This window comes from Eptesicus fuscus, chromosome 5 (assembly GCF_027574615.1).
Source record: "Eptesicus fuscus isolate TK198812 chromosome 5, DD_ASM_mEF_20220401, whole genome shotgun sequence".
NCBI lineage: Eukaryota > Metazoa > Chordata > Mammalia > Chiroptera > Vespertilionidae > Eptesicus > Eptesicus fuscus.
In genome coordinates, this window is record NC_072477.1 from 30,126,986 (window position 1) to 30,625,572 (window position 498,587).

A 498,587-nucleotide genomic window follows, 5' to 3' on the forward strand; every position below is an offset into this window, starting at 1 on the left:
ACTTACAAGTCCAGGAAGCACACAGAACCCCAAACAAAAGGAATCCAAAGAGGACCACACCAAGACATCATCTTTAAAAAAAATCGTAATTAAAATGCCAAGAGCAAAAGACAAAGAGAGAATCTTAAAGCAGCAAGAGAAAAACAGTTAATTACCTACAAGGGCGTACCCATACGATTGTCAGCTGATTTCTAAATAGAAACTATGCAGGCCAGACGGGAGTGGCAAGAAATATTCAAAGTGATGAATAGCAAGAACCTACAACCAAGATTACTCTACCAGCAAAGTTATCATTCAGAATAGAAGGTCAGATAAAGAGCTTCACAGATAAGAAAAAGCTAAAGGAGTTCATCACCGCCAAACCAGTATTATATGAAATGCTGAAGGGTATTCTTTAAGAAGAGGAAGAAGAAGAAAAAGGTAAAGATAAAAATTATGAACAACAAATACATATCTATCAACAAGTGAATCTAAAAATCAAGTGAATAAAAAAATCTGATGAACAGAATAAACTGGTGAATATAATAGAATCAGGGGCATAGAAAGGGAGTGGACTGACAATTCTTGGGAGGAAAGGGGTCCGGGGGGTGCGGGAAGAGACTGGACAAAAATCGTACACCTATGGATGAGGACAGTGGGGGGAGGTAAGGGCAGAGGGTGGTGTGGGAACTGGGTGGAGGGGAGCTATGGGGGGAAAAAAGAGGAACAATTGTAATAATCTGAACAATAAAGATTTATTTTAAAAAAAGATAGTAAAATCATTTTCTTTTATTCTGTGAAATCTCAGTAAATAGAAACGTGCATGCATTATGTTAATTTAGACATGATGATAGGAATTAAAACCAAAGAAGGGCTTCGGGGGAAACTCCCACTATTTCTTTCAGAAGATCTTCGAGGCAGGGGCTGACTTCTCTCGGCTTCCCCACACTCCTGCCTGTAGGCCTGAATACACACACTGGCCTAACTTGCAAAGTAGCTTCTTGAAGATGGACAATCTGGAAGGAAAAAAAGCCAAGAAACAGGAATGAATATTTTCTCTAACTGCTGAAATGTTTCCTCTTCCCTTCCACACTACACCATCACCCTCTCGCACTACCAAAGCTGTTATCATTTACATCTTTCCCCACAACTCCTGGAGGGCCAGCCCAAAGGCCTGAAAACAAAGCACGGCATTGACATTATGGCTATGTGAGCACTGCGCCGGGCCAGACCAGGCAGGAGCCAGGATGACCTTTCCAACGTCACACCTGCCTCCTGAGGAATGTGCTCTCCCCGCATCAAGCACAGCCTCTCCTCATGGAAGCAGTTGTTTCTGTAAAGAACCATCCGTACGGTTGCTCAGGTGAGGACTATGGTTCGCATGAGCCCTTGATACCCTTGTCTTTTCTAGCTCTTCCTAGTCTTTCTCAGGCCTCCCTCCTCCTGTTTCACATTGGACTTGTAACTAAAGGTCACTTGCACTTCATTACTGTCTAGATCAGGATTCAGTTTCCTGAGAACCACGTCTTCTTTTTTCTTGGTTTATTCCTCATTTTGCTGGAGTACAAGGTTAAACCCCTTCCTAAGAGGAGATATGGGGTGGGGAATTTGTATGTGTTTGAAACATCTGGATAGATTTAGTAGGGTGTCTTTCCCTGTGAACCTGGAGGGTATTCCTCCACTGTCTAACAGCCTCTTACTGCTGCTAAGACAGACTGGTTCAGTCTAATTCTCACTTTTTCACAGGCAAGCCTTTCTCGGAGAAGGATTTTTGGGATTTTCATCATTGATGCTTTTGAAATTAAACGGGATGTGTCTAGGGATGGCTCATTCATTGTGATGAGTACTTGGGGCCTTTCACTTAAGACCCAAGAACCGCATGGTTGTTTCCTTCTCTTTTCTACTCCCGAGGACATGTACTCAACTCTTAGCTGCTCTGTTCAGAGTACAGACCTCAGCTGCTCCTGTCCCATCAACCCGGAACCCAGAGTCTCCGGGGCTCCAGCCGAGGAGGCCTACCTGCAGTCCCTCCTTAGTTCAAGAGGCGGTGGCTTTCCCCGCTCACTGCCAACCTGTGATATCCATGCTCTTTCTCCAAAAATGTGTTGAAATATAAATGCCTCATTCATTGGTTACTGCCAGCTCTCATTACTGCCCCCTCTCCCTTCAGCAATGTCTGAAATGACATCACTTTAGCTGGAGTCCTAGAATTCATATGTATGCCTCGTAAAGGAAATGGCAACACTCTCACCAGAAACAACTTACCTGTTTAGAACAGCCCGTTCACCTGCTCGGTTTTAGGGTCCAAATCAATGTCATAGAAACAGGGCCGGGTAGGGAGTCCAGGCATTGTGCTCATCTAGGAGGTGTGAAATAGCATTCCAAATATACTCGGTGGTTTTCCCCCATGTTTCCCTCAATCAGAAAACCCAAGGCACAAAGACAGAATATGATTTTATAGTTGTCAACAAAGTGGTACTCCTCTTGGTAACACATTAACAATAAAGTCACTGCTCCTGTGTAACCTCAGAGAGAAACCCTCAGACCCTTCAGCAAACCAAATGCCAGGCCTCCCTCTCCTCTTCCCTACTGACAGTTGCAACGAGAAGTAGCAGGTGCTGAGGAGGCTAAGGAGTCAGTTACTCACCTCCTCCGCCCTCAATTCACAAGACCAAAAGGAGGTACAGGCTTGTCCACTTTTACATTTTGTTTTAATTAAATTTGCATAGATCCCCATATTATTTTTGCTACCGCGACACATCATTAGAAATTAGTATCCTTTAACTTGGGCCAAGACATTTTTCTATGTAATGTACATGGTTTTACAACTACTTAAAAAAAAAAATTGGTTTCAGAGAGGAATGGAGAGGGAGAGAGATAGAAACATGCATGATGAGAGAGAATTATGGATCGGCTGCCTACTGCACGCCTCCCACTGGGGATTGAGCCCGCAACCCGGGCATATGCCCCGCCTGGGAATCAAACCATGACCTCCTGGTTCATAGGTCAATGCTCAACTGCTGAGCCACACCAGCTGGGCTACAACCACTATTCTTACTTGTTCAAATTGGCCTTTTAAGACTGAACCTGTAATGCTTATGGCTTATATTTGCACTTGTTTCTTTTCTAAAGACTTGGCTTTGACAAACATCTACTTATGTGCAAATTCATAAGGCTTATAAGTGAAAACTCAATATATTTTATCTATAACAATGTTCTATATAATGAATACACACAGGTTCCAAATAAGATCCAGACAGGAAATAGTTTAAGTTGAACTTCTATGACTTAACTATAAAAATGTCATAGAATAGGATGAGTCACCTTCTGTGACACAAAACATCTACACTTTAGAAAACTTAATTCTGACATGCGAATGCCAATCAATACTCCCTAGAACAGCGGTCACCAACTGGTGGTCCGCAGGCCACTGGTGGTCCCTGAGGTCTGAAAGGTTGGTGACGGCTGCCCTAGCACATACTATAGGGATCTGATGTCAGTCTCTATTCTCAAATTCTATAAGAGATAAGCCACTGCTGGGTGTGGGGAAAGAAGCGGAAGGAAGGGATGGGTCCTGAGACCTGGAAGAAAAGCCTGAAGATGGCATTATAAAGACAAAGGCTTTGTGCCATTGATGCAGACATAGATGAGCATGTGGGCAGAAGATGCTAAAGATGGTCTCCAAACAGTGATAAAGATTCTCAGTATTTTTACTCTTATCCAAAGAAGATTTTGCCCCCTACACATTGGTCATATTGATAAGAAAATTTTAAAAATGAAAAGATTATATGAACTTAGACATAAAATTCTGAAAAGAAACCACCACACCTTGAATTAATACATAACATACTCAAATCCTGAGTCCTGTTCAGGCTGCAACAGCAATTCGGAGGCGTTAAGAATAGTGCTCATCTAGGTTATGCCACTTAGGTTATGTGCAGAAATGACTTGGTCCAAGCTGGCTTCTAATGCGAGAGCTTGTTCTAGATGACAGAGTCTTGAGCTGGGCAGGATGTGTTTCTCTAGGAACTACAGGCAAACTCACTGGCCTGACCACTTCCAGTGTTGCTTTCTTGGTTAATCACCCACTGCCCGCACACACCATCGTGACAACACAGACTGCAGCTACTGCTCTCTCAGCCGGCAGCTGCTGACAATTTCTCTAGAAAGGACACGTTTCTGTAATATTCAAGGTGCTGGGCAAACGGGTTATCATTCCTATGAAAAAGGAATTTCTACAAACCCCAAGGACTGATGAAGATGAACATCAGGACATAGCCAAGCCTCCTGCTCTCTGCGAAGCTGAGGGAGCACTGGGGTGCAGGCACTTGCCCGACCCACACTGAGAGCTGAGAGGCGCAGGGTCACATCTTTAATAACAGGCCCACGGCCAAAATCAGCAGAGCTCAAAACAGGATTCGGCTTTAATGTTACATACTTTCGACTCTATAATGCCACCTCCTAACACTTTCTCACTGTATGAAAAAAAAAATATATAGTTCCAAAAGGAGGTCTATTGATTTCCTTTTCATTGTGTATGAAGTGAGTTTAATATTTCAATCCTGTGTGCAGATGAGCACAATTTGCCGATACAGGATTTAAGGGGGAAACCTGGGCACCGGATCAATGCTAACCCTGGGACAAAGTTAGTTCAAGCTGTGACTATGCCCTTAAGCACTTTTCCTCCTTTAATATGCATAAAATCCACAGGAAGGCATTTGATAATTCATCTTGAAGTGTAAATAAGTAACCTCACCTTTCACATCTACAGGGTTCATTCACATTTTAAGGAGGAAATTCTTTCCTTAAAAACTATGAACTGCCCAAATTTCAGGCATAAGCTCGCGGCCTGTCAAGAAGACCCGGCAGGTGCAGAGCCTCTGTCCCTGCCTCCCAGCTGTTGGGAGCACTGAGTTAACCTGTGAAAGGTTCAATTCCCAATGAGTGTCAGTTGTGCTTATAAATAAGCTCTATCACAGCCCTTCCACTAGGCCCATCCTGGATTCAGTCAAGGTCACACTGCCACTGGGAAACAGAATTGTTATTCAGCACAAGTAGTCATGCGTCATCCTTGAACTGACACCAGAGGGTCCACAGCGAAAGGATTAAACCTTAACAGGCCTGACTCCGACTATCTCCTCAGCAATGAACTCTGCTCATTTGGCATCTGCCTGCTGGCTTCACACTCGGTTTAAGACGAGAAGCACCCCTCTCTGCTTGCAACACTCACTTACCGTTCCAACCAGGGGGTACAGGAAACCAGCCCCGACGCTGGCACGGATGTCACGAATGGGCAGGACAAAGCCGGTAGGCACACCTTTTTGCTCTGGATTATGAGACAAGGACAGGTGTGTTTTGGCCATGCAGATAGGCAGATGCCCAAAGCCCTGCGGAAACAAGGGAACAGAAGCGGGGCAAATGAAAAGCTGACACCGCGAGAAAGAGCATTTGGGCGTGCTGGTGTGGATGCTTCAGTTTATTTGAAACATTTCATTTCAACTCGCCTTATCTCCATTCCCACCTCGCTGCCCTCTAGCTTAGTAAAAAAAAAAAAAAAAAAAAGAAAGAAAGAAAAAAAAGTTGCCTGAGGTGTGGGAGAGAATCTGTTGGGTGAGGGGAGTTAAGTACTCAACCATATTCCAAAAGTTAGTATTTTATTTTCATCTATATAGCCAATACAACTCAAGGCCAGCTCTCAATATTTTAGTGAGACATTCCACAATCCCTCATGGCTCTTCCCCACACGTATATACCACCTGTGGTGATAAAGAACTTGGGGCTAGATCACCTAATGCAAACTCACTACTTCAGAGGGGCAAAGGCTGCTGCCCGGAGGACGGAAAGCAGTGGGTGCTGGGCGGGCTGGGAGAACTCCGGGATTCTTGACTGCAAGGCCTGCTTTATGAACAGTTGAAAGAACAAAACAATCGGACATCTCTACCTGCTTCGTGTAGACTTCTGCCTTGTGCTGAGCCTCAGGGAGCAATTCAATGTCATCTGCCCCGTAGACCTTCTGTGCGATGATCCGGATTTTATCCGCAACGGGGAGCTAATAGACAGAAAAGAGGGGGAGACCATCACTGGAACACGGTCCCATTCAGGTCAGAGTTCCTACAAGGGCCAGATGTTTTTATATATAGATACAGATATTCAAATAGTTTGAGGTTTATTGGGTTAGAACATTTTCTTTTAGCCGAAACCGGTTTGGCTCAGTGGATAGAGCGTCGGTCTGCGGACTGAAAGGTTCCAGGTTCGATTCCGGTCAAGGGCATGTACCTTGGTTGCGGGCACATCCCCGGTGGGGGTGTGCAGGAGGCAGCTGGTCGATGTTTCTCTCTCATCGATGTTTCTAGCTCTCTATCCCTCTCCCTTCCTCTCTGTGGAAAATCAATAAAATATATAATAAATAAATAAATAAATAAATAAAACATTTTCTTTTAATGCCAAGCCCCAGATTTTATAAGTGGAAAATGTCCCACAGAGATAGTTTCTCTCTCTTTAGGATCTCACTAGGTACATCACAAACAATATTGATGACTACCCAAGAATAATGACTTCTTCGTAGGTGAAAAATAATGTTCTATGACTGGAAAGCAGTCTCCTGTCAAAGCTGACCTGGATACTGTTCATGAAATAAAACAACCGATATCCATCCACATAACTCCCGGTTTGCATATGAGAAGTAGATGCTATTCTTAAAATAACATATTGATTGATAATTGCTGTTACTTAGAAATAGTTTAAAAAAACCATCTGGTGACTTCTATGATGAATATGAAGTGGCACCTGAAGCAGAGTGCAGTGGTCAGAGGCCAGGGGTCTAACTAGTGAGGGCCTGGCCCCGCTGGTTATCCACAACAGGGCGCCTGGCTTCTCACATGCTGCCCAGTGGAGGAATCACAGCAAACAGCAAAGGAACTGGGAAGGAAAGCTACTCAGGGGTAACTTGGATGAGCAAATTACTAAAATTAGTCAATTTATCTGACTCTACTCCCTAGCAACTAAAGCTAAGAGAATGCATTGGGTGAATTTTATTTTTTTGAAAGGAATAATAATCTATATATAAAAAAAAGTTCCCTTTTGAACTAAACAGTGATAATTTATGAAAGGGCTTTGCATAATGGATAGGAATAAAGTAATTCAGTTATGGCTTATAAAGATGCAACAGTGCCCTAACCAGTTTGGCTCAGTGGATAGAGTGTCGGCCTGCGGACTGAAGGGTCCCAGGTTTGATTCCAGTCAAGGGCATGTACTTTGCGTGTGGGCACATCCCCAGTAGGAGGGTGTGCAGGAGGCAGCTGATCGATGTTTCTCTCTCATCAATGTTTCTAACTCTCTATCCCTCTCCCTTCCTTTCTGTAAAAACTCAATAGAAAATATATTATTTAAAAAATAAAAAAATAAAGATGCAACAGAGATTAGTTTCATATGCATCTTGTGACAGGGCTCTATGTGCCAAGGCACATTCAGAACTTCTGAAGCAAGGGAGATTTAAGACCAACAGATGTGGAATAAGACAAAACGTGGCAGCCTCTTGTTTTTCAGAGCAAAGTTCCAAGCAGAAATGGGTTATAAGGAAGCAGGTCTCCTGCTCGCCGACAAGGCCTGGGGTTCCTAACAGTAGGCACTGCGGATGGGGCTTAGAGAAGATGCCTATAAAGGCTTTGCATGTGTGTTCATTGGTTGAATAGATTTTTAAACCCGTCTGTGAAACTAAAGCTCCATAGGAAGATGTCCGCGTCCACAGGGCAGTGTTAATTAACTGCCAGTGTATTACTATCTATGCAAGAGGCACAGAGAAACAAAAGAATGTTAAAATTCAAGAGTAATAGGGCTTCTTCCTTCTACCTTTGGAAATAACCTTTTATGGCTTTTGTTATGTCAATTTTTGAAAGTCTATGATTATCTTTTAAAAGCCAAGTACCTGCTTAGAGAATATAAGCAGAATTAGCTACCACATCCACCCCAAGTTCCTAATGAAGTTCCTAGTTGTGGGCATACCACTTAATGTCCAATCACATCCTGAAATACATGGACAGAGAAATGAAAACAAAAGACAACTCTATAACATAAACAACCTTTCTCTGAACTAGCTTTACACAGAATAAGCAGTGCTTCTGCTTGGGCCAGACATCATATAGTTTACTCATTGATGGAAAAAATGCTAAAGCCTGCTGGGGTGCGTGGTTTTGCACCTGAGAACTTGAGGCAGCTCTGTACCAGGAAGTGAGCTTAGCAACACACTACTTGCCCCCAATTACTGGGAAGCGGTTGGCAAACTTATCTTGCCCTAATATGGTTGGTGCCTTGGGTTAAAGGCGGTCGTGAATTACACTTTTTAAAAAAATATATATTTTATTGATTTTTTTACAGAGAGGAAGGGAGAAGGATAGAGTTAGAAACATCAATGAGAGAGAAACATCAATCAGCTACCTCCTGCACACCCTCCACTGGGGATGTGCCCGCAACCAAGGTACATGCCCTTGACCGGAATCGAACCCGGGACCCTTCAGTCCACAGGCCGACGCTCGTGAATTACACTCTTATATATGACCCTTCCTCCTGCCAGCAGAGGAACTGGGCTGTGAGCCTTTCCAAAAGCTAGGATGTGAGCCAACCTCCCGGGGTCTTCTTGCCTGGACCCTTACTCTGTGTAGGCAGCAATATGAGTTGGTAAGAAAGCTGTCTAGAGTTGAGGGTCCAGCCTGTGAAACTCACCTACATGGGAATCGGACCCACAGAGTTGAAGCCGTTAAACACAGGCTCTGAACAGAGGCAGCCACCCAGAAACCTCATTGTCTTATTAGGCTTTTGCATAGAGCAAGTAACCCACCTTGAGGTCATACAGGAGCCGGAAGCTGCTGGGTGCCTGAGCTGCTTTCTGGACGGCCTGAGCCAGGGCTATGGCACCCTTGCCCCCTTCTGCCCAGTGAGTACACTTCACGGCGTCGAAAGCCCCATGTTCTTTGGCGAGGCGGCTGACGAGGTCCAGCTCGGTCTCTGTATCTGTCCTGAAAGGCAGCACTTCATGTTAGAGCATTGACAATGCCCGAGGAGGACAGAATCTCTCTTGTTTTTGCCATTAAAGCCCATGTGAATTACCTGCTGATAAAGGGACATTAATCAAGTAATGTTGCTTGGGTCTGAATCCCAGCTTCCACGATTTACTACGGAGGTGACTTTCGGCCAGTGGCTTAAGCTTTATGTGCCTGGGTTCCACGTGGGTAAAGTGGGAATAATCACAGCACTTATTTCATTTGGGATGTCAGGAGGTTGAGATGTCAAAGTACCCAGACCACTCCAGGTATATCATCGGAATCAGTATGTACTCGCTTTAAAAATATTTTGCTTCCCATTCTGCTGTGATTAGGCCATTATAACAAGACCAAAAACAGCATTACAATATTTACACAACCCACGCAAGTCCTCTCTCACAGGAACACCTCCAGCTCAATACGTTCGACTCTTTGTCATTACGACATCCCACCAGGCTCAGAGAAATAATGCAGCTCTGCAGGGCTATGACCTCCTGTTGGCTCAAAAGGCCTCTGGACACCAAACCGAACACTGAACGTCAGGCCTATCTGTTACCCGCTTCACCTGGTGGAGAGGAGGGGACCCACGGGAGCCAAATCTGAGCCTGGACCCTCCGTGGGCGAGGTGACGAGTTCACTGTGCCGTGTGCGGTGCCCGTCAGAGCGCAGGCTCCTTTAATGGCCCCTGAAGCACAGCTTAACAACCAAGAGGAGTAACTGAATCAAGGTTTTCTGACCAGTTCCCACCGTCCCCTGGACCCCGGCACTGCACTTACTTGAATGCATTCACAGCCACCACTACTGGGACTCCGAACATTCTGGCATTTTCAATTTGTTTCTTCAAGTTACTGAAGCCTTTTTCAACCAGCTCCAGGTCCTGTAAGAGCAACAGTGAAGGTGTTGGTCCTTCCGTGAGGTCAGAGAGAGCACAGCTGAAGACGGCCCCTTTAAGAAGAACCTGTCTCCTCAAGCCAGAGCCTCTCACTGTGGGGACAAGCTGAGAGCGCAGGTCAGCTGACGCACCTCCCACCACAGCGAGTGTGCTGAGGAGCCTCTAATGTGAACATGGAGTGGGATGGTGCTTGTGTCCTGGAAACACGAGAGCTGCTCTGTCTGCCGTCATCACACCATATCCCAACAGCACACTTGCTGTTTGGAGGGAGTCAGATGCCCTGAAATAAATTATGTTTCTAACCCCTGTTTGTAGATTTTATGTACTCATATGATATAATGGCACACACTAACTCTACTCAGGGTTGCACAGACCCTTCCATCAGAAGACAGAGCCTAGCACAGTGCCTGGTATTTATTGTACAGCTGCCACGAGAACTTGAGGTAATCAGGGATACTATCACAGAGGTTTTAATGAACTTAGCCGTGAACCTTTACTGGGGACAATGGAAAATAAGATGAATACCATTTGTAAGAACCAAATAACATGTAATTTAAAGGAAAGAAATTAAGGAAACATACGTTTAAATATGTTTCCTGCAGCATTGAAAAACTGCAAATAACACAAACTTTCTTCATAGGGAATTTATAATATACACACTCAATAAGTGTTTATCATGGAGATGTTATGAAAAATTAGATAATCTGTATTACACGGAACCTGTCAAAAGTGTATTTAGTTGCAAAAAAAATGTACTAAGTTGCAAAGCAATGGAGAACTTAATTCCATTTTTGGACAAATACAAAAATATATGTATATATCATGAAGTTTGCTTTAATGTTGAGAAATATACAGAAAACCGTTAAGAAGATTCAAATTACATGTTACATTCTTATACTGTTTAATTTTTAGACAAAGGGTATGATACTAACATAAGCTTAAAAATACATTAAATATTTAAAAAATATATAATAGTCATATATAAAGCGATATACACTGGATCATGAGCAAAACCCAGCAGTAATAGCTCTGGGTTTGGGGATTCCATGAAACAGCAGAAAAAAATAGGTAAGTTAAAAGTATAAAACATCTGAGATCCTTATAATCATGATTTGTGTTTTTCCTTTAATAACTAAAAGCCAAGATTAGGATTACTTGATATTCTAAAAAGCACTGCTAATTCTTTACCTCCAGTCACATGAAAACCAATTAATATGTAAGGCTGATTGAGAACAGTTTTAAATAAGGGGAATTTCTTAAATGAAGATACCAGCTGGGCCAGTTAGGGGCAGTCATTCTAATCAGACACAGGGAAGGCGGTGGGGTGGCAGTAGGGCCAGAACCGCGAATTGCACTCCCACGCGTGAGTCAGACAAATGACCATAAAAGGCAAATCATAGCTCAGAGGACAGGCAGACTCAAGGCACTGACAATTCTTTTCTAGCTGCTTTTGAGATACTTCATTTGGAGCCTAAACAGTGACCTGTATTGCTTGATAATTTAAGTTTCCAAAAAAGGCAGAAAATTTGAATTAGTGATAGTGGCTGACCTTACCATCTCGTTCAAGGGCCTCTCTCATAACCACCCCACACTGGCTCTGGAGATGTTTCTTTGATGGCAAATGACATAAATATGAAAAGGTTCAAGCTCACAATTGTTTGAGCTCCTGCTTGATGCTACAAATCAAATCAGCTTATGGAAATTTTGCCTAGAAAAATAACCAGGATGCTGCAGAAGAAAAGACATCCCTCAAAAGTTCCCTGTGTTTGCTTCTGATTGGAATGGCATTTGGGAATCCACCTGCCAGTCCAGGGAAGACAAAGAAACTTCCATTAGTCTAGAGCAGGGTTTCTCAACCTCAGCACTTGTAACATTTTGGGCCAGATCATTCCTTGCAGTTGGGGCTGTCCTGTGCATCACGGAAGGCTGTTTCGCAGCATCCCTGGCCTCTACCCACTGAATTCCAGTAGCACTCCCCACAAGTTATTATAATAAAAAATGTCTCTCGACATTGTCAAATATCCCCTGGAAATACAATTGCTCCCAGTTTGAAAACCACCGCTGATCGAGGGCAGTGGTTTTACTGGTATCCTCTGTGGGGCAATTCTGTCTTATGAGGCACTTCTTCCCTACTTCATTTAAGCCAATTCTTGGGCACACTGCAGGCCTGGGAGCATTCCTGGGAGCAAGCCTGGGTCAGAGGGATACCCCCACTCATCTCCAAATGAGCCGGTTGAGATATGCTGATTCAGCCTGTGGTGCTTTCTAGGTCAAATAATTAGAAATGATTGGAGTTACCTCCTCTATGTAAGCCCTGGGAAGAGGCAGTCCGGCAGTAACCTGGAAGGAAAGGAAGCAAAGTCAGAGGCATTTTCTATTTACAGTTAAATATCAGCTTACACTGGTGTGTGCCATGTGTTAAGGCCAGGAGCTGCAGTTCTGGGGCTATAGGACAGTTTAAGGTTGTTTCCTGCCCTAAGGATTTAGGACATATGACCAATCCTACAGCACAGAACAAAAAGCGGCTGCTTTGAGAAGAGTGGACCTTGTGGCCTAAACTTCGGTGGTGAGAACGGATGCATCTGTGGGGGTGAGGGGGGAGGGAGGATGTAGTCTAGTCAGGGGCAATAACCTCGGAGTGACGCCCACAGCAGAGGGGTGGAAGTGAAGGTTAGTATAGGAAAAAGGCAGCTGTCAGTCCACCAATGGAGTCTGTGACAAGCCCTGTGCTGGGACCATGAGCGGGTCCGCAGAGCCAACCCGCGCCTTTGTGCATCTGAACGGGGATGCAGGAGCAATACCCACAGGAGGGAAACCACGCACACGGGTTCTCTTCCTTGATCACAGCGTACGTAAGGTCTCAGGATACGTAAGCCCTAAGTTCACTGTTAGACAGGCACCTGGTGGCCTGGCCCTGCTGCACCCACAGGGATGAGCAGGGGGGTGAAGGTGCTGATCCAGGAACCCCGCTGTGGGCCAGGGGCAGTGATTAAGAAGCCTTCAGATTTCCAGCGTGGTCTGCTCCCATTCCTCAGAGACTACGGGGCTCCAACTCCACCAGGGGCCACGAGGAGCTGGGGCTGGAAGCAGGGACCTCAGCCACCTCGTCCTGGCCTTCCGTGCAGCCCCACGAGGGAATGTGAGCAGCGGGTCTGGCTCCGTGGCGGAGGTGTGTGTATGAAACCCTCCTCAGTGCTGCCCAGGCTAAGGGCCCGGCACATTTTTTAGACCATGAGATCAGGAGAAAGGAAATGAAGGTGCAAAGTTGTGAGGATGAGAGAAGGGGTGCGAGAGAGAAATGTTGGTTATACTTGGGAAGGAAAAGGGAGTCAGGCCATCCTGCACTGCTAGCAGAAAGGGGCGTCCTGGGCTAGGGGTGCTTTGTACCTCAGGGACAACATGCAAAACTGGGGAGGCGGGGGCTGTGTTATGGCAGCGGTTCTCACAGCGGGGCCTGGAGACCTAATCCTTCCGTGGGGTCCACAAGGTCAAGACTATTTCCACAGTAATTCTAAGATATTATAACCCTTTTCACTCTCTCTCACGGAGTATATAATGGACTTTTCCAAAGACTATGGGACATGGGATATCACAAAAGATCAAATGCAGAAGAAGAGAATCTGGTGGCCTTCAACGAAACCAGATACTGAAGAGATCTGAAAAATGTACAATGCCTGAATTTTGTTTTGGAAAATACAGTAACTTTTCATTAAAAAAAAAAAATTATGTTAATATTAACTCAGCTTTAATTCCTCATATAATAAGTACCAACAGATATAACCCACCTAAATAACAGTTCTTTCAGGCCCTCATTAATTTTTAGGGGGATAAGTAAGTTCTGAGACCAAAAGGCTTGAGAACTGGTGTAGTGGCCGCTACACTAAGAAACCCTGCTTCTGTTCTGTAGGGGAGGGAGGTCTTCTTCTCAAGTCAGAGGACCAGCTCCGAGGACAGGAAATGAATTCAAGGAATTTCTGAACACCAGCACCATGTCGCCTCATGCAGGCGCTGAAGAAAGGTGCTACCATAACAGAATGTAAAGTGAAATTTCCCACCAATAGGAACTCGAGAAAACACCAAGTTCAGGTTGGAGTTGAAATAACCCAGTCCTAACCTGTTTGCATTACCCACAGGCAGTCCCGAGCGAGCGAGCATCTCTACCCTTCTCCCTCTCCCCCCGCCCACTGCAGGATGCTGGCGGGCCCGTCCAGCATGCACCTCTCCAGAAGGGCTGACCTTGCAGCTAAGTCGTTTCGTTGGCTGGCTGCCAGTGTCCCTCTTTGGAGGAAAAATGGGACTGAGATTTTAAAAGAACAGTCTGACCATAAAGGAATTTTTTGAGGGAATAGCAAGCACATCCTTGGAGGCATTTAGATATGATCAGATGTTTTCCTCAGAAAGGTAGGCCATGACGCCGTTTCAGCCCTCTGAAATGCCGAGAGCCGGTGGTGCCTACGACTGATAAGGGGCTAGCGCAGGAGCTGCCTGAACATCCCTTGCTTTTGACACCCTATTAATCATGAGGATGAGAGCTGCTTAATGAAGAAACAGGCACAGCCATGCAGCTTCCCTTCAGCCTTCAGATTATTCCTGACAATCAGACTCTTCCTACTCTTTTTTTTTTTTTGGTTAATCCTCACTCAAGGATATTTTTTCCATTGACTTTTAGAGAGAGTGGAAGGGAGGGAGGGAGGGGAGTGGGAGAGGCAGAGAGAGGATGGGGGAGGGGGAGAGGGGGAGAGAAGGAGAGAAAGAGAGAGAGAGAGAGAGAGAGAGAGAGAGAGAGAGAGAGAGAGAGATGAGAGATTGGTTGCCTGGTTGCCTCCCACACGAGTCTCAACGGGGGCCAGGGATCAAACCTGCAACCCAGGTATGTGCCCTTGACTGGGAACTGAACCCGAGACTCTTCAGTTTGCAGGCTGATGCTCTAACCACTGAGCCCACCAACCAGGATGGACTCTTCTTACTCATGATCCTCACCGTGGGGCCACCTCCGTGCATTTTAAGAGCCCTGATAGTGGCAACAAGCACCACCACGTGAGGGCGGAGACCGGAATACCGGCATTTGATGTTAAAAAACTTTTCCATTCCAATGTCTGCTCCAAATCCTGCTTCCGTCACTGTAAGTAAGGAGAAAAGCAACGGTAAAAATGCTATCCCAACTCCCTTTATGTTAAAACAAAACAAAACAAAAAAATATCTATTCACTGACTGTGCAAAAATACTCACCTACAAATCCTTCAGACCCAACAAGCTTGAGTGCAATGCGGTCTGCAATGATAGAGGAATTTCCGTGTGCGATGTTGGCAAACGGTCCGGCATGAACAAACACTGGAGTGCCCTGTGGAAACCACGACAGTGAATCTGCCAATCCTGCTTCAAAACGGATCCCACACTCAAGAGGAAAGTTAGCTGGAATCCCAAAGAAAAAGACATCCCAAAAAGTTAAACATGAAGCTGCCGCTTTTATGACAGCAATGTCCCAACTGCAACCTCGAGGAAGAATGGGGAGAGACGAGCAGGCAGAAACGTCTCGACTCCCCAAGGGAAGCGTGGACACAGAAAACTGATTCCGAAAGGCCGAGCCGCTCTGCTCACCTCCAGCGTCTGCATGAGGTTGGGCTTGATGGCGTCCTTCATGAGCACGGCCAGTGCTCCACTCACCCCCTGGAAAACAAAGGTGCGGTGTGTCGACTCCGACCAGCAAAAAACCAACCTTCTAACCCAAAATTCAGCACTCTTAGGCCTTCCTTTTTTTAGCCGTCTTAGATCAATTAGTAGTTCTACCTGAACTAGACCATTCGTTTATTCAGTTATTTTTTTCTGGATATGCTCTGAATTTGCCAGTTATTTTAAGCAGAGAGAACAGCTAGAATAAAAATGGCATTCACGTGTAATTCTTGGAAAAAGCGTAACTCTGGAAACAAGCATCTCAATCAAGCTCTGTTGCTGATGGACGAGGGGAATCCGTTTTAGACTAGTTTACACAAGCAGATGCTAGGTCTTTGGGTGCTGAATTATTTGTAACTTTGGTGTCTGGGGAGAAGTGGCCACAAACCAAAGTCAATATGTTTCCCAAAAACAAAAACTAAGAATTTACCCAGGAATTCAATACCAACTCTAAAGACCAGGCCCCTCTTCTAAGCCCTCCAACCATCGCTGGAAAAGCTGGTGACGAAGTAAAATAAAACTATAGACCCCATTTACATTCAATTTTATGAGTTTCTGCTTTGGGTGTAAAAATTTAAAATGATTTTCTTTTTTTACACATATTAACTGTGAAAAGAGGATGTTGATGTTTTCCCCCAAGGATCTGGTTCATTGGAATGAGTTCATCTGACATACTGCTTGCTTAATCACAGGCCAACCATACTGGTGTATGTCAACACAAACAGACCTTTAAAAAGTTAACCTAGCCCTGGCCCGTGTGGCTCAGTTCGTTGGAGCACTGAGCCATGCACTGAAGGGTCGCTGTTTGGATTCCTGATCAGGGCATATGCCTGGGTTATAGGTTCGGTCCCTGGTTGGGGCACATACAACAGGCAACCAATTGACGTTTCTCTCTTACGTTGATGTTTTTACCTCTCCCTTCCTCTCTCTAAAATCAATTTAAGAAATTTAATCTGTAATATCATCTCATTTCAAACCTCCTATTATCATGTGGACAGTTCAGAAATAAATCTGAAGTAGAGAACTAGCCTTGTAGAATCATCGGATAACTGGATAATGAGTTATTCCCAGTGTGTTTATCAGCGTGGATACTGTGGCGGCCAACAAACTCATGACAAGTGGCCTCTGCGTAGGGAGGCGTCATGGGGAGAGGCCAGGGTATGACTCCAAGCTCAGCAACTAAGGGCCTCACTCGGACTCTGGTGCCCTCTGCAAACTGAAGCCATATAGCCACTTCGGTGAATACTCTCAGGCTGAACATGTTGCTCAAACCATCTGAAACCTGTGGTCTATAACTGGAGCATACTACCTCTTTACTCACCATGAAGTACATTTTATAAATTTCCTAATTACCTTGTCAGCAACAAAATCATCTTAAATTTATTAGTTAATTGCAGCATAATTTTTGTTACTTGGAACTGCCATGACCCTGGGACAAAGGACACAGTTGCATCACTGGCCCAAACGTGGGGTACCCACCAGGTCCTCGGTACTGATGGGCTCCCCTTTCTTGCTGGATGCCACCACCATTTTGCCCAGTCTCTCTCTCATGTCTTCCAGGGAACTGGTGAGGGCCAGGACAGCCATGATTTCACTGGCCACAGAGATATCAAACTGGGTCTGTTGGAAGGAAAGAGACACAGCAGGGAAAACTTCGTTAAACCACAACAGTGAATTGCAAAAGTAATCCTTGTTTGCATGCACAGCTTAAACGAAAGCTTAAATGGGTAGAATAACAGTAACACAGAAAGAACTTATTGAAAATAGTTCTCCCCAATGAAAAAAAAATTGTAATTATTCCAAGACCTTGATTAGTCAAATCTTCAAAATAAATATTCAAACAGGACAATCCTGTGAAAGCAGCTCGTAGTAGGGTTTCCCTAAAACACAACACGAAGCTCTTACACCGAAGAGACATACTGCAACGTGGCCACAATTTTAATCAACGTGTGTGCAATGACATTCACTTGGGTCTCCACCTCCAGGAAAAAAAGCCGGGGGAAAAACACACAGGCGACACACAGGATTTACTGCAAAAGCTGTCAGGAGCGCTCAATCCCACACACCTATTCACTTCCATTTTAAAAGGAACAGGCAGAAAAGCACCTGGCAGTACCAGTCGGTGGGAGCGGATGGAGGAGGAAAGAAGGGACAAGGATATGGCTCATTGGAACTGATTCACTTAGAAAGGAACAAATAGTTACCGTCCGTGTGTAACCTTTCTCCGTTGGAGCCTGTCCAATTGTGATCTTCCTCAGGAATCTATCGTTGGTATCCAGCACTACAGTAGAAAGGGAAGACACAGGACAATGTCAGTAAAAGGACCATAAAGTTAAAGGAACCTGCCAAGTTGTAGAGCAACAAGTCCAACTTAATGCCTGTCTATTAACATTTGATTTCAAAACTGATGGCAAAGCTAGAACATGGGTTCAAGTCAAGACATGATGTACATATATATTAAGTGTATAGGAGTTATTTTTATAAGTACCGAGGAGTTATTTTTAAAGAAAAAAAATGTGAACTGGCTTGGTTTTATTCTGTCTAGATAACTCAAACAACTAGAAATCTGGAACCTGTTTTAAAGCATATTCGAGCTTACAAGGAAAACAGCAGGCCACAGTTTTTCAAAAGGCAGAGGTCTATGTTGTGCTGCGGGATGACTCACTGATCTTACACCATCCTGAGAAACACAAGGGCCGTAAACGCAGGGTCAGGCAAATGCCTTTAGAAGCATGCTGGGTAACAGACCTGCTCTTTCCTTCAGCTTACTGAGAAGAAGAATCTCCATTCAGATGACAGAATATCTATCCAAACATGACAAAGATCAACCAGCTAACTAGTCTTACTTCCGCCTCCCAGGACAAATTACTGGTAACATTTTAGTGTGTTTCCAATTTTTTTTTTGGTATGACGTGTCAAACAATAACAAAATACAAAACGGAGACTTGACTTGGGGTGGTAAACACCCAATACTAGTGTACAGATGATGTGTTGTGCACCTGAAACCCATATAATTTTGTTAACCAGTGTCACCCCAATAAATTCAATAAAAAGAAAGAAAAAAAAAAAAAGAACAACAATGCGCTAATTACACTCTAAATGGGTCAAAGAAGAGAGGCATTTTTAAGACACTTGATAACATGCCAAATTATTTTCTATAAAAACTAATAAACACCCACAGCAGTTTTGTGCAGCACACAGAGGGACACACACTCAAACACCGCCCCCCCACTTGATAAACGAAGGATATAATGTTGTTAAAGCGTATCCTTTTTAAAAAATATATATATATAGTGTCAAGTTCCTTGTGTCTAATTTCTCTGTATAAAATAGCCATTAAACAGGTACAATCCATTTCCCCGCCCTGGTTTGCTTTTGCTTTCTTAGAAAACATAAATTAGACATTAAAGCAAAGGAAAAGTGAATGAGATACTAAATTTTCAAAGTGGATCTTTAGCTTATTCCTCATAAAATCTTATACTATCTGTCTAAAGCTATTGAAGCAAAAAAAAAGAGAAACATCCGTGTGTTTTTGTATGTTCAGAGTCATCTTAAAAATGCCATTAGCTAGCAACAGTTACTGAGCCAATGAAAATCACAAAACAGTCAATAAATTGGCTGCCAGTTGCATTCCGCATGATGATGAAAATTTCTTCCCAGCAGGGATACAGGGTAGATGGATGCACTCTTGGTACAAAATAAAACTCGAAGCTGGGCTAGTTGTACATAGAGAAAAGCAACATATGGCAGTGACGCCAGGCAACTCGCTCACTAAATTGCATGTCTGAACCTTGAAGGCTACCTACTTTGTTATAACAGAGTCTAATAAAATGAGGTAAAACTGAGTAGGCAAGCTAGAGAGCTACAAGGAAAATCAAGTCGCTTATGCCAGACAAGGGTTCTGAGAATAAAGAGCAACATGATTCAAGAAGTGACTGAACGTAATTTCTCTACTTCATGACACTAAAAATTTTTTTTCATAAAATAAAACTTGCAAAATGTTATTTTTGGTTTATGCATGAACTTCTTTGAAACCACCCTTACTCCAGTCAACACTGAATAGCCAGCAAACATCCAACTTACCCAAGAAAAGGAGGTTTGAGTACAGCTAATAAGGAGAGAGATGGATGGAGGTGGCCAGAGAAATGAGTAAGTCACCATCTTGGTCATGTCTTAACCATAAAAATATCAATACACAAGCTTCCAGACTTCACATTTTAACAACCCTTACAAAGGGCGTGGCGTGTGCAGTATAACCAAAGCAGACGGGGCGTGTATATGGCTCTTGTACCTCTTTGCCAAGTTATGGTTTCTGGATCAATATCCAATCTTGCAAATCTGCTCATCTCTTCATCTGTCAGTGTGGTAGGATCGGTCTTTTCAATGCCTAGTCTCTGAAGAGGCAGTAAAATTAAAACATAACGTAAGACAAACCAAACAAAAGCATAATAAATTTAAAAAATTTTTTATTCCCTATCTCCAGATAGGGTCCCCTCTAGGAAATAGAAACCATGTTAAATTCAGAAGGGAAAACTATGATCCCTTTTGCTAAGCCTTGATTTACTAGTCACATGTGTACAAAATACTATTAAAATGTTTGGCCCTGGCTGGTTTGGCTCAGTGGACAGAGCATCAGCCCTCGGACTGAAGGGTCCCAGGTTCAAGTCCATTCAAGGGCATGTACCTCGATTGCAGACAAGATCACGGTCGGAGGTCCTGCGGGAGGCAACCAATCAATGTCTCTCTCTCACACCGATGTTTCTCTGCCCCACACCCTTTCCATTCTCTCTAAAAATCAATGGAAAAATATCCTTGGGTGAGGATTTAAAGATAAATTAACTTGTTTGTCCCAATAACTGAGCACCAGAGGCATTTTCCTAAACCTATCCCTAAACAAGCAGTGACCGAGAGGCATTGTGGCTAATTCAACAACCCAAACACAATGAAAAGAAAAGCAAGCTTTTTCAACCAGACAATTGAGCAGCCCAATTAAACACTGAGGTGAGAGAGAAACATCAATTAGTTGCCTCTGTGCACGTCCTGACCCAGCATTGAACCCACAATCTAAGTATGCATCCTGACCGGGAATCGAACCTGCAACCTTTGGTGTACAGGATGACACTCCAACCAACTGAACCACCCGGCCAGGGCAAATCCTAGAGCTTTTTAAAGGGCCATTTAAATATTTAATCTATTTGTGTGTGAATTTTTTAATATAAATGTGGGGACATAAAGCATTAATGCAAGTCAAAATGTTTCAGTGAACAAGTTTTAGCAGTTCAACTTTATAACAATATAAATAAACCTGTTAAATTTTTTTTGGACAATGCCAGCATTTGGATTTTTAAAAAACAAGTAAATTTCTTATTGATGGCAACTAAATGGTGTTTGTAGCATTTTTTATCAAACAGTAGATTCCATCCATTACTGTACTTTTCTGAGTTGTCCTACATGCAAGTACCTGTTTTTAGTATCTGTCTTCTGTGCTGTTCCTGTAAGTTTGCTATTAAAACACAACTGGCCAGTGTGGTTCAGTTGGTTGAGCATCACCCCATGCACTGAAAGATCGCCGGTTTGATTCCTGGTCAAGACACAAACCTAGATTTGGGACCCCGGTCAGGGTGCATATGGGAGGCAACCAATTAGTACTTCTCTGTCACATCTGATCTCTCTCTCTCTCTCTCTCTCTCTCTCTCTCTCTCTCTCTCCTCCCTTCCTCTCTCTCAAAACAAAATCAATTAAAAAAAAATTTAGTCCAGCACCTCCCTACAACTAACAGAAAGTTCCACCAACAAAGGCAAGATTAAAAGTTGCTGGCTCTTTCCATGGTACTTTGCTGCCTCATAGAACACAACTCTTTTATAAATAGAGTAATAACTGCCTTACCTGATGCATAGGATTGGTGTGTGTGTGTGGTATAAAACAAAATAAGCTAAGGAACATTGTACTATGTAAAATACACTTTTCCCTACGTCTAGGAAAAAAACACATGCATAAATAGTGACAGAACTGTAAAGTAAGTAGAGTAAAATGTAAATAATTAATGCTTCTGGGTAAAGGGGAGCTCCATGTGTTATTCTTACAGCATCAAAATATCGAGTTGTAAAAATTAAAAATAAAGTGAGAATATAACTCCTGTTGATAATACACACAAGGAATGTAATGCTTCATTCCCTTTTATTGTGAGACTAGAGGCCCGGTGCACAGGTGGGGTCCCTTGGCCTGGACGGCTATCAGGGCCCGATCGGGCCATCTGGGCCAATCAGCCAGCTGGGGGGAGGGACCACTGGAGGTTGGCTGTGGGAGCACACTGACCACCAGGGGGCAGCTCCTGCATTGAGCGACTGCCCCCTGGTGGTCTGTGCGCACCATAGCTACTGGTTGGTCATCTAGTTGTAATGGTCACTTAGGCTTTTATACTGTGTGTGTGTGTGTGTGTGTGTGTGTGTGCATGTGTTCGTGCATGGGTGGGGTCCGGCCAGCCTGGCCAGGGGGAGGGGACATGGGCGGTTGGCCGGCCTGCCTGCTGGTCGAACTCCTGGGAGGGGACAATTTGCATATCAGCCTTTTATTATATAGGATACACACTGAGTGGCCAGATTATTATGTGTTCAGAGATCATAATAATCTGGCCACTCAGTGTATATATAGATGTGCCAGTTGGTTTATCCACTCACCCACTGAAGGACCTTCAGGTTGTTTTTCAATTTTGGAGATTTTTTAATAGAGCTGCTAAAAACATTCATGTTTTTGTATGAACACAAGTTTTTATTTCTCTTGGATAAATACCTAGGAGTGAGATTTCTGGCTATGTTGTTGGTATAATGTATATTTAATGACTATTTATGGGTATAGTGTATATTTAATGACTATTTATTTTTTATAGAAACTCAACAAAAATGAGAAATAACCATCCTTGCTTAAAGTCCCAGTATGGGAAGAGCAGAGATTCAAACTTCAGAAGCCGCTATGCTGCCATGCTGGCCTCCTGACTCCTATCCATGCTACAAAGGAGGTATCAGCCTTTGTAGCTGAGGGCAGGTGGTCAGTGCTTTATTTATTTCAGGATAACCAATTATAACTTACTAGAGGCCCAGTGCATGATTGAATCATGCACGTGTAGGGTCCCCTACACGTTTTCGCTTTTCGCGGTGGAGCTGGGTGCCTGTCCACTGGTGCACCAGGCCTTTCAAAAGCCTCCCGCTCGGCGGAGGCTTCTGAAAGGCCTGGTGCTGGAGCAGACAGGCACCCAGCTCCCCCGCTTTTGATGGTCCGCGGCCGCTGAGGGGGGCTACCCTGCTGTTGAGAGGCGCAGTGGGCGGGGCTCCCGCCCCCTGCGCCTCTCAACAGCCGCTGAGGGGGGCTGCCTCGGACACCTGGCTACCCTGCCGTTGAGAGGCGCAGCTGGGTGTCCGCGGCAGGCCCCCTCAGCGGTCGCGCCTCTCAACAGCAGGGTAGCCCCCATCAGTGGCAGTGGATCCATGCCTCTCAATGGCCGGATAGGCCACCCCGAGTCCTGCCCCCCAATCGTGGGCGTAGCGGAGTGATGGTAATTTACATGTTACTCTATTATTAGATAGGATAGGTAAATGAGAAATAACATCTATTGCTAATCTTTGTTATGTTGATTATGATCTTGACTATGGTTATGGAGGTAACTTTACCCAAAATAGGCGACTCTAAGGAGATTTCTACCTCTTATCATTTACTCAGTGTCATACAATATCAAAAATGAAAAGGGAAAAGCTTACCCGTAACCTTCGGATTTGGATATCAGAAAACTTTCTCACTCCATTTACTGATGGTACCAAACGATTAAAGAGAGCCTAAAAGAAAAGGAGGAAAAGGGCTTTTAAATGAAAGGAACCCCACTGCTTTGCTACCTGTATCCCTAGCACCCAAGGGACCAACATTAATTCAGGTGCTTGAACCCTTTCAAAAGTGCCCCTGGGGCCTCCGTGCCTACCTTGTCCGTCTGAGTCTGTTCATGGAACATCCGGGCATCGATGGCCGCGGCAACGAGGTTATTGGCTGCAGTGATGGCGTGGATGTCACCAGTGAGGTGCAGATTAAACTGTGAAAGAGCAGAAGCCACATCAGTCTTCTAACTTTCCAACATCCATTCTATTCCGACCAAATCAATCCCCATGTCAAAGCCAATGGACAGCTGATGGCAGCACAGCTAGTGGACAAACCCCCGAAACGGGCCGATCTTGAATACGTAAATTACTGTCTTCAGGAGAAACTGTGGTTTCCCCTAAGTGACATGTCCAGGAACAACAAACACCACACCACCGGGATCAACGGCAACACTGAGTTACTGACGGCACTATCGTGTCCTTTAAACAGTGAGCAAGGAGTACAATGGAGCAACCCAACTCTGTGCCTATACACTGTTCCTGTTTCTGCAGTTATTGCTCTGAATTTACTCCAGGTTGGTTCTTGTCAATCTCATGCTTCATTTGATCACTTGCTTAAAATTATTAATTCCCCCTGAAAGCCAGACTTTGAAGTCCTTGTCATGTCAAAAAAACTAAGCTGCTTCACAACTTTGTAAATTAAGATTTTTTTTTTCCTTAAGTGTCACTTCTGCTGAAAAATAAGTCATTTGTCCACTAAGACCTCTACCATAAAGCTTAATTTCTGGAAGGAAAAGCCATAATAAAGGGTCTGAGTCAACCAAATCCCAGAACACTTTACCTCTTCCATAGGAATGACCTGAGAATAGCCACCGCCTGCAGCGCCACCTAGAGGACAGGTCAAGGGTGAGGCTCATGTTAGGCATGTTTCTCCACAGAGGAAATGAAATCGGTTTCATAACTGCTACACATATTATTTATTTACTTTCTACAATTTGGACAGATTTGACCAGTGTCTTTAATTTTTTCTACAAGCTGAAACACTCGGGTCTTTATTGTGCTGAACAGCCTCTCAACTGAAATCTGAATCTAACAAAAATATGAACACATACATACTGACTTACCATCTTTAGAAACAGGTTCCCCGTGATTCCTAACATCTGTTAAAAGCCCCAGCCTACAGTTACATAAAGGCAAACCTGTTCAATTTTCCACTCTCATAAACACTACTCTGGCATTTTAAAAAGGGGAATATTTAAAATACACACCAAACACAGAGACTGCAATTCTTCCTAAGTAGGAGATACACATTAGGAAACAGGTTAACTGCTAGATTTTTGTTGGCATATCTGAAATAATAACCGAAGGCCAGTCAAAAAAATATCCAGGTTTCAAGTTATCAGTGAGATAAACGTCAGCTTGAGATGGACTTTTAAATTTTATTTCTTTGGTGAGGCAGAGACCATGCAATGAAAAGTGGGCAATTTGTGATATGAGGAAAAGGAGGATATTGGGTCCAATAAGGTGAACAAGGAAAAAGGCTCATTCATATGTAAGAGAGTTAAGACAATCTCAAAAGCAGAGCTAAGTCAGCACATTTATGAAACAGAACAAAACAAACAGGCATAGGAGCAAAGAGGGTACCCCGAATTAACATTAGTAGAAATCATTAGAACAAGTAAAATATGTGATGCCCTATCTCCAAGCAAATAGGATTGTATTTAATTATAATGGATAAAAATAACTTTAATTAAAAGAACATGTCTCCAGCACTACAGCTATAAAAAACTGAAGGTGAAGTATGATTACTGACATCGTGTTTTCATGCAATCAGATGAAACACTGCTGATGGTGTTGCTTTAGAGCTTGAAATAGACATGGGGGCCCACTCTAGTACTTAAGAATAGTGCCTTTGACCCAGTTGCCTCTGAAGTCTCAGTTACTGCTATTGCAAAATGGAGATAATACTATCTTATATTAGAAAATAAAATAATACGCATAAACTGCTTAGCACAAAAGGTAGTATAAAGCACATACTCAACTAGGGTAGGCTTTTCTTAGTCCCACAGGGGGAAACATCTGTAGGGTTTGTCTATGTCTCTAGAAAGTCAGCATGGTGACTGACTACCTTTATTGTTACCGTGACAATTGACTATTAGTCATACAAAAGCACCTCCGCCTACACGGTACTCATCCTAGGAATCCCTGTGCAGTGCCATACAGTGACAGCAGGAGCAGGAGCTGGGGTGATCCGATGAAAGCCTTCAGCAAAAGCACCACGACAGGTGGGTGTGAGGAAGCCATTGCTAACGTCTAGAAAGCTGAGGACCACGTGAGCATTCATGGGTCAAGAGGGCCAGAGGAGACCGAGGGAGCGGCAGGTGTCCTCTGGCCACCACGGTCTAGTCCCACTGATACCTTTTATCCCAAAGGTGGGGCCCTGGGAAGGCTGCCGTACACACGCGAAGACGTTCTGATGGAGGTGGGCGCCGAGGGCTTGCACCAGCCCAATTGTGGTCGTGCTTTTCCCTTCTCCCAGGGGCGTTGGAGTTATTCTTCAAGATGAAAGCAGAAGAGGGAAATTACATTTAGGGGATTAAATTGATGTGAATCCCTAAGCCAGATCTAACGGATCCTAGAGAATGATTCTTAACCTGAATAACGAGATGAAAGATCTGACAAAGGTCTTAGGAGTGTTGGTTGTAACTTCCCCCTAATTTTAAATTAAAAAAACACTGCTGTGCTTTAGCTGTTCTCACTGTAAGGAGAAATACACTTTACCTTGTAGAAAGACACTACTCTGATTTAAATTTCTCAACCTAGTCTCAAAAACTAGCTTTTATATGTAACTCAGCCAAGCAATAAAAATGAATGCTCACTAGAGCTAACAAATTAATGAATTTGGGGTTAAGAAAAAGCAATTCCATATGAAGACCAGGTTTTAAGATCCAATTCTTTCACTTACTAGATGAATAACTTAACAAAATTTTCTCATCTCTGAAGGTTATAACCTACTCTGACCTCACAGGGTGGCTGTAAGGATCAAATTAGATAAAAACACCTGTGAAAATGCTAAGACCAAAGTAAAGGAACCTCCACACATACGTGCTAAGTGCAAATGCAACCCCTGGTAATAATAATCAGGATTAATATTAAGATTTGATTGGCAAATGAATAAAAGTCGCACCCAGTCACCACCACGTATTTGCCATCGGGCTGCTGTTTCAGGCGGTCCAGCACCGACAGCAGGACTTTGGCCTTGGTTTCACCATACAATTCCACCTCCTCCGAGAACAGACCAATTTCTCGAGCCAGCTTACTGATGGGCTTTGGCTTGCAGGATCGGGATATGTCAATGTCACTTAAAAGAAATATAGGAACGGTGAATCCATCTTTATTCATGGAAGGTATTAATCCCAGCCTAGTAATGACCCTCCCCAACCACTGATGGTACTTTCAGAAGGGGTACAGATACGTGTAGCCATGGCTACAAATCAACAACCCACAAAGTTTTAAACCTGTAAAATTTCATTTTTACCTTGGAACAGGTGTCTTGAGATTAAGCTTGTTATGCTCAATCATCCACTTTCCTGATTTAGATTTCTCCAGAAAACGCTTTGCACTCTCTACTGTGCTCTAAAAAAAACACCAAAAACAACAAAATATAAATGGAACCTAAGAGAGGTGATTATTTTAACCTCCACCTCAACTCTTAATTCTGGACAACTCAAGTGCAATCAAAATGAACACCTTCGTGGTCCATCTATTCACATGCTTCCATTCTGGGCTGCTTGCCTCTTCCCAAATCAGCTGGCGTGGGTTAAAAAGGGCAAGAAAGCCAAGTCCTACTTAGCAAAGTCAGCTTTTGCGCTTTCTTTTCCTTAAGTTATCCCGCAGTAAAGGAGAACTGTGCCTTCCCTACTTTCCTCTACTCATGTGACCGATTCTATTTCTCTGTTCTTCCATTCCCTTTTTTTTCTTCCACAGATTCATATCCTTCCTTAGCTTCTGAGCAGGTTTTATGACATTTCTACTTGGAGAGAAGAGCGGTAACTTGAACGCTACCCGTTTCCTAGATTATAGAAACCTTTATTCAAACGCACCTGCATTAGCATTGCCACTGTCATGGGCCCGACGCCACCAGGAACAGGAGTGATGAAGCCCGCCCTCTCCTTGGCCTCACTGAATGCCACATCGCCCACAAGTTTTCTCCCACTCTGCTTAGTATCATCTGGTCATGGGGGGGAAACATCAAAGCAAAGTGTCAGCATCGTAATCCTGGTGTTTATTTCTAAATTAAGAGATCAACTACGACCGCTTGTTCCCAAAATGAAGTAAAGTTTAGGGTGTGTAGTCCCATCTGGCTCAAGTGCCCACTTTACCTAAAAGCTACGGGATGACAGGTGTCTGCTATTTCCTAGGGAAAAACTTATTTTACCTGCATAAATTCACACGATACATAAGTGGTTTTTCAGAACCAAAAGAATCCTTTTGTAATCTGTCAGGTGACAAATAAAACACCAACTGTTTTTTACTCTTAAAGCCAACTATCCAATTTATAATGAGCTCCTTTTAAAATGTTAATTTGCCAAGGCCCACAGAGGAATTTTTTGGGTGCACAAACCTCCAACTATGCCACAGCTGCCAGATACCGTTTCTACAGCAACTGTCAGCATTTTGTAAGCTCCATGCATGAGATGGAGGAACAATTCAACATCCAATTCCCAAGATGAGCAGCTACTTAAATGTATGCAAGAGGCAAATATAATTACACTTCCCTTAAAAGGATACAAGAATAACTACAATTCTTACCAGCAAAGAACAGCTATTCAAGGGAACAAAGCCCAGTGACACATCACTGTTCCCGCACACAGAAAGCATCCCCCCTTGGCTTCAGTGTACTTGGGGAGGGGCTGGTGGACAGGGCCGGGCCCTGCAGCGCTGAGGCTCCCAGGCAGGATCTGGTAGGATCGTAGCCCTTTCACGACCTCCTTTTGATCGGATCACCACAATGAGCGAGGATGCTTCAGAGTACAGCAGGTCCTCAAATAATGTCACTTCATTCAACATCGATGAGAAAAGAACTTGCCCTACTGAGTGAGTGTGACGTGCCCTGCAATGGGAGGGGTCCTGTCCAGGGCAGGTTCCCTCCGTGCACCCTGAGCTGTATGACTAGGCTCCAGCCACCCGTGACCCTGAACTGGAAGAAGTGGGCTGGAAAAGAATGCACTTTCTTGTTTTCATTCGTCTTTCTAAAATGTATGTATAGCTCACATTGATCTCGATGTTTAATATTAGACTGAAAGTCTTTATTTAGAAGTTGGGTGATATTTTTGTGACCAAAAATACGCCATAGAAACTTAACTCTTATTTGCACCAATTAGTCTATGGTAAAATTGGTTTCGTTACACAGTGCTTCACTTAAAATCACAGTTTCCAAGAACCTACAGACCATACTAACTATGGTGTCTTACCTGTACAGCCAAAAGGTCAGAAGCCAGAGACCTAGGCTGTGGGATCAGCTCTTCCACTAACTGCTAGTCCTCAACCCTGTGGGCTCCTTACTGATCAGAAGTCCAAAGATGCAAGGAAGGATAATGCTACTTATTTCACAAGCTTGCTGAGAATCAAGTGAAAAATGTGCATATTCTTGAAATTGAAAAAGCATTCCGCAAACATAAGAGTTTTTCTTCCCATCCTAGCCACATAAGAGATTTTCATTCTGTACTATAAGGAGCTGATAAATAAAAACTCTTCAGACAGTTTCTAGAAGATTATAAAGCAGCAGCTCTGGCAGAACATTTCCTCTCATAACCACTAATGTGGTTTCAAAAGGCCAAGGTTGTGTCCTTTGTGCAGGTTTCAATAGTCCAACGCTGATGTTAGCTTCAAACCCCAACACCTCTTTCTATTAATTATTATTATCAATGTGAGTCACTTTCTTCATGTTTCTCAATATATAGGAGACATATCATGTACTGCACAACCAAATGCTCTACTGAAAGAGCTCAGTTTTGCTAGTTAATCAAACAGGGTTGACTTGAGTGCCCTCTGATGTCTGTATAGTATTTCGTGGACAGTCTGATGTGGTCGGTGGAAAAAGCGACCACTTCTCAATCTAAGTGAGTGAATGGATTTAGTAACCAACATACATCTTGGTGAAATACCCCGGGGCCTAGAACTTCTTTCATTGGGAATTATAGGTGCAAAATTCAACTGAAGATCCAGCTGAGATTTTACTCCTTCACATTTAATTTGGGGACCTCCAATCATAGAGTCCAGTATAGAAGCCACTGTGCTGGGTGAGTTGAGATTGGACTGGGACAGGGTGGGGAATCTGTTCCCTCTTTTTATAGCCCCTCCAAATAAAACCTACGATTAATCTAGTCCTTCTCAAATTATCTTTAGTGAGCCAAGCAGGAAGAACACTTTGATGTGTTTCTCTGGCCAATTCTTTCTGCTCTGCACTTGAAACTTTAAAAATATTCCTCTTTTATGGGGGGTATGGGGGGGGGGGGAAGCACACACCTTAATTCATTCTTTTTTTTTTTTAATTGATTTTGTACAGAGAGGAAGAGAGAGGGATAGAGAGTTAGAAACATCGATGAGAGAGAAACATCGATCAGCTGCCTCTTGCACACCCCCTACTGGGGATGTGCCCACAACCAAGGTACCTGCCCTTGACTGGAATCGAACCTGGGACCCTTCATTCCGCAGGCTGACGCTCTATCCACTGAGCCAAACCGGTCAGGGCCTTAATTTATTCTTATTTGGCAAGTGTCTTATAATGTTATCCACACAAATGATTTAAATTATCAAAATATGAACCAAGAAGTGGCCCAGCTGTGCTTTTAAAATGAAGACCCATGGTCTGCAACTCAGTTATTCTGCCATCTTGTGGAAACATTAAAATCCTGCCTTATTGATATTTATTCACCTATAGGATCAGTAAAGATAGGGCATTGATTTTATTCACATTTTACCATCTACATGAGGAATAAATGTGAGCAGGATGGTAAGTTTCATGTTTAAGTCACATTTCATACTTACCTGCAAATTTCTTACCTATTTGCAAGACTTAAGATCCCCACCCAGGTGTTTCTTCATCTCCCTCAAATCTAGTCCCCTCCCCCCCCCCCGACAAAAAAAAATGCCCAATGCAGAAATATGACACAGAAGATGCAAGGTTTTAAAGAGAATGAGCGTGAATGTCATGTCGCAAATGCTCAATGTGAGGAGTTGTAGGTAAGTACTTTCTCGATCACCCATTAGATAATTACAAGAATATTAGTGCTCAATTATGAGCTACTGTCTTAAAAGCACGGTAGGGAGAGTGGGAGGCAGGTTAAAAACAGCGAAGGCTTGACAGTGACTAATATTCCTGGCAGCTTAGTGTCTATATTTCAAACTTCAGATGGCAAGGGAGAAAAATGATTATCCTTGCTATAACTCTCTTCAACAATTCAATAGATACAAGAGCGTGCAAGCAGTTAGAAGGCGTACGCTGGACAGGGCACCGCAGAGACCCCTGCCCTGGAGCAGCTGACTGACTCGTGGAGGAGCCCACAGGGCACCAAGTATGAGACACATATGATAAAAGAAGCACAAGTCTTATGAGGAGGAAGGGAATGCGGGAGGGAGGGAGGGACAGAGAGGATTGTACAAAGAGGACACCGTCCCTTGTTGAAGGGATATCAGGCAAGGCTTGGAAGGAAGAAGGGGCATTTCAGACAGAGACGAGGTGGGGAGGAGGTTGGCTGAAAGTGAAGATCAGAGCTGAGCTTATGCAGTTTTGTGTAGCCCAAGGCCTGGGGTGGGTCTCTCGATTAAAGATTGTTCCTTCTTGAATCTATGAGGTATGTATACAGGTCCACACTGTATTGTACTTTCAAATTTTATGTTTGAAGACTCCATGAAGAAAGAACAGCCTGCTCCACTGCAGATGCTGTCAAGGACAAACAAGGGCATGTGGTCCGTTTACAACAACGTAAGGCAGGTTTTCACAAAGCGATGTGAGAGGAGGCCGCAGAGGTGGCTGCAACTAGTACGGGGTTAAGGAGTCTGACAGGTGACATGGACGAGGAGGCTCACGGGCCCATGTCAAGGTGAATATGGCAAAAGCACACAGATGGGTCTGAATGGGCATCAGGCCAGTAAGAAATTCCAGCAGTCCATCCAGTTGAGAGGGTTACACTCAACGGTGACATTGGGGACAGAGGGAAGAGGAAAAAAAATCTAATATTTAAAAATAAATCCAATAAGGGGAACAATTGGGAGGGAAACAAAAAGGCTCCAGACCCGTGGGAAGGAAGAACGGTGACAACATAAATGAAAACAGGGGTGAGGCACGAATTAGGGAGAAGGATGCCAAGTACAGCTGTGGACGTGGCTGTAAGGCTTTACCCTCTCAGCCTAGAAAAAGGAGGTCAAACTCCTTCTTTTTCGTGGAAAGCCCCCTAGAGGACTCCTGGCAGAATGAGCCCCTCTCCTGAAGTCTCACAGCACTTTGCAAAGATGACCCTGTATTTTAAATCCATCCACCCATTGCTGAAAGAAAGAGTAATCTGTACACAGTATGAGACCTCCCTCTTGCCCCTCTCCAGTCCTCTCCCTGGACAGTCATCTCGGGAGCTGCACAGCAGCGGCTGAAACCATGGGTTCTGCCGTCAAGCTGACTGCCTGCCTGCCAGTAGCGACGTCCCATCTATGGACTGTAAGCACCCACGGGCAGGCCAATCACACTGAACCTCAGCACTTCAGCCTAAATCAGGATCAGGGATTCTCACTTAGGCTTCACCTGATGACCTAGACATCTTCCTCAGCCCAGCCCTCCACCAGACCCACCTTCCTCCCCCAGCAACACTCACCTGGGATGTAGTTGATTCCACAGTCAATGACTATTGCCCCGGGTTTGATCCACTCCCCTTTCACCATTTCAGGCTGACCCACGGCAACCACCAGGATGTCACCTTTATTTACCTAAGGAAAGAGGATTCTGACTTCAGAAACTAAAAGCGAAACATAAAAAAATCTAGACGTGGAGAGGACATTCCTTTCATCCCTGCATGAGATTTTCACTGCCATCAGCTATTTTCTGCAGGCCACTCACTGACAGCGCTCTGGATGCTCTGCTCATTCCTATACATGCCAAAAGCTCCCCCTTCACAAGGTATTTTACCAATGGGGAACTTGATAAGAACCCAAGGGAGCCACAGGCCTCGGATGATGTCCTGAATGAAAAATATCCAAAGACTGCTCCCTGTGAAATGTGGGAACTTCCGCCTCCCGCAGAACGCTGCTTGGCGACCATTATAAAAGAAGGTGCTGGGCCTCTCTCCTGCTCTCTCCACATTTAAGAGACTGCACTGTCAATAGAATGTGTACATATGAGAATTCCTGGGCTCAGGAATCGGAAGCAGGGGTCAAGAACAAACTGCAACCAATGTCATAGAACCTCTGTCCACACATTTCCCTCCGAAGCACCTTTATCTCTGAGGCCACCCTTCTTATCACTGTGGGAGTCAATCCCAGTTCTTATTCGGCCAATCCCTATCTACCATAGAGGAGCCTGGTACAGAAAGAATATAGTCAGAACAAAATCTGTGTGACCTTGGGCAAGTGCTCCATGTGAATTCATTTTTTCATCTTACAAAATGAGACAAGAATCATAGATTTGTTATAGAAGAATCTTAGACTTGTTAGGATACATGAGATAATGAGGTAAAGTACACGATAGTTTCTGGCACTTAAATGTTAGTTATTCCCATTAAGTGAGAACATGCCACCACACACACACACACACACACACACACACACACACATCACCTTCCACTCCATGCTGGATCTCCTACCTCCTTGTCTAGATTGGCAGTCTTGGAGTGGCAGGTGGTCACTGTGGCGTGGTTCCACAGAAGCAAGTCATGCATGGGGGCACCGACTATTTTACTGCGCCCGATCACCACAGCGTGCCTTCCGGCAATCTGCATCCCTGCAAGAAAAGCCAGCGTGCATCAGAGAACTGGGGGAAACTGCCCTCCTTCGCATGTCGCCTATGTGGGAAAATTCAGAACAAGTGCGTGAAAACAGATTTAGAGCACCAATAAGAAATCTTCCAAAAACACGCTTTCTTAGGAAATAATGTTCTCAACTCTAGGGTTTTAGCTACAAATTGATTCTGTACATGTGTCTTTCTTGCTGTGGGTTTTTGAGAGCAGCTTAAGCCAAGATACATTCATTCAGTCACCAGAGAGTGGGAAGAAAACCTACACTTAAAGAAAAAAAAAAGAAACCGTGACATACAGCTAATAAACAGCCATATGGAAGAAGACATCAGACTCAATTCCATGGAAAAAATAGTGATGACAAATAGGGGGCATGTAATGGGGTGGAGGGAAATTAGATTCATACATATTGGTGATTCTTCCCACCTTGGGTAAGCTTATTTATGCAGTTCCTCGCCTAATTTTATTTCGGCTTAGGGCCTGATCCATAGGGTTATTTGCTGGAAAGTGAAAAAGGGGGATTTAACTGTGGTAGAAAGCTTTCCTTTTGCCTACTCAGCATCCGTTCTTCTGGGATTTATACCAAGGTCCTTTTCTCGACTGGCATACTCTACTTCATAGAAATGGTCTGGGCGAGCACCCAACAGTGGGCACGTGACCGTGCTTCATCCCCTGGCCAATGAGAGCCAATCCCATGACGGTTGGGCACAAGGATGGAACAGGGCTGGAGCTGCTTGGGGCCACCAAACGGAGTCTGGGAATGAGCTAGAAAAAGAGCAGAAATAAAGTACCGAAGACTCCACCTGAGCTCCCCTTCCTAAGCTGTGGCTGAAGTGCTTAAGGCAGTTGGTGCTTAAATTGTGCTTCTTGCAAAACATTAATTTTATCCAAAAAAGATAAGCTTCTATATAAAGCTAACACCACAAACATCTAGAAGTAAAGCCCTCAAAGTCTGAAGTGTTTAAACTAATGGCAGCTTCACTAGCCATTAGAGGAAGTGGAAGCCTGTAGCTGCTGTGGCTCATGGGATTCGTTTTTATCAAGTTGCAACAAACTGCTAAAGAGGCTGTCGAATATAAACTTAGTCGTGGGACTGAACAGCAACAGTTGTCATAAGGCTTATAGTCTGACCTTTTCTCACTAACCACAGAAAATTTTCTTTTACATAGGCCAGTGATGGGCAACCTTTTGAGCTTGGTGTGTCAAACTTCGCCAAAAAACTGAGCATAACTCGGGTAGTGTGTCACTTTGAGGAAAAAACTAACTCCAAGACTCTAGTCGCAAATGTTTCATCCTCGGGAGCAGCAAATGTTTCATCCTCGGCATGCGGCCGCGTGTCATCAGAAATGGCTACGCGTGTCAGTGCTGACACGCGTGTCATAGGTTCGCCATCACTGACATAGGCCAACATTTTCCACTTCAAACTTCTGATCCACTTCCTCTACACAGGACACACTTCCTTCTAAAAAATAAGCTCTGCTAAAGGATTTGTGATGAAATAAAAATACCGAGATGCTGATTAGGTGATGAGGTAATATAGCCAATTGTTCAGAGATGGTTTCCATCTGTCTAGGTGCCCACTGGGGAGGTGGGGACTTTTCACATTACACCCCTACATACTATCTTAATTCTTACTACCATATAGGCTTTTTTCCACACACACACACACACACACACACACACACACACACACAAATTGCTTTGAACTTGGCTCTGCTGCCTCTTAGACAAATTACTCAATCTTTCTGAGCCTGTTTTCTCAGCTTTTGAACAATGACAGTACCTATTTCATAGGCTTGTTGAGGACTTAGGTAAAGCCCCTAGCAGATAGGTCCTCGTGCCAATCAAGTCTGTTTATGTAGGGCCCACAATGAACCTCCTCTGTACCTGAGCATGTCAAGACCAAGCTCTAAGAAATGGGGCTTTGCTTTTGGTTTTTACCTGTCCCTTTGATGAGTTCCAAGCATCCTTTAGGTGTACAAGGGATGAAGCAGTCATTTAGGTCACCTCTAGCAAGTTTTCCAGCACTGATGTTAGTCAATCTAAAACAATGAAAGCAATGAAGGGGAAATAAAGGTAACTCAGGTGTTTTTACTCTTTAGAAGCAAATATATTATTTATATTTGGAATCATGCAATGTGATGTAGAAAGTTAAGTCACACTCACCCATCTACATCCTTTTCAGGTATAATAGCATTGACCACTGCTTCAGTGTTAATGGGATTCTCTGAATCTAAAGGTAGCTGCACTATGAACCCATGTATGGTGTGGTCTTCATTCAAAGATGTAATGTACTTTAATACCTGAAAACAATACCACATACAATCTGTATGTCACATAGAAATACAGGGTGGAGAAATACTTTCCAAGTCAAAAGGAAGGTTGTCCCCTAAGAGTTTAATTGTAATAATCTCAAAATGTACCTCCTCTTGAATCCTGAGAGAATTCTACTTTACCACAGAATATAATCACCAGCGGTCTGGTAAGAAATCCATCAAAGAACTAAGAATTTCAACAATAATAACCACTCATCATGGTCTAAATCAAGATTTCTGTGATAACAGAAATGTTCTATACTTTACAATTTACAATACAATAGTGGTTACTGAATACTTGAAATGTGGCTAATACAACTGAAGAACTGAATTTGTAAATTTTCTTTCATTTTAATTAAATGGCCACATGGGGCTAGTGGCTACCCTATTGGACATTGCAGATGCAGAACATTTCCATGCCTTCAGAAAGTTCTTCTTCCCTCCTGCCCCTTCAGTTAACCCACTATCTACAAGCAACCACAGTTCTGATTTTAATCACAGATTTATTTATTCTATTCTTTAAAAATAAAAATACTTTTATTGATTTCAGAGAGGAAGAGAGAAATAGAAACATCAATGATGAGAATCATTGATCGGTTGCCTCCTGCATGCCCCCCACTGAGGATCAAGCCAGGAACCCAGGCATGTGCCCTTACCAGGGAATTAAACCATGACTTCCTGGTTCATAGGTCAATGCTCAACCACTGAGCCACACAGGCCGGACTATTCTGCCTATTCTTGAGCATCATATAAATGAAATACACATTTGGTTTTTAAGATGCATATAACTACAGGCAAGGGGTCATTTTTTAATCAACACCGCAGGTGATTTGGAAACAAATGCTGCTGCAATCACACTCTGAGTATCAAACATTCACACCCTAGCTCTGCACCATTTACTCCGTAGGTATTTTCAAAGATTTTCTGTAGGCAGAGTCTGTGAAGAAAGAATTACCTGGAGGTCTTCTGTATGCTGAATGTGTCAATCCCTAAAGTTCTATTAAACCAAAACCAGAGAGGAAAGCCTTCAGCTGCCCTCTTAACACTCAGGTCCTAAAAGCTCACCTCAGCTTCTGTGGTCGATCTTGGTAACTTAATGTGAGTGGCTTTGATCCCAATCTGCAAAAACGAACATTTAAAACAGGCGTTCAGCAAGAGAACTTGAGACAGGGGCCCGTTTCTTTTACAGATATGACTAAAACAAACCATGCGGTGTTTTAATCACTTCACCCTACGTTCTGAAAAATCAGTCTCTCATTCTGACCCGCTCATCATTTACTTAATTGTCGTCACTGCACTTAAGCAATCCCATGCCCACTGTTCCTGCTCTTTGGGAAGAAGGCAGATCATTGATTAGAAAACATTCCAGGCTGCACCAGAGGCTGCAGCTCTAAGTCACCCATTTCTGACTTGCAACATAGATAAACGAAAGCCCGCTGTGGGCGAGAAACGTTTTTATGGGGAGGGGCACAGAGGGCAAGGGTGGCAGGCAGGGGTGGGGTGGGGGTGACAACACTGCTGTTCTCGCTTTACCTCTTCTGCAGCCTTCAGCTTCACGTTTATATAAAGATTGGAATCATCTCTGTTGCCAACCTAGAATAATAAACACATGCAAATCAGACGATCAGGAAAGTCAAGGTGTACAGAAAAGCTTCCTTGACTCCTGTTGCAGAGAACTTCAACAGGAGGATCAGGAGAATGTCAGGGCAGGATGGAGATGTGAACACAGGTGGGATTAGGGCTACCTCCCCAAACAAGGCCCACCTGATTCCCACTGAAAAAGCCAAAAGAAAAGAAAAAGCAGGGGACGCCTGGATCTGCCTTGGAAATTAGGACGGTGCTGCAGGCCTGCCTCAAACGTGGAGTTTCTGCTGACATTGAGAGAGACAGGACTGGGGGACTGCCATCGGGAGAGAAACAACACAGCTGAGACAGGAACACCCAGAGGGCACATTCTGCTTCCTCTCCCTCACCCCCAGGGGCAGTGGAGAGCTCTCATGCCCACACCAGAGAAAAACCAGCTAGGGTGGACTCTTCCTACCTTACACAGAGCAGACACCTGTGCGAGGCAAAGGGCAGTCTGCTGGCCCCAAGACAAAGAAGCAGCCAAGTCCTTTGAACCACTGTGCTAGGTCTCACTATGTTCCTTCTATTTAATCACAGTCATATTTATAGTTTTTCACTGTAACCATTTATCTGTGAAATTTTATTTTACAAATATTTTTACATGTTCCAGTGGTTGACAGTTGTCCTTTTCAAGGTTGAAATAGACTCTCAAGGTGAAATGCTATGAATTTGGCTTCTGTCAAAATTGCAGAGGGAAAAATGGTAGGCCCATCAATATCAACGCTGAGAAAGCTAACCCCAGTTTTGTAAAACTACTGTTTGGAATTCTCTGCTATTTTTTAGACGGCCTCTTATTCTAAAAAAAATAACGTTGCTTTCTAGCCTGCTTGAATAATGAGGAAGATAAAGTTAGCTGTCTGACTTTGTAGACCAGAGACTAGATATGCCCATACTCTCAATGCCATGCCAGGTATATTTTTTTAAAAAATATTTTATTGATCTTTCACAGAGAGGAAGGGAGAGGGATAGAGAGTCAGAAACATCGATCAGCCGCCTCCTGCACGCCCTCCACTGGGGATGCGCCCGCAACCAAGGCACATGCCCCCGACCGGAATCGAACCTGGGACCTTTCAGTCCTGCAGGCTGACGCTCTATCCACTGAGCCAAACTGGCTCTAGCATGCCAGGTGTATTTTTTAATTGAATAGAACTGTGTTGTTTTCAGGGCCAGCAGCGAGATAACCACTAAGCGCACATAGGGCTGGCTCTTTAATAAAAAGGGAAGTTCTGCTTGTAGCTTTGCTTAGAATTTGAATTCATTTTCTCTAAGCCCATCGAGGTAAATAGAGTGTGACTCCAAACTCTCTGAGCATTGCTTGATTTACTCCGGTTCTCTGTAACAATGCAAGGCTCCTTTTAACAGGACAACCTGAGAAAGAAGCCGGCCTCAGTAACAGAGTATTTCCAGTCCCTGTCATGTTGATGCTACAATGGGAAGCTCCCCGCAGGCCCACGGATCATTGCCTCACTCTTAGCTTCTGCTGTCTTTTACACACATGTTTTGCCGATGCCAATTTGAATTTCATCTCTTGAAAGGTAAGTCTGTTGCGGAAATGTGATTTTTTTTTAATGGCTTATTTAACCTAAGCCGCTTCCTGTGGGGGCTTCCCTAGAATTTTAGTGCCTCACATATTTTTTCTTTGGCCATTTTCTATACATTCTTTGCCCCTAGCATTCAACCTTCATTGATTGAGTTATCAGATTTAATGCACTGACTTTTAGATCAAAGTAGGAAAGAAGATCGTTCTAAATACAGAGTATTTTTTTACATTTTCATTAGTATTTATAACTACAATTCATTATTTAGACTTATCTCTGAGTTTAAATGGTTTTATCGCCCACTGCCCGTCCTTTTAAAATTATAATTTCTCTCTACTGCAATTTACTTTCACTCATCTCTCAGGTAGCTGACATGCAACTGTAAGTCACTTCTCCATAAAAGGTATGCAGGCATTTTTCTGAGTCTCTCTGTATCTGAAAATATCTTTTGCTATCTTTGCACCTGAAGGATCCACTTGGCTGAATTTGCTGTCACATCATTTTCCTTCAGAGACGTAGTGACTTTTTGCTGTTGTTTCTTTATAGGAACTGTTTTCTGTCTGAATGTCTCGGAAAGAATTTTTCTAAACCTCCATTTTATTTTTTTAAGATATATTTTTTATTGATTTCAGAGAGGAAGGGAGAGGGAGAGAGAGAGAGAAACAACAATGATGAGAGAGAATTATTGATCGGCTGCCTCCTGCACACCCCCTACTGGGGATCAAGCCCGTAACCCAGGCGTATGCCCTTGACCAGAATCAAACCCACGACCCTTCAGTCCACAGACTGACGCTCTACCCACTGAGCCAAGCCAGCTAGAGCAAAACTGACACTCATTTTAAAAAGAAAGCTTAACAGTTACAGTTATGAGCATATGTCAAAGTTTTGTTATAATCCTAATGCAAAGCAAAAGACCTCTTAGGAGCCAATTCAAAGACTCACTCTCGCTGAAACCGGTTTGGCTCAGTGGATAGAGCATCAGCCTGCGAACTGAAAGGTCCCAGGTTCGATTCCGGTCAGGGGCACGTACGTTGGTTGTGGGCACATCCCCAGTGGGGGACGTGCAGGAGGCAGCTGATCGATGTTTCTCTCTCATCGATGTTTCTAACTCTATCTCTCTCCCTTCCTCTCTGTAAAAAAATCAATAAAATATTAAAAAAAAAAAAAGACTCACTCTCAGGACAGGCATTCTACAGAGGAAAATGGTTGTACAATCATCCTAGACGTGATGCAAAAAGAAGGTTTATGAAGCACGGTAGATTCGTGACTGTCAATCAAGTGGGTGGGTGGGAGACTGGTTCCCCAGAACAAATCTTAAATCCATTAGAGTTTATCAAGAAAATCACTTAAGCATTTTAACAGAATGCTAATTTCTTTCCAGAAGGAGGTGAATTACATTATTGAAAAAAGTCCTTGCCCAGAAAAAGTTAGGAACATATTTTTAAACAACAGGAGTCTGCAAACTGTTTCTGTAAGAAGCCAGACAGTATATATTTAGGGTTTTCCAGGCCATGTATTGTCACACATTTTGCTTCTTTTTTTTAACACTTTACAACCTGAACAGCATTTGGACTTGGGCCCCTGTTTTATAACATAAAATAACCTGGGTACTGGTCCTCTCAGTAATTTTTCTTTCTGCTTCAAGAGATATTCAGGTCAGGTGAGTTTATCAATTTTATTATTTTGTCCGTGTTCTTTGTGAGGACTGAATCAGTTGCCATGAGCAAAGCACTCTGAATAGTCCTGGTAGGAAGCAAGTGTCAGTTCTTATAGTATTAATGACTAGAGGCCCGATGCATGAAATTCGTGCGCAGCCCCGGCTTTGTCTGGAAGGTCCTCCGGAAGGTTGTTTGGCTGTCTGGTCTAATTAGCATATTACGCTTTTATTATTATAGATTAAAGTATTTTATATGCTAAGGGAATGGAAATACAGCCTCATTTGTACCTCTGAGAATTAGTCAAGTCTTAATTTCTTTTAAATATTCAGTTATTTGGGAAGTTAACAGTCCATTATGTTTTTTAAAAATTTCAACTTTTAGGTATATATACCCCAGCCAGATCATGACTATTCTTGACTGCAATGCTAAGAAATTAGAAAAACAAAGGGGAAAAGCAAATTATTTTTGGAGATAGATCTGGGTTCACATCCCAGACTCGGTCCCTTGCAGACCGTGGCTTCAGAAAAACTTCCCAAGATCCCTGGCATCAGTTACTGTGATGATAAGGAGGCAGTGCCCAACCTGCCGGGCTAGTGCCAATATACACAAATCACTGAATGTCAGCAGACACTACAAAAGCAGTACTGTCTTTCCTTCCGGAGGAATGGGAGTGGGTGTGGATGGATGGGTGGTGATCAGATTTGCATTTTGACAAGGGCGGCAAAGGACTGGAAGCATCCAGATCAGACACTTAAAACCTGTAAGCGCCAGACTGCACTGGCCCCAGGGGGTGGAGCAAGCACAAATCAAAACAGAAAACAGATTCCAAGAGCTTTCGAGAGGCAGGCTCAATAGCACCATAACCCTCCAGGGGATGTGTGGAGAGTGAGGGAGATCCTATAGGTGATCTCAGGTTTCTGATTTGCAGGTGTGGGAAGATGGTGGTGCCAGGTCACCAGGATGGAAAAAAAAATGAGGTCGAGATGTGATCATGTGAAAATAAACAGAAACCTCATTGAAAGTGGAGTTGGGAGGCTGGAAGAGAGAACTCTCACACACATCACGCAAAGCACTCCAGCAGGAAGAGATGGACCTTGCAGCCTCTCACAGGAAGTGATACAACTGGACTACCTCAGCAGGAAGAAAGGTTTCCGCCTTAACAGCTCAGCCAATGGGAGACTGCCACAGCTCAGCCAATGAAAAGTCACCAGACCCTGACCTTCCAGTTTCCTCCAGTGGATTCTTCCTTTACAGCAGCCCCGCCCAAGTCCCCAAAAGAGCTTCCGCTCTCCTTTGTTTTTCTGAACTTGCACCTTTAGACCGCATGTCCTGAATTACAACTGTTTGTTGTTCCCGAATAAACCCATTTTGCTAGAGAAATATTGGCTATTTAAGGTCAACAATTACAGCATAGTATGTGTAAGCCTTGCATCATGGAAAGATGCTGACTCTGGTGCTAAAGTGCAAGATTAAAATACTCTACCACTGTTTTACTGGTGAGGACATAGAAGACAAAGCTGTAGAAAACTATTCGTGTAAACAAAAACACTTGCAATCAATAAATTTAAAATGTGAGTTTAGAAATCAATCTTTAAAACAGGAGGAAAAGCCGAAACAGGTTTGGCTCAGTGGATAGAGTGTCGGCCTGCAGACTGAAAGGTCCCAGGTTCGATTCCGGTCAAAGGCATGTATCTTGGTTGCGGGAACATCCCCAATAGGAGGTGTGCAGGAGGCAGCTGATCGATGTTTCTCATCGATGTTTCTAACTCTCTATCCCTCTTCCCTTCCTCTCTGTAAAATATCAATAAAATATATTAAAAAGAAGAAAGACAGGAGGAAAAAACCAATATTGCTAAGGAAAGGGGTAAAGAAACAGATTTATAGTTTATGACATTTACTCTTTCTACAACAAACAACTCACAAGCATGAGCCAAGAAATAACTGATCCCCCACATGTACCGAGTGTACACCCACAACATACACCTTTGATTCTTAGTAATTTGCAAAAAAAAGAAAAATCCACCACAGGAGAGAACACACCAGGCAGAACAGGCCTTCTGTGTTTTTCTTCTCAGCTGAGGCCTCTTAGGACAATTAACAGAAATGGGGGAAATATTTAAGTACTATTCACTCTGAAATTCTTGATGAACATTGGACAGAAACTTAGCAAGGGATTAAGTAATGTAAGTGGAGACATACATACAGAGAGAAATGTGAAGTGATGAAGCAGGTTTTTAAAATATATATATTTTTTTAAATATATTTTTATTGATTTCAGAGAGGAAGGGAGAGGAAGATGGAGATGGAGATAGAAACATCAGTGATGAGAGAGAATCACTGATCGGCTGCCTCCTGTATGCCCCACACTGGGGATCGAGCCCGAAACCCATTAATGTGCCTTGACCGGGAATCCAACTGTGACCTCCTGGTTCATAGGTCAATGCTCAACCACTGAGCCACGCTGGCTGGGCTTAATTGATATTTTTGAGAGAGAGAGGGAGGAGGGGAGAGAGAGACATCAATTTGTTGTTTCACTTATTTATGCATCCATTGGTTGATTTTTGTATGTGCCCTGACTGGGGATCAAACACACAACCTTGGCATATCAGAACGATGCTCTAACCAACTGAGCTACCTGGAAGCAGGTATGTCTGAAGGGAATTTCAAATGAAAGCTATCAGTTTCGTCACCCAAATCAACCCTTCAAATCATTCTTTGTACATTTGTCTATATAACAAATATTTATTGAAGGCCTCCTACTGTATGAATCTGGAGCTCAGGGAAGAAAATGTGGACAGAGGTCTAAATTAGAATGTATTCTCCCATGTAACCATGAGACTGAGTGAGCTCACTCCGAGAAAGAACAAGATAAAAAAAGTAGTTGAGGGCTATGCCTTGAGGTATTCAAATGTTCTAGGTGAGATGAGGAAGAAACAGATTTCAATTCCTCAGAGAGATGAGAAACAAGCAAAAAAGATGAGAAGGAAGGGAAATAAGTGATGTCCCAGAAAGCCAGAGTCCAGAACTCAGAAGAGATCCAGGGTGTATAAGTTACTGGCCCTCAGCTGATATTCAACCTGTGTCGCAGTTAATTTTTAAAACATGCAATTCCTGACGATTTAGTCAGAGGCACTGACCTCTTTTCTCTTAGATTGTCAAAAACAAATAAAAACCAACAACCAACACACTAGCTGTCTGGTGTGAATGAGTTAAAATTATATCTTTTTTCTTTTTTTGTCAGGTCAACAAAAAATATAATTTTTGGCGTGCCACAGGATTTTAGTAATTTGCCATGAGGTGCAAAACGGTTGGAAATCGCTGGCCCGGGGCAATGGTCCACACATTCCTGTGACAATCCCAAGACCCTTTCAGAAGACCTGTTGAGTGCCAAACTATTTTTTTTCATAACGACACTACACTTGTCACTTGCCTTTTCACTGTTATTGCCATTTATATTGAGGCTGCACAAGTAGTGGCGAATGAATAAGACGGCTGGTGACATAGACAATGGTACCAAACTATACTCTCCATGAGGGTATCCTTCACTGCCATACATGCTCAGGAAAAACAGAGGCCAGTTCCACTTACAGGTGCCCGGGTGAAGCAGTGAGAGCCATTCATGTGATTAAACCTGGGCCCCTGAGAACCGACCTTTTTAATACCCTGTGTAGGGAACTGGGAGCACTCATCGAGCACTTCGCTGCATACCAAAGTACACTGGCTGACGGCAGGAAAAGCAGTGAAGCTGAGCCAGCTGCATATTTAAATGGAACACCATCTTAACTGGAAGAAGAACTGACAAACAGTATTATTCAGCTTTGAATATTTGGCAATATTTTCTCAACAGTGGACAAAGTTAGCCTGCTACTTCAAGGAAAATAACAAATTGTATTTGTTGGCCAATGATAAAATTTGAGTTTTCAAGCGAAAATCGGAATTTTTTATCCACTCCTGTGAGCTTGACAACTTCTCAATACTTAAAAGTCTTTTCTGATGAGTTTGTTGGTTATATTAATGATCATGATTTTTTTATACCAGATCATGAAATGTGTTGTTAACATTTGGAAGATCTGCATAAGCCGGTGAACTATTGTTTTCCAAATGAGGAATGAAGGACATAACAAAACTCTGCGTGGGATACATTTTCTTTCAAACTGCAACACAGATTTCGATGCAACCAAGAATGAAAGTTCAAAGATAAGTTTCAGATTACACATTGTAATTAACCTTTAAAAACTTTGCTTATTCAGTCCTGGTGTATTCACAATTATCTGGAAAGACTATTTTAAAAAGCCTTCCCTTTCACGTCTTTATAAGGCCGGGTTTTCTTTTCATACATTTCAATCACAATAGCATATAGCAAGAGACTGAGTGCAGATGCGATGGGAATTCCACTGTCTTCCATTAGGCCAGACTGTAAAGGACTTTGCAAAAATGTAAAATACTGCCCCTCTTCTCACTAAATTTTGTTTTCTACAAGTTTTTTCATTAAAATGTTACTTATGCTAACATATAATGATCTTCCTATTGGGCATTTTTACATGTGCAAATATTTTCTAAGCCTCTCATTTTTAATTTCTAATACAGTAAATACCAATGGGTAAATCAATATAAAAGAAAAGCTCCTTTAAAAAAAGTTCCTAAAGGTCTTCAATTTTTCAAAACATAAAGGGATCCTAAGACCAAATCTCAAGAGACACTGAACTAGGGCAAGGGTGCCCACAGAGAAAAGCAGAGGGCCAGGGTACGCCAACATTTAGGAGCTGAGCTGAAGAGGAACCTGCAAGGAGAAACTGCAAAGGTCTAAGGCAGGGGTCCTCAAACTTTTTAAACAGGGGGCCAGTTCACTGTCCCTCAGACCGCTGGAGGGCCGGACTATAGTTTAAAAAAAACTATGAACAAATTCCTGTGCACACTGCACATATCTTATTTTGAAGTAAAAAAACAAAACGGCAAAAACACCCGCATGTGGCCCGCGGGCAGTAGTTTGAGGACGCCTGGTCTAAGGTTTCACAGAAGCCACACACCCCCAAATAAATAAAAAATGGGGAGAGACTGAAGTTCTTGTTGTCTTAAGTGCTACTGAGAGACTGAGTAAGGAGGTTATTAGTGGAAATGCACTACCATAATACCTGTAATATCGCCAGGCCTGGTGTGAAACCAGGTACTTGCTCCTTCATCCGAGTGACCTGGTTCTTCAGTTGCTGCCTTATTTGCCTAGAGAAAAAGGAAAGGTTGGAGTTAACACAATGTTTCAAGCACAAAAAGTTATGTGGACTATTATATGTATTTCTCTTTTAAATTAAAAACAGAACAGTCATTATCTGGTATAATATGTACTATGTACCGCCCATCAATTTTCCAGGCTTCAAATAGACATGGATCTTTTCTTCTTCTTCTTCTTTTTTTGTTAAGCCTCAACTGAGGATATTTTTTCCATTGATTTTTAGAGAGAGTGGAAGAGAGGGAAAGACACAGAGAAACATTGATGTGAAAGAGACACACCAGTTGGTTGCTTCCTGCATAGGCCCGACCAGGGCCAGGAATCGAGCCTGAAGCCAATGTATGTGAATTTGACTGCAGTCGAACCCAGGACCCTTCAGTCTGCTTGCTGACGCTCTAACCACTGAGCAACCGGCTAGGGCAACATGGATCTTTTCTTTTTTTCTTTTTTTTTTTTTTTTTTTTTTTTTTTTTTTTATAGATAGATGAAGGAAGGAAAGAAGGAAGGAGGAAAGAAGGAAGGAAGGAGGGAAGGAGGGAAACAGGGAGTGGGTAGGAAGGAAGTAACTTAGTCTATAATCCATGGTATTTTTTTTTTAATATATTTTATTGATTTTTTACAGAGAGGAAGGGAGAGGGATAGAGAGTTAGAAACGTCGATGAGAGAGAAACATCGACCAGCTGCCTCTTGCACATCCCCCACTGGGGACGTGCCCGCAACCAATGTACATGCCCTTGCCCGGAATCGAGCCTGGGACCCATCAGTCCGCAGGCAGACGCTCTAACCACTGAGCAACCGGCTAGGGCAACATGGATCTTTTCTAACTCGAGGTATTGATACTGACTGGGCCATGCAGTATGGGGACAGTTTAAAACATATTAGTTGATGGCATTCAAAATCACACAGTGAACAAATGAAAACTTGGCCCAGCACTTCTGGAAGGCTGCTAATCCTCACACTTCTTCATTGTTTCTAGTCACCAAGTGCTATTATGAAAAAATTTTGCAGGAAGGAACTTGAGCTCACACCTGCTCAACCTACCATAGTACAATAATCACAGGGTATCCACATAAGGCTGAATGATAGCAAATCCCACGGCAATTCAATATGAATTTACAAATTATATTCTAGCCCTGGCTGGGTAGCTCACTTGGTTAGAGCAACATCCTAATACGCCAAGGATCCTTGGTCAAGGCACATACAAGGTTCAACCAATGAATGCATAAATAAGTGGAACAACAAATCAATGTTCCTCTCTCTCTCTCTTTCTCAATAAAAATTTAAAAAATTATACTCTAATTCACAAAAGAATTTTCCTTACAAAAGAATTTAACACAAGGTTGAAAGTATAACCTGTTCTGAAACAATGATAAATTAGCTTATCAACATACAACTTCTCAACTATACAACAAGTAGGACATCAAGTATACTCAATTACATCCATAAATAAACAGTCAAAATAGTCCTTGCCCAGTTACGACACAGTCATGAACATGAACAGGATCTGTCTCAGTTGAAGGGTTAGTTTTTCACTTGCTTTCCTTCATCTTAACCATACTTGACCCACTGTGTGCAAATACTGTATACACGGATATTTGCAAGCATCACTTCTCTCATTCTAACTTGGTCACTCCCCCTTCTCCAATTCTCCACACTTTACAAACAACTGGCATGAAAAGGCATAGGGATCACAAGAAATAGATTATTTGGATTAGCCTGGTAAATGTTAACATTGGATGATACAAGAAGTCATATCTAAGACCTCAAAATTTTATTTCTGGCTAGTGACCTTTTTTCAAGTCAACATCCTATATCACAATAGAGTTCAAAAGAAGATTTAATAGATCCCAGGGTTTTCTTTTTCTGGGATTTGACCTGAACCAAGGCCACAAAATTCTGCTGTGACACAAAAAAAGGAAATAGTGAAGCTGCCAGGTTTCCCGCAGACTGCCACTGAACCTCCCCGCAATCCCAGCCTCAGCTGCTTCCCCTGCATGGCAATCAGACCTGGCACCAGGGTAGCTGCAGAAGGCCCCTCCCAGGCACCAAGTTTCCAGACTCCACTCTCTTTTCCCTCCAACCATTATATATTAACACAAAGCGCCTGGCAACGATTTCTACTGGTTCTCCTTAACCCTTCCCTGACCCAAATAAACCTCTTGGGGAGGAGGAGAATCCCAACCATTCCTAGCACCATGTAAACAATAACAAGAACCAACAGTGAAAACAGATGAACACATCTGAGGCTCTCAATAACCTTGTGAGGTGGGCAAGGAAAGAGAAACTTTCTTATTCTCCTTCTCAAGTGTAGACAGAGGCTCTAAGCCAGGGGTCCTCAAACTTTTTAAACAGGGGCCAGTTCACTGTCCCTCAGAGAGAAGGAGGGCAGTCGGAGAGTGTGGCGCACATTCCACACACGCGCACTGCGGGGCCCGGGACGAGTCGGCTGCTAAGCAGGACAGGCAGCGGCGGCAAAAACACCCGGCGGGCCGGATAAATGTCCTCGGCGGGCCGCAGTTTGAGGACCCCTGCTCTAAGCAGTTAATGCGCTTTCCTAGGGCCAATGAGCAGAAGGAATAGCTTGTACAAAGGTCCTGAGTGGGAAAATGAAGTCCAAGTGGAAGAAGCAGTAACCAGATGAGGTAGACTATCCTTTATTCTGAACTAGTGGTCCGGTGCACGGATTCGTGCACACTGAAAGGAAATTAGAAGAAATATTTTAATATTGCTATTCGCCCTTTCTCTATAATAGAAGTGTCAACCAAATTCATGATCGACAATGACAGATTGAAACACACTCGTGCAATTGGCGCCAGCGAGAGCTTTATATGTATCACACATGCACGCGTCAACTTAGCCTTTCACAGATATAGAATAAACTTGCTTAATTAGACCTGCTTTCTGATTTAAACTTTTTCCAGCCCAGTGAAGCACCCCAACTTCTCTTTCAGGTAATTGCCAGCAACACAGCAGTAAATATCAACATGAAGCAGATTATTATTGTAGATCATGTAGGGAGAACAAAGGGTAAAATATTTTAACTGCAGCAGTGTTTGACTATATTCTGTGCAGTGAGAAAACCTTAAGTCATTTTCAAGGTCCACCATTTCTTACTTCTTTTCAGTAGGGTCAAGTTTCTAAACTTTCTCTAAATCTCCATTTTCCGGATAATGAAAAGAAAATAGGATTCTACCGAGTCTCCTATCTACCTACTCCAGGACTTCTGTGAGAATCAAATGAGATGAGACACAGGAAAATGCTTCACAGACATTTGATTAAAGTGTGAAATGTTTGCACCTGGCTATAAAGCAAGTTGTGTTCCTAGGCTGAAGAAACTCCAAGGAGGCTAGTCACTAGGGAGAGGAAGCCGGTGGTTGCTACGTGACGTCATTACCCAGCACCCACAGCGACTGTTTCCGGACTGGGCTGGGCTGTGGACTGCATTTTGTGCCATGGGGTCTCGGCAGCGTTGACTGCGATTTGGTGGGCTGTCACTCCGGTGTGGTGGTGGGGCCTGTGTCCCACTTGGGGGAAGCCAAGTGTTGCTTTGTTGGTACCAGGTCCGAGGTGCTGTTTCTTTGTAAATGGCCAGTGTGCATCATGGCAGCTCCTGCACTGAGCGTCTGCCCCCTGGTGGTCAGTGCACGTCATAGCAACCAGTCGATGGACACTTAGCATATTAGCCTTTTATATATAGAGATGTGATCAGAAGCCATTAGAATGTTTTGAACAGGGCTGACATGACCAGACTTATACTTTAATTTTTATTGACTTTAGAGAGAGGAAAAGAGAGAGAGAAAAACATCGATGGGTTGCCTGCCGTAAGTGCCCTGACTGGGAATCAAACCTGCCACCTTTTGGTGTACTGGACAATGCTCCAACCAACTGAACCACACCAGTAAGGGCCAGACTTACATTTTAAAAGGCTTATTCTAGTTGATGAATAATTATTCTGCAGACGTTAGGGAGAAGGGTGAGAATCAGGGACACCAGCAAGATGATGTTATTGCAATTACAAAAATCCAGGCCTGGGTTGATGGTGGCTTGGAATATGGTATCAATGTTGGGCTGGGAAGAATTGGTTGGATTTTAGACATATTAATATGAAGCACAGAGAAAAGACTGGAGCTATAGATGACTCTGAGGTTTTGGGGTTGTGAAATGAGCTGGAAAGACCGACAATTACAAACATTTTAAGGCACAGAGCAGATTTCATACCGATACGGTGCATTTATTTATCAAATCTCATAAGGATTCTAGAATAAGTGAGCATTGAGACCTGAAAAAGGAAGTCTAGAGAAAACTAAAAATAACACTTTTTCCCAGCAGGAGCAAGCTATGGGAACCCAGTTCTACAAGGTAGAAAATGTGTCAGCCCAGAATATTAAGAACAAAATGTTCTGTATTTTCTATGCTACCATTTAAGTGGGTCTCAGTTTGCAATTTTTTTTTCTAAAAAATATTATAGCTTCAGATCAGTTCCACCGACTTCCTAAAACTTCCTAAGAAGCAGAATTGTTGCTCTAGCTGGTTTGGCTCAGTGGATAGAGCCCAGGTTCGATTCCGGTCAAGGGCACATGCTTGGGTTGCGGGCTCGATCCCCAGTGGGGGGTGTGCAGGAGGCAGCTGATCAGTGATTCCCTCTCATCATTGATGTTTCTATCTCTCTGTCCCTCTCCCTTCCTATCTGAAATCAATAAAAATATATGTTTTTTAAAAAGCAGGATTGTTTTTGAAATTGTATTAGCAGGGATATTCTCCCCACTAGAAAGATTTATTTAAAAGCTAACATTTAGGCCTTGTTATGAGACACGACCAGAACAGCAATAAGAGACATTTAAAAATACACATAAACCACAATCAGCAAGAACTAAGTGGATAGCTCCAAACACTAAAGCAACAAGTGCAAAGTTTTTAGGTCTGTTGAGAAAAAAGACAAAAAAAAAGAAAAAAAAGACAGTGGCAACTGGGTCTCTATAAGTCCCTTAAAAATATCTTCCCTGCTTTAATTTTCTGGGTAGGCCACTAGCTGAAGAACCCTGAAATGAAAAGTGAAATAAAGAAAGCCAAGTGTCAAGTATGGCTGAAGTTAAGAAATTAAAAAAGAGGACTCTGGAGAGGAAAGTCAACACTCCTTCTCCCTTGTGTCTTTTTTTTTTAATAAATATATTTTATTGATTTTTTACAGAGAGGAAGGGAGAGGGATAGAGAGCTAGAAACATCGATGAGAGAGAATCATCAACCAGCTGCCTCCTGCACACCCGCTACCAGGGATGTGCCCGCAGCCAATGTACATGCCCTTGACCGGAATCGAACCTGGGGCCCTTCAGTCCGCAGACCGACGCTCTATCCATTGAGCCAAACCGGTTTCGGCCTCCCTTGTGTCTTTACGTTAGGGTCCCAGAGCTGTGATGAATTAAATGGTGGAAAGTGCCTTAATTTTTATAGCTCATTACTTCCAGAAAGTTTAAATGCTATAATAGAAGAATTTCCTAACCACTGAAACCTAAATTAACAGAAACTTCCTTGAGTTGCAGATGCCCATTTCTACCATGGCCATGAGCTACAAGGTCTGGGGACAAAGTGAAGCAGAAATAGGCATTTGGAGAAATATCCCTGATCCCCAAACAGAACTACTCATGCCAAAGTTACACCATCCTCCATCAACATCTTCTAAAATCTAAGGGAAGAAATACCTCAGTCTTGATGTTGGAGAAAATACCCGAGTGTCAACGAATGTAGTAAGACAAAGTAGCAGTAAACGATTAAAATTTCTCAAGTCATGACCATAGATACTACTAAAATAGTCATCATAGCCAATTAGTTCTGAACAGACACTGATGAAGCTTTAACAAAGTTACTACTGGCATCTAGTGGGTAGATGCCAGGGATGCAACTAGATATCTTACAATGCACAGGATATCCCCTCCCCACAACAAAGAATTATCTAGCTCAAATGTTATTAGTGCCCAAGGGTGAGAAACCCTGCTATTGGACAATAAAACGCAATTTGGGGCGTTATCTTTTCTTTCTAAGGGGCAAACATCAAAGTGGGAATCATTTATCTCAACCTGTCAATGTGTGTTTGAATCTGTAAGGACAAGAGTCTGTTACTATCAGTTTCCTCCAAGTTAACATTTCCCAAACAGTTACAAAAGAGCCTAGAATAGATAATAGAAGATGCACATCTGTAAGGAATCATATTACCACTGAAGAGTCCTAGTCAGAGGACCCCTAACACTCAACAGTCACCCTGATATCTTTTGCCCAAAGTCTTGTACAATTATTCCTGAAAAAGTCCATTACAAATCCAATTCATTCTGTTTAAGATTATGGATCATTTTCTAATTTTGGAACTTTAGGACTGAGAGAAAAGCATTCCTAAAATATGACCTAACAAAGACATCTCAACAGAAGCTATAGGTAGACAAAGAAGGCAGTAAAGGAAATTTAACTACATGGAGAAGACAGCTACATGAAAACGAAGCTGCCTGAGTCAACAAACACTGAAGCTTAGAGTAATCCTCAAATGATTCTTAAAAGGTCCACAGAGCACAGCTTTAGTAAGTGATCAGTAATAAATAATACAAGAATAAACTGTTTCTTTTCTTTTTTTTTTTTAGAGAGAGAGGAAGGGAGAAAGAGATAGAAACATGGATGTGAGACAGAAACATCAATTGGCTGCCTCTTGCATGCCCCCCTGTGGAGGATCTAGCTTGAAACCTGGGCTTGTGCCTTGTCGGAGATTGGAACCGGCGACCTTTTGGTGCATGGGATGAACTCAACCCACTACAGCAGCCAGAGCACTTCTGTCATTTCTAAAAGCAAGAAAGGCCAGGCCTTTGTGAGGCGTGTCTCAGATAAGAGCTCTTGGCCTGCTCTTTCTTTCCAAGTGGAGAACCCCAGTTTTCCACATTCTCTCCATATTCCCCTTGGGTGATGATCCGGAGGCCTGCTTGGGACTTGGGAACATAATCTGCTCTGATGGCCAAATCTGTGGTTAGGTAGTCCTGAAATAGGCTACCAAAGATACAGTCTGAATAAACACAAATACCACAAGTTTATTCAACAAGTATTTTCCAAGCACCTGTTTATTAAAACTTTCTATGTGCCAGGCACTGCTTTATTACAAGTAATAACTCATTTAATTTTAACAACCTCATGAATTAGGTGCCATATTACTCCAATATACAGATGAGGAAACTAAGGCACGAAGAGTTAAACTAAGTTACCCAGTGGCCCATGGAGGAGGGAGCAGGCTAGGTCCGAGAATACCACCCACAAACAGATCCAACTTGCTCTGCTCAACCCACAAACACCCAGAGCACCTTCACTCAGTGGCCTGCCAAGTGGCAAATCATCTGTCTCTGTATAGCTGGTCTTTCTAAAAAAAAGACTTAAGAAAAATGCCATCAATGAGGGAGCAGGCTCCGTTATAGCAAACAAAGAAAAGGGATAGTCAAACAAATCACAAAATTTAGTGGGCCCCACTATGAAAAGCATACATATGGGAGAACTGTGGTTTCTAGTCTGAAAATCAAATCAGGGTAGTTTTTTCTAATACTGACTAATTTACACCCCTTTGTATAATCTCCTAAAGGACACTTCCCTTAAACCAGGGTGCCCTGTCACCATCAATGTCGATTCCCCTCACTCAGCTCCTCTACTCACAATCAGCTTCCAGGATCCATCACTGTTGACCCAAGGCAATGGCTTAATAATTGATGAGGTCAAAGTCCATGGCATAGGCTTTGTTTTTGGTCAAGAATCCTCTTCCCATGACATTGGCAGGCTCATGGCCCTAAGTCCTTCAAATCGTTGCCCACAAATCATTTTGACAATGAGTATGAACTTCACTCCCATATTGAAAACTACAACCCAATGCCTCAGAAATCTGTCCCTCTTCCCTACTCTGGCTTTCTCTTTCATACCCTCTCACATTTCGGTTTCACCTTTTTTTATTGCCTAGCTCCACCCCTCAGGATGCAAACTATATGAGAAATTTGGGAGGTTTCGTTCACTGTTACAGCCTCATGACTTTGAAGAGTGCCTGGGATTTGGGAGGCACACAGATATTTGTTGAATAAGTAAGTATCCAAAAAAGACACACACTTGCCCTGGCCAGTGTGGCTCAGTTGGTTGAGCATCATCCCTTGCACCGAAAGGTTGCTGGTTCAATTCCTGGTCAGGGCACATACCTAGGTTTTGGGTTCGATCACTGGTGGGAGTGGGTACAGGAGGCAACCAATCAATGTTTCTCTCAAGCACTGATGTTCCTCCCCTCTCTCTAAAAATGAGCAAAAACATATCCTCAGGTGAGGATTAAAAAAAAAAAGACACTTGTCTCTAAACCTCAGATCTCCTCCAATTATCAAACTCAGGCTGCAGCCTTGGAACTCGCCTTAAGGGAGAAATGGGGATTTTCCTCCCAAAGGGAGATAATTTGGCAACAAGACCCAGATTTCCCATAGGGTGGGGTGGGAAAGGCAGAGAAGGAATCTAGGATGATGAACTTTGTCTAGTCTTAGCTACCAGGAAAGTATAAAGGGAGAACAATAAAAATAAATAAAAGTTAGGGACGGCCTTCTCAGCAGCGTGGGAAGTATGGCGGTGAGAAGATTGCTATCAAGAAAAAAAGATTAGTTTATGAAATTCCTTTTAAGCAAAGTGGTAAGTACCCAATAAAGTGAAAAACACCATGTACCCTGTGAAGACCTTTGTTCTAGTGGAGCATCTGCCATTAACCAGCCTAGTAACCCATGGCCAAGTTTCATCCCGTTCCTGGCCTCATCTATTTCCTTCGCTGCAGGATGGGATGTGGGGAGGAGGCCGGATTTTGGAGAAATTCTGACCGTGGATCTCATGACCTGCCCTACCTTTCCTCCCTCCAAGGAAGAGAGTTTACAATCAAACACTACATCGGGGAATAAACTGCCCAGGGCTTGCAAATTTGTCCCCAGAGACCCAAAACTTGATGGCAACCGAGGAAGCTGACCGGCAAACTTGGGAATGAGGGACCCTTTCCCGAGACTCCAGGATCCCTGGCTGCAATGTAAGAAGTTCGCTTACCTTTCCTCAAGAATATCCTTGGCCCAGCAAAAGGGCGAAGGTGGGACGCCCTGCCCAGAGCCTCTGTAGCCCAACCTGTCAAGCTGTAAGAACCACATTCTTGGTCAGGTTTCCCCAAGGGTCCGCTGCAGCACGAGGCGCTGGGACTGCACTACCCCGTGAGCCAGGCAGGCCGCCCCTCCTTGCAGAGCTCCCCCTCTCTGAGGAACTGTGAGCACTACCAGCTCCTACAGTCAAACTCTCCATGAAAGCCGAGGTGCCAACGTGTGGCAGTGTCTGAAAGAGCCATTTTAAAAGTACGTTAGAGAAAAATCTGCAAGCACAAAGAGGCCTTAGTCTCAATGCTCCTTTGTGAACGGTGTTAGCAGGAACTAACTGATTGCTCAACCCCGGGGCACTGTGCAGGTTAGCGGTGCTAACTCTGAGCATGCTGGGGGAGAGCCTTTCAATACCCAAAGCAGTCTTCTCCAGAAAAATGCTTTCAATCCCTATGGCCACATTACTGCCATACTGTTCTTCAATGGTGAGCACTGGACTTAAGGCTGTAAGTGGTTCTCAACCTTCAAGGTGCATGAGCATCACAGAGTGAGCTTTTAAAAGATTGTTAGAACACTGAGTCCAGTAGCTTATTGATAGCAATTCCAATTAAATCAGTCTGGTGTGAGTACCAAGCATTGATACTTTTTTCAAAAGCTCCTTATAAGCGTAAGTTAGTAAAAACCACACTGAAGAAGATTGGCAATTTCTACTAAAGCTGATCACACATGTCCTATTATTACTCCGCCATTCTACTCTTAGATATGTAACCTACAGAAATGTGTGTATTATATGTTCCACCAAAAGACACAGAAAAGAATGCTCATAGCAGCACTATTTGTTCATAACCACCAAACACCAGGAACCCAAATGTCCATGGATAAGTAAAATAGTGGCATACTCATATAGTAGAATACAATAGAGAGTAAGTGAACTACAACTTCATGCAATGTGGAATCATCTCATTGATCAGAAGAAGCCACACAGAAGACTTTATCCTGTATGATATCATTTATATCAAGTTCAAAAACAGGTGACACTAGAAGTCAGTGTTAGGAGGCAGGATGGTGTTTCTCTCGGGCACTGAGAGATTACCTTTGTGATTACCTTTGTGGGGTGGTGACTGGGTGAGAGTGAGAGGAATGCCAATGGTACTTCTCATCTGGGAGCTAGTTACTCAGGTAAATTCAGTTGTGAAAAATTCATTGAGCTGCACACTTATGATAGGTGCACTTTTCAATATATATTCACATTTAAATATATATTCACATTTAAATAAAAAGAATTAACAAAAAGATAGCTCCCTGAGATTTTAATGTGTAGCTAATGTTGAGAGGCATTGAAATAGATCTTAAGGCAGTTGTCTAAAAGATAATGAATCAGTCATCCATGTATACTTGAACCACAGTTGTCCTCGAACAACACAAGGATTTGGAGCACTGCCCCACACTGTCAAAAATCTGAGTATAATTTTTTATTCCCCCAAAACTTAATACTGACAGTAGTCTCTCAGTATCCGAGGGGAATTGGTTCTAGGACCCCTTCCTCCCCAGGAGGCTTTCAAAATCTGAGGATGCTCAAGTCCCTTATATAAAATAGCCTAGAACTGTGGTCGGCAAACTGCAGCTCGCAAGCCACCTGCGGCCCTTTGGCCCCTTGAGTGTGGCTCTTCCACAAAATACCACGGCCTGGGCGAGTCTATTTTGAAGAAGTGGCGTTAGAAGAAGTTTAAAAAATTTGGCTCTCGAAAGAAATTTCAATCGTTGTACTGTTGATATTTGGCTCTGTTGACGAATGAGTTTGACGACCACTGGCCTAGAAGAATGCATACAGTTGGCCCTCCGCATCTGCGGATTTCCAACTGCAGACTGAAAATACTGTTTTCAATCTGTGGTTGGTTGAATCCAGGGATGTGAAACCCAGGGAATATGGAGAGCTGACTATATCTTGATTGAAAAAAAAAAATCTATATGTAAGTGGACCTGCACAGTTCAAGCCCTTGTTCCAGGGTCAACTGTAGTTACTAATTATTAACACAGCTCATGTGTACTGAACACTTACTTTGTGCCAGGAGCAATTCTAAATGGTCTTCAGTTAATAACTTGTTTAATTCTCCTAACAACTCAATGTCCTTGATATTATGTTTACTTTACATCTGAGGAAATTTTGGCACGGTGAGGTAAGCTAATTTGCTTAAAGCCACAAAACTAGTATGTTCTAAATGAAGGTTTATAGGTGTTTATAGATATAGACATAAACAAAACAATGCATGTGTTTGCCCTTATGGAGCTTACAAACATACTTAATTTGCTCTTCACTCAAAACATATCCAGTGAGCACCTATTCTCAGCCTGCCAAGAAGCAAACCTAAATTATCTCCACAAACCAGTCTTTCTAAAAGGAAGCTTTCATCACAAAAAGCCACTGGTAAAGGAAGTAGGTTTGAATATAAATAAACAACAAATGAAGGTCAAACAGAAACAATGCAATTCAACAAACCACATGTTGAAAAGCAATCTGATATAAGTATTGTGATTTCTAGTCTAAAAGCCTGGGGTTTCTCCTCATCAGTGTGAAAGTCACCACAATCTAATTTACACTTCACTTTCTCCAGGAAACAATCACTGCTCCAAGGTGGGTTTCACCATCAACGACTCTATAATTCACTTAAAAATCTCTACTCACAAAGTTAGGAGTTCATAGGAGTTACTGATGCCAACTACAGCAGTTACAAAATAACTGGTGAGGTTCAAGGTCCCAAGAGCAACCTGCTGCCCTAACCTGTTTGGCTCAGTGGATAGAGCGTCAGCCTACAGACTGAAGGGTCCCAGATTCAATTCTGGTCAAGGGCATGTACCAGTAGGGGGTGTGCAGGAGGCTGCTGATCGATGTTTCTCTCTCATCGATGTTTCTAACTCTCTATCCCTCTCTCTTCCTCTCTGTAAAAAATCAATAAAATATATATTTTTTTTAAAAAAGAGCAACCTGCATGGCAAAAGTAGGTTTACAATTGTGACTATGTGAAACTGTTTATTCTTGCATTATTATTGTATTATTTTCCATAGGAACTACTGTAAACCTATTTTTGCACCACCCTGTATGTCTTTCTCAATTCTAGTCTCATCTTTCCCCAGTAGTCACCTCCTAGACAAAAAGCAGAGGGGTATTACTTCCTGGGAGTAAGTCTGGCAATCATATCCACTAGGTATTCCAGTAGGGATAACACAGGAAGAAGTCAAATGGAATATGGAATATTGTCAAAATTCAAGAGCCAAACTAGAATGTAACTCTAGGACCAGGACACAGAGATGGCTGTTAGTGGAGCATTAAATTGAAGGGGAAATTAAGCCACTGCCAGGTAGGCATGGCTCAGTTGGTTGAGCATCGACCTATGAACCAGGAGGTCAAGGTTAAATTCCCCCTCAGGGCACATGCCTGGGTTGTGGGCTCGATCCAGTGTGCAGAAGGCAGCCGATCAATGATTCTCTCTCATCATTGATGTTTCTCTCTCTCTCTCTCCCTTCCTCTCTGAAATTAATTTTAAAAAATATTTTAAAAAATTGAGCCCCTCAGCAAATGACTCTGGTGTAGTGGGTAAAGAGACCCTATGTTACCTCCAAATCATAGGGGAAGGAGGTAAACTGATATCTGAGTTCTGACTGTGGTGCTGCAGGAAGCCCCAACTATTCTGTCTTCTAGTAAAGTTGTCAGCAGCTGCACTTTGGGGAGCAGGGCGGGCCAGGGAAGAGGACTGGTCCCAGAAGCACCGTAGCCAGCGGGCACAGCCACAGGCAGCCCATCTGCAAACGCAGGCTGTGCCCGGAGCCCCTTTCCTCAGCTACAGGAGACCAGTCTTCCGATGTGAAGGGCTCAGAACGACGTCCTTCCTCCCCACCGGGCTGGTCTGATTTTGCGCTACAGGTCTCCCTCCCGCAAAAAAAAAATGGGTCCATTGCTGCTGACCTGCCCACCCTGCTCAGAACCCCTGCCTGCAGCCCAACGCGCCCTGACAACGACAGGTGCTTACGTGGAGACCACGTTCCCGTTCAAGATTTCCGCCGGTGCCATGGCCTTTAATAGTCCGCTGCCCACGACGAATACCGCCAAAGTCAAGGCTTGACTCCCTTCACTACTGCGGACAGCCCAGCCCACGAGGTTAGCGACCGCCAGGGAGGAGCTTGCTTCTGCGCCTGCGCCTGCGCCCCCTCCGCGCCCGGACGTGCCTGCGCGTGCGCAGTCCGGAAGAACGTATTTCCCTGATCGGGGAGGAGCGAGGAGTTAGAGGGTCTGGAATGCGGCGGGAGTTTCAACTCCGCGATGCCCGGAGGGAAGGAACGAGTGGCTGGTGGAAGGAGTCATCTCAGACAGCGCCTTCGTGTGGGGCGGGGAACCGCTGAAGCGGGGGTGGGGTCTCTACTCCAGCCTATCGGGTGCGGAGGCGGAGGGGCGGTCTCGCGGGAGATCGGTTTCGCGGGCGCGGGAGCCCGACGGTCTCCCAGACCCGCCTGGATACAGGGGCGCATGTCCCCGGGGATCAAAAGCGTCTGGCGGGGTCTCTCGCGCGAGGATTCTGCGGTGGCGTTCCCGCCCAACCACGTTATCAAACTGGGGCCCCCACCCCAAGGCTGAGTCGGAGGGTCTGGGTGGCGCCCGTAACTTGAAGATCTCAGGTGCCTGAGGCTCGGCCAAGGTGAAGCCCCGCCCCGCTGTTTTAGGCCCCACGAGCTGCAGCGCCTCCGCCTCCGTGTCCGGGGTAGCCGGGAGGTCGGCCAGTGCAGAGGGAGGGCCGTCAGCTTTGCCAACAAGGCTGGACTGTGAGATTTCCCGCGCAGATGTGGGGCTGGAGCAGGGTTGGAGGCCTAAGGTAAACTAGATACCTGGTGACCAACCAGGGCGGGCTCGGCCTCCCTGTAGGCGTTCACTCTGGAGCACAGGGAGATTAGGGAGCAGAACTGGAGGACCCCAGGCAGCTGGATGTTGGTGAGGACTGGTTTTGCAAATGTCCGGAGTCCTGTGAGTTAGGTTACAGTCATCCAACACAGTTCAGAGATAAATTGTTCAGGTCTCCTCTAAGTCCCTCCCTTCCCCTCTCCCCCCGCATTTTTGAGGTATTATGGACATGAATGTTAAGTTTAAGGTGTACACCGTGATGGTTTTAATACACGTATTTATTACAAAATTCTTACCACAATTAGGTAGCTAAGATTTCCATCCCCTCGCATAATTATCTTTTTTGTGTGCATGGTGATAATATTTAAAATTTACTCTCTTAAAAAATATTTTTTTTAACTGACTTCAGAGAAGAAAGGAGAGGGAGAGAGAGCTAGAAACATCAATGAGGAGAGAATCATCATCCATCTGCTGCCTCCTGCACACCCCCTACTGAAATGAACCTCCCAACCCTGGCCTGTGCCCTGACCAGGAATCTGTGACCTGGTTCATAGGTGGATGCCCAACCACTGAGCAACACCGGCCAGGCTAACGTTTACTCTTAACGTTCAAATATATATACAGTATGGTTAATTATAGTCATCATACTGTACATTAGCTCTCTAGAATTTATGAACTTTATAGTAGGCAGTTTGTAGCCTTTGACTACCATCTCCCTATTTCCCTACCACCCTTGCCCCTGTATTTCTATAAATTCAGCTTTTTTAGATCTCACATTCAAATAATATCTTACAGTGTTTGTCTTTCTCCGACTTCACTTAAGGTGATGCCCTCAAGGTCCATCCCTGTTGTCTTGAAAGGCAGGATTTCCTTTTTTAAAAATAGCTTTATCCATTTATCCATTTGTTACCGTACAGGGGACCTAGCCCTGACTGAGTCTGCCTAGGGCCAGAGGGTAGTGTGTGGGTTCTTGACTTCCTGTAGGAAAGATTTCACAACATGAGTCCAGGTGACTATGAGGGTATGTTTATTAAAGCTGGGGACAGGGAAATAAGGAAGGGCTTCGCATAGAAGAAGCAACAGGAGAGCTCAGGCTGGGCTGCTTTGGCTCACTGGGAAGTCAGAGAAAAGGGGGCCTTGGAGACAGGTGAGCCCAGGTGAGCTGCTGCTGCCCATCGCTCCCCTGGTTGCAAGTCTTGGGGGGTCCCGTAGAGTTTAGGAGATGCATGCCCATGGGGGAAAAGTTGGGGAAGACGAAGGGAAACGGAATGTGCAGGCTGCTCCCCAGAGGGAGAGCATGAGCTGGCTCCTTTGGCTTGAGGCTTTTATCTCCCTTGCAGGCAAGAATCTTCGGGGAGGCCTCAGGAGGGTTTCAGCAGGATGTTCATCAATTTTCCAGGTGTGCTCTTTCATGGTTGTGGCCTCTACTGATTGGTCAGTACCTGGGCAGGGGGTCATCAGTCATTGCAGCTGGTCCTGGCCTTGCCCACCTGTTTTTGCTGCTTTTCTGGGCCTGGAGCTGACATACAAATGAGGCCTAGATGTCATCGCTATGGAGGTGACCTTCTGTAAATTTCTCAGCCAGTTTTTTCAGCTATTTGTCTCAGTTTCTCTGTTCCACATGTCCTGGCTTCCTGGCCTGTCTCACATTGATGGACACTTAGTTTCTATGTCTTGGCTATCGTGAATAATGCTGCAATGAACATGGGGATACAGTTAATTCTTTGAGATAGTGAACTTTTTCAGGTCACTTTTGATTTGACAAAATATCTGGGTTACTTTTATTATTTATTTATTTATTTATTATTTATTATTTTTAAAAAATATATACATTATTGTTGTTAATCCTTACCTGAGGATATTTTTTCCATTGATTTTTAGAGAGAGTGGAAGGGAGGGAGGGAAAGTCGAGAGAGAGAGAGAGAGAGACAGAGACAGAGACAGAGACAAACATCAATGTGAAAGAGACACATCAATTGGTTGCTTCCCACATGTGCCCCTACTGGGGCCAGGGATTAAACCTGCAACCCAGGTACGTGCCCTTGACTGGGACTCAATCCTGCGACCTTTTGGTGCACAGGCGGATACTCTAACTACTGAACAACACCAGCCAGGGCTTTATTGATTTTAGAGAGAAAGGAAAGGCGGAGAGAGAGAAAAATATCAATGTGAGAGAGAAACATTGATCCGTTGCCTCCCTTATGCACCCTGACCAGGGATAGAACCCACAGCCTGGGTATGTGCCTTGATTGGGAATCAAACTAGAGACCTTTTGGTGCATGGGACGATGCTCAACCAACTAAGCCACACTGGCCAGGGCAATTTATTTATTTATTTATTTATTTATTTATTTATTTTTATATATTTTTAAAATTAATTTTGGAGAGGAAGGGAGGAGAGAGAGAGAAACATCCATGATGAGACTCATTGATAGGCTGCCTCCTGCATGCCCCCTACTGGGGACTGAGCCCGCAACCCCAGCATGTGACCTTGTCTGGAATTGAACCTGGGACCCCTCATTCCGCAGGCTGATGCTCTACCCACTGAGCTAAACTGGCCAGGGTTTTATATTTTTTTATTGATTTCAGAGAGAAAGGGAGAGGTACAGAGAAATAGAAACATCAATGATGAGAGAGAATCATTGATCAGCTGCCTCTTGCACACCCCACACTGGGGATTGAGCCCGCCACTGGGGCATGTGCCCTAACCGGGAATCAAACCACAACCTCATGGTCGATGCTCAACCACAGAGCCACACCAGCTGGGCTTATTTTTTTTTTTAAATCATTACCCAAGAAGATGTTTTCACTGATGTTTAGGAAAAGTGAGGGAGGGAGAGAGAAACATTGGTCAGTTGCTTCCCTCACTCGCCGTGACGGAGGATTGAGCCCTCAATCTAGGTATGTGCCCTGACTGGGAATCAAACCTGTAGCCTTTTGGTGCACAGGACGATGCTTCAACTAACTGAGCTACCTGGCTTAGTTGCTTTTATAAACCATTTCTTAGGGTGGCATGTTTCAAGTAATGCAGAACTCATCTATTGAACTTGTTTCTTTTTTGAAATTTCTGGGCTTTTGTTGGAAGATAGCTTTTGCCTTATTCCTAAATTCTGAGGATATTTTATAGTTGCCCTATATATGGAATTAGAGACTCTCTTTGTGTTTTTTTTTTATAAATAGTGTTATTGAGGTACAATTTACATACTATAAAATTCACCCTGATTTTAAGTGTGATTTTTAGTATATTTGTGCAACCAATGACTGTCTCTCTCTGTCTCTTTCTCTCTTCTACCCCTCCCTCCCTTTCTTTCACTCCCTCTAAAAAGCAATGGAAAAAATGTCCTCAGGTGAGAATTAACAAACAAACAAAAAAGTATTCTTTGTGCAGAAACTCTATTTTTACAAGCTTTTTGGGGGTGATTTGATAATATCTAGCAAAACGTTGAATTGTAATTGACCTTGTAATTTCACTTCTAGGAATTAATTCTAGAGTAATATTTACACATATATACAAAGATAAGTGCATAAAAGTGTTCCTCACAGCCTTGATATCAATAGTAAAAAAACAAATCTCCATCAGGATGGTTGCAGTTGTTAAAGGAACAATAGATATATATCTATAGATATACTATAAGATAGCTTTCAAACATTGCTAAATGATAAAGGCAGGTTACCCAATAAAATGTATGATTTAATTTCTATTAATATACTAGAGGCCCGGTGCATGAATTTTGTGCACCAGGGGAGGCGGGTCCCTCAGCCCGGCCTGCACCCTCTCCTACTCAGGACCCCTTGGGCGATGTCCGACTGCGGGATCGGGCCTAAATCAGCAGTCGGACATCCCTCTCGTAATCCGGGACTGCTGGCTCCTAACTGCTCGCCTGCCTACCTGCCTGCCTGATCACCCCTAACCACTTCTGTCTGCCTAATCACCCCAACCACCTCTGCCTGCCTGCCTGATTGCCCCTAACTGTCCTCCCCTGCCGGCCTGATCGCCCCTAACCGCCTCTGCCTCGGCCCCCACCACCATGGCTTTGTCTGGAAGATGTACGGTCTAATTAGCATATTACTCTTTTATTAGTATAGATTCCAAACAGACCCTCTGATTACATCATCAGAAGTTGCCTCCTCATTATTGTCACATTAGTCTATTTTATTCACAGCAGTTATTACTATCTAAAATGATTGTATTTATTTATATGCTTGTTTGCTGTTTTCTTCTTTTTTCACCAGAATGTAAGCTATACAAGAAATTTCCTGTTTTGTTTATGCTTACATTTCTGCTGCTTGTGGATGCAATTTTAAAAGCTAATTTGAGAGGAAAAAATATTTCTTATTTTCCTCGTTTAGTTAGTAAACATTACTTTCATTCCTATGAAAATCAATTTCTCCCTGCTTCATTTTTATCATATATAAAGAAGGTAATGGAGCAGTTATTTTCAACCCTAAAGTCACATTAGAATCACATGTGTAGCTTTTAAAAATATTTATGCTCTTAGGCTCCACTGTAGACCAATTAAGTCAGAACATGTGATAGGGTCAGGGTATCAGTATATATTGAGGTGTTTTTTTTTAATCCGGATGTATGGGTAAAGTTGAAAACTCTTAGATTAGATGATATTTGAAATATAATCCTAGTGATTCTGATATCAAGAATATATAATAGGGATATACTTCCTCTGGCATAAAAGTACATCCCTGGAATAAGATATCAGCATTTCAGACAAACTACCTTTACTTTAGGAATAGTAGATGGAATCATCATTTTTCTTCTCCTCTCAAAGTACTTCTCCCTTGATGAAGTGTAGGTATTGGAATATAAAATTTGATTTATTCCAAGAATTTCTCAAAAGAAAGACCCAAAATGTGAGTTTCACATTTGCCAGAATGGTTACTTTCAGTGGGGTCACTTTCTTAAGAGTTCTGAAGTTCACTAATGCTTGATGAAACCACTTTGTGTTTTCACTTCATTAACTAGGGAAATAAAGACCCACTAGTCTTACTAGTAGTACCACTTTAAGAGATCCCCCTTTCCCTTCCCTGGACCTCTGTGATGCATTCCCCTAGCAACAGCTTCTTTGATGTGCAAACATTCTACTGGTAGATTGTGCAGGGAAGCCACTCATATTGGGCAATTCAGGTTTCTTCTGGGAACTGATCTTGGAGTTGGAATTTTCTCTGTGCCTGATATGGTCAAAATTTATGGCTTTTACTTTCTACTATATGAAGCATAGCTGACTATCTTTCTAATTTGAAGTATTGATAAATCCTATGAGTGCATTAAAATAGAGTAGTCATGTACAACCTAAAATCATGGAGTAATTATGCCATATTTCTTTGTTTATTTTTGCTTTAGTCTCCTTATACATTTTAAAAAATATTTTTATAAGATTAGTTTGGGAGAAAAGTTCTATCATCTATATAAGTTAACTTTCTATTTAGAGTTTCTTTTCTGTTGGGTTCTTTATTCAATCTGTAGTTTTGGCACCTAGTATGGGATGATAGCGATACATCAGAAATATATCCTGCTCTTAGGTACCTTTAATGTGGTAGGAGAGATAAGATTTTTACATAGTGAATGAGATAATAATCAAAATAAAAGTATAGATCATGTTACTTTTTTTTTCTCTGAGACCTATTGTCATTGTTAGGGTCACACCTTAAAATGAATGTTTTAAAGTTGTATTCTATTTAGAGCTGCTTATTTGATTTTGTGTAGGCTAGAACATTGCGGGTTGATCTACAGAGTACATGTTTAGTTAATTTGCTATTTCTCTGTGTAGGCTTGTTTTGATCCACCTCTTAAAGAAGTTTCCACCAGGAACCCAATCATATACAACAAAACGACTGCTGACCCAGACCATCCTGACCTTGCTGGTTTGTTGGTGAAAAACAAGAATCTTTTAGCTGAGGTATATGGATTATCTGAAAATAAAACACTATGGGAAAGTACATCCTCTGTAAAAGTAGGGGGCAAAACACTTTCTGATAAAGGGCTCAAAGTATTATCTCAATTCAGTTTTGCTTTTTTCTCAATATTCTCTCATCACTGAGGACCATTAATTTAGATCAGGCGTCCTCAAACTACGGCCCGCAGGGCCACATGCGGGTGTTTTTGCCGTTTTGTTTTTTTACTTCAAAATAAGATATGTGCAGTGTGCATAGGAATTTGTTCATAGTTTTTTTTTAAACTATAGTCTGGCCCTCCAATGGTCTGAGAGACAGTGAACTGGCCCTCTGTTTAAAAAGTTTGAGGACCCCTGATTTAGATATTAATTTGTCTTTTGCCAGAGAAATCCCTTTGAAGATGGTACATAATTAAGTGCTTTTAAGTTGACTGCCAAGTGCTAGGATATTAGAAAATTGCTTATAAACTGCCACACTCAAGATTTGTCTAATAAGTTATGTATGTTAAGCATTTTTACTTTGTTTTGTTTTTTAATATTCTTATTGATTTTTAGAGAGAGAGGAAGGGAGTGGGAGAGAGAGAGAGAGAAACACCTATGTGAGAGTAGAACATCGATCTGCTGTCTCCTGCACAAGACCAATTAGAAATTAGAATTCTTTACTATAGATATGAGTACTTTGTTAATAATTTTTATCAACAGGCTATATCTCAATTTTGGGGATGCATATATTTAGCTAAGTTCTGAACATATTTCAATTCATTATATCCAAATCCAATCAAACAATTCAAAATTTGTGAGTTTTTTGACATAAAAAATAACGCAGCAGTGTTTTAAAATCTTAGATTTTGCAAATCACTGCTCCTATGGAGGAAGTGAAAGAGAAAGAAAAAAAAGGAAGAAAGAAAGGAAGAAAGAAAGAAAGAGAGAGAAAGAAAGGGACTGGCAAGTGCTCTGGAAAATTAATTGACAGCTTGGTCATTAGAACAAAATTAAACTAGACCTAGAAATCAATATTGTGTGAGTCTGAGACTCATGATGCCTTATTTTTCACAAAACATATCTTAACAGTATCCTAACAATAGCATAACTGAAAATGAGATCTTAAAACACAGTTCTTATATCATAGTACAGGGAAATGGGACCACTGCATTGCACAATTCCAGGGGGCGTTCATTATTTTTATGGTATCTTAGGTGAATGGTAACCACTGAAGTGCAGAGAACCCCTGACTTAACTGGTTAAAATAATGAAGGTAATGCTACAGGATTTTAACAATTATTGTGATTACCAGAAGTTGGGATATATTCGATAGGAATAGAGTTACAACTCAACATTTGTTGAGATCTGGCATGTGAAGAGTTCTAAAAATACCTCAATTTTTTTTTTCATCTAGTGAACTTTCTTCACTTACCAGATAGAAGAGCAGAGATTTTGAAAATGTTACCCAAAGATAATAAAATCACTTACCTCACTCTTCAATCCTTTTTGGTCCTTTCCTTCCAATAGCAGCCTATGGTGGCTCTCTTGTTTTGCTTCCCCTTTAATGTTGATGAGAATACATTCACTTATTCAAACCGTATGTGTCAATTTGATATAATTTTAAAAATGTATTTAATATTGGAATATACTGTTAGATTTGAAAGCTTTTGTTTTATTGTATTACTAGAGGCCTGATGCACGAAATTCGTGCAAGGGGTTCGGCCCTCGCAGCCGCGGCGGCTTGCCTTGGCCCTCGCAGCCTCAGCTTCATCTGGAAGGTCGTCCAGAAGGACATCCGGAAGGTTGTTCAGTTGTCGGGTGTAATTAGCATATTACACTTTTATTATTATAGATAGCATGTAATTTAAATACCCATGTTGATTGAAAATCATGAATTTTCTAAAACCAAAATTATAAATGATTTTAAATAATACTTTTCCTTTCTCATTAGCTAAGAAGTCTTCAAAACAAACTTTTCATAAAAGAAAGTTCGTTGCAAGATATGAAGAATGAGCTAGAAAGTTACAAAGAAGATAACTCGAAACAGTCGTTTCAGATAATCTCCCTGAAAAGTGATATCAAGGACTTGGAGGATCTTATTGCTTCTCTAACTAGAGTTAAATCTTTGAAAAGCATCAATAATCAGACTCTTAAAAGAGGCAACTTGGATCTAAATGAAAGAATTATAGAGCTAGAAAACCGTCTAAGGTAGGGAATTATCTCCCCCTGCAACATTACTTTGTTTTTAATTTGCAATGTCTGTAAGTCATAAAGATCTTTTTAAAGACCTAAAATAATGCATTTAAAAATATTTTTATTGATTTCAGAGAGGAAGGAAGAGGGAGAGAGAGATAGAAAAATCAATGATGAGAGAGAATTATTCATTTGCTGCCTCCTGCATGCCCCGCTCCCTACCAGGGACTGAGCCCACAACCCAGGCATGTGCCCTTGACTGGAATTGAAACTGGGACCCTTCAGTCCCCAGGCAGATGCTCTATCCACTGAGTCAAACCGGCTAGGGCTAAAATAAAGCATTTTTAAAGTACAATCAGAACTATAGAGTAGAGGAACTTAATAAGACAAAGATAAAATCTGCTTTATAACACATTTTTCAAACAAGTTCACTAAGAAACAGTTCCCATTTCTAATGTTAAAAATGAAACAATCTCATTTAGAAAAAAGAAAGGCATCATTTGATTAATAAAGCCTATTCTTCCCCCAATTTTACACTGGCTTATCTTTATTTAGAAACTAGAGGCCTGGTGCATGAAATTTGTGCACTCGGGGGGTACGGGGGTGTCCCTCAGATCGACCTGCAGTCTGGGAGCCCTCAAGGGATGTATGACTGACAGCTTAGGCCTGCTCCCACAGGGGCCTAAGCTGTCAGCCGGACGTCCTTAGCACTGCTGCAGAGGCAGGAGAGGCTCCCGCCACTGCCATTGTGCTTGCCAGCTGTGAGCCCAGCTCAGGGCTTCTGGCTGAGTGGCATTCCCCCTGTGGGAGTGCATTGACCAGCAGGAGGCAGCTTCTGCATTGAGTGTCTGCCCCCTGGTAGTCAGTTTGCATCATAGCGACCAGTTGTTCTGCAGTTCAGTCGATTTGCATATTGGCCTTTTATTATATACTAGAGGCCTGGTGCACGAAATTCATGCACGGGGGGTGGGGGGCGGGCCCTCAGCCCAGATTGCGAAAGGGCACAGGCCAGGCCTAGAGACCCCACTGGTACACTACTGGGGACGCGGGAGGTTGGCCGGCTGGGGAAGGACCATGGGAGGGCTCCAGGGTGTGTCTGGCCCATCTTGTTCAGTCCTGGTCGGCCAGACCCCAGCAGCAAGCTAACCTACCAGTCAGAGCATCTGCCCCCTGGTGGTCAGTGCACGTCATAGCGAGCAGTTGAGCAGCCTTAGCATATCATTAGCATATTATGCTTTGACTAGTAGCCCATTGCAGGAAGATTCCTGCAATAGGGCTTCCTGCTGCACTCTCTCCTGGCCCCACCTGCTTTCCTCCCTTCTCTCCCGGCCCCGCCTGCTTTCCTCCCTTCTCCCCGCCCCACCTGCTTGCTTCTCTGCAGCTTCGCTCCCTTCTGCAGTGCTTGGCTTCTTTCTACACTGTCTTGATATGCAAATTAACCGCCATCTTGGTTGGGTTAATTTGCATACTCGCCCTGATTGGCTTGTGGGCGTGGCTTGGACATAGCGAAGGTGCGGTCAATTTGCATATTACTCTTTTATTAGATAGGATTGGTTGAATGGCCAACCAGACGACTGGACACTTAGCATGTTAGGCTTTTATTATATAGAAGGATTGTAAATTTGTGAGAAAAGAACAAATTGTGTTATCATGTAAAAAATCTTAGGAACAACAAATTACAAATGTAAATTTTTAAATAAAAAAATGTTTTCCTTCTCAACATGTAAATATCCAGTAAATAAAACACATACAATATTTCTGATATAGAAACAATAGTAATTTGCTTATGAAGGATCTGCATTTTGGTATATTTGGTGGTAAGATTTTTATTTTTCTTAAGTTCAAACTACTTCAAACAAACCAGGCCATTATTATTTAAAAGTCTACTCCTTTACCCAGTTTCCTTAGTTGTCCCTCTACAATTGTCCCTCTACAATTTCTATAGAATTTTGGATATAGGACCAGGCCAGAGGAAAGGTCTGAAATATCTAAAATTTATTTGGTTAGAAGAAAAATCTTTTCTTGAGACTTGGAGGCAGTCATTCATCTCTCTTGGCCTGAAGATGGTCCTCAGCAAACTTCTTTGCTACAAGCTTCAGAGTAAAGCACAGGATCTGGCCTCCCCAAAGGTGTTGCTTCCCAGTAGGAAACTGACTGGTAGGGCATGCTTGCATGTTTTCTGCATGCAGCACTGTTGATTGTCTCCACGATGCACTACAGGGCATTCACGTTTGCCCCAGAAGACTTGGCAGAGGCACTGGGCTCTGAGGCCAGGAATTTTCTAGTTTGTTTTCACACGTGGTTTGTCATAAGCTTGCAAATAGTATATGAAGTCTATATTCCTGATTGATCACAGAATTTAAATATAGAAGAATTTCACATAATGCTTAACTCAAAATTATTATATATTAAAATTTTTATTGAGATATTCATAAACCATTAATATTCACCCTTTTAAAGTATACAATTTACTCGTTTTTAGTAAATTCACAGGTTGTGCAACCATCACCACTATCTAATTTTAGAACATTTTGATTGCCCCCTAAAGAAACCCCATCCATGTCCATTTCAGTTACTCTCTATTACATTCTCTCCAGTCTCTAACAACCACCAATCCACTTTTTTCCCCCCTATGGACTTGCCTTTTCTGAACATTTCATATGAGTTCAATTATATGATATATAGTCTCTGTGTCTGACTTCTTTCACTTAGCCAATGTTTTCAAGATTCATTCATGTTACAGCATAAATTGGTAATTCATTCTTTTTTTAAAAATTTCTTTATTGATTAAGGTGTCACATATTTGTCCTCATCCCCCCATTCCCATCCCACACTCCTCCCCACGGATGCCCCCACCCCCCTGTTGTCCTTAACCATTGTTTAGGCTCGTATGCATGCACACAAGTCCTTTGGTTGATCTCTCCCCCTACCCCTACCTTCCCCTACCCTCCCTCTGAGGCCTGACAGTCCGATCGATGCCTCCTTGTTTCTGGGTCTGTTCTTGTTCATCAGTCTGTGTTGTTCATCATTTCCCCTAGATGAGTGAGATCATGTGTTACTAGAAATATACTTATAAGAACCGAATGTGAGACGAGCAATAATAGTTATGCTGACAGGCAAATGAATCAGTCTGTAGTGAGTTTGTTTCTGGACCAACAGTTCTTTTGAGACCCAATTTCAATGTCCACCAGTTCCTTATGTGTACATGTCGGCACTGACTTTTCAGCTCTGGATGGTGGACAAATGGTGGTAATGCAGGTCTGACTCCCTCTGGTTTGGTCTCGCCCAGACCCAGGGGCATGGCTTCACCCGGACTCAGGGGCGCGTGGCCTCTCCCGGACCCAGGGGCGCGCGGCCTCACCTGGACCCGGGACCCAGCCTCACCTGGTCCCAGGGACCCGTGGCCTCTCCCGGACCCAGGGGCGCGGTCTCACCTGGACCCGGGACCCAGCCTCACCCGGATCCAGGGGCGCACGGCCTCACCCGGGCCCAGGATCCTAATTCATTCTTTTTATTGCTGAATAATATTCTGTTATATCAGTATACTACATTTTGTGTATCCATTAATCAATTGATGGACATTGGGTTGTTTCCTTTAGAGAGGGGGCTTTATGGATAATGCTGTTATGAACATTTTTTGTATAGGTTTTTATATTACTACTAGAGGCCCGGTGCACAAAATTTGTGCATGAGGGGGATGTCCCTTAACCCAGCCTATACCCTCTCCAATCTGGGACATCCCTCTCACAATCCAGGACTGCTGGCTCCTAAATGCTCGCCTGCCTGCCTGCTTGATTGCCCCTAACCACTTCTGCCTGCTAGCCTGATTGTTTTCTAACCGCTCCTCTGCTGGCCTGATTGATGTCTAACTGCTCCCCTGCTGGCCCAGTCACCCCCAATAGCCCTCCCCTGCTGGCCTGGTCACCCCCAACAGCCCTCCCCTGCTGGCCTGGTCACCCCCAACTGCCCTCCCCTGCAAGCCATCTTATGGCACCCATCTTGTGGCACCCATCTGTGGTAGACATCTTGTGGCGGCCATCTTGTGACATCGTGGGGTTAGCCATCTTGTGAGGATGTGAGGATGTCGCGCGAGGGCGCAAGGGCCACCTAGGCTTTTATTAGTATAGATATGTTTCATTTCTCTTAGGTATATGCCTTAGAAGAACAGTTGTTGGATCATAAAGTAACTCTGTGTTTAACTTTTTAAAGTTACTTTTAAAGGAACTTCCAGGCTCTTTTCCAAGGCAGCCACACAATATTTTAAATTACTACCTGCAATATATGAAGATTCCAATTTTTCCACATTCTTACCAGCACATTATTATTCATCTTTCTCATTATAGCCATTCTGGTAGATATGAAGTTGAATCTCATTGTAATTTTAATTTGCATGTACTGTATATAATGACTAAAGATTTTGAACATCTTTTCATGTGCTTACTGGCCATCTGTATATCTTCTTTGTAGAAATATCTATTCAGATCCTTTGCCTATTTTTAAATTGGGTTGTCTTTTTATCGTTTAGTTATAAGTGTTCTTTATATATTTGGGATACCAGACCCTTATCAGATATATTATTTGCATATATTTTTTGTCCCATCTGTGGGTTGTCTTTTTATTTTCTTAACTAGAGGCCCGGTGCACCAAATTCGTTCACTGGAGGGGGGTGTCCCTCAGCCCAGCCTGCAACCTTTCCAATCTGGGACCCCTTGGGGGATGTCCAACTGCTGGTTTAGGCCCAATCCTAAACCAACAGTTGGACATCCCTCTTACAATCCAGGACTGCTGGCTCCCAACCACTTGCCTGCCTGCCTGCCTGCCTGATTGCCCCTAACCACTTCTGCCTGCTAGCCTGATCACCCCCTAACCACTTCCCTGCCAGCCTGATTGATGCCTGTTCCCCTGGTGGCCCAATCGGCCCCAACTACCCTCCCCTGCTGGCCCAATTGCCCCCAACTGTGCTCCCCTGCAGGCCTGGTTGCCCCTAACTGCCCTTCCCAGCAGGCCTGCCCCCCTCCCGACTGCCCTCCCTCCCCTGCAGGCCTGTTTGCCCCAAACTGCCCTCCCCTGCTGGCCTGATTGCCCACAACTGCCCTCCCCTGCTGGCCATCTTGTGGTGGCCATCTTGTGCCAACATGGGGGCAGCCATCTTGTGCAAGGGCATGATGGTCAATTTGCATATCACCTCTTTATTACATAGGATGGTGTCCTTTGAAGCTCAAACATTTTTTAATTTTGCCCTAACCGGTTTGGCTCAGTGGATAGAGCGTCGGCCTGAGAACTGAAGGGTCCCAGGTTCAATTCCAGTCAAGGGCATGAACCTTGGTTGTGGGCACATCCCCAGTGGCAGGTGTGCAGGAGGCAGCTGATCGATGTTTCTCTCTCTTCGATGTTTCTAACTCTCTGTCCCTCTCCCTTCTTCTCTGTAAAAAAATCAATGAAATATATTTTTTAAATAAAATATTTTTAATTTTGATGAAGTTTATCTTTTTTGTCACTTGTGTCTTTGATGTCATCATACCAAGAAACCACTGCCTAATCCAAGGTTGTGAAGATTTACAAGTATGTTTTCTTTTAAGAGTTATAGTTTTAGCACTTACATTTATGTCTTTGTTCCATCTTAACTAAGTTTTGTATGTGAGTTAGAGATCTAATAATAAAATATTATTGATATAGTTTTACAAATCTAATATCATTTTTAAAAAACAGACAAATGGCTGAATAGTTTTTTTTTCCACTTCTTAACATTTCCATTTGAAGATTTTTTTTAAAAATTGCATTTATTGGGGTGACAACACTGATCAATAAAACCATACAGGCTTAACCCTAGCTGGTTTGGCTCAGTGGATAGAGTGTCGGCCTGTGAAATGAAGGGTCCTGATATTATTTTTTTAATATATTTTATTTTTTTACAGAGAGGAAGGGAGAGAGATAGAGAGTTAGAAACATCGATGAGAGAGAATCATCAATCAGCTGCCTCCTGCACACCCCCAACTGGGGATGTGCCTACAACCAAGGTACATGCCCTTGACAGGAATCAAACCTGGGACCCTTGAGTCCGCAGGCCAGCGCTCTATCCACTGAGCCAAACTGGTTAGGGCTAATCTGCTTTTTTTAAATTCCATTTTTTCCTGTAATATCTTTTATCATTTAGTTTTTACCTAGACCTCATGATTATAAAATGCATATTATGAGTCTACTTTAGAGATATTCCAAAATAAAAGCCTTATGACAGTTTAACTTCATTTAGCTATCTCATGCTCTTGTACTATTGATAGGATATTTTAACATTTCAAGTGTTATGAATCCCATAAAATATCATTATCATTTTAATTAACTGCCAGTATAAATTCCCATTTTCCCTTTCTGATGCATTTCATTCTACAGTTCTGTGCACACTAGGGATAATTTTTGTTCATCCTGAGAAATTGCCTGTAGGTTTCTTATAATGCAGTTCTTCTGACAATTTTTCCATTTTTTTCTTCTGAAACTATATTTTTTTCATCTTTTTTTTTTGAAGAGTGTTTTTTTTTTTTATTGTGTATAGAATTCTGGGATTTCAGTATTTTTACTTTCAGCCCTCTAAGATGTCATTTGGTTATCTTCTGACTTCTATAGCTTCTGTTGAAAACTCAGTCATCAAGCTTATTGTTGTACTTTTGAGGTAATGTGTGCTTTTTCTCTGCTTTTAATTGATAACAATTTGGCTATATGTCTTAGCAAGGCTTAGGATTTGCAGAACTTATTGAATCTATAAAGTGATGTCTTTTGTCAGGTTTGGAAAATTCTTGGAAATTATTTTTTCAAATATTGTTTCTATCCCATTCTGTCTATACTCTCATTCTAGGGCTACAATATGTTAGACCTACAGGTATATTAGACCTATTGAGTGTGTCCTACCTATCTCTAACATAATTTTTGAATTAAAATTTTTCTTTAGATTATTCAGATAATTTCTGTTGACCTAACTCAAATTCATTAATTCTGTAGGATGCAATTCTTAGAAAAGGACATAAAAATCATGGAAGCTGAATTGAAACTTTAACCTAGCTACAGGATAGAAAATATTACCAATACCTTGCAATTAGTAATCAAATAAGAACCAAATAATTAGCTGTTTGTATATTTGATAATAAATAAAGTTTTTAGATATGCTGTTCTCTATTGCTGTATCATTATTTCTAGTTCCTTTCCCCTCATCAAATCCCAATAAAAGAGCCATTCAGATGTTATTAAAATAGGAGTATTTGTATTCATGTGGAACCTCCTGATCATCACACTATTACCAATAGTGGCAGGCAAATATTCATACTCAAAATTTCTCCTTGAAAAGGATGGTTTCAAAATTGACCTCCCCTAGGGTAACTACTACAGGACTTAAAACTGGATTGTATTTCTCTCCATTTCTCTACCATTTCTAGTCTCTCATTAGAAATAGTTACATTTTTATTTGATACACATATGTACTATATTTTATATGGGGAATATTTGTTTTCATTGTTATTAGTATCATTTTAACCCTTATCCAGGGAGTGAGGATATTTTTTCCATACAGGCTTAGCCCTAGCTGGTTTGGCTTAGTGGATAGAGTGTTGGCCTGCAAAATGAAGGGTCTCGGTTTGATTCCAATCAAAGGCACATGGAGAGAGAGTGAAAGGGAGAGGGGCAGAGAGAGAAACATTGATGTGAGAGAGAGACATTGATTGGTTGTCTCCCGCACATGCCCCAACTGGGGCTGGAGATCAAACCTGCAACCCAGATACATGTCCTTGGTGCCCAGGCTGACACTCTAAGCACTGAGCCACACCAGCCAGGGCTTATTTCATTATTTTTAATTGAAGTTTGAATATTGACCTGGTTTCATGACATTGTTACCTACTGCTCTCTTACACAGAGTACATCTGATTGAAAGAGAAAGGGCAGAGCAAAAAGCAGACCTTTTGGAGAAAAAGTTAGCAGGTGCTAATGGATTCACTCCTTACATGAATGTGAAAGGACAAGAAGATACCTTGGGTAGTTTCATGATAAAGGTGAGAATAAATTTTGATTGATCTTTTTTCAGTTACATTTGACTACAATATTATATTAATTTCAGGTGTATACCCCAGGGATTAGACATTATAAAACTTAATAATTGATCATTCCGAAAAATCTCATACCCATCTGACACCATACATAGTTATTAGAATATTATTGACTATATTCCCTATGCCATACTTTACACCCCCATAACTACACTATAACTACTGATTTGTACTTCTGAATCCCTTCACCTCTTTTACCCATCCCTCCATCCCCTCTCCCACAGGCAACCATTGAAATGTTCTCCGTATCTATGAGTCTGTTTCTGTTCTGCTTGTTCATTTATTTTGATTTTTTAGATTCAATTGTTGATAGATATGTATTTATTGCCATTTTATTGTTCATATTTTTTATCTTTTTTCTTCTTTTTTAAGAAGACCCCTTGACATTTCATGTAATACAGGTGGTTCTGAATAATCATTGTTCTATATTTTAGTTGTAAATTTTGATGTGGTTGCAGGAGGCAGTGAGTATCACATTTACCTACATGGCCATCTGACCAGAAGCCCCAGAAAATCTTTTTTTAAAATATGTTTTTATTGATTTCAGAGAGGAAGGAAGGGAGAGAGAGAGAGAAACATCAATGATGAGAGAGAATCATTGATTGGCTGCCTTCTGCACCCCCCTACGGGGTATTGAGCCCCAACCCCAGCATGTGCCCTGACTGGGAATAGAACCATGACCTCCCAGTTCATAGATCGATGCTCAACAACTGAGCCAGACTAGCCAGGCCCCAGAAAAATCCTGATTGATCTTTGAAGAAACAGGAATTTTTTATTTTTATTATTTTTTAAATATTTTATTGATTTTTTACAGAGAGGAAGAGAGAGGGATAGAGAGTCAGAAACATCGATCAGCTGCCTCCTGCACACCCCCCACTGGGGATGTGCCCGCAACCAAGGTACATGCTCTTGACCAGAATCGAACCCGGGACCCCTGAGTCTGCAGGCCGACGCTCTATCCACTGAGCCAAACCGGTTTCGGCGAAACAGGATTTTTTATTACTTTGTGTTACTCTGGGAGATAATTGGCAATGTTGAGTGCTTTGTTGGTCCTCTTCTTACGGAGGATAAAAGGAAGCAGTACAGCATGGCTGAGTAGAAGGCTTTCTGAAGGATGGAGAGAGAGTGCAAGGAGAAGCTGGAGATTTCCGGGATTCTGAAGAAAAGCTTAGCGGGTATAGAGCTTATAGAGAGCTGGGAGAAAGTGTCTACTAGATAGTAAAATACTGAAGTTTTAAAATTCTATTGTGTTTTACTTCTTGCTGCTGATAAGTCTGGGTTTTTAGATCTGGGTTTAAGGATTGAAGAGAAGTGTAGGTGAAAGTTATTGAAACAGAAGCAATGAACTTTAAAGCTAAATTGGTTGGATTATCTACATTGAACATTGGAGTCAGAAATTATGACATGAATTCATTTTAGAAGGAAGAAATGAGTCTGGTCATTCATAGATGGCAATCAACAGGATTGGTAGAAGATCTTATAGAAGAATGCTGGAGAATGATGGGAGACAGACACTTGTCAAAGAACTGGTGAAAGTTTATTTTGAAATTCTTAGACTATAACAGTTTTATTATATAATCTGAATATAAAACAAGGTCCATAATCCAATTAATGTGAGGCATTCCATTAAAAAATTTCAGAAATGCCCGGCTGGCATGGATCAGTGGTTGAGTGTTGACCTGTGAACCAGGAAGTCATGGTTCAATTCCTGGTCAGGGCATATGCCCAGGTTGTAGGGGGAGTGCAGGAGGCAGCCAATCAATGATTCTCTCTCATCAGTGATGTTTCTATCTTGCTTTCCCTCTCCTTTCCTCTCTGAAATCAATAAAACTATATTTTAAAAAATTAGAACTGCTTTCAAAGTATTTTAAAGTAATATTAATTTTTTTGGTATTTTAAAAAGATGTATTTTTTTTTATTGATTTCATAGTGGAAGGGAGAGGGAGATAGAAACATCAATAATGTGGTAGTATAGTGAGCTCCTATATGAATCCCTGCTCTGCCATTGCCAACTCTGTGCTATTAGGCAAGTTACTTATCCACTCTTTGCCTTAGTTTCATTAGTAAAATTTGGTGGGAGTGGGTGCTGGTGAGAAGGGATTGGGGAGGGGGGCATAGTTCCAATCTCAGAGTGGTTGCAAGGATTAAATGGGTTAATATAGTATAAGCTCAATAAATGCTAGCTTAAAAATAGTGGTATGATGTAGATAATGTTTCCATCGTGAGCACAAACTTCAGTCAGTGCAATAAAATAAATAGTTAAATCAGTTATTTGAATTTATTGGTCAAGTCTATCAAGAGATTGAACCAGCAGGTTTAAATGAGATTTCCCTGTTGTGTTCAAATCACTTTGCAAAATTTCATGCCTCTTCACCCTACAATTCAAAGGAAGATAGGTATTGCTTTAATTCAATGTGTTAGTAAAACCTGCTACACAGTAGCCTGTTTATTGTAGAGTTCCAAATGTCTTTACACTGTTCTCTTAAATTCATCATACAAGTTTATTATTGAGTACTAACTAAAACAAGCATGTCAAACTCCTGGCCCGTGGGCCGCATGAAGCCTACAACGAATATTATTGCAGCCCAGCCAATATAACGGTATGTAAGAAATGTTTTAATAAAAATTTCATATCTTAATTTTTACAATATCCTGTTGCACATAATTATTTTTATTTTTTTAAAATATATTTTATTGACTTTTCACAGAGAGGAAGGGAGAGGGATAGAGAGCTAGAAACATCGATGAGAGAGAAACATCGACCAGCTGCCTCCTGCACACCCCCTACCGGGGATGTGCCCGCAACCAACGTACATTCCCTTGACCGGAATCGAACCCGGGACCTTTCAGTCCGCAGACCGACGCTCTATCCACCGAGCCAAACCGGTTTCGGCTGCACATAATTATTAATAACAAATTACAATGTTCGCTAATGACTGGTTACTATAATTGTGTTGCATTCATTTCCCTTATGCGCCTTATGCGCAGGCGCACCATTTCTCTCCACTAATACTAGCAGCGAATATTTTAGCAGCCGATTGCCTCGTCATTAGTCTTGTACTGACTTGTTTGGTGTGTGCAACAGAAAATATTTCGCTTTCGGAGAACAAAAAAAAATAGGTTTATTTGCATTACCCTTATTAATTTGTGCAGTTACTCAATGTCTGGTAAGTTAATGTTCAAGAAAAAATATTAACTTTTATTAAAATATTCTATTATTTTATGTTAACGATTACTCCTTTATTTCATCCCTTTGTATTCAGCATGTCTCTATCGAAATAAGCCTACATTTCTGTGAAAATTGAAGCTTTTGTTTTTTTGTGACCCACATAAACTTAAACCTTGTTTATTTGGCCCGTGTTGGCCTTTGAGTTTGACATGCGTGAACTAAAATGTCAATCCTTCCTATTTTTGAAACCAGCATCTATTTACTAGTAGTAACTTAATGTTGCTACAATATCAGTACAGTAGAACTTGCACAGTATTGAAATGAAATAGAAATCATGGACCATCAGGAAGTTTAATCTATTTTTTTTTTTTCTTTACAGGGAGCTGAAGGCCTTAAGCAGGAAATTCAGTTGCTCACCAAGCGACTGGAACAGCTGCATCATCACCACGAAGAATCATCTCAAACTGAAGAAAAGTGTAGGGAACAAAAAAGACCCTTGAAACGTCTGGTGGGAAAAATTGCTGTTAATGACTGTTTTCAAGCGAGATTAGACTTGGGCAGGAATAAAGTAAGAATTTTGTGACGTATAAGGCATTTCTTTGACCGTGAAAATGATCATATTTTGTTATATTATCTAATGTTTAAAGCTGTTAATACTACTTATACTTTTTTTAATATTGGAAAGAGGAAAATTTGCGACAAACCTTTCTGATTTTATCAAAAAACATCTCCTCACTTCATATTTTCCCTTTCTCATTTTATACATATTTGATATTTATTGTGAGGGCTTTTATTAATGTATTTCTTTTTTTAAAATATATTTTTATTGATTTCAGAGAGGAAGGAAGAGGGAGAGAGAAATAGAAATATCAATGATGAGAGAGAATCATTGATTGCTGCCTCCTGCATGCCCCCCACTAGGGATTGAGCCCACAACCCCGGGCATGTGCCCTGATTGGGAATCTAACTGGGACTTCCTGGTCGACACTCAACCACTTAGCCACACCAGCAGGGCTGAACTTTTTAATCTAAGTCTTTCATCTGTCAATTTTATCATTTATTTCAACATTTTACACCCTCTATTTCTTTTCTTTTTATTTCTTTTTTTTAACTCTTCTTTTTTATATTCTCTCCATCTGTGACTAGTATCTGAAGGTTGGATTCTAAAATTTTTTATATTGTGATGAAAATCATATACAATTTTCCATCTTTTTTTCAATTATAGTTTACATTCAATATTATTTTGTATTAGTTTCAGGTGTACAGCATAGTGGTTAGACAATCATATATTTTACAGAGCGGTCCTCCTGATATTTAAGTACCCTCCACCCCCGCCCTGGCCTGTACATAGCTATTACAATAATATTTTCCCCCCATTGTCCTCTCCCCAGCCACTCCCACCCCCCAGTACATGCCTTGACCACTTAGTGTCTGTGACCATTGGTAATGCTTATATGCATGCATACAAGTCCTTTGGTTGATCTCTTACCCGCCTGCCCCTGCCTTCCCTCTGAGGTTTGACAGTCAGTTCGATGCTTCTCTGTCTCTGGATCTATTTTCTGTTCATCAGTGTATGTTGTTCACTATATTCCACAAATTAGTGAGATCATGTGGTATTTATCTTTCTCCAGCTGGCTTATTTTGCTTAGCATAATGCTCTCCAGGTCCATCCATGCTGTTGCAAATGGTAAGAGTTCCTTATTTCTTACAGCAGCGTAGTATTCCATTAGGTGGCTGTATCACGGTTTTTTAATCCATTCATCTGCTGATGGGCACTTAGGCTGTTTCCAAATCTTAGCTATTGTAAATTGTGCTGCTATGAACATAGGGGTGCATATATCTTTTCTGATTGGTGTTTCTGATTTCTTGGGATATATTCCTAGAAATGGGATTACTGGGTCAAATGGGAGTTCCATTTTTATTTTTTTGAGGAAACTCCATACTGTTTTCTTTTTTTAATATATTTTATTGATTTTTACAGGGAGGAAGGGAGAGGGATAGAGAGCTAGAAACGTCGATGAGAGAGAAACATCGACCAGCTGCCTCCTGCACACCCCCCACCGGGGATGTGCCCGCAACCAAGGTACATGCCCTTGACCGGAATCGAACCTGGGACCTTTCAGTCCGCAGGCCGACACTCTATCCACTGAGCCAAACCGGTTTCGGCTCTATACTGTTTTCTACAGTGGTTGCACCAGTCTGCATTCCCACCAGCAGTGCATGAGGGTTCCTTTTTCTCCACATCCTCGCCAGCACTTGTCGTTTGTTGATGATAGCCATTCTTACAGGTGTGAGATGGTACCTCATTATCATTTTGATTTGCATCTCTCAGATGATTAGTGACTTTGAACATGTTTTCATATGTCTCTTGGCCCTCTGTATGTCCTCTTTCGAAAAGTATCTATTTAGGCCCTTGGCCCATTTTTTTAATTGGATTTTTTATCTTTGTTTTGTTAAGTTGTATGGGTTCCCTGTAATATTTGGAGATTAAACCCTTATCCGAGATAATATTGGCATATATGTTCTCCCATGCAATGGGTTTTCTTGTTATTTTGTTGATGGTTTCTTTTGCTGTGCAGAAGCTTTTTATTATGATGCTAGTGGCCCAGTGCACGAAATTTGTGCACATTAAAAGGGGATTAATTAGAAAAATATTTTAATATTGCTCTATAATAGAAGTGTCAGAGATGAAAGAAAATTAGTAAAATGTATATGAAAATCTTCCTCCTGTCAGAGCCTGGGGTGCACCACGGGACCCAGAGTCAAGTCCCCGCCTACCCACATGCGCCTCAAAATCACGCAAGACCCAGACCCGGCCGCCCCCCCCCCCATTGGGCTAAATCCAGACCCGGCCAGTCCCACCCTTAGAAAGCCCCACCAGGCGGGGGGGGGCGGGGGCGCAGCCTCAGGTCCCCCAGCCTGGTCCGGGGCAGAGGGCGTGACTTGAGGTCCTCCATCAAGCCCCACCAGTTGGGGGATGTGGCCTGAGATCCCCTGTTAAGCCCAGGTTATCAGTGTAGAGTAGATCTGGTTTGCTAGTGTAGAACACCATCATAAAGCACAACTTCTTTATTTCAATACTATTGATTTCTTCAAAGGAAAACTCCAGGACTAAAAACTCCCGAATAGATGAGAATAGCAAGACGTTTAAACATCTAGAGAAAGACAACAAACAAAAAACATTACTGACTATTAAGCAGAATTTGCAGATTGCAACAACTCAAAGATTAGAGGAAGAAATTCAGCAACTTCAGAAACAGCTCAGTGATTTGAAATTGTCAAATAAAAATATGAAAACCCAACTGACAAGAGTAAATGTCCTTAAAGTAAGTAAAGGAAGTAAGGCTTTCAAAAATGTATTTAAGCTTTGATTGTTACTATTTCAGCTGCATATTTCTCATCAAACTTTTAAAAATTAATGTTAAAATTATTTTACATGCATACAAAAGAATATATATAACATTAAAACATATATAATAATAAAAGTTGATGCCTGCAAATCTACTGCTAATCTTAAAAAAAAGACTAATATCAATCCCATGAAAGCCCTTAAGCATCCCTCTCCCTACTGCTCAAAGGTAACGTCTAGATCCCTTGCTTTTTTGCTTTAATCTTACTTTTGTCTTTTTAATTGGGGTAATAGTTAAACATTTTAGTCACTTTAGGGTTCCTCTTTGGACCTTCTCTATTTCAAGCTTCAGTTGTAGTATTCCAAATATACATTTTTTATCTTAAACCACAGGTGCACTGAATACTTATTGATCAACTTTTTTATCAGCAATATTTATCTTACTACAGAGCCACTTATTTTCTCTATTTCTGTATTTAATTAGCACAGGCTGTACTATAAGACTTTTGAGGACATGGAACACTTGTTCACCCTCTTTAAAACCAAGTGCCTAGTTTACAAAAGTGTTCAGTGACTGCTGGTTATTGATGAGTATGATGGTGGAGAAATGTCCTCTTAATTCACAAGTTGTGGGATTTTCTTTCTTTTCCATGTATCTACCTCTCTCTCTCTCTTTTTAAACAAAGAAAGAATAGAAGCATGAGTTATCATTCATCATGCCTACCTATTATTTAAAAGAGATCTAATCACAGTCATCTCCCTTTTCCCCAACCTTAACTTTATACCCTCACAGGACAAAACAATTCAGAAGCTCAGGCAATCATTAATAAAAGTTGAAGCAATGAAAGGGAAGGCAGCTATGAAAACAGATAACTTGAAAACTACATTAGACCCGACCAAGCAAGAGGCAAGATGGGACAAAGACGGGACCCATCAGATGTTACATGCTGTCACTCCTGAGCTCTGCACAGCAAAGAGCACGCTTGAAGAAGTATCAGGACGACCACAAGAGGTTTTTTGTTTGTTTGTTTGTTTTTTAAATTATCATTACTATATTAAGATTTTTTAAGTTGCAGTGATAAACACTCACCTCAACTTAGACTCTGCCTAACTTAGACAAAAGGGAATTTATTGGCTTATGGAATCAAAAGGAGTTAAATAACCAGAGCTGGGGGCGGGGGGGAGTGGGGGGCCGAGATGCATCTGGGCCCTAGGATGAGCACCTGGAAACTTGTAAGGCCTTCCTCAGCATCTCTTCTTGGCAGCTGTGTGTGTCAGCTTGTCTGACTGAAAACCACAGCATTTTATAGTTGAAGAATTTCTGGGACAATCTCAAGAAAGGGTCTTGATAAGCCCGGCTCAGATCAAATGCCTATCCTTGGTGAATTGACAGTGGTGATGGTGGGATAGATGATAATCTTAGCTTAGGTTTGCGCACACATCCTCGGACTAACCAAAGACAGGGAGGGCAGAGATGATGGAATAGAAGTTCAGGGGAAACCATGTGTTTGGGGCTGGGTCACTTTCTAGGACAAGAGGGGAGTGCTTCTAAACCTGCCTAGATTTTCACTGTATTTATAAAATAGGTATTTTAAGAATTCTTAAAAGCCTGATAATTTTGGGCTATTGTGGGATTAAACATCATACCTTCATATATTAGTTGCTTAAGAAATATGCAACTTTAACTTTAAGAGAGTCTTAAAAAATCAAGGCATGATACTATCATTTTCTTTTTCTCTTTTTTAACTTGTGCCTATTCACACTCTTGATTGTTTTTATTCTTTTTAGTGTTCCTTATTATATTTTCAGCCAATCTCTTCTCCTTTGGGCATTCTGTAGTTTAGTTTCATTTCTGAGAAGATTTTGTCTTATTCTTGCTTGAATTCTATCAACACTTCTTTACCCACAGAGCATCTTACACATAGTATATTTTTTCTATTCTGAAATAATACATTTAGAAAGGTGTTTTTACCCCATGTCTGCAAATCCTTGTCTAATATTTAATTCATATCAGGCATTGTGTCAAGCATATTTCCCCTGCTTCGTGGCTCTTTTGGGGAGAGTATTTTCATCACCTGAACAGTCTGAGTCACTGATCGGCAAACTGCGGCTCTTTGGCCCCTTGAGTGTGGCTCTTCCACAAAATACCACGGCCTGGGCGAGTCTATTTTGAAGAAGTGGCATTAGAAGAAGTTTAAGTTTAAAAAATTGGGCTCTCAAAAGAAATTTCAATCGTTGTACTGTTGATATTTGGCTCTGTTGACTAATGAGTTTGCCGACCACTGGTCTGAGTGATACTGCCTTATTTTCTTCCAGCTCCCTTTCTTGCCCTTCCCCACTTACCAGTGTTCTGATCCACCAGGTCTCAGACTTGTTCTCAGTATTAGTATTTCCCCATTTATGCATTCTCCTGTTTCTGGGACACCAGTGGAAACTAGATGCCTCCTCCAGCGTGGACTCTGAAGCTGCCTCTACTGGTTTAGGGTATTTATTCCCTCGCTTACATGCAAACTGAAGTCTGTGGTATTCTCTAGTTATGTTTTAGGCATGACTTATGGATGTTGTTATCTGCTTTCCTTGTTGATCATTATGGTTTTAGAAGGATGGGTGGTGAGATGTGTATTTAGAGATATGTATTTGCTGCTATTACCCCACAGCAAAACAGAAGTTCAAAAAGAAGTTACCTTACGGATGAAACATAAGCAGCAATAAAATTAAGTTTAGTCTATAAAAGTATAAAAATAAGAAAAAATCTTAAAAGAAAATTTTACATAAAGGCTACTTGTAACAGAGGAGACCATTTTTCTAGATTAAAAATATTTGAATATAGAATGTTATATTTCACAAAGAAATGCTTAATAAGACTAAATTTCTCATACCAATTTCATCGTATACAGTAAGTAGGTGACCAAAACTAATGACATGTCTCGAATTTTGTGGTGGCTCTTTAAAGGAAGTCGACTTTCGAGAAACTATCATGAAGATGTTGGGATTTAACATGAAAACAGCAGACAAGGAAATTATCACTCACCTAAGACTTGTTATCCAAGCTTATGAAACATCTAACAAATCGAAGATTGCTTCTGATTGTGAGACTGGACAGAATAACGCATAAAAAAGTTCTGCCTTCTCATTGCTGCCAATAAGAACCCAGCAGATACAGACATTTCCTTCAACATCTTGAGTATGGCTACATGATGAATTAAATGCTTCGGAAATTGTTTACTTCAATCTGTTCTCTCCTTTGATGTTTGGCATTCAACTTTTGTCATAATCATAAATGTTCTATATATTTATTTATGGTCTAGTCTAGATTGTTACTTGTACTATGGTAATATCCAGTTATATTTATTATTAACTGTATTTTAAGCAGGATATCAATCAGAACTTTTGTTTAGAATATTTATATCTATATAAATAGCCTGTTTCTAGAATGAAAAATTTGTTGGCTATGTCCACTTATGAATCCAGGTATAGTTGTATTCTGTAATTTGAACCTATTTTATCTCTTCAGTAACTAGGTATGCAAATCAGATATGAAATACTGCAGGGTAGGAAAGTGACCAAGAATTCTTATAAGTGTTCAATAGACTGTATTGGGTTTTTTATTTTCTTATCATTTAATATTGTCTGCCAGTGTTTGCCTAATAGTAGGCCAATTTCTAAATTAATGGGGTTTCTAAATAGTATAATTTCTAATTTATTTTATTTAAAATAGTTAATTGCTCTTCTTCCAAGGGAATTTTAGATTTATCTAAGTTGTCCTCTGTAGGAATGTCAGAATCTAGACAGGCCTGTGGAGACTCAGTGCCTGCTGTAATCATTTAAAAGAATCTCCTGTAGGACTTAGTTTTAGGGGGTCTTCAGGGTGGAAGGAGTCAGGTTACATTGGATCTTACTGTAGTAGCACTTTGGAAGAAATGATTATCTTGAATACTCATTCTAAGAAAAAATGAGAATCATTCTTTTTTAAAAATATTTTTTATTGATTTCAGGGAGAGGAAGGAAGAGGGATAGAGAGATAGAAACAAGGATATGAGAGAATTGTTGATTGGATGCCTCCTGCACACTCCCTACTGGGGATGGAGCACACAACCTGGGCATGTTGTCCTGACCGGGAATCTAACCAGTGCCCTCCTGGTTCATGGGTTAGCACTCAACCACTGAGCCACACAGGCGGGGTGAGAATCACTCATTTTTAAACCATCATAGCCATGGCGCTCAAACTGAGTGCCAAGGCACTCTGGTGCACTGCAGGCATTAGCATGCCATGGAGTATTTTAAATTTTAAAGGCAAACAGTGATACCTGACATTTGTCAGGAAAATACTCCAACTATTAGCCCCAAGTAGTTTATAGTTTCAACACTGGATTGCTCTTCATTCATTTTGATTACATAGTTTTGTGATGGAAACTGCACGGGGCTTCTCAGGACTTTTATTTATTTATTTATAATATATATTTTATTGATTTTTTTACAGAGAGGAAGGGAGAGGGATAGAGAGTTAGAAACATCGATGAGAGAGAAACATCGACCAGCTGCCTCCTGCACACCTCTCACTGGGGATGTGCCCGCAACCAAGGTACATGCTCTTGACCGGAATCGAACCTGGGACCTTTAAGTCCACAGGCTGACGCTCTATCCACTGAGCCAAACCGGGCAGGGCTTCTCAGGACTTTTAAATTGGTCATCAAGTGGAGGCCCAGCAGTTGGTGGTATCACTACTAAGGAATCCCAAGATCTTTGGCTGCAACGTAAGAAGCTCACTTACCTTTTCAAGAATATCCTTGGCATGAGGGGACCCTGCCCAGAACCTCCACCTGTAGCCCAACCTGCTCAACTACCTTCTTGTTAAGAATTCCCCAAGGGTCAGGCCTCACCCCCTGCCCCGGCGCCAGGCTTGACAGGGGACCTCCAGGTGCGCTTCCTGTCCTAGTGCTGGGCTAGGGGACCTCAGGCTACTCCCCCTGCCCCAGTGCCAGGCTGGGGACCTCAGGCCGCACCCCCCACCAGGTGGGGCTTGACAGGGGACTTTAGGCCGCGCTCCCCACCCCGGCACCAGGCCGGGGGACCTCAGGCCGTACCCTAGCCCCAGCACCAGGCCAGGAAACCTGTGGCTACGCCTCCCTGCCTGGTGGGGCTTGACAGGGAACCTCAGGCCGTGTTCCCCACCTAGTGGGGCTTGACCGGGGACCTCAAGGTGCACCCACAGTGCTGGGTCAGGAGAACTCAGGCCGCGCCCCCCCACCCAGCGGGGCTTGATGGAGGACCTGAGGGTGCTGGGCCAGGGGACCTGAAGCTGCGCTGCCCCATCTGGTGGGGCTTGACGGGGGACCTCAGGCCATGCCCCCCCACCCAGCCGGGCTTGACAGGGGATCTCAGGCTGTGTCCCCCACCTGGCAGGGCTTGATGGGGGACCTCAAGGCATGCCCCCTACCCCATCTGAGGGACCTCAGGCCACGCCCCCTGGCCTGGTGCGGGGTCAGGGGACCTGAGGCTACGCACCCTGCCCCTCGGGGCTTGACAAGGGTGGGACTGGCCGGGTCTGGATCTAGCCCAATGGCACGGGGGGGGGGGGGGGGGGGGGGAGGAGGGGGGCGAGGGCGGCTGGGTCTGGGTCTCACGCGATTTAGAGGCACATGTGGGCAGGGACTTGACTCTGGGTCCCCCTTTTAATGTGCACGAATTTCGTGTACCGGGCCATTAGTAGAGAGATAAATGGTGATGGGAAAACATTTTAAAAACAACACAGAAGCAACACAAATGTCTATTGACATAAATGGATAAGCAAAATTATTATTCAGCCTTAAAAAGGAGGAAATTCTGAAATACGCTACAATGTGGATGGACATTGAGGACATAATGCCAAGTGAAATAAGCTAGTCACAAAAATGCAAATACAGTATGACTCCACTTATGTGAGTTACTTAAAGTAGACAAAATCACAGAGACTTAAAGTACAATGATAGTTGCCAAGGATTGGGAGAGGGGGATTAGGGAGTTATTTTTTATTGGGTATAGAGTTTGCATTTATGAGATGAAAACAGTTGGGAGAACCAAGATGGCAGTGTAGGTAAAAACTTGTACTCGCCCCCTCCCACAACCACATCAAAATTACAGCTAAAATACAGAACAACTATCATTCAGAACTGCCTGAAAGCTGACTGAATGGAAGTCCTATAACTAGGGAAGTAAAGAGCTCACATAGAGACTGGTAGTAGGGATAGAGGTATGGAACAGGCTGGCCGTTTTTTTGTGTTTGTTTTTTTAATCGGGAGGGAGATGGTCTCTTCAGAGGCTGTCTGTGAGGAGCAAGGGGTCCCAGCCACACACTAGATCACCAGCCTAGGGTTCCAGAGCTGGGATGAGAAGTCTCCACAACTACGGACTCTAAAAACCAGCAGGGAGCCCTGACCGGTTTGGCTCACTGGATAGATCATCAGCCTACGGGTCCCAGGTTCAATTCCGGTCAAGGGCATGTACCTTGGTTGCAGGCACATACCCCAGTAGGGAGTGTGCAGGAGGCAGCTGATTGATGTTTCTCTCTCATCGATGTTTCTAACTCTCTATCCCTCTCCCTTCCTCTTTGTAAAATATCAATAAAATGTATTTAAAAAACAACAACAAAACCAGCAGGGATAGTGGCTGAGTGACAAGGAGGGTGCTGGAATCCCAGGTGTTCCTCTTAAAGGGCCCATGCATAAACTTATACAGTTCCACTTCTTCTGAGCTCCAGCACCAGGGGTCCCAGACACATACAGGTAGGAACTGGATTGTCTGGCACTGGGGCAGGAACTGGGGGATGGCTTTCTCCCATATGGGGGTGCACATAGGGGGTCATTGTTCCTGTGCTGGGACCTCTCCTGTTGCAGGGCTGACTGGCAGCTATATCTGAGTCTCCATCATCCAGGAGCACATTGATTGTTACTCCCTGGGGGTTCCCTGAGACCCCACCCCATCCAATTTGCAGCCCCACCCAAGCTGTTTGCAGCAGTTTTTCCATATGAATGGCCTGTCCTAGCTCAGACTTCAGAGTTTGCTAAAATCTCTCAAGTTGCAGCTGGTGACATCATGCCCCAAACCTATCAATAAAAAGGCTAACACTCAGCACTAGCACCAGCCCTGTCTTGCTTCCCAGCTGGGCCTCACCTGGGTACCTCCAAGCCCAATATAAATAGCAAATCACAGCTGTCTGCAGATCCCTCTGTAGCACCTGCCTGGTAGCCCCAGGCAGTGGCTGACTTTGCACCTCTCTGGAGGTGCTAGATCCAGTGTACCTGGTGAACAGCTTCAGACCATAGCAGATTACAACTCTACACATGCACATGTGACACACTCAAGAGGCAAACTCAGTGAGCATCAAAGCCCCACTGGAGTGAGTCCTGGTCCATAGGGGTGTTTCCCCTGTAGTCACATCTGGTCCTCACAGCCAATTGACCTGGAGGTCAACTCCTCCCAGTGATGCCAATAGCAATAAAAACTCAACTATAAGACTGTGCACACAGCTTACACAGGGGCACACCTAGAGTGCCCAGCTCAGGTGACTAGTGCTGCTGAACCACTGGGCCCTACAAGATACCTATGACACAAGGCTACCAATTCCAGGAGACAGCAGCTCTGCCTAATACATAGAAACAAACACAGGGAAGCAGCCAAAATGCAGAGACATACATGCCACAAATGAAAGAAATGGGAGTGAGCAAACTACTGAATACAGAGTTCAAAACCATGGTTATAAGGTTACTCAAAGGTCTTCATGAGACTTTCAAGGATCGTAGTAAGAATGTCAAATACATGAAAAATGACCAGTCATAAATTAAGTGTAAACTAACTGAAATCCTATCCTATATAATAACAGGGTAATATGCAAATAGACGGAACGGCAAAACAACCAATCAAAGTGTAATATGCTAATGATATGCTAAGGCTGCTCAACTGCTTGCTATGATATGCACTAACCACCAGGGGGCAGACAGTCAACTGGTCGACCAGTCGCTATGACATGCACTGACCACCAGGGGGCAGATGCTCCAACCGGTAGGTTAGCTTGCTGCTGGGGTCCGGCTGATCAGGACTGAGCATGATGGGCTGAACATGCCTTGGAGCCCTCCATCGGTCCCTCCCCGGCCTGATCGTGCACTGGTGGGGTCCCTCAGCCTGGCCTGTGCCCTCTCACAATCTGGGACCCCTCAGGGGATGTTGGAGAGCCAGTTTTAGTCTGATCCCACAGGCCATTCCCCTTGGGAGGGTGCCAGATGCAGGGCTCATGGCTGGTGAGCGCTGCTGTGGCAGCGTGAGCCTCTCCGATTGGGACTGATTGGGCGCAAGCCTCTCCCGATCGGTACTGATTGGGCACGAACCTGTGGCAGGCACAGTGGGGCTGGGATGAGTGCGAGTGGCAGGTAGGAGCTGCAGACGGTGTTGGACTGAGGGTTTCAGCCCAATCCCTGCAGGCCACCCAGAGGGACCCCACCCATGCACCGATTCATGCACTGGGCCTCTAGTAAAGAATAATATACAGGGATTCAACAGTAGAGTAGAGGATTCCAAGAGTCAAATAGACTATTTGGAACATGAGGAAGCAAACAACACCCAATTGGAAGAGCAAAAAGAAGGAAGAATCCAAAAATATGAAGATAATAGAAGGACCCTCTGGGACAACTTCAAACATACCAACATTTACATTATGGGTGTGCCAGAGGAGAAGAGAGGAAGCAAGATATTGAAAACCTATTTGAAGAAATAATGACAGAAAACTTACCTTGCCTGGAGAAAGAAATAGATTTACAAGCCCAGGAAGCACAGAGAGTCCCAAACAAGATGAACCCAAAGAGGCCCATACCAAAACACATCATAATTAAAATGTCAAAGGTTAAAGACAAAGAGAGAATCTTAAAAGCAGCAAGAGGAAAGCAGTTAGGTACCTGTGAGGGAGAGCCCATACAACTGTCAGCTGATTTCTCAACAGAAACTTTGTAGGCCAGAAGTAAGAGTCAAGAAATATTCAGTGATGAATAGTAAGGACCTACAACTAATATTACTCTACCCAGCATAGCCATAATTTAGAATTGAGGGTCACATAAAGAGCTCCACAAACGGACAGAAACCAAGATGGCGGCATAAGTAAACACTGCTGCCTCGTACAACCACTTCAAAACTACAACTAAAAGGCAAATGGACATCATCCAGAACCACAGGAAGACTGGCTGAGTGGGAACTCTATAACTAGAAGGAAAGAGAAAAGCACATTGATACTCAGAGGAGCTGCAGAAGTAAAGTGCAGAGGTACGGAAGCGCGCGCGCAAACACAGAAAGGGCTAGCAATTGAGTATGGCTGTCTTTTTCAATCAGGAGGGAGACACAAGCTCCTGACTGCTCAGAACTCAAGATACAGGTGAGACTGGAGACCCAGACTTATACAGGGGGAAACTGGACTGTCTGGCATTGGGCGGAACTCGAGGGCGGCTTTCTCAGAGGTGCTTGCAGCGATTACCGAGGAACACTGAGACCCAGGGGCCTCTTAGGGCAAGGCTGAGAATCAGCCATAGCTGTTTGTTCTGCCTGTTGATTCCCTGAGACCCCGCCCCACCCAAGCTGTGTGCAGAGGCTTTTGCATATGAATGGCCTAGCCCTTTGCAATCTAAAATTACCTAACAAGCTGTAGCTGGGTCAGAGAGCCCCAGAGCCGCCAAAAGAAGGCCCAAGGCCCCATTGCAGCTTGCATTGCTTCACAGCTTGGCCTCATCTGGGCACCTCTAAACCCCAAAGAAGAGGAATCTGCAGATCTCTCCATAGCTCCTGCTGGGTGGCCTCAGGCAGAGGCTAACTTAGCACCTCCTTGGAGATCCAAGAACCAGTGTACCCAGGGGTCAGAGTGGGACCATTCAGATTACAACTCCTCATATCCATAAGGGACACACTCAAGGGGAAGACTCAGTGAGCACCAAGGCCCCACTGAAGAAAGTCTTGCCCCATAAGGGTGACTCCAGCACAGAAGTTCTCCCATCGTAGACTCAACTGATCCTCACAGCCAATTGGCCTGGAGGTCAATTCCTCCCAGTGATACCAACAACAATCAAGGCTTAACTACAACAAGACTGTGCACACAGCCCACAAAGGGGTGCACCAAGAGTGTCCACCTCAGGAAATTGGGTAGGCTGAGCCCCTGGGCCCTATAGGACACCTAGCACACAAAGCCACTCTATCAACTCAGGGAAGCAACCAAAATTTGGAGAAAAAGAAACAGGTCACAAATGGAGGAAAGCAAATGACTGGATATAGAGTTCAAAACCACGGTTATAAGGTTTTTCAAGAATCTTCTAAAAACCGCCGATAAATTTAGTGAGACCCTCGAGGATATGAAAAAGGACCAACTAGAAATTAAGCATACACTGACTGAAATAAAAAATAATATACATAGATCCAACAGCAGACTAGAGGATCGCAAGAATCAAGTCAAAGATTTGAAATACAAAGAAGCAAAAAACACCCAACTGGAAAAGCAAAAAGAAAAAAGAATCCAAAAATATGAAGATAGTGTAAGGAGCCTCTGGGACAACTTCAAGTGTACCAACATCCAAATTATGAGGGTGCTAGAAGAAGAGAGAGAGCAAAATACTGAAAACCTATATGAAGAAATAATGACAGAAAACTTCCCCCACCTGGTGAAAGAAATAGACTTACAAGTCCAGGAAGTGCACAGAACCCCAAACAAAAGGAACCCAAAGAGGACCACACAAAGACACATCATAATTAAAATGCCAAGAGCAAAAGACAAAGAGAGAATATTAAAAGCAGCAAGAGAAAAACAGTTAGTTACCTACAAGGGAGCACCCATACGATTGTCAGGTGATTTGTCAACAGAAACTATGCAGGCCAGATGGGAGTGGCAAGAAATATTCAAAGTGATGAATAGCAAGAACCTACAACCAAGATTACTCTACCCAGCAAAGCTATCATTCAGAGTTGAAGGTCAGATAAATAGCTAAGGGGCATGTAGTCCCTTTCACATATAAGAAAAAGCTAAAGGAGTTCATCACCACCAAACCAATATTACATGAAATGTTGAAGGGTATTCTTGAAGAAAAAGGAGGAGGAGGAGGAGGAAGAGAAGGAAGAGAAGGAGGAGGAGGAGAAATAAAATATATGGACAATAAAATGGCAGAAAACATATCTATCAACAACTGAATCTAAAAATAGAATAAATAAACAAGAAATCTAAAGGACAGAATAAACTGGTGAATAAAATAGAATCAGAAGCATGGAAGCATGGAACAGACTGATAAATCTCAGAGGGAAGGGGGCAGGGGGGCGGGAAGAGATTAAAGATCTTACCTATGGACACAGATGGGTGAAGGCCTGGGGCGGGTTGGAAACCAGGTGGAAGGAGACAGTGGTGGGGCGAGGGGGGCCATCTGTAATACTCTCAACAATAAAGATTTAAAAAAGAAACGCTATTGTGCTTAATCCCTTACTAGGGTGCTGTTCTCGGAATGTCCACAAGGGGCACTATCACAACAAGTCCCTGCAAGGGCGAGAGCCCTCAATGATTGTAACTTGGGTTTTATATTCAGACTGCTAGAAGAAATTTCTAGGGAGCTATTCTCAAAATGCCCACAAGAGGCCGCTATTGCCACAACTCCCTGTAGGGCGAGAGCCCTAGAACTGTCAATTGAGTTTTCAGACCCCTGGAATTACTAGGGTGCTGTTTTCAGAATGTCCACAAGATGGCGCCATTGTATCTAATACCTTACTAGAATACTGTTCTCTATTTTTAGAGAGAGAGAAACATCAATGTGAGAGAGAAAAGTCAATCAATTGCCTCTCATACATGCCTCAATCACAGATCAAACCTACAACCCAGGTATGTGCCCTGAGCAGGATTCGAACCCACAACCTTTTGTGGATATGGGAAGATGCTCCAACCAACTGAGCCACCTGACCAGGCAGCACTTTGAACACTTAAAACAATATTTCCCAAACTTCCCTGATCATAAAATCACCCAGTGTCTTGTGGAAAACGTACATTTTTAGACCTAACCCAGAGCTCCTGGCTCAGAGCCTGCTAAGGAGGAGAGGCCTTCGAATCTGTAGTTTAAACAGTGACCAAGGTGATTCTTATTATCCAGGAATGTGGGGAAACACTGTTCTAAATTAGTCTTACAATTGGGCCCTGTGTCAGTGGGTCTTCCTCTGACTCACTTCCCAGTTGGGCCTGTCTGAAGAGATGTATACAGAGTTCTAGGACTAACTCGAGGTAGGGCTAATTTCCCTACTACCTCCTCCACCCTTGGAGGAAACCCCAAACATCCTATATAATAAAAAGCTAATAGGCAAATCAACTGAATGGCAGAATGACTGGTTGCTATGATGTGCACTGACCACCAGGGTGCAGCCGCTCAACTCAGGAGCTGCCTCCTGGTGGTCAGTGTGCTCCCACAGGGGGAGTGCCGCTCAGCTAGAAGCCCTGAGCCAGAAGCCCTCCGTGGCAGCGCTAGGATATCTGACTGCCATCAGTAGGACATCCCCCGAGGGCTCCCGGACTGTGAGAGGGTGCAGGCTGGGCTGAGAGACCCCCCCTAGACCCGCCCCCCTCCCCCCGCACAGCGCACAAATTTTGTGCACTGGGCCTCTAGTTTTAAATAGGAAACCTGCTCCTTGCCCTCCTAGGCCAAGTCCTCCTTACATTTGTGAAGCCTTTTGTCCCAAGGACTTCTGGGTTGTTATTGTTTTTTTTTAAAAATATATTTTTTTATTGATTTTAGCAAGGAAGGGAGAGGGAGAGAGAGATAGAAATCAATGGTGAGAGAGAATCATTGATTGACTGCCTCCTGCACGCTCCCCACTGGGGATTGAGCTCACAACCCGGGCATGTGCCCTCCATCAGAATCGAACCCAGGACCTTTCAGTTTGCAGGCCGATGCTCCATCCACTGAGCCAAACTGGCCAGAGTGTCTGGGTTGTTTTAAAGCTACTTTATTGAGAATTTACCAGGTGTCAGGCATTTTACAACTCATCCTTTCTTTTCATTCTCACAATCATCGTATAAATTAGATTTTTATGTTCTTCCCGATCTACAGAGGAAGATCAAAGAGGCCGGGAAAGTGTTAAGGATACACAGCTGGTAAGCAGTCGGGCTGAAAACCCAACCTGGGCTCCACTGACTCCAAGCCTTGGCTCCATCCTGCCGTGCGTGCTTCTGGCCTCCCTGCCCTGGTGCATTCCTGTCCTCCGTCCCATCTGTAGACGTCCAGTGCCCTGAATGCAGCTTCCAGAGGCCGGAGTGGAAGAATGAGGGATTCTGAGGGAAGGATGCAAGGCTGGCCTGGGCACTATCGGATTCAGAGGAGACCCCAGGGGAGATCAGCACCCTCCTGTCTGAAGTGCAGTCAGCTCAGGTAAGGAGCTCTGGGGTTAATGTAAGTCGCTAAGAGGAACCCAAGCCGCTAGGGAAGCGACTTCTCTTCCTCGGAATGTCCACAAACCTCCCCATCTCCACCGTTCATTCCTCACTTACCATTTGTAGCAGGTATTGTAGATCATTTCCCTTTTTAAAAAGTTTTTACTTATTGACGTTTAGAGAGAGAGAGAAAGGAAGGGAGAGGGAGGAGAGAGAGAGACTTGTTGTTCCACTTATTGATGCATTCATTGGTTGCTTCTTATATGTGCCCTGACAGGAGATGGAACCCACAACCTTTGTAGATAATTTCTTAGGCGTTTGTCTTTTCTCCTCAACTAGAGTATAAAGCCTTAGGGAGGTCAGCAGTTCAGAGAGAATGGCCTTAGGGTGAAACAGGTCTGGTTTGAACCTTTTGCTACTTACTAGCTGTGTGATGTTGGGCAGCTAGTTGTGTGATGAGAACATAAATAGTACCTACTCTGAGAGACTGTTCTGAGGATGAAATGAAACAGCGCAGAGAAAGGATTTATAAGCAATTGCTGAGTAAGTGGTGGCTGTCTCCTCCTCCTCCCCCTGGTCATCACCTGAGTGTGAGCGCCTTCCTGTTCTCTTGTCTCAGGTAGGGACTCAAAGCAGTAAGGTGGCACCCTCAAGAAGAGATAAATGCACGAGGGCAAGAATTGTTGTCAAAGAAGAGTGTTCTAGGAAAGAACTAATGTGATGTCACGTGAGAATTATTATTTGTGTGTGTGTGTGAGAATAATTTTAGGGTGAAAAAAACTAAAGGGCTGTCAATAATTTTCTCCCTTGAATGGTATTTTAAACCGAGAGGGTGAGAAAGGCAGAGGGAGGGATGGGGTCAAGCTGACACAAACCTACAGATACTAGCAGTAGCAATATGGCAGGCATTTAGAGACCCCCAGTGCTCCCTAGAAGCACAGGGAATGAATCTTTCTCAGGAGGCAGGTATGGATCTACATGAGTCAGGTGACCTGACCTGGGTTCCTCTCAGTGTAAATCTGAAGCACTCACTTATGTTTCCTTAACTGTAAAACGGGGATACAGTTGTCACAGAGTTGGTGTGGAAATGAATCATGACCTAGCCATGTAAGTGCTTTGTTAACTGTACAAGCCAATGTCCTCCTAGGGTGGCAGTTCTCTTCGTAAGGAACCATGGAGAGATCAGTGAGCAAAACGGCCTGGACAGAGATGTAAAAAGAAGAGAACGAAAAGGGGGGGATGCAGGGAGCCTGTATATTGGACAACATTGGCAATCCCTCAGAAGCTGTCTGAACTACTTGCAGTTCATTTTCTGGCTGTAATTCCCAATAAAGGAGGGGATTGAATAATGGAGAACACCATTCCTTTCTTTGGTTAAGCTCATCAGGTCAAGTGAAAATATATGTGAAAGAAGCGCCTTCTCTCTGTGCACAAAAGCTAGGGTCTGTATTTTCCTAAGAACCATTAATGCAATACGCATTATAACATGTTAGTTGATTTGGGTCTAAAGAACAGTATGAGACATTTCTAGTAACCTTCCATGATAGGAACAAAGAACCTGAAAATGTTAAATATATTTACAAGAAGTAGAAAAAACTTTAGTCATTTTTTTTGAATTCTAAACTCCATGGAATCAGACAATATTATTAGAATCTGTGGCCTCGTAAGCCATGTCTGTCTATATGCTATTTCCTCTTTGACCTCATTTCTGGGAATATTACACTGTCTGATCTGTTATTAATATTATCTTATTCTGTGCCAGAAGAGTAAGGATGCTGCATTTCCAGAATTGCATTTGAGTCATTTGTGAAATTGCATGTTACATTTTGCGACCATTTCTAACCGTTTTTTTTAACATTTTCTTTCTCACCTGGTGTTCACATTCATGCCAGTGACCTGCAGGGGCTAGTTTCTTTTCTAGCTTAAGAGAGAATTGCTGCACTTAGAGTTGGATAAAGCCAACTGAAGACAGGAACATGTATTCTTCATGTTGTTTGGTTTAAAATGGATAGAAAATTAGAAACTCAAGGTGTGAAGAGATCCGGGTGGAATTTTAGTACCTTCAGGGAGCATTAGGCAGGACTAAGCGTTTACATGCATGTTTGCAAATGTCAGGGACCAAGGACTGAGACAAAGGAGGGTGACTTATAAGGAGTTGGCTGCCCATTCTGGCTGCCAGGTGGTTCATTTCAGCTGCAGGTCAGAGTAACCTTGTCCTGTGGTCTGGGTGCCCAGGTATCAGGTTAGGTCTACCTTGCTGCTTATGCCCTTGGTCACCTTACTAAGGGCTCCAGTCAAACATAGGTCAATAAAGAATAAAGTTATGTAAATATGCTCACAGGTGGTCATGGCTAGACAAGAGCTTCCCAAAATTTCATTCAGCAAGACCTGGGCCCTTCAGGACAAACATGCTCAGTTTACACAACAAATAACAAAAGCATCACAGGGTAACAGTGGAAAAAGCAAGAACTTTCTTAGAATTTTCACTCTGCCACATCCATAAGGGTGACCTTACAAAATAAATGTCATTCTGAGCCTCAGTTTCCCCATCTATAAAGCAGGGACAGCCATCTAGGGAAGTTTTGAGGATTAAACGAAATAAAAATGAACCAACCTGTGCAAGCCCGCCTACTGTGGTGCCTGGGCTGTAAAGATGCATAAATATTAGGATCATTTTTATTTCCACAAAATACATGATCCTGAAGAGCTCTCCCCAAATTCAACTTTCAAATGTCAAATTCTATTTTATGAACCCTAATTTATGAGCAGCTAGGATAACCTGACATAGCACATTAGTAATCTCACCTTTCTCATTCATCGCCTCGAAATAAAGTGTTATTGCAGATTCAACAAGTCTTTCCCTTCTCTTTTATTAATTCCATAAATTTAGGGTTTCATCTCTAGATTTTATTTAAAACAGACTAATTTACAGCCACATCATATGAAGAATGAGCCTGGTGCTGTTATACTCTAGAGCGGGTATAGAGAGAATGGCCTTAGGGTGAAACAGGTCTGGTTTGAACCTTTTGCTACTTACTAGCTGTGTGATGTTTGGCAGAAGAGTAAGGATGAGTAAGGACCTAGATCTTCTCAGTTGTCCTCAGGCTCAGAAGAGAGAGAGTGTCAACCCAAAGCCATTCTATAGCGTTACATTCCTCTAGCCTTGTGTTGCAGGGCTGTTGTTTTTTTAATCCTCACTCAATTCTAGGTGTGTGTGTGTTTTTAAATAGATTTTTCCTTTTTTTAGAGAGAGGGAGAAAGATCTTTTTAACAATTATTTAAGATTTTTCTCCTTAAGGTGGAAAGAAGGAAGGAGCATATGGGTACTGGGTACCTGGAGAGACACCCAGGAGAGGGAGCAGGGAGGCTGAGATCGGCAAAGGTAAGCATCTTGTCCTCTACCGTTCTTCCCAGGGTGGATCTGGTCGGCTGACCCTACTTCCTGTCCAAACTAACTCCTCTGCCTCGCGGATCAGGAAACTCTGCCTTACAACTTGAGAGTCCTGGAGTCCAGGAGTCCTGGCTTTAATGAATATCGGAGTGGGGTGGAGTAGAGATTTTTGTTACCTTGTTTATAAAGTGGGTGGCTTGCCCTGACCGGTTTGGCTCAGTGGATAGAGCGTCAGGCTGTGGAGTGAAAGGTCCCGGTTCGAATCTAGTAGCTGATCAATGTTTTTCTCTTATCGATGTTTCTAACTCTCTATCCTTCTCCCTTCCTCTCTGTAAAAAAGTCAATAAAAATATTTTTTTGGGGGAAAAAAATAAAGTGGGTGGCTCTCCACATGTGGAGCCTGTCTCCACCACCTGTGGACCTCACTCCTAGAAACCGAGAGCTCACTAGAGGTGGCCTATGGGACGTCTGCTACTTTCCTCTTCATTTTTGCCATCAACAGCTGTGCTAACGCCAGCTGCTGCTTAGCTAAGGTGCAGTCCTCGCCTGCACACTGCGGACGACTGCCCGTAGGCGAGGAGAGTCTGGGAACCCCGCAGAGTTGGGGGAACTGGAGCTGCCACCAGGGGGCGCTCGCCTGGGAGTGAGCTTGACAGAGGCGCAGCCGGAGAAGCGGGGCGCCGCCGCAGAGCGGGCACAGATGATTCGCGGGTGCTTCCTCACAGTAGGTGAGTTTGAGGATGTTCCTGGGATCTTTGATCTCAGGCGAAAGGCCTCCCCAGCCAGTCCCTGAGAGCTGAGAACCCATACCGCCCCCCTCCTCTCCCCTCCCGACCGTGACCGAGCGGCTTTGCTCTCCAGGGGCACGCGGCGGCTCGTGCTGCTGGGGACTGGGCTAGCCCAAAGCCTCTCAGGCTTAACCAGTAGGTCCTTAGTCAGACTTCCGTAGTTCATGAGATCGGAGCATCCCACACCTCCCAGGCTACGTGGGTCAGGGTCTCTAGATCCTCAAAGTGTGGTCCCCAGACCGGCAGCATCCGTTTCAGCATCCCCCGGGACCTGGTTAGAAATGCACTTTTTCAGGCCCCGCCTCAGACTCCCTACACGCGAGACAGGGCGAGGGGCGCCACCTGTGCATCGCTACCCCTGCAGGTGACCGCGAGCCTCTTCCCGGGGCGCCCCACGTCGCCCAGGTGCGCGTGGATCCTGAGATGGGGAGTCCGCGTCCTCCGGAGATCTCCCGGCCACCCGCTCGGCGGTCACGTGGGCTCCTGGAGTCCCCTCCGCCCCCCTCTCCCTGGGCTTTAAAAGGAGGAGGCGGCTCCCGGTTCAGTCGTTCGCGTTCTTAGCAGCGTCTCCGGCTACTGGACCCTTTGATTCCCCACCCGCGCTCCGGCCGCGGGAGCCGCCTACGGAAACTTGCCGGGCGGCGGGGAGGCGGCGGGAGCGGGACCCCCCTGGGCTGTGACCGGCTTTCCGCGGTTCGGGGTCTGCGCTGCGCGAGGGGCGCTCTCTCTGCAGCTGGCGGCCGCCTGCCGGGTGCGGGGAACAGAACTGCTGGGACAAGCACGTGCCCGCAGTTTGGAGATGGCTGGGCCGGTGAGGTAGGTGCCCCTTCGCTGAAGGTGTGGTTTCAATGTCTGATTTTCCGTTTGAAATCCTGCAGTGGGAAACCAGTACTATGGAGAATAAAAGACACCCCCCCTTCCCAATCCAGCCGTCTTGGAAACTGGGAACAGACATTTCGTGCTCTGGCTAAATATTGCATCCCAGACGTCGGCGAGTTCACTTAATTAGCGTGTGCCTGTAAGCTCTGGGTTGATGGTGCTGATAACGTCTTTTTAAAAGAAAACATTCGTCTAGATTTTCTCGTGGATTTCCCGACAGCGGTGACATGTGGACGCCGGGAAAGTTGAACAGGGCTCTTCCGCTGGAGTTTTGTGGGCCTGGGAAGATTACGTGCACCGGTCAGGGGACCGGTGTTTTAAAATGTATTAACTGGCATTCCTTTCGTCTTAGGAGAAAGGGGATTGATTTCTGGGCTGACTGAGGGAGATTAAGTTCTGGGGTGTTTTTATCTGCTGAAGAGGATCCCAACCGTTGCTTCTTAATCCTTTGTGTTACTATTCGTGCCTAATTCCTATTGAAAGTATAAAAGTAAGTCAAGGGAATATTAATTTTGTGAAAAACAGAATTTTGGATTTGGGAGGGTTTCTACTTCGGAAAATAAGTTTGATTCAATTTTACCAGCTTTTTAAAGAGGTAGCTTTGTGGCATACCACCTTTGGAAGAAGGGTTTTGTCTTATTTTGTTAGATTTCTGGTATTTACATGGGCATTCCATTAGGAATTTTCACTTTGGTTATAAGTTTCTAAACTCACTGGCTATTTTCCTTTGTGTGTGTGTAAAGATGTTTGTTTAAATAGTGAACATGTGAAGAGAAACGCTTGTGCTGAGAGCATTGTAGAAAGTAAATATGATTATGAAAAGAATATTGCACACATTCTTTGACTTACGTTTTGTTTTGTTTTTTTTTTTCCTGCAGAAAATCAGTATGTTTCTGCATACATTCTAGAAGAGGGAAAATGCAAGGATCTGTTTATCAATAGGTGGTAAAGCAGAAACTTCTGGATTCCATTTTATGTTAAAGCATTTTTGTTGTTGAATTACTGTAAATGCGTACTTTAAAAGCAGCCAGCTTTCCTGTAATATTTAAGATATAGTCTCTGCAACCAATTAAAAACATATTTAGGACAAAGATCATAGTGGTTTTTAGGAGCTTCAATGAATCTAATCACCTTTTACATTTCTCAAAATTTATATACAATATGGAAAAGGTAAAATGTAGAGTAAATTTAACCCTTAAAATATAATTAGCATTTAATAGATATTGATATGTCTGTCCATTTTTAAGAACAAGACTGCAATTTTCTATAAATGTGTATCCAACAGGTAATGATTCAAAATACATATTGTGATAATTTTAGTTCATGTTCTAAGTCATTTTATGTATCTATAAATAGATACTAAAATAATTATATAAAATACTGAAGGCTGAATCTGAGTCATTTACTGGTAACTTTTGGTAATTACATCTAGAGGCCTTGAGGAATATGTATGCATTTGAATGTTAGACTCCATAATTCAGTGCCTAGCACATTGTTTTAGACATAATAACATTATTTAAAAGGCAGGATTATTGCAGTATAATTTACATACGGTAAAATCTAGCCTCTCTAGCTATCCCACTCTATGAATTCTGACAGTTGCTTGCAGTCATATAATCACTTCCATCATCCAGGCAGAGAACAGGTCCATCACCCCCATCCTCCAAAAGTTGCCTCTGAGCCTTTGTAACCAACCCTTGCCACCCACTTCAGCCCCCGGAACTCAGTGATATTTGCTGATTTTATAGTTTTGCACTTCAATATGTTTTCACTTAGAAGTAATAGTCTTCCTTCCCCATTTTTTTTTTTGGGGGGGGAGAGAAGGGTGAGTCAGGTTGTGGTATTTTGTTTTAATCCTGTGTAAATTGAGGCAAAGACAAAACTTTTATAAATAGGAAACTGGAGACTTGGACTAAGTGTTAACTTCATATTGAGCTAATAGATTGAATTCTTTTTAAAAATATTTTTATTGATTTCAGAGAGGAAGGAAGAGAGATAGAAACATCAATGATGTGGGAGAATCTGATTGGCTGCCTCCTACATGCCCCCCACTGGGGATCAAGCCTGCAACCTGGGCTTGTGACCTTGACCAGAATTGAACCTGGGGCCCTTCAGTCTGAAGGCTGATATGCTCTATCCATTGAGCCAAACTGGCTAGGGCTAGATTGAATTCTTAACAAGTTTGGATTCCATTGTGGTTCAAGTCTTTGATTATGGTGTATATCATTAGTTATCCCAAACTAAAATACAAGCCGTTTAACATTTACTTATTATTTATGTAATATTAATGTAATGTATTGTTCCTTCATAATTGTGGCATCTAAGAAATACTTTTATTATACTTGAGATTAAATGTTACCTGAAATTAGATATTATCAAATAGTGAAGAGCAACAAAGTGATTGAAAATGATAATTTGTAGACATTTAAAATAAAATATAGAGTGTGCCTGCTTAAGTTAAAATACTCTCCTTTATAGGAGCTAGTGTCTGTGTCCAATTTACTTGTAGATGTCAGGATTTCTTCATTTCTGTGTTCATGCTTTGAAATCTAGATTTTTCTGCAGGACATAGATGCAAAATCTTTTGCAGACTAATATTTTTTACTGTTTAATACATTATTCAGTTCAGTAAACAGAAGCCCATTATTGCTAGTAACTCCCTATAAAGATTTGTCAGATGATGTCTTTTTTTGTTTTTCCTTCGTGCTATGAAAAACAAGAGCCTGCATTTTAAATACCTTTCAGAGAACTACAGAGGCAGTAATGAGGATATGCAGAGAGGCAAGTTTATGAGACACCAGCAAACTGGATAGCTGGCATTTGTAACTGTTACTGTTACAGCTCTTGATAATTGAGAGCCTTTAGTAGGGAATCTTTGTGTGGGTGTACTTTCCAATGGGCAGGAGAGTGAGGGTCACCTGGAAAGACAGATTCCTGGAATTGTCTGTGTTTTCTGAAAGCAGGACTGCAACCTTTTGTTGGTGAATGTTTTGTGTTCTGTCTAACCAGGACTGGGAGGGGAGTTGGATGTTTTCAGATTAGCTCTTCTGCATTGGTTATGTCCTCTGAATCTCTTCACCCACAGCTCTTTCCCATCCTGTTTCAAGTGAATATTTGAATAAGGTTAGTTTCCTAAGAGTGGAACATTGTCTCTGACTGTTAGTATCAGGAAGACTCGCTGATGAGAGATTGATGGGCTCTTTCTCGATACTCCTGTCTTAGCGTGTGATAACCCTGAGCCTGAGCTCTTCCCCTATTCAAAAGTCTGTTTCCCATCCCACTAAGTGAGGGCCAATGGGCTACTAGTGGAATTATATTTTTCTCATTTTGGAAGATATATGTTCTTAAGAGTTGCATGTGAATCAGTTATTAACAATCAATTCTATGGTGATTTTGGAGTGTTTTTTCTTTTTTCCTAATTAATATTAAATTGACTGAGAGCATTAATATTTTGCTTTGGAAAAGAGACACTTCCAGCCAATGGTTGGCAAACAGCCGCATAGTATACACATCAAGGATGCTTGACACTTAAGAAATGTTTTGTATCTTTTCCATGAAACCCTTTCTAGTGTCTGCTTTGTTGAGTGTGAATTTATGACTTCTGTGGGGCGCACAGATATGGGGTGATGGAACTGAATGCTTGGGCAGGTGTGATAGACGGGCTTGAGAATACAGCATAAGCAGAATGTGGCATTTTATGCTCCACACCGTGCTGACAGGCTGCCACTGGCCCAGCTTTTTGGACTGGTGGTGATGGATTGTAAAGTAGAAGTTAAGAAAGAAAAAATAGGAGGCAAAAATGTGCAAGGTGGCCATAAAGGCATTTTAACCTAAATGATCTAGAAATTCTGCCTAACACTCAGGCCCATCCAGTGGCATGGCAGTGGACTGACTTCATCCTCCTGGATATGTAACGATACCTTACAGAATGCATTCACGTCCATCACTTCGTTTCCTCTCCAAGCACTGTGGAAAGGTGCAGCCCCGAAGACACGGAAATGGAAGTTCAGGAGTTCCCATGATTCGCCTGAGGTCACCTGGCTTTCAGGCAGAGCTGGGACCCCATGTATTGCTCTGTCCATTGAGCCAGAAAACACGCCTGGTGGCGATTGCTTCTTTAGTCTTTAACGAGATTTGACAGGTACTTTGATAAAACCAGTCTAGTCTTTCTGCCTGAAGGCCTGCCTTTTTCTTCAAGGAATCACTGTCAGTATGGGGAATTTTAAAAGATTTCATTTACAGAGCTGTAATGTGTTCCCCAGTCAGTACGATAGAACACTGTGTGTAATCCCATGTGTACAGAAAACTTTGCCGCTGAGTGCAGCTGTGACCCGAGGGGGCTCAGCACAGGTGTGTGTGCTGGGCCAGGGGAGAGAGGATTCTGGACAGAAGACAGGGCCACAAAGGATACGGGCCAGCTATTTTTGGCTATGATGGCTAATTTAAGAAAACTGACATGCAAAGAAATGGTTAATTCATAGAATTGGGATGTTTGGGTTCTTTTTTTTAATATATATATATTTTATTGATTTTTTACAGAGAGGAAGAGAGAGGGATAGAGAGTTAGAAACATCAATGAGAGAGAAACATTGATCAGCTGCCTCCTGCACACCCCCTACTGGGGATGTGCCCGCAACCAAGGTACATGCCCTTGACCGGAATCGAACCTGGGACCCTTCAGCCCGCAGGCCGACGCTCTATCCACTGAGCCAAACCGGTTTTGGCGGGATGTTTGGGTTCTTGTTCCTTTGTTGCCCAGGTGAAATTCCATGCCTGCCAGGCCCAACAGTGAAACTGTTTAGAGACTATTTCCCCTGTTGTACCAGGTATTGTAGGGAATGCTTGGGTGTTCAAACATATGGGTGGAGGTGGGGGGGGGGGGAATCCTGTCCTATAATGTTGAAGAAATTTGATTTTTTGGCAGTTCTTTTCTTCAGGCAGTTTATATCCCTGTTTTAGATTAGGACTACTTACTCGTAAGTGACCAGACAGGTTTTAAAAAAATTCTCTTTCACTTGTATAGACCTTCAGTGGGGAAGATTTCTCTTTTGCTATCTGTTCGCCTGTCTGCCAGGTCTACTGCCCTGATTTCAGTTCATCACCCCTCACTGAGTCTTTGCTTAAGAAGAAAATCTTTTTTCACTGGCTACCAAGTTACTAATTATCCAAGATTCCACTGAATTGTCACATGAATCTGGGTACATCTAAAATATGTCCAGCTAAAAAACAACATACAGTCTTTTAATCACTGTCCAGCAAACAGTTCTCTCACATTAATTATCATGGTGCAGGGATGTGTGGAAATCTAGAGAGGTTGATTGGAGTACATATGTGAAATCCAAATTTTCTAAGCAATGTCGCCGTGGCACCTGATTGATTGCTTGGGTGAATCTTGGCATTTACCATTTGGTGGTGTGTGTCTGACAGGTCATTTTAGCATTTCTGGGCCGAGAATGAAAATTTCACTTATAGGTGAAAATGAGTGATGAGATTGATTCTCTGCTTCTGAGAGAGATGTCATATTCATTTTAAATTGTGTGATCATTTTCCAGCTAGGTAAAGGGAGGTGTTATTTCAAGTTCGTGAATTTCCATGCTACTGTTTATCGCTTTGTGTCAGTAGAAGCTTAATGTTTTAAGAGGCCTCATGAAAGGAAAATATAGAAGTTGTTTGTTGTCTTTGCTGAAATACTTATGCTAAAATGCTCAATATATTTCTTTTTGGCAATGTAAAGTTGAGACAACATGAAATTCAGTAATACCATCATTGACCAAAATTTTTTTTGTTTAATCTGTTTAATTTATTTTTTTCATTAATTAAGTATTAATTTCTTTAATTCTCACCTGAGGATATGTTTATTGACTTGAGAGAGAGAGAGAGAAAGAGAGAGAGAGAGAGAGAGAGAAAGAGAGAGAAACATTGATCGGTTGCTTCCTATAAGTGCCCTGACTGGGGATCGAACCTGCAACCTAGATATGTGCTGTGCTCTGACTGGGAATTGAAACCCCAACTTTTTGGTGTATAGGACCATGCTCCAACCAACTGAGCCACCGGCCAGGGCCAATGGAGTATTAATTTGAAGTCTTCTGTTGAAATTGTTATTCTAAAATTCACTGCTTTCCTGCTTCATAATTTCCTGAATATAATTTAGTCTTTTTTAAAAAAATATTTTATTGATTTTTTACAAAGAGGAAGGGAGAGGGATAGAGAGCTAGAAACATCGATCAGCTGCCTCTTGCACACCTCCTACTGGGGATGTGCCCGCAACCAAGGTACATGCCCTTTACCGGAATCGAACCTGGGACCTTTCAGTCCGCAGGCTGTCGCTCTATCCACTGAGCCAAACCAGTTAGGGCTATAATTTAGTCTTCATTTGATTATTGAGAGTGTTGACTTTATTCATATATAAGTTTACTTTGAGTAGTAGTTTGTATAAGAAAGTTTAGTATACTCAACATGATGAACACACTAACTTTTGTATATACTTTTTATTTATGTAATTGGGTATGCCAGCCTGTTTTCTTACACCTTTTTTTAAAAAAGTTTAAGAAATACAAAATTTAAATATTACCTTCATTTTATTATGCATAGATACAATTTGCTACACCTGTTACTTTAAATATTTTGCTTTCAACTGTTATAATTGTATATGGTTTAAATTGTGCTGTTAATGTGCTTTAAATGCCTTTTGGTGAAATATTTGCTTGTATAAGATATGCTGAGATCATGTAGCAAAAACAATGCACTAAAATGAAGTTGCCAAGATACAATATTGAAAACATAAGTACAGTGAGCAGATGTATGTGTAGGTGGATTGAAATAAGAGAAGTCTTTGCAGTGCTGTCAGTCCTGGATCTGCCATCTACAAGGTTACCAATGACCTAATGACCAAATCCTATGGTCTCTCCTATGTCAACCACTCACTCTAACCTAGGTCATTTCTATGGATCTGTAAATGCAGCTATTTAAAAACTTTCATTGATAAACAAAATGTAGTGCATAAATACAAAGGAATTTAACCATAAAAAGGAAGGAAATTCTGACACATGCAACAACATGGGTGAACCTTGAGGACATTATGCTAAGTGAAGGAAGTCAGTCACAAAAAGACAAATACTGTATTATCCCATTTATATCAGGGACCAAGTAGTCAAATCCATAGAGACAGAAAGTAAGGTGGTTGCTGGGTTGGGGGAGGGAGGAATAGGGGAAGCTGTTGTTTAACAGGTGTAGAGTTTTAATTTTACAAGATGAAAAGAGTTCTAGAGATTGGTTGCATAACAGTATGAGTGTACTTAACACTACTGAACTGTACACTTAGAAATGGTTAAGATGGTAAATTTTATGTTATATGTTTTTACCACAATTGAAAAAAAAGTTTGTAAACTTTTGGCAATAGTTTTATCCTGCATATTTTCTATTAGGAATCAGGGATTGTATATGTTGATTGGGAATCTAAGTAATTGAAACATGAAATTACTCCCGATTAATAAAATGCACACAGATTTAAAAAACAAAATAGACTTCCTCCATCCTACATTTTCCATCTACCATTCTCTTTCCTGTCCCTGTGGTCAATCAATGTTAATTAGAAATGGTAGCACCTTTTGTATTAATTCATTATCATTTACCTGGTCTATCCTGCCTCCTTTACCTGGCACAGGGTTCCCTGAAGGCAGGGTGCATGTTTTGGGACTCCTTCAAATCCCCTCTCTCAGCACAGTACCACGTCTACTGAAAAGTGCTCCCATCTTTGATTAATACCCTTGCTTGGTGAAATCTTTTATTTTAAACACATTTCCTCATTCTTTCCTTATCTATACTAATAAAAGGGTAATATGCTAATTAGACCGGGTCAACTGGCCATTTTTCGGATGTCCGACTTCCTTCCAGACAAAGCCATGGTGGTGGGGGCCGAGGCAGAGGCACTTAGGGGCGAGATCAGGCTGGCAGGGGAGAGCAGTTAGGGGCAAGGTCAGGCTGGGAGGGGGATTAGGGGAGATCAGGCCAGCAGGGGAGGGCAGTTGGGGGCAACCAGGCCTGCAGGGGATGGCCGTTGGGGGCGTCCAGGGCTTCAGGGGAGGGCCGTTGGGAGTGACCAGGCCAGCAGGGGAGGGCAGTTGGGGGCATTAGGTAGGCAGGCAGGTGAGTGGTTAGGAGCCAGTGGTCCTGGATTGCGAGAGGGATGTCCGACTGCCGGTTTAGGCCCGATCCCACATCCCCCGAGGGTTCCCAGATTGGAGAGGGTGCAGGCCGGGCTGAAGAACCCTCCTGCCCCCGTGCACGAATTTCGTGCACTGGGCCTCTAGTAACAAATAATTATTGAGTTGTGGTGGAAGATGAATAAAATATAGTGAGTGCCTTCAAGGAGTTTAAAAATCTAATTGTAATTCCACCCCACCTCTACCATTTTCAAGAAGGATTCTATATAGTTGTAATCTGATAAAAAGGATTAAATTTGTATGTTAACTATAGGGGTGTCAAGAATGAAAAAAACTTTAAGGCATACAGTGCCATCCACTTCACAATGGAGTTTGCATGTTTCTTATGGACATGGCAGGTTTCCTGTAGGAAAATAGCAGATCAGAATGGAATGATGGGATGGAACAACAGTGGAAGGCTTTGAATGTTAGAAGACCGTGACTTACTACAGAGGCTGGTGGGAAGCAGAGGGGGTTAGGGGCGATCAGAGCTGGGTTTGAAGAATGTTAATCTGGCTGCTCTTTGGATGAGGAGTAAGGAGCCTATTGCAGATGCTCAGATAAGAGAGCTTGCACAGATGGTGGCAAAAGACAACATGGGAAAAGGCACGGTGGAGAAAAAAACCAGTGTACCTTGGTGAGTAAAGGTAATTGGATGAAGGGGACAATGAAAGATAATTGGAATGGGCTTTGTCATGAACACAAATAGGAACTAAGGAGTGGGCCAGAAATCACAGCCTCCTCTTCCTCCTGCAGTGTCCCTGCAGTGCCCTCTACCGAGAAAGTTTAGCATTGGGTCATTCTAAATGCTGTGGGAACTCGATTGTTGTAAGGGAGCATATATAGAAGCTGAATAAACTGATAACTGACAGTTACATTGGTCTGGTGATTCCTTGTTCTTTATTATTGGCCCTGCTCATTGATGTGCTGGGGGTTCCCTGATTATTCTTGATTCATTTTCTGTAACAACTTTATCTTGTTCCAGGTTAAAAAAACAAAACAGTAATTTTTATATAATTTAAATGAATTTTAATTTTATAACACATTCCCATGGTAAAAATTCTTCTGGTTATCAACAAGAAGAATAAAGAAGTGAGTGAAGTGAAAAATGAGAGTCCCTTGCTTCACATTTCCATCCCTTTGAGGTTAATACTTTCATGTGTATGTTTCAGGATGTATTTCTAAGCTCATACCAGTGTGTGTGTGTGTTTAATAAAAATGCTTAAACATTTTAAATAGTTATGTCTGTGTCTCTGACAAAGAAATGTCTTTTGTTACTCTTTACAGCCAGTATACCTGCCCAAGAGACTGAGACCATTATAATGTCCCTATGTGGCTCTTCTCATAAGGAGTTTTCTCAGATTTTACCTATTCAAGACATGGATATCAAAAACTCACCATCTAGCCTTAACTCTCCTGCCTCCTACAACTGCAGTCAATCCATCCTTCCCCTGGAGCACGGCCCCATATACATACCTTCCTCCTATGTAGAGAGCCACCATGAATACTCAGCCATGACATTCTACAGCCCGGCTGTGATGAATTACAGTATTCCCAGCAGTGTCAATAACTCGGAGGGCGGACCGGGTCGACAGACCGCAAGCCCAAACATGTTGTGGCCAACTCCTGGACACCTCTCTCCTTTAGCCATCCATTGCCAGTCTTCAGTTCTGTACGCAGAACCTCAAAAGAGTCCTTGGTGTGAAGCAAGATCACTAGAACACACCTTACCTTTAAACAGGTAAATCTAGTCTTTACTGTAGTTAATGGGCATTATTCAAATCGCTTTATGATTTTGTGAGAAGAAAGATATACATTATATGAGGTTTTTGTTAGTCACATTGGTTACTTAGAGCACCTAGAACATGATATTCTAGAATATCCATTTTAATATTTGAGTTCTCATTAAAAGTTGAGTTTGTAGATCTGTGTTGTGGAGAGAACTCACAATCATGACCATTTACATCACTTTTCTTCAGATGAAGTGATTTGGGTTTGAAAAAGAAATTTTTACTTTACTTTCAATGTGGATCCTCCTTATCTTGTAAGTGAAATCACAGTGTAGTGTTTATGAACCCCGGAAGGCAAAGAGATAAATGCTGCATGCTGTGTTTTTGTGTTTTCCTAGAAAGTCTATCTTTTCCCTTTAATGCTTCTTACAAGAATATTTTCTTTGCCTCCAGAGAGACATTGAAAAGGAAGGTTAGTGGGAGCAGTTGTGCGAGCCCTGTTACTAGTCCAAGTTCAAAGAGGGATGCCCACGTCTGTGCCGTCTGCAGTGACTACGCATCAGGATATCACTATGGAGTCTGGTCATGTGAAGGATGTAAGGCCTTTTTTAAAAGAAGCATTCAAGGTACAAGAGTATTGTTAGTTGTTTCTTGAGTTTTCCACTTTTGCTCTCAAATAGTTTGGCAGATGACCTGGCAAAAATTTCACCACTGGCCTCTTGTACACAAAGTACTTGATGAGCGGTTTAGAGGATCATGTGTGTTTGGGGGTGGGGTGGATTGTTTCAAGTTTAAAGCACTTTATAAGTTGTGGATCTCCACCTCAGAACCACAGAACTCAGATGGGTCTTGCCTTACAATTATCACCATCTTCTTGGGAGAAGACATCTAGTTACAACTCTTGTCAATCTAAAGCTTGGGAAAAAACGTGTGTTCATTAGGAACTGCAAAGAGTGTTTCTTCCTTTGACTTACGTTTAATATCTAGCATGAGTTACAGACATGATGGTGGGCTGGCTCCAGAGGAAGAGAGAATAAATGCATCTATGGAAATGGTCAGAAATCAGGAATTCAACTCCAGTGGGCTTTGAGAATTGATCTAGAGGCCTGTCTTGTCCTGAACGAGTGGAGCCTCCATCCACAATCCTCTTGTTTTCCTTGTCTGGGGTTTAGACCATTTCCCTACCAGCCTCCAAACTCCTGTTGGGCTGAGTAGTTTTTTAAAAATCACCTTTTTAATAAATTTCAAATTGTGCACACCTGCTTTCAAGGCCAGTTGGGCCATCACCTCACCTGTCCTTGCCATGCTGTTCCTCCCTGGCCAGCCCAAATTTGCTGAAGTCACTTTCTTTTTTTATTGAATTAAATTTATTGGGGTGACATTGGTTAATACATTATATAAGTTTTAAGTATACAATTCTGTGATACATCATCTTTATATGGCATTGTGTGCTCACCACCCAAAGTCTAGTCTCTTTCCATCACCATATATTTAGCCCCCTTTCCTCTCTTTATCCTCCTCTTACCTCTGGTAACCACCATACTGTTGTCTGTGTCTATGAGTTTGTTTGCTTTACTTTTCGTGTGTGTGTGTGTGTGTGTGTGTGTGTGTGTGTGTGTGTGTGTGATGTACCCATAATTCTTGGGCACTTAAAAAAATCTTTATTGTTGAAAGTATTACAAATATCCCTCCTTTTACCCCCATTAACTCTTGGGCACTTCTTTCCTTCCCAGCCCAACAAGCTGTTTCAGGTTCATCTTGTACTGTCTCTGCCCCAGTCCTGAAATAAACTGTTTCTCCAAAGAGCCCCGTTTCTTCTTAAAAGAGAATGATATTTATAAACCAAGATCTGGGTGCTAGTTCGCTCATTGTTCTTGGATGTCCCTACTTCCAGGCTCTCTCAGAGGATAGAGTTAAGGAATGTATTTATTCCAGTATTTATTTATATCCTGTTTAAAGAATACAGACTCCTGTGTAACTAGTGCTCAGGTCAGGAAACACCAGTAGGATATCTTCAGAGCCCTCTGGGTGGTCCTTCTAGTCACAGCTCCTTCCCTTCCTACAGAGGTAAGACAATCCTAACTTCTGCCTGCCTTGCCTTGGTTTTACCACCTAAGCATACATCCCTAAACAATGCAGTTTCGTTTTCTCTATTTTTGAACTTTACATAAATGGAATCTTCTCCTTTATTTTTTGTTTGTGATTTGTTTTTTTTTATGACTTGCCCATTTAATTTATCATTGAGACTCATCTATTTCCCATGTTGAAATTCTGGCCCATTGTAGCTTGAATGTAAGAAGTTCAGGCCATATTGTTTATTAGAAAGACACAATTTAGAAATAAAGTACCAAAATATCCTATGCACTTGTATTTTTCATCTTTTTAATTATAATTCTATTCTCTCCTATTACATTCCCTAAATCTCTCAGATTCCGATAGCTCTCTTCATTCTCCGTACCATTATGCAGTCCAGACAGCCTCATCTCTGGTTTGCACAGCTACAGCAGGTTCTCACCTGGTCTCCTGGCCTCCATCAGTTTGCTGCCTCTAATCCATCCTCCATGTAGCGCCTGAAACTATTTCTGAAATGGAAATTTTCTTCTCTCTTCCTTAAAAGAATTAAAAGAAGTACCATTGTCTTTAGTCAGAGATTGCAATATAACTAGTATCTTACTACAATGAGCATTATTTTTTCTTAGTTGTAGGTCTGTGAGTTGGTTAGGTTGGCTCTCTTCATAAAGCTTGGATTGAGTTCACATCTGCTCCATTTCTCTCCATATTGTCCTTGGGTTAGTGGCTACCTGCGGCATTTTCTCATGGGGACTTGAGGCTAAGCCATATTGTTGGAGTAGCACTTCTACAAACATGCCATTGGCTAAAGCAAGTCCCATGGTCAAGTCCATCATCAGTTGGTGGGGAAGTATGTTCTGCCCACTCTAGCACACTACCAGGTCACAAGGCTGAGGGAAGGAGTGAAGAATTGAGAAGAATAATCTAATGTTCAACCATTGTTATAGCAGTTCTTTTTGTTCTTATTTAGTTTGCTAATTTCTTTATTCCCTTATTGACTGGTTTAGTTCTTTTATTTGACTATGAATTCCCACAAAACTATCATGTTAAATCTCAAAGGGGGGTATATGTTAAAGAATATAAGCAGTTGAATTTGTGACCTGATATTTGAGGAGCTCTGTGATTTGGAGCAAATCACTTCCAGGTGACTGTGTCACTTTCCATGTCCAAAGGAGAATATTTCTAAGTACATGCAGAGAATAACCTATTAGTCAAAAAGTAGGGTATTAAAATATTCCTAGGTTTCCTTTACTAACAAGGCGTGGACAAGGCCGAACTTGGCCTTTGTACCTGTACCTGTCGTCAAGAAGATGTCCCTTATCTCTCGGTTGGGTAGCATAACCAGTGTTGTTGACCAGGAACATATTGTAACAGTAACCTTCATCTTTTTGCTTTGCTGTAGGACATAATGATTATATTTGTCCAGCTACAAATCAGTGCACAATAGATAAGAACCGGCGCAAAAGCTGCCAAGCCTGCCGACTTCGGAAGTGCTATGAAGTCGGGATGGTGAAGTGTGGTGAGTGTTCATTTCCCTTTTTATTGTAAGTGGGACATGCGGAAAGCTAAAAGGACCTGTAAACAGGGGGGTGGGGGCATCCGTGGGGAGGGGTGTGGGATGGGAATGGGGGGATGAGGACAAATATGTGACACCTTAATCAATAAAGAAATTAAAAAAAAAAAAGGACCTGTAGTCCGGGTGAGAGGAGATTTAGGATTTGTTAATTATCTTCAAGTATTTGTATGCTGTCACATTGGAGGGGGCGTTGATGTATTCCTTGTACCTGCAGAAGATAGAGCTGGAGTGAGTGGGAGCAAGTTACAGGAGGCAGCTTTTGGCCCAATATAGGGAAGAACTTTCTGTGATTCAAGTGGTCTAACAGCAGAAGAGGCTGCCACATGAATTAGGGAACTCGAGCCACTGAAGTGCTCACACAGGGGCTAGATGACCATCTGCCTGAGGCCTTGAAAAGTCTAAGGTTGAAGGTCTGGTAAATGCTCACGTTAAAGCTGACAAGAAAGTAGCATATTTTGTGTTATTTGGGTGGCATAGATAGGTTCATGCCTATCCCTCCAATAGCTTTCTAGAAGTGGGGAAGAAATGCATAGGAGTCAGAAATATGATAGAACTATGGAAAGTACATAGAGCATAGATTTTGTTCTATGACAATATGTATGTGTGCATATATCTGTGTAAATATATTTATCTTCATACACACACACACACATACATATACAAATACACATACATGAAAATTTCTTTATTCCCTTATTGAAAAAACACACAGAGGAAAATGAGCACATTAGTATAACAACTGGCAGTAATGCCTGCATCCTGTTCTTTCCACCTGGCTAACGTTTGATTCACTTGTCTGTACACGCTTGTTTCTATACACTCATACCAACTCTGCCTGTACTTTTCTTACTCTTCTGCTAGCCAAAATTTTGCCTGTGGTTAGTTGTAATTTCTCTCTTTATAACTATTTAAAAGTTTTAAAACAAACCTCTCTTTTCCCTATCTGAAAATCTTTTTTTAAAAATTTTATTTTTATTGATTTCAGAGAGGAAGGAGAAGGAGAGAGAGAGAGAACATCAATGATGAGAATCATTGATTGGCTGCCTCCTGCATGCCCCCTACTGGGGATCGAGCCAGCAACCCTGGCATGTGCCCTTGACCGGAATCGAACCCAGGACCCTTCATTCCGCAGGCTGATGCTCTATCCACTGAGCCAAACTGGCTAGGGCTGAAAATCTTTTAGTAACTTTGTCTCTTTAACATTCTCTGTCCTGTTTTTCTCCATATGAACAACAGATAAGACCCCTCACCTAGTTCAGATTTACAGCAGAAGCTCTCAATTTAAGCACAGTTCTCTGGCTTCCCAGAAGCACTGATGTGTTCCGTTTCCTCTGTAAAACATCCTCTCTAAGCCCATGATCTCCCCGTGTATATTGGTTACCCTCTAAAACACTCGAACATTTCTGCTCCCACCACTTCAGTTATATCCTTGTCAGTAACCAGCGGGCTTCTTCCCAAACCTGTTTCTTCTCATCATAACTGTTAAAATTTATAATCTAATTAAAGTTTATGCAAACATATGAAATATGAGTGGGAAAACAGTTGTTTCTTTGAAAGCTTTGGATAAAACTATAAATTATAGGACAGATAGTGATTGTGTTAGGTAGGTATGGGTGAGATTGAGGGGGAATTTACAAACCTATAAAGATTCTGAATTCAGATTGCTTTATGATTGCCTAGGTTTTGCTCTGTTTTAAAGAAGCTGAAACTGAAAATTCAGTGTCAGTGTATCATGGGCATGGCTTATGAAGGAAAATAATGTGATTTATTTGGCAGAGGTGCTTAAAGAGAAAGCCTTGCTTTCTGAAAAAAGATTGCAAATAAATATTTCATGGTTTAAGTTAACAATATTTTAAGGTAAGTGTATATTTTTGAAAACATGATTAACAATTGAGTCATAGCCAAAACCGGTTTGGCTCAGTGGATAGATCGTCGGCCTGCGGACTCAAGGGTCCCAGGTTCGATTCCGGTCAGGGGCATGTACCTTGGTTGTGGGCACATCCCCAGTAGGGAGTGTGCAAGAGGCAGCTGATCGATGTTTCTAACTCTCTATCCCTCTCTCTTCCTCTCTGTAAAAAATCAATAAAATATATTAAAAAACACACAAAACAAAACAAAACAAAAACACACAATTGAGTCATAGGATCTATCATATACCAGGATCTGTTGAATGGCTGCAGCCTGGTGGTTCAGGACCAGGGCAGCAGCACATGTACACTCCACCTGTAGGGGGCAGTGTATGTGGTGGGAAGAACAGGAGGACTGGACTGCCATAGACGGAATCTCATTTTTTTTGTCTCATCACTTCTGGCTAACTCTGACTGTGCTCAAATGACTTGACCTTTCTGACCCTCAGTGTTGTTGTTTTTTTAATCTCTGAAACAGAGATATCTGCTTAATTGAGTTTTGTGAGGAATAGGTATGAAAACACAGAGTCTGGCACTAAATTTTAGTGTTCCTTTCTTCCCGTCCCCCCCACCCCCCACATTGAAAAATCTCATACAGTTGTGAGTTTGATACAGTACAATCTCATGATGCAGAGTATAGAGATGTATGTAATTAGAAACTTTCATGGAAAAGAGAATGAGAAAAAAGAGAATTGAATTTGGCCAAAAAGTCACTGGGCAGGGAATCTCTAAGAAAAATATCGTTGGAGATTACAGAAGAAATGAGATGGGTTAATGTACAAACAGTTGGATATTTGGCCCTTTACTGTCCCCTGAGAAGGACAATTAGGAATGAATTTTCTAAACGATGCCTCTCTACTTTCCCAGGATTTTTCTCGTCTATCCTGCCTCCAAACCCTCTACCCACATCTTCCTTCTATCATCTCTTAGAGAATTAGTGATCCTATATGCATTCTGGCTTCTCCTGCACCATTCCACTTCCCTTTTTTATCCAGAAGTCATGTCTCTTCTGTTATCAATTTTTTTTTTCTGCATTTCCAACTCTTTTCTTTTGAGGTAATTACTATAGTTGTCTAAATGGCAGGAGGATACCCATCAGACTAACTTCAGACTAGCTTCACTATAAGGATACACTGAAATGTAAATAGGGAAACAGTCTGAATAGCCATGTACTTGATCTGTGTTGGGACAAGAGCTCAGCATCTTTCAGACGTCTCTTCAGGTATCAGGTGAAATAATACGTGAAAGAAATTTGATAGAGAGGTGATATAAATTAGCGATTTAAAGCTCCAGCTCGGGATTTAGACTACTGATTGGGTTTAGATCCTGCTTCTGCTATTTTCTAGCTTTTATATCTTGGGCGAGTGATTTGCAATCTCCTGTGCCTGGTTATCCCTCTATACATTGGAGATTGTAGCAGCACCTGTCCTCTAGGGCGGTTGTCAGAATGAGATAATCTATGTACTATAAACAATGTCTGACACGTAGAAGCTTACAGTAGATGATCACTGCCATTTGGTAGTTTCTCATTAACTTCACTCACAGGCACATAGAGACTCTGCCAAGATTAAAGTGTCATAACCAGGACACTAGAAATGTCCTTGGTAGAAAAATGTGAGTTCCTGGTCAAGGGCTTCGTTTGATTGATCCAAGAATCCCCATAACTTAGTACAGGGCCTGGTACATAAGTGCTTTATCAGTGAAAATTGTTCAAATAAATTTGAATGTGTGGATTCAAAACCTTTCACTTTATGTGTAAACTCCTTATCCTCATATACTCTACAAAACAAGTGTGATCCGAAAAGTACTTTTTTTTTTGTCTAAAGTTTTACATATGTCTCCTTTTCCCTCAATTGACCCCCCCCCCCCCCCAGCCATTCCCACCCTGGGCAAGCCCCCACCGCCCCAGTGTCTATGTCCATTGGTTATGCTAATATGCATGCATACAAGTCCTTTTTTATAGGGAGGAAGGGAGAGGGATAGAGAGTTAGAAACATCGATGAGAGAGAAACACTCCCTACTGGGTATGTGCCCACAACCAAGGTACACGCCTTTGACCGGAATAAAACCTGTGACCCTTGAGTCCGCAGGCTGACGCTCTATCCACTGAGCCAAACCAGTTAGGGCAGAAAGGTACTTTCTTAAGCCAAACACTTTGTTCCATTTTACCATGGGGTTAATAATTGATCTTAACTGTCTATAGCACTCTATCTGATTACTAGTAAAATGAATATGTTTTAGGCTTTTACTAGTAATTCTTTTAGTAATAGGTTTGATTCACATATCTCTGAATGGATGGAGTCCTTCCTTCTATTGCAACTAGGCAAGGATAAGGGGAAATTCAGATAAATTTTCTTGGGAGCAAATAATTAAAATTTTCTCATACTTGCTAATGAACATATTTTTAAAAAATGTGGACAATTGAATTTAGTGAACAAATATAATGGTAATATAGAAACTAGACATTTTGCAGATTTGAACTTTTAGATTTTTTCTTTTAGGGAAAATTCATATAAAATTGTACCCATGCTAATGACATCCTGACTTATATCTTTCTTAATTTTAATTCACATAGGTTTGTAACCAATGGATCTTTAGAAATACTTTTGTGTTCAAATTTATAGGGGTTTGGAAGTTATATTTTTATTGTTAATTTCTATTTTTGTTATATTTTAGAGAATATGCTCTATATAAGAACATTTTTGGTTAAGATTTTATTCATGACATAGTATGTGATAATTTTTGCAAATCTCCATGGATTTTTATAGATCAACTTTGTTCATTGAGCTGATTTCTGAACATTTTCTCCTATATTTCTGCTCTGTCAGTGCTGAGAGAGAGATGTTAAAATATTTCATTATAATATTAGTGTATTTGTCAATTTCTATTTTTCTTTCAATCACTTTTTGGTGTTATATTTGTAGACTAGGTTTTGTTGCTTTTGTTGTTTTGATATATATGTGAATTTGAATTATTTATCTTTTATTATAAAAAAGGTTATAAAATAGGATATACATTATGATTATTATAGTATATACATTATGATTATCATTTTATCTATTAAAATATGGAAAAGTAAAAAAGCATTAAAAGAACATGCCAAAATTTGTGCTCTTCTATATTTTCCAGATTTTTTCAATTAATTGAAATATACTTTTTGTGTGTGCCTAAAAAGAATATATACACATACATGTAGATACACAAACACATGCATGCAAATATTTTAAGAATGTATTATAAAAATGTACTGTTTGATAACTGTTTGGAAATATCAGTGTTCATTTTCTAACTTTTCCCCATCTTCCGCTTGAAGAAAATTCCTAATTTCATGGTTTGGAAACTGAGATACGTCATCACTGTTTAAAAGAGAAACGGATTTAGTATCCGTAGATGACCTTGAAATGGAGACCTTAAGATCATCTGGCCTATTGTCCCTAGAAATTCATGTTACTGATTTTGCGAATACAGTCACAAATATAATAACCTTGGGTAATGCCCTGCAGGCTCCAGAAAATAAGTCGGGCTTCTGTTCTACGACACATTCTGAGAACAGACTCAGGTCTTACAATGACGTTACTGCCTCATTTTTACCCTGGCTTCTCGGGGAACTTGAATGCCGGGTTGGGGGCGGGACAGGGGGAAGCAAGCACTGTGATCTGCTCTCCACTTCAGGCTCCCGGAGGGAAAGGTGTGGGTACCGCGCAGTGCGGAGGCAGAAAAGTTCCGACGAGCAGCTGCACTGTCTGAACACAGCCAAGAAAAATGGACATGTGAGCCGAGTGAAGGAGCTACTGTTGAGCGCCCTGAGCCCGGAGCAACTGGTGCTCACGCTCCTGGAGGCGGAGCCGCCCAACGTGCTGGTGAGCCGCCCCAGCGCGCCCTTCACCGAGGCCTCCATGATGATGTCCCTGACCAAGCTGGCCGACAAGGAACTGGTGCACATGATCGGCTGGGCCAAGAAAATTCCGGGTAGGGCTCTCTGGGTCTTGGCTTTCTGTGTGTTTGTAGAAAGGCCTGCCCCTACCATTTCCGGGGCAAGAGTACTAAGTGGAGGTCCACAAAAGATGTCTCTGTATTCAACAGTTTGGCAGCTTGATTTATAACCTGTAAATGAAAGAGGTTCTTTCTTCCTAGCTCGACATTTACACCTTCAACATGGCCTGGGTGACCAGGTTCCAGTTTAGAATTCTTGGGCTCCTCTGGGTTCTGTACCAGACATGGCAGAGCAGGAAGGCTTGCAGAGGGAGGGCCCCTTCTATTCTATTCTATTCCCAGCTCTTTTTTACCCATCCCCAGCTGCATCCCACCTAGCCATGTGCACACCCAACCCTGCATGTCCACCTGTCCTATGAACACTAGCCTTTGGTCACCTCTCAAGCCTTGTCTGGGAGAATAGACCAGGGCAGAGACCAGTCAGACTCTGGAAATTGGCTTGGGGCCATTTGGGCAGGAAATTTGAGGGCTTTGGGACCTGGAACATGGTCTAAAAGGAAGGGATCTGGGCTCCACACTGACCAGTCTTCTGGCTATGGACTCCTCACATTGAGAGGAGGGTGTAGGCCAGTGGTCGGCAAACTCATGGGTCAACAGAGCCAAATATCAACAGTACAACGATTGAAATTTCTTTTGAGAGCCAAATTTTTTAAACTTAAACTTCTTCTAACGCCACTTCTTCAAAATAGACTCGCCCAGGCCGTGGTATTTTGTGGAAGAGCCACACTCAAGGGACCAAAGAGCCGCATGTGGCTTGTGAGCCACAGTTTGCCGACCACAGGTGTAGGCAGGTGAGATGGAGTGGGTGCAGTATGACCAGTATGCAAGTAAAAGGTTTGTCAGATGCTAAGTAGGAATGTGTAAGCTATTGTTCCAGTAGAGAAAGAATTAGTAGTATGAATATGAATAAATATATATGGACAAAGAGAGTAAATCTGCAGCTGAAATAACGTGAATCATCAATAAACCTGAAATACCATCAAGTTAAAAATGGGTTTGATGATTCACTAGTAGTCATTTGGAGCCTGTATTTTCCAGCCTGAAATGTGATCTCTCCCCCAGGCCTTTGGTACTACATACCTGGAGTACTGCATTGTACTAAAACTACCATCTAATTATTGCTTGAATGAATCTAGACCAGCAGCAACCCATCACCCTCTGAAAGGGCTTCTCCTTGCACATCTTTACAGACGTCTAAAAATGAGATCTCTCCAAGCTCTAAGCAACTAGGGACAATTCCCATGGCCTTGGGGGCAGCAACCACATTGGGCGAACTGGAAAGATCGGAAGTGTTAAGAAGCTGGGTGAAGAGCATTTGGGGGTAAAGAGCTATGGGACCCAGGCCTAGGGTAATAGTATCTCTTGGGATCATTTGTTGGCTTTTGAGTTCCCTGAGGATTTTCTGGTTTCCAGTTCTGTTTGATAGTCTAGCCTCACCTTTACCAGAATTATATTATTTTCTCTTCTCTTTCCCATAGGAGACAATGCTGATGCACTTTCCTCTATCTTTTGCTCTATATGTTTCCAAACACTGTTTCTCAGAACCCCAAGTAGAGAGCAGTGGTGAAATTAATTATTGCTGAGACTCGTGCAGCAACTTGGTGCCATAACACAACCTAACTCTAACGCTGCATGAGACCCTCTTCAAGCCTGGTATTTTGAAAAGTTTTCAGAAAACTTAGGCATAGTCTGAAGGTGTGATCCCTCCCTCCCCCAGCCTCTCAGCTGATATAGTCATTGTCCAAACAAACAAAATAAATAATTAAAATATCACCTATCCTTAATCCTGTTGAATATCTACAAGTATAAAAAGCTTGGTCTCCCTTGGTAGGCTTATTGTCTATAACTGTGGGTGAGATCGGAATGTGTACACATCGTAGGAACCTGAATTGAGCTGAGAATGTGGCTTTGGAAAGGATATATCCATCTCTCCATTCATTAATCCATTAAATTCTCCCGTGTGCAGATTTACATTATAATTGTCAAAGATTTGAACCATAGGGGCTCCCTGTGCCATAGTTTCCTCATCTGTAACGTGAGGATGATGAGATTGTACCTGTAGGAAATTCTCAGAGGCAGGCATTGCTGCCTCTATTGGGCTTATAAGAAAACAAAGACTTAAAAGGAGATTAAGTAACTAGTTAGGGAGAGGCCGAGCTGGGATTTTTAACTGGAGCCCATTGCACCCCAAGGCCGTAGGTTTGGGGACCGTATTTATATTACACCGTCGGCTCCTTTTATCATGGCTGGTGGAGAAGGCAACAGCGAGTGGGGGTGGCAATGGTAAGATATGTACACATATAATACCTTAATAAAAAAAATTGAAAAAAAAAAAGAAAGAAAGAAAAAAAGGCAACAGCGAGCTCTGCTTTACTTTTGAAGTGCTCAGCTCCCTAGAGATACCTGTTTACTTTCCACTTCTTTGACTAATGCGTGCCATTAGGCTATCGGGCTGTCGGGACCTGCTTCAGTTGTTATGTTTGCTCTTCAGGAGAGAATAGCCTCGAGTCAGCGATCCTATGCTGAGAAGAGTGATTCTAATTGGATGGAAATCTTAAGCACTCGGAAAAATTCTTTCAGTTGAAGCCTTGACTTTCTCCAGGGGCTGGCCCTGCTCTCTTTGCATGGCCCTCACTCCCCCAGCTCCAATCATGGACTGGGCCAGACAGGCAGCCCCTCTGGCTGGTAGCCCGAGTTATCTTTCTCAGCAGTCAGGACAGTTACTGGGATATAACCAACAAAGATTGGTCCCGGCTTTCTGTTTTTTACTAGCATCTGTCTGGGGAGCTGTATATGCCCAGGTAACAGTCCTTTATAAATTCTAAATGAAGTATATGTATCCCTAGAAGGGGTTCTGGACTGAAAATTGTGAGTTGCACACCTTAAGTTCAAAACTTTTTTTCTTAGGTCAGCATTTAACCACATCTTTAAAATATAGATTGTTTCCTTATATTTGTGTTTTCAAAGCTTTTGAAAAGTTGCTCTTCTGTTCTTAGAGAAACGGGGAGCCGCAGAGGAGGGCGGGTGTGTCTCACGGTCTCTCGCTTTCCCCAGGCTTTGTGGAGCTCAGCCTGTACGACCAAGTGCGGCTCTTGGAGAACTGCTGGATGGAGGTGCTAATGGTGGGGCTGATGTGGCGCTCCATCGACCACCCTGGCAAGCTCATCTTTGCTCCCGACCTTGTCCTGGACAGGTGAGAGAAAATGCATTGTGTTTCTTTTCTGCCTTGAGTGAAGCATTGCATCCTGGGGCTGCAATTAAAATCTCTCACCTGAAAGGGCAGTTAAGAGGATTATAATGTCATGAGCTCCTTCACTGGGTCAAGAACCAGAAAAGGAGAGAACGGGTACAGAGATTCAGTGTCCTATGACTCATTCTTAGTGTGGCAGCCATCATAGGGGCCTATGTTCTGCAGGGTATGTGGCCACCAAGTGTAGATAAATCAGTTTACATTTTTCTGTTTAAAAGTTCCATTTTCAGGTTATAATTTTAAGTTGTCCTGCTGTTCTTTCCACCTGTCAGGACCAATTACATTGCCAGCTATCTGGATAGGTGATAAAATTCTTACAATCTGCCAGGTTCATTGTAACATTCTTTAACTCATTCTAATTGCTTATACTATACTAGAGGCCCAGTGCACGAAATTCGTGCACGGAGGGGGGTTGTCCCTCAGCCCAGCCTGTACCCTCTCCAATCTGGGACCCCTCAAGGGATGTCCGACTGCCCGTTTAGGCCCGATCCCTTGCCTGCCTGCCTTCCTGATTGCCCCTAACCGCTTCTGCCTGCCAGCCTGATCATCCCCTAACCACTCTGCTGCCAGCCTGTTTGCCCCCAACTTCCCTCCTCTGCTGGCCTGGTTACCCCTAACTGCCCTCTCCTGCAGGGTTGATCACCTCCAACAAGGACCGGCCTGGTCCTTCTCAACTGCCCTCCCTTGCAGGCCGGGTGCCTCCCAACTGCCCTCTCCTGCTGGCCATCTTGTGGTGGCCATCTTGTGTCCACATGGGGGCAGGATCTTTGACCACATGGGGGCAGCTATATTGTGTGTTGCAGTGATGATCAACCTGCATAGTACTCTTTTATTAGATAGGATAGATGCGTGGTACAGGGGTGGGGGCCAGCTGGTTTTCCCTGAAGGGTGTCCCTGATCAGGGTGGGGTACCCTTGGGGCGTGGGGTGGCCTGAGCGAGGGGCCTGTGGTGGTTTGCAGGCGGGCCACGCCCCCTGGCAACCCAAGCAGAGGCCCTGGTATCTGGAATTTATTTTCCTTCTACAATTGAAACTTTGTAGCCTGGAGCAGAGCCAAGCCTGGGGTTCCCTCTGAGGCCCGCAGCCATTTGTGTTGGGGTTATAATTGAAACTTTGTTGCCTTAAGCGGGTGGGCCCAGCCAGGGTGTTCGGAAAGCTTTGCTTCCCCTGTTGCCGGCGGCAACCCTGGCCTGCTCTCTCAAGCTCCATTCTGCTGCCATTTGTTTGAATTTGTTTACCTTCTATAATTGAAACTTTGTAGCTTGAGTGGAGGCTTAGGCCTGCAACGGCTGGCAGAAAGCTTGGCTTCCTCTGTTACCTAGGAAACCTTGCTCTCTGAGGCTGTAGCCATCTTGGTTTGGGTTAATTTGCATACTCGCTCTGATTGGATGGTGGGAATGGCTTGTGGGTGTGTCAGAGGTATGGTCAATTTGCATATTTGTCTATTATTAGATAGGATAGTATTTTTGGCAATAGCAGTGGAAGGAATGGTTATTAAAACCAGATGAAAGTTAACAGAAATTGGGGAATGCCATAACTTGATTGCATTTAGGTTTTTTTAAAAGATGGCACAGAAAAGGAGTCAGTCAATTTCTCACTAGCTTAGGTGAACTGTTCATGGGAGGAAGTCTGGACTAGACGACACTCAAGCATTTTAGTAGGTAAAATAGAATACTTCCTTGATGCAAACTTGAGTAATTTGAAAATTTCCATGGCAATTAATTACCACATTTCTTATTTCGAAAAAGTTCTAGTGTTGAATGTTCAGTCACATTTGACTCTGCAGAGAAGGAAGTACCTAGTGCTGTGAATGGAAAATATTTGCTCCAACTCCTGGTGTTACCTTTTTAGATCATCACGTTAGGCAGATGAAAAGTATCCCCAAGATGTTAGCACCCATTTTACCGGTCATGCACGACAACATTGGCAAAGAGTACTGTTGTAAGTGATGGGAGGTGTTTGGGTAGAGAACAGAGCCTTTGGGAAGAGCTGGAATAGGGAATGTGGCTAAAGCAGGGGCAAGCCCAGATGGTAAACCACGGAGGGAGGTTCTGAAAGCCTAGGAGAGGTAGGACCCTCTAGTAACAATAAAAATAGCTAACTTATTGGCTTGTGTGTGCCAGGCACCAACTTTCGCATTTGATGTGTGTTCACTCATTTCATCTGCACGGTAGCCCTTTCTGGGTAAGCACCATTATTATTCCTATCCTTCAGATATGAGAATGGGAGGTTAGGTAATTCTGACAGTTACAGAGTAGTAAATGGTAGGGCTGGACTTGGAGGTCTGGCTGTGAAATCCACGCTCTTAACCACAACAGTACATGCCTCTCAGTTGGATAGAGAACTGGAAGGGGAAAGAGGAGGAGGCTAAAAGGCAAACTAACTTTCTACTTTATTCTTTCGTCTTAGAACAACTCTTTTCTATTCTCTGCCCACTTCAGAGACCTATACCTGTTGTCATCTCATGGAACCATGTTGTGAAGCAGGCTGAAAGGCTAAGCAGCCAATCAAGCCATCCCTCCAGTTCATTCATTCATTCATTCACTCATTATGTTCCACTTGGTGTTTAAAGCCACATTCATTCCCCTCTTCATACACACACACACACACACACACACACACACACACACAAATATACACATACAATTCTAGAAGTTAGTGCTGGAGGAAGTGCTGTCCCTTGATGAACCAATACGTTTTCAGACTTGGGATTAAGGTATTTTACTTTTTTGTCTTGATTTCTAAATTGATGCCATACTTAGTGTTTATTTTCAATGACTGTTTCATTCCTGGTTTTTAGTACAATTCACTCTCCTCTTTGTATGGGCTCTTTAACTTCTGTAACTGTGTGTATAAGTTACTATAAATTGACACAAATTCCAGATAAATTTTAGGTGCAGCTTTTAGTTAATAGAAAAACAACAACAAAAAAGTCATTTGGGAGGGGGGCAATGCAGGGGAGAGGGAAGACGGAAGGGAAAAAGGCACAGGCATGCTTCAGGGAGGGGTTCGCCAGAAGTAATTTTTTTTAAGATACTATTTTAACAGACTCACATGACTCTTTTACAGACTCACATTACTCTTTTTTTTTTTTTAATCCTCACCTGAGGATATTTTTCCATTCTTAGAGAGAGTGGAAGAGAGAGGAAAGACAGAAATATCGATGTGAGAGAAACACATCGATTGGTTGCCTCCTGCACGAACCCTGACCAGGGTCTGAGCCAGAGAGGAGCCTGAAACCAAGGTACATGCCCTTGAACGGAATTGAACCTGGGATCCTTTGGTCCGTAGACTGACACTCTATCCATTGAGCCAAACCAGCTAGGACCTCACATTACTCTTTAAAAATATTTGAAAGTATTGTTTACAACATAGAAATCTAGTTTATTTGACCATAGAAGAGGAGTTCTTATTGTAAATGCAGACATTGAGCAGGCATTATTTTGGAGTGCCTATGGATGGTTACTTTTGTTGCCATTCCTGTTATTGTTTTCAACACATTAACTCTGTAAAGTCTAGAATTTCAAATCTAAGATTTTTAGTGCATTTATTATATAGAGAAAAATGTTTTTATGTAATGAGTATATTTTTGGAGGAGTTGCTTATTAAAAAATATTCAAAATGCTACTTATTCAAAAAGTCATAAGGAAATTCTATTATGAAATCCACCATAAAGAAATCCTATTATGAATCTTTTTTACAATGTGAATAAGTAATTTTCACACTACTTAAAATAACTGTCTTTTGGTGAATTGTCCTATTAGAGTTCCTTCAAATGGTGGTATGACCATATAAGCAGTGAATACAACTAAATTAACCCATTTGTGAGACTAAGAATATAATTTCTGCTTCCCTTTATACTTGTTGAGGCTTCTGCTGAGAGAAAATTTGAACCTACTGAGCATGAGAGGAAAATCCATTTGTCTCAGCTTATTTCTAACAAGGTAGTTCTTTTTTTAAAAATATATATATTTTTATTAATTTTTTTACAGAGAGGAAGGGAGAGGGATAGAGAGTTGGAAACATCAATGAGAGAGAAACATCAATCAGTCGCCTCCTGCACACCCCCTCCTGGGGATGTGCCCACAACCAAGGTACATGCCCTTGACCAGAATCGAACCTGGGACCTTTCAGTCTGCAGGCCGACGCTCTATCCACTGAGCCAAACCAGTTAGGGCACAAGGTATTTCTTTCAGTAACCACTAGAATCACAAATTCAGATGAAGATCTACCACAGAAAGTGAGCTTCTATTTGCTTAAAAAAAATCATATATGCTAAGACACTTGGTGTCCTTAGCATAAACAGAAAATTGTCTAATGTTAAATGTTATTTAAAAAGTCAGAGGAGGTTTGGATCTGGGCTTGGACCCCATTATGGGTATTTATGGGATTCGTGGAATCATACACATAATTATGAATGCTCTGAGCTTGCATCCACATTAGTTATTTGTGTACCAAATATTCTTCAAGGTACCAACAGAATTTTCACTTCTAAATTTTCAGTTCCCTTTTGTACTCATATTTTCACTTGAGTACAATATTTAAGTTCTTCCCATGCACTAAGCCTTGAGCCCCTCTTCCCATTGCCATCCACACAGAGGTAAACTGAGGTCTTCAGCCACATGGATGCTGCCAGTGGATATATAAGTAGGTACAAAATAGTGTAACCCAAAGTGAGGCTTACTCATGTAACATTTTGTCCTTGGTATCAAACAGAATATTTTTCTTTTATAAAAGGGATGTGGTTATCAAATAATAAGATAGTCCATATGAAACTGCTACTTTAAAATTTTTTTATTGAATTTATTGGGGTGACATTGGTTAATAAGATTATATAGATTTCAAGTGTACAATTTTATAATACACCATCTATATATTGTATTATGTGTTTACTACCCCAAAATCAAGTCTCCTTCCATGGAACTACTACTTTTTAATTTGAAAGTAATTTATGGACAAATGGTGTGCAGTAATTTACCATGAGTAGACTGGTTTGATTGACATATTGTTTCAATATTTTAACATTAAACTCATATATCCTCTATCTTGAATTCAAATATTTTATTTTTATTATTTATTTATTTATTTAAAAATATATTTTATTGATTTTTTACAGAGAGGAAGGGAGAGGGAGAGAGATTTAGAAACATTGATGAGAGAGAAACATCAATCAGCTGCCTCCTACACACCCCCTACTGGGGATGTGCCCGCAACCAAGGTACATGCCCTTGACCGGAATCGAACCTGAGACCTTTCAGTCCACAGGCCAACACTCTATCCACTGAGCCAAACTGGTCAGGGCATTGAATTCAAATATTTTAATCCTGTCCTAATTTCTTAGACATAATTCACTGTCAGTTGTAGCTACAATTATTTAGAGTTCACTAATTTGTAAAGTCCTTCCTCACTCTGTTCTGCATAACTCACTCCATGTTGTAACTTTATTAGGGTATCAATTAGGAGGTATTGTGCCTTATTGGTCTTATATTGCTCATTTATTTTCTACAGCCTGTGAAATAAAGTATTCTAACTTTGCCACTCCTTGAATGAAGTGGTTGGCTATCACACCTGCTTGAGAAAGCAATCAGACTTGGCTCTTTAGAGCTGGCTTAGAAATTTACTTTCTCCATGAGATGTTCTGATTACTCTGTTACTTACAGCATTTGTCAAAGCTTATGCTCTAAGATGTAAATCCTCCCTCCATTTCTGAGGAAATGGTACTAATTTCAATGTTTATGGACCTGTTTTTAGGCATTGGTGATAACTTCTATAAATAGGGTTGATTTCAGATGAGTCCCCTTATACCACTTAGGGTTGATGGTGAGAGTGTGTGCGTGTGTGTGTGCATGTGTGTGTGCGCGCGTGCGCACATGTGCACTGGTGTGTGCATAAGCTCACCTGTGACTGAGTTTCACAGAAGAACAAAGAAGCAATCATTATTCAGGAGTTGGTGGGTTTTTTTGTTTTTGCCTCCAGAGATATTTTAAAACCAGCTTTTCCCAGTATAACATGTCCTCAAGCTCAATTATCACAATTTCCAGTATTGCTTGTCCCTAGGCAGAGTGATTTGATGGTGTGGCATGAGGGGTAATTAGTGAACAAGTATTTCCTGTGCCTCTGCTATGTGCAGGACATGCGTTGTCCTTACTGGATACATGCAGCGGGCTGCCTGGGGAAGTGCAGAGCAGGGGAGGCAGTAGGCTAGGGTGTGGGGAGGGGTAGGGGTTTCCTACAGATTTTAGCACCCTTTGTCCAGGGCTCTGATTCTCCAAGGTGGCCTTTCCCTATGAGTGACTTCTAGGGGACACTCGTGGTTTTATTATTTAACTAGAGGCCTGGTGCACAAATTCGCACATGGGTGGGTTCCTTGGCCTGGCTGGCAATCGGGACCAATCGGGGTTGTCTTGCCCAGTCCCGATTGGGGCCAGCTGGCTGGGGGGAGGGACCGTGGGAGGTTGGCTGTGGGAGCACACTGACCACCAGGGGGCAGCTCCTGTGTTGGGCATCTTCCCCCTGGTGGTCAGTGTGTGTCATAGCGACTGGTCATTCAGTTGACCAGTCATAACAGTCACTTAGGCTTTTATATATATAGACTAGAGGCCCGGTGCACGAAATTCGTGCATGGGGAGTTGCCTCAGCCCAGCCTGCACCCTCTCCAATCTGGGACTCCTCAGGGGATGTCCGACTGCCGGTTTAGCCCAATCCCAAGGATCTCACAATCCTGGACCACTGGCTCCTAATCACTCACCTGCCTGCCTACCTGGTTGCCCCTAACTGTCCCCCCCTGCCGGCCTGATCACCCCTACTGCCCCCCTGCCAGCCTGGTCGCCCCTAACTGCCCCCCACTGCCAGCCAGGTCGCCACCAACTGCCCCCTCCCTGCTAGACTAGTCACTCCTAACTGTCCCCCCTCCGCCGGCCTGGTCACCCCTTACTGCCCCCCTACTGGTCTGGTCACCCCCAACTGCCCCCCTCTGCCGGCCTGGTCACCCTCAATTGCCCCCCCCCCCCGCCAGTCTAGTTGCCCCTCACTGGCCCCCCCCCCCCCCCCGCTAGCCTAATCGCCCCCAACTGCCCTCCCTGCCAGCCTGGTCACCCCCAACTGCACCCCCCCTGCCGGCCTGGTCTCCCCTCATGGCCCCCCTGCCGGCCTGGTCGTCCCACGCAGCCTGCTGTTCAGTCGTTTGGTCGTCTCTCACTAATCCCCCTGATGGCCTGGTCGTAGGCAGCTATCTTGTGAGGGCGTGATGGTCAATTTGCATATTACTTCTTTATTATATAGGATGAGTGCACTTTCAGAAAGTCTCAGCTGGTTGCAGAAGTTGCCATGCTTGCTTGCCAAAGTGAGCAGTTTGCATGCTTGTAGCTTTGTGTAGGTGAGTCTGGGGGTAAGAGGTTTCGAATGCTGTGAATTGCAGAGTCCTGGTGAGCTGCTGTCCTAGCATAGCACTGTCCGGGAAGGGCTTCCCCAGGTTTGGCAGTATCCACTGGTGTCTGTTTGTTTGAGTTCTACAGAGGCCCCTCCTCAACCACCACCATCCCTGTAAATGGCCTGGCTTGGGGTTGAGGGAAGGAAGAGGGGAATAGCCAGTTCTTTGAAGATCTCAAATCTCCCCGGGGCTGCTACGGAGACTGAAAATGAAACCCAAAGAAACCCATGGCTGCCCTTTACTGTTTACCACAGGTTTTTAGAAGCAAATGGAAGTTTTGTAGCACAATCATCTAACTGCTTGTCAAGGACTTCCAATAACTCTTATGACAAATGATGATAGAAACTTTTTGGGAGCAGTGAGGCAGAATAATATGTGTCTGGCTGGAGTTAATTGAAGCTGGTATTTTCTGGATACAGTTGAAGTAATTTATTTCAAATGTATACTTAAAGAATCATCTCTTTAAGGAGTGCTCAAAAGAATTTTGATTATATGTTTCAAAGTTTGTCTAAAACTGTTGCTTAAAAATAATCTTTGGCAAGTCAGACATTTCCATGTCTCCCTCTCTGCCTTTTCTAATTCTAATCTGTCTTCTCTAATTGTGATTTCTTTGTATGTCATGCTAGCTTTTTTCAAATTACATTTACACGTCTCTTAGTTGCCCCTCTAGTTTCTAAATGACCACCAGGAAATGAGAGTTAATCCCTAGATATGAAGGGTCATTTCTTCTTGGGATATTAGCTTCTGTAATGGTCAGTCTTCCTCATGAACACGTTAGAGCCATCTCATGGGCCATGGAATGTCTCACTTCATTAATATGTGTCATATCACAGCTGGTTGGCTGAAATGGTTTAGATTACCAACAAAAATGTTATTCCTCTAAGATAACATTTATGAACAGGTAGAAGAAAAATGTAGTTCCAATGCAGGCTTTTGCCTAAATAGTATTTAGTCAAGTGTTTAATTTAGGGATTTATAGGAAATGCCCTGTTCTCTTTATAAAAAGATGATTCTGATAATTTCATATCGCTGGGTGTGGTCTCATCGCCACCTTGTTATAGTTAAAGCATGTACAAAATGAAATTTAAGATTAAAAAGAAAATACTCCTTATTGCCTTTGTTGGTGGCTGTGATTTTCTTAAATTTCCAAATGAACTATTGTAGGGATGAAGGGAAATGCGTGGAAGGAATTCTGGAAATCTTTGACATGCTCCTGGCAACGACTTCAAGGTTTCGTGAGTTAAAACTCCAACACAACGAATATCTCTGTGTCAAGGCCATGATCCTCCTGAACTCCAGTGAGTAACCCACAGCTGGGCTGTGTTTTATTGGGAAGGGGAACTGGGGGGTGGGAGGGGGGGAGGGTGGTGGTGGTGGTGAGGAATGCTATTTCTAGAAGAGTATTGAACTTCTTATTTTATTTAAAAAGGGGAAAATGGCTTTCTTTCTGACTTATCTGTTTCATTTGATAGGGATTTAAACTGTAATTAACTTGAATATAAATTGTTCATTGGGCAAATTACCAATATTAATTTAAAAAGTGGCTCAAGCCACTTTGCTGGAAAAGAGAAAAATGAACTTTAAAATGTTTACCATTCAGCCTTTTTCAATATTTATGCAGACACTGTAAATGGTTGACATGCATTTGTATTTTCTGTTTTGAGTTCTGCTTTTACAGATTCATTTGTTCATTCATTGGTTCACTCAGTAAAGATGTTATAAATATAGTCCTGCCTTCAAGTAGCTCATGGTGGAGCGAGGGAGTGCTATAATAAAGTGTGTACAGAGTGCTACAGGAAAATGAGAGATGTTGGAGTGCCTGTAGAAGGGGATGCAGTTTGCATGAGTCTTTAGGGACGGGCAGGTGGAAGAAATAGGTGTGGAGGAATGAAAGGACCTGGGCGAGCCAGGAGCTGCAAGTCACTCAGTGGCAGAGCAGAGGGAGGTGGACAGGGCTGTAAAATGCATGGCTGAAGATTCACTGCCTGCCTTGGGCTGGGAACTGCTGCCTGGGCATCGAGCAGCTCTGGAAGAGATTCAGATGGGAGTATCATGGACAGGGCCTTCTTGAAAGGTTACCCTGGCTTCCACGTGGAGGACTGACTGGAGAGGGGGGAGTCCGAGGCATGGTGCCCAGTCAGAGTTGAGAGGGACAACGAGAGCCTAAACTAATGTGGTGTGGAGGGGCTAGGAAGGAAGGGGCCTGCCTTGAGGGAAATACAGGGGTTAGAGGTGGGAAATTAGGAAGGTCATATCTAAGATATGTTTATGTTGTAGCTTTGCTGTGTTGTTTTTTTTTAATGTAAATAATACCCAGTTATTGTAAACATTCTAACAAAAGCAAAACAAAGAAGAAAACAAAAATTACTAGGAATCCCCCCACAAGAAAACCACCATAACTTTGGTGACCATTCTTTAACGGCTTTATCGATCAATTGACAGATAGAGCTATACACACACACACACACACACACACATACATATATGTGTATATATATCTATATATATATATATGTGTGTAGAGAGAAATATATAATAACTAGAGGCTCGGTGCACGAAATTTGTGCAAGAGTGGGCCTTCGCAGCCACGGGTGGCTGCCTGGATCCCTTCCTCATAGCCACTGTGGCTGCCTTGGTCCTGTGGCTGCAGCCCCACCTTAGTCTGGAAGGACGTCCAGTCTAATTAGCATATCATGCTTTTATTATTATAGATTATATATATAAAGAAATATATGCACATACTTATATACATAATCTATAATAATAAAAGCGTAATATGCTAATTAGACCAGACGTCCTTCTGGACGACTTTCCAGATGAAGCCAGGGCTTCGGAGGGAAGCCTGGGTCCCGGGTGCCTGCTGGCAGCCGAAGGAAAGCCTGGTTCCCAGGTGCCTGCTGGTGGCTGGATGGAAGCCTGGGTTCCGGGTGCCAGAGGGAAGCCAGTGCCGGCAGCCGGGGGAAGGAAGGCTTACTCTTGCACGAATTTTGTGCACCGGGCCTTCAGTCTATATATATAAAAGCCTAAGTGACTAATACGACTGGACGACGGGATGGTAGCTATGATGCGCACTGAGCAACCAGGGGGCAGACGCTTGACTCAGGAGCTGCCCCCTGGTGGTCAGTACGCTCCCACAGCCAACCTTCTGCAGCCGGCCAACCTCCCGCAGTCCCTCCCCTGGCTGGCCTGCCCCGATTGCTGGCCAGGCTGAGGGACCCCATCTGTGCACGAATTCATGCACTGGGCCTCTAGTTTTACATAAATAGCATAGCATCTTATGTAAAAAATTATGGGTACTTTGAAAGAGTACCCATAATTGCTTTTGCTTGACTTTTCTACCCCAACACCAAGTAGTTAATCTTAACCATAGGGTTGACTTTGTACCTTCTCCCATCTTTTAATAATAATTTAAAATAATACTTCACAGCCCTGGCTGGTGTGGCTCATTCCAGGGCTGTGAGGTATTATTCCCAGTCAGGGCACATACACAGGTTGAGGGTTTGATACTCAGCTGGGGCTTACTCTTGCACTGATTGATGTTTCTCTGGTTCTCTCTCCCCCTCCTTTCCTCCCTCTCTAGAATCAATGAAAAAAAAATATCCTTGGGTGAGGATTAAAAATAAAAATAAATAAAATAATACCTCACTTCTAACATATACAAAGGTAGACTTTTCATTTAAAAAAATTGGGAAACTATATAAAATAATTCTCTGTATCTTGCTTTTTTATTTTTCAAAATGCTATGAAATCCCTTCAGGTCAACTAGGAGAGAGCTAAGTTAATCTTTCCAGTGAGGGCATTGTCTAAATCAGCGGTCGCCAGCCTTTCGGACCTCACAGACCACCAGTGGTCCATGGACCGCCGGTTGGCAACCGCTGGTCTAAATTGTTCAATCACTTCTCTGTCGACAAACCTTTACTTAATATACAGTTCCTTTTTTCTCTACCATTATGAATATTGCTGCAATAGAAATGTGTTATTTTGCACACTTTTCTAAGTTCGCATATCATTTTCATACTGTTCAGTTTACTGCCTACCTGGTATTTACTTGGTCCACCTGCTATACCAGGTATGGATTGCTTTGCTTAGCTATTTATTCTTATTGGGCCTTTTGTTATTATTTCTTCTTCCTCAAATGATATGTATGTCCAAGTTTTAATCCTCAACTAAGGACTTATGGATCCCTTCCTTTGGGGTTTTATTACCTAGATTTTATCCAACTTTAGTGTTTAATGTTTGAAATAATAGGAATTTGTGAGATCATATTATGCCACTTTATTTATTTTTATGTTCAATGGTCCATGCATTCATTGTATGTATGTATGTATGTATGTATTTAATTGATTTTATTGGAGTGACATTGGTTCACAAAACCATACAGGTTTCAAATGTACAACTCAACAAAACATCATCTACACAGGGCATCATGTGCCCCTGGTCCAAAGCAAAGTCTCTTTTATCCCCATTTATCCCTACTTTGTCCACCTCCACGTACCCCTACCCCCTTTCCCTCTGGCTATCACCACACTGCTATCTGTGTCTATGTGTTGTGTATATGTGTCTTTTGGCTAAACCCTTCCCCTTCTTTCATCTAGTCCCACAACCCTCCTCCCTTTTGACAGCTGTCAGTCTGTTCCATGTAACCATGCCTCTGTTTCTATTTTGTTCATTGGAGCCAAAGCAGCAGTTCCTGAAGCCAAAACTGAATGAGATGCTATTGAAGAGATTACTGGACAGGGGTGGGTGGGGTTAGGTCTTGAAGAAGAGAGGAGAGAAGAAAAGAGTAGAGAGAGTAGAGAAGGAATCTGAAGGTCATGTGAGGCTCAGAGGCTCTGAAGACAACTATTGGGTGTTTTCTCCTTGGGTAAATCTGGTCTTAACTGCCTGACAGGCCATGCCCCTTGAACCTGGTACACTTCCTACCTCAGTTCTGGAAAGCAAGCAGTTTGTGAGTAGAAATGATAAATTATTGGACAAATGAAAACTGTAGAGAAAGTCAAGAAGACTCCTAAATGCTTTGGGGTTTCTGGCACCTTCTTGACATTTACTGTCACCATTCACCTTTTATAAAACAATACAAAGCCCCAGCTTACACCAGCAATTAAGTTGATGTGCCTATAGGAAATGTCCAGCTGGGACATTTAGAATTGATCATGGAAAAAAATAAACTTTTTCTGGTCTCTGTCAACCCACCTACAGATATCACCTGACTTGTGCTGCCACTTCTATCTTTGCTAAAGGGAAGATTTGCTTGAAAAGTATGGTCCCACGTTGGCACAAGAGGAACAGCCACTGCCACATTCTGGGGCTTCTCTTACCTTCAGGAGTTGTTTAGAACTCATTTCTGTGCAGCCAAGTGCTCCTCAGAAAGCAGTTTCCTTGTTGTTACAACACTTTGCAGTATTTGAAAGCCTTCTGTTTGGCAAGGCTCCTTACGGTCCTTCTAGCCTGTGAGACATCATATTGTGTTGTTGTGAAAGCTAAAAGCATCGTCTGTGCAAATGGGAGACTAAGGCTGTGGCGTCCCTGCAGCATCTGACAGACTGTCACATTTGAGCGAACTACAGAGGGTGAGGCTGGCATGTGATGTAATTACCACTCGTGGCAGTAAATGACTAGCATTTGTTTATGGTAAATCCAAGTTTAAGAAATCTTCCTTTAGGAAAGTTCCTTTCTTGTTTGGTAGTAGTCATAACAGTTGTCGAGATGAATTTAATCTGCTCAGCTCTTAGAAAAAGGGGATTCTGTTTCTATTGGAAAGTTTCCATTGTTAGGAGAGGTGGGTCTTTTCTGTGCTAGATTTTAGACATCTGGAGAAAGAGGCTTTTTTCTTCTGGATTATTTGTAACATTAAATTAAAAGCATAAGCAAGGACAGAGTCCACTTTCTCTCCTTACATTTTAGAAACTCTGACAGAATGTATGAAACAGACATTGAAGCTGGCGTCAGTTTTAAGGAAAGTAAGCTTAAAACAGTTGTCTCCATATTTTCATTTGATTACTAATTTTCTGTGGTATACCTAAAATGTGCATTAGCATGCATATTTATCATTTCAATTATGATGGTGTGATTGGCTAAAAATTGCAAAAATTTGAACCTATGGGATTCATTCTAATTCTTGCATTTATGAGCATTTCTTTCACACCAGTCATTGCACTAGGTGATGGGTTTGTGCTCTTGAAGCACTTATGTCCAGTTTCTTTGAGGGTGGGGCATATATGAAGACATCCAGCTTTCAGATCAGGGGAAGCTTCCAGAAGGAAGTTCAAGCAAGCTGGGATCTGAAGGAGGAATGACTATAGATAACAAGAGTAGGGAGAGAGGAGGATGATAAGAGAGTTCCTAAGCAGAAAGTGCAGCATGTTCAGGGCATCACCTGTTCAAGGAATTGGAATTAAGTTTCAAGGTGAGGTGTGGTGGGAGCTGAGGATGAGAAGAGCAGGGCGAGTCTGGTACCCTGGAGAACTGTCCCAGTTGGCCTCAACCCCGAGAGCAGATCTGATTTTGGCCATTCAAAGGGGCACATGGGGTTGAGGTTGGGGCTTGTTTCCTCTGTGGTGGAAGGGCAGGTTATGTGCTGTGGGGGACAGTGGGAGGACTCAGTCCCTGTGGGGAAGGAGGTGAGCAGGTGGTTAGAGAAGCAGTTCCAGGCAGTTTAAAAGACGGATATTTTAAATCTGCATCAGGAGACGTTATGGAGGGATGTGCCGCAGGGATGTGGTGAAGCACTACACTGGCATAATTGTGGTTCAGTATGTCCCTTGCCTTAAATGAACTGAGTTGCCTTAATTAGACTGAAAACGCCAATAAAAATAGAGAACAAAAATTGCCAAAACAGATTTGGTGGGTGATGGAGTACCAACCGTCCTTCTTTCTCATTACAGTCAAAGGTTGGCATTTCCCCTGTTGGTTTCATATATTTGCTGTTTATAGATTGAAATTGAAAATCTGGAAGAGAAGCTAGTTATTTTCCTGCTTTCAGGAATCGGGGAGTCAGAGTTTGGGGATGAGGTGGAGGGAAGGAGATCTACCTGAGCTGCTATTTTGCAACCTTTGGGAGGCCACAGTATCTCAGATCCTAGCATCAGAGGAGAATTAAACACAGGGCACCTGGTGGGAAGGTTGTGGAGACCTCAGCAGACATGTGTCTGCAAGCTTTGCTCAATGAGGAGGTGAGGTTGGAGGAGCTGGGAAACTGGTCTGGGGTCAGAGAGCTACAGACAGCAGACATAAAGTAGGTCTGTTGACTCCAGACTGGTGGTCTTCCTGTCCCCAGCAAGGTGCCACCAGAGGTTGGATGCTGATGGCCTGCACAGAGGTGGCGGTGAGCCTACCATGACTGTCTACACATGGCACACATGAGGGACTGGGCGGGAGAAGCTATGTAGCAGTGGTCAGCAGTTTATGTTTATTAAACCCCCCTTAATGAAGAGCTCTCCAGGGGCTAAGAGTATACTTACTCTCACTTTCTGACCATCTTTATATGTGTACTAGAGGCCCAGTGCACGAAATTTGTGCACTGGTAGGGTCCTTAGCGGCTGCCGGTGGGTACTCCCTCTCTTCCCCCGGCCAGCCCCGCCCCCTGGTCAAACTCCCAGACAAACTCCTGGGCGAGGGGGCAATTTGCATACTATGCTTTTATTATATAGTATTTGTTCATGCAAATGAAACACACCATATAATGGTTTGATACATTTTCAAGGCAAGGCCACAATGCTGGGCCAAATTCAGCCAGGCTTACCCTTCCCATTCAGCCATGGGGCTGGCTCCTGGGACACCACTATCCATGCAGATGTCAGAACCCATTTGATCATTGCCCTCCTTTCAGGAGAATGTTGGCATGCCTAATGCCTGAGCACACAACTTCTCTTGCCTTTTCGCAGAGCAATGAGTCATGGCCTTGATTCTTTGTCTAGGTATGTACCCTTTAGCTGCAGCAACTCAGGAGGCCGAGAGCAGCCGGAAGCTGACTCACTTGCTGAATGCTGTGACCGATGCTCTGGTCTGGGTGATCGCCAAGAGCGGCATCCCTTCCCAGCAGCAGTCCGTCCGCCTGGCTAACCTCCTGATGCTCCTCTCTCACGTCAGGCACGCCAGGTACAATCCGTAAGGGGCCCTTCCCCCCTGGGTACATGGCGCGGACGGGGGCACATGTTCAGAGGGTGAAGAGCTTGGGGAAAAGGGTTTTCAAGTTTGAGGTGGATAAGGTAGAATTGTGGCCTTGAAAGGAAGATGAAGCCCTGAAAGGGAATGGGGGTTCTTCATCAGGGCACACACCTGTAACCAAAGGTCAGCACATAGTGGGCACCGAATGACTGTCACGTGGCTCCTTACAGGATCTTTATGGTATCCTGTGGTGGCTCATCTAATTCCTAGTTGCTGGGGATTTTAGCTTGTTTATGGAGTTCTAAAAGGGGCAGGTTCTTCCTTAAAGTGAACTGCCCCCCATCCCTGCACCACCTAGGGCTGGCGTCCCCAGGTCATTTCCTTAAAGAGGTTAAACCCAGCTTTCCTAGAGCAACTCTTGAGATCTGTGATCTGGGGAAGTGCACAAAGCCCTCCCTGAGAGCTGTTCTTTCCTTGCGATGGCACCAGGACATAAGGATGAGGCCTAAGAGAACTGGTGAGTCCACAGTTCTTTGCAAGGCAGGGCCACGGTAATGCTGTGTGATGTCCCCTGGTGGCTTTGTGTCACCCAGGATGCGGGTGGCTTGCCCTGGGGCTGGAAGAGGGGAGATAGGAGGAAAGTCATGGGGAGGAACACAAGCCCCTCAAGAATGTTAACAAGGGTTAGGAAATGAGAACAGCCTCTGCCTCTGTTGAATGATCCTTCTGCACACAACCATTTGCAGAACAGATAGAGTCTATCGTAATCCCGGTTTCTATATTTGCGAATTTGCCCGCTTGCTAAACTTGATTTGTAAACTCCCAAATTGATTACTCATGGCACTTGTGTGATCATTTGGGGACAGTCACAGAGTGGCAAAACATTTGAGGTGACTGTGCTTACATCCCCAGCTGAGGTCAACCAAGGTCATGCTCTGCCTTCTTCACGCTGCAGCAAGTGTTCCTCATGTGGCCTCTTTAGTGCCATGTGTTTGCATTTTTGTGGTTGGAGATTTCATTGTCCACAAATGGCCTCCATGCATACTACCAAAGTGACGTATTGTGTTCCCAAGACTCTCAGGACCCTAACCCGGCATTTCCCTCAGGAGCAGTGGTTCAGCATCCGCCAACCCAGTGTCTAGTGACTATAGAGTGTAACTACCATGAACAACGAGCATCGATTGCACGCTGTGCCAGGCACTGGCAGGCCATTGTGGGTGGGTGATGGGACACCGAGGTCACAGGACATTGTCCTCGCTCTTGAGTGTAGATTATTGAAGGAGCCAGATGCAAGAGCCGTAGCACAAAGGGCTCAGAGAAGTGCGAGTGTCTGAGTGCATGCGCGACTTAACGTTGAGTTCCTGGGGCTGCATCGCAGAACAGAATCTCAATACCTTCTTGTCCCCATAGCAACAAGGGCATGGAACACCTGCTCAGCATGAAGTGCAAAAACGTGGTCCCAGTGTATGACCTGCTGCTGGAGATGCTGAATGCCCACACGCTTCATGGGTGCAAGTCCTTGGTCACGGGGTCTGAGTGCAGCCCAGCAGAGAAGAGTAAGAGCAAAGAGGGCTCTCAGAACCCGCCTCAGTGAAGACCAGCCCTGAGGTGAACAGGCTGCAGAGGTAGCGGCTGAAGCGTGAGCTCCCGTGCGATCGTGAGCCCCATCGCGATGGGCTTCGTCCTTCTGTGTGCTCCCTCCTCAGTCACGGTGGGTTCGGTCTGTACCATCCTCTCCCGACCTCCCTACTGCCCAGGAGTCGGGGTGAGAAAGCCAGTTTTCCTTGTTACTCGGGGCGCGTTGGGATGCAGTTTGTCTTGCTGGGCCTCATAGGATATCAGTGTGGTCCCTGTTTTACTTTCCATCTTTTCCCCACCCCTTTGGGAAGAACATCTAGGAGGTTTTGGAATGCACGGTGGGAATCTGGCCTGGAAGGGTTGAGAGAATGTGGCACTTGTAGGAAGTAGACTAACCTTTATTGTGCGACCCTAGCTGCCTTTCAGGATAGACCTTTGTAAGCTCTCTCTGGACCGCTTGATTGTAGGGCTGAAAACCACCTGCCTCACAGGCCTGGGAGGACTGATGTCAGCACTGTTCTGCTGAAGGACAGAGGGACTGTGACTGGGGAGCCAGGTTCTTCCCCAGACCTTGCTGCCCTCTTCATTCCCTCCTGATGCGCATTCAGAGAGCCTGCTCATTATGTGTGCATGCGTGTGTGTGTGTGTGTGTGTGTGTGTGTGTGTGTGTGTGTGTGATCACGTTCGTGGAGGACTGTGGAGATTTAAATCTCTCTGCCCCTGGAGTTGCCCTTCCATAAAACTTCCTTGTCCCAAAGGGCCCGGTGTATGTGCTGGGGAAGGTGCTGTTTGCAGGAATAGGGTTCTATCCTGTGGGTATTGGTGGCAGCCATGGTTTCCTGGGGCAGCCACAGCCACCCGGAGGCAGGGCTGTGTGTGTGCCAGGCACCCTGTCCCAGGGAAGGGTGAACAACCAGTGTGTCAGGTTCAGGGTCAAACTGTGCCGACTTGAACAAGACCTGGTTTGTGAACTCGACTTAAAGAAGAGAATAATTGCTTACTTATAGCAAGAAGGAATTCTTTACACCCTAGGGCTCTTGTAAAATATTTTCTTATCAGAATATTTATACGGTGGACTGGGTGAAATAGAAATATCAGAATATTTATATGGTAGACTGGGTGAAATGGAAACTTGGTAAAATAATTAGTTTTTATTCCAAGCAGAACATAAATAGGACATGATGATAAGGCACCTCAAATTACAATTTTAACTTACTTTTTAATAATGGAAATTTTCGTACCAATTTTCAGGAACATAGTGAATGCATAAAATGAGTTACATCTATGTTTTGAAAGTGAGCAATTAAATAATCATGTGTGATTTTTGTGGTTTTAAAAAAATTACCTTGTGATATGAGATTAAACACATTTTCTTTTTGAAAGTAGGTTTACTGTGGCTAGCATGCTCTGTATTTACTAAGTCATTAGAATAATTCAGTGATATAAAGGTTGGTTTCTGCTGGTGAGACCTTGAATACATCTTAATTTTGATATTGGTGCAACTTTACTAAAAGTTGAGCGGAACTGTTTCAGAAACACGGGGGCAGGCATCTAGAGAACACACCATTGTCTGCATTCTGAGGGGGTCTGAAATTATTCTTAATGACTCAAGGTTACAGCCTCAGTGAGATTCAACACAGAAAATAAGCTTGATTGTTTAGGGCCCAGGGAGCCAGTGTTGTCCAGGTCAGTTTTACTTCTTCTGAGCAGCTTAGAAGCCCCATGACAGACAGAGGGGGGTGGGCGGCAAAGAAGATAGCCTAGCCTTGAACCGTTCTTTGCCGATGAAATTCTCTTAATTGTATTTATAAAAGAGATAACAGGCTAAAAGCAAAACAAAACAACAACAAAAAACCCAGAATGAGGCAATGGAATGAAGGTCTTGAGGTTGATTATTGATGCCCAAGGTAGGCCCCGGGCTGGACTCGTGGCTAATGAAGCACCTTTCTATGCCACGTCCGTGCTGATCCAGACTAGTGCATGCTCTTGGGAAAACTCACCGGCGCCCACGGCCCCATTCACAGATACTCCCGCGTGCTTCTCGCGGCTGCGCCTTCCACGGCTTTTGGACTCAGCGCCGCAGGGGGATGTGCCATCTTGGCAACTTCCTCTCGGCTCAGGCCTCACTTGCGTGTGCTGGGGACACAGGTTCTTTAGTCCAACCCGAGAGGCCTGCGTGGTTCTGGGCCTGGGCCGAGTAGGCTGTTGAGATAACACGGTCTGTAGTTGAAAGGTTTTTGTTTGTTTTAATATTCAAGGGCATTTTCCCACTTTCAGGTGAAGTGTTTTGAGTCTCTGTGCCCATCTGCTCCAAAAATACCCTCTCAGTCATTTCTAAGAAGAACCAGCGTGCAAGATCAGGATGCCATTTTTTACATGTTCTGGGTAAACTCCTCAATGCCCATTTTTTTTTTTTTTTTTTTTTTTAAATTTCTTTATTGATTAAGGTGTCACATATTTGTCCTCATCCCCCCATTCCCATCCCACCCCTCTCCCCACGCATGCCCCAATCCCCTGTTGAACTTAACCGTTGGATAGGCTTATATGCATGCATACAGGTCCTTTGGTTGAACTCTCCCCCTCCCCCCCACCCTCCCCCTACCCTCCCCTATCCTCCCTCTGAGGCCCGATAGTCCGATCGATGCCTCCTTGCTTCTGGTTCTGTTCTTGTTCCTCAGTCTATGTTGTTCATCATTTCCTCTAGATGAACGAGATCAAATGTCACTAGATATATACTAATAAGAACTGAATGTGAGACGAGCAATAATATTTATGCTGACAGGCAAATGAATCAATCTGTAGCGAGCTTCCCCCTGGACCAACAGTTCTTTTGAGACCCAATTTCGATGTCCAGTAGTTCCTTATGTGTACATGTCAGCACTGACCCCTCAGCTCTGGATGGTGGATAAATGGTGGTAATGGAGGTCCGACTCCCTCTGGTTTGGTCTCGGCCGAACCCAGGGGCACGGCGTCACCTGGACTAAGGGGCACGTGGCCTCACCCATACCCAAGGGGCGCGTGGTCTCACCCGGGCCTGGGACCCAGCCTCACCCGGATGGATCCAGGGGCGCACGGCCTCACCCGGACCCAGGATCTGGCTTCACCCGTACCCAGGGACGCTTGGCCTCTCCCAGACCCAGGGGCACGTGGCCTCACCCGGGCTTAGTTGCACAAGGCCTCACCTGGATCCAGGGACACATGGTCTCTCCCGGACCCAGGGACGCTTGGCCTCTCCCAGACCCAGGGCCACTTGGGCTCACCCGGGCCTAGGTGCACGAGGCCTCATCCGGATCCAGGGACGCATGGTCTCACCCGGACCCTCAATGCCCATTTTAAAGATTTCATTTTAATAGCACTTTTCTTTTTAAATGTCTTTTTGCAGGGTATCCATCCCCCAAAATGGTCCATGGACAACTTAAAATTCTCCCATAGCTACGCAAGGGTTTCAGTGTTTTCAAGTTCATTCTTTAAAAGGAATTAACGAGGGCAGGGGTGGGGAATGTCCGGCCCGAGGGCCATATAAGACCCGTGAAATCGTTTGGTCTGGCCCTGCCAAGGCATTAGGGGTGAGTTAATGAAATGTTTGACCAAATAGAGCAGGCTAATTTTTAAGCTGATAATTTTGTATGGCCCACGAATGATGTTATAAATATCCAAATGGCCCTTGGCAGAAAAACGGTTCCCTATCCCTGAACTAGGGGGAGTGGGAGCTGACAACTATCAACAGGAATTATTGAAAAACAAAACCCACCCAACTATACTTAAAAAAAAATCTTCACCTGAGGATATTTTCCCATTGATTTCTAGAGAGAGTGGAAAGGAGGGGGGGGCGGTTGAGGAAATGGGAGGGAGGAAGGAGGGATAGAGAGAGAGAAACAGCCACATGAGAGAGACACATCAATTGGTTGCTTCCTACATGTCCTTTGGTTCTCGAGTTGATGCTCTAACCAGTGAGCAAAACCAGCTAGGGCCCAACTACACCTTAATGTGTGATGGGACAGTGACCCACTCTTTTGATGTTTAAGTCATCATTTAATACGAGAAACTTACTTTGTGGGAATGAGATTTGGGCTTATTTCCAAGCATGAGGGTCTAATATGGAGTCCTATAGACAATTTTCAATCATGTAATTACCATGGACTATTCTCAGCACAGAGGACATTAGGACAGTGTTCACTCACTCAGGGTCCTCGGAGGGAACTGGCAGTGCCTGAGGGGGACTATGTGGGCACCCCGGGGGCTGCGCGGTGAGTTTCCACATCTCCCTCCCCCATCACCACACCCCCTCCGTCTGGCCTGTCACATGCTTGTTGTCCACCAGGACTCCCTACAGAGGATTCAACCCTAAAATAATTTTAAAGAGGTTTTTCCTGAAACACTGATGTGGGAACAGAGGATTATCACTTGTCAGCCTAAGAGCAGGTCTGGAGGCGAACTGTATAAAAACAAAACCCAAAATCAAAGCTCTGCAGTGAGACCCTTTATTTGGATTACTCCCCTGCTAACTCAGCTGGAAGGACAATTATTTTAGATGTCAGTAAAAAGCAGCCAGTTTCCAAGTCTCGGCAGAGCTATCTTATATATTCACAGATATAAGCCCTTTTCTAGCATGTGACAGTCGAGTTTGTATTTAAATTTGCTAAGGGACTTGCATATGTTGACACCTTTTCAAGGTGAACCTTCCATTTCTAGGTCTGTTTTGAAACAAAACATTTTTAAAAAATAAGATTTGACACATTTCTCTAAGCACTAAAAATCTTTTGAAAACATAGTAAAGGGTATGTGAAGGAAATGGTAAAAATACATCGTTTAGTACATTAAAATATGTGAGCAACACTGACTGTGTGCCAGACATAGTTTTCAGTGCCTCATCCATCCAGGTAATCCTCACAGCAGGTACCGTTGCCCTCTCTTTCTGGCTGTGGAAGCCAGAGAGGATCAGCAAACTTGCTCAAGGTCACTCAGGGAATAAGTGGCAGACCTGAATGCAGGCCGTGACGTTTAACTAGTGAAAAGGAAGACTAAGGAGGAATACATTTAGACTGCAGAATCCACTCATTAAAAGCAACCTGACAGTCATGGCCGCTCTGGTTTAAGTGGGGCCTGCTTGTGGCAGGGCGGCCCCAATTTCTGGAACACCCTTATAGATACCAAGTTCCGCCCCATCTTTTATACATGTGTGAATTAAAGCCCAGAGGGGTAAACTGACCTGCTCAAGGTCAATAAACCTACATCCGGCAAAGCTTAGGCCAGATTTCATCTTCTGGTTAGCATGGTCCCAGCTGCAGGACTTACTTCTGAAGAGTCTCGGTGCGTAAGGGAGAGACGGCTAAGTTACAATTGCCTTTAGATCCTACCTTCTCAGCTTAGATGGGGTTCACATGAACTTTTACAGAATAGCATCCTTTTTTAAAAAAATACATTTTTATTGATTTCAGAGAGAAAGGGAGAGGGAGAGATAGAAACATCAATGATGAGAATCACTGACTGGCTGCCTCCTGCATGCCCCCTACTGGGGATCGAGCCCACAACCCAGGCATGTGCCCTGACTGGGAATCGAACCCGAGACCCTTCAGTCCGCAGGCCGACGCTCTATCCACTGAGCAAAACTGGCTAGGGCCAGAATAGCATCCTTGACAGGTGGGAAAAATAAGATGCATTTTGTTATTCCAGTCCTCCCATCTGGGGCTCATCAGCTAGTACCGTGGTCGGCAAACTGCGGCTCGCGAGCCACATGCAGCTCTTTGGCCCCTTGAGTGTGGCTCTTCCACAAAATACCACGGCCTGGGCGAGTCTATTTTGAAGAAGTGGCGTTAGAAGAAGTTTAAGGTTAAAAAATTTGGCTCTCAAAAGAAATTTCAATCGCTGTACTGTTGGTATTTGGCTCTGTTGACTAATGAGTTTGCCGACCACTGAGCTAGTGGGTAGTACTGCCCTCACCTTTTATCTGTTACTGCTTTCCCCAGGTGCAGTTTCTTGGAAGTTTACCAGTTTCCGCATGTAAAATTCTCACATCTTCTAGGCACTGATGCTTCCCTGCGGAGTTTGGTTTCCTGTAGTGTGAAACACATGCTTTTTATTCTCTGTAGCTCTCCAAGTTGCTGGAATTTGGGCTGTAGTGGCAGCTCTAAAGATACGCTTTCTTTGCGATCTGTGATCTTAGAACCCTTTCTCTGGCTTTGGAGTCGAGGATCCCATTCATTTGTGGGCCGGGCACTGCTATGTGATGTGGGTTTCCTTGATGGGCCGAGGCTTGCGATGCCGGCCCAGAACAGCGCCTGTTACCCGCACAGCCTCTGCGCCGGCAGGTGTTCCTCTGCGCGCGTCTGCCTGCTGCGGCTCAGTCCTGTCACCTTACTCAGTGGCCCTGTGTACCTGAGACTGTTGGCTGGCTATCATTTGTCATTGTTTTTCAGATGAATGCTTTGTACCATTAGCGGGCTTTTAACTTTGGGCCTTTTTACAAATGTTTGTTGTGTGAAAGAAGATTTTGAGATCTGCTTTCGGCTCCTCCAGGTACTGCTTTTTCTTTGCTGTGTCCCTTCACTGTCTATGGCACTGTTGCAGAAAGAAGTTTAATGTCACATAAGCTAAATAAAATGTTTTTCATAATTTTGGTTTTAAAACTGTATTTGTTGGGAGTTGAGCATAAGGATTTTCAGGGATTAGGCTAAGCAGCGTTCCCATTCTATTCTGAATTCTATTTTAGGTTTGCAGAGCCTTTTAAGAATTTGATGAAAACCACGGATACTCTTCCTAGAAAAAGGTACATAAACACAAATGCTTGTGTACAATTTCAAGAGTTAAGAATCCCTGACTTACGCTGTTGAACGCTTTTTAGACGGTAGCAATTTAATCGTTAGCTAATCTCACACGTGTGATTTATGACCACAGGTGCTGTGTGCTCAAGTAAAATGCAGCCCACAAATGTAAATATATAAATTTGGGTAGATTTTCTATAATTATCTCATCTGAGTCACTTAGTATTAAGCCCCACTTTAGGGATGGGGAAAAAAGAATTCATTCATGCTGACGTTATCTTAATGAAACGTTCCTTTTTGGTGGAAAAAGCTAAACCTTAGGACAGTGTAAAGCAGATTAGGTTTAAGAAACTTTTGGGGCTACACTGAGTTTCGTGTAGGAAGGCTTCCCTGGGGTGAGTGTTTATCCTGAGACTTGGTGTGCATAATTAGGCTTTAAAATGCAAACACTTCCTTTTCCACTTGGACACACAGGAGTCCCTCCTTAAGGGCAGAAAAGGTCTCCAGAGTGGTCACCTCCTCTGGTCAGAGAGGTGAATTATTTTAAAGAATTAAAAGACTCTGAAGTTACTTTCCCTCCATATCTCTTGGACGATGCCTTTCTGTAAGCTGCTCGTGACCTGGGGGTGTCTGATCCACAGAAGTGGCGCCTCGGCGGAAGTCGGAGCTCCCTTGGCTTCCCCGGAGGTTTGTGTTTTGGGAGGAGAGAGCGGACTGAGGCTGCTGCTGAGTCAGCGGTGTCTCCCAAGGTGCAGGTTAGGAACTGGTTCAGAAACTTCTCATCACCCTCTTTTTATTCAGGTGAAAAATAGACAGTGGTAGTGGGACTGGATGCAAAGCAGGTGGCTTTGCCTATAATGTTTGCTAAACACTAATTATTTGCTTTGGAGAGAGCTGGGAATAGAGAAATCTGGGTGAGATTATCCTTCCCTACAGGGTCACACACTGAGTAAATGCCTCATATAAAGGGGTAGGTCTCTAGATCTCATGTTATTCTGTACAAAGTTAAATAAGTAGAATATAAAGCGTATCTCAGAACTAAAACCAACAAATCCCTCTAAATAGTTTAAAAATAATTTTTGTTCTCTGGGAGATTACACATACTATTTAGCTGCTTCGTAACATAATCCAGCACAACAAACGTATGGCTATTTTTTGTTTTAATGAGAAACATTGTACATACGACAAACAGCTTCAGGTATCTGTACCAACCCCCCCGTAGCCAAACAGTGAAAACCTGAAGCAGCACTTTGAATGTGAAAAGTCTTATAAAATTAACTTATAAAAATGCCCCTATCAAGTATGTATTTTGGCATTTACTGTACATTAGTCCAAAGCTAAAATCTGATTTTCTTAAAAAAATCAAAGTTTACATTCATACAGATGCAGCATTGTTAAAAAATATGCACAACACATCCATGCAATATAATTTCTTTAAAAAACTTAAAGCAATATAAAAGAGCAGACCTAAGTACTGAACAGAACATTTTGGTTTATAACCTGTAGCTCAGAATTGTTAGCTGATCGGAGTAAAATTCATTCTAAACATTTAAAATGGGGTTGTTGCAAGACAGAATATAAAAAAAAAAAAAAATAAAAAAAAAAAAAATAAAAAAAATAAAATGGGGTTGTTTTGTTCAGTCAGCCAAGGGTGCACGTGAGTTTCGGAACCATTTCTAAGGCAGAATCTGCTTGCTTGTTTCTAGAACATATACTACGTGATGAACACGGACTGTTCACCTGACCATATTAGCTACATTTTAATAATGTTCACAAATAAGTCAGAATTCACAAAGTGCTTGGCTCCTCAGGAAACGGCGGTTCCCAGAGATCCCCAAACCAGTCCTCTCTGGCCGAGCCCGGAGGGAGGCGTCCGCAGCAGGTCCCTGGGCGGTGCTGCCGCTCAGTCACCCACAGGTCGGTCTGGGGCCCCGAGCTGGGCTCCCGAGGACACAGGCTGGTGGTGGCGCTGCTGCAGGCTGAGCCTCTATGTGGGGGGGGGCCCGTTGGTGTACCTCAGCATGGGGTAAAAGGACCTGGCGAAGTTGTTGGCCTGCGTGCAGCTGTAGTCCTCCTCGGAGGAGGGCAGCAGGCAGGCCAGGAGCAGCAGCAGGAGCAGCAGCAGCTGCAGGGGCAGCGCCGCCCGGAGCACCCGGGACAGGAAGGAGCGCTGCGGCCGCGAGCGGCCTGGGTCAGCGGGGCCCGGCACCCTGGCAACAGAGAAGGTGGAGAGAGCGCTCAGCGGGAGGCTTGGAGGCAAAACCCACTCACGGTTCCTGACCCCCTGCTCAGGTAAGTAAGACACCCAGGACCTGAGGTTAAAATGGGACCAACGGCTGGGGTTCAGGTTTGGAAGGGAAGCCTCGCCCTTTCCAGATGGAAGAAAACCGGTTTTTACAAAGACCTTGATCGTGGCCTTGGTGAGCTTGGTGGGTGAAGAGGGGCATTCAGGGCTGTTACCTGCCGGCTGTCCTGTTCTTGCCTTTGGTAGTTCTCTCTGCTCCGGTCTCCTGGATGAAAACAATCCAGTTAGCGACTTGACAATTTTTAGTTCTGTCAATGGGGAAACATCCTTCCTTAGGTGGGCTTCCTGACAAGCTTTGGGGACTAGAGAATTCGTTTGATATGAAGCTCCATGAGGTAAGTAAGAATTGGGCTTGTCGATCTGTGGTTACTGGCGACCGGGAAGCTTCCAGTTAGAGGGCTCCCCTCTTTCACAACCTGCCACCGTCCCAGAGAGGAACCTGGAGGAGGCCCTTCCCCACCGAGCAGCAGGCTGGAGCAGTCTATGGTGCCATGCGTTCTCTAGGGGGGCCGCGGAGTACCCCGTTCCTGTCCCCTCAGTGGCTTTGGAGACTAACCAGTGTGGTTCTCACAGCGGAAGGGCTCTCACCTTTGCCGGGGGAGCTGGCACGTACACGGCTGGAGGCTCGTCTCCAGCATCCACCTCGTCCAGGCCGGGCAGAGACGGGTCTGGGATCTGCAATCCATACCCCACGAGTCCATTCAATTCAGGGAAACAGGTTCTGAATAGTCTCCACAGCACAAAAACGTGCTTCATGCAGAGTCTTCATCACGCCACCCACCCCCCCCCGCCCCCAGCTCCAATCTTCCCGGAAGAGGGGCTTTTTCAGACAAAAGGGAATGTGTGTAAACAAGGCCAACTTCTTGCATTAAAAACCCGCAGCACATGGCGGGGGAGGCTGAGGTCAGCAGGAGCAAGAGGGACAGGAGGAGCTGGCAGTGAGCTGGCGCAAGGGCGGCCGGGACTGCTGCACAGGAGGAAGTGTGAACTCTAGAATGGAGGGGCCACGGTTTGGGTGTTGGTTTGTTCTGAGCTGGAACACATTTTAAAGGCCAGAAAGCAGACAAATGAGAAAGTGGTCAGAGGAGAGTGAGCAGGATGGAGAAGAGGACTTGAAAGTGTGGCACACGAGACAAGTGACTGTGTTGCTGGCAAGGCAGCAACATGAAGGCAAGGCAGAAATGGTAGGAGCATTGGAATTGTTTTGATTAGCCCAGCCCTGCTGATAGGAAGGCACGCTTGTTACGGTATATCCCTCTTACGCTACAAACGATAAAACAGCTTAAAGAGCTTAGGTAATGTTTTCAGGCCACACGGCTAGAGAGGGGTATGACCTCGAGACGCCACTCCCACGGTGAGCTTGCGGCCTTCCTGCTTGCATCTGCTATGACATCTTTATATTTGAAAGCCACCCGGGGACTCACCTGGCTTCCCTGCAAGGACATCAAGTCATGGGACACTTGCTCCAGTAACCGTCTGAGCTTCTTCTCAATGACGTGCACCTTCTCTTCGGCCTCAATGTAGTCCTCTCCGTGCCCCTTAATGAGAAGGCTGTCTGAAATCTCTTGTAGGGAGTTCACTTGAGGTTGACGTTCCATTAGCTCCTTTTCCAGTTGCTAAGGACAGACAAGTGTGAAACGGGGTTTATGCAAAGGGGAGCTGGTGCGGCGGGAGCAGGCGCTCATTCATCAGGGAGGAGCGCTGGCTGGTGCTCCACTCCAGAACCTCCCGCTCCTCCCGCCTGTGTCCGCAAGCCCAGCATCCCTTGGAGAGCAAGCTGGCTACATCCTGCCCCTTGTTATTCCTTCTCATTCTGGAGACAACTGTGTTGCTGGAGGAGTCAGAGGAAGAAGTGAGGGGAGACAAGGCCCTTATCCACTAATGGCAGGAGGGCAAGGGGAAAATCTAATGAATTGAGAAAAGGCAGCGTTAAGTGTACTATTTAGAAATACAGAGGCAGCTGGCAAATTCGCTTGTATTGTTGAGGGTGGTTATGTGGCTCTCTCACTGTCCAATATGGTAGCCACTAGACAACACGAGACTGTTAAAGTTTAAATTAATTAAAATGAAAAGTTAATTTCCAGTCCCACCAGTCCCATTTCAGGGGCTCAGTAGCTGTCACACTGGGCAGAGAGCAGACAGAACATTCCGTCACCACAGAAAGTCCTGTGGGACACAGCTATCCTGCAGAGCATGGCTTTACAGAGATTTTAGCACAACGATGTTTTTTTAAACAATGACCAGCATGGTGATTAAATGTTAAATATTTAAAATTAAACCACATATAAGTATGTGGATAAAAATGTCAACTTGAGTGCAAATGAGGTCTCATGTTAACACATTCGTGAAATAAATATGACCTCCACGAAGTAAGACTTTTCTATAGTGGATAAAGGAAAACTTGTACATGTGGACCATGTGCATCCGATTCTCTCCCAAATGAGCTGTATTCACAAGGAGAAAAATGCTTCAAATGGCCTTACGTGTCTCAGGATATTGCTAAGCACCCTTGTCCCCAACAACTGAGCCTTGAAGACTTCCTGCTCTGGGCCCTGCTCTTCATCCCTGCAGGTCATCCTGCTTCAGAACACGGAGGAATGCGCAGACACCCATCGGCACTGCCGTTCCCAGAAACTCTAGGTGAGGCTACCTAGGGAGGACTCCTGACAGGCCAGGAGGTGCAGAGCCACCGAGGAGAAGACTTACCAGGAGTTCCTCCCGGCACCCCAGGAGAGCCTGGGGGTCTGCCTTTGGGTCAGTGACATGAGCCTGCTGCCTCCGGCTCTCAGCACTCGCCAACCACAGGAGCAGATTCTGACTCAACTGGTGGAAGTCCTTAAAAAACAACACACATCCCAGCATTGGCCATTCATAAAACGAAGTCTAGTCCATCAGAGTCATCTGCTCTTCCTGTCCTATCCAGTGGATAAAAGGCCCCAAAACAAGGAAAGCGGGGAGGAGAGAACACTGGGCACAGCTCCTGGAAGCAGGAGGGACTCTGCCAAGTGAAAAGGGCTGACGCAATGGCGGGGCTTCAGAATGCCCCACCCGCTGTGACAGAGGAAGACCACACAGATGTGCTGGGTTCAGTGGCTCAAGTACACTTAGTTACACAGAAGTGCTATTCCTTAGGATGAATGGTTACCCCTGACATATAATAAACCAAGGACAGGGCTGCATGTGGGCTTATTGGTGGCTCATGCTCCCTATGATGGGGTTAGAGGTAACATGGTCTGAGCATTTAATATGTGTCGGGTGCTGGGCTAAGACTACAAGCATACCGTCCTAAAAAGAATCCTGTGAGGGAGGCACTAAAATTATTCCCATCTCCCTATATAAAAGGCTAATAAGCAAAGTGTCCCCTCGGGAGTTCGACTGGGAGTTCGATTGCTCGCTATGACATGCGCTGACCACCAGGGGGCGGTGTGGAACGAAGGGAGGCTCTGGCCAGCAGCCAGCAGCTGGGGAAGGAAGGCCCCAGCCAGCAGCCGGAAGGCCCTGTTCGGTCTTGACCGCTGGCCAGGCCTAGGGACCCTACCCGTGCATGAATTTTGTGCACCAGGCCTCTAGTTTTTCAGATAAGAAAACTGAGGTCCAGAAGGTTCAATGATTTGCCCAAAGTTACACAGCTACTAAGGCTGTGGAGCAGGTTAAACTGCTCCTTGTTCCAGGGCCAGGAGCCTTCCTGACAAAAGGACAGAGATGGGGCAATGTTGGAGTGGCGTTTCTGACCCCTGGCATGCTTGCTGAAACCCTCACACGATGAGTGGCCTGGGCAACAGAGCAGGAGACCCAGGGCAAGCGTCAGGCTGTGCGACAGCAGGTGGGCCTCTTCAGAAACAAATGGTCAAGCACATGTTTCCTAACACAAGACACATTTGGCTGTGCCACAGCAGCCTGACGACGATAAAAATATCCGCCCCTCCCACCCACGTGGGCCTGGCTGTGCCCGGGACTGGGCCTTGGGCACCAGCTGTGGTGGCGTACCTGGCTCTGCATGAGCGACTGCCGCAAGCCCTCTCTCCAGCTCTCCACCGCAGCCCACGCCGCGTCCCAGTGCAGCCGCAGCTGGCCCACGCTCTCATGGAGCTTCTTGGACTCACTGCTCCCGGTCTGCAGAAACTCCTTGCTGCTCACGTTGAGAGAGACCACCAAAGCCTTGTAGGTGTCCAAGGCGTTTAATATCTCCTACCGCAGAAGGAAAGGCTGGGTGAGGCACTCTGAAGAGAGTGGTGTGGGGTTCACTTAGAACCTCCGTGGGAACAGATCTTCCAAACGCTTCCCCACGCCGAGGCCACAGAAACAGGGCGACCTCGCCTATGACTGGCTGGGAAGCGTCAGGTGAAGAAGCTGCCTTACAAGGTCAGTGCACTTGGCCGCTGGGCAGAGAGCAGAGGCCTGTCTCCTGGCCGGCCAACTCAACCAGAGGCCAGCTCAGCCGGGCCCGCTGAGCTCTGGCTGGCTTAACCCTTCTGGATCAGATTTAAAAAGGCTTCCAGATAAAGTACACTTAGTTACACAGAAGTGCTCTTCCTTAGGATGAATGCTCATCCGATACCTCAGTGCACAATGAAACAACAGTACAAACACGAAGGCTGCCTGCCCCCTGCCCTGGGTCCTCTTAGGAGCACAGGCTCATGCCCCTCCCTGGTCCCTGGCCAGGCATTCCAGTAGTGGGAAGACTGACTGTGTGGCTGACAAATCCTAATTGTGTAGCAGAGTAACCAGATCAGGCCGCCGAATTCAGCAGCAGGTGAGCTGGTCCTACCCTGCCCAGTGCTCCACTACCAGCCTGGACCGCACACAGGCTGGAAGGGTGTTTTTAAGCTGCCTTAGTGGCCACTAGCACCTCTGCAAGAGCTGGCAGGTGCCTCTGAAGTCAGACTTCCCAGCACTGGGCATCTGAGCAACACCTGCCCAGCACTGCCCTGGGCTTTGGGTCCATCTGTAGATGCTCTTCTGAATGAAGACAAAGATCTGCATCCATGTCCCTGCCAGCTACAGACGTGAAATGGAAGAGAGAGCCGGCCGGCACACACCCCTGACAGACTTGGTCTGTTCGGTCAGCACAGCCAGCACTGGCAGGCGCACTCTGCATCCCTCCACCTCACCTTCAGTTTCTTCACCCTGAGTCCCAGTTCCTGGACACCAGAGGGAGGCTTGGCCGTCTTTAATGTTTCCAGCTCTGCTTCAGTGTTTTTCAGCCCGGTGATGGTGTCATTGACATCAGCGTTCAGCTGTTGCAAGTCTTGTTTCATTAAGAGTTTCTTCCGAAGTTCCTGTGCTTGAATCAGCTCCCATCTGTCAAAGGCACCTGGAATAAAAAGCAGCAACTATGCAAACAGAATTCTCTGCCTCCAACTAATTCAGGGTCAGAGTGATAAGACCTGTAGGGGATGCTCTTTGCTGAGGCTCAGCACTGGGGAGTCCTTCCTTTCCCTGGAGTGTGGAAGGGCACGGTTCCCTGGCTCTGGCTCAAGGCCACAGCCACCACACTCCCACGGAGGCTGTGGGGAGGCAGCTCGCTGGGTAGGAGACCCCGCGTGTGGCCAGTATGTGGTCTGGTCCCAAGTTCAGCATTTCAGTTCGTGCTGTAGTTATGGCCCTTTCTCCTTTGGTCTGTGATGATCAGGTCAGGGCTATCAGCTTGACTTTAGACTTGGTTGAGTAATCCTACCTAATAATAGAGTAATATGCAAATTGACCGCACCTTTGCTACACCTAAGCCACGCCCACCAGCTAATCAGGAGCAAATATGCAAATAAACCCAACCAAGATGGCTACAGCCATCGAGAGCGGGAGGGAGGTTTGGGTTCCCGCGGTAACAAAAGAAGCCAAGCTTTCTGTGCCTCCTGTTGCCGGCCTAAGCCTCCACTCAAGGCTACAAAGTTTCAATTGTAGAAGGTAAATAAATTTCAGATACCAGGGCCTCCTCTTGGGTCGCCAGGGGGCGTGGCTGGCCTGCAAACCACCACAGGCACCTCGCTCAGGCCGCCCCATGCCCCAAGGGAACCCCCACCCTTCAGGGCAAACTAGTCAGCCCCCACCCATGCACCAGGCCTCTATCCTATCTAATAAAAGGGTAATACGCAGATTGACCATCATTGCAACACACAATATAGCTGCCCCAATGTGGTCAAAGATCCTGCCCCCATGTGGACACAAGATGGCCACCACAAGATGGCCAGCAGGGGAGGGCAGTTGGGAGGCACCAGGCCTGAAAGGGAGGGCAGTTGGAGGCAATCAACTCTGCAGGGGAGGGCAGTTAGGGGTGACCAGGCCGGCAGAGGAGGGAAGTTGGGGGCAAACAGGCTGGCTGGGGAGCAGTTAGGCATCAATCAGCTGGCAGCGGAGTGGTTAGGGGGTGATCAGGCTGGCAGGCAGAAGCAGTTAGGGGCAATCAGGAAGGCAGGCAGGTGATCAGTTGGGAGCCAGCAGTCCTGGATTGTGAGAGGGGTCCCAGATTGGAGAGGGTACAGGCTGGGCTGAGGGACACGCCCCCCCTCCGTGCACGAATTTCGTGCACCGGGCCTCTAGTTATTTTTATAATCATTGAACTGGTCTCATGAGGAGACACCTGACAGAACTCTTTGAAAATAACCTTCCTGTGTCTGCTCTTCACATACAACTGAAGTCACTAAAACACACACTTCATCACTGAGGCTCATGTTGTCTATATTTACAGAATAGTTTTGAATAGTCTAGGAATGTGTTCATAAATACAAGTCAGCTAATTCTGAAATAACTTGGCAACTGTGGGGGAGGGTAGCAGTTCTGCTGAATTATATAGCTGGGCAACTCCTAATTAATATTCTGTCGAGCCATGACTGAAATCCCCGACTAAACCCCAATACGGACTCGAACCCTCTTCGCCACCACCCGCTTTAACGGTACCTGACTGCTGCCCGGTGAGGGGAGCCAGCCCCTCGTCCTCCTGGGGGCTGCCATTCAAGACGCTTGGGCCTTCCTTGCCACCATCGGTTCCTGGAGACAACAGCAGCTTTACCTAGAAGGAGCCAACTTTATGTTATCATCTATCCATTTAAGGCTGAAGAGTACTTTGGTTCATGTTAACAGGTACAAGATGAGGATATGGGAGCCCTTTCCTTCCAGGGGGAACCTCCTGGTAATACAAGTGCTTCGGGGTGTGGGTGGCACTGATGAGCAAGCCCGGCTGATGGCCCAGGGAGGGGAAAGCAGTGGGGAGTCCACACTGGGAATAAGTGACCGACCTAACGTGAGGCTTCCTCACACTCTGCCCAAAGGAACCGGGCGAAGGGTTAAAACCCCCATCGAGCTCAGCACCTGTTCATCTGTACAGTGTTTTACAAACTCTTAGTTCTCCCTCCCAGTCACTCTGCAGAGCTGGTGGCATTCCTGTCTCCAGGAATCGGACCTGCCCCCTGGGCAGTTCATTACCAAGCATTTATTCTTCGCTGCTCTTCTGTCCTCACAGAGCTGACGGGCCTATTATCTCCGGCCTTTCCAAAAATAAATGTAGCCTTTCTTAGAAAAGCCACGATTTCTTTGGATTGTGTCCATATGGCCTGTTTGTGTGGAACGGAAATATAAAAAACCTTCAGATTTCTGGTTTCAGACACCAACAAAAGGGGTGAGCTGTTGAAACTGGCCAGGCAAGGGACACGAGCATAGTCACTGGGACTGTGGGTGTAAAGCAAAGGTGAGGAGCTGGGGTCTCTCCCCTAGACTGTGAGGTCTGATTCTGCAGAGAGACAGGCTACTAACGACAACTGCTTGCTGAGCCAGAGTTCCTGATTTGGGCCTGGGCAGCCGCTATCGAATGACTCCGGTCTGACCACGTGCAGCCAAAAATCTCCTCTAATTATCGAGCTCTCTTCACTCCTAGACACCGAGGGCACGCTGAGGACTCATCCTGTGAGGCTGACACTGCTTCTGGTTTTTCTGAGAGAAGACACTGAACATGCAACTCACTCATTGCTAATTCTCTGCACTGAGGATGAGCGGGGGCCAACATGAAATCCTAGGCTGGCTGTCCCCCCAACAGCTGCGTAGCCGGAGGGGTGCCAAGACGCATGTTCCCAGAGGGAAATGTAAGAAGGAACAGCACTGTTATAAATAACAGTAATGACGCATATACACAGTCGTGTATAGCAGTAATAATAATAATGATGGCGGCCACTCCTGCGGGCCGCCGCCTTCATAACTGCATCCACCCAATCCTGACAACAATTATAGAAGGTATGTGAAGGCTCACGGAGGCAGGTCGAGGGCTTACGGATCCAGAGCAATTTATTGGCAGGGCTAGGAATCAAGCCCACGTCCACCACAGTACAAGGCCAAATCGTACGGATGTGAAGTTATAACTTTTGAACAGGGTGTGCCGTGTGGTCAAAAGGGAACCATAACGAAGGTCTGGGAGCTCAGGTGCCACACAGGAAAGTCCGCCCTTCGCTTCTCCGTTATTTGCATGGATGACCGACTCAACAGTAATCATCACTGTTACATCATGTCCACACACACACACGGGTAAATCCATTTCTGAGGGCTACTCATGGCATGTCCCTGCCAGTCCTTCCTGAATTGGCCAGAAACCTATTTTTAACTCAGGTCAGTTTTGCCAGGGTTCTAATGAAGTGTGGACAGCTTGGCAGAGATACTGTCACCGTGGGGAAAACCAACTCAAAATGTTCCTGGGGGGTGAGCACACACAGTAGGCACCAAAGTCCCTCTCTTGAAAAATTTTAACTATTTACTCCTGCACTTGGGTGAAATAAGCCAGTCAGAGATAGACAAGTCCCATATGATTTCACTGATATGTAGACTCTAATGACCAAAGTAAACTAACAAAACAGAAACAGACCCACAGATACAGAGAACAGACTGACAGCTGTCAGAAGGGACGGGGTTGGGGGGCTGGGTGAAAAAGGTAAAGGGATTAAGCAAAACCTGTGGGAAAGGAGGGTGGGGGGAGGTAGAAGAGAGTAAAGGGGGGGATAGATGGTGATGGAAGGAGACTTGACTTGGGGTGGTGAATGCACAATACAATGTACAGATGACGTATTAGAGAATTGTACACCAGAGACATAATTTTATTAACTGATGTCCTCCAATGAATTCAATAAAAAACAAAACAAAAAACAAACAAACAACTTACGTAAGCTGGTTTATAAGGGGTGCTGGAATCTGAGGGGATGGGCTGTACATTCCTATCACCTCCCATTTGTTTGTAGCGATGCTTGGGGCAGGAAGGACTGTCAGGAACGTGCCATGAGTGGCCCTCAGAAATGGATTTGCCTGAAACGAAAAATAGCAAGTGACAGTCCATTCTCTCCAACCAAAGGATTCATGTTTAGTTACACAAAAAGGTCACGGCAACATGGCATCAGGTTACGGTGGAACATGAGTTCTGCAGCTTTCCTTGCAAAGCATGCACGTTTGCAAAATGTCAGTATGTCCCAGAAGGGAATGAAATGAGTCATGCAGCTGAGCAACACTGGGCCTTCACTAGATGGGTTCACCATGGAGCGGAGCACAACGAACATATGATTTGCTGCGGGATGAGTGGTGTTTTGGAGCCGGGTCTCTCGTGGTGGGGACACTGGCAGCGAGCTGGGTCTGGGGCCAGGAGGACTGGAGGCGTTCAGGAGGGAGGGGGGATGGACGGGACCAGAGGGCCCCTTGTGGGTGGGGCGGGGCAGGGAGTGAAGATTAGAGCTGCAAGTTGAGGAAAGGAAGGTTTCTTCTGCGACCAATGCGACAGCACCTCTACCCTCACCTGCACTCACCCACCCTCTTCCCAGGAAATCACCGGAAGCAAGGAAATAGTTCCAAACCAAGCCACCATGAGGAAAGCTTGGCCCATGCCAAGGGACTTGAGTTAGACGGCAGGAAGACAAAAACTTAAGAAGGCACCACGAAGAATTCCCTTCTGCGCAGGCCTGAGGGGGAGAGGGACGGCGGCGAGACTGCTCCGGCCCGGCCGGGGGTGTGGGAGGAGCGCGCAGGTATGTGTGAGTACGGCGGCGCGAATACACCATGGCACCAGGCCATGGTGTCCACGAAGGCAGAGGTCAGACATGACGTGGGAGCGAGGTTTAGGATGCAGTGTGCGCCGAGGGTGCTGCCATGTTGAGACACATGCACGGGCAGGGGCCTACCAGAAGACGCTTTCAAAGTTTTTGTGGTCATTTTAAGATATGCCTCAGGATTTTCAGGGATTTCTACATCTGAAAAAGAATAATGTCATTTTCCTCACTGCAGGAATGCCCCGGTATCAAATTAAAACAGCAGAAACATTGTCAGCTGGAAGGAGGAAGGTAACTACCCTTTACCTGTTTTATTAGAAAGCTTTCAAAAAAACCCAGAAGGATTTTTTCAGCCAACTCCCAACCGTCCGAAGCAGTGGTGGGGGAGGGGCGGTGCACAGAAAGAAGGAAAGCTCTCCCTCTGCCGAAACCGGTTTGGCTCAGTGGATAGAGCGTCGGCCTGCAGACTCAAGGGTCCCAGGTTCGATTCCGGTCAAGGGCATGTACCTTGGTTGCGGGCACATCCCCAGGAGGGGGTGTGCAGGAGGCAGCTGATCGATGTTTCTCTCTCATCGATGTTTCTAACTCTCTATCCCTCTCTCTTCCTCTCTGTAAAAAATCAATAAAATATATTAAAAAAAAAACACCACAAAAAACTCTCCCTCTGTGGGCACTCTGAGAAGCTGGCCAGAAAGGTTCACTGACGAGCCAGGGCCATCCGTGAACAGCCTTAGTGGCCCAACGCGAATTCCCGTGTTTTTCCCCCCCTCTGATCCCCTCTACCATAGGAGTGAGCCAACTCTCAGGTGAGTCGGAAGTGGGCAGGACAGAACGCAGGAAGCCACAGGAAGTCTGGGTCAGCCATAGCCGGACTCCTGATCATTGAGAGTTGGCCGTGTTGTGAGGAGTTAAAAACAGAGCCACCTGGTCAATTTCAAGGTCTCTGGACACCCAGGCCTCTCACCTGACAGCGCACTGTAGTATGGGCCCTCCTCGTCGTCTTCGTGAGAGGAGGAGCCCCCCACGTCACCTGTGTGATCCCACTCCAGGGGGATGGAGTCCACGCTGACAGGGGTCTCGCAGCCAGACCGCTCGGGCCCCGGGCCCGGGGGCACCAGATGACAAAGGGCCTGAGGAGACGAGGGCTCCTCCATCTCCCTCCTCTTACGCCAAGAGTCAGTCTGGATCTCCCTGGGGTCTTCCATGTCTGTTTCATTCTCAGAGGCTTCCTTTTCATCTTCCAAGCCCTAAAACGGGAGTATCCGGTTTTAAGAATTAACCAAGTCTTAGGCGACTCCGGTTCTGAGGAGCGTTAGGAGTTGGCCTGCCCATCCGTTCCCGAAAACATCAGTTCCCAGGCCCTGTTCCTGGTCATTCCAATTTAGACTCTACGTCTAGTGCGGGTCCTACAATTGTTATTTGCCAAAACTCCTTTTTCTTTCCTAGAAAAAATCTTAAATTTGATAATCTACACTCAACAACTTTATCTAAAAAAGAAAGGGAGGCCAAAGTTTCATTGATGGTTATATGGCAGGTTCCTCCAAAAATCAGAAAATTAAGAAGTGAAAGAAATTTTTTAAGGCAATTCGTGTTCTGAATAAGATTCACATGTTCAAGGACCACACGTACCAGGTTCTTTCTTTTTATCCCCAATCTTACTGTTCAGAATACAGAATCGTATTCTCCCTGTGTTATCATGACTCTTAAGGAAAATGACTATCAATTGCTACCTTTAAAAATGAGAGTAATGAAACGATTTGTATAATGCACCAAATATTCTAGCTACTTAGGCAATAAAAAGCTGTCCTGAAAAGAAAAAAAGAGAATGTAGGTTATTTTTGAGGCTACGTGTGATGAAGAAATTATGTTTGAAGTTGGGCAGTTGACGACACAAAAAAGAAGAGGTAGCCAGTTGTGTTGGTCGAAGGTCATCACCAAAGCTTCAGGCACACAAAGGCAGTGAACTCTGGGTAATGGCCCGACGCCACCTGAATTTCCCCAAAGGCCCCTCTGTCAAGGGAATCATCACAGTTGCTTTCCAAAGCTGGTGATTTCGGCACTTCAACGGTGAGAACGAAGCCCCAGAAAGGCACACATATTAAGAGCTCCCAGACATTAGCACAGAGGAAAAGGCCAGTACAGCCCCACGTTAGCACGGTAAGCCAAAGCAGAGCAGTTATAAAAATGTCCCGGGAGTACTGACCCGGGCCAGAAAACCCTGAACCAGGAGCACATGGGAGAGTGTCGCAGGGGCAGGGCGTGGCAGAAGTGCTACCCTTTCCTCTGGGGGATGGGAGCCTCTGGGTGCCTGTGCCTCTCTATTAACAAGAGTGGAAATAAAATTTTCCCACGACAAGTCTGGTCGAACCCCAAGTCTGAGTGGCCCGGAAGCCCCCGGGGGTGCGCCCCCCTTACCGGGGCGTGGGAGGTCAGCCGCCGGTGGAAGCGGGCGACCCTGCCGAACACTTCCTGGCAGTATCGGTGCAGCTCCTCCAGCTCGTCCTCGATCAGCACGGCATCCAGGGGCTCGCTCTTCTGAATCAGCTGCTCCCCGAAAACGATGAGCTGGTCAATCTTGTTGGTGTTCAATGTAATTTCCTGTTGGAAACCCTGTGAGGAACACGAGACAGGATTTCAAAGAAAGGGATTTCTCTGAGGATTCAGACAATGTCTGTTCCTTATAACAAGCCACAGAAAAGGCATCGGAATGTCATGACTGTTTTGTGCCTTCACCTAGTACTCTAGCTTCATCTGTGTTTTTTTTCCCTTAACTTCATCAGTTTTTAACAAGGTGACAAAGATTTAATAATTTAAAACAACTGTAAATATTTTCCCCTCCTCCTCTGGGCACTGACTTTTCCAATTAAAATGATTCTAAAAGTCTGACATGGATGGCCGGCCATGCACCATTATTGATTGTCATACTCGGCGGAAAAATAAAATTTCCCACAGTAAACCACCAACGGGCATTTGCTTCAGCGGACACAATAAGAATGATCATTAGTGCCCTTCTACCAGGGATGAAAAGTTCCATTCTCAACTTCTTGTGAAACCTAGCCCAGGAGGGAGTGATGTGAGGTTCAAGTGTGATACAGATTATTGGTAACAGTGGGGGAGGAGATGGTATCTGTTCTGGGCCCCTCCCTGACACAGCTGTTCCCGTTATACTGCACATCTGGAGAAACAGCATCTCGTGCCTTCTGTTTGAATCTAAAGAGTGTTCTCTCCCCGGATGATTATAAAAGACGAAGAGAAAAAGGGGCCTCACTCCGCTGGTCCCCGGGCTGCAGGGAACAGTATCCTTGCTGGTGAGCACCCCGCGTGCAGGCCGAGGGTGCAGGTGGAGGCAGCCCGGCAGCTTTACCAGCTCTGGAGCCTGCCCCCAGGGTATCAGGTGAAACCTGGATTTGGCCGCTCGCCTCTGCGCAGGCAGCTGCGTTCCTTTACGAGGCGCCGAGGGGGGAAGGCTTACATTGAGCTGGCGCATCTTGTCGTCGGCGTCGCTCTCGGAGAAGTGCTCCACGTTGGTCAGCTGCAGGTCCATCTCTGTCAGCCACACCAGGATGCTCTCCCTCGTGCCCTCGAATTCTTCCCTCTGGTTGGTGAAATGCTGCAAAAGGGGAAGAAAATCACGTGTGTGCTGATGGCACATGAGAATGGAGGCCCACAGCGGGTTCTAGCTGAAGGGAGAGGGTGCCTGGACTCAGAAGCCTGTCTCCAGGGACTGGGCCCACAGGGCACTCGGGCCAGTGCGACATCAACCAAGCTCCCCAATGTCTCCGAGTCGCGGCGTCTTCCCTGGCAAGCGAGGTATGGGGATGCTGGCTGTGATCTCTAAGGTCCTCTCAGCATTTAAAACTCTGATTCTCGAGTCTAGGTCAGGGATTTTCCCAACCTGTCCGCTGAGCAACCCCCTCAAAGTCCAAGCCTGGCACCAGGCCCACTTTTACCCATCAGCCGACTGTGGAAGCTTTTGCCTGACAGAGGATTTAGTAGCTTACGATGGAAAATTACTGCTCTCAGGGTTGAGCTGAGACCAGCCCCGTGTGCCTTCCCTGATGTAATTCTGGATGCGCTCCCATCACCTCCAGTGAGGGATGCCTCTCAGGTTACCATGTCATAGATTCCCAGACCAGCATCGCATTCAGCGCCAAATGAGGTTTAGATGGTCATAGTCAAGTCAGCAGGAGGTAAATTAACGCAAGGGGGTTCTCTGAAAAGCTAGCCCGAGGGGGTTAAAAGAAAACCGAAAGCCCAGATGTTCATTTCTTTAGAATGGCTTCCGCCCTGAGAAAGAAGCAGGAATTAAAATGACTGCCTGCAGGTGCGGTGCACACGGGTCCTGCCAGTTTACACCCGATGCACAAAGGCTGACTGACAGAGCACGTTTTCTAAATTATAGAAATCTAAGGTGAATGTTTTCATTAAAAAAAAAAAAAATCAAACGCAACGTCTGAGGTTGGGCAGCGTGCCCTGGAATTCAGAGAATCGCTGTCCCAGCCGGCACAGTGCAGAGGGGACTGCCATGTCCCTCACGGTGCCAGAACCATCGGGACACAAAGGCGGGCAGAGGGGCAGCTCGGCCAAATCCAGGCTGAGGTCCAGCCCCAGTGACAGCAGTGCCCACGCCGCGCAGCCTGTGAGCTAGTGTGACCGTCAGGGGTCACAGTCAGCAGAGAGAGAGAGATGTGTGTCACACAGATCACACAAACAAGCTCTGCCCAAGAAGCCAGTCCTTTAAAAAAAACAAAGCTGGCAGGGGGGAGGAAAAGGAAGATGGCAGCGTAGGTAAACTCCTGTACTCGCTGCCTCCCACAACCACATCAAAATTACAACTAAAATACAGAACCACCATCATCCAGAACCACTGGAAAGCTGGCTGAACGGAAGTCCTACAACTAGAGAAGTAAAGAAGAAAGCACACCGAGACGGGTAGGAGGCGCGGAACAGGCTGGTCTGGCACCCACGTGGGCTGCTTTTTTAATGGGGAGGGAGATTGTCTCTGTGGAGGCCGCCTGGAGGAGCAAGCAGTCCCAGCCCCATCCCAGGGTCCCAGAGCTGGGAAAAGAAGTCCCTATGTCCTGTAAAAACCAGTGCAGATTGGGGCTCAGTGACACAGAGGCTGCAGGAGACCCAGTTGTTCCTCTTAAAAGGTTGGCACCACAAACTGTACTTACAAGGTCCTGCTTCCTCCACTCTAGCACCAGGGTGAGGCTTTGGGGAACACAGACACATACCAGGAGGAACTGGATTGTCTGGCAGGAATTCGGGGGTGGCTTTCTCCCAGATGGATTCCTATGCTGGGATCTCCCCTGTTGCATGGCAGACTGGCAGCCATTTCTGTTTGCTCTGCCCTGGTGATTCCCTAAGACCCTACCTCATCCAATTATAACCCCACCCAAGCTGTGTGCAGCAACTTTTGCATAAGAATGGCCTGTCCTTGCTCAGGTTAAAATCTCTCAAATAAGCTGCAGCTGGGTCAGGGAGCCCCACACCTATCAAGACCCAACACCAGTACCAGCCTGCCTTGCTTCATAGCGGGGCCTCATCTGGGCACTTCCAAACCCAATACAAAGAGGAGGAATCTATAGATCTCTCTGGAGCTCCTGCTGGGTGGCCCCAGGCAGTGGCTGACTTTCTACCTCTCTGGGGACCCAAAAGCCAGTGTACCCAGTGGTCAGTGTCAGACCATACCAGATTACAACTCTACACATCTATAAGCAACACACTCAGGGGGCAGACTCAGTGAACACCAAAGCCCCACTGAAGCAAGTCCTGCTCCATGGGGGTGTCTCCTGCACAGCAGCTCTCTCACTGTAGTCACAGCTGGTCCTCACAGCCAATTGGCCTGAAGATCAATTCCTCCCAGTGACACCAACAGCAATCAAGACTTAACTACAACAAGACTGTGCTCACATCCCACAAAGGGGTGCACCTAGAGCTCCCAGCTCAGGTGACTGGGGAGGCTGAGCCACTGGGCCATATAGGACACTTACTACACAAGGCCACTCTATCAACTCAAGGAGACATAGCAGCTCTACTCAATACATAGAAACAAACACAGGGAAGCAGTCAAAATGCAGAGACAAAGAAACATGTCACAAATGAAAGAAATGGAAGAAAGCAAACTTTCAAAAGTTTGGATATAGAGTTCAAAATACTGGATATAGAGTTCAAAACCATGGTTCTAAGATTACTCAAAAATCTTCTAGAAACCTCCCCAAAAATGGAAAAGGACCAGTCAGAAATTAAGCATACACTGACTGAAATAAATAATAATATATAGGGATTCAACAGTAGAGGATTCTGAGAATCAAATCAACAATTTGAAATATGAGGAAGCAAAAAACACCCAACCAGAAGAGGAAAAAAAAAAAAAGAATCCAAAAATATAAAGATAGTGTAATGAGCCTCTGGGACAATTTCAAGCGTACCAACATTCGCATTATGGGGGTGCTAGAAGCAGAAGAGAGAAAGCAAGATATTGAAAACCTATTTGAAGAAATAATGACAGAAACTTTCCCTACCTGGTGAAAGAAATAGACTTACAAGTCCAGGAAGCACAGAGAGTCCCAAACAAGAGGAACCCAAAGAAGACCACACCAAAACACATCATAATTAAAATGACAAGGGCAGAAGACAAAGAGAGAATCTTAAAAGCAGCAAGAAAAAGGCAGTTACCTACAAGGGAATGCCCATACGACTGTCAGCTGATTTCTCAACAGAAACTATGCAGGCCAGAAGGGAGTGGCAAGTAATATTCAAAGTGATGAATAGCAAGGACCTACAACCAAGATTACTCTACCCAGCAAAGCTATCATTCAGAATTGAAGGTCAGATAGAGAACCTCACAGACAAGAAAAAGCTAAGGGAGTTCATCACCACCAAACCAGTATTATATGAAATGTTGAAGGGTATTTGTTAAGAAGAGGAAGAAGAAGAAGAAAAGATAAAAAATATGAACAACAAAATGGCAACAAATACATACCTATCAACAACTGAATCTAAAAATCAAAATAAACGAATAAGAAATCTAATGAACAGAATAAACTGGTGAATAAAATAGAATCAGAGGTATGGAAATGGAACAGACTGATGATTCTCAGAGGGAAGGGGGGTGGGGAGGCAGGAAGAGATTAACCAAAGATCTTATATGCATATACGCATTACCTATGGTCACAGACAATTGGGTGGTGAAGGCCTGGGGTAGGGTAGGAATGGATGGAGCGGGGCAATGGGGAGGAAAAAAACAGGCATCTGTCATAATCTCAACAATAAAGATTAAGAAAAAGAGAGAGAAAAAAAGAAAATAGAAAAGAGGCAAAATTATTTTTATAGATTAAAAAAAAAAGCTGGCAGGTTTGGCTTGAACAAAAGGGAAGAAGGTCAGACAGCGGAGGCCTGTGGCAAGCCTGCTGTCGCGTGCCGCCCCTCCCTGGCACCCCTGGGCTGAGAAGTTACTCTGAGCCTCCGCAGGACGGCCGTGACCCGCCTCTGGAGCCCGTCCCAGCGCTGGTTGCCCTCGTGGACCATCTGCTTCAGCCGGCTGGCCGTGTCGGTGCGGTTCTCGCGGGCCAGCCGCCGGTACTGCTTGTTGACCAGCTCCAGCTGCGTGAGCCTCTCGTGCACCTGCCGCTGGAAGGCCTGCGGCACACAGAGCGGCGTCAGGGCCAGGGCACCCCTGCCAGACCCCGACCTCCTGCTGCAAGCGGTTCACCCCCACACTAAAATGGCATGGGGGGGGGAGGGGGGGCTCGCCCTGCCTGTTCCCCTGCCCTAGCTAAAGGACAGGCATTGGGCCCGCTGCGTGCGGCTGGCGGCAGGCTGTGCCCGGGGCCCTGGGCAGCGGTGGGGGCCCGAGCCCGCCGCAGGCGTGTCCCCAGGACAGGGCCGGAGAGGGTCTTACCTCAAACCTCTTCAGCTCTTCTTTGGCGACTGTGTAGAGCACCTCCGAGGAGTTTGGGGAGGCCGCCGTCCTCTCGGCTGACGTGAGCCAGTCTTCAAAGCGCGAGTAATCATCTAGAAACTTCTGCCACAGGCGCCAGGTCTCCTCGATTCTGACGGCAAGGAGGCAACTTAGTGCAAGCCGCCCATTTCCACCAGAGCTCCGAACTTTCTCTCTTGACTGGTCCTCCCCGCCCCCAGGAGGTATCCTACGCCTTCCAGGAGGTATCCAGGCCCATTGCTCTGGGTCAGGACACCTTCCCCCCGGCAGTGCGAGCCCCAGAGCCCCTGCTTCAGAAGCTGACAACGGGGACGGGGCTGCATGCCGGGGGACGGCCAGCCACGTCACACCCGCGGCGCCGAGAGCTGGGAGAGGCGTGACCCCCTTATGCTTTCCCTGAATGACTTCTCTAATAAGCACCTACACCTACTGAGCCTTCTCTGCCAACAGCCTCTGAAGGGAACGGGACACAGTTGCTTCTTTCGGTCAGGAGGGCGCACCGACTTCGGCTGAACCTCCCCGCCCTCCCCCGCCCCTGCCACACGTTTAGGGGCGGCTCCGTTCTCACTTCATCCGCCGCTCCATCGACATGGCGCATATGTTCCTCCAGCGCCTGTCCAGGCTCCTGGTGGTCTGCTGGATGGAGTCGCACTCCGTCTCGCTGGCACAGGCGTCCGAGTCGTGCAGCAGGACATCACAGATGTTGAACACAGACTCCACCCCCGCACTGTGCTGCTCAATGTCTCGCTGCAGGTCCTACGATTGCAGGAGAGCAACGAGCACCTTCAGACGGCGGTGGGGGGAGGGTCAGCACCCAAGGGTGCCCGGTCCTCCCCACCTCCCCGCCCCGGGGGCACAGCCCTGGGGGCATGTCCACCTCGGAAGCAGCAACACGGGCTGGGTCTCTCGTCTTGGCGCAGCCCTCATGCTGGAGCCCCCGACACAAAACCCAAGCGCTGGCAACACTGGGATGGATCCGCGGGATGGACTACGGGAGGGGTGGAGAGCAGGGGAGCCTGCCCTCAGGGCCCGCCACCCCACAGCCTTGGGGAGGTACGGGGTCTACTCCAGACCACCGACTCCAAGGGCCTCAAAGGTAGACTTGGCTTTGGGGAGGCCTTCCACAGAAAACCGCGTCTTTTCGGCAGGACCTAGCACGCTAGCAACATAAACTCCTCACCTTTCCTGGCCACAGAGTTCTTAAATCTAAGACCTTTGTTACCGTCTCACACGCCAGGCTGTGCAGGCAGCGCCCGGTGCACAGCCTCCAGGAGCCCAGCCCAGGGCGCCACAGCCCCAGGGGAGGACTCGGGGGTAGAGAGCCCCCCCACCCACTGATGGGGTCCAGCCAAGCTCGGGGAGGGGACAGGGTCTCTTGAGTCTTGTCCTGTGATGGTGATAGTGACGCATTTCCCTAATTTGGGAGGAACGTTCATGAAGAGAAAATACATGATTGTAGGAAAAAATAGAAACCCTGTTTAATAATAAACATGGCCCTAGCCGGGTGGCTCAGGTGGTTGGAGTGTTGTCATATACATCAAACCGTTGCAGGTCCAACTCCTGATCAGGGCACATACCCTGGTTGTGGGTTCAAGCCCCAGTCAGGGCGTATATGGGAGGCAACTGATCTATGTTTCTCTCTCTCTCTCTCTCTCTCTCTCTCTCTCTCTCTCCTCCTCCTCTTCCTCCTCCTCTCCCCCTTCCTTCCTCTCTAAAATAAAAAACAACAACAACAACCAATATCTATAAAAAAGAATGAGCATGGTATTTTCAGGTGTTACTCAGACTATTTCCCTCTGCACAGCTAGGTGGGGGTGGGGAGGAGAAGGAGCTGTTGGTTTTGCGATTCTGGGCGAGTTAGGCTTCTGAGATCCAGGTTCTGTGATGGGTGACGTGAGACACACACACCTCTTAGTATTCCAATTACATTGCGAAACAGCAGAGACAAAGTTAAATGCGCCGCTACTAAGGGTACGAAAGTTCCCTGGATTCAACGAAGCTCAGTTTACAGGAAGGATTATTCATCAACAGTGGCGGCCTGTCTGCAGGGCAGCAGCGGGAAGTTCACGCCAGGTGACCTCAATGTGTATAATTTTGGAGTTACTACTATTGTGTTATAGGTAGGACTAATGGTTTTCTTACTTTCCTTCTAATAAATGCTCACTGTGGGTCATTCTATGTTCAAGTGGACATGAAAGAATAAAATGGTAACTCAAATACATTTTAAATCAAGCGGGTCTCAGCACGGGTCCTAACTGATTAAAAATGAGCGCCTCCAAGTTTAGTCAGAAGAAGGCGTTGTCGGGCAGCCAGCCTGTGCGCTGCGGAGAGGTGCCGGGCGGCGGCTGTGAGCTCGCAGCCCCGGGCAGGCGTGCCTCTGCGGTGGGAGTCCCCCGGGGTCGGTGCGAGGACCCGCGTCACAGGACGAGGATGACACAGGAGTCTTACTGGTTCTCAGCATTGCCACAGGCTTCCCCAGCATTGACCCACAAGGAGAAAAATCCCCTTTCACTGTGTTGAAGTAATAAGTAAGGAATCCTAACCCTGGTGCTGAATGAGGAACACCGGCAATAAGCCTACCACGGGTACCCACTCGGGCAGTTTGCACAGTAAGACTTAGGAAACTGTTCCACTGTAATCCGAAGAGCTGGACCTAAGAAACTGCACGAAACAACGCGGAAGACTTTGCCAGCAGCTCTGGAAAGGGCTCCTGCTGGGCTTGTGTTTCTGCTCCAGAGCAGGTGACAGAGCACTGAAGCTGGGGGTGGGGGGCAGGGGGGGGAGACGGGGGCCATGAAACTAGAGCCGGGCAACGCAGCCCGGAAGAGCGAGTGCACACAAGGGGCTGGAACAATAAGATAAGGGGGCGAGAAGAAAGCCGGGCTGAGCAGCCAGAAAATCCCAAGGGTGGGGCCCTGTGGTGGTCTTAGCAGGTCTCCCTGGGAGCAGTGGGGGTGGCGGGCAAGTCCATCAGGGTGGACTTGGGGAGTGGTTTAGGGGGTGGGCATGAAGCTGGGTTGGCCATTGGGGAGGAAGCTGTTGGTAATTACAGAATGGCGGGACCAACAATTCCCCCCAAGCCACCATCTGGCACCCCGTGGGAATCAGGGAACCAGAGAAAGGGGGAGTGATGCTGAAGGCTCAATACAAGTGGTCCTTCATTTAAAAGTGTCCAAGGCCGCACCTTCTCTACGTTTGAAGACAACAGAACCCTCGTCACCTAAAGTAATTCTACCCACAAGGGGAGAAACAGAAGGTCTGACCCCTGCCACACCGGAGCCCCAAGGGCATCCAGTGAGAACCCAAGGACATCATGTCCCTGAGCCACTGGGGGCTGAGGGCTTGATCCCAAGTGTTCAGGCTTTACTTCTGGAAGCAATCAAGCAATTTATTACATTTAATTAGTGACAGAAACATAAGTAAGGTTTTTAGAAATGGCCCATGCATAATTTGTGTGTGTGACTCGTTTGTAGTGTTTTTGATGGAGCATTTAAGGCCTGGTCTTAGAAGAATAAACATACGGTAAATTAAAAAAACACACAAAGACACTAAAAGTTCCCTCAGGACATCTGTGGTGGACGGAATATCCTCCCACCTCCATCCCCCAAGATGTCCATGCCCTTATCCCCAGAACCTGTGAATATGTTAAGTGTTCATGGCAATGGAGAATTAAGGTTGCTATTCAACTGACCTAACTATAGGAAGATGATCCTAAATTATCTGGGTGGGCCCAAGCAAGGGTCCTTGAGAGTGGGAGAGGGAGGTAGAGTCAGAGGGAGCAGTGACTATGAAGAAAGGCAAAAGGCTGGCGCTGAAGACAGAGGAAGGGGCCGTGAGCCAAGAGATGCGGGAGAGCTCCGGGAGCTGGAAAGGGCAAGGGTAACGTAAAGAAAGCAGTTTCAGCCCTGACCGGTATGGCTCAGTGGATAGAGCGTCGGCCTGCGGACTGAAAGGTCCCAGGTTCAATTCCGGTCAAGGGCGTGTACCTCGGTTGCGGGCACATCCCCAGTAGGAGGTGTGCAGGAGGCAGCTGATCGATGAGAGGGAAAGCTACTGAAAGAATACCATAAACAACTATTTTACCAATAAAGACAAGCTCAGGGATAGCAAAGAGAAGGCAGGTGAATGTGAGCCCGTGGAGGGCAGGAGAGTGGATTGAGGAGTCAGTGATCTCAAAGAGCACCCCCAGGCTAGTGTGATGGTCAACACCGGTGGACTCCCTGGTTTCCAGGGAATTTCCAGGGTTGGCGCCGAGGTACGTTAGAGATGACAGGAAGGCCGGGAGCACTGCAGGGTGGCTCCCTGAGCTACTGGTCCAGGCTTGCTCCTTATTACACCTTTTCTGTTTTATTTACTTTTTAAAAAAGTCTATCAGACACCCAGTATTATCCCATGAAAACCTTCCTTGGTAAGAAAAATGACTTCTTTCAATTCGTTGCCTTCCAAAACTATACAGGGGTGGGCAAAAGTGGGTTTACAGTTGTAAAGCAAATAATACAACAACTAATAAATAAAAATACAAGAATAAACTCTGGCCTTGGCCGGTTTGGCTCAGTGGATAGAGCGTCGGCCTGCGGACTGAGGGGTCCCGGTTCGATTCCGGTCAAGGGCATGTACCTTGGTTGCGGGCACATCCCCAGTATGTGCAGGAGGCAGCTGATCGATGTTTCTCTCTCATAGATGTTTCTAACTCTCTATCCCTTTCCCTTCCTCTCTGTAAAAAATCAATAAAAATATAATTTTTTAAAAAACAATAGCCCTAGCCAGTTTGGCTCCGTGGATAGAGTGTCGGCCTGCGGACTAAAGGGTCCCGGGTTCGATTCTGGTAAAGGGCACATGCCCAGGTTGCAGGCTAAGTCTCGAGTGGGGGGCATGCAGGAAGCAGCCAATCAGTGATTCTCTCTCATCATTGATGTTTCTATCTCTCCCTTTACCTTCCTCTCTGAAATCAATAAAAATATTTAAAAAAAAAGAATACACTTGGTGATTCGCGTTCTCACAACTGTAAACCTACATTTGCCCAATCCTATGTTAACAAAAAATAAAACAAAGATCAAAGTAAAAAACAAACAAACAAAATAAAAAACCTATTGGCCACTAAGATGAAGGTATGTGAATGGCGCAGGAGGGGTGGGCACTGGGGAGGGAGGCCTCCCACGTCCAAGAGCATGGACAGGCGGTCGGCTTTCTCTGGAAAAGCCAGCCGGCGTTATGAAATGTGACCATGCGAGCCCACAGCCAAGAGGAGGCAGGTGTGAGCGGGCAGGTACCAGGTCCACCCACCCCCTCGCCAGAGCCCACTTCTCTCGGCCCACCTGCTGCTCGGCCAGCCGCTTCTGTATCTCCTGATCATCACAGACGTCGTAGACCACGGGCTTCGAGAGCTCAGACTCAATGCGAGCCAGCCAGGTGCGAAGGTTGCTCATGTTCTTGTCTAACTGCTGAATGAAAGCAAACGTCTCCTTCAGCTTCTTCACCCTAAACGGACGGGCAGGAAGGAGAACAAAGAGGTGGAACACAGAGTGCAGCAGGCGGTGGTGAGCATGCTCCAATAGGGTGTTGGGGGTGAAATAAACTGAGGAACGGAGCGGGTGGCGGGGGGAGGGGTCCATGGGGGAGAAAGGGAGACATCTGTGATACTTGAAACAGCGAAGATAAACGGGGGGGGAAGCAACCCATATGGGCCATTGGTTTTATAGCGAGAACAACTCTCACCAGAGAGGAGTTTTCACAGACTATGTGACACTTTACGGAATTGCTGTTGCTGCTGCTGATTTTCAAGTGGACTCAGAGTTAATCCTCCCAAGCAAAGACGAAGTCCTATCATTCCCAGAGTGGGGTTCTCGGGACCCAGCCCGTCTTTCTCTCTAGGTTACATGCCTCACCTGACCTCTCCCCGCTCGGTCTTGGGCACCCCGAGACTGCAGCAGCCAGTGAATAAAAGCACCCTGACGGGTTGAAGAGCCACACGCCTGGTTCATTCGGTGGTATCTGGCCCATGATGCCTCTCCTGGGACTCCCCTCTTGAGCAAGCACAGAACATGTACCAACCCCCCCACGTCTAGTCTGAGGGGTGGGGTGCTGTACACATAGAACCAGCCCATATGGGGCAACTGTGCCAGCCACGGGGAGGGGGAAGGAGAGGGGAGGATGGTTTCCGAGCTCTAATCTCATCCACCTCCCCAATCCGCCTGACTCAGGGGAAATGACAGCTGCTGAGGGAAAACAGTCTCCGTACGGATCCCGAAATAAAATGTTTCCACTGACCACTTTCACGGAGTTCTAAAGGAGGGAGGGAGGGCTTTTTCTGGAGACCTGTGGGATTTTTAGTGAAATCCAGGGACTTGAAGTAATGGCTGCAATGGGAACATCCCACTTATCAACACTATTGATTTGAGGTGTGCTCAGCCTCCGATCCCTCCGGGCTCTGGCAGGGGCTGTTACCGCTGGTGGAGCTGAGCATCTGCCTGATGGAGGGCTCCAGAGAACCCCACCCCATGGCACCAGGAACAGGAATTGGGGCACCGGCCCGCACTCACAGCCAGCACCACCGTCACCTCTTCCTTGACTGCCCGCGAGCAGCTTCCTCCCGCCCTCCTTGCCTTCCTCCCCACCTTCGGTCCTGCAGCCGGAGTACACATACGTTAGAGACGGCCAGTCTGATCCCCGCTCAAACCCCGCCAGTCCTCGCCCTAAATGACAACCAGGTTCATCTCCCGACTTTCCAGGTCCTCCACTGGCCAGCGGCCTCTGCCTCCCCCCCCAACACGCGGCAAAGCGGCCCCTCCTCCCTTCGTCCGGAGCTTCTGGGCCCTCCCGCCTTAGCTGTGCCTGCACCCTCCAGTGACTACGCACCACCACATGCTGCGTGGGGCTGGCCCCCTCTGCACGCTCAGCACCTCCCCAACGCCTGGGGGGCAGGAGGTGTCACCAAGCCTTTGTTGAATGAATGAATGTAAGACTTCCACCACAAGCTATTTGAGTAGACCACAGAGTGGTGTGTGCGTGTGCGTATTTATTTTTTGCATCCTACAATGGACCAACTCAACCCTAGGACTTCTTGCTCCAGCTCTTTTACTAGTTAGTTTTATGATTTAGGGAAATTCCTTTCACCTCAAGCCCCCTGATTTCTAGTAGGCCTCTGAGGCCCCTCAAGCTTCAGGGAGGTGGTAACATTTGGGTAAAATTATGGCCAGAATTCTGGAGGTGGCCAGACTCTGTTCTCTAAGTCCCATTATATCTTCTATGAACTGTGCACCTCTGCAAGGTACTCAACTTTCCTGACTCCTGGTTTCCTGCTATCTGCAAAGTCATCCACCTTGCAGGTGGTGGTGAGACAAACGAGGATGCATGGAAAGCCTTTGGTATAGAATAAGTGCTCACTAGGATACTAGCTCTTCTTATTGCTAACTGGGATTACATGATGCTATGATGATGCCTCATTTATACAGCATTGGACTTCACAAAGTCCATTCATAAATATTTCATTCTCAACATTGTATAAGGTAGGCAGGCTTAGAAGTAGGCTATGGAGTCTGGTGGTAAAGAGCACAGACTGTGGTCAGGGTCTGAGTTTGAACCCTGGCTCTGTTTAATCTATAGAACAGTGTCAACAGGAGTCAGTACCTCCCTTCACTGGGTGGCCGAGAAAGTTAAAATGAGATATAAATACACGAAAGGCATTTGACACAGGGCCTAACAGAGACACATTCCCAGAAACTATGGTCATAATGACTTTCAAGGGGATATGTTTTCCAAATTACATTCTTACTGGAAACACCATGAGGAGTTCCCTTCAAAGCCACAGATGATTTATTAAAAAAGGAAGTAACAGAATGCAGGGCCAGGCCTGGATGCAGTTGTAACCTAGATCCCTCCTTTGTTCTTGTGGCTTCAGAGGTACACCCTCCTCACCCCAATGCCTTGTCACCCCGATGGCCCAGGGACCAGAAAGAACATCCCATACAATGCCGAGCTGCGGGACTCCCGGGCTCATAGGACAAGGAGTCTTCCACACAGTTTGCAAGGGGTCGTGACCTCCTCGGAAGGCTCTGTCTGGAGGAGCAGCCCAGCCCCGAGAGCTTCCCCACAGAGAGGAGCTCAGGCCCAGCAGCCTTTGCACAGCTCTCCTGCCCCTCCTCCCAGAGCGGCAGCCCCATTGCTTCGTCCCGCACCCGACCCTGTTCCAGCAGAAGGGTCCCAGCTTCTCATCCTAAAAAGAGGGCTAGAATGCAAGTTATTTTTAAATGAAGGGAGCTAACAAGCAACAAAATGACCTGGTGCAAAAAACAGAGAGGTGCATTGACCTTGAGTCCTGTTAATCCCAGGGTGAGGTGTGCAATGAGCAGAGGGGGCGCATGCAGCAGGTGGAGGGATTCCTCTCTTGGCTTCCCCAGGTCCGGTACTCCAGGCCGGTGGTATCCAACACGGAGGGCTCAAGGCACACCAACGGGATGCAGGAATAAAACACCAGACTTCCCGTTCTTATCCCCTTCTTTTCAAATGTCTACATTGGGCATGCTTTATAATTTACAAACTTTATTACTCACATGGGACGTATACAGAACACGCTGTCATTTACCGGTGCCAGGCCTGTTGTGCCGCACACGCTAGCAACTTATTTAATCCTCACAAATGCTATGAGATCGGCACTATTAACATCCCCATTTGACAGATGAAACGACGGAGGCACCGAGAGGAGATAACCTGCCCAGTGACATGGTCATTAACAGGCAGAGGCAGGCTTCACACCTGGGCAGGCTGGCCCGGACCTGCAGTTCCTAAGCACCTTCCTCGAGGCACCGCACATGAACCTGCGCGTGCTCATGTGCACATGCTGGGGGCACGGGATGGATTTTGTTCCTGTTGGCGAACATGATGAGAAGTCTAGACTCCTGGCTCCAGGATGAACTGGGGAAGGGGAGGGGAAGGCAGTCCACCAAGGGCTGAACTTTGGGTACCCATGTAAGATTCTCCATGGTTTCCTTTCCACAAACATTTAACCACTCGCTTTGTCTTGGGGTCTTGTGCAGATCCTGAGGCTGCAAAGATAACCGAAAACAGGTCTTCTCCCTAAAGGGCCCATGATCTAAGGTAGCCATCCTAATACAGTATAGGAGATGCTCAATACCTCTCTTCTGACGGAGTAAACCATGTTCACTCCTACCTTCAAATTCGTTTTTTCATAAGCCAGGTGGCCATGTTGTATGTTACAGATCAGGGCACCTCCGAGCGATCGGGCCACAAGACAATTTGCAGCCACACTGGGCGTCACACACGCCCCTAAACCTTGGCTCTATTTTGGGCAAGCGAAGGGCAGAAGAGACAAGCACACCAACCACATGCATCCTTAGGGCAGGAAGGGAAGGTGGGAGGGGAAGGAAAGAAGGTCACCAAGAAGCTACAAAACATTCATCCGGTCAGGACTGAACATGTTTCTGTGTCCAAAAACACGTGACAGAGATAAATGTTGCTCCTCAGATACAATGTCACCACTTACTCCAGGAGCCGGCAGATGCGCTGTTGAGATGGTATCCTTCTCTTCTGCAGACACGGAGATCTAATTATCACCTTTCCCAGGCCAGGAAGCGCGGGTCCTTCGGCCCCCCAGGCCCCCGACTTCCCCGCCAGGCCTCATTATTACTGCTCTTGAAAAAGTTTAACTCTTGAGTTAATACTGAGCAACAAGCCAAAACCGGTTTGGCTCAGTGGATAGAGCGTCGGTCTGCGGACTGGAAGGTCCCAGGTTCGATTCCGGTCAAGGGCATGTACATTGGTTGCGGGCACATCCCCCGGTGGGGGGTGTGCAGGAGGCAGCTGGTCGATGTCTCTCTCTCATCGATGTTTCTGGCTCTCTATCCCTCTCCCTTCCTCTCTGTGAAAAATTATTAAAAAAAAATACTGAGCAACAAGGAAAGCCATTGAGAAACCAGACGGTGGGCACAGGGAAGCGACCCCCAATACTGCACTGCATCAACCACCGAGGTAGCTCGCACCTGTGCACCTGCCATGGTTCACCCAGGTGCGCTAGGCCAGTGGTCGGCAAACTGCGGCTCGCGAGCTGCGGTTTGCCGCTCTGTTGACTCATGAGTTTGCCGACCACTGGGATAGGGGCTTAATCACAAGGAACAACAACAGCCTGTAATTATTGGAATCGAGAGTCTAGGTCAGTGGTTGGCAAACTCATGAGTCAACAGAGCCGCAGTTTGCCGACCACTGCGCTAGGCTAACATTGCTCACGTATATATTCCATCAAATTCTATTTCTCCAGAAAAAAGTAAGCATGGCTTCCTGAGCTGAATTCCAGTTCCAAGGATGAAAAAAACAAAGTATTTAGGGGCAAAGGGGAAGTTCTTCACCTATGTGGCCTACTGCAAGACGTGAATAGAAATTCTAATATGAAACCAAACAAGGTGAGAATTTTGCCTGAGTGATGGTAGGTAGAAGTGCAGAAAGTAATCAAGGTGAACAGTTTTCCTTTTATCTTAACTAGCCACGGATCAGAATATAATACTTCAGAACCCTGCTCTCCCTCCAACACAAACAAAATCAAGCCAGGTTAGCACCGTGCTACGTATCAAGCCCAAGTCTTATGATGCGATGATGGAGGATTTAAATATTAAATTCATGTACAAGAAATCATTCACATTTTGGTCCTCTTCTCTTACCTGCTAAAGGGTCTACAGTTAAATTATAAGGCCCCAGAGCAGTATAAGTTAAAACAATTCCATTGCCAATGTGGGCAGCTTCCCTTAAAAATATACGAAGGAAACAGACTTAAAATACACACAGGAAAACTGAGATGGCTGAAGGATCTGGCTGTGTCTAGAAATAAACAGATTCTCAGACCTGTGGGCAGCTGTCAGTTGCTCAGAACACTGTACTAATTCTGAACAATTGCATCGTTTCCAATGACTAAACATCTTTCTAGTAAGATAATCAATTGTTCCCGGATCCTGACGCCTGGTCAGGGGCATGGACATGACCAGGCATCTGAGCTAATTGCCTCTTTGAAGCGCCTGGTCGCTGGAGGACTTCCATTTTGCACACCGTGCAGTCACATCCCTCCCCTGCTTGTCAGAGGCTGGCTGCAGACACACACGCATGCTGACACAGGGAAAGATCCCATCCCCCCGATGGCTGGCACACACCCGCCGCAGCCACCATCTCCCCGGTCATTCCCATTGTAACCAAAACGAGGCAGCGAAAGAGCAAGACAGCGGCGGCGGCAGCCTCCCATCGGCCACAGGCAGAGCTGATGACTGAAATGGCACTTACTGTTGATGAGAAAAAAATCATTCCTGATGCTTCGCGAGGGCTCCAAGTTCCCGGCTGCACCTCCACCTCCCGGCGCACGGCAGCCCCTCCCCCGGCCCGGCCCGCAGGCCTCTCCATTCACTGGTTCAGCACCTTCCACAGGCCGCCCGCCCCTCGCTGCCACAAAGCTATGCCCTCAGGCAAGGATGAGACCTGCTTCTCGGCTCACTGCAATGCTTAATCTCAGTTTTCTCCCTTCCCATACCCGAATATCTCCGGCCCTTTACACACACACACACACACACACACACACACACACACACACACACAGTCTTTGTTCTGATGCTGCAGGGTGGCCATGCCGGGGGAAGAGAGAGTCACACTGTTATCTTGGCGATGGGTTATTTATGAAGTGCTATAAACCGAGAGAAGAAACATTTTAGATTGGAGCGCTGGCAAGAGGATTTCTGTTCTCGTCAAATTCGATTTCTCTGTTTCAGGTTTACAAGAAACGGTGAAATCCGAAGCCCCTGAGTATAACAGGGACATCTTCCTCCCTCCTCTTAAGGAAGAAATTTCCCAGGGACAGGGGTGCTTCTGCCCTTTAAAAAAGAAAAAATATATATATATGTATTGATTTCAGAGAGGAAGGGAGAGGGAGAGAGAGAGATAGAAACATCAATAATGAGAAAGAATCATTGATTGGCTGCCTCCTGCACACCCTACCTTGGGGATCAAACCTGCAAACCGGGCACGTGCCCTGACCAGGAATCAAAGCGCGACCTCCTAGTTCATAGGTCGATACTCAACCACTGAGCCACACCAGCCAGGCTGCCCTGTTTTTTGTTTTTTTTTTTTAGTTCTGGACATCCTGGCTTAGGAGGGGCAGAGGTCATGTAGTCCACTCCTCTGCGTTTTGCAGAAAAAGTGATTTCTTGTAGTACAAGTGGAGTTCAGGAGTTTGCGGAGAAAGAAATCTTGCCATTTCCCCTGCTGGCTCCTCTGGGGGTTTACCACAGCGGGAGTATCTAAAAGCTCCTCCCCCTCCAACGGCGGTTCTCTCCGCGACCCCGAGTGGCTCTGCTTACAGGGGCACCTGGGGTTGTGTCCAGCCCCTTTTAGGCTCAGTCCCGGCCTTATTTTGAGACTCCACTACATCAATCATTTCTCCGGAAGTCCGGCATTTGGTCGTTATTACATGCTAGACTGGTGACACGAGAGAGCGCAGATTTGAAAACAAATGAAGCATCTCGCTGACGTGTGCCCACATGCGTGGCTGCCTCTGGGGCCTGCTAAGTATGACCCGGCACGGCTCAGTCCCTGGGCCTGCCTGATGCGGGACACAGGCTACTGACTGGCCACCGGCCCAGGGGACGGGGCTGCTGCCTCCTGGGGAAGCTCCCCACCCGCAGGAGGCATTTCTGCAGGGACCGGGACAGCCACCACCTGCTCCAGAGGTGGCATGAGGGGCGATGGGAAGGAAAGGGACAGGCCGGAGGCTGACCTCACATCTGGCTCTGCCGGTGCTGAAATCTCTAAATCCACTCTCCCAGCCCTGGTCACGCACCCTGCTAGGACCAGAGCAAGCCAAGGGTATGACTGGCAGCTCTGTTTGGTCTTCCAAAGTAGCCTTGAGAAAACACACAAAGAGAGAGAGCAACAAAGATCTTCACCCGTTCAAAAAGGCACACGTCTCCCCGCCCATCTTGCAAGAAATGAAAAAACAATCTTAACACACAGTTGCCATGGTAATCACTGCTGGCTTTAAAGGACAACATTTTAATTGCTGCTCTTGCAAAACAGGTGGGCTGCTCACACTGGTAGGTCAAATGTGAAAATGATGCTTTGCTAAAAAGTTTTTTTCACGGACGTTTTGGTAGCCAGAGAGCTACCGAGTCAAACAGGAAGGAGCCATATGGCAATACGCGGAAGCCCTTCCATCCTACACTGGCCTCAGGATGCCAAGTCTCTACGGACACTACCATCAAGGAGAAATTAGGAAAACGATAACAACACTTACAACATTTTTTTTTTTTAAGGAAAGAAAAAGGTCCCATGTCCCCTTTCCCCATAATGAGCACTTAGAAGATTGAGATCTGCAGAAAGAAAATCAAAGTCACCCATGATGCCAACGCCGACAGGTAACCAATGCACACACCCTGGGTTCCGCCTGCGCTTGGCGGTCTCATCTGTTCTCGGCACCGGAGCTTGGACTCGATCATCCTCAGGCCGCTGGGAAGTCCTTACAAACAGCCCCCCGCCCCCCTGCCCCCCGTCAGAAGAGGCTCCACCAAGAACAACCAGCAGAGAGCCTCCCGAACGCACAGCACCCCTGCCTCCCAGGACACGCGAAGGCTTTGATCAGGAACTGGCGAGGCAGTTCTGGGAAACGGAAGTAGATGAGTCTCTAAGGCGTCCAACTGCTGGGAGTCTGACATCCAGCGCAGACCAAGGTGAGATGCGCGTTGGGCTGAGTCTTTCTCTGGCGTCGGCCCCGCTGAAGGGACAATGGACCATGGCCGGGGCCCCGTTTTCAGAGCTTTGGACTGTGGGCTGAATCTAGCCAACTTCCCATCCTTCTGTCCGTCATCCGGCACCCTGGGCCTAACCTGTTCTTACTTCCAGGCAACCTGGCTTCCTCCACAGCAGAGGGCACGTCCTGCTGGCTCTGAAAAGCAGCTCCTGTGACGTCACTGTCTCTCCTGCACTGAGGTTTTGCTGGGTCGCTTCGCAAAGATGTCATGGAAGAAAACGCGGGGAAGAGGAGGCGCTAATATAGCTACAGTTAACTCTTCATGGAACCTGTCCCAGCAGCAGAGTGGTATATAATTGACATTCCATGTCATCAAATCAGTTTCAGCCCTGACCAGTTTGGCTCAGTGGACAGAGCGTCGGCCTGCGGACTGAAAGGTCCCAGGTTCGATTCCGGTCAAGGGCCTGTACCTTGGTTGTGGGCACATCCCCACTAGGAGGTGTGCAGGAGGCAGCTGATCGATGTTTCCCTCTCATCGATGTTTCTAACTCTCTATCCCTCTCCCTTCCTCTCTGTAAAAAACCAGTAAAACAGAATAAAATAAAGTACATTTAAAAAAAATCAGTTTCAGCTTCAGAAGACTCACACCACGCACCAAACGTATCTGGTGCCTCAAGTGGCCTTCCTGTGGGTGAGACTAACAGCGTGCTTCATGCGAGTTCAGATGTCCCCGCTGTTCGACGCTGCCCCTGGTCTGCGAGGGTCTACACGCTCCTGCAGCGGCTGTGATGGAGAGCCGCTCTGAGAGCTTTAATGCCCGCACCACGACCCACGCCACCTCAGCGAGGCACTCCGCAGCGACGCAGGCTCCCTCCACCCCTCGGATGATTTGGTTATTTCAGGAGACGTGTCCTCCAGGTTCTGTGCCTTAAGGGTTTCACAGAAGCTGAAGAACCCTTTACAAGCGGCGGAACAACAGTTGTTTGGATCTAAGCCTCCTCCCCCTCCTTTATCTATATTGGGGGGGGGGGAGGGAGAGTAGGTTTACAGTATTAAGCACATGAAACAGTTTATTCCTTATTTTTATTTATCTATTGCTGTAGTATTTTCCCTATGAACAGCTGTAAACCTCCTTTTGCCCCGCCCTGTGCAGCCACACTAACCTCGCCAGAGGCTCCAGCACCCGCACGGAGGGACCCATGGTTGTCCCGGTGCTTTCTTAACCGGGATCTTGCACGTGGTTTATCAACAGGGAAACCGAGGCACACCCCGCAGACTTGCTGACAGAGGGGCGGGCCCAGGATTCTGACCCGGTGCAGCACCCCCCCCCCCGCCCCCTGCTGCTCGCTCTGTGTTCCCCAGACCAGCACACTGGCAGCCCCTGGGCACTTGTTAGAACCGCACATTCTCGGCCCCACCTGGAGCTACAGAGTCAGAAGCTCTGGGGGTGGGGGTGCAGCACCCCACGTTTGCGTGAGCCTCCAGGGATGCTGACGCACGTTTACATTGGAGAGCCACTGCTCTGCAATGAACGGTAAATTCTACACTGAGCTCTCCGTTTTAGAAAAATTCTGAGAAGCTGCCTTTAAGCCCCGAGGTCTCAAAGGAGCCACGTGCCCCTCCGGTGCCGGGTGCAGAGGGACGGGCGGCCCTGGCTGCCCCTGCCCCTGCCCCTGCGCCCTGTGCCGCACTGACGGTGCCCTGGCCAGGGAAAGTCCTCCCTGGGCTGCAGTGTCCCCTCTGCACAGCGGAGGCCCTGACCTGGCAGGGCTGCTGCCAGAATGAAACGAAATAATACATGTCCGAGGAGCCTGGCACTTCAAAGTAAGCAACACCGGTTTCTCCTCCTGCTCACCCCATAGTCTGAAATGACCAGAAGTTTAAATGTGCATTTCAGTAACCCTGTAATTCACCTCCATTGTGCTGAAAATGAACCTCAAACAAGAGGTCTTTTTTCTTTTCTTCTTCTCCAGTGAATGAAGCCTGACTTACTGAGGTCTCGGACTTCTGAATCCCATTTGCAACTTTGACGTTAAAGGCCTGTAGTGAAAGTCCTGAAGTCATGGGGCTGGGCACCTGTATAGGGTCTCCCTCCAACTCTTACCATTAAAAATAAATTTTTTTTTAATTGATTTGAGAGGAAGGAAGAGGGAGAGACAGATAGGAACATCAATGATGAGAGAGAATCATTGATTGGCTGCCTCCTGCTCGCCCCTTACTGGGGATCGAGCCCATAACCCGGGCATGTGCCCTTGACTGGAATGGAACCCGGGACTCTTCAGTCTGCAGGCCGATGCCTTATCCACTGAGCCAAACCGGCCAGGGCCAACTCTTACCATTTTTAACGAGCCATGTTGTCCCTGCCACAGGAGAGAATCCACAGAGCACCGCGAGCAGGGCCGAAAAGGGGAAAGTGTCCGGAATTCTCTGCCAAATGAGGCCATCAGTGCTTCCTGCAGGATGGCAGGTGCGGTTGGCCCTGTTCAAATCTAAATTCTGCAGCCGGCGCTCCCCCCCCGCTCCCCATGACGATACGATCAGCGTCGGAGATCAGACAGGGAGCTGACTCTGCGGGAGGCTGACTGAGGGCAGGTCCGAGCTTGCTGCCTCAATCCGGATTCACCTGGAGGGCGAGCCAACGAAGGGTTTCCCAGCCTCTCAGCCTGGCCTTGGCTTTAGGGAACTGAGTTCTTCCCTCCCTAGTTCCTTAGTTCTGGAGGGACTGGGCTCATTTCAGTGTAACACCCTAGAAGGGTCTGGGGTCATAGGAAGGCAGCACACCCGCGGGCATGTTTAACTTCAGGGCCTCAGTGTCGTCACCTGTAAAATAGGGTAATGGCAGCTACCTTCCAGAATTACAATGAAAATTAAGCGAAATCACGCACAAAAAGCACATTGTTAAGAACCTAGCTGGCAGGCAATATATTTGCCATTATTTCAGCTCCTTATTTTGCCAGTTGCTCCTTCCACTGAAATTCCACCTGCTGTTTTCTCTTGCTCACCAAGGAATTGGCTGAAGACAGGCAGCGAGAGAGGAGAGAGAGAAAAAAAAAAAAAGCAAACAGCCTATTAAACTCTGGAGTGACATAACCAAAGCATGAATGATCGAGAACGGACGGTCACTCTAGTCTTCAGGGAGCACAGGCCATGACCAGGTACGATGCCACCATCCCCTCCCCTAGTGCCAGGTGCCCAAGACGACGTAGGACATAAAGGCAATGTCAGCGAAGACACACTGCACACAGTTTACCCAACAGAAATGGTCTTAATTCTTATGCACTGAAATGTTCACTCATTTCAGCCAATACCTGAAGCACTGCTCTAAGTGCTGGAAATGAGAGTCAAAGGCGCTGGCCTCACGGAGGAAAGGCCTCTCTCACGATCAGACATCACCGAGGGAATCCTCTTCTACTCAACAAACACGCTCCTTAGCCTCAGTCTCCTCAGGGAAAGCTCTCACTAAACACTGGCTCCCCTGCTGGCCCTGTGCCAGACACAAGACGCATCCTTGTCCTCACGGTGGTCTCGGATGTGAACAGCGCTGTCGGGCACATGACGCAGATTTGGAAACTGAGGCTGAGAAAGATCAGCTCACGACGCAAGTTTCCATGATGAGTAAGTGATGAAGTCAGCACGGGCTCAAAACCTGCGCTCTTCATCCCTACCTGGGTTACCGCCATAGTTTTTTGTTTTGTTTTTAACTGGCAATCGAGAGAAGTTGGATTCAGCCCAGCGTATGCTGCCAGCTAAGTCACCCCAGTATTTGCCTTCGGCAGACCCTCCATCGTTAAGAGTCCATGAGTGACTCACCAAGTCTGAAGTTGAGATTTAAGGTCTCAGACTTGGCCCCAACCTAGCTGTGTAGCGTCACCTCCCACGCCCACAGAGCCTCTTGTCGCTTCCTGAGGGACCTGAGCCCTCTCCACCCCTGAACCTTTTTGCTCACAACACACGCCTGTCGGACTCTGCCCTCAGTAACACTCAGGAACCCCAAGCCCTCATTCAAGACGATGTGGGAACGCCACTCTTCTGTGAGGCTCTTCCTAGCCCGGCCCCTCTCGGGGAAGATGAGATCTGAGCCCGAAAACCACTTGGCTTTCCAGCTGCTCAGATGTCGCTCCCATCAACGTAACTGACTCATCTTCCTTCCTGTCTGTCGTTCTCCAGGCACGCAGCCTGGTGCCTTTGCCGCAGGTTTACAGTAAGCGTCGAGGCAAAGGAAATGCAAATTATCAAGAGGATCTTGTGCTCCTCACACCCCAATACTTCCATCACCTCGCAGGCTCTCCGGTATATTACACATGCGTGTGTTAAAACTCAAAAGACTGGCTACACACCAAGTCGCATGCGTGGGCCCAAAGCCCAGGGACTGGTTGCAATTAACAAAACAAAACAAAATAAAAGCATTTTAATTGGGGCCTGTCTTTGGAAAGAGAATTTGAAAACAGAAAACATCTAACAGCTTTGAGTGGCTTTATCACCATCAGCACCCCTGTGCGAGGAGATAAAATGATCAGTCTTGTTTCCGGTAAGGTTGCTCTGGAGAACAGAGCTTTGATCTGTAGCCAGGCTGTGCCTCCCGCGTCCCCACCTTAGCACCAGATGCCCACTGGCACCTGGCCCACCCAGCACTCCGCCTGGAGTGTGCCAAGCCCCTGCAGTGGGTGGGGAGCTGGGGGCCCCAGACCAGCACCTAGAAATCAGGCCTGCGCCCCGACCCACTTGCATGTGCCACCCACAGGCAGGAACCGGCAGGCGTGATCTCAGCTGGGGACTCGAGGTCCTAAAGCAGAGCTACAATTTCTAAACAATACCTCCTCAAGGATCTCGTTTCAAAGTAAGTTTTTCTAACTCTCATTGAAACCTAATCGAATTCATGTGAAATTTCAAGGTAAAGAAAAACACACAAAAACGATTCAAGTAGGATATACCAGAATATCTTTCTACATTGTGGAAATGAATTCCATTCATTTTTACCCACCGCTGCCTCTCTCTGTACATCTGTAAGCCCGCTGGGTTACCTTAGAGGAGGGCGGGCTCAGTGCCTGGGTCGGGGAGCAGCCGCTGCACTGGCGAGTAGGAACCATCCTGAGGCCATTTCTTACCTGGACCCAATGACGTCGAAAAGATGCTGCCAGCGGTCGTTAATTTTACTGAGCTTGTCATCGATCTCGGCCGCCCTGGTCTGGTTGCTGGCCTTGATCAACTGGTCACCCATCTGCTTTAGTTGTAACTTGTTCTCGCTGAACAGGTTTATTTCTTCCATGCAGTCCTGGCAAAGGCACCAAAGCAAAGCCTCAACGGCTGCCCCAAATCCACTTCTTTGCCAGGCGATACATACACAGTTGCCTCTTGCAGAAAAGTTTTTAATTAAGGAATTTCTCGGACCTGTTAATACAGCTCTTCAGAGAGCAGCCAGGAAGCCAAGCGGTGCCCCCTCAGCACACGTGTGACACGTAAGGCCGTGGCTACCTTCTTAATTCCACAGCCCCGGCTTCCCCTCAGAGTTCTCCTAATCGCACCTACTCGGGAGCGAGGACACCTGAGTCTAAGTAAGTTAGCCTAACAGAGGAGGCGTTTTCCTGAGTGGCAAGAATGTGTCTACCTTTTTCTGTGGGTATTAGTCATCTTCAAAATTATGAGCCCCATTACTGGGCTCTCCCCTTTGGCGAGGGGGGCTCTGTAATAATAACTAGGAAAACCATAACTCACTCGGAGTGTAAACAGATGCTTAAGGAGATGTGGGCGGGAGGGGAGGGGAGGCCCTTCCCTGCGGGACTTCCGGAGAGAGAGGAACTCCCCTCAATACACAGCACCCGCCCTCTAGAGGGGCCCCACACTTCCCATCTCTCTGGAATCCCCACTTACCAGCTCTTCTCTGGGAAGGAACAGAAAGAGTGAGAAAGTCCCTTCAAATCTCTAAAATGCTACTGGACACGTGCCAATAACACACCCCTGTGAGCCGGCGGGAGGCGGGAGGGCCCGCGGGAGGGGTCCCAGCACCCAGCGGGCACTGCCGCTCACCTTCTGCAGCTTTTCGATCATTTCCTCGATACTGACGTCTGCCGTCTGCAGGACCCTGTTTTCCATCTGCACCAGCCAGGCACACAGCTCTTTGTTTTTCTCATTGAACACAACCCACGAATTGAGCCTGTCTTCAATCTCCTGTTTGCGTACAGCCACCTGGAAACGAAAATGCACTTGGCAGCTGAGTACAGGCAGGAAGGAAAGTGCTCCCCTTCCCGTCCCCCCATCCAAAGGACGATGAATGTCATTCATTTCCATCAGTAGCCCTATCGACTTAAGTTACTATGTTTCTGCCTCTTAAGCTCCTAGGGTTTAACAACAGAATTTCCTTACTCCTTTGATAAACTTCATAAAAAAGCAGCGATGATTGTACCCGACCAAAAGGGTTCAGGTTTATCCAATGTTATCAGGTTATATTAAAAATTAGAAACAGAAAAGGTTAAGGGAATAACTTAAGCATCGACTACATCTCTTCTGTTCCTGTTCTTTCTAATACACGTTCGCTGAATGCTTGCTACATGCTAACTTACAGCTTTAGGACCCAAATCCTTTCCTTTTTAAAAAAAGGATTGTCTTTTTACCTACTTAAGGACAATGTCCTGCCTATTTACTTAAAAAAGCATAATACAGATTCAATTATAAATCTAACATTTGTAACGCAAATGGGCCATGAAAATTCAAGTCATTTAAACATTCTAGTGTTGTATTTCAAAACAAAGCAAAATAAGATGAAAAAACAACAATGCACATCACTCATTGAAATCACCTTCCCACCATGTCCTACCACCACTTTGGATAGAAACCATGGGAGTGGGATGGAATACTGGTCTAAGCACCCAGGCTGACCCCGGCATGCCCAGTACTGCCGGAGGCCCAGGCAACTGGGCTGCCACCGGCAAAGGGTCTTCTCCTCCCAGGGTTCAAATATATCACGTCAATAAATGTGAATTCAAAGAATGAAACGGGCTTTTCTCTATGTAAAAGAATCCTCTCAAGTATTACAAATCTTTTTAAGTTTGAAGTTAAAAGGGGTAGTCGCTAAAGAGTTCTTTTGGGAAAGTTTTGACACCCCACTTTGCCGATGGGGAAACAAGGCTGAACTCCCAGAGTTTCTTGCTATGCACGGAACACCTCCGGTCTTTTCAGACTGGAGGCCAAAATGCCTAATATTTGCACCCCCCCCCCCCAACCAAATGTGTAAAAAAGGCCCAAAGAACTATCCCCCCCAAAACCAAGTTCTGTGTTTCTGCTCCTCAGGGCATCTATTTATCTTAGTTTGAAAAAACCCTGGCATTTTGCACAGCATCACGTTGGTAGGCCTCATAATGAGGAACATCTGGACCCCTGTCTTTGCTGCTTAACTTGCAGGATGCTTTTCATATTTTTCTAAATATTTTCTTTTATATAACATTTGAATGAAAATTCTAAAAGGACATTTAAAAGTAGGGTACATTGTGAATATTAAATACTACATACAATCAAGAAAGAAAAGGGCTCTTACTTTATGAAAATGCATTCAAAAGTGTCTGAATTTCAACTCTTAAAAACACATCTCATAGTTCACAAAAATGAGATTTGGGAGTTTACTTTTCTTAGAATGACAACGTTTGTAAAACAAAGACCTGCTGGAACCCTTTAATTCCGCCTCGATCCTATCACACACACTGCAGAATACCCAAATCCCATTCTTAATCGGAAGTGAACTCCTAGGGAGCCACTGAGGTGCTAAGGGCAGCGGCAGATCATTTCTTTCAGAGTTTTAAAAACTTGACAGAAACCTCGGATTGCGCGTGAAATGCAGGGTTCGGGGATAAAAGGCAGCCCCCGTGGGGCTCTGAGTGCGCCTCAGCCCAGAACTCAGCCCAGAAGAGACGCTGCAGCCTCTGCTCTGGGTCCTGACTCCAACACACAGGTTAGTCTCGTCATCTGCACAAGACAGAGAGCGCACGCCCACGGCGGTCCTAACTGCAGTCCCTCCCACGCTGCACCTGGGTTTTTAAGAGGCTCGTTCAGAATGTGCCCAGTCCCCGCACGGAGCGCTGGAGAAACAAAGGGGCAGGGGGCAGGTCTGCTCCACGGAGCCGCTGCCCGAGGAGGGAACAGCGGCCTGGGCTCCAGCTGAAAGGGCCTCCGAGGGGTCAATGAAATGAGGCTCCTTTCTACTTTGGCCTCGGAGACGTTTCAATCACCTGCAGAACAGCCGTGCCCTGCCGTGAGCTGACTTACTCTGAGGCAGAGGTCCTCCCATTGTCTGTGCAAAAGCTCTATTTGCTCCTTCAGAACCATCACGTCCTCCACAAGAATGTGCTGGGTTAAGTCGGTTTTCATAGCTTGAAGTTCTTTCAAGTTCTGAGTCCAGTTAGCCAAAGACTTCTCTAGCTCCTGCAGGAAACACAAGGACAGGGAGAGAGAAACAACAACAAACCTTCAACTCAAACTGCTGTTGTTTCCAAACCTGTAGGCTAATCCTTTGATTGGGCTCTGGGGGAGGGGACACCCGGAAGGGGGCGGGACCTCCCGAACGAGAAACAGCCCTGGGCCAGCTTCTGCAGGGGTGGCTGGCCTGCTCTTCACCACCTTTTTCTCAAAAGAAAACTCTCTTCTACCTCTATTTTCATTTTCTCAGGTAGTTCAGGTTTTCATATAGTTAATTCTACTTTAAAGTCATGCCGGTCTTTACCTTTATTTAGAGGAAAGCAACAATCTCTCTCTCTCTCTCTCTCTCTCTCTCTCTCTCTCTCTCACTCACACACACACACACACACACACACACACACACACACACTTCTAATTCTGAAACTATGCCACAGAAATTAGAAAGTTGATTTCCTATTCTTAAAAACACCTAAGAAATGCACTGTTGCCACCGTGGCAATCATATAACAACAGCTTCTGTTCAAAGGGAATTATTTTGGTTAACTTTCAAAAAGGAAGTTAAATATAATGAAAGAAAAAAAATAAATTGTTACTAAGTAATTGGCAGAGATGGGTTAGCAGAAAATTTCCTGTGGCCCTGGGAACATTTATTTATTTTCAAGTAAATTGGTCAAATTTAAACCTTTTGAATTCTAGGACATAACACAATTACTTTCACAACAGGGGAGATAAAAGGAAACAGCTAGAACATTTACACGTCTTTTTAAAAAAAATACATTTTTATTGATTTCAGAGAGGCAGGGAGAGGGAGAGAGATAGAAACATCAATGATGAGAGAGAATCATTGATAGGCTGCCTCCTGCACTCCCCACACTGGGGATCTAGCCCTGGAGCCCGCAACCCGGGCACAGGCCCTTGACCGGAATAGAACCCGGGACTCTTTAGTCCGCAGGCTGACACTATCCACTGAGCCAAAGCAGCTAGGGCACGTGTCTTTTAAAAGAAAAATAGCATGGTCTGTTACTGTTTTGTGAGCACTTCCAAGTAACTCTGTAAGAGCTATAGCACAATGAGAAGATCACTAGTTCAAGAGCCATTTTTATTGTGCTCACAATGCTTCATACTTCGGCACACTTTAAGGGTCTCCATTCACACTTATCTATAGGAAAGTGAAAGAGCGACTATTCACATCAGAAACATGGCTGAGTGTGGCAACAGTAAAAATGTGTGAATTCTGATTGATTTCCAGAGCTCTAATTTCTACACTGGTATGATCTCACAAGTTGCTGCCAATAATTTATGTTTAATAAAATGATCTGGAGAATTCTTTTTTAAAGGTTGCATGGGGACTAGGAAATACCATCTTTATCAGAAATCATTATTTAAAATTTTTGTTCCCTACTTTTAGCCTCACAATTCTAGTACAGTGGGTGAGAGCAGATACAGCAGTAAAACAGTTTTCATGAGCTACATAATATAAGGGGGCGACTTGTAAGTGGAGGTACATCACCCACTGACTTAACTACAGGAACCCCAAAGACCACTGAGCTTCATGCAGTGTCTCCCTGCTCAGAGGTGCTGACTCAGATGCCTGTGTATTAGGGAGGCGTGTTTAAGTTACCCACAGCCAAGTTGAGATTAATTTGGTTTGCATACTTGGTTGGTTTCCTCCTACAACGGAAAGGATAATTAACAGGTATAAAACTTTTGAATATGGGCATCTTTATGATTCCTAACATGAAGGCTTCTCTGGGTCATTGGACGAGGTTGGGATTCCTGTTGTATGCTCTCAAGGTCCCTGGTACTTTTTCCTGTAACACTACCCATGCTTACAGCTATTCTCACACACACCTATGCATATAGTGGAACTCTTTTTTTACCCAAAAAGAGTTAACATGTGCCTCTCCAGTCGTCTAGATTGTCAACCCGGTACTGGCCAGGCCATGACAACCTTGCTCACAAATACATTGCCTAGCACCTACCACAATGCCTGGTATTTAATAAATTCTCAGATATCAAAATGTATGATCGACAGGGAAACAATTTGACATAGTCTTAAGAGCTCTAAAATGTTCATAGACATTAGGTATAAAAAGCAAGGAATCAATATATAGAGCGAGACCTACTGTGGAAGTTTACTACAGCTGACACTCAGTATTTGTACAAACGCTTAAAAAATCATGCTTCTGTCTTTAAATTGAAATACTCCGGATTTGCTACCAAACTAATTGTGAAAGAGAACACATCAGATAAGTTTCCCTTTCTTTAATATAACCAGCCAAACTGTCTATATTGCAAGAATCTACACTAATAAAAGAGTAAGATGCAAATTGACCGTACCTTCGCGATGCCCACCAACCAATCAGGAGTATGCAAATCAACCCAACAAAGATGGTGGGTTAATTTGCACACGCAGGAGCTGAGCGGCCAGGGGTGGGGTGGGATGCTTGCATCATCGCCATGGCAATGATGCAGGTGTTCCACACTGCCCCAGCCGCTCAGGACCTCTGGGCAGCATGGGAAGGCGGAAAGGCGGCTCTGGGCCTCAACGAAAAGGTGGCTCTGGCCCCAGCAAAGGCGGTGCCGGCAGCCAGGGGAAGGAAGGCCCATTTTTGCACGAATCTTCGTGCATCAGGCCTCTAATACTTATGTAATTTCAATTGTTCATATAATACATGATGTCAAACAAAGTAATTACATCAAGTAATGCATCACACAGGCCTTGACTGTACTCTAATATAGCACGGCAGTTAAAACCTTTGCCCGTGGACGCAACTACCAGCAGATTGGCAAGTCTTCTCTACATTATCATTTGGGTAAAAAACGGACCAAGAAATGGATGTATGTATGTGTATGTATATACGTGTGTACATACGTGTGTAATATATTTGCCTGAATATCTTTGGAAGAACATATAACAAATTGGTAACATTGATTGCTTCTGTGAAAAGAAACTGATGGGAGAAAAAATTTTCATGTAGAGTAGTCCCCTCTCATCCATGGGGGATGTGTTGGACCCCCGGTGGACATCTGAAATGGTGAATGGTACCTAATCCAATATAACTGTTTTTTCCCTATACATACATACCTATGATAAAGTTTAATTTATAAATTAGACATAGTAAGAGATTAACAATAAATAATAATGAAAAGGAAAATTAAAATAGTATACTGTAATAAAAGTTAAGGGAATGTGGTCTGGGCTCTCTCTCTTTCTCAAAATATCTGGAATTTTTCATTGAATATTTTGAACTGCAGTTAACTGCGGGTTACTGAAATCGTGGAAAGCAAAACCATGGATAAGGGAGGTAGTACTGTGTACCGTTTGTGCCTTCTAAATTTTGAACCGTATCATATTACTTATTCAAAAATTACCTTAAAAATAAAATTGTCCCAAGGACTCAATCGTTTGACAAGTTTCATGAACACAGATGCCCACTATAGCAATTTTGATAGTAGTGAAAAGGTAGTATATGAAGTATATAAATCACACACACACACAGAATTATTCCATTCAGAAATTTGGTTGTAACTGGAATACAGTTTTCCTAGGACAGTGGTCAGCAAACTCATTAGTCAACAGAGCCAAATATCAACAGTACAACCTTTGAAATTTCTTTTGAGAGCCAAATTTTTTAAACTTAAACTTCTTCTAATGCCACTTCTTCAAAATAGACTCGCCAAGGCCGTGGTATTTTGTGGAAGAGCCACACTCAAGGGGCCAAAGAGCCGCATGTGGCTCGCGAGCCGCAGTTTGCCGACCACGGTCCTAGGAGGAAAGTACAGCCCAGACTGGTCCAGGGGCTGGTGTATCTCCCCAGGTGACTCAGGATGGTAAACGCTGCCCTAGACAGGCTTCAGGTTACGTAGGGTCCTGGGGAATATGGGCATGGGCTGACTGATATGCATGCTCTTGGCCTCTCTCCTGGATTCTTTCCCCGGAGAGAGAGGAAGTGGAAGCCGTGGAAGCTGAAAGGATCCTGGTGGGAACTGAGAAGTGTGATACTTGGGAAAGTCATGTCCTCTTATGAGTTTAGTTTGCATTCTGCACTGGTTTCTAGACTTTATGGGAGGAAATTCTGTGTATCAACTCGAGAGTGATTCCCCACTCTCTCATTAGGCCTGAAGTGTAGATCTAAACCTAAAGATGATAAAAACTTGGAAAACCAGGAAGAGGTAGGAACCTTCTGAACCTAATAAACACACCACCAGCAAACATCAGAGTTAAGGGTGAAATGTCAGAATAATTCTTTTAAAAATATCAGGATTAACATGAAGGAGCCAGCCATTAATACTTCTACTCAGCATAGTTCTGGAAGCAGTGACCAGTGTTGAAAGGACAGAAAAAAAATAAAAATTAAAAGGAAAAAAAAGGGGGTCATCTTCCACAAATGGTGATTGTTGACATAGACATCCAAAAGAATATGTAGATAAATTATTAGAATTAGCAAAAGAGTTTAGCAAGATGGCTGAATGTCAATATATAAAGTTAGTCACATTTCTAGGCATCAGTGATAAACAGAAAATATAACCAGAAAAAGGCAGAATTTTCAATAACTTCAAAAATAACACACCAAGAAATAAATCTAACAAAAGATGCACAATCCCATGTAAAGAAAATTATAAAACATTATTGAACAACTAACAGGAGAAACATGCCACATTCAGGAACAGGAGTACTCAATGTCAAAAAGATGTTAATTTTTCCCAAATTAACCTACACATTTAATACTACACAAAATGCTCCTAAAAGTTGTGGAAAATCAAAGACCCAAGGATATCCATACTAAGGTGGGAGAACAAGGTCTGGGTACATATCACGCCTGAAATAAAGATCTGATTTGAAAGCTAAGATAAGCAGACCAATGGTACAGAGAACCAAGAAAGAAGTTCTGTTTATGTGGAAACATGATATTTGACACTGGACTACTGAATAAACAGGCATCAGGACAACTGACTATCCATATGAATAAAAAAATGGAGCCTTTAATTCAAACGTTACTCAAAAATCAATTCTTCAGCCCTGGCCGGGTGGTTCAGTCGGTTGGAGCATCGTCTCATACACCAAAAGGTTGCAAGTTCAATCCCAGGTCAAGACTCCTATGGGAGGCAACTGATCAATGTTTCTCTCTCACATTGTGTTTCTCTATTTCTCTCTCTAAAATCAATGAAAATGTATCTTTGGGTGAGGATTAAAAAAGAATCAATTCTCCAATGAATAAAGATATAAGTTAAAGAGCAAAACATGAAACTTTCTGGAGAAAATGTAGGAGTTTATCTTTATGACTTTAGATGTCTCAAAAGAAACAGAAAATGAAGATATTGACAAAGTCATCTATATTAAAATGACAAAAAATATCCTTCCTCCCCCACAAGCCAGTGACCCCAAGAAAAAGTAGAAAAAGAAGTTCTTGGATGGGATAAGACATTTGCAATGTCTATACTCAACAGAGGAGAATTATCTAAAATAAATAAGTAGCTACTTCAAATCAATAAGAAAACAGCCCAACAGAAAAATGAGTCAAGGATATAAACAGGCAATTAATTCATAGAAGGCAAATCTGAAAAGGTGATAAACATGAAAGAAATGCTGACCTTACTAGTAATTAAACTACAAAGAGATACCATCTCACCCCTATCAGACTATCAAAAGTTTTAAAAAATTGACAATACCAAGTGATCGGAGAGAGAATAAATTGTTTTCTATTGATATAATGCATCAACACAGCAGTGAGAATGAATGAGTTGTGGGTATCAACACTGATGACTCAAAATCATAATAAGGGGGAAAGGTTGCATTATACGTGTTATATAGTATGGTACTGTTCATATAAAGTTTAAAAACAAAAGTAATACTTCTACATTTCATTGAGAATTACGGACACACGGTAAAATGATAAAGAAGCGCATAAGCATGATAAAAGAACAAATTCAGGGTTGTAAACACTTGTGGGGAGGGAACGTACTTTGAAAATCATCCAGGACACTACAACTGTATTTGTGATGTTTTACTTTTCAGCTGAGTGATGGTTTCCTGGTAGTTTGTCATATCATTTGTTAGGTTAAAAATATTTTGCATGTCAGATAAATTAAAATGAAGGAAAAAAAAGCCTGATTTCTAGCACAGCTGACATATGAGACTACTCATTTCTTCCTAATTATTTCAATTTGATTGAAGTCACTGAAGAAAACAAACAACAAAAACAAGACGAAATGCATTCCAAAAGGCTTCTGATGTCTTTTAAACATCAAACCTGCAAAGAGGGAAGAGACCAGGGAATTCCTGACCTGGAAATTTTACGGATGCAAATTCCTGTCTGCAAGGGCCTAAAATATGCAGAAATGTTTGCTAGTGTGATACTAATTAGGCAGAATACAGTGTGGAAGGTTTTATAGAAATGTTATAACTGAGCAAAACACTCAACCCACTGGCTTTTAAAAAAAATGAATTCTTTAGTCATAGTTTACTTTCATTTCAAAGACAAGGCCATTTGGTAAGGGAACAGCTTTCCATGTCGTCTGCGAGGCCACATCTTACATCTCAGCGAGCCAGCCAGAAAGAGGGTCTGAGTGGAACCCTGAGGATCCCCGAGGCTCTCATTTTCGCACATGGGTCTCAAAAACGGGGGGTTCTAACTCCTTCAGAGACCAGGCTGCTTTGTTAGATAAAAGACAGGAAACATGTTTTCCAACTCAACATGGAACCTTGGTTCCAACACAGAAACCGAAAGGCAACACAAACACTGCAACTTCCGGGGAAATAGCTGAGAGCGATCGCGCACGCCTCCTCGGCGTCCAGTACCTTAATCAGCTCTTTCTCTCTCTGGAGGTCCTCGTGAGGTTCTGGAAGCGGATCTTGACTTTGTGCCTTTAAAACGTGCAGCCGGCTTTTCAGCTCCTTGATTTTCTTTTCACACTGGTCCCAGGTCTATTTGAAAACAGTGTTAAAACTGGTCAGTACTTCGCTATTTAAGAATAAATTACAGAACCAGAACAGCTCACGTAATCCACGGAAGTGCTCTGCCTAATGTGTTTTTGTAAATCACACAGAAACCCAGTTCCTTTCTTGAACAAACCGTGGTCTAATAGAGCCGATGGGACACCACTCTGGTTCAACACCTCTTTGCAGCTTCACATGTGGCTCATTTCAACCATTGGGTTGGTTGGTTTTTGCTTCAAAATATAGCTGACCCTTGAATGACTCGAGGTGGGGGGGCAGGTTAGGGGCTCCCACCTAGAGGAATTGAAAATCCCCATGTGACTTAAGTTGACACTTGGTATCCACAGATTCACAACTGAAGATCGGAAATAGTTTTCAATCTGCAGTTGGTTGAATCCACAGATGCAAAACCCAAGGACTCCAAGGCCTTCTACATTTATTGAAAAAAAAAAAAAAGAGTGGACATGCGTAGTTCAAACCCGTGTTGTCAACTGTATTTCTTCCTCCCTCCCCATAACCCTGGTATATGTGATATTATTTCTATTTTGATATTGGAACGGTTCACATTTAAAAGGCTGCTCTAAGAACTAACCTGTAGCATTTACAGACTCGGGCATGCGCTACAATAGCATCGTAAAACCAAAAGCACTCGACCACTTTTCTTGTCTTCTTTCCTAACGTCACCCCTCTGCTCTCTCTCTTCCCTTTTCTAGAAGTAGTTTGGCTTGGGCAGGCGGCCCTCGTGCAGTCAAGCTTCACTCGCTCTCCATCTCTCACCCGTGCGCCGACAGCCACCTGCTGCTTAAAGCACTTTGCCGTTTCTGAAGTATTTTCAACTTCACTCTCTTATTGTAATTGTAATTGTAATAACCTTAGGAGACAGCAAGTATTAGTATTATCACATTTAAAATGTGAAAACTGCCCTAGCCAGTTTGGCTCAGTGGATAGAGCTTTGGCCTGAGGACTGAAGGGTCCTCGATTTGATTCTGGTCAGGGGCATGTAACTAGGTTGCAGGCTTGATCCCCAACCCTGGTCGGCGCATGTACAGGAGGCAATCAATTGATGTGTCTCTCTCACATCAATGTCTCTCTCTCTCTCTCTTTCCCTCCTTCCACTCTCTAAAAATCAATGGAAAAATATCCTCAGATGAAGATTAACGGGGGAATAAAATTGTGAAAATGGAGGCTCAGAGAAAACTGACTGGCCAAGGAGATGAGGGTAGAAGCAGCTTAGTCAAGAGGGGCCCTAAGGCTGCAGGTGCCCCCCACGCCTAGGGCCTTTCTTTCGCACCATCTCTATTTCTTTTAACCTTACATTACTGAGCAAATAGTTGCCTGCATTTTCAAGTTCAGGGTGCTTACAATTGATTCATTAGGGTAAATTTCTACGGCTGAGGTTACTAACAGCAGACAAACATAAACTCAAACACTGTTTTAATCCTCAGTACAACTGCTATCTAAACATACTTGGGTTGGCCCCATTCTATGGCGACAATTCACGTAAGGGGAGGCCACTGGTCCAGGACATCAAGTCTCTGGAACACAACCAAGAAAGCAAAGCGAGAAACAAAACTCTTCTCCCCCACCAACCCGGTAACTGCAATGACCACCTACTTTACAAACTTGGCCAGAGCTCAACAAATGTTTCTAGTTAATGAATTTTGCAGTCCGTATACCAAAGAAAATGCAGACACTTTGTTCACAGGAGAGATGCTCAGGCCCTAACTCGGGACATATTTATTCTTCATTCAGAACACCATCTCTGATAAGCTTGGTTATCGGGTGTTGACACATACATATAATAGTGTAAAGAGGAGAGTGGGCTTATAAGGAGTAGGTATGCTCAGAGAAACAAAAAGTAAAAAGTAGATAGCTTTATATTATACGTAGCGAGAGGAAAACCGTAAAAACCACACAAGACCTCAAAGAGCACAGCAGTGTAGGGTCTAGGTTCAAAGCAGCTCAGAGTCCTTGAGAAAAACTTGGTATTTTAGCATAGCAAAATGATTTTCCTAATAATGACAAAGGAACCTTTCAGTTCTTAAAGATATAATCTTAAATTATCTGTGAAATTCACTTACATACAAAAATGCATTTCTGGTGATAACAGAAAGATGAAGTATCACTGTGTTTAGTTTCATACACTATACCCAAGGACAGACCATATGTGGAACACTAATTTTGTATATGGAACTTCCACTGAATATTAATAAGTTCTCTGTTTTGCCTTGGCCGGGTGGCTCAGTTGGTTGGAGTGTCATCCTGTACACCAAAAGGCTGTGGGTTTGATTCCTGGTCAGGGCATATACCCAGGTTGTGTGTATGGGAGGCAACTGACCGATGTTTCTCTCTCACATGAATGTTTCTTTCTCTCCCTTCCTCTCTAAAATTAATAAACATATCCTTGGGTGAGGATTAAAAAAAGTTCTCTGTTTCATAAAAGTAAATATAAAATAGAACCTCAAGTATTTACATATTTAATATTGAGTTTTTAGAATGCTAATATTATTATTCGACATTAACTGGCATGATTCATGGAATAGTAGGACCTTTGGAAAACTCACAATATCATCCCATAAGCATCCCCATTGTCACACAGAGAACAAACATTCTATGTGCTGCATTTGAGTGCCACGAGTGGGAAAGTGAGTGGCGAGTTTACCTCTACGATGCTCTGGAAGTGTTTAATCATCTCTCCCACTTGGGTCTTTGTGTCCTTCCAGTTGTCCTGAAGTTGACTGATTCTCTTGTTAACAGACTCTTTACTTTCCAGGTTAGTTGTGCTCAGCAACTTTTCCCCAGCTTCCAAGGTTAGTTCATAGGTGGTTTGCCATCTCTCAAAATGAGTTTCTTTATTCTAAAAAAAAAGGGAAAAAGTGACTTGCCTAAGCCATCTCCAATTTCACCGATCAAAAGACCCGCTCCTCCGCCAGTCTTCCCTGACTTGGTCAACAGCACACTATTCACCATGATGCTCACACCAGGGACCTAGAGTCAGCTTGGTTTAGATGTTTATTTACGTGCCACATCCGAACCATTAGTCAGTCTTGTAAATGCTACCCACAAACATACCCTTTTTCATCTTCACTGTGATCACTCTTGTCTGATTCATCCTGACAACTCTCTGAGACTACTGAAATAGCCTTACTGGATCTGGCAGAATATTTTTCACAAAAAGGCCACAGCAATATTCCCTGCCCCACGTGCTCTTCCAGAACCTGTCACTGGCCATCAAGTGACAATGCCTCTGTCCCTTCCTCTTGACCCCTTGTGGGCACGTGTGATGGCTAAAGAAGATGGTGGATGTGACACATGTGACTTCCAAGGCAAAGTCTAAAAGGCACAGAGCTACTCTCTGGATCACTCTTTCTTGAGACACGTGCCTTTGCAGCCCATGAGCTGCCATGTAGGAAGTCTGGCTACCAGAGCTTCCATGTGGAGTGACCACAGGGAATGATGCCCTGGAGCCCAGCAGTTCCAGTTCTTAACTGTCTGAGTCTTTCCAGCTTCAGTGCCAGACACGAGAGTGAGCGAGTCGCCAGGTGAGTCCAGCCCGAGCCGTCATCTGACCGAAACTGCCTGAGACCCTACGCAAGAATCGCCTTGCTGAGCCCCGCCAGCCCCCAGAACTCTGGGAGATAAGCATCAATGATGGCTGCTATACAGCACGAGATAGAAAATATACTGGATTTCTGCTTCTCCTCTGGCTGCTCCACAGTGCATTCTCCTCAGAGCAGCCAGAGGATCTTTAAAAGATACAAACAGAATCACACTGGCCCCTCTTCCAACTGAAACTCTTCGGCGGTCTCCTCTTACACCGTGGCCACGATCCAGCTACCATGCCTTGCCTGCAAGACGTTCCTCCCTGCCTGCGCCTCAAACTCATTTCCTGCCATCGCAGCCCCGCTGGCTGGGCTCCCGTCATACCACCTTCTTTCTGTTCCTCTGCCTCGATAAGCTTGTTCCCAGGGTGGGGAATTGGGACAGCCATCCCGTCTGTCTGAAAGGCTCGTTCCCCAGACTTTGCCCTGCTGGCTCCTTCTTATCACTCAGGCTCCAAAGATGTCGCATTCCCAGAGATCACCCACTCTAAAGGAGCCACCCGGCCCCTCCATTAATGAAGTATACATGCCTCATTGCAATCAGATATTTCCTTACTTATTAATTTGTCTGACTGCCCCCACGAGCATGGGAGTCCTCTCCTCGTGCCCACCATACTTCAGCACTTAGAACAGTGACTGGCACGGAGCATGCGCTCAATAGCTGACAACTGGAAAGTGAATAAGGAAGCGCAGGATTTCAGGAGGCTGGCGTTTCGTTTAGCTGCACCCCAAGAGAGTGGTTCTCTAGCTCAATGGAACATGCCTGGGAACGGCCGACTAATTAGCCTTCTGCTCATCAAGCACCTTTCTGATTGAAAACTTCGTTGCCTAAATGGACTAGCCCTTCACAAGTGAGCAGGAGTCCCACTGTCAACTACCACACTGGTGGCCCGTTTATATCGTAGTAGTACCTTAAAGGCTTGGGTGGGGTGCGTCTGTCGCCCAAACTTCTCCCACTCGACCCACCCACCTCTACTCCTTCCCTACTCCCACAGCCCCGGAGAGCCTCACTACTGCTGGGTGAATGGAGGAGATTGGGTTTCTGACCCCGCAAGGCTAGGGACCCACCCCTCCGGCCTCCCATTGCAGAGAGCACACCTGCCCCAGGACATCGTGGAAAACCTGAAACCTGGAGGGGATGTATGTCTGCCACAGAATGACCCCCCGTGGTCCCCACACTGCTGCGGCCCCGAGTACCTTCAGCTCATGGATCAGACTTCTGGTTTGGACGAGGCTGTGGCAGTCCTGGCTCCTGACCGCAGACAGCAGCTGGCTGGTGGCGGCGAGGAAGCGGAGCAAGTCCCCCTCCGGGGAGGAGAAACGCCGCCACCGCCTCACCAGCGCAGCCACCACGCGCCTCCTCTGCCGCACGCTCTGCGCGGCGCGCTGCCACCGGGCTTTCAGCTCCGCGAACTTCGGAACCAACGCCGGTCTTGGGAAACGGGGGGTGAGGAAATCCGGACGTGAACAGGTAGAAAAATAACTATCACAGCATCATAGAAACTCACATCTGCTATTGATGTGCACAATTTACACAAATAACAAACGTCTTAAGAACTTAGCGCCACTCCACTCAAACACGACGGGGCACTGGGAGCAGGGGCAGCCTGCGGGTGGCAGCGGTTTTCAGCGGAAGATATTTGCACAGGACCCGGGTGCTTTACACACACGACAACCGTCCCTGAAATGGGGGCTGTTTCAACCGCCATTAGGCCAAGTGCTGCACGGAAAACTACACCCTGGATCGGTGGGAAAGAGATGAGCAGCTGGGTATCTGGTAATGGTACCTGTCACCTGAGGGTTATACTTGATGTAATTTCAGCAATAAAAAAACATGCTTCCTGCAGCTACTCAATCAGTTCCTTTCCAGATAAGCGACACCCTTCACATGAAAAACAGGGCCTTTCATCTGTTATGCGGAAAGTCACGCTTTGCTGGACTGATCAAACCAAAACCAGATGATGATCCTGGCACTGGCTTCATTACTTCCGAGCGGGGAAGAAATGGGCTGTAATTTCTTAGTTATGCTGAAAGGTGCAGAGGTGTATGGTGGCGATGGGGAGGGAACACCATCCCTACCAGGACACTGGAGAAGTATTCAACAGGCCAGGGCGCCCCTGCGCTGTCTGCCAGGGGTACCTGTCGTGCGGCAGGTTCAGCTATTGTCACCAGGATGGTGTAAGGGGCTCTGCTCAGCCTGAGTGGCACTGCCCAGCGGCCCCAACCCCATGTACGCAGCACAGAGAGAACTCCGTCTCTCACAGCTGTGACAAAGCTACTTGCTAGGAACAGCACTTTCAGAATTATTCTTTAAATAGCAAAACATCATGAGGCTGAAGGTAGAGAGGAAAACATTCTACAGAGAATCCTTTGAGGTAAAAAAAATCAGTAAACGGTACTTGGCCAGTGGGTCTGTTCTGCTAACCCCACTCACCTACCGCAGGGGAGAGTGCCATCATGGTTTTTATGGCCCAGCAAGACCCTATCCTAACATTGTCCCAAGACTGCCCCATGGTGGCCCATCAACTGACATACATGGCTACCAGGTGCGGATGGGGTCAAGATTCACATGGTCAAAGGCCTGCTCTGACTGCATTACCCCTATCTCTCTCTCTCTCTCACTCTCTCTCTCTCTCTCACACACACACACACACACACCCCAGACAGCTTACCTCTCCTCTATTTCTGTTGTGTCCAAGAGTTGTAAGGACTGGGTGACATAGCAATCAGCAACTGTCTGGTTTATAGAAACTTCAGCTTCCAACATCTGTATGTGAATGAAAATACAAAATATCAGCTTGTAGAATTCATTTTATGAACCTGGACCTTATATTTCCTATTAAAATCGAAGCTCACGGAGGACACCTGAGGTGATCAGTTTTCAAATTATTTGAGTCTAACTGCAAAAAATGCTCAACCATCACATCCACAGCACCTACAAATGTAATCTTAGAAGGAAAAGATCCGACAATAACTATGGTTAATGCCCGCTTATTGGGCAGACTGCTAGTTGCTAGACACTATGTAAAACATGCATTATCTTTCTTACTCCTCAAACTTTGGACTTAAGTACGATTATAATGTCCATTTGAAGAGGGGGAAGCTAAGGCATGAAGTTCAGTAATTTACTCAAGGCCACTCAGCTTTTTGGCTGGAAATACTTCATTTTCATTGGATGACAACGTGACAATGCAGCCAAATCGGTTATGTTAGAAAGTTGCAGTGAACTAACCGTGCCCACTTTAAAGGGCAGGATCAACCTATAACCAGCAAGAATATTTCCAAATAAACATGAGCACAAGCGTGGGAAAGCTCCCCTGAGAAATTATTAACGAGGCAATTACAATTATGTCAAGTTCTTCCCTATTTTAGAGCATTACTCGGTGAAACTGCAAAGATGAGTTGAAGTACTTCAACATGCTCTTGGTAAAGTGGTATAATGTTTGCATTCTGTGGAAGCAAAGTGGTGCTAGAAGATTCCACTTACTGCAGAAAACCTAGGCGTTCTGTCGTTAATAAAATAGAGTAATAAAACAAAATGTTGAAAACGGTGAAACGTGTAGGACTTTTGCACGTGATCAACTGACAACAGGATTTGCTTAGACAGACACTGACAGGTACTCTGTATTTTGTCTAAACTCATCTTTCCCTGCCCTAGCCGGTTTGGCTCAGTGGATAGAGCATTGGCCCACAGACTGAAGGGTCCTGGTTCGATTTCGGTCAAGGACATGTACCTCGATTGCAGGCTTGATCTCTGTGTGTGGGAGGCAACCCATCTCTCTCACATCAATGTTTCTTTCTCTCTGTTTCTCCCCCTCCCTTCTCCTCTCTCTAAAACATTTAATGGAAAATATCCTCGGGTGAGGATTAACAAAAATAAATAAATTCATCTTTCCCTGCCCCCTGCCCCAGGGTGAGGGGCACAAGGTGGAGGGGCACAGGTTACCTCATATGCCTTCTGCTGCTCCAGGAGGGCGGGAAGGCTGTCGGCAATGCTCATCTTGAGCGTCTCTTCTATCTTCTCCAAAAGGCGGACCCACTTTTCACAGCAGTAAAGAAACTGTTCATGTAATCCGATTCCCTGAAGCTCACTATAGAAGTTAAAAAAACACACACAAATAAAACTGAGCCATATAACAAGGACACCGCTGAGCTCAAGCTGTTCATTTCACCAGAACTGAAAGGGAGCAGAGGAGCTGGGCTGTTCTGACCTGCAGCGCTCCAGCGCCGTCGCCGTGGCGCGAATCCACTGCCGGTTCATGTTTTTCAGCGTCTTTGCAGCCACGTCACTGAGTGGGAGCCTGAGGCTCACTTCATTCAGGTGCTCGGCGTCGGGCGAGTGGGCTGCCAGGGCGAGCACATGATTCTATTAAAAAAGAAAACAAATTCCAGATGTGTGGGTAACAACGAGATTTCCACCTGACGCAAAGGTCGCGGAGATGCTGTGGACCGTCCTTATCTGAAAGAGGAGGGAAAACGGGGGCCTCCATGTGTAGATGACTTGCCCTTCGTCAAATCACTAGTTGGTGTCAGAACAAGCCCTGAACCCAGGTCTCTCAATCCTGTGGCTTTTCTAGAACAACACGCTGCACACACAGCCAGAACATAAACAGCCCAGGAAATAGAAAGTGGGCTCAGATTTTGTTTTTGAGAAAGATGAAAGTAAGCTTTCTCATTTTTATTTTTAAAAGGACCCCATTCTGTACCTTCAAATCCCATTTGGTCTGCCAACAACTTGACCTTCAACAGATCATGCAGTTTACCTACAAGTCGCATGAAAACGTAATCCTTAAAATAACCCTAGTAAAGCATGGTACTTAAACATCTGCATTTTGGTAGAATGTGAAATGATATAAGAATTCAAACTCATCAAAATTTTATTTTTAAAATGGTATCCCAGGGACAGCCTCTAGGTGGAATGTAGGGAGCGGCTATAGGGTTAAGCCTCGGACTGACCTGTTGGCAAAGCCACAAACAAGTCCCAGCTTAGAGGGCACAGCCCTCTTAGCATAATTAAGCTTGACCTTATGATGCTCCCTAGATCCTTCCTGGGTAGCTAATGGGCTGTGGGAGGTGCAGCAGGTGCTGCCAAAACAAGTGAAACTCACAAGAACATTGTAACTATGGTGACCACTACCTTGTTTACCTCTGGCTATAAAATAAAGGCTCAGCTTGCCGTCTGGATCTTTTCTCTGTTGCCTTAGCCAGGCACCAGAGATCCACCTAGACCCAGCTTATTCTCTTTGCCTGTCTTTTCTACATCCTTTGTTGCCCTCCCTCAGGCTCGCCGAACCCTTGGCTGTGCTGGCACAGCACAGTGGAAATATGTAAAGCAAACATCCTTTACAATACCCATGTTGTCACTACAGAACTCTGCTGTGATAATCCAGGTCAGAGTCAGCCAGCTTCTTCTGTGAACGGCTAGATCATAAACATTTTAGCTTTTATGGGTCATATTCACCTCTGCCCCGTAGCATGAAAACTCCAATGAACAATACGTAAATGGAAGGGAATGAGTGTGTGCCATGGGATCCTGACTCCTGATCAGGTTATGTGGATTGGTACTTAGGAGTATGCAGGATCCAGTATTCTTTAAATCTCCCATTCATTTATGTTAACTAAGCTAATAAATGAAAAAAAGTACAATTAACTTCATAGGGTATTTTACTTTTGATCTTTAACCGGAAAAATTTAATCACCATAGCCAATTTGTAGATTATTCTAGTTAACTAAAGCTAATTAGTAAAGACATCAAAAGTTAAAAATCTACTAAAATTACTGTGGCATATTACTAATATAGATCCCTATGCTGTCATACTTTTCTAGAAGTTAGGGAAAATAGGGCAAGAATGAATGACATGTAGATTGCCATGCATAAGAGTTATGATACAAACAGATTTTATAGTGTGACCATAATTAGCTTATGTTTTATCCTATGCTGAGTCTAAGCACTTAGAAATGATAAATATTGGCAATACCAGGAATGAGTCGGGATTTTCTTCTTTTTCCTGTTGGTAGAGTTTATCCAAATTCTCTTCTTCATGTGTAATACGGCCTTTCAAAGATTCCAACCGGTCCCCAAAATCCTTAAACTGTGATAGAACAAACTAGGACAAGAGAAATTTTCATTAGAGACAATTGTATATAGAACAGAATTAAGCACAGCCTCGGGAGCTGATAAAAGTTCAAATTGTTTTCACTCCCCCCCCCCACCCCCACCCCGCCCCATCCCCACCTGCAGCTCATCACTGTCTTAAATATTCAGAAGACTCCTGATTTCTCCTCTGTGCCTTTGGCAAAGCACTGAGCCTCCAGGGATGGATGGCTCACCTGCTTGAGGGACCATGCAGAGGAAGGTCAGTGTGTACTCTGCTCCCTCAGTCCTGCTAGTTAAATTTTTTTTTTTCTGCTGCTATTGAGATGTGACACTGGAATTCCATGGCCTTCTGTGCAGCTTTTTGACAGTGCACACACAAAACGTTCTTCAAAAAGTGAATGCAGCCCTAGCCAGTTTGGCTCAGTGGATAGAGCGTTGGCCTGCAGACCGGAGGGTCCCGGGTTTGATTCTGGTCAAGGGCACATACCTTGATTGCAGGCTCCTCCCTGGCCTGGGCCCTGGTGCAGGAGGCAACCAATCAATGTGTTTCTCTCACATGGATATTTCTCTCTGTCTTTCCCTCTCTCTTCTACTCTCTCTAAAAAAAAATCCATGGAAAAATATTCTTGGGCAAGGATTAAAAAAAGTGAATGCAGAATCCAACAAATGGCCTATGGCTCAATTACCCCACTTGGAGATCCAAATAACTGTTGAGATCTGAACAGTGTATGAAATATATGACTTCTTAAACTAACATTCAACAAAGAAGAAATGGGTGCGTAAGATCTGCCCATTCCCATGTGATGGAAAAATCACCTACTTGAAGAATCATGTCAAATGGCAGATACTTTCAGGGGCAGCTTTACTCTGTAGTTGCCCTAACGAGCACGGATTACTATCACTTCATAGGCTATAAGGAATTAAGGGCAACGGGCACATGTCCACGACTACAACTTGAATGAAAAAAGAAGATGTACCTCAAACTCATTTGCTTTCACAAGCAGCATCTTTTCCAAGGAGGAAGCCCTCTGGAGGGAGTGCCGTTGACCAGAGAGGAGCACGTGGGTGTCAGACTCCGCGGGCGGTGGGAGGCGATCCAGGAGAGTGGAATTGTGGACAAAGGCTTCTTTCGTCTTCTGCACATCACGCTGCAGTTCCTGGAGGAGAAAAGGTGATCCCCAAACATCTCCTCCTCCTTTCTCGGCAAGAATCCCCCACTCGCTCTGCCTCCCCCAACATCTGGGAGGCTTTCTGCCCTGACACTGTCGGCATGGCTTTGAACTGTTTATCTTAAAAGAGCTGAAAAGGCTAAGCGTTGTTTACATGATGCACATCACTGGTGCTGCTCTGAGATCTGCGGGTTCAGGGAGAAAACTGACCACTGACCAATAGGGTTGGGGCTTCTCGTTTTTAGAAACTGGAGATCCCCTGGGTGAGTCCTGTGTGTTACGTCTTTAATCGTCGAACATTTTAGGAATCTGCTTTAATGGCATTTTAAGGACTAGTGCAGTCCTGTCCTCTGAGACTTTGTGACATAAGTGGATTTATTTGCAGAGACTGTAGAATCTCATTAACCACGCCGATTTTAAGGCTTCTCTGGAAATACTGTGTGTGTGGATGTGTCTTCTGTGTGTTTTTTTTTCTTAAAGAACAGGTCAGGTAGACGCTGATCAGAAATACCGATCACATCCGTTGGATTCCTGTCATTCATTAAATTGGTTAATACTTTTTGATTTGCCCTATAGTATCAGAAGATACAGAAGGCAGCTGGTCACCCAGTTTAAAACTTGAAAGTCATCACTTTCTGGGCCTTTATCACCATAACAGGATAAAACCACAGAGGAAATAATAGAGCTCTTAAACATATATAACTACAGAAAACCCTATCAACATAGAGGCGAGTCCATAATTATCTTTTTTTCCACGATTATTTTTAAAGCAAGAGATTCGACATCTATTATTCTTAGATAATCCTATTCAGTTGAGATACGTTTGCTTTATTTGAGACTTTGCATGAGGCGTTGGCTTTAGAGATTTACCTGCTAGAGTGACAGGGGAGACTTGGAACGAGGTGGTGTCAGGTGCCCCCGACCCAGCTCCCTGCTGCCTGCTGCCCAGACCTGGCCTCTGAGCCTCCACCTGGCCCCCCGAGCCCCACACATCCCAGTCTCACCCGTGTCCTACACAGCCTGCTCAGGCACTCCTCTGTCCTTGTGCCCGGTCCAGTCCCCTTGGCTTCCCCAATGGGCTTTGCACCCACCTGTATGTCCCGCAGGGCCGGGGTCAGGATCTCTGCCAGGTTGTTTCCAGACATGTTGATGTTTGCAAGCTGGTGGTACTTTGCTTCCTGCTGGTCCAGCCTCGTCACAGCCTCAGTGTGAGCACTGGTGTAGGCCTCCCAGAGCTGCAGCAGACCCCGGGCCGTCTGCAACTGCTCTGCGATGTCGTGGTTTACCTGGGTCCACCTGTCGGGGCAACAGGAACAGGTCCCCGATCCCATCCTTTCCCTTGCAGCAAAAGCTCAGTGCACACACTCTCCCGGATCGTTAAGACAAAACTGTTAAATGCCTTTTTTATTAATTGCACCATCAATATATAAACAGAAGTCCAAACTGGAATATTTAACTGACTTTATAATTCTTAACAAAAATGACAAAATTTGTGATTGGCAAGGACTATCTATTGTAGTATGGGTGTCCCTTAGGCAGACGTGCAGAAAGTACTGACTGTGCGCCTGATGAAACTGCTCCACGTAGGAGGGGCTCCTATTTATAGAGTTGGGTCTTTAAGGAAGCCTGTTTAAACTGTTTATGACAAATTTATTCTCCAATTACAAAAGCCACACACATTCCTAACATAACAGTGGGAGTAAAGGAAACTGCTCTCATTCTATATGCAGACTGTTGCAGCTTACCTTTCTCTCCCATCACTAAAGCAGCTTTAGGCCAGCTTCTATATCACATTCAATAAAATAAAAGACTTGCAATTAACTAGGGCCACACCTCTTAAGGAGCTTCCTATTACACAGGCTTCATCAAGAATCCTTTCTGAGCCCACAAATCAGTTCCCTGAAGGTATTCTAACATCCCCTTTCTTCCATCGTCTAAGGTTTCCTGTGGCAAAGACCTCCCATCTGGCCCGTCTCTTCTGCCTGGATCATTGGTGTCCCTGAGGATTACACTGGGCATGTATTCTGGCAAATAACAGCCTTCTACTATGGGGCTGTAATCATGGTATTTATAAATTGATTATACCAAACTTTTGAACAGGGCGGGTAACAGCCTTCACGACATGAAATCGGACATGAATTAGATCCTTCAAAACAATAGAGGCCAGAAGAGTATGAAACCAGTCATCGCAGATAATTAAGATTAGACTGTCCAATGCCCATGACACTTCATTCAACACAGGTCATTGAGATAACTGATCGATTATTCAGATTGTATGTTAACGCAGTAAGTACCTGGTGTGAGTATGTTGGCGTTTCTCTTCGATTATTTCAGCAACTGAGGGGCAGTAACCTTTGAGTTTTCCAATCACCTCCTGGAGTTTCTGCCAACGCCCTTCACTGCTCTCAGCTTCGTCCTGAAGAGACTAAGAGAACAGAGCAGGAGTGTTAGTTTCCGAGTGGCCTGGCCAATTCCAAAGAAGGCAGCAGCTTTTTAACACCTTCTCTGTGTCACAGTAATAAGAACACAAACCTTGATAGGACTGGGACAAATTATTAAAACTGTGCGTAAGAAAACAACTGAGAAAGTATTCTTTTATTTGAGACAAAAACTTTTAAAGTGTACTTAAGAAAGAAACCCACCCAAGCCCAAAACCTTTACGTTGCAAAACAATAGGAACATTAAAAATGAAGAAAAAGTCAATGTAAACTTTGACAGAGTTTCACTCCTTTGGCTCACGTGATTCATTCTGGAATTTCAAGCTATACTTCTGATGCTGGTGTTTAAAATACTGTTTTGTGCTTCTCTGCTGAGAGCACAAACGCAATTGTGTCCATGGCTGCGCTTGCTTCCCCTGGAGATTACCTGCCAATAAAGTGCTGTGCCAAGACCCGGTGAGTTTACCTGAAGGTTCTGCACCTGGCACTTCAGGGCCTCCAATGACAGAACCACAGGCTTGCTGTGCTCCATGCAGTACCCGAATCGAAGAGTCATCATAGTCACGTCCTCAGAGAGTTTACCGTAGATCTTCCACTCCTGTAGGAGGGGCTGCATGGAGGTCTTGAGCTCATTGACCTACATGAAAAGGGGAAGCATATTTAGCAATTCATTGGGAAGAGGCTCTACCATCATTTTTTTTTTCTTCTTCTTCCTTAAGGACTCTATCCACCACTTAAGCATTTCAATCTGAAAGTATTAGAGGAGCTTCGGTGACTGACTGAAGGTGGGAAGGGTAGATCAATGAACAAAAACTCTCAGAGAGGGCTACGTTTTAGAACAGGCGAATGGAAAAGAGCCCTGAGACCAGAGGGATCAGCAGGGAGAGCGTTCCGCCGAGGGAGGGACAGCCCCGGGAAAGAACACTGGGGGAGGAGCCAGAATCTGTGAGTGTACTGGCTGCCACATAAAAAGTTGGCGTAATTTCTGGTGCTCTTGAGGGTAGCCCCTTAGAATTATAATGATAGCTTCACAGAGCAGAAATGCCACGTGTGGTCTGAGGGAGAGGATAAGAAAACCACTGAGCAAAATTCATTACACTAAAGCACGAAGTGGAATAGCCAGCAGAACAGCATTCACTGAGTGCTGCAAAGGCCTCCCTACGGAGGTAGAAAAAAGAGTAGGTATCATCGTCCCCGTTTTATAGACTAGAAAACTGAGGCTTAGAGAGGTTAAGTGCCTGCCCGAGGTCACTAGGAAAGAGAATGGTGCGGCAAAGATCTTTATTCGGACAGAGAATGCAAAGCTCTTGCTCTTAAACACTAGGCTATATTGACTCTGGAGAGCTTCTAGATGGACGATTTAGGTCTTTGTCCTTTGTATTATTTAAAAACAATAGCTTTAGCTCTAGCTGGTTTGGCTCAGTGAATAGAGCGTAGGCCTGGGGACTGAAGGGTCCCGGATTCGATTTTGGTCAAGGGCACATGCCTGGGTTGTGGGCTCAATCCCCAGTAGGGGGCGTGCAGGAGGCAGCTGATCAATGATTCTCTCTCATCATTGATGTTTCTATCTCTCTCTCCTCTCCCTTCATCTCTGAAATCAATAAATATATTAAAAAACAAACAAAAATGATAAGCTTTACTCTATAATTATTTCTAGAATATTTTCATCATCCCCCAAAGAAACCCCATACACATTAGCAGTCACTCCTCATTCTTCCCCCTGACCCTCCTCTGGATACTAATCTACTTTCCATCTCTATAGGTTTGCCTATTCTGGATATTTCACATAATGGAATCGTATAACAAGGCATCAATGTTGTAGCATGTATCAGTACTTCCTTCCTTTTTATGGCTGAATAATATTCCATTGTAGGAACATACCACATCCATTTAGCAGTTGATGGACATTTTGGCTATTATGAATCACACTTCTACGAACATCTGTGTACACATTTCTGATGTGGACATATGTTTTAATTTTTCTTGGTTTAGGTACTCAGAAGTGGAAATGCTGAGTCGTATGGTAACTCTATGCTTAACCATTTGAGGAATTGCCAGACTGTTCCGAAGTTGCTGCACAATTTTACATTTGCCTTCAGTGTACTTGCTATCATCTTGCTTTTTGTTAAAGCTATCCTAGTAGATATGACATTTCATTATGGTTTTGCTTTGAATTTCCTTGATGATCAGTCATATTGAGCATCTTTCCATGTGCTTATTGGCCATTTGTATATCTTCTTTTTTTAAAATATATTTTTATTGATTTCAGAGAGGAAGGGAGAGGGAGATAGAATCATCAATGATGAGAGAGAACATTGATCGGCTGCCTCTTGCACACCCGTTACTGGGGATCGAGCCCACAACCTAGGCATGTGCCCTAGACTGGAATTGAACCTGGGACCTTTCAGTCCACAGCCCAACGCTCTATCCACTAGGCCAAACCGGTCAGGGCTTGAGTTAATTTTTGTATGTGGTATGAAAGTAGGGATGTAACTTCATTCTCCTGTATGTAGATATCCAGTTGTCCTAGTACAATTTTTTGAAAACACTATATTTTCCCACTAAAATTGTCTTGCATCCTTGTCAAAAATCAATTAACCATAAACACGAGGGCCTATTACTGGACTCTGAATTCTATTCCATTTATCTATATGTCTATCCTTATGCTAATACTATTTGCAGGCTTTTTACATGCATTATCTCATTTAATATTTTTCCCCCTCTACATTTTTATTATATTGCAATTTATTGTGTTATAATTATCGGCTCAAGTGTTTCCTCCAGTAGCCTGTGAACTCTTTAAGAGTAGAACCCATATATTCTTTTGTTTATCTCTATATCCTCGGCAGTGAGCCTAGTGCCTCACAAAAGACATGTTTAACAAATGACTCACACACACAAGATATGTGCAGCTCAGCTCTACCCCTATTTTCCTGCTTGGGTTCTCGGGGAGGAATGAAGCTGAGGGTCACTTATGGATTTCATTCACACAGGTTATTCCAACTCCCTCTTGGGACAAATGGTTAAATGCAGACTTTAGTAAATGATAAATAATCCTCTTGGACTATCTGGGAACTATGGACACCCGATAACTGGTTAGTATTTACACTTTTCTCCTGCATTTGTGGGGGAATGTCAAGGTGGCCAGGTCTAGAGGTGCCTGTCTTTTCTCTTTTGGTGCTCTCCTCCAGGAAGGGGTAAATGCAGACTCTGACATGCCTTTCGTAGAATGAATGGATGTCCTCACTCTTCCTCTCTTCTCTCTCCTCCCCACATGCCCTGTGTCTCCCCACCTGTGGAGTTCTCCTTGTGCTGCCCATGCTTCTAGCTTAAGAGAGAATGCTCCAGACAGGACCGGTCTCTCCCTGAGGCACCTCCCTGGCTGTGGGGGATCTGAGCTGCTGCTTCACAGCTGCTCCTGTGTATCTGGCCAGGACACACTGCCAGATGCTCTGTTTGGTTTGGGGGATGAAGACATTTTTGTCTGTGAGTACATGAGACAAAACAAAGATAACCAAGTAGACTTCTAGATTGCCCTGATGTTGGAATTGGTGATTTTGTCTCTTAATTACCCAGTGCAAAAAAAAGGGGGGTCATGGATTTGAAACGCTTTTCTTCATTTCAGTAATTTTCTCAGCAAGTTTTCAGCTTTTGGTCTGGAGCAAGTCTCCACAATTAAACAAGAACAACAACAACAAAAGACGAATATGTGAAGAGAAATAGCACCCTTCAAATGAATTCTAGTACCTGGTTGATAACACTGCTCCTCTTTTGAAATAACCCGTCGATTCTGGATGCTGTGTCTTCTAACAGTGGCAGTGTCCCACTCTCCGAAGTCAGGCAGCTTTGTCTCAACTCATCCAGTGCTTTGGATTTCATTGCAAGTTGATTTTCTATATCCTAGAGGGCAAAAGAAAACCGTTTTCATATGTACAATATCACAAAACAATAAGGTGTAAGAGACAGGAGTTTGTTTTCTCAAGTAAAAATGACATGAGAGTATATAATTAATTAACACTACACCAAAGACATTCATCATAACACTCTTCAGTTTTTATAATGAATAATTACAATATAAATTTACATGATTACAATATGAACTTTTACAATAATTTCAATTATTAGAGAGATCTAGATTTGAGAAGAGTCCAGGCAACAAGTCTTTATCATCGTGGTACAATACAAAGAGGCCAGCAGCCTAGTCCCACCCGTGTCCACCCTGTACTGGCTGTTGGACCAGGCATTTAAGTCATCAAACTCCCAGGTCGGCACTTTCCCGTCTGGAAAACAGTGATGATGCCCCATGTTCTACATAGCTTAGAACTCGAGCGAAGCCTCTGGGGGTGGGGTAGCACTGAGCTGTGGACTGTAGGCTTCCAGTCAGGAGGTCTGTGGGGTCTGAGGTGGCTGCAAAAATTCTAAAGTGGAAGTGGCTAGTTAGAAAAGAGGGTTTGAAAAGCTCTTATTGTGAGTGGTGTCGCTGCTCACGCATCATGGCCCGTATTGTTCTGTAACCTTCTAAGGAGAACTGGGGCCAGGCGAGCAGTGCTTCGGCTGTGGGCAGCAGGGGCAGGCGTGGGCAGCCACAGGGACAGCTGAGCATCTTCCCGGAGTGGCACAGCCGGGCAGTGTGTATGGAGGATTAATCTACATCTGGGTGAGGGCACCTCCAAGATTAAGTGACCTGGTGAATGGCAACTAAACAAACAAGGGCACGGCCTCATCCCAAATGGGATTTGGACAGCGGTTCCAAGGGACAAGCGGTCCTTTTAGAACACGTTACACAGCAGGTAAAAGAGAGTCCTTTCCTCCGAAGAAACAGAATAAAATACTCAAAATCGGTGAAACTTCAGAGTAATTTTGTGAATATTTGGTGCATTTTTAAAAAGACATAACAAATGGAAAACATCACATTCAAAATTGCCTTTGAACATTTTTTCCTTAGGAGTAATATTCAAACCTCTTAAGAATAACAATAACTATGTATTGTTATCAACCAAAGAACTTGTATGAATATGTATGCATAACCCATGGATACAGATAATAGTGTGGTGAAGGCCTGGGGAAGGGGTGGGCTAGATGGGGTCAATGGGAGGAAAAAAGGGGACATATGTAATACTTTCAACAATAAAGATTAAAAAAAAATAAGTGCTCCCCCCCGCCACGAATAACAATAACTATGTAAATACTTGGTTCTGTTTACCATTAAAAAAAACACCACTACCCTTTCTGGTTTGGCTCAGTGGACAGAGTGTCTGCCTGTGAACTGAAGGGTCCTGGGTTCAATTCTGGTAAAGGGCACATACCTCAGTTGCAGGCTCAATCTCTGGCCCACTCAGGTCAAGGTGCATATGTGAGGCAACCAATCAATGTGTCTCTCTCACATCGATGTTTCTCTCTCTCTCCCTCTCCCTCTCCCTCCCACTCTCTTAAAAAAAAAACTCTGAAAAATATCAAGTAAGGATTAACAAAACAAAACTTTCTATCTCTCTCTCCCTCTCTCTTAAAAAAAAATTCAATAAAAATATATATTAAAAAACACACACCACACCCTGGATAATTATCTCTTTGATATAAAAAAGTAAACACATGAGGGTTGGAGGAGAGTCCTGAGAAACAACCATGGCTGGCCCTACTTGTGGACTGAAGACCCTGGCCCCGGGCCAGCAGGTGCCGTGTGGCACTCACCTGACAATCCAGGAGTGTCTTCTGTACCGAGACCACACTTTCCGGTTTCTGCAAAGTTTTCAGTCGCTCCTCTTGCACCTCCATCCAGTTGTTCAAAATCTGTATTTTGTTTTCATTCTCACTAATACTTTCCAAAAGCTGTTCTAAATGTTGTATCTACAAGTTATGAATGAGACAATTTCGTATCTTAAACCATATGCTCTAAAAAGTAAATATCATGATATGTTTTAAATAGGGTGATATATTTTCTTCTGAGATTTTTAGTAAGTGTAAGATTTCCCAATAACTTTTTAAATAATAATTCATAAATCAGGAAATAGAATTAAAATCCCCTTAAAAAAATTCTAACATTTGAAATGAAACCTAACGTGCTAAGAAAGCTGGCTGTTTTGGAGTTCCATAATATCTGAACAAAATAAAATCATGTTGCTGACACTCAATATTATATAATATATGTACATATACAGTATTATGTGTATATATATATATATATATATATATGAAAAGTTTTGTATTCGCTTTCCAATATTTCATGGGCACTTGCTTGTCATGACATATGCCTTTATTAATTTAAAAGGCTGTCCAATATTTCATTGTATGGACACAGTATAATTTGATTAATTATTCCTCTTTAGTTGGAAAATTAAGGCATTCTACTTTCACCAATAATAATTGTGAATTTAATACTTTGTGAGCTTATCTTTTCCTTTTTGAAGGACTATTTACTTAAGATGAACATGTAGGAGGTGGATTGCTGGGTAAAGCAATAAGAAAAATGATTATTATGATTCTTGAAATTTTCTGAATGCATTCCAAAAGGGATTTAAGCCATTATCTGAAATGTATGAATGCGATAAAGATAAAAGCCCAAAGCTTATTCAATTTTTCTTAACTTAATAAGTGTATAATGTTATACTAATGTTTATTTTAAATGTCTAACTGAAGTTGTAATATTTACATATTCATTTGCTAACTATAGTTTTATCTTTTGTGAACTGCCTGTTCATGTTCTTTGTTCACTCACATACTTGAATTTTAATTGTATAAATCCATTTGTGTGCATTCCTCCACAATAAGGAAAATCAACAGACTGACCCTATCAATTATATACAGATTAAATATTTTCCAGGAATAAGTTCTCTTCATTTTTTCAGATTCATGGAATAAAAATCTACCAAAATGTCACATGCCTTTTTCTTCCTTTTTATAATCTTTTCCAAACAAATACTTTGCCACTTTTGAACATCTACTTTCACAGAAAATGCCAAAATCTCTGACTAGTTAGTAGCCTCACAGAATACTAGACATTTTCTTAAATAAAAATTTCTCCTCTTCACTTGCCTAACTCAACTTCCCACTAAGAAATCTCAAAAGAAACATTAGAGCTATTTCATACTCTCCTACGGAGAATGCTAACACACAGGGTTAGTAAGGGTTATCAAGGAGATGATTATCAGGCGACACCGTAAATTAACTATATGAACATCTTTTAAAATTTCCCCGAACGTGGTATTTTGCAGAGGCCAAATCCCACATCAGATTGTGACACATGAGCACACCTTTCTGTTTAGTGTCCCGTGTACCCGCTGCCACTGGCGGTTCATCTCTCCCAGGTGCTCTGCAAATTCCGTTCTCTCGTAGCGCTTACTTTCTACATCACAGGTGCTTAGCTGAAGTAATGACTGGTTAACAAAGTCAACTATCCATTGCTTATAGTCCATTTCCATTCTAAAGTCCTAAAACAAAAGGAACAAACACAAAATTAAGCCACCAAAGCCTGAAAAAGAGTAGGTTAGATGAACTGGAGTTCCCCTCTGCTGCGCTCTAGGGGGCGCCAAGCTCTCATCCATCAATCAAGGGGCACCTGTCAGGAGCTATGGTCTACCTTCTCCTACCCCACCGGCGGCCTGATTTATTTGCATGGACAGTCTTTTTGGAAATTCCACAATCCTGGAACAGACTGACTGACCGCTTTCAAACAGACTGAAATATCACAGGCAGCATCAGGCATGGTGGCTACATCATCTGAACCAACCTCAGGACCCAGGGATTGGCGAAGGGTACCTGTGAGAGGCTACCTGAGAGTTGCCCTGGAATTCAGAGCCAACCTGCAGGCTCGTGGAAGCGACAGGACGGGAAGTCTAAAGGTAAGACTCCCAGGCCGCCCAGGAACTTTAGGAATGTAGGCAGCTTCTCTCTTTCTCCGGGGACAGTCTCAGCCACCCAGTTTACGGCAAGCCTAACCCCACGTGGGGCCAAGCACATTTCTGTCAAGCCTGCAACTTGTTGGGTTTATTCTGGCAAGTTCGAGCACCTCCCTTGGAGACATCCAAAGGGGAAAATCAGGTGGTCCATGCGAGGTTACTCAAGTCGGAGAGAATACACCGACGTGGACCCTCTAAAGATTCCACTACTCACGGAAGTCACATTTGTGATAGACTATGGAAATAAAATGCTTGCTAACATCCTGCTTTGTGACTAAGCCATTCATCCTCCGCCTGTGAAGTCGTTGAAAGCAGTGACCAAGGCCGTCATCCGTGTGCTTCTAGGGATGAACACGATGCCTGGCACACAGTAAATGCTGGTGTGTGGCTTGTTGAATATTACTTACATCTACCTGAAATCAAATATCACGGAGAAAGCCACGTTCACGCCTATTTGCAGGATATCAACTTTTCCTTATGTTGATTTTCCTGTACCAACTTACTCTCTTATTCAAAGAACATTTACTCAAAACCGATCGGCTGCCAGGGACAGGGCTGGGTGTGCTATTTCAGGGAGCTGAAGGACAGCCTCTGCTCTCAAAACGCTAAGTCAAGGCTGCCAAGCACATCATTCTAACACCGTGTGGTAGGAACTACCGATGGCGCCATAGAGACAGGGGTAGATTTCCAAATGGCAAGATTCTTGAGCTGCCCCCTTGAAGGAAGACCAGGAGGGTTTCTCCAGGTAAATGCGGGCACTGGGATTCCTGGTGGAAAGTCCAAAAGCATGAGAGCGAGAGAGCACCAGGGCAGCTGAGGGAGCACAAATCGTTGGGTCCAGGCAGAGTCCAGGGTTTGCGTAGGGGGAATGAAAAGAGGAGGCTGGAGAGGTGACGAGGGACCAGAATCCGTTAAAAGGTTGGCTACTGTCGCCCTGGCTGGTGGTTCTCAGTGGTTCGAGTGTCAGCCGAGCACCAATGGGTCACGTGTTTGATTCTCAGTCAAGGGCAGTACCTGGGTTACGGGTTTGATTCCCAACCCCCATCAGGGCGCATACGGAAGGCAACCAATCAGTGTGTCTCTCACATCTATGTTTCTCTCTCTCCCCCTTCCTTCCCTCCCTTTCACTCTTCCTAAAAAAAAAAAATCAATGGAAAAAATATCCTCAGGTGAGAATTAAAAAAAAAAAGCTTGGATACTATCCTGTGGTGAGAGCTACTGCAGGAATTTAAGCAGAATAAGAACAAGTTCTCTCTCTTGAGAATCATCCAGCGCCCCACCCCCACACCCAGAATTAGTTCTTCTATATTATATCCCACACATGTCTTTTTTCAGTATTTCCTCTCCGACTGCCTTGCCTTCCTGTTTAATGGGAAGGCCTCTGCTCTTTCTGCATAATTACCTTGTACTTCTGAAGAAGGTTTTTAACTTGAGATGCGGAACTCGGCGAAGGCGCGGCGTCGTCGCCTGCAGTTTGATGTTCCACATTGTTCATCCAGCTAATCATCTCGGTGATTGCTTTACGCGACGGCAATTTCTCCATCTGAAGCTGCAAGGACAAAACGATTTCCATTTAATTACCCGCAGTTAACAAAACGAATCAGGGCATCGCTGGAGATGATACCGGGTTTGATAAAAGGTCCTGCTACATAATTATGCAGGTTACTCACAAAAACAAACCCCACGTTCAAGCTTAGAATAAACGACCCCAAAACAATGACAGCGACCTTCACACACACCACCACAGTGGTGCAGATAAATGGGGAAATAAAGTAATTAAGCCTGATTTCTCTCTCCAGAAAGATCCCATTGGGGGAAGTGTCCAGTAATTAAGACCCATATTCAGCGGTGCCAGAGAAAAATAGGGAATGTCAATGAAAATTATTGAGTCAAAGGAATAATTTTAAAATAGTTGTGAGCTAACAAGTGAATGCTAATTTAAATGCGGGCCCTTTAACTACTTACCTGGTGCAGTTTTTCCTGAATGCCTGGAAGCTGCGTGATGAGCACTGTCCATCTCTGTTCGAACTGCGCTAAGGCAGCCCTCAGCGCCGCCGCGTCGGCTTCCTTCAGGTGCAGGAGCTGGTTCCCGGTGCTTATCACCGCCGTCTTCAAGGAGGACTTCTCATCAAGCTCCTTCGAAAACGCCTAGGAGACAGTTTTAAAATGTAGAAACTTTATAAATGCTCAATAGAGAACAGAATAGCTAAGAGCCAGAAAAACTGATTAGAGATCAAAACCAAATAACTGAATTCAATTCAAATAGTGAATATTTGTATGTGGATGTGTAAGTATGTATGTGCATATTCACCCGCTCACACAGGTGTGTGTCACAAACACACTTTTCCTACTAAGGGTCAGACACTGTTCTAGACATTAGCTATATGGAGGGGAGCAAAAAAAGTGAATTCTTGCCCCTTGAGTGGCTTACAATCTAGGGGATTAATATTTTAAAAGACAGACAAATCATTATTTCAACTTTAAAAAAGAAAGTGTGCACCCAGCTGGCGTGGCTCAGTGGTTGAGCATCGACCTATGAACCAGGAGGTCACGGTTCATTTTCCAGTCAGGGCACATGCCTGGGTTGCGGGCTCGATTCTGTGTGGGGCGTGCAGAAGGCAGCTGATCAATGATTATCTCTCATCATTGATGTTTCTCTCTCTCTCTCTCCCTCACCCTTCCTCTCTGAAATCAATAAAAATATTTTAAAGAAAAAAAAGTGTGGAGCACAACACAAAGTTCATATTAAATATAAACTAAACGCAACAAGTTTTTAATATATTTGAAATCTTTCCTGTGCACTTATAGGTTTATTAAAAGTATATTTAAAAATATCTACGTTTTGCCCTGACTGGTTTGGCTCAGTGGATAGAGCATCGGCCTGCAGACTGAAGGGTCCCAGGTTCGATTCCGGTCAAGGGCATGTACCTTGGTTGCGGGCACATCCCCAGTAGGGGGTGTGCAGGAGGCAGCTGAATCGATGTTTCTCTCTCATCGATGTTTCTAACTCTCTATCCCTCTCCCTTCCTCTCTGTAAAAAAACAATAAAATATATATATTTAAAAAAATCTACGTTTCAATACCAAAGTAAATAATCATAGCTACAAAATATGAAAAATGGAAAGAGAAAAGATTAAAAGGTTTCAAAAGTGTAATTTATATTGCAAAAGTAGTATTTAAGCCAGTCAATGAAAGAAAAATACCACATGATCTCACTCATTTATGGATAATAAAGAACATTATAAACTTGAACAAAAAGATAGATACAGAGACAGTAAAGCATCAAACAGACTGTCAAATTACAGGGGGAAGGTTAGGGAGAGGTGGGGGAGATAAGAGATCAATCAAAGGACTTGTATGCATGCATATAAGCATAACCAATGGATGCAAAACTCTGGGGGGTGAGGGCATATATGGGAGTGGGGTGGGGGGGTGGCAATGGTAAGATATGTACACATATAATATCTTAATTAAAAAAATTGAAAAAAAAATCTCAAAACAATGAAACAGTAACATTTAAAAAAATGTGTTGATTTGAGAGAGAGGAAAGGAGGGGGACAGAGGAGAGAGGGAGAGAGAGAGAGGTGGGGAGAGAGAGGGGAAGGAAAGCGGGGAGAAGGGGAGAGTGGGGGGAGGAAAACATTGATTTGTCCCACTTATTTATGTATTCATTGGCTGGCTTATATGTTCCCTGACCAGGGACTGAACCCGAAACCTTGGGTGCAGCAGGACGATGCTCTACCCAACCGAGCTACCCAGCCAGGGCTAGAAGAATAACATTTTAGACGAAATACCAGTTCTACATGATTAAAAACCATGTGTTTATTAACTTTAATACTCATGACTTCCTAACCTTGTGAGGTTTTTGCGGGGGGCAGGAGAGTTATTTTCTGCATTTGTAAAACGTGCCCCATGTCAGAGCAAGTTTTAAGTGTATACATATTTCATAGGGCCAATTAAAGAAATACTTCCTCATTATTCTAAGTGCCCAAATAAACAGCACAAACAATCAGTTCTCCGTCTGGGGAATGCAGCTGCTCTCAGCCCGTCTGATTCCTCACCCACAAAAGACGGAGACTGGATCGCAGCAGCCCCGGACACGCTCCCCGGATACTGATTTCCGACCGTTTATCACCTGGGCATAGTCTAGCACAACTTACAAAGAAACGGGCTATGTTGCTTCTGATCGTATCCAAGTCCTGAGACACATTGAGGGACAGTTCTTTCCAGTAGTTCAGAGTTTGCTGAGAAGATTCCAACCACTTGGATAACTGGTCCGCATCTCTGTTGTAACTACCAAGAGCCAAGTGAAAGGGAATTAGAAACGCCTTCTATGGATGATGTGCATCCCCCGCATAGTCTCTTCTTATTTTACTGTATGCTTTCCTGTGTTCATCAGCCCTACTGTTCAGAAAACCATCGCGTTTATAAGGAATATATCCTGTTTTATCCCAAATCCGACGCTCCTGGCCTGTTTATGACTCTCTCCATTAGGACTCATCAAGAAGAAAGAGGCATTTTAAAGCCTGAAATATTCTATCTTAAATTTCTTATTTCAGCTACACAAAATAAACCCCCTGGGTAAGGACGGAGATTATTTTTATTCATCAAATGTCCCCTAACAGACGTGTTTATAGTAAAAATACAACCGGCATTTGTATAAGTTACGTAACAATCAGCAAAGGGCGGTTGGCCAGCTGCCAACACATTTAGCTGCTGTGATGAAAATACCCAAGCAAAATGCTACACTTCTTGTAACTTCCCATCTTTAGGTTAAGACAGTTCCCCAAGCAGCAGAGGTGAGAATGAGGCTTGAAGGTTCTACGTTTTCTACTTTCCTCAAGGGGTTCAAGATGATTTCAACTAAGGAAAGAAAGTCTCTGAAGAACTCCAAACACTTTCCCAAATTATCCTGTTAGCTACAATTATTACTTTATTTTAAATTTAAAAACTTTTGGAAGAGGAAAGCGCAATCTCATGGCACAGAGGTTAACATGCATTATCTTATGAATCCTATCTTCCCCAGGACTGATTATACATTATCCTGAGTCTAGCAAACCAGTATCAGAGACTCTAGACCCCACGCAGCCCAGCAGGGGGACCCGACTGCCTCAGACTGTGGAAGAGAAACTACCTGGGGGACCACGGGTAAAAACCGGGGACTGCAGGAGCCCCGAGGCCTTTCTGCTCAGCAAAACTTGATGCCGATCGAGCTCTAAGAAAACGTACCTGAGCAGATGCTTGAGGAGCGTTTGCAGCCTGTGGAGTTCATGGTCGATTTTTTTGTTCAGGGACAGCCACTGCTCCTCCAGCTTTGCAATCTGGCCCTCTAACTCAGGACAGCTCACGGAGGCCACCAGCTGCTTGCCTTCACTCAGAGTCTGGTAAAGCCGGGCATGCTTCTCGTCGATGTTTCTCTTTATTTGCTAATAAAAGTCAAGTCACGGAATGAATGACTTCGGAACGAAGCCCACCAACCTACGCCCAAACACTTCACAAAAGGCCTGCAGTAGAGTCTACGGAAGAAACACGACCCCTTTCCTAACCCTCAAGACTCCTGCAGTCTAGTCTGGCTGGACAAACAGGATGGATGGCTTATTGATCACTTTTCTCAACGCCAGTTTCTAATCGTGTATTTCTACTGCACAGATTAAATCTATAGACTTAGACGTGTGAACAGAAAACAAAAATCCACACATCCACCTAAAAACAAGAAAGCTGCCCTGACCAGTTTGGCTCAGTGGACAGAGCGTCGGCCTGCGGACTGAAGGGTCCCAGGTTCGATTCCAATCAAGGGCATGTACCTTGGTTGTGGGCACATCCCCAGTAGGGGGTGTGCAGGAGGCAGCTGATCGATGTTTCTCTCTCATCGATGTTTCTAACTCTCTATCTCTCTCCCTTCCTCTCTAAAAAAATCAATAAAATATATTAAAAAATAAAAAATCAATATATTAAAAAATAAAAACAAAAAGGGGGCACATGCAGCTTGCAGACAGGAGTGTGTGACCCAAAGATTATTTTAAAAATCAGGAAATTTTACAAAGAATGAGGATTTCCTGGGGCTCTGGGCAAACTGGAAGATCTAGGTCCTTGGGTCTGCATTCTCGTGGGGCAAAGATGGGCTGAAACCCAGCAGTAAGCCTCCTGTTAAGAGCCTGCTCTCTCTGCTTCCCCTACCCAGTTCCTGCCGCCCCCTCCTCTCCTCCCCACGGCAGACCACTCAGCATGCCTTCTTTCTGTCCTCCTGCCTGGCCCCATAAGCATTTTATATTGCAACCTAGATATGAAGGGGCTCAATAAGAAAACATTTCTTTATTATCCTTTAGCCCTCAATAGCAGGACAAAATTCATTTCCAGAGTTTTCTCAATGTAAAGACTCAGTAGGGAGAAAGGATAAGGAATTCAGCAGAATAAATTAAAGCAGACAGCACATCATCAATAAAAGTTCATGAAAAGGAAAATAAAATTCTTCAAAACGGCGAATACAATGACCCCCTGAAGAACTCTTGTGTAAGGCAATTCTCCTCCACGGTTGGGTTCAGCTACCGACTCTTATTCTGACAGCTATTTAAATTTCATCTTTAGAAACAAATTATGATCAAAATAGAACTTTGGCCATTTCCCAATTACCTTAAGCCTCTTTAAAGCCAAAAATCCTACTTCCAATGTCCTTTGCATCACTGCCATTTGTGACCCTCTCCCGCTACCCTCGCCTGTGGGCTAGAATAAACTGTCCGACGTGAGTTTAAAAAAAAAGGTTCCCATTTTCCGAGCCTTCAGTGTGAGACACTCACTATTTAGAGCATCTCCGAGAAGCTTTTTGTTGTTGTTGTTAATCCTCACGCAAGGTTTTTTGTTTTTATTTTCACTGTGAGAGGGACACATGGATTGGTTGCCTTCCCACACGCAACTCAACAGGGGGTGGGGCGTGACCTACCACCCAGGTACCTGCCCCTGACCCTGCAGTGCATGAGCTGCCGCTCTAACCACTTAGCAACACGGCCATGGTTTTGAGAAGTTTTCATTTCCCCATTTCATACATGGAGTCAGACTGCACTGGCCACTTGGTCCACGGGGCTCCGAGCCAGCAGCTGAACACAGGTTTGTTTTGACTCCAGAGGCCACGCAACTGACCTACATTCCACGTCCTACAGAGGTGTATCAATCAAGACACGAACCTCTCCATGATGCACGAGACTGCGGCCCTCAGAAACCTATGAGAGGGGTGGCTCTACAGGATGTCTGACTTCTGTTAGCCTGGAGAATTCACTTAAGTGTCTGAGAACAAGGATTTCATTTTCAATGGAATCCCAGGTGATATGTGAAGGGATATAGTCCCTTTTGGAGAAATGATCAGGCTTATACGAGTTTGGCTAAAATTAACTGTTTCTAATATAACGAGGTTTAACATGCTGTTTTCAGCTTCATTCTCTTAGCTGTTCAGAAGGTACCTTTAGTATCTAACAAAGCATTCAAACAGCGTTTCCTAACCCAGAGGACTGAGCCGGACCTTGGAGTCAAGCTCTATAAAATAAGACGGCAGAGAGGATGACTGCAGCTTCCTAGGTATCTAGACAACATGGCCACAGCGTTCCCACCTCTGGGAAACGTTGCCTATGGGAGCTTGAATGCCTCTGAGGAACGGCCGAGGACTCCAGGCTCTCATTCTGCATCCAGCCTATTCAGGCAACGAACCTGCTTTTGAAGTTTTAAAGTTGATATGCGATAACTACCTCTAGCTGCACACCTCGGATTCTCATCACTCATCTTCTGAAGTTAAAACGTGAGAAGATTTTATCTTGTTGGCCATATTCTCAGTGCCACTCGAAAGTCACTCTAAGGCTTTATCTGTCCTGTGGCATCGAAATCCGAGACACACAGACTTGGATAATAGTACTAAAAGTTACACGAGAAAGTGTTTACAGTTTGAAGTCTTTTGAGGAGGCTTGTGGCAGGTGACAGGTTATTGTCTGGACCACAAGCTAGGTCCCTTCAGAGCTCCCCTGTAGTAATAAAACTGAATATATGTTCAGAGGCTCCTGGTTTACCAAGTTCTTTCCACATGTCAGTTGCGTTCCATAACCACTGACACCCACCTCTCTGGACAGGTGGAACCAGCATGGCTGTCTGTGTTCTACAGATAAAGGAACTGAGGCTGGGACGGGGGAAGTGACAGCAGGGAACGGGAGAGCCAGGACCCAGACCGAGGTCCTGGACCCCAAGCCAAACCCGTGGTGATGCTGAGGAGCTCTCGATCCAATCTACAGTTTCCCTGAATGTGTTGGACAGGGATTTGTGTGGTGAACAACATTTCATTCCAATTCAACCCATTCACCTGCAAAAACCAAGCAATTTAGTAAAATAAATAAAAAAAAAAACCCACTCTCCCACACATACAAAGTGCTATCGACCATGCCTTTGACAGCTTCAACGGCAGCAAAATACCTGGTAAAATGAGATCCTTTCCACTAACCGGTCCTCGGTCTCCTCCACCAAGCTCACGGAGGGCAACGTAGATGCCAGGATGTCCAGGTCCTTCTCAAGAGAGGCGTAGTTCTCATCAAATTCTTCCCACTTCTAGAGAATCAAGAACATCCAACCAACAGGAGCGCGTTTAATGAACCCCAGACAATGACAAAATGAATCATAAAAATAAAAATGGACTCTGAGACGCACACAAAGTGAAAGCACGGATTCCAGGGGTTTCTGAGCGAACCCCCTCCAGCGGAAGCCGGGTGTCCCATGGGAAGTAAGGCCCTTGCCTGTGTGGGGAAGGCTTTTAAAATCCAGTTGGCATTACGTTTGTCTCATCAAATGGAGCAGGAACTGAGACGATTGCGTTCAAGCGGCCTCAGCACCCCCTCCGAGGAGGCTTTGTGAGAGCCCCTCTCTCTTGTGCAAAGGCAAAGGGCTGCCTTTCAAAGCTTCGGAGCAGAAGTTTCTGTTGGGCTGCTGCCTTCCTCCCGGCCCCAACCCCCTGGCCCCGGACATTACCCTACCGGGGCCAAGGCATGATTTCACTGAGGTGTGGGCTTACCCTGCATCAGGGGAACAGTCTCCCCTTCGCCTAAATCTTGCCTCGTCCTGGCTCCGTTTCCACAGGAGCCCACTTCTAGGGTCCCCACACACTACAGAGCCCACGTACGCACACTTAATAGTATCACTAAATACCATCTGTTGGGAAAAGAACCACCTTGCTCATTTTCATATCTATTGAGATAGGGGGTCACCTGGCTAGGAGGGGCACCCACATGAAGTCTTCTTTTTGATACGATGAAAGATTACTACAAATATCCATTGGACACACTCATTGGAAAATTTTACTTATCAATATCTAAAAGCAACACCATATCCTACCACATGGATAGAGTTGAATAGTTCCTTGCTTTTTGTTCATTTCCTTCAGGTGCTGACATCCACGGCATTTAAAAAGTTACAGGGCAAAAATCTTAAAACTGAGAGCACGCTTTATACAAGCTTATTTTTTTCTCTCGGAATTGGGACAAGATTGCCAGGAGGCCACTTCAGCGACAGAAGGAACATCTGGTTCAGGAAGTACAGTTCCTGAACCAGTGATTATTTCATCCAAATGATCTCCTTCAAGATCTCAATGTGCTTTCAGTTTTATTTCCCCTACACAGACCTAGACGGTCGAAAGATGCCGAGCTGTCCCTGATTTACACATAAGAAACTTCAGCTAATATTGCATCCAGGGAGTAGTAGCCAGAACTAACTCCTCATTATTAATTCCCATTTAATTACTGCCTAATGACATTTGTTTTGGACACCTGGAGGCGGTGGCTGACAATCCGGAATTCCCAGCTTTTCAAGTACAAAATTTATGTAACCCAAATACCTGCAACAGACTCTGCTGCTTTATCCCACACTGGCGTGCCTTTTCTTCTAGTAATTTAACTTCTTTCACTTGCTCTGCCCAAGATGTCTCTTTCTTTTGCAGTACAGAAGGAAGCATTTTGTTGGAGTATGTTTGGATTAACAGCATGTCAGCAACAAGCTTCTGGAAAAAAAGCTGTAAAATGGAGAAGGTTTTAATATTTATTTCTGCAATGTGAAATCTTACAAAGCAAGTTACTTTAACTTTTTTGTTGTTGTTGTTAATCCTCACCCAAAGATATTTTTTCCATTGATTTTTCTTTAGAGAGAGTGGAAGGGAGAGGGAGGGAGGGGGAAAGAGGAGAGAGAGAGAGAGACATCTATGAGAGAGAGACACATCAATTGTCACATGCATCCCGACCAGGGCCAGAGATTGAACCTGCAACCCAGGTACATGCCCTTGACCAGGAATTGAACCCTCAAACCCAAGGTTCGCAGGCTGATTCTCTAACCACTGACCCACATCGGCCAGGGCTACTTTAACTTCTTATACTGTTATATTTGCTTTTTTAACCCACAATCCCAGGTCAGCCATGTAGACTAAAACACACAAGAAAACAAAAAGAGAACTGACTATGTATCCCTTAGTTTTTTTAACATTAATGACATTTTAACAAATCATAAGGAAAAAAATCACCCTAGTAATATTTTCCACAAAACAGTCCATGTTAACGGCCAAACATTATTAATTAGTTAATTTCAATTTCCAGCCAGATTTTCCTAAATCAGTTATTCTAAGGTTTAAGAAACTTTACAAGAAGGTAGGTGATAATGTGTCTGATTAATTTCAAAACAATAAGTTGTATGGATAGCTGTGTTAGCTCAGGGAGCCCACAGGGTCAATAGCTGGGGTTCCTAAACTTGACTCTTAACTTCTACTCAGTAAAATGGCAAGAAAAGGGAATTTGTTGACAGGATCTTTAAGGATCCTGGTACCTAACAGCTCCCAGGATGGCACTTTAAGAGCCTTTAAAGGGGAAGCTTCCCTTCACGTGGTCCCTCTCCAGCTGCATCAGCTGTCCTCTCTAATCGTCAGGAGGAACCTGAATCCCTCCCCCCATTCCCTGTGAAGGATACATGGGGGGTTCATAAAGCAGCTAGCACAGGGCCCAGCAACTGATACTATTTTCTCCTTCCCTTCCGTCCTTTATACATATTTACCTTTGACTTTCTTAGACTAAGGTCTATTTATCAAAGGCCTTGACTTAAGCTTGTTGAAGGTAGGAACTACGTCTTATAGTTTTTATTACCAATACTTAAGTCACTGCATGTTTTTGGTTGGTGAGGTTTTGTTTAATGAAACGAATGGAAAACAAATGCGTGTATTGCAGCGATTTTCAACTCATTGCACATATAAACTATTGCTAAAATTCTGCAGCACACCAAAAAATGTTTTTTTGCCAGTCTGACCAAAAAATAAAAAGATATAATTTTGATTCATTCACACCAGACAGCTATTGTGTTGGCTGCTGTCATCTGTTATTCGACCATCACAATCCAAGGGAAAAGAGGTCAGTGCCCCCGACTAAATAGTCACCTACTGCATGTTTCACCACTGGTTGAAAACCACTGGTTTGCGGTAACATGGCACTAGATATACATTTACATATTTAAATAATGTTTATTTAGATTTCAGTTCCCAGGAAGCCTTGTCCAATCTCCTGAGTTAAATCTCCTCTACTAAATGCTCTCAAAGCGTGTATCCCAACTTTAATTTTAAATTTGTCTGAATGGCTCTTCAATCACTGTCTTCTCAGTCAATGGGAAGCGCCACCAATGCAAGGAGCTGCACCTGCTTCATTCACATCATAGGCTTCGAGGTCAGCAGGGCCCCTGGCACACAATGGGCATTCCAAGGGATGCTCGTTAAAAGAACGAAGGAATGATGCGTATTTCCCCAAGGAAGAAAATGGATGCTCTGGGTTCCCGCTCAGAAACACCGCGCCTGTGAACCGGTGCTCCGACCCGTGTGCTTACCTCGTGACTCTGTATCTGAGCCTGCAAGGCCCCTTTACTTTTGGTTTGCTGTACGTGATCACGGGCAAGCTTCTCCTTCCCGATGGTCACCAGTGCCTCCAAGCCTTGCAACAAAGCGTCCTGCTGGCTCTCGGTGACGCCAGGGCTGCCGAGTTCCGAGTACCTGGCTCTCAGCAGACCCCACATGCTGTCAAGAACGTCCTGAAAAGGAAGAGCAGGGGTGCCCAACATTTTCATCCAACCAAGAAAATAACCGAAGGAAGGACAAAGCTGAACTCCCTTGGTGGGAGGGGAAAAACCGTATAAATAATCCTTATAAATAATCCTAGTAATTCACTGCGTGGATGCTTTCTGCTCGGACACACCTCTAGTTTGTGAACCTCCTGGAGTAGAGCATAAGGCAGAGGAAGCCTCTCTCCCTCGGCCCTGAGTTTTGCTACTCGGCTCTCAGAGTTCCGCAGCTCCGCTGTGTAGGCATCCGCTTTCTAAAGAGACAAGGCAAAGAAGAAAACATTTAAAATAAGTTAGAGAAGCGCACGCATTTATTTAAAACTCCAACCGTAAGGAGTTAAGGGAAAGGGGAAGTCCCACTTTCCCTCCCTCCCCTCCAGCTCTCCCCAAAGATCGACAGTTCAGTTTGTTTCTAACGCACGTACCGTAGGGGTACAAGTGCCCGTCCTTAAACGCACCGAGTTGCACCCATCATCCCGTTCTGCCGTTTGCACAACTCCCTTATCAGATCCTCAGCTTGTCCTCAAATCAGTACCAACGTGTCTGGCTCCTTCCAAACAGGCACGTGGTTTGCCTTTGTAAGGCTCACAGTCTGCTCTAATGGACTGGCGGGCTATTTAGAGGTTTTGACTCAAGCAGTGCCGCTTGGTCCACCCTTGAATACTTACATACACATCGACCTTGATGCACTTATGTCCTTCAGCTAAATGCATCCCGGCACCTAGAGCGGTGCCTGAACACAGCTGGTCCTCGGTTAACACTTGCTGAATAAGTGAGTGGAATGGAACTGCTTCTGGGTGGAGGGCATTTACACCGAAAACTCTAATGCAGTCCAGCCAACTGATCCCCCGTCAGCACTCCTACCAACGGGGTGAGGGCGCATTTCCCAACACGCCACACACTTAACATTTTGCCCAGCTGACAGGTGACAATGGCCTGCTGTTTTGATTTACGCTCCCTAAAGGACTATCACGAGATGCTTCCAAAGGTCCGCATGAGGATTTTCGTTTTTATTTACTTAAGCCTGGCCACGGCTCACAGAGGGAAGTGGCTCAGAAGCACAGCTCAGACACGAGGCTCTGGCCCGAGGTGAGGTCCGTCGGAATGATTTTGCCTTGATTACCTGAAGCTGTTCATCAATACTCTGGCCACTACTTTCATTCAAAGACTGTTGTAGAGATGTTTTATTCTTCATCAGTTGATCATACAATCGCTTTATTTCGTTCTGTACAAAAAGATAAACGCAAGAAACAGTGAGAATTTCACTCAGGCCTTTCAATACCTTCTAAAAAAAAAATTTTAGTTGTCCTCTGAGTTTCGTGCCATCAGAAATTTCGAACATATACCAAAATAGAGAGCTCCCTGCATCACCGCGATCCCACGTCAACAACGGCTGGCTTGTGGCTGGTCCTCTCTCCTCTGTATCTATCTCCCTGGCGCTCTCTTGACTCTACCCAACCCCTCCCCTCAGATTATTTTGAAACAAATCCCAGATATCATAGCATTTCACCAGTAGCTGTGCCAGTATGTACCTCTAAAAGATAAAGGTTCCTCCCTTTAAAAATCCCACAAATCAATAATAATAATAATAATAATAATAATTCCTTAGTGTTATTGTTATTAACAGTCTAGACAGGGTTCACATTTCTCTAACTGCCTATCGTTTTTGTTTCGTGTTTTTGAATTGGGATCTAAATGAGGCCAAATAGGTTGCAATGGATTACAGGTGTCTCAAGTGTGCTGTAATTGGCAGGCTCCCCACCCATCTCTCCCTCCTGTTTCTTGGGTTTTATTAATTCTATGCAGCTTCCCAATGTCTGGACTTGGCTGACTGCACTCACGGGGACATCTAACATGTTCTTCTTCCCTTGAGTCTTTTACTTAAATTCTAGAGGCTTTATCAGATTCAGGGTTGATTTTATGGGTAAGACTCCTTCATAAGTTTTGTGTTTCTTTCTTTCTTTTTTTCATTAGATAAATTTAGTAACTTCCTAACCAGTTGACCTGCCTCAAATCTCTCCTCCAATCCATGTTAGACAACTGCCAGAGGAGTCTACCTGAAACATACATGAACCATCACTTCTTTACTCAGAAACCTTCTTGGCTCCCTCTTACCGAGAAGTCCTCCCACACGACACTCACTGAGTGGCTGAGTGCAATACAGGAAAGAAACAGTACTTTAGCTCAACATAAAGTCATACCCAAGACTTTGGAAAGTCCTGGCTTTTGAATGGTCTCCAACCATGAGCAGCAGAACTAAAAGACCTTCATAGAAAGACAGCCTTGCTGCTTTCCTTAGCAATTCCTATTCACGACGGCCACCAGGACTAGGAATTAATGGGAGTTAGGGGTCCGTGCTGTAACCTAAAACAGTGCCGACACGGGCTGAGCCCCGAAACCCGTACCTGGTAACTGCGATTATAGTCGAGGCCGGCTTTCAGGGACTTGCTCCTGGACGCAGTGGCAGCCTGCGTGTGCTCCAGGTAAACTTGCAGCTTTTCAAAACATTCAGGGAACAAGTTGGCGGTCCTGCCAGGCCAAGTCATAGCTTTCAAAAGATCCTTCTTCTTGTCACTCAGAGCTAAGTACAGTTTTTTCAGCTCGAGAGCCAGTGTCTGCAAAGTGGAGAGGCAAGAAGACACAGGGAGTGAGCCCCGAGTGGAAGGGGCTGCAGCTCCGGCTCACCTCTGGGCTGACTGCGGCAATGGCCAGCACACGGGCTTCTGGAAGTTCCCTACCTCGTAGAACACCTGCTGGGCACCAACGTCCTCTCTGCAGAGCCCAGGTGTCTGCAGCAGCTCCTCCACGCTGCCCAGGCACTGACTGAGGGTCAGAAAGAGTTCGAATAGCTGCTTATCCAAATGTATGTAGGTTTCTTCTGTCACGTTTTCCTGAATCAAGAGGAGAAAATAAAAAATAAAACTCAGGAGGATTCTTGCCTTCCTCTGCCTACATTTCCCCTGGTTCCTGTTATAGCTTATGGTTTATGTGAATGAGGTAACAGAATCTATATATATAAAAGCCTAAGTGACCGTTACAACTGAACAACTGGTCAACCAGTCACTAGGACTCGCACTGACTACCAGGGGGAAGATGCTCAATGCAGGAGTTGCCCCCTTATGGTCAGTGCACTCCCACAGCCAACCTCCCGTGGCAGGCCAACCTTCCGTGGTCCCTCCCCCGCCACCAGCCAACCTCCCAAGGTCCCTTCTCCCCACCCAGCTGGCCAGCCCCGATCGGCCCTTCCCCCACCCCCCAGCCGGCCAACCTCCCACAGTCCCTCCTCCCCACCCAGCTGGCTGGCCCCAATGGGCCCCTCCCCACCACTGGCCAACCTCCCATTGGCCCCTCCCCACGCAGCCGGCCAGCCCTGGTCGGCCCAATAGAAACTGGGTGAGACAGCCCTGATTGCCCCGATCACCAGCCAGCCTGAGGGACCCCACCCATGCATGAATTTGTGCACCGGGCCTCTAGTAAATAAATAAAATTAAAATGTTAACTCTGAGAGAACCAAGGTTAAGAAATTAAATGTTAGGTAGGCAGTTGACTATTGAATGGAATTAAAAGATCAATCACAAGATGAAGGACTTGGTTAGTGGGGCCATCCAAGTGGAAGTGTGGTCCCAGAAAAATCATATCACCCCTTACCCCCTGCTCCCACCCCCGACATTTTAATGTAGGAGAAAGCAGGTAAGAGAAATCAAGTATGGCCTGGGGAAGGGAAAGAAGTCAGGAAAGTTGAAAGGGTTGATTAGAAAGAGGTATGATATCTTAAAGATAAGAATGGTACAGCATGGTGACTGTAGTTAACAATGCTGTATTACATATTTGAAAGTTACTAAGAAGAAGATCTTAAAAGTTCTCATCACAAAGAAAAAATGTGTAACTATGTGTGGTGGTTGATGCTAATTAGACTTATTGTGGTCAGCATTTTGAAATATATACAAATAGTGAATCATTATATTGTACACCTGAAACTAATATAACATTATATGTCAACTAGAGGCCCAGTGCATGAAAATTTGTGCACTCAGGGGGGAGGGGGAGGGGTCCCTCAGCCCGGTCTGCACCCTCTCGCAGTCCGGAAGCCCTTGAGGGATGTCCGACTGACAGCTTAGGCCTGCTCCCCGGGGGATTGGGCCTAAGCCGTCAGTCGGACATCCTTAGTGCTGCCGAGGAGAAGGGAGAGGCTCCTGCCACTGCCGCTGTGCTCACAGCTGTCAGCCAGGCTTGTGGCTGAGCAGAGCTCCCTCTGTGGGAGTGCACTGACCACCAGGGGGCAGCTCCTGCACTGAGCGTCTGCCCCCTAGTGGTCAGTGCATGTCATAGCGACTGGTAGTTCCTGGTCGTTCTGCCATTAGGGTCAAATTGCATATTACCCTTTTATTATATAGGATCATATCTCAATTTAAAAAAGAGAGATGGCCCAGCTGGTGTGGCTCAGTGGTTGAGCATCAACTTATGAACCAGGAGGTCACGGTTCGATTCCCAGTCAGGGCCCATGCCCAGGTTGTGGACTCAATCCTTAGTAGGGGGTGTGCAGGAAGCAGCCGATTGATGATTCACTCTTCATTGATGTTTCTCTCTCTCTCTTTTTCTCTCTCTCTCTCTGGAATCAATAAAAATATATTTTTTAAAAAAGAGAGACAGATGGACTGTGAAACAGGGGAGTTAGGAGTGTCACTTATGGGCTGATTATAAGAATTAAGGCCACCCTTAGATGTACAACTCCCGGGAGGGGGCCCTCTAACGTTGAGCAATCATGCCCTGGTGAGTTTAAGAGCCACAGGTCTGTTTTAGCACAAGCTGCTGGCACCACCTCTTTTTCTTTGCCGAAGATCACCTTGAATTTTTGACCATTACAAGTGATGTAGAAGAATGCTACAGCTCGTAGCCACCTCAATCTGGACTCTGTTTCCTACCGTCCTCTCTGATGGATATCTACATTACCCAGCATTAAGCTTCCTCAAGGCTGGAAACCTTGCCGGTCCTCCCCCTCTCCCTCCTCACCCAGAGCGCCACACAGACAGTACTAATCAATCACGATCCCGGGTCCTGCTGATCCCCGGCTCAGGTTCAGAAGCCTCTGCACTTGGTGCTCTAGGCAGCCACCACTAAATTTATCAAAGTTGGCAGGAGAGACAAATTCTGTTTGCAATTCTAACACGCCTTCCATTATGTGTCCCATTATTTGTTTACAAGGGAAATATGACCGGTTGACAATATCACATGTAACACGCAGCTGCTACCTGCGTCTGAAGATTGTTTGCTTCCTGACGCAGGTCTTCAAGTTGGGTGGTATAGGTCTTCAGTTCTTCAGCTGTCGGGTATCGAAAGTTGTACACACTCACACTGGGTAGAATACTCATATCTGTGGCAACCTATTTTTAAAAGGGGAAGTGCTATTAGAGACCATTTGAGATCTTGCTGATGTTAACGTGAAACAGCAAAAATGCCTTAGCATTAGCATGCTATCTTCCAAGTTACCTTCTTGGTTTGTAAGAAAAAAATAATTAAATCTTAAATATTTTGGGTAGTTGGAAAAGTCACGACAAGCTTTACTTAGACACTTGAGAGTCCATTTAGACAAGAAAACAAACCACAATTTGAAAAATAGAGTAAAACCCCTAATCTTTCAATTTATTAGCAATGCTACCCATGTGACCAGGTTAGCTGCTTCTCTTCCCATTTATCAGTAAACTCCTGGAATACAGACAACTCTTAGAATAAAATAGTCACCTCAGGGGCAGATCCGCATCTTGATTTTGTTATTGAAAAGCTAGGTAAGTATTGAAAATGAGCTGTGACTTTGGAAGGGTGAGTGACTCAGAGTCAATGTCCTTCTCAAATGGGAGAGCTGGCCTAAGAGGAAACAGAGTGGGTGACAGGGCTCCGTTTGGGGCAAGGCTGCCGATGGGGTTCTGCTCTCGGGAAGAGGAAGATGGACCTTTGTCAAGGAAGCTACAGGCCTAGGACACGACTGCCCGCCATGACCTGCTTTTAGTTAGGAATTTGTATGTTCATCTCAAATCTCTGAGTTTGTAGGGCCCTCCGTGCTGGCCTCCCCGGAGCTTGTCAGGGTTAGTATGTGTGTCTCACAGGAGAAACCACAACTAAAGCCCACCCATCAGTTGGATTCAGCTTTAGTTGGTCGAATGAGGTGCTCTGCAGAAGAGAACTGCCAGGTGCCCAGAAGGTGGGGAACTGGGAAATCGCTGGTAACCTTGGCCCAGGCAGTTTGAGTGCGATGCTGAAGGCAGAAGCTTGCCTCCTGGGAGCACCAGTTCCAATCCTGGTCGAGGGCTCCCCGTTGGAGAGAAACCCAGCAGTAGCTGGCACAGGATGAATAAAACCAGTAATGGCAACGTGAGGTGTGTCGGGGGCAATACCAACTGACAGGTACCGTTGGCACCGGCGCCAGCACACTGCAGAGTCCAGATAATCTTTTGATGAATGAATGATACTCATTCGTTTTTTAAAAGAAATGAATGTATCTTCTTTTTTTAAAAAAGTATTTCCTACATATATTATTCACTCCTTTTGTAGACATAAGAAACCCGTAGAAAAAATTTATGAGTTTATTTGAGCCAAACTGACAATTATCGGGAGGCCAAATCTCACTAGACTGAGAAAATGCTCCAGAGAATGGCAGGTTCACGGCTTATCTTTCACATGAGAATTACAGGAGGAGATGTAAGGGGTGGGTTATGTGAAATTCATTGGTGGTAGATTAGGGACGCCAGAGAAAGCAAATGGGGACATCGCTGAGACTGGATGAAGAGTAGAACAGGGAGTCACACCTTTCTTTTGCTTTGCTGGGTATAGGATAGCTAACAACGAACATGTACAGCACGTGGAGATGGTATGGGGGGCTCTGTGGTCCGGTGCTCTGGGGGAAGGCCGTGCTCTGAGGGGTCTGGAAAAGGAGACTGAGGTCCCAAAGGTATGTTATCTTAGACCAATGATGGCGAACCTATGACACGTGTGTCAGCACTGACACGCGTAGCCATTTCTGATGACACGTGGCCGCATGCCAAGGATGAAACATTTGCTGCTCCTGAGGATGAAACATTTGCGACTAGAGTCTTGGAGTTAGTCTTTTCCTCAAAGTGACACACTACCCGAGTTATGCTCAGTTTTTGGCTAAGTTTGACACACCAAGCTCAAAAGGTTGCCCATCACTGTCTTAGATGCAAAAAGACATGAACAGCTCACTCAAGGTAAAGATGGACCTTTGTCAAGGAAGCTACAGGCCTAGGACACGACTGCCCGCCATGACCTGCTTTTAGTTAGGAATTTGTATGTTCATCTTAAATGGTTACTTTTGGTCTCTGAGTTTGTAGGGCCCTCGGTGCTGGCCTCCCCGGAGCTTGTCAGGGTTAGTATGTGGGCCCTTTTTGTCCACACTTTATCCATTCAATATACACTGAGTGGCCAGATGATGATGATCTCTGAACGCATAACAATCTGGCCACTCAGTGTACTTATGTATAAGGGAAAGCTTGCAAATCTTGATATGTCAAGGGACCAGGAGATGGTGGCCCCCAGCCTCTGGCTAGTAAGTCCTCAGCTTCTTTCTAACTACCCACAATGCAGTTCTTATACATGGAAAAACCTTATTTTAAAATCCCAACTCTGTGGTCAGTCTGCACTGAGTGGCCAGATTATTATGCGTTCAGAGATCATCATAACCTGGCCACTCAGTGTACAGACCGAGATTTTACGATGCTCCAGGTGCTGGCCAGGCATTCAGATGTGAGCCAGGCAGACGCGGACTTTCTTCTCCCACCATCTAATGGGGAATACCGACTATAAACAGGCCCCCCCGTATAGTGAGAGCTGTTATCAGGGCAGCCCAGGGGCTACAGAGGCACCAAGGGGGGCACTTAAGTAAGGCCGATTTCCAGGAGGGTGGGAAGGGGTCAGCCAAGTGAAACACCCACGTGGCATCCTTGCTCTCTGAAAGTAACCTGCAACACGATGCAGAACATGGCTGTGTATTCACTGAGCGCTTGTTGGACGTTCTAAGACAGCACGCGTACTCACTGTGCGCAGAAACACACTGACCTGAGGCTCCACGAGCGGGGGCAGAGGCGGCCGGATTTTTGGTGAGAGCTCCTGATGCAAATATCGCCACTTAGCCCCATTTCGGTCCTGGTGTGACAAGTCCGAGTCGGGAGCACCCTTTTCAGGGCTAGATGCCTCACCGCTTTCAAGAAAAACAAAAGGGGCAAAGAACAATCAACATACAGAAGTTTTATTACGTTCAAACAATGTTTTATGAGAAACACTCCTAATTCTCCCAACCACCAAAGTACTCGATACCCAACTCTTTAAAAACGTTTTACCTCACAGGTGATTTCTGAGTTGTATCTTTATCATGTTGGCAATCCTCGGGCCACTTTTTCTTAGCATTCAATTCTATGAATTTGACTAAATCTTTCTGTTCCATTGGTTTCAACTCCAGTACCTATAATTGAAACAAGATTCAAATGGTCCAATCAATCAGGGTTTTCAATGACTATCCACGGGTTTCTTCTGCTCAGCTCGTCTGATTTTGAGCCACTTCCTAAATCATTATTTACTATTTCTCTCTTTTGCTTGCTTATGCTCATCAACGTTCACGTTTCAAAAAGCCTACTTAAAAATATTTTGCACAACAACCAAGTGTTGTTTACATATGTAGCACATACGGAAAAATCACCAAAATTAACCTGACACATTTTAAAACAGGGAAAGCGGTGTTGCAGGGACAGGTAAGATCATCCTGAAGATACACACTTACTTTGATATAAGATACAAGTTAGTCAAGTACCAACGTTAGAGTGTCCCTGGCTGCGGAAGATGAAAGCACAGCTGATGCCACAGTACACACTCAAAACCCAAGAGTTGCTGCCCTGGCCGGATAGCTCAGTTGCTTATAGCATCATCCTGATGCGCCAGGGTTGCAGGTTGGATCCCCGGTCAGGGCACATACAAGAAGCAACCCATGAATGCATACGTAAGTGTGCTGGAAGCTAATTCCAGCATGTCATAATAAATGCAAGAAGTCCTCAAAAGGTTGATGGGCTTCTATATTCAGCAGGGCTGAATCATATCATTGCCTGCTGGAATGGCTGAAAGCATTTCCCCAAACCTAAAGATTTGCATATATTATTGCCTGCTACTGGAACAGCCGAAGGCAGTTCCTCCAACCTGACAATGCCTACTGTATACCAGACCTTGCCTTTGATATGTATTATCTGCTTTGCCTTAGGGCAATTTGTGTTAATAAAAAGCTAGGGGTCCAAAGACTCGGGGAAACTTGGTGACTATAGCTAAGTCTCCTCTGGCTCCCCCATGTATTCCAAATTTATATTTCTAGTCTCTTTATTAATTTACATGCAGCCCTTCTCCAGATTCCTGAACCCTTCTAGATGCTGAGAAACACTCCGGCATAAGTGGAACAAATCGATGTTTCTCTCTCAGTCTCTCTCTCCCTTCCTCTCTCTCAATAAATAAAACATGTTAAAAAGAACAACTCCGAGTTGCTGCACACACAGGAACACCGCACATCACACTTTCCACTCAGTCACCCAGCAAAACGCTCCACAGGCAGTTAGTTCAGTATTTAGTTCAAGGGGAAATTCCGTATAACATTCTTATCCTTACAACCGTTAGGGGCTCACATTACCTCCTGCTGCTGGAAATCTTTTTGTCTGGCGAATTGCGGCCTTTCCATGACAACAGATTCAAATTCAGAAAGGTTATCTGGTTGGAGAACTTTTTGATGCTCCGAAGGTTTCTTTAGAATGGTGGAATGCTGCAAAAGATTTTATAATGGCAGACTACTTAAAAAGAGGACCCACTTAATTTCAATTCAGGTAATGAGACTACATAATGGAAACATTTTATATGAAGTCAATGTCTGCATTCTGTTATTTACTATAATTACATTCTAGGACTTAATGTACATTATTTCCTAACAACTTCAAAAACCACTACACTGGATGGAGGGGCCATCTTATCATTTCTTCAACTTCCTTCATCCAATCAATTACTAATAGCCAGGACACAAATAGATCCAGAGACATAGACACATTGAACAGAGAGTCAGACCTCTGAGGGAAGGCAGGGGAGGATGGGGGGATGGGAGTGGAGGTAAGCGATCAACCAAAGAACTTGTATGCATATAAGCATAACCAATGGACACAGACAACAGGGGGGTGAAGGCCTGGGCTGGGGGCGGGGGTGGGCTGAGAGAGGACAATGAGGGGGAAAGGGGGACATATGTAATACTTTCAACAATGAAGAATTAAATAAATAAATAAAATAAAAGTCAGGACATCTATTTTTTTTTCCTTAAGAAGAAAGTAAAATAAAGAAATCAAAAAGAGAAATAGTATTATGCTTATAAATTAAAATGTCCCTAAGTCTACCACAAAAGTAGATTATTTATTTATTTATTATTTATTTATTTATTTATTTTTAAAATATTTTTATTGATTTCAGAGAGGAAGGGAGAGGGAGAGAGAAATAGAAACATCAATGACGAGAGAGAATCAGTGATCGGCTGCCTCTTGCACGCCCCCAACTGGGGACCGAGCCCACAACCCAGGCATGTGCCCTTGACTGGAACTGAACCTGGGACCCTTCAGTCCACAGTCTGATGCTCTATCCACTGAGCCAAACCAGCTGGGGCAAATTTTTTTTAAAAGGAATATATTAGGATGAAAGGGGAACCATGTGGCTTGTCTACCTGCAGCTCATCTTATTTCTGTGAATAAGAGTCCTCCAAGTAAGAACAACCGTCTCATAAGTACAGATGCAAATCTTAGGTAATCAGATCCTATCCTATGTTGTACATTTGCATTTGTAAACACAGAACACTCTTAAGTCACAAGAACACTTTAACTATTATGATACTATGATCAGTACATGTGAATATTTGTAAACGAATAACAAAAGTACCCTAGAAACGGGTGAATGTTTCTGATGTCAAATTTTAATCTTATCTATAAAAATGTTGTTTTCCAGTCCATTGGAGTCACAAAATTTCTTTGAAATGCGTCCTTCTTTTATGAAGAAGGCTTACGCCAGACCTCACTGCCAGTAAGATCAACCCAATCAAACCGACCCAAACCAAACCAGTGCCATCACTAACCACCTAGATAGGAAAACTGAACAGCAAAATGAAACCAATAACAACAGGCAGTGCACCTGTCCTTTACAGTGTGAAGAGGCGCAATCCTCCCTTCCTTAGGGTGATGTCTCTGTGGTTGCTTCAGCATCTTCACACCTGATGGGTCTACCGTAACCACACATCCGCACACCTGTCTGTGCACAGCCACATCTTACCTGGTCCTCGCTGTATTTCTCCTGAAGCATCAGCTGGACTTTTTCCAAATTGCACTTCACAGTTTTTAGTTTCAAGGCCAGTGCTTCGGCCTCCTGTTGAGTGGCTCCGCTGTCCGCCAAGCCCTGGTCTCTGCAGTGCTCCAACAGAGAGGCCACCTTGTGCTCAATCTCTGTGAGCATCGTCTAGGAAATAAAAGCATCGAATGAGTCATAGTTTTGGTCTTGAATCGGTGTTATATCCCAATGTAAGTTTGATTCACGCCCTCTCCCTAAGTGTATATAAGAAGTGCCAGAAACACAGGTTGGAAGGGATCTTGGGTGTGTGTGGCGGGGAGGGGACAGACTTGCACATAATGCCTGTTTTTCAACAGGGTTGCAACCAAACCAACCCAAATTGCAGCTGTCATTCTCTAAAGCAAGTGACTCTATAATCACTTTAGAAAACACAGCTGAATGTATGCAGCATAGCACAGTGGTTAAGAACACAGACACTGGAACCAGACTACCTGGGTTCATATCCCAGCCCTGCCACTTGGTAGCCGGGTAAACTCAGGCACCTTACTTTGCATGCGTGTGCCTCTACTCATCTGTAAAATGGGATTATTAACAGAACTTACCTCCTGGGGTCACTTTGATGAATTAGAGTTAAATCCATGCACTTTGGCCAGTGCTTGATACATAGTCTGTGACGACTACTACTTTTTTCCACCTTTCTAAGCTTTTTCTGTTGCACTGCAAGTGTTGAGTAGTAATTTAAAAAAAAAAAGAATTCCACGAAACTCTTTGAAAATTCTTTCCCTTGCTCTTTTTCCTTTTCTTTCTCAAGCCAAATAAGTTTCCAAAATACCAGAAGAAGGCCACAGAGGAAACCTAAAACACTAAGTCATTGATAGAACTGGCCAACTTACACATGGGTCTAAAAATAACTCAGGTGGATGAAGCAAGTTTCCCAGTAAGTCACCGTCACTGTATTCCTCTTCGAAGATCAAGTCTGCCCTGTTCTGGGGCTCGGGAGCCCAAACAGTCGTGCCAACCGGCTGGGCACACAGTGCGGCAGGCGCATTCGGACCCACCGTCCCGCACTGTGGTCACCTGTGCTGAAAACTCAGTGTGTGGCTAAGAACGGGGTCAGTTCTCTGGGAGAAATATAAGGAACAACTAGCCAAAAAAATTTTTTTTTTTTCAAATAGTATGCCTTATAACTCCTCCATGCAAGCAAACTCCTTGTAGCCTGCGTAGACTCTTCTAAGCTGAAATAATAGGAACTCACAGATGTTCGAGTGGCTGTAAACAAAGTGTACTAGAATTCTGTGCTTGGTTTTCCCACTTAGCTGCTTTATATATACTTTTTAATATGTTCATAACCCGTGATTCACTTAACAACAGGAATACTGTTAAGCTTTTAAGCTATATCCAGTTCTTCACTTTCGTAATTAATATTGTCATAAACATTTTTATCCTTTTTTTTGGGGGGGGGGGGTTATTTTCAGAGGGTAAACTTAAAGTAATGGTCAAAAAATATTAGGTCAAAGAGGATGAACATTATTTATGCTGACAGCTGACCCTCCCTGAACATTGAACCAACAGACAAAATTATCAGACGTTAGTGGAGCCATTTCTCCAGGGTTTTCTGGGATGATATCATTTTTGCCAATGTAACGTAGGAACAAGACAGTAGCTGTTTTGATTCACATGTTTTAAATAATCAAGGCTGAACATTTCTTCTCAAATCACCGAATATAATTTTTCCCGACTAATCGGCTTGCACCTGTCCTTTGGACATTTTCCCACTGAGAACTTAGCGTTTTTACAGACCACGGAGAGGCTTTTTGTGTTGCAAGATTAAACTATATGGGCATTGGTGTTATGTAAATAAGCCAAAGACGGCCCCTAGGTTTCATTATTCACAGCAGGCCAGGACCCTTCGCTCAAATCCCGCTGGCCCCAAACTCAAAACTGGACCCCACACCGGCTAGCCATGGTTAAGACAAACTCGGGAGCCCCTGCTGCCCTTCAGGGTTCGCAGACATTACCTAGACACACAAGACTCCTCTGGGTTCCCCATCCACAGGGAGTTTCCTGGTCCTCGTCCCCTTCCGGGTGGTGGCCCCACCCCATCCCATGCCTCTAGGTCTCCTGAGGCGGGGGACTTCCCAGTCCACCGAGATCCTGCCCAAATAAAGCTCCTTGTGTACTATCGCCACCTTGTGGTGGAGTCTTTTCCTTGAGCAGCCCCCAAATCCTTGAACCCACCCGTGGTCCAAGCAGGGAATTGGGTGATGATCAAGGAATCGGGATGGGGTCCACCCAGGCAGCAGGACAATCAATTGGCAAACTGACCCTGGATGGCCTCAAGGGGCTGGTACTCAGCATTTGAAAGGCCACAGCTCAGTTCAGCACAGCGCCGTTCTGTGCTGCAGCACTGTCTTTTCCAGACTCCGGGGCCTCATGGCTTCTGGACTTTTGGCTGAGATCAAGTCAGACTTCCATGCCTCGTCAGCCAGGCCAGGCGGCTAGGACAGTATTTGAGTGAACCCACCCCTCAGAGCTGACTTTTAGGGCCAGAGGTGCTTAGCTGTCCAGGGAAGGAGGTCAGTCTGCCTGCCGGGGGCGGGGTGGGGGGGCCCCGCTAGGCAGGCACTGGATGTTGTACGACTGTGGGCCTGAATGAAAGAAGGAGAGGCGTGTCTGACTTGGACCTGGGGTGGGCTACCCCTAACAGGCTGAGCTGGACAAGCTCGCTGGGATCGGGCAGGTGATACGGGGGTCCTCTGAGAGGATGTCCTGATCCTTGGGGACCACCGCGGCAGACAAATGAGCCAATCAGGCAGAGACGCTGGTCCAAGGCTGGTCTCGGCACCACTGGGGGAGGCGTACTCAGTTATGCTGCTGCGAAATCATCATTGTAGTCCCTCCCGGGAGGGATGCAGACAGGGATTCCCCACCTGTAGGCTGAGCCTGCAAAGGTTACTCCAGTGGCTACAGGCAAGCACGTGTATACCCCGGCCCCGCCCAGGGAGCAGCCGGAGTGGTCACAGTGAAGGGCAGCAAAGCCCTTGGATGCTGGGTCTGCAACCTTGCGAATCAGGATTTTCAGTTTCGTTTCCGATGAATGAAATTTCAAAGAACTTACTAATCCGAATAAAAATGACAGCATTTATTAAGCACTCTTTATATCCTTCATACCTCAGACACTGCATTTTATGCCTGATCTCATTTAATCCTGGCAAAGTCCTAAGAGATAACCTGCTTATGAAGGAAATGAGGTGACAAGTTCACTTCCTCAAAAATGTGGACTCCAGATTCTGCGCTCTCATCCACTCCCACTGTCTCCCCAAATACGCTGTTTACGTGAATCGTTTCAAATAGTTACCCCGAGAACAGAAAGCTGAGGCCAAGATAACCGTCGTGGTCGGAATAACAGGAAGAAACACACTGTCGCTTTAAGAGAAACTGGCAGAGACACTAGGTGACTGGTGAGGAGGCAAGCCCTGAACTCCAACCCATCAGCCTTACCTGGCACCCTACCAGCTGCTGTTCCACCACCTGCTGCATGTCTGCGTTTAATGTTTCCGGCTCGAATGCCACGCTGGCTTGGTGCAGCCACAGCTCCAGCTCGGCCACCTGGGTCTTGCAGGCATGGAGGACGTCAGCAGGCTCGGGTCTAGGGTTCTCCGCCGGGGGATGAAAAGCTCCTTGCTCGACGGAAAAGCCCAGGGCTGCAGCCTTGATAGGAGGTGTGGCACCCTAAGATAAATCCACAGATAATCCAGCAGTGAAAAGTCAGGAGTCCAAAGTTTTCAGACTCGGGCTTGCAAAGACCTGTGGACTTGCAGCATTTCCCCAGTTAAGAGAAAAAAATACACACACACACACACACACGCACACACACACGCACACACACACGCACAAGAGCAGAAGAAAGAAAAGAAAACTGCACCTCCACACTCATAGCAACTATCACGTGACCCGGCGCCCAGGTCTCCAAGCAGCCGATCGGCAGGTACACAGGTACAGTGTTCCCGGACACAGAGGACGCAAACAGGCTCCCAGGGCGTGCGACGCGGGCCCCGGGAGACAGGTGAGTGTCGTGAGAGGGTGTGCGTGTGGGTGTGTGTCTGAAACACTCCGGCGAACTGGCCGGTGTTTACAGTTGCGTGGCACACAATGATTGAGCAATGCTTACATTGCTGTGCGCTCTGTTCAAACAACAAGGAGATCTGTACACACCGGCGGGGAACAAGGAAATATACACACACTCTTACCATCTTCTCAGGTGGTTCACTAGATTATACAGTATTGTAGCTTTCCCTTTCCCCCAGCATACATGCCATTACTCATCTGTACTTGTAGCTGGAGTCTAGTCATGAGCTCCCGTGAGGTAATCTGGAAACTTTTCTCCTACTCTTCAGAGGGAATTCCTAACACTAACTTTCACCTTCTGGATACTCAAATATTACTGAGTTAAGGACCAGATGCTGATAGTAGAGCATAAAAAAAAGTGTGATGTGTTCTTTTCATACTGAAACAACAAGGCTGCTTATTGGTCCAGTAGAAACATTTCTTCTAGATAACAGACGAAAATATTCTAATAATTCTACAACAGATATTTTCAACTTGGAGGTAAGAGATGATCTGATACAGAAAGATATTTGCTTTCCACATCCTTTTCCAGAATAGCCAAAGAGTATATTAACCCTTCTAGAAAAATTTCTGTAGGACTAAGGATTTGTGTTTTGTTCCACAAAATTATTGATCAATACATATCTTATTATGTTTAGGATGAAATACAAAGTTTTGTTTTTTTTAAATCCTCACCCGAAGATATTTTTTCCCATTGATTTTTAGAGAGAGTTGAGGGGAGGGGTGTGGGGTAGAGAGAGAAAGAAAGAGAGGAGAGAGAAACATTGATGTGAGAGAGACACATCAATTTGTTGCCTCTCACAGTGCCCCAACAGGGGCCAGGGAGCAAACCTACAACCCAAGTATATGCCCTTGACCGGGGACTGAACCTGCGACCCTTCAGTGTGCGGGCTGATGCTCTAACCACTTAGCACAACACTGGCCAGAGCAAGAATCACCTTCTTAATTTAGAAGCGCTCCCTTGTTTTCTCTGCAGTTCATACACAGTCAGTTCCATTCATGGCTTGGCCTGTTTTAAACTTCTTTTTTAATTCTCATTTTTTTAAAAAAGCAACAGTAGTGTGATTTTACTGCCAGACATCAATTTCTAGTCCTCTGATTGTTTTCTAGCATTTAGATATTGCTTTTGTCTTATTGGCAAAGATTTTGGGATCCCTTTTTGGTTACCTGAGATAACAATCTGCTAATATTAACATTTTATTAATATTGTGTAACAAATGGACCTTCCTTATTTATTTAAAAATATTATGTGAGCACCCATCATATGCCACACACATTTTTAAAAAGACAAGATTTAGTTTCTTTGCTTTCTCACTAATTCACTGAATTCATGAGGAAACAGGAAGCTCGGTAACTAATCTGGGTTTTATTTGCTAGTTATTTGAACCTGAAAAAAGAAATACAGAGGTAAATGGAAGAGAAAAGGAACATTTGCGACCACAGAACGTCAGTAGCTGAAGGTACCCTGGGGAACCTGCCAGCAATCGGTTCACCCACCTCTTTTTAAAGTCAAAGAAGCTCAAGTGCACTTAACGGCTTAGTCAGTTCACACACCTTCTACCTCAGCACGTTGCTTCTGAGGAGCTCAGGCCCAGACGTAAGGTGCTTGCCCAAGGTCACACAGCTCTGTGATCTTTTAAGTCTGATCCCACAGTTATTTCCCCACAATAGCACTCCTGCTCAACATCAGTAGCACCCCTGCTAAATGACAGCCCCAAACTCTGAACGCAGAGGTTTAAATGAATGCTTTATGATTATACACCTTGGGGGGACTAAAAAGTATTGTCACAAGTATTTCATGTGATAGAGCCACATCATCTCTGTGGCATAGCTGTACATTAATTAATATCGAATCCTTCATTGGGTTATTATGAGCCAGGCGGCTGGGCTCCGTGTGATGCACAGACCACCTCAGCATGGCACACCACAAGCCCGTTATTACTCCCAATGTACAGAGGAGGAAACTGAGGCTCAGAGGGGTCACAGAAATTGCCGACGGTCACCCAACCAGTGAGTGGAACCAGGATTCAATCCCTGCTTTCATTATGCCTGAGAGGCTACACGTCCACATTCTTGACATAATTTAGCCCACCCTCTGGTATCCAAGTTAGCCTCTCAGTGAAGGTCATACCGCTTGATTTCTGCATCAACACATCACTAATCTAAGTAACAGGAGCCGGTTAAAATATAAGCTCATTTTTTTTTTTTTTTGCTGCAGCTATGCATATTTCATGCCCAAGTGCCAACCCTTTAAATTTACTACATACTACTTTACAGTCAATTCTAAAAAACATATGCATGTCTCCCCGTTTCTCACACACACTCACACACTCTCACTCTCTCTCTCTCTCTCTCTCTCTCTCTTTATAAAATGCAAAATTGCCTGGCTAAAGCGCAATACCTAACTGCGCTTGCACAGATACTGGACACGCTGCTGGGGCAGGGAGGTGGAATTTTATTTAGTGAGGCCAACCCTACCTTGGTTTCATGTCTGTCAGTCCTAAATATTCAAATTAGGAAAGCCGATTGGAATATTCCAGGTTTGATTCCTTATTCCTCACCTCACAGACGTACTTTTAATCCCTGAATTTTGATTTCCTCATTTGTAAATTTATGATAGGTATTAATCTACCTTTTAATCTGAGGATTAATCAGCAAATATAGATGCCTCTTATGTAATGGGCTGTTGTTAATCAATAATAGCTCTCGTCCACTTTCACGGCCCCCATAAGGAATGTCTACGGCAGGAAGACGTGGTTGTTAGTGGAGAGGCGAGTTCACCCTGACAAAGGGTGAGCGAGGGTCATGCTCTCCTCCCATGTGAACATCTGATGGCAAACCTTCCAGTTCTCCGGCTTGACCACACACACGGAGAGTATCGCCAAACACAGAAAGCTTGTCACCTCTAGGTGCGCGGCTACCTGAGCAGTTGGCTTGTGACCAACAGGGACTTACCCCTTCCGTTTGGTCGGGGCTCGGGGAAAACGCTGGGCCTTGCTCAGGGTTTAGTGAGCCTGCTGCAAGAACTTGTGCCGCGGAACTATCACACGTGCTGATTTTCCCAGCTGCCTCCTGTGAAGAAAAGCATCAGAGGTCTGGAAAAGGTCCTAGAGGTCCGGAAAAGGTCCTAGAGGTCCGGAAAAGGTCCTGTTCTGTGGCCACGCAGGCCACTCTTCCCGCACCTGCTCATTTGACAAATCGCCCACTTGCAGAAATGTCCGGAGAAGTCAGGTGCATTCAGGAGAAAAGTTTGTTCATTAGGGAAACAATCACCTTCCTCAGGTTTGTCTTTATTGGAAAGATCTCTCTTCTCCAAAGCTCTCTGGTTTATGAGGAGCACATATGGAATCCAGAGAATCATGCACTTCAGTGGATTATTATGAGAATTGAAATTAAAGGAGATTGTATGATAAAAGCCACATTTCAACCAGTGGGAGAAAAGATGTATTTCTGAACTTGGGAAGAACTACCCAGGCATTTCATGAAAAATATTAACTAGATCCTGTCTCACTCTGAACAATGAATTCTAATATTTAATGTAAATGTTATACCATAAAAATTCTTGAAGAAAATATGAGTGAATCTTTTTCTAATGTAAGAGTAGGGAAGGACTTTTAAAGCATGACAATAAAGGAAAAGAATGTTAATATAACAACAAAAATAATGTGTACCATAATCTATGTTTAAAGAGAAATAACAGATTGGGTAACAACTTATAAAGTGTTAATATCCTTAATATATTAATAACTCTGATAAATCAGTAATGAAAACATCAGCCCCTCCATAGAAAACCAGTCAAATGCCATGAATAAACAATTCACAAAATAACACAAAAGCCTATGAGCACCTAAAGAGATATTCAACGCTCCTAGAATATAAATTTAATTTAAACTACTAGCTAAGTTTGGCTAAGATTAAAAATATTCAATATCGCCGAAACCGGTTTGGCTCAGTGGATAGAGCGTCGGCTTGTGAACTGAAAGGTCCCAGATTCGATTCCGGTCAAGGGCATGTACACTGGTTGCGGGCACATCCCCGGTAGGAAGTGTGCAGGAGGCAGCTGGTCGATGTTTCTCCCTAATCGATGTTTCTAGCTCTCTATCCCTCTCCCTTCCGCTCTTAAAAAATCAATAAAATATATTTAAAAAAATATTCAATCTCGCCCTAGCTAGTTTGGCTCAGTGGATACAAGTCTTGGCCCGAGGACTGAAGGGTCCCAGGTACTGTTCTGGTCAAGGGCACATACTTCGGTTGCAGGCTCAATCCCTGGCCCTGGTTGGGGCACATCTGGGAGGCAGCCAATCAGTGTGTCTCTCTCACATAGATGTTTCTCACTCTGTCTCTCCCCCTCCTTTCCCCTCTCTCTAAAAAAAAATCAATGGAAAAATATCCTTGAGTAAGGATTAAAAAAAAAATTAAATTATCAGCCTGGGGACAGGAAAGAGGCATTTCTGAGCACTCTGGGTAGGAATAAAATTGATATAGTCCTTCTAGAAGGAAGTTTGATAATGTGTATCACATTTTAAATGAATCCAGCACTTTCATTTATTAGGTTAACCAAGGTTGAAAAATGGGAAAATGTCACCTACACAAATAATTAACATAATGTGTGAAAAGAGTATGGGTATTGTCATCAACCAATCTGGGTTGCTCTACTTATAAGTTGTATGATCTTGGACAAGTTAACTTGGGCACGGAGTCTCATTTACTTCATTTTTAAAATGGGAATATAGTCTACCTCACTCATACTTGTGATGATTAAACAATGACACATAGTATAAACCATCCAACAGTTCCCAACAGAAACGTCACTTTTCAGTTCTTTGTACTAAAAGCAGTCATTGCCATTAAAAAGGTATGAGCCGCCGAAACCGGTTTGGCTCAGTGGATAGAGCGTCGGCCTGCGGACTGGAAGGTCCCAGGTTCGATTCCGGTCAAGGGCATGTACCTTTGGTTGCGGGCACATCCCCGGTGGGGGGTGTGCAGGAGGCAGCTGGTCGATGTTTCTCTCAACGACATTTCTAGCTCTCTATCCCTCTCCCTTCCTCCCTGTAAAAATCAATAAAATATATTAAAAAAAAAAAATAAAAATAAATAAATAAATAAATAAATAAATAAATAAAAAGGAATGAGCCAAGAGCTACAGGTAAAGCTTGGCTTAGCTGGCTTGGTTTAACTTTTAACTAAAGGTAAAATTTGAAAGGTATGTTGGGATCATGAAAAGTCTGGAGTGCCAGGCTAAGAAGTTGGCGTTTTATTCAGGAGATAATCAGAGTCATGAAAGTTTATTGCAGATGGTTAATGGTTTTATGAAAATCCATCAGTATTGTACGGGACGTATCAGGAAAAATGACTGGAGGCTGTCGCCCAAGGAGAAGGTTACTCCCAAAGTCTACAGAGGAAGTAATAATTGCCTGGAATAGGATGATGGCAAAAATAAAGGCAGAGACTGGAGATGCAGGTACAAGTAGAGCCCTGGGCCAATGAAATGAAAGGACTGGCTGGACCTGGGGGAGGGGCTCGCCCTGGGCAGGAGGCAGGGGTGGGCAGTGTATGGATCCTAAGGATGAAGGCACGTTTCAGGAACAAGGGAAAAGCACTGTGCTTACGTCAGCTTGTGATTTTCTAAAGGGAGGGCATTCGCCCTCTGTTCTGAGAGATTGGAGAAGACTTAGAAGGTCATTAGGAACAAAAAAACTCACTTCATTCATTTATCTCATACACCACTTTTTTTAAGAAAAGAATTATGCAGAGACCCCTCCCCCAGCTACTCCCCAAAGAGAGGTGTGTTAAACACTCTGAAACACTAGGGTGAACTTTTTGGGTGATCCTTTGAGATTTCTGTTTTGTCAGTTTGGATTGTCACATACTGAGTTTTCCTCAGAAAAACACTCTCCTTTCATCACGGAGTGTAAAATAGAAATGCAATGATAAGCAAGGACTTGGTGGCCTTTGCCTTTGTGCAGAGGTAATGGTGACAGGCTTTCGATTTCCAGCCCAAGCAGGCTCCCCGCCTAAGCATTCTTCCAAACAAGAAGCTCTTTCCCTTGACTTCCTCACCTTTCCAGCCCTGCCCGCCCTCCCCATCGTGTGCCAGGCCCACCATTACCTGAATGATCGTGCCAGAGGACGAGGATGCTGTATCTTCCTCCCTGTCCTTGTCATGCTTCCAGAGGAAAGACCAAGACCCAGAAGATGGCTTCGCTTTATCTCCGCTCTAACACAGTAATCAACTGATCAGCAGAGGGAAGTGATTTCCTACCATTACAACCAGCATCCTACTCATCCCTTTTATACAAAACATCGCTGGCCAGGCAGTGTAACTGCAGCCTTAATTCCACCTCTCCCCCTAGTTTTCATCTCTTTTTCGGGCTCACTAAATCATGTATCTCCAAATGGGGTTGCTCTTCCTGAAGCCTAAAAAATACTCTAAGAAATTAGGTGTCAGCCCTGATCAGGTGGCTCAGTTGGATGGAGTGCCGTCCTGTGAACCAAAAGGTTGTGGGTTCAATTCCTGGCCAGGGCACAGATCTAGGCTTCGAGTTCAATCCCTGGTCTTAGTGCATGTGGGAGGCAACTGATCGATGTTTCTCTTGCACATTGATGTTTCCCTCTCTGACTCTCTCCCTTCCTCTCTAAAAACATCAATAAAAACATATCCTTGGGTGAGGATTAAAAAAAAGAAAAAAAGCTGGGAGTCAGCTCACATTAAAACTGCTTTAGGAATTTAATTCACTTTGTTAAATGTAACCTTAAAGGCTAATTTCAATACAACAGGCTGATGAACGTAAATTTTTGCTGTTGTTGTCAAACACAAACGGTGAATGTTATAAACGTATTCGCTCAAAGCAAACACAGGTCTCAAACGAGAGTCATAGGACGTGCACGCTTTTCTTGGCCCCTGGTACCCCCTTTATTCTGAGACTGTCTGATGGTCGGAGCAGAGTACACCTGTATTCAGCTCCACCGAGTCCTAGTGCTATAGGACAACAGGGTGTTCTGTGTGACAATGGAGCTATTTAACCATCTATAAAATGAGCAGTGAAACGACTGGTCGTTACAAGTGAGACAAAAATATAATTTTTTTTCTTTTGGCACAAGATCCATGTTAACTTTAGTTTTTAAGGTATGAAATAGAAATTGGAATCAGGAAAGACAACTGTCTCATTCAACCAGTTCAAATGCAACAGCATTAGTTGCTAACACATCTCTTCCTGTCCTTGGCGATGCTGTTTTAGATGACAAAAGTAATTCAAATGTGAAAAACTAAAGTTCTGGCCCTAACCGGTTTGGCTCAGTGGATAGAGCGTCGGCTTGTGGACTGAAAGGTCCCAGGTTCGATTCCAGGTCAAGGGCATGTACCTTGGTTGCGGGCACATCCCCAGTAGGGGGTGTGAAGGAGGCAGCTGATCGATGTTTCTCTCTCATCGATGTTTCTAACTCTCTATCCCTCTCCCTTCCTCTCTGTAAAAAAAAGCAATAAAATATATTTTTAAAAAAAAAACCAACACCCCCCCCTAAAAAAAAACCACAACAACACAAACTAAAGTTCTGAAAAGCACAGCAGGAGTAGCAACCAAACAGCACACTCTCCAAACGTCAGAGAAAGTACTCAGGAGTCAGGATGCGACAAAGAACTTCATCTCCCTTCTGCCACCAAGAGTGTCTGAATTACATTTATCCCACGCTGGCGGGAAGTAGGTATAGAGGCACTTAAACAACGTTAGTAACAGAAAAGAACTACTTCAATCCCCCTTATAAAATACAGGCATTAATTTAAAAAATCTTTGTGTTCCCTTTCATTTTGAGATCTTCCCACTGACCTTCTGGTAGAAGATTTCGGTTCTCACAAAACTTGACGAGAGAATCATTGTCCTTACCTCACTCTTCAGGGAGCTCTCTTCCGCCTCTTCCTTGACCGCTGGCAGGAACGGCAGGGAGGCTCTTCGGTTCAGCTGAAAGACAGGGCACCCACTTGCGGCCAAGCTCATTCAACACCGCCAGGACCCTGCTGGCTGCATTTCTACGGAGCTACGTTTTCATTCGCTTTATCCAAGATGCCCACCTACACACGTAGCCCTCTGGGTCTGGCAACTCCAGACCAACACCATGCCTCAGTCAAGTCTCATCTCCTTTTCATTGGCCTCGTCCTCTGTGGCTCCTTACCAAACAATTCAAAAATGTGCTTCCCTGACGTGCATTCAGGGTGGGCTGGGAGAGGTGCTGGCCTCATTTTGGAGTCTGCAATGGGCTGTTCAGCAAGAAGATTTTTGAAGAGTGGCTCCCACCCACCTGCCTGAGGAACTTCATCAGCAGCTCCGTAAGGAACTCGGGCATAAGAATTCTGTGGAGCCCAGAACAGACGCCCCCTGAAGACTTAGATTCACATGGAGGAGCTCCACTTTCTAAAATTCCTTTCCTATTGGCCATAGACCCAGACGCCACAGGTGTTCAGGTGAAAACGACTACCCACGTGAAGCTCTTACGGAATGTGGGACCAGCATTAATGACAGTCATACCCACCTTCCACTCAGACACATCCCTCTCGGCCACGCCGTCGTCTTCCGATGCTCCTGGTGACAGCATTTCCTTGTCTTTCTCTAATTCTTGCTGTTCCTGCTGTAAATGCCGGTGAAGGTTTAGTACGGCGGCCTTTAAGTCCACCAGCAGGTCTTCCTTTTTCTGGTTCAGACTCATGATCTGCTTTTCAATGCCTTCGACTTCTCCCTGTGCAGAGAGAGTGCACTGCTTGAGGATGTCGGAGGCCTGGGCGTGCCCGCAGGAGCCGGCCTCCATGGGGAGAGGGGATGAAGGTTTGTCTGTGCTGTTGGTTTGCAGAGCCAGGAGCTGGTCTCCGGAACAGTCTAGTTCTGCATCCTGGCTGCGTTTCCCAACGACCTGGGGAGGCTTATAGAATGCCCTAGCCTCACCTTAGACCTTGTCAGTCAATCTCTGGAGGCTCAGAAATGTGTGACAAGCTCCATGAGTGACTGTGATGTGTGCCCGTGGTTGGAAGTCAGGGCTGTAGTGGCCACAGGACTGATTGGCCACAATCCACAGGGTCAGGGCCCGGGAGCCTGCACTTTCCCAAGCACCCAGGAGATCCGTGAGCAGACTAACATTTGGGAACCACTGAGAGAAAACAAGGTTAGAAATCTCACACTTTTACTATTGCTTTTGAAGCCTTCTTTAGTGTTACTGAATCCATTTCCTTTTTCCTCACGGCCAAAGCTTCCTACCAAATGGGAATAAATAAATAAAGGTACCACGAAGTGTAACTCACTATGGGAATGACAGGTGACTCCAAGCTTAGCAACGGTACTTGAAGACTTCGTATGATGGCTGTGTGGGATTACATGTCTTATGCGTGGTAGAATGAGATGCCCACTGTCTGTCTATGATGATTACAGAATCATAGACGCGGAAGAATGGCAGGTGTCATCTAGTCTGACATCCTCCTCTCTAGCACCCCTGAAAGGCATCACTGCCTGCCTGAGCTTTGCAGTAAGTGCTGAGTCATAAGACCTCCTGCTCCTTTTTTTTTGCAAACCTTCAGGCATTTGAATTTTGTTCCTTATGAATTCATTAAACCTCCCTCCCTCCCTCCCTCTCTCTCTCTCTCCTTCCCTCTCTCCCTCCCTCCCCTCCTTCTCTCCACCCTTCCTACAGATATTCGTAGTCATTCATTATTTCATGGACAGAGAAACTGCACATGTCCACACCTGTAAGCGAGCGTTCTGAGGTCCAGAGGAAGCTTTCCCCAGAGCTGCAGCTGTGAGAGCACAGACCCGGCCCTCCTGACACCAGCCCCCATGGCTCCCCGACTCCTGCACACACCCCAACCCCCACATGTCATTCTGTCTGAAGGTAATCTTCTTGTGATGGCTTTGTGATGTGAGAACTGAATTAAATCGGAGTAAACACTAAACCTCACGGGGACAGTGCCTACCAGCGAACGTAGTACCACGGCCATCAGATGACAGACGTGGAGGAACGGCGCCTGCAGAGCCTGCGCGGTGGGCGTCTGCAATATTATCCAAATGACCACGCATGCTGCCATTAACTCACTCATGGTGGAAAGATCCATTCAAAGTACGGGTGGGGCAAAGGTGGGTTCACAGTTGTTCATATGGAAAATAATCAATTAATAAATAATAATACAAGAATAAACTCTGTGTTTCACGTACTCACAACTGTGAACCTACTTTTGCCCTGCCCTGTACAAGACAGACCAGGTCAGATACGAAGAGTTCACTGAATAGCTTCCGATGCCGAACTTGTAAGTTCTACCTGTTGGAGGTTAGTGTAGTTTCAAAGAATATTGACACTTATTCAGAAGGGTCATTAAAATATTCCCCTTTCCTATGTACATGTCTTGAGAGGTTGGATTGCTTTATATACTTTAAAGAAAACCACAGAGCTCAGCGGATGGAATGCAGAAGCAGATGAGAGCCTGGCCAGCCAGACCTTAACGACATTTGCAAAGCTGTACAGTATTCCTCTCTCTGCATATTTTTTTTTCTGGAAAATATTTCTTCTATAAAACTGTTATTTCTATTAATATGGAATGGGTTTATTATTGTTATTTTAAAACTAGTAGCCCTGCGCACGAATCCATGCACCAGTAGGCTGCTGCCCCCCTCCTCCCCCTCAAAGCTTGCTGCCCTGCCCCCTCCTGTAGCTCTCCGGTGGCCCTCTTGTAGTTCGCTGCCCCACCCTCCTGCAGATCCGTGATCCGGTCTTTACACGGTGGGTCGTTACGCCTCAGGGAGTAACAGATAATTAGCATTTCCTCTTATTACAGAGGATAACTAACCAAATATTTTTTTCCATTTCTGAGCTTTAATTTCTTTCTATTTCGGTAGATACAACATAAATTAAACTTCTTTTGGGGGGGGGCTTCAGATTTTCGAATGTGAAGGGAAATGTGACATTTTTATAATACTGAGTCTTTGTTATATTGGGTCTGCCTTATCGAGTTCATCACTTAACAGCGGTGTCACCTTGGATGCCGCTGGTTCAGCCGTGAGGTTAAGGAACGTGCCCTAGGTCTCACAGCTAGCAAGTGGTGCAACCTGGCTTTGGATACGACAGCACTGCCCGAACCTGATGGCAGGAAAAAAGCAGCTCTCTACAACCCTTGCCATACAAGCAGGTTTTTTTCTTTATAGAAGTTCTGATTCAAAAACTAAAACGGAACAACCCCTACCGTAGAGGGTCACCGTGCAAACCCCTGTAACTGGGTGCCCCGGACACTGGTAGTTATGGCATAAGGAAATACTGCTCAGGAGATGGAGCTCTTCATTACAGCAGCGACCTGGTCTTGACCTCTAAAGGCCAGCCCACACCGCGTGACCCCTACCCTAGAAAGCTAGCCAGAACGTCAGGTTGTCCAAACATCCCGTGTTACATGAGCTGCTTCGGTATCAGAGCAAATTCAGGTCAATTTGCGCCAAGCTGAGGACGGGGACACTTGATAATGATTTTCACCTATTTTACAAAATAGGAATGGAAAGTAAACACACTCCCAAAACACCTTCAATCAGAAGAGAAACGGAGGAAAAAGACTGTACCGTCACAGAGGCTTCTAGGCACCAACGGCTTAGCAGATGGTTGTAGGATGAATGGAAGACGCATACCTGCACGTGCGGCACACTGGCAGCCTGGTCTGGTGACGTGTCTTCAGGGGAGAGCTCAGCTGAGTAATTATTTAACATCTCTTTCAAGTGGTCTATTTCCTCATCACATTCATTAGTCTGCTTTATGGCTATCTATAAAATAAATCCCAAAAAGAAGAACCTTGGTCACATCTAAGGAACAGATCAATGGACTGCTTCCAGTGTCCAGTCCCCTCACAAGTTCCAATCCATTACAGCAAATATGCACCCAGACAGATTTCAATAGGAAATGGTAGCCTCGCCCAGCCGGTGTGGCTCAGTGATTGAACATCGACCTACGAACCAGGAGGTCATGGTTCGATTCCTGGTCAGGGTACACGCCCGGGGTTGTGGGCTCGATCCCCAAATGTGGGGCGTGCAGAAGGCAGCCGATCAATGATTCTCTCTCATCATTGATGTTTCTATCCCTCTCTCCCTTCCTCTAGGAAATCAATAACAGTATGTTTAAAAAAAGAAAAGGAAGAAATGGTAGCCTAAATATAGAGGACAACACTGGCAAAGCTGGCACCGGACCTTCATGCTCTACAGATGTCGGGCACCTGTGCAGTGCCTGGAGTAGAGATCTAAGTAGACACAGCCTTGCTCTTAAGAATTTCCAGTCCGCTGGGCTTATTCTGGAAAGCATTTCATGGCAGGTTCATAGAAAGTTGCTAAGTTTTATAAAATTACTGATAGTTGCATATGCCATTTAAATTCATTTTTCATGTGAGGCTTTCCACACAGAAAGGTGACATTACTGAATCAGAGCAGAAAGGGCATGTAAAGTGAGACATGACAAGACTTTCCCATTTCGGCCACATCCTCACCTGGTATCCACTGGGACCAGGAAGGCACATTTTATGAGTAAAAGGTTGAGGGTTCGAGAGCAGTCTGTGAGTTGGCAGAATAAAGCAAAACTAACCAGAACAATACTTGGAATCTAGTGTTAAGGGAGCAGGAGAGCCTGAAGCGGATCATAAATAATATGATCAAAGTAGGATGAAGGGAAGAAATGGACTTCAAAAGCAAGTCTAGAATTTCCTTGGTACGCTTTCACAATGAAGCAACATGTCTTTTAAACTACAAAGTTTCGGGCCCACACAGAATTCTTCCTTGTATTTTCTTTAATATTTAACCATACGTTCAGCTGCAGGCTGGAAATGAATAACTATGCTCGCTGCACACACCTGTTCCCCAGCCCACTCTAATGAGCAACATCCCATTACTCGCCCTGAAAGTGATTTGTCTCGTTTTCCACAACGAGAGCACTTCCAATATCTAAAGCAGGAATTAAAATAAATGGACCGTATTCTAATGCTTTTCATTCTCACTGGCTTACTTAGCTTTGAATTATGAGATGACATCTGATTTCCACCAACACAGTAAGGTGGAAAATTTTAGCAGCGCAGTTTGATCCCTAATTTGACACAAAATATAATGTTGTCTTCTATTTCCCTCTTTCATCTTTTGAAGAAGCCACTTTTGAGCACAGTTAGGACTGTTATTTTCTTTTACTGACCAGGAGACCAGGAAGCACACAAAAATTGAAAGTAATAGATCAAATTTTACATATCTCCTGGCCGGGTGGCTCCTTTGGTTAGAATGACATCCCGATACGCCACGGCTGCAGGTTCAATCCCCGGTCAGGGCACAGACAAGAAGCAACCAACGAATGTATAAATAAGTGGAACAACACATCGATATTTCTCCCTTTCTCTCAAAAGCAATATATAAAAATATTTAAAAATCTTATACGTTGTTCTGGTTTCTTCTATTTATATTGTTAAAAAATAGTACATTGAGTCCTGGCCAAGTGGCTTGATTGATGAGAGCGTTTGTCCCAAGACTGTGGGTTTGATTCGCAGTCAGGGTATGTACCTAGGTTGCAGGTTCTATCGCCCCAGCCAGGGAGCATATAGGAGGCAACCGATCAATGTTTCTCTCTCTCATTGCTGTTTTTTCTCTCTCTCAAATCAGTAAACATATCCTCAGGGAGGATTAAAAAAAAAAATAGCACACTGACTGCCAGATCTCCTTCTCCCTGGGGGTGCTAGGAAATAACGCCAGCAGATCAGTGGCCAGGCCAGAGAGACTAGATGAGTTTAGCCTCCATGTAGAGATTACAGTGCCCTGACAATCTTAGGGGAACACAGAGGGGCCACCTAAATGTGAATGAAACTTAAGAGGGAGGAAGAAAACAGTTTTCTTCCTATAATCAGGCAGTAGCCGGGGGAAAGGGAAAATAAACCTTTCCTCCTACCCCTGACTCATCCATAATCAGGAAACGCAGGAGAAGGGGATCCTACCAAGGGGACTGAAAAAAGTGTGTGGAATTTAAGGCTCTTTAGCAACTTTCTGTTCTTGTGAGAGTGGCTGTTGCTATAGGAATAGAAACCAAAGTGAAATGCAATTTCTATCTAATGATGATGCCTGACGAGACTGGAACGCAAACCAAATGTAAGGGGTGGGGTGGGGGGAAGGAACTTCTGAGGAGAGACTGAAAGAGGTCATCCGTTAGGAGGAAGAGACTGGAATCTAGAAACTCAAATTCTTGTCCCCGTTTGTGCACAAATGAATCCCAACACAAATGAACTCGGTGCTCTTTAAGCGAGTCGTCTACCTTCTGACACTAGTCTCCTTATAGGTAAACATAAGATGTATTGAATGCTTGAGAATAAAATGAGGCGATGAATAGGAAAGTGACTATTATGAGAAGAGATTATTATGGGGATGACTATTGCATGAGTCTGTCGACCTCATGAGATTGCAAGTGCTCTGTTCAAGTTTGAATCTCTTCCCACGGCATTTTATCCACGTAGGTCTTCAACAACTGGAGAATGGAATTAAATAGACCATAACTATGCTTTAATGTCTTCAACCAGAATAAGAGTTAAGAGCTGAGAAAATGACCTTAGCCCCATACGAGCAAGAAGATACACACTCTTACATCAAATGGGTAATAGCACAGGAAGAGGCCAAAGAGAATTAACCCAGGCAGCATCTTCCTGTCATGGGAATTTGATCTACCCAACCACTGAAACTGAAAACAAAACCAGCTTCTGCTGAATATGCTCACCCAATAAGTTGGCTGTCCTCATAAACTACTCACCTTTAATAACTCATTTTGTTCCTGAGTCACGTTTTCCAACAGCTTTATATCTTGTAAAAGCTGATTTGTCCGCTGAAATACAGGCAGGGGTTTCATTCCCGTCTGGGGTAACCTCAGTTCCACTTGGTAAGACATTATTTCAGCAATGGTTTTCTTCATAGGGTGTATATTTTCAAGTATGACCTTAATTATATCAGATAACATGGTTCACAAGTGAAAACGATGCCACCGCAAAGTCTAATTATTCAAAACTATAATAGGGTATAATTTATTCTCTATAGGTCTGATTTTTAAAACATTTCCTTAGCTCAGATTGAAAAGGGTTACAATACTACTTGTGATCTGGTAGTTAAAGTTCTTAGGAAAGAATGCCTGGGGCAAGAGTCACCTCCTAGCTCTAAATTATGCACATGGACAACCCTTTCCTTCTTTCTCTCCCCCCTCCCCACCCACCCCCTGTAGAACTGTTGTTTTGCTTTGTGAACTGTCACCAGGCAGTGAGCTGTGTAACAGCAGGTACTGCACGTACTCACTGTCATAGGAGCCGCACCTAGCACGGGCCTCCCCACAGAGTGAGTTCTCAAAAAATGCTTATGAATGAACAGCACAGTCCTGTCAAAAGTGATACGTCCCAAAGGTGTAATTACTTTGCTTTAATGACACCTGACCCATAGAAACGTGGATTTACATAATCAATTCATGAGAAGAGATTATTCACTTTGCAAAGTACTGCATATGTATCATTTCATTGGATCCTCACAACTGCCCTGGGAGGTAGGTATCAGACCTGCCATTTCACAGGTGAAGAAACTGGGTCTCAGAAGTGAGAAGATGGAGCTGAGGTCAGATTGTCAAGAGCAGGGCTGGGATGAGAACCCAGGCCGCCTGACCCCAAACACATGCTCCTAACCACTGGGCGAATCAACATCTGTGTGCCAGTTAGTGCTCGGGGCTCTATGTACATTAGAACTGCCCAACGCAATCGCTGCAATGCCAGTGTGCAGATATGAAAGACAATCCAAGAAATGCTAACTCACAGCTCAGAGTCACAGAGCCAGGAAGGAGCATAGCTGGGGCTGGAACTCAGCTCTCCAGACTTAGAGTCTCAAGCTACTTGGACTATTAAACAACGAGGGTTTACTTCAAACTTTCCAAACTTTGAAGTTTTTAGAAGCAATTAAATGAAAAAATAACCTATAGAAGAAGTATCTTCATATAGGTAGTACTATATGATTTGAGACACGATTTTTATAGTCATTCATAAATATCTCTTTCAAATTTATTGTGCTATTACTGTAGCAAGACTAAATACTTTTTATTACATATCTAAAAACAAACATAGTAAGTGGTATGAGAAAATACTTTAAATAAGGATCCATGCTTACCTCCCCATGCTTGAGATGTTCTTCTGGTGAAAAATCAAATATTTCTTTTGATAACAGAATAGCTTTGATTTTTGAAACTCTTTTCTCCATTGATTTTAACTCAGTTTCAATAGCAACCACATCCTAGAGTTTCAGAAACAAAAACACTCATGCAGTATATGCTGTATGTTAATAATCTACACAACACAATTTATTGCCATTCATTTTATTCTGATATTTAACCAAAATATGTTTGCCACTTTAATAGCTCTTAAAAACTAAACAGGTGCTACCCAGATAATGTTGATTGTTTTCAATAAAAAAATGTTATTCTACTAATAGCATACTATACTACAAAGCATGGCTCACACATTGTTGAGCTCAAGATCCTCATAAAGCCAGTTTTCAATTACTTATACCGTGGGAGCAAAAGTGCAGATGCTTCTTGACTTAGGATGAGGTTATGCTCTGATAAACCCATTTCAAATTGAAAATATCGTTACGTTGAAGATGCGTTTAATACACCTAACCTACTAAACATCAGAGCCGACTGAGCCTTCAACATGCTCAGCATACCTACGTGAGCCTACAGTTGGGCAAAAGTATCTAACACTGAAGGGAAGCTAACTGGGAGGGGCGGTCACTGCCACTGCCCAGCATCACAAGAGAGTATCTGACTGCATGTTGCTAGCTGGGAAAAGATCAAAATTCAAAACCTGGAGTATGGTTTCTGTTGAATATGTATCCCTTTCACGCCGTCGCAAAATCAAAAAATCTTATGTGAAACGACTGTAAATTGGGGACCGTCTGTAGTGTACATCTGAATTCATTTTTAAGCAAATCCTCCATGATCTATAATCTCTTTAGGTTTATCTTTGGAATGTGCTTAAACACTCGAATACAAGTGGGTCTAGCATTTTATACATTCCCACCACTTGAAGTGAAATGATAAAGTCACCCTTGGGAACGGAACACACAAGGAGCTGGAAAAGGGACAGGGTTTTCCTGCCAATCCCCTAATGAGCTGTTGCCAAAGAGTCCCTAACTACTTTAAAACTTACTCCGATTAATTTAAACAATAGGTCATTTGTCCAGGGGTTATTCTCTTACCAATGTCAACCTCTAAAAGTTGGCCAAGAATTTTAAAGTGAAAATGCTGAGATTTGTGCTATAAATAAAGCCCACATTTTGCAGTCCACTCCCACTGTAAGAGGGCCTTCAGACCTTTCCACTAGATCTCAAGGCTGATACACTGTGGCAATTAAAAAGTTGAGCTAATAGTGAAGGGGGCAGAAACAGCCACACAGAAATAGACTGAGGGTTTCAAATTATAGCAGTTTGGAGCCATTCAATATAGGACAAAACGTAACTATAAACTAGTAAAGCAGTAAGCATAGTAACTTTATAGTGATATATCCAAATTACAAGGAAACGTTAAATTATATTGAAATTATTGTCTGCACTTTATATTGAAAAAGGTACATAAAAGTATACAATGTATTTTAGGATAATTTCCATCAAAAATTGTAGAAGCATTTAAAACTTTTGGAATATGCATCACTAAGAATATTTAATGTTATTATTCCCTGAAGTTACATAAGTGTCGTGTAGGGAATGTAATTGAGAAACAAAAGATAAATAATTAAGACTGACTGTTCCTGCTTTTGCTATGGTAATTAATCCTTAAATAAACACGGCATTATGTTTCAAGCTAAAATAAATAAAGTTATTTAAAAATCCAGTGGCTGGCATATAGCAGTCCCTCAATAAATATTTGCTATTGGTGAAGATTTGTGAGGTTATCTGTTTTAATTACCTCTTTGCTAATCTTTTACTTCAACAATATCTCCTCTCAGACAAAGAGAAAACACTGGGCTTATTTGATCAGGATTCTTCCCTTTAAACAGTCCACTTCTGGACTCAGAAGGTGGATATGATTTTTTGTAGTAGTTGCACTAGAGGGTTGCAAAGTCAAATAAAATATAATTCAAGAAATAAGAACACAAATGAGAGATAAACAGTACCAGGTCAATGTGTCTTCCTATAATTAGCAGTTGATTAGCAGTATAACTCTAATTTACTCAATGAAACATAAATTAAAAATAAGAAATCACATCTCCATAGTGCCAACTCACATAGGCCATTCGCTGAATCTGGGGCAGGCTCTCCATGATGTTTTGCTGTAAAGCTGCTACCTGACGGCGTAACTCTTGTATGGACTGTGCTAAGTCATCTGTTTCAAAAATCACTGACAAGTCTTCTAGATCCGTGAAAATGGAATGCAAAAGGTTATGTTTCTGTTCCGAATCTTCCAAAGCCATCTACATAGTGAGAAACAAATGGGGGTGGGGTGGGGGGAACATTAAGACACTGAAAGTAGATTACAATTTAAATCAGAGATTTAAGGCTCATTTGTCTCCACAGCTGAAACTCCTGGTCATTTCCAGTTTCGTAGTAAGACACTGAACACTACTGCCCATGGCGGCGGATGACTTCAGAGTGACTACGGACGGACCGGAGGGCTAGCGGCGGCCACTTTGCACCACATAACCCTGCCCTCCAGCCGTCCTCCATTATCTTCATTGTGAGGACCAGAAACACGACCTGTAGGCCATCCCTCTGGAATGTGGAATTGGGGCTAATGAAGCCTTTCAGGCTCTTCCCAATTGGTGGGACTGGTAATTCTGGGAAGGTGGGTTTGAGAGAAATAGCCGAGTGGAGTGGGGTGAGAGGAAGAGGCGTTCCTGGGCCTGCCAGCCCTGCCCAGTGCCAGTGCCCTTAGGCCTCACCACAGGTGCCGCGGACTCCCTTAGGCATCCCCAGAGCTTGAGTTGACCTGAACAACTTGATGCTAAGAGACCTCTATGTGATATAACCAAATAGGAGTGAAAAACACCCATTTATAGAACTCCTTGGACATTCCTCCTTATAATGTTCTGTCTTTTAATGATTATAAGGGCTCAACTTTCAAACTTAAGATTTGAAAATATCACAGCCACCTACTGGAAATGTTCAACCTGCTAACGTAGTCTTTAGGTAATTCCATTAAAAAATAACTGATATGGGAAAGAACATTTACTTATGCAACTAGAATTCCAATCATAAGCCTCTAAAATTAATCAGCTTACTCAGAATGCTTTATTGGCCTTATTTAAAATCCTAGAAGGAGAAAATTTTAAGAAAAACAAAACTGAAAACCCCAATGCTTTATACCAATAACACTATTTACAAAAGCATCAAAAAACATAAACTAGCCCTAGCCGGTTTGGCTTGGTGGATAGAGCATCGGCCTTCAGACTGAAGGGTCCCAGGTTCGATTCCGGTCAAGGACATGTACCTTGGTTGCGGGTACATCCTCAGTAGGGGGTGTGCAGGAGGCAGCTGATCAATGTTTCTCTCTCATCGATGTTTCTAACTCTCTATCCCTCTGCCCTCCTCTCTGTAAAAAATCAATAAAATATATTAAAACAAACAAACAAAAAAACCCCATAAACTACTTAGGGATAAATTTAACAATTTATAAGCAAGACCTGAAGACTACCAAAGTACATGAAGTACAAGTACATGAAGACTACCAAACACCACTGAAATTTTAAAGAGATAAAAGTAAATAAAAAGATATTTTATGTTCCTGGATTAGTACAGTCAATATAGTTAAGAGGTCAATTCTCGCCAAATTGATTTACAGAATAAATGCAATCACACTCAAAATTCCAACAGACCTTGTAGATATCAACAAGCTGATTCTAAGATTTAAATAAAAATGCAAAAGACCCAAAATAAATCTGAAAAAGAACTAAGTTGTAGAATGTACGCTACCACATTTCAAGACTTACTGTAAAGCTATAGCAATCAAGACTATCACCTTGGTGAAAGAATAGACACATAGATCAACAGAACATGAAAGCCCAGAAATAAACCCACATACATGAGGTCAACTGATTTTCAACAGGCATCAAAGTAATTCAATGGTGCGTCTTTTCAACAAATGGTCCTAGAATAACTGGATATCCAACTAGAAAAAAATGAACATCAATACTTGCCTTATACTATGTACAAACATTAACTTGAAATGGATCATAGACCTAAAATACGTTAAACTCTCAAATTTCTAGAAGATAGGAAGAAATCCTTGTGACCTTGAGTTAGATAAAGATTTCTTAGACATAACACAAAAAAATAATCCATAAAAGAAAAATACTGACAAATTGGATTTCATCAAATTAATAACATTTGTTATCTGAAAACACAATATGGAGAGAATGAAAAGAAAAGCCACCGACTGGGAGAATAAATCACTTATCTATTAAAGGACTGGTTTCTAGAATATTTTATAAATAAGTCTAACAACTCAATAATAAAAGGACGCAAAAAATTAAAAATGGGCAATAAAAAAATTGAACCTATACTTCAAAGAAGAAGTATAAAAATGTCAAATAAGCACATGGAGAAACTCTCAAACACATAAATCGACAGTCATTAGAGAAGTGCCATGTAAACCACAATGAGATACCACTATGTCACCAGAAAGGCTAAAATTTAAAAGACGGATAATAGCAAATGCAAACCAGAATATGGAGAAATTAGAACTCACATTGCCAGTGGGAATGAAAGATGCTACAGCCATTTTGGAAAACCATTAGGCAGTTTCTTATCTAGTTAGATATTTACCATAAAACCCAGCAATTATACTCTATGGTATTTATCAAATGAAATGACACAAAAGCATATATCCACACAAAGAGTTAAATATGAACGTTCACAGCATCTGTGCGCATCAAGGCCTGTGGTCGGAAGCTTCTAAGTTGGCCCCAGTGATCACCTCCTGGTATTCATGCCCTTATCATCACCGGGCTCAGTGACTTACTTCTAATACAACAAGCAGAAGCAAGGAGGTGGTGTCGTTTCCAAGATTAGAGTCTAGAAAGGCTGTTTCTGTCTTAGGAGCTCCCTCTCACTCTTTAATGTTGTTAAGCCAGCTGCCATGCCATGAGGCAGCCTTGTGGGGAGGCCCGCACGGCTGTGTATGGAAGTGGGTCTAAGGAGGCCTGTGCATGAGCTTGGATGTGAATCCTGCCGCCTCCCTAACCAAAGTGAGCCTTCAGACCAGCCCACAGCCTTGGCCGACACCTGGACTGCATTCTCCTGAGAGACCTTGAGCCAGGGGCACTCGGGGAAGGCGTGCCTGGATTCCTGACCCGCATTAACTGTGAGATAATAAGTGCTTGTTGTTTTAAGCTGCTAACTTCCGGAGTAACGTGCTACACGTCAATGCACCAGAAGGTGAAACAACCCAAACGTCCATACCTGGCGAAGGAATAAAGACATGGCATATTTCCCCATTCCTAGAATACTGTTCAGCAATCAAAAGAATAAACGGCCACCCTAGCCAGTTGGCTCAGTGGATAAAGCGTCAACCTGCGGACTGAAGGGTCCCAGGTTCGATACCAGTCAAGGGCACATGCCTGGGTTGTGGGCTGGATCCCCAGTGTGGGGTGTGCAGAAGGCAGCCAATCAATGATTATCTCTCATCACTGATCGATGTTTCTATCTCTCTCTCCTCTCCCTTCCTCTCTGCAAACAATAAAAATATGTAAAAAAAAATTTTAAAAAAAGAATAAACGACCTATAAACCTAACAAACTACATGAACCTCAAAAACATTATGCTAAGTAAAAGAAGTCAGGTACAAAATTCTACATACTGTATGATTCTATTTATAGGATGTTGTACAAAAGGCAAAACTACAGTAACAGGAGGCAACGAGTAAGCGGTGACAAACGGCTGAAGATGGGCGAAAGGGGCTGCCTGCAGAGGAGCGTGAGGAAACTCCTTGGGGTGACGGGAAGGTTCTGACATTGGTGGTGGTGGTGGTTACATAATTGCATGCCTTTATCAAAACTCATCTAAAAAATTTCATCTAGCTGTGAATTAAAATAGGTATATTTTACTATATTGAAATTATACCTTAACTTAGTTGATTAAAAAAAAATAAGTTGTTTTCCTATTTTTACAATGAAATTTATGTTCCTCTGATTCTTCATTACAACAGCAGTCTTTGGTTATGTACAGTATCTTTAGGTTATAAAAACCCATCTTAACAAATACAACCCGCATCGAAAGTTACAGTGCAATAAAAACAGACTTTTAATATATTTTATTGATTTTTTACAGAGAGGAAGGAAGAGAGATAGAGAGTTAGAAACATCGATGATAGAGAAACATCGATCAGCTGCCTCCTGCACACTCCCTACTGGGGGATGTGCCCGAAACCAAGGTACATGCCCTTGACAGGAATCGAACCTGGTACCCTTGAGTCCGCAGGCCGACGCTCTATCCACTGAGCCAAACCGGTTAGGGCAATAAAAACAGACTTTTAAAGCTTAGTAGAGAGTTTTGATACCTTTAAGAGTCATTTTAAAAATCATTCCTGGTAATGCTAGAAAAATGCAAAAGTGTATCCGAAAAGTAGAACAACTATTTTCAAAATAGGGATAACATGGGGTATTCATATCTGAGTAGTTATTTGCGACTTATTTTGCATTGGGGGATTAATTCGGGTACATTCTGTGGGAAATCAGCCTGCATCTCCCCTTCTCCCTACTTCTAAGCTCATCAACTAGAGTTCTCTCAGCTCTAGCTCACAAAGGCCAGCAAATGAGAGATACTTGCACACTTTTACATTTGTGTCAGTAGAAAGTAGCAAAGTCCAAATGCTTTGGCCTGAGTTCATTTTTGTACATTGTTTTTTAAATCTTATAATAAACATTTGAGGGAAAAGGCATAATTTCTCTCTTTTGTCTTTGCAACCTCCTTAATATGTTGAAAAACACAGGTGATTTAAAATAAAGGGGGATGTGGAGGCAGAAATCACAGGCAAGGGGAAGGATAGAAACAAATGGGTGAAAATGTAGCATCTTTATAATTATTCCTATAGGAGTACTTAGGGGTAAAATATGCCAACATATCTTAAACATCAGGGAGGTCTGAAGGCAGCTGTTCACTTAGGAACACACTGTGCTATCCTACAGATACAAAAGGGAGTCGGATCAACTGAGGTCTGATTACTCTAAGAGTTATAGAATAAACTTTTTCCTAAGAAATTCATACTCATGGTTAACTAGTATGAGAGAAGTGAAATATCTATCTTTATATATAAAAGGTCAATATGCAAAGTGTCCCCTCAGGAGTTCAATCGGGAGACCAGGAGTTTGATCACTCACTATGACGTGTGCTGACCACCAGGGGGTGGTGGTGCAGAACGAAGGAAGGCCCCGGCTGGAAGCTGGAAGGCCCCGATTGGCCCTGATCACTGGCCAGGCGTAGGGACCCTACCCATGTGCACGAAGTTCGTGCACTGGGCCTCTAGTCTCTATATATAAAACCTAAGCGACCGAACAACCGGTTAACCGGTCGCTATAATGCGCACTGACCACCAGGGGGCAGACGCTCAATGCAGGAGCCATGCTCTGGTGGTCAGTGAACTCCCACAGCCAACCTCCCGCAGCCCCGATCGGTCCTGATCGCCGGCCAGGCCAAGGGACCCCACCCGTGCACGAATTCTTGCACCGGGCCTCTAGTATATATATAAAAGGCTAATATGCAAAGTGTCCCCTCTGGAGTTCGACCAGGAGACTGGGAGTTTGATCACTCGCTATGACATGCATTGACCACCAGGGGGTGGTGCAGAATGAAAGAAGGCCCCAGCTGGCAGCCGGAAGGCCCCGATCGGCCCTTATTGCCGGCCAGGCATAGGGACCCTACCCATGCACGAATTTTGTGCACCGGGCCACTAGTACCTTCATAATAAAACTGAAGCCAATACTTGGCAGCTGGAAGATCTCGCAGCCCTGGCCCCAAATAGAAACATACTTCCACTTGTCTTGTCTCGTCTCTGTAAGCCAGCAAGGAGACAGGGCCCCTGCGGAGCACCGGGAAGGACAGGAAATCTGGAACCCTGGCATGCTGGAATTGGTGGGAACCATGGACTCGTTGGTTAATGCTGTGTAACTAATTACCACAAACTTAGCAGCCTCAAAATAAAACAAATTTATTATCGCGCAGGTTCCATGGCTCAAGAGTCCAGGACCAGATTAGGTGGGTGTTCTGCTCAGGAGGTTACAAGGCTGCAATGGAGGTGCCATCTGGAGCACGGGTTTCTCCTCCAAGTTCATTCAGGCTGCGGGCAGAACTCTGGAGTAGGACTGAGATCCCAACTACCTTGCTGGCTGTTGACCAGGGGTCACTCTCAGCTTCTAGAGGTTGCTCTGGGATCCTAACCCCATGGCCCTCATTATATGGCAGCTTACTTCCTCAAGCCAGCAGGAGAATCTCTCTCCAATTTGCTACTAGGGAGTCTAATGACCATATAAGCATGATTAATCATGTATGCCTGGGAGTGAGTGTCCCATTACCTTAGTAATATGATAATGTAACCTAATCGAGGGAGTGGCCATCTCATCACATACTCATATTCCTGCCCACACTCAAGGGGAGGGTTTTATACAGGTCATGTCCACCAGGGGACAAGAATATCGGGAGCCATTGTAGAATTCTGCCAACCAAAACCACCACCATGCAGAACAACATTCTTACGAGGAAAAAGGCCCATGGAAGAGACAAATAAATTACCCAAAAAGTCACGTGGTAGTTACCAGGACAGAAAGAACAAGATCCTGGTCTCCAAAAGCCCTGTCTAGAGCCCGCCAGTCTTCCAGACTCCCTTCTGCCATCTGGTGTGGTTGAAGAGAAGGTGGTTTTTCAGGGAAAAGGCGGGTGGGGGGAGTGGGGGCAGAAGCACCATGACGGTTAGCTGAGCTGCTGAGCATTCTGGACATTCTATGACACCCCGGAAACACGAAGGAACACTTACCTGAAGGGTGCTGGCGTGGTGACTCAGTGTCCTTGGAGAGTCATAGTCAGCAGGGTTAGCCAGCAAACGACTGGTATTTTCTATCCAGGCCTCAGTGCTTTTCAAAAGGTCATGATATTCCTCCATCTTAACTGTGGCCTGTGAAAGAGAGGTGGTGCCAAGCTCAGTCTGACTGATGCTCTCTACCTGAGTTGAATGATTCTTTTTTTTTTTTAATGTTGTTTTTTTTTTTTTAATTTATTTCAGAGAGAGGAAGGGAGAGGAAGAAAGAGATAGAAACATCAATGATGAGAGAGAATCATTGATGGGCTGCCACATGCACACCCCCTACTGGGGATCGAGCCCGCAAACCCTGCATGTGCCCTGACCAGGAATCAAACTGTGACCTCCTGGTTCATAGGTCGACACTCAACCACTGAGCCACACGGGCTGGACTGATTCTTGAATGAAGAATTTGTGGTTTTTAGTTGCAGGCCCTTTCCCTCCAGTTCTGATCCTTCCAACTTTTAAGACTGATCCTGACCGTAGCTGGAAAGGACTTAAGTCCTACCCCAAAAGCTACAGGCCTCCGCAAGGGTTTTGCATTAGCCTTAGTCTGGTTCCCACTGTTAGTTCATTCTGAAAATCAGATTTGTATTTTGCCCTCCTGTACTGGGCCTTGTCCTATAATAGCCCGGTTCCTCTGAGACTAGGACCCTGCCTCATACTTGTTAGGTCACAGGTACTGGTCGCCCACCCACGTCCCTGCTTAGAGGGGAAAGAGAAGGGTCCTGTTCCGAATGACATTTATTCTTGTTGCTGGCTCCTCCCTGGGCTCCTGAGATAGCCGCCGGAAATGCGGTGCTGGGGTCCAACTTCTGGATACTTCCTCTGCCTGCCCAGTCAGACTTCCCGCCGGTGCCAGCAGCGAAACCTATGCCCTCGGTGCCCACCTGAACCTGTCGTGTGGCTGTGAGGGAAACTGACTTTCGTTTTGTCTTACATCCATCTCGACACCACCACATGCTCTGTGCAGCCATCCCGTTCCCGCCGCACCTTGTTCAGCTGTGAGGTTCTAGCTTCTGCTCTCTGGGACACCTGCTGATACTGCTGGAAAGGAACCATCAGGCGGTCCATCCATTCCTGAGCCTGCCCCGGGTCCTGCTCCACGATGTCGTGCACCTCCGAGTCCAGCTCGTTGAGCTTGGAATGCCAGAGGTCTAGCTCATCCCACATTTTCTGCAGAAGGAAAGCATGAGGCAATCTGAATGCGGGCATCAATTCCTAGTGTTCACACTCTGCTGGCACTTATAAATGCTACCAAAACAATGCCACAGGCACAGTTATTCACGTACGCCCGGCCATCACTCATGACCTAAACTGAAAAACAAAACAAAACACTCTTCCTGAGCTGCCTTCACCCCAACAGTATTCACTTCAGTACAATGAGCGGTAAGGGAGCAGGAAGGCCTGGGCTTGTCCAGAGATGGATGACACCAAACAAGGTCCACACAACCCTCATCTTTCAAGAGCGAAGAGCTACCATTATGTTTATAAAGGGCTTCAGTTAATATTCAAACCTCTTCAGACCAGTACACACGTGTACTTTCTAGAAGACAATTGGTATTAAGTACAAAAATAAAACTACTAGAAAGTGCCAGTTCGAACTCGGGATTAACGCAGTCGCTGCAAGTTCTACCCACAGGTACTGGCAGCAACCACTTTGGGCTCAAGAAACGGATAGGTTGGATTCCAACCTGGACCTGTCTGGCCAGAGGAGGTCTCAAAGGTAATATATTTAATTCTTACGTAATGTTTGCTTAAGAACATAATTTCTAGAGATGAGAAAATCTTATTGCTTGAATGAGAATCCTCTATTTACGAAGAGTCCAAGATTTTGTCCAATGGCGAGCCATATTCGGACCTATTTTTAAAAGTCTCCATTTATATTAGAAAGTTTCCTTAAAATTTAGATTAGAATAAGAATGCTCTCTAGATGCAGGTTTACTTGGGAGTTTAGAGGGGGACTATTATGTTACTGTACAGTTTTATCTAAGACTTTATTTCTTAAGACTGTTTACAAGGAAAATAAAATTGGAATTTCTATTTTCTTGTTTCTCCTTGCAGTCTAAAGAAAAGCTGCTAAAACTATTCAAATCCTACTAAAATATTTTTATTGTTATTGTATTTTTATTTGCCTACCAAATAAGAGTCATAAATGTTCCATATTTTATCCTCCAGTAATATTTCACTTTAGAAAACCAAAGACTCTAAGAAATGCTCCAACATAGAAACACGTTAGCCTTTGTTTTATATATTTATGTATTTACTAGAGGCCCAGTGCATGAAATTCGTGCATGGGGCTGTGTGTCCCTCGGCCCAGCCTGCACCCTCTCCAATCTAGGACATCCCTCTCATAATCCAGGACTGCTGGCTCCCAACTGCTCACTTGCCTGACTTCCTGATTGCCCCTATCCGCTCTGCCTGCCAGCCTGATCACCCCCTAACCACTCTCCTGCCAGCCTGATTGATGCCTAACTGCTCCCCTGCCAGGCTGTTTGACCCTAACTGTCCTCCCCTGCAGGCAGGTCACCCCTAACTGCCCTCCCCTGAAGACCTGGTCACCCTAACTGCCCTCCCCAGCAGGCCTGGTCCCCCCCAGCTGCTCTCCCCGGCAGGCCTGGGTCCCCTCCAACTGTCCTTCCCTGCAGGCCCGGTCACCCCCAACTTCCCTCCTCTGCCAGCCTGGTCATCCCTAACTGCCCTCCCCTGCAGGCTTGATCGCCCCCAACTGCCCTCCCTTTTAGGCCTGGTCCCTCCCAACTGCCCTCCTCTGCTGGCCTGATTGCCCACAACTGCCCTCCCTTGCAGGCCTGGTCCCTCCCAACTGTCCTCCCCTGCTGGCCATCTTGTGTCCACATGAGGGCAGCCATCTTTGACCACATGGGGGCAGCCATCTTGTATGTTGGAGTGATGGTCAATTTGCATATTACTCTTTTATTAGATAGAATAGAGGCCTGGTGCACAGGTGGGGGCCAGCTGGTTTGCCCTGAAGGGTGTCCCGGATCAGGGTGGGGGTTCCCTCGGGGCGTGGGGCAGCCTGGGCGAGGGGCCCGTGGTGGTTTGCAGGCCAGCCACACCCCCCGGCGACCCAAGCGGAGGCCCTGGTATCTGGGATTTATTTATCTTCTATAATTGTAGAAGCTTTGTAGCCTTGAGCAGAGCCAAGCCTCCTGCTTGCTCCATGGTGGCAGCCATTTTTGTTGGGATTTATTTATCTTCTATAACTGAAACTTTGTAGCCTTGAGTGGAGGCTTAGGCCTGCCAGGATGTGCCGAAAGCTTGGCTTCCTCTATTGCTGGGGAAACCCAAGCCTCCTGCTTGCTCCGTGGCTGCAGCCATCTTGGTTGGGTTAATTTGCATACTCGCTCCTGATTGGCTGGTGGGCATGACTTGTGGATGTAGCGAAGTGATGGTTAATTTGCATATTACTCTTTTATTAGGGTAAGATTTTTATATCAGTCTAATCAAGATAAGATCCTGACTCTCCTTTACTTGTGAAAAGGCCAGTTCACAATCATAGGCTCTCAGGGAGTTGAGTATATTCCCACCATGAAAAAACTGAGAACAATTCTTCTCCACCATGCTTTTCTCAGGATGGGGGCGCCCTTCGGATCTGGGTTAGGATCTCTGTAGGTCAGATTAATCCCCAAAGCACACCCTGTAATGATGAACAGGGGGAATACCAAATGCTGAAGGAAGTTAAAGGAGAATGTTACCTTTTGAATTTCTTGAGCTTTCTCAATACTTTTGCTTTTCTGCTGCAACATCTTTTCAACCTTGTGAAGCCCCTTGTTAATTTCATCTATTTTTCTACTCATTGCATATGATGGTGAACTTTTCAAGACTTCGTTGCTAATCTGTGACAGTGGGAGACAGACACATTTGGTTTAGTTAGAAACTGTTTTCTGCACTCTATTCCCAGGTTCAAACGATAAAAGGGTTAACCACACTGTTATATGCTTTTACTTATAAAAAAAAATCTTTTAACAGTTCCGGGAAAAATGCCAAACCATACTGGCTAATGCGTTAATGAGAGGGTACATTAGCAGATGAGGAAATGGCAGCTGTGCCCACCAGATCTGTTAAATCCAACCAAAAAAAAAAAAAAAATAGAGAAAACCACAAATACAAATTTGTTGAATGTAATCCACAGTATAACTTATAGCTATGTGTGATATTGGGCAAAACTACTTAGTGGACTGTTTGAAACATACCCCAGTGGAGCAAATGATAATGAAAGAATTCCTGAGAGATAAATTATTTATTATACAGTCTCTCTCCATTTTATGAGAAAATCCTCTGTCCAGAACTGTTTTCCATAAAATAAAACTTATTCTCAAGCTGACTTTCAAAATGTAATTCCCGCCTTCACAGTCATGAGGGTAAAACCACCTTGAGGATGCACAAAGCTTAGTATCCTCTGTGTGAGCGTTTCCAGACTGTTTTCACGGAACTCAGAAATCTAACTGAACGGTGTAATTTTCTACCTGAATGGTTTTCTTAAGAATATAACTTGGACTAGGAAAGGTAACAAATGAATGTTGAATGTGTCATTTTTCAAAAACCTGATTAGTTCGTGTGCCTGCTTATTTTTTAGGCTATGTTGATTAGGTTTTCTTCCAGCAGCCACTCAATAACGAAGTAATAATTTATGCTTGTATGCAATCCTTTAACTCTTTTAAACACCACTGTATCTGCACCACCACCGAGACTAGAACAGCCCAGTAAAAACAGTATACAGACGCAGAAGCTGAACACAGACTTGTTTAAGTTAAGGTCAGATATCAAGGGAGAGGCTGAACTTGTCCCTAGAAGCCCCGAGTTGACGGACTCCAGAGTCCAGGCTCTTTGCACAACATCAAGCTGCTGATTCTGTTGTAAAATGGCTTATTTCACAGACCATACAGCACAGTCAGGAATTTTAGAGGGGGAAAGATGAATCCTGTACTGGGTTTTTCATCACTGTATAGCTTTTTATTGTTATGTAACAAATGGCCACAACATGAAGTTTTCTGGTACGTCGGGCAGTTATTCCCCGGGCAGTAATGTTCATCCTTTAGGAACATTAGGAGAGATGGGGACTTAGGAAAAGGACACTGCTGTCTGAACGAATGGCACGGCGCCTGCAGCCTGGATCCTTTAGACACATCACACCATAAAAACCAGCTGCTGTTCGCTACAAACACACAAGCTACAGTTGGAATGTTCAATGTTAAATTCAAGACAGATTTTGTTCATTCCTTCACTTGCTTAGGGATTTTTCACAGGAGGTAGTCACAAGAACGAATTTAGTTTTCTCTCAAGACATTCTGTATTCTCTTAAAATAAAATCAATAGTACATGATTCTATTGCATGTTAAGGCAACAAGATTTCTTGTAACTATACATTAGGAGTTTACATGATTTTTACATAGGTCGGATTTCCCCAAGGAAACTGCATAGAAGTTAACTGAGTTTGAAATCTTATTTTGTGTGCATTTAACGTCTGTTTAATTAACTAAGTTAGAGGTGTTCTTGCCTCTAAAAAGCAATACAAAAATCCTTCTGTGGATGCCAAATAGAACAGAATTTAGTTCTGCTGGATCCGACCTGCCTTTTTATGATTCAGTAACACTGCCTGGCTGAATTCCTATGCTTGGACTATGAAATAGTTCCCACTCCTTCTAAGCTGGACTCTCAGGTGTAAAGATGTGCCCAGGTATGATTTATGAGAACTGTGTGAGCACCATCATTAGGAAGACACTGTGTGCTAAGTGCTAGGCCTAGTGTCTTGTGAAATGTGTATTCTTACTGCCCTTGGTTGCTATTTAAAAATGTACAGGGAATACGTTTTAAAACAACGTATTACTCATGTCTGTAATTTTAAACTGATTGTCCAGTTTTTTTTAAAAAAAGGCAAGTGAAAGATAACCCATAACTATTTTTAAATGCAAGAGAAGAAAAACGAAGCATCTTGACAGCTAAACGTAAACAGATTACCTAATTCTGTTTATGTCACTTGTTTAGAGCGATTTCATCTCAGTATTCAGTACACAAAATTGTCACTTAACCAAACTCTATAAAAACAGGTATAGCTGAAATCAAGGCAAAGGAAAATATAATATTAAGTGACATTTCTTCTTCTTTCTATTCACTCAACGCCATAAATAACAACACTGGTACAAACGTTATTACCTTCTCCTCTAGGTCCTCCAAAGCTTTTCTGCATTCTTCCACCTGCGTGTCAATCTCTGCGGGAACTATGGTGTACATTTCAGAATACTTGATTCGGAGTTTTTCCATAATATTCTCTAAGGTTAGCTTCCCTTTCTTAAAGGTGCTTTGGAGCTCCTAAAAACATCACGAGAAAGTTTTCAATACTCACAGGACTGGGGAAGCGTTTACCTCTACAAATAAAAAGCAGCTTTGCAGCGCATCCTTACGATTTCAATGAGCACATTTTGCATGACAAAACCTCACTATTGATACAAGCTGATTACGCCTGGGAGATACTCCTTCTGGTCAGATGATGCTTTCTAATTTGTAAGAATTAAACTGGATATCTCTTCACAGTGTCAAACCATTGTCCCGAGGAGACATTACAACATCTCCTGCTTCTCAAGTACCTCTAGGAGTTAGCTGGATCGCAGTGGCAGCCTTGATCTTAAAAAGCTGCAAGTAGCAAAAAGTTTCAAAGAAGTTTCTCTCTCTCTCTTTTTTTTTTTGGTTGTTTTGTTATTAGCTTGTTGCCATTTCTGCTTCTTCCTACATTATCATCACAATGACTCAAGGCCACTAAAAGCCCTTGGGCTTGAAGCAGAAGTGTCTGCTTTCATGTAATGGGACAGCCCCGTGGAGCTCCATTTCTTTCAAAGAGGAGGGTTCCAGTTCCACCCAAAGAATGTGGGTTTCAGGAGATAAAAGAAACCTGAACAAACGGTCCATTGGTTGTGGCCTAGAAACAAAATCTGATCTACGTTCTCCTGCACTAATTATAAAGGAGAAGCTCATTTGTTTGGGAAAGTTTCCCAAAGATCAAGTGGAAAAATACTCTCTGACTCCGCTGCGGCTCTTTTGGGGTTTGCTTTGTTTTGAGAGGAGCTGTTTAGCAGCATTATTTGTGCTAATGGACTGAGTCGCTGCACGGAAGAATGAGTCCGATTTTGAATGACTCCACGATGCGTCACTGTTTTCCTTTTCTCAACCCTCAGCGGAGGACACGTCTAGAGAGGGAAGGCGAAAGGACAATGCCAGGCAGGCAAAGGCGGGGTTTGAGGTACAGTGCCCCCCTGTTTTATCTGGGCCTAGTAGCACAGGTCTTCATTCAGAGCTGCCCGGGGATGGCTGCCCCGCGAAGACTACCTCGGTGAGAGAAAGTCTCCCTTTACAACACCGATAACCAACTCCGATTAACAACAGTGTGCGACTTTTGAATAAACTCCCGAATGTCATTTTTGCCTGTTATCACTGGACCGGAATAAGAGGTCACCCTGGAGAAAAAAAAAATGCGTTCCTAAATGACTCCGAGGTGTGTGCACAGCTCCTGGGATACTGTGTTGCCATATATACATTTGGTTTTCATCCCTGGTTTCTGGCAAGGCTTCTAAAACTCTTCAAATTTCCTAAATGTGGTGAGACGAGCATCTTTTGTTATTTATGATTCAACCCAAACCTGAGTTTATGCAAATGAGATGACTCCTTTGGTGCCCCAAGATACTAGTAGCTACGTGATGGGGGCTGGTTGCCAGAGGAACCAACACTTGTAACCCCACAGAAACCTCATTTCTTTAATCTGACGGCTTCTCCTTCTTCCCTTCCGGTTCGAACTGGCCTTGCTCAGCCTAGAAGCACCCTGGCTCACCCAGGCCCCCCTCTCCTTTACGCCTTAATCGTTAAGCCCTCGGGACACTGAGGTTCTGGTGGGCATCAAATAATCTTAGGGACAAAGGCCTGGGTCTGTTGACCACAGAGACAGAGTTTCAGTCAAACTAGAGACAGCAGCTAGGCCTCAGTTGGGTTTCAGCTCTAGACCCAGAAAAGCGGAACGACGCCCCCAACCATCCCCTTGCAAAACCAGACAGAGCAATGCCATGGCTAATGTCAGGACCGATGCAAACGATCAACTACTCCCTACCCTAGTGCTGACCTATCAACAAGACCAGGACCTAAACAGGACCCCAGCTCCCTTAACCACCATGATTAATGATCTTCCCTATACAACCCATCCCTGGAAGCCTTCAGGGAGCCAGGCTTAGCGCAATGCTCACCTGTGACCCCGGGTTTGGCTTCATTTCCTTAACTAATGAACCTTTACTTTCTTTGCTACAAGCTCCTGTTGGCATTTGGTTGGGCTTTGGTGCAGGCAGGAGAATGAACCCATGTCGTTGGTAACAGTTAGAATGAAATGTCTGCTTCACTTCCCATCCACTGGGAAAGGAGAGGGGCCAGGGGTTGAGTTAATCACCAACCAGCAATGATTTAACCAATCATGCCTACGTAATGGACCCTCCATACAAACCCCTAAACGACCATTGGAGCTGATGAACACATCGAGGTGCTAGGACAGTGGCACAGGCAGTGAGGGCATGGAGGCTCCATACCCCTTCTCCCATACCTTGCCCTCTGCATCTCTTCCCTTCGGCTGTTCCTGAGTTGCATCTTTCACAATAAATCGGTAATAGTAAGTAAAGTGTTTCTCTGACTTCTTTGTTTTTTTTTTAAATATATTTTTATTGATTTCAGAGAGGAAAGGAGAGGGATAGAGAGATAGAAACATCAATGATGAGAGAATCATTGATCGGCTGCCTCCTGGCACGCCCCCTACTGGGGATCAAACCCGCAACCTGGGCATGTGCCCTTGACCGGAATCGAACCCGGGACCTTAAAGTCTGCAGGTCAATACTCTATCCACTGAGCCAAACCGGCTAGGGCAATGTTTCCCTGACTTCTGTGAGACATTCTAACAAATTATTGAACCTGAGGAGGGGATATATAGCCTGCCAGTCAGAAGTACCAGAGGCCTAGGACTTGCTGTTCAGTGTGTGAAGTGGGGGCAGTCTTGTGGGACTGAGCCCTTAACCTGTGCTAACTCCTGGTAGTTAGCGTTAGAACTGAAGTGAATATTAGGACACCCAGTCGGTGTACAGGGAGTTGCAGAATAGGTTGGGGTGGAGGGGGGCCGGGGAACCACACATTTACTGTCAGAAGCGTTGTAAATAAAAACAGTTCCACCCTATCAGAGGTAAGATATTACATCCTACAAATGAGAGTTGTCTAACATGCTACTCAGGAATGGTCAGAGGTCCTTGTTCATCAAACACACTTAAAAAATGGTTGAAAAAGGGCTACTTGGTCCAAACTGGCCTACTTCCCAACCTGGTCTTAACCCTCTGCTCTCCAAGCACACTGATCTTCTGTGGCTCTGCCCACACCGTGCCACAGGGCCTTTGCATGTGTTTTCCTCTCTCCTGGACTCTTCCTCCACTCTAGTCACTGAGTTACCTCTGTCCCAAGAACTCTGGATTCAAGACTGCAAACCTGTATCCATCACATTTACAAGTTCATTCCTGACTTACCTCAAACTGCTCTGCCCTTTCTGGGTGGTCTTGTAATCCCATATTTTGCAGAGAAGATGTGGTCTGTTGAAATAAATTCTTCAACGTAATTAATTCTTCTGTGAAGGAATGTCTCTCTTGGATTTCATTCTGCACCAATTCCTTATTCTTTTGAGCTTTCTGAAAAAGCCTAAAATATAGCATCAAAATAAAATTGTACCTCTATCCTGTTCATCTGTGAAATAGTGTTATTTCAACAATTAACACGATATCTGCATAGCTCACAAAATATTTTTGAGAGAAAAGTGCTAGTTTCCATGATTTATATACTACTAGAGGCCCGATGCACGAAGATTCGTGCAAGAATGGGCCTTCCTTCCCCTGGCTGCCGGCACCGCCTTTGCTCTGGCCGGAGCAGCCTTTCTGCCTTCCCACACTGCCCAGAGGCCCGGAGCGGCTGGGGTGGTGCGGAACACCTGTGTCCCACCCTGCCCCCAGCCACTCGGCGCCTGCGTATGCAAATTAACCAGCCATCTTTGTTGGGTTAATTTGTGTACTCACTCCTGACTGGCTGGTGGGCATCGCGAAGGTACGGTCAATTAGCATGTTACTCTTTTATTAGGTAGATATATACAAACATATATCAAATTCTATCAATCAAAACCCTCTCCAAAAACTTTAATCCCAAAATACCCTCTTTTCAACTTGATATAACACTTGCCATCGCTAGCCTGTTTTTCTCCATGTAATCTTTCGGTTCACCCGAACATGACTTAGAGGTGAGAATGGAGACATGGGTAGGTTCTGGGGGACAGACAACCCCACTAGCCTTTTTATCTCAGCTGCCCCACTTGCTGTGAATGTAACCAGAATTGCAGAAGAGGCGTTTAGGAGGGTAAAATCTTTCCTGAGAGCTATTTGGCAGGTGTCTCCAGCTGTAAATGTACTGTATCCTCTCACTCACTGACTCTGCTTCTCAGCATCTTTCTTAATGAATTCATTACAGATGCAGACAGAGATTGTGGCATAAAAATATTCACCGCAGCGGTTTTATAAAAGTAAAATAAATTGCATACAATTTAAAGTTTCTATATTAGGGGGCTTGTTAAATAAATTATGGCATAACCACATGATGAAAGATTTTAGAGCTATGTTTTAGACAGTATTAATGGCATACTCAAATAAACATGGTATGCTGATAAATGATTCTGCAGAATATAAAACAGTATAGTAATATGTTTGCAATTTGTTTGAAAGCATAATCATAGTTTGAAAAAAATGACAAGAAAGAAGTGATTGGCAGTGGTTGTTGCTGAGTGGTAAAATTAAAGGTGAGGTTTATATTAATCTTTATAATGCCCCACATTCTCTAATCTTTCTATAATAAATATATGTACTACTAACTTAGAAAAACAGCAAACAGAAAAATAAAACAAAGTGTATTTGACCTCAGTAATACCAAGATGAAGAACATGTGCTTATTTTATCGTTGTAACCTTTTCTATCCCTTCCTATACTTATCTGTGTTGACTCAATTCTGTCATATCACTTGTCATTATCCTATAATCTATCTATATGTATAAAAGCCTAAGCAACTGTTAGACCAGTCGCTATGACGTGCACTGACCACCAGGGGGCAGATGTTCAATGCACAGGCATGGAATCATGGAACAGACTGATGAATCTCAAAGGGAAGGGGGTAGAGGGGAGGGTGGGAAGTGATTAACCAAAGATCTTATATGCATACTAGTGGCCTGGTGCACAAAATTCATGCACAGGGGGTGGGGAGTCCCTCAGCCCGGCCTGCATCCTCTCCAATCTGGGACCCCTGGCTCCTAACCACTCACCTGCCTGCCTGCCTGATCGCCCCTAACCACTCTGCCTGCCAGCCTGTTTGCCACCTACTGCCCCTCCCGCTGGTCTGCTTGCCCCCCAATGGCCTGATCGCCCCCAACTGCCCCCTCCCTGCTGGCCTGATCGCCCCCAACTGGCCCCCCTGTCAACCTGCTCACCCCCAACTGCCTCCCCTGGCCTGATCACCCCTAACTGCCTCTGCCTTGGCCCCGCCACCATGGCTTTGTCCGGAAGGTCTCCAGTCTAATTAGCATATTACCCTTTTATTAGTATAGACTAGAGGCCTGTGGAGGGATCGGGCTGAAACCAGCAGTCTGACATCCCCCGAGGGGTCCCGGATTGTGAGCAGGCACAGGTTAGGCCGAGGGACCCCACCGGGCCTCTTGTAGTTTGTATTTTTTAACGTATTTTCTGAATTTTAAACCTGAGCTGTCAAACATGTCTCCGTAACAGTGGTTCATAAGCTCTCACTTATTGCATCGCTCCTGCATGGCCGTAATCTCCCGGACAGCGGGGGCAGGCTCCGAGGCGCCAGAGCTCCGGGAGGCCGGGGCGCGCTGGGCGCTCCGGCAGCGCTGGAGGAGCAGCAGCAGCAGCAGCTGCTGCTTCTCTGCCGTCTCCTCGTATTGGTGCAGACACTCCCGCAGCTCAGAGAGTTCCGCCGTGGAGGCTGCCTCTTTCGTTTTGGAAATTTCAGGGAGTTCTTCTTGAAGATTATCTAAAATGATTGCCTCTCGTTCAACCTAATTCAACAAACAGAAAGAGAGGGCTAAAGTTAGTAAAATATAGTCTTACCACTGCAGGACTGGAAACAAACAAACATAGACGTCTGTGCGCTGGTTCCCAGAGGGCTCCTAAGGCCGTATCCTACCTCAAAGTAACATTTGTCTGTTTACAGGGGAATATTACACCTGCACTACCAGAATCCCACAGTGCCCAGCTACTGATCCTGAAGATGTGCGACTAAAGTGAAGTGCTGCTGTTAAGAGCTGAAGGAAACGCTGCTGAGTATTCTCATAAATAATTTCTCCTTCAGGTTTCAGTTGCATAAAGCCATGGTTTCTCCTTAGACGCCCATCAGGTGGTTAGAATGAGCTCCACCGAACTGCACTCACTAAGTCTGAGGCTGGGCAACGACTGGGTACCTTCTCTATGGTTCTCTCTTCTTTCACACCCGATCCCTCTATGCTCAGAAAAGTATAGTGTGGCTCAGTGTCTGAGCGTCAACCTATGAACCAGGAGGTCACGGTTCGATTCCTGGTCAGGGCATATGCCCAGGTTCCAGGCTCGATCCCCAGGGTGGGGTGTGCAGGAGGCAGCCAATCAATGATTCTCTCTCATCGTTGATGTTTCTATCTCTCTCCCTCTCTTTTCCTCTCTGAAATCAATAAAACATATATTTTTAAAAAGTAAGTCCACTATGTCCTCATTACCCTGACACCTACCCCACAGGAAAAACAGCCCAAAATGCTGACCTAATCATGTATTTTCCGACAGCGATGTGCGGAACCCAGAAAGGCATGACCTCATCCATCACATACGTGGAAACTGAAGTTCTATCAGCCCTGAACTCAGAATGAAGATACCGACAATCAGATCTGCTTCTGCATCTCTCCTCAAACCCCCTGGCTCTGCTCTTTCATCATGTCTGCCCTAGCGTCGCGGACTCTCCTCAATGCTCCAGCCCAGTCAGGCATCTTGCAATCTTGACATTACTGAGCATCGTACTGGTCAACTACATGTATGATAGTGTGCTAACTCAAATGATGAACGAGGACCTGGGTGCTCTGGGGTAGACAGTAAAACCTATGGAAGAAAATTTAGGAATTCTAGCATTAAGTTCCCAGGGGCCCAATGGTCTGGGGCATGGCCGAACCTCTCAGGTAAGGATCAAGTTGTTCAGAGCACCATGCTGGGAGAGTCTGTAGGATTCTGGAGGCAGTATATGCCGCACTTGGCTTTGCTCAGATGCCTCCATCAGATGGCTGCCAATGTCGAGGGGGCTCTGGAGAAAAGAAGGCACTGCTCCAGGGCTGGACCGTGGAATGGGCTGCCCTACCATTTGAGCCATATAGCCCACTTGAGTCCCAATCGCTAGAATGCATGGGTGCAGGTGTAGACTGGCCCCTCGCTGAGACCCCGTTATGGTACGTGTGCTTCCCGTCCCCTCAAACCTAAATCCAGTTGTATCAGGAGTCCTGGCTCTCGTGCAGGCAGCTGTCATTCCCGCCGGGGATTGAGATAAAGGTCCCACGGGGTTGTTTTGCAGCCCCCCTGACAAAGGACCGGCATGCAAAGAAAGGAGCTGCTCTCCTGACAGAGGTAACTGTACATCTAGGGTTTCCAACATGCATCCGGGTTGGAAGAACTGTGTCTGTGAACCAGGACTTAACGGAGCATCTCTGGGTGCTTCTGTGCCCAGTGAGAATGACACATGGGCACCTGCAGCACCCAGGACCCAACAAGAGTAAGAAGCAAGCCGAGGCTCTGACCTGCCCTGTTTCCGTTCTCCTAGTCCCTGCTGTCTGCCGTGCGTTGGTAAGTGATTAAGGAGGGAGGAATAACTTTTATTAGGATGATAATTTTACTCAAAAGCCAGGCAATTCTCCAACCTATGAATGGATAAACAAACGGCCGTACATGTGCCCAGTAGAATATTACTCAGGAATAAAAAAAAGAAATGAACTACTGATACCAGCGGTAACAAGAATGAATCTCACATGCATCACGCTTAGTGAAAAGAAGCCCGACTCGAAAGACCACAAATTATCCGAGTCCATTTCTATGACATTCCGGAAATGCAAAAACAGATTAAAGGTTGCCACGGGCTGGAGGTGGTGGAAGGAGATGCCTACGAAGGGGCACACAGGAACTTTCTGGGGCGATAAACATTCTAAATCTGGATTTTGTTGGTGCTCCTATAACTGTATGTACTTGCCAAAATTCAACAACCTTTATACCAAAAAGGGTGAATACAGCCCAAGTCAGGGAAATAGTTGCCACAAAGATTATGCATCCACTCTTCCACATACAAGAGGCTCTGCAGCCCCTGAATGATTTTCCTTAGACACAAAATTCTAACAAAATTGATTATAAAATGTTTAGGCTCAGAGTCAATTATAAAGTAGAGTCTAGAAAGGGAGAAGAAACCGTAAGAAAACACAGTGACGGAGACTGAACATCCTGCAACCAGCAGAAATAGAAACCGGTACAGAAAGGCCTTCTGGACTTTTGGTACAAGGGCAAGAAGCCAGCTTTATTCCTCCCATTAGCTTTGAGGATACGACTTTACTCTAGCACGCTGTGTTCAGCCAAGCAAAAAATAATGATTCTGAATAACCAGAAGTGAGTAATTAAATCAAGCAAATGAAAACAGAGGTAAGAAGTTCATAAAAATTTAAATTGATTTTTAATTTGTAAATGTAAACAGAGCTTGTTTTAAAAAAATCTACGTATGCAAAACCTTTCTTCCCTAAAGATACTGAATTACTGTATAACTACTAACATTTTAAAAACAGAAATTCATTTCATCACATAGAGATTTACAACCATGCTAACAGGATCTTGCACGTATAGGCCTTTAGATGACCTAGTTTTTATTGAATGGATAAAAGCTATTTTAAAATCTTGCATCAATTCGGTATGGGTAAACATCATTTAAGTTGATACTTTGGCCATTCAACTCCAGAGTGTAAGTTTGAATCCACTGCTACCACTCACTTATGATTTTAGGCAAGTTACTCAATCTCACTGTCTTACTTTTCACATCTATGGAATGAAGATTATAAAAATATCTACCTTTTAGAATTCTTGTGAGGACAAACGATAATACATGTAAAGAGCACAGAACTATGTATGACACATGTTCAATAAACACCCATTAAGTGTTAGTCGTTACTGTTATTACATGAGGACATATTTCGTTTTTGCTACTCTTTGAAAAACACATTTTGTTAGCAGATATTGTAAAATGCTTTATGAATAATTACAAAGTGCTAAGTGAATGTGGTCTGAATTAATAAAGTATAATTGCAAATAGGTATATAGCAGTAGCGAGGCAATGTAATAAAATAAAAAGCCTTAGACTGGGGTTTAAATAAGAGATGTCACTCAGGAAATATTTACTAAGCCCACTACGTGCAAAGCCGTGGTTGGATACTAAAGTCACAATGGTGAGCAAAACAGATGTGGTCCCAGCCCACGGGAGCTTATAGCTCAATCACTGGAAGGTCTTGTGACAACTTAAATCTCTCAGTGCCTCAGTTTCTCTATCAATAAAATGGGAATCAGTCCTGAGTGCAATGCAAGGATTCAGTGACATCATGTGTGAACTGCCTTCTCAGCATTGCACACAGCCTACTGTAGTAATTCAATAAACAGTGTCATTATGAATGAGAAAGAATGAGGCTAGCTTTTCTGCTAGAAGCATACTTTATAATGTATTTACTCATTAAACCCCACCAGCACCACCAAAATGATATTCATCTTCAAGAATATCAAGTTTTAAGCAAGAAAATATGATAGTACTAAACATTTAAATCCCAAAGCATGTATTCTACTTCTAATGAAGTACTGATTAGTATATTTCTCTCTTAAGTAAATTCAGCAGGAATTTTGACATGAATAAGAGAGAAGAACTTTCATTTAACGTTCTGATTTGTACCTCATTTACACCTGGTCCTTTGGAAAAATTAAAGAATTAATGAGTACCCTAAGATAATGTTATACTATTTTAAATTTTCTTTCTAAATATATGTAATGTGTAAGTCCTGAACCATAGTTAAATTAACATGTGTGACTGACAGAGATTAAGGAAGTTTCTTTGAGATGGTTTTCAGAAAGAATATCAGACATTTTTAGGCCCATACTTTACAACAATAGTTCATTTCCTTAGTCAACAATTGTAGTTAATTTCCAAAGTAGTTGGTTATTATGAATAATACCTAACTCTAACCTTTAGTGCCAGGTTGAGACAGTTATTTTTAAGAGGGCTTAATTCATCTTCACAATAAAGATCTTAAAGCTCGAATGAACAAGTAGTCACTTATTTCTAATAACCGTCTGATACCAAATATATTCCACTATTATAAAAAAATTTTGAATCATTTCTTGGAGATTATTTTAGTAGGATCTGACCTCTATAAACATTTATGTGTTAGACATATGTGATAAAAACAAATGACAGAGGTTGAGGACCTGTTGCATATAAAAACAAAATGAAAATAATAAAACAATTTAAAGATGCTTGTAAGGAAAACTGTATGGTTTGACTATTGAAAATGAAGCATTACCCTGGCCAGCAATGCTCAGTGGTTAGAGCCTTAGCCACAAACCAAAGGGTCTCGGGTTCCATTCCTGGTAGTGCACATACCTTGGTTGCAGGTCGGGGCACATGCGGAGGCAACCAATCGATGTGTCTCTCTCACAAATCAATGAAAACAAATGTCTCGGGTAAGGATTAACAAAAAGAGAAAATGAAGCACTCACTTCTTCATTGACAAATTTCCACTCCTGCTTCAGTTCTTCACACCACATCTCCCATTCTTTAGCAACTTCCAGCAAACTCAGCCATTTCTCCCACAGAGCCAACACGATTCTGAGCAAACCTATGCCGTCATTATCTGTGAATGTGGGTCTCAGGTGTCTGAGCACCTGTCGTAGTTTCATAAACTCTTCTTTAATTGATATGAGATTTGACACCAAGGCCTTGGGAAAGAAAAGGGGTAAGAAGAATATAATGTCTACTGATCTTTCTGAACGTCACAAACTTTTAAAAATCTTGAATAGGAAATGATTTTACATCATCCACAAGTATTTTGTGATCAATTTTTTAGTCCTTTTGAAAGCCCATTTGAGACAGATGAGAATTACCTATGTATTACTGTATTGCGCGTGAATTTGAAACTATGGGGACAAACAATGACCCATAAGCCAATTTTTCCAAGTAAGATATGCTTTTAAAGGTTAAAAATCTTAAAAGTTCCCTCTGTTATTATACTGTCAGTCTCATATTTTACTAGGAAGTTAATTTGCACAATACACTGCATCAACCACCAAGACTTCAGTTCGGTTTTTTGTTTTGTTTTGGGATGGATAGTAAGCACAGACTATTCAGAATGTTCTCAACCAAATCCTAATAACATAATACCATAGACTCTAACAGATGACAGTAAGCAAAAACTAAAACTGCTGAGGATAGCATATAAGAAGTAACCGGAAGTTAGCACTTATGACAACTGCATTAAATTCTATGTCATCCATCCAGCAAGGTCCTACAAAATAATACGAAGGGTCAAGCTTTAGAAAAAGTGAGCAATAAGGACAGTATGCCACTCAGGAGAGGACTGTCCTGTGAGCCCAACTACGGATTAAGTCTCAGAACCGTTGCTTCATTTTCCCCCTTGGCTTTTGGTTGGAAGAATTTTCTTGAGTTTGGTACAAGTCAGGCTGAAGCTTGCTGTGGGGCGTAACAGAGCCACGTTCCCTGCTGCCCCCACCAGCTTTCTGCCACTCTATTGCGCCCCGTCTTCCTGGAGATTTGCAAACCTGTTACCTTGCTCTGTTCCAAGCGTTCTAAAGCTTCTTTATAGGACACTGGCAGCGGGGCCATGGACTGCGCAAGAACTGCTTCCGTTCGGCTGAGGTCAGTGCCGATCTTCTCTTTAAGGTTCCCGTAGCATTTGTAATTCTCGAGACACCTAGTGGGTTAGGGGGCAAAGTGATATTACATTTTATCTAGTGCCATATATTCTGAACATCCCAGGGTAAATTTGAACACGTAATAAAAAAACAGAATGTAATTCTCTTTTTTGTTATTCAGGAGATTTCAACAGATTTTCATCGACTACCTTCTCCTCACAGGGAGCTGCATAAGACTTTTAAAACTGGAAACTTTAACAGGCAGGTAAAGCTGATCTCAAAACACCTAAGTTGGAAAAATGTTCATATCTTTTGATCATTAATTTTACTTTTGCAATTTATTTTAAGGAATTAATCCCAATACAGTATAGTATTAAGAAATTTATCCTGAACTTTTTGCACAGTAAAATATTTTTACTTATTAGACTATTAACTAAAATGGCAAAATTGAAACACACTCTATGTGTAACAAAAGATAAAGCTGAGTAAATTACAACAATCTATTTTATAAAATATTATATAGAAATTCTAATTACTTTTATAGAGCTTTTGTTACAATAAGAAAAAGAGCTCATGTTATAAAGTAAAAGGCAGCATATTTTTTATACAGCATAATGCTGTGATATATTAAAAAACACTGTGAATAAAATTATGTATACAAAATAGATACAGCCTACATTCCCCACAGAAGACAATTAAAAATTCAAGTATCAAGTATTTTTTAAATTCTTAAAACACAATAATAAACTGGCAAGGAATTAAGAAATATTTAGAGGCTCCGCACCAAGTAAAAGCTTAGAGAAATAAGCTAAGCTGTAGGGCTGTTTTCACTTGGAGGGTATTTGCTGCAGTTTAGTTTTATTGACCTCCTCCTGGAATGCTGGGGACAGAGGATAAAGCCTATAAAGACATTGGTAACACATACAACCACAAAAGCCCAACCTCCAAACTATAGAATAAATCCCTACAAATCAATAAGAAAAAGATGGACAACCTTATAAAAATTGAGTAAAATCTTGAATAAGTATTTCTCAGAAGAGGAAACATAAGTAACCAAGAAATATTTTTTTTAAAAAAGAGGCTCAAATTCATTAGCAATAATAGAGATGCAAACTAAAACCACAATAAAATATCACTTCTCACCCATCAGAATGGCAAAATTTAAATCCCACAACCTCAAGTGTTGGCAAGGAAATAGGACAATTGTAACACAGATATGCTATTCGATAAACTAAAAAAAAAAAAAAATGAATTAAATCATATGGAATGAAAATGTAAGGTGTGTGACCCGGCAACCACAACCCACAGGGAGATCTTGCATTTAAAAATGTTCCTGGTAGAACTTTTGTGAATGCAAACGCTAGAAACAACCCAAATGCTTATCACAGCTGGGTGACCGAATTTTACTACAGACAAGAACATGAATAAACTTCAGGATCATAATGATGATTTTGAAGTCACAGAAGAATACACATGCATGAAAACGGAACACAAACACATAGTAAAAACATTTTAAAGGGCAAAGAAATGACAAACTATTTAGGATAAAGATTACTTGTGTTACTTCTGAGAGGAGCGGGAAGGAGCACGCAAGAGAATTAAAAAGTCATGATGATTACCTTTGAACCTCTGGGTACAAGGCTGTTTGCTTTATCATTCTTCTTTACACCATATGCACTTTTATAAACATTCCGTTGTATGTACTCAATATCAAATATAAAATACAGTAAAATATTTGGTTTTCTTTAGATAGTATTTTTTTAACTTTTCCATATTTTCCAAATTATTTCTGTGTACATGCTAATTGTAAAGAAATCTATACTTTATGTTCTTAAAAGCATTGCAAAGAAGTACCCACCTTTCTATTTCCGCTTCCTTTACTTTGACTGCCTCCCTCAGGGCTGAGTTCTTAGAAACCAGTTCCTGCAAAGTGCACTGAAGTTGTACTTGGGCGTCAGGGCTGGAGATGGCCCCCAGTTTCTCACTGAGGCTCTGGATGTCTGTTATTGTGGATTCCAATTCCTCCTGTTTCCCACGAGGCAACTCCAGTGATTCTTCTGGATGATCCAGGTCTACTCTATGGGTTGCAACAATGGCTTCAAGGGCAGCAACGACCCCCATTGCCCTGGAAACTGCCTCATTGTAGCGGGTCATGTTTTCATGAGCATCATTCAAGACATTCTGGTGAAAAGGAGATTAAATGCTATGACAAAACTGTCAAGATATCTGGGACTTTTGTCATTCTTGACTTTTTGTGGTGCATTCATAATATATAACCTTAGGTCTTATAAGAGTTAGCATCTCATACTTTTAGTTTGACAAGTATTTAAAAATCCTATATAATAAAAGGCTAATATGCAAATTGGCTGAACGGTGGAACAACTGGCCACTATGATGAACGCTGACCACCAGGGGACAGATGCTCAACACAGGAGCTGTCCCCTGGTGGTCAGTGGGCTCTCACAGGGGGAGTGCCGCTCAGCCAGAAGCCTGCCTCTGCGGCAGTCAGACATCCCCTGAGAGCTCCTGGACTGCGAGAGGGTGCAGGCTGGGCTGAGGAATGCCCCCACCTCCCCCCAGTGCACAAATTTTGTGCATCGGGCCTCTAGTGTTTACATAAAAAAAAGTGTTTCCAGATTTGCTAAGGAAACCGAATCCAAATTCAAAAATAAGCCTCATGAATCATGTCTAATAGTATATGTTCCTGCTCTTATATTAGACATGAATTAAATAATGGAACATACTTAATGTATAGAACCTTAATCAATACTTGTGAAAAAAAAGATGAAAAGAAAGTAAACAAAGAACTCCAGACCTCTTGTGTTTTTAAATTAATAGTTATGCCACCAACTTTAGTTTTGAGAATCTCAGTTAGTGTCTTCTCATTGAAATAACAAATAGTTGAAATAAATAACTTTAAAGGTCCCTTCCAGTCCAGCACTAATCTTATGATTTGGGGGATTCATGTACCTTGTTTCTGGAAAATGTATTAAATCAAGTGGAGAAGGATTCAGAGAACAGACTTGTGGTTGTCAGAGGCGTTCGGGTTGAAATGAGTGAAGCAGGGGTCAAAAGCTATAAACTTCCAGTTACAAAATAAGTCGTGGGATGTAATGTATAGCATAGTCACTCTAGTTACCAATACTGTGCTGCATATTTGAAATTGCTAAGAGAGTAGATCTTATAAATTCTCATCACAAGAAAAAAATGTAACTGTGGTGGTAGCTGTTAACTAGACTTACTGTTAACAATATGTACAAATACAGAATATGCTGTACACACAAAACTAATACATGTCAATTATACATCAATAAAAACATTAAGTAGGAAAGTACTCTCAATTTGCTCTACATTTGTTAAGTACCAATTTAAAGGACATATTTGGGTTCATAATATGACTTTTCATTTCTAAAGAACTTATACTTATCAAAGTAGTGACAATATATTACCTAATAACTATGTGAATTAAAAAAAGGAGTTAAGTTCCATATTCTATAAATGTAATGTGATAATTCTGAAAACACAGTAAAAGGTATTATATTAAGCACAGTGTGTTCCAATGATGCCTAAGCCATCTACGCTATTAATGCAGGAAAAGAGGGGGTATGCTGGAGTCACTCTGCAACAGAGGTCAGCAAACTTTTCGTGCAAAGGGTCGGACTAAATATATGAGGCTTTGCCAGCCATCTACACTAATAAAAGAGTAAGATGCAAATTGACCATACCTTCGTGATGCCCACCAGCCAATCAGGAGTAAGTATGCAAATTAACCCAACAAAGATGGTGGGTTAATTTGCATACACAGGTGCCGAGCAGCCAGGGGCGTTCTGCACCACCCCAGCCACTCCTGGCCTCTGGGCAGCGTGGGAAGGCGGAAAGGCGGCTCCGGGCTGGAGTGGAAAGGCGGCTCTGGGCCAGAGCGAAAAGGCGGTTCCGGCCAGAGCGAAGGTGGTGCTGGCAGCCAGGGGAAGGAAGGCCCATTCTTGCACGAATCTTTGTGCATCGGGCCTCTAGTCCTATATAATAAAGAGCTAATATGCAAATGGTCATCACACCCTCACGTCGTCACACCCTCATGCCATCACGCTGTACTGCTCAGTCACTCAACACTGGGGAGAAAGGAATGGGGACCAGCCAGGCACAAATGAGCTCAAGAGAGGAATGGGGACCAGCCAGGCTGCAGCCCAGGAGAGAGACAAGTCGCCCGCCCCGTGGTCCCGGGCACCAGCGGCTGTGCCTGCACCTGTGGCCCAGGAGAAGGACAAGCCACCTGCCCCACAATCCCAGGCACCTGCGGCTTCAGCCTGGGCGAAGCCACCTGCCCACGGTCCCCTGCGGCTGTGGCCAGCCTGGGCGAAGCCGGCCTGGGTCCTGGGTGCCTGCGGCCAGCCAGAGGGAGGGAAGCCCAGGTGCATGCGACCAGCCAGAGGAGGGAATCCTGGGTCCCAGGTGCAGGGCGAGGCAGAGGCGGTTAGGGACGATCAGGCCAGCAGGGGAGCAGTTAGGGACGATCAGGCCGGTAGGGGTGGTTAGGAGTGATCAGGCAGGCAGGCAGAGGGGTTGGGGGTGATCAGGCAGGCAGGCAGGCGAGCAGTTAGGAGCCAGTGGTCCTGGATTGCAAGAGGCAGTTGGACATCCCTGAGGGGTCCCAGATTGGAGAGGGTGCAGGCCAGGCTGAGGGACCGCCCCCCTCCATGCACAAATTTCATGCACTGGGCCTCTAGTCTATAATAAAAGTATAATATGCTAATTAGACCAGATGACCTTCTGGACGAAGCTGGGGCTGTGAGGGAAGCCTGGGTCCTGGGTGCCAGAGGGAAGCTGGTGCGGCAGCCGGGGGAAGGAAGGCCTACTCTTGCACGAATTTCGTGCATCGGGCCTCTAGTCTGGACTATAACAGCTACTCAGTCCTTTGGTTGTAGCACAGAAGCAGCCACAGACCATCCATAAAGGAATGGGGCAGGGCTATGTTCCAAAGAAACTTGATTTACAAAATCAGACACTGTGGGCAGACCTGGCACGTGAGCCTTAACTTGATGACTCGTGCTCTAAACCCAGACCGATCTCAAGTTGATTCCTGGTTCTGTTCTAAGGCCCTGAGAAAAGTCTTGATGTTTCTGAAGTTCAGTTTCCTGATTTTAAAATGGGGTCAATAATAGGGGCCACTTCACAGAGTTGCTGCGATGATTAAAGGTAAATGTTCAGCACATTGCAAGTTCTAAGTAAATGTTATTATTATTTGTGTTTTTTTCCTCCACACCATATTTCTCCCACCCGGCCCTATCGGTTCCAGAACACAAACAAAAAAACTTTGTTCTGAGCAACAGAGGTTGTTTAGGGATATAGAAATAAAGGTGTCAAACTTGACTTTTCCAAATGATAAGGCATTGTATTTAGATGTAGGAGGAGTCGGGATTACAAACTGGCTCTTAGCAAATGGCTGTTCTCCCGTGGAGGATTTGCCTGTAAAATTTCTAACTTCTTGAGAAGTGCAGATATCAACTAGAGCAAAACATCAAATCATGAAATAAAGATAGGTGCATTAACCGCCTGATTTTAAAGAGACTTACTGTGCGCATATCAATGCTTGCATTAAGCTGACCGTGCAGCTCTTCAATGTCACGTAATTTCGTCTCCACATCACTAGCTGCAGAAGAGGTTTTCTCTCTTTGCTTCTCAGTAACAGTTACACCTTTAATGCCACACATTTCTGCCCGAACTCGTTCTTGAAACGCTTCGCAATCATCCATTTCCTTTTGAATATGTTCCATTTTCAAATTTATAAGTAAAGGCTGCTGTAACTGAGATTTTATCTGGTTCAAAGCATGGAAGGAATTTTCTAGTTTCTCCTGAAAACTCTCTTCATCCATTTCCTTTGGTTGGGATTCTAGTACTATATTTTGGAGAACCTTACGCAACTTATCATTTTCTTCTGCATGCAGCTTTGTTTGTAGTAGCTCTTCCTCTTTGAAGGAGTCATCAAAGGCCTTATTTTCACTTAATTTCTTCACGATCTCATGATACAAGCACATGGCTCTCTCGATTCTCTGACTCAACATCTGAGCACCGAGCAGACGGCTTTCCGGAGAAGTAGGAGGGGTTGTTAGTACTGCTTCGGCCCTTTTCTTAATCTGCAAATCCATCGCCCTCAATTTACTTAGCGATGCTTGATATTTGCCACATTCTGCCATAAATGTGTCCAACTGCTTAATTTTTCCTTCGAGTTCTCTCTCTTTTTCAAATACTTGGGATCGTAACATGTCAAGCTGGGAGCAATCCCAGTGGAGTCCCAGGGAGTCAAACGCTTCTTTGAGTCTCAGTGCTTGTCGGATGCTGGACTGAACACCCCGGAGGCGCCCCTGGAGGCCACGGAGCCCCCCCTCCGCACCCCCATTCACTTCTTGACTCAGGAGCAGCTCATTGTGCTGTATGTTATCAAGCTCCTTCTGAAGCGCAGATGTCTGCTCATGGAATTCTCTGGAAAATTGTATCTTGTGTTCTACCTCATTGCATTTATGCTGAATGAATCTCTGTGTTCTGCTGGCTCTGGTCTCCAGACTTCTCAACTGATCGTCCAGAAATAGTCTTTCAAACACACTTAGGTCCTTACAGAGGCGCGCGAGCTCCTGAAGATGCGCCGAGAGTCCACTCGCGATTTCTTGCAATTCCTCCTGAGACGCGGTCAGCGCCCCTCGCTGATGCCGCAGTTCCGCTTCGGTGGAGGTTGTTCCCACTTGGGGAATTATCCGTGTCTCATTTCCTTGGAGTGAGAGCTGAACTTTCCCTATTTCTGCAACAAACGTGCTTCGTTCTTCCAATTTAAGTTCCAACAGCTGCGATCTTTGAGTGGATTTCAAAACGAGCATTTGGCACTGACCTTGTAAGTCCTGGAGGAGGTGATGCAGTTCCTCGCGCTCGCAGGCGGGCAGGTCGGGGATGCTCTCCTGCGCGTCTTCCGCCAGCGCCTCCAGCGCCCGCTGCTGACCCAGAATGCCGTCGTGCCTCACTTTGCATTTTCGGATCTGGGAAAGGATGCCGTCTGGTAGGAGGGAAATGGTGGCATCGAGCTCACCTAACTGGTTCTTCACCCATAAGATGGTCTCTTTCACCTTGTTCCTTATCTCACTCTTCTTGATCTCACTGTCCGCCTCTATGTTTAATGGCTCCGATGCTTCCAATTGCTTCTGCAAATTATTTATCGCATCTTCCAAAATCTTCTTTTCTTTTTCTCCCCAAATCCTCTTCATCTGAAGTTCGGCTCTCGCCTTTAAAACAGAAAACCTATGCTTGACAGCCTGGAGGTCAGTAGCCAAGGCAACCGTGCCGGTGCCCCTTTCCTGTCCCTCCGGGGAGCCCAGCCTCAACCGGAGACGCTGGTGCTGCTGCTGCAGAGAGATGCCCAGCTCTTGGACCTCACTCATGAGAAACGTCAGCTCCTCCTGCTCCATCACGTGCTGAGAATACTTCCTGTGGACCAGCTGTTCTGCTTGTTTCCACCCCTGTTCAAGTTGCCTGACCTGGCTTTCCAACAACTTCTTATCCATGTCACTCAGCGAGTTTGATATATTTTCCCATTCAATTTTCAACTTGCTTAAGGAATCTTTCTCTTTTTCTATTGATGCCAGCAATTTTTGAATTTTGGCCACATAGGTTGCACTGTCCAGTGATCCCCTAGAAAAAAGAAAAAAAATGGAGCTTGTTAACATTTCTTTTTTTTTTTTTAAAAATATATCTTTATTGATCTCAGAGAGGAAGGGAGAGGAAGAGAGAGATAGAAACATCACTGATGAGAGAGAATCACTGATCGGCTGCATCCTGCACGCCCCCCACTGGGGATCGAGCCCGCAACCCTGGGCATGTGCCCCTGACTGGAATAGAACCCGGGACCCTCTGGTCCACAGGCCGATGCTCTATCCACTGAGCCAAACCAGCCAGGGCTTGTTAATATTTCTTATAAATCAACCTGAGGTTAGATGTCATCTAAAGAAATTAGTTCTGTTTTGAACTCATAGAAGAAAAGATTAGGTTGTCTATAAGAGCATTCTGTCTTTAAAGTAAAATCAGAATCTTGGCTTTCAATTAGTTTGTGAGGGCTTGTTTACAAAATGAGCATCATAAAAATGTAGAAACACAGGAAAAGAGTGAAGAGTGAAGGGAACAATGTATTTGTAAAAGTACTCTGTAAAGTCCTTGCACAAAGTTCTTTTTAATAATGAAAAATTGTTTACACATTAAGACTATATCTAGTACCATTTACCATCATTTTCAAAGCCAAAAGGAATACATTTTGTTTTCAAAGAAACCAATACAATACATATATATTAAATATGTTCCAAATAATTTACACCAATTATGCTGATATGAAATAATTATACACATTAATATTTTCACTCCCATAAATTAGAATAAATTCTTGACCAAAAGAATACTGAGCCAACCAGCATGGCTCAGCAGTTGAGCATCAACCTATGAACCAGGAGGTCACAGTTCAATTCCCAGGCAGGGCACATGCCTTGCTGGCTCGATCACTAGTGTGGGGTGTGCAGGAGGCAGCCAATTAATGATTCTCTCTCATCATTGATGTTTCTATCTCTCTCTCCATCTATCTTCCTCTCTAAAATCAATTTAAAAAATTTTTTAAAATACCGAATTCCACAGAACTTTAACATATTTTGCAGATATTTTCAGTGGGAATTAGATGTTAAACAAATTAACTTATAAAGTTAATATAATTTAATTATAAAATTAATATAATTTATATGCTTTTGTTTTGCATGAAACCAACAACGTTTTCTTCAATGGCTTCCATATGGAATGAATTTTCACACGTAGTATTAAAATCATATTATTTATAGTATAAAGTCTTAAAACCTTGGGCCTGCCCTGACTGGCGTGGGTCAGTGGTTGGAGCATCAGCCCATGTACCAAAGGTCGTGGGTTCAAGTCTCAGTCAAGGACACGTACCTTGGCTGCAGGTTCAATCCCGCATCCCAACTGTGGCACGAAAGGGAGGCAACCAATCGATGTGTCTCTCTCACATCAATGGTTGTCTCTCTTTCCCCTCTCCTTTCTCCCCACTCCTTTCCACTCTCTCTAAAAAAGCAATTGAAAAAATATATCCTGTGAGGATATATTAACAAAAAAATTAAAAACAAACAAACAAAAACCACCTGGGGGCCTGTTCAGGGTAATAGAGCCTGTGTTTGAATAAAATGAACTCAAGTCTTAAATTCTTACACTTACACTTTTAGACTTTCCTTCTCTGTCAACAAGACTTTCAGCGAGGATTCGCTAGCAGCAAGGTGTTCCTGAAAATCTTTCAGAAGACGACATTGGCGTTCTCTGTTTTTCTTCAAAGCAGTAAGTGCCTGGAGCAGACTGTCCCAGGGCTGCGCTGACTTCCTTGGACTGTGGAGAGCCAAGGCACTGGTTTCTGTGGTGCTGGGATAGTCCGTTGGTTCCAGGGGTTCAATGGCTGCTTTCTTTGCTTCCAATTGGGCATATAATTCCTAAACAACAAGTCAAGGAAATCAGTAAGCATACACTCGCTTATTCGCTCACTCACTCATTCATTTTCTTTCCCATCCTTTTTCCTTCCAATAACGCACTCTATCCCAAGATGTTTTAAAGGTTTCATTTGGACACAGAGAAAGTTAAGTCCTGATGTTTAAAAGGGCTTTTTCTCTTCAATTAAGCTAAAATCTAGACTCAAACTCACCACGGGTCTGGCATTTAATAGCATTAGATCACCCCATTGTGTTAAGAGGTTCTGCAATGTTGAAAGGAAGATTTATTTTTATTATTTACATACATTCTCCCTTCTCTTGTCTTAGATACATGTTTTCTATTATAGAAACTTGGTTAAAATTGTAGGGGTCGTTTTTAAAAACATAGCTATGTATTGCCCTATTAGATTATTTTATATAGCTATTAGCACATAAATACATAAACAAAGCTTTGTAAACAGAGCTGTAAAAACAAAGAAGCAGTACCCCATAATGTTGATAATTAGAAAAATAAAAGGAATTTGTCAAAATCTGAAGAATACATAAGAATAAGAAAAGGAATGATAACAAGTCAGAATCTCTGCATTTTGTTACTGAATAAGTAAGTTTTTAGGAACTTTGTGAAACAGAAAGAACACTAATGTTCATTAAACTCTTCCACTTTTTAAATGGGAAGATTTATAAAACTTACTGATTAGTACATAATTATAGAGTTACCAAATTGATCATCAGGCAAAGGTTAAATAAGACTTTTCACTCCGTGCAAGCAAGTTTTTGGTAATTACAATACATTGTATTGCACTGGATAAATAATGCAATCATGTTGTCAGTGTTTTTCTTGTTTCCGTACCTCTATCTCTTTTAATTGTTCATTTCTTAACATGACATCTAATTCTAAAGGTTGATTTTGCAGCTCATTGACTTTCTGCTCATCTTCAGTGTTTTTCATGCTTTCTTGAACATCGAGAGAAAGTTGTTTTGACAAAAGCATCTCCACAGCTGAATTCTGAAAACATAAAAAGATTAATTGCTGAGCAGTCTACCTTCCAAATAAATAACTTTTCTTTTTCTTGATGAAAGCATGGCAATTTCTTCCGTTAACTCAAAGACTTTTTATTCTTTTTTGTTTTAACTCAAAGACTTTTTTAAAAAGTATATTTGAGCACTATCCAAGATAATTTTTCCATGCAATATTTAATGCTGATATCAGTATCCCGAGAAAAATTAAACCTTTTTGACAAAACAGTATGGCATTTAGCAGTGCTCAATTGTATACAGAGGTATAATCTATATAGTCAAAGAAAGAAAACAGATATAGAAAAAGGAAAAAAAGTTCCAAAGTTTATACTTAGTATTCAAAAGGATGCGGAGGGCAGGGCAAATAATAGGCATTCAATGTTACCTATTGATAGTTTAAAGTAATAACTGGATAAACAGAGGAAACACCAAGACTTCATGATATTAAGAATGAATTAATTATGCCTTATATCAACCAGAAGTAAGAATTTCACAGCCCGAGTAAGGCAGAACAGGATACATACACACACACACACACATATGTGTATATATATATATAATATATATACACACACACACACACACACACATACACACATATATGTATATATGTGTGTGTGTATATATATATATATATTAAATACTATATATATATATATATGGAGTAATTTAATCTTTTCTGAAATCTCTAAGAACTTAAGATTCTCAATAGGGTAGAGGGGCATCTGCATTCATTTATTCATTCTTCCAACAAATATTTGTTGAGCACTTACATGTAGTAGGCACCATATGACAGTAATTTTAAAGATTTCCATCATTTTGCTAAGGTGTTAGTTGTTATTTTCAGGTTACTTGATAAATGAAATACCATTTAATTCTGCTATATACTTTCATGTCAGTAAAATATTTGAGGTTTCAAGTCTATCCAACAAAGCTGAATTTGTTGTCTTAAAAACACTGCCTACGTAGTAGTGTCAGATGTTAACAATAGGGAACTTTTGAAGGACACCTGGGAACTTTCTGTACTATCTTTGCAACTTTCCTGTCAATGTGAAAACTATTCTAAAATGAAAAGTTTATTTAAATAAAACAGATACCGTCTGGAGCGTCACCAATACTAACTGGTTAAAAAAAAAAAAAAATTCCCCTGACCAGTGTCACTTGTTTTGAAGTACTTAGTTACCACTTAGCACAAGTCACTTCTTTAAAGCGGCTTCACATGATTGAAATGATCTTGGCAATTTCCTCCAGTTCAGCAATTCATTGTGGCTCATCTCAGGGGGAAAGACCTGGGAAGCTGTGGGAGGAAAGGGGAGACGCCTCACCCCAAGCTTCATTGGCCAATGGGGCTCTTTGCCACGAGCCACAGTATAGGAGGTGGACAGACGCTTGCCTCTCTCCCACCTGATGGCTACTAGTAAGAGTATCCCCACACTCCACAGGTGAATGAGAGCTAAAGGCCTAGCCCTAGACTCTAAGAAAACTTGACTTCTAATGATCTACTGAGAATTCACAGCCCTTGGTCTCTCTTACCTGGTGGACGAGTGATGAGAACTAGTAACACTTGTAACATGTCATCTGTAATCCGTCCTCACTGGTCAGAAAGAGCATTCTGAAAACCCCGACATTACCCCAAAACACCATTGTTTACCAACCCCCAAAGCCATGTTTCCACTTGGAAACCAACAGAGCCCCTCAAACGGCCATTTCAAATGTACAAGGTAACATTCCTTTGCTCGTGCCAGAGGGGCTGGAACACAGAGTCAAGGTCGTGATTGGCTCCTGGAAAGGTTCTTTCATACCAGTCACCTTGGCTAGGTTCTCCTTTGATTTTGCGGGTTTACTTGAAATATTTCATTGAGAGTTATAAGCTATTTCAAACATACTTAAAAGAACTAAATATAACAGATATGCATTACCCACAACACAAATATGTATGTGATATAATTTCCCATATTAAAAATATAACTTAAAGCCCAATCTCCATCCTTGTTTCATCTCTTCTCCCCCAGAACTAACCACTAAAGTCCACACATTTAAAAAAAATCTTTATTGTTGTGAGTATTATAGATGTCCCTTCCCCCACTCCCCGCCGCGCCCTGCCCCTCCCCACACTATTGTCTGTCCATGGGTATGCATATAAATTCTTTGGTTAATCTCTTCCCACCCCCTCCATCTTCTTCCCCCTGAGATTTGTCCATCTGTTCCATATTTCTATGCCCCTGGTTTTATTTTATTCATCAATTTATTTTGTTCCTTAGCTTCTACATATACATGAGATCATGTGATATTTGTCTCTCTCTGACTAGCTTATTTCGCTTAGCATAAGTTTTTATTTTATTTTAAATATATTTTATTGATTTTTTTTACAGAGAGGAAGGGAGAGGGAGAGAGAGTTAGAAACATCAATGAGAGAGAAACATCAATCAGCTGCCTCCTGCATCCAAGGTACATGCCCTTGACCGGAATCGAACCTGGGACCCTTGAGTCCGCAGGCCGACGCTCTATCCACTGAGACAAAGCAGCCAGGGCAGCATAAGTTTTTATACTTTCAATACATATATTAGTATTTATACAATATTGTTTTTATGTATTTTTAATTCTTATAAAATTGGAATCATGTATGGACCATTTTATAGTATTCAATTTTCCACTCAGAAGTATGTTTTGAGGTTTATCTAAATTGACATATATAAACCTTGTACAGTCATTTTAGCCTTGTGTGCTATTCTGCTGTTTACATGAACGTGACCTATTTATCAGTCAGTATTTATGCGATAGGTAAGTAATTATGTGAAAATGTAACTATTTTACCTCACTCTACAATGAGGGTTCAGCTAGATATCAAAGTGTGGATTGATAACTATTTTTCTCCCAGCCACACAAAGATGCTATTACATTGTCTTCTGGCTTTCAGTGTTGAGAAATCTGTTGTCAACATAACTGGGTTGTCTTTTTTTCCTCTGGTTGCCTCTGAGATTCTACTTTTAAGCTTTGGTGATTTAATATATAGCTACAATAATTTATTTTTATTTAGCCTGTTCAAGTCTCTAGTTCCTGAATCTAAGGATTCTTATTTTCCCTCAATTCTGGAAAATTTCCCAGTCTTGCTTTGGCTCTATTCTCTCCTCCTAGAACTCATATCAGAATTGTGTTAGACCATCTCAGTACAGACTCTCTTAAAATCTCTTTCTTATTCTCCATCTCTTTAAGCTCCAAGTTAGATTATGGGTAATTTCTCCATCATATATTCTAGCTTCAAGCTGTGTCCAGTTTGCTGATTAATCTGGCCATAGTAATATGAATTTCAATGGCTTTTTTTATTTATTGAAATTTCATATGGTTCTTTTTCAAATCTTCCTTTTTCTCAAAGTATTTTATTCTTTCCTTATGATTTCAAATCCTTCTTTTATATCACTTATCTTTAAAAACATATTATTGCATAATGTCTTCCAGACTGCTACATTATCTCACTTTCTTAAGGTATTAATTCCTCTCCTTTGTAGTGATGCAGACTCTTCTCTGTAGTAGCCATTTGTGTTATGAATTGATTGACTGATACTAATGAATATTTATCAGAAAAAAAAATTTTTTTTTTACTCCACTGTGGGAATCCCTTTGGCCTGATTGGTAAAAGTGACCCCTTAGTGTGGATTTGTGCTTGCTTCTTCCAAGTACCCTGTGGAGGAAGGGAGATAGTTAGATACATAGATACATAGATAGATAGGAAGATAGATAGATAGATGATAGATAGATAGATAGATAGATAGATGATAGACAGACAGACTGACTGGCTAATTTTCATGTTAATTTCTTGACTTGAACTGCTCCACAATGCAAGTAGCATAGATTTGGATTCTAAACCTATTTGAGATATGTATTTAGTTTAGATTTCTCATGAGAGACCTTTTCCTCCCATCTGCAGTCAGAACAAGCTAATCCTAGCCCTTTCCCTAGTCCACCTTTCTCTACTCTCTGGTTAGAGATTTTCTAGTCCAGCTCTCTCCCAGGGGGAAAGGTTCTCAAAAGGTGTCCAGTGGAGGATCCATCCCTGTGCATGGCCTCTCACGAGCCCTCAGGAACTCTGAGTCCTGGGCCACTGATTCTTTCCCTTCCCAATGCCCAAAACAAAACTACGATTAGCATACACTTACGACAAAATATAACTTTTAAACAGTGCAATAAGTGTACGTATTGATCCTCTGATCATAAATGGAATTTTCAAAGTTAATAATAAATTAGAGTGGAAAATTACCATTCTAGCAAAAGACTGGTTGAGTTATATAGCCAACTATGTTTACTTTTTTAAAAAAATTTTAAAAATTTTTTTCATCCACCTAGCTTTCCTTAGAATTTGGCCTGTTTGGAAAAGAATAGGAGGTGAGACGAATATCATCAACTCTCCTTAAGGACAGGACCATGAGATTTTCATCTTTATATCCATTAAGTCACAAAGGAAACATTTTTACTTTAACATTTAAAATACTGAGTTTTAAACAACTGACCACTGTCTCTGGCTTAGCAAATGTATCAGCATCCAAAAGAGGTAGGTCCATACAGCTTCACTCTCCCTTTTCCCATTCGGGGCAATGGTCCCACGGCTATAATAATTCTATGACAGTGATAAGCCCAAAACTATCACTTGTAACCTGCCAACCAACAGTGGGACAGTGTCATACAAGCTCTCCAGGATATATTTCTTCATTCTTTACAGCATTTCAATATAAAGCAGCGAAAACCAATTCTAAGCACAAGCATACATCATCACCATTAGAGACAAAACCGAAAGGCAGATCACCATAGTCTCAGAGGCTGCCTCTTTATCTCAGCATAAAGTCTAAAATGTTCATGCGACCTGTAAAACACTCAGGACTCAGCCAGCCTTGCCTACCTTTCAGGCCTCAAGCAGCCCTTCACCTTCTATGCAGTGGCCTTCCTTCAGTTTCTGACTGCTCATGCTCTCTCCCACGACAAGAGCAAATTCTACTTTTTCTGTCAAAAATGGCCCACACCCAGCCCTGAGCTTGGTTAACTCGGGTCTCAGTTCAAATGTTGTTTCTTTAGAGAAACTCTCCCTGACTACAGTTCAGGTCTGACTCGTTTATTAGAGATGATCATGGAACCGTGCTCCTTCCTTTAGTTCCTGTAATTAGTCTCTCATTAGTTAATTAGTTGACTAATGTATGTCTCCTCCTCTAGACCAGAAGCCCTCTGAGAATAAAGAACATGTCTATTTTTGCTCACCACAGAACTCTCACTGACAGACCAATAAATTTTTACTTAAAGAATGTATATATGAAGTCATGTTAATGAAAAAAAAAGATAATTTCATTCAGTCTTCGACTGTCAAAATTAACAACTTGTGGGCTATAAAGAAGAGCAGGAAGAAATTGAGGATCTGTCAATCTATCTGTCGTTGACCAGACATCTGCCAGGAATGCTGGGAACAGGGTTTGGTTGCGTTTAAAGAGAACAGAGGAGGTTTAAATAAAAATATATTTAAAAAATAAATACCATTATTGGATTATGACCTTTACTTAGGTTTCAATATATCCTATTGAATTTTGGGAGTGCAAAGCCATAATGGACCTAAGAAGCTAATTTTAAGGTTATTAAACCACTCCCTTTAGCAACATCATGTATTTGGATAGAAAGTCTTCAGTATTTTTCCTTTTTTTACTTAATTACTGCTGTTTAAATTCTGTTAAGAGTTTCTTTTACAGATACAACATCAAGAGTCTCACCTACAGGGCCCTGAATCCTTGAAGACATATTTCCTTAGCACTAACATTGGCATTTGAAAGTCTTCTCGTGGCCAGAGAGACGTTCTGTTGCCATTTAACCTTATTGTAGACATTTCTAAAAAACCCTATCTGTTCCTCTAACCCACCATACACTTCTGTTCTAGGAAGGCCACAGAAGTGCACGTTCTCTTCATTCCTGGTGCTAAGAGCTCACACCTGAATGTCTATCCTTTGCGTGTCCCCTGGACCCGGACTGCGAGATGCTGCCTACCAGGGAGACCCTTTCAAATAGAGTTTCCTAGGTGGCTGTTTGGGCCTTTTCCGTTTTAATCTTTTAGCTGATGAGAAAGCACTTTAAGAGCCACAGGAAAATGTACCCATTTGGTTTTTTTTAGAAAAACAAAACAACATTCTTTTTTCTTCTCCCCGGGGAAAATTAGAAGCCCGCATGTTGTCATGCTCACACCAAATGATCTGACAACATTTAAACCCGCATTTGCAGGATAGGGTTAACATAAGAAGAAAAAGAAAGGAATCCAGCTTTTCAAACAGTCTCTGATTTCACTAGAAAATCAACCAAAAAAGAAAAGAAAAAAATAGGACTCTTGAGTTTTTTTTCTAAGAAAATGGGTAAAGCACATTTTCTTTTCATTTGCCTTTTCTAATTTGCCTTGGTGCTCTTGACCCGAGAAACCATATCTGATTACACACCAGAGGGAATAATAAACCTAAATTGATGACTGACATTTTAACAGACTGAACAGTAATATTTCACCACTGAAACCTTGGACAGCTTCCTAAGGGCTCTCGTTACAAGTGGGCAACATAAATCGCCAGCACATGGAGGGCTTAATTATGAAATCAGAAGGCTTGAAGCACGACCCGCTTCTCAAATCCCACACCTCTCCATCCTCAGGCGTGATGGCTCAGAGGTGCAATCACAGGCACTTACCTTGTTTGTTTCCAAGTCTTCCTCCAACTTTTCCACTGCGGCTGAGCCCTGAGTGGACTCGTGCGCGTCAGAAGTGACCTGCTTCCCTCTGCCTGGCAAAGGAAACTTCTCTTTCTTTCCTGTGGAGCACTTTGATTTGAGAATGCTGTTGAGATAATTTTCCATCTCCTGCTTAGCAGATTCAAGCCTGCGTTCCAAATCTTTTTGTTTACACTTAAGTGATTTTATATCCTCTTTAATAATCTTCTGTCCCGCTGAAGATGTATTTTGCTCGATGGATTTTGCTAAACCTAAAATCTTCTCTAATGTGCCATCTTGTAAACGGAGTCTATTCTCTAGTTCCTGTGAGTGGAGAAAAGATTGTCACGAGAAGTATCTGTTCAATTGTCACAAGAGTTCATTGACTTTTGTAAATCACAGCGTATTCTGTTTCACTAGTGGGAAGTATAAGAAACTTAACTCATGTCACAAAGAAGAAACTTTGGGTACAATTTAAACCAAGGTAGCATCCCAGATCAAATTCTCAAACACATTTTATATGGAACTAAAAATGTATAAGACATAACAAATTTTTGCAACACAGTCCCTGGAATATTAGAGGCAGTCAATACATATTTGTTGAGCATATACTTAGTTCAAGATACAGCCTTTTGACATAATCAAAACACAAAATAATAATTGTCTACTAGTTGCAAAACATTGAAAAAAATCATTTAGAAGGTTCCCACGTGAATTGAGTGTTAATATTTAACATTCAGAGCAAAGCTATTAAATCAATCTTTCTAATACAACATCTTAGACCTAGTGGGAGCTCAATCAACATTTAGTAAATGTATTCCTGAATGAAGGGGGCTAGTTTGAGAATACTAGACTCAAAAGTAATTTGAGGCTCTATATCTGGTAGTGATGTTCCACTGAAACAGAATAAGGCTTAAAGTTCCTAGGTGAACAACGTAGGATTTATTAGTCACTACCTTAATAGATCAACCAAAAAAATGTTCAATCATTCAACTAACAGCAAGTATATGGTAGGTTCTGAAGTTACATAGATGAGTAAAATCCAGTCCCTTCATGTTCCTATAGTCCAGTCAGAGAGAAACAGATGTAAATAGACAACTGTAATGGAATGCGAAAAGATCTATGCTAACAAATATGTACAGGCCACTGAAACATTCTAACATTCTAAGGAGGAGTTCCAGATTTGCATTTTAGAGAGATCCGAGAAGGTACACTCGAGAGGGTACCATGAGGGCAGGGAGCCCATTCAGAAGTCTAAGGAAGAGATCTGTGAGATGAGGACCTGTTGTAAAGCAGCAAGAATGGGGACAACAGGGGAGCGGCAAATTGTAGCAATAACCCAGAGATGAAAGAGACAACACTTGATGTCTGACTAGACTGGGAAGTCGAGGAAAGGATACCCAGGTTTCTGACTTGAAAGCCTGGAGAGGTGGTGGAGATATTCATAAAGTCAAAGAATATAGTAGGCAAAGCAGGTTCACTGGTAAAGCCCCCCGGAGATGGAGAAAGGGAAGGAGAAGATGAGTTAACCCTTTGCACTCGCTTGCTTTTTTCTCGATTCCTTTATTCTACTCGGGATTTAATGCTAACCGTGTCGAGTCACACTCGACATCCGAGTGCAAAAGGTTAAGTTTTGGACATGCTGAACTACAAATAATTGTGAGACAACCAACTAGAGATGTTTAGTGGAGAGTTAGGAAAAGCGGTCACCTGACTAGGGTCAGAGACTCCAGGTTAGCCCCCACTCTGTCATTTAACCTGGGTGACCTTGTAAGTCCCTCAGCTTGCCACAACTCAGCTGATTATGTATAAGGTGAGGGGTCTGAACTTGGCCCCTGTGGTTCCTTCTATGTAGAGCAAAAGTCTGTATTTTAGGTTTTCAACAGGAGCCCGAGCTCCTCAGGGGGAGGCTTCGGTCTCATTTTTCTCATATCCATGGCACTCAACCAGTGCTTTGGACATGATGAAGCCTTGAGAGTTTGTCAAATTATCACAGCTAAAGCGGGAGGCCGACTTGCCTTCATGGCAGGCCATGCTGGAGGAAAAGTCTGGCTGGATTCTCAGGTCTCTAAAGGAAGAGACGAGACATTCGCAAGCTCATGCCAGCAGTGCTGCCCTGAGACTCACCCCTGACATCTCCCAGTCAAGGAACTGTGGAAGGAGGAGCTGAGAAGTGCTTCCAGAAGACACTACTTGGGCCTGTTTTTATTGGCTGTGCAAACAGTGAGAATCCTAGGAATTTGTTTGGAGAATGTGGGTAAAGGGCTGCAAGAGTTAGCATGAGAATTTTGGAAGCCCTACTGGGAGAGGGCTCTAATATAGTCCTCGAGTCTAAAAATTAATAAAAATTACACAACTTCAGCCCTAGCTGGTTTGGTTCAGTGGATAGAGCATCAGCCTGTGGACTAAAGGGCCCCAGGTTCGATTCCAGTCAAGGGCACATGCCTGGGTTGCGGGCTTAACCCCCAGTGGGGGGACGTGCAGGAGGCAGCCACTCAATGATTGTCTCTCATCATTGATGTTTCTCTCTCTCTTTTCCCTCTCCCTTCCTCTCTAAAATCAATAAAGATATATATATCTTTACACAACTTCTATCCACCCATAATGAAGAATGCAAAATTGAAACATTTCCTTCTGGGTCTTGCATTAGATGTCTCCTTGGACTAGCCAGTCTCTCCTGGGATCAGTGTTGTCTCTGAAACAAAAATCTCCAGAAGCTACAGACTGGTCATGGGTGGAATCATCCCCGAGGGTCCTGAGCAGGGACCGTTAGTAACACAGATTGTAAGTGGATTTATTTACTACAGAAGAACATTCCCATTTTCTAATGACTGGTCAGAACTTTACTTCATAGTCATCTGAATAGCACTTGAATTTCAAACCAAAGACATTGATTAGTAAAGTTGTCATTAAAATTGAGTTTTTTAAGTATCTATCATGTCTGGACATTGTTTAATACCTGCAGTTCCTGCAGTTTTTCCTCAGCTTCTATTGGATCCACAGGCTTGTCAGAAAAACTAACACATTCCTTGGAGATGTTGTCCAATTCGGTATTCAGGCCTGTTATGCAAACCTGGTATGTGTGGTGTTCTTGAACATGACCTTCCAATTTTTGCACAGAATCCTAAAAACAAAACCATTGACAATTTATGAATTATTTCTGAGTTTTCTCACTCAGATAATAAATAAATTGCTCACAAATACTTGTTTTATAGGGTTTCATCTTGAAACAGGAATATGGCCATTATCGCCTACAGTTCTTTCAGAGTTTAGTGTTTGAGAAATTTCACTGTAAAACCTCCCTTCTTCCCCCAAAGTGACCCTTTTTGAAACCACTTTCTTTCCCCCATGCTTCTTTGCCTTCATTTTATTCCTGAAGACAACTGATTTGTCAAGAGGTTCACAAAATGAAATGCCTACAAATTATGTCATCAAATCACAAACATCTATAATAAAGCAGCTTCCTTAATTATCCTTCTTACCAAAACCAAGCACCCACACTTGCAAATGAGACTATATGAGATCATCCTAACCCTTGATTCCCTTTATAAGATTCAAACTCCAAAACTGTGTGTTAGGAAAAAGTAATCCTAACTCAAGTGCAAAACCATCTTCAGGTTCTCTCCCTTGAATAAGAAAATAAGGTGACCACACCTAATCAGAAAAGTAGCAACTATTAAGCTAAACCACTTACCGACAAGCAGGTATATCTGCAACCACTGCACAACTCCTCTATCTATATAAGCAGGATTTCTTAGCCAGGTAATTCCTACATGGAAGCTGGCTTTCAATGTGCAAAGAATTATAAACCACTAGAGGCCTGGTGCATGAAATTCGTGCACGGGTAGGGTCCCTAGACCTGGCTGGCAATCAGGGCCAATGTGTGGGGTGACAGGCAGGGCAATCAGGGGGCCCCTGATGGCACCGCCTTGGCTGACCTGGCACTGCCCGCTTGCCAGCCCTGCCCCCCCTCTCCTACCACTGCTGCTGCCAGTTGCCTCCCTCTGCAGGGCGACCAGGGAGGCGATTGGCGGGGCGGGGGGGGGGGGGAGCCCTGCTGGCACCCGCCTTGGCTGGCCTGGGGCCTGCGGGCAGCTCCTGCATTGAGCATCTGCCCCCTGATGGTCAGTGCACGTCATAGCGACCTGTTGTTCCACTGGTCGTTCCAGCGTTTGGTCAATTTGCATATTAGGCTTTTATTATATAGGATTCTCTAAAGAGAATACACTCCCTCATGGCAAGTTGACATTTCACCTCTTAACTCTTTTACTGCAGATCATGTAGAAAAACACAAGGGAAGGACACTGATAAGATGGTTTATACAGAATAACAAACACAAGCTATTATGATAAATGATGGATGGATGGATGGATGATACGTGAATAACTGACACAATCACCTTCATAGCAATGCCTAAAAAAATCTTAACTCTTCCTATTCCTGAAGAGGGGAATTTCAATGAGAGAAATAACATCATCATCAATAAAGACATGATGGATTCTTCTAGCAAAACTGACTGGTTTGATTCCTTCATCCTTGAGGAGTTAACATTTTTATCTAAAAGTGATAAATTAAATTTCAAAAGCTTTTGGAGCCCTGGCCGGGTGGCTCCATTGCTTAAAGCATCATTCTGATATGCCAAGGTTGCGGGTTCGATCTCTGGTCAGGGCACATACAAGAATCAACCAATGCATGCATAAATAAATGGAACAGAAAATCCATGTTTCCCTCTCTCTCTCTCTCAGTCTCTCCCTCTCTCTCTCCCTAAAATCTTTTTTTTTTTTAAGTTTTTGGCTTACCAAAAGAACAACAAAAAAACAAGGTTCTGTATACAAATCTTACATAATTACAACAATCATTTAAAATTTCATTTTCCCCACTTCACCTGTAGTTGTTGAAGAAGACTTTCATGTAAATGTTTTATTTCCAGCCAAGACTCTTCACTGAAGTTGGGATTTTTAGTGCATTCTAAGAGGTAATTTCCTTGAGATTTTAGCTCCTTTAGCAAGGATGTCAAATCTTGTGCTTTCTGGAGGAATTTCTTATAATTTTTTAACTGAGCTTTCTTCTCCTGCAAACCATGTTGCAGAGCAAAGCCCACTTCTTGTTTCTTCTTTAGTTCTGTGAGCATTAATCTCAGGTCCTCCTTGCTTTCCAAATACTTCTCTCCTTCTAGTAGAAGCTTTTCTTGATGGCTACATTTTAAAAAGTATTTTACAAAGGAAATGACACTTAGCAAATGCAATGGCATTTTGCATATTATAATGCAATACACATTATAATAAAAACATTAAAATAACACTAACATGCATTATTCCTACAGACTTTTTTTGTCAGTATAACTTTGTAAATAGCACTAAGGTTAGCCCAGAAATTATTTGCAGTATTAATGAAAAACTATTTTTTGTTACATAACTTGAGAACAAATACTTAATAATTTAGATTTCAAACTATTTGTTTTTATTATGTTTAAATATAACTATATTACCCTATGTTTTTCTTTCTCACATCAGTAAAACAAATAAGCGTTCAGTATATTGGCCAACAACTAGTTTATTCTTTTTATATACTGAATTTAGCTTTGATCTGATTGTCTCTTTGAAAAATATAAAATTCACATTTCCATCAAACATTATCATTTAAGATGTGATCTGAATTAAGAGTTTTCACCAGAATTACTAGTATGACCAATGACTTCAGACATTTACCAGTATCTGCACATGTAAGAATCTCTCAGAATACATACATTTAAAAGCATTGATTTTTCTACCGTAATACCATGCAGACACTGAGGTTGTCTGGCGGAAGGGAATTTCAGGGCAGAAGTGGATTTAAAAGTATAATGACACGTAATGATAATTTGTTGCCAAGAACCCCACCAGCCGAAGCAAACACTGCCACAGAGCTATGACAGTGTGCTTCCTGTCTGATCCACAGAACCACTCCTCTTGGTTTCCGCCTCTCACATTGTGGCTGTCCCTGACCTACTGACTCTCTCTCCAATAGATACTATATCCGAATCCAGGAAGCAGACAAAACATACTTGTTATGGCTTCACTGCAACGAAAAACCACGGGAGTGGTGAAGGCCTGTCCTTTACCTCAGATACGTGTTGGCTAACTGGAGTGTGCTGACCCACTGGTTGTCGATATCAGTCACGGTCTCGGAATCCAATGGAGCCTTGCTGTTCGCGGCCTGACTCCTGATCCTCTGTATTTTAGCGTCCCCTTCAGGCTTTAGTAAAATGATTTCCTGAAGTAAATAAAAAAGATTTTACATTCCCATTCATATTACTTAAGGACAGTACAGAGGATATCTTTTTCTTTATAAAAATTATATTGAAATTATATTCTAACTGCAGGTTAGATTTCAAAATTAGCCTTTCATTTCTATATATGCCCAAAAGACAAAGACCTCCTTCACGTAAAGAAGGACTAGCTCTCAATAGACATTGGTCAGGTTGATCGGATTGCATTCCCAATTTCCTCTTGATTTTCAACTGCCTTTAAATAAATTATATGCAAAAAAAAAAAAAAAAACCCCAACAAGAAACCCCCAAACTCCGCAAATCCACCTTCCTGTCTGCTCCATTATTTATAGGTGGAGAGTTAGGTAACAACCTGAATGAGACATTTTTATACATCCTGGTTGAGACATGGCTTCCCATAGGACAATGCAGTGTCCCTCCTGACTTTCCACCATGGCATAATTCATTCCCATTCCCTCCTCTTCTCTTTCCCTCCTTTGCTTGGAGCTATCGAGTTCTTCCCTTCTTGAAACTACTCCAGATTCACGTTCTCTGGAAAACCTTGCAGATATAATCCCAAAAGATTCCGATTACTTCATTAAGTCTCACCAACCCTTACAGCTCACTATTGTTAACCATTCCTTCCTCTAACCATGCTCCGCTTAACATGATTTCAATTCTCCTGCGTTTCTTTTAAGCACATGTGCTTCTGGCTCCTGCATTTTAAACTAGCAATATTTACTGAATCTCCCTTAAGATAAAAAGTGAACTGTCCCAGTAGGCATGACTCAATGGTTGAGCATCGCCCTATGAACCACGAGGTCACGGTTTGACTTCAATTCCCGGTGAGGGCACATGCCCAGGTTTTGAGCTCAATCCCTAGGGGGAGGCGTGCAGGAGGCAGCCGATCAATGATTCTCTCGTATCATTGATGTTTCCATCTCTTTTTCCCTCTTCCTTCCTCTCTGAAATAAACAAAATATATTTTTTAAAAATAAAAAGTAAGCTGAGGGGAGAGTGAGATTTCTTGCCCACCACAACCCACTCAGTATCTAATAACCTTTAAGAACTATACATATCTACTCTGAAGGAGTTCCTCTCCAGCCCTGCCCTGGATATTGCAGGTGCCCCTGCTGTACTGACGTGTCTTTTTATAGCCGGCGAACTCCCACATGTCCCAGCTCCAACCACTGTCTCCATGTCAATCCTCTGCACAGTGAAGATGGACAATACTTGGGCACTGCCCTCACAAAGAGAAGTTCACTTTCTCTCTTCCCTCTGCATTAAAATAATTTCAGGCCCACCACAGCCCTTCTCTGTTGTAAGGTCCGTCCCCTGACTGTCTTCAACCTCCACAGCAATTCTATTTTCCATAAGAAACAAATCTTGGCCATTTTCCCCTAAATCTTTTCAAAATCAGAGTTCACCTCTGACCCCTGAAATTTAGTTTCCACGGGTATACCTTTATTTTTTGGATTGTTTCCTCAAGTGGCATTTGGCCTTCAGATGAATTCAAAACCATAAGGGACTCTTTAATCCCTGTTATCCAATGAATTACATCTTGTGCAAGATCATTAAAGCTCTGGTCCTCGGCAGGAGGTAGCTTATCCTCTTCCTCGATTTGTCTCAATAATGCCTGGTATCTATCAATCAAATGTGTTGATTCCAGTATTATTTCTTCTTCTTCAGTAAGCCCACATTCCTTCAAAGAGTTGTTCAGCTGGGCCACAGTTTCAAATTGTTCTCTGTAAATTCCAAACGTTACTGAAAGTTTATAGGAGCCACAACACCATGTAAGAAACCATATTCCCAGGAAATATATTTTATGTAAGATCAGTTATACCTCTTTCTAGCTAGAGCTTGGCAAAACAATTCCGTATTCTCTCCTGATTGCTCCATTTCTTTCCATTTCTCTTCTTGATTAGTTAACCACTTACTCAGGTCTCTGTGGTCATCCTGGAGTCTAAATGAACATTACAAGTGTTAGAAATAAAATAAGCAACAAATGCTTCTCTGAAGAGAGGGTTGACATGAATCTTGGGATCCAACCAGGTTTTAGTATATATTTTTGTTATTCTTTGGAGAAAATTTAATTTGTAACATTAAAATCTGAATAGTAACAGCCTGTATTACAATGGGATTCTATAAGGCAGTGAGCTACACAAATGTATCCAAAAGAACAGGAAACAAACAGAAAAGATTTTCAGACTCTCCCCTAAACCTTTGCCATATTAAATAATTTGAAGAATTCTCTAAACTTCCATTTTCCTAGAGCCAAACTTAGATTTGAAAGCATGCATTCTGTCTGTGAAATCTGTGTGTATTGCGTATCCCAATGCTAGCTGTACGGAGGCAGAGTACATACACAGGTACCATTAGAAAACACGTTGCTTAGACGTCACCTCTAGTTCCTACCTCAGAAGCTGCTGCAAGTAGTCATTGAGCTCCTTTGCTCGCACCTGGCATACGGACTCCATTTTTTCTAAGTCGATTTCTTGATGTATAATCCAACTGTTGAGCTCCTTAACACGTGCTTTGGGCAGATGCTTCCTCACATGATTCACTACAGTTTCCACCTGCTGTACTTGACTGCCTCGTCCTTCAAGAGTCAAGAAATCCTATTAAAAAAAAGACAAAAAGTCAACTATGTCCTGCTGGCAAGCCTAAGGATGGTCTCTGCCATCCCCACGACACTTTCCAAGCCAGGACATACACATCCATCTTCTTCTTCTTCTTCTTCTTTTTTTTTTTTAAATATATTTTATTGATTTTTTACAGAGAGGAAGAGAGAGTGATAGAAAGTTAGAAACATCGATGACAGAGAAACATCGATCAGCTGCCTCTTGCACACCCCCTGCTGGGGATGTGCCCGCAACCAAGGTACATGCCCTTGACCGGAATCGAACCTGGGACCCTTGAGTCCGCAGGCCGACGCTCTATCCACTGAGCCAAACCGGTTTCGGCCACATCCATCTTCTTAACATCCTATTCAAAAGAAGGCCTATGGAGAAACAACGAACTTCAATGGCAAATGACCAAAAGACGACTTCTATTAGTCCTACGATGTGTGTATACAGCTGACTTCCTGGTGATGGGGTCAAGCAGAACAACGAGGTGCCACTGTGAAGGCCAGTAGGAGTTGAGATGGGAAAGGCTGCGTTTTTCTTGCTTGGCTGTACTCAACTTCTCCTAAATACTCATCCCTTTCTGGTAACCAATACGTAAAATTACACAGACTTTTTCTATTTAACTTTGTCCGAATGAGAATTTTATTTCAATGTTTGTGCTAAAAAGTTTGAGCATCAGTTTGCTAAGGCTCATGCAATGGGTGAAGTTAAAGGCAAAAGAAAAGTTAGAACTTTAAAAAAATAGAAAGAAAAAAAATAGAAGAAAGGCGGTTGTATCAATGAAGAATGGTTTCAAATCAACAGGTCAGAGAAGATGAAATGCCATCAATAAGCTGAGAGTACGGCTTATTCTCTTTTTATTTGTTTTCTATATTTTTATTGATTTCAGAGAGGAAGGGAGAGGAAGAGAGAGATAGAAACATCAATGATGCTAGAGAATCATTGATCAACCACCTCCTGCAAGCCCCACACTGGGGATATAGCCCGAAGCCCGGGCATGTGCCCTGACCAGGAATTGAACCGTGACCTCCTGGTTCATAGGTCGATGCTCAACCACTGAGCAACACTGGCCGGGCTATTCTCAAAACTAAAGCGCTAGATGATTTGCCCGAGGTGGTCAAGAGTTAAGGGTGCCACCTGCATTTTAAACATGCAGGCACTCTGCCATTCATTTCAGGCCACCCTCCACTATACCCTTACCAGCAGTGTATTAAAGTTCAACTGCAATTTATAAAAGAAATATATGCTTAGAAAGACTTAAAAAAAAAATCAAGAAATCTCTTTCAGGAAAGTAAAGGAATGTCAAAGTCCAAATGAGATAAATTTTTTACTTTTTATCAAATATGATTTTAACACAACTGAGTTCACCTGCAAACTCTTAAATAAACAGCGTCATAGAATAGATGTGAAAACAGAACTTGTTTCAACCACTTGCACCATTACCCAGTAAACAGTTTCAAAATATTTGGGGAAAGCCAGGTTATTTGGAAATATTATCTCTATGTAAGCAAATTAATAAATCAAAGTAATTATTATCCTATCTACTTAAATACAGTTCTATGCCTCTAGTATTTTAGTTCTGATGAATTTTGATTGAAATGTATATGACTTACAGAAAGCTTTTGTAGCTTTTGTTCCATACTCTTTTTTGTGTCTGATGATTCAAAACACTCTTCGAGATTCATTTTAATGTTGCTGAACCAGTCATTAAAATTCTTGCATTGATCTACAGGGGGAAAAAATTTGCCACTTGAAAGAAATGAATGTTATTTATGACATGCATAGATTAGTGAGTGCTTCCCCCCAAAAGATTCAACTGAATAAATCCTTAATCAATCAATCAATCCTTTTCTGTAAATATAATCTGTGCAACCATCGCTAAGTGAAGCTTAGATTAGCCTTTGTGTTCACAGTACTTGTTCACACTTCAAGATTCTCAGAAACACAGTAGAGGAAACATTGCACTCACCATTCAGTAACTTGGAAAAGTGATCTTGCAAAACACTTTTTTTGGTATTAAATAGGTCACTGACACTTTCGTATTGCTTTTTTAATTCAGAGAGTTCAGGAGTCAGGCAGCCTATCTGATTCTCAAGTGATACCATACTTTGCTTTTGCTGCAGAATTTGCTGTTGTATCTCCTAAATATATAAACAAACAAACAACTATTAAGTCTTAAAATGGCCTCAGTAACAACGCATGTTAGATCTCCATTGCTTTTATAAAAATAGATAATTTTCTATTGGGTGGATTTGCTTTCTCTTAGCCCATAAATGTATAAAAGCAATGGAATTTAATATCAAATTAATTACTGTCCACAGAGCAAGTCAAAAGTGAAACTGCCAAATATATACAACAAATTGTTTTTCTGAGATTTTCCCCCAAGCTTGCATTTTTTATTAACTATTTTTATTAACCTCAGGAGGTCAAGACTGTCAGAAAAAAAGTGTGAAGGTAAATCTGAGCCGCAGAAGGGAAGCAGCTGGGAAGGAAGTACCTCCAGTTTCGTAAAGATCTCCAAGCTGTCGGACGGAGACAGGGCTTTCAAGAGGGACTCAGTCATCCCGATCTGGGTCTTGGCCTGGTCGAGGTCCTCCCTTAGCTCAGCTGTGTTCCCACTGAGGGCAGAGCAGCTGGGTTCTCCTGTTAAGAGCATTTTCACATGTTCTATCTTGTTCAAAATAGAAGACTCCATGACCTGAAATCATGAAACATATGAAGTCCGGTTACAGGTTTTACTGAACTAGAGTTTAAGACAAACCATGCTGCTAGAAAGCGAGCTGAGATTGCTTCATTTCAATGTGAAATAAATTCTTCTCTACTTATAGTTCTTCCTTGTTCTACATCACGGATACGACAATTCGAATGGTGCCTTTAGAGCAGGAGTGGGGAACACCCGGCCTGTGGGCCTTTTAAAGCCCTTGAAATCATTTGGTCTGGCCCTGCCACGGCAACGGCAGGCGGGACTCGAAATTCAATAAACCTAGGAGTTTTCTTCAAAGCAACATAAATTTATCTACGTGAATTATATTAAGTGAATGATGTTATAAATATCCAAATGGCCCTTGGCAGAACGGAGGTTCCCTACCCCTGTTTTAAAGAAAAGAGTAATATGAGAACTGAAATTGAACTTCTGACTTTTTATGAGACTAATGTGAATCCTTCCCCCAAAACCAGTTTTACCTAGCATATCAACTGAGGTATTATTTCTTTTGAAAACAAGTAAAAACATACAGTAAAAATTATATAGCCAGCATCTGTGGAGTATTTATTATGTACACAGCATCAAGGTAAACACTTAATGCACACACAATAATACAGGCGTAAGAAGGTAAAGGAGGTTGGTTGCTCAAGATCAGACGGCTAATGAGTGGTGGCAGCCGGACCTCACCCAGAAAGTCTGACTCATGCTCAGCCATGTGAATATTCCCACTCCGCCACCATGCACTTCGATCTACATAAAACTGTAACAAATCTCTCTGCACAACAGAATTCACACTTGAGGCAATCCCCCTGTTTCTTTTTCTAGAAACCTAGTCACTGGAGCATATTCCCCTTCCTGCATCCATGACAGCTCCTGAGGAAACCCCTGTTACTCGACAGGGGCACACCATGATATCCCTCCCTCTAGGATAAAAGAATGCAACATACAATATTATTCATTCTAAGAGTAGAACAAAGATAAACTAGGCTGACTATTACAAATTTGGTTCGATTTAATACAGGAATCAAACAAAGGTGAATTAAATAATGACCCTAATTTTATTTTAGGTTTAAGATTCGAACTCTGGTTTATGAACATCACTTTAGAGTACTCCCGTTGCGACTTTTAAATAAAAATTCCTTACCTGCAATTCCAAAGGTATTTCACTGCTTTGAAGCAGAAACTGTATTTTAGCCACTCTTTTAGAAAATTCTGAGGGTTTCTGTTCATGGACTTGTAATTCTGCCTAAAACACATAATTGTAATAACAACATTTTTATTGTATACCTTATTTTCTGGTACCCATGATTGCTACTGTTAATACACAGAAAGTGTATTGGATTGCCCCTAGTCACTTGGTTTTTGACAGAGTCCTGGGAGTTACAAACCCAAGCACCTTCATGGGTGAGGTAATAGAAGATAATTAAAATACTTATGATTTTGTTAATAACAATGTCACATGCAAGTTCATCCTACTATGTCTTGACTATATTTATAATTGGAACAAATATTACATTTTAATTAGACATTCATGAAAATAAATGAATGTTTCCCATGTAAGGTCAATTTCTCCCATGTAAGCTCATTTCATCCATGAATCCCTTGGGTGTCTGTGAACCCCAGATTAATATTATTTGCTAACATCTTCCCGGATATGATAAAGGAAACAACACAGTTCAGGTCCCGCTCAAGGGGTAATTAAAGAAATAAAAAGATTTCTTTGTGACTTTTCTACGCAGCTTAAAGAAAGCAAACTCATTATTAAAATGTCAACTGTGTAAAAAAAGAGCAGGCATTTTATCTCTATTCAATTACCTTCAGCATATCTCTTTCCACTTCAGTGAGTTGATGTAATTCCATTTTCCGAAGGACCTTTTCAGTCCACTCATCAATTACATCTTTTAAGCTAAAAAGTTTGTCCCATAAAGCTAGAGCTCGACCCAGATTTTCATAGTAGTCTTCTGTCTTCTCATTTATCTACGTTAATTATTAACACATAGAAATAACACATTTAGTAGGAAAAAGTATGAAAACCATTGTTTTCTATTTAACTATTTTTAAATAAGATTTTAGTTTACCTTTACTGGCTATTTTGCTTTAGTAGTCAACAAAAAATTAGCTTTAACGTATCATATACTTCTCTTTTCTAGAAAAATAAATCTTAGCTGATCTGCTGCAGGTTATACGCAATGAAAGCAATATTCTTCCTAATTTCTAAACCATAATAAATAAAAGTTGCTTTTAAAAACCCAGATGAAAATATAACACAAATTCTTAATTTGTAATTCATAAAAAATATCATTAGTTCAACTAAAAATGTATTAAATACATAGTTGAACAGCAATATCTTTCATGAACGAGGAACATATTAACTAGTTTATTTTAAATAAGTTGCGCTTAGACTTTTATACTAGGTCCTCGGGTTACGTCGGAGATCCGTTCCTACGGTGCGACCTAACACGATTTTCTCCGTAAGTCGGAACCCACCTACATAAGCACCTACGTCACTCACGTGGAGCACATACACAGCAGTAATGAAGTGAAACAGTAAAAAAATTTTAAAGAAAGATAACAATTCCTGGCCTTTACTCATGGTAAATAAATAATAAAAAACATAAGGCACATATGTACATACGTCGAAATAACGGACTTTTTTTTTTTTTATAAGTAAATGGGAGATGGCGAGGTAACCACAAAACGACAAAACGACCGTACGTCGAGTCCGACATAACCAGAGGACTGCCTGTGTACAGTAACTTATAGACCCATTTGTTAGTACTGCCTAAAACTCTGGATGTAAAGATAATTCCTAAGTCATAAACTTTACATTATTTGAATATTTTTTACCATGAATATTTTTGAATTTTGTAATCAGATCAAACATACTAAAGATACAACAGAAAAGGTCAATATAATTGTTATAGAATAGAATTTCTAGTTAATTAAATTATCACTTACATCAAGCCATCTGTCCACAATAACATTAGCCTCTTTTTCAAAAGGAGGCTCTTCAAAGGTTCTCATTTTATTTAGATGAAATTGTAGATTTTTGCAGATCTGGTTAATCTTGTCAACAACTTCTAAATGTTCATTAAATTCTTCTTTGACAATTTCAATCTGTAAAAAAGTTATAAAACATGTTTTGATCTACTGACATAGATGAACTGGTAAGAAACATGATTTCATTATTGGTTTTTATTGTCCCATTTTCTCAATGAAAAGTGTTTATAATCCTAACCATCTGATTTAACAATAAGTCTACACCCAACTTTCTTCCTACTCTGCATGATGGAATACGATCTAAAATCATGTTTTTTTGTCCATGAGAAATAATATTCTACCAAAAACAAAGCATATCCATGCAATGGTATAGAAAATTGGGTATAGATTCCTCCAATAAGAATCATCTTTATATTGTTAAAGAAAAAATGTTCTCATCTGAATAAAACACGCAGAACTCTAAAAGATCTTTAATATGACTTCCAGCTTAATCTTTTATGATTCTAACTCCAACATCATTTCTAACATGGAAGCTGAAACACTATTTTATGAAAAGGCCAATGATCTTTAAAATGAAATTTGAGAGTTGACTAATGTATTCTTACTGTTTCACTCAATTTACTAATCTTACACAAACATGTTTAATAACTAGATAAAATTGGGAAATTGATTTCTCATAAACAAAATTCTAAAAAGTACGCACCCTAGAAAGACTTCCATTTCTGGGAATATGGAGTAGACATACTTCTCCCTATTCTTCCCACTAAGTACAATTAAAGCCCCTGCACATCATACACAAAACTAATTTAAGAAGACGGGAAAGTGGAGGGTTTAAGAAGGAAGAGCGGCTGTGGGCATCAGCTCCTAAGGAACACCCTGGTGGCACGCTCCCTGCCTTTTCTTTTTCCCCCCGATATCCCATACTGTGTGCTGAAGAAGCCAGCATCTGGTAATTTAACAGACAAAAAAGTCCCAAGAAAGGCCTGCTCTCTTCAGCTAAAGTACCAGGAATAGGACAACCTAGCAAGACAGAAAACTTTCAGAAAATAATCACTCCCTGAAGATAAATAATATAGAAAAAAAATGTGGCCAACCCCCGCCACCATATCAGCAAAGGTCAAATGCACAGCCTAGACCTCCTCCATCACTTGGCTGTAACAGAGGCCCCACCTTCACCCAACCAGGGTAATGTCAGAGAAGGCCAAGTAGAGAGCCAGGACTTTCATTCCTGCTGGGCACTTGCCCCTCTGATATCACTAGCGGCCACATAGGGAGCTGTGAGGAAGAGCCAGGGAGGTGTCAGCGGAAGCCTAGTGGGGAGCCAGAACTTTTATCCCCCTCCCCACTAGCAATGATAAAAAGACCCGAATCTCAGGTGTCAAGAAATTATCCTGTTTGCAGATGACATGATTATCTACGTAGGAGATCCCAAGGAATCTATAAAATACTCCTAGAGCTGATAAGTAGGTTCAAGAAGATGGAAGAATACTAGATAAATATATAAAAATCAACTGTACTTCTATATACTAACAACTGTACTTCTGTATACTAACAACAAATTTATAATATAATGCCATTTCCAATTACTCAAAAAATTAAATACTTAGATGTAAATCTAACAAAACATGCAGAGGAGTTATATGTTTAAAACTACAAAATGCTACCCAGCTGGCGTGGCTCAGTGGTTGAGCATCCACCTATGAACCAGGAGGTCATGGTTCGATTCCAGGTTAGGGCATATGCCTGGGTTGCAGGCTCCATTCCCAGTGTGGGGCATGCAGGAAGCAGCCGATAAATGATTCTCTCTCATCACTGATATTCCTATCTCTCCCTTCCTCTCTGAAATCAATAAAAAATATATTTTAAAAAACAAACAAAACAAACTACAAAATGCCCATGAAAGAAATTTGAAGGTCTAAATAAATGCAGAGAAACACCAAGTTCATGAATACCTAGTAAAAGAAACATACCGGGTAGGTTCTCCCTGTATTATTTCTTATAACTGCATGTGACTTCAATTATTTCAAAATAAAAAGCTTAATTAAAAATTAAACATTTTTGATGAAAGAAATTACTGAGAGGTTCTATTTCCTGACGTCACACTGACTAATACATTGGCAAGGCTGAAAGGCAAACCAAGTGTTTTTCCTTCCAGTTCAGAACTCTTTGTATTGGGACATAATAAATGTTTGTTCAGTTAAATGGAAAAAAAAAATATTATATATATATATATGGCCCTGGCCAATGTGGCTCAGTTGGTTCAGCATCGTCCCATAAATCAAAAGGTCACTAGTTCGATTCCTGGTCAGGGCACATGCCCAGGTTGTGGGTTTGATGCCTGGTGGCGGTGCATACCGGAGGCAACCGATCAATGTGTCTCTCCCTCGTGTTGATATTTCTCTCTCTCTTTCCCCCTCTCCCTTCCTCTCTCTTTCAAAACATCAATAAGAACACATGTAAAGTATATTACATGTGTTAAATTAGGATGGATGTATACCCATCCTAATTTTTATCGCATTCAGAGAACTCTTGTTAAATTGACACAAGCAGGTGGAGAGAAAAGACAGCAGGAGAGGGTACTTTTGCATTGACAGGAACTGCAGGTTTTGTTCTGTGATGAATGGAAGGGGGAGAGGAAAGAAAGCTAGGTCCCCTCTGACATTTCCCAAACTTTAATAGTCCCCTGACAGTTTAGCTTTCTAGTCTTACTCTCACACTCTTTCATTAAAGAGAGTAGAAATTTGGTACCATGTCCTAGATAAACATCCAGGTTTCTATAGCTTTGGAGGACAAAAGTTCTCAGTGGTATCATATTTCAGCCACTGAGCATCATGACAATGCATGCCACAGAAATGGGTTGTTTCTGAAGACAGTACCCAGGTCATCACAAAATTGACCGAAAGTTGTGTTAACGATCAGTAGCACTACAATTTGCTTTTATCCGGTCTTTTAAAAAAGTGTCTGAGAACAAAACTAAACACCAGTGTACTAGAACTTCTATGTCTCCCATACAAAATAATACGTTATTTCAGCCAATATATAAAGTGCCCATATGCTAGATACCATGCTAGATGTAAGATTCTCAACATAACAAAATTTTTTAATGCCTGGACTTTTATATTTAAAAATTATAGTTATTTTATTAATTTTAAAACAACCTTTTGTGAGCTAACCATTACAGTTGAGAAAGGGGTACAGATGAAGGAAAGTTAACCAATTTTTACTTCTGTCATACACATACTTCAAATATGTTTTCAGGAAAGACACTATTGTGATGATTGAAACATGTCTTTGCAGTCAAATAGACCTGGGCGTAAGTAATAATTCTACCGTTCATTAATTAGCCATATAGTTTTTATGTTATTTAATAAGAAACTCTAAAAAGCTCTTATCCTAATCCCCAACATAATGGTATTAGGAGATGAAGCCTTTGGGAAGTAATTAGGTCATGAGGGTGGCGTCCTCATGAATAGGATTAGTGCCCTAATAAAAGAGACTCCAGAGAGTTATCTTGACCTGGCCACCGTGTGAGGACCAGGGAAAGACAGCCACAAGTGTGTGACCTCAGGCCAAGGGCGCTGAAGGTGTAGGATCCCAGGCTAGGGGAGCTGCAGAGGCTCCTGTGGAGAGCCACTGGGGATGGGAGGGCCATCCAGTTACGCCATGGGGGTGATGTGGCCATCCAGTGGGCTTGGAGGCAGAGCATCAGGCCAAAGAGGATTACTCTCAAGCCTTAAGGTTTAATGTTGTTTGCCTTGTATACCCATCCTAATTTTTGGTCTTACTTCTTTCTTCTTTCCTATACCTACCTGTCCCACCACTGCATTTTGAAAGTATATAATTTGTTTGGTTCATGGGTTAGCTGCTAGAGAGAAATTTCCCTCAGGATGAAACGTGCCTTGAGTCTCACCCACATCTGATTTAGATGATATGCAGATGAGACTTTGGACTTAGATTTTGGAGTTGTTGCTGGAGCAAGTTAAGACTTTGGGGGCTGATGGGATGAAATGAATATACTTTGCATGTAAGAACACAGATTTGGGGAGGGTGGAGGTCAACAGCAGAATGTTATAAACTGTGAGAAATGTCTCCAAAATTGTAAGAAATAAATTCCCGTTGTCTATAAGCCACCCAGACTATGGTATTTTTGTGATAGCAGCCCAAACAGACCGAGACAACAGCCATAGAGGCCCTAAGGATGGCAGAAGGGTCAATACCTGGACTTAGATTCCCATTAATGAGAGTCATTCAGGAGAGGGGCCACCTGCCTGAAGGTGATGGAAGGAATTTTTCCTGGTCAAAATTACGGGGTTGGTTGCACAGTTAAGGGTGCGGGAAGAGTGTTCACGCAACTGAGAAGCGAGAACATTTGGAACTGCAGATAGGCCAAAGGCCAAGTTACCCCAAGATGTGCCTCTGTGGCCTATAGATTATTTGAGCTAAAGTCAACTTCAGCAGAGAGACTCAAGAAAAACTGTCCCTCCCATAACTACCTACATGAACTTGAATTAGGCATCTGCCCATAAAAAGAGATGATCAGAGATAACCTCTTTTGACCTATCTATAGGGCAGGGTCAACTTCTACTTACTGAACATCTGCTCTGCTTATCACCCTGCAATAGCCCTTTGAGGACCCCAAGGCACCTCACCCCACCCCTAGCTGTGAATGTCCTATATGTCCATTTCCCTTTTTGTCTCTGAACCTCTGGTGCACATGGGGTCGCTGACTCTCTCATGTAGGCCGGGTTCCCAAACAGATGTATTAAATTTGTTCTTTTCTCTAACTAATGTGTCTCATGTCTGTTTGATTATTAGACCAGCCGAAAAAAAAACTTGAGAGAGAAGAGTTATTTCTTCTCCCACAACCACACACACAGTGGGCATCGTGACTGACGCCATTAAGAGGTAAAGTCCCAGGCACGCTGCTAGGTACTCTACCGATGCTACCTCACCAGATAGGATAGACAGAGCTTTTTTGCTGGTTATAGGATCCAACTTAAAAGGACAAAGGTAGGACTCGAGGACTAAGGAGGATTAGCACAAACCAAGAACAGGTGCAAGCAAGAAGGGCTAGATATGTCTGGTCAATATACTAGACAGGGACTTAGACGACAAGACAGTGATTTAGGCCGAGACCTTGATTCTGAAATAAGAGCGCCTAATGGGAAACTGTTGTCAGGGGCACAGAGACGAGTCGTTACGTGAACTGGGAGGGGATCTTGTATGGCTGATTGTGCTGGATTCTCTGAAAGCCAAGGGAACGACAGCTCCTTAGATCCACTGGGATGAGGACAGGAGCCTCCTAGACTCCGAGACCACCACACCCAGAAGCTGCTCTGCTGGACAGGATGCAGGGGAGCAGCTCCAACTGACTATCCACTCATGGTGTTGGTGGCCTCCCTCCTGGAAAACCAGTCACACAGTCACCATTGTACACCTGGTTTCCATCTAAACAAGCCCCTTTCTGACTGGTCAGCCTCAAGAAACTGAGTCTGAGAAAGTGGGTCTCTGACAGGGGCTACCCCTCGGCTGTGGCACCGGCCATGTGCCTGCACCCCGAGGGCCAGGAGTTCAGGGACAGGAGTTCCAGATAAAGAATAAGTCGTCCATGTAAGCTTCTACTGATGTTGTTCTCAGCAACGGGGAAGTTTAATAAAATTGCTTTCTAACAACCAGCTGGATCGAGCAGCACGCGCTTTTGACTCTCTGACCGCACGTTAGCATCGTGCTCACAAGCCAGCAGGAAAAGCAGCGTGCTGGTGAATAAGCATGCAGGATAGTGGAATCGCTGTCTCCCTTCCTGCCACTCTGATGGATAACCACATAAAGTCACAGAAAATAATGACACCTAGTGTCCAAAAATGTTAATTCTGCTTAGAATATGAAGTTGTGCTTGGCGAGGCTATGAACACAGACAGAACAACCTGGAGATCAGCTCACACACTTCTGCAGAAAGCAAGTAAGTAAAAAGGTAATTTTTCCCTTTGACCACTAACCACAGAGGGGATTTGCCCGCTGTCTTCATTCTCTCAAGACTGCAATGAAGTGTCCGGTTCCTTGAGGCAGAAGGTCAGTGCACACGCGGACTGTTACCACCTCCCAGAGGGAGCAGCAGGGGCCACCCCAGACTCCAACACAGCCACACCGCCAGCGCCGAACCCAGACAGAGGCGTCCCAGCCTCAACCTGGGGGTTGATTTTTTATTTTTTTTTTGAGATCTGCTGACATACTCAATAAATTCTTAGATATTTGGTAAAACAAACAAACAAAAAAATAGTCACTAGCCCTAACTGGTTTGGCTCAGTGGATAGAGCGTCGGCCTGCGGACTGAAGGGTCCCAGGTTCAATTCCAGTCAAGGGCATGTACCTTGGTTGCGGGCACATCCCCAGTAGGGGGTGCGCAGGAGGCGGCTGATCGATGTTTCTCTCTCATCAATGTTTCTAACTCTCTATCCCTCCCCTTCCTCTCTGTAAAATATCAATAAAATATAAATAAAAAAGTCACTAGTAACTTCTTTTAAACCAAGTTTTGAAGAAGACTCCGTTTATAATATCCTCTTTATTGCCAGGCTAGTGAGCAAGGCCATGGGTATTTCATTAGGAGTTTGGACTCACCTCTGCTATCCTTTTCTTCAGGTTATCCTTCCCCATGTACGAAGCCTGCAGGGAGATGACATTCTCTTCTTTTTGAATCAAAGTTGTCAAGACGCTTTTAAAATTCTGATATTGTTTTAAGAGCTCCAAGACGCGTTCACACTGGTCAAGGCTATCAAAAAGGGAAAATGTAAAACAGCTAAACATCTGAAAATAACAAAGCCGTTCTTTCTCTCTTTCGCTATCCTTATAATGACCAATAAGCTACAGAAGGATTTTTCTTTTTGACATGGTTTGTAATAGCTTTACCAATTTAACCTAAGAATGACGGCACATGTGTGCCATACCAAGGGGATGGTAAAAACAGCCACTGGACTCGTATTTTCACCCGATCAGTATGAAAAAGTCCCTAATGGACACTTCAGAAAGAAACCTAAATTCCTTGAGGAATTGGCATCTCAATTTCATCCTTAAACAAAAATCATCTTGAAAAACTGTGCCTCCCTAGAATTATTCTTGGAGATTATTTCAATATTGATTGAGCAAGTCACAGGTTGTTTATGTCTATTTAACTCATTCCAGATTTAGCCCATTTTAAAAAGTGTAGTACAGATAATGTGGCAGTTAGGACAGCTGGTTTCTCGTTATGGCTGGGAACTAATTAGATATATGACCTTAGGTAAGTTACTTTAGGTCTCAGAACCTCAATTCCTTCCTCTGTAAAACTGAAGGATAGACGAGATCAAATATCACGGAGAGGCTTTATCTTGACTACTACACACTCAGGTCCCGGAAGGAAAGCATAGAACGTGTACTCGACTGGAGTTGGTGGTGAAAGGACCATCTATTTTAGAGCAGCGTTAAGGGGAATCACCAGAGAGCCGAGCCGCCCAGGGACTGAGAGCAGCAATAGTTTGTTTGTTTTTCCATTCTCTTCCAAGGATATCTTTTCCACTGAGGCAAGGGAGGGCCGAGGAGGGGGAGAGGGAGAGGGAGAGAGAGAGAGAGAGACTGAGATTAGAAGATGCCAAACACGCTGGCTTTAAAGATGGAAATAAGAGACACAAGCCAAGGATCATAGGAGGAAGCCTCCAAAAGACAAAAAAAGGCAAGGAAAGGGATTCATTCCTGAAGTTTCCAAAAGAAAAAAGCTTGATTTAGGGATTTCTGACCTCCAGACTGTAATAAAAGCTCGTGACATGTTTAAGCCACTAAATTCGACGTAACTGGTTACAGCAGCAATAGAAAACAAATTCAGGGGAGGGGAGGGTAATTAATAGACTGTGTGTTTGTCAGCCTTCCTTAGATAATCTGACGAATTCATTCAAGCCACAATCTGTGATTCCAGGGCTGCCCAGACATTGGCCCAGTGAGCGTCCAGTGCGAAAGGCCTGTGTGCCCTCCGTTAGGTGCCCGGGGATGTGTTTTAATCGTGCTACAGAGCATCTGGCAGAGGCGGGAGGGATTCTGTCCTTACCACTCGGTGACGGAGGCTTTGGTGCTCTCCCACAGGAGCGCTGTGTTCTGGCACTGCTGATTCAGAGCTTTTTCTCTGCCGTCTTTGAATTGTGGAAGAGAACGCGCCATTTCTTGCAAGTGTTTCTTCTCTTTTTCATAGTCATCTAGGTCCTTATCCAGTCGGATTAATGACTTTTTTCTTGATGATGAAAGAGAAAAGATTGATAGCCAATCATCAGCCAATTTGACAGGATACAAATGAGGGTAATATGGGGAGCACACCACCTTGAATTTGTCCTCAGGAGGTTTATGAAGACAAAAATCACACATTAAAAATTGCTACTGCGGAGTTCAGGAGGCTCTCTGCATTCCCACTATGCTAATATGGGATTTTATTAAAATAAATATAGAAAACCAAAAACAATGACATTTTTCTGTGATGAACACACTTATAAAGGCTGTGTATATGCATGCAAGGAAAAAGAGAAAGAGGACGTGTGCGTAAATGAGTGGGAAAGAAAGCCTGGTGTGGAGAGAAGAGATAAACAGTAGAGCACTACAAGGCTGCTAAGGAAGGGGGGGGAAGCGGGGGGTCCGAGGAGGAAGGGAAAACTTGTTTGTCCATCTTGTGTACAACAGGCTCTCCCATATCAGGAAAAAGAGTCATTTGAGCGAAGGGTGTTAAGGTGCAAGCTGATCCTGGAGCAATTAACGCCATTCACCAGGGTCTAAATTGTTTTTATCAGATATTCACTGTCTCTACTTGCTCTTTTCCAGGTTCTCTTGAGTCCACTCCCATAAGGCTTTCATTCCCTACAGCGCCTCCAAAAACTGCACGACAAGACCTCCAGGACCCACGGCATTGCTGAGCTCATGCTCCCCTCAAATCCCCACCGTCCCTCACTAGTCAGCAGCATCTGACACAGTTGCTTACATCCCCTTCCCTGAAAGACCTCACGTGGCTCCCAGGACTCTCTTGACTTTCCTTCCACTCCACTGACCGCTCCTCAGCATCTCTGCCTTGTTCCTCCTCATCTCCCACGGCCCCCCTTCCCCCAGTGTACAACCCTGACCTCTCCTCTTGTCTATTAAATCAAGGGGGGAAAATGTCCAGCTCGCAGGCCATATAAGGCCCTCGATATCATTTGGTCTGGCCCTGCCAAGGCAGTAGGGGTGAGTTCATTAAATGTTTGACCAAATATAACTTAATTTTTAAGTTGGTAAATTTGTATGGCCCACAAATGATGTTATAAATATCCAAATGGCCCTTGGCAGGAAAAAGGTTCCCCACCCCTGACAACTCACTCTGCTGCTCATGGCTTTAAATAGCATTCCAAAACGCTAGTAACTCTCAAATGCATTCCTGTAACCCTGACCTCTCTCCCAACTCCTGATGCCATCTATTTTCAAGAGTCTTACTGATATCCATACTTGAAAGTCAAACAAGTATTTTGAACCTATCATGTCTAAAACTGAGCACACCTGATCTTTCATTCACTACCTGACAATTTCAGTCTTGGTCACTTCAGTTAATGGTACCCCAATCTTTCTTTTACACCCCATGTTCAGAGTGTCAACAAATCTTGTAGACTCTACCTTGAAGAAATATCCAGAAATCTTAATACTTTTCATCATTTCACCACTGGTCCACACCACCATCATCCCTCACCTGGATTACTGAAACAGATCAAACTAGACTTCCTGTGTCTTCCCTTAACTTCTGGTTTATACTAAACACATCAGCCAGAGAGAATCAGTTACAACACCACTAAGTCATTTCCCTCTGCTCAGCACCCTCCAATGACTTCTCAATGCCACTCCAAGAAAAAGCCAAGCCCGGCTGGTCTGGCTCAGGGGTTGAGCATCGACCTATGAACCAGGAGGTCACGGTTGCTCCTGATCAGGGTACATGCCTGGGTTGTGGGCTCGATCCCCTGTAGGGGGCACGCAGGAGGCAGCCAATCAATTATTTTCTCATGTCATTGATGTTTCTCTCTCTCTCTCTCTCTCTCTCTCTCTCTCTCTCTCTCTCTCTCTCTTTCTCTCTCTCCTTTCCTCCCTCTGAAATCAATAAACACACACACACACACACACACACACACACACACACAAGACTTTAAAAGGCAAAGCAATCACATGGCCCACAGTCCCTTCATGAGCTAAGCCCCATCCCATCAAGTATCTCCCTGACGCCCTTTCAAATCCCGGCACCGCACTGCTGACCTTCTCACCTCCGAGCCTCTCCTCAGACGTGCCAGGCCTACTCTCACACCTGGACTTTGTACCCACTGCTCCCTCTGTCAGGAAGGTTCTTCCTCCAGGTAAGTCACTTAGCTAGCTCTCATCCCATCGTACTTACTCAAAGGTCACTTTCTAGTAAAACATCGTTAATGACCCTATTTGAATTGCAACCCTCTTGTCCTCCTTTGCTTAATTTTTCTCCAGAGCTTATCTCAGCATCAAATATACTGACATCTCACTCCTCCTTCTAGATAATAAGCTCTATGAGCACTCTGGCCAGTGTGGCTCAGTGGATCTCAGTTCCGTTCCCAGTCAGGGCACATACCCAGGTTGAGGGTTTGATCCTGTCGGGGTATGTGCAGGAGGCAACCAATCGGTGTTTCTCTCTCTCTCTCTCTCCTCTCTCTCTCTCTCCCTCTTTCTCTCTCTCTCTTTCTCTCTCATCAGCTTGCTTCCTCTTTCTCTAAAATCAATAAAGGCATGTCTTAGGCGGGGATTAAAAAATAAAATAAATAAATGAGCTCTATAGGAGCTATATAAAGTGAAAGCAATTTATTATTTATAAATGTGTAATTTTCATTTAAAAATTAATGTTTAATTTATGTACTTATTCTTTCTAAATCGATAATAAAAATATATTAACAGCCGAAACCGGTTTGGCTCAGTGGATAGAGCGTCGGCCTGCGGACTCAAGGGTCCCAAGTTCGATTCCGGTCAAGGGCATGTACCTTGGTTGCGGGCACATCCCCAGTAGGGGGTGTGCAAGAGGCAGCTGATCGATGTTTCTCTCTCATCGATGTTTCTAACTCTCTATCCCTCTCTCTTCCTCTCTGTAATAAAATCAATAAAATATATATATATAAAAAAATATAAAAATATATTAACAATGACTCAATAATTAAATAAGTATTTCGTTTGGCACCTCATTAGGAACTGGGGCGCTATAGGAACGGAAGATTCATTGAGACTGAGGTCACAGGGACATTCAGAGGAAAGAGCTTGGTCAGCTGAAGGCCTCAAGAGAGCACTGAACCTGAAGGACTAGAGATGGACCGAGGAGACAGAACGTGGGAGAGATTTACTAAGGGGAGGGGAGCTTCGCAAAAGTGCGTCTTCCTAACATTGTCGGTATCAGGACAGAGAGGCCGAGTCTGAATGGCAGAATTAAAATAGCACTCCTACTGAAGGCTGCCAACCTCAGTTTACCCCAATTCTGCTCAGTCTCCAGAACCGACACTAACCATAGCTTCCCTCAATCCCATACCCTCCCACTCAGTCCCCACCCTGATCCTGATGGGAGGAAGCATGAAGCCAAATAATCAAGGAAGAAGTAGGGACAAGGTGTGTGGCATGTGCATCGGCCACCACTTCTTTCTTTATGACCAAATGTGTAGAGTTCCAGTCTTCCCCCATCAAGAGAACACAGTGAATACACTGCACTAAATCGACTCTGCAGCACCTTGTGTACTTTATCCACATCTTAGTTCACGACTCCTTTGTCCGTGAGCATGAAAACTTTACAAAGAAAAGAATTACATAACATTTTGTAAAGACACAATGTCAACAGGAAGAAAGTTTGTCTGGAAAGTCTACAGAAAAGAATGCTGAGCGCTGCATAGAGTGGGACGGGACAGAAATAGACAGGAAGTATTTGTTTCATCTAATAGTTATTCGAAAATACAGAAAAGTGTCACCTTGGGGGGAAATTGATGGAAACAACACTTACCGTTGTTTTACAGCCGGAACCGTCGGATCCTTAAGACCAATTTTACTGATTTGACTCTGCACCTCTAGAATACTTCTCAGGAGTTCGTTATTTTTGAAAATACAAGTGTCTAGTAACTTGTCTTCTTCCGTGAGTTCCTCCTGTCCGCCAGAGCCACGGGTCTCAAATAAGGGTTTGGCCAGATCATTGAGAAGTTTCTCACAGGACGTGTCTTCACCCCGTTCGGCATCTTTAAAGCTTATGTCAAGCATCTTCAAACGTTTATCCAAATGCCTGGCCTTCTCTTTCATCAGATCAATTTCTCCCTCCTTATTTTTTACTGTCAAAGTATCCTCTGGTGCCACCTGTGTACCCGAGGCTGACGGGTCTGTGACCAGCCCACCGGGGAGCGCAGCTGTTTTCAGAGAAGCCAAAAAGTCCTCCAGAGCCCTGAGGGCATCTCTACTCCTCTGGATCCTGTGGTTCGTCTCCTCAAGCTGTGATCTGTGTTTCAGGATAATAGTCTGTGTTGCCCGAAAATCAAGTGGGTGTAATTCCTTTAATGCAAAGTTGCCCAACTGCTCCAAATTGTTACAAATGTCTATCTGTTTTGCTATGGAATCTTGGATATCCTAAAATTAAGGAAAGAAGAGCGGAAAAGGCTGAGGTAGAAAAAAGAACGGCTGCAGGGCAGAAATTAACCTCAAATTATGTAACTAGGTTTAATCTAGAAAACTGCTTCTCAGTTTAACCAGGGCTGACAGTTTCAACATTTTAATTACAAATGACCAGATGGCCCAGCGGCTTTATCATCTGATACCCTTCCTGATGTTTCTATCCCCAAAAGAAAACAAGTATGTATGTATGTATGTATGTATGTATGTGTGTGTGTGTATATATATATATATATATATATATATATATTGCTTCAATGAAAATAATCACAGATTAAAACTGTTGAGACATCTGTTTATAATCTGAAGTAAAAAACCTCACTATTTTGTATTGATGATGGGATTTGGAATAAGTAAACTGTGGGATATGCTGATATATGCATATGAGTCTAACATGATATTTAAGGTTTCAGTCATTGGAGAAGGCATTTATAAGGAATCCTTCATTTTGAATTCAAATACCTTGTTACTCTATAGTACCTATTTCCAAATTTGAAAGGAATTAAAGAGTTGAGAAATAAATAACAAGTATAACTTATTAAAGATTTTTCTGTCATAGCTTATATTCTAAATACATATTATTGATGCATAATTAAAAATGCAAAAACATGTATAAGCAAATCTCCAAGGAACCGATTATTCTATGACTATCCTGTGAGAACTGGTATGTACCTTCAGGTTTTGATAAATGCCATCAGCATCGGTGAAGTGAAATTCTTCAATGGCCACGTCATGCAGAAGGAGCAGGTCTGAGCCACAGAGAAGGAGCGATGCCTTCTCCACAGGTACCACAAGCTGCAGCGCAGTCTCCAGAGACTCCATTCTAGGTGCAAAAGAAACCAGATGTGAGGGGGAAACAGACACGAAAGATACCCTATAAAATACACTGATGCCATGACTTAACCAAGAACAGAAAGTAACTGTCCAATAAAAATACATACCATGATATGTACAGATCATCACATTAAAACACAAACCCAGGGATCCAAAAATGCCAAAGAATGAGTTGTTTCCTATACAAGTATTCTTACCAGCTAACGGATACCACGCTAAATGAAAAACTGTAAAATACAAATTACTGAATGTAATTTAACACTGCCTTGATGACAAAGAAACCGCATTATGAATACTAATTATTTTATTCATGGAAATATACTAGAGTTCCAAGAACAGGCTCTACTAATAATAAATTGGAATGCGTGACCCTGGGTAGTTAACATAGATTCTTCCCCTCAGTTTCCTCCAAGGTAAAACAGGGATATGTACTGGGGATACACATCCTATGGTAAGGCTAATGACGGCACTCCCATTTTAGAAATAAGGAAATCAAGGCCCAGAGAAGTTATGCAGCACGGCCAAATTCATGCCCAAGCGGGGAGCGTGGGAGGAGCATGATCTTTAGAACTCAACAGACTTTAAATTCCCCTTGAGGCTCTGGCCAGTAGTGTGGGTTGGTTAGGTTATTTAACCTCCCTATCAGTTTGCTCATCAGTAAAATGGCAATCATAATGGCAGCCTCTCTTAGAATGTTGTGACAGCTAAGTAAAATAACATACTAGTACAGTACTAGCCTAGCTTAAAATGGCATTGAAAAATTTAGTAAGTTCATTAGTAATAGACCTCAGAATTATACCTGGTATTAAGAGTCATCTGGAACTCTCTTTCTTTCTCCTTTAATTTGTCTCTTGCTTTAATTATAAAAGGCTTCTTTATGTCACTCTCAAGCTCTTCTAACTGCAATGACGTGATTTCAAACTCTTTCCAACAAGCATCAGTTTCATTTTTTAAGCCCTGGATGAAACACATAAATTTATTTATCAGCTTATGGGTTATCAGGCACAATTATTCTGTTCTTACAAAATGAGACAGCCACAAACTGTGGGCACAAAATTTCCCATAAAAATACATTAAAACAGTATTTTCCGCCCTGGCCAGTTTTCTCAGTGGTTAGGGCATCGACTCACGGGCCCAAGGGTTGAGGGTTTGATTCCTGGTCAAGGGCATGTATCTTGGTCGCAGGTTCAATTCCTGGCCCCAGTCAGAACAAGTGCCAGAGGCAACCAATAGATGTGTCTCTGTCATGTGGATGTCTCTCTCTCCCTCCTCCCGCCCTTCCACTCTTTCTAAAAATCAATGGGAAAAAATATCCTCGGGTGAGGATTAAGAAAATATTTTTTCCCAACCATCTACAAGTAAAGGATCTGTCAGGGAACAATGATATTAACTATGCTATCAGAGGACCCTTTTAATGAAGTCAAGGGAGTCGACAATATGGCTTTCACCCAAATCCACACCCCCTTCCCTTAAGCTGGGTACACAGAATACAATTCAGAAAGACACATACAGTTGTAACAACAGACTTTCTACTTCCTCTAGAGAATAAATCTGTGTTTCTCCCTAAACTAAAAGAAAATTTGAGTGAACCAAAACTATTTATAGCAAATGAGAAGTGAATAAAGAAATTAATTTGATTTATAATTAAATACCTAAAAATTCTATACCCTTTCAGTGCCTTATATTGATTCTTTTTTTTTAAAGGCATTACTACAACATTTTACTGCTTACTCACCAGTATAATTTGCTCTTCACTTTCCCTAAGAATTAGTATAGCTTTCCTAACCAACTCATTATTCAGTCCCTCGAGTAAGGTCTCAAGACAGTTTCTTAATTGCGTTGAAAACATGCTAAATCCATCATTTGAACAACTGAGATTTTACCATATGACTTTTGCTTATTCAGATGGAAAATAGAGAGGGGCCAGTCGGAGGAAGAAACGAGAAAATATGGGAGGGTGTTATAGGAACCACACATGGCCCTTTCTCTACCTGATGGGATTTCTGTGAGGGCTCACTCTAATGTACTTCCAAGCTTACAAGTGTCGCATTGCAATGCACAGATCACCTTCAAATTAAGGAAGATATTTATTGGTAGAGCTAACGATTGATGTGCCTACCACCAGCTATTTCTGTAGCTCTTGAATCAAATGCACTACTTCCTCTGATGCTCTCCAGGAAGACCACCCAGCACCGAGTGAAAACTCCCTCCACTGCCTGCCCCTTCCTTACTGTTCAACATCAGACAGACATTATGACAGCTTGGTTTAACAAGTGAGAAGTATTTAGAGTCACTGGTGTTTCATGTATTGTTCATTTTAGAGCAACCTAGAAGCAAGCAGTGTTGGTTAAAATTGCCTCCGACCACATTGTTTTGACCCATTCATCTGAAGCCTTCATTCCCATCGCAAGCACAATAAAAAATTCTGCAAGCCACAATATCGAGAGTATCAAATTAGAGCTTGGGCGATAAATTAGGACCCTGCGCCAAAGTCTTTCCTGGGTTTGATATTTGGATGCAAATCACTTTCTGGAATCGGGTGACATTAGATATGCAATCCAATCAAGTTCTTGGAAATATCTGGCATATGGGACCTCCACCAAAATGGTGACATCTATATTCATGGTGGTATTATTTTCTAACAAAAGGTAAATTCGTAATATTTTCAATAATCACCTGTAGATCTTCCAGTTTATCCTGCAGACAAGCACTACTCCTTTCCCCATCGCTAGGGAAATCAGAAGTAATCCTAACTTTGTTGTTTTGCAGGTGTAGTTCAAGGGTTTCTGTGTGTGTATCATACCTGGGAAAAATTAAAGGTGACATTACTTAATTTAAAAAATAAGACAAAATCCCGGGAATTTCTGTTGAAGTTACTGGACCACATGCAAAAATTCTGACCCAAGCATAATAAGAACTTATTCAAGTATAATATGTTTGCATTGATGAAATATTTCTGGTGGACTTTCCAGTTGTTTAAAAGAGTTTACCTGTCTCGTAAACTACTTATAGATGTATTGCGATCTTTTTCTTCCTGTTCAGGCTTCAACTCTGATGCCAGGCTCAAATTCTTAATCGATCCCACTGCCTAAATAAATATGAAAAATAGTCAACATAATATCTTCAATATACTTGTCTAGAACAGATAAACACTTTTTGATACAAAGGCATATTATTGACTCCGTATACAGCATACCAGAAGATACTACAATTTATCAGAGGTTTCTCAGCTCAGAGAAAGGCCCTCCATGGATAGAGGAGATTTATTGCACCGAGTCTCACCTTCTACTTGGTATGAAGGAGCTCTCCTGGCCCCTACATGCTCCTGCTGACTGTGACCACATAGGGATGGTCAACTGCAAAGCCTCGCATGCAGGAGCTGACCGCTGAAAACTAACACACTTTGCTCTGTCCCACACCTCTCACTGGCCATCGGGGCTGTGAGATACAGTGCATGCCCATTTACTTAGGATTCTAAATAGAAATTCAGTTCCCAAGGAAAGTAAAAGACATTACAATGAGAAAAAGACAAATGAGAGATGAACTAGCTCATCTCAATGACGCCGAGGCATCTGTACAGATTAAACGTAACCTCTTATACCCTCCCTGGTAATGTGCACAGTCAATAATGGTCAAAATGGTCTCTTTTTAAAAAACTGTTTGTACCCTCAGCGGAGAATTAAGCTCATTCTAATTCTCTGAAAAGCAATCTTCCTTGCATGACTTAAGTGGGGCTTCTCAGCTGAAGGGGCCTCTCAGGTCATTAAAACCAGAACTTAATGAGTGAGAAGTGGAGTATTATACACTTGGCCTTCTTCACTGAGTTTACTTGTAAAAGACATTATCCACAGTTAACACCTTCTCAGTTGATGGCTGATTATCTGCGTTTGCAGATGGCGCCTCACTGTGGCCATTCCTTCCTCCATTCTCAGATGTGCTCGCGGTCCCCCTAGGAAGGAATCAAAATGGCAGACTGAAATAGAGGGAGAGTCATGAAGCCTGAAAAGAGGATGCATAATCATACTCAATGCTAGATCATTGTGCAAGAGGCTTTCTCTCGATTTTTCCCCCTTCCCGCGTGGCTATTCTTATGAAGCACTAACTTGTTTTTCGACGTGCCTCCCACAGGGGGCTGCAGTGTCGCGTGAATCTCAGAGGCACATTTCCGAAGTCTTTCTATCTTTTGTTCATACTCTCTGAGCACCCTCCTCACTTCCTGTTGACTCTTCTGGGAAGTCAGCTCCTCACACAGCTCCCGCAGGACCTCCATGTGGTGATCAAGCTGGTGTAGGCTGCCTTCCTCAGAAAAGCAGGCCTAATGGAGGGAATAAAGCAGGAAATGTGTTTCAAATGAGTTTACATCATTAGTCCGTGAGGATTAGACACTAACAGATGTGTGTGACTTTAACAACGCAATCTTTTGTAAGCCTGTCCACCATGTGCCTGGTGTGGTGATGGGCGTGGAGAAACAAAGATGAGGCAGGCGGCCCTATAGGGATTTGCCGCGGCCCAGTAATGTGGAAACCATAATAGGTCACCCCAAAATATGCCCCTTTGACATGAAAATTAAGAAGCAGTAAGCAACCCTGGCTGGTGTGGCTCAGTTGGTTGAACATGGTCCCGTGCACTGAGAAAGGTCACTGGTTCGATTCCCGGTCAGGGCACATGCCCAAATTGCAGGTTTGATCCTGCTGGGTGCATACGAGAGGCAACCGATAGGTCTTTCTCTCCGTCTCCCTCTCCCGTCCCCTTTATTGACTTTATTTAAAAATCAATAAAAACATATTTAAAAACAATAAAAGAAGCCGTTAACACAGAAAAGGCTCCGTTTTCTGGCTGAAGATGGGAAATAGTCTCCTTTTGTTGGAGATAAACACTTCTCAGCCCGGACCCGCAGCAGAGGAGCCTGCAGACAAACCTTGTTAAACGAACCTTGATCCCCCCTCCCAAGAGGTCCTGTGTTACCTCTTCACCATTGACCACCCCAGCCCACACGCGTTTGCCTTGTCAATTCTTCACAAATGGATGGTTTTGTTATCTCGAAGGTATCAAGGCTTCCTGCTCTGCTCACTTCTACGAGTCTTCAACCTCTTGTCCAGGCTCCCACGCGCATGTAAAAATTCAATAAAACGTGTGCCCCTTTCTCTTGGGAATCTTTGTCAGTTTAATTTTCAGACCCAGCCAGGGACCCCAAGGGGGCCGAGGGAAACGTGTTCCTCCCCTACAGCAGTCACACCAATAATGAGCATACAGTGTGACGAGTGAGAGGACAGACCCACTACCTGCCTTAGGAGTCACATGAGGGAACCACCCAAGCTTCAGGCAGGAAGAATGAGGAGACCAGCAGGTAAAGGGGGAGAGGGGGGCGTTCCCAGCAGGAGTATCAGCCCAGGGAGACAGGCTCCAGATGTTCTGAAAGGACAGCAGTCTAGTGTGTGGAGGGCACAGCACAGGAAAAGAGAGGCTGAGGCATGTCCTGGGGCCAGACGGTGAAGGACTTGAACGGCCTCCTAAGGAGTCTGGAGATGTCCTGGGAGTAGAGTCGGTGACCCAAGACCTGTGGTTCCCAGGGGTCACTCGGTGATGGGTATGGAAGATGATGCGACCCACATCATGCCGAGGAAATAAGCCAGGCAACGCCGACGAGAAGGATGGAAAAGCAGCTGTTTTGCAGAGAAACAGATGGGGCCTGGCAGCTGACTCCACCAAGGCTGCGTGGGCAGGAAGGGGAAGGAGAGGGAGGAGATTCTGAGACGGCAAAGCCCTCCCAAACCAGGGCACATCAGAGGAAGAAACGTCTAAGAGGAGCTATCACTGGTTCATGTTGGACATGCTGAAGGTGAGGTCTCTGACGAACCCTGGTGATGTCTCAGTTAGAAACAGAACCTGGAGCTCAGGGAAAGGCCTCAGTGGGAGATAAGGATTCAGGCGCCATCACTGTAGAGGGGCAGCTAAAACCCCGGAGTGCATGGAATTGCCCTGAGCAGGGGTGGGGAACCTATTTTCTGCCAAGGGCCATTGGGATATTTATAGCATCATTCACAGGCCACACACAATTATCAACTTAAAAACTGGCCAGCTATATTGGGTCACACATTTAATTAACTCACCCCGAATGCCTTGGCAGGGCCAGACCAAATGATTTCAAGGGCCTTATACTGCCCAAGGGCCAGACACTCCCCACCTCTGGCCTAGAACCATCATGAAATTAGCCAAAAGCAGAGACTCTCAAAGCTAAAACATTAAGACAGCACAATAAAAAAAGGGAAATGTGTGAAGTATACTAAAAAGAAGCCCTCCCACAGGGGGAAAAAAAAAAAAAGAAGAAAAGTCAAGAGGAATTGCCGTTAAGAGAGCCACAGCAGGAGAAAGTTTTAAAAAAGAGGGGCCAGTACTGTCAAATACATGGATGCAATCAAATAGGATGGGGACCAAAAGGAGACCATGAGATTTGCCCCAGTTGGTTTACATCCTGATTTCAGGTCTTTCACTAAAGCTGCACTTTCAGGAAACCGGGTCCCCACAAAAGCAACTGTGGGTACATCAGCAACGGTTTGTAACCAGACTCTCAAGGACAGGGGCCACTGAAACATACAAGGGAAGTCATGAACGATTAACTCAACGCTAAATTGTTCTCACTTCTAAAAAGCAAGAATCACCGGCTCTAGTTAGAGCTTGAACTGCATAAGGGATAATCCCCAGGGAGCGAGACAGATGAAGTCATTCTGAGAGGCGATTTAATCCCAGGCCAAGGACATACACAGCCCTTTAAGAAAAACCTCCAAATGAGGACAAAATGTAAATGGAAAACAGGTGGTTTACCTCATGTTCCTTAATGAGACCCTTGGTCCTTCCTCGCCGAATTAGTTTCTTTTCTTTATTTACTTGTTTTTCAAGTCTTGAAATAGTGTCACTAATTTTTCCTTTTTCAATGTCTATTTTTAGTTGTTGAATATACAAGGACAGTTCAGGATGAAGAGACTGAAAACAAAGACACATATTAACCATGGGAACCAAATCTATTGAAAAGGTTTTTATAAAAAAACAAAACATAATAAAAATACTTTTATTAGCAAACGACAGAAAAAGAGCTTATGAAATTCTCATTCATCTTTGTATCTTTGAGGAGGACCCATAAACATTTTTTTTTTCTTTCTAAGAACTAAAAATGTGTTTTATTTGGGAAAGACGCTGTTAAGAGAATTAAAAAGACAAGCTGCAGACTGGGAGAAAATGTTCACGGAACACACATCAGAGCCTAAGCAGAAACAACAAGATGCTATCATGTGCATCCTGAATGCGATTCTGGAACAGACTAAAAAGCACATTAGGGGAAAACTGTGGAAATAAAATTAAAATGCAAGCTTAGTTATTCATAAGGTATCAATATTAGTCCATTAATTGTGACAAAGGTACTATATTAATACAAGATGTAAATAACAGCGAAAACTGTGCCTGGGGTATACTGAAACTCTTTGTACTATCTTTGTAATAATTCTGTAAATATGAAATTGTTCTAAAATAAGGTTTACTTTAACGTGCTTTAAGAGGACCTTTAACAGTAGACCTTCAATTATGTTACTTGATTCTCTCCCTCTCTCCATATATTCATACATACATGCACACATACACAAAAACCATATTCAATACTACGTATCATTTATTGAACACTATCTCTGTGGTAGGTACTTTCCATAAATCCTCACAACAATCACGCCAAGCGGGTGGGGTTATTCCCATTTTATCAGTGACGCGCCTAGAAGTTGAGCAACTTCCCCGGGGTCATAGCTGCTGGATCCAAGTCTGTCTGCCACCAAAGCCAATATCCGTTTCACTGAAACTCTGGGTATGTGTGTCAATCTGCTGTCTCAGTCAGGATCCAACCAGGAAACCAGAAAACACTACATATTAAACTCAGAGGGAATGACATGCTCGGGATTGATTACACAAGAGATGAAAGCCAAAGAGGGGACAGGAAAGCAATCCAGAGACTAGCATCAGCAGAAAGCTGCCACCGCCACCCAGACGGAAGCCTGAGTGGAGTCCAGGCAGAAGGTCACCAAGCAGAGGCCGGCACCATGGAACCTACGGCCAGGGGGAGACACAGCGAGAGACACTGGCAAGAAAGAGAGGACATGAAGGCCTTTGGACTCTGCTGCTTCCCCACTCCAATCTCCTTTTTTTTCAGGATTCTTTTCTTTTAATCTGATGATACATACCATAGATGTTCTTTTTTTAAAAATTTTTTTATTGATTAAGGTATTACATGTGTCCATATCTCCCCATTGCCCCCCCCACACCACTCCCATACATGCCCTCACCCCCCAGTGTCTTGTGTCCATTGGTTATGCTTATATGCATGCATACAAGTCCTTCGGTTGATCTCTTACCTCCCTCCCTGCTCCCCAGCCTTCCCGCTGTAATGTGACAGTCTGTTCAATGCTTCCCTGCCTCTGTAACTTTTTGTTCATCAGGTTATAATGTTCTTTATCTCAGTGCTGTCATTGGCTGAACACAGAGAGAAGCCAGCTGCTACAGGACCTGAGACCGCAGCCCGCAGGGATCAGCCCTCTGTGATTTTGGGTAAACAGGGGGGATAATCAAGAATGACTCTGAGCCTGGCCAGCAGAGTTCAGGGTTGAGTGTCGACCTATGAACCAGGAGGTCATGGTTCGGTTCTCAGTCAGGGCACATGCCTGGGCTGCAGGCTTCATCCCATGTATGGGGCGTGCAGGAGGCAGCCGATGAATGATTCTCTCTCATTGATGTTTCTCTCTCTCTCTCCCCTCTCCCTTCCTCTCTGAAATCTATATCTATCTATCTATCTATCTATCTATCTATCTATCTATCTACACACACACACACACACACACATACACATACACATACACATATACATACACATATACATATACATATACATCTATGAAGAATGACTCTGCTGGCAAACAGATCCATGGTCAGATGCATTAGTATAAGCCCTGGATACATATGCATGTTCTTACCTCCCACTTGGCACAGACATCTCTACTCTTTTCTTCCAAAGACAGCTTTACATCCTCAGTGACATTATTTTTCAGTTCTTCAACAGCTTTCAAATACTTGGCCAGACTTTTAGTATTAAAAATTAATAGTGCTTCCTATTAAAAAAAAAAAAAAAAGATGCAAGCAAGAACATGAAAGCCTCATCCCACTGCCAAGTCCTCAAAGCTAATTTTGTAGATCTTTCACAGGTAGAGCTAAAAAAAGGACTCTATGAAGACATTTAAAGACTTAAAGGAGACTTCTCTTTGTAACTTGAGGTTTGATAGCCCATTTGCATCTCTTGAATTCTTTTGAAAAAAATTGCAAAATATTTCTTATTTAAATGTAATTACAGCCTGGCCAGTGTGGCTCAGTTGGTTGGAGTGCCCTCCCACACACCAAGAAGTCACCGGTTAGATTACCAGTCAGGCACATGCCCAGATTGCAGACTGGATCCCCATTAAGGGACATGCAGGAGGCAGCCAATTGATCTTTCTCTTTCTCTTCCTCCCTCTTTCTCTCTCTCTCTTCTCATTTTATAAAAATATATTTTTATTGATTTCAGAGGGGAAGGGGACGGGAGAGAGAGATAGAAATATCAAGGATGAGAGAGAATCATAGATTGGCTGCTGCCTGCATGTCCCCACAGTGGATTGAGCCCACAACCTGAGCATGTGCCCTTGACCAGAATTGAACCTGGGACCCTTCAGTCCCCAGGCCGACGCTCTATCCACTGAGCCAAACCAGCTAAGGCAATAAAAACATACTTTAAATAAATAAATAAAGTAATTACACATTTGGCAGGTCAACAATAGTATATTGAATTTTTTAAAATCTTCATTTTAATTTTTAAGAGTCTCTGGGGAATGATGTATATAAAACTTGAAAAAATGTTAAAGGTACAGTAACTTTGTGTATAATCACAGTGATGGAAACATCTTGATTTCAAATGAGATAGTTGGTTAATAATAAATACTCTACATTTGATAGTTGAAAGGGTCCCACCTTGTATTTTGAAATCAGTCCACTCCGGCTCTCTCTTTGGCCAAGTAACTGCTCAGCCCTTGTAATGTATGATTCCAGTTCCTTCAGGGATTCTTCCACCTTCATCCTGGCACTCAGGTCTGGTGAGACATCAGCTGAGTTCTTCAACATTGCACCTAATTTTACCATGTTGATCTGTGAAGACAAAAAATTCTCAACACTTAGCCTGGCTTCTTAGAAAATTAACAAATTATTAAGTAATTTCTTTGTGTTGCCACTCCTATTTTCCTGTTAGACATAAGAGTATCTAATTTATTATATAATATTTTCCAAAATCCTCTAAATTATAAAGAAATTATAAAGTTTGGTTCAGTGGATAGAGTGTCGGCCTGAGGACTGAAGGGTCCCAGGTTCGATTCTTGGTCAAGGACCCATATCTTGGTTGTAGGCTCGATCCTGGCCCTGGTCAGGGCATGTTCAGGAGGCAACCAATCAATGTGTCTCTCTCACATCGATTTTTCTCTGACTGTCTCTTCCCCTCACTTCCACTCTCTCTAAAAATCAATGGAAAAATATACTCGGGTGAGGATTAACCAAAAAATAAATAAATAAATAAATAAATAAATATATATATATGTATATTTATATTTATATATATATATATATGTATATTTATATTTATATATATATATTTATATATATATATACACATAATGCAAAAGTTATATTTTACAAAACATTTCCAAACTACAGGGCAATCCCCGCCCCCAACTTCCCCATCCTCCCATTGACCACTTGGTTTTAAAGACTAAATTCATGAATAAGGAACATTAAAGAAAGACCTGGACTTTCTCTTTAGCTTCTTGAATCTTTGCCTGAAGTCCAGCAGTGAGAACATGTTCAAGGGACTCCTGGCTTGAAATATTTTGTACATCCATTTGTAAAGTGTCTTCCATTCTAGACACAAGCTCCTCATACATAGAGCCTTTGGCAATAAGATGCTATTAAAACAAATTAAAGTGAGATCACAATAAACATTCTGATTACATATTAAACATTACATTAAATCTCATCAGAAATCATTAAAAGTTAATTATTAATGCAAAATGAGACAAATTTATATTCTAAAGGACATTATTTTAAATTTTCATTTTAAGTTTTATATTTATACAGTCAAATTCTGAGCAACACAGTATTTTATAGATTATTCTTTATATACTAAGCACTTCAATAAAATACTTTAAGTAATATAATGTTAATAAAGAGAAAAATAAATTGAGAGAGTAGTAATAAACCTTAAAATTAAGTTGCTCGAAGCCAAATCAGTCACAAGGGAATCCAATAAATGTTACTGGAGAAAGTGACTATTAGAAAATAATCTTTTTAGTTTTAAATAATTTATTAGATTTATTCCTAATAATCTTATAGTTTTTTAATGACATGAAATATTTTCTTCTCTACATATTGTTTAATTTGGTCATTTTTTATATATTAGAATGTTGATAATTTAAAAAAAATAAAATAACCTTTTTAGAACCACACTTGATACAACACTAGAGGCCTGGTGCACGCAATTCGTGCATGGGGAGGGATCCCCTCAGCCCAGCCTGCACCCTCTCCAATCCAGGAACCCTCAGGGGATGTCCGACTGCAGGATCAGGCCTAAACCGGCAGTTGGACATCCCTCTCACAATCCGGGACCACTGGCTCCTAACTGCTCACCTGCCTTCCTGCCTGCCTGCCTGATTGCCCCTAACTGCCCCCCCCTGCTGGCCTGGTCACCCCCAACTGGCCCCCCCGCCGGCCTGGTCACCCTAAATGCCCCCCACCCCCGGCCGATCTGGTTGCCCCTTACTGCCCCCCTGCCAGCCTGGTCACCCCACGCAGCCTGTTCAGTCGTCCATTCGGTTGCAATGGTCACTTAGGCTTTTATTATTATAGATATCAAAACTACTTTACAATATATCTTGATCCAATAAAGATATACTTAATTCCTTCTTACAGAATTAATATTCTAGCATGTTTGTATGTTCACTGTTATTTTTTTGAAATATTTTTAAATATTGAATTTCTCATTTCTCACTCATTTCTTTTACTTACATAAATCCCAGATGCAGCAAATAAATAAATATGTAAATAAAAGTAGAAAGCACTGGCAGATGGCACAAGTAACTTTAAATAATATTTTCAAAGCAATAAAAAGTATCATTCTTATACACAACGGAAACACAAAATGCTATATATACACCATTTCAGAAATGTAGATTTGAAAGAATCACATAAGTATTCCTTTATTCCGGGAACTTTCCATCTTGTTGCAATTTATGACATGCTCCATAGATTTTTATAGCTGAGCTTGGAACTCAGTAAAAACCACAATTGTAACTTCATTCCCAGGAGAACTGAGTGATATTAAAACGCAATCTTGCCTCATTGCTTTTCAATGAGTCGACTGCCTGAGAATGAAGACAGAACGGAGTTTTAACAACATCCGTCACCCTCCCTGTGTCAAGAAGGGTAAGTGGCTTACTCGGTGAATGAGCTTCCAAAGCATAGACTGTCATAATCTCTTATATTCACGCTGCACTGAGCCATGTGAGACTGAACTCACTTATCTTCTTCATCGCCCTCTCATACAAGAAAATGTTTTAATCTCCATCATGTAGCTGGGAAAATTAATTCAAGAACTTAGACTCACAAAATGTATTATTAATGGTCTTCCAGTCTATCCTCTGTCTTCAAGCAAAATCACAGCAAATGATTCAGGAATGAGAATCCATGCTACTTAAAAAACTCCCAACTAAGAAAATTCAAACAGTCATATTACTCTTTACTCTCAAACTTGTTATCTTAATACTTCAGTCAACAACCATGAAAGCTGTCCTTTTAATGCTTTTACCCTCATACCTGCAAAGATTCTTCCATTGAAGTATCTACATCATCTTTATGTCTCAGAAGATCCAAAACAGATTTGGTTTCTGCCTCCCAGATTTCTACTTCTCCAATGAGTTTTTCGACCTCTTCAGCCACTTTTAGTTGCCCTGTGAATTCTTCATTTTCTTTTTCATGTTCTTCCCCAGCCTACAACATTCAAAATTATCACTAAAAAAATGACAATGTTTACATCATAAAATAATTTTTAATTTTAAAAAGTTATCTTTTTTCCCCCCAAAGGGTGCTAATTCAGCATATATTAATGACTTAAGACATAGTTTTGGACAATAATAACATTTTATGATAGTACATATCACTTTAAATATTTAAAGGTTTACTCACATATATTTTCTTTTTTTTTACTTACTGGTTTGAGAGAGAAAGAGAGGAAGAGAGAGAGAGAGAGAGAGAGAGAGAGAGAGAGAGAGAGAGAGAGAGAGAGAGAGAAAAGAAGGGAGAGAGAGAAACTTCAATTTGTTGTTTCACTTATTTATGCATCCATTGGTTGATTATTGTAAGTGCCCTGACCGGAGATTGAACCCACAACCTTTGCATATCAGAATGATGCTCTGAGCAACTGAGCTACCCGGCCAGGGCCACATATATTTTCCTAATGATAAAATAATTCCTATCAGCTAATTACTATGGTCTCCGTTTTACATATAAGAAGATAAAAATCTTAGAAAATTAGGGTACTGATTCTATAAAAACATTTCTAAACGTTGTATACAATTTAATTAAATACAGTTGTTAGTAACAGTAGTTTCAAAACATCCTCAAGAAGAGACAGAATCAAATTTCAACAAAATTAAGCTTTTTCCATGAATAATCTCTCAATATCCTATGGGTTGATGTTACTAGCTTTACATGACATATTCATTCTTAAAGTTGTTCCTTTTACCAGATCATATTTTAAATGTATTAGAAGAATATACTATTTTATATTCTTCTATTCTAAAACATCTTGCACAAATTCAGATCTTTCAAGATTTTATCTGATTAGTCTTAGAAGCAGTCCATCATGGCCATTGGCTAAAGCCAGTTCAATATTACATTCTTAAGTAAAACTGTGTAAGTCATTCTGAAGAAGGCACATTTCCAAAACCACAGGTATGATACCTGTGTATGATTTTTATTTTTTGTTCCTTTATAGATAAGATATTCTTATCTATAAGCATCCTCTTAATTACCCAACAAAGCAACAAACAAAGACTACAGTTCTCCCCATTTTATGGAAAGGAAGCAAACACAGGCTGGAGGCTAGCTTAAAGCTGGACAATGTCTAAGCACCAGTCAGAAGTAAAGGGAGAAAATACCAGCTCCCTCTCCACACTGAGCAGTCTGACTGCTCTGGCGTGTCTGGGAAGCTCCTCCTCCTGAGTGAGAGACACAGCACTGACTCTGAAGAATACTTCATGAAAGGAACCACTTAAGCATTTTACTGGAACATGATTACATTTTAAATGTTATCGAATAATCATACCACTGTTTCAACAATATGGGTTTTTCCAAAGAAAAACAGTGCAGTTAAATTATTTCTGTATACAAATGTTATAAAGCAGTGGTTCTCAACCTTTCTAATGCCGCAACCCTTTAATACAGTTCCTCATGTTGTGGTGACCCCTAACCATAAAATTATTTTCGTTGCTACTTCATAACTGTAATTTTGCTACTGTTAAGGAATCGTAATGTAAATATCTGTGTTTTCCGATGGTCTTAGGCTCCAACCGCTAGCAGGGTCGCCTAAGACCATCGGAAAACACAGATATTTACATTACGATTCATTAACAGTAGCAAAAGTACAGTTATGAAGTAGCAACGAAAATAATTTTATGGTTAGGGGTCACCAGAACATGAGGAACTGTATTAAAGGGTTGCGGCATTAGAAAGGTTGAGAACCACTGCTATAAAGTATGACTACTTCACCTTTATATTCTGATCGTGATTTTCAGGAAGTTCCAATGGAGTATCTGTTGAAGAGTCAACCATTGGTTTTTCTTCTTTAGATGGCTGCATATTTTCAGAATTATCATGAACGGGCTGTTCCTGCTTTTTTATAAGTGGCAGTTTCATTTCCTATAAGAAATTAATGTCATAAAACTTAATGCTCATATTTTTATGCTAAGGTATATTATTACCAATAATAAATGGACATAATATATTCAATATATTTTAAAATAGGAGCATTTCCTATAAAACACCTCAGTCTCAAATTGTTAAGAATAAGAAAAAGAATAATTTAATAATTTAAACTCAAAAATTATGTAAGGTTTGCTTTTATTAAGCACTTTACCAAATACAAAGATAAATAAAGCTCAGTGTATGTTCTCAGAAGTTTGAAATCTAGTAGGCAAAAAACTTAACATTATTCTTTAATGGTAAAAGAAATTCACTAGAGAGTTGTATATGTTCACACAAAAACTTGTACATGAATGTTCACAGCAACATTATTCATAATAGTCAAAAGGGTGGAAAGAAGCCAAATCAACCAATCGATGAATAAATAAAATGTGGTCTCGCCATACCACATAGACTATTATTATTTGTCAATAAAAAGGAATAAAGAACTAATATATGCTACAACATGGATGAACCTTGAAAACATTACACTAAAAAAGAAAAGAAACAAAAGACTATATATTATATGATCCCACTTAATGTGAAATATCCAAAATAGGCTAATCTATGCAGACATAACGTGATATCTCGCTTGCCTAAGGCTGAGGGTGGGAGGAAGTGGAGAGTGACTGCTAATAGGTACAGAGTTTCTTTATGAGGTGATGAAATTGTTCTGATTATGCTGATGGCTGCACAGCTCTGACTATACTAAAAACCACGATTATACACAGGAATGGGTTGTATGGTATGTGACTTTTATCTCAATGAAGCTGTTACCAAAAAAAGCCCAAAAACTTACGAGCTGAGTTTTTGTAACAAACTTTCTCCATCTTTTATTCAGCCTTCTCAGTTCTTTAGAAATCGATGATCCAAATTCATCATTGCTGACTTGAATTAAGAAATTTCCCACTTCGTTTAAAGTGGTGTGTTCAAGATTCCACTGGGATAGTGTCTCAGAAGGAACCTACATAAACATAAGCAACATGATATTTTAACGGCAGAATATCAGTCTTTCTATGATCTGTAAACAGATCTTTACCCAGGTTGACTGCAAGCAAACGTGAGGATTCTGCAGAGATTCTGACCCTCCCTTTAGCGGATGCTCCCGTCCATACTGATCTGGCTCCTCATCCCTGAGCGCTAACCGGCAGGCAGCAGCTGTCTGACACCACTCCTGGTCCTGGACTCTTGGGAAGCATCTGATCGTCCACCTTTCTAAGTGGCTGATGAGCTCAGAGCAAAGGTTCTCAAACTTTTTCAGGTGTGGCACTTCTAATGTCTCAGTAGTATTTTCATGGACTCAGAAAAAAACATCTAAAAGCTCTCATTTTTAAGTAGTCAGGTCCAAAAAACTTAGTAGTAATTTTCACAGTGTAACAGACAAGTTTTGTTGTATCTCCCTCAAAATTTAAATTACCTTTAAATTTAAATTTTTTCCCTTTAATTTAAAGAGTTCTCTTTGGCAGCTCAGGTCACCTTAGCACAGAGTTTGGGAACTGCAAGACTTAAAGTGTTATTTTTCTCAGAGTTATGGGAATTTTAATAAAAGAACTTTAAAAACAGAACTGTTGAAAGGCAAAGATATGCTTTTCTAATCTCATTATAGGTGGCAGGGAGAGGTAATGCCTCACTAACCCCCTCAAATACTCTTTTTGTGCTCACACACACAAATTTTCCTTCATGTAAACAGCCTCTTTACTGTTGAGTAATTTTAGTTTCTACCTAAAAATGTTTAGTCTGAGAGGCTAGCTATATCCATTTGCAACAGAGGAAAACAAATACTACTTCAGAGAAGAATCATAAAACTAATTATTACATCAATAGCAAATGAAACAATAATTAATTACACTAAAATTTCTTCCACACCTCTCCACAGAATTCTAAGGTATTTTGATTTCCCTCCTCTAGAAACTCAGAAAGGTTTTAGAGCTCAAAAGAATTGAATGGAAGGGCTAAAGGAATTGAGCAAAAAAGAATAAGGAAAAAAACTCATGGGCATGGACAACAGAGTGGTGACTGCTAGGGGGAAGTGGAGGAGGGTATGGGGGGGATGAATGGTGATGAACAGAGACTTGACTTGGGTGAGCACACAGTACAGTGTACAGACGATGTGTTGTGGACTTGTGCACCTGAAACCTGTTTAATTTGGTGAACCAGTGACACCCAATACATTTAATAAAAAGGAAATAAAAAGTATTGAATTGAAAAAATAAACTTTTTTTTTAGTCATTAAACAAATATTTATTGTGCCTTCTATTTGCCAAACCTTGTACTACATATGTATTTGAATAGTACTGGTATATTCTTATTTTTCATGTGTTCTATTTGCACACTATTTTGTTTCAAGTGAAAAATTAAACTTTTTAAAGCATCAATTTATTTTAAATATGTCTATATGCGATCCACTACTCTAAGTCTTTTATTTTCTTTAAAAAGAAAAAAAAGTAGTAATCAATCTTCCAAAAGCTATACTGTGTATGTAACTTATACCTCAGTAAAGCTGTGTGTGTGCGTGTGTGTGTGTGTGTGTGTGTGTGTGTGTGTGTGTGTGTAAAACCTATAATGAGGAGAAAACGTCTTTGGCAGTTTCATTAGGAAGAAACTGAACTCTTTCCAAACCTTGGAGAATTTTCCAACAGTTGTGCTTATTCTTCCCTGGCATCTAGTTTTTGGACTGAAAAGGAGGGTCTCCAAACAAAACAACAAAGTACAATTGAGCAGATGCCGTCAGACTGCAAATACCTCTGTAATTTGTTCCTTCTTTGTCTCCTCAAAACAAGCCTTTAGGAAGCGGAGCTTCTCCGTGTACGTAGTCCAGCATGCCAGAACCTTCTGCAGAGTGGACCTCACATTATCTATGCTTTTTCGGCACATAGAGATATTATGTTCCATCATCGTATATTGTTCACTAACATTCTGATATTCTCCACCTATAATGTTAACAAAACAAAAAGTTATTTTAGAGAACAGTTTTTTATTAAGAAAACACTGTGAAGAAAAATATTTGCATATTAATAGTGGCAAAATAAATATGTACTCTGACAATATTAAAAGTAAATGCAAGAATTTTCCAAAGAAAACATGCATGTAAAACATTAAGGTAGCCCTGGCCAGGTGACTCCGTTGGAGTGTCATCCCTTACACCAAAAGGTTTCAGGTTTGATTCCCAGTCAGGACACATACTCAGATTATGGGTTCGCTCCTAGGTCAGGGGCATGCACAAGAGGCAACTGATCAATGTTTCTCTCTCACATAGGTGTTTCTCTCTCTCCCTTCCTCTCTATCTAAAAATCAATTAATAAAAAAAAAAAAAACATCTATATATATAAAAGCCTAAGCGACTGGCTGATTGGCCAACGTTTTGACTGGCTGACCAGTAGCTATGACATACACTGATCACCAGGGGGCAGATGCTCAACGCAGGAGCTGACGAGCTGCAGTGACTTGGCAGCTGCGGTTCTTGGGTGATGCACCCAGAACCAGAGGAGGAGGAGCCCGATTCTGGGGTGCGTCACCCAAGAACCACCCTCTCGCAATCCAGGACCCCTCAGGGGATATTGGAGAGCCAGTTTCGCCTGATCCCCACAGGCCAGGCTGAGAGACCCCACTAGTGCACGAATCCGTGCACCGGGCCTCTAGTTAAGGTATAAAGAAAGTTAAAGAGATAAAAATGCTATTTTTAAGTGACTATTCCATCAAAAAGTAACTGTATAACTTTACCCAAATTCTTATGAATTTCTTCACATTTCTGAAAAGAAGATTCAAGTTGAGCTAGGAAGTCTTTTTCTTCAATAAATGTCTAGGACAAGGAAGATGGAAAAAAACATATTAACAGTTTACACTTTTTAAAATGTGCAAAGAAATCCAGACATAAACATATAAACATTGATGAAACACTTAGGCACCAAAATTTCTTTAAGGCTTTAAACTACATATTTGGGTAGAAAAAGAAGAAGAGCAGTTCATGAAGAGAGAAAGTTAAGGTCTAGGAACCATAAGTATGGCTATGAACATTATGTAGGTATGAAACCTAAAAAGTTTATCTTAATGTGGTGATATGGTTCCACAATGGTTCCTCTCGTGGGAAAAGGCATGTGAAGTATTTACAGCAATCTCAAAACCTTCTACCCGACATATTTACTAATATTGCATAATCTGTATCAGTTTCTCTTATTTCATGTATTTTTTAATATTGAATAATTTTATTAGATAAATTTACAGTATGTTATAAAAAGATACGATCCGAAGATGGCGGCATAGTTAAACAACTAATCTGCTGCCTCACACAACAATTTCAAAAATACAACTAAAAGACAAAAACGTCTACCACCCAGAACCACGGGAAAGCTGGCTGAGTGGAAGATTTACAACTAAGAAGAGAAAGAAGCACAATCGCTGAAAAGCTGAGGTACGGAGGCACGCGAATCGGGCCGGCGGCGGGCGGCTGGGTGCGCGGCTTTTCTTCAACCCGCAGGGAGACAAGCTCCCGATCACTCTGAAATCCAGTTTCTGGGGACACTCGGGGGACCCAGGCACCTACGGGGAGAAGCTGGACTCTCGGCCATCGGGTCGGAAAGTGAGAGTGACTTTTTTGCAGTGGTGCGCCCAGCAATCATTGTTTACTGCGCTGGAGCGCGGGGCGCAGGGACTTGGAAACATGGAAAGGCAGAGACGGCTGATGGCAGCCATCGCCGTTGGCCACGCCCCAGCCTAGTGACGCCCTGAGACCCCGCCCAGCCCTAAGGCCCCACCCTGAGGCCCCGCCTCGCACATTCTACAAACCCGCCCCGGCTCCACACAGCGGCTTTTGCATATAAATGGCCTGTTCTGGAGCAGCTTAACCAACTGCAGCTCCAGTCAGACTGCTCCAAAACCACCCAAGCAAAGGAGGAGAAAACTACCCCTTGCTGTAGCTCCTGCTGGGGGACACACAGTACACAAGGGTACACCAAGAGTGTCCACCTCAAGTAACTGGGAGGCTGACCCGCTGAACCAATAGGACACCTAGTACACAAAACTACCCTACCAACTTAGGGAAGCAGAGAATATGAGAAGGCAAGGAAACAGATCACAAACCAAAGAAATGGAGGAGAACAAGCGACTGGACATAGAGTTCAAAACCACGGTTATAAGGTTTTTCAAGAATTTCATGGAAAAGGCCGATAAATTCCATGAGGACCAACTAGAAATTAAACATACACTGACTGAGATAAAAAATATTATACAGAGACCCAAAAGCAGACTAGAGGATTGCAAGAATCAACTCAAAGATTTGGAATACAAAGAGGCCAAGGACACTCTTCCTGAAAAGGCCGATAAATTCAATGAGGACCAACTAGAAATTAAACATACACTGACTGAGATAAAAAATATTATACAGAGACCCAAAAGCAGACTAGAGGATTGCAAGAATCAACTCAAAGATTTGGAATACAAAGAGGCCAAGGACACTCTTCCTGAAAAGGCCGATAAATTCAATGAGGACCAACTAGAAATTAAACATACACTGACTGAGATAAAAAATATTATACAGAGACCCAAAAGCAGACTAGAGGACTGCAAGAATCAACTCAAAGATTTGGAATACAAAGAGGCCAAGGACACTCTTCCAGAGAAGCATGAAGAGAAGAGAATTCAGAAAGTTGAAAATAGTGTAAGAAGCCTCTGGGACAACTTCAAGCGAACCAACATCAGAATTATGGGGGTACCAGAAGAAGAGAGAGAGCAAGATGCTGAAAACCTATTTGAAGAAATAATGAACGAAAACTTCCCCCACCTGATGAAAGAAATAGACTTACAAGTCCAGGAAGCTCACAGAACCCCAAACAAAAGGAATCCAAAGAGGACCACACCAAGACACATCATAATTAAAATGCCAAGAGCAAAAGACAAAGAGAGAATCTTACAAGCAGCAAGAGAAAAACAGTTAGTTACCTACAAGGGAGCTCCCATACGATTATCAGCTAATTTCTCAACAGAAACCATGCAGGCCAGACGGGAGTGGCAAGAAATATTCAAAGTGATGAATAGCAGGAACCTACAACCAAGACTACTCTACCCAGCAAAGTTATCATTCAGAATTGAAGGGCAGATAAAGAGCTTCACAGATAAGAAAAAGCTAAAGGAGTTCATCACCACCAAACCAGCATTATATGAAATGCTGAAAGGTATTCTTTAAAAAGAGGAAAAAGAAGAAGAAAGATAAAAATTATGAACAACAAATACATATCTATCAACAAGTGAATCTAAAAGTCAAGTGAATTAAAAATTTGAGGAACAGAATAAACTGGTGAACTTAATAGAATCAGGCATAGAATGGGAGTGGATTGATAATTCTCAGGGGGAAAGGGGTGTCTGTGTGGGGAATATGGGAAGAGACTGGACAAAAATCATACACCTATGGATAAGGACAGCGGGGGGGGGAGGTAAGGGAAGAGGGGGGGTAGGAACTGGGTGGTGGGGAGATATGTGTGGAAAAAGGAGAAACAATTGTAATCTGAACAATAAAGATTCTTTAAAAAATAAAAAAAAAAAAATAAAAAAAATTAGTAAATATTAAAAAAAAAAAAAAAGATACGATCCATCGTGCAGAAACATTTGAGAAATTACAATTAACTAAATTATTATGTGTCCTATACAAGCAAAGTATGCTATGGAAAAATGCAATTAATCAATAATTGATATTTTTGTACACTTAATCATATATTGATTATATGATTACTTAAATGGGAAAATAATCAAAGAAATAAAATATTCAAAGTCTAGTCTAATTTAGAATGCTACTTTCTATTTGAGAATGTACGGTGTTTAAATCATATTTATAAATATATCTCTCTTCATGTTTTTCAGTTTTTGTAATTAAAATTTACAATCTTGGATTATTCTTTTTACCTCATTCCAAAAAGAGGGAAACAGCAAGTATGATGACAAGGACTAACTGTAGAAATGACATTCCTAGGATGCTTTAGTTGTAACTTACAAATGACCACACTTATATTTAAGTTGTTTGCTCTATTTTTTCCTATAAATTTCAAGAGCTAAGCCCTCTCCCTACAAAAAGCCTCAATGCAAAATGTGCTGTTTTTCCCACCCTTAAAACTGAAAGGCTAAATTGAGCAATACAATAAAATAAAAAATAAAAAAAGAACTAAAAAAAAAAAAAAATACCTGACAAGCTAAGATTAAAATGTTCTAAGAAAAAAATTAATTTTTGGACAAAACCATTTATCTGGGTGGGGAAAAAGATGTCCAGTAAGTGAAAATAGAAATTTTTAATGGAAATAACATTGAAACTTTCTCTATTATGTTAACAGGTTAGCTCAATCTCCCCTGTTGTAGTAAATAATACTGGGGTTTTTTTCTTACTCTTTCCTGATGTCTGTTATTGAACTACCTGTAATTCTTTTCTCCAGGCAACATTTAAGCTAATGGAAGTTACCAAAAAACCCATCTGGAAACCTGAAAAGATAAAGGGAAATTGTGCCAAAGAAAAATGCCAACCCAGCACCCAGATATGGAGAACAGTTTCTAAGACATGAAATAAAAGGCTTACATGCCAGTCTTCCAGCAGCAATTCCACCGATTCTTTGCTCCCATACTTGATGTTCCAAGCCTTCAATTTTGATTTCACTTCATCTAGCAAACCAAGGACTGAGCACTTATAGTAATGAAATTCTAGAAGTGGAATGAATTTTTTCCCCGAAATATTGTTGATTCTGAAAAATAGTGCCGGTTTTAGAATTTAACTTAATATTATGGGCCAAATGTCAGATATGTAGCATTTTAAAAACATTGGGGCTCTACCTTTTTTCTTTTAAACACATGGTACTCAGATGTATCCTCAAATCTTTTTTAAACAAAGGAAAACAAACTTGTGGCTAAATATATAATAATTATTTCTAAGGTGAAAACATGTAACAGAACATTTTCTCAAGAAATTATAACCCTGTTGACAAATTCTACAATAAAATGTCAATATCCAGAATATTTTAATAAATTTGAAAACTTCTGCATAACTTAATGCAACTACTATAACTTCAACACTGACATATTAAAAACAGCTTTCATTATTAAGGCAAATACCTTCTTATTATCATTCTAATAAGTTGCTTATAAATAATGAGAAAAGAGCCCAGCCCATGGCTCAGTGTCTGAGCATGGACCTATGAACCAGGAGGTCCCGGTTCGATTTCAATTCCCGGTCAGGGCACATGCCTGGGTTGCGGGCTCGATCCCAGTGTGGGGCGTGCAGGAGGCAGCCAATCAATGATTCTCTCTCATCATTGATGTATCTATCTCTCTCTCTTCCTCTCCCTTCCTCTCTGAAATCAATTTTAAAAATTAATTAATTAAAAATAAATAATAATGAGAAAAGAGAAGGTAATGCGGACCACCATCAGTTAAATAATATTTATATTTGTAGTATCCGAAGGACCTCCTCTTATTTCACCCCATAGCCTTATGAGGCAGGAACACGGTGACCAACATTAACCTATATTTACAAATGAACACGTAGAGGAACTTGGCCAAAACCAAGATACATAGCTCAGTTTCTGACTGCAAGCCCAAACTTTTCTACCATCACATCCTACCATCCAATAGAAAAGAGAAAGTATGTTAGCCTGATAGTGTGTTGCTATTACACCAAACAGCAAGGTACTGTTATCAAGATATAAAGAATACTTGTCAGAAATTATCTAAACATCTTTTCTGGTCCCTATTGCACAATTTAGTGCTCAAACATGGATGGTTTCAGCAGCTGTGAGGTGTTACAAACCGTCTTTTCATTTCCTCCAATTTGTAAGCTGGTACCAACGGCAACTGTTTTTCATCTCTATTTTCAAATGCCAGGAGAGTTTTTGAGTGACAGTCACATTTATCCATCAGATTCTGCAAAGACATTTAGCATGAGAGGAACTAGGTTTATTGTCAAACATTGTAATTGAGGGCTCGTTCATCTCATTTGCTCTCCACATGCATTGCATCTTTTTTTAAAATTATAAGTGTTTTCTTTTTTTTATACTAAGATTTTCTGAATAAATATTTGCAGAAAATGTCTTAAACTAGATCAGTTTTACAGAGAAGCAGACTGTCGTTTCTTTGGCAAAAGCATTATTAAAATCTTTTGTTTTCGGGTGTATTTTCCATCCCTTGCTGCAATGCTATGAATTTCATCTACCAAAGTCTTCATGACTTCTTAGTGAGAACCCAACCTCCCACATTTTAAACCAGCTTCCCCTCCTCTTCTGTCGGACTTGCAGAAGGTTTAGAACTCACTTGTTCTATGTTATTGTTTCCACCTTAAACTAGCACAACGTTCATGAAGAACATGAAGGAACCTTTCAGGCCCCGTATCTCCCTGAGGGACTAATTCTAAACTACCCTAAAATATCCACTCTATTTCCTTCCCTTCTCGCCAGGACAAAGTCTCTCTCAAGAGCAGTCTTAACAAAGTATAGATTTTTCAATGCTTCTTTTTTTCTTTTCCAACCTTGAATAAAGCCATTTTCTCTTCCATTAGCGCTATGGCTTCATAGTAATCGTGGGAGGTGGGCAAGGCAGCATCTGTAAGCCCCTCTACCTCCCGGAGCCAAGCTTCGATTTGGTGGAGGGGAGAAGGCAAGTCATCATTCAGCTTTGTTTTCCACACGTTAATCTGAAGAAGAAAAAAGGGTGGGGGGACATGTTCTTCAGCAGACATTCTTCTAGTTTATCTCTTCACACATATTATGTTTAATTCTTTAAAGTTTCTCTGATCCATTAGTTAAGGAAATCTTTATCAATGGATAAACTTCTTAGTTCTAAAGATCACTGCTGATCAAGGAAATGATTTAACAGCTGCAGGAGAAGAGGGCACAAGAATAAAAGCAAATGTTTTCATAAATCCATAATCAGCTGTGAGAGGGAAATTAGAAATACTTAAAGCACCTCTTAAGCATGGGTAGATTCAAATGTAGTATGCCCTGTGTTCTCTGACATTACAACTACACCTCGCAAACAGGTTTATAGATTACATTTTCCTCATGTGCCCTAATTGTATATTCACATCAAATATCTCCATACATCTCCTGAATATCTGTCCTTCATTGAAACCCCCACGATGCAGGCGACCCTTCTTCCTCGGCCTTCCCACCAGTCCCTACGTGCACACAAGTCACACAGCTGCCAACTACAGATTTCCCCAAACACCGACTGCACTCCCAGCTCTCGCTGTTTCTTGCTGCCCCTTCCTCCTACTAAGTACCATGGAAACTCACATCCTCACTCATTCACACATTCACTCACTCACTCACTCACTCATTCATTCATTCATTCTTTCTTTCACTGAACAAACAAGAATAATCTATTGTGTAAGCATTGGGGATAAAGATACACAAGACTTCTGAAGTGGACAGGGGACATGTGATAACACACCACAGAGTACTGGCTAGACACAACTTAGATAACGCACAGGCCACAGGGTAAATGTACTCAAAAATGAAAGTAAGAAACAGACTAATACACAACATCAACTTACACAACTTAAAAATAGATGGACACAAAAACACAACATGCATTTTGCAAAAACATAAAATAAAAAGATACACACTAAGGACCTCACAGTGCTGACCTAAGGAGAAAGGAGGGGACTGGTGTAAAAGGAAGTAACACACAATTAAACAAGTGAATAAAAACAAGAGCTGGGCCTGGCGCAGACCCAACTGCCATGAAGGGGCAGTAAGTTTAATACAATCTTCTACATCTGAGGGTCAACCAGATGAATAAAAGTTACAGTTCTTGCCTGGACCTCCCAGCGGGAGAAGCAGATAAATACACAGTTGCAGGAAAATGTGGTCAGCAATATAATACAGCCAGGCAGACGTGCCAGGGCAAATCTGGGAAGAACACGAACTCAGCACCAATGACCAGAATTCTTAAGTACGATAAACATTCAGCTCCGAAGCCACCACCTTTCTTTTTTTTCTTTTTTTATTTCTTTATCGATTAAGTTATTACATACATGTCCTCATCTCCCCCATTAGCCCCCGCCATCCCCCCCAGTCATGCCCTCACTCCCCTGTTGTCTGTGTCCATGTTTAGGCTTATATGCATGCATACAAGTCCTTTGGTTGATCTCTCCCCCTTACTCCCACCCTCCCCTACCTTCCCTCTGAGGTTTGATGGTCTGATTGATGCTTCTCTGTCTCTGGATCTGTTTTTGTTAATCAGTTTGTGTTGTTCATTATATTCCATAAATGAGTGAGATCATGTGATATTTCTCTTTCTCTGACTGGCTTATTTCACTTAGCATAATGCTCTCCAGTTCCATCCATGCTGTTGCAAATGGTAAGAACTCCTTCTTTTTTACCACAGTGTAGTATTCCATTGTGTAGATGTACCACAGTTTTTTAATCCCCTCATCTACAGATGGGCACTTAGGCTGTTTCCAAATCTTAGCTATGGTGAATTGTGCTATGAACAAAGGGGTGCATATATCTTTTCTAATTGGCCACCACCTTTCTTGATGACCCTATTGAGAATGTGATTTTTTAATCTGAATTCATATGGTTCTTTTATGGTGTTTTTTGGAATTCTCATTTCAAAGACACCCCTATGAAGATCAAGCACAAATCAAAATTTGTTTCACTCAAATGATTTCCTCTAGTGAAAGTATGTTTTCATTCTGTCTTTTCTCTTTCCATTATATTTCTACTAAATGAAATGCCACTATTCTTACAGTTAAATTGTTTTTACAGAGAGAAAAGAATAAGCAAAGTTTGAATTTTACATGGGTTATTTGATTCATCATTCCTTCAAAAACATTTACTGGGTACCTACTATATGCAAGGCAAATATAAAAAAACAAAAAACATTTAATCAACTACCCAAGAATAAAGATGTAAAAAATTAGGACAAAGCTAGGCTCCTTTAAGGCAGTCAAATGGAACTATTCATAAATAGTATTAAATATTACCGTTTTTGCATTTTGTTCTGCATTTTTCATCATTACTGAGGTATAATTGACAAATAAAATTGTAAGATATTGAAAGTGTACATTGTGGTAATTTGATATATATATTGTGAAATGTTTCCCACCATCTACGTAATTAACACACCCATCGCTTCACATATTTATCTTTTTTTGTGTGTGTGACCACTTAAGTTCTACTCTCTTAGCAAATTTCAATGATATACCACAGTGCTATCCACTATAGTCACCATGTTTTACGTTAGACCCTCAGACCTTATTCACCTTTTAGCTGAAAGTTTTTCCTTTTTTCCAACCTCTCCCAATTTCCCCACCTCCCGTCCCTCGCAATCACTTTTCTCCTCCGTTTCTGAGTTTGACATTGTGTTTAGATTCCACACATAAGTAATACCAGGCAGTACTTTGTTTTGCTCTAATTGTCTTGCAAGTTTATTTTCTCAAAAGGCGTATGGCAAAAGACAAGTCTATAATCTTAAATCACTAGTGGTATATCACTAAGCCTCCAGGTAGAAAAACAATGAAAAAAGTTCCATTATGACAAGTTTTTAATATAAGCAAATTAGATGTATTTTTATTATATCTGAATTTTTTGTGCATTTGCCAAAAAAATAAAGTAGAAAACTGATATATGACTGAGTTAAAGAGAGGCTACAAATAATACCTCTAAGTCAGCTGTTATTCTTTTCACAATGAAAAGAGAGCTGCATGTTTTGGAATGAAACCCCATGTGTGCTTTCTGACTCAGGGCTGCCCTCCGTGAAGTAGTCAGGAGAGGAAAGATGTTTACCTTTCAACCCACTCCTTTCTCACTTAACATAGATAACATGGCTCCGCCCTTTCTGTCTCCCTGTTGGGAATTCTGCATTTGGCTGGAAATTTCTATAAGATCTTGTCAGGTCAAAATAACATAACGTTGCCATTCCTCATAGCGGGCTTAAAATGAAACCAGTTACTAGGAAGCTTTGAGATACCTGTGTTCTCAAACAGCTGAACCAGAAACTATCGAGGCGGTATTTTCTTTGGTACACCTGATGAACATTAAAATTAATACGCCTCATTTTCCCACACCAAGAAAATGAGCTTCATTCTACCGAAGGGATGGATTTTCTACGTACTATTAATTCGCAGCACCCAACCTTGCAAAATAGTTCTTTCTGTGGTTTTTTCTCATTATTTGGGGCAATTTTTCCAAATCATATTCAGAAAATCAGGCCAGGTCTCTGTGGCCTGGGACAGCCTGAACTGTACAGACAGTATGTCTGTTTTGCGAGGATTTGGAACAGAGAGCCCCTGCCCTTCACAGGGCTCGCCGTCACAGCTAGGGATCAATGAGCACAGCCAATGGTGGGAAGATTCCTGGAGCTGCGCTACCTCTCCGAACGCAGGTGCTCTGACAGGGCGGCTTGTGTAGCCACTGGGATACTATCTGACACTCTTCATAAATGGTGTGAACAGCGTACTCTAAACCAGGCTGCCACTGCTGACGGCCAAGAGCCCTGAGCAGGGATCCGTAAACTGTTCCCGGGCCCAAGAGCATTTTTGACTTGCAGGTCCTGCTATCTGTGTTACAACTCTGTAGATTCACTAAAACTCATTTAATTATCCATTTAAACTGAGTGAGTTCTATGGTACATAAATTATACCGTAATAAAGATATCAAAAAAGAGAATGAAGGCCACATAAAGATATTTAGACATCAAAGGAAAGTAAGAACGTGTCACCCACAGACCTGCATTATAAGTTAAAGGAAGTTTTTCAGGCTGAAGGAAAATAAGTTCGGGTGGAACTCAAATCTCTAGGAAGAAATGAAGAACACTGTAAATGGTAAATATCTAGATAAATATAAAAGACTAATTTTACCTCTTACTTTCTTTAACATATGACTGTTTTGAGCAAAAATATATAACATGGTCTTGGGGACTTTAAAACGCATGTCTGTGTCATGTATACATATTTATATACAAAGCAACTATAGCATAAAATATGAGAGATAAATGAATCAATTTAACTGCAAGTTGCTACGTTTTAAGTTATACAATAACTTAGAAGTTATTTAAATAGACTGTAAAATTTTAGAATGTATATTGTAATACCACTAAAAATATAATAGAAAGATATAGAGCCAAAAAGCCAATAAACAAATTAAAATGGAATTCTAAAAATATTAACAATCTAAAATGAGACAGGAAGAAAAAGAATAGAAATACAAAAAAGAGAGGAAATAAACACACACAAAAAGAAAAAAATGGTTACCTACATTGAACCATATCAATAATTACATGACTAAACATTTCAATTAAAAGGCAGAGATTGTCAGAGTGAATAGAAAGCAAGATCCAGCTATATATTGCCTATATGAGATGCAATCTATATACATAAAAGCCAAGCGACTGGAACAGCCAAATGACTAAAATGACTGGTCCCTATGACACTGTAGTGGCCAACTGGCCCAATGGGGGCCCTGATCACCCACCCAACTTCCTGTGACCCCTCCCCCTGGCCGGCCTGGCCCCCAATCACCGCCCCCATCCTGATCAGGGGTGGGGCTGGCCAGCCAACCTCCCACAGTCCCTCCCCCCCGCCAGCCCAGCCCTGATCAGCCCCAATTGGGGTGGGCCCGCTGGACCCCACCCGTGCACGAATTCATGCACCAGGCCCCTAGTTTAAATATAAAGACTCAAATAGGCTGAAAGTCAATGAAGCAATCAGCAAGAGAAGACTGGAATGATTGTACTGATGTTAGATTAAGTAGACATCAAGAAAAACAAAACTGCCAGAGATAAAAAGGAATATCTCATAATGGTAAAAATGTCAATTCATCAGGAAGATATAACAATCATAAATGTACACACCTGATGACAAAGTGTAAAATATATGAAGCAAAATTTAACAGAATTAAAGGAAGGATTCAATTGATAGAACTGGACAAAATATCAGTCAAGACCAGATAATCTAAACACTATCAATCACCTTAATTTATATTTATCGAACACTATCCCCAATAACTTACAAAATACATGTTCATTTCTAGTACAAATAATATGTGCACCAATATACGCCATATCCTGGGCCATAATACAGATTGAAATCACACAGAAATATTCAGCCACACATACACACATTCATCCTTACACATTCTCTCTGGGTTTCTCCCAACCCCCTTTGAGCTTCTATTGATAGTGACACATGACACTGGTCCATCGTAGAGAGGAAGCTGTAAGTGAATCAGAACATGGCTAATCTACTGAGGCAAGCCAAGAATTGATGGCAAACGTAAGAACTTGATAAGCATGCGATTTTTTTCTAAGTAGAATACTATAAATTCCTATTTAAATATCACCCACTACCCAATGGGACCCTGGAGAAAATATTAAGAGCATTCTCCCAACTTTCTGCTGAAGCATCTATCCTATATTTTATAGAATTCCTCATGGAAATCTGAAGTTCTCTTCCAACAAACAAAGTTGCCCAATGAAAATGTTCTTCTAATTAACATCACATAGCAACCTGGTAGTTGAGGCCATCCCAGGCTTTTCTCAACTGTAACTGATCTTCATTCAGCTCATCCAGATTCCCTTTCATCGACAGGATGTCCAAAACGGGTTTTTTTCCTTCACTGAAGGACTCCAAAAAGGACAGCAGACTCTACAAGTAGAAGAATATTTTAAACACTATAATGTTTAAGTCAGTTTACAAAATGTCAACTGTAATTGAAAGGGCCATAGCTATAGGTTATATTTAAGTTTTTACTTAGATAAGGTAAAATTCCCTCCATTCAGGATCCTCTCGCTGATCCAGTTTCTTTCTTCAGTACCCCCGGAGAAGGCAGGTGCCGTCCTAGTGACCTAGGTCACAGACTGGTCTCACATCAGTGCTGTTGGATTTGTACTAGAACGGAGAAGCAAGGACCCTCCGTTCTAGAGGACACGTCAGGCTGGCACATGGGAAATGTGAGTTTGTTTGTCCTTCCCAAATATGTGTTCACAACAAATAACAACGAGAGAAAGTGAGAACTATATGACAGCAGTCACCATGTATAAGTGGTTTTTGAGCCCTGGTTGGTGTAGCTCAGTTGGGTGAGCATCATCCCATGCACCAAGAGGTCACTGATTCCACTCCTGGTCAGGACACATGCCCAGGCTGCAGGCTCAGTTCCCAGTAGGGGGCATGCAAGAAGCACCCAATCGACGTTTCTCTCTCATCAATGTTTTCCTCTCTCTCTCCCTCTCCCTTTCTCTAAAATCAATAAAAACATATCTTTAAATGGTTTTTGAGGAGTCTATGATTAACTAAGCTTGAGCCAATTCTTCTCAAGTCATTTTATACAGACCTTAGAAAATACTTTGTCTCTGATCTCAAAATGTTAATAAATAAAACTTTTTTTGGTTCGTATTTGTGTGAAATGCTGGAGTGTAAGAGTCATCAATTCCATAGAATTTAATTTAAAACGTTATCCATCATTATTGGTAGCATTTTTAATTCAATTTACAAGCAAACTGAAGGATAAATATTTTAATTCTTTCTGATAATTATTAACTTCATAAAGCCTTCTAGTTAAAAAACCTGAATTGCTGGCACATTACTAAATCAAAAACATATGTGAGAGCAAGACACTTCAATGGACGCTGAGCATCTTGTCAATGAAAAACGTAGCAGGCCAGAGGGAAGAAGCACAAGAAGTCTACGCAGTTGAGATGGAAGGAAAGTGAGAATATCTGATCCCTTCCTTCCCCGATGGCTCCAAACCAGAAAGGATGGTGTGGTGGGCAAGCCACACAATCCACTGAACGTTACTGTGGGAAAGGCTGGACTCATCCAACTTCCTCACTAACAGATAGGGAAATGGAGGCCCAGGGGTGCCAAGAGCTGTGTAGGGACATGAGAGCATCTCCACCGCATTCAGGATGGAGAATCAGGGAGGACAGAGTTACATGGACAGTGGATTCTCAGAAACAGGACTGCGGACCCTTGACTTTGGCTCCAGTTAGTAATTCTGGGATGGCCCCATTCCCAATTTCCTGATTTTTCTTTCATTCAATCCTCACTCTGAAAACTATGGTCTACTCTAGACCAGGAATCATAAAACTTCTACTGTAGAGGCAAGATAGTAAATATCTTGGGCTTTATGGACTAATGGTCTCAGTAGCTACTATTCTACTCTGGGGCTGCAGTGTGAAAGCAGCCACAGACAATCCTTTAATGGGCATGGCGATATTCCAAAAACACTGTATTTACAGAAACAGGCGATGGGGCCCGCAGACCACAGTTTGCCCATCTCTGCTCTAAAACAAGCATGTCAAACTCAAAGGCTAACGGGCCAAATAAAGTTTAAGTTTATGTGGGCCGCAAAAAAAAAAAAAGCTTCAATTTTCATAAAAATGTAGATTTATTTCGATAGAGACATGCTGAATACAAAGGGCTGAAATAAATGAGTCACCGTTAACATAAAATAATAGAACATTTTAATAAAAATTAATATTTTTCTTGAACATTAACTTACCAGACACTGAATAATTGCACAAATTAATAAGCGTAATGCAAATAAACCTATTTTTCTTGTTCTCCGAAAGCAAAATATTTCCTGTTGTGCACACCAAACAAGTCAGTAAAAGACTAATGCCATGGCAACCAGCTGCTAAAATATTCGCTGCTGGTATTAGTGGAGAGAAATGGTGCACCTGCACGTAAGGCGCATAAGGGAAATGAATGCAACACAATTATAGTAATCAGTCATTAGCAAACGTTGTAGTTCATTATTAATAACTAGTATCCCAGTGCACAGATTTGTGCACATTGAAAGGAAATTAATTAGAATATTTTAATATCGCTATTCGCGTCTTGCTAATGAAAAGAAAATAGGATTCTACCGAGTCTCCTATCTACCTACTCCAGGACTTCTGTGAGAATCAAATGAGATGAGACACAGGAAAACACTTCACAAACATTTGGTTAAACTGGAAAATGTTTGCATCTGGTTATAAAGCAAGTCGGGTTCCTGGGCTGAAGAAACTCCAAGGAGGCTAGTCACTAGGGAGAGGAAGCCGGGCGTAGCTACGTGACGTCATTACCCGGTGCCCATAGCCATAGCCACCGTTTCCGGGCTGGGCTGGGCTGGGCTGGGGACCTCATTTTGCGCCTTAGGGTCTTAACAGCGTTGGCTGCGATTTGGTGGGGTATCGATCCAGGGTGGTGGCGGGGCCTGTTTCCCACTTGGGGGAAGCCGAGTGTTGGTTTGTCGACACCAGGTCCGTGTTGCCGTTTATTTTTAAATGGCCAGTGCACATCGGGGCAGCTCCTGCGTTGAGCGTCTGCCCCCTGGTGGTCAGTGTGTGTTACAGCTACCAGGCGGACGGACAGACACTTAGCCTTTTATATATAAAAATGATGTATAACAGGATATTGTAAAAATTAAGTTACGAAATTTTTATTAAAACATTTCTTACATAGCATTATATTGGCTGGGACACAAAAATATTCGTTGTGGGCCGCATTCCGCCCTCAGGCAGCGAGTTTGACATGCTTGCTCTAAAACCCTGCTACTCAAAGTGCTCTTAGAATCACCAACAACAGCAGCAGCAGCTGGACCTGGGAGCTCCTTGGAAATGCAAATCTCAGGCCTGGCCCAAGATCTACTAAATTTGAATCTGCATTTTAACAAGATCCCTCAGGTGATTAATATGCACATTAAAATTTGCAAGTCTTAGAATTCAGTCTTAAAAGTTGTTAACTTAGGGGGGAAGGTCAATGGGGAAAAAAAGGAGATATATGTACTACTATATGTAATACTTTAAACAATAAAAAAAATTTTTTTTAAAGTTGTTAACTTAGTATTTAAATAATTAATTCTGAAAGGCTTTTTCTGAAAACATCCCACTCTTCCATCAGTGTAATCTGCAAATCAATTCCCTTTAAAGTCATACTTGGCATTAGTCATAGTCCTACCTTCTGATGAAAATGAAATGAGTTAATCAATTTTTTTAAAAAGAAGTCATACTTACTTCATACTTCTTACAGTAGGTCTCATTTTCTGAGTCCTTTAGCATCTTCTGTAGTTTTTTCTCTTGTTGAGTTAACCAGACCATAACATCTTTCATCGTCCCCTGAAATTCACACATGCATGCATTTAAAACTCTATCCTAAATACACTTGATTTTTTTTTAACAATAAAATTAACAACTTCAAATATTAGTGAAACAATGTAATCATTACACACCAGTGACTCATTGTGCCAAAGAGCAGTTTTGCTTGTTAACATAACACCTTACATTTTAAAAGGGATTGAAACTAGCATCTAAAGACAATATGCTAAAAAAAAAAAACAAAAAAAAAAACAACAGGGCAAGCAAGCCCACTTTTTTTTTTTTTTTTTTTTGCTTATCCATTTCCATTGTTCTTCGAGTTTAGAGAACATTATTCTAAGTTACTTACTTAAAGCAGGCATTTCAGAATACTGGCTTCCAATTGAGGGGAACCAAAGTTTTCCCACCCAAAAATGTGCCTTATGGCATACTGATTTTTTTTTTAAATATATTTTATTGATTTTTCACAGAGAGGAAGAGAGAGGGATAGAGAGTCAGAAACATCGATGAGAAGATACATCGATCAGCTGCCTCCTGCACACCTCCTACTGGGGATGTGCCCGCAACCAAGGTACATGCCCTTGACTGGAATCGAACCTGGGACCCTTGAGTCCGCAGGCGACGCTCTATCCACTGAGCCAAACCGGTCTCGGCTGGCATACTGATTTTAAGCTGGTTATTAGGGAACAAGATTCCCAAAGAACCTTTGACTGCCCCCTGACTTGCCTAATGGAATACAGATAGGGGGGGGGGAAAATTGTTTAAAGGAAGGAAGCACGGCCTTCGTGTTTAAAGGAGGAAAGGGAAGACCAGATAGACACATGCCAGTAAGGTCTGAGTGCCAGTCAATCACACCTGAAAGTGACGGCGGCCAGGACAGGCATTGCCACTGCAAGGACGTGAAACCTAAATATTTAAACTTTGAAACAAAGGAGCACTCGCTCTCTCTCACGCCCTGGGCTCCTGACTGGTGTTGCCGAGAAATGTGCTCTCCTGCGCCCACATGAGACTCCACTAACGGACTAATGGGCTTTAATTAGCGTGAATGGTGAGCCATGCGTGGCTGCACCACGGAGTGGACTCTCTGGACAGTGGCCGTGCTTTTGGCTTTATGGGAACCCCAGCTGCACTGGCTTAAAGGGCAGGGGACTTTGGAAGCCGAGAAACATAACTGCGAACAAATAAAGCCTTTTCCCACATCTCATCTCCCGTGTGAATCTCAGAAAATTCCTTTTCTGAAGCCATCACAAGAACCTCGCTCCCACGAACGACGGGGGTGAGGGTGGGGGTCGATTCTCTGGTAACAATAATATACTGTAGCCGACGGGAAAAATCTAGCAGAGCCTGTTTGCTAGACTCCACTCTGGATCCCATTGTGCCTGGGTGGCCCAGCAAGAATTTGTTTACCACGTGTTTGCTCTTTTACATCAACCCATAAATTGCCTTCAAAATCCCAGACCCCTGCCTCCCTCTCCTTTGTCCAGAATGACAAATAGACCTCCACTGTCCAGTGCAGCTTTGGGTCTCATAGTCTTATGGCACCCCCGCATGTACATCAGTAATACGTTTTAGACATTTCCTCCTCCTAATCTGTCACAAGCTCTTTGAGCATGAGCCCAGCCAGAAGAAATTAGAAGGTGGGAGGAAAAGTATTTTTTGTGCGCCGACACAATACATCTAAATATGGGTTAATTCCAGAGATGCCCACATCCATCAAACACACTGACATCAAAAATACCTTGAATATGTTAAAGATCCTAAAAATAACACTACTAAAGGACTTGGTTTTGCTGTCCTAAGGAAGTGAGAAACAATTATTTTCCCTTAGATTCTTGTTTAGCTGGTAAACTTGTCTACTTTGGAAGCAAATTTTACTATAAGAAGGATAAAGCAAAAGAAGTTACATCTTATTTCCATTCTCTTTTAACCTTCATTTGCTTGTGTTTCCTATTAAGAGTATTTTCTATATAAAGTAAAAAAAAAAAAAAAAGAGCATTTTCTGTATATTTTTGCATCAAGTTTCATGGGTGATTGAAGTTTTAATTTTATTTTTTAATATGAAAATTAATTAGAAAAGGATAGCTTCTCAGCAGGCCAGAAATAAGTGAACTGTATTATAAACCCGAGTCTCAGCTTGAGTCTCTCTTCCAGAATCAGCAACAAGCCGATTTGGTGCCTCAACATAACAGTTGGAAAAACATAGGCCTAAATTTGTCAAATAAAATGCAATAATATTACTACTTGTAAACGCCTTGTAAACTACTGAGAAAGTACTTTTTAAAAATGATAAAATAATATTCAAACATATTTACTAAGTTCACAGCACTCATTTATCTTCACAGAAGCAGAATAAGGGTATATTTTCAGCTCAGTGATTTTTATGAAATTTCACCCACAACATTTTGTTTAAAAAGTCAAAGGAAAAAAGTGAATAATTAAATGGCAATCTAGCTGTATTTCAACACTATCTCAACAAGCAAGGATTAAGAGTAGAATGCAATGCTTCCACTTTTATGAATTATATAATTCCATTTTTATGAAAATAAAAAACAGGTAAAATAGAAATATGGCCCTGCTCAGTCCTTAAAATGTTGGCCCACAGACCGAAGGGTCGCGGGTTCTATCCCAGTCAAGGGCATGTACCTCTGTTACAGGTTCCTACGCCCGAGTAGGGACGTATGTGGGAGGCAACCAATCAATGTGTCTCTCTCATGTTGATGTTTCTCTCCCTCCCCCTTCCCTTCCTCTCTCGAGAAATCAATGAAAAAAAATATCCTCAGGTAAAGACTACAAAAGAAAAAAAAAGAAATATGGTAAAATTAGACTATGGTGAGGGTTGCACAACTATGTCAAGAAACTAAAAATCACTGAATTATAAATTTTACATGGTTTAATTTTATGATATGTAAATTGTATCTCAATAAAACTGTTAAAAATTACAATAGACAAAAATTTGATAGTGCTAGAATTTTTAAAAAGCCTGCTAACTTAATATGTACTATATAGTGCCGATCTAAAGCTGTTTTAGGCAATTCATTACTGTTTAATAAATTGCCACTTTTAACTAAAAAAAAAAAGAACAGGTAAGAGCATTTGAGATCTTCCTGATATATGTCATTAGTCTGACTCAAATAAACTCTTTTATTTTTTCCACCACCATTTATCCCCTCTATGTCCTCTTCCACCCCCACCCACTCCCTCCACCCCCAAAATCACCACACTGCTGTCCATGTCCATGAGTTCTCTCTTTTTTTTCTTTTTTGCTCAATCCCTCTACCCGACCCTACCTCAGATCTGTCTTCCTGCTCTGTCTATGAGTCTGTCTCTATTTAGCTTGATAGTTCAGTTTGTTCATTCAATTCCATATATGAGTGGAAAAAAACAAAAAACTGGCAAAACTCATCTAATGTGAAAGAAATTGGAATACTGGTTGCCTGGGGTGTGGACTACAGACAGGAAAGAGACACAATGGAACATTCTGGGTAACAGAAATGTGTTACATTATGATTGGAGTATGGTTTACGTAGGTATATAGATTTGTCAAAACTCAAAACTGTACATTTAAGTTCTATATGCAAATTTTACCTCAATTTTAAAAATTAAACCATTAGTAGGGTATGACAAAAATGAGCTTGATTCATACTTATAAAGACATACCTGAGCTTTATCTGCAGTCCCAGGTGCATCCTTTGAATACTGAAGAAACTGCGCCACATAGGTCATGATTGACTTTTCATCAGGATCGACAACATCCACATCTGCAAGATATGCCACACTATCACTTAGCTATAGATGTCGTTTACCGTTATTAATACTCAAGAACAGTCTATGCCATCAACAGCCTTGAAATGAACCAAAGTAGTCAACCAGCCATGTCATCTCTGGCCACTCGCCCTTGCTCCGAGACAGCAGTGGCTAAGGACTTAGGTCTAGAGCCAAACAGAGCTCAGCTGACTCCTGGCAGTAGTACACGCACCGCCTCGATTACTACGATGCATGTTGTAGGGATGAGAGCGTAAGTAGTGAGGGAGGGTGGAAAGGAGAAAAGAAAGCCTTCTGCTTCCCAGAGACACAGTACAGAAACTCCACCAGGAGTGCAGAAACATAAAGCAACTGGAATCCTTTCCTGACACACTGGTCTCAGCATGTATTCAGTAAACTTTCCCAAAAGTACATGTTGTATGAAAGACGTGTTGAAAACATCCACAAGAGCCTGGCTGGTGCGGCTCACTGACTGAGCATTGACTCGTGAATCAGGAGCTCGCAATTCGATTCTCGGTCAGGGCACATGCCCGGGTTGCAGGCTCGATCCTCAATAGGGAATGTGAAGGATGCAGCTGATCAGTGATTCTCTCTAATCATTGATGCTTCTATCCCTTCCACTCTCTATAGTCAATAAAGACATATTTTTTTTAAAAGACATCCACAAGTTATTATTCATTCATTCATGGAATAAATATATTCACTGAGAGCCTTCTATGGGCCAAGTTTTGTGCTTCATTGACAAAGTCCATGATGAAATAAATTTAGAAAATGCTGAATTAAACAAAGTTTATTAAAATATTATAAATTCCTTAACTGTAGAACTTTTGCAGACATATAATAAATTAGGTAGATCACAAAATGACAAAAAAGGGATTACAATATGTCAAACAAAATATACACATAATTTTGGGATGTTCCCAAAACAACCAATGAAAATTATTGAAAAGAAAATCTTCTGTTTATTAATTCAGGTAAATTTAATTCAAAAAATATTTATAGAAATCCAACAAATGCAAGTCACAAAGAGGGACTACTGTTCAGCTTAGGGGCCTTATGTTTCATCCCTTTAATCATCCATCAAGCAGATGATAGACAGTTGAGTAGATCTAGACGCCTTAAGAAATCTTCCCCTCAAGGAGCTTATGTTTGGGAGTACTACACACTATGCATGGACCCAACAAGTGCTCTAAGCCAGCTAAAGGAGAAAGTAAATCTGATTTACACACAAATAATAAAATTCAAGGCAGTAGGCACAAAAGATATCAATAACACTGGGGGTGGGGTTTCATAAAAGGAAGAATCCCTAAGAGTTGAGTTATTCTATCTTTTAATGAAAAAAAAATGTAAATATAATAAAGAGATACATAAAATAATGATCCTGGCTTAACTAGGATTTTTTTAAAACTTCTCATTGGATGAAGCTATGCATAATTATTAAACACTTTAACAAAATTATGTCAAAAGATAATTCCCTTATCCAAATATGACTATGGTATTTGGTTTGCATAAATAATCATGATGTATTTCACATTTTTGATCTATTATTTAAGATACTTAAAATGAATTATGGGCAATCATTCATAGAGTGGAAATTTGCTTTTACTATATAATCTATTCCATTGGTTGCCTAGTTATTTTAACAACTAAGTATTTTATACTAATAATATAGATTTGGAGAATCAAAGTACATGACTTTGGGTATTGAACACACAATACAATATACAGATGATGTATTATAGAATTGTATACCTGAAACCAATATAATTTTATTAACCAACTGGAGGCCTGGTGCACGGTGGGGTCCCTCGGCCTGGCCTGTGGATTGCGAGAGGGTACAGGCCAGGCCGAAGGACCCCACCAATGCACAATCAGGGCCGGGGAGGGGCCATGGAAGGACTCCAGGGAGTGTCCAGCCCGTCTCGCCCAGTCCCAATCGGCCAGACCCCAGCATCAAACTAACCTACCAGTTGGAGCATCTGCCCCCTGGTGGTCAGTGTGCATCATAGCGACTGGTCAGACACTTAGCATATTAGGCTTTTATTATATAGGATGTCACCCCAGGAAATTCAATAAAAATTTTTAAATATGCAAGAAGCATTAAAAAATACAGTAATAAGAAATAGGGAATAGAACAAAGTATGGAAAAATTTAAGGATAATTAAAAGCCAAAAAGGAAAGAGAAAAGACAAAGAAAGGGGAAAAAAGGAAGCAAAGAAAGGAAATGAGAAGAAAAGTTAACATAAAAAGAATTAATAACAAGCAACATGGGACCAGACTAATGACAAACCTGATAAAAAAAAAAAAAAAGAATGGAATCATTGTCACCTAATTCAACTCCTGAAAACAAATGCAGTCCAAACACGCCAAGTGCCCATAACAATGAGCACATATGGCACCCTGATCTTGGTTTCTAATACCATTCTCCAGTAAAAGGAACCAGGGCTCATTAGAGAAATGGCCCCAGGACTTTGCCAAAAAGTGAGGACATGCCCCAGAACAAACAAGCAAATGCCACACTGATGGAGATTTGTCAAAGGAATACAGCAGCCCATTGAAAGAGCTCCCACTGGCCAAAACTTTGAGCTTTATTAAAAAATTTTTTTATTAATTTGAGCAATAAAGTGGTATTGAATACAACCCAAAAATATCCATGAGTCCATATTGACATAAATAAAGGGTTGTATAAGTAAACAAATGGAGAACAGACACACCTCCTGTGCAGGAGAATTCCAAATAACTCAAGTAGGTAACCTGCCCTCAAGGAAGGTGAACATAACTGTCCTAAGTGTGAGCTGCACATGGAGACTTCCCTATAAAGAGCACATTACAGAAAGAGAGGAAGCAAAGCATAACTGAGGTTAACTAATTGGTAGAAATTCTTAATTTCATGGAATTTAACAAAGAGTTTAAGATAATGCTGTTCTGTTTGCTTATATATGGGTATTAGCATTTTCAAATCAACGTCACACTGGACATGGTTTTAAAAAGAAAGAAGCGTCTTTACCTTCTGGTTCCAACAATTGGGGGATTTTTAATTCTCGTTCTGCAATTCTGAAGGCCTCTCTCAGATTGTCTTTGTTGGATCTCTGCTTCACACTCTTCATGTCAATGAGGTCTGGTCGCAAGGCATGAATGACGGCCAAAAAAGCCATCCCATTTCTCCAGCTTGACTTAAAATCCGTCACACTGACAGACTCGGACCTATCACAAAAGGACAAAAGACATGACATATACTATTGAAAAGAATATGTCAAAGCACCCCTCTCTCTTCAACAGTAATTAAAACAAATCTGAGTGACTCAAATAAATCATAAATCATCCTGGGAAAATATTTTATTTTAATCTTGTGGTCAAATTAACGTAAAATGCCGGGTTTGATGAGGCTCGCGATACTCCAGAACATTGGTTCTCGAAGTGTGGCCCCTGGACCACCAGCTGCAAGTGCTAGAAATGCTAATTCTCAGGCCCCGCCCCAGACCTTCGGAATCAGCTCTGGGGTGGGCCTGAAATGTGTGTCTCTCAAAGCCTTCACGCGACAATGATACTCACTCAGTTTAATGTTCCTCATTCAACAATCTGCTGGCTCGAGACTGACTTAGAATCTCTGCATACAATTAAGTTCCTTTCACTAGGGGGAAATTGTGTCTCTCATTGGAACTAAATGAAATTCTGTGCCAGACCAATAATGGCCAGCAGCTCATCGGATACAGAGATCTTGTCACTCCTCGGCTTCAAACTCCTCATCGCAAGTGAAGGGCTGAGCAACATGTGGTGTATACATGCAATGGGATATTATTCAGCCCTAAAAAAGGAAGGACATTCTGACGCATGCTACAGCATCAACGAACTTTGAAGGTGTTATGCTGAGTGAAATAAGCCAGTCAGAAAAGGACAAATACTCTGTGAGTCTATTCATTTAAGGCAGCTAGAATAGTGAAATTCATGGATTAGGAAAGTAGACCACTGGTTGCCGGGGGTTGTGGGGAGGGAGAAACGGGGAAGTTGTTAATAGATCACAGAGCTTTAGTTTAGCAAGATGAAAGAAGTTTGGAGCTGGATAGTGGTCTTGGTTGCACAACAATATGGATGTACTTAATGCCATTAAACTACGTACTTAAAATGGTAAATTCTACATCATGCATACTTTATCACAATAACAATTTGGGGGGGTGGAGAAACAACTTTGTAGCTTGTTAGTGTATTTAAAATAACATTTCTCGCCGAAACCGGTTTGGCTCAGTGGATAGAGCGTCGGCCTGCGGACTCAAGGGTCCCAGGTTCGATTCCGGTCAAGGGCATGTACCTTGGTTGCGGGCATATCCCCAGTAGGGGGTGTGCAAGAGGCAGCTGATCGATGTTTCTCTCTCATCGATGTTTCTAACTCTCTATCCCTCTCTCTTCCTCTCTGTAAAAAATCAATAAAATAAAATAACATTTCTCACTCTGGCCCACAAAGACAAGATTTTGCCCCTGCTTAATTCTCCCCCCTTTGTATCTCCCCTCCCTTGCAATATTGCAGTCACACTGGCCTCATCCTGCTTTTCTATAGTCACGTTCTTCTTCTTTTTTAGAGGGAGGGGGGATGACATCTGATAAATATTTATTTAACAAATTTTTTTCTCAATTACAGTTTACATTCAATATTATGTTGTATTACTTTCGTGTGCACAGAATAGTGCTTAGACCATCAGATACTTTACGAAGTGTTCCCCTCTATGTTTCCAGAACCCACCTGGCACCATACACAGTTATTACCGTGTTACTGACTATATTTCCTATGCTGTACTTTACATCCCCATGCTCATGCTCTTTTTAGTCCTTCTGCTAGGCAGCCTTCTCCTGCAAGCCCAGCTCAAAGGTCTCTTCCTCAGAAAAGCTCTATACCCATCTAAGATACACGTGACCCTCTTCCCACCCCTGACACTCCCCGTCATCCTAAGTCCTTCCCAACCTTATCGCCAACTGTAATTATATTTATTCACCTGCTCCCCCCACTAGGGTACAAGCCCCTTGAGAGCAAGAGCTTGTCTTTCTTGTTTGTCATGGTAGAGTCACCACAAACAGTAGCTGGTATAGAATGATACTTAATGTATATATTTCAAATCACTCAATCAGTCACTAATGTGTATCTGACAAGGAAACCGTTATTCAGTATTTGACAAGAGATGAAGATATTATAAAAGAGTATAGTTGCCTACAAAGTATAGGGAAAATTCCAGAACCACTATAGTTTCCTTTAATATCCTATAAAAAAAAAAACACAAGGAAGTTCAATGGACTAATTTAAGGTACAAATCAAATCGTAAAAGCTACTCAAGAAACAGTCTGCTTCAGATGGCCTGGGCTTTCCTTAAGAAACAAAGCCTAAATTATGAACATGAAACTACATAGTAGTCAGTGAATTTTGTCTTATTTAACAAATGCCTATGTGGTCCCCACTGTGTCCAGGAATTGTTCCAAATGCTTTAAAAAAAAGAATTATTGTAACACACTTAATAACCCTGTGAAGTGAGTTAGTATTGCCCACATTTTGTGAGTGAGGAAACTCAAACACAAAGTGTCTTAGGCCACCAGTCAGAAGTGCTGGGAGCCATGACTCAAACCCAGGTATTCGGCTTCAGAGTGTGCGCTCAGAGACTGAACTGAATTGACAGCTAAAGAGACAGGGGCTGGGGCTGAGGGCAGGGCCGGGCCACCTTCGGAGAGCTGAGGGGCCGGAACCAGCTCCGTGCTGCCTGGCAGGCACTGTGCTTACTAAGGCGCCAGGCTATGGGGTCAGCGCTGCACTGAGGAGCAGAAACCAATGCCACAAAGAACATGTTGCTGCCAGGTCTTAGAGAGGGCAGGGGTCAGGCTCCAAGGTGACCTGTAGGACCGGGGCTCATCTAGAAGTCTCAAATGGGGGCCCGAGTGATCTTCAGAAGTAGGAAGATACATGTTTCTTACAGCACAGTCATACATGCGAGTCCTACAGAATTGCAGAACACTGAAATAAACGTTAGCTAATAATACCACTAGGGATGGCCAAAAGTAGGATAAACTCCTGATGAATTACTTAAGAATTAATTACTACATCTTAATAAGTTTAGCATGAATTCTATAGCTGAAAAATAAGGGAGAACATGGGGAAAGATAAACTGTGGTAAAATTCATGAACTTTGAAAGGGTTTAAAGCTTATTTATCCATAAATGAAATAAAGCTGAGTATGATGCAATAATGCTTTCCCCACATACTATATTTTGTATTTAAAATTTTTAGAAAACGGAAATAAATTGGTCTCTAGGAGGTTCAAGAAAAAGTTTGATTAATATTCATAACCCATAAGATATGCATGCTTGGGTCCCTCACAGAACAGAGGTAAAGCTGAAGGCAGAAATTAACATCTTCGTCTTTCATTAGGAAGGAGTTACTCAGAAGCTCGCATTCTCTGAAAGGGCTTATTAGCAACACATTGATGCCTCTCTTTATGCAGACAATGCTATGATGTGACAAGGAACACCTTTGAACTCCCCAGCTCTTCTCCTGGTGAGTTCTGCATCCTAATTCTTCATTTCTCTCAAACTTCATCCCAGCAGCTGGTTAAAATGAAAAAGCAAATGTCTCCCAAGAGCAAAAAACAATTTTCTTTGTTTGCAAAAAAAAAAAAACAAAATTATTATGAGCACTAACTTCCCTTCATCATCCCTACTTTTTAAAAACATACACACTCTTGTCTCTTTGTTTCCTAACTGAGCTCTGAGTTTCTAAACAATGGGGTCTGTGGTCTTTTAATGTAGTCATACACAGTTCTAGGAGATGATTTTATAAATTTGTTACTTATTTACTTACTAGAGGCCCGGTGCACAAAATTTGTGCATTTGGTGGGGGGGGGGGGGGGGGGGGTGTCCCTCAGCCCAGCCTGCACCCTCTCCAATCTGGGATCCCTCTCACAATCCAGGACTGCTGGCTCCCAACTGCTTGCCTGCCTGCCTGCCTGATTGCCCCTAACCAATTCTGCCTGCCAGCCTGATCACCCCTAATCACTCCCCTGACAGCCTGATCGACGCCTAACTGCTCCCCTGCCAGCCTGATTGCCCCTAACTTCCCTCCCCTACAGGCCTGGTCGCCCCCAACTGCCCTCCCCTGCTGGCCCGGTCACCCCTAACTGCCCTCCCTTGCCAGCCTGGTCTCCCCTAACTGCCCTCCCCTGCAGGCCTGGTTGCCCCCAACTGCCCTCCCCTGCAGGCCTGGTCCCCCCTAACTGCCCTCCCTGCAGACCTGGTCCCTCCCAACTGCCCTCCCTTGCTGGCTTGATCGCCCACAACTGCCCTCCCCTGAAGGCCTGGTCCCCACCAACTGCCCTCCCCTGCTGGCCATCTTGTGGTGGCCATCTTGTGTCCAAATGGGGGCAGCCACCTTGTGTGTTGGAGTGATGGTCAATTTGCATATTACCTCTTTATTATATAGGATTTGTTCATTCATCCAATCAGCGCACATTTATGGAGCATTACCATGAACTCACATTATGCTAAGTTCTAAGGAAGCACAATCAATTAAGACATATCTTGACTTTTAAAGTGCTCCTACTGTGGCAAAACTTTTTGAGTCTAAGTCCACCTTCCCAATGCACAGGGGAATTGTGCCCAAAGACAAAGATATTGAAAGAGCACTTTAATTGCACAAAGAGGCCACCTACGCATGTGGATGGGAGTGAGGTAAGTTACCCAGACGATACCACCTTCTGGTCTTCAAAACCAGGGGTGGCTGAGCTCCCGGACTTCCACATTTGGAAGAGACACTATGAGAGGAAGGGGGTGGTGTTATGAGAGGGAAGCGTTCCGGTGGTGTTACACCCAGTTGGCCTGAATTTCAAACCTAGAGGTCAGCAACTCTGTGTTGGTGGGTACAGCTGTCCTGTCTGTCTCCTCTGGTCGTAGCAAACTACTTACGTGGCACACTGCTCCTGAGCCCACAAGAGAAGAGCTTTCTTTGCAGACATCTGCCACCGTTTTTGGGCTTTGGAGCATTTCTTCGCAGGAGGACTTGAGGTAGGAGATGACTCAGCCACACTCACATCGTCCAGGGAAGGTTGACTGGGATTGCAAGAAAGAGTCTGGGCAAGTTCCTCAATCTAAGGAAGACATCATAATAGTTAACATACACAGGAGCATAAGCTAGCAGCACCGAGGCAAAACTTTCAGCCACGCCCAGCTGGTGTGGCTTAGTGGTTGAGCGTAGACCTAGGAACCAGGAGGTCACGATTCAATTCCCAGTCAGGGCACATGCCTGGGTTGTGGGCTCGATCCCCAGTTTCTGTCTCTCATCATTAATGTTTCTGTCTCTCTCTCCCTCTCCCTTCCTCTCTGAAATCAATAAAATATATATATATATTTTTTAAAACACCAGTCACCAAAAAAAAAAGAAAAAATGTTGATAAATTTAAACTACATTGAAATTATGAATGTCTGTTCATTGAAAGATTAAAAAGGCAAGCCACAGAGTCAGAGATTTGCAGCTTATATATACCCAACAAGGATTTGTATCCAGGATATATTTTAACACTCTATAAATCATTACACACAACAGCATAGCTAAAATAAAAATTTAATCCCAAGTGATAGGATTATGGCGACAGTATAAATGAGAACAAGTTTGAAAAACTATTTGGCAGCACCTACTAAAGCTGAAGATCACATGCCCTAGGGCCCAGGGCTCCATTCCTGGAATAGTATATGCAACAGAAATGAGGGCTTGTACCACTAAAGGGCATCTGCAAGAATGTCCCTAGCAGCTTTATTCATAACAGCTAAAAACTGGCAACAAAAGATATGTCCATCAACAGTACATGCTTCAAAAGCATGAATCTCACAGCCAGGATGTTAAGTGAAATAAGTCACACACAAAAGAGGATCTAGTGTATGCAAGAGAAATCAGTTACACTTCCCTTTATATGAAGTTAAAGCTTTAGTTTTGCAAACCTTATTGCCCAGCAATTCCACTTCTAGGAATTTGGCCCATGGAAATAATTAAGATTGTATGCAAAAGTTTTATCATAAGGGTAGTCTTTTTGGAATTGCTTACAACCACACACAAAAATAGGAGCATTCTGACCGCCCATTAATGAAATACAGTGCTTTAAAATAGAATACCGTGCTTCCATTAAGAAATATATAAGTTCAGAAGGATGTTAATTAGAACAGGTTGAAAAATATGAAGAGTATGATCCTATTTTTTAAAGATTTGTTGGGTGTCCCAAAAAATGTATACACACACTTTAAGTAATTATAAAGGCAGTGTTTATTAAAATACACTTCATTTTCAAAATTGAGCTATCAGCTGTTAAAGTATATATACATTTTTGGCATACCCTGTACATATATGAATATATATATTAATTATTGCTGCATATATCATGAAGACTGTACAATAAATTACTTAGAGAGGTTAGCTATGAGTAGTGGAATTAAAGATACTTTATTTTCTTTTTATTATCTATACTGACATTTTAAATTATATTTCCAATACAGTGGAAAGTATGAAAAATAATATAATTGTCTATGAATTATCAAATTTTAACATTTTATCACATTTGTCTCACATTTTTTTAAGAAATACAACACAGCTATACTTTAAGCCTTTTGACTTTCCCTCTCCAATTTCATTTCCAAGAGGGAGAAAACCACAATCCTAAATTTACTTTTCATCATCCTCATGCATATTATTCTATAACTACAAATGTAGGTATCCAGAAATGCTAGCCTCATTTTACATGTTTTAAATGTTATACAAGTCATGTTATTTTATACAATAAGCATTTGTTGCCCACAACAAAAATTTTAAGTTATTTTTAAAGTAATCATGGAACTTTCTAGATAGCTGCAGAAAACCTGCACTAATTCAGAGCCCCAAACCTGGAAGAGTAAGTGTCATAAAGCCAGGACTCTCACTGTCTTATTCACTGTTATTTTCTTGGTGTCTCAGCACAAAAACTAGCACAATAGTTGGTGCTCAAAAATACTAGTATTTGTAGAATGAAATAAATCGATGAGTTAGTCTTGCGACAGAACTGGATGTTGCAGGATTATTAGTCTGGACAAGGGTCTTCAACAAGAGGGAGATTTTACAAAGTTTAGTGGGTTCGTTTTCAAGCATTTACAGCAGGAGCTTTCTACTCTCTTTCCCACCAAAGGAAATAAAGAATAATGAGCAATAATTGACCATGACAGGTTCTATTCAGACCGGTGCTGATCTCATCGATAACGCAGCTTTCAATTTTCCATTGAGAAAGAACATAAATGGCAAAAGGGCTGCTATCTGTTTCCCACCTGGCAAGGTTTCCAGGGTGTCCTAGTTCTGGAGGAAGCTCAGGACTGAATCTGGCATCAAACGACACTCATTGCATTACACTGATTTCATGCCGTGGCGATTAGAACAGGAATAATTTTCGTATCGTCGAACTACTTACATGAAAGTGCAGTATTATTATCCAAATCAGGCCAAGAATAATGGATGGGTTTCCCTCTATAATATCAGCAACGTGAATATTGATTAGCTTAATCTGGAAAAGAGAAAAGGCAGATGAAAAGGAGAAAATATCCCACAGTATTTAACCTCTCCCAATGAGTCTCCAAGTGAAATTCATACTCACCGATCGGCTTTTTAGGAATGTCAGGGCATGTTCTATATTGAGTCTACACTGGAATGTATTAGATCCTTTATCTCGAGGCTAATGAAATTCAAGCAAAATATATTACTCAGAAATGTTTTATTTTAAAAGTCAACCAAAGTTCCTTAATGTCACTTTAAGAGCTTACCAACTGCTGTCCTGAGAGTACTTCTAAGAGGTCCAGGAGGACATGCCCCCTTTGAATGTCTGTGAATAGGTCTGATATAACTGAGGGAGGAGTGTGCTGCAAAAGGTCACAAGAAAAATCATCTCACACATTGGTCCAAAAACACAGTACCTGTAAGAATCTCAGAACTACGCATCGTGTCTTTGCAAACGCTAGGGATCGGTAGTGATATTCTTCTTAATCAACAGAATGACAGGGAACACACAGAGTTCCCTATCAAAACATGGTAAGAAAAGCAGGGAACTCGAGTTCATCTCGTGGCAAATTTCCAGTCACAAACACGCTTTCAGCTTTCACTGAGCGCTTAACACCTGCGTGTAGAGGTGGCATTCAAGACATTTAGAGTCGGCCAACGGTGACCCACTTACTTGGGAAGCAGATTACCTTTCCAGAGTAACCTGTTTATGAATTTACCCTTTTTAGAATTAGGGGCATTGTGTGGGGACGGGCAGCCTGTGAGAAGAGACTCCTTCGTTTCTGTTTGTAGGCTATTCCAGGCACTTGGCATCTCTGAGAGACAGAACAGCCCAGTGATTAAGATCAAGGCCTCTGGGCCCACTCTGCCTGGAATCCGTATCCCAGCACCATCACTTTAAGCTCTGGGACCTTAGTTCTCTGTACCGTCGTTTCCTTGCTCTGCAAACTGGAATAACACTACCTCCTGGGGATGTTGTGAAAATCACTGAAATGTGATGAGTAGTCAGTACAGATAGTCCCCAACTTACGATGGTTCGAGTTCGATTTTCGACTTTACAGTGCTGCAGAAGTGAGGCACATTCAGAGGAAACCATATGTCAGATTTAGAATTTTGATCTTTCCCCAACTAGCCATATGCGGTATGAAACTCTCTCATGATGCTGGACAGCGGCAGAGAGCCACAGCTCCCAGTCAGCTGTGCGATCAGGAAGGTAAACAACTGACACTCCACAGTGCATCCCTTGTGTTAGATGATTCTGCTCAACTGAAGGTGAATGTAAGCATTCTCAGCACATTTAAAGTGGGCTAGGCGCCCTGGCCAGTGTGGCTCAGTTGCTTGGAGCATCATCCCGTACACTGAAAGGCGGTGGGTTCAATTCCCGGTCAAGGCACATACCCAGGTTGCGGGTTTGATCGCTGGCCAGGTCGTGTAAGGGAGATAATCAGTATTTCTCTCTCACATCAATGTTCCTTTCTCTCCCCCTCCTCCCCCGCCCGACTTCCTCTCTCTAAAATCAATATCTTCATATGAGAAATAAATAAATAGATAGATAATAAAGTGGGCTAGGCAGGCTATGATGTTTGGTAGGTTAGGTGTGTATTAATTTTTGACACAATATTTTCAAATGATAATGGGTTTGCTGGGACGGAACCCCATAAGTCAAGGAGCATCAGTACATTTGAATAACGTAGGACAGTATCTAACACATAGCACTCAATTTACATGAATCATAATTATTTTCATTTCATTTGATAACAGATTGGTTGTTGCTTTAAATATTTTTATAGCACCTTCTCCCATGTCCTTAACGAAAGTGGCCCCTTTTTGTGTGTTAGGAAAGAATGACACATGTGTGAAAACAAGACCAAGGTGACATTCAACACCGCCTTTCGGCCTTTTGCATGTCACCAAGGCCATTTTTGGGACCCAAACTGACGGAGCAGGAGAAGTAACTTACAGAAACGTGGAGCTGCATTTGCTCTTTTTTCCCTCACCTTTGCCAACTGCGAGTTTATCCAGCAGGTGAAGGTTCTCTTCTGAGTGTCTTCCTGCTCAGCTAGTTCAAAAGGACAACAGCAGTTATCAAACAAGAAGCCCAGAAACCATTTGAACAGATCAGAGCTTCATTTTCCCTTACAACTCTCCATCTAACACTAACACGGTTAGAATAGACTGCGATAGTTGGTAGGACACTAATTTGAGTTCTGATTTTTTTTTTTTAACCGGATGAGACTTCAGGTTGAGGATAGAAGAGACCCCGAGTAAATGGAATTGTAGGGTGTCTGCAATTGTTTAGTAAGCATAGTGACTGATTAGATATTAAAACTGTACTTCGCCTCATCGGATCTCTTTTTTTCTTTCTAAACCCATTTCATTGTTTCTGTATTACCAGTTTAGATTAGTTATAGCCCAGTGACTTATACATTGTAGGCTGCTCAATAATGGTTAGCTGGACTGAAGTCAGTTCTGACAAGCCAACTGGATCGTTTAGGCTTTTCAGAGTTATTTTCTGTTCTATATAAATTTCACTTAACAAAAGAATTACAAATACCACAATTTTGTCCTATAATTCAAAATGTTAGCGCTAGCCGGTTTGACTCAGTGTATAGAGTGTCAGCCTGTGGACTGAAGGGTCCCGGGTTCAATTCCACTCAAGGGCACATGCCCAGGTTGTGGGCTTGATCCCCAGTGGGGAATGTGCAGGAGGCAGCTGATCAATGATTCTCTCTCATCACTGATGTTTCGATCTTTCTCCCCCTCTCCCTTCCTCTCTGAAATCAATAAAGACATATTTTTAAAAAATAATAAAATAAATTTTTTTCCAATGGAAACCTTAAGTTATTCCTGCCCTAATTTGATTAAAATCTAAGTAGAAACAAGGGGGGGGGGAAAAAAACACTAAGAGGCGGTCAGATCCCATCCCCACCGGATACTTTCCAAGTTAGCAAAGGAAACTGCACTAAAGAAACCTTCAGGAAAGGACTTAGAAAGGAAACCTGGGGCTTTTCACTAACTCATTGTCCAAACTTCACACCTCGTCATCTTGGAAATAAGAACCCTTCAAATTCAACAAGGGCCCTTTGCTAATGGCAAACAAAGATGTCCCAGGTACAATTAAACACCTTTGTAGCAGCTCAATTAAATGGCCCTGAATGTGCCACTTCATTTACCCCTTGACGCACTTCTCTCATTTTCATACTAGCTTATCCCTGAAAAGCAGTATTAATCCAGCAGGAACCACAGCCAAATAGCTCACCCTATGGCAGGATAAGTAACCTTTTGTTCTTTTTCAAAGTCTGATCCATTGGGGGGAAAAATAGTTGAGAGCCACATACTTTAAAGCATCTTAATTTAAGTGAGAGAGGGTTTTTTTCAACGGTTGGATTTTTTAATTTCCAGGGTTACTTTCTAATAAAATAATAAAACGCTTCTCAAATGGCGTGCAAAGTATAGAACCTTTTAGTCAGCAGTTTTAGGGGAAGGAAAAGGCAGGCAGGCAGGCAGGCAGGCAGGCAGGCAGGAAGGAAGGAAGGAAGGAAGGAAGGAAGGAAGGAAGGAAGGAAGGAAGGAAGGAAATCTATTATAATGATGAGTTTCTTAAAATGCCAAGAAATAGAGAATATATCCTCATTTTTAAGACAAATGTAAAATACATATAATATAGGGAAATATACTCAGTAAATTTTACTTGGGCCCATATAAGTATCCTTCATAATCATTCTTAGAAAATATCTGACTGAATTTGAGAAATGAGGCATGGAAGGCAAAGATTTTCCCTATGTGCTATTACCATAAAAATAGTTAATCCCTGACTCTGTTCTATTCAATCTGCCTTTTGTGAGCTGGCAAACTCCTATTGTTAGCTGGAAGGGAACTTAAATGAAAACACTGAGTTAAGTGTCATTAAAGAGTATGAATTTTAAGTTCATTAGAAAGCTCATTATAAAACTACCATGGCTACTGGGTCTCAGAAAGGTCCAGTTTCACAGAAGCGCATCTGAAATGTTGACGCCAGTCGTCCTTCCTGGCAGTAAGAGTTCACAAGCAGTTACCCAGGCATGAGAATCACTAGTTGACGTTGTCACTTAAACACGGAACACTGTGTTATTATGATGCGGCTTCTCCAAGAATGTTCTCTACTTCATAGGATCCCTGAAGAAGCTTTACAACCTCCTTCTATCCAGGAATTTCTCTTCTTCCCTTTCTATTTTTGGGTTATTGATAAGGGGTTTACTGCACTTGGCCCAGATTTATTATGCCTTTGACCTTTCACTCTCATTAAAGTCTGTGATCACTTCCTAATTCTTATTGAATAAGTTATTAATTCTTAGCCTAACATTCTAGGTCATTCGTAATCTGACTCCAACCTACTTTTTTCTGACTCCTCTCCCATGACTTCTCTGCTCCTATCCATATCATATTTCTCTAGCCGAACTAGAATACCTCCTGAGGCAGCATAGGGACCTGGGCCCAGGGCCCCAAGGACACCGGATAAACATAGCAACACTGGACCGCAAAAATGTCACCACCCCTCTGCTCAAAACGCAGAGGTAGCTGAGTTCATCTCCCTCCTAACTGCCTTCTTAAACTACTGACCTTCCCAGGGTGAGGTCTGCCATCTTCTCTCCCGCCCCCCCCCCCCCCCCCCCCCCGGCCCTCCCAGCCAGGCATGAACATAGTCACCAGGCCACGCAGCTGGGAAGGGAATATCAACTTAAGAAACATTCTAACCTGTGAAGAATTTTTGTCAGTTTATTTGAGCCACCTGTCGACAACTGCTGGGAAGCAAAATCTCAGCAGACTGAGATAATGCTCCGGGGAATGGCAGTTTTGCACCTTACTTTTAACATTACAATCCAAAGAGGAGATGTAAGTGGGATTTATGGAATCCATTGGTGATAGATTAGGGAGGCAGGAGAAAGTGGAAACCTCTGGGGTTGGATAAAAAAGTAAAATGATAGACATACATACTTCTTTTATATAAGTCAATATCTATACTAATAAAAGGGTAATATGCTAGTTAGACCGGCCACGGTGGTAGGGCCGAGGCAGAGGCAGTTAGGGGAAATCAGACAGGCAGGCAGAGCAGTTAGGGGCAATCAGGCAAGCAGTCAGGTGAGCAGTTAGGAGCCAGCAGTCACGGATTGTAAGAGGGATGTCCCACTGCTGGTTTAGGCCCGATCCCAGGGAATCGGACATCCCCCGAGGGGTCCCGGATTGGAGAGGGTGCAGTCTGGGCTGAGGGACATCCCCTTCCCCCCGTGCACGAATTTCGTACACCAGGCCTCTATAACACTTAAGGGTTTGTGGTCTCTGTAGAGTGGTGCCTATGCTTTGAGGGGTTCAGTAAAAAGAATATTACTTTGACATTCCAAAGATATGTTAACGTAGATGTAAAAAGGCAACAGACAGGCCCAGTTAAGATAAAGATTGATCTTTGTCAGGGAAGATACCGGCCTAGGACATGACTATCCACCATAAACTGCTTTTAGTTAAAAAGTGTTAATTTCGGACTATCCTTTGTGGTTATTTTAGGTCTCTGAGTTTGTAAGGCCAGCACGCAGGTCTCCCTGAGCTTGTCAGGTTGAGTATGTGGTCCCTTTTCATCCTCAGGAAGTCACCCAGACCCTAAAGTGGAAAATTTTGCAAGCCTACCTTTTAATAAACTGGCCTTTTCACGCAAGCCTGCTTTGTCTCCACCTTATAAAAGCAGTCAAGCAGAGCCTGCCCATGCCAGTTCAGGACCTTCAGTTCCTCTGTGCTGCCTCCCTGGTGCTCCAGCATGAGCTTAATAAAATCTGTCTGGAAATGTCTCTGGGGTTTCTTCTTGATTTCTATTTTGGGGAATCCAAGAACCCTACCATCAGTAACACTACAATGCCCCAAGCAAGCTTCCCCTTTTTCTGCATTGCCGTGTTACGAAGCCTCTGGAATGGCCAATCCTCCCGTTTACCTCTGCAGCACAGTGCACTTGGTGGGCAGTCAATCAACATTTGTTAAAATAAGACATATCCTGTTCAAATGTCCCCTTCCAAGTGAAGTAGAAATAATCTCTTCTGGCTCTGGCTTCCCACAATACTTTGCTGGATTTTTATTTATTACTAGAGGCCCACGGGTGAGGTCCCTTGACCTGGCTGGCGATCGGGCCGATTGGGGCCAATCAGGGCCGGACAGCCAGGGGAAGGGACCACAGGAGGTTGGCTGGCCGCGGGAGGTTGGCTGTGGGAGAGCCCTGACCACCAGAGGGCAGCTCCTGCATTGAGCATCTGCCCTATGGTGGTCAGTGCATCATCATAGAGACCAGTCCTAATGGTCTCTTAGGCTTTTATATATATAGACTAGTGGCCCGGTACACGAAATTTGTGCACATTAAAAGGGAATTAATTAGAGGAAATATTTTAATATTGCTATTTGCCCTTTCTCTATAATAGAAGCATCAGAGATGAAAGTAAAATGTATATGAAAATATTCCTCCTGTCAGAGTCTGGGGCACGCCACGGGACCCAGAGTCAAGTCCCCATCCACCTGCGTGCACCTCGAAACTGTGCAAGACCCAGACCCAGCTGGCCCCACCCCCATTGGGCGAGATCCAGACCTGGCTGGCCCCACCCCCGTCAAGCCCTGCCAGGCGGGGGGCACAGCCTCAGGTCCCCCAGCCTGGCGTTGGGGCGGGGGCATGGCCTGAGGTCCCCCAGCCCAGCACCGGGGCACGGGGCGTGGCCCCAGGTCCCCCAGCCCAGGGCAGGGGGGCGTGGCCTGAGGTCCCCCGTCAAGCCCCACTGGGCTGGGGGTGCAGCCTCAGGTCCCACGGCCCAGTACCAGGGCGTGGGGCACGGCCTCAGGTCCCCCGTCAAGCCCCGCCAGGCAGGGGGGCACAGCCTGAGGTCCCCCATCAATCCCTACCGGGCGGGGGGCATGGCCTGAGGTCCCCCGCCCCAGCCTGGCACCACGCAGCCTCAGGTCCCTGCTGATCGCTCATTACGGCTCATTATGGGAACTCCGCCTCCACTGTGGGTGCAGCCATCTTGTGTTATGGGAACCCTGCCTCTGCCGTGGGTGCAGCCATCTTGTGATGGCATGATGGAGTGAGGGTCAATTTGCATATTACCTCTTTATTATATAGGATTATTATTAGAAAGTAATACATAATGCTCATAAAACATTCTTTCAAACAGTAAGAGAAATTAAAAGTTAATCTTAACCTTCCCCATGCCTCTCTTTTTTCCCACAGAGACATTAATTGTTTCCTGTGCATCCTTCTAGATTAAACATGTTAAGAATGAAAAACTCTAGCCAGTAAAAAGAACAAAGTAGATATATATGCACTGATGTGGATATATTAAGTGGAAAAGGGCAAGTTGTAAAAATAGTATGTTTACTGTTATTCTGTGTTTTTATTAAACGGTAGCTATGTGTACAGCCCAACAGTAGGTTTCTATCTTATGGTAATTACCACTTGCCGCTCATATACTGTAGTCACATACCTGCATGTGGTTTCTCTCCTACTCAGTGTATGAACGTTAACATTTATGTTTTGGCGTTTTTGCTTCCGCTTAGCACAATGCCAAGCAGAGAAGAGATATGAAATAAATATGTGCTGATTCAAAGACTTAGTAAATATTAAAAGTGTGGAGGATCAAACTGACTTGTTATTGTATAGTGGAGAAGAATGTATTGCCAACAGTTACTCGGCCCATGCTTTACCCTAATCCTTGTTTAAACAACTCCTGGGCAATTTCTTTAACTAATAAAATTTCTTGAATAAAAGAGTACATACTAATGAGACCCTGTTGCCATTCCCTAAAACACTACTGCCAACCCATTGTTAGCCGGGACAGACAATGGTAAGGATAACTAAATTCAGAGGATAATGCTACACGTTTTAGGTATGTGCTCCAACAGCCATCCCAAAGAAGCTGAAGAAGAAAGGGAACTAAAAGTAGAAAGGCCAACTCTTTTATTGTTTCTCATGGAGATGATGATAAACAGAAATAAATGAAAAAACAAAATAAGGGAATAAAATCATGCAGGCGCGCGCGCGCGTGTACACACACACACACACACACACACAGGCCTAAAATATTTGAAGAATAAACAGGAAAAGGCCTGTTATCTAACTACAGGAGACTATTAACTAACTGAGAAAGCAGGGGGACAATTTACGATACAATTTTTTTGCAACCAACCCTGAGCAAACAAGCAAGAAAGAAAGAAAGAAAAATAAATACTGTAATACCAAGACTAAGATCCAGTTTACTGAACCAGAAAAGTGATTTTAGAAGGTAAGTCCTAGCTAACATAATTTGAAAAACACAGTATGCAACCTCTAAATCCTTTTATTTTACATATTTCCCCCAGAGAATCCATATTGCCAAACTCAGCATTCCAGGGCTAAAATCACTTCCCTAACCACTCCCTAAACCATGGTTCCATCTCAAGGATTCGATACCACCATCATTTATCATCCCCAAGTACAGCCTAGCACCAAATCCTGCCAAACTTGCCTCCACAACGCTCTGATACGCACTTCCTTCTCTACACCTCTCTGCTCCCCCAGCCCTCCTGCCCAACCCACCATCTGCTCTGTCCTGGGCCACTTCCATGGCCAACTAGGTCTACTCTACCCGCTTCAATCAGTGTTCTACTTCAGCCAATAAATATGAACATAGTATTCTTCCCACCCCTTCATGGTTCTCTCTGCTCTGGATCAAGAGCAAAATCCCTAACAACCTTTAGGTCTTGCATGGTCCACACAAGAGCATCTCACCTCTCTCCCTGGAGCCCTCGACTCTGGTCACTCTATCTTCTCTCAAGGCCTTTACAAGCTATGTTCCCTCTGCCACAGCCATTTGTACCACCCTTCCCACCCTCCCTTCACCTAGTTAACTTCTCCTTTTGCTTAGGTCTCAGTTCATGTTGCATCCTGAAGCAAACCTAAGTCAATGTGTCTTTGTTATTTGATTTCACAGAATCATGGATTTCCGCCCCGTATTTTGGACTTGCCTCAACTTGTAATCACTGGCAAGGTTAACAGCACTGGGTCTAGAGCTAGACTATCTGGGTTTGATCCTGTATCAACCACTTACTAGCTACGTGCCTCAGTCTTATCTGTAAAATGGGGATAATAACTTCACAGAGCTCTCAGAAGAATTAACTACTTATACTGACGTGGATCAGAGGTCAACAAACTAACCCAAAGGCTATTCTGGTCTATTGCCTACTTTTGTAAATAAAAGTTTTGTTGAAACACGGAGACATTTGTTTATATGCTGTCTGTAGCTACTTTCATGCTAAATTAGCAAAGTTGAGTATTTGTGACAGAGACCATATAGACCTCAAAAACTAGAATATTTATTACCTGGCCATTCACAGAAAAAGTTTGAAATCCCAGGCATGAACTAAGATTAGTCTACACAAATAAATACCAGCTACAACATGGATGAACTTCAAAAATATTATGCTACATGAAAGAAGCCAGACACAAAATACCACATATTATATGATTCCATTTGTATGAAATGTCCAGAGTTGGCAAATCTAGAGAGACAGAAAGTAGACCAGTGTTTGCCAAGCACTGGGAAGGTGGGAGGTTTAAGAATGACTGCTAAAGTGCATGGGCTTGCCCTAACCGGTTTGGCTCAGTGGAAAGAGCGTCGGCCTGCGGAATGAAGGGTCCCAGGTTTGATTCCGGTCAAGGGCATGTACCTTGGTTGTGGGCACATCCCCAGTAGGGGGTGTACAGGAGGCAGCTGATCAATGTTTCTCTCTCATCGATGTTTCTAACTCTCTATCTCTCTCCCTTCCTCTCTGTAAAAAAATCAATAAAATATATTTAAAATAAATAAAAAAATAAAAAATAAAGTGCATTGGCTTTCTTTAGGGGGTGATAAAAATGTCCCACAATTTAATGTGATGGTTTCACAACTCTGTGAATATACTAAAAACTACTGAATTCTACACTTTAAATGGATGAGTTGTATGGTTTGTAAATTACATCTCGAATTATATCAAAAAAGCTCTTACCCCCCCCAAAAAAAAAATATTAACTAATATCTGTGAGATTCTTTGCTTAATCTGTCTCCTCATTAGCCAAGGGGCTCCATGAGAACAAGAGCCAAGTCTGATTTTGTTCCTCATATTGCCTGCAGCACCTACCACCGTGCATTTCATGTTGTACAAATTCAGACAATATTTGTTGAATGCATGGTTAAATGGCTGGGAGTGCTTGATTTGTTAGGAAAATATATAACACACACCAAATGATTTCCACTTTGGGCCGTAGCCTGGGACTCCCGCCTCTTCGTGTTGCCACATGAGTGCACCACACCCTCGTGCGAACACCTGAGATTTTCACACTGAGGCTTTTGTTTCCAACCTCACTGGCCGACATAGCTCCTGGCTCTCTGAGTAAGCAAATCTTGTATTTCTAGCACATGGAAATGAGCTCACAACACAGATAAAATGCCTAGAATATAGGGTGCTATGTGTCTCTCCTCTTTCTCACCCTCTTCTGACTCATCAGAGTTGCTCAATAAATAGCTGTGGAATGCATAAACTAAAACAACTACATTGCTTTTAACACATAATTATTACTTCTTCATACCTTTTCTCTACCACATAGAACTATGAGTGCTTGTCTTTCGAAAATCAAGACGTATAAGTCTGAGCACCTTCCACTGGGGCAGCAGTCCAAGCATCTCCGACTTCTGAATGCAAAGCTACCGGACGCACTGAAGAGACCTGGGCTGTGATTACAAATCTAGGACTCTTACTCTGCACGCCAGCAAAGTACTCAGGGGCATTAAATGCAGTGTTCTGAGTTCCAACTCCCAGAGATTCTGATTCGGGGGTTCACAAAGTTTAGTTTGAGAAATGCCTCTTTAAAGTTATTGGGCTGATGTATGTGTGTGACTTCTTCTTGAGACAACATAAGGGAACAGGAAGGGCCTGACAAAAATAGTGATGAAATAATGAACTCAAATATTAATATAATGTAACTCAATATACATCTATTACATGTGGCTATCCTAACACACACTTGGAGGGGCTCAGAAGCTTACTGAAACAAGACTAGTCCAGGAATAAATGGGAACTCAAGGGTGAAAAAAAAATAATGATTCTATTTCAGTAAAGCCTTTCAATGAAGTAGTCAGGTGAGCATTTTCAGAAAGTTGTAGCTCCCTGAAGATGAATGAGTTTTGTTGACTCTTTCAATAAACATTTATTGAAAGCCTACTATGTCCCAACCACTGTACTCCAGATCTCACATCTGGCAGAGGAGAAATTCAAATCTAGATGTGCCTAATATCAAAATCTATGTTGTTCATATTTCAACTAAAAAAACAGCTGAGCTGCTTTGGCTCAGTGGATAGAGCACCAGCCTGCAGACTGAAGGGTCCTGGGTTCGATTCCGGTCAAGGCGGTGTGCAGGCTCAATCAATCCCCAGTAGGGGGCGTGCAGTAGGCAGCTAATCAATGATTCTCATCATTGATGTTTCTATTTCTCCCTCCCTCTCCCTTCCTCTCTGAAATATTAAAAACAACAACAACAGCTGAAATGTCAGATCCATGGCCCCTCCAGCGGCCACCCTATTTCTCTCCTCCCCTTCAAACCCAAATTTCTTGAAACAATTGTCTATACTGGCTGTCCTTACTTTCTTACCTACCACTCACTTCTCAACCCACTAAAAGCTTGACTTCCACCCCAGCCGCTCTACTTAGTAATCACCCAGGTCACTTATAACACTCCCATCATAAACCCCATGGGTACTTCTCAGGACTCACTGAATATCTTAAACCTTCTAAGACTGTTCACCCCGCTTTCCTTCTTCGGATTCCATAACACCGCACTCCCCTGGTCTTCTTCCTATTTGTCTGCACACCCCTCCTCAGGCTCTGTTATGACCTGTTTTTGTTTTTTTCCTATAATGTTCTACCAAGGCTCTTCTTCTCTTTTTTCAGGTATTTTCATCTACTCCAAGGGAATAAATTACCATTTATATTTTAATGACTTCCAAATCTTTACCTTCAGCCCAGGTGATAGTTTCTCCTGGGCTTCATGTCCATATATCCCATTATCTTCAGGGTATCTCCACTTAGTTATTCCACAGACACTTCAAATTCAACATTCCCAGAACTGAGTCATCATCGCTAGCCAGCTCTTTCCCAACCAAAGTTGTTCTCTTGCATTTGCATTTATTTTCAGTGAATGGTTCCATCATCCACGCATTTGCTCAAGAACAAACCTGAGTGAGTCACCCTGGATGCTTCCCTCTCCTTCACGATGCCAAGCCCAGTCAATCAAAAAGCCCTGATAACTACCTCAATAAAGCTGAAAATAAACTAAAACAACAACTTTTTAAAGTCCTGAGAATTGTACCTTTTAGATATCTCTCAATACCCATTTCTCTCCATTTCCGCTGGCACCATTATCTCTCAGACGAACCACTGTAACAGACTGTAGTCTTTCTGTCTTCACACTCACTCCCAGAAGGCCACACCCCACACAGCAGCCTGCGGGACTTCTAAAACCAGTTCTGAATATGGCTCTATTCAGAATCCTTCAATTGCTTCTCCTTGGCCTTAGGAAAAATCTCAAACCCCTATATGCAGGTGTGGGCAAAAGTAGGTTTACAGGTATAATACAAATAAATAATACAATACTTAATAAATAATAATACAAGAATAAACCGATTCGCCTATCACTGGTATAAACCTATTTTTGCCTACTCCTGTATTTGCATGACCCTTCACAGCCTCATCTCTTAACATTCCTCAAACTCTAATCCTCAGTCCCACTGGCCATCCATTTCCTTGAATATACCATGTTCAACTTGTTCAGTTTCATCTGAACTATACTATTACCACTACCTAGAGCACTCTTCCAGCCTCATCCTGCTCATCTGCTAACGTACTTTAGGTCTTAGCTTAGAAATCACTAACCTCCAAGTCTGGGTTAGGTACCCCTACTCTGACTTTCTATAGTGCCATGTCTCCTCTCTCCTGAAGCACACATTGTATGATATTGTATTAGTCTGTATATTTCTTAAAAGCATTGATTGAGCCAGTGTCTCCACTTCCTCACCTCCCATTCTCACGTCAACCCATCCACTTAGGCCACTATCTCTACTACGGGGGTCTGGCTAACCTTATCAGGGCCACCAACTAACTCTATGAGCCCAATCCATTGATCATTTCTCTCTATTCAACACAGCTGACCATACCACCTTTTTCAAACACTTTCATCAAGAGGTTCCCATGCCATCCTACTCATCTGGTTTTCCTTCTTTGTCCCTGGCTACTCCTCAATGTCCTCTGCTTGCTCCCCATTTTATGCTTGACCTCTACACACAGAAAGACCCCAAAAGTGCACACTCTATAGGTGATCTCAACCAGACCATGGCCTTAAATGTAAACATACCAGCCATACGCTGATGAATCCCCAATCTATACCTCTTCCTAGAACTCTGGATCCTGACATCTAACTGTATACCTGATATCTCCATTTGGATTAACAAATAAGCATTTCACATCAATCATGGCAATATAAACTCCTGATTTCCCCCAAACTTTTTCATCTACCAGTCTTCTTTGCTCAACTACTCAGTTACTCAAGGCAAAATTTAGAAATTATTCTTGATTTGTGAGCATCCCCAGTGTTCACAAATATCTTTTTTTTTTTTTTTTAATACGTAGTTCTTATCCCATTGCTACCATACTGGTCCAAATCACCATATCAAACCTAGACTATAATAAATGCATTCTACCTGGCTTTCTGACTTCACTCTTGCTCCCAGATAATTCCCTCACCACCCAGCAACCAGAGTGATCTTTTGGAAAACATAAATCAAATCATGTTACTCCTCTGATTAATATCTGCCAGTGGTTCCCATCCACACACCTTAGCTTCGAGCTAACGAATCCCTGCCTGATCCAGCCCTGCCTTGCCTTGCCCAGCTCATGCCCCGCCTTGCCCACCACAATCCAGCCACCAGGCTTCCTTTGTTTCATGAATTCACCAAGTTTGTTTCTACCTTTGAGCTCTGCCTTGAGCTATTACCTCAGACTGGAATGCTCTTCTCTTGGTCTTTGCAAGGCAGCTCCTTTGTGTTACTCAAAGGCTCCTTAAATGTTGCTCCTCTGAGAGGCCATCTCTGACCACCCAATCTACAGACACCCAGAAACTACCACATAAATCCATTTTTAATCCTTTATATAGCTTACCATGTGCTGAAATTTCTTTTTGCTAAGTTATTCTTTGTCTCTTTAACCTAAATGCAAGCACCATCCTATATAATAAAAGGCTAACATGCAAATCAACCGAATGGCAGAACAACCGGTCGCTATGATGCACACCAACCACCAGAGGACAGATGCTCAACACAGGAGCTGCCCCCTGGTGGTCAGTGCGCTCCCACAGGGGGAGCACCACTCAGCTAGAAGCTGGGCTCAAGGAACTTGGACATCACCCAAGGGCTCCTGAACTGTGAGAGGGCACAGGCCCGACTGAGGCCCCCACCCCCAACCCCACCCCAAGTGCACGAATTTCGTGCACCGGGCCTCTAGTAGATATATAAGAAGCTTACTGGAGTTGCTAGCCTCAGTATTCTCTTAATCCAAAATAATGCTTGATACAGGGTAGGGCCTCAGAAACACATGCTGCCTGAATGAGTCCATGACCTGTACTCATACAAACCAAACTCTGTGACGAAGCAGTATGAGTTAGAAATACTTTGTTTTGAAGATATCAGACCCCTTGGGAGTTGTGCCAAGAACGTTCAGACAGAGACACACGGCAGAACTGGTTCCCACTTAACTGAAGACAAAGCCAACAGTGTCAATGTTCTGGAAAGATCCTAAACGTTTCTTGTACTTGAGAAGGGCTTTCTGTTCCGTGTTTGAGCCAGGTACCCTTCCTCTTGCAACCTTGCGCTGCGGCTGTCATTGGTGGTCCCCTCCGCAGTAAGGACTGAGAAGACCCAGACGTGACCAGGGAGTGCAGCTCCACCCTAGAGGACAAGTGTGTGTGGCTCCTCTTCTGCCGTTTGCTGCCTGTGCTTAGTCAACATGCATCCCTGCACAGACCATCACTGACAGGAGAGATCATCACCCAGAATCCCACGTCTCTCCAACAATGATACACACATGTAGAACTTGGAACATTTCATCTCCGATAAGTCATTCATGTTCTTTTACGTACCACTTCTAAATGACTTTAAAATACCTGGTGATAATAAACTTCAGTTCTCATATTATATTAAGAACAACAAACGCAGTTTGTCTTTCACTAAAATTTCCCTGAATGTTTTAGAAAACCGAAGCCATTCAGAGAAATTGTAATCCCCTAATGTTGAAATCAGATGAGGAAAGTAATCTCTTGAAGAAGCACATTTATAATGACCTCCAATATTTAGAATGTACTAGTATATCACACACTAAACCCACCAAATGTGTATAAATTAATCTATTATACTGACTTTTTTCCCCTTTTAAGGGCAAGTTATTTTGAGTTTTATTTTTCCTAACATACTACTTCAAGCTCTGAACAATTACACTCCCTCCCAACACACATGCATACACAAAAGCTGAGAAAAATCTCGTATCTCCCAAGGGGCTAATTAAAAAGGATTCTGATTTCTATAAGGAATGAATGAGATCTTTGTTAACCTACTTTAACAGGACTCTAAATGACCCTGGGTTTATCTTGCCCTAGTTTTCAAAATGTAACTGACCCAGAATAAACTAAGCTTATCCCCACTCCTAGCAAAAAAAAAAAAAAAAAACAGAAGCGAAAATTCCCAGAAGCTAAAGCTGCATGTACAACCTAAGAGAAAAAAAATTTTCCCTGAAAAAACTATACAGTGCACACACCACTGTTCAAAGAGCTCTGATTTTATTTTTCAACAGGAATATTTGTGAAATTACAAAACTTTACAATATCAAGGCAAATAATCTTTCAAGAAAACAGGCGAATACATTAATTGCTACTGTGATATCAGGAACTTTCTAAAAGCTTTTGTGTTGGTACAGGACAGCATGGATATCCAGTGAAGGACTACAACTTATTTTCTCTGGGTGAAATGATCTCCTAATTAGCCAAAAAGAAAAAAAAAAAAAAAAGACCCCAGAGATAATTTGCTTTTATTCATAACTAGAGGCCCGATGCACGAAATTTGTGCAAGGGGCTCGGCCCCCGCCGCTGCAGCTTCATCAGGAAGGTCATCCAGTCTAATTAGCATATTACGCTTTTATTATTATAGATAACTAAGCAGTCTAAATTGGTTAGGGAAACCAAAATACTGCCTGCTAAAACAAGTCCTTTCCTTACTCTTCATTCATCATTTCCATCAAAATTCCAAACTGGGAACTGACTGCAAAAGGGTAGAAATTCCACCCAGGAGCCTTTTATTAATCCTGATCCTCTTTCTCAGGCTTTACATGGTTTCGTTCACTCACTGTCATACGGTAATGCCGGTCGGTGTTTCTCGGCATCTGGAAGGGTTCAGGAATCTGGAGAAGGTGTGGTGGCATAAATTAATAAAGAGACTAGAAATATAAATTTGTAATCCCTGGGGGAGCCAGAGGAGCTTAGCTGTAGGAACCAAGTTCTCTGAATCTCTGGACCACTTGCTCTTTATTAACACAAATTGTCCTAAGGCAAAGCAGATACACATATCAAAGGTTAAGGTTTAGTATACAGGAAGTAGGCATTGTTTTGGGGGGAACTGCCTTCCGCTGTTCAGGTGTTTGGCCAGCAGGAGGCAATAACATGTAGATTAAAATGCCCTCAGCTGTCTGGGTTTTTTTACATTGAAAAAAATATATAACTCGCCTTGCAAATAATGTGTTATATAGAGTACATTCTTATCCTTCACCCCCCTCAAATTGGAATATAAAAATATATTTCAGTCATATTTTGATTTGGACATTGGATACCAAAATAAGGAATATGACCCCGAATAGTTAAAAAAAAAAATCAATGTGTTTCACAAGAATGATTAGATTTGCATCCCAGGTCATTTTCTTGCTTTCACACAACATCCAAAGTACAGCCAGACTACATACTTCTTTTTGTTGTTGTTGTTATTAATCCTCACCCAAGGATATTTTTTCCATTGATTTTTAGAGAGAGTGGAAGGGAGGGATAGAGACAGAGAGAGAAACATCGATGTGAGAGAGATATATCAATTGGTTGCCTCCCACATGCACCATGACCAGGGGCAGGCATCGAGCCAGCAACTGAGGTACGTGCCCTTGACTAGAATTGAACCCAAGACCCTTCAGTCCGCAGGCCGTCGCTCTATCCACTGAGCCAAACCAGTTAGGGCTGGACTACGTACTTCTTGCAGGTGCTCAACCTATTCCTTTTTGTGCCCTTAACATCCAGCCCACAGCACATACTGAATAACTGAATAAAATTAAACACTGCATTACATTATGATGCTTGTAATCTAACCCACTGAACACAAACAATTGCTAATGTTACTAAAAATAATATATAAATTGAAAGCCTCCCTTCAGAGGGACAGTCATGAATAATGAATAAATTTAAATAGTGTAATAACCTCACCACAGAGACTCACATTTCACTACCGAGCCCTTCCAAGTAATGATATCCACCCAGAAGGCATAGAAGGGTTTTTAATCTTTTAAAATATGTCATCTAGACGACAACAGCACTAAATAAAACATATGAGCATTGTTTGAAATGACACAGTGACTGGGCGGAACATAGCTCTATGCAGGTTTGTGCGGGCAGGTATCCATGCGCCAGCCTTCTGGCAGGGCTGCATGAAAGTGAACCCCGCATGCGGAGGCAGAGGTAACAGGATCCACACTCCTTCCTAGGCTGTGTCTAACTAATGGCAACATTCAATACTGAGATGCCGTTTTTCTAAAGCACCGGCCTACCTCAGTTTTTAAAACAAACTAACTTGCCTCTGCTATGTAAACTTATTGTGTCCTTTAGTGGCCAACAAATTTATGGCCAATATTTACCTGTTCAAAAGAAGTAACTTAAATCTGAAATATATAAAATGTCCAAAAAAGTTCAAAATGTCCATTGCACTCATTTAAAATATCATAAGATGAGTCAACCAATCAGTGAATATCACTTATTATGATGATCAATTATTATTAATTTGACTTTCACATGGGTCCTCCACCTGTATCATGTCTTTATTCTTCCCATGACATACGATGTTCTTACGACTTTCTTGGTAAATAGTATCTTTTATCTACAACAATTTATCTTAAGCACATCGACATAAACTAATATTTAATGGCCTTATTCTTTGATGCTAGTAAAAAGCTAAGTGAAAACACAGTTAATAAAAAGACAGCTAATAATTTGGACATTATGTATGCTACCACTATTATCCTAAGCACTTTGACTACTAAACGTTAGAGCTGCTCTATCCTATTACCATATTCAATAGTTGCAAAGTCCTATTGAGTCTTCCACCTTATGGTTTTCTTATCTGTCCCATATTTTCATACTCACTGCTATAACTCTAATCCAGGGTAATATTGTCCTGCATCCAGAAATTTGCAAAGCTTTCATACTAGTTTCTCCAAATCCATTATCTTAGCCTTTTCACGTCTTCCTTTAAGGTAAGTCTTACCTTAAAACTGGATTAATCTCTTTAACACACAACCCTGACCTCTAACCATGCATTATACTCTCATCCTCAAGACCCAATAGCTACCTACTACCTAAAAGCAAAATTCCCAAACTTCATGGGTTTGATTTCAATTCCCTTAAGGATTTTAATCTGAAAAATAGTTCTGAAGGATTCCTATATTGGTCTCCCATTAAACTGGTGGCAAACAAAGTCCCTTTCAACTTGAAAATTCTGTGATACTTATCCATCTTGTCCCCTTACTATTTTCATAATCATATCAATCCAATATTTCAAAGGATTGTTCCCTGAACATACCCACCTGAAGACCTTAGGAGAAATGTTATTTCAGACAAAATATGCATTTACTATTTTTCTTAGGATAAAAGAGAAGGAAGCACCTATTATTATGCCAGGTAAGAAATTCAATAGAGAGATTTAAAGAAATTCTATAATAGACACCTTGGTAAAGCAAATAACTTTTAAGGACATCCAATCATTTTAATAGCTTGAACTTTCATGTATCAAATTTATTGAAAATATGGACCATCCAGCCCAGCTGGTGTAGCTCAGTGGTTAAGCATCCACCCATGAACCAGAAGGTCACGGTTCGATTCCCAGTCAGGGCACATGCCCAGGTGGTGGGCTCAATCCCCAGGAGGGGGCATGCAGAAGGCAGATGATCAATGATTCTCTGGCATCATTGATGTTTCTATCCCTCTCTTCCTCTCCCTCTCTCTCTCTAAAGTCAATTTAAAAAAAACAAACAAACATATTTTAGCCGAAACCGGTTTGGCTCAGTAGATAGAGCGTTGGCCTGCGGACTAAAAGGTCCCAGGTTCGATTCCGGTCAAGGGCATGTACCTTGGTTGCGGGCACATCCCCAGTAGGGGGTGTACTGGAGGCAGCTGATCAATGTTTCTAACTCTCTATCCCTCTCTCTTCCTCTCTGTAAAAAATCAATAAAATATATTTTTTTAAAGAACATGTTTTAGAAAAATAAAATATGGACCATCCATAGTAGTACAAAATATACTAAATTCTATTTTTACATTATCTGCTCAAATTCACAAATGCCATTTCTTTCTTTTCCCAACAACCCACCCATTTCAAGGCTATTCTCCTCACAAGACTGAGAGAACACAAATACCTTCCTACAAAATGGGCCCTCAAAAGTCCCTTCACGAAGACATTCTCCCAAGATCACACAAAAGATGAGCAAAAAGAAAGATGAAGTCACTTGTTGATTGTCTCGCTCTATGAATTTCAGCAAAGCACTTCCTGATTCCTTAGGCCTGAGTCCGGGTAGGCCCTGCACACATGGGATATGTTTTCATAGCATATCAACGATGAATCACCACATTTCAATGCAGACATCTTAATCTTTTCTTGTCAGGGTATGGCCATAATTATCTCACCTTAGATAAGTTTTGGCTAAAATAAAGTAGGCATTATAAATTAAATAGGCCTGTATCTGCCTCTAAAAATATATTCTAAAATGAGGGGGGGAAAACAAACCTTTCTTATGAGCAGTGATCCTTGGCCTCTCATATTACCTAAAATCTCTGTTCTCAGATTACTCCAAGGATCATTAAGCACATGTGAATTTTGTTAAATGCAACTCTGATTACACAGTAAACAAAGCCAAATGCTTTTTATTTCTCCTTTAAAATTGAATTTATTGGGGTGACATTGGTTAATAAAATTATATAGGTTTCAGGTGCACAATTCTATAATATATCATTTGTATATTATATTGTATGTTCACCACCCCAAGTCAAGTCTGCTTCCATCATTATTTATCTCCCCTTTACCCTCTTCTAGCTCCCCCACTCCTCTTTCCCCTCTGGTAATCACCATGCTGTTATCTGTGCCTATGAGTGGGGGGTGTGGTTTTCTTTTTTTCCTTAATCCCTTCACCTTTTTCACCTACAACCCAAACCTCCCTCTCTTTTAACAGCTGTCAGTCTGTTCTCTGTATCTATCAGTGTGTTCCCATTTTATTTGTTTGTTATTTTTGTTCATTAGATTTCACCTATGAGTGAAATCATACAGTCATACGGTATCTCTCTTTCTCTGACTGCCTTATTTCACTTAGCATAATGCTCCCCAGGTCCATCCATGCTGTCAAAAAGGTAAGATTTCCTTCTTTTGGGGGGCTGGAAAGAATCATTATAAATCTGCTGATAATAGTATAGAACTTAAGGAAGTCTATTTGTCTCACAGTTAAGCTTTCATTCCATAGTCATGAGAACTTCTTGATATCCCAAAGGGTACCTGACTAATGTGCCCAGCGTCAACTTCTCCACATTATAGCATTAGCTCTCCACCTCTCCCCCACAGAGCGATGCACCCAGCACCACGGTCCTTGAAATACAACATGAAGGAAAACCCTTCACATTGGCAGTGAATGTACTTCACCTTTCCATTGCAAACATCCCATACTCATCTCCTATTGTAAAGCAGACTGTATAACTTTGTACAATTCAAAACACAGTGTGAGAAACTACTCATTTCTTAGCAATTTGCTAATTATTTTGAACTACTTGAACCTGAGATCATCAATATTACTTAAAGATGCCCATCTATACTTTGACTATGAAAATTTGCTATGGATTAACTGGAGTAAGGCTATTTGAGTGAATTTTCCAGAGAAAGTTGTTAGGGAAAATCCCTCTTTCAAATTGTTCCTTGAAATGTGTCAGAGGGGGTGTGGTGCAGTGGAAAGAAAACCCAGCTCTGTTGCTCTCTAGCTGTGACTCTGGGAAAGTAATTCCATCTTCCTGAGTGATGGCTTCTTTCGCTGTGCCTTAAAGATAAAAAAATATCCACCTCATGCTCTGGCCAGTGTGGCTAGGTTGGTTGTGCATTGCCCAGTGTATCAAAAGATCGCCGGTTCAATTCCCAGTCAAGCGCACATGCAGGCTCAATCCCCAGTGGGGAGTGTGCAGGAGGCAGCCGACAGAAGTTGCGCTCTCATTGATGTTTCTCTTTCTCTCTCCCCCTCTGCCTTCTTCTCTCTCTAAACATCAATTTATAAGCTATATATATAAAAGCCTAAGCAACTGTCCGACTGTTCAACCATTCGACCAGTAGCTATGACCACCAGGGGGCAGACACTCAATGCACAGGCATGGAAACATGGAACAGACTGATAAATCTCAGAGGGAATGGGGGAGGTGGGAGGACGGGAAGAGATTAACCAAAGATCTTATATGCATACTAGAGGCCCAGTGCACATGGGTGGGGTCCCTCTGCCTGGCCTGCGGGGATTGGGCCTAAACTGGCAGTTCGACATCCCCTAAGGGGTCCCAGATTGCAAGAGGGCACCAGGCCTCTAGTTGTTGTTTTTTTAATATCCACCTCGTAATGTGATTGTGAGGATCAAATGAGATACTATATGTAAGAGTGCTAGAGTATGTACACAGAAGTCTGGGAAGGCACTCTGCAGTGGGGAAGAGACACTAAATACAGTAACACTATAGGTGCTAAGGGAGAACAGAGGAGGCAGCGCAAATCTCAGCAGAAGAGAGCGTAAGGCCCAGGAGGAGGCTGAGTCTGGCTGCCTGTGGGATGGGTAAGGGGTAGAGGAGGAATAGAAGAGCTGCACTAATCCCAGTGGGAAGAGGAGGCAGAGGAGCTGCAGGGGGACAACCTGAACCAAGCACACAGGCAGGGGGAGTCTGGCCCCTTAGGGAGCTGTGGGGCTGGAGCAGTGATTGTGGGGTGAGGTGGGAGATGAGGGCAGAGAGAAAGGCAAGCACCAGAAGGCAGAGCCTGGGAGCCACACCAAGAAGTCTAGACTTTACCCCACATGTGATGGGAAGCCACTGAATAGAAATGTCAAAGCAAAACAAAGCAAAACGGTAAAAACAGATTTCTCTGCCCGGGCGGGTTTGGCTCAGTGGATAGAGCTTCTACCTGTGGACTGAAGGGTCCCGGGTTCGATTCCAGTCAAGGGCACATGCCTTGGTGTGGGCTCGATCCCTAATGGGGGTGTGCGGGAGGCAGCCGATCGATGATTCTCTCTCAATTGATGTTTCTATCTCTATCTCCCTCTCCCTTCCTCTCTGAAATCAATAAAAATATATATTTTTAAAAAACATATTTCTCTTTTATAATTTTTTCCTCTCAACCAAGCAGTTTCTACTCTAGGTATGTGCTCCTGGATAAGAAATCCTTGGAGGCAAAGACTTTGACTGTAAATATATATTTAAAAAATTATAACACTGTAAGTCCTAAAATAGGTACTATGGGAGGACAGAGGAGGCAGCGAAAATCTCAGCGGTTTATTGAGCTCCTACTCTGTGCCAGGCACTGCCCAAGCCCCTTGCATGCATTATTGTTCATCTTCAAAACACAGTTGCAATATAGCCATTATCATCCACATTTCAAGTATGAGGAAACTGACTCAAACCAGATAAAATCGCTTATGCAAGTTCACAGAACTAGCAAGTGGCAGAGCCAGCGTTAGAAATTAGATTTATCTATTTACTGATGCATTGCCTTCCTGGTACAGTTTAGGTTGATGACTTACTACTTGCATGCTACTAAAACTTCAGAGGAAAACAAGAACATTGATTTTTTTCTGTTAAATGAAAATTTGATTACAGCTACTTACAAATATTATATGACACTATAATAAATGGACTTACTGAGAATTTTTTAAATTCTTACCAGAAGTACTACCTTCAACATATTATATGTTTCTTAGTCTATACAAATGACATAATTATTTTTTAAAGTCTATTACATATAGGTATAGTCTATTGTAGTAGCTATTGACCCCAAAGTCAAGAATCTAATCATTCAAACACACTTGTAATTAAAAAAGAAAATATCAGAAAGTCATTTTGGGATCTTATCATAAATGTCTCAAATAAATGTAATGTACAGCATGGGAACTGTAGTTAATAATACTGCATTGGATATTTGAAAGTTGCTAAGAGAGCAGATCTTAAAAGTTCTCATCACATGAAAAAAAATTCTGTAACTATGTATGGTAATGTATATTAACTAGACTTACTGTGGTGATCATTTCACAATATATACAAATATCAAATCACTATATTATACACCTGAAACTAATATAACATTGTATGTCAATTATGCCTCAATTAAAAATTAATAAAAAAACAATAATAAATAAGTCAAAATGGCTTCTAAGTAACATTCCAAGAGTGCTGCATAACAGTAGTCATAACCTTAAAATTATGTTAAAACATACTGCTACATAAATATTTGCAAAAACTAACCAAAGCCTTATTTCTTCTACACTAGCTAACCACTCAGCTCCAAGATTTGCTTTATCATCAAAAGTGGAAAGTCTAGTGGCTAATGAATTTTCAAAGTACAAAACAAATATTGCCAAACTCCAGAAGAAGCACTTAAGATTTACATGATTGAAACATCATCATTCATTTATATTACTACTATTCCTTTCTGTTGGTGCAAAATAGGATGTACATTTACAAGAGGCTATCCGCAGAGGGGCCGCGGGGGGGGCGTGTTGGGGGACTGGGTGAAAAAGGTGAAGGGATTGAGAGTTTCAGATAGGTAGTTACAAAATAGTCAAGGGGATGTAAAGTACAGCATAGGGAATATAGTCAATAATATTGTAATAATTATGTGTGGGGTCAGGTGGGTACTGAAAATATTGGGGGAACACTTTGTAAAGTATATGGTTGTCTAACTGCTATGCTGTACACCTGAAACTAATATAATAACAGTAAATGTAAACTGCAATTAAAAAAATTGTTTTAAATAATGAGTGAATAAATAAATAAAAGAGGCTATGTACAAAGATGCAAAACAAGTGTAAACAATGCCAAGCAAACTGTGGTAACCATTTAATTTTTACTGCAAAGACAACAGAAAAACAGAAAGAAAGAATATTCATACACTCAGAGTGAGAAACTAAGATACCAAATTCCTTCCAAGTATTCCTTACTTTCTAGCGAGCTGAGCGAGCAATAAAAGCATACTGAAAGGTTCTACAATTGGAAAAATGCGTGAGAGAGGCAGAAAGCAATGGGATTTGTGGCGAGATGATGAGGGAACGGTTCCCACAGCTGACACGGGTTTCTGTGTGTGTGTGTGGGAGGGGGGGGGATCTTAATTACCTTGCAGTGAAATATGGAGATCATCAATGCCCCAGGAAACCTGCTCATCTTCGGTGGGGAGCACAGGACCGGATGCCATCCTTCGACCCAATGGAGATTATATCATGTCCATCTCAGTGAAAGGAGTGAACTAAAAGTAAAAGGGGTACGCGCTCATTAGCAGCTGCAGTTCTGCATTTCCCATAAACACGCATCACCAGAGAACAACAGAAACCAAAAACTGCCCTCCAAAGGAGGCAGTCTTCCAGTGACCGTTTCCTTAGTTCACGAGGAACACAGCGGCTACGCCTTCTTTTCTGAATCATAATCAAGATTTTGCCCTGTGACCTATTCATGCTCTCTGGAGCTGCTGGCGGAACTCCAAAAGAGCCAAGCCAGCATTGTGGATTCTCAACTCGTGGTGGAAAGAAAAGCTACGCAGTTAAATTCCATATCTGGTCTAGAGGAAGTCAAGTTGGACACAAACTGGTGTCTTAGGCATTTTTGTGTATTTTATTGTCAGCCTTCACCCTGCAAGAATTTTCATTAAAACTTTAATTTCTTTTCTTCTCCATAAATGTTGCCATTTACTGGAAACAGTAAGAGCTGACCCTGCATAGCTTACAAAGTGAAACTAAAAAAAAAAAAAAAAAAAACTGTATCAAAAAGAATGTTTTGGTAGGTTACCTATTAGATTGAATTATTTTCCCAAGTGCTTGTCTTCCCACCTACACATGTCTTTCTTTATCCCCACTTTGACTCTTAAAGAATCCTTCCAGTAAGAGTGATTCTTACTCTGCGACTCTTTAATAGTATTGCTTCATATGCGTTTTTGCCACTATTAGTGTCCTGGGGTCTAAGAATAAAACATTGACCTCTCCCATCCAGTTGATGACTTTCCTATCAAAGCAAAGCTAACCAAACATACAAAAATATAAAATGTATTAGAGAATGGAGGGATGGATAAATGTACAGATATGTGGTCAAGCAAATAGAGCAAAACATTAATGGTAGAATCTACATGTTGAGTATATGGGGGCTCATTGTAAAATTTTTTTACTTTGTTATATATTAGAAATTCTTCATAATAAAATGTTGGGAGGGGAGAGACTAGAAATATATAAACCTGAGGCCAACAGCTAGATGCAATCGTATTAAATATCCAATAGACCACTTTTTTTAAATGCAAAGAATAAAAATCATTTAACAGTTAATGGTACCCTGACTTGAAAAATCTTTTCAATTCTGTCTTCCCCACTCTGTTTAGCATCCCAAACCTTTTTATTATCTCTCCCACGGATCACTCTTGTTAAAGATTTTTACCTACCAAATGAACTGTTTATTAATTAGTAATTAATTGTTTTAGCCCCTGGATTAAAATGAGTCAGAGCCCGCCTGAGGTAACAGTGTTACTATACTGAGTTGATAAGATTCTATCCAAAATAAAAGCTGTTTGTTAGTTCCGTTGAGCCTGTGTGCAGCCTGAAGACTGATAAAGGCACAAATGTCCTCAACTTCTGGTGTACCGAGGCCCTCCACGCCCCCTTCCCACACCAGGGGCTTCTGAACGCAAAGTGAGACAAAGCACGTCTTCATCATGCCGGGAGGAAAGCTGACTTCCAGCGGCAACTTCCTGTGGGCACCCTCTATTCCACACCAGGGCTAATCACCCATGAACAAAAAGGGATGATAATAACAGTAGCAAACTTTCATAGCACTTACTATATACAGGCACTGTTCTAAGTACTTGGCAAGTAGAATCTCATTTAATCTTTATAATAACTCCACGAGTTAAGAACTGTAATCATCCCCATGTCTGAAAACACAAAACGGAGAGGCACCAACGTCCCACTCAGTTGTCTGAGGACACAGAGCGAAGCAGTGAGGAGCTGACATTGGAACCCGGGCGGTTCTGGTTTAAGACTTCATGCTCTTGACCAACACAGGTTGGTACCTCATGAAGCCAGCTACAACTCTGTCAGATTTCATTTACTCATTTGTCCTTCATTTACTCAACAAGGATTGTACATGTGCTAGACCCTGCTTTCAAGGAATTCAATCTTCTGCGAATGACAAATGAATGGAAGAGTGAAATCCTCTCAGGAATGTATGTAGAAGTTGCTATAGAAGCAGAAGAGGAGTGCCCATCACTTGATGCTGGAAATAGATGTGACTGTCAGGAGTGCATTTATTACAAATCAGCATTTCACCCCAAAGAGTCCCATTAACATTATTCAGATACCTTGAGTTTAATAAGCATATCCCTAAAAGCCACTCACTGCCATTCAGTACTCATCAAAGACAAGGTAGGAAGTTATTTCTATTAAAAATAAAAACAGAGCAATAAACAATAAATTGATAACCAGAGAATCAAGAAATATTCCTGTGCAAGACTGGTATGTGAGATTCCCTATATTATATATTAAAGCAGAAAAAAAGTTTAGACCTTAAAACTATTTGAGAGTTTTCTGTCTTTAACAATGAAAATTTATTAGCGAATAAGTCAACAAATATAATAATTTTTTATTTACTGAAGAATATCCTAGGGATTCTAAAAAAATGTCCATCAAATATCCTTCAAACCAAACTTTGAAGACTGAATGAACAATTGGAAGTGTTAGATTATGACCCAAATACTGTCTTGGTACAATTATTTATCAAAACACACTACAGAAGGCAACTTATGATGACTTCCAACACAACTGTTTTGGGGGAGTAATCTCTAGAGAGGAATTTACTTACCAAGTAGGGTCCATGAAAAATTAAAACAGAGTAGAGAAGAAAAAGGTTTGAGAGATTTGCCCAGGATCTGAATTGAGAAGCTAGAAAGAGTATGAAAACAGAAGGCAGAAAGAGGGCTTGGCCAAAACCAAAAGGTTTATCAACCAAAATCTCTGAGGGCCATCCTATCATTTGTATCCCAAGCACAAGAGCTGCTTTCTCAGGTAGAATCACAGCACAGAAGAGCCCTACGTCACAGCTTTATTCTTCCTTTTCAAATAAAAGTTACACACAATTATGTAACAAAAGATATTTATTTTAGAACGGAAATAAGTGAGACTATGCTTAAAGGTGAATAATAGACTAACTTCAGGCACATAACCAAAGACTGGGTAAAGAATGAATGAAGCGACATTAAAGATTCTAAGATCAAGTGGAATCATGGGGAATTACGCTTTTAAAATCCCTGCAAACTAATGTACATGTGTTTACAAATGGCATAAGCTATTTTGAAAGGACAGTGGTTTGCTTATGCAATACATCTTAATATGCCTCTGGTATCTCTAAAACCTCAAAACACTAGAGAATTTCCCCTTTTTAGAGAAATCTTGGCATTTACTTTGAATTATTATGATTAGAATTTTTCAACTCAAAATGAGATTGCCTCTAGAGAATGGAATTATGGGTGGTTTTCATTTTCATCATCTTGCTTATCTACAGTTTAAATTTTTCAGATGGATGCATATTTCTGCTGTAATAAGAAAAATGTTTTTGCTTTTATTTAATACAGTGACAACAAAATGGGGACTAAGGTATTATTTGGGTTCAAGGTCAGTTCTCCAATCCATATGCTATGGAACCCATTATATCTGTATCTTCATAAGAAGAAAAATACTCTCTTGACCAAATAAAATATTAGAAAAGTTCTGAGTTTGTCAAAAATTTCTGGTAAAGACTCCTAGAGTCATTGGTAACACATCAAGTCTCTTATTTTTCTCATTATTGAATAGTTTGCTAATAAGCCCTACCAGTCCAATAACACTGAAAAAAATCACTGTGGCAACAGAGAGAAAGGGACATCTATCTTATCTTCAAAGGCTGATCAGAAGGTGTAGCATAGCGGGATACAGTGAGTACAGGCAGGTTATTCTTGAACAGAGTAGCTTTCCCCCTGGGGGCCTCCTCATTCTTTCTTTCCCCTACAGTTCCGCTGCTGCACCGTTATTTATGGTCCACCCAGGAAACCTGAAGGACCTCCCTTCTGTCAGTTGAGTTATAGAGCTATTCCTAGCAACGGACCATTATTAACACTGATCTGCTTACAAGCTCGGTGCCACATTTACAATAAGCTTCTTCATCTTTTTCCCATTCACTTTTCCTAACTCTGTTATTACTTCTTTTTCATCATCATTTAACCAGAAGCAATAGGTACAAATTCCCAGACCGGATGGTTTTTAAAGTCTACTCTATTGTCTCCTTTCAGGCGCTTTATTTCTCTAATGACCACCACCAAATGCCAGAACAATCAATCCTATCTATTCCCTACACTCTGGAAAACAAACATGTAGCAATTCTCGGGATATAAACCCGCTGTGCTTGCTCCCTCACAACGAAGCAGTGTCGCTCACCAGCCAATGCCAACAGTGCCGCTAAGCCACCCACTTCGACCTTGATAAAGGCATTCGGAGTGAATGTAGCCACTTCCCTAAAAGAGCCTTCGGTTGGCCTTGACCAAGTCCCAAATGTTCTGAGCTGCAGTGTCCACTGCTGTAGAATGGGAATGATAATACTTACAGGGTGGTCATTGGAATTCAATAAAAAAGCATATGAAGGCGGAGGTGGGTGAATGGAGAGAGATTAACCAAAGAACTTATATGCATATATGCATAACCCATGGACACAGACAATAGTGTGGAAAGGCCTGGGGTGGGGGAAGACAGGCATGGAGGTGGTCAATGGGGGATAAAGGGGATAATCTTTAATATTTTCAACAACAAAGATAAATTTTTTTTAAAGCACATGAAACTAAAAAACTATGGTAACAACTAATATTTATTAAGTACTTACTCTTGGAGAGGTGTTACAGTATATAAGTGGCATTTATTAACATCTAGGAAATAATTTATCAGGATCATCTATCCTATTTCTTCATCAGCAGTAAAACTGAAAGCTCACCACAATTCTAAAATGAAGAGTAAAAAATCTTAAAGATGAAAACTTCCAATGCTACAAAATCGGATGTTAAATCAGTGCAGGTTTATAAAGCTTGTATTTTTAATTTCCATCAGCACATTTTAACCTAGAAATTCTGCCCTTGCTCCACACTCAAATATTCTACAGTTCACAATTCCCCCAGCACAAGTCCCCTGCCTTTGTTACCACCATGTCACCAGTCTCCTAAAAAGCTTGATGATACATTTACGTTATAAGTTTATGAACAATGGTTTGGGGGTTTTCCCCCATATGTAGCTCTTTATTCCTTTTGTTATCACCTCTCGCCCTGACTCCATTTCTTTGTTCCTAAATTGCTACCAAAGATCCCTATTAACTCCAGCTTCCCCACCCCTATCTTTGAAGAAACCCTAAGAGATTTGGGACATGGAAGCAGGAGATACTGCAGAAGCAGAGGATGAGACATGGGTCCAAAAACAAATGGAACAGAGTGTGCTGAAGGTCAGCGCTGAGAGCAAGATTTTAGACAAGTCTGCACAGGAACAGTGGGAGGACCCCGGCCCTCACCTACTCCATCTACTCCAAGAGCACTGGCAACCAGACCTATTCCCCTACCCTAGCTCCGCCCACAGGTCAGATTTCAAAGGATCCTTCACCGCCCGCCTCCTCCCCCCCCCCCCCCCCGGGAGAAAACAGAAGACATCCTAGAAAAGACCTCCAAATACTGATATCTGGGGTTCCTCAATAGCAAGGCTAGTTCCCTGTCATACTACCCTACTGTGAAATTCCACTAAGGCTTTTTCATTCCTCACTCTTAAATATGAGTGGACAGCCAAAGATTGTTAGACATTATGGAGAGCCTCCAAAGATGAAAGAACTCAAAACAAACACAAAAGAGGAACCTTGAGAAATTGTCAAATGTAGGAAACAAAATAAAAATTAATAACAATTTTTTTAGAAATGACACCATAAGATGACCTTGATTTTAAACGCATAAAGTGTTTCACAGTATCAGTTACACACAGAATCAACAGTTCTTCCACTTACACCTTCAATGACAATGTATAATGAGAGAGTAGTTTTATAGAGATACTAGAAGCCCGGTGCATAGATTCGTGCACAGGGTCGGGGGGTGGGGGTGGGGAATCCCTCAGCCTGGCCTGTGCCCTCTCACAATTCAGGACCCCTCGGGACCCCAGGGATCGGGCCTAAACCAGCAGTTGGACATCCCCCGAGGTATGTAGCAGTGAACCAAGCGGCAGGTGGCCAGAGAGGAGCCCAAGCCAGCACCACTCACACTCATCCTGGCCCGCTGTGCATGCCACCGCCTCTCAGAAATGCTGCCGTGGAGTAGGGAGAGGCTCCTGCCGCCGCAGCTGCGCTCGCCAGCCATGAGCCCAGCTTCTGGCTGAGCAGCACTCCCCCTGTGGGAGCACACTGACCACCAGGGGGCAGCTCCTGTGTTGAACATCTGCCGCCTGGTGGTCAGTGCGCATCATAGCAACTGGTCGACCGGTCATTCCAGTCGAACAGTCACTTAGGCTTTTATGTATATAGATATTTTAAAGCTTTTGTTCTGTATGCTGCTAACACACTTCACTAGCTGTTTCTTTACTCATTTGATTTTTAATAATATCAAAGCAAAAACTCATATTCTATTAGACAGAATTAATTTTAGAAAGCCTCATGAAATCAGACTTGGTGTCATTTATAAACATCCATGGCCACACACAAGCTCAAATGGAGAGCAAAATGCAAGGAAATACCTCAGCAGGAACAAATGCTTCAAGATTTTAGCCACAGACCTCCTAAGCAAGCAGTGCAGTTTATTTCCTCCAAAAGACAAGTCAGATTCATCCTCATTGATGCAAACAACATACCACTACTCAGAAACTCGGTGTGAATTCACAATTCCACAGGAATCTGAACGTTACCAAGGCAATTTTCCCTTTTAGGGTCATAAAGACTACAGACTTAGTAGAAGTGAAACAGGTAGCCATATCTGAGTTTTCAGCAGAGGGGAGATATAATTTGACTTATGTTTCAAAATGATCACCCTCAAAATGAGGTGTTGAGAACAAAGAATGAGACAAGGAATGAAGCAAGGAGACTAGTTAGGAGGTAATTACAGAATAATGGACATGGGGCTGGATGATCAATAAATGAGTAAGCAAGTATGGTAAAATATTAAAGCTGGAATCTAGGTGTTAAGAATATGAGTACTTATGTAACATTATTTCAACTCTGTTGAATAATTGAGACTTTTCATAGTAAAATGCTGGGAGGAAAAAGTTCGTACAGAAATCTAGATGATGATGACAGGGACTAGGGCTGTATAAGCAGAAGTAGTGAACATGGGTCAGATTCTGAAAATATTCTAAAGATGGAGCCAACAGGTTTCCCGACTGATTTGATACAGCAAACTGTACATTTAAAAATGGTTACATTGGTTGTTATGTATATTTTACCACTATTTTTTAAAATTAGATATAAAATTATTTTCAACCTATAATCTATATCTAGCTAAAGTAATTAATCAAGTGTTAGGGTAGAATAAAAGTCATTTCCTGACATACAAGGCTTCAAAAGAGTTATGTCCCATGCACTCGCTCTCAGGAAGCTACTGGAAGAGTTACCTCAGTAAAATAAGGAAGTAAAATGAGAAAGAGGAAAGAAAATAGAAAACTAGCCCAGCCATTGTGGCTCAGTGGTTGAGTGTTGACCCATATATGAACCAGGAGGTCACAGTTCAATTCCTGGTCAGAGCACATGCCTGAGTTGCGGGCTCAACCCCAGGTGTGGGGCATGCAGGAGGCAGTCGGATTAATGATTCTCTCATCATTGATGTTTTTCTCTCTCTCTCTCTCTCTCTCTCTCTCTCTCTCTCTCTCTCTCTCTCTCTCTCTCTCTCTCTCCTTCCTCCTTCCTCTCTGAAATCAATAAAAATATTTTTATAAAAGAAAAATATAGAAAACTAAATTAAATATGAAAAAAAACAGAGACTGGATATTGAACCCAAGAGAAATTTTTTAAAAATTCCCAGGATGGTGGCCATGCAGCAGATCAGAGCAGGAAAAAAATGGGCTGTGGTAGAGATGTCCGGGGTGAGAGCTGGAGACTGGATGAAGTGGAAAGAGAGGCTGTGAAGACAGGAAGGGATGAAGACACAGAATAAGGGCACACACAGACTGACGTCTCGGTGAACTTTAAGAGCCGTTACAACGCCCAGCTGGCACGGCTCAGTGGCTGAGCATCGACCTATGAACCAGGAGGTCACGGTTCAATTCCCAGTCAGGGCACATGCCTGGGTTGCAGGCTCAATCCCCAGTGGGGGGCACGCAGGAGGCAGCCTATCCGTGATTCTCTCTTATCATTGATGCTTCCATCTCTCTCTCCCTCTCCCTTCCTCTCTGAAATCAATAAAAATATTTTAAAAACACACAACGGTACAATGAGAATAGGAATTAAGCTAGAAGAAGGGTATTTCAATCAGTGATTTTGAAGATGGTGCAGCGCCCGGTAAGACAGTTCCACATGGGACCTGAGAAACTTTTAAAAAATGTATACCTTGCCCTAGCTGGTTTGGCTCAGTGGATAGAGCATCAGCCTGCGGACTGAAGGGTCCCAGGTTAGATTCCGGTCAAGGGCACATGCCTGGGTTGCAGGCTTGATCCCCAGTAGGAGACATGCAGGAGGCAGCCGATCAATGATTCTCTCTCATCATTGATGTTTCTATCTCTTCCCCTCTCCCTTCCTCTCTGAAATCAATAAAAGATGTATTTTAAAAAATAAAAATAAAAATAAATAAAAAATGTATACCTCCATTCATTCCATAAAGAATCTGTGGTCTGCAAAACACACTGTCCTTCTGAGTGGGAAATGCTGAGAAGTTTGGGAGAGAGAATTTAGGGAGATCTCATTAGATAACCTCATTTTTCTCAGGAAAATAAAAAGTGAGGTCATCTCTTGGGAGCGGGGGAGCCAGGATATGGTAGATCCCTTAAGAAATTAACGGTGCTTGGAACACTAAGAACCTGAACCAACCAACTAGAAAGACATACGGGGATGGGGGGAAGGGTCGGGGGGGAGGGGGGCAGTGAAGGCACACCGAGGCCCTTCAGCACTAGCTACAAAGGGACCCAGTCCGCATTCTGGGTGCAAGGTTCTCCCAGGAGGCCTCGGCATCCAAAGGATGCTCAGGTAGAATCAGCAACCATTGGTGAGTTGATAAAATTCTGCCAATTAAAAAAATGCCCTAAAATTGCACATGAACACAAGGAGACATGTTGAAGAATGTTCACACCAGTACTGTTTATAACAGAAAAAACGTGGAAATATTCTAATCCCTTTGGCAGAAGAAAGGATAAACGGTGGGTGATTGATTCATACAAGGAAAGCCTATTCCACAGCAAAAATGAATAACTAGTACCAGCAAGATTATATATCAAAACTATAAGGTGGGGGTGGGAGGTGGTGCAAAAGTACTGACATACATGACATCATTTATGTGCTTTCTGATCATTTTAAACTCAAACATGCAAATGGGGTAAACACACACACACACACACACACACACACACACACACACACACACACACACAACAGAATTGTGCTCAGGAATGAAACCCACCAAGTTCAGAGGGAATGAGACTTCAGCTCAATAGTGAATGTTTTCTTTCTTCTAAGAATTTAACATCTAAGAAGGAAGTACATTACGGATGTTTAAAATATTCATTTTTAACACTTTAAAACTGCAACAGAATTCTACTTCAATTAAAGGAAAGAGATGAAATGGCTCAGTCAGAAGAACTGGCTTTGGTCCCAGCTCCACCACTGACCGACCCCCCGGCCTTGGATAATCATCAGCTTCGCCAAGGTCTTATTTCTTCATCTGTGAAACGGGGATAACGATTTCGTCTCAGCCAACTCGTAGCCTTTCAGGTTCCTGGCAAAGCATCTAACTCTTCTGCACACTTAAAAACATTGGATCGCAAGGAATGGTATTCACGGAGAAATGCCTGAGAGACTGAGTCCACCCGTTCCTGGATGTTGCCTTTGGGTCCTGTCCAGCCATCGGGGAGCTGTGACCCTGCACTGCGCTGCTTTATGCCCTCAGAAAACGGCTTTTATTAAAATGCATCCTGGTATAATCCCGTCAGCCTCACCGAGCCGGTTATTCTAGGAAGCGGTCTCCCAGGTACTTCTTCCAGGGGAGTTCAGTCCACAAGCCACAGTGCTCCTTTGATGAGAACACACTGTGGGCAATTCTGTCTCACTACCAAGAAAAACTGTGACCCGAGCATTTCTTCTTTTCACCCAATGACCATGTTGTTTTTATAAACCAAGTTTCCCTCTCGTTTTTTTGGCTGGATAGCCCCGCTCTAGCAACTACAAATGACTTTATGGGAAACAAGTTGCTTTCCTAGTGGGTTTATTCATGGAGCCTTATTTTTTCTTCACTGCAATGTCCTCATCTATTTTTTTTAATAGTTTTTATTGATTTTTAGAGAGAGAGGAAGGGAGAGGGATAGAGAGACAGAAACATCAATGACAGAGAAATACCAGGGATCGGATGCCTCCTGCATGCCCCTCACTGGGGACCGAGCCAGCAACCAGGGCATGTGCCCTGACTGGGAATCGAACCAGGATTTCTTGGTTCATGGGTCAACACTCAACTACTGAGCCACACCGGCCGGGCCTCATCTATTTTTTTATTCTATTGAATTTTATGTTTCTCTGTAAACTACTTCAAACTTTCTCTGGAATATGAAAAGGTGCAAATAAGTGACTTAAATTAACTCAGACTTTCTGTATGGACAAGATGAGATAACATGTTGCATGTTGAAAATTGCAAAATGAGATACAAATGCAAATTGCTCATCGGTGAGAAAGAAAAATTTACTATTGGAAAAAGAAAGTTGATGTACTTTCAGTAAATGAGATTTTTAAAAATAGTTCTCAATGCCAAGTCACCTAAAGTAAAGACATCTAGATTCCAGTTCTAAGCTCCAGGAAGAGACCTAATTTGTACACTGCATGGGGAGGCTCCCCTAAAACATGAAGAATAAGTTTAGTACTAGCTGGTTTGGCTCAATGGATAGAGCGTCTGCCTGCGGACTGAAGGGTCCCAGGTTCAATTCCAGTCAAGGGCACATGCCCAGGTTGCAGGTTCCATTCCCAGTAGGGGGCATGCAGGAGGCAGCCGATCAATGATGCTCTCATCATTGATGTTTCTACCTCTCTCTCCCTCTCCCTTCCTTTCTGAAATCAATAAAAATATATATATTTTTAAAAAGTTATTTTTAAAAAAGTATAACTTTGCAACCAACTCCGTCACTTCCGCCAGCTTCTGTTTGCCCTTGTCCCATCTCCTAGTACCAAGTGCATGTCACCTGTAGCCTACCTCCCAGGGGGACTTTGCATCCATGGAGTCTTTCCACGAAGCAATGGATTAGCAATGCCTCTAGTGGGGTGTGGAACAGCGAGAGGGAGAGTGAAAAGGTACCGACAAGCATAATAAATTTCCTAATTATTATAAGAAAAATAGATTCCTGCCCGGCCAGCATGGCTCAGAGATTGAGCATGGGCCTATGAACCAGGAGGTCATGGTTAGATTCCCAGTCAGGGCACATGCCCAGGCTGGATCCCCAGTGTGGGGTGTGCAGGAGGCAGTCAATCAATGATTCTCTCTCATCATTGATGTTTCTATCTCTCTCCCTCTTCCTTCCTCTCTGAAATCAATAAAAATATATATATATTTTTAAATACATTCTTGCCCTAGCCAGTTTGGCTCAGTGGATAAAGCATCGGCCTATGGACCGAAGGGTCCCAGGTTCGATTCTGGTCAAGGGCATGTACCTCGGTTGCAGGCTCCTCCCCAGCCCAGGCCCTGGACAGGGCTCATGCAGGAGGCAATCAATCGATGTGTTTCTCTCACATTGATATTTCTCTCTGTCTTTCCCTCTCTCTTCCACTCTCTGTAAAAATCAATGGGAAAATATCCTCAAGAGAGGATTAAAAAAAAAGAAAATACATTCCTAAGAATTCTTTGCACTCAAGAATATAAATTGGGGGGGAGGGGCAAGCTAGAAGGAGTCAATGGGGGAATAGGGGATTATCTGAAATACTTTCAACAATAAAGATTTAAGAATGAAAAATTAAGAAGAGTATACATTTTAATGATTACTCAACTCGTGAATATATTCTGCCTCTGCCTCTTCCCTGTGTCCCCATCCCTTGCCCCTCAAACTCCTCTCTTGTAGATTCACAGTCCAGGCTCTGTGGGTGTTTTTCTCTCTCTCTGCCCAGCCCCCCTCCCATTACAGCAAGGCAACTACAAATTGAATAGTCCATAAAATGGCAGCACACTAAAGTGAAGAGAAGCCACCCTAAAATCACACACATCTTCCAAAAGCTGTTATAATCCTTGTATCTTACACAAAGTGCTAAGCTTTCCCAGTAATAAGTAGAAATAACTAATTAAGTCAGCTTGCCATTCAGTAAATTGGCTTTAGGGGAATTGGCCTTCTTCCCCAAAGAAACAGCCATGTGACTAACCGATCCCTTACCTCTGGCCCCCACTCCAGAAATAACCTGAGCCCCGTGCCCCAGCCAAGGTGACTAGGGGCCCTGACACCCCTCCCCCAGGATCCTATCAGCTCCTTCCTGAAAGTTCACACTGGAATATAAGGTATACATCCTGGAATCCATTTAGAGGCTGTAGGTCCTGAATGCCAACTTGAAATGCCAGCGAATATGGAGAAAGCCAGCCCTTAGAAGCTCCCCCAGCCGACCCCCCTCGAAGCCCACCTGTCCCTTTGGAGCAGATCCCTTGGCTCTGGATCTTCAGATTCCAGACAGCGAACTCTGACTAAGTCTTGTTCGCTGTTGTATCCTTATCATCCAGCAGAGTGTATGACATAGTAAGTACATAATCAATGCTTGAGGAAAGGTGAAAAGAGTGAATAAATAAATGAAAAAACAAGCAATGTTGTTGAGGACACATTCTACAACTCTCAGCTCCCCCCTTGAAGGTAGCTCCCTAGTTATTTTTTCTTTTTCTTTTTTTCTTTCTTTTTTTTTAGAACTTAGTGCTAGAAAATACTTCATTTCCTTGGAGAAACAGGTTGGGTTTTTGTTGTTGTTGTTGTTTTATTTTTGTTGTTGTTTTCAATGGCAGCTGCAGAAATGCTTTCACACTCAACTTAATTTACCATTAAGAGCCACATTGTTGGAAGCCGCCCATTGCCTTCACTAGCAGAGAGGTGTGGACAAGGAACCCGGAAGGCTGGTCAACCTTGAAGCTCTGAAAGGTCAGAGCCAACCACCCACTGTTTAGTTGAGACAATGGTAGCTAAAGCAACAGTTTTATGTAAATTCTTGCTGATTGGCTATTATTGGAATTGCCTGCCTAAGAGCTATGGGTGTATCCCATAGTCTTAATAAAAGGGATAGCAAGGCCAGAGCGGGGTGGAGTCCTTCCCCTTGAGTTGGGCTCCTGCCTAGCCCCCAATATTTCCAAATTAATATTTTCTAGTCTCTTTCATTTGCGTGTGGCCTCCTCCAGAGCCCGAACCCTGAACCTGAACCCTGAACCCTGAACCCTGAACCATGTGGGACGTGGGACACTCGCACCACATAATTAATTTTCACCTTTCACTTTGCCTGTGTAGAAATACAGAGCTAACTTTGAGGTCAAATTGTAGCAGTCATTTAGGTCCTCATTATGTTTATTTTTCCTGGCTTTTGTCTTTTTTTTTTTTTTTACTTCTTCCCCTATCTAATAAAAGGGTAATATGCAAATTAACCATCACTCTGTCACAAAGATGGTGGCATCCATAGCCACAAGATGGCAGCGCCCAGTCCTCTCAGCCCCGCCAGAGTTCCCCAGTCCCTGGGGGGTGGCTGCTGAGAGCGGGCAGCGTGAGCGGCCTGGCGGCCACGGATGGGCCTCTGGGCAGCAGGCGCGGAGCAGCCAGGCCCCGCAGAGAGCTACTGGTGCACGGATTTGTGTGCAGGGCTACTAGCTGATATATAATATCTGACCTTATACATATTTGTTGTGGTTGTATTAAATCTTTTGTGAATAAAGTAGGAAACGAACAAGTTTAAACACTTAAGTGAATAAATAAGCAAGCAAGCCAAAACTCAGAAAGTATACTTTTTAAGGACCTTTTTATACACACACAAATAAAAACAATTTTGAAATTCAGGCCTTCTCAAGCACAGGATTTTTTTTTTTTTAAAGCAGGCATCTCCATTATATATCTCCACTTGAATTGTTCCCTTTTCTTCCATTTTTGATAAGATTTTCTTCCTCTCCAGTGGCCATAATTCTTGGCTATAGGAGACTAAATTGCCCTCAAATTGTCTTCTTGTATATATTTAAGATAAAAATGCCTGTTTCTACTTGTACCGCTTTTTGTCTTGGGTTTTCAAGGTCTCAGAGGAACTTTGGTCCTAGGCTATTCTGGGGGGTGAGCGGGAAGGGGATTGAAGAGATGGAGAAATTCTGTTAAATTTACAAAGCTGAACATACTAAGCTGTGGTCAAAACAGTTGCATGTACATGGGAAAAATTCTTAGAACAGAAATGACTGAAATGTTTGGAAAATATTTGCAGAATCTCGCTGTGATTATAACAGTGATTCTGTCAAGTGTTTCAAGTAACATAACGGTGCAAGCATTTCTACACATGTTTCTGTTGGGTAGCATTTCCCCATTGATGAAGGATTTGTTAGAATTCCAAACACTAGTCTCTCCAAGATATTTAAAAAGAAATATTTCTGTATTTTGAAATGTCTGCCAACAAATACAACAGCCAAAAAAATATGTTGGCTGTTAAGATGAGAACTTTATTTCTGAAATGTACTATTCCTTTGGAATAACATTTGCCAATTTCAATGGCAGCTGCAGAAATGCTTTCACACTCAGCTTAATTTACCATTAAAAATGGGCAAAGGCAGAGGGATCTGCTTTTTCCTTTCGGCCTGCACTCCGATAATCGACCCAAGTTACACACGCCTTTATCAACCGATGCACCAGCTGCTGCTGGGCCAGGTACCCTTTCTCTTTAACTGTGTTCACTTACAGAGGAAAACAGCAAAAGCAACCTTTTCCAGATAAGAGTCCATTTTGTCTTATAATGACCACATGCCAGCACAGTCCTCAATCACATGTACGTGATTGCTAAGTTTCTTGCTTAATTTAGAAGCTTTCTGCCCCAGTTTTATTCAAATATTCAGTCTTAAGATAAATGTAAAACAGGAACCAAATTCAAAGAGAGTTGAGAGTCCTAGACGACACCATATTCATTCATTCACTTAACAAATATTGGTTGAGTGCTTACTACTTGCCAGGCAATGTACTAGCACTGGGGATACAATCTATATATATATAAGGTTAATATGCAAAGTGTCCCCTCAGGAGTTCGACCGGGAGACCAGGAGTTCGATCGCTCACTATGACGTGCACTGACCACCAGGGGGCGGCGTGGAACATGGCGGGCGACCAGTGGCTGTGGTGGGGCGCTGAAGGAGTGAGGGAAGGAGGAGGCAGGGAGGCAGGGAGCCTGATTGGCCCTGATTGCTGGCCGGGCCTAGGGACCCTACCTGTGCACAAATTTTGTGCACTGGGCCTCTAGTGATGAATAAGTAGGAAAGGCTTTCCAGAGACAGAAGAGTGCTTGGGAAGCTTAAACAACAACACTAACTAACGACCTGGGGAATCTGAGAAGGCAAAGCTTGTCGTAACAGGCATAAATGGAAAGGACTGATTTTTAACTTCCTACCCTCAAGGTTTTCCTGCTAAAGCAGGTAAAATCTAACAAATGTAAACTGATGAATGAGAAGGATGCCCAGGACAAGTAGATCTTGTCAAACTGTAAACCATAAGTAAATGCAAAAATAAGTTTGTTCCTCCAAGCCACCACCACACCAGACCTCCACCCATAACAGATCTAGGTATTTTTAAAGGGTGAAAAAAAATCCTTTAAATCAAAATTACTCTTCCTGTAAAGATAAAAGGCTGAACTATAGTTCAAATGTATTTTTCTATAAAAGGAATATGCATTTCATTTACTTTTAAGAGGCTTTTGTACTTTAAAATAATGTTTATTAAAGTAATTTTTAATGTTACAGAAACCTTAAAAAATTAATAAAAGCTACCCAATGGCCCACCATCCAAATATCATCATTCCTAATATTACTACTATGGTGAATTTTTAGACTATTGTTTATCTCTAACATAGTTCTTTTTTATTTTATTTGTAGAGTTGTAATTATGCCATAAATAACTTTTTATTCTGATAAATATTAAGCATCAGCATTTCCTTGTTATTAGTCTCCATAAACTTTATTTTAATATCTGCACTGTAGGTTGATGGTCATAAAAATGTGAATTGGTCTCTCCCAAAACTTGTCCAAAAAGAAAAGAAACCCCCAAAAACAAGGGGGGGGAAGGTGTCCTGTTATTGTTTAGCTTTCATTCATTTATCATTAGTCAGTAATTTACCCAAAGAGTATTAATGTACATACAGCTTTGTCTACTTCGGGGGCCATGCAGGGTGGTCAGCAAGATAATCAGTCCTTGAAATAATGGTCTCCAAAACTAGTATTCCCTCACTTTATTTTATTGATGGCCATTGTTACCTCTGTGCTTCAGGTCTGTTCTGTGCAGATTAAATCAAATAACTGAGTTATATGAGACTAATTTCTAGAAGAGCAGGAATGGTGAATGGGCAGCAGTAACAAGAAACCAGGCTCGCCTGGCTGGTATGGCTCAGTGGTTGAGCGTTGACCTATGAATCAGAAGATCATGGTTCAATTCCTAGTCAGGACACATGCCTGGGTTGTGGGCTCCATCCCCAATGTGGAGCATGCAGGAGGCAGCCAATCAGTAAGACTCTCTCATCACTGATGTTTCTATCTCTCCTCCCTCTCCCTTTCTCTCTGAAATAAATAAAAATATTTTTTATATAAAAAAAAGAACTCAGCCCTAGCCGGTCTGGCTCAGGGGACAGAGCGTCGGCCTATGGACTAAAAAGTCCTGATGAATGAGAAGGATGCCCAGGACAAGTAGATCTTGTCAAACTGTAAACCATAAGTAAATGCATTTCGATCAAGGGCATATGCCCGGGTTGTGGGCTCATTCCCCAGTAGGGGGCGTGCAGGAGGCAGCCAATCAATGATTCGCTCTCATCATTGATGTTTCCATCTCTCTCTCTCTCCCTTCCTCTCTCCGAAATCAATAAAAAAAATAAATTATAAAAAAAAAAAAAAAGACTCATCTGAGCTGGAACATAACCGAATCTCACCTCAAGATCCCTGCCCACGGTGAGGGAAGCAAGGACCAGCACACGTCAGCTGCTCGCTGGCTATCAAGCACAGGCAGCGCCTCCCATGCAGGCCTGGGTTACCCAAGCCGCACTAAGTCTAGTCTGGGAAGCTGAACGGCCTTGTGAGAGGCAATGTCATGTCACAGATTACTCCTGGACTAATGGTTTAGTAGATCTGAGCTCCAGTCCTTGTTCAGGTCCAAGCATAGAGAATGCATTTCACATATCTAAACCCTAACACAAGGGTGGAGATAGACATTCTCTAAGAGCCCTTCTGGCCAAATAAATCTGTGGTTTTATGTTGCTATCAAAAGCAGGGCTCACAATCCACAAAAATGCCAAATCCAACCCTCTTATGACTTTCTAAGCATTATTTCAAACACCAGGAATGAAGAAAAAACAGTTCCTTGCTGTTCTAGAAGTTATGTATCTCCCAGGTCAGTTACTGAGCTATTCTGAGTTGTGATCAATCTCCAGGCTGGCTGGGAATTGAGCTCAGAACCCTCCAGAAGGACAATCAGCCGTGTCCTCTTCCATGGAAGTTATCTGGCCAGATCGAATCTGCCTTCTAACGGAAAAGTTCAAAGTATCGCCTTAAATGACTGTGGGTCACTCTCTTGTTATACAACATTCTCTGACAATATGGAAACTAGAGGATAAAGTATCTTTATTATTGAAACATTATTTTCATTTTTTTCTCTAAATGATTATTTCCATGCAGTTAGGATTTTCTTTGTGAATTCTTTAATAATGAGAGAACAGCCCATACCATTTAAAAAACACAACACACTACCTCAATAAGTACAAGATATTCTGTCAAACAATTTAGACACCTACTGACAAATGTAAAATTGATATACATCCAATAGGTAAACAAACTATGCACTTAATAATTTGCTTTGCATCTAATAATCATACAACGTATTTTTTTACTATATTTTTATTATAGTTTACATTCAATACTATTTTGGATTAGTTCCAGGTGTACAGCATAGTAGTTAGACAACCACATACTTTACCAAGTGTTCCCTACCCCATATTCCCAGTACCCATCTGGCCCCATATGTCACAACGTACTGGGTATTCTTTTTTTTTTTTTTTTTAATCTTTTTATTGATTTCAGCGAGGAGAGAGTTAGAAATATCAGTGATGAGAGAGAATCATTGACTGGCTGCCTCCTGCATGGCTCCTACCGGGGATTGAGCCCACAACCTGGGCATGTGCCCTTGACTGGAATTGAACCTGGGACTTTTCAGTCCGAAGGCCTACGCTCTATCCACTGAGCCAAACCAGCTAGGGCTGTACTGGGTATTCTTAAAATCACCTCTATCCTATCTACCTCTTGAAATCAAAGTCTATGATTTTCTTTTTTCTTTAAATATATTTTATTGATTTTTTACAGAGAGGAAGAGAGAGGGATAGAGAGTTAGAAACATCGATGAGAGAGAAACATCGATCAGCTGCCTTCTGCACACCCCCTACTGGGGATGTGCCCGCAACCAAGGTACATGCCCTTGACCAGAATCGAACCTGGGACCCTTGAGTCCGCAGGCCGATGTTCTATCCACTGAGCCAAACCGGTTTCGGCTGATTTTCTTTTTTAAAAAAGGAAGAAAGTGGATAACAGCATGCATTCCACCCTGCCTTTCAGAATTAATCTTATAAAAATAAAAAATAAATCCTTATCTGAAGATCATGAAGCCAACACACACACACACACACACACACACACACACACACACACACGTACCACCAGCTCTCAATTACCCAAGCACACACATTCCTTCTGTGTGTTAGTCATAGCCCCTCCCTCAGCCAGGGGCATTAGACAGAGGTGATGAGTTCGTGTGTCTGCCTGTACACATGCCTTTGAATGCAGTGAGCCCAGCAGTGCATTTGGCGTCCTGTTCGAGATAGAGGCAGTGGGAGTGTTAAGGCTACTTTTGTCCTGTGAAACGTGTCCATGCTAACACAACACAGGTCACCCTTAACTATAAAGCAACAGGGACCCATGTGGGCACAGAAGTGGGGGCTGGTCAGGACACAACTAAGAAAATCAGCATCCATTCAACTTGCTTATTCTGTGAACTCATCCCTCAGCTTCCATTAAGTGTTCAAACTACGTAAGCTGAATATCTCGAATGGACACATTGCTGACTGCATGACAAACAGCCCTACCTCAACACCCCATAGCGCACGGATTCAAAATAAAAAGGTGACTTCACTTCCGGACAAGAGGAGTTACTGGGTGTGGAGTTAACCTTCTAGAAAGTTTCAAAAAATAAAGGAAACAATTATTTTGAGACTGCACAGACAGGACAAGAGTGTCGTCATTCTGAGGAGGGAAGCAAGAGAGGCAAGCCCTACATTTGCCTGTGCTTTCCACCTGGGGACGGTGTGCAGACCCCAGCCCCTCAGGGGAACACCAAACCGAGCCCGCAACCTCACGGAGGTCGCAACTCAGAAAGGCCGATGTGAGCCGAGAAGGAAGCAAGGTTGTTGGGTAGAGAAGAAGCTGAGCTGCAGACAGGCTCCCGAACAGCCTCCCCGCACCCCACAGGGAGCTCTGGAGGTTAAACGGCCCTTAGAGTTGTCCTAAACGGGCCTACATGGCCTGGCCCGTACACCCTCACCTCATCAGTCACTGGATGTGGGACCCTCATCCTCACCCCACCCCTGGGAAGGGGCATAACCCCGGTGAGGTGGTGCGCTGATGCTGAGGCTCTCCAAGAGGCTGAAAACACTCCCAGAAGCTGGGCGATCTGCCCCTCAGTGAAGGGAGATCTGAGCAGCACAACAGTGCCCACTACAGTGAGCTATGACATCGTCGGCCTAGTCATGTTACTTCCCTGCCTGAAATACTTCAGAGGTTCCCCGTCAACGACACAGCATTCCAGGCTCCTCCTACTTAATCCCTAGTCTCTTGACACACTTCACATAGGCCCAAGGCTATAAACACAGCCAATGAATGGAAGCTCTCTTGCATGTGCCAAGTGCTCTCTCACTCTTCTGTCTTCGCACCTGCTGTTTCTCCTACTGGAGCCCCGACAGAGTGAGGCAATCTGCCTTTGTGCCCCCTATGCACCCCACACCTCAAACTCAGCACAAATACCACAGCCGTCAGCTCTACATGTCTGAGACCCCGACTGGGCCGGGAGCTCCTTCAGCCTACCATTCCTTCTTTATAGCCACAGCACCAAACACCAGTAGCTACTGATGCAAAGTAGCTACTAACCAAATGTGCAAGGTGTTAACAGAGGGAGGGATGGATACAACCATTAAGTAATGTCCACCAGGTACCTCCTACCTGAAACTGTGCTGAGTCACCTTCCCGGCCCCTGCTGTACCCTCTTGCTCTCAATCCTAGAAATGTTACCTTCACTGTGGCCTATGGCGGGGCCTGTTTCTTCCATTTAATTTACTCTCAATAACAGGCCTTGATGACATGGCCTAGGAGGGTGGAGAAGCTCAGGCTGCTCTCTGGCCCTGACATCCTGCCTGTGGCTCTTCTCCATACTTCAGCCTGTGTGCCTGTTTCTCAACTCAAGGGCCACGCTAAGAAGACCCACCCCTCCTCTCTCCACTGGGCCATCTACCACTCAATACCCCTTCACAAGATTCTCCTCCTGATGCCACAATATAAGTTTTTCATCCTATCTAATAAAAGAGTAATACGCAAATTGACCGTCACTCCAAGACACAAGATGGCTGCCCCCATGTGGTCAAAGATGGCTGCCCCCATGTGGACACAAGATGGCCACCGCAAGATGGCTGGCAGGGGAGGGCAGTTGTGGGCAGTTGTGGGTGACCAGGCCTGCAGGAGAGGGCAGTTGTGGGGGGGGGACCCAGGCCAGCAGGGGAGGGCAGTTTTGGGGGGATCAGGCCTGCAGGAGAGGGCAGTTGGGAGAGACCAGGCCAGCAGGGAAGGACAGTTAGGGGCAATCGGGCCAGCCGGGGAGCAGTTAGGCATCGATCAGGCTGGCAGTGGAGTGTTTAGGGGGTGATCAGGCTGGCAGGCAGAAGCAGTTAGGGGCAATCAGGCAGAGGCAGGCGAGCGGTTCGGAGCCAGCAGTCCTGGATTGTGAGAGGGATGTCCGTTTAGGCCCGATCCCAGGGGTCCCAGATTAGAGAGGGTGCAGGCTGGGCTGAGGGATACACCCCTCCCCGTGCACGAATTTCGTGCACCAGGCCTCTAGTTTCAAAATAATTCACTAGCTTCTATTTTAAGCAACAAAAACAGGGCTACATTTATATTTCACTACAGAAAACATCAGGCTCTGGTGTAGCATTTGTTTCCAAATTCAGAATACTTCTGTAGGGAAGGGACATGTATCACCTAACATAATTTCTTTCCCTTTTTCATTTTTTTCATTTTCAGCCTTTACTGTTAACTGGCACATCTTCATACCTAGAATACAATGAATCTTGTACTTAGGCTAACAAAAAAACACACAAAAAAACTCTGAAACTTTGCAATGCCCAGAGATTATGAACCTCAAAGAAAACTTCAGTTGTGTTCAATATGTTCATAACTAGAGGCCCAGTGCACGAATTCGTGCACAGGTGGGTTCTGGCCGGCCCGGCCCCAATCAGGGCGGATCAGGGCTGAGCCTGTTGGAAGGATGAGATGGCAGGAGGTTGACCAGCTGGTCCACCCTCATTGGGTCCGATCAGGGCTGGGCCAGCTGGGGAGAGGGGCCGTGGGTGATTGGCCGGTGGGCCCTGCCCCCTATTAGGGGTGGGGGGTGGATTAGGGGCATGGCCAGCCACGGGGAGGGGCTGTGGGCAGTGGGCCAGCCGGTCCCGCCCCCAAATGGGGTGGGGGGGTGCTGATCGGGGGCCAGCGGCCTGGGGGAGGGGCCATGGGTGGTTGGCCGGCCAGCCCTGCCCCTGATCAGGGTGGGGGGGGCCAATCTGGGGTGGGGCCAGGCGGGGGGGGGGGGCTGCAGGAGGTTGGCCGGCTGGCCCTGCCCCCTATTAGCATGGGGGGCGATCCGGGGTGGGGCTGGCCGGGGGGAGGGGCTGTGGGCCTATCGTGGTGGGGCGGGCTGATCGTGGGCAGGGCCGGCCGATCGGGGGCGGGGCTGGCCAGGGGGGCAGAGGTGGGGCGTTTGGCTGGCTGGCCCTGCCCTTGATAAGGGTGAGAGAGTCCAGCAGTGGGCAGTACTTATTAAAGGATACCTTTAAGAACAGTAACTGGAAAGAATGGGAAAAGAGCAGGTTTGAGCAGAGGAATAAGTAAAGCTGCAATGCTGGCCAGGGATCAGCCTCAGCGAACCATATAGAGAGCTCTTGGGTCAATGGGGAAAAATGGAGACATATGTACCTGATCGGGCCGGTTCGCTGGCCACAGTGGGCATCATAGCGACCAGTTGTTATGGTCATTCCGGCGTTATGGTCACTGGCTTTTTATATAGATAGATAGTAATAGTCCAAGTCTCTGAATTAGCAATCTAAGTACACTGTGTCTAATTACTCTCCATTAAATACAACATGAGGTTACACAGATCATTTTAATTCCTCAATCATGACAGAAAACAGCTAGACAAAGTTAAAGACAGATCTATAGTCAAGAAGACCCCTGGAAAGCAGATAACTCTTGAAACTCGACTCATTAAGACTAAACATGGTTGAAAGGACGAGATCACAATGAGTATCTACCCACAGTCAATACAGAGTCTGCCTCTCCACAGCTACATTTACTCACTGTATACAATTCCATTGAAATAAACAAGAGGTTATATAAAGGAAGTTTTACTGAATGGGGAATGTGTTAAAAACAACAACACACAATTGTTTCTTATTTCTAACCTTTATACTATAAAGAAAATTAGAGTAAAGAAGCACATGCTTGACACTGAGTTTTAAAATATCTTCCTATATAATAAAACCCTAATATGCAAATCGACTAAAGGGCAGAACAACCGGTCGCTATTATGTGCACTGACCACCAGGGGGCAGACGCTCAATGCAGGATCTGCCCCTGGTGGTCCGTGAACTCCCACAGGGGGAGCACCACACAGCCAGAAGATGGGTTCAGAGCTGGCAAGTGCAGCAGCGGTAGCAGGAGCCTCTCCCACCTCCATGGCAGAGCTAAGGACCCCTCAGGGGATGTCTGACTGCCAGCTTAGGCCCTAAGCCAAGGGGTTCCAGACTGTGAGAGGATGCAGTCCAGGCTGAGGGACCCCCAATGCCCCAGTGCACGAATGTCATGCACCAGGTCCCTAGTATATAATAAAAGACTAATATGCTAAGTGTCCGGTCATCCAGTCATTCAGTCTTCTGGTCGGCCATTCAACCAATCAAAGCATAATATGCTAATGATATGCTAAGGCTGCTCAACTGCTCAGTATGACATGCACTGACCACCAGGGCGCAGATAGTCAACCGGTCAACCAGTTGCTATGACAAGCACTGATCACCAGGGGGCAGATGCTCTGACTGGTAGTTAGCTTGCTGCTGGGGTCCAGCCCATCAGGACTGAGTGAGATGGGCCACGCCATGGAGCCCTCCTGCAGTCCCTCTCTGGCTGGCCAACCTCCCGCATCCCTCCCCGGCCCCAATTGTGCACTGGTGAGGTCCCTCGGCCTGGCCTGCACCCTCTCACAATCCAGGACCCCTCGGGGGATGTCGGAGAGCTGGTTTCGGCCCGATCCCGCAGGCCAGGCCTAGGGACCCCACTGGTGCACGAATTCGTGCACTGGGCCTCTAGTAAGTAAATAAAGAAAAACTGAAGCATATTTAGCAATCAATAACACCTAACTCGGGATAAAATAGAGTGCTTACTATGCACTAAGCACTTTGCATACATATGCATTTACGCCTCATAAAACATCTCTGACAGGAACACTACTCTCACCAGTTTACAGATGAAACCAATGGGGTGAGGAGAGCACTGTATTCAAGCAGCTCAGCCCAGGAGCTGGGTCTCAGAGCTGCATCCGTCTCACGCCTGCATCCACAGCCTCAACCCCTATTTCATATAATCCCCAAATAAAATAGGATAAGTAAACTTTTCAAGGAATGATGTCATTTACTCTTTTAATAGCCTCAACCTTTGTTTTTAATCAGGAGTGATGGAAACTCCTTGACCCACAAAATACAGTATCTGAAATATATGATTTGTGTTCTTTGGTGACTTAAAATCATCATTTTTAATATTAATTATGTACCCCTCTCTCATTAAGATCATGCATGAAACTTCATCTAGCGCCTCACTCGACTCATCCGAAGGAGTACATCATTCAGGCTGACGCTGTTCGGGATGCACCAAGAAATGCCTCTGGCCTTGGCTCTGCCACGGCCGTCCCAGGAGCAGGAGCAGGCCCTGCCCGTCCCTGAGCTCCACTTCCTCTGCGGTCGCCCAGGGACCTGCGGCTCCCGCTGCTCACAGAGCTTGCTAAAGACTCACATGAAATAATCAATACAAACGTGATCAGGAAACTACAAACTGCAGCCGGGCTGTAGGCTTTATTATGTGCCTTCAATGAAATGCTTAGACGTTAACCTCTTCTTCTCAGATATTATCTTAAAGGGGAATAAAATTCACATATGGCTCATGGTCTCCACAATTCAATAGTAATTTGTCTGGCGGGCACGTTAGTAGTCTGCTACCGTTTCCAGTGACATCGCCTTTGTACCAAATGAACATTGTGTATTCACAGGAGTACAGTTCTTAAAATAAACTTTAAAAAGAGAGAAAGAAACTGACATACCTCTGCACTATCTATACAATCACCATTTTGGAAACAGTATGGTGATATGTAACTTGTATCATAAAAATGCACATATAATTTGCCTCAGTTAATCTCACTCCTGGGAATTTAACCCCAAAAAGTTATTAGCTAGAAACAAAAAGGTATACAGGGTGTCCCCCAAAAATGTATACACACACTCTGAATAATTATTAAGGCAGTGCTTATTAAAATACATTTCATTTTCAAAGTTGAGCCACCAGCTGTTCAAGTGAGTATACATTTTTGGGGGACACCCTGTATCCACTGGAATGCTTTGCAAAATTTGGTACATCGGTATAAAAAAAAAGTTTTTAATCAAAATGAAACCAATCATTACAAAGTTTATGAAAAGTCTTAAATAAGAAAATACTAAAATAAACAGAATACAAATGTTTATGTTCAATAGGAGTGTAACCACATCAATGCATACATACATGCACAAAGATTCAAAGGCAAAGTGCAAAAATAAAAATTGTGTTAGGGCAGCGATTTTCAACCTTTTTCATCTCATGGCACACATAAACTAATTACTGTGGCACTTAAAAAATACATGTTTTTGCCGATCTGACAAAGAAAATGTATAATTTTGATTCACTCACACCAAACGGCTATTGGTGTGTTGGCTGTCATTTATTTTTTTTTTTAAATAATCTAAGGGAAAAGAGGTCAGAGCTCCTGACTAAATAGTTTTACAAGTTCTTGCGGCACCCCAGTTGAAAATCGCTGTGTTAGAGTGGTGTAACTCAAGGAATTTTCATTCAAAACCTTTAAGGATTATCGCTGCCTCATCTTCTAAATGAACAATATATAACCCACACTATTTTTTAAAAACCACTTAATGTCAACCTTTGCCACATTCCTTCCATCAATTGAAATAAAATACATAGAATGTAGAAACTGTTACCTAAAAATATAATAACCAGAAAAGAAAATACTCCCTTAAGAATGTGATTTGTAATTAATAAAAATACCAGTAACAAACCTAAGTCTTTCCGATGCCCCGGGATGTCCTCCACGGGTTGGTACTCCCAACCTCAGGATTCTCACAATAACCTTCCCTAGCCTGCTGAATTCCCCTGCGCTGTTTATTCACAATAAGAACTTCATCTTATGATATTTGTAAAACCTGTTATCTGTGGAGTCCTAAAGGGAAAGCACAGAAACATTGTGGCCTTCTGTTGTTCACTTATCTGAATATATTTAACTTTCCTCCTGTGTCTCAGACCTTGGGAGGTGAACTTTGGATGCCCTCGTTGCTTAGTCGAGTTACATATTATCACTCTCCCTTTTCTCTCTGCACACAAGTAACCATCTATGTCAAATTAGCTTTTCCACCTTCCCCGCTTCCTGTCTAGAATACACCAGCCCCCCTGGGGAGTCTTTCTGGGAAGAAAGGAAAGCCTACAGACTCTGGTAACTGTCAGAATTCGGGGGACGGAGACCCCTCTGTGGACTCTGTGCGCTCCTCACCCAGATTTGTGGCCTGGATCTCTGGGGGCTCCGAAATAAGTGTTGGGTCTCCTTTCCCTGCCCGACGGGGGAGACGCAGTTGCAACAAAAGACGTGTAAATTAATCTTCTGATAAAGCTGGAATGAAGGGAGGCTTCTCCGTATCTTTTGTTATTGGGACAAATGAACCCTAACTCCGTTTTTCCCATTGTAATCTTGATTTATGAGGCTAAACTCCTTAGCACCTCTTAGGTACAGAACAGATTCTCCTACATACATTCCTTCCCCTGGGGGAAGGCAAGGTCATTCTTTCTCTAATTTCACTACTTCTCTATAAGCACAAGACACAAAGGTTCTGTGGGAAGGCTCTCGAGCTCCCTGGTCTGAAATCAGGGACTTCCATTCCTCCTGCTGTAACAGAATCCTCCATGCCCCACAACCCGCGCTATAGACCAAAGGCCTTTTTCCCCTTAGGTTTATTATCCCAAAAACGCAAGGGTTCCTTTACCACCTGCGCATTACGATTCTCACATCCATCCGTTCCTTCTGTCCCTAATGTAAAAGAAGATTCCTCCAGGATTTGGGGTCTTTTACATGCGAAAAGAACCCAGTGAGAAAATGAAGCCAACTGCGGTTTTTCAACGGGTTGGGTCAGGTACTTAAGGGCTCTGCCTACGTTTTCTTGACTGCTGCTTTAAGAAGGGTCTTCCACAGCGGAAACCGAAAGGCCAGAAAGAAACCCGGGAGGAATCGGTGGCAGCAAATCACTATCTTGTTTCCAGGGTAGCTCTAAACATGGTGATATTAACAGGCTTGTCTAAACCAACCCATCTTCCCACCCCTTACCTCCCACACTCTCACCACACGGCTGTGCACTGCCCCACGGCAGAGCTGTTCCTGGGGTTGCAGGCCCTCGGGTAGTGTGGGGGTGCACCAGGTACAGACCAGTGAGTTCTAGACATGCGGGCCCCAGAGGGTAGAGTCACATTCATGTTCCCACATGTGCCATTTCAAATTCACCCACCCACTCCTCCTCCGAGGAAGACCATGGGTGCCGATCCCATGGCCCATCCCGTACAGCGCTGAATGCCACACCTCGGGACAGTCATCAAGTGGCATGGCTGGGGAAACACAGGAAGAGAGGTAGACACAGAGACTAAGAAAGCAAAGGAATACACACAAAGGAAAACACAGGCACATTCATTATGAAACATACAATATGCCTCTTTGCCTTAGCCGGTTTGGCTCAGTGGATAGAGTGTCGGCTTGCAGACTGAAGGGTCCAGGGTTCGATCCCGATCAAGGGCACGTGCCTGGGTTGCAGGATTGATCCCCAGTAAGGGGTGTGCAGGAGGCAGCCGATCCATGATTCTCTCTCATCATTGATGTTTCTCTCTCTCTCTCTCTCCCTCTTCCCTTCTCCTCTGAAATCAATAAAAATCTATTTAAAAAAAATAAAAATAAGCCTGGCCGGCGTGGCTCAGTGGTTGAGCATCGACCTATGAACCAGGAGGTCATGGCCCGATTCCCGGTCAGGGCACATGCCTGGGTTGCGGGCTCGATCTCCCGTCTGGGGCATGTAGGAGGCAGCCGATCCATGATTCTCTCTCATCGTTGATGTTTCTATCTCTCTCTCTCTCCTCCTTTCCTCTCTGAAATCAATAAAAATATATTTTTAAAATAATAATAATAAAATAAAATAAAATAAAATAAATGGGGGGCAGGGAAGGATGCCTCTTTAATCCCAAACATCATTGGTAAATATCAAACTCTAGTCACTGGCTTTTAATAATACCATGATTAGCCCAGAAAATCAGAGCTGTGAGTTTATACCAGGGTAGATCTTCCGAAGCATTTCCAATCACAACAGTGAAATGCAGAGCGAGTTCTTCCTACTTCCATGGTTTCCTTAATCTCTATTAAGGCAAAGTACGAAAGTGGGTAACCAAACCAACCACCGCTGAGCAGAAAAAATGGGAACACTCAGAAACCTCGCTTGTACAAATCCTTCCCCAAAATCCTCCTGCCAAACTTTTGACCTACTGACTTACCAATTCTTGGCTGTGAGTGGTAATAAAAGGCCATATTTCTGTCATGAATCATAGTTCCTATTTTGACTAAAGTTATAAACCTTCCATTTTTTCCTTCAAGTTGCTTGGGGCCTCTACTTTTATATATGGAAACAGCCACCAGGCACCTTTTTCCTCTCCCCGAGGGCTTCCCATAATCTATTTATAGGACTGGAAGTTTCCCAAACTCAAACATAATTTACCGTGCTATTTTCGTGGCTGACAGTTTTGGTTTTGTTTTCTCCTACCCTAAGGGAAAATCAATTGCCCAGCAAATTAATGTAGCCTTCATCCTCTCATCCTTAGAGACCAACGATCAAAACTGATTTAGGTCTCAATTGGTCTATTTCTGGCTCTGAGTGGATGTTAATCCTCAATAACAGGTTTACTGGACTAAGTAACAGACTGGGCACCCAGGGATAGTGGGCCTGATCCCCTTTTCTTTTACTGACTCCCTGGGAGGCCTTAGACAGGGCACTCACTATATTATCTAAGTTTCTCTGACCATAAGAGATCATTATTACCAAAGCAAATATTCTGTGGGTTTTTAAAATTAAGAAATAATTAACATATATTGGTATCCACTACTGCAATTATATAAGCTGTAAGCAGTCAGCTCCATCCATAGCCACCCAATCCACACCTGTGGCTTCATAAAGCACAGCCTAGCGCACGCTGGAAAGGAACCAAGGAGAGAGCAGGCTGCAGTTGCACTCACAATGAGATGGAGCTTCCCGACGCCCTGGAATCAGGACACAAGCAGGGGCTGCTGAACCACCTGAGCACCTGCAGCAGCACGGGGCGGGGTGAGGGCACTCGCATTGGCCGGTGTCCCCCGGGAGCATCAGGGTGTGCGGGGCCCCGTGTGGATTCTAGCCCATCAAGGCTGCTGGAAACACCCCCGAGATTTGAATGAGATCAGGCCTTGGTCTGCTTCGAGTCCTTACGGGCTCAGGGACTACCCAAGAGGCATCCACACTGGGAATATTTAGAGAATCCAGGCCCCTAGATGTGAGCCCCCTGATGAAATCCAATTAGAGAGAAGGAAGACGGAACACTCAAAAAATGAGGCGTTTTCGATTTCTAAGGTCAACCCAAAGCAAATTCGTGGAACTGGCTTGGGGGGTGGGGGGGGAAGGTAAGACCCTCAAGTCCACCTTCCGTAGCTTACGGAATTGCTAGGATCATCCTGGTGCACAGACTCCCTGGAGCATAGGAGAGTCCAGCAGAGGAGTCCCCTAAAATACACCTTTCACAACAGGCCCGTTGGCCACGTCCTGAGGTCTCTGGCGTGGTCTGGGAGCTCCAGGGCCCTGGAGAGGGCATACGCCAGCTCTTCCGCCTCAGCAGCCAAGCATCACCTGGGTAACACACTGGTAGCTCCTCAAATACACCTGCTTAAGGATTCATGCCAAAAAACAAACAAACAAACCCGGGGGGGTGGGGGGCGGATTTCCTGTGAATAGTAACATTTTGAAAGTTTTACTTGTGATTAAGATATGAGGGTTTGCCCCATGTTCTGGCTGCTGTGTATTTCTTAGCTCGATTTTCTTTCTATTCTGTTTATCTAAATCAGAGGACTTTCACTTCACCAACCCCATTGTGCAACGTCCCTGAAGGTCTGTGATTCCACAAAAGCCGGCGACAGCTTGAGTGCCCTGGTCCAGTGACATCACTGCACCTCCTCCTCCCCACGCTCAACTTCCCATCAGCAGGAGGAAGCCCTGGGGCTGGAAGGCGGCCCTAGATGGCTGTCGTGGTCACTGCGGGCCTTTAAATAGACTTCTGCATCTGGGCAGGGTGTGGGGTTCTGCTCACAAAGATCCTGAGGGAAGGTCAGTGTTGCTGGCCCTTCTTTGATAGTTAGCTACGTCCTATGCCACCTTCTTCCTAGACCCTGCGGCTCATAAAGTGAAAACTACCCCCCAAAAATGAAATGAGGATTCTTTAAAAACCAAAAACTTCAAAGGATTCTTTTTTTTCTTCCTATTGAATTTATTGAGATAACGCAAGTTAACAAAATTATACAGGTTTCAGGCACACAATTCTACAACGTTATCACCTGTACACTGCATTGTGTGTTCACCACCCCAATTGAAAAGATGCTTTTCATTCATGTGATTATGAAGATCAAAAGTAGTTTGGATGAGCCCTGGCTACGCTCAGTGGGTTGGAGAGTTGTCCTGATACACCAAGGTTGCTGGTTGGATCCCTGGTCAGGGCCCATGCAAGAATCAACCAATGAGTGCATAAATCAACCAATGAACCACAAATAGATGTTTCCTCTCTCTCACCCCTCCCCCCTTTGTCTCCCTAACCTCAATCAATAAATAAGTAATTTCATTTGGATGAACCATCTCTGAGGACTGTCTGCTAGTGTGTCAACACCATGCCCTTTGCACTAACAAAATTTCTTTAGACACTTTTCCCCTTTGGCATTTTTTATCTTCTATGTCATTAAATCAATTTTCCACGCCAAGACGTGCAAGGAAAAGGAGAATTTCAGAACAACTGTGGTAATATTAATTTTGACTAAGCAAATACAGAAAGCCAAAATAAAAACCAGCTTGTTTTCAAAACGTTTACATGTTGCTAATTCTTCCAGGAAGATGTTTGTTTTCGCTTTGAGATTAAAGTCCATAGTTTTTGTTTCTTAAAAAAAAAAAGCAGTTATGGCAAATGGGCTCAAAATATTTTCTGCCTCTATTTTATAAACATCTTTCTTTTGGACAACAATCTTAACTTTAACGTTCTAATTATCCCCAAGACAGAACAGACTAGGTAAACAGCAATTTGCAAGAGACGAGCGCTCAGACAGGTTACAAACCTTCTGCCAGGAGCTCCAGGCCTGTCCTCCACCCGCAATAGCCAGCAAATTACAGTACTTGGTTCGCTAACAACAACAAAAGAGCCTACGGCGCGGGGAGGGTGGGAGTGAGGCCTGGAAAGGTGGAGGGCAGGGTTGCGGGGTGATCTACCCGCCATTGTGGGATCAGTTCTACTAATGGGGGGATGGGAGGGGGGGCTGGAAGCGACGCTCCAGGAAAAGGCAACCCCTAGAGCTAAAGCATTTTTACAACAACAAAAAGGGTTTAAAAAACTACACGGAACAAAATGTTGGATGCTCTGAAGGATGGCTATCCAACAGATGCAAGTGATCTGTAAGTAAAAAGAAACAAGGCAGGCAGAGAAGGAAGTAAACCAGAATGAATAGGAAGCAGAATGAATAGGAAGATTACACTTTCCAAGCCCGGGAAAGATTTAACTGTCCTAATCCTGGTGCTTAAGGTCCTTGAAACAATAACCTGCCAGAAAGAGATACAAGCAGCCAACAAAAGAACAAAGAGCCCAGAATGTATCTCTGTCAGGTCACTGTTCACTGGAGGAAAAGGGGGGAGAGGGCCAAAACCATGCACACACAGATCGTTTAAATAAATAAAGTTCTGGAAAGGGACTTCCTGAGCAAGGGCCTGAGTCCTCCCGTTCACGTGGTCGTTTCTGTTCCATTCCGTGGCCCATCCATGGCTCCCTGAGGAAGCAAGGGGGCCACCCATTATCCAGCTTTATTTAGTGACGGGGAAAAAAAGAGAGAGAATGTTATGATTTCCCATACAGGCTTTCCTCCCACATCTTAGAGTGCAATGAAGTCAATCCCCCTTCACCTGCATAACCATGTAAATATAGGAAAATTAAATCCATCTTTATAATCAAGAATGTAAAGACCCATAAGCATCTTAAATCCATTCATATCTACAGTCACAGGCATATGAACACTCAGACAATCCCACTGGTGTGCTTCACATCAATCTGATTACAGGATGTTGAAATTCTCTTTTCAAATATGAACAGATGTATGTAGCTCCAATAACATTGGAAAGGCAAAGCTACAATAAGTTCTTTTTAATATATATGTATATAGTTTTTTTAAATATATATGTATATATATTTTATTGATTTCAGCAAGGAAGGAAGAGGGAGAGAGAGAGAAATGGAAACATCAATGATGAGAGAAAATCATTGATCGGCTGCCTCCTACACACCCCCTTTTGGGGATTGAGCCCGAAACCCGGGCATGTACCTTGACTAGAAATCAAACTGTGACTTCCTGGTTCATAGGTCAATGCCCAACCACTAAGCCACATTGATTGGGCTACAATAGGTTTTACGTGGCTTCTTAAGTACAAATATTAATGAGTATTTGTTTATTAAACAATAGTTTCCAAGAAAATACAGAAATACGTAAAAGTCAATAAAGAAAAGACTAACATCCTGATAAGGAAATAAGCAAAAGAAATGAACAGGTGAGTCCTAGAAGAGGCCATAAAAATAAACTAAATATCCGCCCTAGCTGGTTTGGCTCAGTGGGTAGAGCATCGGCCTACAGACTGAAGGGTCCTGGGTTTGATTCCAGTCAAGGGCACATGCCCGGGTTGCGGGCTCCATGCCCAGTAGGGGGCGTGCAGGAGGCAGCCAATCAATGATTCTCTCTCATCATTGATGTGTCTATCTCTCTCCCTCTCCCTTCCTCTCTGAAATCAATAAAAATATGTATTTTAAAAAAACTAAAATTAAATATCCAAAAATAAGTGAATGGATCAACTGTGGCATAGTCACACAATAGAATATTAAACAAAGCAAATGAATAATCAGTGTTATACATGATCGATATGGACGCATCTCACAAATATAAAGTTGAGGCGGGGAGCAGCTTGCAGAAGAATGCATACTGAATGATGTGAATTATACACAATCTTAAAAATATTGCTTGGGGACCCTGATGGGCCTGATACTCCGCCAGCGCGCCTTGGCCTGGCCGGATCCATTAGTCATGGTCAGCATCCATTACGTGTGGCAGTGCCCAGGCACCATCAGTTGTTAAAGACTATGAAAATCGCCCTTAACCAATTCATACTCAACAAAATTGTAAAGAAATGCCTGAGAATGATAAACAGCGAATTCAGCTACCTCTGAGGAGGAAGAAAGGGTCACACCTTGCTTTAAATACTCTGTTTCTTAAGTAGGATGCTAAAGCACATAAATACTTACTGTATGATGACGACATACATTCCCACAGGTCTTAGATAACTCCCAACAATTTACATATCTCACACACACACAGCACCAAGAGCGCTGAGCCAGGAATCTGGAGATTGCAGTTTTACTCCCGGTTCTGCCAGTTACCTGTGGGACCTTGCCACCCCTGAATCCTGGTTCCTCTTCTGTGAAATAAGAGGATTTGGGCATCGTTCAGGCCTAAAATTCTGAACTGAATTCAACAGGATGGGTGCTGCACTCTGGACTCTAATAACAACCCATCGCTACTGTCACTGTACAAGGTATACAGCATACACGGGCCCAGGCTCCCCGACTCACTATGGATAGCACAGGCACGATTTAAAGTGATCCGGCCACACTCCCTCCTTTGCTGTCCTTTGTGAGGATGGTGGACCTTTGAGAGTGGGCTGGCTAGGTTTAAGAGGAGAATCAATGGATATCAGTAAAAGGGGGGCAGTTTAACTGACCCAAGACAAAACATACTTGTATGTAGTTGTGCTTATAAGTTAGTTCATATAATCACGATACTCCTGCAGTGTGGAAACTGAGACCATGAACATTAGCGATGTATTCAAGAGCATAAAACTGCCTGGGATACATCCAGGCTTAGAATTTATAACGGGTATCTTACCAATGATACTGTACTTATTCAATTTTTTATCCCTCCTGTGAATGACCATTATTTATTGCACCCTAAGAACTCATCTTAAAGAGAGCTGCTCGAGCCTGGCCAGTGTGCCTCAGTGACTGAGCGTCCACCCACGAACCAAGAGGTTACCGGTTCCGTTCTGGTCAGGGCACGTGCCTGGGTTGTGGGCTTGATCCCCAGTAGGGGCGTGCAGAAGGCAGCCAACAAATCCCTCTCCCTTCCTCACTCTCTAAAAAAATAAAAAATTTAAAAAATTAAAAAATAAAAATATTTTTTAAAAAGGTGTGCTGCTCTATTCCCTGCAATCCAACTTTATTTAATTATTGACCAAGACTTACTTGCACAGAGCACAAAGCAAACAAAAAAAAGCCTTAGATCACTAAGTCATTGTAGACTTTAATCCATAGAGGTCTAGTGCACAAATTTAGTTTTAAAAAGTGCAGTGATTTAAAATAAAAAACAATATTGCAATAACTATGTATGGTGTCAGATGGGTGCTACCCTCATGGTGATCACCTGATAAGGTATGTAAATGTCTAGTCGCTATGTTGTACACCTGAAGCTAATATAATATTGTATTTGAAAACTAAGTTTTAAAAATTAAAACAAAAGCATAAATTAAAGTAAAATAAAAAATAAATGACACTTCCTCTAACCACTTCAGATTATTATTTTCATACTAGAATTTTAAGGGAATTGCTCTAAGAGAATTCTTTAAAAATTCAAATCTCCCTAAATCAGAGTGCTTTCTGTCCTTTTTGAGTTTGTGTTTCTCTTTAACTCTCGACTTCCAAAGAGCCATCCATCCGTGTACAGCTGTATTGATAAATGGGGAGGGAGTTCTGACTAAATACTTCACGCCCAATCTTACCTAATCATTAAATCTTAGCATGCTGACTGGTAAGTGGGAAAGCAGATGAGAAGAAGGAAAGAAATTAACTGTGATGTAATGAGGAAGCTGTTTTTCTAGGGTGCCAGCCAGCCCTGCGACTCTTGAGCAGGTATTCGGCTGTTCAAAGGTTGCCGAGTCAGGCTATGGAAAGAGCGGTGTCTCTGAAACACAGATTTGATTTCTGAAACCAGAACTTTGCGAAATCATCCCCTCCCCTGGGCTTCCCTTGTGACTTGCTAGAGAGCTTGCAGAGCAGTTTCCATTTCCTTTCTAAACGTGGCATACATTTCTCACCTGAAGAGAGACAAGCAGAATTATTTGTTTCTGAGTTTTCCCTAAAGATACAGATTTGCCATTTCCATGAGCACCATTTTAAGGTCTGACACGAGATAACATCATCTCAGGGAAAGAACAGAATGCACTTCTGTGTATACTCAATTATCTCTGTTGTTGCAACATGTACAGGGACTCCATTCGAAATCTGTCTGGGGTTGTTTTTTAAACTATTTTTGTCTACTTCTGAGATTACTTTTTCTTAAATATATCTTCTAGTTCATTAAAATAGTTAGAAGTTATGTACCTTCCTGTAAAGATAAACTGTCAAAAACACGAATAATCCTTCTGACCTACAACCTCCAAAAACTCGGGTTACAAAATTCTCCAATTTTCTTTTCATCGAATTTCAGACTACAGTTTTGAGATTTCTAAGAAATATTTTTCGCTTCTCTCAAAGCCTTCCCCCTGGAAATATCCCAGTCCCCAAAACACATAACATAAAACCCTCAAAAAAGAAACACCACCTAAATCGATTTCTCCCCATCAGTGAACAATTACAACACTCCCCCAAAAAAACACCTTCCGGATGCCACAATATTTTCCCCGAGTAGAAGCAAAACTAGCACCACTGCAGGGTCTCAAGAAGCAGGACCACTGAGACAAACAAAATCTCTGTGTAATCCTTTCGCTGAAGTGCCTCCCAATTACTTAGTGAAGAAGCCGACTGACTCGGTCCAGTACTGAGATTTGTATCTGATTAGAGAGCGTTATTTCAATATTTGCACATTCCTTCTGACAATCTACAGTGCAATAAAAGTGAAATATCAGTGACATCTCCTTTGTTGGCTTGGCAGTAAGAACAGGTAAATTCTCCTTCCATAGGTGACCGCATCTGTTGGTTCTCTGTTTGATAATAATGATAAAACAGTAACAAGAAGAGTTAATGTTTGTTTAGTACGTCATTTGTGCCAGGCATTTTGCATGCACCATCTCTTTCATCCTCACAAGTCCATAAGATGGACACTCTCTACCCCACGTAGGGAAACAGAGAAGGTAAGTACCGTGCCCAAGACCAAACTGCAAGTTGCTGGCAAGAACTGCTTGAACAGAAGTATGTGGGCTCCATATCCCACGTCCTTAAAAGAAACTTCCTAACAGGCAAGACCCATCTAATTTACTCACATAGCCCAGGACTCTATAGAGAAATTTACCTAAACACATTATCACATGATCAGTCAACACAGGAAGTGGTTAACAGGTTAATATACTGACCAAACTAAAATGGGCCTATGTTAACGTAAACTCTCCGTAAAACATCCAATGAAACATGCTTCCTGCCCACTGTTGCAGGGGCAGTTAACTGGCAAACTTGTGTAATAGATTAACTACCAGAACTGGTTCAGCAACAGGCAAGGAGCTCAGGTATCTAAATGCTAACCCCAGGTATGTCACTGATTTGAAAGGCGATCAAGAGCACTGAACTGAAGTTCCTCTTCATGTTTAGGGGACTCGGGACACAGTCTAAAAGAAGAACCCGTATTTATGAAACCTCAATAATGTTCGAAATGTCCAGGTAAAAAGGAAAAAGCACAAATTCTAACTACGTTGCGTAATTACTGCTTTGTCAGGGTTCCAAGTGTTCAAATGGGATAAACATACCACTCTCCATAATGATGATCTCTAGGGAGAGACAGAGCCTGCAGAAATGGAAAGTGAAAATAATATGAGGAAGGCTTTTGCTTTTTAAATGTGTGTGCTGTTGGATTTGTGTAATAACAAAAATAAACTTGTAAAAAAAGGCTCAAAGTCTTGCCACACTTAATTTTTATCTGCATCCACGAGCTTGACCTCAGATTCCACATCCCATCGTCTAATGAAGGGGTAACATGGAGGAGAAAAGCTTCATTCATTCTGCCCCCCTCATCCTCTCCAGTTCAACTAAAACAAGGCTCATCTTATAAAGGTTTTATCCACTCCTACCCAAATGTTTCCATTTCATCAGAAGCAAGAGAAAAAAATCTTGAAGGACTTCACCTTTCAAGTATTTTAAAAGGAAAGTAACCTTGGAACTTGAGAATTAAGACTGAGTGTGACACTCCCTGGACATTCCTCAGGTAACAAATGCACACCGCCCAGTTCCAGTGTTATTCTCTCTCTCCTCCTGGTACAGAAGATGCAAGGGGAGCCTGAGGGCGGAACCTGATGGGAAAGGCCAGAGAGCAGCCTCGGCCTTCAGTGCTCACTCATTCTTCCTAGCCTGGCTCTCCTCTGGCTCCAAAGAGCTTGAAGAGAAAGATACAAGTGAGAGGTGCATTGAAATTAAGGTAGATGTTTAAATAATATCAGGCCCCTGCTGAGCCTCTATTTCTCCATCGATAAAAATACTATTTGCACCCAGCCGGAGTGGGTCAGTGGTTGAACAGGCCCATGACCAGAGGAGGTCATGGTTCGATTCCTGGTCAGGGCACATGCCTGGGTTGCGGGCTCAATCCCCAGTAGGGAGTGTGCAGGAGGCAGCCAATCAATGATTCTCTCTCTCCTTCTCCCTTCCTTCCTGAAATCAATAAAAATATTTTTTTTTTTAAAAAAGAAGCTCGCCCTGGCCGGTTTGGCTCAGTGGATAGAGCGTCAGCCTGCGGGCTGAAGGGTCCCAGGTTCGATTCCCGTCAAGGGCATGTACCTTGGTTGCGGGCACATCCCCAGTAGGGGACGTGCAGGAAGCAGCTGATCGATGTTTCTCTCTCATCGATGTTTCTAACTCTCTATCCCTCTCCCTTCCTCTCTGTGAAAAATCAATAAAATATTTTTTTTAAAAAAGAAGCTATGTTCTTAACCATTCCACAACACACAGACATTTCCAAAATTCACTTGTTCCTTTAATACTGATACACACAGGAGTATTACTCAAGACCAAGACCTAGTAAATTATACTTATCCCATCAGCACATGGAGGCCATTTGGTTCTGCTTCTAGGCCAGGGGCATAAACGAGCAAGTTCACAGTCTCCCAGACTCACTTTTGTTTCTCCTTACCCCACCCCCAACCCACTGAGAAACAGGTCAGAAGAAAAACGATTTGCAATTAAATCTTTCCTTTTTGTGGGACACACGACATTAACAGTAAACTTACAGGGTTTAACAGGCACATATAACCTGAAAGAATATGTGGGATCATTTTAAAACATACTCTCCCAGCTCAAACCTCAAATCGGCAGCGGTTGCTAAGAAAACACATGGCCAACTTCGAGACAACAGGATGACTCAGACAGGAGCGTGTTCACCTTCCAAGTCTCAGAAACCATCACCAACACAGTCTTGTAATCAAATCATCAGCCTGTGGTTATAAGCATTTGGGAGTTTCCTTTCATTGGGCTCAGAAGGATATAAAGTCAGTTCTGGACTAAACACTATTTATAAAAGTAATTATTACCCAACTGAGTTGCAGCTTGTTATAATGAAAAAGGTACAAAGACTACAAAGGTAACAGACTTTCTTTTAAACACAAGTCCATTAACAGAGAAAAAATTCTTACTCAGTGTCATCAAATGAGTGACTACAAAGGCTATTCAAGCAAGAGAATGCTAGTAATCTTTTTCTGTTAACATACAAGGGTGAACACACCTTTAACTCTTTTATAAACAGAATTTATAATAGTCGTTCCTTTTTTTAAAAATTTTTATTCTGAATAGCTAGCTCCAATTTTAGAACTAAAAGCTCTAGCATGCATTATCCTATCAAACAATCTCATCATACACTGACTATAGCCTATCATAGTACTAACAGCTTAGATGCATTTGAGCTGTGGGTTGTTTAATTATTTCTTTTGGAGGCATGTGGAACAGTCTTGAACAGCTTTATTTATTTTTAATTTTCAACTACAGTTGAGATTCAATATTATATTAGTTTCAGGTATACAGCATAGTGGTTAGACATTTATATAAATTATGAAGTGGTCCCTCCTCCCCCATAAGTCTAGTACCCACTTGGCACCATACATAGTTATTACAGTATTACTGACTATAGTCCCTATGCTGTACTTCACATCCCCATGCCTGCTTTAGTAACCGCCAATTTGTACTTCTTAATCCCATCACCTTTTCACCCAGTCCCCACTCCCCCTCCCATCTGGCAACCATCAGTTTGTTAGCTTCATCTATGAGTTTCTTTCTACTTTGTTTGCTTATTTTGTTTTTTAGATTCCACATATAAATGAAATTATAGGGTATTTATCTTTCTCTGTCTGACTTATTTCAGCTTTACTTCTTTTAAAAAATATTTATTAACATTTGAAGCTTTATGTACACTTATTTTCTTATAGAGAGATCGAGGAAGAGAGAGGGAAGGAGGGAAGGGGAGAGAGAGAGAAAACATCAATGTGAGAGAGAAACATCAATCAGTTTGCTCCCATACGCTCCCCAACTGGTGAGCAAACCCAAAACCTGGCTATGTGCCTTGACCAGGAATTGAACCTATGACCTTTTGGTATACGGGACAACTCTCCAATCAATTGAGCCAAGCCAGTCAGGGCTCAGCTTTACTTCCTTTGTTGCAATTTACACTTAAGGTAAAAATTACTTCTAAGTAATTAGCATTTTTAAAATGAAAATTATCTAATACCTATGGTATGACCCATTAATTAATGGGTCAGACAGTCACAGCCAAAAGTGAACATTTTAGTCGTAATACAATCAGTTTTTCTCAGGATATCATAACTTGTACTCCAAAGACAGTGGGAGAAAACCTGTCTGTGTAAATTAGTTCTGCCCCCTTTCTCCAAAGATGATGAACTCTCTGATAGCCTGAGTTCTAACTAAAGAGGTCATCTCTAATCTTGATGAAAAGACTGTGCAGAATGCTGAGATTTTTTTTTAAAGATGTATTGTTCCTCCCTACATGTTAAATACCTTTTTCTTTCCAAATGAGGCAACATAACTGCTGAAATGAATGAGAATTTATAATGTATTATTATAATGTAAATTTTTAATGCATTAAAATTTGCCCAGAAAACTGCAAAAACTTCTTATAACATCTCCCTTCCCAAAAACTTGCCTTTCTAATTTAAGTTTCTCCTTCCGGCACAGTATTCCAATTTTGGCAGTGTATGGGTGTATATTCTTTCTTTCTAGCCTAGAATATTATCTATAAGTATAATGTGTATATTGCTATCATGATGATGGTACATAAAATGTTTTGATAAAATGTTTTCACGGTTATAACCAGTATATTTATTTTTAATGAATTTTACTGTTTTGTTTCACTCATCTTTTGTGTAAATAAACTCCAGGTAAGCTTTATAATTTGTTATGAGCAATAAAAAAAGCTATGTGATTCAGTTTCAAATTCATCTTTAGCACCTTAACAGCTCAAATAATTTAAAATCTAATTATTGATTAATGAAATTATACGATGTATGGAATTTGCTTCAAAATAATCCAGCATACAGCCCTAGCTGGTTTGGCTAAGTGGATAGAGCATTGGCCTGCAGAATGAAGGGTCCTGGGTTTGATTCCAGTCAAGAGTACATGCCCAGGTTGCAGGCTCGATCCCCAGTGGGGGGTCTGCAGGAAGCAGCCAATCAATGATTCTCTCCCATCACTGATGTTTCTATCTCTCTCTGCCTCTCCCTTCCTCTCTGAAATCAATAAAAATATTTTTAATTTAAAAAATAATAACCCAGCATGCAGGGATAGGTGAGGGTATAGGTAAAACCAAATCAGCAGGATTTGATCATTATTAATACTAGGTAATATTTACATAGAAGTTCATTTCACTATTATATCTGCTTTTGAATATATTAACATTTTTCATAATAAAAAATTTTTAAATCGAACTTACTATTTCTCCAGTGTCAGGTGTAACTTTACCCATGTCTATTTTACCCACATAGCAATTCATGTTTTACATGACACTTCATTAGTGCCAACACTGCTCTTAAAGCACGGAGGGATAGAGTAAATGGAGTCACTATAGTCAAGTTGCTAAGTTATTAAAATCAAGTAGGTGGAGGTGTGAGGAAAGGATTCTATTCTTGCTTTAACTAGCCTGGGAACTTGAACTTTTGAACTCTCCAGTCCTGCATCAATACCTGGATATATACCAAACCTCCAGATAACCCTCTGACTACCCCGCTGAAAGACTAAGGAAAGAATGTCCAGGTATCCAGACCATCTGACATCACTCTCCATACCTGTGATGATCTGAGTTACCATCCTGGACCAATCCGGAGGCTAAGAATACAGAACTAATTCTTCTCACAGATGTCTTTCTTACTGTAAGAACTCTTAGCTTTTCTTTCTTCTTGAGAATACATTTGGGGTTTTGCCTAGTTGTCTTCCTAGGGTTTGCAAACCCTAAGACCCTTGAATAAATCGTTATCATCTATTTCTCGCCAAAGCCTCCAGACGCTTTTTGAATTTGTTCAACAGTACAATGGAGCACATTTCTTACCCATACTCATAGAATTTAGGAGCTGGGGGTGATCTAATCCTCTGTGCTGGCAGTTTCACAGCCTTGAGTGTGCATCAGAATCACTTGGAAAGCTTGTTAAACACAGGTTGCTGGGCCCCACCCTCAAGGCTCCGATTCAGTAGGTTTGATGCTGCTGGTCCTAGGCGGGCCCTTTTTGAGAACCCCTGCTCTAAGCTTTCTCCCACCGCCCTGTTCGTGTCTCCATTGTAGTGATCACAAATTACCACATTGGAGTGCGCGTTCCTCTGCTTGTGGGCTTTCTCTTACTAGACAAGCTGGCTTTCTAAAGGCAAGGGACATACATTTTCAATGTGCGAGCGCCCAGATTCAATAAACATCTATAAAATAAATTAACTTGTTGAATGCACTCAGTTTTTCTACTCGTTAACAGTTGAATATTGGTCAATGTTCTGTATTAACATTCAGAAGAGAGGTACATTGACACACCCAGATGGAGAGTAGCTACTCACTGATGACCAACTGCAAGCCCTGGCAGTACCTAAAGGAAGATTAAGAGTCAGCAGGAACCAGAATAACAAGGAGAAGGCAAATTCCAGAGAGACAAGAGCTGCATCTCAGACCACAGTTTTCAATCAATGAACAGGAACGAGCAGAAGCTTGTGGCTCACTTTTGTCAAATGTGTTACTTGGACCCGAGGAGCCATCACTGAGTGATTTTTCATCTCAGACACTATCAAAAGAAAGAAATGCTTTCAAACTCATCTTTCAATGTTTCTCAGGGCCTGGAAATTGTCAGCAGGGGCAGACCATTCCTTCTCCCCCTCCCCCTCCCCCTCCCAACGCTGCTCAGAGGGAAGACAGGAAGCAGCAGTGCCTGACTGGGGCTCCCCAAGCCCAGGTGCTCTGAGGGCTGCGATGCCCCACGGGACCCTGAGGCATCATCCTATCACAGCAATGAGCTCCTCAATGACAACGGCGTGAATTTCATTTAAGAAAGTGAACGAGGCTCTGATTTCTGAATTTCACTCTTCTTTAAAATATATTCTAACTTGTAACATATGAATCCAATTACCTCAGTATGTGATTATTTGTTATTTTTATTTAACAACAGTAAAATAAAATTACAACCTGTATAACTGCATGGGTAAAAACATATGGCTCTATTATATTACTTAGATCCCCTTAAAAAATGATTGCTCAAACAAAAATAGTAATGTAGTGTGGGGTTTATAACAGACAAAAAACAAAATGTATAACAATAGCACAAAAGTCAAAGGAAGAGAAATGAAAATAGACTATTACAAGGTTTTCATACTGTACATGAAATAATACACTTGAAGGTTAACTGTGATGTATGCTAAAAACCCTAATGCAACCACTAAGTAACAAAATAAACAATACCTAATTAGCCAAAAAGAGATAAAACAGAATGATCAAAATTATCCCATAAATCCAAACAAAGGAAGAAAAAAATGAACAAAAGAAACTGAGAACAGTGAGAAAAACAGAATACAAATAGCAAGATTTATACCTGACTATATAAATAATCATTATAGCCCAGCCGACGTGGCTCAGTGGTTGAGCACTGACACGTGGACTTAAGGGGCCCGGGTTCGATTCCTGATCAGGGCACATGCCCTGGATGCAGGCTTGCTCCCCAGGAGGGGGCTCAGGAGGCAGCCTATCCATGATTCTCTCTCATGGATGTTTCTCTCTCTCTTTCCCTCTCCTTCCTCTCTCTAAACAAATCAATTTTAAAAAATTTTAAAAATAAAATAATCATTATAAATGGTCTAAACATACAAATTAAAAGGCAGAGACTGTCACCTTGGATGAAAAAGCAATACCCTTCAAGGGGATGGAGCATAATTCTCCACTCCTTAAGTGTGAGCTGCATAGTGACTTCTTTCCCAAAACGTACAGTCCAGAAGGGAGAGAAGAGGAACTTTACGGTGCAGGAACCCGACAAACACTGCTGCAGCCAGGTGGTCAAGGCTGACATGAAGAGTGATAAGCCGTGTTCCTCTGACATGGTGTAACTAGGATGCACGTTCTTTTCAGGTGCACATGAAACATTTACCAAAATAAACTATATTTTGGGCCACAAGATATTTCTCAACAAATGTAAAAAGATTCAAGCCATAGAAAGAATGATCTTTGACAAGAATGGAATTCTATTAGAAATCAGTAAGTGGAAGATCTCTGGAAAATCCACAGATATTTGGAAACTACGTGATATACTCCTTGGGTGGCTCGGGGTCAAAGAATAAATCAAAAGAATTTTTTTAAGTATTTTGAAATGAATAGAAATGAAATCACATCAGATCGAAATTTGTAAGATGTCAATAAAGCAGTACTTTGTGAGATGTCAATAAAGCAGTACTTAGGAAGAAATTTACAGAACTAAACACCTACATCAGAAAAGAAAAAAGGTCACAAATCAATGACGTAAAGAAACTAGAAAAAGAGAAAATTAAACATAAACTAAGTAGAAGAAAAAAATAATAATAAGGATCAGAGTGAAAATCAATTAAATAGAAAATAGTGGGGGGAACTCTTTATGACCTTGAGTTAGGCAAAGATTTCTTTGGTACAACGTCAAAAGTACAATCCATAGAAGATTAAATTGATAAACTGAACTTAATTAAAATTTAAAACTTCTGGCCATCAAAGATGCTGTTAAAAGAATGTAAGATGAGCAATGTTAAGACAAGCAATAGATTGAAAGTAAATATTTGCAAATTATGTATCTGGTAAAGGACTTGTATTCAGAAAATATAAAATCTCTAAACTCAATAAAGAGAAAGCAACCAACTCTATTTTTAAAATATGGGCCAAAAAATGTAAACAGGAACTTCAACAAAGAAGATATATGGATGGTAAACAAGCACTCATTGCAAGAAGCCAGACAAAAAAGAGAACAATTTACATAAAATCCTTAAAATGCAAACTAATCCATAGGGTCAGAGCGCCGTCTCTAGTTATCTGGAGAAGGGGGAGAAGGGTGGAGGGAGGGGCCGGAGGAAGAAATGGCTTACAGGTCTACATATGTTAAAAAAAAATGAACAATTTTACACCGTAAATGTGTGCAGACTACTATAAGTCAATTATACTCAACAGAGCTGTTATTAAAATGACCACACAAAACTGCAAAGTGTAGACAATCTAATCTAATAATAGACAAATATGCAATTGACCGCACCTTCGCTACACCTAAGCCACACCCACCTGCCAATCAGGACGAGTATGCAAATTACCCCAACAAAGATGATGGCTAATTTGCATATCAAGACAGCGTTGAAAGAAGCCAAGAGCTGCAGAAGGGAGTAAAGCTTCCAAGAAGCAAGCAAGCCACGAGGGGCGGGGGAGGAGAAGGGAGGAGTGAAGTCAGGGCCGAGGCGAAGGGGAAAGCAGGCGGGCTGGTGGAGAAGGCGGGGCGGGCGACAAGGGCGGAGGGGAGGCGGGGCCGGGGCAAACGGGAAAGCAGGCGGGCTGGCGGAGAAGGCGGGGCGGGTGACAAGGGTGGAGCGGAGGCGGGGCCGGGGGCGAACGGAAAAGCAGGCGGGCTGGAGGAGAAGGCAGGGCGGGCGACAAGGGCGGAGGGGAGACGGGGTAGAGTGCAGCAGGAAATCCTATTGCAGGATTTTTCCTGCCTTGTGAGGACACATAGAGAAGGTGGCCATCTGCAAGCCAAGAAGACAGTCCCCCAGAACCAAGCCTGCCAGCATCTCGATCTTGGACTTCCCAGCCCCCAGAATTAACATTTACACTCAGGAAAAAAAATCCTTGTGGAGGGGCCACAGCCTGGAAGGAACATGGTCCCTGAGTCACTGCTTGGAGCTGCCCGGGAGAGCAATCCTACCAGAAACACCAGTGATGGACTATCCGGTGGGTGAAACATACACTCTCATATAGCCAACTTTAGGACTGTTTGTTACACAGCAGTTAGCCTACGCTACCTAATACATGCGGATATTTAAGTTATCTGTCAGAGAATAGATGATCTTTTTCATCATTGGGGGGTGGGGTGAGAAGAATATAACCTGCAATTTATGAAGGATTACAGGCTTTAAGCATTCATGATTTTATGCCATTCCAGACACAATCCTTTATTTGGTAAAAGGAGGAAAAGAGGCATATGACATAGATATGAAATCAAGCAAGGGGGGAAAAAATGAACACAGTGAGGCCTTGAAGACTAGGCATTTAACATTAACATGACTTCTTAATTAAAATGCAGCCAATCTGAAATATCTCATAGTAACAATTATTATTATTATTTTGTTTTTCCAATTTGGCCTGTCCCATTCCCAGGTGGAATCAGATACTTCCCTCATACCATAGCCACCCCCCACCCCCAGAATACATTTTTCTAGCATGCCACAGGTGTACTGCAATGGCTTAGCTTCCTGCTAGAATACTAGATGAACAGCTCCATCAGAATAGGGACTATGTCTTCTGATGTTACATAATGTGGCCAAATGTAAGTGCTTTGGAGTCTGAGAGCCTGGCTCCCTATCTTAAGCTGTGCTATCCACCTACTGTGTAACCTCAGAAAGTTACTTAATCTCCTGGATGTCCAGTTTTGTAAACTACAACACAGCACTCATAGGGTATATATGAGGACTCAAAGTGACTTCATCCAAACCTTGGCCTACGAGGCGCTGCATCTTTCACCTGATTACCCCTCTGCCTTCATCGCGTCCTCTCCTTCCAGCTGTCATACTCAGCCACGAGGACCATTCCTCAGTTCCGATAAATCCACACACCTCCACAGAGTAGCCTTCTTACTACTAACTTAGGGACCTCTGGTTACTCTGTCTCAGCATCCTGTTGCCCCCTTCTTTCCACCAAACAAAATTCATTCAACCAGTAGTTCTTAAGGGCCTACTGTACGCCAGGCCCTGTTCCAGATTCTGAGGATACAACCGTGATACAACCACATAGCTGGAGTAGGCAATCTAGTGGGGGAAGACAGGCCACAAACAAAGGAGTAAAATAGGGAGTGCATTAGATGGTCACAAATGCTCTGGAGGAGAAAAAAAAAGAACTTGTGAAATGGGGAATGGGAGTTGCAAAAGTGTGGGGGGAGGGGTGATTTTAAATCCTGGGTTTAGTGAAGCCTCACTGAGAATAAAATTTGAGTAAAGAAGTGAAGGAGGTCAGAGAGAACTATACAGATATGGGGACTAGACAGGGGGTATTGCAGGCAGAGCAAACCGCCAGTCCAAAGGTCCCCAAAGAGCAAAGAAGCTTGTTTGGCTGTGAAAGTATGAGTAAGAAGAGCAGCAGATAAGATTAAGAAGGTGTCAGGATGGGGGACTGAGGAGGACCAGATGGGGTAAACGCTGGGGCCACTTTCACTCAGAAGGAGACGGGAAGCCATTGAGATGTGATTTACATTCTAAAACCTGTGATTAGCGTGGTAATGCTTTTTATGTCCTGCCCGACTCCCCACTAGATAAGCACAGAAACCACAGCCCTCCTGTGCATGATAACTCCAGCAGCTAGCACATTGCAGGCACTCAATAAATACTTATTAGATGAATGTAACATGTGTACTGGTACAAAATAAGCATTCCATAAACGGTATTATTATTTGGCACCCCAGAGTCCAGCACAGTGGAAGGCATATGGTAAAAGCTTGTTTGAGTAAACGAACAAATAATGTTGTGAAGTTATTGAAAATCTGTCTTTAAAACATGAGTAATGACAAATGAATCAATTGCTTTCACCCTGTCCCTTACTTATTAAGACACAACGGGCTCCACTTCTGAGCTTTGCATTAAACTTTCACCCCATGCTACTGAAAATAATAACACCCTTGTGACTCAGTTCTCTCAGCAGACGCAATATCCTGCAAACACAATTAATACTAATGCAGCGACATGCTTGTAAAATGTTCAACTGGGTAAACTCATCCACCTGATTTTTTAATAAAACTACCTTAATGTACAAGACCAAGTTGACTCAAAGTGGTTTGATTTTGACTTTTGTTGAATCCCAATAAGGATCCTTAATTCAAACATGTGGATAAAGAACGAAGGATTTCCTTTTTTTTTTTTTTTTTTTACTTATTTTGGCTTGTCCAGTCTTCACTATGAAAAAAAACACTTAAGATTAGTTACACCTGTTCCCTTCACCCTAGGTGTGGGTGGGTGGGCGGGTGGGAATAAGGCCCTTGGGAGTCTCAGCAGAGATGTCCAGAAAGAAAACTCAAGGAATTACGCATTCGAGTTTAAAAAAACACATCGAATGTTCCATCTCATAAACGTGAACTCTCTCCCCTGATGTTTACACTGACTCAATGGCAGCGACCCCAGAGGTAACCAATGGGAATCCCCACCCCTAAACGCGGTCCAGCCTTTCCTAGCGCAACCACTTCCTATCTGGCAAGGGGGACTCCGGGGCGAAGGAAACTCTTAGAAAGACATATGAGAGTTGCCTGAAATCAAACAAACTTTTAAAAAGAAAAGATTGACGCCAAAGTTTTGAGCGGCCAGAAAGAACCTGCTCGGTTTGGCTGGGACTTGCTGGTGCTTGTGCACAGCCGTGCCTGCTGGCAGCTCGCTCAGACGCTCCCGGCCACTAGGGGAGGGGCAAATAACAACTTTCGGAAATAACAGGCGTGCACAAAGGCAAATGTTACCCTGGACTCCTCAACCTCCATCAAATAAGGGGGCAGATGCGGATTCGGGCAGTACCGATTCCCCACAAGTTCGCCACCGCCCGCTTTTTTTTTTTTTTTTTTTTTTTCCCAACAGAAGAAAAATAACCCAAGGAGGGGAAGGTGCTACCGTCAGACCCTCCAGGCAATTTCAGACAACAAAGACCCCGAGCCATCAAAACGGAATTATAATCCGAGCCATCCCAGCCGCCCGAGCGCTCGGCTGCCGGGCCCGCCGCGGTTCCTCGAGCGCCCGGGCCCGCGGGTCCCCGCGCCCTCTCCAGCCGGGGGCGCCCCCGCCCGCCGCTCCTCGGGTCCCAGGGGCGCGCCTCACGCCGCCCACGATTTGGCACAATCTGCGCCGCGGCTCTCGGCTCTCTCTCTCTCTCTCACGCGGCGTTCAAAATCTTTCCCGCCCAGGCGTGACGCGGGGGACGAAAACAATCAGCGGACCCCGAGCGCTGGGGCCTGGGCCCGACAGGAGCGACGGGGAGAGCCGGGGGCGCGCTCCCAGCGCAGCCCCCCGCGCAGCCCCCTTCCCAGCCCCGCGGACCGGCGGGCCGGGGCCGGGAGGTGACACAAAGAAGCCTGGGAGACCAACGCCACCCGCCGGCGCTCGCTCCGATCCCGGGGCGCCCCGCCCGCTGACAAGTTTGCGGCGCCCTCCACGCACCCCGCTCTCCCCACCCGGGCAAAGTTTCCCGCGGCCGGGCTCGGACCCCGGCATCCGGCCGGTGGCCGTCCCTCGCCGCCCCCGCCCTCGCCCCCGGCTCGGGGACCTTCCTCCCCTCGCCCCCGCCCCTTCCCCTCCCTCCGGCGGTTCCTCCCTCCCCACCGCAGCCCGCTCACTCCCGGGCGCAACGGGGTGCTGGGGCCCCCGCGGCCGCGCTCACCCGCTGCTGCCCGGCGAGGGCGCGGGCTGGGGCCGGCCCAGGTTGGCGCCCCGCTGGCCTGGCTCCCTCGATCGCCCCTTCGGCTCGGTCTCCTGCTCGCTTTTTCGGTTCGGCCGCGGGCTCGGGGCACAGCAGAGCGCGCTCCACTCCTCGGCGCTCGGAAAGCTGCAAACCACGCCCCGCGCCTTCCCCGCCCGCCCGGGGCCGCCGAGTCCCGCGCTCGCCGCTCGGCGGCCAGTGTCGAGCCCGCCCGCGAGCGCCGGGGGCGGGGCAGCCCGCCTCCCCCCGCACGCCCCGCGGCAGCCGGGGCTGGCAACTTTCTTTCCCTGGGTTGGAACATCACAGAATGGTCTCAGTGGGAAGCTAACGCAGAATGCAGGTTTACGGCCGGGGGAGGCTCGGGCGGGGTGGGGAGATGGGTGGAATGCCACAAACGCACCGTAATAAGCTTTTCTGGTGAGCTGCAACGAGAAACTTTTCTAACATTCCTGGATGTCTGTGTCTTGGGTGGAGGGTGGAGGGTGGAGGACGGAGGGGGCGGTAAGAGCAGTTCTTCAAATTAGCTTCCAGACCTTAATCAAGTCATTTACCTTGGAGGAGCCTTTGTGAGATGAGGAGTTTGGATTAGATGGTTTTAAAGATCTGGATCAGTCCTTCTGATAGCGTGGTCCAGACTTCAGGGTCACCTGCAGGGAAGGGGCGGCGCTTGTTAACAATGTAGATTATTGGGTCGCTGCCTCCCACTGGACGCTGGGGAGTAAGAAGAGCCTCAATCTTAGGAAACGATACACAAATTCCAGGTCTCGAATTCAGTGGAAACGGAATCCTTGGGAATATGTCCTGCAGGTACCAGTTTGATTTTCCAGCCAATTACTCAATGCCTTTGGACTCAGGATGGCATCATTGACCCCCCACTCGCCTGCTGTGCAATCACAGTATTACTAAGGCCGGAGAGGTCCTAAATGAAAGGTATGGTATCAACTCACTACTATTACATAAAGAAGCAGTGACTTCGAAGTATTTCTCACTTGAGTTTGTATCACAATCACATTCTTCCAAGTCCAAATTCAGATATGTTGTATGGGTACAGAATCTTGCTTGAATGACCTAATTAAATTTGGTGCTTAGGACTCAAACTAAATGGTTAGGAGACAAGAGCTTTGATAATGAACTCAGTTAATACACATTAATGGGGGAAAAATACTTGTACATTGTACCCACAATTTAGGGCAATTATTTCAAAAACGTGTACCTCTGTGGGAAAACACAGAGGATGATTCAGGTAAATTACTTTAAATGCACATTTTATTGATCAATAGCTCAATTTTTATCAGAACAGCACACTACCAGTCATGTCATCCTTTGTATTCTAAGATAATCGCTCTGATAATATCACTTCTCTTCTTGACCTACCTACATCTGCATTATTTATTATTAATGGCCTGGGTCACAGCAAAGAAATAAAGCAAGAAGATCCTTCTGGTCCTGGGATGTCTTTTCATAGAAAAGTCCTCTTTGCCTGATGTAATACATGCAAATAAAAGATCCAGTTGTGAGGTGAAATTGGGCTCCAGTTGGAGCTGTCTACAAAGCATTGTCTGCTATTTTCCTTCCCTGTTCTATTCATTCTGTTCATTTTCATTTTACATCAGTTGCTTTCTTTACAGTAAATATTGCAAAATCATCATGGCAACACTGGAGAAAATGTTCATAATTTCTTAATTATTGTTCCCTTCTAGGTATCTATATTACAAATCCTCCAAGTGAAAGGACTATTGCTCCATTTTGTATCTAGTGCGCTTAAGAGAATCCAGAATAAACTGTCTCAAAATATTTTTAGATGTCCCCATGCGGGGTCTCCTAGGCACACTAGTTTGAATATTAACTTAACATCTACTTTTAAATCAGTAAAGTAGACTAATGGCTGTAGTACTGAAACAGATCTTCCGCACTTTGAAATGAAAATAAAATGTAATGCTAAGCCAAACAAAGACACACCTGGATCTTTTGAAACACAACACTGAGCATGTGAATGGATGGCTCGTGTGCGTACACACCTGGCTGGCAGGGTAAGGGTTCCCAGGAACCCAGCCGTGCCCACATTCTCCCATGCACCAAAACACAGACATGGTACAACAACATAGTATGACGCCATGCTCTGCCTCTTGGCTATTATTTACACCAGGCCTCTGTGTTTACAGCAGAAGGTCGATAGCCTACCTGAGAGACTTTGCCAGATCCAGTTGTGGTAAACACAAATTTTGCAAACTGATACAACGGAAAGCACATCTGGGACTTGGTACACAAGCATGCTGTGGCCTGTGTGACGACTACCGAAGCATGAATACATGCTGCCACGTTGTACCGGGTAGGACAAAAAATGTGATCTGAGGCACTCAGGCGCGTTGGACACCCTCATGCCATGAAAGGAACTAAATTCATCACTCTTCAAGTTAGGCAGCAACTCCTCTGTCACAGCACGGATTTCTCTGGAGTTGTTTGTTCCATTTCTGCATCCCGCACTGGAAGGTGAGTTCCTTGTCTTTGTCTCCGGAGAGCCTACATAAGACAGGCAATGGATTTCATCCTGGGAGCAAATTCTACTCTTGTGCTTGGATGCCATGTTGAGAAGGGTTGTGGGGTTGCATCAAGGTTTGGCAAGAAAGAATACAAGATGATTTATAATTGAGTCTCCTTGTATGCATATATGCATAACCCATGGACACAGACAATAGGATGCTGAAGGCCTGGGGAGGGGTGGGGAGGCTGCAGGCTGGAGGGGGTTAATGGGGGGGGGGGGAAGAGACATGTGTAATACTTTCAATAATAAAGAATTATTTTTTAAAAATTTAATAAATAAATACACTGAAGCCAATTGGAAGAGTTTCCAACTGGCAAAATCTAGGAAAATTTGAACATCAAATTAATTAATTAAAGTAATAGATTTTAAGTAAGCCATTTAATTAAAGAGAAAATTATGAATCCATACTGATATCAAGCTATTATTCTATCAATAAAAATTTGATAATGAATAAAAATAATAATAATTGAGTCTCTGCCATGGGCACACAAGGGTGGTATTAATACTACTATCAAGTTCTTATCAACCCTGATGGTAGGAGACAATAATAATAAATGATTGGCTGATGAATAAGTGAAGGTAAGAACAACACAAAGTATCTTTACCCAAAGAGGCAGATATAATATTAATTTGAAAAAGGGTGAGACCAACCTTACTACTTGTCTCTATTTCATTAGCAATGTTATTGCTAAAGACAGAAGGAGAGTGGCTTAAAGCTAAACACTCCTTGTTAGGATGCTAACTCTGAGTCCCTCAAGGAACAAACTTTCGCTACAATATTTTTTTACCACATTAGGAGCACTTGTATAAGCCAGGGATGAAAATAGCTGGCCAGGAAAACAGCAGCTCTGTTCCTTTGTCCAACAGTCCAATCACACCCTGCAAAGGCCTGAGCTCCTTATCTCTTTCTGGTCTTGTTTCCTGCCAAACCTGAAAACGAACACAAATAAATGGCTAATTGCTCCCTTGACCAATGTGGTCTTTCTGACCATTGTCCTGATTCAAGTAGAAAGTTGTGTCCAACAACATGCAATTTGGGCACTGCCAATTTATGCAGTAGATTGTCTCCCAAAATTCTGAACCAACAGAACAAGTTCCTGCCAATTGAATCAGAGTCCCACATTCTAGAGTTTGAAGAAAAGTTAAAAGTCATGATTCAATGTAAAGTGGTAAGCATGGAGCTTGGTGGACAATAAGGACTCAACAGATGACAGTCATTATTGCAATCATTTTCAAAAGCACTTTTATTGAAATGGTGAATTAAAGTACTGGAGTCTTAAAAATTCTGTAACTCACCTCATTTTACACAGGAGAAGATTGAGGTCTTAGGGTAAAATACCTAATGGCATAAAACTAGTGGTGGTGGGGAGAGAGAGAGAGAGAGAGAGAGAGAGAGAGAGAGAGAGAGAGAGAGAGATTGGGTCCTCAGTCCTGAGGTATTTTTTATCTCCTCTCTAAAGGGACGGAATATATATATATATATATATATATATACACAGACACACACACACACACACACACACACACACACTGAGTAGCCAGATTATTATGATCTCTGAACACATAATAATCTGGCCACTCAGTGTATATCCTATATAATAAAAGGCTGATATGCAAATTGTCCCCTCGACCAGGAGTTCGACCAGTAGGCAGGCCAGCCAACTGCCCATGTCCCCTCCCCCTGGCCAGGCTGGCCGGACCCCACCCATGCATGAATTCATGCACTGGGCCTCTAATATATATATACATATATACACTGAGTGGCCAGATTATTATGATCTCTGAACGCATAATAATCTGGCCACTCAGTGTGTGTGTGTGTGTGTGTGTGTGTGTGTGTGTGTGTGTGTGTGTGTGTTTCAGAGAGGAAGGGAGAGGGAGAAAGAGATAGAAACATCAATGATGAGAGAGAATCATTTATTGGCTGCCTCCTTGCATGCCCCCTACTGGGGACTGAGCCCACAACCTGGGCATGTGCCCTTGACTGCAATCGAACCCAGACGCTTCAATCCACAGGCCGACACTCTATCCACTGAGCAAAACCAGCTAGGGCTACAGGGGAGGATCTTAAGGGAGGACCTTAGGGGAGGTCCCAAGGGAGGATCTCAATAGAATATTGATCAGCTTTCCCAGGTGTGTCCTTTCAGGGTCGTGGTCTCCACTGACTGCTCAGTGCCAGGATAGGGGGTCATTAGTCATCAAGGCTGGTCCCGATGTCACCCTGCCTGGCCTTACTGCTCTTCTGGGCCTGGAGCTGAAACACAACTGAGACCTAGATGTTATCTCTACTTTGACCAAAACTGTCTCTGTGATCAACAGACCCAAGACTCTGCTTCCAGGATAATTTGATGTGGGTCAGAACATCATCATCCTGAGTGCTTAATGCTTAAGGGAGTAGTGGTGCTGGAATGATTTCTTAAAGACAAAGGCATGAAAAGCATTAACCATAAAGGGGAGGAAACACATTTAAATTAAGAACTTCTGTTCATCAAAAGACACCATCAGCCCTGGCCAGAGTGGGTCAGTTGGCTGAGCTTCCTCCTGTGCACTGGAAGGTTGCTGGTTCGATTCCCCCAAGGGCACATGATGCCCGGGTTGCATGCTTGATCCCCAGTAAGGATGTGTGCGTGTTTGGGAGGCAACTGATCAATGTTTCTCTCTCTACCTCTCCCTTCCTCTCTCTCTAAAAATCAATTAAAAATCTTTTTTTAAAATATATTTTTAAAAGGCACCATTAAAAGAGTGAAAAGAATGCAAATCAAAATGACAATGCAGTACCATCTCACACCAGTCAGAATGGCTATCATCAACAAATGACAAGTGCTGGCAAGGATGTGGAGAAAAAGGAACCCTCGTGCACTGCTAGTGGGAATGCAGACTGGTGCAGCCACTGTAGAGAACAGTATGGAGTTTCCTTGAAAAACTAAAAGTAGAACTCCCATTTGACCCAGTGATCCCACTTCTAGGAATATAGACCAAGAAACTAGAAACGCCAATCAGAAAGGATATATGCACCCCTATGTTCATAGCAACACAATTTACCATAGCTAAGATTTAGAAACAGCCTAAGTACCCATCAGCAGATGAGTGGATTAAAATACTGTGGTACATCTACACAATGGAATACTTACCATTTGCAATAGCATGGATGGAACTGGAAAGCATTACGCTAAGCGAAATAAGCCAGTCAGAGAAAGATAAATATCACATGATCTCACTCATTTGTGGAATATAATGAACAACATAAACTGATGAACAAAAACAGATCCAGAGACAGAGAAGCATCAATCAGACCGTCAAACCTCAGAGGGAAGGTAGTGGAGGGTTGGGGGAAAGGGGAGAGATCAACCAAAGGACTTCTATGCATGCATACAGGCCTATCCAATGGACACAGACAACAGGGGGGTGAGGGCATGAGTCGGGGGGGCAATGGGGCTATAAGGACACATATGTAATACCTTAATCAAAAAAGAGTGAAAAGACAAGTCACAGAAAGAAGATATTTTCAACACATGTCATGAATAAAGATCTAGAACCCAGAATATGTAGAACTTATACAGTATCAGTGAGAAAAGGTAGACAAATGAATAGAATAGTTGAACTGCAATTTTAGAGAAGAGAACATCCAAATTGTCTATAAGTGGGGGGAAATGTTTCACCTTGTTATTAATCAGAAAAAAATTAAATTAAGACCATAATGAGGTAACATTTTTACCCAGTAGATTGGCAAAATCTAGAAATCAGAAATACAAAGTGCTGTGAGGATGTGGGTCAATAGGAACTCTTATGCATTGCCAGTACAAGTGGAGGTTGGTAAAACCATTCTGAAGATTAATCTCACATCTCTTGTAAAACTAAAAATTTGCAAACTATAAGCTTTCCACTTCCAGGTATACACTATGTATATCTTGGATATGTACAAAATGTACATGTATATGACATGTACAAAAATGTATATGTAGAAAAATAACTCACATGTACATTTCTAGTATCATTTTTTAAAAATAAACTTTAGCCGAAACCGGTTTGGCTCAGTGGATTGAGCGTCGGCCTGCGGACTGAAAGGTCCCGGGTTCGATTCCGGTCAAGGGCATGTACCTTGGTTGTGGGCACATCCCCAGTGGGGGCTGTGCAGGAGGCAGCTGATCGATGTATCTCTCTCATCGATGTTTCTAACTCTCTATCTCTCTCCCTTCCTCTCTGTAAAAAATCAATAAAATATATAAAAAAAATAAATAAATAAACTTTACTGAGGAATACTTCACTTAGAATAAAATACACAGACTTTAAGTAAACAATTCAAGGAATTTTAATGAACATATATAACTGAGCTACCACTTCCACATTCAAAATATAAAACATTTAGCCCTAGCCAGTTTGGCTCAGTAGATAGAGCATGGGCCTGTGGACCGAAGAGTCCTGGGTTTGATTCCAGTCAAGGGCATGTACCTTGGTTGCAGGCTCCTCCCCAGCCCTGGCCCTGGTCAGGGCTCATGCAGGAGGCAACCAATTGATGTATTTCTCTCACATTGATATCTCCCTTTGTCTTTCCCTCTCTCTTCCACTCTCTCTAAAAACCAATGGAAAAATATCCTTGGTTGAGGATTAAAAAAATAGATAGATAGATGATAGATAGATAGATAGATAGATAGATAGATAATAGATAGATATGTTTATGTATACCTATACATATATATAACATTTACATAAGCCCAGAAAATTTTCCTGTACCCCTTTGTTTTCTATTAGCACAGATGAGTTTTATCTGTTCAAGAATTCATAAAAATAAAATCAGACAGCGTGTATTCTTTTGTGTTGGCTCTTTCCTTCAAATAATGTTTTTGAGATTTACTTGGTTTTAAATGGATCAGTTTACTTATTTTTATTGCTAATTAATTTTCCATTGTCTGAAAATATCACATTTGATGATTATCAATTGGGTTGTTTCCATTTGGGGTTCTTATAGATACATCTGCTATAAATACAGGGGTAGGCAAAAGTAGGTTTACAGTTGTGTGTATGGAAAATAATACAATAATTAATAAATAATAATACAAGAATAAACTCTGTGTTTTGCATACTCACAACTATGCAAAACACAGAGTTTATTCTTGTATTATTATTTATTAATTATTGTATTATTTTCCATACAAACAACTGTAAACCTACTTTTACACCATCCTGTATTCTGTACAAGTCCTTGTGTTTTCATTCTTCTTGGGTAAATACCTAGAAATACAATTGTTGGGACATTGAGTAGATATATCCTTAAGTTTTTTAAAGTTCTTATATTGTTTTTCAAGTGACTGCATCATTTTACACTTCCACAAGCAATGTACAAGATTTCCAATTACTATAGTTGGTATCATCCATCTTTTTAAAAAAAACTTTTACAATTACAGTTGACATTCAATATTATATTAGTTTCAGGTGTACAGCATAGTGGTTACACATTTATATAACTTATGAAGTGATTCCCCCCAATAAGTCTAGTACTCACCTGACATCATACATAATTATTACAATACTTGAGGCCCAGTGCACAGATTCATGCACCGGTGGGGTCCCTCAGGGTGGCCTGCGAGGATTGGGCCAAAACTGACAGTCCAACACCGCCTGCCACTCCTGCCTGCCCTCCCGTTCATCCCAGCCCCACTGCGCCTGCCGCAGGCTCGCGTCCAGTCAGTCCCAATCAGGAGAGGCTCGCGCTGCCCCAGCGGCACTTGCCAGCTATGAGCCGTGTCTGGCACCCCTCAGTCAGGAATACTTCACAATGCTTGAAGGAAATTGGCTTAAAGCTAAACACTCCTGCTGAAACCGGTTTGGCTCAGTGGATAGAGCATCGGCCTGCAGACTGAAAGGTCCCAGGTTCCATTCCCGTCAAGGGCATGTACCTTGGTTGCGGGCACATCCCCAGTGGGGGGTGTGCAGGAGGCAGCTGATTGATGTTTCTCTTTCATCAATGTTTCTAACTCTCTATCCCTCCCCCTTCCTCTCTGTAAAAAATCAATAAAATATATTACTAAAAAAATAAAATAAACACTCCTTTACCAGGGGACAGCTCCTGCATTGAGTGTCTGCCCCCTGGTGGTCAGTGCGCATCATAGCATCTGGTCGTTCAGTCATTCGGTCATTCAGTCACTTAGGCTTTTATATATATAGATAGATTACTGATTAATTTGTGCAGGGGGGGGGGTCCCCTCAGCCCAGCCTGCACCCTCCCACAATCCTAGACCACTGGCTCCTAAGTGCTCACCTGCCTGCCTGCCTGGTCAACGCTTACTGCCCCCCTGCTGTCATGGTCATCCCCAACTGCCCCCCGTGCCAGTGTGCTCGCCCCCACCCTCCCTCCCCACTGGCCTGCTCGCCCCCAAATGCCCCCCTGCTGACCTGCTCACTCCAAACTGCCCCCCACCCGCTATCCTGATCACCTCCAACTGACCCCCACTGACATCCTGCTTGACCCCAACTGGCCCTCCTGCTGGTCTGCTTACCCCCAATGGCCCCGCCCCCCACCAGCCTGATCACTCACAACTGCCGTCCCATCCTGGCCTGCTCACCCCCAACTGCGCCCCCTGCTGGTCTGCTTGCCCCCACCTTCCCTCACCACTGGCCTGCTCGCCCCCAGCTGCCCCCCTGCTGGCCTGCTCACTCCAAACTGCCCCCCCTCACTATCCTGATCACCTCCAACTGACCCCCACTGACATCCTGCTCGACCCCAACTGGCCCTCCTGCTGGTCTGCTTACCCCCAATGGCCCCGCCCCCCACCAGCCTGATCACTCACAACTGCCGTCCCATCCTGGCCTGCTCACCCACAACTGCCCTCTCCTCTTGGCCTCTACCTCAGCCCCTCCACCAGGGCCTTGTCCAGAAGAAGGTCCAGAAGGTCTCCTGGAAGGTCTCCCAGTCTAATTAGCATTTTATTAGTATAGATAGAGGCCTGGTGCATGGGTGGGGGCCAGCTGGTTTGCCCTGAAGGGTATCCCAGATCAGGGTGGGGGTTCCCTTGGGGCAGTGGTCGGCAAACTCATTAGTCAACAGAGGCAAATATCAACAGTACAACTATTGAAATTTCTTTTGAGAGCTGAAAACCGACTTCTGCGCATGGGCCACGAAGTTTCAATCACACTGTACGTGCGCGCCCGCACGTGGTATTGTGTGGAAGAGCCATACTCAAGGGGCCAAAGAGCCACATGTGGCTCTCGAGCCGCAGTTTGCCGACCACTGCCTTGGGGCATGGGGCGGCCTGGGTGAGAGGATGAGGGCCATTTTCAGGCTGGTCAAGCCCTCTAGTGGGGACCCTCACCCCATGGGGGTGTGGCCAGCCTGGGTGAGGGGCTGAGGGCTGTTTTCAAGCTGGCCACACCCCCTTCAGGGTGGGGGTCCCTACTGGGGTGCCTGGCCAGTTTGGGTGAGGGGCTGATGGCTGTTTGCAGGCTGGCCAAGCCCCCCAGCCGGGACCCTCACCCCATGGGGGTGTGGCCAGCCTGGGTGAGGAGCTGAGGGCTGTTTTCAGGCTGGCCACACCCCCTGGTGATCCAGGCTCCCAGCCCCTCCTTTTTTGCCTTTTTTTTTTTTTTCAGCGCCTCCTTGAGCAGAAGCCAGAGCTGGCTGGAAACAGGTATCTGGGATTTATTTATCTTCTATAATTGAAACTTTGTAGCCTTGAACGGAGGCCAGGGCCAGCCAGGGCAGGCAGGAAGCTTGGCTTCCTCCATCGCCAGGGGCAACACAAGCCTCCTGCTTGCTCCAGCTCCGTGGCCGCCACCATCTTGATTGGGTTAATTTGCATACTCGCTCCTGATTGGCTGGTGGGTGTGACTTGTGGGCATAGAGGAGGTATGGTCAATTTGCATGTTTCTCTCTCTCTTTTTTTTTTTTTTTACTAATATATTTTATTGATTTTCTACAGAGAGGAAGGGAGAGGGATAGAGAGCCAGAAACATCAATGAGAGAGAAACATCGACCAGCCGCCTCCTGCACACCCCCCACCGGGGCTGTGCCCGCAACCCATGTACGTGCCCTTGACCGGAATCGAACCTGGGACCTTTCAGTCCGCAGACCAACGCTCTATCCACTGAGCCAAACTGGCTTCAGCGCATGTTTCTCTTTTATTAGATAGGATAGATTACTGATTAAATTCCTTAAACTATAGTTTTGCATTCCCTTGACTATTTTGTAACTATCAATTTGTAATTAATCCCTTCACCTATTTCATCCAGCCCTTATCAATCTCTGTTGTTGTTTTTTAAATGTTTTTACTGATTTTTAAAAAATATATCCCTTAAAAAAAAAATATATATATATATATACATATATATATATATATATATATATATATATATATATGTATATATATATATATATATCCCTTTATTGATATCAGAGAGGAAGGGAGAAAGAGAGAGAGAGAGAAACATCAATGAGAGAGAATCATTGAACCCTGCCTCCTGCCCACCCCACACCAGGGATCAAGCCTGAAACCTGGGCATATGCCCTGACCAGAAATTGAACTGCGACCTTCTAGTTCATAGATCTACGCTCAACCACTGAGCCAAGTCAGCTGGACTTTACTGATTTTTTTATAGAGAGAGGAAGGGAGAGGGAGAGAGAGATAGGAAACATCAGTGAGAGAGAAATGCCAACATCGCTCGGCTGCCTCCTGCACTCGTCTCCTGGTGATCAAGCCCGATGTTTCTCTCTCTCTGTCTCTTCCCCTCCTTTCCACTCTCTCTAAAAATATCAATGGGGGGGAAATATCCACAAGTGAGGATTAACAACAAGCAACAACAACAAAACAAACATATATATATATACACACACATTTCCTTGATGATTAGTGATGTTGAGCATTTTTTACTTGCTGATTAGACTTTTTAATGTATGAACGTATGTATATCCACACACATATGTGTGTTATCTACTTTTGTGAAGTGTCTGTTCAAATATTTTGTCCATTTTAAATTGGATTGTTTGTACTGTGGTCAGAGTTCTTTATACAGTCTATTATCAGATTTATGTACTAGTGCTATCTTATAAATATCTTCTCTCACTCTGTGACTTGACTTTTCATTTTCTTATAGATATCTTTGGAAAGCCAAAGAATTAGGTTTTGCTGTTATTGTTTGAATTTGAATAGATAACTTATCAACAAAAAGGTGCCATTTTTACTTTATAAATGAGGAAAATAATGTTCATGATAGGTCATTGTACAAGACCTTTCATTAGCATAGTCTTTTTTTTAAGATATATTTTTATTGATTTCAAAGAGGAAGGGAGAGGGAGAGAGAGAGAGAAACATCAATGATGAGGGAGAATCATTGACCGGCTACCTCCTTTATGCCCCTCACTGGGGATTGAGCCCACAACCCCCAGTTGTGGCCCTGACTGGGAATTGAACAGTGACCTCCTGGTTCATGGGTCGATGCTCAGCCACTGAACCACACTAGCCAGGCACTAGTATAAGTCTTGAAATGTAGGTTATATGGTAACTCTATGTTTAAACCATTTTGAGGAACTGCCAAATTGTTTCCTAAAGAGACAGCACCGTTTTACCATCCCACCAGCAATGTATGAGGGCTCCAATTCCTCCATATTTTCATCAACACTTGTAGTTGTCTGTCTTTTTCACTTAGGTTATTCGAGTGTATGAAGTGGTATCTCATTGTGGTTTCAATTTGTATATTGAACATCTTTTAAATGTTTATTGGCATTTGCATATCTTAGGAGAATTGATATTCAGATACTGTACTCATTTTAAAAATGAGTTGCTTGTGTTTTTATCGTTGAGTTGTAAGAGTTCTTTAATCATTCTGAATACAAGTCCCTTACTTAATAGGTGTTTGCAGATATTTTCTCCCTAATTCTATATATTATCTTTACATTTTCTGGATAATTTTCTTTAAAGCACAAAAATTTTTCATTTTTATAAAGTCCAATTTAGATATTTTCTTTTTGTTGCCGTGTTTTGGGGTCATAGCAAGAAACCAATGCCTAACCTAAAGACATGAAGATATACATCTAGGTTTCAGAGACCCTGGCATGTGCCCTTGACCGGAATCGAACCCGGGGGGACCCTTGCGTCCACAGGCTGACGCTCTATCCACTGAGCACAAACCAGCTAGGGCTTTTTTTTTTTTTTTTTTTTTTGGTGCATGTTCAGCACCTAGAAAAAGGGCAGGCTATTACGAAATACCCAGTAGATAATTGTTAAGTAAATGAACAAAGAGAACCTTATTTATTCTCCAAGTCCAATTCTTTCCTTTACTTATTATTTAAACTCCACAAGTGCTATCTTTGACACAATTTTCTGCATGATAAAAATGAAGAGACTGTAATGTACTTGCATCACTGTTATCAAAATTAATTTCAATTACTAAACCAATCTGAAAAACTTAAAAAAAAAAAACAGGGATAAATTTTCTAAAAGAGATATTTTAATCTGAAACATGAGCAGGTTAAATTAAGAAATTCAGAAGACTTCCTTAAGTACTCTTTGTTATAAGTATCTTGGAATGTGTCTACTTATAAGAGATTACAAAAAATAAGACTACCTTTGAGACAGAAGATAAAGCAGCTTATGTTCTGCAGGGCAGGATTCTATGTTGGTGCATTTATCATTCTTACTTGGTGATAGCAAAGCTAACTCGATTAACACAGTGGATAGTCAAGTGCAGTTAGCATACCACCAGGGTTTACATGATTATTTCAGTTGAGAACACACAGACACACCTTTTTAAAAATAACAAATCTACAATTCCATGGATAATAATGCTTAGGACTAAGTTAGGTAGGTATTACAATAAAAAAGCATATGGGTCAGCCTAAATTTATTTTTAAAACAGTTGGTATGATGATGATATTGCAAAAGTTGTGAAGACAGTAAGTGAAAGACTGAAGTCTTAGAAACATTGGCTTAAAGAAATGAGGAAGGGTACAAAGTACAGTGTACGCCATTCATAAGCTGTTGTTCATTTGATGGATTTGGGAAGGGAATTATGAATCCGGACAGATGCTACTTCTAAATGATACATGGACAATGATTCAAGGACAAAGGATAAGCAGATGATAAACGAAAAAGTTGCTAGAAATGAGCTGTGGTTTTATAATATGCAAAGACAGGGAGCACTTGTGTCCATCAGCGGTCAGCTCATTGAGTGTCTTAGTCTGTTACGTGTCTGTCTTCACATATGTTATCCATTTGAGAAAGAAAAGTACAAGAAGACCGGGACTCCATGTCTCCTACCTCCTTTCGTATTTGGCAGAGCATATAGGTGGATATTTAATAAATGTTTTAATATTAATGAAAGAACAGATAGTATATTCGATTAATTCAGAAACAACTTTTTCTTGAAGAATAATATAGAGACAGAAAAAATATAGATCATGTCATAACTACACAGTTCCATGAATTTTCACAAATGGAACAAAACTATAAAACATCATTTACCTTTTGTTTTTACACTATCTGCATTGCCTAAACTTACATGTTCACTTTTACCTGAATGAAACAGTACACTTGACGACTCATCACTATTTCATGCCATGTCATATCTTAGCACTTCATCATACTTTCCTGGCAGGGAAGACAGCAGGGTCACAAAGGTGGTTTTCCCAGGGCGAGGCTTATCCATTGCATTCCGGATGTGCTCACCCCTGTGATTTCCCCAAATGTGGGAAACTCAGCTGCATAATTTGTGGGAGTGGGGACTGCATTTGAGCTAGGAAAAAAAAAAAAAAAAGAATTAACTTGGGTTTTTAATTTTTTAAATCTACATGTGAAATAACTGAGCTTACTTCTTGTACTACTTTTTCTTCTCCCTGACTATAGGGGTGGGGTAGGAATTAGCATTAGAGTATTATCTCTGGAGTGCTATTTAGAATTCTATTTATTTTATTTTATTTTTTATTTATTTATTTATTTATTTAAATTTCTTTATTGATTAAGGTGTCACATATTTGTCCTCATCCCCCCATTCCCAGCAGCAATGGGTTTTATTCCGTATATTTTTCCTGGGAATCACCTTTCCATTTGTTCAATTAGAAGTCTATGTATGTATTATTACTAACCAATAATATTTTTGGTATATTTTAAGTAAGTTGCTAAGCTCTAATTTATTATGACTTTTTTTCTGGACATTTCTCTTCTATGACTATAGCTAAACACTCGAAAGTAGACTTGGTGAATTTATTGAATTTAACCCTCTTCCTGTGATACTTATGTTCTGGACACCTGATTAATTTGAAAATCATAATGGTAGCTTTATTTTTTTAACCCATTTTGCTTATTTGGGACATTTATCCATAAATCTTTTTGCTGTTCATACACTATTATAAATCAAAATAATGATATTCATTGGGAGGTACAAGAATAAACTAATAAAAAATATGAACATGGTTCCCAAGAAAATTTGGTTTCTTAAATATTGAAATTTTCTCAAAAAATTGATTTTCTAGTTAATTTTAAAATAATGTATAATATTTCAATGACTTCAATAGTCATTAAGATTCTTTTTAAAAATGAGTATTATATTCTAACACTCTATACTTCCAGAAGTCAATGAGAAGTATGTTTTAAGAAAAAAGTTAGTGAAAATAGACAAATACTTCAAGGTATGCTGGAGAAAATCATAAAGAATATTGATTTGTAGTTTTTTGGATTTCTTTTTTTTTTTTTTTTTTTTTTTTGCTTGCTTTATTGCACTGGCTAGAACCCCCAGTGCAATGTTGGAAAAAAATGGTGATAGTAGATATCCTTGCCTTGTTCCTGTACTTGGGAAAAAACATTCAACCATTCACCATTAAGTATATTAGCTGTATATTTTATGTTGATGCTCTTTATCTGGTTAAGAAATTTTTCTTTTATTCCTAATTTCTGAGAGTTCTGTTTTAATCTGAAATGGATGCTGGATTTTTAATTTTTTTGTTTTTTACATATTGAGGGATTATCACACAACTTTTGTTTCTTAATCTGTTAACATGATAAATTACACTGGCTTATTACATTGATTCTAATTTAAACGATATCCCAATTATACTTCAGTTGTATTCAACTGTAGCTTCATTTCAAGTGCTCAACATTCCCATGTGGATTGTGGCCACCATATTGGGCAGTGCAGCTCTCTATGTTCTTAGCTACTTTCTACAACAAGCATGTCAAACTCGTAGAAAAACAAAAGCTTCAATTTTCATAGAAACGTAGGTTTATTTTGATAGAGACAAAGGGCTGAAATAAATGAGTAATCATTAACATAAAATAATAGAACATTTTAATAAAAATTAATATTTTTTCTTGAACATTAACTTATCAGACACTGAATAACTGGGCAAATTCGAATTGTAAGCATAACACAAATAGACCTATTTTTCTTGTTCTTCAAAAGCAAAATATTTCCTGTTTCGCACACCAAACAAGTCAGTACAAGACTAATGACGTGGCAATCAGCTGCTAAAATCTTCACTGCTAGTATTAGTGGAGAGAAATGGTGCGCCTGCGTGTAAGGCGCATAAGGGAAATGAATGCAACATAATTATAGTAACCAGTCATCAGTGAACATTGTAGTTCATTATTAATAATTATGTATAACAGGATATTGTAAAAATTAAGTTACGAAATTTTTATTAAAACGTTTCTTACATACCGTTACATTGGCTGGGCCGTAAAAATATTCGTTGTGGGCTGTGAGTTTGACATGCTTGTTCTACAACAATCACCCAAAAAGCACTTCAGCCAGATTCCCTCCACTCAGAGAATAGGAAACACACAATTTAAAAGTTAACGTCTTTGTGAATTAGATATTATTTTTTTCTAAGTGACTGATTATAAAACTGAGATCCAAAAAGTTTTGTGTCATACACATACCTGTGAAGGAAAAGAGAAAAACAACCCGGAGTAAAAGTGTTCTTTTCATTACATAATCTGCTATTCAATAGTTTTAGGAGGAAAACAAAAAATAACTTAATACAGACCAAGACCTGGGAAGATAGTAAATGGCCTAGCAAGATGCAGAAACTCTTTTAAAAAGGAAAAGTTAAGCAGAATTGAAATTCCAAAAATCCCTTCTTAGACAAAAACTGGTTTGAAGCTTTGGACCGGGTTAGGGTTTTGTGAGATGCGGTTAGAAGAGAAGTAGGGGTAGGGGCGATGACCTGCATTTTATGGGTGTGGAGATAATCAGGAACCAAGGCCTAGGAAACAAAAGTAGTCTGGAACTGTCAAATCCAAGGGCAGAAAGAAAGAATGGGTCTGAAATGAATGATCATCAAAAGTAGTTCGAGCCGAAACCGGTTTGGCTCAGTGGATAGAGTGTCGGCCTGCGGACTGAAGGGTCCCGGGTTCGATTCCGGTCAGGGGCATGTGCCTTGGTTGCGGGCACATCCCCAGTAGGGAGTGTGCAGGAGGCAGCTGATCGATGTTTCTCTATCATCGATGTTTCTAACTGTCTATCCCTCTCTCTTCCTCTCTGTAAAAAATCAATAAAATATATTAAAAAAAAAAAAGTAGTTCGACCACTTAAGCAAATGGCTTATGATCTGGATACAGACTGAAAAGTACACAAAGGGTAAAAGCCTTTCGCAAGGATCCTGCCTCCGTGAGGGGGACATTCATTACGTTCACCGAGGTGCATGAAGCTCCTAGACTCCATTACATGTCTGCTGAAATTGTTAAAAAGGAAACAGAAAAGCCGAAACCGGTTTGGCTCAGTGGATAGAGCGTTGGCCTTCGGACTGAAAGGTCCCGGGTTCGATTCCGGTCAAGGGCACAGTGGATAGAGCGTTGGCCTGCGGACTGAAAGGTCCCGGGTTCTCCTCTCCCAAGGGCCGGAGACCATGGGATACCAGGACATAGGCTTTATTGGCGATCACCCTGCCGGCCGCCTTCCAGAGGGGGAAAAGGGAAGAGAGAGAGAGCTTGAGAGAGAGAGAGAGAGAGCTTGCCGGGGTGAGAGTGCCTTTTAAGGGGAGGAAAAGAGGGGACTGGGCTTAGGGCACTCAGCACACGCTGATTGGTGGTTTCATGTGAGGTACATGGTTAGGGGCCTAGGGATTTAGGAATTGGGGACTTATATGGCAGGTGCTGATTGGTGGTTCAATGTACAGTCCATATAAGGTGTGCAGGAATGTCCAGCTGCAGGTAGAGTTTACGTCATGCTCCGTCCATCAGTTGGGGGGAAGGGAGGATCTATCACTCTTCATCTCTGTAAAAAATCAATAAAAAATATAAATATATATTTAAAAAAAGGGGGGGGAAAGTCTTTCCTGTTTTAAAAAGGAAACAGAAAAGGTTGTTTGTAGAGCTGGAAACTCCCTAAACATACCATAAAGTGTGGATTCTTCCCATTTGACTTTAACTTCATCGTATGGGTAGAGCTAATTTACTCCCAATGGAAAACCTAGTCCCACACCAGGACCAGGGCCCAATCTCATCCTTTGTTACAGGAATTGAAGGAACTCGTAATTCAGGAGCTCAAGTGTTAGCTTAGCTGCTAGCCTGGCCTTGCTCTGTTCTCCCAGGATTTGGGTTGTTCTGCTGAATTCTTACTATGAAAGGTAACCCCGAAGTTCAAAAGACTGAAATCCCTTGCCCTGTTATCAGACCTGTCTTACTTTGACTGCCTGCTTGTCTAAACAGCTGTCTCAACAGCGCCTTCACTTTCATATTTATCTCTGTGCAGGATGGGAAGAGAGTTAAAATTTGAATTTTGGTTTTTCTTACATTTTTAAGACTGTTCATATTTTAAATTCTTTTTGTGTCAGTTTTAGTTTTTAATTTGTTATTTTGATCTAACATCACATTTTATTGACATGCAGTTATTCCTAATGTTTTATTGTCTTTTTCATGTCTATAAAATGTGACAATGTGATTTATAGCAATACCCACTTTTTGCTATTGATAATTTTTGCTCTTCTCATTCTGGTTATTGGTCTTGCTAGGAATTTGTCAATTTTATTTAGCTTTACATAGAACCAACATTTGGTTTTGTTAATTTTTTCAACTTTGTGTCCATTTTCCAATTCATTGGCTTCTGCTCTTAACTTTTTTACTTTTCTTTTACATTTTTTGGTTCAATTTGCTGTTTTCTAAATAGGATAGTGATATGGAGACTTGAATAATTGACTTTCAACCTTTTTTTATTTTAACATTCCACTTGAAGCTATTTTCTCTTTAAGCACTATTTTAGCTGTAACCCACAAATTTTGTTATATTCAATTCAAAATATTTTAAGATTTCCACTATGTTTTATTCTTTCATCTGTGATTTTTAAAATTACTTTGCTCAATTTCCAAAACCTTGGGAATTTTAAGATCATCTTTCTGTTATTGTTGGTTTCATTTCATTGTAACCAGAAAAATATTTTGGATGACCAAGTCAATACTTTACAATTTGTGAATACTTGTGTTATGGCCCTGCATCTAGTCTTTTTTTGTAAATGTTCTATGTACTTGAGAAGAATCTGAATTCTGCAGTAGTTTGGGGATGGTGCTCTATATATGATGAATAGGTCAAGTTGATCAATGATGTTGTACAAATCTAGACGGTAATTTTTTTTGTCTTCTTATTTTATTTGTTACTGTGGGATGTGGGTTGAAATTTTCAATTATCTTAATAGATTTGTCTGTATCTCTATAATTCTTCAGTCAGCTTTTGCTTCGTGTATTTTTTGAAGCTGTGTTAAATAATGTGCCTAATCCCTGGGTCCGGGTGAGACCGTGTGTCCCTGGATCCGGGTGAGGCCTCGTGCGCCTAGGCCCGGGTGAGGCCACGTGCCCCTGGGTCTGGGGGAGGCCAGGCGTCCCTGGGTCCGGGTGAGACCGTGTGTCCCTGGATCCGGGTGAGACCTCGTGCACCTAGGCATGGGTGAGGTCACTTGCCCCGGGGTCTGAGAGGCCAAGCGTCCCTGGGTCCGGGTGAGACCATGTGTCCCTGGATCCGGGTGAGGCCGCGTGCACCTAGACCCGGGTGAGCCCAAGTGGCCCTGGGTCTGGGAGAGGCCAAGCGTCCCTGGGTCCGGGTGCGACCATGTGTCCCTGGAGCCGAATGAGGCCTCGTGCACCTGGGCCCGGGTGAGGCCACGTGCCCCTGGGTCTGGGAGAGGCCAAGCGTCCCTGGGTCCGGGTGAGACCGTGTGTCCCTGGATCCGGGTGAGGCCTCGTGCACCTAGGCCCAGGTGAGCCCAAGTGGCCCTGGGTCTGGAAGAGGCCAAGCGTCCCTGGGTCCGGGTGAGACCATGTGTCCCTGGATCCGGGTGAGGCCTCGTGCACCTAGGCCCGGGTGAGGCCACGTGCCCCTGGGTCTGGGAGAGGCCAAGCGTCCCTGGGTCCGGGTGAGACCATGCGTCCCTGGATCCGGATGAGGCCTCGTGCACCTAGGCCCGGGTGAGCCCAAGTGGCCCTGGGTCTGGGAGAGGCCAAGCGTCCCTGGGTCCGGGTGAGACCATGTGTCCCAGGATCCGGGTGAGGCCTCGTGCACCTAGGCCCGGGTGAGCCCAAGTGGCCCTGGGTCTGGGAGAGGCCAAGCGTCCCTGGATCCGGGTGAGACCATGTGTCCCAGGATCCGGGTGAGGCCTCGTGCACCTAGGCCCGGGTGAGCCCAAGTGGCCCTGGGTCTGGGAGAGGCCAAGCGTCCCAGGATCCGGGTGAGGCCTCGTGCACCTAGGCCCGGGTGAGCCCAAGTGGCCCTGGGTCTGGGAGAGGCCAAGCGTCCCTCGGTCCAGGTGAGACCATGTGTCCCTGGATCCGGGTGAGGCCTCGTGCACCTAGGCCCGGGTGAGCCCAAGTGGCCCTGGGTCTGGGAGAGGCCAAGCATCCCTCGGTCCGGGTGAGACCATGTGTCCCTGGATCCGGGTGAGGCCTCGTGCACCTAGGCCCGGGTGAGCCCAAGTGGCCCTGGGTCTGGGAGAGGCCAAGCATCCCTGGGTCCGGGTGAGACCATGTGTCCCTGGATCCGGGTGAGGCCGCGTGCACCTAGGCCCGGGTGAGCCCAAGTGGCCCTGGGTCTGGGAGAGGCCAAGCGTCCCTGGGTCCGGGTGCGACCATGTGTCCCTGGATCCGGATGAGGCCTCGTGCACCTAGGCCCGGGTGAGCCCAAGTGGCCCTGGGTCTGGGAGAGGCCAAGCGTCCCTCGGTCCGGGTGAGACCATGTGTCCCTGGATCCGGGTGAGGCCTCGTGCACCTAGGCCCGGGTGAGCCCAAGTGGCCCTGGGTCTGGGAGAGGCCAAACGTCCCTGGGTCCGGGTGAGACCATGTGTCCCTGGATCCGGGTGAGGCCGCGTGCACCTAGGCCCGGGTGAGCCCAAGTGGCCCTGGGTCTGGGAGAGGCCAAGCGTCCCTGGGTCCGGGTGCGACCATGTGTCCCTGGAGCCGGATGAGGCCTCGTGCACCTAGGCCCGGGTGAGCCCAAGTGGCCCTGGGTCTGGGAGAGGCCAAGCGTCCCTGGGTCCGGGTGAGACCATGTGTCCCTGGATCCGGGTGAGGCCTCGTACACCTAGGCCCGGGTGAGCCCAAGTGGCCCTGGGTCTGGGAGAGGCCAAGCGTCCCTGGGTCCGGGAGTGACCATGTGTCCCTGGATCCGGATGAGGCCTCGTGCACCTAGGCCCGGGTGAGGCCACGTGCCCCTGGGTCTGGGAGAGGCCAAGCGTCCCTGGGTACGGGTGAAGCCAGATCCTGGGTCCGGGTGAGGCCATGCGCCCCTGGATCCATCCGGGTGAGGCTGGGTCCCAGGCCCGGGTGAGACCACGCGCCCCTTGGGTATGGGTGAGGCCACGTGCCCCTTAGTCCGGGTGACGCCGTGCCCCTGGGTTCGGCCAAGACCAAACCAGAGGGAGTCGGACCTCCATTACCACCATTTGTCCACCATCCAGAGCTGAGGGGTCAGTGCTGACATGTATACATAAGGAACTACTGGACATTGAAATTGGGTCTCAAAAGAACTGTTGGTCCAGGGGGAAGCTCGCTACAGATTGATTCATTTGCCTGTCAGCATAACTATTATTGCTCGTCTCACATTCAGTTCTTATTAGTATATATCTAGTGACATATGATCTCGCTCATCTAGGGGAAATGATGAACAACATAGACTGAGGAACAAGAACAGAACCAGAAGCAAGGAGGCATCGATCGGACTATCGGGCCTCAGAGGGAGGATAGGGGAGGGTAGGGGGAGGGTGGGGGGAGGGTGGGGGGAGGGGGAGAGTTCAACCAAAGGACCTGTATGCATGCATATAAGCCTATCCAACGGTTAAATTCAACAGGGGATTGGGGCATGCGTGGGGAGAGGGGTGGGATGGGAATGGGGGGATGAGGACAAATATGTGACACCTTAATCAATAAAGAAATTTAAAAAAAAAAAAATAAATAATGTGCCTAAGATAACACAGCTAGTCAGTGATAAAGCTGAGACTTAGCTCAAGTCTGACCATAAAGTATTCAAGTATAGTGCTTTGTAGTACTCATCTAAGAATACTGACCTTAAGTTATATAATTTAATTAAAATTATGTAAAAATTATAGAACTAGTAAAAACAAAAACTTATTTCAATAATGCTAACTTAGCCCAGCCGGTATGGCTCAGTGGTTAAGCACTGACCCATAAACCAGGAGGTCACGGTTCGATTCCCGGCCAGGGCACAAGCCTGAGTTGTGGGCTTGATCCCAAATAGGGGGTATGCAGGAGGCAGCTGATCAATGTTTCCTCTCTCTCATCATTCATGTTTCTGTCTCCCTCTCCTTTCTTTTCTGAAAACAATAAAAACATATTTAAAAATTGTAACTTAATTCATTCATTTTAATCACTGTTAGGGTAGAAAGAAATTGGCAAATGAAAGAGCAGTTATGGAGAACCTCTCTAGACTTTTTCTTATTTCCTCAGTCTTCTGCAACTGGAAAGTAATGTTGATAGAAGTTCTAAAGTTGCTTTCCCGTTTCTCTTCATTTACACTGAAACCTCACATGGGCGGTAGAGGAGTCCTCAAACTAAAAGACTGTTAAAGTGACATAGAGAGAGTGGCTTCTTGTCCAAGAGCTTAACTTTCTCCTCAAAGCAGTTTAATGAGCCACATGGTGTCAGCACATATCAAGAATTGTCACTACTCCCATAGCCGGTTTGGCTCCATGGATAGTGTTGGCCTGGGGATTGAAGGGTCCCAGGTTTGATTTTGGTCAAGGGCATGTACATTGGTTAGAGGTTCAATCCCAGGCCCTGATCTGGACGTGTGGGAGGCAACCAATCAATGCATCTCTCTCACACGGATGTTTCTCTCTCTGTGTCTCTACCCCTCCCTTCCACTCTCTCTAAAAATCAATGGAAAAATATCCTCAGGTGAGGATTAAGAACAACAAAAAAGAATTATCACTCTTTCCTTCCTTCCTTCCTTCCTTCCTTCCTTCCTTCCTTCCTTCCTTCCTCCCCTCCCTCCCTTCCTTCCTTCCTTCCCTCCTTCCTTCCTTCCTTCCTTCCTTCCTTCCTTCCTTCCTTCCTTCCTTCCTTCCTTCTTTCCTTCCTTCCTTCCTCCCCTCCCTCTTTCCTCCCTCCCTTCCTTCCATCCTTCCTTCCTTCCTTCCTTCCTTCCTTCCTTCCTTCCTCCCCTCCCTCCCTCCCTCCCTTCCTTCCTTCCTTCCTTCCTTCCTTCCTTCCTTCCTTCCTTCCTCCCCCCCCCTCCCTCCCTCCCTCCCTCCCTCCCTCCCTCCCTCCCTCCCTTCCTTCCTTCTTTCCTTCCTTCCTTCCTTCCTTCCTTCCCTCCTCCCTCCCTCGCTCCCCCTCTCTCTCTCCCTTCCTTTCTCTCTCATTTGTTTGGAAAGCACTAGAAGCCTTTTGACTCTGTTCTCTCTGTGTAGCATATGTGTCATATCCTACTGTGCTTCCATCTGCTCTATTTCAATATAACTTCAAGGATAGGGAAACATTCAAGGGCTCAAAAGCAATATACTGATGGGATTTTTGTTTTTATTTTGTTAATAAACACAACAAGGAAAGAGAAACAAAGAAAAAATTCCAACTTACCGTTGCAATTCCTTGAATAGAGAAACGTTTAGTGTTATAATTTTTATTTTTTATTAAAACATTTTTATTGATTTCAGAGAGGAAGGGACAGGGAGAGAGAGATAGAAACATCAGTGATGAGAGAATCATTGATTGGCTGCCTCCTGCACACCCCCCACCGGGAATCAAGCCCGCAACCCAGGCATGTGCCCTTGACCGGAATTAGGGCTAGTGTTTTAATTTTTAAATTAAAATAATGATTATACTTTATGTTTTGAGCACTTGGGTCACAAAAAGGGTTGGAATGTGAAGACACAGGCCGTAAAGAGTTCAAGAACTTGTTAGAAGGACCTGCTCCCAAATGAACAGGCTAACAGGACAATGCAAAGTTCTCTGCTAGACTGGGCTTTGAAAGGTCTCCCTCCTCAGCAGGCTTTGGATGCTTCCAGATCTTCTGGCCAAGTCCTGAATTCTGTACACAGAGCCCTTCTGTCCTTTGAAGGAACTTATCTTGAGGTTAGACATCTGATGATGTCTTCTGTTGGAGGGAAAGAAAGAAATATGCCATTCCAAGACTGAAGAATTTAACCTTCTTATAAAAAGTTCAAGACCACGTTTATTTTTCAAGTGCAACAGTGCCACCCAGTGGACAAAATACTTCAGCAATTTACCAGACAGATGACTGAACATTTCCTATTTGTCATTGACGTTTTGCCCCCTAAGTGCAGGTCAGTGGTGTTTCCCACACTTACACTGAAAAGGCTCCCGGTGACTTGTGTGACAGGATCGTGGGTCCCACAGAGGGTTGTTCAGCAGGATGTTAGTTAATACCCGGCACCCACAGAACCCGGCTGGGCAAGGGGACAGACCTGTTCCCAACCACCTCTCTCCCCTCCACTAGAACTCTAATGAGGTGTTCTTGCAGCAGCTATGCTTTGGGGGAGGCGCTGGTCAGACCCCTTACAGTTACCTGGAGATAATCTATCTATATAGAAGCCTAAGTGACCATCGCAACTGAAACAACTGAATGGACGACCGAACAGGCTGCAAAGGGTGACCAGGCCGGCAGGGGGGGCAGTGAGGGGCAACCAAACGACTGAACAGCAGGCTGCATGGGGCGACCAGGCTGGCAGAGGGGCAGTTGGGGGCAACTAGGCCGGCCGGGGGGGGGGGGGGGGGGCAGTTGGGGCTATCAGGCCGGCAGACAGAGGCAGTTAGGGGTGATCAGGCCAGCAGGGGGACAGTTAGGGGCGACCAGGCTGGCAGGGGAGGCAATTAGGGGCAATCAGGCAGGCAGGCAGGTGAACGGTTAGGAGCCAGTGATCCAGGATTGTGAGAGGGATGTCTGACTAAACCAGCAGTCGGACATCCCCCAAGGGGTCCTGGATTGGAGAGGGTGCAGGCTGGGCTGAGGGGGACCCTCCTCCCTCTGCACAAATTTCGTGCACCGGGCCTCTAGTAGTGAAATAATCTCTCTTGGAGGCCAGGGTTGGAGTCTGGTTAGAGTCCATAATGGGAGAAGAGGATTAGAGTAAGATTTCTAGGTAAGATATGTACACGAGAAAGAAGAGTTTCTTAATTCTATGTTTTAATATACTAACCTAGAGCAATTATAACTGAATAAGTGAAGTCAGTCATCCATAAGTTCTACATTGTTCTTTGTTCTCTTTCAAGTTTAGTCTTGCTGAGAAGTCCTGGAGAATCTCCGGGCCCTTCTCTAGAAGACATGACTGGTTCTAATGCATAAAGGACGCCTGATCCTGGTGACTAAAGAAAGCTCCACTGTCCAGTGTCCACCACAAACAAGGCTTTGTGCTAAGATTTCAGGTACCTTCACTCATGCCATATTTAGTACACACAGACTTGATGTGTAGGCATTGTGGAATCTATTTTTATTGGTAAGAAAAATGAGGCTCCAAACAAGTTAACTTAAGTAGCAGAATCAGAGAGCAGAGCTCAAGTATTTCAGTTCTAAAGCCCATTATCTTTTCAGTATGTACTGGTGTATTGTCTCCTCCCAATGTAAGTCAACGTTCAACTATTCAGAGCTCACCCACTGAGTTTGCATATAATTGGACTCATGGTATCTCTGTCTCATTCCTTCTTCCTGCCTTAACCTTATTTATGGGTTGATTAGTTCCTTCATACTATAGATCAGCAGTTCTCAACCTGTGGGTCGCGACCCCTTTGTGGGTCAAACGACCCTTTCACAGGGGTCGCCTAAGACCAACGGAAAACACAGATATTTACATTATGATTCATAACAGTAGCAAAATTACAGTTATGAAGTAGCAACGAAAATAATTTTATGGTTGGGGGTCACCACAACATGAGGAACTGTATTAGAGGGTCGCGGCATTAGGAAGGTTGAGAACCACTGCTCTAGAGGAAGAAAAAGTGAAAAAACTAGGGTGAGTATGCTTTCCTCTTTTTCATAGTTTGGACAAATAATGGCGGAATAAGAGTTTTAAGCTAAGAGTTCAAAGGAAGCTTGTGGCTATCAGTGTATTTTTACTAACCCTCACCCTAGCTTGAAGAGTAGATTATAAATATCTTCTCTCCTCAATGTTCATTAACTTTCTTTTCACCATAACAGTCACTCTCAAAAATTATTAATACTCTTTAATTAATAAGGTGCTTAATTTTTAACTAATAAGTCACTTAATTTACTTTTCTTTTGTTAATTTCTGATGAGAATATGTGAAGTTCCTCAAAAACCCCCACTGGAGGGGTAATTTAGAATAAAATTCATAAAGGCAGGAAATAGTAAATGATTGATAGTAACACTACCCTCAAGTGCCAATTGAACTGATGTATCTTGCAGGTAGATTACCAAGATATTCTCTCTTTGAAAGATTTTGACAGCCTGTCCATCAGACTTGGAAATGACATGAAATTAGAAGGAATTATAATATATGGGATGGCAGTCCAGGAATCCAAGCAGATTAAAAAGGCTAAAATAATGAGGCAAAATAAGAGAGATAAAAAAAAATCATTTTTATTTTTTAAATTGATTTTGAGAGAGACATCGATTTGTTGTTCCACTTATTTATGCATTCATTGGTTGATTCCTTTATGTACTCTGACAGGGGATCAAACCTGCAACCTTGCCATATTGGGATGACGCTCTAACCAACTGAGCTACCCGGCCAGGGCAAAAGAGCTAAAATTTAACAGATATGAACATAATGCATTTAGGAATGAGTTTGACTATAATAGAAAGCCGAATCTTATCATAGCTTAACCAAATATGCAATATTCATAAGAAGGCAGTGTGACAGCACTCCAAGCTCATCAGACAACGCCTGGAGGATGTCGTTCCCACTGTAGGAGTCACAAACTGAGTCACGCTGCTAGAAGGCAGTTAGGATGGTGAGGGGACTCAAAACCATGTCTATGAAAAATACTTGAAGAAACTGTTAGGTCGCCGAAGGAGGATTATGTATTTATTCGATCATCTGCACACTAGGTGGCTGAGCCTGGACGGCTCCAGCCCCCAGGGACGGGAGTAGGCTGCTTTTAAAGGACATTCGGCGGGCTTTTTCTGGGGGAATTGTTTGTGCATGCCCAGAGGGGAGATAATGGAATGTGGTCTCAGCAAGTGAAGTTTGGCTCAGCAAAGGGAATGTGCACGGTGAAACGGCCTGAAAAGCCAGTTCCCGGGGGAGGGGTATGGATTTAATTGCTCGATCAATCCTAACAGAAAGCAAGGTCTTTAGTCTGAAGGAAAAATAAATGAAAGGTATTTCAAGTACTAATTTGTGAAAGGAGAATCAGATTTTTCCTGTGCCGCTCCGGAGGGCAAAAGTAGGGCCATTTGGTAGGTGCCAAGAGAGGCAGATTTTAGCTCAAAGTGAGATGTTCTTTAATTCAAGGAGATAACTGAAGTATGGTAGCAACCATACTTCGGTGAAAACTGCTGTTTGAATTTTAACCCTGCTATTCTGGCTGCTGCACCCACTTACTTGCTTAAACAACAGGGTAGTTACCTCAGCTTCCAGACTGAGACCTGGAGACTCACAGAGGTGATTTTCCTGTGCCTGTGGACCAGAACCACAGGAGACTGATTCCCACTGACTCAGTAGCTCCAGGAGTTGAAACTGCAGATAACCTTTAGAGATTATTAATTGCTCAGTTCTGCTTCTGTACTATTTGCTTTCGCAAGATAGGGCCACATTCCAATGTCCAGCAGGATGTGGCTGGGAACCCCCCTGTGGGCGGTTCCCAGCATTTAGAATTTAGAATTTAGAACAAAGGAAACTTTTTGTGGTTCAGACCTTTAAAAGGACTGCCTACACCTGGAACGGCGCGGTCGTGAGTGTGGACTCCACCTGTGTGTGGTGCTTTCGCAGCCGTCCTGGCCAGTTTCAATAAATCCTTGCCTGCTTTTTTAATCAATCAGCAGCCTCTGGTGGTCTTATTCTGATTCCAGGGTTCGACCCCACAACAATAACATATTTTCAGTAATAAAAACAATGGCTCCCGGCTGGCTTGGCTCAGTGGTTGAGCGTCGACTTATGAACCAGGAGGTCATAGTTCGATTCCTGGTCAGGGCACATGCATGGGTTTCGGGCTCGATCCCCATTGTGGGACATGCAGGAGGCAGCCAATCAATGATTCTCTCTCATCATTGATATTTCTATCTCTCTCTCCCTCTCCCTTCCTTTCTGAAATAAAAAAATATTTTAAAAAATAATGGTTATGACTTACTAAGGATTTACAATGTCTCTGGCACTATTCTAAGAGATTTACATGAATTAACTCATTTTAGCCCCAACTAGAATTTTAGACCCATGACCTCATTTCATTATTATCCTCATTTCACAGGAAGGATTGAATAAATCTGTCCAAGGCCAGACAACTAGAAAGTGGCAGATTTGAATCCATGGAGTCTGACCTCAGAGCTGGGATTCTGACTGCGCAGTTCAAGCAGAGGCTTGTGGAGTGATGGGGACGGGGTGGGGGGGTGGGGGGGTGGGGGGGGATGTTACAGGCAGAGCAAAGCCTGGCTGGGATGAGGTAACTTGCATGAGACTAATAGCCACATGTATTGCACATGTGCCATGTGTCAGGCACTGGACTAAAAATTGTACATATATTAAAGGAGATTATCCAGTGAAGCACGGCAGAGTGTTGCGTACATTGTAAATACTCCAACCTTACTGTCAAATCAAGTACAAGAAAGGAATACAGATATTTTCAGACATGCAAAGACTCAAAAACATAACCCAAACAAAACTCCTTTGCCTACTTCTTAGGATCTTACTGGAACATGTGCTCTGCTAAAACAAAAGAATAACCAAATATGAAAATGACTTAAAGCACAAGAAACAGGAGAGGAAAGGATGATGGTGAAGGGAGAGTTCAGGATGACGGGCACGAGGACAAACCAACTCAGATAGTGGATCACAGGGGCCGTGAGAGCCTTTTCTGAAAGGTGAGAACAACGGAATATTTAATGCGTCAGAACTGCTTGAAAGGAGATTCAGAGACTGTCAGAGAGTTTCGGGCTGAGTTAGTGAGAAGCAATAAAAAACTAAACCACTTGAAAATTATTAACTCCAGGGAAAATGAAGACATGTTCAGGATAAAAAAAAATCATGGTATACTACTTGTCTCAGGGGTGAATAGTGTTTACATAGTCTTATCCTGTAAACCCTTCATATTGGTCTGACCAAAAATTTGATAGGACAATTTTTGGAAGGTGGGGGCCAGAGGAGGATGGAAGGAAGGGAAGGGTGAATACCTGTGCGGTGAGTGAAGGAAGAACAAAGGGAGTTAGTTCCCCATCTAGCTTACAAAACAAACAAAAAAATCAAGAAATAACAACTAAGCATATTGTTTAGAGACATGACAGTAGACATCAAAACGATCAGCTATAAAAAATGAAAGTGGTTGTCTCTGAAGAGTGGGTAAGGAAGTCTGGGCTTTGCTCTTTTTCTTAACAAAACTTGTTGAATTTCTTGGTTCTTTAGGCTAAGTGCATGAATGATGTTGACAATGATAAAAACAAAAATGCTTCAGATTTATCCGGTTTTATAAAGCATGTCCACCTATTGAATCTTGCAGATTTTTGTAGACAGATTTTTCACACCAGACACACATTGTCCTTTTTTGGATTACATGAATTCCTTGGTAGCATGGTCAACAGAGATAAAATTGCTCCTTGAACAGTTTGAAGTTATGGCCAGGCAGAGTTAATCCTGAGTAGGTCCTGGACATGAGGCTTGCTAGTTTTAATTAAGGGTGGAAATAAAGTGGAGTATCTTTTCCCAACTTTTCAGTATTTCCCAAACAAAACAGCAACCATATTTGAGGAATAGAGAATGGTGGGAATTATCAGAATAGAGAGTTTGTTCTTAAGAATGAGGATCATGCCCTAGCCAATTTAGCTCAGTGGATAGAGCCTGGGCCTGTGGATTGAAGGGTCCCAGGTTTGATCCTGGTCAAGGTTTCAGGCTCCATCCCCAGCAGGGGGCGTGCAGGAGGCAGCCAATCAATGATTCTCTCTCATCATGATGTTTCGATCTCTCCCTCTCCCTTCTTCTCTGAAATAAATTTAAAAATATATATTTTAAAAAAAATAAAATCTTTTTAAAAATATATTTTATTGATTTTTTACAGAGAGGAAGGGAGAGGGATAGAGAGTTAGAAACATCATGAGAGAGAAACATCAATCAGCTGCCTTCTGCACACCCCCTACTGGGGATGTGCCTGCAACCAAGGTACATGCCCTTGACCGGAATTGAACCTGGGACCCTTGAGTCCACAGGTCAACGCTCTATCCACTGAGCCAAACTGGTTAGGGCAAAAATAAATAAATAAATAAAATACTTTAAAAAATATTAAAAAAAAGTAAGGATCACCATTTCAAACTTAATACTAAGAGCTCATGTTTTTCCTACACTTACAAATATAACAGCCAGCCACTGAATTTAGCAAATAAGCACATACACACACAGGGACACTTATACGTACATATGCTGGTAATGTAAACACATTTTTAAAAATATATATTTTATTGATTTTACAGAGAGGAAGGGAGAGGAACAGAGAGTTAGAAACATTGATGAGAGAGAAACACAAATCAGCTGCCTCTTGCAACCCCTCTACTGGTGATCGAGCCGCAACCAAGGTACATGCCCTTGACCAGAATTGAACCCGGGACCCTTCAGTCTGAAGGCCAACATTCTATCTACTGAGCCAAACTGGTCAGGGCTATAAATAAATTTTTAAACTATCTATATATATAAAAGCCTAAGAGACCAGATGACTGAATGACCAGACGACCGGACGACCGGCTGGTAGCTATGATGCGCACTGACCACCAGGGGGCAGACTCTCAATGCAGGAGCTGCCCCCTGGTGGTCAGTGCACTCCCACAGTGGGAGCGCCACTCAGCTGACAGACGGGAGCCAGAGGCCTCCTCTCCTGTGGATACTCCCCCTGTAGGCCTCAGCGGGAGCAGCACCCAGCTCAGGCTTGGGTTCCTCCCTGGCCACCTGCCGCTTCGTGCTGTGCAGGATTGATGCAGACAGGAGGCTGGAGCCCAACAAGCTGGGGGGTAAGGCTGGGCTGCAGTGGTGCAGAGGTCCACTGATCCCCGCAGACCAGGCCTCTAGTTTTCATATAATTAACAAACTTACAAAAGAAGTTGCAGGAATAGTCCAAGGAATTCCCATATGTCCACCAGACTCACACATTATTTATATTTTGCACCATTTGCTTTATCATTCTCTTTCTCTCTGACACATATATATTTGTTTGTTTGTTTGAATGTATGCATGCATGTATATTCAGGGTGTCCCAAAAAATGTATACACACTTTAACAGCTGTAGCTCAAGTTTGAAAATGAAATGTATTTTAATAAACACTGCCTTTATAATTATGCAAAGTGTGTGTATACATTTTTGGGGGGACACTATATATGTATGCATTTTCTTTTTTTAATATATATTTTTATTGATTTCATAGAGAAAGGGAGAGAGAGAGAGAGATAGAAACATCAATGATGATTAAGCCTGCAACCTGGGCATATGCTCTGATCTGAAATCGAACTGGTGACCTCTTTTTTAAAAAATTTTTTTTAATATATATATTTTATTGATTTTTTTACAGAGAGAAGGGAGAGGGATAGAGAGTTAGAAACATCGATCAGCTGCCTCCTGCACACTCCCTACTGGGTATGTGCCCGCAACCAAGGTACATGCCCTTGACTGGAATCGAACCTGGGACCCTTGAGTCCACAGGCCGATGCTCTATCCACTGAGCCAAACCGGTTAGGGCAACTGGTGACCTCTTGATTCCTGAGTCGATGCTCAACCACTGAGCCACACCCGGCTGGGCTGTATTTTCCATCTGAACCATTTAAAATTAAGTTGTTAACAGGTATAGAGAGGGCAATTGTGCCCTTTACCCCAAACACTTCTGTGTGTATTTCCTAAGAACAAGGACATTCTCTTACATAACCATCACAATGGTCGAAATCAGAATGTTTAACATTGAAATTATACTATTATATAATTTAAAGTCCATATTCAAATTTCAATTGCCCCAATAATTTTCTTCATACCTATTTCTTTTTTCTTGTGTAGGACCCATTCCAGGGTTTCCTATTGTATTTAGTTGCGATGGCTCACTGGTCTCTTGTAATCTGGAACAGCTCCTCAGTGTTGACAGTACAGGTCAGATATTGTGTAAATTGTTGTTTAATTTGAATTTGTCTGATGTTTTGTCATAATTACATTCAAATTATTCACTTTTGGTAGGAATAACAGAAATTATGTCATATCCTTTTTAGAGGATTGATTTAGGAGACACAATGTCAAACTGTCCCGAAATTGCTAATGTTAGTTAAGTTGAATAACTAGGTGAAGGCAGTGGCCACCAGATTTCTTCATTGTAAAGTTAATATTTTTCCCTATGCAAATATTAAGTAATTGACAGGGAAGTACTTTGCTACTATGTAAATATTCTGTCATATGTTCACCCACTAGTTTAACTTCACCATTTCTTCTACATTTTTTAGTTAGTATTCTATTGTAAAAGTTTTCCCTTCTTTCTCATTCATTCATTCATTCAACCAATCATTCATATCAGTGTGGAATCTTATTTTATTCAATGGATTATGCTCCATTTCTATCATTTATTTTGATGCTCAAATTGTCCTAAATTTGGGTAGTGAGAGAACCTTCAAGTTAGATCCTTTGTACCTTTGACACATCCTAGTCATTCTTTAAGCACTTCTCTAATTTTTTGTTCTTTCCCAACTTCAAGAGGAAAAGAAAGTAAGCAAATCTGGGTACTAGGTGTATGTACTGCTAGTAATGTGTCATTGTTTCTTTGTCCTCTCAGTAGACAAAGCTAGGAAAATGTAACCATACATTAATATACATAAAAAACATAGAAAATTGTTTATCTCTATTGCTTAAAAATGGTAAATCACATTGATACCTACAGTCCCACAGCAACACCTCCAGGGTTCATCCTAGCCCTCCCCCTTACCATATTTGTAATTTCCTTTTCCAATAGTGAGAAAACTGGATTCCATTAGCCTAAAAATATTGATTTATTTACACAAGCCGAGAATACAAAAGATGTACTTTTATTTATTATTTTTAAATAAATCTTTATTGTTCAGATTATTACAATTGTTCCTCTTTTTTCCCCCCATAGCTCCCCTCCACCCGGTTCCCACCCCACCCCATGCCCTTACCCCACCCCCCATTGTCCTCATCCATAGGTGTTCGATTTTTGTTCAGTCTCTCCCCACACTCCCCACACCCCCTTCCCCCTGAGAATTGTCAGTCCACTCCCTTTCTATGCCCCTGATTCTATTATATTCACCTGTTTATTCTGTTCATCAGATTTTTTTCACTCGATTTTTAGATTCACTTGTTGATAGGTATGTATTTGTTGTCACTTTGTTGTTCATAATTTTTATCTTTACCTTCTTCTTCCTCTTTTTAGAGAATACCCTTCAGCATTTCATAGAATACTGGTTTGGTGGTGATGAACTTCTTTAGTTGTTTTTTGCTTATGAAGCTCTTTATCTGACCTTCACTTCTGAATGATAGCTTTGCTGGGTAGAGTAATCTTGGTTGTTGGTTCTTGCTATTCATCACTTTGAATATTTCTTGCCACTCCCTTCTGGCCTGCATAGTTTCTGTTGAGAAATCAGTTGACAGTGGTATGGGTACTCCCTTGCAGGTAACTAACTGTTTTTCTCTTGCTGCTTTTAAGATTCTCTCTTTGTCTTTTGCTCTTGGCATTTTAATTATGATGTGTCTTGGTGTGGTCCTCTTTGGATTCCTTTTGTTTGGGGTTCTGTATGCTTCCAGGACTTATAAGTCTATTTCTTTCACCAGGTAGGGGAAGTTTTCTGTCATTATTTCTTCAAATAGGTTTTCAGTATCTTTCTCTCTCTCTTCTTCTGGCACCCCCATAATTCGGATGTTGGTATGCTTGAAGTTGTCCCAGAGGCTCCTTACACTATCTTCATATTTTTGGATTCTTTTTGCTTTTCCGGTTGGGCATTTTTTGCATCTTTGTATTTCAAATCTTTGACTTGATTCTTGGGATCCTGTAGTCTACTGTTGGATCTCTGTATATTATTCTTTATTTCAGTCAGTGTATGCTTAATTTCTAGTTGGTCCTTTTTCATATCCTTGAGGGTCTCACTAAATTTCTCGGAGGTTTCTAGAAGATTCTTGAGTAATCTTATAACCGTGGTTTTGAACTCCATATCCAGTAGTTTGCTTTCCTCCATTTCTTTCATTTGTGATATGTTTCTTTGTCTCCACATTTTGGCTGCTTCCCTGTGTTGATAGTGTGGCTTTGTGTGCTAGGTGTCCTATAGGGCCCAGTGGCTCAGCCTCCCTAATTACCTGAGGTGGACACTCTGGGTGCACCCCTTTGTGGGCTGTGTGCACAGTCTTGTTGTAGTTAAGCCTTGATTGTTGTTGGTATCACTGGGAGGAATTGACCTCCAGGTCAGTTGGCTGTGAGGATCAGCTGTGTCTATGATGGGAGAACTTCTGTGCTAGAGACACCCTTATGAGGCAAGACTTGCTTCAGTGGGGCTTTGGCACTCACTGAGTCTGCCCCCTGAGCGTGTCCCTTATGGATTTGAAGAGTTGTACTCTGGATGGTCTCACTCTGACCACTGGGTACACTGGCTCTTGGATCTACAAGGAGGTGCAAAGTCAGCCACTGCCTGAGGTCACCCAGCAGGAGCTACAGAGAGATCTTCATATTCCTCCTCTTTATTTGGGGTTTGGAGGTGCCCATATGAGGCCCAGCTGTGAAGCAATGCAAGCTGCTGTCCCACCTTGGGTCTTCCTTTTTTGGAGGCTCTGGGGCTCTCTGACCCAGCTGCAGTTTGTTAGGTTTCAGATTGCAAAGGGCCAGGCCATTCATATGCAAAAGCCTCTGTGCACAGCTTAGGTGGGGTTGTAAATTGGGTGGGGCGGGGTCTCAGGGAATCACCAGGGCGGAGCAAACAGCAATGGCTGACCATCAGCCCTTCCTGAAAGAGGTCCCATGACTCTGTGTCCCTCGGCACTGTGCAGGAACAATGATCGCTGCAAGCACCTCTGAGAGAAAGCTGCCCTCATGTTCTGGCCTGATGCCAGACAGTCCAGTTTCTCCCCATATGAGTCATGTTCCCAAGAGTCTCTCCCAGAACTGGAATTCAGAGCAGTCAGGAGCTTGTATCTCCCTCCTGACTGAAAAAGACAACAGCGTACTCAGTTGCCAGCCCCTTTCCGCGCGAGCCTCCATTCCTCTGCACTCCACTTCTGCACCTTCGTACCTCCTCTGAGTCTCAGTGTGCTTTTCTCTTTCCTTCTAATTGTATAATTTCCACTCAGCCAGCCTTCCTGTGGTTCTGGATGATATCCATATTGTCTTTTAGTTGTAGTTTTGAAGTGGTTGTGCAAGGCAGCAAGTTCAGGTGTTTACTTATGCCACCATTTTGGTCTATCTCTTTTACTTTCTTTTTGTTAGCTTCTTAGGGTTTGATCTTAGGTCATTATTCAGACCTTTCTTCAAATAAAAACATTTAAAGCTATAAATTTCTCTCTAAACACTGCTTTAGCTGTCCCTATAATTTTTGTGTTGCATTTTAACATAATTTAATTAAAATCTTTTCCAATTTCTCTGGCAATTTCTTTTTTAATTTTTATTTATTGATTTTTTAAGAGAAACATCAATTCGTTGTTCCATTTATTGATGCACTCATTGGTTGCTTCTTTTATGTGCCCTGACAGGGGATGGAACCCCCAACTTTAGCATTTTTAATGCTCTAACCAACTGAACTACCTGTCCAGGGCTTGTCTTTTTGGTCATAACCATTTTGTCAGATGTGAGGTGATAGCCCACTGTGGTTCTGATCCGCATGCCCCTGAGATTAATGATGCTGAGCATTTTTCCATGTTCCTATTGGCCACCTGTATATCTTCTTTGCACAAGTGTCCATTCAGATTTTTAATCACACTGGGTATTTTTTGTTTTTGCTATTGAGTTGTATGAGTTCTTTATACATCCTGGAGATCATTCCTTTATCAGATATACGATTTGAGAATATTTTCTCCCATTCAGTAGGTTATCTTTTCATTTCATTGGTTTCCCTTGCTGTGTGCAGAAGTTCCATAGTATGATGCAGTCCCACTTAATTTATTTTTGCTTTTGTTGCTTCTGCTTTTGGTGTCAGACTAAAAAAATCATCGCCAAGACCTTTACCAAGGAGCTTGCCACCTGTTTTCTTCTAGAAGTTTTACAATTTTAGTCTTATGTTCAAAGTCATTTTAATATAAAAATATTATACACATACCTTCAGCTCAATGACTTAGCTTTCTCCCAGACTGGATGGGGGAGTCTGAGTTCTCAGAAGAGACCTCTGGCAGACAGGAACATCACCAATACCTCCATCCTTGTCCTTTTCCTCCTCCTGCTCCATTTCTAACAAAACTTGTCTAGTCATCATTTGCATGGCTCCCCTCAAAGGTAGCTCCGAACTTGGCGCAAAGTTGGGGACCCGGGATCCAGAACACAGGGCTCTCCTGGGCCTGGCACCCCGATGGGTGGGGACGAAGGCTGCCACAGACACAAAGCCAGCACCAAAGGCTACCACGCACCACTGAGCATGCCCAGTGCCAAATGAAGTCGGCTCTACGTTCTTTTTCTGTTAAGGATCGACTTTTCTCTAGTTTCTAGCAGCTTTTGATCACTTTCCAGTGCCTTCAGGTAAAAATAATTATTATTTTATCTAGGGTTTTAAATTGTTATCTGGGAGGGTTGGTTCAATGAGAACTACTCCACCAATACAAGAACAGTAATATGGATAATTAAAAATTATAATTATTTTCTTTGAGCCTTTCAAACGTGAGGTCCTGTGACTACATATACCAATTGGTGTGAGTACTATAAAAAGAAAATAATAACCATACTTGGACATGTTTCCATCAGTGATAATTTACTTTCTGGGGAAGTTCATATGAATTATTTCCCACAATTCTAGTTCAGAATTGTAAGACTGCCCTTTATTTTGACAAAATACTCCTTCAACAGTCAAGTGCAAATTGTTTCAGCTATGAATCATCCTTCTCATCAAAAGCCTCATGATGTAGCTTACTCATTCTATCCATTCATAAGATGGAAAATTTCCCAGTCCCTTCCACAACAGCTCTATCTTACTAGTTTTCTATGTTGGGCTACTGCACATGATTTTGTTTAAAGGAAGTGTACCACTGTTTAAAAGAAAAAGTTGGGGCACACTCTCTCCCCTTCCCTTCCCTTCCCTTCCCCTCCCCTTCCCTTCTTTCCCCTCCCCTCCCCTCCCTTCCCCTTCCCTGCCCTCCCCTTCCTTTCCCTCTCCTTCCTTTTCCTTTTCCTTCCCTTTCATTCCCTCTCCTCCCCTTCCCTCCATTTCCCTTCCTTTCCTTTCTCTCTCCCCCTTCCTCTTCTCTTCCTCCTCCCTCTCTTTCTCCCCCTTCCAGCCCCAGGCACAGTAACCATTAGCTTCCTCCCTCCCAAGCTCCAAGGACCCTTCCTTTACCTCTATAACTTATTTCCTAAGCCCATTTCTTTTAGGAATTACTTCTTCCACATCTGTGATTTACCAAATAAATGTTCTCTTAGAAAAGAAAAAGTTTGTAAATCTAGTCTAGAAAATCTCTAATAGTCTCTACAATTCAGGAACTTCATATACTATAGTTTGTTTGACTATGAAAGAGTAATAAGTGTACATAATAATAATCTTAGGCATAGGAATTCCTACTCCTGGGTGACTTCCTTCAAAGTGCTGGAATCAAACCTGGGACCAGTCAGTCACAGGCTGACACTCTGTCCACTGAGCCAAACCAGCTAGGGAAAGTGCTGCCTATATTTATAGCAAGTGAAATCACTTATCAACAAAATACTCCTTAGATTTCTTTCTGTTTGAACTCATCCAAGGATCCATAATGCAAAACTCTTTAATATATATATGTATCTATTTGTTTTATTGATTTCAGAGAGGAAGGAGTTTGGGGAGTAGAAACATCAATGATGAGAATCATTGATCGACTGCCTCCTGCATGCCCCCTGCTAGGGATTGAGCCCACAACCAGGGCAGGTGCTCTGGCAGGGAATGGAACCGTGAACTCCTGGTTCATAGGTTGATGCTCAACCACTGAGCACACTGGCCGGGCACAAAACTCTATTACTAATTATGTTGCCATCAATATTACTAGTCTGCACTATGGGACATTTTCATAATAGTAATCAAGACAAAAGATTTGTGTTGATAAATGTGTACTATTCAAAGATAATGTTACTTAAGCTCAAAGACATGTTGCAGCTGTTCTTTGAACTAAGACTAAGGCCTTCATAATAGTTCGGAAGTGTAACTGTGCTAAGTTTTTAGAATCAGACACAGTTGCAAACGATTGTCACTGCCTAAGGGTTTATGCAATCATTTCTCTGATTCATCATTGTTATCATCTGGACATTCCTGTTTGTCAGAAAGGTGGAAGTTTTCGGAACTTTTCACTTTAATTGTGATATGGAATTCATTAATCATTTGTTATCATTTTAATCAAGAGGAATAAATATTGTAATAAACACTCACTTATAGCCTCCAGTGAACTAAGATACTATTTATGAAAAACAATGCCGCCCTGATATAGGTCAGAATGTTCCCTCCTCCTCGGGTGTGCTTACTAATTTACTGAATGCTCTCTGAAGGCTTTTAATGGTAAAGGAAAAGTACTAGGTGCGCTTTTTAGTGTGTTAACTGAGAGCACAATGTCTAGTCTTCGGTCCCCATGCAAACGCTATTATAGTACCTGACTTAAATATATTGTAGATTCCCCTTTCTACCTTGTAAGCTTCTTAGAAACACCGTATCATCACATCATCACACTATTGATCATTTTGTCAGTGCTGAGCATGTTGCTTTGCATTTTGGCAGGAGTTCAGCAATTGTTTGTTGAGTAAATCCATCTTTAATTAGTAAGCTTTTCCATAAGTCAAGTCATTCAGGTAACAGGAAAAACTCAGAACTTGATAGTCTTCCATGTTCAGGAGATGATTATTATTGTTGCCAGTTTTATTTCTACTACAGATGCAATAATTTAAACTTACCTACCAAATTATGCAATTTTATTGACTACAACTTCTCTCTTGTCTTCAGTTGCCTAAACTGTAAAATGAGGGAGACATTTTCTAACAAGACTTGATAATCAACTGAATGGCTGTGTCGCCCACAGCATGTCATGCAAATACAAAGCACTAATACTCTTATTACAGTTGTAAGATGTTCATGAGTGGTCAGGATCTCTAATTCTATAATCATATTGCAAAAACAAGATGTACTCAGCTCAAACAAAAGATTCTTCCGGCAGAAGTATAACCACAGATAATCATAGGCAAATGTGTTGGTGTCTGCACTGTCCATCTAAAACTGATGTCTGTGACTTTGGGTACGACCATCTTACTCTCTACAACATATTAAAAATAGATACTTATTAAAACGCAAAATGGCTATTGCTGATAGGTATCTTGTGGAGATAAAAAGAACAGTTTTTAGAATTGAAACTACTTAGTATAATGGCAGAAACAAAGACCAAGAAGTGAGAAAACTCAGAGTGTGTGTTGATATTAGTGTGGCGACAGCAGATGCTGACCATAGAACACGAGACAAGAAAGGTGAGCTGGGGTCAGACTAGGGAGGGCTCTGAATCCTCTATAACCTGGAGCAATTGTACTTCATGCTGAGGTGAATAGGAAGTCTTGATGCTGGGTGAGCAGATATCTGGCTGTTATATAAACCATGTTTGGAAGGCTAGTCTCATAATGAAATAAAGCAGAGACCAAGAGCAAGGGGATAATCCCTGCTCTCACAGTACAGATTTAAAAAAAAAAAACACACAAAAAAAACCCACACACAGTAGTTTTGTCCTAAAGCAGTGGTGGTTTTTAAAAATATATTTTTATTGATTTTCAGAGAGGGAGAGAGAGAGAGAGAGATAGAAACATCAATGATGACAGAGAATCATTGATTGGCTGCCTCCTGCACACTCCCTACTGGGGATCTAGCTGAAACCTGATCACATGCCCTTGACAGGAATTGAACCCAGGACCCTTCAGTCTGCAGGCCGACACTCAATCCACTGAACCAAACCGACTAGGGCCAGAGTATAGATTTTAATGATTGCTTTCTACTTTATTAATGTGGAAATATATAATAAATGCAAGAGTAAAATACAATAAGTATATACAGTTTAAGGAATAATAAGCTTTTTAGCTTTTTAAATATTTTTGCTACCTATGCATATATTTCTGATATATTTTAGTTGTCTGTGTTTGACCTTTTTATAATGGAATCAGACTGTAAGCATTTTTCTGTGATAGCATTTTCCCCCACTCAGCATTTGTGAGATTCTTATTCATACTCATGCCTAGTTCATAGCTGTAGTTTTCCTTTTTCACCACTGTATAGTAGTCTACTGTTTGAATATACCACAGTTTTATCCTTTGATGATTTTTCCAGATGTTTGTTTTTGTTTTTTGTTTTTTTTTTGTTTTTTTTTTTGCTATTATGAACAGTGCAGTGAAGAAACTCCTGCATATGCCTACTGGTATATGCACCAATGTCTCTCAAGAGTAAATGCTATCAAAGAGTGGAATTGCTAGATCATTAGAAATGGCATTTTCAACTTTTAAGGCAGTACTAAACTGTTACCCAAAGTCATTATCAAATTTACAGTGCCATCAAGAGTGTATGAGGCACCCTAGCTGGTTTTGCTCAGTAATTATAGCCTCGGCCTGTGGACTAAAGGGTCATGGGTTTGATTTCGGTCAAGTGCACATATCTCAGTTGCAGGCTCAATCCCTGGCCCCGTTAGGGCGCATGTGGGAGTCAACCAATTGATGTGTCTCTCTCACATCAATGTTTCTCTCTGTCTCCCTCCTCTCCACTAAAAAAAAAACAAGTGTATGAGGGGGTAGGGGGTTGGTGGAGGCAGAAGAGGACATAGAGGGGATAAATGGTGATGGAAAAAACAAACAAATAAAAAGTACATGAGAGTTTTCTATAAATTAAGCAGCTCCACTTTCTCACCAAACATAAAAAATCGATCAAATCTTAAGTTTCTGGCAATCTGGTAGGTATAAAATGGTAACTCAGTGGTTTTAACTTGTATTTCTCTGATCACTAATGAAGTTAGGAATATTTCCATATGTTTATTGGCCATAATGCTCCCCCTTCTGTGTAATACCTAACCAAATCATTTGCCCACTTTCTGGTTGGTTTGCATTTCTCCTTCCTTAAAATAAATTATACACACACACACACACACACACACACACACACACACACACACAGATTGATTTCAGAAAGAGGGAAAGAGAGGGAGAGATAGAAACATCAATGATGAGAGAGAATCCTTGATCAGCTGCCTCCTGCATGCTCCCTCCTGGGACTGAGCCCGCAACCCAGGCATCGATCAGGGACCTCATGATTCATGGGCCAATGCTCAACCACTGAGCCATATCAGCAGTTTGTATTTCTTTATTGATTTCCCAGGCCACCTCTGTCTTATATTAGATTTCCTATTTCTATGAATCTGTTTTTAGCATCTGTTTTTTGATTAATTCATTTTATTTTATTATGTAAAACTGATCAGCTAAAAATCTATTTTCATTGAAAGCTTCAGTGAAGGAATATATAAGAAATTCTTGAAAACAGTCAGTAATCACTGAGGATTCCTGTGCCACCAGAGGGACCCCCAGGGGGTCCATGAACGTGCAGCACAGCACTGAAGCATACGAAGGGTAGGGGAGCCTAGATGTACCCAGCACTTGATGAGCATTTTTCACTGTTACCTACATCAAGATCTCAGGGTTTTAAAGCATTTTTGCAGTATGTCTCATCTTTCCCTATTTTTATTTCATTTTCCCGTATCACTATGACACAGTAAGACACATCATGAAATAACTATTGCCCAAAGGATTTTTTCTGGAAGAACATCATGTTATCCTAATTGATTCACA

General features: G+C 43.2%; 4 protein-coding genes and 1 non-coding gene across 6 annotated transcripts; 3 read left to right on the forward strand and 2 right to left on the reverse strand.

Annotated features, from left to right (window-relative positions):
- Window positions 1-744: 744 nt before the first annotated feature.
- MTHFD1 (methylenetetrahydrofolate dehydrogenase, cyclohydrolase and formyltetrahydrofolate synthetase 1) lies at window positions 745-59,058 on the reverse strand. Of its 2 annotated transcripts, XM_028141598.2 has the most exons (28): window positions 58,930-59,058; window positions 45,706-45,790; window positions 37,285-37,344; window positions 36,817-36,870; window positions 35,603-35,739; window positions 35,378-35,478; window positions 33,287-33,423; window positions 32,303-32,414; window positions 27,539-27,666; window positions 26,974-27,071; window positions 26,623-26,796; window positions 25,854-25,990; window positions 24,277-24,323; window positions 23,543-23,650; window positions 23,328-23,402; window positions 19,868-19,970; window positions 17,781-17,857; window positions 17,056-17,196; window positions 15,505-15,573; window positions 15,136-15,247; window positions 14,887-15,026; window positions 12,205-12,246; window positions 9,791-9,891; window positions 8,813-8,990; window positions 5,921-6,028; window positions 5,214-5,366; window positions 2,245-2,338; window positions 745-995 (listed from the first exon to the last, which is right to left on the reverse strand). In XM_028141598.2, exons 1-27 carry the CDS (start codon window positions 58,968-58,970, stop codon window positions 2,249-2,251), a joined length of 2,808 nt encoding a protein of 935 aa, XP_027997399.1. In that variant the 5' UTR covers window positions 58,971-59,058; the 3' UTR covers window positions 745-995; window positions 2,245-2,248. The 2 variants fall into 2 exon arrangements, with proteins under 2 accessions (XP_027997399.1, XP_054571974.1); XM_054715999.1 differs by lacking the exon at window positions 2,245-2,338 and having other exon boundaries at window positions 782-995.
- A 2,286-nt stretch (window positions 59,059-61,344) lies between these two features.
- LOC103283911 (centromere-associated protein E-like) lies at window positions 61,345-85,705 on the forward strand. Its single transcript, XM_054715403.1, has 9 exons — window positions 61,345-61,350; window positions 64,896-64,931; window positions 65,575-65,703; window positions 67,631-67,887; window positions 75,767-75,902; window positions 79,505-79,693; window positions 82,224-82,451; window positions 83,268-83,486; window positions 85,428-85,705. Exons 1-9 carry the CDS (start codon window positions 61,345-61,347, stop codon window positions 85,587-85,589), a joined length of 1,362 nt encoding a protein of 453 aa, XP_054571378.1. The 3' UTR covers window positions 85,590-85,705.
- Window positions 85,706-110,496: 24,791 nt separating this feature from the next.
- Window positions 110,497-147,534, forward strand: ESR2 (estrogen receptor 2). The gene is made up of 9 exons (XM_008138958.3): window positions 110,497-110,873; window positions 111,316-111,488; window positions 114,335-114,451; window positions 120,088-120,384; window positions 123,463-123,601; window positions 132,251-132,384; window positions 139,003-139,183; window positions 140,603-140,903; window positions 147,480-147,534. The coding sequence occupies exons 1-8, from the start codon at window positions 110,512-110,514 to the stop codon at window positions 140,784-140,786; spliced, it is 1,587 nt and encodes a 528-aa protein (XP_008137180.3). The 5' UTR covers window positions 110,497-110,511; the 3' UTR covers window positions 140,787-140,903; window positions 147,480-147,534.
- A 1,621-nt stretch (window positions 147,535-149,155) lies between these two features.
- SYNE2 (spectrin repeat containing nuclear envelope protein 2) lies at window positions 149,156-456,697 on the reverse strand. Its single transcript, XM_054715998.1, has 116 exons — window positions 456,495-456,697; window positions 407,176-407,305; window positions 384,428-384,489; window positions 382,697-382,792; window positions 382,531-382,608; window positions 382,348-382,440; window positions 379,832-380,013; window positions 374,907-375,103; window positions 371,795-371,895; window positions 368,057-368,158; window positions 364,566-364,703; window positions 358,581-358,745; window positions 357,867-357,979; window positions 356,643-356,805; window positions 352,811-352,889; window positions 351,833-352,020; window positions 349,890-350,054; window positions 348,899-349,048; window positions 346,946-347,119; window positions 344,881-345,039; window positions 344,060-344,233; window positions 343,036-343,170; window positions 340,853-341,011; window positions 338,134-338,345; window positions 337,889-337,979; window positions 337,021-337,118; window positions 336,707-336,833; window positions 334,830-334,987; window positions 333,869-334,019; window positions 332,544-333,154; window positions 328,596-328,775; window positions 327,140-327,290; window positions 320,483-320,641; window positions 319,340-319,501; window positions 318,669-318,770; window positions 317,318-317,518; window positions 316,790-316,961; window positions 316,434-316,546; window positions 314,609-314,811; window positions 314,037-314,156; window positions 313,656-313,938; window positions 312,047-312,198; window positions 310,832-311,141; window positions 308,906-309,070; window positions 305,929-306,270; window positions 299,066-299,221; window positions 297,953-298,218; window positions 294,280-296,380; window positions 290,568-290,890; window positions 288,624-288,768; window positions 287,558-287,776; window positions 282,542-282,813; window positions 280,238-280,406; window positions 276,858-277,013; window positions 274,400-274,540; window positions 271,677-271,859; window positions 270,642-270,779; window positions 263,906-264,091; window positions 261,792-261,914; window positions 260,407-260,589; window positions 257,280-257,411; window positions 254,164-254,367; window positions 253,521-253,595; window positions 251,750-251,857; window positions 248,596-248,712; window positions 245,014-245,244; window positions 241,498-241,680; window positions 239,834-239,962; window positions 238,509-238,630; window positions 238,228-238,369; window positions 235,410-235,541; window positions 232,899-233,051; window positions 232,566-232,775; window positions 231,284-231,385; window positions 230,295-230,414; window positions 229,930-230,130; window positions 227,915-228,088; window positions 226,504-226,635; window positions 223,288-223,484; window positions 222,219-222,351; window positions 220,024-220,206; window positions 219,461-219,607; window positions 217,414-217,590; window positions 215,855-216,010; window positions 213,914-214,066; window positions 210,633-210,803; window positions 210,023-210,153; window positions 208,820-209,024; window positions 207,537-207,716; window positions 206,441-206,569; window positions 204,674-204,828; window positions 204,409-204,553; window positions 203,135-203,229; window positions 201,660-201,894; window positions 199,523-199,717; window positions 196,723-196,848; window positions 189,771-189,926; window positions 187,542-187,700; window positions 186,623-186,789; window positions 173,104-173,266; window positions 168,357-168,544; window positions 167,750-167,900; window positions 167,305-167,487; window positions 163,316-163,453; window positions 162,259-162,453; window positions 160,808-161,090; window positions 159,976-160,044; window positions 158,973-159,112; window positions 156,731-156,842; window positions 154,948-155,150; window positions 153,824-154,024; window positions 152,543-152,671; window positions 151,261-151,452; window positions 150,425-150,511; window positions 149,992-150,041; window positions 149,156-149,741 (listed from the first exon to the last, which is right to left on the reverse strand). The coding sequence occupies exons 2-116, from the start codon at window positions 407,252-407,254 to the stop codon at window positions 149,519-149,521; spliced, it is 20,745 nt and encodes a 6,914-aa protein (XP_054571973.1). The 5' UTR covers window positions 407,255-407,305; window positions 456,495-456,697; the 3' UTR covers window positions 149,156-149,518.
- Window positions 456,698-470,643: 13,946 nt separating this feature from the next.
- LOC114230717 (U1 spliceosomal RNA) lies at window positions 470,644-470,801 on the forward strand. The gene has a single exon (XR_003616679.2). It is a non-coding gene; the product is annotated as a U1 spliceosomal RNA (small nuclear RNA).
- Window positions 470,802-498,587: the final 27,786 nt, after the last annotated feature.

What these genes read in the sequence shown, in the direction of transcription:
- MTHFD1 (XM_054715999.1), bottom strand. Translation starts at nt 58,970, where the DNA reads ATGGCACCGGCGGAAATCTTGAACGGGAACGTGGTCTCCAC. An exon ending in GGCTCCTGTATGACCTCAAG is followed by an intron (nt 6,029 to 8,812) that starts GTGGGTTACTTG and finishes TCTGTCTATTAG; the next exon opens with CTCCCCGTTGCGGATAAAAT. An exon ending in TGTACCCCCTGGTTGGAACG is followed by an intron (nt 996 to 5,213) that starts GTAAGTGAGTGT and finishes TTTTCCTTCCAG; the next exon opens with ATTGTCCATCTTCAAGAAGC.
- LOC103283911 (XM_054715403.1), top strand. An exon ending in ACTCATATTGGGCAATTCAG is followed by an intron (nt 64,932 to 65,574) that starts GTTTCTTCTGGG and finishes TTCTCTGTGTAG; the next exon opens with GCTTGTTTTGATCCACCTCT. An exon ending in GAGCTAGAAAACCGTCTAAG is followed by an intron (nt 67,888 to 75,766) that starts GTAGGGAATTAT and finishes TCTCTTACACAG; the next exon opens with AGTACATCTGATTGAAAGAG.
- ESR2 (XM_008138958.3), top strand. Translation starts at nt 110,512, where the DNA reads ATGGATATCAAAAACTCACCATCTAGCCTTAACTCTCCTGCCTCCTAC. An exon ending in AGTCGGGATGGTGAAGTGTG is followed by an intron (nt 114,452 to 120,087) that starts GTGAGTGTTCAT and finishes TCTCCACTTCAG; the next exon opens with GCTCCCGGAGGGAAAGGTGT. An exon ending in CATGATCCTCCTGAACTCCA is followed by an intron (nt 132,385 to 139,002) that starts GTGAGTAACCCA and finishes TTCTTTGTCTAG; the next exon opens with GTATGTACCCTTTAGCTGCA.
- SYNE2 (XM_054715998.1), bottom strand. Translation starts at nt 407,254, where the DNA reads ATGGCATCCGGTCCTGTGCTCCCCACCGAAGATGAGCAGGTTTCCTGG. An exon ending in AGAAAATGGCTTTATTCAAG is followed by an intron (nt 357,980 to 358,580) that starts GTTGGAAAAGAA and finishes ATGTCTTTGCAG; the next exon opens with AATCTGATGGATAAATGTGA. An exon ending in ATAAACTGGAAGATCTACAG is followed by an intron (nt 334,988 to 336,706) that starts GTGATTATTGAA and finishes TGTTTCATCCAG; the next exon opens with GGCTTAAAAAATGAAACTGA.